At 36.7% G+C, this 576,716-nt stretch overlaps 3 protein-coding genes across 4 annotated transcripts; 1 reads left to right on the forward strand and 2 right to left on the reverse strand.

Annotated features, from left to right (window-relative positions):
* Positions 1-1,023: 1,023 nt before the first annotated feature.
* On the reverse strand, positions 1,024-263,638 carry TBCK (TBC1 domain containing kinase). 2 transcript variants are annotated; one of them, XM_030819188.1, is made up of 26 exons: positions 263,305-263,638; positions 255,561-255,782; positions 246,251-246,323; positions 213,338-213,452; positions 211,681-211,754; positions 203,111-203,252; positions 201,672-201,732; positions 200,182-200,243; positions 199,504-199,565; positions 198,392-198,540; positions 195,877-196,015; positions 194,156-194,255; positions 188,486-188,535; positions 188,121-188,250; positions 187,010-187,108; positions 185,326-185,388; positions 182,960-183,086; positions 181,440-181,490; positions 180,109-180,192; positions 168,541-168,626; positions 150,576-150,612; positions 149,457-149,618; positions 123,317-123,492; positions 73,418-73,593; positions 52,806-52,965; positions 1,024-1,630 (listed from the first exon to the last, which is right to left on the reverse strand). In XM_030819188.1, the coding sequence occupies exons 2-26, from the start codon at positions 255,751-255,753 to the stop codon at positions 1,520-1,522; spliced, it is 2,682 nt and encodes an 893-aa protein (XP_030675048.1). In that variant the 5' UTR covers positions 255,754-255,782; positions 263,305-263,638; the 3' UTR covers positions 1,024-1,519. The 2 variants fall into 2 exon arrangements, with proteins under 2 accessions (XP_030675048.1, XP_030675049.1); XM_030819189.1 differs by lacking the exon at positions 263,305-263,638 and having other exon boundaries at positions 255,561-255,896.
* Positions 263,639-263,886: 248 nt separating this feature from the next.
* Positions 263,887-295,816, forward strand: AIMP1 (aminoacyl tRNA synthetase complex interacting multifunctional protein 1). The gene is made up of 7 exons (XM_003257443.4): positions 263,887-263,967; positions 270,664-270,797; positions 273,126-273,239; positions 273,749-273,916; positions 277,641-277,852; positions 282,850-283,018; positions 294,118-295,816. Coding segments are annotated over exons 1-7 (966 nt in total). The 5' UTR covers positions 263,887-263,965; the 3' UTR covers positions 294,285-295,816.
* A 9,729-nt stretch (positions 295,817-305,545) lies between these two features.
* Positions 305,546-314,731, reverse strand: GIMD1 (GIMAP family P-loop NTPase domain containing 1). Its single transcript, XM_003257742.1, has 2 exons — positions 314,339-314,731; positions 305,546-305,806 (listed from the first exon to the last, which is right to left on the reverse strand). Exons 1-2 carry the CDS (start codon positions 314,729-314,731, stop codon positions 305,546-305,548), a joined length of 654 nt encoding a protein of 217 aa, XP_003257790.1.
* Between the last annotated feature and the right edge of the window lie 261,985 nt (positions 314,732-576,716).

Consider the following 576,716-nt stretch of genomic DNA (forward strand, 5'->3'; position numbering starts at 1 on the left):
TGCCCAGGCTGGAGTACAGTGGCCCTATCTTGGCTCACTGCAACCTCTGCCTCTCAGGTTCAAGTGATTCTCCTGCCTCAGCCTCCTGAGTAGCTGGGACCACAGACGTGTGCCACTATGACCAGTTAATTTTTATATTTTTAGTAGAGACAGAGTTTCCCCATGTTGGCCAGGCTGGTCTCAAACTCCTGACCTTGGCCTCCCAGGGAATGTGTCTTTTAATTGACAACGTGTCACAATTCATTTGGCTTCATTTTTTTTTTTTTCTTTGTGGTACCTAAAATTGTGAGATGTCTTAGATTTAATGAACTATAATACTCATTTTAAAAACAATGTGGCAGAGGCACAGGTTCTTAGCTGTACCTCAGTATGTACTCTCTTCTTCCCACACAGTAATAAGAATTTTTTTAGCTGGGGAAATGATCAACCACCCAAAAACTGTCTTTCCAGTTTTCCTTAAAGCTAGGTGTGGCCATGCACCTAAGTTCTGGCCAATGATATGTAAGCAGAGGTAGTGTGTGCAACTTCCGGTTTATGACCTTAAAGGCAAGGAGCATGCTTCGCTTCTTTTCCTTTCTTTTCTTCTGTCTTTCCTCCCTCCTTCTTTCATTTCTTCTTTTCTCTTCATCCCCTCCCTCCTTCCCTCATTCTCTTCCTTCTAGATAGCAGATGTGATGGTAGAAGCTGAGGAGCCATTTTCGTCCATCAGATGGACGCCACGTATTGAGGTTGGTAAAGCAACGAGAGAAGATAATGAGTTCTTAATGATCAGGAAACCAGTATACTAGCCCTGGACTGACTATACAGACTTTCGTGTGATAAATAAACTAGAAAATTTGTTTAAGCCATTCATCTTTGCTACAGGAACTGACCAAATATTCTATCAAATATGAATGGTTTCTAAATTTCATTTCTCTGGGAGTAAGTATTACCACTTTCTGCAATGGGATAAACTCCGCTTCCTCTACACACACACACACACACACACACACACACACACACACATACACACACACCCACACCTTTTTTGGGTGAAATGAGTTACTAAATGTAGCATTTATTTATAAGGAATGCATTGTGAATAGTTTCTCAATTTTCATTATCATGGAAAGATGATGATTTCAGCCCACATTCAGTGTATGTTTCTAAATAATACAATCAACAGGACTGTCTGTTCAGTACAATGGAGGACAGCTTTTTCAGGGCAACTGGGATTTCTTGATAATGCTAAATCTGTCTTGTCAGCTGAATTTCTTGGGCTTTCTGTGGCAGTGTGGTAAAAATATATGATCAGATTTCACTGTTAAGAAAATTCTTTCAGCAATACATGTACAGTCAAGTTTCTTGCGTGGATAGCTGAACATGTGGGTTATGAGATTTTAAAAAATGTCTCATGACAAGCTTTACGGAAATGCAACAATCTGGACATCTAGTTTTGTCTGAGAGTGGCATGGATATGAAGAACTCTGCTGCTGGTGCTGATGCCACGCTGACTTTTGGCAGTCACACTCTTGGTTCTTCATATTTGAGGAGATGGGACAGTGAGGAGGCCTGTTGGCTTTATTTTATTAATGCCGCCATCTAGAATACAGATTCTTGGATATTTCATCTTCACAAGGTGAGCTGCAAACTGGAAAAAAAAAGAGGCAAAATTTTTAGAGTATATACAGAAGATATCTCCAATCTCATGTTTTTCTCAGAATTTGAAAGACAAACTTAATTTTAATGTTATGATTGCTGTCACTGCTGTAAAATAAGTTGTCAGCTTCGTTATTAATATAAATTAAATCACTCTTTTATATGCTGACAATTTCTCTATCTTACAGAATAAATGTCTCTTTAGTTCTCTTTTATGATTTTTTTGAATGTGTGATACAGGGTAAACAATTCAAATTCAGTAGAAAAGGGTATACAATGAGAAGTAAACTCATTCCACTTCTGTTCCCAGTCCTCCCTCTCCAGAGGTCATTAATGTTACTGTTTTTAGGTATTCTTCCAGTAATAGTCAAAACAAGCTCAAATTTACATTGAAAAAATTTTGATATTATGGTCCACTTCAGTGTCCCATAGAGGGCCCATAAACCAGTTGTAACATGTTTTTGGAGCAATCACAACTAACATTTTGAGTCCACAAACCCGGAATGAATTTGAAGGACAGATCCAGGAAGCCTTCTAGATGTCTAGCACAAGAGGACTTTGTAAAAGTTATCAAGACATATATGTATCCGACTTAGCTCAAATCTACCTAGCCAGGATCATCAATTGCCTTTCCTCATTCTTTGCACTTTATGCTAAAGCATCCCTGAACTGCGTGCCAATCCCAATATAGCATACTGCTTTATGTTCAGACCTTTTCTTGGGCAGACTGTCCAATGTTGGGCACATGCTCCATTTCCCACCAATTCCTGTCCCCTCTTTAGCGCCTCCTCAATAGTAACCCCCACACATAACCTCAAACCTGCCTAACTTCTATTCATTTTCCTGCTCAGGCACTTCCTTCTCTAGAGCTAAGTTGCCACTAGGGTCCCTGCTTCTCAGCTCCCAAAGTTTCTTGTATGAATCTCAATCTTTGGCCTTACCTCATTTATTTAAATTATCCATTTAAGAGCTTCCTTCTATTTTTTCTTCCTGGTACCTGGCACATGGTAGGGGCTCAATATGTTTGCTGGATTGAACTAAACTATGTCAAATGACCATAAAAGCCAGGGCAAAATTATGAAGTAAAGAAATTTTTCTTTGGCTCTTTGGCTATTTTATCTCTGTTCCTTCTCTTTGGTAGTGTCCTATTCCTCCTCATTGAGTATTTGTGTCCTCAAGTTCTTTTCAATTACTGTCTCTACTAAAACCTGATCTTAGATCCTTCAATAAAAATGATTAACCTGCTCACAGTGCTATTGCTTCTTGGGGCTATTTGAAGCTTAATACTTAGTAAGATCTCAAGGCAGCAATCTAAACTTTAGTGTTCAAAACAATGGGCTGAGTGGTTTGGCCAGGACAAGTTCAAGGCTTCAATACCAGAGATTCTGCTTTATTGATCTGGGGCTCAGGGATAGGTATTTTTAAATAAGCACCCATAGATGATTCTAAAGCAGGTGGCCCATGGACAGTTTTTTGAATAATACTGTCTTAAGCCAAAAGGATAAAGGTCTCGGTCAGTAGGTGGAATACATAATGCTGGACCGGGATCTTAGCAATCTCCAAAACAACTCACATAAATGGGTCTTAGTGCTGCTGACCCTACTTATCTTCTCTGTGATTGTCTGCAGTGGCTCCACAGACATTCAAATGGCTGTTCATATTTCACATCCTAACAGATGGGAATCCTTGATAGTAACTAATGTTGAAGAGAAACAGTGCTCCTGTATTTCAAAAGGTGTCAAGTGAGCCGGTGTGAGCTGGTCTTCATCCTGTTCTTACTTCTCTTTGAACCCCAGTCCTTAAGAAGGAAAGCATCAGATTCATCTGCCCGAGTCATGTGCAGGCAGCACAGTCCCTGGTACCATATGATTACTGAAACATCTTGGCTGCATTCTCCTACATGCACAATTCAATTACCATTTAGGCCAGAATTCTAAGATAAACATAACATTACTGAAAAAGCCTTGTGGATAAGCAGTCTTAACTTTCAGTTCTTTCAAAATACTGTGGAAATCAGAAAATGAGTAAGGAAGGACTGTACATGCAACTAATCTCCCTTAAACTACGCTGTAGAGCTGGAAAGAGTTCTACTGTTATTGTAAAGAAGTCCCTAACAACTAGGCTGCTACTGAGCTGGAAAATGGTAGACAAAGCAGGCCAAACAGAGCACTTTCCAACAATCAGGTTGCTGCTGTGTGGGAGGTCTAAGGAGAGTAGAAACGGAGTGCAAGGAGATAGCAAATGTTTAGATGCCTTGAAAAGAAGCAGGCTGTGTTTAAGAAAAAGAGCAACTGTTGAGTTTTCACATAAGATTATGAGTTCTGCTCCTCTGATGCTCTGCTGTGTTTTCAATTATCCACGTTAAATACTGGCCCCTGGCAGTGAAACCATGACTGCATCTTTTCTACTGCTATGGAAACATTTCTTTGCTTAGTTATTTGGTCATTCATTTATGAAACATTTCACTGAGCACCTACTAAGTAGGTACCAGGCACTGTTCCAGTTTTTGGAGTCCTTAGAGTTCAGTGGGGGAGATAGTAACAAACAATTAATACGAAGTAGTATGGGTAGCATAAAAGCAGAAGTTTAGGGATCTTAGCAGTCCAGAGTTAATAAGCCGAGCTTCTGAATTTAACAGGGGCTGGGGAGCTGGTTTCTTCTTTCCTTCTATTTCTCTTTCATTATTGACTCTTAAAGGGAATGAGAATCCAGATGTGATGGCCACAATTGCTATACTTATCAGACAATATTCTTTGTGACTATAGCTTGACAGGTTAGGGAGGAAAGAAAAAGCTGTGAATGTGCTGGGGTAGATTTCCACAGTGTGAAATAAGTCACATCATACATGGAGAAGATATACAGTGGGACAGGGGAGAACCAGGCATCTAGGGTATAGGGTTTCTTCCATCTTTCATTTTTCATCTGGCAGGGCTTTTGACTGCATACTCCACAGAGTGCAGACTCCACCCAGAAATTACAAATCTACACTTACTGAGCAACATTCTTGGTGGAGGTGGCAGGATATCATACTGAACCAGTGGTTATAAAGTCAGCAGAATCATCTGGTTGCTTTTAGTAAACAGCAATAACTGAGTTTGTTGCAGACTAATAATAAATAGAGTTTCTTGGGACAGGTCTCTGACATCAGTTGTTTTTAAAAGGGTCCCCCTTTTCCCAGGTGATTCTAATGTATAACTAGCATTGAGAGTCATTTAATTAGATAATGGGATTCATTTGCAGGTCAGGTTTGTCTGGGACCTCAAACTGCAATTCCTATAGGTGTATGTGGAGAGCAAGTCACTTTGCACTAGAAGAGGCTGCTGTGTTTGTAGGGCTGAAATTTGTGAGAGCTGAACTTTATCAGACACAGTAGAATTTAATGTGAAACAGATTATTACAGATAAAAAGGGAGATTTCATAATGATAAAAAATTCAATTTGCTGAAAAGATATGACAATCCTAAATTTGTAAGCATTCAATAACTAAGACTCAGAACATAAAAATGTGATAGTACTGAATGGCAAAACAGACAAATCCACCATGATGGTAGGTGAAATAAGAACCAGAAAAAAATGGTAAGATGCAATATTTGAACAATGCAATTAACAAATCTACTTAAGGGACAGATACAGAACACTAATACCCAATGCCTTCAGAATGAAATTCTTTTTGAGTACATGTGAAACATTTCCAAAATTGACCATTCAAAAAAGCAACTCTCAGATTTTTAAAGGATTGAAATTATTCAGATTATGTTCTTTGATGACAGTAAATATTATGCTGGAAATCAGTAACAAAAAGGTGACTAGAAAAATCTCTAACTCTTTCTAAATTAAGCAATATGCCTCTAAATGTTACAGGTCAAAGAATTCACAATGAAAATTAGAAAACATTCTCAACTGATTAATAATGAAAATAACATAAAAACTCGTGGGTTGACACTAAGGCCCACTATAGGGCCACATCCCATGTAGAGAGAATGGGGGTCTTCAAACTGCACAACTAGCTGAGATCTATATAGCAACATCCCACATGAGGGGGCCAGATATGGTATCTCCTGGCACAGGATCTGGGGACTTCCAGACCTCATTTTTGTGGACAGTACTCCATGTGGAGAGGGCAAAGCTTCTGTATTTTCATAATTCCTCTGGTTTTTAGGATCTGGTGCTGGAATTCATTTCTAGGATGTGGTTAGGTACACCTTAATACAGCAGTGTCTGAATGTGGAAGGTTCTTGTGGGTGCCACTCTATCTTGTTTTCTCTCTTTATCTTGCATCTGAACTTGGATTAAGAGACTGGCATGTTTGCCTGGAGAAAGTTGAGTTGTGCAGTAGCAGGAGAATAAGTGAAGAAAAGGGATTTTTAAGCAGCCACAGAGTAGTGTGGGTGAACTAAGGCCAAAAAATTAAAAGCTGATGATAGGTAAGATTCATGAGGTCTGTAGAACAGAATCATGTCTCTCACTGGGCCCTCTAGGACACAGGTTTGGGAAGAACTCACGGTAGCAGCAGGAAACTAAGAAAGCTTTGGGGTTCTGGAAGATTTAGGGAGGAACACATGGCAGGATAATTAGGTTACCTGATATGACTTTGAAGTTGATACTGGAGACTGGACAATTGGCATGGACTAACTAAGACCCTGACAAAGCTCAAACAGAGAAGTCTTTTCTCTCTTCCATTTTATCTGGCCATTCCTTTCCCTCCAAATAATCCTACATTGGGGGTATGAAAATTTTACTTTCGGTTGAACATGGTATTGAATAAAGAAACTGGCAATTATCCTATAATAAGCAGGTGTAGTAATACATTACTACACATAATAGCATTATATAATGTATAAAACTGGTTTTCATAGTAATAATATCTAATAACAATTAGGCAGTGGTTGCTGTATTTTCTAATTTCACTTACAGAAATAAAACCAGCAGCAGAGCAAAGCCAAGAAGGTGAATATACAGGTCAGTAATCATTTTATACCCTACCATAGGCACTTGTGATAAGGAAGGAGAGGAACAGGTATTTCCAGCATATTAGTGTGTTATATACGAGAAAATGCTAATTATGTATTTTTAAAAAGTGGGAGAGTCTAGAAGAATAGCCATTACATGGTCCAGCTTTCTTATCCATGTTTATTTTATAAATAACTACTCCAATGGTATCTGGGATACTTTGAACCCACACCAATAGTATTCTTTAGTATTGTCCACAAAAATGGTTCTAATAAACTTTTAACCAACTTGTTTCTAATATTCTTGGAACCAATCTTTGAAGTTAGGAAATTTGATAGTGTAAGGATTTTTATCTTAAAAAATATTTTTATAGTTTGTGTTACATAAAGAGATATATAGATATCTAGAGCGTGCTAACTCAATGTATTTTCACGTTTTAATTTCCTGTTGCCCAAAGTTGCTATCTCTATTTCATGTCTTCCCATTCTTTCTCTGTACCTTTTTATTTTAAAAAAAGTCAAAAAATATATAAATATAGACAAGAAAGGTATAATGAGCCGCTAGGTCCCCAACACTCAGCTTCAACAATTGTAACTTGTAGCCAAATTGTATCATTTATTCCTTCCATGCCCTCTTCCTTTGTACTGTTTCGATGCAAACCCAGATATTTTATCATTTCATACATACACACGTATCACTGAAATAACAGGATTTAAAAAATATATACCCATAGTACTATCACACCTAGAAAAAAGCTCCAATAATACTCTTCCTGTACAATATAATCAAATAGTAAGTGTTCAAATTTTGAATTAGCTCATAACTCATAAACGTCCTCTCTCTCTCTTCCCCTCCCTCTCTTTGTCCATCTGTTCATCCATAATTAAATTTGTTGAGTCAGGATCCAAACAAGGGCCATGCATTGTGACTGAGGGACATCTTTTAAGACTCTTTTAATCTAATGGTTTGTCCTATCTCTTTTCATTTCTTTGCAATAAGCCTATTCTCTCTCAAATTCTCCCCCAAATTCTCCCCGAACTTTTATCTCTACCACTCCCCCAAAATACTCTTATTAAGACTGGCAGTAATCTCCACATTGTCACATCCAACTTTTAAAACTCATTCTGAATCTGACTTGGCCTATCAGCATCATATGACACATTTGATCATGCCCTCCTTTCTTCAAAACTTTCTTCCATTAGCCTTCAGTACACCAATCTCTCCTGGTTCTACTACTTCACTAGCTGTGCCTTCTCATCTCCCTTGGTGGATTTTTCTTATCTTTTTGACTTCGTGCCCCATTGCTTAGTCCTCTGACCTCTTCCCTATGTACATTCCTCTCCTAAATGATTTCATTTAGTCCCACAGGTTTAAGTCCTATCTATACACTGATGACTGTAAATTTGTCTTTACTATCTTCCCTGGAATTTAAACTCATGAATCTGCTTCCTCAACATCTATTAGACACTTTGATATCTAGTAGGCTTCACAAACTTAACAGTTTCAAAGGGGAACACTTGATTCCTACCCTCCTTTACCCAATCCTCTCCTCAAGTCTTCCTTATCTCAGGAAATGGCAATTTCAGTCTTCTAGTTATCTAACTAATAAACCTGGATATGTTTCTTTTTTTATCAATGTATCCTGTAATTTTCAAAACATATTCAGAATCTGATCACTTCTCACTGCCTGCATTAATATTGTACTAACTCAAGTGATGGTTATTTCTTACCTAGATTATTGTAACAACCTATCAACTGGTCTCCCCTGCCTCCACTCTTTCTGCTATTGTCTAATGCTCACACAATGTGAGTGATCCTTTTAAAATATAAGTCAGACATTTCACATAACCTGTCACAAAGCATTTTAATGGCCTGTAGTTTTATTAAGAATACATTCCTAAGTCTTTTCCATAGTCTATGAGGTCCTACATGATCTGCAAATCTGCAAACCATTCCCCAACTCCCCATCATCAACCTCTCTAATCTCATCTCCTAGTCCAAACCACCACCATCTCTTACTTAGATTACTGCAAGAACTTCTTGACTGACTGCTTCTATCCTTGCCCAGTATAATATTTCTCTACATGACAATCATCAAAAGAATGATTCTCTTAAAATATGAGTCGGATGATATAACACCCTTTGTTCCACATCTTCTAGTGGCTTTCCATCTCAGAATAAGAGCTCCACTAATCACTCTATACAGAAAAGAAGCCATCAGCACTCTTTTCCCTTGTGTTAACCTTATTTGAGCATTTATAACCACTTTATATATCTATCAAAACTATAAATATGTATGTATGTTTATTGATGGTCTCTCCCAAATATTGTAAGTTCCATGAGAGTAGGAACTTAATTTTACTTGTTACTGTTTCTCCAATACCTAGAACAGTGACTGCTAGTACATAGTATTTGCTCTAATATATGTTGAATAACTGATTCATTCATTCAACAAATACTTTCTGAGCATCTACTGTGTGTCAGGCACTATGCTAGGGACTGGTTAAGCTGTTTTACTTCCAGTGGAGGAGGCGGAAAGGATTTTAGAGCAAATAATAAGGAATCTGACTGGCTCTGGTAAGAGTCAAATGCTAGTTGCTTTTATCTTTTACTAATAGAGTCTTCACCCAACTCTTGTATGAGCTGAACAGGCAAGATGATTTTTTAAAATGATATCTTTAAAAAGACATCTACACAAAAATATATTTATACAAAAATTTTGATGAAGTTTATAAATATAGAAATAATAAATGCTTGTGACATATGTTACTATATGTAACATATCAACTATATCCACCCATGATAGACAATATCCTCACTTCATTTCCACAGTTAAGGAAGAGAAATACATAGAAGAGTTTAGAGAGGATGCAGTGAAAGTTTTACTTTCTACTCTTAGGCTCCATGCTATCATAATCAGACTCTCCTTATCTTTCTACCTTTGTCTGCAGCCAAAATTGCTCTGTTCAAAGAAGCCCCGTGCTTTCTTAGTTCCTTTTTTCTCAATGAGTTTGGCAATTTTTAGTGGATCACTCAATAGAAGCGTGAAAAAAAAGATAAATGGATATCTTCATGAACAATTGTAAATTTTCCTCTCCTATTTTACTTTCATATGTAATTCTAACAAAATCTCATAAGGATTAAAGGAAAGAAAGATGATTTAAAAATTTTAAAGTATAAGTTTTAAATAGAAATGTCAAGACAAATATTTTTCCTATGGTGCATAACATCTTAGCATGAGTATAAATCAATGCAACTTCATAGTTTGGTTTGTTGAAAGTCCAATTATATATATATACACACATATATATATACATATATATATACACACACACACATATACACACATATATATTTTTTTCTTCTCACATGTCAAAATGGTCTTTTCCTTTCCTTTCTCTTCTACTTCCCTTTGAGCTCATTTTCTGTTAATTTCTTCTATCAATCACTTGCACTTATGCAATTTTTTCTTATTTATAAGCTAATTTATAATAGAGAGTGAATTTTTATGGTTTCTTGAAACAAATACAAGTTATTAATATATCTTTTAAGGGTCTTTTCAACAATCTCTTATTGAGGCTATCACCTGGAATTTGTCTTTCTTTCTAGAATAATTCATTTATAAGCTTTTAAAGGTAATTATGGAAATTACGGAAAATTATACCATAATTATGGTAATTATGGAAAATGAAACCCTACACCTTTTTTCATGTTCTGTAGAATACTGTTTATTACATAAATGGGAAGATTCAATATACATCTAGTATAAGTCTTCTTTGAATTCTAGTCTGAATCTCCAAATGCTCAGCTGATTATTTTTCCAGTGATGTACCATTAGCACTTCAAATTCGACATGTCCAAAATTAATCACGTTCTTTCCAAACCTATGTTATTCTTCTCTTCTCTATCTCTGGTAACAGTATCAGCAACCTCCCCAAACACCCAACCTAGAGACTTTAAGGTCTTTTTTTAATTAAATTTTATTTACTTATTTATTTTGTAGAAACAAGGTCTCGCTTTGTTGCCCAGGCTGGTATTGAACTCCTGGGATCAAATGATCCTTCCTCCTTAGCCTCCCATAGTGCTAGGATTACAGGTGTGAGCCACCACACCAAGCCAAGGTCTTATATCTGTCTCTAAGTATCTCTCTCTCTCTTTATATATAAATATAGATAGATAGATGTAGATAGATATATACATATATTTTAAACCTCCTTTGTCTCCACATTTAATTAGGTACAAAGCTGTGTCAATTTAGGACTTGTCTTGCATCCATTCCTTTTTTTTTTTTTTTTCATTCTTCTTCTACTTCATTTTAGAGCCCAATTATTGTTGGATTAGTTCCTAAGTGGTCCTAATGCTTCTAGGTTTTCCTCACCCAGTTCTCTGCTGACTGGTGGTAACATTATGGAAGGTTCTCAGAAAATTCTGAGACTTCAGTCAGTATCAAACAGAGATTTCTTCCTTACTAGGGTTATTGTCCTAAAGCAAAGTAAGTCAAGATCCATGGATCCCTTCCAAGAAATAGTTTGCTTACCATAGTTAGTAAAGACAATGTGTACTATTTAAAATTTCTTTTTGGAAGTTACATTTTGATAATAGTTAAGTCTAACATACCTTTGCATCTCAAGAAAGACAAATTCATTACACACATACTTGCTTACTCCTAATACAAATACATACATTAACTTATATTTACATGAAAGGTTAACAAGAAGAGAAGATTGTCCTTTACTGTTACAAAGAAAGTAAGGAAAGAAAGTGACCAGGTGCCTTGAATCACATAGTAACGGCAGTGGATTATTTCCCCAGTCTCATTTTGAAAGTCACAGAGCTTTGGCTATAAGTCTCAGGCAAACCCTTCTGTTGTCTCTTCCTCACAGCCTTGTGAGCTTTGTTCACTCTGAGGACTACCAACTATTTAGATAGTGAGAGACTGAAAGCTTGAGAGAGCGGGTCAATGTAAAGGTAAGGATCTAGCATTGAGATAGACTGAGAATATTAGGGATAATCTCTATTCCTTGGTGTTTTAAAATTTGTTTAATTGAGATCAAGGGCAAAAGGGAAGATGCTTAAATTTTGGCAAACCTTAATACAAATACAAAAGTTATTTTCCAAATGACTTTTCAAAATATAGCTGATAGTGTCACTTTCCTTTTCTAAAAACCTTTAATAGCTCCCATCGCTAAAATGAAAACACTTTAACATAGCACTCAAGGTCCTCTATCATAATCAGATTCTCCCCATCTTTCCAGCTTTATCAGCAGCCAAACTGCTCTTCAAAGAAGCCCTGTGCCTTCCAGTGCTACTGTGCTGTTTCCTTTGCTTGAAATACTCCCTCCTGACTGTGGCCCTCCCCAACACTTTGTATTACTGAAATCCTACCCATAGTTGAAGGTCTAGGTCTATTTTTTTTTTTTTAATGTGTATGGAGTTTCTTTTTTTTATTATTATTATACTTTAGGTTTTAGGGTACATGTGCACAATGTGCAGGTTTGTTACATATGTATCCACGTGCCATGTTGGTTTGCTGCACCCATTAACTCGTCATTTAGCATTAGGTATATCTCCTAATGCTGTCCCTCCTCCCTCCCCGCAACCCACAACAGTCCCCGGAGTGTGATGTTCCCCTTCCTGTGTCCATGAGTTCTCATTGTTCAATTCCCACCTATGAGTGAGAACATGCGGTGTTTGGTTTTTTGTCCTTGCGATAGTTTACTGAGAATGATGTTTTCCAGTTTCATCCATGTCCCTACAAAGGACATGAACTCATCATTTTTTATGGCTGCATAGTATTCCATGGTGTATATGTGCCACATTTTCTTAATCCAGTCTATCGTTGTTGGACATTTGGGTTGGTTCCAAGTCTTTGCTATTGTGAATAGTGCCGCAACAAACATACGTGTGCATGTGTCTTTATAGCAGCATGATTTATAGTCCTTTGGGTATATACCCAGTAATGGGATGGCTGGGTCAAATGGTATTTCTAGTTCGAGATCCCTGAGGAATCGCCACACTGACTTCCACAATGGTTGAACTAGTTTACAGTCCCACCAACAGTGTAAAAGTGTTCCTATTTCTCCACATCCTCTCCAGCACTTGTTGTTTCCTGACTTTTTAATGATCACTATTCTAACTGGTGTGAGATGGTATCTCATTGTGGTTTTGATTTGCATTTCTCTGATGGCCAGTGATGATGAGCATTTTTTCACGTGTTTTTTGGCTGCATAAATGTCTTCTTTTGAGAAGTGTCTGTTCATGTCCTTTGCCCACTTTTTGATGGGGTTGTTTGTTTTTTTCTTGTAAATTTGTTTGAGTTCATTGTAGATTGTGGATATTAGCCCTTTGTCAGATGAGTAGGTTGCAAAAATTTTCTCCCATTCTGTAGGTTGCCTGTTCACTCTGATGGTAGTTTCTTTTGCTGTGCAGAAGCTCTTTAGTTTAATTAGATCCCATTTGTCAATTGTGGCTTTTGTTGCCATTGCTTTTAGTGTTTTAGACATGAAGTCCTTGCCCACGCCTATGTCCTGAATGGTATTGCCTAGGTTTTCTTCTAGGGTTTTTATGGTTTTAGGTCTAACATGTAAGTCTTTAATCCATCTTGAATTAATTTTTGTATAAGGTGTAAGGAAGGGATCCAGTTTCAGCTTTCTACATATGGCTAGCCAGTTTTCCCAGCACCATTTATTAAATAGGGAATCCTTTCCCCATTGCTTGTTTTTGTCAGGTTTGTCAAAGATCAGATAGTTGTAGATATGCGGCATTATTTCTGAGGGCTCTGTTCTGTTCCATTGATCTATGTCTCTGTTGTGGTACCAGTACCATGCTGTTTTGGTTACTGTAGCCTTGTAGTATAGTTTGAAGTCAGGTAGTGTGATGCCTCCAGCTTTGTTCTTTTGGCTTAGGATTGACTTGGCGATGCGGGCTCTTTTTTGGTTCCATATGAACTTTAAAGTAGTTTTTTCCAATTCTGTGAAGAAAGTCATCTATTATCACCTTCTCCGTGAAGCTTTCAGAATTCCTCACTCACTTAGATGAAACTTCTTCCTTCTCAGTACTATTTCCAGAACTTTAATTATAAATCTCATATAGCACATGTCACAATGTTGCATTCTGCCTTCAATTTTAATCATTTGTATACATGTATAATCTTCCTAGCAAGACTGAAAGTTTTATGAGAGCAAGGGACTGTATCTTTTCCATTTCTCTTGCCTCACAATAGTTTCCATTTGTAGGCATTCAATGTTTATTGTCCTGAATTAAACTAGTACTTGACGCTAGTATTTTTTCTTTTGCCTTTCTCTTTAGGGCAACTTGTGCAAAGGTGTAGTCTACTGCAAACTATTATTTTCACATGTTTGTTCATTAACTTAATCAGTTTGGCTATCAAATATTTACTGAGTGCTTTCTGTTTGAAAGGCACCATGCTAGGGGCTGGGGATATAACAATGAATGCAATATAGTCCCTCTCCTCAATGAGCTAGATGGGGATATGAATAAGTAAACAAGTGATTACAATACCATTTGATAAATGCTACCTATAGCCATCATTTATGGTTGTTCAAATTGTGCCTTGTACAAGAAAGCCTGAAAAAGGGGGTAAGTGGAGCATGAAAAGTTGCCCATCCTTTCCTTTCTAAGCTTTGTGCCCTCACATGGTGCTGTATTTCCCTGAAGGAAGCATGAGATTTATCTAATGCATAAATAAAGTTGCTGTCTATATGTAAACTAAGTAAATGATTTTCTGTGAGGATTTAAGAGTGATACTTAGTTCCAGACTTGAGTTGTTAAGGAAGACTTCCATGAAGAAATGCTATATAAACAGCATTTCAAAACAAATGGGAGTTACCTAGATGAACAGAAGTGGGAATAATGCTCCAAATGAGCAGAAAAACAAAAACAATATAAGGAACTACAAGTAGGTAATTATGGCTGAAACCTAAGGGGGTGAGGGAGCAGCAGCCAGGAAGGACCTTGGAACACAGAGCAGAATCCAGATCATGGAGAGCCCTTATAAAACATGATTAGGATTCGAACTTCATTTTGAAGGCAATGGAAAGTCATAGATATTTTAGCAACTAGTCATAGGTATTTTGGCAACTATCAAATTTACATTTCAAAAAGCTCAGTCTAGTGTAGGGTGGAACTGAGGGATGGGAAGCTGCAGGCAGGAACAGTGGGGAGCTGCGGTAAGTCTTTCAATAAGTCAGGTACAAGAGATCAGCGACCTGAGTGAAAACAGTTGTGCAGTAAAGATGGAGATAATTTTAGACCTAGTTAACAGAGTAATAAGTCAAATAATAATTTTTCATATAATTTCTTGCCATTAGTCAAGAAGGAGAAAATACTACTTCAAATAAACAGGCTGGGTTGTTTGGAGGAAAGTGTAGGAACTTTGTAGACAGCCCTGGATCTGAATCACTACCCTGCCATTTGTTAGCTGTGGGATCTTGGCCAAGTTTCTTAGTCTTTTTGGCCTTAGTTTTGTTACCTGTTAAATGTGTAATAATAATTCAGTTAAACAGTACACTTAGAGAGTTGTTGGAAAAATTGTATATACAGGAACACCTTATTTATTGTGCTTTGCTATAGTGCCTGTCACAATTATTGCATTTTTAACCACTTGAAGGGTTGTGGCAATCCTGTGTCAAGCAAGTCTATTGGTACCATTTTTACAATAGCATGTGCTCACTTCGTACCTCTAAGTTCCATTTTAGTAATTATTGCAATATTTGAAACTTTTTCATTATTATTATATCTGTTATGATGATCTGTGATAAGTGATCTCAGACGCTGCTATTGTAATTACTTTGGGGGACATGAGCCATACCTATATAAGATGGCAAACTTAGTGAATAAATGTTGTATGTGTTTTGACTACTCCACTGAATAGCCATTTCTCTGTTTCTCTCGTTCTCCTTAAGCCTCCCTATTTCCTGAGACACAAAAGTATTAAAAATATTAAAATTAGGCCAATTAATAACCTCAAAATGGCCTTTGGTGTTCAAATGAAAGGAAGAGTCACATAATTTTCACTTTAAATAAAAAATACAGAAATAAGATTAAGATTAGTGAGGAAGGCATGTTGATAGCCAAGATAGCCCAAAAGTTGGGCATTTTGTGCCAAACAGCCAAGTTGTGAATACAAAGGAAAAATTCTTAAACGAAATTAAAGGTGCTACTCCAGTGAACACACAAACGATAATAAAGCAAAACAGCCTTCTGATACAGGGAAAGTTTTTGTGGTCTGGATAGGACATCAAACCAGCCACACCATTCTCTTAATCACCATCTGCAGAGCCAGGCCTTGGCTCTCCAATTCTATGAAGCCTGTGAGAGATGAGGAAGCTGCAGAAGAAAAGTTGGAAGCTAGCAGAGGTTGGTTCATGACGTTTAAGAAAAGAAGCTGTCTCCGTAACTAAAAGTGTAAGGTGAAGCAACAGGTACTAATGGAGAAACTGCAGTTATCCAGAATATCTAGCTAAGGTTGCTGATGACACTAAACAGATTTTCAATGCAAATGAAGCAGCCTTTGACTGGAAGAAGATGCCATCTAGGGCTTTCATAACTAGAGATAAGAGATCAATGCCTGGCTTCAAGGCTTCAAAGGATAGGCTGACTCTCCTGTTAGAGGCTAATGTGGATGGTGACTTTCAGTTGAAGCTAATACTCACTGACCATTCCAAAATCCTAGGGCCCTTAAGAATTATGCTAAATCTACTCTGCCTGTGTTCTATACATGGAACAACAAAGTCCGGATGACAGCACACCTGTTTGCAGCATGGTTACTGAATATTTTAAGTTCTTTGTTGTAACCTACTGCTCAGAAAAAAAGATTCCTTTCAAAATATTATTGCTCATTGACAATGCACCTGGTCACCCAAGAGCTCTGATGGAGAACATACAAGGAGATGAATGTTGTCTTCATGCATTCTAACACATTTTGTAATCCATGGATGAAGGAGTCATTTCAACCTTCAGGTCTTATTCTTTAAGAAATACATTTTGTAAGGCTGTAGCTGCTGTAGATGGTGACTCCTCTGATGGATCTGGGCAAAATAAATTGAAATCCTCTGGAAATAATCCACCATTCTAGATGCCTTTCAAAACATTTGTGACTCTTGGGAGGTCACAATATCAACATGAAATGGAGTTTGGAAGAAGTTGATTCCAACCCTCATGGATGACTGTGAGGAGTTCAAGACTTCAGTGGAGGTAGAAAGTGCAGATGTGGTGGAAATAGTAAAAGAACTGGAATTAGAAGCAGAGCCTCAGATGTGGCTGAATTGCTGCAATCTCATGATAAAACTTGGATGGATGAGGAGTTGCTTTTTATGAATGTGCAAAGAAAAGTGTTTTCTTGAGATGCAATCTACTTCTGGTGAAGATGCTGTGTCATTTTTGACAACAAAGCATTTATTATATAAATTTATTTGATAAAGCAACAACAGGATTGGAGAGTATTCACTTGATTTGGAAAGAAGTTCTTCTGTGAGTAAAATGCTGTTAAATAGCACTGCATGCTACAGAGAAATCTTTCATAAGAGTCAATTGATATGGCAAACTTCATTGTTGTCTTATTTTAAGAAATTGCCACAGCCATCTCAATCTTTAGCCACCACTGCCCTTTAACAACCTTTAGCAACCATCAGTCAGTAGCTATCAACGTGGGGGCAAGACCTTGCACCAGTGAAAAGATGATGATTTACAGAAGGCTTGGGTGATTGTTAGCATACTTTTTTTTTTTTTTTTAGCAATAAAGCATTTTTTGATTAAGGTATGTACTTAATTTAGATATAATGCTGTTACATACGTACTAGACTACAGTATAGTATAAACATAACTTTCATATGCACTGGGAGACAAAAAAATTGTGTGATGTATTTTATTGCCATATTCGCCTCATTGGGTTGGTCTGGAACTGAATTTGCAGTATTTCTGAGGTATGCCTGTGTTTCTGTGAGTGTGTGTGTGTGTATATGCCTGATTCATAGGTAGATCCTTATTACAAGATGGTTTCCTTCTTTCCTCTCTTCTTCCATTATCCTTTCCTTAATTACTCCTGTTATAGGAGAGAAATTTACAACACTTTGCAAATGCACAGATTCAAATGTAAAATGCAAACTTGTCCCCAAATGGAACGTGAGATAGGGTTTATGGTGTTCATCGTGAACTCTTTATGATGGAGCAGTGATTTTTACCAATGACTCTTAATGTACTGGGTCACAAACCCTTTGGCAATCAGATAAAGACTATGAATATTGTGTCTCAAAAAATGGCATTTATGTGGAACACTTTACATATAATTTCAATTAGTTCAAAAACCTCCTGAAATTCATGATGAACTCCAGGTTAAAAAGTTTTCTTTTATACTATGTTTTAATTTTTAAAATTATGTTAGTGACTCAGTGTTTGTGAATATGGCAATTAGGATCTTCCTCCTAAGTGTTTAATAATAGTTTCTACTTTTAAATAAGTCCTTCCAGAAATGGCTATGTGGAAATTTTTTTGAAAAGCGAACTATGATAGAAAAGTTTGCTTGAAAACAATTCTTATTCTTTTTTTATACTTTAGGGTTTTAGGGTACATGTGCACAATGTGCAGGTTTGTTACATATGTATCCATGTGCCATGTTGATTTCCTGCACCCATTAACTCGTCATTTAGCATTAGGTGTATCTCCTAATGCTGTCCCTCCCCCCTCCCCCCACCCCACAACAGTCCCCGGAGTGTGATGTTCCCCTTCCTGTGTCCATGAGTTCTCATTGTTCAATTCCCACCTATGAGAGAGAACATGCGGTGTTTGGTTTTTTGTCCTTGCGATAGTTTACTGAGAATGATGTTTTCCAGTTTCATCCATGTCCCTACAAAGGACACGAACTCATCATTTTTTATGGCTGCATAGTATTCCATGGTGTATATGTGCCACATTTTCTTAATCCAGTCTATCGTTGTTGGACATTTGGGTTGGTTCCAACTCTTTGCTATTGTGAATAGTGCCGCAATAAACATACGTGTGCATGTGTCTTTATAGCAGCATGATTTATAGTCCTGTGGGTATATACCCAGTAATGGGATGGCTGGGTCAAATGGTATTTCTAGTTCGAGATCCCTGAGGAATCGCCACACTGACTTCCACAATGGTTGAACTAGTTTACAGTCCCACCAACAGTGTAAAAGTGTTCCTATTTCTCCACATCCTCTCCAGCAACTGTTGTTTCCTGATTTTTTAATGATGGCCATTCTAACTGGTGTGAGATGGTATCTCACTGTGGTTTTGATTTGCATTTCTCTGATGGCCAGTGATGATGAGCATTTCTTCATGTGTTTTCTGGCTGCATAAATGTCTTCTTTTGAGAAGTGTCTGTTCATATTCTTAAAAACATGCACTGGCTCATGTGAGAAGACACGGCTCTTCTGATAAAATTCCATCATCTAATACCATTTTGTATCAGGGGCCCTAATAAGTCTTGTGGTAAATTTTCTTTTGATCTATGACGTTTGGGAACTGAATTTCAGCAACAAGCATTTATCGGCTTCTGTTTACACTAGACAACTGAGACTAGTAAACCCATACTGTGTCCAAGCCACTGGTCATATTACACAAAGTATGCTATGCTCTGAAAAGAATGTATACAATAAAAACTGAGATTCAAAAAACAGGACTGTGATGGATCACAGCCAAGTTCCAACCTCTGTGGGTCAAATGGGAGGGCAACTATGGTTAGTTTCTTATTCAGCCACAGACATTCCTGTGGTAAGGAGTAATTAAATGGTGGGCTGTGGAGTACAGAGTGGGTATGTAGAATAACACATACTGAGACAAGATAACTTTCATCCTGTGTCAGGTCACAAATGTGAGTGCCAAAGATCACAAGATTCAGATGATGACTTTGCAGTTTTTCCTGGAAATTGGAAAAAAGCTCGCTCTCTCTTTTTAAAAACTGCTTATATTTTACTGCATAATATTTCTAGTAAACATGTTAAAAAACCAAGAAAACCAATGTCTGGATTAGGTGTATTAAGGCCCTCTTCACTACTACTTTGCTTTTTACTACACAAAACTTATGAAAAGCTATGAGAATAAGGACTCAACAGGGGTTTTTAGTTCATGAGTCTTTCAAAGTAATTTTTTATCACTTAACAAATCAGTTATGTAGAAGTCTTTCCACTGTTACTCCCAACTTTTATATGATGTCCAGCATGTTCAAGTTGCATTAATATATAAGCTATTTTCTTATAATCTGATATAAACCTACAGACTAAAACATTTGCTGACGAGCAAGGCAAGAAAAATGTCAGGAAGGAAGCCAAGTTTAACCATAGCCAGTGCTTATAGGTATAACAAGATCAAGAACGAATTCCTTGCATACTTGAAGCTGATAAAGGATATTCACTTCTCATTCTTTATGTAAATGCTTAAGGTATAAAGAGGTCTAATAAATTTTAGAACAGGTAAAAAGACCCATGACAGGTTTAGAAGTTCTAGAAGTATCATATTAATCTGAAGAACTAGATAGATACTATCTGGAGCTAGAGAAGTTTAACACAGGGACAACACATATGCTGAATTGGTTTACAGTGTCTTACAAAGTTATTTGGACTCTTTTGAACACATAATTGTAGAAGGATAATCTCAGGTGCCTGAGACCAAAGGCTAGAGGAAGAGCTTGAGCAAAGGAGGGGAAGGAGACAGGGCTAAGGAGAGAAGGGTGCCATGGTCTGAATGTTTGTGTCTTCCCCAAATTCATATGTTAAAATCTTAGCCCCAAGGTAATGATATTAGGAGGGAGGGCCTTTGGGGGTGATGAGGTTATGAGGCGAGACCCTTCATGAACAGAATTAGTACCTTATAAAATGGACCTGAGAGAGCTTCCTTGCCCCTTCTTCCACATGAGGACACAGCATAAAGATGGCCATACATGAACCATGAAGTGGGCTCTTACCAGAGCCTTTATCTTGGACTTAGTCTCCACAACTGTGAGAAATAAATTTCTATTGTTATAAGCCACCCAGTCTTTGGTAGTTTGTTCTCGTAGCCTGAATGAACAAAGAGACTAGCAAAAGGTAAAGGCTACCAATGATCACCACAATATCTTAAAACTTGGTTTAGCTTGGTTAAGGAATCCAGGAAGTAATGGGGAGCGGGGAGGGGGCGGGGGAAAGCCTCATATTACCACAGCACAAATTAACTTCCAACTTATCATCTACAGATCAAATATACTAGGCCTACAGGGGAGTGTAAATTAACACAATTGGGTTGTTACCTTATTTTAAAAAGTAGATGCAATGGCATCTCTTGCTTATTACGAATCTGATCATTTTTATTTAAAAACAACAGAAATAACATTTTGAATTTAATTATTACATGCCACATGTAGAAAGTATCAGTTACTCACACTGTTTAGTGATAGAATATCCACAAAAACTGTCTCTTGTCTAGGCTTCTAGACAAGAATAAAATATTATTCAGATATATATTGCTCTTTTCTATTTTTTTGTTTTGCTTTAAAGAATAATTGCCCATCTGCTTGCAACTAGACACGTTCAGATGAATATTTCTTTTGATAACAAAAGTATTAACTTTGTGCCAAGAATATAACCATTTAAGGGTAAGACAAACTGTCTCTAATATTTTCTGAAAAGATAAGACAAAGTGAGAGGAAAAGACTCCTCCAATTTCTTTTGTAGATAACCTTTTGAATGTGATACACTGTTGGGGATGAAATATTAGTGGTCTCATAACCACAAAATATTATCTAGATACAGTTACTAATTAATTTTAGTCTTATGAGTTTCAGAGACTAACATACCAATAAGACATTTACACTTTTTCTTAAAACTAAAGTTATAAAAACACTAATTGGAGCTTTCACTTTCTTCTATTCTATGTTGTTGGCCAGTTTTCCAGTCTGAGACCCATCACCATCTCTAGAGTTGCATCCCATTACCTTATTTCCCCATAGGGAGGAAAACAACACAACAACACATTAAGCATGCTATGGTACTAACTCATCATTCTTACTAAACATCATGATTTACTTCCAGGAAAGAGATGGATTCACTATGGAGTTTTTACAAGCTGAAACTTTGACCTTATGTTAGAAGTAGGGTAATGTGGGTAATGGTTGCCGTGGGTAATGGTTGCCATGGGTATCAAAACAAATTATACATTTTCCACTAGGTAACATTTGATTAATGTCAAAATAAAAATTCTCCTTTATATCTGAACACTCTGCTCAAGGATATAAAAATGTACCTTTTTATATCCTTGTTTACTTAATACGTGATATGGTAAACTAGCTCTCCCTATTGATCTGAATAGCTATTGCTTCAATTCCCAGATTTATATATTTGTTCTCTGAGATTAATACAGCATGCTTCAGTTTTGTAAGAGGTATCTTTCTGGGGCTTTCTGTATATATCCTGCTGGTATGTTTTGTTTCTAAGCCCAGAGAATCTAGTTACAGTTTAGTAGCCAAAGATGTAATATCTCACATGAGTTTTTTTAAAAACGATTATTTTTGCAACAGCACAAGAGTGAGACTTTGCCGTGTTTTTCATTTTAACTGTGACACAATAAAGGCTTGAATTGACTTTATGCTTGTTTTGATACAAAGGTCTTCCTATTCTTCTTAACCCTACCAATAGATGCAGTCGACATTTGTTTGGCTTGTCAAATTAAACTCAGCCATACAGCAACAAGGACTAGCACAAAAACGGGTCTACCCTGCGAACAGTACCACACGTTTCAGAGATCTAGGACTCTACTTCACTCATTAGAGATTATCTGATTTTTCTTAAGGCTTAATAATATAGCTTTGATTACAGCATATTTGACTATACTTGATTATACTATATAGCTATAGCTCATTGCTTTATTTAACCTTTAAGATAAAGTGAATTAAAGAATAACTGACAAGTGGGATTTAGCAAGACTAAATTCTGGCCTAGAGAAGCCTCTACATCGTACCCTAAGTAAACTGAGATCTTTGCAGTCCTTCTTTACTCTATTCTGCTGAAAAGCAATGTTTTATCTAGATAAAAAATGGCAGATTCTAAAGGTTTTCTGATGTATTTAATGTGGAAGCAGGGCCAAATACAAATACAAAAGCGGAAGTGGTAATTGTAAAGAAACCATCTTATAGCAATAAACTGCTAATCAATTGTAATTACAGGAAATAGTTAATGAATACATATTAAAATGGCATCACAAGGCTTCTGATTATATAATACTTATTCAGACACATGAATAAGCTGTATTTCTCAGATCCATTCTGTCTTCTATGTGAGTTTAGATAACATATCCAATACATCTGGTCACTGTATAGTAATTCCTGCATATCTATGACAAAAGACACTCCAGTACTAATTTGTATGTCAAATGGGTGATTTTAATGCTGTCATACACTAGACAAGTGGTTCATTCATTCTTACTTGGAGTGGTTCAGTGATATTTTGCCATGTGTTAAATTCAATATTAAAAGTCTTTTTCTTTTACTTAACTATACCCTCTTTCATTTAATATTTTCATTTGTTGGGTTTTCAGACTAATTCTTTTACCAGGTCTTAACAGAAGGTGTTACAGAAGATGCTAAAAATTACAATCAGTGTCTACTGTTCCACAAACAAAAAATTACTAAGCCCAAATATGGATTTGACATAAAAATCATAAACATTTGAAGTGGTAACTTATAACTGTACTAACTAGAATTGGTACCTCTGCTTCCTTTTCATAGTATTCAACAGTGGCTTTCTTAATCTTTTCAAAACAGGACTCTGCCAGCTGCCAGCTGCAGCACACTGATTTTCACTTAGAAGAAAAGCTGTTAGTTTCCGAAGATTCACTTAAAAAAGCCCAAAATACCTTCAGAGGTTAAAAAAGACCTCATCAGAACAACTCTTATGAAAACTTCTTCACTACTACTGATGAGAAAGTGTAGGGCTCAGATGAGTGGGTGATATTAGGGTAGCCTGAACACATCAAATTCTATACCTTATTTGAAAAAATTGAGGTAAAACATATATAACATAAAATTTTTCCTTTTAACCATTTTTAAGTGTAGAATTCAGTGGTTTTAAGTACACTTGCAATAGCGTACAACCATCACCACTAGTTATTTCCAATTTTCCTCATCATCTCAGATAAACTTTGGACTCATTAAGCATTAATTTCCATTCCTCCCTCCCCCAGCCCGTGGTACCACTAATCTACTTCCTGTCTCCATGAATTTGCTGATTGTTGATATTTTATATAAATGAAATTCTACAGTATTTGTGCTTTTTATATGTGACTTATTATACTTAGCATAATGTTTACAAGGTTCATTCACTCTGCATCAAATATCAGAACTTCATGTCTTTCTATGGCTGAACATTACACTGTATATACTACCTTTTGTTTATTAATTTATCTGTTGATAGACACTTGGGTTGTTTCCACCTTTGATTTGTCAATAATGCTACAATGAACATTGGTGTACAATATCTGTTTGAGTCCTTGTTTTCAATTCTTTTTGGTAAGCATCTAGCAGTCAAATTACTGACTCATATGGCAATTCCATATTTACTTTTTCAAGGAAGTGCTAAAATATTTTCTATAGAAGCTACATCATTTTACAATCCCACTATTAATGCACTAGGGTTCTAATTTCTCCTCATCCTTGCCAACACTTGGTTGTGAAGAGATATCTCACTGTGGTTTTAATTTTTATTTCTCTAATGACTAATGATACTGATTACCTTTTCCATGTGCTTATTGGCCATTTGTATATCTTCTTCAGAGAAATGTCTACTCAAGTCCTTTGCCCATTTCTTAATATCGTTGTCTGTTGTTGAGCTGTAGGAGTTGTTAGTGAATAGAAATACAACTGATTTTTGCATATTGATTTTGTATTCTGGTATTAAGTCCTTATCAGGTATATGATTTACAAATATTTTCTCTCATTTTGTGGGTTGTCTTTTCACTGTCTTCAAAGTGTCCTTTGAAGTACAAATTCTTACTTTTAGAAGTCCGACATACTGTTGTCTGTGCTCTTGGTGTCATCCGTAAGAAACCACTGTCAAATCCAAGGTTATGAAGATTTATCTCCACATTTTCCTCTAAGAGTTTTACAGCTGTAGATTGTAAATTTAGTCTTTGGTCCATTTTGAGTTAAATTTTATATATGGTTTAATGTAAGGGTCCAATTTCATTTTTTGCATGTGGATATTCAGTTTTCCCAGCACCATTTGTTGAACAATCTATCTTTTCTCATTAAATGGTATTGGCACCTTTGTCAAATATCAATTTTCCATAGATGTGAGGGTTTATTTCTGGGCTCTCAATTTAATTCCATTGGTCTATATGTCTATCATTACACCTGTACCATTGTTTTGATTACTATAGCTTTGTAGTAAATTCTGAAATCAAGAAGTATGAGTCCTCTGACTTTGTTCTTTTTCAAGATTGTTTTGGGTATTATGGGTCCCTAGAAATTTAATATGAATTTTAGTATGGATTTTTTTAATTAAAAAATGCAATTGGGATTTTTATAGGGACTGCATTGAAGTTACACATTGCTTTGGGTAGTATTGTCATCAAAACAATTATTCCAACACATGAACATGGGATGTCTATCTATTTAGATATTCAATTACTTTTTATTTTATTTTTATTTTTTATTATACTTTAAGTTCTAGGGTACATGTGCACAATGTGCAGGTTTGTTACATATGTATACATGTGCCAAGTTGGTTTGCTGTACCCATTAACTCGTCATTTACATTAGGTATTTCTCCTAATGCTATCCCTCCCCCATCCCCCGACCCCACACCAGGCCCCAGTGTGTGATGCTCCCTGCCCTGTGTCCAAGTGTTCTCATTGTTCAATTCCCACCTATGAGTGAGAACCTGTGGTGTTTGGTTTGCAGTGCTTGTGATAGTTTGCTCAGAATGATTTACAGCTTCATCCATGTCCCTACAGAAGACATGAACTCATCCTTTTTTATGGCTGCATAATATTTCATGGTGTATATGTGCCACATTTTCTTAATCCAGTCTATCATTGATGGGCATTTGGGTTGGTTCCAAGTCTTTGCTATTGTGAATAGTGCCACAATAAACATATGTGTGCATGCATCTTTACAGCAGCATGATTTATAATCCTTTGGGTATATACCCAGTAATGGGATCACTGGGTCAAATGGTATTTCTGGTTCTAGATCCTTGAGGAATCGCCACACTGTCTTCCACAATGGCTGAACTAGTTTACACTTCCAACAGTGTAAAAGTGTTCCTATTTCTCCACATCCTCTCCAGCACCTGTTGTTTTCTGACTTTTTAATGATCACCATTCTAACTGGTGTGAGATGGTATCTCATTGTGGTTTTGATTTGCATTTCTGATGACCAGTGATCATGAGCATTTTTCCATGTGTCTGTTGGCTGCATAAATGTCTTCTTTTGAGAAGTGTCTGTTCATATCCTTTGGCCACTTTTTGATGCGGTTGTTTGATTTTTTCTTGTAAATTTGTTTAAGTTCTTTGTAGATTCTGGATATTAGCCCTTTGTCAGATGAGTAGTTTGCAAAAATTTTCTCCCATTCTATAGGTTGCCTGTTCACTCTGATGGTAGTTTCTTTTGCTGTGCAGAAGCTCTTTAGTTTAGTTTAATTAGATCCCATTTTTCAATTCTGGCTTTTGCTGCCATGGCTTTTGGTGTTTTAGACATGAAGTACTTGCCCATGCCTATGTCCTGAATGGTATTGCCCAGGTTTTCTTCTAGGGTTTTTATGGTTTTAGGCCTAACATTTAAGTCTTCAATCCATCTTGAATTAAGTTTTGTATAAGGTGTAAGGAAGGGATCCAGTTTCAGTTTTCTACATATGGCTAGCCAGTTTTCCCAGCACCATTTATTAAATAGGGAATCCTTTCCCCATTTCTTGTTTTTGTCAGGTCTATCAAAGATCAGGTGGTTGTAGATGTGTGGTGTTATTTCTGAGGCCTGTGTTCTGTTCCGTTGGTCTATATCTCTGTTTTGGTACCAGTACCATGCTGTTTTGGTTACTATAGCCTTGTAGTATAGTTTGAAGTCAGGTAGCATGATGCCTCCAGCTTTGTTCTTTTGGCTTAGAATTGTCTTGACAATGCGGACTGTTTTTTGGTTCCATATGAAGTTTAAAGTAGTTTTTTTCCATTCTGTGAAGAAAGTCATTGGTAGTTTGATGGGGATGGCATTGAATCTATAAATAACCTTGGGCAGTATGGCCATTTTCACAACATTGATTCTTCCTATCCATGAGCATGGAATGTTCTTCATTTGTCTGTGTCCTCTTATTTTGTTGAGCAGTGGTTTGTAGTTCTCCTTGAAGAGGTCCTTCACATCCCTTGTAAGTTGGATTCCTAGGTATTTCATTCTCTTTGAAGCAATTGTGAATGGGAGTTCACTCATGATTTGGCTGTTTGTCCATTACTGGTGTGTAGGAATGCTTGTGATTTTTGCACTTTGACTTTGTATCCTGAGACTTTGCTGAAGTTGCCTATCAGCTTAAGGAGATTTTGGGCTGAGACGATGGGGTTTTCTAAATATACAATCATGTCATCTGCAAACAGGGGCAATTTGACTTCCTCTTTTCCTAATTGAATACCATTTATTTCTTTCTCCTGCCTGATTGCCCTGGCCAGAACTTCCAACACAGTGTTGAATAGGATTGGTGACAGACACCATCCCTGTCTTGTGCCAGTTTTCAAAGGGAAGGCTTCCAGTTTTTGCCCATTCAGTATGATATTGGCTGTGGGTTTGTCACAAATAGCACTTATTATTTTGAGATACGTTCCATCAATACCTAGTTTACCGAGAGCTTTTAGCATGAAGGGCTGTTGAACTTTTTCAAAGGCCTTTTCTGTATCTATTGAGATAATCATGTGGTTTTTGTTTTTGGTACTGTTTATGTGATGGATTACGTTTATTTATTTGCGTATGTTGAACCAGCCTTCCATTGCAGGGATGAAGCCGACTTGATCTTGGTGGATAAGCTTTTTGATATGCTGCTGGATTCAGTTTGCCAGTATTTTATTGAGGATTTTCGCATGGATGTTCACCATGGATATTGGTCTAAAATTCTTTTTGTTGTGTCTCTGCCAGGCTTTGGTATCAGGATGATGCTGGCCTCATAAAATGAGTTAGGGAGGATTCCCTCTTTTTCTATTGATTGGAATAGTTTCAGAAGGAATGGTACCAGCTCCTCTTTGTAATTCTGGTAGAATTGGGCTGTGAATCTGTCTGGTCCTCAACTTTTTTTGGTTGGTAGGCTATTAATTATTGCCTCAATTTCAGAGCCTGTTATTGGTCTATTCAGGGATTCAGCGTCTTCCTGGTTTAGTCTTGGGAGGATGTATGTGTCCAGGAATTTATCCATTTCTTCTAGATTTTCTAGTTTATTTGTGTAGAGGTGTTTATACTATTCTCTGATGGTAGTTTGTATTTCTGTGGGATCGGTGGTCATATCCCTTTTATTAGTCTTGTTAGTGGTCTATCTACTTTGTTGATCTTTTCAAAAAACCAGCTCTTGGATTCACTGATTTTTTGAAAGGTTTTTTGTCTCTCTATCTCCTTCAGTTCTGCTCTAATCTTAGTTATTTCTTGCCTTCTGCTAGCTTTTGAATTTGTTTGCTCTTGCTTCACTAGTTCTTCTAATTATGATGTTAGGGTGTCGATTTTAGATCTTTCCTGCTTTCTCTTGCGGGCATTTAGTGCTGTAAATGTCCTTCTACACACTGCTTTAAGTGTGTCCCAGAGATTTTGGTATGTTGTGTCTTTGTTCTCATTGGTTTCTAAGAACATCTTTATTTCTGCCTTCATTTCATTATTTACCCAGTAGTCGTTCAGGACCAGGTTGTTCAGTTTCCATGTAGTTGTGTGATTCTGAGTGAATTTCTTAATCCTGAGTTCTAGTTTGATTGCACTGTGGTCTGAGAGACAGTTTATTATTATTTTTGTTCTTTTGCATTTGCTGAGGAGTGCTTTACTTCCAACTATGTGGTCAATTTTGGAATAAATGCAGTGTGGTGCTGAGAAGAGTATATATTCTGTTGATTTGGGCTGGAGAGTTCTGTAGATGTCTATTGGGTGTGCTTGGTGCAGAGCTGAGTTCAAGTCCTGGATATCCTTGTTAACCTTCTGTCTCATTGATCTGTCTAATACTGACAGTGGGATGTTAAAGTCTCCCATTATTATTGTGTGGGAGTCTAAGTCTCTTTGTAGGTCTCTAGGACTTGCTTTATGAATCTGGGTGCTCCTGTATAGGGTCCATATATATTTAGGACAGTCAGCTCTTCTTGCTGAATTGATCCCTTTACTAATATGTAATGGCCTTATTTGTCTCTTTTGATCTTTGTTGGCTTAAAGTCTGTTTTATCAGAGACTAGGATAGCAACCCCTGCTTTTTTGCTTTCCATTTGCTTGGTAGATCTTCCTCCTTCCCTTTATTTTGAACCTATGTGTGTCTCTGCATGTGACATGGGTCTCCTGAATACAGGACCGTGATGGTTCTTGACTCTTTATTCAATTTGCCTTTTAATTAGGGCATTTAGCCCATTTACATTTAAGGTTAATATTGTTATGTGTGAATTTGATCCTGTCATTATGACGCTAGCTGGTTATTTTGCCCGTTAGTTGATGCAGTTTCTTCCTAGCGTCGATAGTCTTTACAATTTGGCATGTTTTTGCAGTGGCTGGTACTGGTTGTTCCTTTCCATGTTTAGTGCTTCCTTCAGGGGCTCTTGTAAGGCAGGCCTATTGGTGACAAAATCTCTCAGCATTTGCTTATCTGTGAAGAATTTTATTTCTCCTTCACTTATGAAGCTTAGTTTGGCTGGATATGAAATTCTGGGTTGAAAATTCTTTTCTTTGAGAATGTTGAATATTGGCCCCTACTTTCTTCTGGCTGGTAGAGTTTCTGCCGAGAGATCTGCTGTTAGTCTGATGGGCTTCCCTTTGTGGGTAACCCAATCTTTCTCTCTGGCTCCTGTTAACATTTTTTCCTTCATTTTAACCTTGGTTAATCTGACAATTATGTGTGTTGGGGTTGGTCTTCTCAAGGAGTATGTCTGTAGGGTTCTCTGTATTTTCGGAATTTGAATGTCGGCCTGCCTTGCTAGATTGGGGAAGTTCTCCTGGATAATAGCCTGAAGAGTGTTTTCCAGCTTGGTTCCATTCTCCCTGTCACTTTCAGGTACACCAGTCAGATGTAGATTTGGTCTTTTCACATAGTCCCATATTTCTTGGAGGCTTTGTTTGTTTCTTTTTATTCTTTTTTCTCTAAACTTCTCTTCTCTCTTCATTTCATTAATTTAATTTGATCTTCAATCACTGATACCCTTCTTTCCACTTGTTCGAATCAGCTACTGGAGCTTGTGCATGCGTCACATAGTTCTCGTGCCATGGTTTTCAGCTCCATCAGGTCACCTAAGGTCTTCTCTACACTGTTTATTCTAGTTAGCCATTCGTCTAATCCTTTTTCAAGGATTTTAGCTTCCTTGTGATGGGTTCGAACATCCTCCTTTAGCTCGGAGAAGTTTGTTATTATTGACCTTCTGAAGGCTACTTCCGTCAACTCGTCAAAGTCATTCTCCGTCCACCTTTGTTCTGTTGCTGGCAAGAAGCTGTAATCTTTTGCAGGAGGAGAGGTGCTCTGGTTTTTAGAATTTTCAGCTTTTCTGCTCTGGTGTCTCCCTATCTTTGTGGTTTTATCTATCCTTGGTCTTTGATGATGGTGACCTACAGATGGGGTTTTGGTGTGGATGCCCTTTTTGTTGATGTTGATGCTATTACTTTCTGTTTGTTAGTCTTCCTTCTAACAAACAGGTCCCTCAGCTGCAGGTCTGTTGGAGTTTGCTGGAGGTCTGCTCCAGACCCTGTCTGCCTGGGTATCACCAGCAGAGGCTGAAGAACAGCAAATACTGCAGAACAGCAAATACTGCTGCCTGATCCTTACTCTGGAAGCTTCATATCAGAGGGGCACCCAGGTGTATGAGGTGTCAGTCGGCCCCTACTGGGAGGTGTCTCCCAGTTAGACTGCACAGGTGTCAGGGACCCACTTAAGGAGGCAGTTTGTCCATTCTCAGAGCTCAAATACCATGCTGGGAGAACCACTGCTCTCTTCAGAGCTGTCAGACAGGGACGTTTAAGTCTGCAGAAGTTTCTGATGCCTTTTGTTCAGCTGTGCCCTGCCCCAGAACTGGAGTCTACAGAGGCATGTAGGCCTCATTGAGCTGCAGTGGGCTCCACCCAGTTTGAGCTTCCTGGCCGCTTTGTTTACCCACTCAAGTCTTAGCAATGGTGGACACTCCCTGCCAGCTAGGCTGCCGCCTCGCAGTTCGATCTCAGACTGCTGTGCCAGCAGTGAGCAAGGCTCCATGGGCATGGGACCCACTGAGCCAGGCAGGGGATATAATCTCCTGGTGTGCCATTTGCTAAGACCATTGGAAAAGTGCAGTATTAAGGTGGAATGTCCCAATTTTCCTGCTACAGTCTGTCATGGCTTCCCTTGGCTAGGAAACAGAAATCCCCCAACCCCTTGTACTTCCCAGGTGAGGCGATGCCCCACCCTGCTTCAGCTTGCCCATGGGCTGCACCCACTGTCCAAGCAGTCCCAATGAGATGAACCAGGTACCTCAGCTGGAAATGCAGAAATCACCTGTCTTCTTCATTGATCACACTGGGAGCTGCAGACCAGAGCTGTTCCTATTCGGCCATCTTGGAACAGACCTCCAACATAGTACATTTTCTACTTTTTAAAAAAAGTTCCTATGAAGGAATGGAAGATTGGCTCAAATTCTAGAACTTTTTTATTATCATCATACATAAGATAAAATAGTATTTATTAAATTTGCCTGTATGTAAATAGTGCTAGAAAACAAAATTAATAGTTGATGTTAATTGAGTGCTCACTAGTATCAGGTCTGCAATGAACCATATATGCCTAATCTAAAATCTTCACAAGAATTCTATGAGGTAGGTATTTTTAGCCGCTTTTATGATGACTTAGAATAAATAATTTGTGCAAATTAACACAGCTGGTAAGAAATAGAACACAACCAATGTAGGTTGACTAAAAGATTCATGTATTTAGATACTACTCTTATCCAAATAACAGTCATGGTACAAGTTAGCCCTAAGAATAAATTGAGGGGGGCTTACTTATAAAGACATTAATTACGAAGGTACAGGTGCTATATAAGAGAACGATAAGAGATAGTGCAGTTACCTGGGGCTAGCAAAAGCAGAGCTGTTGCCATCCCTACAGCCTGAGGGACCAGTAGTTGGTAAAGGTGTTGTGGAGAGAAGGCTTCCTGGAGAGAAGTCTTAACCCTTCAATAGAGGGACAAGCCAACCTGAGATAATTCTGGAGGGAAGGACCCAGCAGGAGAAATATTCTGTCCCCATTCTCTCCTATAGCTTGCCAGAGCTCCTGACTGGTTAACAACTGGAAGCCAGGAGACATGGAAGTCAGCTTCCTGGGGTGAATAAGGTAAAAAAGATGGAGGATAGATCTATGATGGGAGGTGGGGCAAAGAAAAGGTATCCAGGACAACCATGGATACATAATAGAATTCCAACAAATATGCTTTAAACTGAGACACTTCCAAATTAGTGGGAAGGAAAAACAATAGGCCTACAGATCTGTGCAGCAGACAAAAAGATGTAAAGTACAAGCAAATAAATACGTAAAGTTCTCTTTTGCCCCATGCTGAGAAAAGCATTAAGGATACATCGCTATACAGATGTTTAAAACAGTTTCTTGAAATGATTTCCTAATGTTGGATTGAAGCATAATAGCTGAGCATATAATTTGTTCAGTAATTGTCTATAAGTATGCCTGAGTATGGAGGATGTGAAGAAGAATTATTTATAATAGCATCTGGTTTCTGATAAGTATGATATTGACTGACTTATTTAGAATGTGATGTCTCTTTAATAAAAATATACGATACTATTAGCAATAAATAATCTGAATAGTCATGCTTCGAGATTTCTTTCATATTTTAAACTTTTATTTTTACTGGCACTTTGATTGGCAATATAGTGTTCTATACAATGCCTTGTAGATCATAGATGATGTATTTAATTGATTATTTAATGAAAGAAATGAGTTACCTATTGACTTATATATATGTTTTTACCTTTATGGTAAAATTAAAATGAACAGAAACCTAGGGTTTAGTACAATGAGTAAGATGTTAGAAAACATTTGGCAATCTTAAAAAGATAATTATACAAGGTCTATTTATTAGATATCATCTTTAAAATTGTTAATGTTTTATGAAAATAGAGCCCTAAGCATGTTAGCACATACGGCATAAAAGTTTATTTCAGGTCTTGCTTTCACACACTGGGAGAACACTGTGATCTGTGAAAGTCAGAATACGCCTGTTTTAGAAAACAGGGTATGTGGCAGCATTCACACTCAAAAGCCTTTGGAGCTCACTGAGTTAAGGGTATGATTTATAGAGTCATACAGACTGGTGTTGCAATCCTGGCTCTGACACAGGCAAACAAGATTAACTTTGAGTCTAAGTTTTCTAATGTGTAAGATGTATAAAACAATAGCTCTGCAGAGGATGGCAGGGGGCTATAGGTAGGTGCCCTGGCAGTGGCAACTCAGGTGCTGTGGGTAGGAAGTGCTCCAGTGGGAGGTACCACAGGCAGGCAGTTCTTGAGTGGGGATGCTGCAGGTTAGAAGTGTATGGCATCCATAACTGTGATTATTACCATTTTTGGGATTTCTTAAGGCCATATATTACTTGGAACCTAAACATGTGATTTTACATAGTATATCCACTATAATTGAAAGTCGAGATTTTTCACTGGAATGACATAGCAACATAAATTAATGTAGCAGCAGCAATAGCAGCAGTATTGTGGTAATAGTAAAAAATAACAATTTAACAACTTACATCAAAATAATATGGACACTATGGCTTTAGTGAGAGGTTGTCATGTAAATTCAAGAAATGCAGAGAACCCTTGTGAGATACTATGTAAGACAACCATCCCCAAGACACACAGTCATCAGATTCTCCAAGGTAGAGTGAAAGAAAAAATCTTAAAGGTAACTAGAGAGATGGGGCGGGTCACTTACAAAGGGAACCCCATCGGGTTCAGTAGACCTTTCCGCAGAAACTTGACAAGCCAGAAGAGACTGGGAGCCTATTTTCAATATCTTTAAATAAAAGAAATCCAAAGCAATAATTTTATAGCCCACCAACTAAGCTTCATAAGCAAAAGAGAACTGCAATTCTTTCTTTCCAGACAAGCAAAAGCTAAGGGAGGCTGACTGCAGTGGCTCATGCTTATAATCCTAGCATTTTGGGAGGCTGAGGTGGGCAGATTGCTTGAGCCTCAGGAGTTTGAAACAAGCCTGGGAAGCAGAGACCCTGTCTCTACAAAAAAATACAAAATTATCCAGGTGTGGTGACATGCACCTGTAGTCCCAGCTGCTTAAGAGACTGAGGTGGGATCATTTGAGCGCAGGATGCAGAGGTTGCAGTGAGCTGAGATTGCACTACTGCACTCCAGCTGGGGAGACAGAGCAAGAGCCTATCTTAAAAAAACAAAAAAGCTAAGGGAATGTGATAGCAGTAGACCTGTCTTACAAGAGCTCCTAAAGGAAGTGCTAAACATGGAAATGAAAGAGCAATATTTGTCACCATAAAAACACACTTAAGAATATACCCCATTGACATTATAATGCAACTATACAATTAAGTCTACATAACAACCAGCTAAAAGCATGATGATAAGACCAAATCCTCACATAGCAATATCGACCATGAATGTAAACAGGCTAAATGCCTCGATTAAATGGTATAGAGTGTCAAGGTGGATAAAGAAGCAAGACCCAAACGTTTGCTGCCTTCAAGAGATCCATCTCAGAAGTAACAGAAATAGGCTCAAAGTAAAGGAATGGAGAAAGATTGATCAGGTAAATAGAAAACAGAAACAGCAGGGGCTGCTATTCTTATACCAGACAAAACAAACATTAAAGCAACAACAATCAAAGAAAAATATTACATAATAATAAGGGGCTCAATCCATCAAGAAGACTTAACTATTCTAAATATATACACACCCAAAATCAGAGTTCCCAGATTCGTAAAAAAGGTTCTTAGAGATCTATGAGGACATACACATGATAACACTGGGAGATTTCAACACCACCTTGACAGTGTTAGATCATCAAGGCAGAAAACTAACAAATGTTTTCTGGACTTAATACTTGACCAATTAGACCTAATAGACACCTACACAACACTCCATCCAACAACAGAATACATATTCTTCTCATCTGCACATGGCACATACTTTAAGATCAATGACATGCTAAACCATAAAGTTTCAACAAATTAAAAAAATTGAAATCATACCAAACACATTCTCAGACCACAGCATAGTAAAGACAGCAATCAATACTAAGATCTATTAAAACCATATAATTACATGTTAACCTACTCTTGAATGACTTTTGGGTAAATAACAAAATTAAGGCAGACATCAAAACATTATTTGCAATGAATGAAAACAGACACAACATACCAGTTTGGGACACAGTTATAGTTGCATTAAGAGGAAAGTTCACAGCACTAAACTCCTACATGAAGAAGTTAGAAAGCTCTCAAATTAACAATCTTGCATTATACCTTGAGGAACTATAAAAACAGGAACAAACCAACCCCAAAGCTAGCAGAAGAAAAGAAATAACCAAAATCAGAGCTGAACTGAATAAAACTGAGATGTGAAAATCCAGACGAAGTATCAATGCCCCCAAAAGTTGGTTCTTCAAAAGATGAAACAAGATTGAAACTGCTAATTAGATTAATAAAGAAAAAAGAAGATCCAAATAAACCCAATCTGAAGTGACACAGGTGGTATTTCAACCAACCCTACAAAAATACAAAAGTTCACCAGAGAATATTATGAACACCTCTATGCACACAATTAGGAAATCTAGAAGACATTGATAAATTCCTGGAAACACATTGCCTCCTAAGATTGAACCAGGAAGAAATTACAATTTGGAACAGACCTATAACAAGTTCTGATATTGAATCAGTAATAAAAAGCCTACCAACCAAAAAAAGCCCTGAACCAGATGGATTCACAGCCAAATTCTCCCAGACATAAAAAGAAGAGCTGATGTCAGTCCTATTCTAACTATTCAAAAATAAAAATAAAAAAAATCAAGGAGGGGAGATTCTTCTGCAGCTCATTCTATGAAGCCAGCATCATCCTCATACCAAAATCTGGCAGAGAAACAATGAAGAAAGAAAACTTCAGGTCAATATCTCTGATGAACATGCAAATATCTTCAACAAAATACAGGCAAACCAAATCCAGCAGTGCATCAAAGAACTAATGCACTAAGATTAAATAGGCTGTGTTCCTGGGATGCAAGGTTGGCTTAACATATGCAACTAAATAAATATTCACTACATAAACAAAATTAAAAACAAAAACCATGATCATCTCAGTATATGCAGAAAGGGTCTTCAATATATGTGAAAGTCTCAATAAATGTAGGAAAGGTCTTCAATAAAATTAAACATCCCTTCCTGTTAAACATCCTCAACAAATTAGGCATCAAAAAATACCTCAAAATAAAAAGAGGCATTTAGGACAAACCCACAGCCAATATCATAATAAACAGGCAAAAGCTGGACACATTCTCCTTGAAAACTGGAACAAGACAAGGATGCCTGTTCTCAACATTGGTATTCAACATAGTACTGGAAGTCTTAGCCAGGGCAATCAGGCAAGAGAAAGAAAGAAAAGAGATCAAATAGGAAAAGAGGAAGTCAAACTATCTTTCTTCACAGATGATATGATTGCATACCTAGAAAACCCTAGAGATGCTGCCAATAGGCTTTCATAACCAATAAGCAATTTCAGTAATGTTTCAGGACACAAAATAAATGTACAAAAATAAGTAGCATTTCTATATATCAATAGCATTCAAGCTGAGAGGCAAATCAAGGACATAAATCCATTTACAATAGCCACAAACAAAAATATCTAGGAGTGTATCTAAGAAGGTGAAAGATCTCTACCAGGAGAGTTATGAGACACTGGTGAAAGAAATTATAGACAATATAAACAAATGGAAAAATGTTCCATGCTCATGGAAAGGAAGTTTATTAGTCTGTTCTTGCATTGTTATAAATAATTGCCTGAGACTGGGTATTTATAAAGAAAAAAAGTTTCATTGGCTCACAGTTCTGCAGGCTATACAGGAAGCATGGCTGAGGAAGCTTCAGGAAATGTACAATCATGATGGAAGGTGAAGGAGAAGCAGGCACATCCTACATGGCTGCAGGAGGAGGAAGACAACAAAGAGGTGCTACACACTTTAAAACAACCAGATCTTCCAAGAACTCACTATCACAAAAATAACAAGGTGAAAATCCACCTCCATGATCAAATCACCTCCCACCAGGCCCCTCCTCTAACAATTCGACATGAGATTTGGCCGGGAACACAAATTCAAACCATATTGGGAAGAGTTAAGATTGTTAAAATGGCCATACTGCCCAAAGCAATCTACAGATTCAACAGTATTCCTACAAAACTACCAATGTCATTTATCACAGAATTAGAAAAAGCTATTTTAAAATTCATATGAACCAAAAAAAAAAAGTCCAAATCATCAAAGTAATCCTAAGCAAAACAAAGCCATAGCCATCACACTTCCTGACTTCAAAGCATACTACAAGGCTGTAGTAACCCAAACAGCATGATACTAGTACAGAAACAGACATAGACTCATGGAAAAGGATAGAGAAACCAGAAAGAAAGCCAGATACTGACAACCAGTTGATCTTTGACAAAGTCAACTATAATACATAATGGGGAAAGGACTCTCTATTCAATAAATAGTGCTGGGATATTCTAGCCAAATGCTAGAAGACTGAAACTGGATCCCTTCCTTTTACCATACACAAAAACTGACTCCAGATGGATTAAAGACTTAAATGTAAGACTGAAAGCAATAAAAACCCTAGAAGAAAACCTAGGCAATACCATTCTGGGCAGTGGCCAGGAAAGGATTTATGACTAATTCTTCAAAAGCAATTGCAACAAAAGCAAAAATTGACAAATGGGACCTAATTAAACTGAAGAGCTTCTGCACAACCAAATATTTAAATATCAACAGAGTGAACAGACAACCTACAGAATGGAAGAAAATTTTTGCAATCTATCCATCTGACAAAGGTCTAATATCCAGAGACTATAAGGAACTTAAAACAAATTTACAATTAAAAAAAAACCCATTAGAAAGTGGACAAAAAACATGAAAACATACTTTTCAAAAGAAGACATTCACACAGCCAACAAACATAAGGAAGAAAGCTCAACATCACTGATCATTAGAGAAATGCAAATTAAAACCACAATGGGATACCATCTCATGCCAGTCAGAATGGAGATTATTAAAAAGTCAAACAACATATGCTGGCAAGGTTGCAGAGAAAAAGGAACACTTTTACACTGTTGGTGTTAGTGTAAGTTAGTTGAACCATTGTGGAACTAACTGGAATCACCATCAGTATGGCAATTCCTCAAAGATCTAGAAGCAAAAATACCATTTGACCCAGCAATCCTATTACTGAGTATATGCCCAAAGGAATATAAATCATTCTATTATAAAGATACACGTGCACATATATTCACTGCAGCACTATTCACAATAGCAAAGACATGGAATCAACCTTAATGCTCATCAATGATAGACTGGTGGTACATATACATCATGGAATACTATGCAGCCATAAAAAGGAATGAGATCATGTCCTTTGCAGGGAGATGGAAGGAGCTGGAAGCTGTTATCCTCAGCAAACTAATGCAGGCACAGAAAGCCAAATATGACATGTTCTCACAAGTGGGAGCTGAACAATGGGAACACATGGCCACATGGTGGTGAGGGGAGCAACACACACTGGGGCCTGTTGGGGGAGTTGGGGGAGAGAGAGCAACAGGAAGAATAGCTAATGGATGCTGGGCTTAATACCTAGGTGATGGATTGATCTGTGCAGGAAACAACCATGGCACACACTTACCTGTGTAACAAACCTGCACATCCTGTACACGTAACCTAGAACTTAATCTACAGAATGGGAGAATATATTTGCAAACTATGCATCCAACAAAGGTCTAGTATCCAGAATCTATAAGAAACTTAAATCAAAAAGCAAAAAACAAATAACCCAGTTTTAAAATTGGCAAAAGACATGAACAAATACATCTCAAAATAAGAAATATATGCCACTAACAAATATATGAAAAAATGCTCATCATCACTAATCATCAGTGAAATGCAAATCAAAACCACAATGAGATACCATCTCACATCAGTCAAAATGGCTATTACCAAAATGTCAAAAAACAAGAAATGCTGGTGAGGTTGCATAGAAAAGGGAGCACTTATACACTGCTGGTGGAAATGTAAATCAGTTCAGTCATTGTGAAAAACAGTGTGGAGATTTCTCAGAGAACTTAAAACTACCATTTGACCCAGCAATCTTACTATATGATATATACCCAAAGGATAATAAATTCTTCTACCAAAAATACACATGCATGTGGATATATATTGTAGCACTATTCACAATAGCAAAGACATGGAGTCAACAAAGATGCTCATCAACAGTGGACTGAATAAAGTGTAGTACATATATACCATGGAATACTATGCAGCCACAAAAAGAATGAAGTTATATCTTTTGCAGAAACATGGAAGCAGCTGGACGCCACTATCCTAAGTGAACTAATGCAGTAACAGAAAACCAAATATTGCATGTTGTCACTTATAAGTGGGAGCTAAACAATGGGTACTCATGGACACACGGAAGGGAATAATAGATATTAAGGACTGCTTGAGGAAGAAGTGTGGGGAGAGAGACATGGTTTGTAGGGCTACCTGTCAGTTACTATGCTCACTACACTGGATGAGGGGATCATTTGTACATGAAGGATCAGCAACATAAAATTTATTAACAAACCTGTACATGTATCCCTAGAACTTCAACTTAAAAAAATAGAAAAAAAATAGAAAAAAATAAAAATACTTGAGACTGGGTAATTTATAAAGAAAAGAAGTTCAGGGGGCAGGGCCAAGATGGCTGACTAGAAGCAGCGGAATTCTGAGACTCACATAGGAAAGACACCATAATAAGCCTGTGAATCCTTCACTGGCAACCAAGGTATCCAGGTTCTCTCATCAAAATTGACTAGAAGGCTGGCATGACCCACTGAGAGAAGGAAGAGCAGTGTCGTGTGGCGGTCCACCTGTGATCCACACAGGGAAGGGGAACTTCCCTCAAGCTAAGGGAGGCAGTAAGTGAGCACACTACCCAGCCGGGGGAAACTGTGCTTTTCCCATTGAACTGTGCAACCCATAGATTGGAAGATACACTTGTGAACCCATTCCACCAGGGCCTAGTGTCCCAACCCCAGAACGTGCAGATTCTCACAGCCTCTCAGCTGGACTCTGCTTAAGCCTACCTAACTCTTGCGGGGAGAGGCAACCAGCACTGGCTGTGGCTACCTGCTGTCTAAGCCATTTGAGCTCCTTGGGGAAGGGGCAGCAGCCAGCCCTGGGACTAGCAACTACCTAACACTCTAAGCTCCCTGGGCAGAGGAAGCGTGGCACCCATTTCTATAGCTCCAGGCTGGGCTTTTTCCCTGCTGGAGCAAGAGAGGCTGGACTGCTTGGTCCTAAAACTTGTCCCCACAGCCCAAAACACCGGCTGTGGCAGTCTGCGGCCAAAGTGCCTTTTCAGGTCTAACCCTGAACCATCCTTCCTCAGTGGGCGGGGCTTCCCTGAACAATCTCCAACAACTCCAGCCAGAGGCTCAGGGACAGAATTCAGATCTCCCTGGGCCAGAGCCCCTGGGGGATGGGGGAGGTGGCCTCAGTCTCTGCAGACCAGCCAACTTAGCCTCTCCTCCTGGTAGTTCTGAGGAATCCAGGCAGCTCAGACGAGTGGGTTTCCCCCCAGTGAAACACACCCTCTAGAACAAGGAATAAAGTACTTCATTAAACAGGTCCTGCTTCCTGTGCCACCCTACTGGGTAAGACCATCCAACAGGGGTTGTCAGACACCTTATATAGGAGTGATCCTACTGGCATCAGGTTGGTGCCCCTCAAGGTCAGAAGTCCCAGAAGATGGAGCAGGCACCCATCTTTGCTGGTCTCCAGCCTCCTTGAGTGACATCTCCAGGCACAGGAGCAAATAAGATGATTAGGGAAGTGAACCCCCAGGAAACTGCAGCAGCCCTACAGAAGAGGGACTTGATTATCGAAAGAAAAACAAGTAGAAAGTGACAACAGCACCAAAAACAACAAAAAGACCCCCATAAAAACCCCATGCAAGGGTCAGCAGCCTCAAGGACCAAAACTAGACAAACTCACGAAGATGGGAAAGAATCAACAAAAAAATGCTGAAAACCCCAAAAGCCAGAGTGCCTCCTCTCCTCCAAATGATCGCAGTGTCTCTCCAAGGTGCAGAACTGGATGGAGGATCAAATGGACAAATTGACAGAAGAAGACTCCAGAAGATGGGTAATAAAAAACTACGACGAGGTAAAGGAACATGTTCTAACCCAATGCGAAGAAGCTAAGAAGCTTGATGAAAGGTTAGAGGAATTGCTAACTAGAATAACTAGTGTAGAGAGGAACATAAACGATCTGAAGGAGCTGGAAAACACAGCACGAGAACTTCGTGAAGAATACACAAGTATCAACAGCCAAACTGACCACATGGAAGAAAGGATGTTGGAGTTTGAAGACCATCTTACTGAAATAAGACATGCAGACAAGTATAGAGAAAAAAGAATGAAAAGGAACAAACAAAACCTCCAAGAAATATGGGACTTAATAAAAAGACCGAACCTATGATCGACTGGAGTACCAGAAGGAAACAGGGAAAATGGAAACAAGCTGGAAAACACACTTCAGGATATTAGCCAGGAGAACTTCCCCAACCTAGCAAAACAGACCAACATGCAAATCAGGAAATACAGAGAACACTGTTAATATTCCATGAGAAGATCAACCCCAAGACACATAATCATTAGATTCTCCAAAGTTGAAATGAAGGAAAAACTATTAAGAGCAGCCAGGGAAAAAGGCCAGGTAACCTACAAAGGGAAGCCCATCAGACTAACAGCGGACTTCTCAAGAGAAACTCTACAAGCCAGAAGAGATTGGGGGCTAATATTCAGCATTCTTAAAGAATTTTCAACCCAGAATCTCATATCCAGCCAAAGTAAGCTTCATAAGCAAAGGAGAAATAAAATCCTTTACAGACAACCAAATGCTGAGGAATTTCATTACCACCAGGTCAGTCCTGCAAGAGCTCCTGAAAGAAGCACTAAAAATGGAAAAAACAAAACAAAACAAAACCGGTGCCAGCCACTGCAAAAACACACCAAAAAATAAAGACCAATGACATTACGAAGAAACTGCATCAACTAGTATGCAAATTAACCAAATAGCATCATGATGACAGGATCAAATTCACACATAACAATACTACCCTTAAATGTCAATGGGCTAAATGCCCCAATTAAAAGACACAGACTGGCAAATTGGATAAGGAGTCAAGACCCATTGGTGTGCTGTATTCAGGAGACTCATTTTACACAGGCTCAAAATAAAGGGATGGAGGAAAATTTACCAAGCAAATGGAAAGAAAACAAAACAAAACAAAACAGGGGTTACCATCTTAGTTGCTGACAAAACAGACTTTAAACCAACAAAGATCATAAAAGACAAAGAAGGGCATTACACAATGGTAAAGGGAACAATTCAGCAAAAAGAGCTATATTCTGAATATGTATTCACCCAATATAGGAGCACCCAGATTCATAAAATAAGTTCTTAGAGACCTACAAAAAGACTTAGACTCTGACACAATAATAGTGGGAGACTTCAACACCCCACTGTCAGTATTAGATCAATGAGACATAAAATTAGGGATATTCAGGACTTGAACTCAGCTCTGGATCACGTAAACCTAGTAAACATCTACAGAACTCTCTACTCAAACAGAATATACATTCTTCTCAGTGCCACATGGCACTTATTCTAAAATTCGACCACATAATTGGAAGTAAAACACTCCTCAGCAAATGCAAAAGAACTGAAATCATAACAGTTTCTCAGAACACAGTTCAATCAAATTAGAACTCAGGATTAAGAAACTCACTCAAAACCACAGAGTTTCATGGAAATTGAACAGTCTGCTCCTTAATGACTCCTGGGTAAATAACAAAATTAAGGCAGAAATCAAGTTCCTTGAAATCAATGAGAACAAAGAGACAATGCACCAGAATCTCTGAGACACAGTTAAAGAACTGTTAAGAGGGAAGTTTTAGCCCTAAATGTCCACATCAGAAAGCTAAAAAGATCTCAAATCGACACCCTAACATCACAATTAAAAGAGCAAAAGAGGCAAGAGCAAACTTATCCAAAAGCTACCAGAAGACAAGACATAACTAAAAGAAGAATTGAAGGAGATAGAGACATGAAAAACCCTCCAAAAAAATCAATCCAGGAGGTGTTTTTTTTTTGAAAAAATTAACAAAATAGACTGTTAACTAGACTAATGAAGAAAAAGAGAGAAGAATCAAATAGACAGAATAAAAATGATAAACAGGATATAACCACTGATGCCACGGAAATACAAAATACCATCAGAGAATACTATAAACATCTCTATGCAAAGAAACTAGAAAATCTAGAAGAAATGGATAAATTCTGGGATGCATACACCCTACTAAGACTAAACCAGGAAGAAGTTGAATCCCTGAATATAGCAATAACAAGCTCTGAAACTGAGGCAGTAATTAATAGCCTACCAACCAAAAAAAGCCCAGGACCAGAAGCATTCACAGCTGAATTCTACCAGAAATACAAAGAGGAGCTGGTACCATTCCTTCTGAAACTATTCCAGACAATTGAAAAGGAAGGACTCCTCCCTAACTCATTTTATGAAGCCAGCATCATCCTGATACCAAAACCGGGAAGAGACACAACAAACAAAGAAAACCTCATGTCAATATCCCTGATGAACATCGATGAGAAAATCCTCAATAAAATACTGGCAAACCCAATCCAGCAGCACATCAAAAAACTTATCCCCCACGATCAAGTCAGTTTCACCCCTGGGATGCAAGGCTGGCTCAAGAGATGCAAATCAATAAATGTAATCCATCACATAAACCAAACCAAAGACAAAAATCACATGATTATGTCAACAGATGCAGAAAAGGCCTTTGACAAAATTCAGCATCCATTCATGTTAAAAACTCTCAATAAACTTGGTATTGATGGAACATATCTCAAAATAATAAGAGCTATTTATGACAAACTCACAGCCAATTTCATATTGAATGGGCAAAAGCTGGAAGCATTCCCTTTAAAAACTGGTACAAGACAAGGATGCCCTCTCTCACCACTCCTATTCAACACAGTATTGGAAGTTCTGGCCAGGGCAATCAGGCAAGAGAAAGAAATAAAGGGTATTCAAATAGGAAGAGAGGAAGTCAAGTTGTCTCTGTTTGCAGACAACATGATTTTATATTTATAAAACCACATCTTCTCAGCCCCAAAACTTCTTGAACTGATTAGCAACTTCAGTAAAGTCTCAGGATAAAAAAATCAATGTGCAAAAATCACAAGCATTCCTTTATACCAACAATAGGCAGGCAGAAAGCTAAATCATGAATGAACTCCCATTGAAAATCACTACAAACAGAATAAAATACCTAGGAATACAGCTAACAAGGGATGTGAATACCTCTTTAAGGAGAACTACAAACCACTGCTCAAGGAAATACGATGGGACACCAACAAATGGAAAAACATTCCATCCTCATGGATAGGAAGAATCAATATCATGAAAATGGCCATACTGCCCAAAGTAAGTTATAGATTCAATGCTATTCCCATCAAACTACCAGTGACATTCTTCACAGAATTAGAAAAAAACTATTTTAAATTTCAAATGAAATCAAAGAAGACCCCATATAGGCAAGACAATCCCAAGCAAACAAGAACAAAATTGGAGGCATCATGCTAGATGACTTCAAACTATACTACATGGCTACAGTGACCAAAACAGCATGGTACTTGTACATATAGACCAATGGAGCAGGACCTACATATAGACCAATGGAGCAGAACAGAGATCTCAGAAATAATACCACATGTCTACAACCATCTGATCTTCAACAAACCTGACAAAAATGAGCAGTGGGGAAAGGATTTCCTATTCAGTAAATGGTGCTGGGAAAACTGACTAGCCATATGCAGAAAACTGGAACTGGCCTGGAGCCCTGCCTTATGCCTTATACAAAAATTAACTCAAGATGGATTAAAGACTTAAAGGTAAAACCCAAAACCATAAAAACCCTAGAAGAAAACCTAGGCAATACCACTCACACATAGGCATGGGCAAAGACTTCATGACAAAAATGCCAAAAGCAATTGTAACAAAAGCCAAAATTGACAAACGGGATCTAATTAAACTGAAGAGCTCCTGCACAGCAAAATAAACTATCATCAGAGTGAACAGGCAAGTACAGAATGGGAGAAAATTCTTGCAATCTACCTATCTGACGAAGGTCTAATATCCAGAATTTACAAGGAACTTAAACATATTTACAAGAAAAAAACAATCTCCTCAAAACAAGACATTTACACAGCCAACAAACATGAAAAAAAGCTCAACATCACTGGTCATCAGAGAAATGCAAATCAAAACCACAATGAGATACTATTTCACACCAGTCAAAATGGTGATTATTAAAAAGTCAGGAAACTATAGATGCTGGTGAAGGTGTGGAGAAATAGGAACACTTTTACACTGTTGGTAGGAATGTAAATTAGCTCAACCATTGTAGAAGACAGTATGGTGATTCCTCAAGGATCTAGAACCAGAAAAACCATCTGGACCCAGCAATCCCACTACTGGGTATATACCCAAGGAATAGAAATCATTCTATTATAAAGACACATACTCATGTATATTTATTGCAGCACTATTTACAATAGCAAAGACATGGAACCAACCTAAATGCCCATCAATGATAGACTGGATAAAGAAAATCTGGAATAAAACTGGATAAAGAAAACCATGGAATACTATGAAGCCATAAAAAGGAATGACATCATGTCCTTTGCAGGGACATGGATGAAGCTGGAAGCCATCATCTTCAGCAAACTAATAGAGGAGCGGAAAACCAAACACCACATGTTCTCACTCACAAATGCGAGTTGAACATTGAGAACACATGGACACAGAGAGCGGAACAACACACCCCATGGCCTATTGGGTGGTGGTGGGTGAGGGAAGGGATCTTAAAGGACAGGTCAGTAGGTCCAGCAAACCACCCTGGCACACATATAACCATGTAACAAACATGCATGTTCTGTACATGTATCCTGTTTTTTTTTTTTTTTTTAGAAGAAATTAAAAAAAGAGGTTTAATTGGCTTACGGTTCTGTAGGCTTTACAGGAAGTGTGGTGCCAACATCTTATGGTGAGGCCTCAGGAAGCTTACAATCCTGACAGAAGGCAATAGGGAGCTAGCATGTCACATGGCAAGAGTGGGAACGAGAGAGAGGAGGTGGAGCCAGGCACCTTTAAACCATCAACTCTCATAACAACTCTCACATGAATTAGCAGAGCAAGAACTCACTTATTACCATTGGGAGGGCACCAAACCATTCATGAGGGATCTTCCCCCATGATCCAAACACCTCCTAAAAGGCTCCACATTGAACATTAGGGATTACATTTGAAATGAGATTTGGAGGGGACAAACATCCAAACCACATCATTCTGCCTCTGATCCCCTAAATCTTATGTCATCCTCACATATCAGAATACAACCATGCCTCTGCAATAGTCCACCAAATTCTTAACCTGCTTCAGCATTAACTCAAGTCTCAAGTCCCAAGTGTCAAGTCTCGAGTATCATCTGGAGATGAGTTCATTGATCCTATGAGCCTGTGAGATCAAAAACAAGTTATTTACTGCCAATATATACGATGGTGCTACAGATATTGGGTATGCATTATCATTTGAAAAGGGAGAAATTGGCCAAAAGAGAGGCAATACACTCACACAAGTCTGAAACTCAGCAGGACAGTCATTAAATCTTAAAGCTCCAAAACAATCTCCTTTGATATGTCCTACATCCTGGGCAGAATGGTGTGAGATGTCAGCTATGAAGGCCTTGGACAGGTTTGTCCCTGTGGCTTTCCAAGGCGCAGCCCCCATGGCTGCTCTCACAGGTTGGAGTTGAGTACCTATGGCTTTTCCATACTGTGGTTGCAGGCTGCCAATGGCTCTACCAGTCTCAGGTCTGGAGGGTGGCATTCCACTTCCCAAAGCTCCACTAGCCGGTTCCCTGGTGGGGACTCTGCAGGGGCTCCACTCTACATTTCTCCCATTGGCACTGCCCTAGTAGAGTTTCTCTGTGGGGGCTCTGCTCCTGTAGTAGGCTTCTGCCTGGGTATCCAGACTTTCCCATACATGCTCTGGAATCCAGGTGGGAGTTGCCAAGCTTCCTTCACATTTGCATTCTATGCATCTTCAGGCTGAACATCAAGGATTATGGCTTGCTCCCTCCGGGTGACAGCCTGAGCTTAACCTTGGCCCAGTTGAGCTGTGGCTGGAGCCTGAGTGGTCATGATGCAGGGAGCACTATCCTGAGGCTGTGCAGGGAAGTGGGGTCCAGGACCTGATCCCTGAAACTATTCTTCTTCCCTAGGCCTCTGGGCCTGTGATGAGAAGGGCTGTCTCTAAGAATTCTGAAATGCCTTCAAGGCCTTTTACCCATTGTCTTGGCTATTAGCACTTGGCTCCCTTTTAGTCATGCTAGTCTCCCTAGCAAATGGTTGCTCTGTAGCCTGCTTGGATTTTTTCTACCATAGGGCTGGGCTACAAGTTTTCCAAATTTTTATGCTCTGCTTCCCTTTTAAATATAACTTTAAGTCTTTTATTTGTTTCCATATATGACTTAGGGTGTTAGAAGCAGCCATACCACTTCTTGAATGCTTTGCTGCTTGGGCATTTTTTTTTCCTGCCAGGTATCTTGTCATCATAATTAAGTTTAAACTCAGATCCCTATGACATGAACACACTACTGTCAAGTTCTTTGCCAGGGTGTAACATGGGTAATCTTTACTCCAGTTCCCAGTAACTCCCTCATTTCCACCTAAGACTTAATCAGCCTGGAGTTTATTGTCCATACGTCTATCAGCATTTTGGTTACAACCATTTAATCAGTCTCTAAGAAGTTTCAAATTTTTACTCATCTTCCTGTCTTCTTCTGAGCCTTCCAAACTCTTTCAAACTCTGCCTATTTCCCAATTCCAAAGCTGTTTCCACATTTTCAGGTATTTAATAGCAAATCCCCACTCCTGGTACCAATTATCTGTGTTAGTTTGTTCTTGTGTTGCTATAAAGAAATACCTGAGACTGGGTAATCTATTAAAAAAAGATGGTTCACACTTGTAATCCCAGCACTTTGGGGGGCCGAGGCAGGTGGATCACGAGGTCAGGAGATCGAGACCACGGTGAAACCCCATCTCTACTAAAAATACAAAAAATTAGCCGGGCGTGGTGGCGGGCGCCTGTAGTCCCAGCTACTCGGAGAGGCTGAGGCAGGAGAATGGCGTGAACCCGGGAGGCGGAGCTTGCAGTGAGCCGAGATCGCGCCACTGCACTCCAGCCTGGGTGAAAGAGCAAGATTCCGTCTCAAAAAAAAAAAAAAAAAAAAAAAAAAAAAAAAAAAAAAAAAAAAGATGGTTAATTGGCTCTCAGTTTTGCAAGTTTTACAGAAAGCATGGTGCTGACATCTATCTCTGATGAAACCTCACAAAGCTTACAATCATGGTGGAAGGTAACAGGGAGCCAGCATGTCACATGGCATGAGCAGGACCAAGAAAAAGGAGGAAGAGCCAGCCTTTTAAACAACCAGCTCTCACGTGAACTAACAGAGTGAGAACTCACTTATTACCATGAAGAGGACATCAAGCCATTCATGAGGGATCTGCCCCCATGACCAAACACCTGCCACTGTGTCCGGAATTGGTGGGTTCTTGGTCTCACTGACTTCAAGAATGAAGCCATGGACCCTTGTGGTGAGTGTTACAGTTCTTAAAGGCGGCGTGTCCGGAGTTTGTTCCTTCTGATGTTCGGATGTGTTTGGAGTTTCTTCCTTCTGGTGGGTTCGTGGTCTCGCTGGCTCAGGAGTGAAGCTGCAGACCTTTGCAGTGAGTGTTATAGCTCTTAAGGTGGTGCGTCTGGAGTTGTTCATTCCTCCCGGTGGGTTTGTGGTCTTGATGGCTTCAGGAGTGAAGCTGCAGACCTTCGCAGTGAGTGTTACAGCTCATAAAGGCAGTGTGGACCCAAAGAGTGAGCAGTAGCAAGATTTACTGCAAAGAGCGAAAGAACAAAACTTCCACAGTGTGGAAGGGGACCCAAGCGGGTTGCCACTGATGGCTGGAGCAGCCTGCTTTTATTCTCTTACCTGGCCCCAACCACATCCTGCTGATTGGTCCATTTTATAGGGAGCCGATTGGTCTGTTTTACAGAGAGCTGATTGGTCCGTTTTGACAGGGTGCTGATTGGTGCATTTACAATCCCTGAGCTAGACACAAAAGTTCTCCACCTCCCCACTAGATTAGCTAGATACAGATTGCTGATTGGTGTATTTACAAACCCTGAGCTAGATACAGAGTGCTAATTGGTGCATTTATAAACCTTGAGCTAGATACAGAGTGCCGATTGGTGTATTCACAATCCCTTAGCTAGACATAAAGATTCTCCAAGTCCCCACCAGATTAGCTAGATACAGAGTGCTGATTGGTGCATCCACAAACCCTGAGCTAGACACAGGGTGCTGATTGGTGTGTTTACAAAACCTTGAGCTAGATACAGAGTGCTGATTGGTGTATTTACAATCCCTTAGCTAGACATAAAGGTTCTCCAAGTCCCCACTAGACTCAGGAGCCCAGCTGGCTTCACCCAGTGGATCCCACACTGGGGCCGCAGGTGGAGCTGCCTGCCAGTCCCGCGCCATGCGCCCACACTCCTCAGCCCTTGGGTGGTCAATGGGACCGGGCGCCGTGGAGCAGGGGGCAGCACTCATTGGGGAGGCTTGGGCCATGCAGGAGCCCACGGTGGGTCGGGGGGAGGCTCAGGCATGGTGGGCTGCAGGTCCCGAGCCCTGCCCCATGGGCAGGCAGCTAAGGCCTGGCGAGAAATCGAGCGCAGCGCTGGTGGGCTGGCACTGCTGGGGGACCTGGTGCACCCTCCGCAGCTGCTGGCCTGGGTGCTAAGTCCCTCACTGCCTGGAGCCGGCCAGCTGCTCCGAGTGCGGGGCCGCCAAGCCCAAGCCCATCCGGAACTCTAACTGGCCCACAAGCAACGTGTGCAGTCCCGGTTCCCGCCTATGCCTCTCCCTCCACACCGCCCCGCAGGCTGATGGAGCCGGTTCCGGCCTCGGCCATCCCAGGAAGGGGCTCCCACAGTGCAGTGGCAGGCTGAAGGGCTCCTCAAGCATGGCCGGAGTGGGCGCTGAGGCCAAGGAGGCGCCAAGAGTGAGCGAGGGCTGCAAGGGCTGCCAGCACGCTGTCACCTCTCACCACCAGGCCAGCCTCCAACACTGGAGATTACATTTCAACATGAGATTTGGAGGGGACAAATAGCCAAACCATATGAGTTACTATTCTGACATTCTCTGAAATAGGTGTATTTAGATTGTTCTCTGTTGGATGGTAGATATAGTTATATAAAAGATAGGTGAGTGATTTATAACTTAGAATATCCACTTGCATACTTCTTTAGTATGGTTAGTTAAGTTTCATCATTAAGCATGACTTTCATTTAGTGTCAAAAGTTAATGCTGGCTGGGTGCGGAGGCTCACGCCTGTAATCCCAGCACTTTGGGAGGCCGAGGCAGGCGGATCACGAGGTCAGGAGACTGAGACCACCCTGTCTAACATGGTGAAACGCCATCTCTACTAAAAATATGAAAAAATTAGCTGGGCGTGGTGGTGGGTGCCTGTAGTCCCAGCTACTCGGGAGGCTGAGGCAGGAGAATGGTGTGAACCTGGGAGGCGGAGCTTGTAGTGAGCTGAGATTGCACCACTGTGCTCCAGCCTGGGCAAAAGGGCGAGACTCGTCTCAAAAAAACAAACAAACAAAAAGTTAATGCTGCTATCAGTCCTGTACTTCTGAGACATGGATTGTTGGATGCTTAAAATGGTTTATGATCAAAAGTCTTAAAGTTCTAATATGACTATTAAAGTTTTAAATTTCTAACAAAGATGGAAAAAACAGACACTGGGCCCTGCTTGAGGGTGGAGGGTGGGAGGAGGAAGAGAAGCAGAAAAAATAACTATTGGGTACTAGGCTTAGTACCTCGGTGATAAAATAATCTGTACAACAAATGCCTGTGACATGAGTTTACCTATATAACATACCTGCACATGTACCCCTGAACCTAAAATAAAAGTTAATAAAAATTTATTACAAATTAAAAATAATATACAACACCAAGAGTGAGCCCTGATGTAAACTGTGGACTTGGGATGATAATGATGTGTCAATGAAGGTTCATCAGTTGTAACAAATGTACCACTCTGATGGGGGAGGCTGATAATGGGAAAGGTTGTGCATGTGTGGGGCAGTGGGTATATGGGAAATTTCTATTCTTCTTGATTTTGCTCTGTGAAAAGCAAAAACTTAAAAGACTTAAAAATTACAGTGAAGGCATCAAATTTGGAAAAATCAATAGCCTAGTTCCTTACTATGAAATCATATGGCATAGTTCTCTAAATGTAACCCTTACATGTTGTTTTCATGGACCTCATACACACTCTCTCTAGGAATAAAAGAGCAAAGTATTTTCATGTTTCCTTTTTTCTGAGTTTGTATCAGTATTGAGTGTGTGCAGGTGGGGATGGGAGGGTTACCTTTAGCCAATATCAGAATTGAGTTGAATGGAGGAATTACAATTTTCCAATAAAAAAATTCAAGAAGTGTTTTTTGCCTCCCAGGTGGTAAAATCATGCATACTTTTTATTTCCATTTTTGGTCTCTCTATATTTTCCAAGTGTTCAACAAAGTGTGGTTATTAGTTTTTATAATAAAAGACATTTTAGGTTATTTCTCTGATTACTAAGAGTAAAAAAAAAAATAAAGTTTTAAAGTTCTAATCTGAAATTTTCAGTGACCGCATTTCAGGAGTGCTCAAAGGAATATGTACAATCAAGGCAAATATTTTGTCTCCACTCCTCATTTCCCTGATGACAGAATTTTCCTAAGCATATTCCTGGCCTTTCTTTTTGTCCCTCTATTCTCTGTGCCCTAGGAGGTTGAAGGATTTATTTGATTGGTAAATTTCGGAAGGCTCAGTCCTACTTATCTTCCTTTTAGAAAAAAGCTGTCTGCAGGGAGCAAGTTACCTCTGCTACTTTTCTAGGCGCAGATTCTTCCCTTTTAGAGAAAGATCCTGTACTCGTTCAACGTTGCCTATATCTAGATACCTTCTCTGGCTGCTTGTTTTTAAGTAAGCCCATTTGGCTCTCATACTAAGCTACAGTCTTCAACTTGTCTTTTATTAAAAAATAAAGATATTTTTGGCCTTCATATGCTACTCTTTGTTTTTCAATTTGCTTAGAACATAGCCATGGAAAAGGGAAGCCATTTTATTGTTTCATGTACTTCTCATGTCTGACAGTTGACATTCTTCCTGAATTCTCTTATCATCAAAAAGCTTTGAGTCTCTAGTAAACACAATTTCTAAATCTAACAAATCTCATCATGACCAGCTCTCAGAGCCTACACTTGAGCACTACTGTTTTTCTCCAATGGAGGGAATTCAAGCTACTTTTTTACAATTTCAGAAAGCAGTTAGAAAAAAACAGCCTTAGGCTATCATTTTGATTTTTTAAGGTTACTGTTGATTCTGATGCTGAACACTGAGGGAAAATGCTTCAATTAAAGGCAGACAAACTCTTCCATATAAGAACACAGACAAATCTTCAAAGCTCATATTATTTGTGACCAACTCCTGAAGAAATATACTTTTAGATAACCTTCATATAGAAGGCAGGTAAATCACTCATCATATGTACATATGACATTTCTGAATATACTTACCTCAGCTGTGTGCTTTGCCACATGCCCCACGATGACAATGACCTTCCCTTTGAAGTTCTGGAGCATAGCAGTGTAAGGGCCCTGGGTAAGCTCCCCTTCTGCAGTGAAGGCAGCACTGAATGGAATGTTGATGCTTCCTGAAATGTGACCACGAATAAAGCTGAGAAGGAAAGTTTAAGGAAAACATTTATTTGTGTGCAATCTTGAGTGTCTGAGGGAAACTCAGAGAGCTAAGTGACTCCCAGAAGATAGTACTAAACATCTTCCAGCTCATGTGAGTATTTTATCTAAATGAAGTAAGGCAACTTCAGGAGGAAAAAAAAAGTTAAATTTGAAAACAAAGTAGAAAAGAGAAAGGAAGATGACTAGCCAAAGATATAAAAGGATCTTACATCAAAAGCATCTCCCATTACATAAACGCAGATATGGGTAAACAGTAACTACACTTAAAGAGGTTCTATAATGAGTGGAGATGGTGGAGATGGACTACATATCTTACAATTTAAATTTTCTAGTCAGCTGCTGCTTCATCATTTTTTTTTAAAGAAAAGGATATGACATCAATAATGAGAGAAAGAACTATACATAAATTCTGAAAAATGAAAGGAGAGAGAATTAACATTAACATTCCAGTGGGCATTATTTAGTTGAAGTTGTCTAAAATGGGCAGAGAATTTATGATCATGGGTAGATTACCTTTGAACTTCATCAGCATTAGTTTCTCAAACATTTCTAATTACTCAATATTCCCAATTGCAGTTTTCCTGAAGAGTAATGACTTTTCTCTCAGAATATAATTACTCTGATGGTACTTTTTAAAAAAAACTGAAAGTACTTTTATTTTCAGTAAAGATCTACTTTAAAATGAAAATTTTTTATAACACATACTAAGAACCTAACAACTCATATATTCTCAGCACCTATATCTACATCTGTGAGGCCTGAATCAGTTGCCAGAGAGTGTTTCCATATTTATCAAACAACCTTTTCAACTATGAACATCTTTTCTTCTTTTAGTGTGTTTACAGTAGCAAAAGCAATACAAATCTATCCTGGTCAAATGCTGTAGCAGACATGTTTGGGCTGCCTGCCCACCTGCTGTTTTCTTGTTTGGAAGAGCACCAACCACTGACCCTGAGGAAAGGGTGAGCCTAGGCTGTCGTGTTGGTATCAGATGACCCTGCTACAACCATGACTGACAGGATGGTGGAGGGGAGGGTGATGGTGGATATATGATGCAGGCTGAGCCAATGAGATTCTCTCCGTTGAAAATCAGAAATAAAAGACATAAAAGATAATGCTCAGACTGTGTTAAGCTTTACATGTAAAGTCACCTTTAAGTGCCTCTTCCATAAAATTTGTTCAGCCATCCATAAAATTTGTTCAGCCACATATTAGAAAATTAGAAGACCCTGACACTAAAAGAAGAACTGTTTAATAGATACATTCAGTGAATACTGTATTTGGTTAAAAAATACCCATCTATATCTAAATAACCATACCTAGTAACTATATCTATAATCATAGATAAGTATTAAGGTGATTTTGTAGGTTCATATCACCTATTTATTATGTGCCTTTAAAGAAGATTTTAATCTAAACTCCTTTCAGTTACTAGAAGTATGTCATAAAGTTATTATCCTATTATCCTTGTGATTTATTATTTGTTTAAAAAAATCTAGATTAAATATTAAAATGCTTCACAAAATACGATGGCAACAGAGTCTTTTTTGAAAGAGAAAGTTTTTCAAAATACAAAATGATTCCAAACCTTTTTTAGGCTACACTTTGGAAAATAAGGCACAAAAGAAACAGAGTTTTAAACCACATTTTCCTTATTCTTAATCTACTTCAACCAAAAAGTCCTGGATAATATCTAAGAACACTCATCCAAGAACACTCTTGTCATGAAACTTCTCACACAAAAATGATTGGGTAAGCATGAATGTCTGTAGACATGGTGGTCAAACCTCTAAATCCTCTATCATTACTGGCAAACAGCAGAGGAGAATGCATTACTGGCAAAAAAACAAAGGAGAATGAGATTGGCTTAGTTATAAATAAGTATATTTACAATGAATAGCCTGTTGTTTATATAAGGTGAATAATGAAGACAACTTTGGTTATTTAGAAATCTTTTCTTTTTTCCTTGGAAAGTATTTACATTGCCTACAATACAATTTCCCATGTGACACAGACAGCATTAGATGAAATAGAACTGCTTTAGGCAACCTCTAGACATTTGAGAGGTGGTCAGATTATATTGTAAATCTAGGTAGGTGAATACTTTTTTCACTTGTTGAGTCCTTCAAAATCAGAATAAAATATGAGGTATTTGGAAACTGAGCAAACAACAGATTTCTGTATATTTTTTATTAGAAAGAATAAATAAAGAGGGAAATAGAAGAAAATTTTTGACATATGGTGACTCTGAATGACCACAGTTGACTGTCATCAGTCATGAGTAAAATCTGGCAAGGAAAGAGAAATGATAGAGAATATGTTGAGATAAGCACATTTTTCCATGCTCTAAGAACTTTGGTTTTATTTCACTGTATTACAGTGGAAAACAAGTTACACAGGACCTTCGCACAAAGGTAGGGTTAGAGATGAACATGCAACACTACATATTTTAGAAGTATGACTGTCACTTTACTGCTTTCTGTATAATATAGATAAAAATCTGAATCTTCTACACTAATGTTTTACATTTTAAAAAGGCCTTTCTCATTACATAAACACAGATATGGGGTAAACAATAACCACACTTAAAGAGGTTCTATAATGAGTGTAATACTCAATAGTCAGACACTATGCTGTTTTATAAACTAAGAATTTAAAAAGCTACAGCTTCAAAGAACCCAGTTCAGAGGAAACTACTATTAAGGAAATAGTAGGCAAAGTATTTATGGGGTGATTAGCCCCAATCACATATATATCATGATACTGTAATCCCAACAATGACATTACAATTTTTGGTTAGGTTTTGGCAAAAGTGGCAATGGTATCCATAAACACTAATTTTTAACTTCCAGTGTTCATAGGAAATTAGAATTTTTGATGACATACTTGAAAGAATTAAAAGATAAAAAAACATCATTACAGAAGTCAGCAGTAATTACAATGAAATCTCTAGACTGGAATAATAATAGTTATGAAAGCATAAAAGCATTCAGTTATTGTAGCAGTCACTTCACCACGTGTTTGAATATGGTTGTTTACTACCCTGAATGCACTACAGGATATATTCCAGTAAACATACGAATTTTCTTTGGCATATGGTGACCTTACACTATATATCTTACCCTGTCTTGGAGTAAGTTGTACCCCTCCCTGCAAATAATCCATTCAGCTCAATATTCTATTTGGCAGATATTACCAAAAGCATTTGAATGTGTGCTTAGAACAAAATCAAAATTTTGCATTAAACAGAATTTGATAGCCCAATGCACAAACAGATTAAAAAAATTACTGTAAACTTCTGATAAATAAGTTTGATTATCAGAATAGCATTAACAGGTAGGGATGATGTATATTATCTTCTAGGTTTCTAAGATATTAAAACTTTCCTGTATTCATAATTCAGTCTACAAAACAATGCTGTAAGTAGATATGCTGTACTTCAATCAAACAGAAAAAAATCAGATATAGGTACAGTGTATAGGAAAATTACATGGTAGTTAACCAAGTATGTTCAGAAAGACTCTTCAATTTACAAAAAGATTTGAAAATTCCTTTAAAATATTGTTTAAAATTCAACATAGAAACCAGTTCATGTTTTTTTACATCCTAAAAGAGCACAGCGTTTTTGTTGGATGCCACACTTAGTGACATTGTATCTTTAACGACAACACACACCAATATTTCACCAAACCACTCAAGAAGATCTACCTACCTTTGTTTTTTGGCTGTTTGTCTGCTGGGTTAACTAATTATAATTAGTGTTACAGACCTTTCAGCCCAAACTGAAAGTTTTACCTTTAGTATATCAACAGCGAAAAGGAAATATGAAATTAAACCCATAGTTCTCTCATATATACCATAACTAAATAGCATTAACTGATATAAAAATGATGTTTAGATATCATGATTTTCTTTGCTAAATCTATTGATACTCTGAATGGCATCACCATCCCCCAAATCAACCAGTCAAAAATCTCATTTCCAACATCTTATCAATAGCAACATCCAATATTCTACTGCTCTAATACATCTTGTACTCACATTTTTATTCCCATTACCCCTTGCCTGTTTCAGATATTGATTTGTCTTGAGCTTAAACTACTGTAGTAACTGTTTTCTCCAACTTTTGTCTTTTCTCTTGGAAATACACTTGATTTACAATATTGACAGAGAAAAAATTTAAAAGCAAAGTGTTCTGACTATTGTATCCTTTCTGAGAAACTTTCCATGACTGCCTATAGGACAAAGCCCGTAATTCTCAGTTCAGTCCTCATGAATAGAACCTAACTACTTTAATTCCAACCAAACTAAATCATGCACTGTTACCAATATGTTTTCTATCTCCTGTAGTTTTCTCTGCCTAAATACCTTTTTCTCCTTATTTTTGCACATTCAAACATCCATCCTTCAAATATTTCATCCATGAAAGTTTCCCTTCCCACAGTATCTGTACATCTCTCATAACAGCAATTTGATTTTATATAAAATTTTCTAATGAAAATGACTTCTATCTAAACAACTGATAGGAACAATGTATATTATATTTATTTCATCTTTGAATCTCTTGGCAATGATTAATAGAATGCTTAGAACATCGCTTACATATTTGGTGAGTAAATGAATTTCAGAATTTTGCCAAACCTGGAGTAACTAGTATCAGCAGCAAATATGCTAAGGTGCCTTCTGGCCACCCCAACCAGTGGCACCAGTATCTAACAATGCCTGCAAGTGTCAATGATATAGAATTTCCCTTTGTCAGCACACTCTTGGAGAAAAGGGAAAGAAACAGCAACAAAAGTAGAAATCTCTTGATTTTCTTCAGCATAGGCTCACTAAAACTGGTTTATTTAGGGAAAAGCTAGGGACCTCACTCTTTATGACTGGATATGAATGAATGATTATACACATCAAATTTCTGAATAATTCAATCCTAATTTTGCCTGCAAGATTATCTCTACCCTCATCCATCCTCTACAATGCATTAATTTTTCTGAAATAAAAATCTGAGCATGGCACCTACCTGTTTAGAATTTTTTAAGTTTCTTACTGCCTTTGGAATAAAACCCAAATTTCTTAGCATGTTATGAGGCATTTTCAATGAAGCTACTTTTACCTACTGTAGTTTCATTACTAATTCTCATATATTCCAGACATGCTCATCCACAGTTCTTGTAACTTCCTAAATGTGTCCGTCTCACCTTCTCTGAGCCTCAAACAATGTGTTTTTTCGATGCCTTCTCTCTTTTCTTTGTTAGGTTACTAACTTCTACTTGTTTTTTATGACTCATGTCAGACATCACCTGGTTTAGGTGCCCATCCTATATTTCCATGACATTTGGGTATGCTTCAGACATAGACCATTTCATATTATACTGCAATTATCTATTTCATGTATCTATTTTAGTTATAAGACTGTGAGCTTCCGGTGGGCAGGGGTGCTATAATTAAACTCTATATCCCCATTGCCTGGCAAAGCAGGTCCTCAAACAGGACTGGTTGGCTGATTGAATGAGACTGTATGGCACTCTAGGAACTCGGGTCATGGATCTTTCTCATAGCAAATAGGAGCTCTTTAACAGCTAATATACTTTTCATAACTAACAATCCAGACATGAAGACATTCCTCAGCAGTTGCTATCGTATACTCCCACATTATACAAAGCCCATTAAAATATGGGAATACAATTGGATGGAAATTTTAATTTAGATAGATTGAACCTAAGCCCAAATGAGATGAAAAAAACCTTACTAAACCTTCTCATCAGTATCTATCCTGCTCTGCTCATGAGTATCTTTAAATTGCTTTGAAGAAGTTTTTATAAATCAAGTAAGGACAAAGAGACAAGAGTAATGCTAGTGTTCACTAAGGATGAATGTGCCATAATGAAATAATGAATACAACTGGGTTTATGTGTTTTTCAAAAAACAAATTTAACCCTGAGGTTGTCTTTGGTATAGTTTTAGATGCCAACGTTTTTTTTTTTAAATCAAAAGGTAAGAGTTTTACAAGTAAAGCTCAGCCTTGAGCAAAAACTCAGCCTTGATTTCAAGCAAATGAGTAACAATGCTTTAAAGTATTGCTGTTTACAGATAAAATAAGTTGGATCCACAATTACATGACTAAGACCTCTCTTAATATGAACTCCAAGAAAACTGAAACCCTAAATATTTATAACTATTAAAGAAAACAAGAGTTTGCTTCTGTATTACCATAGAAACTATTAACATCACTTCTGAAATTCACGTCACTACATGAAAACATTTTCTATTGCCTTCTTGTAAAATGCAATTTTTGTTTGCTTTGAAATTCTCAAAATATACTGAAGAACAAATATATCTGACTTGATTTTTACCTAGATTAACATTTCATGTTTCTATCTTCTAAAAGCAAACAAAAAAATGTGATTTCAACAAAAACTGCTGTTTTGCCTCTCTGAGCCTTTGGCTTTAATATTAAGAGTTTAGACTACATTAGGGTATCTTCTTATTCCAAAGTTTTGGGATTATGTTTTTATTGATAAGTGGGTAAAGTTTGTCTTCATATCCTTCAGTTTTCTTTTTCTGTATTCTCCATTCCCTTGGCCCACATTGGGGTTTAGGTAGTTCCCTAAGATTGCTGGCACCTTAATGTGCTGCTTCTCTCCTACAATCACAAAAACTGAACATAGATTAAAATATTACCACCTGCAGGCTTTTTGAATTTTAACTGAGACTATTCATAACACAAGCTAAATGACTGAAGCCTTAACAGTAGTGTTTCAGGCATCAAGTGAAGGTTCTGAAGGGGGCTTGGTGGTAGTAGTGAGGCTGTCCCTTAAATTTATTGGTAGACAGCTTATTTTGCCTGTGGATAAGATTGCCTCCCTCCCTTTCATAAGCAACCACTTAAATCATTTTACATAGGTTAAAAAAAAAGACAAGATGAAATATATTCTTAGACATTAAATCTGGAAGCACAATTTAGGAAAAAAAAATTCACCTATATCAAGATGTAAGAACTGTGTTAGGCAAAGACTTCCCATTTAAATGACGTATAAAAGCAAAACAGAAGATAAACATGATACAGGGACATTATAAATAATTTGAACAACATTTCAAAAATAATTTACTTCCTCTGGGGAAGGAAAAGGTGTTAGAGAAAGTTTCTTTTTTTTCCATATTGTACAGGGTCACATTTTGTGGCAAGAGAGAAATAAAACTATTTCAAAAATATCCTAATATTAAATATGTAATCACTTCTTAAACAGATTGTTAAAGTCACATAAATCCTAGACTTTAATTGCGAAGATTTACCTTGGTAAGAATTAAGAGTTACTGTACAAAGATAATTACTTTAAAAATATTATTAAAATTTCAATAGGCTTTAAAAAACATCAGCATATTAGTAGCTTTAGGGAAATTTTTATTAAAAAGATTTTGAATGAATTAAATATCATAAATTAAATCAATATAGTAGGAAAGGATCTTTCTATCATGTTTCTTTCCTCAAAGTGTTGCAATATTGCTTTCTAAAATTTGAAATACTTCAGTTTTCCTTGATTCTGTGGTTACATCTGTATAAAGATAACCACAGGTAGATTTGTTCAGTTGGTATCTGGGATTAGTCCTCTTATACACACAGGTGCTGAAGGTAATAGCTTATTTTGTGTATAAGATTTGAAGAAATGTATATAACATCTGAATGAATATAAATAGTGTAGAGGAATCAATGCATGTCTCATTGACTCATTAATTTCTATTAACTCATTTGTTTCAATCTTGTTTATGCTTAACTGTCCCTATGCAGAGACCAGATAGGCACCTGTAAAATAGTGTAAAATTTAGAAGCACAAGACTGGCTCTGCAATTACTAGTTATATGGCCTTGGGAAAGTTGCTTAACCTCTTTAAGCTTCAGTTTATCAGTAAAACAGAGATAACAACAGTATCTACATAATAGGACTAGCACCATGCTTGGTACAGTGTAAGAACTTAAAGACTGCTATTATTAGAAGTCAATTTACTTCAATCTATTCAAGAAGCAGCTAGTGTGCGTGGCTAGAAGCAGCTAGTGTGTGTGGCTCTCATGGAGAAAAACAGAAGGGGGCAAGTAAATACCACACCTTCAGCTGAAACATTCAGATATTTGCAGTGGGACTAATCAAGGAAACAACTTGACCTTTAGAGAATGAAGAAATGTAAGACAGGACAACAACCCACCTGGGAATAACATGGAACCTGGGGATACTCCCCCACCCAAGGGAAGTGGTGAGTGAATGAACGGCCCCAGAAAAACACACTCCTCTCATAGGTCTTTGCAACCCTCAGGTCAGGATATCTCCTTGTGAACCCACTCCACCAGGGCCTTCAGTCTTCAGTCTGACGGACAGAGCTACATGAAGTCTTGGCAGAGCAACTGCTCAGGCATGGGTGGAGACCCTGAAGCCTTAGATTATTATTGGGCTTTATGGCAAAAGTAGCTGCAGCTTTGGCAAAGTAGAAGGTTAGACTCCTGTACATACCTGTAGGAAAGACGCCGAATCCAGAAGGCTGAGTAGCAACAACCTGTAGGCCCCACTTCCATGGCACCTCACAAGATAAGACCTACTGGCTTGGGATCCAGCCAGCTACCAGCAGTGGCACTGCACCTCCCTAAGAAGGAGTTCCCAGGGAGAGGGGTGGGTTGCCATCTTTGCTGTTCAGACACCTTAGCCATTCCAGCCTTCAGGCTTTGGACAGTCTGAGCTGACTCAGGGCAGAAGGAATCCCACAGCACAGCATAGATGCTCTACCAAAATGTGGCCAGAATGCAAACTGCTTTTTTAAGCGGGTTCTGATCCTGTTCCTCCTCACTAGGCAGGACTTCCCAACCAGGGTCTCCAGACACTTTGTACAGGTGCCTTTAAACCAGCAACGGGTCCATACCTCCCTGGGACAAAGCTCCCAGAGGGAGGAACAGGCCGACATCTTTGCTGTTTCACAGCCCTCACTGGTGACACCTCCAGGTTCTAGAAAATCCGAGATGACTAGGGCCTGGAGTGGGCCCCAAGCATACTGCAGCAGCCCTACAGAAAAGTGGGCAGACTATTACATGGGTTCCTGTTCCCATATCTCCTTACTGGGCAGATCCTCCAGGCCTGGAGTTCCAGCCACCCCGACCAGAGCTATCGAGCCAGTGCGAACTCAGCAACTCCCTGTACAGAGCCTCCAGGGGCAAATAAAAGCCTCTCTGCCACTGTCTTTGCAGTGGAACTGCCCTTGCCACCCTTGAACTAATGAAGAAGCAAAGACCTTAGTTGTCTTATCCATACCTCCAACAGACTGCAGTTGAACCAGGGAGAGGAGGCCAGTCCATGTCCCACAGGTCCCACACACTCCCCAAAACTCATCACCAGACAGGAAACTCCTGGCTTGGGCCCACAGAACAAACCTCCATTTTAGGCTGACTTCGCTAAGTGATTGATGACCTGCATCTCTCTGGGGCAGAGCCCCCAGGAGTCAAAAAAATGACGCTTGGCCACAACCACTATTAAGATCTCTTCCTCTACTGCCGCTAAGCTGGGGAAGGAATATAAACTCTGAGATCAACCCAGAGCTGCAGTGGGCAGCCCAGGAGTGCCAAGTCATGAACTATAGCAGGCACTCAAGGGGGAGAGGAGCCCACACTTTCAGAGGACTGAGAGGAAACATGGCTGCAACTATGAGAAAACATAAGGGAGCCACACTACTGAACAAAAGTCTACCAACTGACAAATAAGCCTAAGTGTCACCTGCTGGATAAACCCCAAAGCTTCAACACAAAAAATACCTCACTAACATACCCCACTCTAAAGCCAGAGACAGTCAGTCAGCTTCCAATAAAGACCCTATACAAATACTCATCCCAGTGAAAATATCCAGAAAATAAGTCTAGTGACTGTACTCAATCTACACCACAGTTAAAGGAACACCCACATGCAGAGATGAGAAATAACCAATGCAAGAACTCTAGTAACTAAAGTGGCCAGAGTATCACATGTCCTCCAAATGACTGCATCAGTTCTCCAACAAGAGTTCTTAATCATGCTGAACTGGCTGGAATGACAGAAACAGAATTCAGAATATGGACAGGAACAAAGATAATCGAAATTCAGGAGGATGGCAAAACCCAATCCAAGAAAAATAAGAATCCCAATAAAGTGATAGAGTAGCTGAAGGATGAAATAGCTAGTATAAAAAGGAACTTAACAAGTTGGACAGAGATGAAAAATACAGGAATTTCACAATGCAATCGCCAGTATTAACAGCAGAATGAACCAAGCTGATGAAAGAATCTCACAATTCGAAGACTGGTTCTTTGAAATAAGGCAGTCAGACTAAAATAAAAAAAAAAAGAATAAAAAGGAATGAACAAAGCCTCTGAAAATTATGAGATTATGTAAAGAGACTGAATATATGAATCACTGGCATCCCTGAAAGAGGGGGGGAGAAAGCAAACAACTTGGAAAATGTATTTCAGGATATCTTCCATGAAAACTTCCCTAACCTTGCTAGAGAGGCCAAGAGTCAAATTCAGGAAAAACAGAGAACTCCTGCAAGATTCTACACAAGATCATACCCAAGGCACATGATTGTCAAATTTTCCAAGGTCGAAATGAGAGAAAGAATGTTAAAGGCATCTAGAGAGAACTCGGGCAGGTCACCTACAAAGGGATTCCCATCAGGCTAACAGTGGACCTCTCAGCTGAAACCCTACAAGCCAGAAGAGATTAGGGGCCTATATTGAATGTTCTGAAAGAAAAAAAAATCTTTAACCAAGAATTTCATATCTAGCTAAACTAAACTCTCTAAGTGAAGAAGAAATAAGATCCTTTTCAGATAAGCAAATGTTAAGGTACTTCATTACTACCAGACCTGCCTTACAAGAGATCTTGAAAAGAGCACTAAATATAGAAAGATCACTACCAGTGAATACAAAAACATACTTAAACACACAGACCAATGTCACTGTAAAGCAACCACACAAACAAGCCAACATAACCACCAGCTAACAGCACAATGACAAAACCCTATCCACACATATCAATATGAACCTTGAACGTAAATAGTCCAAATACCCCACTTAAAAGGTAGAGTGGCAAGCAGGATAAAAAAGTAAGACTGAATAATATGCTCTCTTCAAGAGACTATCTTACACATAATGACACTCATAAGCCCAAAATAAAGGGATGGAGAAAAATCTACCAAAAAAATAAAAAACAGAAAAAAGCAGGGATTGCAATCCTAATTCAGATAAAACAGATTTCAAACCAACAACGATTAAAAAAAAAAAAAAAGACAAGGGTATTATATAATGGTAAAGGGTTCAATTTAATAAAACCTAACTATTCTAAATATATATGAACCCAATACAGGAGCACCCAGATTCATAAAGCAAGTTCTTAGAGACCTACAAAGAGACATCGACTCCCACACAGTAATAGTGGGAGACTTCAACACCCCAATGACAGTATTATACAGATCACTGAAGCAGAAAATTAACAAAGATATTCAGGACCTAAACTCAGCACTGAACCAAATGAATCTGATACACCTTTACAGACGTCTCCACCCCAAACCAACAGAATATACATTCTTCTCATCACCACATGGCACATACTCTAAAATCGACCACATAACTGGACATAAAACGATCCTCAATAAATGTATAAGAACTGAAGTCATTCCAAACACTCTTTCAGACCACAGCAAAATAAAAATAGAAATCAACACAATAAAAATCACTAAAAATCATATAATTACATAGAAATTAAACAACATGCTCCCGATTGACTTTTGGGTAAAAAATAAAAGGCAGAAATCCAGAAGTTCTTTTAAAACAAAGAGAACAAAGATACAACATACCAGAATCTCTGGGACACAGCTAAGGCAGCATTAAGAGGGAAATACAATACCACCAAATGTCCACATCCAAAAGTTAGAAAGATGTTAAATTAACAACCTAACTTCACAATGGAAAGAATTAGAGAAGGGAGAACAAAACAACCTCAAAGCTAATAGAACTGAGAAATAATTTAAAAAATCAAGGTGAAGTTAAGGAAATCAAGGCATGAAAAACTATTCAAAAGAGCAATAAATCCAGGAGTTGGTTTTTTGAAAAAACTAACAAGATAGGCCACTAGCTAGACTAAGAAGAAAGAAGATCCAAATAAACACAATTAGAAATGACTAATGAAATGCAACCACTGACCCCACGGAAATAAAAATAACCATATGCTCTATGTACACAAACTAGAAAACCTAGAAGAGATGGAAAAATTCCTGGACATATACACCCTCCCAAGACTGAGTCAGAAAGAAATCGATTCCCTGAACAGACCAATAATGATCTCTGAAATTCAATCAGTAATAAATAGCCTACCAACCAAAAAAAGCCCAGGACCTGATGGATTCATAACCAAATTCTACCAGATGTACAAGGAAGAGCTGGTACCATTCCTACTGAAACTATTACAAAAAAATTGAGAAGAAGGGACTTCTACCTAACTCATTCTATGAGGCCAGCATCATCTTCATACCAAAGCCTGGCAGAGACACAATAAAAAAGGAAAACTTCAGGCCAATATCCTTGATGAACATCGATGCAAAAATCCTCAATGATATACTAGTAAACCGAATCCAGTGCACATCAAAAAGCTACTTCACCATGATCAAGTAGGCTTCACCCCCGGGATGCAAGATTGGCTCAACATGCAAAAAATCAATAAATGTGATTCATTACATAAGCAGAACTAAAGACAGAAACTACATAATTAACTCAACAGATCCAGAAAAGACTTTTGATAAAATTCGACATCTGTTCACATTGACAACTCTCAATAAACTAGCTATTGAAGGAATATACTTCAAAATAATAAGAGCTATCTATGACAAAACCAGAGTCAACATTATACTGAACGGGCAAAAGCTGAAAGCATTCCCCTTGAAAACTGGCACAAGACAAGGATGCCCTCTCTCACCACTTGTATGCAACATACTATTCAAAGTCCTAGTCAGAGCAATGAGGCAAGAGAAAGAAATAAAGCGCATTCAAATAGGAAGAGAAGAAGTCAAACTATCTCTGTAGATGACATGATTCTATATCTAGAAGAACATGCAGTCTTGACCAAAAAGCTCCATCAGCTGATAAACAACTTCGGTGAGGTTGCAGGATACAAAAGCAATGTACAAAAATCACTAGCACTCCTATACACCAACGACAACCAACCTGAAAGCAAAATCAGAAAGGCAATCCCATTCACAATTGACACACAAACACACACACACACTCCCTAGGAATACAGCACACCAGTGAGGTGAAGGACCTCTACAATGAGAATTATAAAACACTACTCAAAGAAATCAGAGAAGACACAAACAAATGGAAAGACATCCCACGCTTACGGATAGGAAGGATCAATATTATGAAAATGGCTGTACTGCCCAAAGCAATATACAGTTTCAATGCTATTCCTATCAAACTACCAGTGACATTAATAGAACAAGAAAAAACGATTTTGAAATTCATATGGAACCAAAAAAGGGCCCGAATATCCAAGACAATGCTAAGCAAAAAGAACAAAGCTGGAGACATCATGCTACCCAACTTCAAACTACACTACAAGGCTACAGTAACCAAAACAGCATGGCAGTAGTACAGAAACAGGCACATAGACTAATGGAACAGAATAGAGAGCCTAGAAATAAGGCCACACATCTATGACCATCTGATCTCTGACAAAGCTGACAAAAAACAAGAAATGGGAAAAAGACTCCCTATTCAATAAATGGTGATGGGATAACTGGCTAGCCATATGCGGAAGATTGAAGATGGACCCCTTCCTTACACTATATACAAAAATCTACTCAAGGTGGGTTAAAGACTTTAATGTAAAACCCAAAAGTATAAAAACCCTGGAAGACAACCTAAGCAATACCATCCTAAACCTAGGAATGGGTTTAGATTTCATGAAAGAAACCAAAAGCAATCACAACAAAAGCAAAAATTGACAAATGGGGCCTAATTAAACTTAAGAGCTGCTGCACAGCAAAAGAAATTATCAACAGAGTAAACAGACTGTAGGAGATTGGTCAGGGTGGTGGGAAAAATTGTAGAAAGATGCAAACCTTCTTGGAAGTCTGGGAGGTTTTACAAAAGCTTTGGAAAAGCATTTGGCTGAAGGCAGCCAAACCCTCTTATCCAGAGCCTGAGAGCAAAGGTTAGATAACAAGGGGATATAAAGGAATTGATCTAGATAAGTTAGTTTACTTAGGCCTTGGAACCTGGCCTTTAATCATCCATGTGCAGGACTGCTCTCTCCAGGGAGGGCGACCATGTTAATTACCCACAAGTGTGTTGACTCAAAGCCTTTGTCATTAAATCTGTACTAAATAAATGCCCGCAGCACCAGCTTGTCAGGGCTGTGGCTGCTACAACTCTTTCTGTCAGTGGTCTGGTCCCCTAGCCCACTCTTTCACTCAATACCTGTGTCTAAGTGCATTATTTCATCCATCATTCAGCCAGGGTCTGTGGGTCAGACCCAGCAGGTGGCGCTCCATGTGAGGAATGCTGCAATGGATTGCGACGGAACCCTCAAAAACAAAGGTTAAAAGACTGCGCAGTCAGTAAGTCAGTAAGTCATTGGTGTCCACTTGGGATTTCCAAGTTGGAGGGAACTGTTCAGGCTAGGGTTTCATCATAGGACAACAGTTATCAGCTCAACAGCAACAGTATATAAAAGTATTGAAACAGCTGCTTAAAGCTAGCAGAGCCTTGGTTTTGCAGGCTCAATTAAGAGACCTAATGCAAACTACTGTTTCCCATAACCCGTGGTTTCTGAAAGAAAGTGCACTACACTTGGAGATCTGGGAACAAGTGGGTAGAAATCTTAAACAACATGATGCACAAGGGCAATGGGTCCCAATAACATCTTTAACGTTATGGGCTTTAGTTAAGGGTGGCTCTGGTCCTGCTCTACATAGAAGAGCCTAAAAAGCGAAGGCAGGAGGAACTGTCACCTACCTTACTCCCTCCATCTCCCTCAGCCCCACTGTTTCTGGGAAAAAATAACAAAGAGGAAATGAAGGTTTTGCCTGAGCCCCCTCCTCCAAAAAATTGGAAAAAAGACAAGGGATATGCTATAGCTATGGGACCCTGTCTTAGACAAGCGGCATTAGATAGGGAGCTCTTAGCTTGCCTGGTAATGCAAGATTAACAAGGCAATCAGGTACATGAATCCATTTCTTTTAATGCTTATAAAGAGCTAAAAGAAAGCATTAAAGAAAACGGAGCCACTAGCCCATTTACAAGAGTGTTAACTGAGGCCACTCTGCAGACCTCTTTCTAACAATTTCTCCCCTACCCCTAACGTGGCTCTCTCAAAATCCTATTTGGGTAGAACAGTAGCCTTTAAAGGGAGAGAAATTACAAAGAGCCCGTGAAGTAGCTGAGGAGCAATTAAAAGCCAACCATATAGAACCGTCAAACAGTCCTTGGAATTTGCCCATTTTCATCATTCCCCAAAAGTCTGGTAAATGGAGACTTTTGCATGACTTACGTGCTATTAATGCTAGTTTGCAACCTATGGGGCCCCTTCAGCAGGGGCTCCCCTCCCACGTGGCAATTCCTCGAGATTGGCCTATAATCATTATTGACTTAAAAGACTGCTCTTATACTATTCCTCTTGCAGAACAGGACAGAGAAAAATTTGCATTTACAATACCAGCTATCAATAATGAAAGGCCAGCTCACTGATTTCATTGGAAAGTGCTTCCTCAAGGAATGCTAAACAGTCCTACCATGTGTCAGTATCATGTAAATCAAGCTTGGCTCCCCAGTAGAAAAGAATTTCCTAATTGCAGGATTACTCATTTTATGGATGATATTTTACTAGCAGCCCCAACAGAGCTAGTACTTTTCAAGTTACATGCCTCTGTCATAAAGAATACACAGTTAAGAGGTTTAATCATAGAACCTGGAAAAGTACAGATGTCTTCTCCTTGGAAATATCTTGGGTACATACTAATTTCCCAGTCAGTAAGACCTCAAAAAGTTAAATTAAATACTAGCAACTTACATACCTTAAATGATTATCAGAAATTACTCGGCGATATTAACTGGATTTGCCCAACCTTGGACATAACTACTGATAAGTTACAGAACCTGTTTTCTATCTTAAAAGGCAATGCTGCCCTAGACTCTCCCAGGTATTTAACTCCTGCAGCACAAAGGGAAATTGAAGAGATAGAGCAAGCTATTTCTCAGAGACAACTAGATTGCATTGATACATGGTATTCAGTTCAATTATTTGTTTTTCCCACTAAACACTCCCCTATAGATGACCCCAGGGCAACGCTTCCTAGAATGGGTTTTTTTGCTCACACACCGGGACTAAAACACTCTCTCCCTATATCCAGTTAGTCAGTAAAATCATTTATTCAGGATGCAGATGATGCAATCAGCTGCTAGGTTATGATCCTGGTATCATCAGGATTCCTTTAAGTAAAAAGCAATTCGAGGCAGTATTGCCTTATCTATGGACCTGCAAATAGCACTCTCTGATTACAAAGGCCATATAGAGCATGCCCTTCCTGCTGACAAACTCCTTCAGTTCTTATCTTGTACTTCTGTGGTTTTGCCTACTAAAATAGTTCAATCCCCTATACCTAATGCTTTAACAGTGTTTACTGATGGCTCTGGTAAACATGGAAAAGTCGCTGTCTGGTGGAAATCACGTAATTCCCCCACTTGTTCTGGATTTACTAGCACTCAGAGAGCTGAGATTGGAGCCTTACTATTGGCCTTGGAAACTTTTTCCATTCAGCTCATCAATATTGTTAGTGAGCCTGCTTACTCTGTTTATTTATTGCAGAACCTTGAGACAGCCCTCATTAAGGCCACTCTGGAGCCCACCCTGTGTGCACTTTTTCTCTGACTTTAGCATTTGCTAGATCAACATACACATCCTATTTTTATCACACATATTCGAGCCCACAGCTCACTGCCTGGCCCACTGGCTTATGGCAATGATCAAGCAGATGTACAAGTTAGAACATCACTGTTTGACCAAGCCATCCAACCGTATCAATTTTTCCACCAAAACTAGAGAAACTTATCTAAACAATTTCAACTTACCCAGAGACTAGCTAAACAAATTACCCGGCAATGCCCAGATTGCCAGCTCACAGTCATGTCCCCTCCTTATACAGGTGTTAACCCTAGAGGACTAGAACCTAATCAGTTATGGCAAACACCATGTTACACATGTGCCTCAATTTGAAAAACTAAGATATGTACATGTATCCATTAATAACAATTCTCAATTAGCACTCATGCCTTTCCTGGAGAGTCCACCCGATATGTCATTAAACATCGTCTTTTAACTTTTGCATTTATGGGGCAGCCTACAAAAATTAAAACTGATAATGGTTTGGCTTATGCCAGCTCACAATTTCAACAATTTTGTCACAGTGGAATATCCAATATTCCACAGGCATCCCTTATAACCTCCAAGGAGAGGCCACGGTAGAATGTACCCACTCTATCCTTAAAAATATGCTCAGAAAACAAAAAAGGGGGAATATGAGTAAGGACCCTGCAACACTACTAGCACAAGCCTTATTTACCCTTAATTTTGAAAATTTAGATGATAAATTTCAATTAGCTGTAGAAAAGCACTTTGCTAAAACCTCTCAAGACATAAGACCTGCAGTTTTATGGAAAGATGTAAGCAGTAATGTATGGTGTGGTCCAAATGAATTGTTAACATGTGGGAGAGGATATGCTTGTGTTCACACCCTCTCAGGTCCTCTTTGGATTCCAGCACGATGCATCAAACCTTACCATAGCATGGCTAGGACCCAACCTGGTACCAGAAATAAAGAAAATGACCCTATAGGACCTACAGCCCCAGACAATGTGGCTTCCTCAGACGACATAGGCCCTGGACAGGACACTGAAGAAGAGAAGTTAGAAGACTGAGCGAATCTGCTCTGGACACAGACACCATTCAATCCAGATAATTTGTTCCTTCCTATGCTTTATTAACCTTTTTAATACTTTCACTTTACCGGCAACCCTCACCTGTTACTTTCTATTGGGCCCATCTCTTAGATACGCCTTTCTTCAGCTCTATTACTTAAACAAACACCCCCTTCTCAGCTTCTAACAACACAACTGCTTGGCTAAGAGGGAATGACATGCCCCAAGTGGTGTTCCTCAATAATGGCACACATTGGACTAAGGTGCCAAGTAACACTACATGTCACTCCTTAATTGGAAAAGAATGTTGCTAATTATACTCATATTTGTCTTCTATTATTTACTAACTCTAGGATGCAAAGCCGGAATGTGAGCAGTGCCTGCCACGCCTGACAAACCTGTTGCTGCACACAAATGTACTCTTCAATCAACAAAACCTGATGCTAAAAACAGAAAAAGGGGAGATGTAGGAGATCAGTCAGGGTGGTGGGAAAAATTGTAGAAAGATGCAAACCTTCTTGGAAGGCGGGGAGGTTTTACAAAAGCTTTGGAAATGGATTTGGCTGAAGGTAGCCAAACCCTCTTATCTGGACCCTGACAGCAAAGGTTAGATAACAAAGAGATATAAAGGAATTGATCTAGATAAGTTAGTTTAACTTGGAACCTGGCCTTTAATCATCCCCATGCATGACCGCTATCTCCGGGCAGGGTGACTATGTTAATTACGCAAAAGTGTGTTGACTCAAAGCCTTTGTCATTAAATCTGTAACTAAATAAATGCCTGCAGCACCAGCTTGTCAGGGCCACAGCTGCTGACTCTTTACAGCACCCTCCTCGGGGGTCTGTAAGCGGCCAGGTCCCCTAGCCCGCTTTTTCACTGGATACCTGTGTCTGAGTGCATTCTTACATCCGTTGTTCGGCCAGGGTCTGCAGATTGGACCTGGCAACAGACAACCTACAGAATGGAAGAATTACCTTTAAGATTAAAATACGGTATTATAATGCTATTTTTATGGTTTTATGGGAGAATTGCTATGAATAAAGACTCAGGCAAAAGAAATACAAATTAAAAATTTAAAAACATTAAACAGATTCTAAACTCCTGAAGTATAAGATCAGAAGAACTTCCAGACTAGGAGTTCTTGACCAGTTAAATAGGATTTAATGCCTCATTTGAGAGTCCACTCATCCACTCTGCAAAGAATTTCTAGTATTGCTGAAACCCTAACAACCAGGGATATCAACATTTATACTCTCTCCAAACTCAGAAAAATAGAAAGTAGCAACTTTTCACAAAACGATGAGAATATATCATTTGAAATTGTGAGCTCTCAAATTGTACTGTCAGAAACCTAAGATTCTATGAATTACTAATAAAGTCTGTAAATGTATAATTCGAATTGAAAATATTAACATGAAAACTTATTGCTGATTGAGTATCCTTAATCCAAAAATCTAAAATCTGAAATGCTCCAAAATCAAACTTTTTGAGCAACAACATCAGGATCAAACGAAATGCTCATTACAGCCTTTTGGCTCTAGATATTCTGGTCTGGTAAGTATATATATATATATAATGGAAATATTCCAAAATCCTATAAAATATGAAAACTGAAATACTGTCACAAACAATTTGGACACAGGATACTCAACCTGTATATGCCAGTTTTAGCATATAAGAAACCATTAACCTGCTAACCCTCATTTATAGTTAGTAAATGCTATAAATTTGAATTTATGAAACAAATTAGTTATAATAGCATTCATTTATATTTTATATATTGAGTTTCTAAGAAAGATTTTAAAAGTTGCTGTTTTTAAACAAAGTGAAAACCATTTATCTAGATTCTAGAAAATACACAATCAAAGAATCTGAAGATAATGAAAATAGAAGGTGACTGAACTGTTACTATTTTGTAACTCTTCATACTCTAATGCCAATCAAACCCCCTGGATGTTACAGTATGTTCAACAGTAAAATCTTTGTAAATAACATTTTGTAGTTAGTGAAAATACATGTTCTATGTAAGCCAGTGTTTTGAAAATTCTAATGAACACAAGGTCAATGTTGAGATGTAGCAAATTTTTTCTCTAGGCTATGAGGTAAAACAGGTGTATACTTACTCTTCATCTTTGCCACAATTCCTATTTACAGCATGAAGGATTCAAATGCCTTCAAGAATAGCAATATACACCAGAGAAACACAAAAAACAACAAAATATCCCAATATTCTGGCATTGTTTGGAAAGTATCATCAGGTCTTTGGTATGTAATGTTATCTTATAAAACCTTATGCAAGACGATTCTGGCATCCAGTTTGAGAGTAATTTAACTACTTGAATTCAGAAGAATCCCAGAATTTTTTTTTTTTTTTAACCACACACCACTTAAATGAAAGGATGCAATACAAATAAGCAGTACCACCCTTTAAAACAGCATATGCAAAGGATACTCTTCACTATTCCGGATGTCAACCACCAGGAGCTTTGGTTTACTGGACTTTGTTTTCTTGGTGGGTGTTTTGAAGTGGCCTGTCACTGTGAGCTCACACAAGTCAATCAGGTCCTCTGCTGAAATCCGTGGTGACACTTCTGACTTTAGGTCATTTAATAGGATGGATTCTCTTGACTGAAAAAAATAATGTACAAACAAAAAAAATTGAGAATATTATAGAAAAACAAATTATCCCCAGTAATAGAATATCTTGATACCAAACAATACAGCACATAAGAGAAGAGGAAACTATCTAATTTTCGCAGTCTATTGTATAATTCAGTGGTCTCCAACCCCCAGGCCATGGACTGGTACTGGTCCATGGCCTGTTAGGAACTGGGCCACACAGCAGGAAGTGAGTGGCAAGCGACTCAGCAAAGCTTCATCTGTATTTATAGTTGCTCCCCATTGCTCCATTACAGTCCGAGCTCCGCCTCCTGTCAGATCAGTGGTGGAATTAGATTCTCATAGGAGTACAAACCCTGTTGTGAACTGCATATGTGAGGGATCTAGGTTGCATGCTCTTTATGAGAATCTAATGCCTGATAATCTGTCACTGTCTCCCATCACCTCCAGATAGGATCATCTAGTTGCAGGAAAACAAGCTCAGGGCTCCCACTGATTCTACCTTATGGTAAGTTGTATAATTATTTCATTTTATATTACAATTTAATAATAATATAAATAAAGTGCACAATAAATATAATGTGCTTGATTCATCCTGAAATGATCCCCCCCATCCCAAACCCAGTCCATGGAAACACTGTCTTCTAGGAAACCAGTCCCTGGTGCCAAAATGGCTGGGGACCGCTGGTGTAACTGATACCTTACTATTGGGGTTTACTTCTTTATTATTTACACCTATAGGAAAGCATTATTGTTTTGATTGGCTGCAAGCTCCTGGCTCAAACATGTAGAAAGAGATGAGGCAAAGTTTTCCTTATGAGAGTGCTTTAGAAAAAACAGCTCCTTTAAGTACGTTTCACTTTTCCTTAAATATAAATTACTGTTGTTTTGAATTGCATTAATTTTGACTCAGGTAATATGAGAAATTGCACTGTAATTAGGCATACATAGTAATTAAAGAAACTGGTTCTAATATATGTATTGGACTTTCACAATATAATTTATGTTATATATAAATGGTTGAGTGGAAACTTGATTCTCAGAGATGAATAAAGAGCACCCTAATGCTGTCTTAAATAGTAAACCAAACTAACAATGTGTCTTAACTGGGAAGGAGGTAAACTCAGGACTCCAGGCTATCAAACCCATCCATTGGTTTGTGTCTATGATATTGCATAAAAATGATTCAGACTAAGGGCTATTTACAATTATTCTCTATGTTTCTTAGTAGAAAGAAGGATGAGCCTTCCCCCATAATAGGCAATGCAATACAACACGACTAAATTAAACATAAATTTATTGAGCACTAGTGATCTCTTGAAATCTTATGTGACATGACTTGAAAATTTAAACACTTTAGGCTGGGCGCGGTGGCTCACGCCTGTAATCCCAGCACTTTGGGAGGACGAGGTGGGTGGATCACGAGGTCAGGAGATGGAGACCATCCTGGCTAAACCGGTGAAACCCCGTCTCTACTAAAAATACAAAAAATTAGCCGGGCGTGGCAGCGGGCACCTGTAGTCCCAGCTACTCGGGAGGCTGAGGCAGGAGAATGGCCTGAACCTGGGAGGCGGAGCTTGCAGTGAGCCAAGATAGTGCCACTGCACTCCAGCCTGGGTGATAGAGACAGACTCCGTCTCAAAAAAAAAAAAAAAAAAAAAAAAAAAAAAACACACACAACACACACACACACTTTAAAAAAACAAGTGATTAACATATGAGGATTCAAAAAATTTTAATTTATGTTTCATAAGTTATCAAAATAGTCTAATAATCATCTCATTTACTCATTTTCTCTTTTCTCAATTACACTGTGGAATTCTACACTTAGAATATCCAACTTAGAATTTCTAGGTAACAAAAAATAAACCATATAAATCATTTACCAGACAGATTTATTTAAAAAAATGGTTTTCAATTGGAGTTTCATGTCAGCTCTCACTCCTTGGGTTTCCCCACTTGTACTCTGAATTCTTCAGTGGTAAAGCACTTGTTCTCTCACTTCATTAACTTTTAAATAGAAATGGAAATTGCTAAGCTTTATGAGTTTATGGCTTTTAATAAAAAATAGGCATTAAGAATCTTAATTTTTTAATATTAAGAATTAAAGCTACTTAAACATCCTGAAATTAAAAATGCTTCAGAAAGATTAAAGAGTTTTGAAATCAGCAAGCCATACAATCAATGCTTCCATCTCCTTTTTCATTAGATTGCAATCTCTACAGGTATTTTTTCCGGCCTTCACATGAAGTCATACATTTATGAAGATAAAATAAAGAACTTTTTGATTAGCCTAGTTCCACTTTTAGTCATTTTGTGATGAATGCGGCATTTCAAACTGAAGTTTCACATGAGTGAAAAGAGTGCCCTGACTGATGAAGAAGAGGATTTGTCCAAAGTATTCTTTATGAAGAACTGAGTGATTTAAATGAAGATTTGACCTAAGCATTGGTTCCAATCAAATGCACCATATGGAAGGAGTTTTTCAAAGGAAAGGTATTGCTATATGAAATGGTAAGACGAGAAGGAGAGGAATTGCTGACAAATTTAAATGTTCTAAACTTCTGTGAATGTGTATGTGTAAAGAACTTGAATGTATACAAGTTCTTCTGCAAATGAATTTTAGGAGATTAGCAAATTAAATTTAGAACAAATTATACTACTTTGCTTTATGAAGAAAATAATTACAGTATTAAAAACACAGAATTTAGTTTTTCATAGTTTTATAAGCAAATTTACTATTCATTTAAAATTTCCACTTAGAGGCATAAAAGTAAAACTGTACAACTTTTGTCTTATTTAGTATTATAGATATTGTGTGTCTATATCACATTTTCCTTGTGTGAATGGGGGTTTCAAATTCATGAGACTTTGTTTATGGGTAATGGAAAAGATTTAGGATAATTATAAACAACACTGGAAATGTCCATCAATTGGGGCAGAAATTTTTATTTCTGCCCAAAAGCCTTTATATACACTGCATGTTAAACTTAGAGGTCCACCCAGAAATAAATCAATGTATTTAAAGCCAACTGATTCTTGACAAAGCCACCAAGAACTTTCAGCAGGGGAAAGGACAGTCTTTTCAATAAATGGTGTTAGAAAAACTGAATATCTATATGCAGAAAAATGAAACTAGACCCCTATCTCTTACTACATGCAAAAATCAGATAAAGATGAATTAAAGACTTGAATATAAGACCTGAAGCTATAAAGCTACTAGAAGAAAACATTGTGGAAATGCTTCAGGACATTGGTCTGGGAAATGATTGTTTGGATAAGACCTCAAAAGCACAGGCAGCAGAAGCAAAACTAGACATAGAATTACAACATTCTAAAAAGCTTCTTCACAGCAAAGAAAACAATCAACTCAGTAAAGAGACAACTTGCAGAATGGGAGAAAATATGTGCAAAATCTCCATCAGACAAGTGATTAATAACCAGCAATATATAAGGAACTCAATAGCAATAATAAAATAATCTGATTTACAAATGGGCAAATGATCTGAATAAACATTTCTCAAGAGAAAACATACAAATGGCCGAAAGATATGTGGAAGAAAAAAAGGTTAACACCACTAATAAACAGAGAAATGCAAATCAAAACCACAATGTGATATAATCTCACCTGGGTTAAAATTGCTGTTATCAAAAAGGCAAAAACCATGGATGTTAGTAAGGATGTGGAGAAAGGAGAATGCTAGTACACTGTTGGTGGGAATGTAAATTAGTATAGCCACTATGAAAAACAGCATGGAGGTTCCTCAAAAAACTAAAAACAGTTGTGCCATATGATCCAGCAATCCCACTACTGGGCATATACTCAAAAGAAAGGAAATGAGGATATCAAAGAAATATGCACTCTCATGTTCATTACAGCACTATTCACAATAGCCAAGATACAGAACTAACCTAAATGTCTATCAATGGATGAATAAAGAAAATATATATTTATTAATATACACAATGAATTACTATTCAGCCATTAAAAAAGAAGGAAATCCCGCCGAGTGTGGTGGCTCATGCTTGTAATCTCATTATTTTATTGTGCCACTGCACTCCAGCCTGGGTGACAGATCAAAACTCCATCTTAAAAAATAAATAAATAAATAAAATAAAAGAATGAAATCCTATCATTTGCAGCAAAATGGATGGAATTGGAGGTCATCATGTTAAGTGAAATAAGCCAGGCACAGAAAGGCAAATATTGCATGTTCTGACTCGTATGTGGAAACTAAATAAGTTGATCTCATGGAAGTAGAGAGTAGAACAGTAGTTGCTGGGAAAGGTGGACAGGGTGGGTTTGGGACATAGGGAGAGAGTGGTGGGGTGGAGGTGGTGGTGTCGTGGGAGATGGGGATGAAGAGACGCTGGTTAATGAATATGGAAATACAGTTAGATAGAAGGAATAAGTTCTAGTATTCAATAGCACAGAAGAGTGACTATAGTTAACAATAATTTATTGTGTATTTCAAAATAGCTAGATTTGAAATATTTCCAACACAAAGCAATGATAAAGACTTATGGAGTAAATCTATATAAAGTATTTAGAATGGTGTCTGACAAGATATGTGCTCTATAAATTTTTATCTTATACCTCTTTTCTCACCCCTCACCATCTTGTCCCTTATGCTTTAGCATTAGCACACTACTTGCCTTTTCATGCCACTGTGCCTTTGCACATGTTGTTCCTTCTGCTTAGAAAGCCACAACCTGTCCATCTAATAAATTCCTGCTTGCCTTTCAAATCTCAGTTCAAACACTACTTTCTCTGTGAAGAAAGCCTTTCTTTTTAACTCCTGACTGACAAAATTTCTCTTCTATATCTTCACAGGTATCTGGTATACATTTTTATTATAATGAGATGAGTCATTTCCCACTAGACTAAAAGCTTCTCAAGCATGAGAAAAATTATTTTTATACCTTGTTTTCCTCAGGACCCACTGTATTATCTGACACACAGAAAGTATTAAGATATATATACTGATTATAAAGGAATAAAATAGTATTTCCAAATCATCTACTTTTCATGAGTAACTTTGTGCTATGAGGTATGTATATGTAACCAAAACAGTGTGGACGTACCTCTATTATAGTAATTACTGTTTGTGAGACATTGTCTATTTCTCCACTTGACTTACAATCAGTCTCCTTGAATGGAGGTTCCATGTGTTTTTATATTTGTATCTCGAAAAGCTAGCACAAGGTCTGCAACAAAAAAACTCAATGGATATTTGACGAATGAATGAATGAGTGAATAAAAAATATGATTAAATGATTCTGCAGAGCAGAATCAATTCTTATATCTGGATTATCAGACAAACTCTTCAGGGATGGCAAAGTCATCACATGCTCTCTGGCATCTGAGCACCATGATGATTAATAAAGAACACTAAAATGTATGTCTGCCTCAATAATTTGTCAACAAAGTCATCTTTTGTTTCCTCAACTGAAAAACTGGAGATGACAGTTGCTACCATTTAAAGCTTTCAAAATTGTGCTCTAATTAACTGAAAGAAGTTGGCTGGGTGCGGTGGCTCATGCCTGTATTACCCAGCCCTTTGGGAGGCTGAGGCGGGCAGATCACAAGGTCAGGAGATCGAGACTATTCTGGCCAACATGGTGAAACCCCATCTCTACTAAAAATACAAAAATTAGCTGGGTGTGGTGGCATGTGCCTGTAATCCCAGCTACTTGGGAGGCTGAGGCAGGAGAATCGCTTGAACCCAGGAGGCGGATATTGCAGTGAGCTGAGATCGTGCCACTGCACTCCAGCCTGGTGACAGAGCGAGACTTCGCCTCAAAAAAAAAAAAAAAAAAAAAAAAGAAGTTAGGTAAATATAAAGGAGGCCAAAAATAAACGAAAAATCCCAAACTATCTTTAGGAAAATAGGCAAAATAATTTAATAAGTATATCAATGAAGAGAAAAACAGACAAATATTAGTGTTGACATTTTGGGGAAAACAAAGTTCAAAAATCTGTAAATGGACTGAGTGCGTGCATGTGTGTGAGAGGGAAAGAAATTACAAATCAGAAAAACTGTGTTTTTATATTCTTTTTCTTTCTCATTTTTAATCATATTATGAGAACATATATAAGCATACAGAAATATTTTTAAAAATACAATACTCTGTACAATTGTATATTAATACATTAAAAAATATTGATCCAAATATTCCCCAAAGAGTAGAAAACCTCAGAAAACCTACATGTTCATAGGCCTAAGTACACCTGAATCAACTGGGGTGTGTGCATGTGTGTGTGTGCATGTTTGTGTGTGTATGTGTTCAAAAGTCAAAAAGTCATAGAAAACCTCAATAGGTCTTTTTAAATATAGCTAAAATTTTAAAGTTTTCAAATGATTGTTGCAGAAAGTTGCCAAGCACAATTTTTTTCCAAACAATTCTATCTCATTTTCAAAGTATAGGGAATCCTCATGATATAATAACTGCTCAAAGGCACAAAAAAATGGAAAAAGTGCCCCAGGCCATTTTATTTATGAAGCTGCCTTAAGCTAATATTTAAATCTGACAAGGATAGCACTACACACACACACACACACACACACACACACACACACGTGTGTGTACACACCACCCCCACCCAGTATTCCTTAGAAAAACAGATTTTAAAACTCTAACAACTGTAAAGGCTGAATGCAACAGCAGTTTTTAATACTTCCATAAAAATGACTTAGGACATATTTCAGGAATGAAAGATGATTCAATATTAGGAAAATTTTAAATATAGCTCATCAACTTAATTGGTCAAAGGACACAAATATGTAATCAACACTATAAGTTACATAAGGCCAGATGTGATACAAATTCACATCGACTCCCAATTTTAGAAAAAGAAAACCCCACTGTAGAGCATACCAGAAGAACACTTAATTAGAATAATGAAACATGTTTTTTGAGACAACTATGCTTTATCTTAAATATTTGACATTCTACTTATCAATGAATCACTAGAAGCAGAGTTATTGAAATCAAGATGCATATAGTCTTAGAAAACCCAGAATAATCTGAGGAAAATCCAATAAAACTGCAAAGAATTTCATTAGGGTTTAGTTACAACATACACACAACAAAATGATTAGCTTTTCTATACGGCAGCAGTAGGCAGAAAATGTAATAGGCAAAAGCTTACATTCATGATATCACAATATTCATCCAAAATAAACTACCTAGAATTAAGCTTATATTTAAAGAAAATGAAATAGTTTCATGCAAGACGTTTGAAAAAATGAGGAGAGGGGCTATTAGATGCTTTCTAGAAAGATTCAATATTATAAAAACTTTATTTTTCTTTAGGGCAATGTATATAAGTATAATCAAAATTCTAAAATAAATCATATTTTCTATTTTGAAACTTAAATTTTGAAGTTTATTTGACAAACTAACTAGACAAAAATGCCAAGAAAATATTGGAAAATAATAAATAAAACATACTGTCACATATTAAAAATGTACAAAGTTAACATTGTATGATATTGCATCAGGAAAGACTAAAAGATTAATTGGATATAATGGAATGCACAGAAGCAGAATCAAATACATATAAATATTTGGAAAAGAAAAGAATGTCATGTCAAATCACTGGGTGATGATTTGAAATGGCATCACTCTATTCTTTTATTTTGTTCTTTATTATTTAGAATATAGTATTGGGATAACTTGTTAACTGGAAGAAAGTAAAACTGTGTTTCTATCTTACATAATACAGAAAAATGATTTATATAGACTAAGCACTTATTTTATTTCAATTTCCAGGATACATGTGCAGGACGTGCAGGTTTGTTACATAGGAAAGAGGGCCATGGTGGTTTGCTGCACCTATTGACCTAGGTATTAAGCCCCACATGCATTAGCTATTTATCCTGATGCTCTCCCTCTCTCCGCCCCCTGGACAAGCCGCAGTGTGTGTTGTCCCCCTCCCTGTGCCCATGTGTTCTCATTGTTCAGCTCCCACTTATAAGTGAACATGCGGTGTTTGGTTTTCTGTTCCTGCATTAGTTTGCTGAGGATAATGGCTTACAGCCAGATGAAGCACTTCTTAAGTATAAAGAAATGAAATCACAAAAGAACAAGAGAAAGTATTGATGACTTGAAACATTTACGTGTATAGCAAAGATGAATTCTTAAAGAAGAGTAATGTATGTGAAGAATACAAATTTAAGATTTCCTTTTTGTAACAAATAAAAATCCTGCTTTGTCAAAAAAAAAGAAGGGGAGATATAAACATATACTTGACAAAAGAAGAAACACAAATAGGTAATAAAAATGTTTTACGTCATTAATAATCACAGAAACATAAAGATGTATTTACAGTCATAGAAATACAAAAAGTAGGTAAGTATTCTGGTTATCTTCTGTTTGTCCCTCCAGATTCACTCTCCACTGGTCTCCACCTTGCTTTCTGCCCTACGTGGCAACCTGTTTAGACTGCATCAATAGGGACTTTCAATCCTCTGCTTTAAAATGGGTACAGACAATAGGAAGAGTGAGGTCACAGTATTCATTCCCCTAGTATATTGGCTTGGCTATGTCCCTTGACAAAGGACACTGTGCTTCTCAAGATAGTGCTCTCTACTTGTCCCTCTTATCTATCTTCTGGTAACCACTTATTCCCTTAACTAGAGGTGGTAACAGGTCTGTAGCTAATATCCATAATTTACTCCATTATCTCTTCCATTTCCCCCCAAACGTACCATCTTGTAATTACTATCTCTAAATAAATTCATTTTAAGTATCCTAATTTGAGGGTACTAATTATTGGTGATGGAAAGAGATACCTAGTGAATGTATAAATCAACATAAACTTTCTGGAGAAAAATGTATAATATGTATTAAAATATGCACATCTTTTAATCTAGAAATTTCTTAGAAATTTGTTCTATGGACAGTCACAGATTATACAAAGTTGCACGGAAAAAACATTTGTCAAACATACTATTTTTCTTAAATTGTGAAAAACAAAAATAATGTTAATACACAGTAAAAGAGGATAGAACAAATAGCACTGAACTCATGTAAAGAAATTCCGTTCACCAATTAAAACTATGTTTAGAAAAAATATTTCCTAATGAAGAAAATGTTCAGGATATATTATTAAGGGGATATTATATATTATCAAGGAAAAAAGACCCCGTAATACTATAATTATGGACCACTTTTGCGCTAAACACACACACACACACACACACACCACAGAAACTGCAAAAGTGGTTATTTCTGAGTAGTGGAATTTTATTTTTGTTCTTCCTGATTTTCGGTGTTTAGGTTTTATTCATTAATGATGAGCTACTATTGAATAATTAAAAACATAAAAATATGCAACTTGTTTTCAATCAGCATTATTCAACTCTCTTAAATACTTCATAACTATGAATCTAATTGTTTTAAGATAATTCTGATGAAATGTTTACAGCAATGTAAAAAGACTTTCCATGTGAGAAGTCATGACTATACTTATAATAGGTAATCAGATCTGCCACTGAAAAACATGCAGAGTTGTTAAAAAAAAATAAATATTATTTTTAAATTCAGATTGATATGGACTAGCTGTGTCCCCCCCAAATCTCACCTTGAACTGTAATAATCCCCACATGTCAAAGATAGGGCCAGGTGGAGATAATTGAATCATGGGGGTGGTTTCCCCCATACTCTTCTCATGGTAGTGAGTAAGTCTCAGGAGATCTGATGGGTTTGTAAATGGGAGTTCCCCTGCACAAGCTCTTGCCTGCCGCCATGTAAGATATGACTTTGCTCCTCATTTGCCTTCCACCATGACAGGCCTCCCGAGCCATGTGGAACTGTCAGTCAGTTAAACATGTTTCCTTTATAAATTACCCAGTTTTAGGTATGTCATTATTAGCAGCATGAAAAGAGATTAATACAGTAGGCCAGGCGCAGTGGCTCATGCCTGTAATCCCAGAACTTTGGGAGGCCGAAGCGGGCAGATCACCTGAGGTTGGGAGTTTGAGACCAGCCTGACCAAGATGGAGAAACCCCGTCTCTACTACAAATACAAAAATTAGCTGGGCGTGGTGGCGCATGCCTGTAATCCCAGCTACTTGGGAGGCTGAGGCCAGAGAATTGCTTGAATCCAGGAGGCGGAGGTTGCAGTGAGCCAAGATCGCATCACTGCACTCCAGCCTGGGCAATAAGAGCAAAACTCCCTCTCAAAAAATAAATAAATAAAAATACAGCAAATTGGTACCAGTAGAGTGTGGTGCTGCTGTAAAGATGCCCAAAAATGTGGAAGCAAGTTTGGAACTGGGTAACAGACAGAAGTTGGAACAGTTTGGAGGGCTCAGAAGGAGACGGAAAAAGGTGGGAAAGTTTGGAACTTCCTAGAGACTTGTTGAATGGCTTTGACCAAAATGCTGATAGTGATATGAACAATAAGGTCCAGGCTGAGGTAGTCTCAGATGTTGATGAGGAATTTCTTGGGAACTGGAGTAAAGATCACTCTTGCTATGAAAAGAGACTGGCAGCATTTGCCCCTGCACTAGAGATCTGTGGAACTTTGTACTTGATAGAGATGACTGAGGGTATCTGGTGGAAGAAATTTCCAAGATGTAAAGCATTCAAGAGGAAGCAGAGCATAAAAGTTTGAAAAATTTGAAGGCTGACAATGTGATAAAAGAAAAACCAATTTTCTCGGAAGAAATTCAAGCCAGTTGTGGAAATTTGCATAACTAATGAGGAACCAAATGTTAATCACCAAGATAATGGGGAAAATGTCTCCAGGGCATGTAGGAAACCTTCATGGCAGCCCATCCTATCACAGGCCTGGAGGCCTAGGAGCAAAAAATGGTTTTGTGGGTGGGGCCCAGGGCCCCACTGCTCTATGAAGCCTCATGACATGGTGCCCTGCATCACAGCTGCTTCAGCTCCAGCCCTGGCTAAAGGGGGCCAGTGTACAGCTCAAGGCCTTGCTTCAGGGGGTGCAAGCCCCAAGCCTTGGTGGCTTACATGTAGTGTTGGGCCTGTGCTGCACAGAAGTGCACAGAAGTCAAGAACTGAGGTTTAGAAATATCTGCCTAGATTTCAGAGGATGTTTGTGACACCTGGACATCCAGGCAAAAGTTTGCTGCTGGGGCAGAGCTCTCATGGAGGACCTCTGCAGGGCACTGCCTAATGGAGCCGTGAGAAGAGGGCCACAGTTCTCCAAACCTGAGAATGGTAGATCCACTGAGAGCTTGCACTGTGAGCCTGGAAAAGCCGCAGACACTCAATGCTAGCTCATGCAAGCAGCTGGGAGTGGGGCTGTACCCTACAATGCCAGAAGGGCAGAGCTGCCCAAGGCTATGGGAGCACACCTCTTGTATCATGTGACCTGGATGTAAGACATGGAGTCAAAGGAGATCACTATGGAACTTAAAGTTTAATGACTGCCTTATTGGAGTTTGAACTTGCATGAGACCTGTGGCCCTTTTGTTTTGGCCAATTTCTCCCCTTTGGAATGGGTGTATTTACCCAATGCCTGTACCCCCCTTGCATTTGGGAAATGACTAACTTGCTTTTGATTTTACAGGCTCATAAGCAGAAAGGACTTGCCTTGTCTCAGATGAGACTTTGGACTGTGGACTTTTGAGTTAATGCTGAAATGAGTTAAGACTTTGGGGGACTGTTGGGAAGGCATGATTGGTTTTGAAATGTGAGGACATGAGATCTGGGAGGGGCCAGGGACAGAATGATATGGTTTGGCTGTGTCCCCACCCAAATCTCACCCTGAACTGTAATAATCCCCAAGTGTGAAGGGTGGGGTCAGGTGCAAATAATTGAATCATGGGGGTCCTTTCCCCCATACTGTTCTCATGGTAGTGAATAAGTCTCATGAGATCTGATGGTTTTATAAATGGGAGTTCCCCTTGCCTGCTGATATGTAAGATGTGACTTTGCTCCTCATTCACCTTCCGCCATGACTGTGAGGCCTTCCCAGCAAATGGAACTGTGAGTCAGTTAAACCTCTTTCTTTTTTAAATTACTCAGTCTTGGGTATATCTTTATTAGCAGATTGAGAACAGACTAATACACAGAAAAAGTCTAAAAATGATAAAAAGAGATAATTAAATAGGACAGGCTTTCATGCATTCAAGCCTGGAAAACACACAAAAGATAACATACACGAGTCAATAAAAAGTGTTTTAGGTTCACTGAAATGTTTCATTGGTAAGGCCTACTGTACCATTTACATGAAGGAATTTTTAAATAAACTAATGTTTATCTACATTTTCACAAAACATATTTAGAATTTACAGAAAAGGGCCCATTGGCTACATGTAAGAATATTTAGGCTGGTCGCAGTGGCTCACGCCTGTAATCCCAGCACTTTGGGAGGCCGAGGTGGGCCGTGGCCACTTGAAGTCAGGAGTTTGAGACCAGCCTGGCCAACATGGTGAAACCCTATCTCCACCAAAACTACAAAAATTAGCCGGGTGTGGTGGTGGGTGCCTGTAATCCCAGCTACTCAGGAGGCTGAGGCAGGAGAATTGCTTGAACCTGGGAGGTGGAGGGTGCAGTGAATGCAGGTCATGCCACTGCACTCCAGCCTGGGCGACAAGAGCGACACTCCGTCTCAAAACAAAAACAAAAACAAAAACAAAAAAATAAAACAAAACAAAAAGCCAAAGTAGGCATATTGGTAAGGCAGGTAACATCTTTCAAATAGCTGACTAGGTACTAAATAGTTTGTTTCAACATAATGACAGTACACTTTTTGTTTTGAGGACAATGTATAAAAGTAAAACTCTGAGATTTTTTTAAAAGTGACATACAATGTTTCTAGGAGGGAAACTGGATTAATAGAAACATGCTAATGACCACAGAGAGCCAGGTACACCAACAGCTTAAATTCCTTATATTTCATTTGCATATTCTGTGGCAATTATAATAGCATACTGCACAGAGAAGGTGCTAAAAGGTTTGATAAATGAATGTATGTATAAAAGGATGCTGAGTGATGTTGTCCCTAAAAGGCTGTACTATGCTAGTCTGCTATAAGTGAAGCTACCAACAAAATCTGTCCAAGGACTAACTGAGAAGGGACAGAGTGACTCTACTGCTTCTGACTATCACCCCAGCATCCCTTCTCCTCCTATCCTATATAATGAGATAGGTTTGGGGAAGTGGGGAATTGACTTTGTGGAAAACACAGTATTTAAGATACGATGTACCTCCATTCCCAAACTACAGGTTAGAGTAGTAGGTATTTTTAGCCACTCAAATTCTCCCCTTGCAAGGCAAATGTGTAGTTCCCAGGACAATCATTGTAGAGATTTGGGCATACCTAAGTAAGTAAGTAAGTAAGTAAGGCATGGGTGACATTCTACATTGCAGTGGAATGTCTACTTCAGCAGAAGACATTAATTTACCTTGTACCTCTCTGGGCAGGTAAGAAGTAGGGAGAGAGATGGTAGTACTGAGAGAGTGGGTGGTACGCACCTACCTTCTTGACTTTTCTTTCCTAAGCTGTAAAATGAGAATGATGCTGCTCCCCTATTTACCTCACAAAAATACTGTGAGAATCGACCAGTACAGTCAATGTAAAGTGCTTGGTAGACTGTGGATCTTTACAAAAAATGTTATTAAAAATTGGATCCCAAATGAAGCAGGTTTAATTTCCTGATAAAATTGTCTTAATATCATCTAAATGTTGAGTAAATCATTAATTGACAAATAGTTGATGAACTAGCCTGTGCTGGCCATTTTGAGAAAGATGAAATATTTCTACCTCAAGGACTCCACAATACAGTTGGGAAGGCAAGACTAACAGGAAAGAATTAGTAATAAAACTATACAATAATAATAGAAAATACATAGATATTTTGTATATAATAAATGTATACTTGTATACATTTACTTACTCATTTAAGTCTTAAAATAATCCTGAGGGAGGTTCTATTATTTTACTCATATTATAGATAAGGAAATTCAGGTGCAGAGAGGGTAAAAACCTGCCAAAGGCAATATAACAGTAACAGAATCAGGATTCAAATTTGGTCAGTCTGGCTCTGGAGAATGTGCACTTAACCACATCATTACCCTGCCTCTCTTGTAAGATTCCATGTATGGAACCAAAGGTGCATACTATGAGAACTCAGGGAAAGAATGAAACACAATATGGGCAGAAGTAGTTAGTAATATACTGGTGAAGTAAGTGGCGCTTGAGTAAGGAAAACCAAGTAGGGTTTGGAAAAGAAGAAAAGAGAAGGAAGACTGTTGTAGGAGTGGGTTACTATAAAAGTTCTGGAGGAGCGCAGAAAAATTGGATAAATAGTTACTGAATACCTATTAGGTACCACTCACGGTGCCTGGGGTATTTCAATTAACAAAACAAAGATACTTGTTCTTATAAAAGTTAAAGTCAATGAGTGTAAAAATGACAATGGAGAGACTAGTCTCACTGAGTTGACCATCCATCCTGAGAATCAGAGAAAAACAGTATTGAATAGGTAGACAAGAGCCAGATTATGAGATCTCTGAAAGACAGAGAAGTCTGAGGATATAGATCAAAATTACAGATATGTAATGTAGGATTTTTCGAGGAATGTGTCACATAGTAATAACAGTATCTTAGGAATATTAATTTGGCTGTTTTTCCAAGAATGAAATAGAAATGGGAAAAATTAAAGGGAGAAAGACTTGCTAGAAAGTGTATTTTATTAATATCTAGATTAAGTGATGGCATTGGTAATTGAGAGCTTTGCTCTATTCTTTATCTCCTTTTTTTTTCAGTTTTTCCTTTACTGTTATTTTTCCTTTTCTGTTATTTTTCCTTGGTCTATAAATACATGCAATTCTATCCATCTACAGTAAACAGAAGGTAAATTAAAACAATAAATAATAAAACTACTCTTCAACGAGTGAATCACTCCCAAGCTACAACCTCTCTACCTCCTTCTCATCTCTATTTTCTCCTTACCATTGTCTCCTGAACTCACTGCAACTTGGTTTCTGTCATGATACAGGAGGAGTAGTTCATTTGGCCAGAAAAGAAGTGGAAAACTGGGGAATGTTTCTTTGAAAAGGTAATATTTCAGTGGAGATTGAAAGGATGAATAGGATTTTGCCATATAAATAACTGGGGGTTTTCAAGTATAGTATTCTGTGTGAAATTGGGAAGGTACTTCGATTCTATTTCTAAGGCACTGGTCCTACCTTTAGGAGGTATGCTAAAGAAATCCTCTCATTTAAAGTCTTTTCATTCTCCCCCTCCCCCACCAACTTAACCTGGTATGAATGATGCAGAAAGTTCAGTCAGCATCCTATTTTAATTTGAATCCTAATTTCCTGAAGCTCAGTTCACAAATAACCAATCAAAGTTTCTCAGGTTTATAGCCCCTCTCTATAAACCACTGCCACTGGTCTCTTTCAATACACCATGAGCTCCTGTTTTCATACCTCCATTGCCCAGCAGAGAGCCTGGAACTCAGTAGCTATTTGGTAAAATTGGTTGGATTAATGAAACGATAAGGAAAGAAAGATAGACATATGAGAGGCTGTATAGGAAAATATAGAAGGAGAAAATACACAGGAGTTAAAGGTCAAGGATGAGTGAATAATGGCTCTTAAGTTTTGAACATGGTTGATTAGAAAAAAAGATATTAACAGTGACAGATGGCAGATAAAGGGAAGACATGTTTAAATCTAGATATGTGAAACTGAGATGGTACAGGGTCTCAAGTTCATTTGTCACTGTCAAAGATGTGGTTAGAGATAAAAAGTGGCATTTGGAAGAAGTCATGCTTAGAATATCATATTCTTGGAATGATCAGCATAGAAATTGCAGTTTAGGTAATGAGAAAGGATAAACAATTTAAAGAAAAAAGAAAAAAATTGACAAATATCCCAATTTTGGCAGGCAATCTATATAATGCTGAGAAAAATCTTAAATTGTGTAATATTAATAAGGCTTGTAAAAACATAAAGTTGAGATTTTTAGGGTAATATTAATTCTCATTTTTCCAAATGTTTACAATAAACAGACTCTAATTTCTTAGTGCTAGGTATTTCAAGCTCATGCAACAGGGGTACAGGCTTTGTAAATGGCACAGACTATCACTCTCAAAGGAATTTTAACAAAGAAAAGTTACCTTCAAAAACTATCAATCTACAAATATCATTTTAATCCATATATTTAAAACAATAAATTGTTTCAGTGACATTTTCATGTTTTCATTTCTCCCTCTTAGTTTTAAATAGGAAGAGGTTTCTATTCATAAAATTTAGAAATACAGCATCTGATGTGGAGTTTGAAATAATTGTCATAACTCTGAAAGCTGCATAGTATAGCTCTCACACTAGAGAGAATCTCTTCCCCTCAAAACAGAAGAGAGACAACATACATGAATATGAAATACAAAGAAAAGTAGAGACAGATTTTTTTTTTTTCAGTGATTAGAGACTTTATGCTAAAATGTTCACAGATGTACTCTGGAAAAATTGTGTATAAGCTAAGCTTCTGTAAAGACAGTAATTTTTTCTTTGCTATATAGTATCATTCTGGAGACATTTTATCTCTCTGGGCCTCAGTTTTCTCAAATGATGGGCAGGAGTAGATAGTATTTGTACAGGCATGTGTTGCTTAACGAAGGGAATATGTTCTAAGAAACGTGTCATTAGGCAAGTGTGTTGTGCAAACATCATAGGGTGTATTTATACAAAGATGGCATATATATTTATTTCATGTATTTTTTAATATGGAAATCCAAATGTCGCAGAACCATTACTGAATATCAATTATTTCCTCTAGTTGATCTGCAATGCCAGTATCAAGTGCTATATATCAGGTTTCTGTATATGCTCTATCATAATCTCATGGGACCACGGTCATGTATGTAATCCGTTGTTGACTGAAATGTTGTTACGTGGTGCATGACTGTATTTTCTATTACGTATATAATTCTATTACCTTATTTTTAAAATTTATATTCAACTGGCAAAAGGTCCCAAAACTCTTGCTTACTTTCTGAGACAAAAGTTAAAAACCAATACATAATACTTAATGACTCCACTGGAGTTTCTACTTAAGGAGATTCAGGAGTGATTCTAATTATGAGACTCAGTTAAGTGTTGTTCATGAACATGGCATGCTTATATAATCTTAGATCAATAAGAACTTGTTTATTTGAAAAGACAAGTAATTGGGAAATATTTCATACAGTTTAAATGGAAGAGGTTACAGTAAGTGAAGAACTCTGGTGTCACTGACTTACAAGGCAAAAACAGGGTCAAAGTGGCAATGTAGGGTGGTGGTGGTATTGGTGTTGCTTTGTTACTTGGATATACGTTTCTATTAACATCCAGAAATAATTATTTAAAATAAAACCAGAACCAGGTAAGTTTCCTACACTGAGGTGAACAATATGAAAAAGTTAATGAGAGTAGCCCTACTTAGCCGGATAACTTCTAAAGGTAGAACTTTTGATACCTTTCTTCTGAAATGTGATAGAGATGCTATTCACACAGCACCATTATGGTCAAGTTTCAATGGCAATACTGATCTGGAGTTTCAGTGAGCAGAGTCAGCTGGTGACAAGAGGTCACAGTAATTTAGTTAGTAGAACTGATATTTTCATCTCAAACTCTAATTTTCCAAGGTACAATCTTTACTTGAATTGGGCTGCTGACTATATTACCCTTCATTCTCGCCCTTATCCTCTTCCTTGTATACCAAAGTGATTAGTGCTAGCATTTTTGCTCTGGTCCTCCTGGTCACTTGGAATATTCTCCTTGCCGCCACATCACTTTCCTCACTAGATAACCAAAGGATGTCAACTAAATGATCAAAATACTCTCTGGCCAGACACTTATTCCCTGAGGAAGAAAGTCTGGAGATCTGCCTCTCTTCATTCTCACTGCTGTGCCAAATACAAGGTAAATAAGGTCTCTAAAGTGCTTGTGATATTAACTGTTATTGCCATGATTGATTTCTGGGAAATATTCAGCTAATATCATGCATCAGCCAACCATTTACATTTGAATGCAATTAAGATGTCCCAAATAAAGGAAAATTCAAAAGTTTCAGCAATAAACACAGAAGACTGTTTAACATTTTAAACAAGAGAAGGAAGAGTATTCAGCTGTCTCTAATCTTTGATCATTTATTTTAACACACCACAAATCATCCCAGATGATTCTTACAAGAATATAGCTACAGAAGCATCAATGTCTATAATGTGTTTAGCTGTGAATACTGCAAACTTCTTTTAAATAGGAGAAAAAATTCTGATTTTTATGAGATCAGAAAGGTTATGTACATGCCACAGCCAACCTTAAAACCAGAGATCATAGAGATGTACTTTGAGTTTGTAATACTATGACATATATTATGGAATATGAACTCATAAATTTGAATGGTTCCTTTCTATAACATTAAATTGGTTGGTACACATTTTTTCGTATTTTCTTATTGAAAATAAAAGCATCTCAGGGGTAAGCTAATTACTCATTTAAGCTCTGAATAAAGTTCTGCATTCTGAAACACAAATTGGGCATGAACAAGCATAGGATTTCTACAAGAAAATATAACAAATTATTTTATGTACAAAAAGCCTGTTAAATAACAGTTATAATGAATTAAAATTATCAGCTATAATACAATAGATGAATTACAATAACATTTATTATAGACATATTCGATTTTACAGTTGTTAAATTAAAAAAGGTCTTCATATCTTCCTGTTGGTTTACTTTAATATGCAATAAAAGGTAATCTAAGACAAGAAAAAATATTTGATAAATGGAGTTATGGGCAATATTTATTGTGGTGAAGTAAATCTTTAAAATACTATAGTGTCTATAAAATGTACAGATACATTTCAACACATATATTTTTATTTAAAAAAATTTTAAGTTCTTTTGCATTTCTGGCCACATTGCCAGAGATATTGGAATGTGTTTATAGGCATTTTTCATATAAATAAAATAAAATAGCTATTCTATTGCAAAACCAGATGAAAAATTTATTGGTTAAAACACATGAGGCTACTTTAATTAAAATAGTAATAATGCTACAAATAAAAAAAACTACATATAATCAAGAATTAACCAACAAATGACAAATGGGAATATAAAGCCACAAGTTGGTACTAGCCTCTCAAGAAAGAAAATTTAAGAGTACTTATTATTGTGTATCACTAGAAACAACAATCAGCTTTCCAAACAATCCAGGTACAAATAATGTCTTAGTTTTAAATTTAACTGAAATTTATTCTTTAACTTTGACTGAAAAATTTTTAGTAAGGTTTCATTGTTTTTCAAGTCTAGTTAATTTTTTTTTTTCTAATTCCCTCCCACTCACAGGATTGCTCATTCTATGAATTTCTGTAATATCTCCACCCAGTGGTGATTGGAGACTTTAAATATACCCTTGACTTAAACCTAAAGTTTGGTAGTTTCTGATAGGGTCAAGGCCCTACACATAAATAGAAATTAGGACAGAGCCTAGATTTAAAGCTGGCTCTAAAATCGAAACAGTCTAAAACGGCAAAGCTCGGTAATCCATAGTCATGGCTTATATTTAGTTCCTATTGAATACCAGACAGTGTGTTGACAAGATATATGATAAAACTCTTAAGAAATCAGAATGCATGATACCTTTATGACATAATAAAATTAATCTCTCAAGCAAAAAGACAGCAAAACAATAGAAACACTGCCATTTAATGTAAGTGTAAGATAAAGATGTTCACCATTACCATGGTTATTTAATATTGTTCTAGAGAAAAAGGTGAAGCAATTAAATAATAGAAAGATATAAGATGTATAAAATTGAAAAAAGTAAAATTATAATTTGCAGATGATAAATAACTAGAAAATTTGAATCAAATGAAAAATAATTACAAACAATGAGAGAACAGTAATACGGCTGATAAAAAATAATAATAGCAATGGTGAAAACTTGCAGAGTATTTATCTATACCAGCAGTGTTCTACATATATTAACTCAATCCTCCCAATAATCCTCTGAAGTATATAATATTATTATCACCATTTTATGAACAAGGAAACAGGCACAGAAAAGTCAAGAGAATTGTTCAAGGTTACACAGCTGGTGTGGCAGTGCTGCAATTCAAAAGTTTAAGAGTCTATTTCCTTAATCACTATATCAAACTGTTGGTGAAATCAACAATCTTTCTATGTGTCAAAAACAATCAAATAAAATGTAATGAAATAAGATATTCCAATAATAATAACAAAAGGCTAAAATATCTAGTAATAACCCTGAAAAGAATTATCTAGAAAACCTTAAAATTCCACAGAGGATCCTAAAAAGGAGGACCTTAAATGGAAAGACATACCCTGTTTTTGGAAAAAATAATCATGCCATAGGTTAATTTTCTTCATTTAGCTATAAGTTTAATTCAATCACAATACTAAAATAATTTTTCCCAAGGGATAAAGAAAAAAGAAAGCTAATTCTACAATTTATGTAGAAACACAGCACCAAACACATGGTATAATTATAATCTTAACTCTCGGTACTAGAAAAGTAATAAACTAAGAAATATCATTGTAACTGAAAAAAGGACAAAGAAATAGCAAAATACATGTGGGAATCTAGTTTATCATAAAACCATATTTAGAATCAATGTGTTATCCAAGAAAATAAAGATTATTTTTATTAACTAATTCAAATATCCATTTGATAAATATAAAAGTTCAAAATTTGTTAATTAAGTCAAATCTGTCAGGACTCTATTTAGCTTCACTTTGCTAAGTGTTCTAGTTAATTTCTGTGGGATATCTAAACAATAATCTATAATTCAGATGTATTTTGGAAAAACTTCAGTTCAGCAGGGTTTTTAAGTTGCTCATTTTTGGTTTGGAGAACAAAGGATGAAACAACATTTAGCAGTAATTCTCTAACAGATGTGACAATGCTGCAGATAAAAGCTTCTTTTTCCTTTTTCATTATGTACCTTGCTTTGTTAAATTCTGTGTTAGCACCTGTACAAATCAGGTTGACAAACTGAATTTTTAGCAGTAAGTTTATACGTAATTTTTGAATCTCATATAACATGGCCTATTTATTTTGCACATTTTATAGGAAATCCTGAGAGAAGGGCTGGAATAAACAGGGCATTTATATACTAGGATTTTAAAATCAGTAGACTCACTGAATCCTTTATATAACAACTGTGTCTGTTGTTGCTAGCCTTTCCGTAGAATTGCGCCAAAATCCATTTCTCTTTAAATGCCAAGGAATGTCAGAGATACATGAAATGACATCCTTGAACTTTGAGGCTGCATAAGGAAGATCTCAGTGCAAGACTCCAGATCTTCATTAGCAAGTTAGAATTACCCTATCTGTGCCCATCACTCTTCATGAAGAAAATATATTCTATAGACTTTCTGGTGGAAAAACATCACTACAGGAGCTGTCTCAAATCAATATTGAGTTAAATCAGGCTGCAAAGAAATAAAAACTGTCACCAGCATAACCTTCCTAGCAACTGCAATGTAAGTATGTTAATACTGTGTCAGAGCATAGCCCTGATGTCTGTAGGGAAGTGTGCCTTTGTTTCAAATCAGTTCGGCTGCTAGCTTAGGACAATCCTAAGTGAAATACTATATCCTATATCATGACAATGTTATTTTCATCAACGATAACAAGAATTCATATTTATTTTCTTCTTTTGTCTTTCTCATCAAGAAATCCATCCCAACATTCTTCTACCCCAATTTCTAAATATCTGTTTCTTTTCTTCCCCACCACCCACCAAAAAACCCCAAATCTTCCTCAATACAATATATTCTAGAAATATTCTAGTGCAACTCTTATCTGGCTCTAGGTGTTTTTCCTGCCCCTTTTTCACTTGTTGTGCTTACAGGGCACTGCTCAATTCAGAAGACACTTGTGCATACTTTAATTTCTACATTGAGAAAAGTGGCATTTACTCATTTGACGATTTACGATGAGAAAACCCAGAGATTTCTATAACTTAGAGGAAGAAAACATTTTTACTAGACAAGTACAAATTATGATTTTCCGAAGATTATGTCACAAAAAAGGAAAATAGTAAATGTCTTTAAATATAGTGGCAAATTACCATGTAAATTTTCTAAGCTTCAGACTGCTGCAGTGACAAAAAATTTGATTTTTAAAATCAGAAATATTTAGGTTGGTGCAAGAGTGACTGCGGTCTTTGTCATTAAAAGTAAAGGCAGGCTGGGCGCCGTGGCTCACCCCTGTAATCCCAGCACTTTGGGAGGCCAAGGCAGGCGGACCACCTGAGGTCAGGAGTTCGTGACCAGCTTGACCAACATGGTGAAAGCTCGTCTCTACTAAAAATACAAAATTAGCCAGGCGTGGTGGCGCACGCCTGCAATCTCATCTATTTGGGAAGCTGAGGCAGGAGAATCGCTTGAACCCAGGAGGCAGAGGTTGCAGTGAGCCAAGACTGTGCCATTGCACTTCATCCTGGGCAACAAGAGAGAAACTCCATCTAAAAAAAAAAAAAAAAGTAAAGCCAAACCCGCAATTACTCTTGCACCAACCTAACATATGAAGAATCACTGAGTAAAAGGAATGGTAACCATGCATTGCTAATTAACAGTTTCTGGACCAGGAAATAGAGACTTATCCTTAAGTTACTGTGTTACACTTACTTATTCATACTCTGCCTCTTTCCATAAAGGATTTCAGACAACTATTGATTTAGTATACCCTTCCAAACAATCTAATACATTTTTTAAAAATCCTGCCTTTAGTTTCTGGTGTTTGAATTAAATTATGTCCTAAATTTGGAACTGATATACTGTGGGAAAGGGAATTTATATAAAATGATAAAAATCTTGCGAACTGTAAATTGAAGAGCTCTGTTTCGAATAAAAGTTGAGTAAGTTGAGTCTGGAAAATAAACAGCACAGTTGTAATGGGGGCATGGCAGGGGCATTGCTCAACTTATTCTCCTTTGTCTGAATTGAGGATATGTTCCCAGACACCTCTCCTCATGTACCGTCAATTACCAAGGTAATGGGAAAAGATGCAGTCCACGCTACCATGAGATGGGGTCTCTGAAGACCTCTCTGCAATTGCAAAGCCCTTCACAAGCTGAAGTGTTGAAAAGTGCCTGGCACATGGTAGGTGTACAATAAATGCTGAATGAATAAAACTTAAGTCAAAATTCTTTTAAAATTATGAGAGGGACAAAAGGAAAAGTAAGTCTATTCTTTTTAAAAAAAATGATTATCTTTCTTTTGGCTTTTCCTTAATCTCAAGCAATATTTTCTCTTGCTTCTTTACATTTCTCCTCTTGAAGTAAACTTATTCACATTTTTTTGGGCCAGGCGCAGTGGCTCATGCCTGTAATCCCAGCACCTTGGGAGGCTGAGACGGGTGGATCACCTGAGACTGGGAGTTGGAGACCAGCCTGACCATCATGGAGAAACCCCATCTCTACTAAAAATACAAAATTAGCCAGGCGTGGTGGCATACGCCTGTAATCCTGGCTACTCAGGTGGCTGAGGCAGGAAAATCGCTAGAACTGGGAGGCAGAGGTTGCAGTGAGCTGAGATCGCTACTGCACTACAGCCTGGGCAACAAGAGTGAAACTCCGTGTCAAAAAAAAAAAAAAAAAAAAAGGCCCGGTGTGGTGGCTTATGCCTGTAATCCCAGCACTTTGGGAGGCCGAGGGGGGCAGATCAGGAAGTCAAGAGATCGAGACCATCCTGGCCAACATGGTGAAACCTCGTCTCTACTAAGAAGACAAAAATTAGCTGGGAGTGGTGGTGTGAGCCTGTAGTCCCAGCTACTTGTGAGGCTGAGGCAGGAGAATTGCTTGAACCCAGGAGGTGGAGGTTGCAGTGAGCCAAGATTACACCACTGCACTCCAGCCTGGTGACAGAGTGAGACTCCGTCTCAGAAACAACAACAACAACAACAACACAAAACAAAAGAAAACAAAAAAAACTTGTTCATATTTTTAAGTTTTCAGGAAAAAGAACATTTCAATTTGTGGTGCTTTCCATGGCATATAACAACTGTGTTTATACTCATGCACATGCTCACACATATTCACATATTAACACCATGTAATTACAACAAGCATACCTTGGAGATATGGAGGGTTCAGTCCTAAACCATGACAAAAAAGTGAATATTGCAATAAAATTAGTGACTTAATTTTTTTGATTTCCCAGTGCATATAAAAGTTGTTTATACTATAATCTATTAGATGTGCAAAAACATCATCTAGAAGAAAATAATGGATGTCTTCTCTTGAGAAGTGTCTGTTCCTGTCCTTTGCCCACTTTTTTAATGGGGTTGTTTTTCTCTTGTAGATTTGTTTAAGTTCCTTGTAGACATGAACAGATATTTTTCAAAACAAGACACATACGTAGCCAACAAGCATATGAAGAAAATCTTTTTTTTTTTAAGACAACTGGTATTATATTGTTCATGATACAAGATTGTTATTATGAATGCATATCCTTTCATTTCTTTCCTACTTTTCCTGAAGAAAATCTTAATATCACTGATCATTAGAGAAATGCAAATCAAAACCACAATGAGATACCATCTCACACCAGTCAGAATGGCGATTACTAAAAAGTCAAAAAAAAAAACCAGATGCTGGCAAGGCTGCAGAGAAAAGGGAACACTTACACACTGTTTGTGGGAGTATAAATGAGTCCAACCATTGTGGAAAGCAGTAGGGTGATTCCTCAAAGGGCTAAAAGCAGAACTCCCATTCAACCCAGCCATCCCTTTACTGAGTATATACCCGGAAGAAGATAAATCATTCTACCATAAAGACACATGCACGCAAATGTTCACTGCAGCACTGTTCATAATAGCAAAGACCTAGAATCAGCCAAAGTGCCCATCAATGACAGACTGGATAAAGAAAATGTGGTACATATACATATACGTATACATGGAATATATATATACATATATATGGAATACTATGCAGTCACAAAAAAGAATGACATCATGTCTTTTATGGGAACACGGATGGAGCTGAAGGCTATTATCCTCAGCAAACTAATGCAGAAACAGAAAACCAAATACTGCATGTTCTCTTATAAGTGGGAGCTAAATGATAAGAACATACAAACGCAAAGAAGGAAACAGACACTGGGGTCTACTTGAGGAGGGAGGGTGGAAAGACAGAGAAAAACAAAAAAGATAACTATTAGGTATTGAGCTTAATACCTGGGTGATGTAATAATATGTATAAACCCCTGTGACATATGTTTATCTATGTAACAAATCTTCACATGTATCCCCAAACCTAAAATAACAGTTAAAAAATACTTTATTGCTAAAATATGCTAACAGTCATCTAAGCCCCCAGCAAGTCATAATCTTTTTGCTGGTGGAGGGTCTTGCCTCAATGTTGAGGACTTTAACTAATCGAAGTAATGGTTGCTGAAGGCTGAGGTGGCTGTGGCTACGGCAGCTTCTTAAAATAAGACAACAGTGAAGTTTGCTGCATCAATGGACTCTTCCTTTCACAAAAGATTTCTCTGTAGCATGCAATGCCATTTGATAGCATTTCACCCACAAAAGAACCTCTCCATATTCACTCCTCTCAAACCTTGCTGTTGCTTTATCAAATAAGTTTACATAATATTCTAAATGCATTGTTATCATTCCAACAATGCTCACAGCATCTTTACCAGGAGTAGATTCCATTCTAAGAAACTTTTTTTGCTCATTCATAAGAAGCAACTCTTCATCCATTCAAGTTTTGCCATGAGATTACAGCTACTCAGTCACATCTCACATTCCACTTCTAATTCTAGTTCTCTATTTCTACCACATCTGCAATCACTACCTCAGTGAAGTCTTGAACTCCTCAAAGTTATCAATGAGGGTTGGAATCAACTTCTTACGAACTCCTTTTCATATTGATATTGTGATCTCTTTCCATGAATCACAAATGTTCTGAAAGGCATCTAGAATGGTGGATCCTTTCCAGGGGATTTCAATTTATTTTGACCAGATCGATCAGAGAAGTCACTATCTATGGCAGCTATGGCCTTACAAAAGGTATTTCTTAAAAAGTAAGACTTGAAAGTTGAAATGATTGCTTCATCCATGGGCTGCAGAATGGATATTATTGTTGCGGCAAGTCAGGGACCCCAAACAGAGGGACTGGCTGAAGCCATGGCAGAAGAATGTGGATTGTGAAGATTTCATGGACATTTATTAGTTCCCCAAATTAATACTTTTATAATTTCTTATGCCTGTCTTTACTGCAATCTCTAAACATAAATTGTGAAGATTTCATGGACACTTATCACTTCCCCAATCAGTACCCTGGTGATTTCCTATGCCTGTCTTTACTTTAATCTCTTAATCCAGTCATCTCATAAGCTGAGGAGGACGTGTGTCGCCTCAAGACCCTGTGATAATTGCATTAACTGCATAAATTGTAGAGCATGTCTGTTTAAACAACATGAAATCTAGGCACCTTGAAAAAAGAACAGGATAACAGCAATGTTTAGGAAACAAGAGAGATAACCTTAAACTCTGACCGCCAGTAAGCCAGGTGGAACAGAGCCATATTTCTCTTCTTTCAAAAGCAAATGGGAGAAATATCGCTGAATTCTTTTTCTCAGCAAGGAACATCCCCGGGAAAGAGAATATGCGCCTGGTGGTGGGTCTCTGAACTGGCCCCCCTGGGCGTGGCCATCTTCTATGGTCGAGGCTGTAGGGGTGAAATAGACCCCAGTCTCCCATAGCACTCCCAGGCTTATTAGCAAGAGGAAATTCCCGCCTAATAAATTTTGATCAGACCGGTTGCTCTCAAAACCCTGTCTCCTGGTAAGATGTTATCAATGACAATGGTGCCCGAAACTTCATTAGCAATTTTAATTTCGCCCCAACCTGTGGTCCTGTGATCTTGCCCTGCCTCCATTTTCCTTGTGATATTCTATTACCTTGTGAAGTACATGATCTCTGTGACCCACACCTATTTGCACACTCCCTCCCCTTTTGAAAGTCCCTAATAAAAACTTGCTGGTTTTGTGGCTTGTGGGGCATCACGGAACCTACCGACATGTGATGTCTCCCCCGGACGCCCAGCTTTAAAATTTCTCTCTTTTGTACTCTGTCCCTTTATTTCTCAAACCAGCCGACGCTTAGGGAAAATAGAAAAGAACCTATGTGACTATCACGGCAGGTTCCCTGATATATTATGTCATCATTCATGAAGACAATATTTATTTTCCTGTACATATCCATCAGAGCTCTTAGGTGATGAGGTGCACTGTTATAATGACCAGTAATATTTTGAAAGAAATCTTTTTCCCTGAGCAGTAGGTCTAAATAGTGAGCTTAAAATATTTAGTAAACCACACTGTAAACAGGTGTGCTGTCATCCAGACTTGGTTGTTCCATTTATAAACATAGGCAGAGTAGATTTAGTATAATTCTTAAGAGCCCTAGGATTTTGGAACAGTCAATGAGTATTAGCTTCAACTGAAAGTCACCATCTACATCAGTCTGTAACAGGAGAGTCAGCCTATCTTTTGAAGCTTTGAAGCCTTGAAGCCAGGCATTGACCTCTTCTCTCTAGCTATGAAAGCCCTAGATGGCATCTTCTTCCAACTGAAGGCTGCTTCATCTACATTGAAAATCTGCTGTATAGTTTCATCAATGATCTTAGCTAGATTTTGGGATTATTTCCTGCAGCTTCTCCACCAGTACTTGCTGCTTCACCCTGTACTTTTATGTTTTGAAGACAGTTCTTTTCTTAAATCTTATGAACCAACCTCTGCTAGCTTCCAACTTTTCTTCTGTACCTTCCTGATCTCTCACAGCCTTACAGAACCAAAGAGAGTTAGGTCTTTGCTCTGGATTAGGCTTCAGCTTAAGGGAATATTGTGGCTGACTCAATCTTCTATCCAGACCACTAAAACTTTCTCCATATCAGCAGGAAGTCTGTTTTGCTTTCTTATCATCTGTTGTTCACTCGAGTAGCATTTTTAATTTCCTTTAAGAATTTTTCCTTTGCATCACAATTTGTCTAACTGGTAGAAAAAGTCTAGCTTTTGGGCTATCTTGGCTTTTAACATGCCTTCCTCACTAAGCTTAATCATTTCTAGCTTTTGATTTAAAGTAAGAGATGTGTGATTCTTCCTTTCACTTGAACACTTAGAGGCCATTATAGGGCTACTAATTGATCTAATTTCAATATCTTTGTTTCTCAAGGAATAGGGAGACCCATGAAAAGGCACAAAAATGGGGGAATGGCTGGTTGGGGGAGCAATGAGAACACACATATTTATCACTTAAGTTTGCCATTTTAAATGGGCTCCGTTTGTGGTGCACCAAAACAAGTACAATAGCAACATCAAAGACCACTGATCACAGATCACCATAACACATATAATAATAATGAAAAAGTTTGAAACATTGCAAGAATTACCAAAGTATGACACAAAGACACAAAGTGGGCACATATTGTTAGAAAAATGGCTCCGTTAGACTTGCATGATACAAGGGTACTACAAACTTTTAATTTGTATAAAACAGCAGTAACAGTGAAAGTGCAGTGATGAGACGCAAAACAAACTCAGGTATGCCTTTACTGCATATCTTCTAAGTGAAGTAATGGGTTTACCTTTTACTGATTTCAAGAAAGGAAACATAAAGTAGGGAATGTAACTTTTTTGAGTCCTGGATAGATTTCTCACTCTAATTTATTTCCACATGAATGACTTTAGAAATTCTGTTGTAGCTGTTTAGAAACTGCTTTCACAAAATGGAGTAAGAAGAGTGGGGGAGTCAGGGAGACAGAATTAAAAGAGAGTTGCCCTTTGGCAGTAAAAATAAAAAGAGAGGCTTAGAGAGTGAGTAGGCTGAGATTGTTGAATAGTGAAAAGGGTTGTCGCTTTTGTTCACAAACGAAAAGTTAACTTGCGGCAAAAGGTTAGAATAATAACAATAAAACAAGTAGACTAGTATAAAAATACACACAAAAACACAAAAATAACACTATGATCACAAATATGAATGCCTTATTGAGATATTTTCCCCCATATGAATAATCATTTGTTTAGTTACAAAGATATGAGTTGTGAGAACACCGTATGCACATGTTGTTAAGCATCACATAGGGACTTTAGTAAAAACGTAAGTTACAGGAGATACCCCTCAATCATTGATTTAGTAGATATGAAGTGTGCATCAAGTCCTGAAAATGCATTTTCAACAACTATTATAGAAGATTTTGAAGACCATTTTTCAGATACATTGCTTTATAGAAAATAGAGTAAAACATTAGCTGGAATGAACTTTCTGTTAATTCATTAAAAAACTTATTCATTACCAACTATATGCTAGGGGCTAAGATAAGCACTGGGGGTACAGTGGTGAACAAGATCCAATCTCTCCCCTGTGCCTGGATGGGGAATAAATGATATAAGAAACACAAAGATAAGTATGTAATTATAATCCATGCAATGAAGACAAAGTAGAAAGAGATAGCATAGTTGATGAATAAGGAACTGTGACTAAATTAACTGAATACTTTGTTGAAATGAGAGTTAACACTAGCATAACCTTTTTTGTAGTAACTACATCAAATAAATACAAATATATTGAGAACATACTATTTCTCAGAGCTTTGAATTAAGCTCTGTGGGTCCAATGATAAAAATAATCCTTTCCTTAATGCATCCATAAATTACCAGTGAAGAAAGAAAGGTATGTTTTTATGTATGTATGTTTGCTTTTCAAAACTTTTATTTTTTTATTTTTCATTTTTTAATTTTTGTGAGTCCATAGTAGGTAAATATATTTATGGGTTACATGAGATATTTTGACTTAGGCATGCAATGCATAATAATAATTCCATCCAGGTTAATGGGAATCCATCATCTCAAGCATTTATCCTTTGTGTTACAAAAAATCTAATTATACATTTCTAGTTATTTTGAAATGTATAATTAAATTACGTTTGATTATAATCACCCTGTACACCAGCAAATACTAGGTCTTACTCATTCTTTTGAACTATTTTTTTGTACCAATTAACCATTCCCAATTCTCCACACACACCCCACCCCTTCCCAGCCTCTGGTAACAATCCTTGTACTCTCTATATCCATGAGTTCAATTTATTTTAATTTTTAGCACCCATAAATAAGTGAGAACACACACAAAGTTTGTCTTTTTGTGCTTGGCTTATTTTATTGAAAATAATGTCCTCCAGTTCCATCCATGTTGTCGCAAATGACAGAATGTCATTCTTCTTTATGGTCTTTTGTGGTTGTATATAACAACCAATTCTAAACAATTTTAGAATTGTTTCTTCTATTTCTGTGAAGAATGCCATCAGCATTTTAACAGGGATTGCATTAAATCTGTAGATTGTTTTGCATTGCATGGACATTTTAACAATATTAATTTTTCAACCCATGAACATGGAATATCTTTCCTTTTTTGTATCTTCTTCAGTTTCTTGTATTAATGTTTCATAGTTTTCACTGTAGAGATCTTTCACTTCTTTGGTTAATTTCTAAGTATTTTGTTTTATTTGTAGCTATTGTAAGTGGGATTACTTTCCTGGTTGCTTCTTCAGATTGATTGTGGTTAGCATATAAAAATGCTTCTGATTTTTGTATATGTTGCCTTTTACCCTGCAACTTTGCTGAATTTATCACTTCTAATAGTGTTTTTTATGGAGTCCTTAGGCTTTTCCAAATGTAAGATCATGTCATCTTCAAACAAGGATAATTTAACTTCTTTCTTTCTAATCTAGATGCCCTTTATTTTTCTCTTTCTCTAATTGCTCTGGCTAGTACTTCCAGTAGTATGATGAATAACAGTATTTAAAGTGGGCCATGCTTGTTACATTCTTGATCTTAGAAGAAAGGCTTTCAGTTTTTCCCCATTCAACATCATGCTCGTCATGGTCTGTCATGTATGGTTTTTATTGTCCTGAGGTATGTTCCTTCTAAACTCAGTTTTGTGAGGGTTTTTTAATCATAAAGAAATGTTAAATTTTATCAAATGTGTTTCCAGTATCAATTGAAATGTTCATATGGCTTTTGTACCTCATTCTGTTGATATGACATATCACATTAATTGATTTGCATATATTGAACCATCGTTATATTCCAGGGATAAATCCCACTTGGTCATGATGAATGATCTTTTCAATGTGTTGTTAAATTTGGTTTGCTAAAATTTTTTTGAGAATTTTTGCATCAATATTCATCTGTAATATTGGCCTACAGTTTTCTTTTTTTGATTTGTCTTTATCTGGTTTTGGTATCAGGGTAATACTGGCCTCATAGAATAAGTTTGGAAATCTCCCCTCCTCTATTTTTCAGAATAGTCTGAATAGAATTGGTACACGTTCTCTTTAAATGTTTGATAGAATTAAGATGTGAGGCCATTGGGTCCTGTCACTTCTTTGCTAGTAGAATTTTCATTATGGCTTCACTCTCATTACTTGTTCTAGGTCTATTCAGATTTTGGACTTCACCATGGTTCAATCTTGGTAGGTTGTATGTATCCAGGCATTTGTCCACCTCTTCTAGATTTTCCAATTTATTGGCATACAGTTGCTTGCAGCAGCAGCTAATCCTTTGAATTTCTGCAATCACAGTAGTAATGTCTCCTTTTTAATCTCTATTTATTTGGATCGTCTCGTTTTTTGGTTAGTCTGGCTAAATGTTTGTTAATTTTAACTTTTCAAAAAAAAACCAACTCTTTGTTTTGTTGATCTTCTGTACTGTTTTCTTCATTTCAAATTAATTTATTTTTGCTCTGTTCCTTATTCTTCTAGTAATTTTGGGTTTGGTTTGCTCATTTTACTAATTCTTTAAGATGCATCGTTAGGTTATTTATTTGATGTTTTTCTTCTTTTTTGATGTAGGCACTTATAGCTATTAACTTCCCTCAGTACTGTTTTTGCTGTACTTCATTGGTTTTATGTTGTGTCGCCATTATAATTCATTTCCAAATAATTTTCAATTTCCTTCTTGATCTCTTCATCGACCTACTAGTCATTGAAGAGCGTGCTGTTTAAAAAAATTTCCATGTGTTTGCATAAATTTCTCTTGTAATTGATTTCTAGTTTTATTCCATGTGGTCAGAGAACATGCTTGATATTATTTCAATTTTCTGAATGTTTTCAGACTTGCTTTGTCTTAAACATATGGTCTATCTCTGGATAGATAACATATGGTCTATCTCAGAATAATCCATGTGATGAGGAAATTAATATGTACTTTGTGGCTGTTGAATGAAATGTTCTGTAAATTTGGTCCATTTGGTCTATAATGCAGGTTAAGTTCAATGCTTCTTTGATGATTTTCTGTCTGGAAGATGTATCCAGTGCTGAAACAAGAGTGTTGAAGTCTTCAGGTTTTATTGTATGGGTTCCATCTCTCTCTTTAGTGCTAATAAGTTGGGTACTCCGGTACTGAGTGCATATATGTTTACAGTGCTTAAATATCCTCTTGCTGAACTGACCCATTTACCATTATATAACGACCTTCTTTGTTTCTTCTTAGAGTTTTTTTTTTTTCTTGAATTCTATTTTGTCTGATATAAATACAGCTACTCCAGCTCTTTTTTGGTTTCCATTGGCATGCAATATCTTTTTCCATCCCCTTATTTTTAGTCAACATGTGTCTTTATAGGTGAAGTGTGTTTCTTGTAGGTAACAAACAGATCATTAGGTCTTGCTTTTTAAATCCATTCAGCCATTCTGTATCTTTTCATTAAGGAGTTTATTCCATTTACTTTCAGTATTATTGATAAGAACTTACCCCTGCCATTTTGTTATTTGATTTCCGGTTGTTTTGAGATATTCTCTTCCTTCTTTCCTTCCTTCCTGTCTTCCTTTTAGTGAAGGTGATTTTCTATGGTGATATGATTTAATTTCATTTTTTATGTATCTGTTGTGTGTTTTTTTTATTTGAGGTTACCATGAGGCTTTCAAATAATATCTTATAATCCATTATTTTAAGCTGATAATATTAACACTATTTGCATAGAACAAGTGAACAAGCAAAAAGAAAATTAAAACTCTACACTTAGTTCCCCTACTTTTTAGCTTTTTGTTTTTCCTGTTTATATCTTAAAGTACTGTCAATGTCTTGAAATGTTGTAATTATTATTTGACATGATTTAGACGTGTTTCTCCACCCAAATCTCATGTCAAATTGTAATTCTCAATATCGGAGGTTGGGCCTGGTGAGAGGTGATTGGATCATGGGAGTCATTTCTCATGGCTTAACACCACCATCCTTGGTGTTGTCGTTGCAATAGTGAGTTCTTGTGTAAAGTATGTAGCATCTCCCCCCCAGTCTTATTCCTGTTTCTGCCATGTAAGATGCCTGTTATCACTTTGCCTTCTGCCATGAGAAAAATTTCCTTGAGGCCTCCCCAAAGGCAGGCAGATGCTGCCTTGCTTCCTGTACAGTGGAACTGTGAGTCAATTAAATTTCCTTTCTTTATAAATTACCCAGTCTCAGGTATTTTATTATAGTTATAGCAGTTTGAGAATGGGCAAATACATTATTTGTGATTGGGTCATCATTTTGTCTTCCTAGTTAGTGTAAGAGTAGTTTACACACCAGAGTCACAGTGTGGTAATATTCTGTGTTTTTCTGTGTGCTATTACCAGTGAGTTTTTTTTTTTTAACCCTCAGATAATCTTCTATTACTCATTAAAAGTCTTTTCTTTTTGTTTGAAGTACTGCCTTTAGCACTTGTAGGATAGGTCTGGTATTGATGAAATCCTTCACTTTTTGTTTGTCTGGGAAGTTTTATTTCTCATTCATATTTTAATGACATTTTTGGAGGATATACTATTCTAGGGTAAAATTTTTTTTTTCTTCAACACTTTAAATGTCATGCCACTCTCTCATGACCTGTGAGGTTTCCACTGAAAAGTCTGCTGCCAGACATATAAGAGTTCCATTGTATGTTATTTGTTTCTTTTATCCTTTTAGGATCCTTTCTTTATCTTTGATCTTTCAGAGTTTAATTATTAAATGCCTTAAGGTAGTCTTCTTTGAATTAAATGTGCTAAATGTTCTATAACCTTCTTGTACTTGAATATTGATATCTTTCTCTAGGTTTGGGAAGTTCTCTGCAATAATTATCACTCATTAACATCCTTTTTATTCAAACAGGTAATAACTTTCTATCCCTATCTGTGTTTCTCTCTCCTCTTTAAGTCCAGTAACTCTTAGATTTGAACTTTCGAAGCTATTTCCTAGATCCTACAGGTATGCTTCATTGTCTTTTATTCTTTGTTCATTTGTCTCCTCTGACTGTGTATTTTCAAATAGCCTGTCTTCAAGCTCACTAACTCCTTCTGCTTGATACATTCTATTAGAGGACTGTGATGCATTCTTCAGTATGCCAATTGCATTTTTTCAAGTATAGAATTCCTGCTTGTTTCTCTTTAATTATTTCAATCTCTTTATGAAATTTATCTGGTAGAATTCTGAATTCCTTCTCTGTGTCATCTTGAATTCTTTTGAGTTTCCTAAAATAGCTAGTTTGAATTTCGAGTCTAAAAGGTCACATATCTCTGTTTCTCCAGGATTGGTCCCTGGTGGCTTATTTAGTTCATTTAGTGAGGTCATGCTTTCCTGGATGGTCTTTATGCGTGTGGATGTTCACCTGTGTCTGGACATTGAAGAGTTAGGTATTTATTGTAGTCTTCACAGTCTGGGCTAATTTGAACCTGTATTTCCTGCAAGGCTTTCCAGGTACTCAGAAGACTTGAGTGTTGTGATCTAAGCTGTATCTGTATTAGTGGACACCCCAAACCCAGTAACACTATTGTTCTTGCAGACTTGTAGAGGTACTACGTTCATGGTTTTGGATAAGATTCAGAATTCTCTGCAGAGACTGTTGTTCTTTCCCCTTACTTTCTCCTAAAAAAAACAGAGCCTCTTTCTCTCTATTCTGAGCCACCTAGAGCTTGGGGTGGGGTGACACAAGCACCTTTGTGGCCACCACCACTGGTACCACACTGACTCAGACTGAATGCCAGCATAGCACTGGGTCTCGCCCAAGGCCTGTTGTCATAACTACTACCCTGGCTACTGCCTGTGTTCACTCAAGGCCCTGGGACTGTACAATCATTAGGTGGTAAAGCCAGCCAGGGTTTTTCCTTCCCTTCAGGGCACAAGTTACTCCAGGCAGGTCCAGAAGTGCCATCTGCGAGCCAGGGACTTGAGTCAAAAACCTTAGAAGTGTGCCTAGTATTCTATTGTACTGTGGCTAAGCTGTCACTCAAATCATGAGACACAGTATTTCCCACTCTTCCCCCACCTTTCCATAGGCAGAGGGGCCTCACCCTATGACCACCATCACAAACCCATGGAGAGTACTGCTGGGCTACTGCTGATGTTTTCTTAAGGCCCAGGAGCTCTTCATCGAGCTTGTGGTGAATGCTGCCTGGCCTGGGACTCACTCTTCAATGTAGTTTCCCTTTGGCCCACGGCAGGTCCAGAAACGCTGTCCAAGAGCCAAGTCCTGGAATTGGGGGCCACAAGAGCCTGCTTGGTGCTCTACTTCCCTGTAGCTGAGTTGGTACCTAAGGTGTAAGACAAAGCTCCCTTACTTTTCCCTCTAATTTTCTCAATCATAGTCTCTCCCCATAGCCATCATAGCTAGTAATGTGCTGAGTTTCACCTGAAGCCAGCACGTCTCAGAGTGGCATACTACCTGGGTATTGCTACTGGTTATTCAGGGCCCAAGGGCACTTTATTCAGTAGTTGATGGGTCCTGCCAGGACTGAGTCCTTCCCTTTAAGGCAGCAGGTTCCCTTCTGGCCCAGGGTGTGTCCAGAAATGTCTGGGAGCTAGGTCCTGGAAAGGAGGATTCATGACTCTGACTGGCATTCTATCCTACAGTGGATGAGCTGGTTTGCAAGATGTAAGACAGAAACCTCTTTATTCTTCTCCCTCCTCTCCTTAAGTGGAAAGAAGGTGTCTTGTTTGGAGACCATGCTGTGTAGCCTGGGTTTGGGGTAGGGGTGGTGCAAGTACTCTCTTAGCCACTCTGGCTGTGTCTCAACAGGTTACGTGCCTCCTTAGTCCACTCACTTTAATCTAAGTTAAGCACTAGGACTCCCAAAGAGTTGCAGTCCTTGTGGCCTACACTGCCTTTGAAGTTTATTTAGAGCCTCAGAACACTTTAGCCCAGGGTGATAAGGCTTGCCAGAACTGAAGTTTGGACCACTGGGATGGGCAATTCCCCTCTGGCTAGAGTTGGTTTAAATATCTCCTCTGTGGGTGGGCATTAGCTAAGTGCAGCCTGGTTTTGCATTCTGCCATAACAGGGTATCACTGAGTTCAGTGCAATGTCACAATTCCTGCTGGGGGGTGGGCAAGGGGTGGCACTGGTGATTCAAGACTGTTTCTACCCTCCTCAGTGCCTTTTTCAGCGACATGAAGTTAAAACCAGGTACTGTGGGTGTTCATCTAGTTTTTGGTTCTTATGAGGGTGCTTTGCTTGTGTAGACAGTTGTTAAATTGGTGTCTGTGCAGAAGACATGCTCGGTCAAGGCTTCAATTTGGCCATCTTACTTTGCCCTCTCCCTATCATTTAAGAATCTATGATACAGTTCTTGATCTTTAGGAATTTTTGTTAAAAGGGAAAATGAAGGCAGACAGAGGCCTTAAAGCAGAAGTATGTATAGGGTATACCTAAAACTGAGTGAAATCTAATTTCTGTGCTACAGCATAGAAAAATTAGAGGGAACAATACTGACAGAAAATCTTGGTAAAGTTGTCAAGGGAAATATTACATTGGGACTTTTAGACCATGTTAGAAGTTTGAATTTTATTGCCAGGATAATAATAAGAGTCTTGGTAAACATTTTGATTAAAAAAGATTATGGTAGCTGAAGTCTGAAAAATGGATTAAAGATAAATGAGAATAGATGCAGAGAGACCAGTCAGAAAATTGTACAACAGGCCAGGCGTGGTGGCTCATGCCCATAATCCCAGCACTTTGGGAGGCTGAGATGGGTGGATCACCTGAGGTCAGGAGTTCAAGACCAACCTGGCCAACATGGTGAAACCCCGCTTCTACTAAAAATACAAAATTAGCCAGGTGTGGTAGCACATGCCTGTAATCATGGTGAACATGAGTAAAATATTGTCAGCAGAATTGGAGAGAAGTATACAGATTAATAAACAAAAGTTTTTGATTGACTAAATTTGGAAGATAAGGCAGGAGTCAAAAATGAAGCTACTAACCTAATTGAAGTAGATAAGTTCTTAGAAACACAAAGCTTACCAAGACTAAAATCATAAAGAGATAAAAAAATCTAACTAGATCTAGTACTAGCAGGGAAATTGAATCAGTAATAAAAAATCTCCTAAGAAAGAAAAGTCCTAGATGTGATGGCTTAACTGGTGAATTCTACCAAATATCTAAAGAACACAAATCCTTCTCAAACTTTTCTAAAAAGCTGAAGAGGGTGGAATACTTCCTAACTCATTGTGTAAGGCCAGCATTACCCTGATTCCAAAGCCATACAAAGACACTGCAAAAAGGGAATACTAAAGACAAATGTCCCTTATGAATATTAAAATAGCAATCTTCAACAAAATAGTAGCAAACTGAATTCAAAAGCATATTAAAATCATACAGCATGATCAATTGGGATTTATTCCTAGAATGCAAGGATGTTTCACCACAGGAAAATCAATCCATATGATACATTACATTAACACAATGGAGAGAAAAAAGAAACAACCACATTATCATCTAAATTGATGCCAAAAAAAGAACAAAATCAAACACTGTTTCATGATAAAAACATTTAATAACTAGGAATAGAAGGAAACTTCCTCAACACAATAAAAGTCATATATGAAAAACCCACAGAAAACATGCTCAATGGTGAAAAGCTGAGAGCTTTTCCTCTGACATAATGAATAAACAAGGATGCCTGCTTTTGGGATGTATTTTCAACATAGTACTGGAAGTCCTAGGCAAGAAAAAGAAAAGCCATCCATTGAAAAGTAAGAAGTAAATGATCTGTTTGCAGATGATGTGATCTTATATCTAAAAAATACCCTAAAGATTACACAAAACACTGTTAGAACTAATAATGGAATTCAACAAAGTAGCAGGACACAGAAAAAAACAGACAAAAATCAGTTGTATTTCCATATACTAACAATGAATAATCAGAAAAGGAATTAATAAAGACAATTTGATTTATAATAGCATCAAAAGGAATAAAATACTTGGGAATTAATCAGGGAGGTGAAAGACTTCTGCAATGAAAACAACAAAAGAATGCTGAAAGAAATTTAGAAAGACATAAATAAATGTAAACACAAGCCACGTTTGTGGATTGAAAGATATAATATTGTTAAGATATCAATACTACTCAAAGCCACCTACAGATTCAACACATCCTTATCAAAATATCAATGATGTTTTTAGCAGAAATAGAAAAACCTATCCCAAAATTCATATGGAATCTCAAGAGACCTAAAATAGACAAAACAATCTTGAAAAAAAAGAACAAAGCCAGAAGACTTAGACTTTCTGATTTCAAAATTTATTTCAAAACTATTGTAATGAAAACAGTATGATACTGGCATAAAGGCAGACAGACATATAGACCAATAGACTAGAGCTAGAAATAAACCCTCCTATATATGGTCAAATAAGTTCTGAGAAGGGTGGCTAAGACCATTCAGTGGGGTAAAGGACAGTCTTTTCAGCAGATGTTTCTGGAAAAACTGTATATCCCCATGCAAAAGAATGAAGCTGAACTCTCACCTAATAACATATACAAAAATTAAATCAAAATAAATCAAAGACTTAAATGTATGGCCAAAAACTTTAAGACTCTTAGAAGAAAACATAGGGCAAAAGCTTCGTGATACTGGAGTTGGCACTTGATTTCTAGGAGATGACACCAAAGCCCTAGGTGACAGAGAAAAAATAGTCAAATTGAACTTTGTGAAATAAAATATTTTGTGCATCAAAAGACACTCAACAGAATAAAATGGCAACTTATAGAATGAAATATTTGCAAATCATATATTTAATATGATAATAATATCGAGAATATATAGAGAACTCCTGAAACTCAACAAAAAAAGAAACAACTCAAAAGGCCTTGAATAGGGCATTTCTCCAGAGAAGATATACAAATGGCTAAGAAGTACATGAAAAGATGCTCACTATCACTAATCATTAGGGAAATATAAATCAAAACTACAATGAGATTCCACTTCACATTTATTATTCAAAAAAAGAAAAAGAAAAAAAGAAAAAAAATCAAAATAGAAAAGTGTTTGCAAGTTTGAGAAGAAACTGAAACCAACCCTTGCACACTGTTGGTAAAAATGTAAACTGATATAGCTGCTGTAGAAAACAGTATGGCAGTTCCTCGAAAAACTAAAGATAGATAACATATGATCCTGAAATTCCACTTTTGGATATATGCCAAAAGGAACTGAAACCAGAATCTTGAAGAGATATTTATACACCCATGTTCACAGCAGCATTGTTTACAATCGCTAAAATGTGGGAGTAACCCAAGTGTCCACTGATGAATGAATGGATAAACAAAATGTGGTATATATACAAAATGGGTATTATTTAGCCTTAAGAAGAAAAAAAAATCTGACCAAAACTATATGATTCCAACTCTATGAGGCACTTAGAGTAATCAAAATCATAGAGACAGAAGTAGAATTGTGGTTGTGGAGAGGAGGGGAGAATAAGGAATTACTATGGAATGGGTACAGAGGTGCAGTTTTACAAGATGAAAAGAGTTATGGAGATAGATGGTGGTGATGGTTGCACAACATTACGAATGTATTTAATGCCACTGAACTGTACACTTAAAATGGTTAAGGTGGTAAATTTTATGTTATGTGTATTTTTATCACAATAAAAAAATTAGAAAAGATCCCTACAAATACACATAAATGCATATACATTTAACTTAAAAGGGTTTGTACATATTCAGAAACCTATATAAACTATATTAGAGCAACCAGTATTAGAATTCATGGAGAACAAGCTAAAAACACAAATGCTCAGGGCCTATCCTTTAAACAAGACGGGCCTCATTTTTTCTTAGCTTTCCTGGAGAGGCTAATATACATCAACATTTGCAAACCACTGTTTTATAAATGATTGTGGAGAAAAACTAAGGAGTGAGGGTCAGGACAGAAAGAAAGAAGTAAAAGGAAATAGTAGAAAGTGTCTGACCCAGTCCAATAATTGTAATGTGCTGTAAACTGAGGAGACATTATTAGCTCAGCTATTTGCATTTGAGATATACAAATAATATTATTACTACCATGATAACATTTCTGTACCAAGGAATGGTTTGCAGCTTGTTAACCAGAATTAGGTGTGTGTGTGTGTGTGTGTGTGTGTGTGTGTGTGTGTGTACATAAGAAGACTTTCAAGACATATTGCTAAGCAAAAAAAGAGAGAAGTTTGGGCTGGAGCTAATAACTGGAAGCCATGGTAACTGTATGATGCAAATATGAAACATGAAACAACACAAATGCTATGATTCCACTTATTTAAAAGTTAGATTACATGTTTCCATCCCAGCCACTCCCAAATCTCATGTCCTCTCATTTCAAACCACAGTCACGCCTTTTCTACAGTCTCCCAAAGCCTTATTTCAGTATTAACTCAAAAGTCCACAGTCCAAAGTCTCATCTGAGACAAAGCAAGTCTCTTCTACCAATGAGACTGTAAAATCAAAAGCAAGTTAGTTACTTCCTAGATACAATGGGGGTACAGGCAATAGAAAAATATACCCATTCCAAATGGGAGAAATTGGCCAAAACAGAGTGGCTACAGGCCTCATGCAAGTCCAAAATTCAGCAGGGTAGCCAAATCTTAAAGCTCCAAAATGATCTCCTTTGACTTCATGTCACACATCCAGGTCATGCTGATGCAAGAGGTGGGCACCCACAGCCTTGGGCAGCTCCGCCTCTGTGGCTTTGCAAGATATAGCCCCGCTTTCCACTGCTTTCATAGGATGGTGTTGACTGTCTGCAGCTTTTCCAGATGCATAGTGCAAGCTGTTGGTGGATCTACCATTCTGGGGTCTGGAGGAAAGTGGCCCTTTTCTCACTGCTCCACTAGGCAGTGCCCCAGTGGGGAGTCTGTGTGGGAGTTCTGACCCAATATTTCCCTTCTGCACTGCCCTAGCAGAGGTTCTCCATTAGGGCTCTGCTTCTCCAGCAAATTCTGCCTGGATATCCAGGTATTTCCATACATCCTCTGAAATCTAGGTGGAGGTTCTCAAACCTTGATTCTTGACTTCTATGCACCAACAGGCCAAACACCATGTGGGAAACTGCAAGGACTAGGGTTTACACCCTTAGAAGCAAGGGTCTGAGCTGTGCCTTGGCCTGTTTTAGCCACAGCTGAAGCTGAAGTCACTGGGACACAGGGGACCATGTTCTGACACTGCACAGAGTAGCAGCAGCCTAGGAAACCATTTTTCTGTCCTAGGCCTCCAGGCCTATGATGGGAGAGGCTGCTGTGAACGTCCCTGACATGCCCTGGAGACATTTTCCCCATTGTTTTGGTGATTAGCATTTGGCTCCTCATTACTTATGCAAATGTCTGCAGCTGGCTTGAATTTCTCCCCAGGAAATGGGTTTTTCTTTTCTTCACATCATCAGGCTGCAAATTTTCCAAACTTTTATGGTCTGCTTCCTCTTGGACACTTTGCCACTTGGAAATTTCTTCTGCCAGATACCTTAAATCATCTCTCTCAAGTTCAAAGTTCCACATATCTCTAGGGCAAGGGCAAAATGCTGCCAGTCTCTTTGCTAAAGCATAGCAAGCGTGACCTTTACTCCAGTTCCCAAAAAGTTCCTCATCTCCATCTGAGACTATCTCAGCCTGGACTTCATCGTCCATATCACTATCAGCATTTTGGTCAAAGCCATTCAATAAGTCTCTAGGGAGTTCCAAATTTTCCCACATCTGCCTGTCTTCTGAGTATTCCAAGTCTCTAGGAAGCTCCAAATTTTCCCACATTTTCATGTCTTCTTCTGAGCCCTCCAAACTGTTCCAACCTCTGCCTGTCATCCAGTTCCAAAATCACTTCCACATTTTCAGTATCCTTATGGCAGCACCCAACTGTACCAGTACCTATTTAATATATTAGTTTGTTCTCATACTGCTAATAAAGACATACCCCAAACTGGGTAATTTATAAAGGAAAGAGGTTTCACAGTTCAGCAATGCTTGGCAGGCTTCAGGAAACTTACAATCATGGTAGAATGGGAAGCAAACATGTCCTTCTTTACTTGGTGGCAAGAAAGAGAATGAGAGCCAACCAAAGGAGGAAGTCCATTAGAAAACCAACAGATCTTATGAGAACTCACTCACTATTACGAGAACAGTATGGGGGAAACTGCCCCTATTATTCAATTACTCCACCCGGTCCTGCCCTTGATACATGGGAATTACAATTCAAGATCAGACTTTGGGTGGGAACACAGTCAAACCATATCAATCTCTGTCCAGGAATTTGTTTGCCTTTCTCCTTCTCTACACTTGGACTATAGAAAGAAAAATTCATATTTTAATCCAGTAAATCAAGGTCTTTTGATATCCTATCCCCAAATCCAACTATCCCTTATTTTCTTATGTTGGATTATTATTATTATTATTTGCTTATTTTTTGGGCCAATGGTAGAATAAGATTATATATTACTATGGAAAAACAAATTTCAAAAGATATTATTTTCTATAAAATGTCTTCTACTTAACTTCTAGAGGGCTGATACATTTTACCCTTATATGTAGCTGCCAGGGTTTCTAGTCTTCATCTTTCACTAAAATTGTGCCTATCATAATAGCTCCAAAATTGCCTACAGAACATTAGATAAAGGCAGAAGAATGGAACCAGTAAAAAGAACAGATGCAAAGCTATCCTTTTTTGTTTTCAATGCATCTATTGCTCTAAATAATTTTAGCAGTGTTTAGTTCTCCTTTAGGTTAACATTTCACTCTCAATATGTTAGCAAAAAAGGATACATAATTGTACTTTTCCTTATACTTACTGTAAAAAGGTTTCTTCTTATTTAAGAGTAGGTATGCAGATGATTGCATGAGTATATGTTAATGTATTTTCTAGAGAAATACAGAAAAATTTAAAAATGCTTGAAAAGCCAAGTGTACAGTAGGATATGATATATATTAATATATATGTTTCAATAAATAAGAGTGAAAAACACATTTACAGTACTGATAACATGGCAATTTATAAGTTAACTTGTATTAAGTAAGGTTTCTGAGTCTCTTTATATCTAAAATGGGGATCAAACATCTCAGAGATTTGTTTAGGGGCAGATAAAAATAATGTATCTGGGTACCTGAAAATCATAAAGCACTGTGGTGTTATTTTTAAATTGTTCAAAATCTATAAAGTAGTGTTGTTATTATTGAGATGAAACATTGTAGACTGGCATTTATATTTGAATTTTGGAAACTATTTGAACCAAAAGTATGAAAATGTGCTTTAAATAAGATTTCATCTACAGTAAACTCATGCTTAATCTACACTGAAAGTATACCTTATAAACTGAAGGTAATGCAATAAATGCTATCATTTTTATGGTAATAGTATATACAAGCAGTTAGCATTATGTAAATAAAAAAACTAATTTATTTAATAAAATCTTGGGTTAGTATATGTATTCATAATGAGGTATTAAAGAGAACTTAACAATAATTATTGCTTATTTACATATTGCATGTAAGTAATACCAGTCATAAATATGTGATTAAAATTTAACAAAGAAATCGATTTTAAAAAATCAAAGATTAACTAGAGATTTTTCCAAAATACACTCCGTTCAAAAACATTCATTCTATTAACCAAGATTACATATCTTCACTTATTATTTTCTTCAATTAATAAACTTCAGTCAGAATTCTCAAGCAGTTTTAGCTATGTAAGAGAAAACTGATGGGAAAGACTTTGGCACTAGATGAAATAATTATTTTGGCAATTCTTTAGTTTAGGGATGAAAATAGTATTAAGACTAAGAAGTAAAGGTCAAAGTGAAATTTTAAACTGAATTTACTGAGGTAAAACTGCCAGAAAGATTCCTTCTTTGAAAAGCCAGCCTCCCTAATCCTTACTCTCCACACTGTTTTTACAGTGGTTTCTAAATGTAAAGTGATAGTAATGAGCTAACATAGCTGAGGAAAAACAGAATACTAGAACATCATGTCCTTTGTACAGATTATTTAGATATAGAAGACTGTCATAAAGTTCTTGGGCAGACTGCAAAGTAAAAAAAATTAACCGTTAATTACTAAACATGTAATAATGATTTTTTACTCTTTTGGAGTGCTTATTATGTACTAGACACTGAATTAGGAGCTTTACATATATCATTCTTAAAGTAACCCTGCCAGGGTGGTATTATTTTAAGTATGCTAACAATTACAAATAGGGAACTAGAGAGGTTATGTGAATTATTCAAGATTATATGAAGAAAAAGGAACAGGGTTGAAATTTGAAACCAAGTCCATCTAACAGCAAAGCTCATGCTTTTTCTATTATAAAACTCTGCTTCAGGGAATAAATACAATAGATACATGCAGAAATGAAAGCAAAATTGATTTTTCTTCTAATATCCACTTTTAAACTTCCATTCTACCAGTAACAGAGTACAATTTATCTCAATTTATAAAAGCCGCTTTTAAAATCTGTTTTTGATTCAGACATAAGAATATATAATATGAACCTGAATTCTGATTATGCTAATTTTAATAAATATTCTTTTTACAGCATGCATATATTATTTTTGTATTTGCTTTCTATTATACTAACATATTTGAACCTTCAAATAGACAATATTAAAAATGCAGACATTTCAGATAAAAAAGAACAAAAATTAAAAATATGTTATGTACAGAATTCTATAAACATAAAAAATTAAACAAAATAGGTACTTTTAGAAAAAATTGAGAAAATAAACTTGTTAACTAAATAGAAATACTTTTCAAACAACATGAACTTACAGAAGTGGTTTTTCAGACAAGTTTCCTCTATTTATATAAAAGAGATAATTCCTTTTATAGAAAATGATTAAATAGCAGACAAAAGGAGAAATAAATAAAATTTAAAAAATAATTTCAACTTTTATTTTAGATTTAGGAGTACATGTGCAGGTGTGTCATAAGGGTATATTGTGTGATGCTGAGGTTTAGGGTGACTCCTGTCAGCCAGGTAGTGAGCACAGTACCCAATAGGTAATATAATTTTAAGACCAAAGCCTGACAAGGACAAAAAAGAAAAGAAAATTATAGACTTATCTAATCTATAAACATACGTGCATAAATTTTTTAAAAAACTAGCAAACCAAATATAGCCAGTATGTCTTTTTGTTAGTGACCAAGTAGACTTTATCTCAGGAATGTAATGACCATTAAATATAAGAAACTGTAATAATATAATAGATTATCACAATAAAAGATGAAATAATTCCAAATTAATACAAAATAAGCATTTGATAAAATTTAACATTCATGATAAACACTCAGAAATACAAAAAAGATGGGACAATAATTGTCTCAATAAAGAGTATAAAAAACATCAAACTTAATGATGAAATTAGAAGCATTTTCATTAAATTCAGGAACAAGTAAGTCTACCTACTCTTAAACTAGAGGTTCTGTCCAAAGCAATAGACAATAAACAATTGGAAACATAATAACTGGAAAGAAAGAGATAAACTTATTCATATATATAGGGGTGTGTGTGTGTGTATTATATACACACTGTATATATATATATATAGAGAGAGAGAGAACTACATATATATAGAACTGTATATATATATATATATATACAGTTGATTGAATTAGCTACAAACTATTAGACTTAGAGAATCAATACCAATATACTTAGACACTAAACACCTTTAATTAACACATAGGTCAAAATATTAACTAAATGGAAATGAAAACACAACATCAAAATTTGTGGAATGCATCAAAAACAATGCTCAGAGGAAAATGTATAGCTTTGAATGTATATATTAGAAATAACGGAAGTTCTAAAATCAATGATCTAAGCTTCCACCTTAGAAAACTAGAAAAAGAACAGCAAATTAAATTCAAAGTGAGTAGAATAAAAATAAAAATCAGAGCAGAAATCAATGAAATTGAAAACAGTAAATCAAAGTAAAAGAGATCAATGACACCAAAAGCTGGCTCCTTGCAAAGATGAATAAAATCAACAAGCCTTTAACCAGCTAAGAAAAAAAAAGAGAGATTATTCAAATTACAAATAGCAGAAATGAAAGAGGAGATCTCAGTACAGATTCCATAGACAATAAAATGATAACAAAGGAATACTATGAACCATTCTATGCCCATAAATTTGATAGCCTGGATAAAATGGCTTGAAAGACACAATATGACAAAACTTATATGAGAAGAATTAGATAATCTGAATAGGCCTACATCTACTAAAGACATTCAATCAATAATTAAGAACATTTCCAAACAGAAAGTATCAGACCCAGATGAATTCACTGGTAAATTCTATTAGAGACTGAAGGAAGAAATTATGCCAACTATCTACAATTTCTTTGAGAGGACAGAAGCAAAATGAATATGTCCTAACTCATTCTGTGAGGCCAATATTACCCTAAATACTAAAACTAGACAAAGACATTACAAGAAAACAGTATCTCTCATGAACATAGATACCAAAATCCTCAACAAAATATTATCAAAGTCAAATCCAACAATGTATAAAACAAATTATATACCATGAACAAGTGGAGTTTATCCCAGACATGCAAGGCTGTTTTAACATATGAAAATTAATTAGTGTAATTCATTGCACCAACAAGCTAGAGAAGAAAACTCACATGATCATACAAATAGATACAGGAAACACATTCTACAAAATCCAACATGCATTTATGATAAAAATCTCTCCGCAAATTGGGAATAAAAGAGAACTTACTCAACTTGTAAAAAACATCTACAAAAACCTACAGCTCACACAATACTTTCTGGTGAGACCCTAGAAGCTTTCCTGCTAAGACCAGGAACAAGGCAAGGATGTCCTCTCACCATTTCTTTTTAACATTATAGTAGATGTCATATCTAATGCAATAACACAAACAAAGAAAATAAGAGGTGTACTAATTGGCAAGGAAGAAATAAAACTGTCCATTTTTCAAATAATGTGATCATATATGTAGAAAATCTGAAGGAACTGAGCAAAAAACTGGAGCTAGGTAAAAAAACTGGCAAGGTAGCAGAACTCAAAGTTAATATAAAAGGTCAAACGCTTTCCTGTATACCCGCAATGTACAAATGGAATTTGAAATAAAAAAAATACCATTTACATCAGCATTCCTCAAAATCAAATACTTAGATATAAGTCTAACAATATATATATATATAAGATCTAAATGAGAAAAAACTATAAAAATCTGATGGAAGAAATCCAACAACTAGATAAATGAAAAAATACTCTATTTCCTGGATAGGAGACTCAATAAAGGTTGAATATCTCTAGTTCCAAAATCCATAATCCATAATCCAAAATGTTCCAAAATCGGAAACATTCTGAGCACTAAGATGATAGTCAAAGGAAATGCTCATTGGAGCAATCTGGATTTTGTATTTTTGGATTAGGAATGCTCAATCAGTAAGTATAATGCAAATATTCCAAAATCAGAAAAAATAAAATATCTGAAGCACTTTTAGTCCCACACATCTTTGAAAAGAGATAATCAACCTGTATTGTCAAGAGTTCTTCCCAAACTGATATGTAGATTCAATGTAATCCCAATCAAAATAGCAGCAAGTTATTTTGTAGGTATCAACATACTAATTTTAAAGTTTATTTGGAAACAAAGACTCAGAATAACCAACACAGTATTAAAAAGAACAGAGTTGGAGGACTGACACTTCTGAGCTTCAGGACAAATTACAAATCAAAACAGCATAGTATTGGCAAAACAACAGACAAATAGATCAATGAAAAAGAACAGAGAGTTCAGAAATCAACCCACATAAATACAACCAACTAATATGAGAAAGGAACAAAGGTAATAAAATGGAGAAGTCAGTCTTTTTAACAAATGATTTTCTGCTATAAAGAGGATACAATTCAAAATTTGAAACAAAGAAACTATTAAATAAGTTTGTATTTAGAACTGCTGAATTTCAAAGTTTCAAGCTATCTTACAGGTCATCTAGAACAGTGTTCCTCAACTTGTTTGGCACCAGGGACTGTCTTCATGGAAGACAACTTTTCTATGGACCCAGGATGTGGCAGATGGTTTTGGGATGTTTCAAGCATATTACATTTATCGTGTACTTTATTTCTATTATTATTACATTGTAATATATAATGAAATAATTACATGACTCTTCATAATGTACAATCAGTGGGAGCCCTGAGCTTGTTTTCCTGCTACTTAATGGTCCCATCTGGGGGTGATGGGAGATAGTGACAGATCATCAGGCATTAGATTCTCATAAGGAATGTGCAACCTAGATCCCTCATATGCGCAGTTCACAAGAGGATTTGTGCTCCTACGAGACTGTAATGCTGCTGCTAATCTGACAGGAAGCGGCGCTCAGGTGGTAATGCGAGTAATGGAGAGTGGCCATAAATACAGATAAAGCTTTGCTGGCTTGCCTGCCACTCACCTCCTGCTGTATGGCCTGGTTCCTGTGACCGGTACCAGTCTGTGGCCAGGGGTTGGGGAATCCCTGATGTAGAACAACATTTACCATTTACTGACAAATGAGTTCTCTCACCAAAATTCATTACATGGAAATATCTTCAGCTGAATATTTCTAGTATTTGAGAACTTACTTTCTTCCGGGCAGGCAGAAGACAACTACTACTTTTAGAAAAGTATAATGCAAATATTTATTTATAAGTGTGGGTTCTTATTCTTTTCTCTCTCAAGATATTTTAGAAATGTCTTATAATCTTTCATATATATATTCATTTAGCTGTTTCCCTCTCTATCATCTATATATCTAGAGGCAGAGGTTATAATTATTGAAATTGCTCTGTATTCAGTCATAAGCAGGGTCATGTTTATAAGTGACCTTAATATAATTTGATTGTGATAGAAATATGTGAACAAATGAATGTACTCATATATTTGGGGACATAAATAAAATCATAGAAAGTGCCATATCTGAAAAGCAATACATACATATTAACTGAAATTCAATTTCATGGAAATAATTATGATACTATGATAATATTAGAATATTCAAAATGTATGAATTATTATAACTGAAAGCTTTGTTGACCATATTTATAAACTGTGTTTAATAAGAATGATAATGTTGAAACACCTACATGGCATAGTTTTAAAAATGCTGTTTCTTCTGTCAACCAACAATAAGTTCCTGCTCTATTAACAACTCTTTTTCTATTTTTTTTAATTCTTTCTTTGCTTCTGTAATCTCTTACTATATAACCAATTGATATATAAACAGATACTACAAATGCATACAAAAAAAGCAAAACTTGCTACCTGGAGGAGTACGTCAGAATAATCTTCCTAACTCTATAACCAAATAGATACAATGGTTTTCTGGAATATTTCTATGAATCAAATCATGTGTTAGAAAATATCTACATTAAAAGGACATAAATGACACCATTAAGAAAAATAAAGATACTAGGGTATATTAATTTTAACATCCATCTCCTTTTAGAGCTTGTAAATTAAATCCACAAATACATACCAGATCTGTCTTTGGAGGATCTGGACACTCAGCAGAGAAATAAGGTGCCGAACTTCTGACTCCACTGCTGTCAGAAGTTGGCTTTGGAGGTTGAGCATGCTGTCTGTAAGTAGCACTTTTAGGAGTCCAACAAAACAGGTTGATAGATTCTCTCACACAGCGTTCAATGTCAATTTCTAGATAGAAATGTTTTAAAAAAGCAAATGTATAGAATTTAGATTGCTCTTTTAATGTAATAAACACCATCTCTCCTAAGTGAATATATCTAAATATGGCTAAGATGATAAGTTATTAGAAAAAATGTCAGTAAAAAAACAATGTAGCTATTAATCAGCATATTTATGACTGGATTGATGGAAATATTTGGTATAATTTGCTTACATATATTTGTAAATGTATCCACTTATGTTTTCATGTGTGTCTTTTACTTGGAATTATCTACATATACATATGTATATATTTCAGAGTATAATTATTTAAATGCCACAGAATATAACACATCTCCTTATTTAAAAATCTGCCAAATTTATGCTGATAATGTTTCCACTTTTCCAATGTGAAACGAAAGTTGTTGGAGGAGAGTACAATTTGGGAATGGGTAGACAAAAGATTTAGAAGATGTTGATTGCTGATTCAGAATGAATTCTAGTAGAGTGAACTGACAGTTTTACTGCCATTAAATAAGATATAAAATAATTAGAAAAAAATTTTCAGAATCTCAATTCAGCATTTCTCAATTTTTTTTTTTTTTCCTGTTTTGAGACAGAGTCCTGTTCTGTCTCCCAGGCTGGAGCGCAGTGGTGCAATCACGGCTCACTGCAACCTTGGCCTCCCAGATTAAAGCAATTCTCGTGCCTCAGCCTCCCTAGAAGCTGGGATTACAGGCCTATGCCACAATGCCCGGCTAATTTTTTGTATTTTTAGTAGACCTGGGGTTTCACCATGTTGCCCAGGCTGTTCTTGAATTCCTGACCTCAGGCAATCCGCCTGCCTTGGCCTCCCAAAGTTCTAGGATTACAGGGATCATCCACTGTGCCCAACCAGCATTTCTCCATTCTTTAATAATTTCTTGAGTTAAATGAAGAAAGGTTTTAAAGTTAAGTTTAATCAAGTAAGGTTTAAATGCACTTGATTAAAAGATAAAATAGAAACACTTTCATATTAGATTTCCTTTTGTTTCTCATGTTTGAAATTTAAGCATCTTTAATGCAGAGGTAATATACATAGGAAGGTTACTACAATTCTATATTGTTTGTGTTTTGGATGAGACTGTATCTCTTTAGGAGGCTAACAGTCCTGATGAGAAGTTAGCCAGTCCTCTATGGCGAAAGTGGAGAGATCACAGAAAGGCGGAGAAATTCAAGAAGTTGACTGTGATGAAGGAGTTTAGCACTGACTAGTTTTTATCTTTCCATATTTCTAAAAGTAGCAAATGGCATATATTCTCATTTCCTCTGTAAAAGTCCAAGTGTCAGGCTCAGGCAGGCAATGGAAAAAAATATATTACATGTCAGAAAGTGGTAAGTTCTTTTTTTCTCCCCCTCTTTTTGAAATGAAGGGCTTGTAAGGGGAAAAGGAAATAGGCATTAAGTAACTTCTGTGGATAGTGCATGAGTAATCATTTAGAGTTATCTGCTATGGTAAGGTGGAGAAATCTGGAAGAGGGAAAAAGAAGATAACACTGACCATCTATTACGTGACAGCTATTGTACACTTTCACTTAATCCATTTAATTCTTACAATGATTTTATTAAAGACAGGTATCCTAATTCTTCTTCCCACCTTCTATTTCTGCTAAAGATAAAGAAACTAAGACACAAGGAAGTTAAGTGATTTGCTAAGTATGTTACTATGAGTAGAAGTCTGAAGTTACTATAAGGTTATAAGGCATCTTTTGTTACTTCCTAACTTAGATTTGGAATATGAAAAGATAGTCTGATAAGACCAGTTACTCAATTAGGCATTCCTTAGTGATATTTGCCAACTTCACAGCTCATTACTTCCATGGCTACAAAAAGAGGTCAGATTTCATCACCTTATATACTATTCCTAATATAAAAACTATAAAACAGAGTGAAACAAGCTTTGAGGCATGAGCCTATTTATTTGAGCAATGGATAATATAGTGAAGCTCTGTAACAATATCAACTTGTTATTTCACAAAGAAAATACAAACACAAGCTAGAAGAAAAACCAGTTTAAGACAGGTTTCTCTAGCCTGTTTAAGAAAAAAGAGAGCGCAATTCATTTTAGAAAACTTTCAATTCAAATAGTTAAGATAAAAATTTGGCAGCTAATGAGAGAAAATACTTAACCATCTAAAGTCTGTCTACTTAACACAGGTTAATTTCCAAAGGGAAGGGTTTCAGTCCATAGATTTTGTATTTGCAGGGCTCAAATCAATTTGACACATCTGTCACCAGCAAAGTTTGAAGTTGAGTCAGTGATCTAGAGCAAAGGTTGTAGTGCAGTCCTTCAATCACTGGCATTGGAAAAGTCATTGGTATCTGCTTCCAAGACATCCCATCAACACCATAAAAGGTTTACAGTGAATCTTGATGATGTACTGGCATCCATCCCGATTCTACCCTGATTGTTAGTTCTAACAGATATCTCATTTTCCATTTCACTTGACTTATGTCACCTCTCATCTCAAAATCCTTCCAAAGCACATTATCATAATCAAAATATAATGCAAAAGTACTTTGTGAACTGTACATTAAAATGCACGTTTACTCCTACAAAGTAATCTCTCGTTACATGGCACTACTGTTTTTTAACCTTGCATTATAATTATTGAGACACTGCATTGTGAATTAAACATGGATTATGGTTTCCCAGGTTTGAATTAAAGCTCCATGAGGTATTTTGCAACTCTGGGTAAAATAACTTCTCTAAATCTATTAATTTCTTCATTGGCACCCATTAGTATTAGATCTTTCAGAAATACTAAACTATTTTCAATATGATAAACACAACCATTTGGGCAAGGATAGATGGAAAAGACAGCTTTCCTGAGCCTACTCTTCTCTCACTTTAATGGCTATGAATTGCTTCTGAAATTTATTGCATAGCTATTGTCCTGGAACTTCTCTTTACCATTATCCAATTCTCCTAGGCTCTCCCCTACATTTGATTCCTAACTTTTTGGGTAAGACATTATTTACCACTCTTTCATATTTACTTCTCATTTTGATGAAACACATTATCCAGCAGCTACAAAGAAAGAGTACACAGGAGGTAAACTATTTAAAAACCTTCAACGAATATCATTAATCTGCCCTTGACTGATAGTTTGACCAGGTATAGCATTCTAGGGTTGAATTTTTTCCTTCTGAGTTATTAAAGGTAGAGCTCCAATGTCTGCTGCTGAGAAGTCTGATAAAATTCTGATTTAGGATTATTTGTACATGATTTTCTGTTTCTCTGTTAACTTTTAGGATCCCTGTATTATGAAATTTCATGGTGATATACTTACGCATATACTTCATTGTGCTGGGCATTTGGTGGATCCCTGAGTAGTCCTTTAGTTACACAAAAAGTATGTTTTTGATGTTTGTGATAACTTGTTTCTTTGAGGAACCTCCATACTGTTTTTCATAGTAGCTATACTAATTTACATTCCCACTAACAGTGTACTAAAATCCCACTTTCTCCACCATCTATTATTTTTGTCTTCTTCGTAATAGCCTTTTAAACTTGGATTTAAACAATTTCATTGTGGTTTTGATTTGCATTTCTCTGATAATTAGTGATACTGAGTACTTTTTCATATACTTGTTGGCCATTTTTAAGTTTTTTTTTTTTTTTTTTTTTTTTTTAAATACAGGGTCTCACTAAGTTACCCAGGTTAGAGTGTAATGACTACAGACATGATCATAGACTATGACCTACGACAGCCTGAAACTTCTGGGCTCAAGTGATCTTATATCACAGCATCCTGAATACTTGGGACTACAAGTATACACCACCACATCCGTCTCTATGTCTCCTTTTCAGAAATGTCTATTCAGATCATCTACCCATTTTTTAAATAGGATTGTTTTTTGGCTATTGATTTGAGTTCTTTATATACTCTGGTTACTAATCCTTTGTTGGTTGAAGAGTTTGCACATTTCCTCCCATTCTGTAGGTCGTTTCTTCACTCTGTTGATTGTTTCCTTTGCTGTGTTGATGTAATTCTGTTTGTCTACTTTGGCTTTGGTTGCCTGTGTTTTTGAGGTTTGACCTCAAAAATCTTTGCCTAGATCAATGTTGTGAGGCATTTCCGCAATGTGGTCTCGTAGTTTCATGTCTTCCATTTAAGTCTTTAATAAAGTTTGATTTAATTTTTGCATATGGTGAGATAGGGGTCTAGTTTCATTAGTCTGCATAAGGAGATACAGTTTTTCCAGCACCATTTATTTAAAAAACCTGTCTTTTCCCCAATGTATATTGTTGGCACTTGTGTCAAAAATAAGTTGACTGTAAATGTGTGAATTTATTTCTGAGTTATCTATTCCATTTCATTGGTCTATGTGCCGGTTTTTATGTCAGTACAATGCTGTTTTGGTTACTACAGCTCTGTAGTATATTTGGGAATTAGTGTGAGGCCTCTAGTTTTCTCTTTACTCAAAATTGCTTTTGCTACTTGGGGTCTTCTGTGGTTCCATAAAAATTTTAGGATTATTTTTTCGAATTCTGTTAAGAGTGTTGTGGGTATTTTGATAGAAATTACATTGAACCTGTAGATCACTTTGGGTAGCATGAACATGTTAACATTATTAATTCTTCTAATCTATAAGCATGTGATATCTTTCCATTTTTTATTGCCCTCTATAATTTATTTCATTAGCGTTTATCATTGTGGAGAATCTCTCACTTCTTTTGTTAAATTTGTTCCTACATATTTTATTTGTAGCCATTTCAAGCAGAACTGCTTCCTTGATTTCTTTTTCAGATTGTTCACTGTTGGTCTAAAGAAATGCTACTGATTTTTATATGTCGATTTTGTATCCCAATTTACTGAATTCGCAAATCTGTTCTAGCAGTTTTTTGGTGAAGTCTTGAGGGTTTTCCAAATATAAGGTCATGTCATCTGTGAAAAAGAATAATTTGAGTTCTTTCTTTCCAATTGAATGTGTTTAATCTTTTTTCTGTTGCCTAATTGTTCTGTCTAGAATTTCCAGTACTCTGCTGAATAAAAGTCGTGAAAGGAGGCATCTTTTTCTTCTAGATTTTAGAGGAAGCCTTTCGGATTTTCCCTATTCAGTGTAGTAGCTGTGGGTTTGTCACATATGGCCTTTATTGTTTTGAGGTGTGGTCCTGTTATACCCAGTTCACTGAGAATTTTTATCATGAAGGAATGTTGAATTTTATCAAATACTTTTCTAGTATCTATTGAAAGAATCATATGGGTTTTGTTCTTGATCCTGTTAAGTGATGTAGCATGTTTATTGATTTGCATATGTTGAATCATCACTGAATTCCTGGGATGAATCCCACTTGACTATGGTGAATGATTTTTTTAACGTGTTGTTGAATTCAGTTGCTTGTATTTTTGTTGAGAATTTTTCATCTATGTCCATCAGGGATATTGGTATTTAGAATGAGTTTGAAAGGATCCTCTCCTCTTCATTTTTTTTTTTTAAGAATTTGGGAGAATTTGTATTAGTTCTTTCAGCAACATAGCCATTCACTGCTGGACTTTTCTTTGATGGGAGACTTTATTACAGCTGCTTGTTATTAATTGTTGATCTGTTCAGGTTTTCTATTTCTTCATGGTTCACTCCTGCTAAGTTGTATGTGTCCAGAAATTTATTCATCTCTTCATGGTTTTCCAACTTGTTAGTGTATAGTTGTTCATAATAGTCTCTAATGATCCTTTGCAATTGTGTAGTATAATGTCTGCATTCTGTAGTAAAATGTCTCAGTTTACATAAGATTTTATTTATTTGGGCCTAGTCCCTTTTTTGCTAGTCTAGCTAAAGGATTATTGATTTTGCTAATTTTTTCAAAAACCAACTTTTCCTTTTGTTGATCTTCTGTATTGTTTTCTTAGCTTGAATTTCATTTGTTTTTATTCTGCTCTTTATTATTTCTTTCCTTCTACCAGTGTTTTGTTTGTTCCTGCTTTTCTACTTCCTTGAGGTGCATTGTTAAGTTCTTTATTTGAATTATTTCTACTTTTCTGATGTAGGTGTTTATTGCAATAAACTACCCTCTTAGAACTGTTTTTGCTGTATCCCATAGATTTTGGTATATTTCCATTTTCATTTGCACATTTTCTATTAAATACAGGAATACTATAATTTCCTTTCTAATTCCATTGACCCATTTGTTGTTCAGAAGCACATCATTTGATTTCCATAAATTTGTAGTTTCTAATGTTCCTTTTCTTAATGATTTCTAGTTTTATTCCATTGTGATCTAAAAATATATTTGATATAATTTTGATTTTTGAAAATTTAAGACTTATTTTATGAACACAGGGTCCATCCTGGAGAATGTTCCATGTGCTTTTGAGAAAAATGTGTATTCTGCAGCTGTTGGATGGAATGTTCTGTAAATATCTGTTAGGTCCATTTGGTCTAGAGTACAGTTTAACTCCAGTGTTTCTGTGTTGACTTTCTGTCTGGATGACCTGTGTATTGCTAGAAGTGGGGTGCTGAGTCCCCTTCTATTATAACACTGCACTCAATCTCTCTATTTAGGTTAATTAATATTTGTTTTATATTTTGATGCTCCAGAGTTGGTTGGATGTATACATAATTGTTATATCCTCTTGCTATATTGACTTTTATCATCATATAATGGACTTCTTTCGTCTTTTTTAAAACTATTATTGAATTAAAATCTATTTTATTTGATATATGTACAGTTGCTCCAGCTCTCTCTATAGTTTCCGAATCTTCTCTCATCCCCTCACTTTTAGTCTCTGCATGTCTTCAAAGGTAGAGTTTCCTGTAGACAGCATATAGTTGTGTCTTTTTTTTTTTAAATCAATTCATCCATTCTAGGTCTTTTTATTGGATAATTAATTTAATTGGATAAATAAATTAAACCTATTTATATTCAAGGTTATTAATAATAGGTAAGGATTTGCTACTGTTATTTTATTACTTGCTAATTTCTTGTTTTGTAGACACTTTCTTCCTTTTATCCTCTCTTAAAGTCTTCCTTTGTGGTTAGGTGATTTTCTCTAGTAGTATGTTTTTTTTTTTTCTTTTTTTTTCTTGTTTTTATTATACTTTAAGTTCTGGGTTACATGTGCAGAATGTGCAGTTTTGTTACACAGGTATACATGTGCCATGGTGGTTTGCTGCACCCATCAACCCATCACCTACCTACTTTAGGTATTTCTCCTAATGTTATCCTTCCCTTAGCCCCCACCCCACACAGGCCCCAGTGTGTGATGTTCCCCTCCCTGTGTCCATGTGTCCTCATTGTTCAACTCCCACTTATGAGGGGGAACATGCAGGGTTTGGTTTTCTATCTTGTGGTAATTCACTGAGAATGATGGTTTCCAGCTTCATCCATGTCCTTGCAAAGGACATGAACTCATCCTTTTTTATGGCTGCATAGTATATTCCATGATATACATGTGCCACATTTTCTTAATCCAGTCTATCATTGATGGACATTTGAGTTGGTTCCAAGTCTTTGCTATTGTGAATAGTGCTGCAATAAACATATGTGTGCATGTCTCTTTATTGTAGAATGATTTATAATCCTTTGGGTATATACCCAGTAATGGGATTACTGGGTCAAATGGTATTTCTAGTTCTAGATCCTTGAGGAATCGCCACACTGTCTTCCACAATGGTTGAACTAATTTACACACCCACCAACAGTGTAAAAGTGTTCCTATTTTTCCACAGCCTCTCCAGCATCTGTTGTTTCCTGACTTTTTAATGATCACCATTCTAACTGGTGTGAGATGGTCTCATTGTGGTTTTGATTTGCATTTCTCTAATGACCAGTGATCATGAGCATTTTTTCATATGTCTGCTGGCTGCATAAATGTCTTCTTTTGAGAAGTGTCTGTTCATATCCTTTGCCCATTTTTTGATGGGGTTCTTGGCTTTTTTTCTTGTAAATTTGTTTAAGTTCTTTGTAGATTCTGGATATTAGCCCTTTGTCAGATGGACAGATTGCAAAAGTTTTCTCCCATTCTGTAGGTTGCCTGTTCACTCTGATGATAGATTCTTTTGCTGTGCAGAAGCGCTTTAGTTTAATTAGCTGCCATTTGCCAATTTTGGCTTTTGTTGCCATTGCTTTTGGTGTTTGACATGAAGTCTTTGCCCATGCCTATGTCCTGAATGGTATCCATCTTGAGTTGATTTTTGTATAAGGTGTAAGGATGGGGTCCAGTTTCAGTTTTCTGCATATGGCTAGCCAGTTATCCCAACACCATTTATTAAATAGGGAATCTTTTCCCCATTGCATGTGTGTCAGGTTTGTTAAAGATCAGATGGTTGTAGATGTGTGGTGTTATTTCTGAGGCCTCTGTTCTGTTCTATTGGTCTATATATCTGCTTTTGTACAGTACCATGCTGTTTTGGTTACTGTAGCCTTGTAGCAGAGTTTGAAGTCAGGAAGCGTGATGCCTCTAGCTTTGTTCTTCTTGCCCAGGATTGTGTTGGCTATGTGGGCTCTTTTTTGGTTCCATATGAAGTTTAAAGTAGTTTTTTCCAATTGTGTGAAGAAAGTCATTGCTAGCTTGATGGGGATAGCATTGAATCTATAAATTACTTTGGACAATAAGGCTATTTTCATGTTATTGATTCTTCCTATCTATGAGTGTGGAATGTTTTTCCATTGGTTTGTGTCCTCTCTTATTTCCTTGAAGCAGTGGTTTGTAGTTCTCTTTGAAAAAGTCCTTCACATCCCTTGTAAGTTGAATTCCTGGGTATTTTATTCTCTTAGTAGCAATTGTGAATGGGACTTCACTCATGATTTGGCTCTCTGTTTATGTGTTATTGGTGCATAGAAATGCTTGTGATTTTTGCACATTGATTTTGTATCCCAAGACTTTGCTGAAGTTGCTTATCAGCTTAAGGAGATTTTGGGCTGAGACGATGGGGTTTTCTAAATATACAATCATGTCATCTGCAAACAGTGACAATTTGACTTCCTCTCTTCCTATATGAATACCCTTTATTTTTTTCTCTTGTCTGACTGCCCTGTCCAGAACTTCCAACACTATGTGAATAGGAGTGGTGAAAGAGGGCATCCTTGTCTTGCACTGGTTTTCAAAGGGATTGCTTCCAGTTTTTGCCTGTTCAGTATGATTTTGGCTGTGGGTTTGTCCCAAATAGCTCTTATTATGTTGAGATACGTTCCATCAATACCTAGTTTATTGAGAGTTTTTAGCATGAAAGGCTGTTGAATTTTGTTGAAGACCTTTTCTGCATCTATTGAGATAATCATGTGGTTTTTGTCATTGGTTCTGTCTTACGATGTCTTATGACATCGAACTATCCCAACAATAACACAATGAAATTATCACTGCAGAAGAAGACTGAAAATTATAAAGTTCTTTATCTTATTAGTGGAGAAGAAAGTAGAGGGAATAAAATATGCATATTATGAAGCACTCTCTATAAGGTAAGGTCTAAGGACAACACTCATGACACCTTCAAGTTGAGAGCACATCTATCACTACTTAATGTACTGACATAAAACAAAATTATAGTGGATAGAAATGGCATAGATTCTAGTCTTCCAACAAAGAATTAATAACCTTGAGTAACTCACTGATCCACATTTAAGGATTGTTAGTAATAAGTATCAACTACACTTCAAGGAATACAGCATAGAATGTTATTACTTAAGAGAGAATTATAAAATATTAGAAATCTCTCAGGACTTTGTCATATAATTTATTTTGGTAAAGAGCTAAGTTCAATAATATTCTTTTACCACATTCTTGAAGTTATCCCTGGACAGCTGCTCTCTTTCTACTGCTTAGAATCATATTATTTCAGGTGTCCAATCCATCTTCCATACTACAGCCAGAATCATTTTTCTAAAATATAGATAGGATCATGTCATTTCTGTGCTTAAAACTTTCCAATTGCATATAAAATAATATGCAATTTCCTCAGCATATAATGCAAGGCCCCCATAACCATTCCTCTACCTATTTTACCAACTTTTATCACTACCACCAGTACCACCACCCCAGCCAATCCACTCCAGGTCTGTCTCTCTCAACCTATCCTCTATTAACATCCTATTTACAATAAGACAGCCATGAGCTTCACATATCCATGTTATCCTTATACTATTTTCTAAGCTGCCAATGCTTTCTCTCCATCCTACTACAGAGCTACACTATGTCTTATTTATTTTTATGGCCCCAGTGCATAATACTGTGCCTGTCATATAGCACTTATTAAACATGTAATCAGTGAGTAAACTCACATACGTCTCATAGAAAGTGGACACAATTTCCTGACCAGCAGTTCACACAATTTGTATGCTTCACATCTCAAAAACACTAAAGAAAGTTGGTGAGTTTTCTTATTGCTAAACATTATTGGATGTTTTCCAAAAATAATTATAATCTTGCCTTGCTTTTTTGTTCCAAACAGTATTTTTAACAAGTCCCACTTACTGCAGTTTAGTCTCACTGACACCATTAGTAATCTATACAATATTTTTGCATTATTTGTCCTTGTTATGATCCTTCTCATGTATTTAGCTGATTCACGCTTCAAACATCAAGATCACAAAAAACCCCTTTATGCTCCTAGCAGGTATTGAGGAAAAAAAGAGCCATTCTAAATATGCCAAGAGCATTATAATTCTCCTTAATAAGGCCTGCCTTCAAGTGAAATATTTTTATGAGAGCCTAACCTACTAGGGCTTCACCAGAGCCTAACTGACTATGGGAAACTTTAGACTCTGACAAGTAAGATCTTGAAATTATACTTGTCATTTAGTCACTTAAAAATCTCTAACAGTGCCTCAGCTTCTAAATCTAGCTGCCCCATAATATCTTAAGCATGTATCTAAAACTTAACTATCTTTGTCAGTACCATGCTCACTCATTTCCTAATTTGTTCCCATTCCCCACCTTGGTTAAAATATAAGGAATTCTTCCATACACTAAACATTCCACTGGATTCCAAATCCTGTTGATTCTATAGAGAAATTCTAAGAGGGAAGTTGAATTATCTAACTGAAAATATTAGAGAACTAATACACAAGGCAGTCAAGCGACTTACTAGGACAAGGGAGTAATACCGTATGTATTAATAATTAAGATAACTCAAGTTAGAAGTATGAGGCACACTTACAGATTACCACTGGATCATCTTTAAATAATTATGCATGAATATTGTGTTCTGGTACAAAGAAATAATAAACCACCAATAAGACTAGTTGTATACATATATAGAGATACACGTGTTTTATATATATAGATACACCCACTCCTAGAAGTCAACAGATATTTGAATAAATGAATATAATTTTAAACCACAATATTCTTAGTTAATGTCTAAGGAGAAAAGGATGGTACAATATGTTACTGGGCTCCAGATATAATTCACCCAGCCTTTCAACTCTGGTATATGTGCATGCAATTACTGGCACATTTTCCTAAACATCTATCATTTCTGTTGTTTAATACCTACAATGACATGAGAAATAAATAGGAAATGCAATACATTACTGATATATGGGTAAACTGTTTTCTATTCTTAACATAGTTGTCTTAATGAGTTAACAGTTGAGTAGGTAGATACTTTGAGGCAAAGTATCTGTACCTACTCTACCTATAGAGCAGGTATTTGCAGCAGCTTGGAAAATTTAGCACTAGGTCAGTTGCAGCCATCGTTTTCTCTCTTTCTTTTACACTTCACGGTGAATCAGAATAAAACAGGAGTCTTTGATTTTTGTGGTAAGTAGAACCTTGTTCAAGTTCAATAAGCAGTTTTCATATGATTGATAATTTGTACAGAAGGATTAAAATGGCTTGAAATTTTAAGTAATTAAATGTGCTTTCCTGTAATAAAAATATTCTAGTCATTCCCTCTATGCTATAAACATTCTGGTATATTATTTCTATAAATACTCTGGTATATTATTTCTCTTTTCTCCAATCTAGTCTATGTGTATGTGTCTATACATCTAGTATATGTGCGTGGGAAGAACACAACATGAGATTCACTCTCTTACCACAAAATTTTAAGTGCACAGCATATCATTAACTGTATATTAATTGTTGTACAGCAGATCCCTAGAAATTATATCTTGTATAACTTCATACTCACTGAACAACAACTTCCCATTTCCCACTACCCATGTTTAATCATGCTATTTCTGCTTCTATAATTCTGTTTTAGATGGCTCATATAAGTGGAATCATGTTGTATTTGTTCCTGTGACAAGAACTTACATTTTTTAAAAGATTCCATGATGATTCAAGAACACACCCTCATATGTTAATGGGAAGACTGAGACCTAGAGAAAGGAAAAGGATCACAACATTGTGAGCAGCAGCCTGGGTTCAGGAAGCACCCTTTCTTTCATTCTTTTTCTTTTTCCAACTTTAATTTTAGGTTCAAGGAGTACACGTATGGGTGTGTTATATGGGTAGGTTGCATGCTGCAGAGGTTTGGTGTATAGATTATTTCATTACCCAGGTAATTAGCATAGAACCCAACAGGTATTTTTTCGATCTTTTTCCTCCTCGCATCTTTCAGCCTCAAGTAGGCCCTGGTGTCTATTGTTCTTTTCTTTGTGTCCATGTGCACTCAATGTTTAGTTTCTACTTATAAGTGAGAACATGTGGTATTTGATTTTCTGTTCCTGCAACAGTATGTTAAAGATAATGGCTTCCAGCTCCATCCATGTTGCTGCAAAGGGCATGATCTCATTAATTTTATGACTGTATAGTATTCCATGGTGTATATGTATCAAATTTTCTTTATGCAGTCCACCATTGATGGGCATTTAGGTTGATTTTATGTCTTTGCTATTTTTGAATAGTGTTGTGATGAACATACACATGCATGTGTCTTTATGGCAGAATGATTTATAATCCTTTGGGTATATGCCTAGTAATGGGATTGCTGGGTTGAACGGAAGCTCTGTTTTAAGTTCTTTCAGAAATCTCCAGAGTGCTTTTGACAGTGGCTGAACTAGTTTACATTCCCACAGGCAGTGTATAAGGGTTTCCTTTTCTTTGCAACATCACCAGCAACTGTTATTTGTTGGCTTTTTAATCATAGCCATTCTGACTGGCATTAGATAGTATCTCATTGTGGTTTTGATTTGCATTTCTAATGATTAGTGATGTTGAACATTTTTTCATATGCTTGTTGGCCACACAGATGTCTTCTTTTGAGAAGTGTCTGTTCATGTACTTTTTACATTTTTAAAGGGGTCATTTGTTTTTTCCGTGTTGGTTTAAGTTGCTTTTAGACTCTGGATAGTAGACTTTTGTCAAATAAATAGTTTGCAAATATTTTCCCCCATTTTGTAGGTTGTCTGTTTACTCTGTTGATAGTTTCTTTTGCTGTGCAGAAGCTTAAAGAGCTTAATTAGGTCCCACTTGTCGATTTTTGTTTTTGTCGCAATTGCTCTTGAGGACTGAGTCATAAATACTTTCCCAAGGCCCAGGTCCAGAATGGTGTTTCCTAAGTTTTCTTCTAGAATTCTTATTGTTTGTGGTCTTATATTTAAATCTTTACTCCCTCTCGAGTTAATCTTCATATATGATGAAAGGAAGCGCTCCAGTTTCAATCTTCTGCATACAGCTAGCTAGCTATCCCAGCACCATTTACTGAATAGGGAATCCTTTCCTCATTGCTGATTTTTGTCAACTTTGTTGAAGATCAGATGGCTGTAGGTGTGTGGCTTTAATTCTGGGTTCTCTAACCCATTCCATTGATCTATGTGTATGTTTTTGTACCAGTACCATGCTGTTTTGTTTACTGTATCCTTGTAGTAGAGTTTGAAATTGGGTAGTGTGATGTCTCCAGCTTTATTCTTTTTGCTTAGGATTGCTTTGGTGATTCAGGCTCTTTTTTGGTTCCATATAAATTTTAGAATATTTTTTTCTAATTCTGTGATAAATGTTCTTGGTAGTTTGATAGGAATAGCACTGAATCTACAAATTTCTTTGGGCAATATGGCCATTTTAACAATATTGATTGTTCTGATGCATGAGCATGGAATGTTTTTCCATTTGTTTGTGTCATCTATGATTTCTTTTTTTTCCTTTTTTTCTTTTTTGAGATGCAGTCTTGCTCTGTCGCCCAGGCTGGAGTGCAGTGGCGCGATCTTGGCTCACTGAAACCTCTGCCTCCCAGGTTCAAGCTATTCTCTTGCCTCAGCCTCCTGAGTAGCCAGAATTACACATGCATGTCACCACACCCAACTAATTTTGTATTTTTAGTAGAGATGGGGTTTCAACATATTGATCAGGCTGGTCTCGAACTCCTGACCTTGTGATCTGCCCACTTCAGCCTCCCAAAGTGCTGGGATTACAGGCATGAGCTACTGTGCTCGGCCATCTATGATTTCTTTAAGCAGTGTTTCGTAGTTATTGTTGCAGAGATCTTTCACCTCCTTAGGGTAGATGTACTCTTAGGTAATGTATTTTTTTAATTGGCTATTGTAAGTGAGATTGTGTTCTTGATTGGGCTCTCAGCTTGGACACAGTGTACAGAAGTGCTACTGATTTATATATACTGATTTTTTATCCTAAAACTTGGCTAAAGTTTTCATCAAATCTAGGAGCTCTTGAGCAGAGGCTATGGGGATTTCTAGGCATAAAATCTTATCATTTGTGAAAAGAGACAGTTTGATTTCTTTTCTTCCTATTCAAATGCCTTTAATTTCTTTATCTTGCCTGACTGTTGTAACTAGGACTTCCAGTACCATGTGGAATAGGAGTGGTGAGAGTGGGCACATTGTCTTGTTTCAATTCTCAAGGGGAATATGCATCCAGTATTTGCCCATTCAGCCTCATGCCGGCTGTTGGTTTCTCACAGATGGTTCTTATTATTTCAAGGTATATTCTTTTGATGCCTTAAATCTCTCTCTTAAATTTAATACATTTTGGTCCTTACGTTCTTACTGCAATATCTGTCAGCAGTATATGTAGGGACATTTTAAACAGTTTCTGACTTTTAAAGGTTTTTGTGGTTAATTACTTTTAATCTACTTCAGAAGTGAAAAATGCTCTATAAATTTTGTTTTGCAAACCTAAGGCACATATAAACATTCAATAGTAAAGCAAATATAAACTTAATGCCATCATTGGTATCTTGAAACAAAATATGCTTAGTAACACTGACCTAAACTATAAGATAATTTTTGGACTGCTCAAAAAATTCAGAAAGCAGGAATCCTTTCACAAAGCAGAAACCCTTATCAACCATAAAACAAGCAGCTCTGCTATAGAGAAAGGCCTTCCTATCAGATTCTTGACAATTTGGGAACAGGTTTAAGATGTGTAAGTACTCAAATCTACTCTTAAATTTTCAAAATAAGTAGAAATTCTGATCACCTCTAACATTATTTTTCATTACAGTTCCCAATACGTACGAAATATTTCCTTTAAACTTTATAAAGTATTTACAAGTTGCAAAATTAGTTGTATGTTTCAAGAGCAACAATTAGGTTAGCGTTATGTGAATTCTTCTAGCTTCCTAGAATCGTTATAATTTCAGAGTCTTCATCAGTCATGCTACTGGCTGCTGTTTTCATGACCATTTATTAGCTTGGAGGTGATGTATTGTAATATCTGTTTTTAAATTTTCCCCTTTTCCATAAAATAATGCAGTATTTCCACCACAAACAAGACTGACGTAACCTGAGGTTTTAAAAGCAATTATTCATAAAGTTTTATTTCAGTGACTATACACCATGCCAATATAAACAAATTAACTACTTTCTCACTTATCCTTAACTAATTTTAAACTCACAAGACTTTAATATGCCATCTAGATTTTAATGTCTATATGTAATTTTTACAGATGGGTGGGGGAGAGAAGGACCACTGCTAAAACCTCCAAATTTAATTTCCATTTTGATTGTCCTTTTGCAATTCCAAGGTGTACTTAGAAATAGACATGCAGGGGTGTGGAGCCAAGATGGCCGAATAGGAAGAGCTCCGGTCTGCAGCTCCCAGCCTGAGCGACACAGAAGACGGGTAATTTCTGCATTTCTGTTTGAGGTGCCGGTTTCATCTCACTAGAGAGTGCCAAACAGTGGGTGCAGGACAGTTGGTGAAGCACACTCTGAGCGAGCCGAAGCAGGGCAAGGCATTGCCTCACTCGGGAAGCGCAAGGGGTCAGGGAGTTCCCTTTCCTAGTCAAAGAAAGGGGTAACAGGCGGCACCTGGAAAATCGGGTCAGTCCCACCCAATACTGCGCTTTTCCAACCAGCCTGGAAAACGGCACACCAGTAGATTGTGTCCCGCACCTGGCTTGGAGGGTCCTATGCCCACGGAGTCTCGGTGATTGCTAGCACAGCAGTCTGAGATCAAACTGCAAGGCGGCAGCGAGGCTGGGGGAGGGGCGCCCGCCATTGCCCAGGCTTGCTTAGGTAAACAAAGCAGCCAGGAAGCTCGAACTGAGTGGAGCCCACCACAGCTCAAGGAGGCCTGCCTGCCTCTGTAGGCTCCACCTCTGGGGGCAGGGCACAGACAAACAAAAATTCAGCAGGAACCTCTGCAGACTTAAATGTCCCTGTCTGACAGCTTTGAAGAGAGTAGTGGTTCTCCCAGCACGCAGCTGGAGATCTGAGAACGGACAGACTGCCTCCTAAAGTGGGTCCCTGACCCCCAAGCAGCCTAACTGGGAGGCACCCACAGTAGGGACAGACTGACACCTCACTCGGCCGGGTACTCCTCTGAGACAAAACTTCCAGAGGAACTATCAGACAGCTGAATTTGTGGTCTCACGAAAATCCGCTGTTCTGCAGCCACCGCTGCTGAAACCCAGCCAAACAGGGTCTGGAGTGCACCTCTAGCAAACTCCAACAGACCTGCAGCTGAGGGTCCTGTCTGGTAGAAGGAAAACTAACAAACAGAAAGGACATCCACACCAAAAACCCATCTGTACATCACCATCATCAAAGACCAAAAGTAGATAAAACCACAAAGATGGGGAAAAAACAGAGCAGAAAAACTGGAAACTCTAAAAAGCAGAGCACCTCTCCTCCTCCAAAGGAACGCAGTTCCTCACCAGCAACGGAACAAAGCTGGATGGAGAATGACTTTGACAAGTTGAGAGAAGAAGGCTTCAGACGATCAAACTACTCCAAGCTACGGGAGGAAATTCAAAACAATAGCAAAGAAGTTAAAAACTTTGAAAAAAAATTAGACGAATGGATAACTAGAATAACCAATGGAGAGAAAGGCTTAAAGGAGCTGATGGAGCTGAAAGCCAAGTATCGAGAACAACGCCAAGATTGCAGAAGCCTCGGTAGCTGATGCGATCAACTGGAAGAAAGGGTATTGCTGATGGAAGATGAAATGAATGAAATGAAGCGAGAAGGGAAGTTTAGAGAACAAAGAATAAAAAGAAATTAACAAAGCCTCCAAGAAATTTGGGACTATGTGAAAAGACCAAACCTATGTCTGATTGGTGTACGTGAAAATGACAGGGAGAATGGAACCAAGTTGGAAAACACTCAGCAAGACATTATCCAGGAGAACTTCCCCAATCCAGCAAGGCAGGACAACATTCAGATTCAGGAAATATACAGGACGCCACAAACATACTCCTCGAGAAGAGCAACTCCAAGACACATAATTTTCAGATTCACCGGAGTTGAAACGAAGGAAAAAATGTTAAGGGTGGCCAGAGAGAAAGGTCGGGTTACCCACAAAGGGAAGCCCATCAGACTAACAGCTGATCTCTTGGCAGAAACTCTACAAGCCAGAAGAGAGTGGGGGCCGATATTCAACATTCTTAAAGAAAAGAATTTTCAACCCAGAATTTCATATCCAGCCAAACTAAGCTTCATAAACAAAAAAAGGCAGGGGTTGCAATCCTAGTCTCTGATAAAATAGACTTTAAACTAACAAAGATGAAAAGAGACAAAGAAGGCCATTACATAATGGTAAAGGGATCAATTCAACAAGAAGCGCTAACTGTCCTAAATATATATGCACCCAACACAGGAGCACCCAGATTCATAAAGCAAGTCCTGAGTGATCTACAAAGGGACTTAAACTCCCACACAATAATAATGGGAGATTTTAACACCCCACTGTCAACATTAGACAGATCAACGAGACAGAAAGTTAACAAGGATATCCAGGAATTAAACTCAGCTCTGCGCAAAGTGGACCTAATAGACATCTACAGAACTCTCCACCCCAAATCAACAGAATATACATTTTTTTCAGCACCACACCACACCTACTCCAAAATTGACCACATAGTTGGAAGTAAAGCTCTCCTCAGCAAATGTAAAAGAACAGAAATTATAACAAACTGTCTCTCAGACCACAGTGCAATCAAACTAGAACTCAGGATTAAGAAACTCACTCAAAACCGCTCAACTACATGGAAACTGAACAACCTGCTCCTGAATGACTGTTGGGTACATAATGAAATGAAGGCAGAAATAAAGATGTTCTTTGAAACCAACGAGAACAAAGACACAACATACCAGAATCTCTGGGACACATTCAAAGCAGTGTGTAGAGGAAAATTTATAGCACTAAATGCCCACAAGAGAAAGCAGGAAAGATCCAAAATTGACACCCAAACATCACAATTAAAAGAACTAGAAAAGCAACAGCAAACACATTCAAAAGCTAGCAGAAGCCTAGAAATAACTAAAATCAGAGCAGAACTGAAGGAAATAGAGACACAAAAAACCCTTCAAAAAATTAATGAATCCAGGAGCTGGTTTTTTGAAAAAATCAACAAAATTGATAGACCGCTAGCAAGACGAATAAAGAAGAAAAGAGAGAAGAATCAAATAGACACAACAAAAAACGAAAAAGGGGATATCACCACTGATCCCACAGAAATACAATCTACCATCAGAGAATACTACAAACACCTCTATGCAAATAAACTAGAAAATCTAGAAGAAATGGATAAAATCCTCGACAAATACACCCTCCCAAGACTACACCAGGAAGAAGTTGAATCTCTGAATAGATCAATAACAGGCTCTGAAATTGTGGCAATAATCAATAGCTTACCAACCAAAAGGACTCCAGGACCTGATGGATTCACAGCCGAATTCTACCAGAGGTACAAGGAGGAACTGGTACCATTCCTTTTGAAACTATTCCAATCGATAGAAAAAGAGGGAATCCTCCCTGACACATTTTATGAAGCCAGCATCGTCCTGATACCAAAGCCTGGCAGAGACATAACCAAAAAAGAGAATTTCAGACCAATATCCTTGATGAACATTGATGCAAAAATCCTCAATAAAATACTGGCAAACTGAATCCAGCAGCACATCAAAAAGCTTATACACCATGATCAAGTGGGCTTCATCCCTGGGATGCAAGGCTGCTTCAACATACGCAAATCAATAAATGTAATCCAGCATATAAACAGAACCAAAGACAAAAACCACATGATTATCTCAATAGATACAGAAAAGGCCTTTGACAAAATTCAACAACCCTTCATGCTAAAAACTCTCAATAAATTAGGTATTGATGGGACATATCTCAAAATAATAAGAGCTATCTATGACAAACCCACAGCCAATATCATACTGAATGGGCAAAAACTGGAAGCATTCCCTTTGAAAACTGGCACAAGACAGGGATGCCCTCTCTCACCACTCCTATTCAACATAGTGCTGGAAGTTCTGGCCAGAGCAATCAGGCAGGAGAAGGAAATAAAGGGTATTCAATTAGGAAAAGAGGAAGTCAAATTGTCCCTGTTTGCAGATGACATGACTGTATATCTAGAAAACCCCATCGTCTCAGCCCAAAATCTCCTTAAGCTGATTAGCAACTTCAGCAAAGTCTCAGGATACAAAATCAATGTACAACAATCACAAGCATTCTTGTACACCAATCACAGACAAACAGAGAGCCAAATCATGAGTGAACTCCCATTCACAATTGCTTCAAAGAGAATAAAATACCTAGGAATCCAACTTACAAGGGATGTGAAGGACATCTTCAAGGAGAACTACAAACCACTGCTCAATGAAATAAAAGAGGATACAAACAAATGGAAGAACATTCCATGCTCATGGGTTGGAAGAATCAATATCATGAAAATGGCCATACTGCCCAAGGTAATTTATAGATTCAATGCCATCCCCATCAAGCTACCAATGACTTTCTTCACAGAATTGGAAAAAACTACTTTAAAGTTCATACGGAACCAAAAAAGAGGCCGCATCGCCAAGTCAATCCTAAGCCAAAAGAACAAAGCTGGAGGCATCACGCTACCTGACTTCAAACTACACTGCAAGGCTACAGTAACCAAAACAGCATGGTACTGGTACCACAACAGAGACATAGATCAATGGAACAGAACAGAGTCCTCAGAAATGATGCCGCATATCTACAACTATCTGATCTTTGACAAACCTGACAAAAACAAGAAATCGGGGAAGGATTCCCTATTTAATAAATGGTGCTGGGAAAACTGGCTAGCCATATGTAGAAAGCTGAAACTAGATCCCTTCCTTACACCTTTTACAAAAATTAATTCAAGATGGATTAAAGACTTAAATGTTAGACCTAAAACCATTAAAATCCTACAAGAAAACCTAGGCAATACCATTCAGGACATAGACCTGGGCAAGGACTTCATGTCTAAAACACCAAAAGCAATGGCAACAAAAGCCAAATTGACAAATGGGATCTAATTAAACTAAAGAGCTTCTGCACAGCAAAAGAAACTACCATCAGAGTGAACAGGCAACCTACAGAATGGGAGAAAATTTTTGCAACCTACTCATCTGACAAAGGGCTAATATCCACAATCTACAATGAACTCAAACAAATGTACAAGAAAAAAACAAACAACCGCATCAAAATGTGGGCAAAGGACATGAACAGACACTTCTCAAACGAAGACATTTATGCAGCAAAAAAACACATGAAAAAATGCTCATCATCACTGGCCATCAGAGAAATGCAAATCAAAACCACAGTGAGATACCACCTCACACCAGTTAGAATGGCCATCATTCAGAAGTCAGGAAACAACAGGTGCTGGAGAGGATGTGGAGAAACGGGAACACTTTTACACTGTTGGTGGGACTGTAAACCAGTTCAACCATTGTGGAAGTCAGTGTGGAGATTCCTCAGGAATCTAGAATTAGAAATACCATTTGAGCCAGCCATCCCATTACTGGGTATATACCCAAAGGACTATAAATCATGCTGCTATAAAGGCACATGCACACATATGTTTATTGCGGCACTATTCACAATAGGAAAGAGTTGGAACCAACCCAAATGTCCAACAACGATAGACTGGATTAAGAAAATGTGGTACATATACACCATGGAATACTATGCAGCCATAAAAAATGATGAGTTCATGTCCTTTGTAGGGACATGGATGAAACTGGAAAACATCATTCTCAGTAAACTATCGCAAGGACAAAAAACCAAGCACCGCATGTTCTCACTCATAGGTGGGAATTGAACAATGAGAACTCATGGACACAGGAAGGGGAACATCACACTCCGGGGACTGTTGTGGGGTGGGGGGAGGGGGAAGGGACAGCATTAGGAGATATACCTAATGCTAAATGACGAGTTAATGGGTGCAGCACACCAACATGGCACATGGATACATATGTAACAAACCTGCACATTGTGCACATGTACCCTAAAACCTAAAGTATGATTAAAAAAAAAAGGAAAAGAAATAGACATGCACTGAGCCGAAATCATGCCACTGCACTTCAGCTTGGGCAAGAGAGTGAGACTCCATCTCAAAAAAAAAGAAAAAGAAATAGACATGCATGAAGATCATGTAGCTACAAGCAGAAAATGGGAATAATTGATTCTGAGCTTCAGGTAAAGTGGCATCAATCTTACAGGCTTGACAATACAAAACTTTCACTGAACAACTGTGTACTACCGTTGCTCTACTGTTTCACAAATCATTTCTCTATCCCATATCTGGCTATAAGCCAGGGAGAAAAAATGATGGATAACTACTGGGAGCACTTATGTTAAGAATCCTTTGCTTCACTCATGATAGATCACCTTGAAAAAAATGTAGAGAGATCAGAAAGCTCTACAAATATTAGTATTAATTATGGCTTTCATGTTTTAGTACCTGATGTTATTTTAAATACTTATTTCATTACTTCAAAAATATTGAAAAAATATCTCAACAAATATATTTTTTAAAATCTTTAATGTGGCCTACAAGACGCTGCATGATCCTTCTTTGTCTACCTCTCCATTCACTTTTCTAGCCACTCCTCTCCACTTCCCCATTTGCTCCAACTTCCTTCAGCTGTTTAAGGCCTTTGAGCATTTTATGCCCTCTGTCTACAAGATTTTCCTCTCTTTCCACTCCCCACTCCGCAATATCACTTAAATAATTTTAAATATTATCTTAAGTATCATTTACTGAAGAAAAACTGCCTAACTCCCTGTTTTAAACTCCTATTGTTTTCTGCAGTGTTCAACACCATGATAACTATTTACCAAAGAGGTCCCAAATTAGTAGCCTACTGGCTATAATAAACTATTTGATTAGGGCTTATAGTTTCAAAAATCTAAGCCACTGTTTATAATGGAAAGATTACACATAAATATTACAGTAATCCTATTTAATTTATATTTATCCCTAGATGACAGTAAAAAACTATTGACTGAAAACCCAGATTGTTTTCCATTTATATACTTAAACATCTCTAAAATACTTTAAAATCTTTGGATATAAATGTAGTATACCTAAATTTACTTGGCAGCACTTTTGCTTTATTAAGATAAGTACTGAATAATGGAGAAGTTATAGTAGTCAACTGTCCACTCATCTGATGGTGATATCGAACCACAACACTGATATATGCTTTCTTTGCTTTGGTTAAGCATTTCATGAAAATATAACTGCTGCTTAGATGAATATGAACATTTGTTCTAGCTAAAACTTCACAATTATACTGTATCTCTGACTAAAATAAGTTTTACTTCAAGTAAACTCGAAGCCTTATTGTTTTAAGAGACCAAATAAATTCTCTCAAATTCTATGCTACATAAAATATAAGTGTGAAAATAAAATCAGAGGTCACCAGATTCTTGTCCTACTTACCCAACTACACGCAGAACACATTCAGTCTAAACATATGAAGAACTTTTTTTTTTTTTTTTTTTTGAGACAGAGTCTCGCTCGTCGCCCAGGCTGGAGTGCAGTGGCGCCATGTTGGCTCACTGCAAGCTCCGCCTCCCAGGTTCATGCCATTCTCCTGCCTCAGCCTCCCGAGTAGCTGGGACTACAGGCGACTGCCATCACGCCTGGCTAATTTTTTGTATTTTTAGTAGAGACAGAGTTTCACCATGTTAGCCAGATTGGTATGAAGAACTTTTAAGTACATCCAAAATTTTCTTACATAGTCAGCTCTCTCTATATCTGTGGGTTCTGCATCCATGGATTTAACCAATTGCTCAGTGAACATATTTGGGGAATAAAAATGAATGTCTATGTCTGTACTGAGCATGACGTTTTTTCTTGTCATTATTCCCTAAACAATACAGTATAACAACTATTTACATAGCATTTCCATTGTATTAGGCATTAAAAGTTATTGCGAGATGATCTGAAGTATAAAGGTGGATGTGCATAGGTTACATGCAAAGGGACTTGAGCATTTGTGGATTACAGTTTCTGCGGGGGGTCCTGAAACCAATCCCCCATCGATACTGGGGGATGACTGAACTTGTATTTCACTGTATATCTTGCTATAAAATGAAAATAGTATTATTCATATATACTTTTAACAGATAGAATGCTCATCAGTTAAAAATATCAAATTTGTGCCTACTGTGAACATTTGAACTTATTTATTTGAAGTTTATACTATTACTAATAAATAATATTTTGTTCAGGAATGAGGTAGCAATGTAAATGGGAAGGAAGAAGACATAGATAAGCTAGGCAGCTTTGAAAATATGTGGAAAATGTCATTCCTGTTCATCCAGTTAAGTGCTTTAAAACGACCTATCATCAGTGCATTGAGATGTTAGGAGCAGGGATGCTGGGACTGAATTTAAGACTTATTAATAGAAGATGAAATATCTTGGGTCTTTGCATGTAGGATAACCTATTTATAAACAAAACAGATTAATTATTTCATGGAAAGATGAATTTGCAGTAAGAGCAATTAAGCAAAGAAACCCAGTTGTACCAGCTGACACTACATCAACTAAATACATTTCGTTCCTATTTGAATAGCATGCTCTGAACAACATGAGTGTTTAATAAGGTTTGACAGATGTTATGATACAGCAACTAGAAAGGATAAAATTACCAGAATTTCATTTTTAAGGCCTAAAACAAGCAAGGTAACATCTCTTGAATGATCATTAGTAAGAATACTGTATAAATCCTTTCAGTTTTGAATTAATCGAGAAACTTTATTCTAATCTTGTACCATCTGTAAAGTAAACCCAAAGCAGGCAATTTTAAAGACATAGCATAAATTTTCCTAAGGAATTTAGAAATATGTCAGTCGACTGTAAAATACACAGTTGCATGTGTTTTTTTAATAGACAAGGAGAGTTGCCACTAATCTCCCTATAAAGTAAAAAAACAGATGCTTCACCAGTGTATAACAGGAGCATTTATGTATCGAATTGGAAAGGCAATAAATTTGCTTGATTTGAAAATGTACAATCAGCATTCCTAATATATGTATTTTTAGAACTGGCCAGAAAATGTATTTTAATCAATCATCTTATGTTTACTTTGGCAAGCTGGAAATGACAAGAAATCATCTGCAAAATATAAACAGTATTCCTAGTTTGCGAAACTAGCTTATTTATTACTGTTCAAAACAAAAAAATAGGTAACTTGATTTTCATAAAGAATTTCCTGTTAAAAAATTTGACCTAAACTATTTATTCATATAAGAAATAACTCACTTTAATTAAAATTTGATAAGTCAGAAAGCTGATGATAATAGTTTCAATTTTGAGGGAAGGGGGAATAAAAAGTTTTAAATAAATCCAAGGTATTTTTCTTATTATTTTCCCACAAATGATAATAAATTTCAACAGAGAGATGGTAAAGTACCAAGTACAGATCATCCATTAAACATAAAAATGAGGGCTGGCAGTAGGTTTCTTATTTTTCTTGAGAGTAATTACTAAAGACATAATCTTAAGGGACCTTCCTTTTGTTTTTTATTTGGTTTTCAGGCAAATTTGATTCTGAGATAATTTTAAGTGTGTTTATTATCAGCAGTAACTTGGGCCTGCCTGAAAATATGGAGAACAGCACAAGGGATGCAGTCAATAAAGTACTATGAATTTTTTTCACCTAAAAAAACCGAAGTTTCTGCAAAAATACAGATTTAGTTACATCCTAGGTAATGACATTAATTTCATCTTTTTAACCATAGCATCAAAGCTTAAACTATAGTTATCCATATTTCTACATTTAAGCATTCAACTCCTAGGTTTACAAACTCCTTATACTTGTGAATACTCTATATAGCTTAACATATTCTCCTGCATTGCATGACATAGATGATTTGTCCTCCCAAGAGGGTGGTATTTCCTTCTGTCAAACCGTTAAATTGTTAGCAAGCAGCTTTGGCTATGAGGCAACAAAGTTTCGTGAATTGTATCTTTGTATAAACATAGATTCTTAAACACCTTCCCAAGTGGCCTTTCTATACTTTTCATCACTGAAGATAAACAGCCCCTGTCCTAAGCAAAAGAGCAAATATGATATTGCCCCCGACTTCCTGGCATTTTACCCATTTAGTAGCATTACCAAGATGGAAGTAAATCACAGTGAACTGGTATGACCCAGATTTGTATTTACAATGCTGGGTCAGCAGAAGAGGCAGTATATGAGAGAAAGAATCCAGAGAGGATGATGAGGCCCAAACAGAAGAGATGCTGAAGGCCTGGATGGTTATTTTTGCCAATGGCTTACTTAAGAATGTGTCATTATTTCATAGTCAAATTTCATTTAATGGTTCCATTTATTTAGATCTATACCTGGTAAATCGGAGAAGAGAAGAATACACTCATTAAAGCCATTAGCCAATAGCCGGTCACGCAGCTGCTGAAGAATTGCTACTCCAATACAGAATGGGAAAGAGGAATTCCCAAGTAGTAAGGTATCCCAAAGGTGGAAAATTTTGTGTAGTGGAAATACATCTGTAAAACGATAAAAATACAAATAAATTTAAAAACCAGAATAATAACAATTAAAACAATAACAACTTACTTTACTAGTTCTATAATTATTACCTTATGGTCGAAAGTATTATTTAAGAGCTAATACTACCAAACTCTTTTTATGAAATCTTTATTTGGCTTTGCAAATTTATAGCTTTCTAAGGCATCTTAAAAAATTGATAATCAGACTGGCCAAACAGATAATATTTTTAACCCTATTAACCATTCATAATATTTCTTCCCAGAACTTTCCAGTTATATTATTCTCACAGATTTATTTATCTAGATGAACTTTAGTGTTGTGTTAGATACAGTAAAATGACATATCTATTACATTCTCTAAACAGCTGTTTTAATAAATTCCCACCAAAAATCCTATGAGCAACTTTCTATTTTTTGTAACTTCCTTTTTCTTATTAACAATACTGTGTATATCTTCCAGGCCAGTGCATAAATATCTACTTCAAATATTATTACAGTTACCATATAAACCATATTTTATTAGTAAGGATGTCCACTTTATTAATATTTGTAGCAAATTAAAGTATTACACAGTCACATAATCTGCTTAATTTCTAGAGGAATCCTAGTTTAAAAAATAAAAGTTATTGAAGAATCTCTGAAAATTAAGCCCGATTTGGTTGTAATAGTTGCCCTTTATAAACTTTATGTAAATATTATAGTTAATTTTTTTCAAAGGGGGGCAGAGTTTGTACAAATATCATGAAATGTACAATAGGTTTTTATTTTATAGAATTCTCACTTTCATATTCAGGGATCAGAACAACTGAAATTCTTTTCTACCTATTATGTTAGAAACACATAAAAATACTTACTAAATCTGCTCAATGTTATTGTAAATATAAAATATGGGGAGGCATCGGGCTGTCCTTTTGCTAATACAATATCAAAAAAACCGGGGGAAGTCATACTTACGAGTAAACATGGTAAGAAACCAAGGGATGGCATAGAGCTATGAGTGGAAAAAGGGGTACAGGGAATGGATAAAAAGGAAATAAAAGAGATAATTAGAATGATTACCAATAAACTAAATGGTAAATGTAAGTACTATGTTTTGGTCCATTTTATTGGTTAAAATAAAAGAGAATGTAGTGTTAAGTTTAGCCTAAAGCTGCCTCCTTAAATGTTTTAAGTTCGGCCTAAAGATTTCTCCATACATAGTGAACCATAATCTAACTGGATGTGTAAACAGATTGTAGCAAATGCTGAGCTGTAACCAATCTAGCTGTTTCGGTACCTCACTTTTGTTTTCCGTATGTCACTTTTCTTTTTCTGTCCACAAATCTTCCACCATGTGGCTATGCTGGAGTGTCTGAACCTCTTCTGGCTTGGGGGCTGCCAATTTATGAATTGGTCTTTCCTCAATTAAACTCTGTTAAATTTGTCAAAGGTTTTTCTTTTAACATAGGTAATTACAGTTATTACAAATACTCTATTATATAATGATACTATCCACATTACAAACGTAGATGACTCTTTTGCCAAAGATTATTCACAGAATGTCTTTATTTCACCAAAGGATAGACTCAAGACCATGGCCAATCCAAATGCAATGCTGGTATACTAATTTCAGGGGTATATTTTACTTTTCAGGTTTGTACAGAATATTTCTGAGATTTTAAAGATCCTTGTGTTAGTTAATTGACTGCATCAGGGGATACCTAGGTATCTGGTTAAATGTTGTGTGTGTGTGTGTGTGTGTGTGTGTGTGTGTGTGCGTGATGGTGTTTCCTGATAAGATCAGCATTTGAATCAGTGGACTCAGTAATCTGTCCTCTCCAGTGTGGGTAGGTATCATCTAATCAACTGAGAGCCTGAACAAAACAAAGGCAGAGGAAGGAGGAATGTGCCTCTTCTTTTTCTACCTCACTGCTTGAGCCGGAACATTTCATCTAATCTTCCCCCGCCTTTAGACTGGGATTTGTATCACCAGCTTCCTGGTTTTCAGACCTTTGGAATCAGAATTACAAAGGCCTCTAGACTCTCAATTACACCACTGGCTTTCCTGGGTGTCCAGCTTGCAAACAGCCTATTGTGGGATATCTCAGCCTCCATAAATGTGTGAGCCAATTACTCATAATAAATCTCCTCTATCTATGTTTATATATCTCCTATTGGTTCTCTCTAGAGAACCCTAATACAGTCCTCATAAATTTTGAGGTACTCTTAATTGTATTTTTAAGAATTAATTAGATACTTTTTAAATGTTCAAAATGTCTCAATAAAAGGTGTTATGAAGCATGTGCTTTTTGTTACCACTTTCTCAATTAACAGGATGCTTCATAACAGACTAAAAGTAATAAGATCTAATATTACCATTATTAATAATTTGACAAATTTATTCTTCTGTTTACTACCTAGAAAGATATACATACATACACACATATATAGCTATATATATAGTATATATCGTTCTATATACATATATATAAACATAAGCATTTTTAAATTTTAGAAGGTTTTGGAAGTGACAAATCATCCTTAATTCATAAAAGTAGAGTAAAAATCTCCTTTGTCAACAGCAAGTATCAAAAATCAACAATAATTTACAGAAAAACCTGAAAAAGCACTAATTTTATTTCACTTTATGAGTTAATACAGGCTGCTATTAAAGACTTCTTTACTACCTACAGGGTTAGTTTAAATAAATATTATTTCAGCACCTAGCAATTATGAATTTATGAGTAAAGGTACATATTGTCTTGGCATTTCACTCAATTGAGTATTTATTTATACTATCAAGATGCCAGTCAAGAACTTTATAAGTATATTAAAATCTAAGTACTACATGTGAAATAAAACCCACTCATCTCCACCATATCATCATTTTTTACAGGTTGATATTTAGATACATTTTTCTAGGGACAATATAAATGGAAAAAGGAAAAAGTACAAAGGTATATGACTTCACTGTAATGAGTAAGGATTGTAGAAAACAATAAAATATAAATTGTTCATTTTAATTTAAATTAAAAAATAAAGTCAGCAAAATTAGTTTCATTGCTATTATTCAACATCTCTTTTAAATACACGACATCAATATTACCTTCTCCCCTTTTGATGAAAGCTAATTGTCATTAAGAATCTTCTTCAAATTATTTCAGCAACTAGCTAACAGTGCCTTTCTCCCAAACTAGTCTTTGTAATTAGCTTCATCAAGATCTATGGAAGAATTCTGCTTCTGACCAAGGTGGCATTAACAGGAACCAGATTTACCTCCTGAACTGAAACACCTAAAAATCAGACCAAATATATAAAACAACAATTTGTACATCTTAGATATCAGGCAGCAGAGAGTGGTACCTGAGAGAGGAGAAACAAATGAAATGAACCCTAAAATTGCCCAATTTACTGCATGCAAAGAAGTTCCAGGCCACTGACAGGGAGGAAGAACCCAGAAAGAGCTTGGTGGTTGTCCTGAGCTGAATATGCAACGTAGGAAATCTGGGGAGATCAAGGTGGCTATAATCTTCAGGAGAGAGTCCTGGAAGATTCTGCCAGACAGAGAGATGCATAGAGCAAGCTCCAGAAGTCTGCTGAAGGTTCCCCTCAAATCTTTGCTAATTACTGAAGAGAGTGTGTGTATATATATATATATATGTGTGTGTGTGTGTGTTTGTGTGTGTATACACAGAAAACATATATCTGATTGTGTGTGTATATATATATATATATAAAATACAAAGTGGGGCAGAAACCACTTCAAATGATCAGAGTGAAAAAATACCAAGCTCATAAAATGCCAAGAATAGTTCATTTTTTCACTAACCAGAATGAAAACAACAACAAAACAAAACAAAACAAAAAAACACCCACAATGGTTATAAACAAGGCATTAGGGAGAGTAGTCAGAAGAGCATTGCTTTAGTAATGGAGGAAAATTATGCTCCAAAACCAAGCTGCTCTGGCCCCATTTAATAAACCTTAAAAGCAAGCCTTGAAAGGATCAAATTGTTTCAGTGTAACTTAACTGCACCCAACCACACTCATGGTCGCCCCCAAACTGCCTCTTTTTTCTACCAACACCATTATTATAGTCACTTAGGTAGAAAAATCTTAGGTATAAAAGTAAGTCTGATAGATACTATTTTTACAAGGTCTCTTCAGTCTTCTGTTTCTATCCATTCATACTGAACTGATCTTATTTTGGTTCTCATTCTTCTTTCATGCACTACTGCAAATGTTTCATAGTTGTTCAGTTTCTACCTGGTCCAATATTTCTTTTGGCCAAATTGATTTTTCTAAATATGCAACTGTGATGACATCATTCCCCTGCTCCACCACATCAATATGTTCCCACTGTATACCAAATTAAGTACAATTTTGTACTCATGCATTTAAGGCCACTGTGAATTGGTGAAAAAGCCAAGGACTTGGAGTCAGAAAACATACAACTGAGTTTTGACTCTGACGATTACTGGATACCATGCCTTGGTCAAGTCAGTTAACCTCTGTGAACCCCAGATCTTCGTTTTTGAAATAGGAAAACTAGTGTCTGTCTTAACTATGTCATAGAGATGGTGTGATGTGGAAATAATATATGTGAAAATGCTTTGTAAACAGTAACAACCTGCAAATTTAAAGTAGTATTATTATTAATATCAGTATAAGAAACGGTATCAGACTAAATTTCTTTGCACCTTACCACTTCCCTACATATGTTCTACTTGCTGCGAAGGCAGATTTACTATGATCTGAACACACTACTTTCCTAACGATGCACTTTGCATTTTCTTCTTTGAATGTTCTTTCCTGATCATTTCCATCAATCAAAGCTCTACAAGATTTTTCCAAGCCTGCCTCAAATGCCACTTGTTCTGTGAAAACATTTTTTGTATATTTTTGATACCTATTCCACTATGCTTTGTATCATATATAATATAGTTATATATAATTATGGTAATCATTTTTATATTATAATTACCTATCACAACATACTTGTACTATACTTAATTCTGGGTATATTCATTCACTCTTTCATTTACTCATGCTTGCTTTTGTTCATTTATTCAATATGAAATGCTTTGTGCTAAATGCCATGTGTCCTACTCTAGCAGAAGAGTCAGACATATGAACAGATACCTAAAATGCTTTGCTATTAAGTGCGACAATACAAGTTCTGGTATAAGATAATGGCAGCAAAGTTACAGGAGCTTATGGCCTTTCCTAACATATTCTCTGCAGGAGAATGATAGGATTCTTGTGAGTAAATGTTATTTTACTCAGTTATTCATTAATTCAATATTTACTAAGTGCCTAATACATGCCAGATCTGTGTTAGGTGATAGGCTATAGCAGTGAACAAAGCATAGTTCCAGGCTATAGGGAACTTACAATAAGAGCAGTAGACATTCATTAAATAGTCTCTCAACCCACTCCAATCAAGTTCTTGCCTCCACCTCACCACTGAAACTGTTCTTACCTTGGTCATCAATAATTTCTATGTCATTAAATCTAATTGCCAATTCTCAGTTGCAATCTTTCTTTACCAATCAGCAGGATTTGATATAGTTGACTATTCTCACTTCTTCAGAACACTTTTTTCCCTCCACTTGGCTTCCAAAAGACCACACTCACCTAGTTTTGTTCTTATCTTTCTGACTGCTCCTTATCCATCTCCTCTGTTGGTTCCTCTTCCTCTCTCTGACTCTCAACCTGGAGTGTCCCAGGTTCAGTTCTTAGATATATTTTCTTTTCTATTTTTCTCCAAATAACTGTGTAGTTTGAGGACCTTCATATTTCAGCTCCATCCCTAAACCTCTCCTACAAATTCTGAAACTGTATATCCAAATGCCTGTTATCTCCACTTGCATGTCTAACAGATATACACATCCTAAAAAGAGCTCCTGAAACTTGCTTCAAAATCTACACCTCCAAGTTATTTCCAAATCTCAGTTAGAAGCAACTCTACCCCCTTTCAATTGCTCAGGTACTTGACTCCTCTCTTCCTCACACACTGTATATTTGTCACCAGTAGTCCTGCTGGCTCTACCTTCAAAAGATATGCAGCATATAAAAACTTCCCACTACTTCCACTGCTAATATCTTGATTCAAGCCAACATTATCTCTTGCCTAGACTAATGCAATAGTCCACGACTAGTTTCCTAGATTCCATTCTTGTCCATCCTTGGATTTCTCTCAGCATAGCAGCCAGAATGACCTTGTTAAAATGTTTACATGAGACATCACTCCTCTGCTCAAAAGCATCGGTGGCTTTCCAACTCTAATAATAAAAGCCAAAGTCCTAATGATGATCAACAAAACTATGTAATATGGCCCTCTATTACCTATTTGACCTTATCTTTTTGTTCACTGTGCTCTAGTCACAATGGTCTGCTGGCTGCTCCTCCACATCTCTGATATGCCTTCACATCAGAGCTGTAGCAACTGCTGCTGCTTTTGCTTGGGTTGCCCTTTCCTTTACTTTCTTAAAGCATTTACTCATAAGTCAACTTTTCTGTGAGGTTTTCTTGGCTACCTTATTTCAAAATTCATGGCCAGGGGCAGTGGCTCACTCCCACAATCCCAGCACTTTGGGAGGCCGAAGTGGGAGGATGCTTGAGCCAAGAATTCAAGACCAGCCTGGGTAACATAGGGAGAACGCATATCTACAAAAAATTTAAAAAGTAGATGGGTGTGGTAGTGCATGCCTGCGGTCCCAGCTACTTGGGAGGCTGAGGAGGGAAGATTACTTGAGCCCAGGAGGTTGAGACTGCAATGAGCCATAATCACACCACTGCACTCCAACCTAGGTGACAGAGCAAGACCCTGTCTCAGAAATAAATAAATAATGAAAATTCAATCTCTCCTTTACCTGAGCACATAACATCCATACCTCTGCTTTAGCTTTTTTTTTTTAAATTAGAACTTACCACTACCTACCATATAATATATTTATCTTCATTATTGACTATTTACTCTAGAATATGATGTCAGAGATTTTTGTCTATCTCTTATTTTATTGCTGATATATTATCCACGGCATAGAAAAATGTCTGGCACATAATAGGCACACAAATATTTGTTGAAAGGATCAAATATTTGTTGAATGAATGAAAAACACAATGAAGATCAATGAAAGTGATAATTAAAAGATCTAAATAGTCATGAGATTATATACTTTCTTAAGAAGTTTTCAACAAATATGAAATAATGAGAAAATGAGTTAGTCCTTCCTTGCTTAATATTGGGGAAAAATCCTTCATATTAAATAGTGGGGTGTATTTAAAAAAATTAAACTTGAGATTTTGTTATATACCTATACTTTGACAATAATTATAAAAAATTATTTAAAATGAGCAAAACAAAGCTTATTCTAATGATATTTGAAAAGTAATAATTAGTTCAAGTTGAATAAATATCTTTAATATAACATATAACAGCTCCTAGTTGCTTACCAGAACCAGTTATCTCTTACCAATTAAGGATAATTAAGATTAATAAATAAGTAATGTACTCTGTGAGATGGTAATGTCTATTATTTTTTCTTTCTATATTTCTCCCTTTTAAAATCTTGATATTTTCATCTTAAATAATTACTCAGGATATTGGCACAGCTTCATAATATAGCCTGATACAAAAAAGACATCAAGATATAATAATTTTCAATACCAGGCAGGTGTTAATTAAAAAGAAAAGCAATTTAATATTAGAGATATTATTAGCTATTTCCTGATTTAATAGAAAATGAAGTCCAATGAAAAGAAATCATACATACTCTAAGTATTTTCTCCACATCATGAAATTATGTACAATTGATTTGGTGTAGTGCTATTCTACACAGTCAGCTAAGTAAATACTGCCCCCTAGCAATATCAAGCAAGAGTAGTGATATTCAGCATTTCATGAGATCCTTCCATGTGGTCTGGTAATGTCAAATGTAGAACCATCAATAGGAAAAACAAAGGCAGGGGGATAATTTTCTTGATTTTGAAAAGCAGAAAATTATGTTTTACTACTACAAAGAGGAGTCCGTTTCTATTGATTTTCTTAATCCACATCCTTTATAAGCATACTATATTGTCTATCTTAAGTCAGAAGTATTTTCATATTTAAATTATTATATGCCTTCTCTGTAATACATATTGACCATTAGTTTAATGCTTTTGCAATGATTCTCTATATGTACATTAGGGAAATATACATACAGACGTTCCAGAAAAGAATGTGTGAAAATCTGCACTTTGCGACCTGATAAAGTTATCTCCTTGAACCTTTAGGATGATTGTGAAGATTAGTTAATGGATCTAGAACACCTGGCATTTAGTAAACTTAAATATAGGAGTTACAATGATCACCCAGAATCTTCAGTAATGGAAAAGTATTTTAACAAGCCAAAGTTCTGAGGTAACCTCATTAAGTCATATAACAAAAGATACACACTTTTTTTTTTTAAATTAGGAGAGGTACGAGCAGAAAATAAAAAGAATAGACTTCTAGGCACTGTATAAAATATTTATCAGTAAGAATTATTTCATCAATATCAATTAATTCTCAACTATGCTTAAAAATACTAATAAGAAAACAGAAGAATGATGGAATCATCTACAAGGATAGTGCAGTATTAAAGTAAATCATCACTATTATGCCATCCTTCATTCTTCTTTTTGTGCTAGCCATAGTATTGCACCATCTTTCAAGAAGATATGAAAGATGTACAGAGACACCATCATTAAAGATTTTTTGTTGTTTTTTTACGTTTTCATTGAACACAGCTAAAGATTGAGAATTTTCCATTTTCTACCTTTATTATTAAAAAGAAAAGAGAAAACTGTTTCATAACAGGGGAAAATGTTTTACAATTACTGGACTAATCAGAAGATGAATGCAAAAAGATAGCAACAGTTTAACTCAAGTCAAATGGTAAAATTAGTCACATAAGTGATATTGCAAATTGTGAGTGCTCAGATGACAATCTCTTAGGTGAATTTCCTCAAATACAGCTATCAGAGTAAACAATAAATAAGTCTGGAATTCTCATTCAGTCATTCAATGTGAAAGGCCCCACCACACAACATTTTGCAACGAGAAACCTGGACCATTTTACTTTGCTAAAAGGACATATGAAAGTAATATTTGATTTTTTATGATATTTGTGCACCAAAATTTTTGATACAGTTTAAGCAAATAAATGCTATACATGTATGTGTTTGCAATGTAATTATAAAGAAATAGATGATATAAATATAAATTAAATTTATTCTAATTTGTGTTCATAAATCTAAAAATGAAAATGTTTTCAAGTTATGGAATAAAAGACAGGTGTTCTTCAACAAAGTTATGAGCTCTGTCAATGTTTCATTTTGATGACTGTGTTTTAACCATGCAAGTGCAAGAAGAACCAGAAATCCGCTAGAACCTATGAGAGACATATTTGAAATACGGAATCAGTATTTACATGATGGATATCCTTCAGGCTCATGTATGACAGCTGAGCAATAAGTTAAAAGGACATATACACATATATATTTTCACATATATATATATACTTTCAAAATAAGGAATATATGACATAAAATTTTGGGTTTGTTGTGTTTAAATTCTTACTGAATATTTTTTTTTTTTTTTGAGACGGAGTCTCGCTCTGTCACCCAGGCTGGAGTGCAGTGGAGCAACTTCGGCTCACTGCAAGCTCCGCCTCCCGGGTTCATGCCATTCTCCTGCCTCAGCCTCTCCGAGTAGCTGGGACTACAGGCGCCCGCCACCACGCCCGGCTAATTTTTTGTATTTTTAGTAGAGACGGGGTTTCACCGTCGTCTCGATCTCCTGACCTCATGATCCGCCCACCTCGGCCTCCCAAAGTGCTGGGATTACAAGCGTGAGCCACTGCGCCTGGCCCTTACTAAATATTTTAATACAGTTTTTTACTGTGCTTTATTCCACTTCTGCAAAGTATTCACAAAATGACTTAAATGTATAAAAATAATGTAAAAGATCCCTTAGACCCAAAAAGTAAATGGTTAATTTTTTCCCCCATATACCAAAAATTATATTAGTTACATCTTTTATAAGTCATGATTTCCCTAAATAAAAAAAGAAACAAATAAAAAATAACTAACTGTATAAACATACCTTTTATTATTTATTCTTAGTTGGCTTACAATACTGAACTAAAGAACTATACACTGAAAACTTATAAAGAAAATCACTCGGATAATTTAATGGTTCTGAGATCTACATTATCATTTTTGGGAAAGATGAGCTATTATTCCAGAATACATTTCAATTATGTCATTGATTACTACAAAAAACTTTTCAAAATTTTCAAACATAATTCATTCTAATTTACTTTAAGTAAAAGAAAGACTATAAAACATGTTATGTAGCACTTTGTCGAGATAGAGAAGTACTTTAAAATCAAGCAATTAAAAAGATTAAGATTCAAAGTGGTAGAAAATCTCATCAATTCAGACAACCTTGAAAGTCTTTATTGTTATTAGTACCATACCTCCTCTGACAGTATTCATTAACTGATGTAGCAAAATATTATATCCATTATAGCTTGTAATATAATGTTCTTCTAAATATGAATCATGTTAATAAAAGAAATAATGCAACATGATCAAACTCTAGTAATATTAATTAAAGAACAATACCCCTTAACAATTATAGTGTGCCTGGAACTGTGTTGAACAGTTTATATGCATTCTCTAATTTAATCTCCATTATGAGGTAGAAGTTATTATAATCTACATCAATGGTAAGAGGGTTGCAGGTGAAAAACTAAATCTAAAGCTAAAAAAAGATTATGTAATTAGTATACGGAATAGCCAGAATTTAGAACCCGGGGCCATTTGGCACAAGTCCTTAAGACCCTTCAGGATCCACCAATTCAAAGCAATTTTTACAATACTAAGATGATTTGCCCTTTTTACTGGATTGATATTTGCGCTAATGGTGCAAAGCCACTGGTGGATAAAACTGCTGGCATCTTAGCACAATTTAAGGCACAGGCACTGAAGTATAACAATGGTCATGTGAAGGAGTAAAAATTGTTAAATTTATTAAATATCTCTTTTAAAATTTGTGAAATGAAATGGAAGTAAGTGTAAAGCACTTGTGCTATCTACTGAAGTACAAAGAGGTAAAGCAGTTGGGTAATCATCTGTGAGCTAATATTGATGGTTTTTGCAAGAAATACTATGTTTATTTGAAAGAATGACGGACAAACAATGATTTTTTTAAATGTACAATGTGAAACAGTTACTTTAAGAAAAAATGAGAGCTTTTAGGCGAAGATTAAAATTTTGGAAAGCTAATATCTGCCACTGTGAAATTGGTAGTTTCCCAATACTTAATCACTTTTTGGAAGAGACCTGTTGTGATATTAATAAATGTGATTTTAAAAATATTCTATAATGAAATGCTTCATAGTTGGAAGATCTGTGTAACTCAGCGAATCAATATTTTTCAAATGACAAATTCATGACACTACAAAATTATGTATGAGTAAAAGAGCCATTTAAATTGCAAGATAGAGTGAGGGATTTTAGTATAACAGAGTATGATAAGTTCATTGACATGGTTTTAGACTGTACGTAGCAACTAACTTTAAGAAACAATGAGGCCAGGTGCGGTGGCTCATGCTTGTAATCCCAGCACTTTGGGAGGCCAAGGCAGGTGGATCACTTGAGGTCAGGAGTTCAAGACCAGCCTGGCCAACATGGTGAAACCCTCCCTACTAAAAAAAAAAAAAAAAAAAAAAAAAAAAAAAAAAAAAAATTAGCCAGGCATGGTGGCAAACACCTGTAATCCCAGTTACTTGGGAGGCTGAGGCAGGAGAATCACTTGAACCCGGAAGGCAGAGGTTGCAGTGAGCCGAGATCACTGCACTTCCAGCCTGAGTGATGGAGTGAGACTCTGTCTCAAAAAAGAAAACAAAAACAAACAAAAAAAACACTGCTCTGAGAAGTTTAAGAAACTACCACTATCTGAGAAACTATTAACATGTCTGTGTGAGGTCACATTTTCTTCATATAAACAAGTAAAAAGATTATAAAAATGTAAAAGATTATAAAAAGGTAAAACAACACCACTATTGCATTTTTGGGGAAAAATGTAACTATTTCTCAGAAAAATATGTTATTTTGGTTAACATGCAATGGTTTTGTTACTGTTATTTTTAAATGAATTATAAATACATAAATACATTTTAAATCTCTATAAATATCGATAGCTATAACCCATGTAAACAAAAACTCTTTGAGGTCCTCAATAATTTTTCAGAATATAAAGGGGTTCTGAGAGCCAAATGTTTTAGAACTGCTGCATTATGCCATACTTCCTTCCACCTGTTTCTGGACAGCATAAGGAATCATTAGAGTAGAAACAGATGTGGGGGGTAATGCAAATGAGGATTTACTAAATTGGAAAACTTACTAGATATTTAACTTGTGTGTATAGTTTTTTGGCTAGAAAGTACCAAAATGTCATTTTATCATCCCTGATACTATTAATAGCCACTTTGATTTCTAAGATCTGGGCACTTTCTGAAAGGTAATCAAGCTTCACTATGAGAAAGAGACTTTACTAAGCCATTTGTATTCAAAGGTCTTAATGTATCCAATGCCAGTAGAATGGAGTTTGTACTAATGTTGGGGACATAGCAGCTACCAGACAAGAGGACACATCACAGGACTCTTCAGAGAGACTATAACAGGTTAGTAGGACTCTTATTATGAGATATTCTAAATAAGGTGGATATTCCAATTTTTTCCTGTAATTACATCTTGATAAAATCTGAAAAGCTCATTGTCAGTATTCTCTTTAGACTAAAATCTAAAATTTATTTACGTAACAACAACATAATGAAGGTAAAGAACAAATGAAGGAACAAATACATAAATATTTCTGAGCAGTTTAAATTCAGCTGAATATAAATTTTGAAAATGATTGTGATAAGCTTTTAAGTAGTATAAGCATCCTTTCAGATTGCAGTTAAATGTCAGTGGCTTTACCAGCATATCATGGAATTTGTTAGCTTTATCTTTACCTGTGACAGTAGGTTGAAAAGGCACACATAGTACTGATACACTCCTTATCATTTCTCTTAATGGTTACCTGACAACTCTTCATAATTTGCAAGCTGAATACTATTCACAGAATTTCAGGAAAACAGTTCCCTTAAGAATGAATCATATTTTCCTAATCTCATTTTAAATGAGGCCTACTATATTTTTAAAAGCAGAAACACATATCAAGACAAAAATGATAAATATCACCCTGTCCCCAATTTTATCAAATACACATTATTCACTCTATTTATATGTAAATAACATAACTACCATGAAATGTAGAATCTAGGCATCACATCAGTGTACAATATTTCTAACTATTCAAGCTTTAGCAGTGCTGAGTATTCAGAGTTCCGTGACCCAGAGCAAAAGGAAAAAAGCCAGAAATCACAATCTCTACTGCAATGGAAGCCTGAATTTCAATGATGAAAGATTAATGAGGGCTTACTTTGATAGGTTTAGTTCTTGGGTAGGAAACTCGGTTTGGTAAATCATTATCAAAGTACCCACTCTTCTACTTGATGAATCTGGCTTGTATTGTTAGAGGCATAGAAAGTTACCTCACTAATTAAAGGTAGAACATTAAAGACAATCATTCGGAATTTTTAAAAAATGCTATATACACAAACTAATAACATACAGCTAAACTATGTTATTAATAGAGTTAAAAAATGTTTTTAAAAGTCCTCCATTTCATCATGCCCCTCCCATAAGTACTCACTGTCAATAATGTCTACATTAAAACATTAAATCTGTTCACAAAATTGAATTTAAAAAACACCTCATCATTTTTATATTATCCACAGGCTTGAAAAACAGCTCAATTAAAAAACAACACAAAGAAAAAGATTTCAAAAAACAGTCTTCCTATTAACACTTTAGCTTTCTTTGTTGAATAACTTTGCCCACTCTCTGTGACAAGAAAACAGTTGTAGATGGGACTCTTCTTCAGGTTAAGATATATTATTTCCCCTCATTTCTTTCTGTTTACTCTAAAATTCTTAACAAGTGACAGAACCATTTGCTAGAGGACATTCAGAAATATATGTGAATTAATTACTCAGAAATGAGTGTAGAGGCATTTTTTTTGTATTGATGATTAGAGGATTGCTAGTGGCAATGAGTGGTTGGGGGTCCGGGATGCTCAGCATTTGCCATGTGCTGGATATTCCTATCCCACAAAGAATTACTTCCCATCCCATATGACTTACAACTGTCTCTGAAAACTAATCACACTACTATTGATAGCAGCAGGAGGGAGAAAAATCCCTAGGCAGATGGGGCAAGTCCCCAGTGTAATCCAATCTTGAACCAAAGGCAGTTTAACGTCTGAAAACCAAGATACAGGTCTCATATAAATTTACAGAGTGGACTGAGAACCTCTCCTGTATGGCACACTTTCCTCTGATTGATCCCTACCATTCACCTATTTTACATATACCTACCCTTCCCTAATTAGTTTTTTACACTGTTGTGGCCATCTTTGAATGGTGCCTTCTTTTTTTTTTTTTTTTAGCTTTCTTTGCATACTCACAAACCAATTAGCACATACACTCCCATTCTGAGCACATAAAAGCCCCAGGCTCAGCCACACTTTGGGTACCCACTTTTAGGTGGTGGGAAGACTACCCAACTTCAGGTAAGGGTGCTGTCTAACTCGGGCTTCCTTCTCTGCTGAGAGCTGTTTTGTCACTCAGTAAAACTCTGCCTCACTCACCCGCTAGCTGTCAGCACAACCTTATTCTTGGACACCGGAAAAGAACTCAGGACCTGCCAAATGGCGAGTGCAAACAAAGCTGTAACCCTGTAGCACACCCCTCCTGCTTGCTGAAAAATGGGAGAAGGGACCTCTGGGCACCACACACCTCCATTTGTTGGGCTGTGGATGCGAGACTGAAAGAACTGTTAGCATGCTGTAACACCCCCTTTGGGGCTTTGGGGTCACATGCCCATCTCTGTTCAAGTGTCACAGCATTCCCCTCATCCAGACACCAGCTCCCAAGGTGGAAGCAGGTCATGGCATGCCTGGCTCAGCTGTAGAGCAAGTGCAGAATCTGGGCCACATATCAAGCCAAGCACAGCCTGCCTGGCCAGGTGGGCAGGCCAGGGCCTGCCCAGGGCCCTGGGCAAGCCAGGGCTAAGTGAGACATGGGCAGGGGCACTGCCCACCATGAAGATCACTGGCTGGTAAAGTGACACTGAAAAAAATCCTGTGTCACTATACAAATCAATACTACTTTCTTAATAATACTACTATTGCAGAATTTTTTTACAAGAAGTTAAGCAATAATGCTCGAGTAATTTTATGTGTAGATCATAACAGGGAAACATAAATAAATATATTATGTCACAATTATTGAATTATTGAGTAATTCACTCACCCTGCATAGCAGCACACTTAACACCAATGTACTCTCCACTCAGATTTAACGAGCATTAACATTTTGCCACATTTACTCTAAAATTTTTTAAACCAAAATATGACCAATACAACAGAAGCCCCTTTTGTACTACTCCTGAATTTCAATCCTCTCTTTTTAAATTTGTTTTATACTTTCTGTAACCTTAATAAGAATTATTTCCTAGATAAAAAAAAACAAATATAATATTCCATATTTAAGTCTTCTAATGGATCTAGAATTTATTTTTATGTGTGGTATGAAGTTAGGCTTTCATTTACACTGCCCTCCACATCCACATAGTTATTCAATCAGGACCATCAACAATGCTCTCTTTTCTAATTGATTGTACAGTCATTTCTGTCATATACCACCAAATTCTATACAGGGATGGGTCTGTTTTGTGTTCTCTCTTGTATTTTACTAGCTTATATTAATATCACTAATGTTGTTTTGGTTAATAATTGCCTGACTTTTTTTTAATCTCCTTTGGCCAATATCTTTAAGTTTTTATATGTATCTCTTATAAGTACTATCAAGATAGATTTTCAAAAATATCTGAAAATCTCCTTTAATAAGCCATTTAATTAGCTTACATTCTTTCTATGTTCTTTCTGCTTTTATAAGATTAAATGTCTTTTCTTTGTTCTATCCTGCACCCCCTCCATTGGTTTAGAAGTTACATATTCTCTCTTTATTCTTTTCAGGATTACCATTAAATTAAATTTTTAACGTGAATTATTGAACTTCTGAATTTCTTGTGAGGAGAGACATTTACTGTCCTTTGTTCTAGACTATCTTTTCAAATATGTTTGTATAAAAAATAGCCTTGGAAAGCAGAAATGGAATCTCCTTCTAGACAAAAGACAGATTTACTAATAGGCTTAGAAGAAAAAGACAGGCTCTCTCTCTTGAACAAAGGGAAGGCATGCTTACTGTCCATTGAAAAAAAAATTCCAATTCCTTAAGCTCACGGTTTCTCTCTTGTAATGTAATCCACTACATATGCAGGTATCATCTGGGTCCTTGATGTTGTTTCCATAGGATTTGAGAGCAAGAGAAACCAACACAAATATGCTAATGCTTATGCTGCTTGCTCTACTGTTAGTGATAATGTCCTTGGTCTCTGGCCCAGGAATCTTGCATTTTCTGCCAGTATCCAGAAAACAGTAACAGGCGAACTTAAAAGCTTTAAAGGAGGGTACAATCAAATCTCAGATCTGAAAGGTTCCCTGACTTAATGTCTAAATAAAATGAGCATTCCCTCTAAATAATGCTAAAACATTAGAACACATTTTAACTGATTCCCACCTACTTTTACCTTTCACGTTATTATTTAGAATTTTATTTTCACCTTATTATTAGCCCTTCCCAAAGTGGATTTATACATATTTAAGTCACTTTTTACACAGATTCATAAACTTGTAGTATTTGATGAGTGATAATATTTAAAGAGGGTGGAACAGTGCTTGGTACACAGTAAACATTTAATATGTATTCACATTAATTATGTTTTAACAATATTTTAACTCAACATTGTTTCTTACATCATACTCATTCAGAATTCAATTTTCTGATTAACTAAAGTTATTTGTCCTTGTGTGTTTCCTTTCTTAATATAATCTCTGTTCCTGAATATGTCTAAAGATTTTTATCGGATTGTCTTTATAATTCTACACATTATTTTTTAAAGAGATGAAGTGTTGCTATGTTGTTTTGGTCTCAAACTCCTAGCCTCAAGTGATCCTCCTGCCTCAGCCTTTCAAGCACAAGCCACCGTACCTGGTTTCCACACATACTTGTCTACATAAATGTTTTCTGTTTCTGTTCAGTGCTGAGCACAATTTAATTAGGTGCCTTCATAAAAAGTTTTTGAAGATAATTATCTTTTTTTAGTCTATATTTTAAATACTTAATATTCTTTTTTACTCAAAAATCTAACACCATTACCAACTTGGCAGTCAGCTCCTTGACAGCTTCTTCAACTCTAGCCATAAGATTGGATCTATATTGTATTATACCTCACATTTATAATATTATACTCCAACAGCCTTTTATATTTATTCTTTAATTTTAAAAATCAGTTTTTATTGATTTTTAAAATTCCTTATATAAGTATTTTTCAAATTTAGGTTTATAAAATCAACTTATTAAATGTAGACTTTTCAAAAATAACACAATGCATCACATGTAGAAAGCAGAAAACATTGTTTTGTAAAACTTATTTTAGTTGTATACACACATACACATCACCACTCGAATTCTGTGTGCCCCAGATCTCAATATAAAATATATTTCTTCCCATGCATTGTGAGAATAAACAGTTTTTAATAAACTGCTTTATAGTATTCTACTAAACATGATCACATAATACAGTTTTAGAAAGTTTTTCACATTACAAAAAAAACACCTTCAATGAAAACAATTAAAAATTGCACTTAAGCCCCCTCAGTACCCATAACTCCTGTAACATGATATAATCATAATTAATATTCTAGAGTATAGCCTTTCAACTTTTCCTATGTATATACACATATACACTAAATTCTATTTTATGAAAATGAGATAATACTATAATATTATTTTATAAATTGCATTTCCTACTTTAATGATATGTAATGTGAACATTTTGGTTTTTTATCAATAATTTTTAATAAAGTATCTTCCTAAAAAATTCTAATTGCTTGAGGGCAGGTGCCTTCAATTTAACTTTTGAATGAATACATTCACAGTGTTAAAACAATTTTTTAATGTCAAATGTAACAAGAAAACAATTTCCTTTGCACCTACGCTACCAAATGCATCCCCATCACCAAGCAGCTAGCTTTTGTTATTAATTTATTTTCCTCTACACTGTCATTTATTATTTTTAATTGATAAGTAATAATTGTATATATTTATTGGATACAATGTGATGTTTTGATGTATGTTTATTCAACAGCCTTTAAAAAGGGCTTGATTCTATGTGACAAACAACAAATAAAAAACAGGCTAAGTCACGCTACAGCTAACCTTTGATTTTCAACTCTGACTTTTAGCTTGATGTGGACTACAGAGAAAAGAAAAACCAAAATCTATCTAAGCTCCCAAAGTAGTATCAAGTAAAACACAGAAGTTACTTTCACTTAAGCATACACTTCCTATATCTTCAAAATCAGGCCTGAATATCATAAAATCCAAGTGAAAAGCCTTCACAGCACAGTTTAATACAACACTATCACTAATGAGTTTCTCAAAACTATTTGATACTATCAACTATGCTAAGAAAAATGACTTATTTTCATTACTTAAGGTGGAAGTATGGAAAGTAGCTACACACTTTCTAACATAAGGCTATAATTAGTAGCAGTAACTTGTTCAGATATGCACTATGACAACAAAAATCAAGAAAATACACTCTTTTGTGCTAATAATTTCTGCTTTATTTTCTTTTAACCACATGTTCCTTTAATGCACCAAGTACTTACATCTGGAATGAAGCCAATCTCATTGAGATGATTACTCAGCTCTGGATCATGAAATGCAATCATCTGAGAGAAGACAGTCAGATACTCTGAAATTACAAAGTTTGAGACAATCATCATTTTTACACAGTACTCCAAGAACATTATATTCAAATATAGTTTTATTTATACATTGAATGAGATTTAATTTCTCCATGAGAATACTTTACATGATAATTTTGTTTTGTTACTATTTTAATTACTTACTGCTAATTATTAAACAAGCACACCAACAAACTGTCACAACCTATTGTCTGCCTTCAGAGTTATCAGTTCATTTCTTGAGTTACAAATTGTACACATGATAAATAATGTTTTCCTGTGAAACTCTACAAGCACATTTTCTCTGTTTAAATCTGCTTTGTATTTGTTGAATGTTCAGAAAGTGTAGCAGATCCTTAAATGAAGGAGAACATTTATAAGCAGTCACAAATGGAATAATTATGTCTCAAATTTGTTTATATATACAGATAAAATGTATGCCTCTATATAGGCATCTGTCCCAGTTCTAATTTATTTCCATCTAAGACTTAGCAATTTGGCATATTTAGAAATAAGAATACCATGTTTAATCAGAAAGTAGGGATACAGTAGGCAATTAAAAATATATTTTGTTGATTCTAATTCTATTAGAATTCATAGAGTTCAGCTGAAATATGAGGAATATGTTCATGTTTTTTCATTCTTCCAAAGTTACTATTCTTGCCAGTTTACTCACTATGCACTAATCTAAACAAGATAGTGCTAACAATCTACTCAAGGGCAAGTAACTATTAGATTTTTACTAATTAAAAAACCAAGATTAATACATATTTCAATGAGCTCGACTTTTTTTTTTTTAAATATAGACTGGGTTTTGCTATGTTGTCTAGGCCGGTCTCAAACTCCTGGGCTCAGGCAATCCTCCTGTATTGGCCACCCAAAGTGCTGAGATTACAGGTGATGACAACCTCATTTTTTTGAAATTGAAATGACAGTAACATCATAAAACTTTTCCCTTCATAATCACAACTTTCTCCTACAGTAAAGTAACATCTATTTTTAAAACCAATTATTTGGTGAAAATAATCTTCAAAAAATAAGTCTGTCTTGTTATTTTTTAAGTTTTTAGCTTTTAACATTTGAAGAAATAGTACTAAATTATTGACAGTCCATCAGTACAAGTAGTCTTCTCTTACTTTTCTCAAATAATACTTTGCTTCCAATGATCACATGAATTTTATAGATAATATGGTTTGGCTGTGTCCCCATCCAAATCTCAACTTGAATTGTATCTCCCAGAATTCCCACATGTTGTGGGAGGGACCGGGGCATGGTAATTGAATCATGGGGGCTGGTCTTCTCCATGCTATTCTCATAATAGTGAATAAGTCTCACAAGATCTGATGGGTTCTTCAGGGGTTTCTGCTTTTGCTTCTTCCTCATTTTCTCCTGCTGCTGCCATGTAAGAAGTGCCTTTTGCCTCCCGCCATCGTTCTGGGGCTTCCCCAGCCATGTGGAAATGTAAGTCCAATTAAACCTCTCTCTTTTTTTTTTTTTTCCAGTATCGGGTATGTCTTTATCAGCAGCATGAAAATGGATAAATACAATAGATATTTCCCTATAAGCAAACATCTTACACGTCACATATCCTACACAGAAGAGCTTCAGGGCAAAAAGAAAAAAAAGATGAGGTGCTGTATTCCATGACAAAGCTGAATTCCTCATTGAATGTGAACTTTTACCTATGCTGGATTTAAAAAAAAAGATACTCAAGTACTACTTTTTCTTGACTTGATGTTAATTCTACTGCAACAGAATGCATTCTATCTGTCCATTGTCTCACCTTTTCCTCTCTGCACAAAAAAGATACAATTTACATCAGTTTCAAGAGTTATAGATCAAAGTGAAGACCCAAAATATACCTGAAGGGCCCAGGGAACTTCTGGGTTTAACTTTTCTGTAACTTTTTAATTTCTCCTTCCAATTAGTGATGGTGTGTTTATAGTTCCAATTTACTCAGAAGCCAAAGATATGTGACATCAACAATTATAAGCATTCAACTGTATATCAATGAAAGCATACAGTTATTAACTTCTAAAAAGCATGCTTCATTTTAAAACAGAAATTCACACCTCAGGCAATTTTCCACAGCTATGCTCCAGTTTATTAAATATCATTCTTATTTGAGCCTGATAAAAATAATTACTATGTAAAATTACATGGCTAATTAAGGATCTGCTGAAGAAATCTAATCCATCATGAAAACACTGTCCTGCCACCACACCCAGCTAACTTTTGTATTTTTAGTAGAGACGGGGTTTCACCCTGTTGGCCAGGCTGGTCTCGAACTCCTGACCTCAGGTGATCTGCCCGGCTTGGCCTCCCAAAGTGCTGGGATTGCAGGCTTGAGCCACTGTGCCTGGCCAACACTGATGAATGGATTTATATGTTATAACTGCATATACATATATATACACACACACACACAGACATAAAATATGTAAATTTATTTTATATATTATTAAAAGTTATATGTTATATATCAATTCATATATGCAAATATAATTTGTAAAACTAGCATAAGTTTTGGTTGCTCAGGACAGGCTTTCAAATGAGATAAGAATATGGCCTGTTATATTTACAAAGTTCTGTCTCTAAAGGGAGCACATGTGACAACTGATGAAATCTGCACTATGTAATATTCTCAGTTATTTCAAAAAAGCATTTAAAAGCTCCTTGGTGTAAATCTAAAAATATCAAAATAAATATATGCCTTTTGATTTGTAAATCAAAATAAAAGAATTTAAGAGTAGTTACAAAAAAAAAGAAAAACAGAATAAAACAAAGATTCAATGGAATCATAGAATCTTGACTCTTTTTAAGGAGATATTAAAATATTGTTAAAGCTCTGTAATTGACATGGACACAAAGAAGGGAATAACAGACTCCAGGACCGCTTGAGGGAGGAAGGTGAGAGGAGAGAGATGATTGAAAACCTACCTGTCTGGTGCTATGCTTACTACCTGGGTGATGAAATAATCTGTACACCAAACCCCCATGACATGCAATTTACATATGTAACAAATCTGTACACATACCCTGAATCTAAAAGTTAAAAAAAATCTGTAATTGTGATTTATACTATATAATGAGGATATGAATCTAGAGTCTTAACTTCAAAGATAGTGTTTTCTAACCTACACATGACCTATATAGAGGTAAACAGTATTTAAAAAAAAAAATAAAGGTTCTTATTAAATTTCCCATTTAAGCTTCAAGTGAAGTTTATTACAGTAAAAACTCTAATATAAATTTTCTTCATTTTATATTTGTAAAACCTTATACCTTTTAATTTTTGCAATGAAATATAAAATGAAAATAAATTGTCGTCTTCCCTTCTAGTTGCTCTTATTAAAAATTTTTGTTCCTCTCCTTTAAAATGGCTTGTTATATACATTAACATGACAATCCCCAATAAATTTATTGTAAGAATTTTATATGACACTATCATATTTTTGTGCAACTGTTTATAAATAAGCCATCTGTTTTCCAAAAAATATATGCAGAGACAAAATTTCAGAAAGCCCTACATATAGGTATCCTTATTTTTCCCTTCTGAAAAGTTTTTCAGCTTTCACTCTTTTAGCTAGGATAAGAAGATAAAAGATGATGGGTGGGATTTAAAACAAATGTTTTCCTCAGCTCACATATCAGAAATGGTATTCTCAATTCTGTAACGATTTGTTGTTTTCCATCAGACTACTAGTCTATCCCGAAGATGATAAATATAGATAGGTTGGGAGTTACATATCTGTTGTCAACTAAGAATGTGCCCAAACCAAACCATTTGGTGATAATGTTGACTCACTGCACTGAAAAGAAGCGTTATTTTAATGCAAATGAACCTGAATTATTTCTCATTACAAAGTTTTCTGCTGTAAAATTTGACCTATCTAGTAAAGGCACAACAAACAAGCACCAACTTTTATAACTAAGTGGAAAGAAGGGGTTCAAAAGAAGAGAAAGGAAAGAGAAAAGTAATCTTTGGAGCTACATTTGTGAACCACTTTCTTTCCTTCTCACATATCTTGTTCTAGTTAAAAAAAGAATCTACAAACGAGCCCACTTAATAGTTATCATAATAATATTTCTAGTAAAGGTAGGTAGGACATTTACTGTTTCAGGAAAAATCTCCTTGGTCACATGATACAAGGTATTTTTAAAAATCACAAGACTGTATACTACAATCTCCAAATATCTTATCATTAAAGTCATTATGCAAAGATGTGCACTAAGCTGCACATATATTAAAAGTAATGGAAAAAAACACAACTGCTTTTGCACCAACCAAATACGATGCCCTACCTTTCCAAATACATAACTTTAGGCGTGAAATTGCATATTCTCTCACTCTCATTGTTACTGTTTGGTGGGAAAGAAGAGTTTTATACCCCACCTTTGATGATTGGACTTTAGACTTTGTATGTCTGTCTTCTTTCTCCTTCCAAGAGTTACTGAATATATATGTGTAGTATGAACTTACCTCCTAGTTTGCCTGAGAGAGTCCCAGTTGGCACCTGTAGACCCAGCATCTGGTACAGTGCCCTTTTTAACTCTCTGAAACATCCCAATTTAGTGGTACAGTCAATCTAGCTATATGTGGTACTATATTAAATGTTGGGGACATCACAGTGAAGAAGATACGATCCTTTCCCTCAAAAGATTTAGAAAGACGTACAGGTAAACAGAAAATTGGGGAAACTTTCTCCTAATTTCCCAGATTTATATGATATCTCCTCTTATCTTTACCTTTCTGACTTGCAGCAACCACATCTTCCAAGTGTGAATATGCCTTGGTTTTATAAAACACTACAAGAGTATGTTTAATGTGCCAAAGTTTCATTGGCCAAATATAGTCTACCTGGTTCCTCACTGGCCTGAAGCTGCCTTTCTCTTCAATAGCCTAAGATACACCTGTCCTGCAAGTTATAAACTTGTTTTCCAATATGGCTGAAATGCTAATCAATAGATTTCTTTCTAATTTCTCCATTTTTTCCATACAATTAATACTCTAAGATTCTGAACCTCAGAATAATTTTAATAATCTTAGATAATCTCAACAGCCAATCCTGAGTTGCATAATCAGTATGTTATTTTGAAATGTTCCCATGTGTTGGTAGTTTGTCAACTCAACTCAATAACAATGTTTCTGGTGATCATTTGATAGTACAAACGATAATAAGAAATATTTAAGTCAGAAAGTAATTAAATTTATTATATCTTAAATATATCTGCTGGTAACAAGTCAATAGAACTAAGTTAAAAAAACAGGGTATCTTGATTAAATTGATCATTTTTTTACTGATCTATAAGAGGTAAAGCATTTTAGAGTCTCATGAGTGTATATATAATATTTTAGAAAAAACTTTAAAATAGAAAATATTTTAAGTTCTATTGGTGTATAGTAATAAAAACTTTTTTTTTTTCAAAGAACAATTCAAGTTGCTATTGAACATAGAAACTTTTAACTTCTGGAAAGGCAATTCAAAGATTCAGTAAATATGCATTTCTACAATTAGCTTTTAAATGGATTAGTTTCTTACGACTTAGGATTTTTCCCACAATTTGTGGAGAAGAAAATGTACATGTGATATTTATGCCAACCAAAAATCAATTACTACTTTGAAGTGTAAAGCTTAAAACTCTACAAAATAAAGAGAAACACAGTAACAAAGAAGTAAACCAATAAAATGAGAGCTGAATATTTCTAATTCTAAGCCTAAAATAAACACTTTGAAGAAAAATAAACCACTGTTCTATCAAACTTTAGTAACCAATATACAGTGTACTGTTTCAGCTCCTTCTTTAGCTTTCCATCTCTCTTTTCTACCCGACAGACCAGATTTGATTAGTGGATATTTTATCATCCCATTTTGCACTCTTTTACTTCAGTCCTCTTCTTTGTTCCCTGTCCTAAGAATGTCTTTACGTATTCTCACCAATGAAATTCTACTCAAACTTCAAATTCATCAAGTATCTTCCTTTTATGAAACCTTTCCAGAATGCTATCTCTTCTTTTTGCTACCACACACAAGAAAATTGAAACCCCCTAAACTTCTTGCTCTGTGCTAACATAATAGTATGTATACTTGCCTCCTAGACTTATAGTCATTTTCACATTTATTTATCATATCATACTATGAAGTCCTTTGGAAAAGGAATAAATGTTATTTATTGAAAGAATCTCAATTCTGTAAGCAGTACTTGGCATGGCACAGTGTCAGCACAGTTATACACTGAAAGACTAAATTAATTGAAACTGTTTTTTTCTTATGTAACATATGGTCAATATAAAATTTGGACAAATGATTTAAAACACCTTGTCTATTGATTCTTTTTTAGCATAATATTAAAGAACATTTATGGTGGCTTTAAAGAAGTTCAAAATTAAATACCAATTCAAGATTTCAAATGCAATTTTATAGAAATCATAACTGAGGAAATTATTAATACTTAGAGAAACAAGCAATCAATAATTGTTGAGAGGTCTTTTAATTATAATATTGGAGGTTAAAATGTATTACTGACAAAACTGATCAAACTAAAGAACAGTCTTTTTGGTCTTTTTTTTTTTTTTTTGAGACGGAGTCTTGCTCTGTCACCCAGGCTGGAGTGCAGTGGCACAATCTCGGCTCACTGCAAGCTCCACCTCCCAGGTTCAAGCGATTCTCCTGCCTCAGCCTCCCAAGTAGCTGGGATTACAGGCGCCTGCCACCACGCCCAGCTATTTTTGTAATTTTAGTAGGGATGGGGTTTCACCGTGTTGGCCAGGCTGGCCTCAAACTCCTGACCTCGTGATCTGCCCTCCTCGGCCTCCCAAAGTGCTGGGATTACAGGTGTGAGCTACCGCGCCCAGCGTTTTTGGCCTTTCTGATAAGTATCTCCAAATTCATGTTGTGTACACTATAGTCTCTAATTTAATAAATTAAACAAGACATTGTCTTGCATATCTGTATAGTATGCCTTTTAAAAGTGTGCTAAGGCTGGGCGCAGTGGCTCACTCCTGTAATTCCAGCACTTTGGGAGGCAGAGGTGAGTGAATGGCTTGAGCTCATGAGTTTGAGATCAGCCTGGGCAACATGGCCAAACTCTGTCTCTACAAAAAAATACAAAAAATAGCCAGATGTGGTGGTGCATGCCTGTAGTCTCAGCTACTCAGGAGGCTGAGGTGGAAGGGTGGCTTGGCCATAGGAGGTGGAGGTTGCAGTGAGCTGAAGATTGTGTCATGGCACTCTAACCTGGGTGATAGAGCCAGACCTTGTAACAGAAAAGTGTGTTAAAAAAGCCTGCAATTAGAAAGGGTGGAAATTTGTCTTTTTCATATTGGAAATTCATTATTAATATACAATGTATGTATCTGAGATATGAAACAGTAGAAAAATAAAATTTGGGGAGGAAGATAATTTCTATGTTTTGTAACAGGCATCTAGAAATAGAAATAGAAATCAATGTAAAAGAAGATGTCTCATATGGTCTTTTAAGAGCTGGCCATCTAGCCAGGTATCATCCAGCCATCTAAGAAACAGTCTAATCAGCTCATGTTATAAGTCCTGTTTTTATTGCTTATTTGAGGATTCCCCAATATTTTCGTCTTTCTAAAGTATAGAAATTTAGCCCAACACTGTATATTAATTGGGCTTTTATATTTGGAAAGTTCAGTAAACACTACAATTTCATGTTAGCTTTGAAACTAACAGCATTATATTGCTGACATATTTAGCTGATGATTATTAAATTTCCTTTTATATGGCACAAATACTAACCTGATTATTTTTTACTTTTAATCTTCTCAGTTTGTCTTTGGTCACTATTTGACAGATTATTTAAATTGCATCGTTTCTGAAATCTTGTGATATTACCCAAGGTTTTATGAAATCCACTCATTTTTCTATTAACTGAAATCTGAAAGAGTACACTATCAATTTTATAATAAACATCACTGATAAGGGTAAGAAGGAAGCTATTAGTAAGAATGGGGCACATCCCTCTTAATAAGGTACAGGCCACAACCTAATGGAACATTACTTCATAAATTTTGAAGAAGGTATAACATGGTCCTTGAAGTCAATGGCCTTATTAAGGTAATCTATAAGCAAAAAACAACTTCCACTACAAAATGCACTCCTGCTTAATTAGAAAAAGTCAAAGCAAAAAGCTGTACCTTCTAAAAATCTTTCTCGAATTAATCTCAACTTTATACAAGTCCACACTACAGAAAATGTGCAAAGAATTGGGCACATCTATGTCAAACCAAACCATTTCAAAATACAAAAGCCAACAATGGATTTTGCGTTTCAAAATTAACAGAGATAATGGATCATTATTTCTATTTCTAACTCCTATCTACACTGTAGACACAGATATATAGGAATGAACACATGATTCAATTTGCTTGTAAACACAAAATTTTTAAAAAGTTTTAATTATTTTTCTCTATACCTCAAGGTACATGATGCTGAAAAAACAAATGTTTTTATGTGCTAAAGCTATTTATCCATATTCTGTTCCTCCTACTTTTAGCTTTACTTTTTTGAGTTTACATTTTCCTTTCTGCTTCCTTTCAAATTATTTTCCCATTATATCAACCTCTGGTACTCTAATTTTATATTCATTTCTAACCAAGTAAAATTATTACTAATTGAGATCCCACTTACTCAGAATTTTTGATAAATCAGATACAACATCTAGTATTCCTACTTCATTTATGAAAACTGGGGAATTACATAAAACCATAATGATATATATAATAATCAGATTCAAGTTGTTTAAAATAATGTACGAAGAATTATATATAGTTAAAAACAAGATCAAAAGGATATCTGATAAGCATCACAAAAACAGTAAATGGGAGAGTGAGCAGCTTTGTAGTCTGCTCTAAAAGAACAGAAAAACTATAAGAAAATTCCCTGGCCTTAAAATACACAGAATCTTGTTGAAAGGATATAAAACAGTATATAATGCCACAATAATAACACTAGCAAAAACTAGTACAGTAACAGTAATGTTAAGAAATAAATAATAGCACTTACTGAATATTTCTATGTACCAGAAATTTACATATGTTTAACCTCTACAATAATTTTTTTTTTGTAGATATGAGAAAAATGTTACCTATAGAACTTAAATTATTTGTCAAGATTATACAATAAGTAGTGAAACTTAAATTTTAAACACTTATCTGTTTTAAAAGTGTGGGTTTTCTCGTTTTATTTTGTTTTCAATTTTTGTGGGTACATAGTACGTGCATATATTTATGGGGTAAATGAGATACATTGATATAGACATGCAATGCATAATAAACTCATTCAGGGAAAATGAGGTATCCATCATCTCAAGTATTTTTGTGTTAAAAACAATCCAATTATATACTCTTACTTATTTAAAAATGTACAATTAAATTATTATTAACTATAGGCACCCTGTTGTGCTAGCAAATACTAGGTCTTATTTATTCTTTTGGTTTTTTTTTGTTTTTGTTTTTGTTTTTTTACCATGCACAATGTGTATCCTCCAACTCCTACCCTCCACTACCGTCCCCAGCCTGTGGTAACCATCATTCTACTCTCTATCTCCATGAGTTCAAATGTTTTGATTTTCAGATCCCACCAATGAGTGAGAACATGTGAAGCCTGTCTTTTTGTGCCTGGCTTATTTCATTTAACATAATAACCTCCAGTTGCATCCATGTTGTTGAAAATAACAGGATCTCATTTTTTCTTATGGCTGAATAGAACTCCATTGTGTATTAAGTGCCACATTTTCTTTACCCACTTGTCTGTTGATGGACACTTAGGTTGCTTCCAAATCTTGGCTATCGTGAATGGTGCTGCAATAAACATGGGAGTGCAGGTATCTCTTTGATACTCATTTCCTTTCTTTTGGGTATATACCTAGCAGTAGGATGGCTGGATCATACGGTAGGTTTACTTTCAGTTTATTGAAGAACCTCTAAACTGTTCTCCATAGTGGTTATACTAACTTACATTACCACCAACAGTGCATGAGGGTTCCTTTTTCTCTACATCCTCACCAGCATTTGTTATTGCCTCTAGTTAAAGCCATTTTAACTAGAGTGACACGGTATCTCATTGTAGTTTTGACTTGAATTTCTCTGATCATCAATGATGTTGAGCACCTTTTCAGAAGCCTGTTTGCCATGTGTATGTCTTCTTTTGAGAAATGTGTAATCAAATCTTTTGCCCTTTTTAAAATCAGATTATTAGATTTTTTTTCTATAGAGTTATTTGAGCTTCCTATATATTCTGGCTGTTAATCCCTTATCAGGTGGGTAGTTTTCAAATATTTTCTCCCATTCTGTGAGTTGTCTCCTAACTTTGTTGATTTTCTCCTTTGCTGTTCAGAAGGTTTTTAACTTGATGTGATCTCATTTGTCCATTTTTGCTGTTTGCCTCTGCTTATGCGGTATTACTCAAGATCTTTGCCTGGACCAACGTCCTGGAGAGTTTCCCCAATGTTTTCTTATAGTAGTTTCATAACTTGAGGTCTTAGATTTAAGATTTTAATCCATTTTGATTTGATTTTTGTGTATGTTGACAGATAGAAGTTTAGTTTCATTCTTCTGCATATGAAGATCTAATTTTCTCAGAACTATTTGTTGAAGAGACTTCAAGAACAGTGAATGTTCTTGACACCTCTGTCGAAAATGTGTTCATTGTAAGTTTATAGATTTGCTTCTGGGTTCTCTATTCTGTTCTACTGGTCTATGTGTCTGTTTTTATGCCAGTACCATTTTGTTTCAGTTACTATAGCTCTGTAGTATAATTTGAAGTCAGATAATGTGATTCCTCCAGTTTTGTTCTTTTTGCTCAGGACAGCTTTGGTTATTCTGGGTCTTTTGTGGGTCCACATAAATTTTAGGATTATTTTTTTCTATCTAAATCTGCATATTTTTAACTTCTATTATATTACTTCCAAAAAAGAGTTCAGGAAATTATAGTAGAAGTTTGAATGTGGCTAAAGTTGTCCTGAATGAATTCACAAACAGGTTACGCTATGACATGAACTCTTAAGGAGGAGGTATATTTTAGGGAAGTTGAAGAAAGAGGGAGTATATTTTGGGTATGCATGCATGGGAAATGAGATAAATGAAAAGTATTTTTAATACTCTGCTTACACAATTAAACATTTAAAGTTTTTACTAATTTACAGTGGACCTGCTCCATGGTGAAGCTTTTTGTGAGCAATTTTGATTGTGAGAGACACAAATGGCAGTCTCTTATTTTCTCAAACTCGCATGCCTGCATTTGAACTGAAATGAGATCAGATATCAAATATCCATTAGAAAAATACCATAATTCTTTATGGATTTGGAGGAAAGACTGAACTTTCTAATTTCTCTTTATGGATTTTATTGGATGGACTATCATCGTATTTTGGGGGTCAAAATCTTAAATTTAATCAAATATTACATCAGCACACCAGTACATCAGTAGTTTCCCTGTAGAAAGACATGGAAAGACATTTGCTTACCTTGTATTACATGTGAGTTGTCTTTTAAGAAGAAGTTATACAGGTATTTGGGAATAAAAGCAGACATACATGCGTAAGCCAAGGCTAAAAGAGAATAAGGCAAAGGCATGTAAAAAATTAGTTAACAGGGTAGATGACCAGAAGTAACGCATTCACTTAGCACATACTCCTTGATAGTACTATTAAATAACAGTTATGATAGCAAGTGCTAGAAAAACAAAATTAAGAGATAAAAGCCTCTATCTTTAAAATAGAAAATATTTTTATTTTAGACAACAAAAAATAATAATTCTATAACTTCAATTTCAAACTAGTGTGGCAATCATTATCACACAATAATCAAAACTTTTATTACCTAAACGTTGTTTCTTCAAATTTCTAAGCATGATCATTATTAGTAAGTTATACAGACCTCACGATCCTTAAGTGCTACTGATGCAAACAAGAGTCTATGAACTTTGGATTTAGGAATAGTGTTATAATTCACATTTTCAAACACAGACCCCTGACTATGCTTGGGTCAGTATGAGTGATAACTGGCTATGCCTAACTAAACATAGTAAAAAACTCTAGTCTAGATTAATGAGTGAGAATATCAGAGAACAGAGTATTTTAAAAATAATTCAAAGAGTAAAGTTTCATTTCTCTGAGATTATGCTATTTCTACTTAATTCCAGAAATCGATGCAAATTCGGTCACGAAATAGAATCTGAAAATAGGGAGATCGTCAGATAAGGCATCTAGACATTCAAGTAACACACTCTATATGTGATTTCAGGGATTGGAGTTATTCGAATTTAGTATTTATTGAAAAGCCTACAATAATAAAGTTATTGCAGAAGCACAGGAAAAAAAAACCTGCCGTTGAAAAAGGGCTGTCAAAAAATATTGCAACATTAGTATATAAGTATTAGAATACAAGATAGACACAAGATAAATTTTTATAAATACAAAGTGCTTTATGGGCTGAAGAGGGAGAATGAGAAAAGTCTTCATTAAGGAAGAGGTATCCAAAATGATTATAGGCTTTGGAGATGCAAGCTTATGGAAAAGTGCCACCATAATTGATTTCTTTACAAATTCTTTAGAAAGTATACTTAGACAAAAATTAATCTCTAAAGAATTTAGAATAATCAAATTCCACTAAATTTCTAGTAATAGCTTTAAGTTAATCCTTCACATCTCTAAAATGAGTCTATAATAGATTATTTCACAGAAATCTACCAGGGAGAGAATAAGAACCTTAAAACAAAAACAAAAACCTTTCATGTCTGAATCAAATATTTTAGAATATTATGCACAATGATTATTTAAATATTAAAGAGGCTTACCTTCATTATTGAAGTTTAGATATAGGAATGGAGCACAGAGTGAGTCAAGACCTAACATAGAGAGAGGTTGGGAGAAAGAAGTCAAATAAATATAATCTAGTAGAATTGAAGATATATACCTTATTCAGTTCTTTGCATTACCTCCAAGTAGATTAAACATTAGAAGCATTATCCATCCAGAAATATGTTACTTCATGAGTTACTGTGGGGAGTAAGTGATAGTGTAGCACACGGTATGTGTCCAACATGAATCAGTTATTATTATCTATATTATTATGAGTTGAAAAGAGAAATACAATAATAGAAAAATATAAGAATATTACAATGCTTTGGATATTGTCCCATCTCTGACTCTAAATGTACAATCTTGGCAATTACTTAACATCTTCTGGCATACTTTCTCATCTAGGACATGGAGTTTTGCCTATGTTCTTTTTCTTTGGGATTATGAAAAAAATTCTTTAAAAATTGTGAAGTGAATTCCAAATATATGACATTTCTTGTATTGACAATAATGATATGCATGTATTGTCACGTTGAAAGAATGTACATAAATCTACCTACAACTGTTAGGAGGATATAGAATAGCTCTGAAATACACAGAGCTAAGAAAAATAATAGCTTTATTTAAACTATGGCCAGTAAGAAATAGAGAAATGAAATATAAAAATAGCCGCTTATAACAACACATTCAAAAATAGTGTTGGAATGGGTTTCTCATTCTTTATCAAACACAAAAATAATAATGGCAAAGCTAAAAATAAAAGACATGAACCATTAAAGATACAAGGGAAAAAAAGACAATAAATAAAATGAGGACTTTAGGATGATAGCCTATTTTTAAGTGCTAATAGCCATGGTAAGTATAAATTAGAAATCATTAACTATAAGAATCTCAACTAGCCCCAATTGATTTAACAATTTGCATAGGCATTTAAAAATGTATCCACAAAGATCACAACAGCTCCAAATATTCTTTCTGCTTTGCTAATCAACTTGCATATTAATATTATGGTTTTAAATGATATCTACTAGGATTTAGACAAAGATTCTTAAAAATGTTTGGATGTAAACCTCTCAAAAAATTAATCAGAGCTCCGGGCGCGGTGGCTCACGCTTGTAATCCCACCACTTTGGGAGGCCGAGGTGGGCGGATCACGAGGTCAGGAGATCGAGACTATGGTGAAACCCCGTCTCTACTAAAAATACAAAAAATTAGCCGGGCGTGGTGGCGGGCGCCTGTAGTCCCAGCTACTCGGAGAGGCTGAGGCAGGAGAATGGCGTGAACCCGGGAGACGGAGCTTGCAGTGAGCCGAGATCGCGCCACTGCACTCCAGTATGGGTGACAGAGCAAGACTCCGTCTCAAAAAAAATAAAAAATAAAAAATAAAAAATTAATCAGAGCGTCAATATTGACTTTTCCCAAAGACAAGGATGTTTAGATATTTTAATTTTTTACATGTCAGTTATGCAACAATTTTCTAATACTCCAGAGGAGTTTTAATGACTACAAAAGTTACCTTGCCAATACACAAGATCAGGATGAGACACTACCCAGGCTTTTAATACACGCCTAAATTTTGCATGACCTTCTGGTGATGATAACAGTTCATCGTACTGATGACAGCGAGGAATATCCACTTCAATCTGTTAAAATAGCAAAATAATAAGGTGAAACAGTAATTGTGTAATCCGCAATAAACCCTTAATTCTTATTCACTAAATAAGGAAAAGGAGAAGCTATAATATGAATTTCAAAACAGACCAACTTCTTAAGTGCCTAATTTTTTGAATTTTTTAATTGATCTTATGGAAACACTAAAGAAGCCATATGCATACCTAAACAGGAGAATCAGACCATTTCTTTTTTTGTTTTTTATTATACTTTAAGTTTTAGGGTACATGTGCACAATGTGCAGGTTTGTTACATATGTATCCACGTGCCATGCTTTTGAAAGGTATGTGTTAATATACTTTTCAAAAATATTTTCCTTCATAATCTGGTCCAAATGAAGGGCAAATTTTTCAGATGAAGAACTACAGTATTTTTTAAAAATAGATTCAATGCCATCCCCATCAAGCTACCAATGACTTTCTTCACAGAACTGGAAAAAACTACTTTAAAGTTCATATGGAACCAAAAAGGAGCCCGCATCGCCAAGTCAATCCTAAGCCAAAAGAACAAAGCTGGAGGCATCACGCTACCTGACTTCAAACTATACTACAAGGCTACAGTAACCAAAACAGCATGGTACTAGTACCAAAACAGAGATATAGATCAATGGAACAGAACAGAACCCTCAGAAATAATGCTGCATATCTACAACTCTCTGATCTTTGACAAACCTGACAAAAACAAGCAATGAGGAAAGGATTCCCTATTTAATAAATGGTGCTGGGAAAACTGGCTAGCCACACGTAGAAAGCTGAAACTGGATCCCTTCCTTACACCTTTTACAAAAATTAATTCAAGATGGATTAAAGACTTACATGTTAGACCTAAAACCCTAAAAACTCTAGAAGAAAACCTAGGCATTACCATTCAGGACATAGGCATGGGCAAGGACTTCATGTCTAAAACACCAAAAGCAATGGCAACAAAAGCCAAAATTGATGAATGGGATCTAATTAAACTAAAGAGCTTCTGCACAGCAAAAGAAACTACCATCAGAGTGAACAGACAACCTACAAAATGAGAGAAAATTTTCGCAACCTACTTATCTGACAAAGGGCTAATATCCAGAATCTACAATGAACTCAAACAAATTTACAAGAAAAAAACAAACAACCCCATCAAAAAGTGGGCGAAGGACATGAACAGACACTTCTCAAAAGAAGACATTTATGCAGCCAGAAAACACATGAAAAAATGCTCATCATCACTGGCCATCAGAGAAATGCAAATGAAAACCACAATGAGATACCATCTCACACCAGTTAGAATGGCCATCATTCAAAAGTCAGGAAACAACAGGTGCTGGAGAGCATGTGGAGAAATAGGAACACTTTTACACTGTTGGTGGGACTGTAACTAGTTCAACCATTGTGGAAGTCAGTGTGGAGATTCCTCAGGGATCTCGAACTAGAAATACCATTTGACCCAGCCATCCCATTACTGGGTATATACCCAAAGGACTATAAATCATGCTGCTATAAAGACACATGCACACGTATGTTTATTGCGGCACTATTCACAATAGCAAAGACTTGGAACCAACCCAAATGTCCAACAACAATAGACTGGATTAAGAAAATGTGGCACATATACACCATGGAATACTATGCAGCCATAAAAAATGATGAGTTCGTGTCCTTTGTAGGGACATGGATGAAACTGGAAATCATCATTCTCAGTAAACTATCGCAAGGACAAAAAACCAAACACCACATGTTCTCACTCATAGGTGGGAACTGAACAATGAGAACACATGGACACAGGAAGGGTAACATCACACTCTGGGGACTGTTGTGGCGTGGGGGGAGGGGGGAGGGATAGCATTAGGAGATATACCTAATGCTAAATGACGAGTTAATGGGTGCAGCACACCAACATGGCACATGTATACATATGTAACAAACCTGCACATTGTGCACATGTACCCTAAACCTTAAAGTATAACAATAATAAAATAAAAAATAAAAAATAAAAATAAATAAAAAATAAAAAATAAAAATAAATAAAAATAAAAAAATAAAAAGGTAACTTGACCTAAAGTCCTTTAAGGTATTGTTCTTACTCATTTATAAGCATAAGAGTTATGTTTTCTCTAACAATATGCAGCAGTGTCTCTATTCATGAGAGAAAGAGGCTTTCTTCATGCTCCTTCCTAAAATTTAAATATTTGGCAGAATTATCTCAGGTTGCTTAAGAAAACCTAAATCATACTTGTCTATCTGTAGGAATTGGAGTGTCTTTATCAATTGCATCGTACTTGGCATGAATAGCTCCCTGCAAAAAATAAAAGAATATATATTAATTTATCATATCCTTAATACGAATAGTAATATAGAGAAATCTATTTTTTACAAATATCTATCTTTAGAAACCTACCCAACTACAGATAAGCACATTCAAACCCTGGGTAGAACTCATTTTAAGAGAAATTCTCTGCATCTTTGACAATCTGTGATGAAGTTCTCTGATAAGTGACAATTTGCCATTTTGTTGAGGCAAACTCTTGAATTATACATACCAGAACATAAATGTCAGGGATTAATTACTTAGCTAGTAAGTATGTTTGGCCAACCTCCCAGACCCTACGACATAACACAACCTTGTTATGTTACGTCTATAATTACATGACAGAATCATTAGGGCCTAAAGAGGTCATTTACATTTTTCAGTTAGACTCTTAAAAATTAGAAATAACTGAATAAACGACTACAAATTTTGGTCATGTTCTATAGGACCAAGCATGAAAAAAATATTTTATTCTGGCTTATTATCACGGTAGAGAAAGAGCCAGGAAGTAGGGTTCAAACTCCAATATCTGCTGTATCAACTTCTTTGAGACATTCATTTAATGAGAGTTGGACAACCTGATACCTGAAGTCCTCTTGGACTTTAGCATTATATTGTTCTACAAGTCTAATGATTAATGTATGATATTGAACAATTGGCATTCTTGTAAAGTAACCAACCAAACTCAAAGGCGTTTGTAGACTCTTATCAAGGGCATCAGGAATAAAGTAAGGAAATTCTTCAAACAGAGGATTGAAAAGGATTAAAAATAGTTGAGGATTTAAAAAAATTTTTTTTTAGAGTCAGGGTCTAGTTCTATCACCCAGGCTAGAGTGCAGTAGCACAACCAAGGTTCGTCGCAGCCTCAAACTCCTGGGCTCAAGTAATCCTCCTGCCTCAGCTTTCCAAGAAGCTGGGACCACAGGCATGTGCCACCATTCCTGACTGGAATTCTTTAAAAAGGAAGGATAATTATCTATAAGAGAATATAAGAAGACAAGATGACAAAGAAATTGACAAGAAATGAAAAAAATCTGGCAAGAACTTGGCCCATTATTATGATTGATGTCATCGGAGTTCTCTGTTAGTATTGTAGGCCACCATAATTTGTGACACCTCTCCTTTCCTCACAACCACAGAGAAAGTGCTATTTCTCTTGGTAGCATAGTCCAGGTGGAACAGGTGTGCCAAAAGCCACTAAATTATGTTAGTGATTTTGACAAGTCAGATTAGATGGAAAGATTTCTCCAAATTTAGACAGAACCATTTATAAACAGATAATCATATTCTATAATAAGCATACTTTATAAGCAGGACTACCCACTTATAACTGACACATATTCTTAAAATATTCTCTGGTAATAATCAAAACATTTTCTGTGACCACTATTAAATGAAATATTAAATAGCATAATCTAATAAACCCTCAATTATATTTTTCTATTGTTTTCCTATATTCTTTCCACTTAAAATTGCCAAATATTCTAATGCTTGTATTTTACTATATAATTTTCTAATAAATAGAAAAATATATATTTGGAAAGCACTCTCCCTCTCCATCCTTTCTTTGCATAATTAATCAGCTTCTAACCTTCTCTTTTTTCCTTACCTCAACTCCCAGAAGAGCAGCCCAGGTTAAACCTCTCATAAGAGGAGGAATGTCAATTCTTGCTTCTTTCCAGATTTGGTTTTTTTTATATGGATAAGCCTATGATATCAAAAAAGAAATGAAAACGTCTCAAATTACCTAGTGCCATCTTTTAGTCTAGACAGTTCTGAATATACTCGTGATAAAACTTAAGCGACTTGCAATAAATTTCAAAGTATGTGCAATTATTGTGTCTGGTATTATTAATACATATAAATAAGCAGTGGAATGAATCCCTAACACCTTGAAAAACTTGTATTATATAATTAAGAAGAGCAGCTGATTCTACTTGTTTTTTAATCCTTCCTCTCTATTTGATGCTCTGGGGGGATTTTAAATGAGTCAGATGGAGGATAATAGTACCAGCCTCACACGGGTTAAATAAGATAATGCAGGTAGAGCACTCTGTTAAAAACGTAGTGATAGAGAAGTGTTCAATAACTATAAGCTACTATTATGAGTACTTCTGCACTTTGCATATAAATTTGTACTTTTATAAATTTGTGTCTTAGGAGAAATTTCTAGAAGAGTATTGATAGGACAAAGGACACAGATGTTAAGGTTCTTGATATATGCATTCAAATTGTTTTACAAAATGTTTCAGTACATTCACATTTATTCCAACAGAATGAGAGTTCCAATATCATTGCATCTGTGCTCACTTTGCTAATGTGGTATGGAAAATCACTCCTATTTTAATTTGTATTTTTTTCATTCCTAGTGAAGATGAACAATTTGAATAGATTTACTAGTTGTATTTATATTATGTACTCTATCCATTTCTCTGTTTCAATATTGATGTTTTTCCTGTTGACTTTTTAGTCTTCTTTTTAAAAATAAAGACATTATTCCTTTTTCAACATGATTTTGCATATATTACCATACCTTGTTTTTACTTTTTAATTTTACTTACTAAGAACATGTATAATTTTTAAAATTAAAGAAAGCTAACTGAACAAGATAGGTCATAAAAATTAATCTTATTACTTAAGATTCCCTAAGAATTATCGAAAAAATTTTTAAAAAATTCCATATGGGCTATTTTTAACACTTTATACTTTAGAATCCATACCTTTAGCAGCCTGTCAAAGAGAATAATTCTATTTAGTTGGTACTCTGTGTCCTTCTCTCTGATGATTAAAGGGAGAGTGGCAGCTGCAGACAACTCATTATTGCTGTTTGAATGAGGTAAATTAGACTGGCTGTAAAAGAGAACAAAAGCAATAATAAAAAAAAATAGACAAAACGTACAAAATTTTCTTTTTTTTTCCTAACTCTACCGACAGTGATTTCAGAAAAAGCCCCAAATTTTAATAAACCAAAACATCAGGTTATTATTTTCTATTTAGGAAACATATTTCAAAGAAAATGTATAAAATTCTTATAAATCTAATATAAATAGAAAAATAAATCTAAAATGAGACTACATATACTCACTCATCTTCAAGTAACGGGTAAAATGCTTCTCCACCAACATCTTTCAATCTCTGTGTATTTAAAGACAAAATATTTAGGTATAAACATATTGGGCAGAAACCCTGATCTGTGTTTAAAAAGACAAGTAATATAACAACTATAAATTTATAAAGGGACCTAGAAAAGTATAAAATAGAATCTAAAAATCAGTTCTTACCATAAACATGCAAGCATACAATGCCTCTACTGATTAAGGTTTAGCTGTGAAAAACAACGTTTTTTTTTATCTATAGGTATCACTTATAAATGTTGGACACTTATCATGATGTATTTTCCAAACAACTCACAATTACTAGCACTAGTATAAAACTTAATGAATGGGAAAAAAATTTTAAGTTATATGAAGCAAGATGATTAAAAAGAGGGACTATACAGCCATGTATATACTAAAAGAACAACTTAGATTTATTTTTGCTTTGGCATAATACAAGCTAAGTCAAAAAGAAAGGTGCTAGAAAAAGGATTCCAAAACATTTCTCACATGATACTTTGAACATGTATGATTCAAATAGCTAATGAATCAATGGACAGAGTTCACTTAATGACAAAATCATTTTAATAAATGCTGTTCCAAATAACAACCCTGACAGGATTACAGGTATTATTCAAAATCATAAGCAGGAAGGCGTAGTAAAGTAAAATGTTAACCACATCCTAAGCAAGGTGATTAAAGTTAATGCCATCTTGCCTGCTGCTCTGCTGTTCAACTTCCAACTTGAAGGCAGAATGTCTGCTCCTATGGGGATTGACATAGAAGTTCAAGCTGTGTGTGCAGCAAGCACTGATATTCTGTTGATTAGTCTTTGTGCACCCATGTGAGTTATTCCCAGAATTTTTAAAGCTTAAGAAAAATCTTTTACTCAAACTAAGAATTCAGCAAACACTGAATTTATGCCTGGTTCTCCTCTAAAAATCAATGTGCTATGTACTTATCCTATTTTTAAAAACCTTTAGGTATATCTTTCATATATTAAAATTTTAAGTAAAGAAATAAAATTTTCCCAAGTTTTACTGCACTATTAATACACATAAATCTTTTTAAAGATTAGTTTTCAGTATACTGTATGTCATAGATTTTATCTAATAAGTATCTTGTCTGTCTTTTCTAAATAAAAATTTAGCACATTAAGATTTTTAAAAGGTGAATGAAAACACTAAAGATAAAAATTATTATATGGTTTCCATATCATTTTAAGATTCAGCAAATTAATATTTCTTAATAACTACAGAAGAGTATTTCAAATTTCACAAGTAGAACTGTAAAGGAATCGAGACATTTAGATTTGAAGCCTACATTCATTTAACTTGAATTATATTTAAATTAAAGAAACAAATTAAGAGCAAAACGAAATCAGCTGAAATAATATATTTTGGATGTAATTTATTGTTTGCTGCAGGTATTGTTACTTAGTTACTTTCCACATCCTTTCTTTCAAAGAGATTATAAATTCAGAGTATTGAGTAGGAATAATTATATATTTTAATTTTCTGTTGCTGGCATTATGGCAGACAAGAGATTCTAATACTCTCCTACTACATAACATGTAAAATATTAAATGGTTAGATAAGCTTTAAAACATAAGGAAAATGTAGTGTAACAGATATAAAACCAGGCCTAGAGAGAAAGGAGTTAATAACTGTGGTCTGGAGATTTAGACCATAATGAGATAAAGGTTTGGGAACCTACATAACAGACCTTCAGAATGGAGAAGACCCTTCTAAAGCCATGTAAAGAAAAAACTAGGGGAATTGCTAGCTTAGACAGAAAACAAGGATAGGTACCTATTTTAGCTTTGGTTATGAATGGTTAAAAATAAAAAGGCTAGGACTTCCACTTTCTTATACAAAATATAAACAGCTTAGAAAGGAATCATTCTTCCTCTAACAAGAAAAATGCTGAACAAACTGAAAATCAAGAACTCGTCTCACATCTATCAGAATCAGAGCATTGTGATGTCCTAAAAACTGGAGGGACCCTCGAATACAGGGAATCACAGCTCACCAGGAACAGAGCCACTGCTGGAGCCTGTTAAGATCAATTAAAAGGTAACTATCTAATACTTGCAGGCTGGGCACAGACTAATATGAGAGAGAAAAACTTCTGGAGGCCCAGCCTTAGGGAGGCCTTCCTTGCTTCCATGAGATTAACCTCCGCAGGACCCACCAGGTTCTCAGGGTGAAGATCTGAGAAAAATACCCTTGACTTCCTGCAGGGGGAGGTGGAAAGTAACCAATCTGAAATACAGCAAGAGTACTCTGTTTTCCTTAAGAGAGGCCTGCCTTAAAGGGAAACTCTTCTGTCAGGTCTTAACTAACTTGGGTTTTGCAGAAATCTAACCAACTTGGGAAGGAAATATTCAACTCCAGTCCACTCTAGTCTTCGATGTAGGGGAAAAGAAATACCCAACTCCAGCCCCTCTAGCTTTCCTGTCTCATGTTGGGGAGGAGTGGGAGAAGCTGAGAAGCCTTGTGAAGGTCACAGCCCAGGAACACAGGCTCACTAAAACACTGGGACTTAATGATAAGATTATAAAATACTTCTCCCCTATACTTTACTACGATATTAATAGGGCTTCTATATAATAACAGGATTTATTCCTTCATTCAATTATTATATAGGAAGAAAACATTTAACACATCAAATGAAGAGAAGTATAATGGAGGAAAAAAACAAAACAGGATAAAGAATACAAGGGATAGGTGTGGCATTGCTATTTTATAAAGGATGGCCAACAAAAGCACACCAATAGGTGACATTTTAGCAGAGAATGTAAAGAAAAGAAATGGAAGCAGCGGAAGAGTGTTACAGGCAGTGGGAAGAGCAAGTTTAAAGGCCTTGAAACATATAACTTTAGAAAATGATTTAAAAACAAAATAAACAACCTGAGTAAACTTATAATCATTAAGCAGAGTGAAGTAGTGATTACACCCAGATAGGGATAAGGAGCCCTTACAATACGGTTTTAAAGCTAACTCCCACGAAACATTCAAGAAAGAGATCTATGTAATCATATAAAGTCTTTCGGAAAATAGAAAAAAAAAAGGCAACACTCTCCTATTTATTTTATGAGACTAATACACCCCTGATACCAAACTAGCATGGTGCAGTAAAAGAAAAGAAACTCACAGGCCTATCTCAAATAGAAACAGAAATGCAAAAATTCTAAACAAAATATTAGAAAATCAAAACATAAATGTATAAAAAAGGAAAAATGAAATCTGTTTGGGTTTATCCCAGAAATATAAACATGGCTCAACATTCAAAAACCCCATCAATATAATTAAATCCATTAACATAATACATAAAAAAGCATATGACCATCCCAATAGATACAGTAAAAACACTCAGTGAAATTCAATACCCATTCATAACAAAACTTATAACTAAGAATAGAAGACCTCTATAACTCACTGCAACAAATAACATACTTAATTATGAAATATAAAAAGCAACCTTTTAAAACCAGAAATTAGACAGGAATGCCCACTATTTGTTTCTATTCAATAGTGTTATAGAGGCTCAGCAAAAATAATGAGAAAAGATGAAGTGAGTAGATAAGAATTGGAAATGAAGGAAAAAACACTACCTTAATTCACAAAGAAAACCACAGAGCATCTATAGACATATTATTTAAAAAAGAATAGGTTCAGCAATGTTGCCTGACACAAAATCCACATAAAAAAATCAATTGTGTTACTAATCATGCACAAAACAGTAGCTGAAATGGTATTTTAAAAAATATTATTGATTTATTTTTTAAAATCATCTACTGGTATACTTAAGATTTGGTACATTTTACTATATGAAAAAATATTATTGATGTATATTTTAAACTCATCTACTGGTATACTTAAGATCTATACATTTTACTATATGAAAATTTTGCCTAGAAAAGAACCATCAACAAATCTTAAACTCTAATGTGTAAGCTGAACTGTGTTAATGTCTTCATTTTACTTTGAAATGCAAGAACAAAAAATATGATGGATTGATGAATAGCTAGAAAGATAGACAGACATGTGATAAAGCATGTAAAATGTTAATTATAGAATCTAGGTCAGGGATTAGCAAACTGTTTCTATGCAGGGCCATATAACAAATATTTTTAGCTTTGTGGGCCATGCAGTCTCTATCACCAACTACTCAATTCTGCCAATGTAGAACAAAACAGCTATACATAATAGGTCAATGAATAGGTGTGACTTGATTTTGCTAATAGATCATATCAATGCTTGATCTAGGTGGTAAGTTGTTCACTGTAAATGCTTTTCAATTTTTCTGTTTAAAAATTTTTATAATAAAATGTTGGAAAAAATCATACTCATACATATATATATATATTCTATTTACAAGAGGAACAATAAATTACCTTAGGAATAAAACTGATAACTGATATAGACATTAAAAAGAAAATTGTTATATAAAATAAGACAAATAAATGACATATTTATTTAAGCATGTTCAAGAAATAAAACCCTACATTTTAAATACGTCAATTCTCTACAAATTAACTTAAAAATTCAATGCAATGTCAATCAAAACCCTATAATTTTTTATGAAGTTCTTTATGATGATTATAAAAATCAGCTAGTAGAGGAAGATGTTAAAGAGCTCCTACTTCATTTTTGAGGACAAAAAAACTGAAGGTCTTCCCTTGCTAGGTATCAACAGTTCACATGAAACTATAGATTAAGGCAATGTGGTATTTGCTAAAATTAGAAACACAGGCCAACAAATCAGAATACCAAGGCCCAGAAACATATCCATGCACATAGAAAAAGTTGGTATTATAGATCAAAAAAGTGAAGAGAAAACTATTCAATATATGGTACTGAGACAAGGGGTATTTTTTTAACCAATGAAATATGATATTGGATACCTTCCTTACAACTTAATCTAAAATAAATTCTAGGTGGATTAAAGAACTAAATGTGAAACAATTATTTAAATCTTTTATAAGGAAATATATAAAAACATTATAAAATATACTTATAACCTTGCTATTACTTTAAATAAGTTACAAGAAAAAATATATCAAAATATATTTGACTATAAAAGAAAATACTGATAAAAATTTAGAATTCTATTCAATAAAAGAATCAAAAAGTTGAAGGAAAAGCCACAGAAATATATTTCCATGACATACAGCTCACCAAGATACGATATCAATAAGTCCTCAAATCAATAAGAAATCACTCAACAGAAAAACTGACAAGAGACATGAACTAGTAATACACAGAAGAGGTAGGTGAACCACTAGAATATGTGAAAAGACTTACAACTGCACTATAATCAGGAAATTAAAAATTAGTGTTATAGCAAAATACCTTTCCATACCATTAGATTAACAATTTTTTAAAATTTGATAAAAGAAAGTGTTACCAGGTAAATAGAGAAATGAGAACAATTACCCAATGATGGCGAAAAGATAAACTGATAAAATCATTTTTGTGAACAATCAGGTAATAAAGCTGAAGTTGTACAGATGCGATTCTACTCTGGGGCACATATTTTACAGAAGCTCTCCCATATTTTGTGAAATCAAGGAGGCATACAAGATTTCTTGTGTATCTGTAAGGTTTTAATTAAAGAAAAAAACTAAAGCAGAACTGTCAAAATATCATTCTTACATTTCTTAGCTGGCATAACGACAATGTCACAGTGGTATCATCTAAAAGCGAGCTTCTATCTCGACCTTGTCCAAAGCTTTCACCATCCTCAAAGAGAAAACTGAAAAGAAATTTTTAAAAATAATATGTACACAAAATCCAGTTTATCGTTTCTTCTAGAAAGTAAAGTTTATTCTAAGTCATCAATCCCTTCATCAAAAAAGAATTAAACTTTAGACTGGATGTTTAATAAAACGATGTATTGAGATTTCTTCAAAGAAGTCTCATTTTTAAATATCTCTTGAGTTGGTATGAATATAAGTATAGAGAATTTCAGAAAAACAAAAGTGTCATTTACAACCCTTTGTTCATGTAGTTTCAATGCTAACAGTACTCTCCTGACATTAACCCAATGTGTTCCCGAGAAACTTTATACGAGTAGAAAAAGACAAAGGGAAGATGAAAGAAAAAGCATATTGGATAGTAACCTCATAGGAGAAAGGATATTAAATAATAAATGAATAAAATTTGTTTACAATTTCAATAAATTACTTTTAAGAATCTATATATCCTTTAAACCATTTCTTCTTGGAATTTCCGTAATCTTACCTCTAACTTTCTACTTAATTCAAAGTATGAATGGTATAATCAAAGTAAACATTTAAAAATCAGATTAAGAGAGAAAAAATAGAAACTAATCAATCCAAACAATACAAAAGTTTAAAAAGTAAAGAAAAAAATGATGAGCAGATGACTTCTACAGTTGCCTACAATGATCAAAACTAAGTCTAGAAATCTAAAAATTAAAATTTTATTTTATTTTATTTTGAGACATGGTCTCTCATTCACTCAGGCTGAAGTGCAGTAGCATGATCTTGGCTCACTGCAGCCTCAACTTCCCTGGACTCAGGTGATTCTCCCACCTGCAGCTGCCTGAGTAGCTAGGACCACAGGCACACGAGACCACGCTAGGCTAATTTTTTTTCTTTGTAGAGACAGGGTTTTGCCATGTTGCCCAGGCTGATCTCTAACTCCTAGGCTCAAGCAATCCACCTGCCTTGCCTCCCAAAGTGCTGGGATCACAGGCATGATCCACCATGCCCAGCCTAAAATTAAAAATTTAAAGTATTAGTAGAAGCTCAAGAAATTTAGGTTCATATTTTTATGAATAAACATAAATAGCAATGCTAATAACAATCTTAGCCCCAAGGCTGTAGAGGTATTTAACTTCCAGTCTAATTTCTAGCATGATATCTTCTTATACAGTTTTGCAGATTTTTTTGCAACACACTAGCACAGTAATGACCTCTAGGACACGCAGTGAGACCACAGAGTTCATTTACATTTACAAGTGTATTTGGAAAAAGAACATAGTTCTTCATAGTAGGAACACTAAGCTAGTTTTTAGTTAACTCTCTTAAATATTCTATTGTGACTTGTGTATTTTTCATTAATATCAATTTTTGCAAGATATTCCATAATATTAACTTCACTTCAAATAGGTCACAAAGCAAATTACTGATCAAAGACAACTGACGGGAACTCTGCAATTAGAAACTTTGGCAAATCAAACAAGGTGTTGAGTCCAGTTGCTTCCAATAATCACTTAGTTGGGAGGCCTACCAAAAAAATTTTTAAAAACAACAAATTTTCAAAAAAAAAAACAATTTTTTTATTATTACCATATAATTATTATCATTTATTTATTTATTTAAATTCCCAAGAGAAGTTTCTTTCCTTACTTGGGGAGTGTGCAGATAGGTGGTTTGGATCGAATGATTTCCTTGTTGACAAGCTCTTTCTCCAAGTCACCTCCAGCCAAACACCAAAGGTAATAAACTTCTTCAATAGATCTTTCTGCCAGGTAATCATTATTTATATCTATTAAAAGAAAATTTAAGGAATCATTGTATTACATTTTCTACTTTTATTAAAAGTCAACAGGCAGTAATAGCTGCCATTCTAAAAAAAATAAACACTGAAGAACAGACTTCCAGTTTCTAGTTCTGATTGTAAGGAGCCTGAAATTTGCTACTCCATCCTAACAACAAATAAAAAGTTGAACAGATTGAAAAATCAACAATTCTTGGATCTGTAAGAGAGGTGAGGACATAGGGCAAACTTCTGTCCCCAGGACTGGAGACAGACAGGAGAATACAGGGAATTGCGGCATTCTGGAACAGACATTCATGAGCAGTGCCTCAGGAACCAGTGCCAAGTTTGGAAAACCTAAACTGTAATTGATAAACTACTGGAGGCTCAGTGTGGACAAGTGTCTGAGAGTTAAAAACTCCAGAGGGAACCAGTCATAAGGGATACGCCCACACTTTTGTGAGTCTGGAGATTGACAAGGTTCTCACAGTAAATATTGGAGGAAAATGCCCTTATGTTTCCAGCAGTGGCAGAGGAAATGGAACCGTTCTGAAATACGATGAGCACTGTTCTTAACAAGGTCGGCCTTCAGGATAAACCGGTTAGTCAGAGTCTAACGCACTTGGATAATATCAGAGCCTAACTGACCTGGAGAGGGGAAATATCAAAATGCAGCCAGCTCTAGCCTTCCATGTGGTGGTTAAGGTATGGGGAACAGAAGCATTCTGTAGTAAGTCCTATGATTAGGTCTCAATCTTTAAGTGAGCCAGTGACTCTAGACAAAGTGTTTCCTTGCCCTTAAGGAGTGGCTAGAACGAGTTGGAGCTTGATATTTCCCCTCTCTTACTGGAGGTTTGCCATGACTGGCAGATTCTGATTCAATTTTTGTAATAATTTGAATGCTCCCGGCTGAAAATAATATACTACTAAAAGTGGCTTATATAATAAAGACATTTATTCATCTCTCTTAATAAAATCATAGGTACAGGAGGGGCCTATGCTTATCAAAATTCTAGACCATTTCCTGCATTCAGAAGAGAAGTGGTGAACCTATGCTGCAGTACCTTTCTTGACAAGAAAATTTGTTTTTTCCCTATAAGTAGCCCTTATGTCCAGCACTTTCATTTAGATCCCATTAGACAACTCTAGTTCACAAGCTTACTGACCATAGCAAGAGAAACTAGGAAAAAACATCTGGAATTTTCACCCTTCATAATGAATACATAGTATTGGAAACTTTACACTCTACATTGGAAAAAGAATAAGGGGAGAAAATAGCACAAGGGGAGGCAACGAACACAAATTGTTCCTTCCCTCATATCTCAAGGCAATGGCTGGCTGCCTTTTCTGAAGTCTTCCTTGATGTCCCAGACAGAAATACAGAATTAGGTGCTCCTGCTATGCTGCCATTGTGCTATATTCATATTGACCTTCATTTATAACAGTGATTGTATAACTAAATGTCTGCCTGCCTTCCCATTTGGCATGAATGTTACTTAAAGATACAGTATGTGACACATACCAGGAACTCAATAAATGTTTAATTGAATGAATGTTTAGTAACCATTTTCTGCCATGACTTAAGTCATAACAACTTTTCAGAATAAAGGTAACTTACTGGTGTCACTAAACCTTACATTCCAAGAGTTATAATCTTCACACAAGAATTGGAAGTCTAAAAGCTGATATTCTCTTTAACATGCAGAATATAATGGTATGTAATTCTTATCAATAATATTATTTTTAGAGATCACTTATAAATAAATTATATAGAATATCAGTAACTTAAATATAAAGGATAAACTGTTAGCTCAAATGTGTGTGTGTTTATGTGTATTCTAGCCAATCCTTAAGGGCAAGGAAGCACTTGTCTAAAGGCTAGAGGCACAGGCTCACTTAAAGATTCAGAACTAATCACAGGATTGACTATAGAATGCTTCTGTTAACTTTAACCACCACACAGAAGGCTAGAGCTGGCTGCAATTTGCTATTTCCCCTCACCAGTTCGGTTAGGCTCTGATATTATCCAAGCAAGTTAGGCTCTGACTATACATATATATTTGTGTGTGTGTGTATATATACTTTGTTTTGTTTTGTTGTTGTCGTTCTTTGTAGAGACAGGATATCTCTACGTTGGCCAGGCTGGTCTCAAATGCCTGGCCTCAAGTGATCCTCCCTCTTTGACCTCCCAAAGTGCTGGGATTACAGGCATGAGCCACTGCACCCAGCCAGTCAGTTATATTTTAATCACTTCCAGAATTGTCTCTTAATTCCCATGATCCCACTAATATATATTGTTGATAAATTCAAAACTGAAAGTAGGACAAGGAAACTTCCTTTAAAAACAAGGCTCATATTATTTTCTATGCTTTAATTTATCATTACCTTTACACAACTGACTGATATCCTCAGGCAGAGTTAAATCAGCACATCTTAGAGAAGATGAAAACAGACCGGCAGGTTTGGTAAAGGGGGTATATAAAGGTGATACCTCACTGAACACTTTGTCCTTCATTAATTCATCTGGAGTTGGCCTTGAGAACATTTAAAATACAGAGCATGAATGAAAGTCATAAAAAATTTCCTAGAATAATGGCATACATTCAAGAGAATGGATAAAAGTCTTAAATACTTCATTAGCACAGAAAATAATACAGTTCTCCTTTGCAGAGTCTAGATGCATACTTTTATATTATAATCAAATAACTGTGAGTAAATACTCAATTTTTTTTACTTATGTTGTACTTTACCTCATGATGCATCAAAAATATCATTCCACAAAAGCTTCTGTATTGTTTACTTTTAGCCTGACTAGCATTCATCTGCTTTACTGAATATCTTAAATAATTAAATAATATTTATGCAAACTATTACAATAATACTGTTTGGCTTTTCTTCCTGTCCTTTAATGTGGTACATTCACAAAAATATTTCTCTCTAACATGTCTTGATAAAGTTGTTTTTCTAAAAGCAAATTTGTATACATTATTTTCAAACATTATATACTAAAGGAATTTAGGGATAGCTGTATGACTAGTAGTGACATCATCAAGTCAAGGTCAATTAATGAAACTTCTAAGAAATCCTTTTTTATTATCAACAATCGTTAGTTTATCACACCACTTATCCAAGTTCACTGCTATAATACATATTGACAACAAACTTTTATTCTCATTTCACTGATGTTATTATTGGGTCTAGGAATATCTACATTCCACAGTTTAGTTAATATTCTATTTAAAAGCTTGGAAATGAACTAGTAACTTCTTTAGTATATGTCAGTTTTCTGACTGTGGTTTAACTTTAATTACTTTTTCATTTATTCACAAAAAATGAAAGCTTATATCATTCACAGTTATGATACTGATGTCAATTATATACTACTACATATGTACATTATCTTTATTTAATCCATTATATTAAAACAAATAAGAAAAAAATCAATTGCTTATGTGTAAAGGATCTCAATGTAATCCCAATCTCTAAATAATATCAACCTCTTAGAAGGATGGAAGGTGAGGCACTTCTTCAAAAGATCTATCACAGTTTCAGGAAGCTCCTGGTAAATAAAGAGAGAAAATAATATAATTAAAATGATCAATTTTAGAAATATACTTCATTCAAATGTTTGCTAATCTAGAAGGTTTTGATGTTTTTAAAGTTTTTATTTGTACTTTATACAAATTTAGTCACTGTGAAAAGGCAAATACTTAAAGAGAAATAAGCATTGCTTTAAAATAGCTTCCAACTGGATCCCAAGTGTGTAAAATAAGTTTTCATTAACAGATTGCTATGGTTTGAATATGTTCCCTCTAAAGTTTAGGCTTCATGAACTTTGAAACTTAATGGCCAATGTGATGGTATTAAGAGGTGAGGCCTTTAAGAAGTGATTAGGTCATAAGGGCTCTTCCCCTGGTGAATGGCATTAAGAGGCTTATAAAGGTGAGACTTCACATAGCAATTGCCTAGCTTGCCCTTCCGCCTTGTAAGGACAGTGTTTCTCTCTCAGAAGACTGCAGCCCTCACCAAACAACCAAACGTACTGGTGCTTTTAACTTGGACTTCCTAGTTTCAATAACTGTGGAAAAATAATTTTTTGTCTTTGTAAGTTACCCAATTATCAGGTATTTTGTCATAGCAGCACAAATGGACTAAGACCCAGATTAATGACAAACCTTTATAATGTCCAAACAACCATGCTCTTCAGCCAGAACTATTAAAGTGTCATCTACACAGTCTATAAAACAGAAAAACTATATGAATAAATGCTACTTTTCTAATCTGTCCAACAAATCAGAAAATAAACTGATCAAAAATGTTTTAATGGAGTAATGCAATTTTGGAACTTAAAATACTGAAAACTTTATCATTTTGTTAAATTTCTCACACATTTTGATAAAAATGAAAAGCTTCAGATAAATACTAATTGAATAACTGACACTGAAAGATATCAGTTTAAATAGTTTGATAAAGGAGCAATTCCTTTACAAGGAAGGTAAAGATAGTCTAGCTCTGTCTCTAAATATATACATGCAGACACAGATAGCTGACCGTTGAACAACATGGGTTTAAACTGCACAGGTTCACTTGTATGTGGACTGTTTCCAACCAAACATGGGTTGAAAATACAGTATTTGTGGATGCGAAATCTGCATGTATGTAGGACCGACTTTTCATACACATGGGTTCTGTGGGGCTGACTGCGGAACTTGAATACACATGGATTTTGGTACATGTGAGGGTGCTAGAACCAATCCTCTTCAAGAAATGACTGTATATAAACAGTGCTTTTTAAGAAGGCTTTGTAGGTTTGTTTTTTTTTCCATGACTACAAGACCAATTTATTTTTATTATACATAATTTGGAAAATGTACTTACATTTATTTGGGAATTTAAAGTATAAGTTTAGGTTACAGACCACATTTAAGAATCTCCAAGGCTTCTTAATAGCTGTAGTATCAATCTTTGTAATTAAATGTGGTAAATCTGGTAAAACTTTTGCAAATTTATTTATAATTCATTATTATTTAATGTTTACTAATACTTTCCTGTACATATTCTTACTTGTAAATGTTTTTAACTTGGATACTAATCTGTCACTCTTTTGCATAAAGTGTTCTATCACTGTTTTTCTCTCCTTAATTACCAAACATGCTTAATTAATTACAATCTAAAGTAGATTACATAAATGTTTATTAATTTGAATTATACGTTTGGATCCACATACATGAAAATTCAGATGAGCCTTTTATAAGGAAAAATCAATATTCTTCTTGAGCTGTTACTTGTACATGATTCATCAAATAGAAAGATAGCCCAAAAGTTAAGATACATTGTCTGAAGGTAAACTACTACAGAAATACAATTTTATATTCTCATATTTTGATTTTGCAAGTTAATTTACTTGGCTAGATCATAAAGCTGAGATTATTTCCATCTAGGTTAAAATTCCTCAGAGAATAAAGAAATTTCTGCTGTAATATTTTAGAAGGGACCTCATATGCTGTTCTGCTGATCATTACCACTGATCATTAGCAACTTGAGTAAAGGGGGGATATTTCAGTGTACTCACTATTTCAAAAGAACACATCCTCAATGTGCATGATTACTAATAGTTACTAAGTTATATTTATATTTGAAAGATAAGCAATTGTATGACACTTACCCAAAGTAAGCAAAAATTTTAGTCTTTCAGATATATCCAAGCTCTGAAATAATTTTCTTCCCTAAATAAAATGAGAAAAGAAATTTGTATTAATATTTACACGTTTTTTCTAGGAAGGCATTTTTCTCCCCTTATAGCTGAAACTGATTTTATCAGGCATCTCTATTTATCTCCAAAAGTTTTACTGGATTTTTAAAGTCAGCTCCACTAAAGAAAAATTACTGGTGAAATAACATTTTAGAAAGTGTTGCATAATATGTATCATTTAAACATTTCATACATCTAAGGGTCATTACGCTCTAGTTTGATGTAAGCATTGTCCACTTTTGAGATCCACACATACCTGGATATCTAGATGTATTCCTGGCCATGTGGAGTCTTACTTTATTGAGACCAAGATGCCTCCTGGGTAAGACTGATTATACCGTTTCATCTACTGAGCTAATTCTTACTTAAATATCATGATTCAGGTAGTCTGTTTCTCCATTAAAAAAACTTCATAACACTCCTTCCTCTTACCACAATAACTTCAGACAGCCATCCTTCATGCTGCTACAGCACCTGGTATATTTTAAGATGCACACATTATATTTTAATCATTTCCTTATTAGTCTGCCTCAGGAGGCTCCTTGGTATAAGGTCTGGAGTCAAACACTTATACCTTCAGCATTTATGAGTTGGGCAATGATTGTGTACCAAATTGGACTCTTCTACCACCAAATAGTTATATAAATTTGGCAAACTACTTAACCACCTGAAGTCTCACTTTTCTCATCTGTAAAATTAAAATATTAACTGTACATATACCACAGGTTATGGTGAGGGTTACGTAATGCAAAATATGCTTCATTAATGTTGGCTATCATTATATTTCTCTTATCATAAACAAATTAAGCTTATATGATTATTTAAATAAACTTAGAAGGAAAAGGTTAAAATTACCTGGTGTTTATATAAAAGAGATGCTTTGATTTTTTTTAATAGAGAAGAAAAAATGTTCTTAAACACTTATCAAATCAGAACTACAGGTAGAGATCATTGAAAAAAAGCTGCTGTTCTTCTCAATCTTACATTACTGTCATATCAATCTTCTAAAAACGTAGTTTTGATTTCAATATCTTGTTAAACTTTTAATGGTACTCCATATATCTTATATAACTTAATATAAACATCCTAACTTTGTAAAAACATACACATTATAGAGATATCAAAATAATATACATCTGGTAACATTTACATTCACACTTAGTAAAAGTATGTTTCTAGAGATGCCAAAAAATATGTGAAATTATCAAACATGATTAAGTCAAATTAAGCCTTTTCTCCTCATATGTAATTAATTTGTACAGCAAAAACATACTATTAACTTTCCTCTCCAAAAGATTATTCCAATAAATGCACAATTTCAATTTATTATATTAATATTTCTTTATACATACCACACAAAGCTCAAATAAAATGATTCCAAGAGACCATACATCTGATTTGGGGCCAGAAGGCAATGGTTTTTTACTTGGCATGTGATCAGTGGTTTTAAAAATTCCCTGTGCAATTACCTCAGGGGCCAAGTACGAGGGATACCTGTAATGATACATTAAAATAATGAATAATTACAACAGGGAAAGAAGCGATAGTACATTTTTACAATCAATGTGGTAAGATCTATGTAAAAGTCTCATGCAATTAAGTTAACAACTGTTGCTAGAAAGCATTCTAAACTAACCATAATACAGACCTTTAATGTCAAGGAATCAAGAGTAAATATACACAAGTCTGAAATAGTTTTAAAACCTTCATGTCTCCCTCAAGCATTAACTCCTTTATTTGCTTCTCTCTGTGTTTTTAACACAGTTCTCTAGGCTTCCAAGTGTTTTTCCTTCCTTCTTATTACCTATCTTCCCTTAATGCTGAATTAATATTTAAAGTGCATTTTATCTTTTAAAAAAGTATTTATTTTTAGTAGTAAGAATGTTAATGCTATAAAAAAGATATAAATTGAAAAGTAAAACTCCTATCTCTACACCCGTCACCCATACCTATTTACGTATATATAACTTTGTCCACCCATCACCTCTGCCCCACATGGTGGAATACTATACATATTGCTATGTACCTTTTTTCCACTTAAAGTGTATTTTAGAGATAGTTCTTTAAAAACACAAGTATAGAGTTTCCTCATTCTTTCTGAAAACTGCCAATAATTTCATTGATGCACTTAATTTCATGAAACAAAAACATTTTGGAACTTCCATTCTTTTGCTATTACCAATAATGAGATGAATATATTATGACTATTACATAGCCCACAAGTATATGCATATAAATGACAGATATATTCTTAGAAGTGGCATTCCAAGATCGTAAGGTATGTGCATTTTAAATTTTGATTTATCACACCAAGTTGCCCTTTGGAGAGGTTGTATCAATTTATATTGTCATAAGTAATACATGAGGGTGCCTATTTCCTCACAACTTCACTGACATAAGAAGTTTTTTGAAAACTGGTTTAGCAAATACTGAATAAATGCAAAACACTGCCTATTAAATATGAATAAGGTATAAAGAAGAAAGCTTCAATGAACACCCATGTACCAAGAAGCAGTTTAAGTGAAGAACATAAAATTATCACCGAAAGTCCCTTTGTGTTTCTCCCTGATTGTATCTCCATCCCTGTTCCTCCAGAGGAGAAGATACCTGGAATTTTTGTGTTTGTCATTCTCTTCCATTTCCTGATGGTTTTACCATGTTTGTATCCCTAAAAAATGTACTGTTTACTCAAGCATATTTCTGAAGTTTATAACACTGGAATTAGGATGACTGTATTCTTTTGCTTTTTCAATCAAGACTATCTATATTGTTGCATGAAGCTGTATCCATTAATTCTTATTTCTATTATATGAATATTACATAATTTATTTATACATTCAAATGGCAATGGCATTTAAGCTGTTTCCTGCTTTTTATTATTAACATTATGAACAACGTTGCACAGAATGCCATGTATGGTATACATCTGCAAAAGGTTCCCAAGGTTAACAACCTAGAACCAAATTTCTAAGCCATAGGATATGTGCACTTTCTACTTCATTACACAATGCCAAATGTTTTTCAAAAGGAGTTACACCAATCTATACACTTGCCAGCAGTGAATGACTGTTCCTATTGTTTTACTTCTTCACCAACACTTGGTATTTGATGACTTTTTAATGCTTAACAATCTGGTATATAAAATCTATTGTGGTTTTACTTTGCATTTCCTTGAAAATTAATGACATTGAGGCATATGTTCATATGTTTATAGTCATTTGGGTTTATTATTGTGTGATATGCCCATTCAAGTCTTTTGCCTATTTCTCTAGTTGTTTTGGGGTCCCCAAGACCACTCTCATGTTTAGAAATTCACTAGGAGGACTTACAAGACTTAGCAAATAAGTGTACTCACAGCTAAGGTTTATTACAGTGACATAGTAAGGGTATAGCTGGATCACAAGGGACAAAGACAGACAGGGAGTCTCCAGGAACCTATATACAGGCTTCCTTATGCTCTCTCCCTCCTATCAGGGATCACACAGAATCCATTCTTCTTCCAGCAACAAAAATATAGCGCCATGTATGTGATGTATCTTTCGTTTTCTTTTCTTTTTTTTTTTTTTTTAACTTCTTTCCAATCTTGAAGAACAAATGTTATGTGATGTTTCTGGCCAGAGAAGCTCATTGAAAATCCAAGGATTTTATTTGGGACTTGTCACACAGGCACTCTCTGCCTGGCATGTACAAAAATTCGAGAACTCAAGAAGGAAAGCAAGTACTCAGCATAAACCACTTTGGTTGTTTATAAGCACAGTAAACTAGCCTCAGCAGTTAGGGATCCATGGGGACATTTCTGCAATCTAAGTTTCAAGGCAACAGCCAAGGGCAAATATTGCTAGCAGGACTTAGTTTCTAAGGATAGCAGTCTTAGGCTTCCTGTGATAATCTTTTACTGAAAAGTTGTTCTTTAATTCCAGATACTAATGTCTTCTTCCGTAATTATGACTTGAAATATTTTCTACCACTTTGTGGTTTTGTCGTTTCTTTCTCTTTATGGTATCTGTTTATGAATAAGTTCTTATCTTTCAGTTGAATTAAACTGTTTTCCTTATACTTAATGATTTTGTCAAAATAATCTGTTAATTTTCTCAAAATTTCAGTTTAGCCTTTTATATTTAAGTTTCTTGATTCATCTAGATTCATTTTTCATATGATGTCAGACAAGGTACAACTTATTTTCCTACATAAATAAGCAATTGAGCCCTGTTCCCTTTATTGAAACCTTTTTCTCCCCAAGTAGTCTGCAGTGCCAGCCGTATACTAAATCAAATCTCCACACATACATAGGTTTGTTTCTTGGCTCCCTCAACTGTTCATTTGGTCAATTTGCCTAAGAGTATACTATTACACTATTTTAAATAAAATATTTTTATATAAAATATATTTTATTAAATAATTACTGATAATTGTTAAGACCTCTCAAAACATACATACCTTTTAGTTTCTCTTTGGGAAAATGCAGGCTCTTTGTAGGTGTTTGTTCTTCTCTATACACATTTTAAAACTATCTTGACGAGTATTTTCTCTTTCACATACAATTGAATTTTTATTGAAAATAGATAAGATATAAAGACAGGTTGTAGACAACTAACATCTTTACAATACTGATCCTAACAATCTATAAACATGATATCTCCATATTTATTTAGGTCTTCTATAATGTCTCTCAAAAAGATTTATATTTTTTCCATAAAGGAACATATCACGGGATTTTGTGGTGTCACTTTGTCAGGTGGAAACCTCTGTGGCCAGTGGTGCCTTTGCCTAAGTTTTGCTGGGACCCACTGGGCTTGTTCCATCCACTTGGACTGGCAGGCTGTGCTCAGCTCGTGCTACTGGCCTGGATGCCACGCTGGCCAAGGGAGAGCCAGGCATGGAGTGGCAAGGGGTGTATGAGTGGGTGTGGGGTCTGGCCACTGTGCACAGCCAGGTACACTGGCTGTGGCATGGCGGGCAGGTCCAGGTGCTGGCATAGGCACTGGCTCCCTGCAAGGCTGTGGTTGGACCAGGTTCGTTGCAAGCAGCTTCCATGGCTGGCACCAGGGAACATGGTTATGCATGGTGACTTGGAGATGCCAGGAACTGCAGAGCCCCAAAGAGAGTGTCACAGCCCTGGCTCAGAAAGCTCCTAGGTCTGGGCTCCCCAAAGGGCTGCAGCTCCTCTCTCCTTCTGTCTTCTTTCCTTGCCACCCACAATGTGGCAAGCAAGGGGTTGTTTCAGCCCTGTTTGTTATAGCTGTTTTAGCTGTGCCATTTGGCAGGTCCCAAATTCTTGTCCCGCCTCCAAGAAGAATAAGGTATGTGGACAAATGGAGGGTGAGCAAGGTAAAGAGATTTATTGAGCTATAGAACACCTAGAGACCCACAGTGGGTAGTTCCTCTCCACAGGCAGGTGTTCAGCACTCAGCTGAGAGGAGACCCTAGGGTGGATAGCTTCTCCCCTCAGGTGGGGTGTCCCTATGAGTGTTCAGCCTTCAGCAGAGAGAAGACCCTGGGGTGGGTAGCTCCTCTCTACAGCTGGCCATCCATCATCTGCTCAAGTCTGGCTGAGTCCAGGGTTTTTATGGTCCTCAGAGGGAAGAAGTGCACGTCCATTGGTCCATGGGCGGCCATGGGTGGGCCCAGAAAAAGCACCACAAGTTCCCACTCAGGTCCACGGGACCTGCAGCCCATCTCCCACGCTTCAGGCCCTCCTGGGTTTGAAGGCAGGGCTTCACTAGGGACCTGCCCCCTTCTACCCAGGAACCTGTCTGACTCCTGTCGCTCTTCATGGTGCCCAGGCTATTCATGCCACGGAGTGCCTGCCCGCCAGCACTGAGCTGCCCTCAGCCCCCCTTCAGACCCCCTCCCTTGCTTGTTGGTGTCCGAAGTCCACAGGGGGTCAAGGCAGCAGGGGGCTGGAATGTCAGCGCTGCCTCGAGTGTGCACAAACCCAGCCAGGGTCCGACAGCACCTGGGCTTGGCCCCAACATCACTCCAAGATCAGAGTGGGTACAGGGAGCAGGGAGAGGCCAAGCAGTGGGAGTAGACATTTCTGAACCTACAGCTGCACCTGGGAGAGCAGGGCTCCTGCCTGCTTCCGGCCCCCAAGAGCACAGGGAGGCCTGGGTCTGCAGCACCAACTTGGGCAGCTGCAGCTGTGCCCGGGAAGGTGGGGCTCCTGCCTGCTCCTGGCCCCCATAGGCTCAATGAAGTGACAGCCCCAGCAGCACCTCCCCCACACTGCAGCCGGCATCATGGTAGTGGCCATCCCAGACAGGCCGCCACTGCCATCAATACCTGATTTGATTCTATAAAGTACTCATTTTGCCTGTTCTATATCTTATAAAAGCTACACATGGTATGATGCTATACATGTTTGTTTTATATACTACGTATTTCACATACAAAAATTTAACCTCCCATCTCAATTAGAAAAAAAAGAACTACATACCTGAGGGCACTTGCGTATCTTTTTATAAACCCTCTACAACTACCAATGAGACTTAAATAGAGGATATACTCAGTATAGTTTTGCTTAAAAAAAAAAATCCTATCAAAAATACCCATTAGGATGGCCTTACAAACAACAATTTAAGAAGCAGGTAGTAAATAAGAATTAGACATAGGAACAATTGCTAAATTTGAATCCCAGTGCCTAGAAATAAAAGGAATAAGAACAGTTTTAGAAGAGAGATGGAGTGAAATTTTGCCATACTTATTACATATGTGCATGCCCTTTCGTCATTTATTGTCAGATTTAGTCACAAGCACCACAATCTAGATTTTAAAACCAGTTAGATTAAATTATGTCCTCTTACAATGATGAGTATAATCAAAATGTATTTAAATATATGTATCATCTGTGTAATATATATTAAGTAGGCATTCGAATATTATTTCTATTTTTCTTCCTACCTTTTCTACAGCCACCTCCTCACACTATCGTTGCTAGTACTTATTTACATTCAAAATACAAGTCAATTAAGTCAGGGAATGTGACTTAAATTCAAATGGGTAAATTTGGTTTTTAACTCCTTTTTCATTTTAATAGAATGATGATGGTGATACCAGTATCTTCTTATGATTTGCTCATGTATTTCTCTCATATACAAATTCGTATTGTGTTATTTCACCCTAAGATGATATTGCTCTTCCAACCAAATGAATGTGTGATATCTCTAGAAACAGCTGAAGTCTAGTGGAAGCAGCACTAGACTAGATGTTATAATACCTGTGTTCTAATTTCAGTTCTACCACATATTCTATATGTGATTTGGGTTTCTTCATCTGTAAGTGGAATATTACTGCCTACCTCACAAAGCTGTTATAAATATTAGTGAATATATAAAGACATTTAATAAAAATAAAAAATTTAATACAAATGCAATGGTGTACTTTTATCATCACCACAATACATCCAGAAGTCAGTGTTCATCTTTTTTCCTGATTTCCAGCACATCTAACCCAAAAATGATAATAATAAAAAATCAAACAAAACTATAGGTAAATTGTCATATCAAAAACTTCTGACAGGACAGAGATAAACTTTGTTTCAAATATTTTAGTTTCCTTTTTAACCATAGGAAAATTATTAAAAAATAATAAGCTCTAGAATTGTTATTTAATGTAGTTCATCTTTTTTCAACAGCCTTCTCTTCTGCAGCGTAGCATTTTAACACTCAAAGACAATTACCAGAACTTTGCTGTGAGTGTGACTGATGAGGTAAATAAAGTGGCTTTCATCATCTGTTTGATGTTTTAACAAGGTATTAAGCTACTGGCCAACTGAAATGAATGCCCAATTTCCAACTCTTTACAGTATTTTGAAACAGATGGTAACATTTTACTTTGTTGTTCCTTAATATTTGTCTTTTGAATCAACTGCAAGCTTCTTCTGGTGTAAATATTTTCTTTCATGCCTTAGCTGTTTGATCACTTTATTTTTCCTGGCTAATGTTTCACATTTTGCTCTTTGATATTTTCTGGTAAGACCCTTTGGGTCTAAGACTTCAAAGCAAGCCAGACCAAATGGTAACACAAGACCAATTCTATCCAAGCATTTTAAATTCAAGTGTAGCTCTTACTTGATATGCTTTAAGAAAAATCACCTTCTTTCTTCAATTCATCACTGATACCTAAAGTACCTTTAAATAAAAATCAAAAACTTAAAGTAATTTTTAGGTTTTTGGATTTCTTTCTTACACAAATTGATTTAGACAAAAGAAGCAGTAGCAATCACTTGTACTACAGCTACTTAAAAGTCACCTCAAAAGGCATTTATCATACATGACAAAGGAGCTAGAGCCTCACTAAAAACTTATATTCAACTATAAGTTGAATAAAAAACCCCTTTCATATTCGAAAGGGCTTTTTTGAACAAATACGAAATTGTAGACTGTCTTTGCAAAATACCATTTTCATGCTTATGAAACAAGAATTGGTTTCTGCCTGTAAGTTTTCAATACACAAAACTGTAAGACTACAAATTTATGTACCTTAATAAGCAGTCCATCAAAACAGAAAATTCTCCCACTAAACAATGAGCTTCTTGAGGACAGAAAGCTATCGTATTTTTTTGTAAAACCAACAGGTATAAGAGAAATTGCTCAATAAATGTTTCCTCACTGAATAAAGTTTAAGATTATTATCTATGTCTTAATAATAAGACACAGTCATAAACTTAAAAAGTTTAGTTAAGAAACCTGTAATTTGAGTTATAAAAAAGGCAAGTTATATATAAGGCTGGCTTTAAAAAACAAAAATCAAATTAAGTTTTTAAGTAACATTCTGTTGGAAAAACACACTCCATGACTCCGTATCACAATTCTCAGTAATGGTGTGATAGAACTGATTTTAGGAAGCCCAAAGGGGAAAACACAATGGATACTATCAAAAACAGCCACATTACAATTGAAAAAATATGATTAAGGTCTCTAGATTAGATAATAATACTGCATCAAGTTTAGTTTCCTTATTTTGACAACTGTTCTGAGGTCATGTAAAAAAACAAAGTCCTTCTTTTAGAAAATAAAAACTGAAGTACTTAGAGGTTAAAGTGCTATTACGTAATTAATTACTCTTAAGTGATTATAAAAAACAGTCATTATACACATACACACATATATGCTTGGAGAAAAAAACAGAGAAAAAGCAAATGTAGTGAAATGTTAACATTTGGATAAACTGATGAAGGGTATAGAGGAATTCTTTATACTATTTTTGTAACTATTTTATCTAAAACAATCTCAACTTAAATCTTCAAAAAAGAAAATAATTATGAAAATGTCTAAAAGCAACCACACAAATATAACACAAAGATCTGTATCAGAAACATCTACTTGAATATGCATGAAACAACCTTCCATTTCTTTTGTGGAGGGCAACATACATCTGCAATTCCATAACAGAAGTGATTAAATAAACCTTTCTGAACTTAAAGATAGACTTTCAGGTATGGAATTTATCTCTATCTCTAATATCCACAATGACTCAACTTGAGTCTTAATATATAATTATATCTTAGAGAAAAGGGAATTGAACATAAAACATTAAATTGAAAATAATGTGGGAGTGATGTTTTTCAGTCTCTTGATGCACACACATCATCAACTGAGAATCTAGTCATCCTTCTTGCCTTAAGTTGATTCGATTCTGAATGAAATACAGATAATTAGGAAATATTATAATGTAAAGAATGTCAATACTGTTAGCCTCTCTGCCAATTCAATGAATGATGAACATCAATGATCTACAGAATGCTGGGAAAAACTCACTATCTACTCATTTTAAAAGTGTATGGAAAATTGAGAAGCATTAATTTTAAAAAAGCTGTTTGCATGTCAAAAAGGAATATCAAATATAATTAACAAAATAAACATGTTATCAAAGATTACAAAATTTAAAAAGAAACTCAAAATAGAGGAAAACATATCCTTACCCTATTGGGAAATCAACATCATCACCATGAGCGGTCATGTGATAAAGTCCAAATTTAGCCAATTTAATATGTCCCTACAATAATAAAGAAAAAAACACTATCAAATAATTTATTATAATTGGCAATATATAATTTATATTATAAAATTATCATTATACATTTTATAACTAAAGAAACCATTATATAACAATATGTTATCAAAATGCCACTGTAGATTTTAAAAAATCATAATTTTATAAAAAACTATCTGCCAATAGTCTGCTTTATACTCATTAAATATGTATATATGCGTATGTACACATACATATCTCAAAATGACAAATGACATTTTTCTTTAATATTTTTGCTGTTACATTGTCTAGTTATTTCACAAAACAAAAAGGCAAAAATGTTCTCATCTGTCTTGAAACCTTGGTTAGAATGTTTTGTGGTAATTTTCACAGAGCAAATTTTTTTCCATGGAGTTGCAAGTCCATTTATAGTTATAATTTAACTGTGAAATAGGAAAACTTAACTTGAAAAGATCAGTTCAAAAATCATCAAGATTTTGGTGAATCTGCTAGATTTCCAATAACTTTTTACATTGTTTGAAAACAAAAATAACTATCATAAGTATAAGGCTCTTAATAAATGATAAATATAATTTTATATCTTTTAAGTTTTTCCCTTTTAATCTATAAGGCTTTAAAATATTATGTTCATCTTAAAATTGGTTTGTCTTCTCAAGAACATTATTTCCAAGCATTATAAAATATTTACATTTAAAAACAGCTTAAATTGATAAGGTAATGATTCTTTACTGCCATAAATCTGAAATTAATGAGTACAATTTTCTATTTTTGTGTTTGTGTGTTTGTTTTTTAGGGACAGGGTCTCACACTGTCATCCAGGCTGGAGTGCAGTGGTGTGATCACAGCTCACTGAAGCCTCAAACTCCTGGGCTCAAGCAATGTTCTCATCTCAGCCTCCCAAGTATTGATTTGGGAAAAGAACCAGAGAACAAGGATAATCCTACTAATACAGCAAATAATGGCCATGAAAAAATTTCCTCCAAGTTGTTTTTACATATTTTATGAAAAGGAATACAATTATTCCTGAAAATATATAACCTTGCTATCCATAATTCTCTTTGAAGGGTTTACAAGCTTCTTCTTAATGCCCCATAAGATTTCCAGTAGAGAAACAGCACTTCAACAGTAAAAGGAGGTAGGTATGAACAGCTGGTAAATAAGGAGATAAATAGAAGAGGAAAGAAGGCAGAAGAAAAATAGAGAAAACACAATGCAGTTGGTTTATATGAATAACATTCTAGCAAAAAGAGCCATTTTCTTAAAAATGAAAATAAATTAAGAGGAGGAGTATATTGGGAAGCCACAAGGCTTTAGAAATAAGAGTAAAATAAAAAAACCATAAAGTTAGAAAATGGGTCTTGTGGGAAAAATAATCCATGTGAAAGATATACAGATTAAATAATTTAAGGATTATTTAATCCTTAAATTCAAAAACCACAATTATATCACTTTCATATAGTCTTTTCATTATGAATATTCTTAAAACATATACTGATTCTATTGTTCCTCTGATTGAGTAGCCCTGATTCCAGTTGCTTCCAATTTCAAACGATATATAAATATTTATTACATGATTTAACAATTACCTTTCGGTCCAACAGGATATTATGAGGAGACAATGCCCTGTGTACTATACCATGTTTGTTCATATACTGCAAGCCCTGAAGAACCTCAAACGCTATACACAAAACCGTTGAACAGCTACAAAGAAAACAAAAAGTCAAAGATCAATTACAAAGCAAATAAATAACTTGTTTTAACAAGTGAAATGTGACCTAGTGAAAATATTCAAAAAGTTATATTTTTATTGCTTCTCTTTTATTCTGAGAAAATAGAATCTATATATTTTCTAAAATATCTACCTCTACATATTTTAGGTTTTCTGATTATAACAGAATTGATCTGACAAAGATCCTATAGTTTCCTAAAGGTTACTGTAATAGCAGTATTTGGTTCTTCCAGGAAAGGGCTTTAATTTTGGTGGTGAGTACAACTAACCTATAGCAGGTTTGGCTTTGCCAAATTATCAGGTTAAGTTTCAGGTATATGGCAGAACTAAGTCACTAAAAACTATTTTGCTGAATACAAAATACCTAAGCCCCCGAAAAAAGTAGTAACGATATATTTTATAGTATACAAACACTAGCTTATTTTCCATATTCAATCTATAAAGCAACCTCTGGTCATTTATGATTTAGCAAACTTTTCTCTTTAATTCTTATCCTATCCTCTACAAGCCATCCTTCACACAGATATCCTCCAGTTTCCTTCTCCTTTTACCTCCTTCTCTCTCTCACCATTCATCTCCCTAATTTTTTTTCCAATTTGCAAGTCTACTCATGTAAATTACCAAGAAACAGGTACTGTATTTGGGTAAATACTGCTACTTAGCAGTAGTAAGTAGGATTTGGAACATGTTTTAATTTTTATTATTATACTTTATAAAGTATGGATTGTTCATTTGCAGACATTGGTGTCTGCATTAAAATATTTTCCTGTCAGCATTTCTTTTCTTTTTGAAAAGTTCAAATCTCAGAGTATAAGACAAATGTAATACTCACGATTAACCTAGCTTTATTAATTATCTTCTAATGTTTTAATAAAAAATTGTTCACATAGGAAATTTCCCCATACCTACAATATTAACCTTTTGGTATAGATTTTCCTTTCTATTCATTTTTTTAAAATTTTTCTAAAATTAAATTAGTGTTTGCAGATAGCCACTAAACAAAATTTTTAAAACCAATAGTAGAGATAAAATGGAATCATAAAAAATATTCAATCCACAAACAGGCAGGAAAAAAGGAAAAAAGAACAGAACAAATAGAAAATGACTAATAGATTAAGTACAAATGGTCTCAATTCACCAATTAAAACATAAGGATTGTCAGATTTGATAAGAATTTAAACTCAGCTATACTCAGTCTATGAGAAACCTACTAAATAAAAGACATAGGTTAAAAGTTAAAAAATGGACTAACAGATTGCCATGGGCTTGGGTGGGGGGTAGGTGGACTACAAAAGAGTATGAGAAAATTTTGTGGCATGAGGGAACTGTTCTATCCTTGATTTTGATGACGGTTACATAACTTTGTTTATCAAACTTATTAAACTTTACATTAAACAGGGTAAATAAACCTTAATAAACCTGACTTTAAAAAATACTAGATTGAATAAAATTTTTACAAAAATAACTGTTGCAACCTGGTTCTCTCTCCTAAATTAAAACCAAAAGAAATAACCAGAGATAAAAGCTAAAATTTGCCTCTATGATCCTAGTTTGACTTTCCAGAGGGAATCAGCAGGTTTTGTTTTCAATTCTTCTGGTGGTTAGATTTTTACTTACTAACTCTTCACTATGCAAGAGGATATAACTGACGTTATTTTCACAACTTTCCTATTTTTCTTCAAGTCCTTTTTGTTACATTGTTTTACATTATCAAATTTTATTTTACATTATCAAATAATCATCAGCAGTTAGTTTTCAATTCTTCCGGTGGTAGACTTTTGCTTAATATAACTAACTCTTCATTCAGCAAGAGGATACAGTTGACATATTTTCACAACTTCCCCATTTTTCTTCCCCAACTTCTTATCTGTATTCATTACATTGTTTTTACATTATCAAATTATAAGTGGGATAAAGGCAACCTACACTTCTTTCTGGAAGGTGAAACAAATAAGTAAATAGATAACGTGACGTGTAGTGATTAAATGAAGAAAAAAAAATAAAGTAGGGAAGATAGATAATGTGTTCAGGGAAGTCCTCACTGAGAAGGTGACACTTATGTAGAAGTCTAAAAGAAGTGAAAAAGACAGGTAGGTCTCTGGAAAATGTATGATTTGGGCAGAGGCCACAGCAAGCAAGTCCTGAACTGGTATAAAGTCAGCAGCTCACAAAAGTGTATTCAGTGCATGCAGTAGAACGAGCAAAGATTAAAGTGACAGGAGATAAGCTCAGAGAGATAGCTATGAGTCAGATGACGTAAGGCCCTTTAGGCCACTTTAAGACCTTTGGGCTCTTACTCTGAGAAAGATGGGAAGTGATTGGCACATTGCCATATGATAATAATGATTAACAAATATTTACTGTAGAACTAAGCACAGAAAGAAATACAAACCTAGGCCACTTAAACCCTAGCTGTCAAGAGAAAATGTCTCAGTCATCAAGATTTAATGGATACCAGAATTTTATAACTCTATTTATGAAGATTATCATCAGCTACTGTAATTTCTATATCTCATATTATTTTTAAATTTCTTTTTTGTTTAGCTATAAGGCATCTTGAGAAATTGTTTCATACAGAGAGCATGAGTAGGATATTTTCATGCACGGCGCATCTGAAAATATCTTATTCTTGCCCTTAAACTTGGAAAGAATTACTCCATTGTCTTATAGCATTCTTTATTAACAGAGAGAAGGCTAGTATCAGTTTGATTCCAGCTTTGTTGTAGACATCCTGTCACTCTTTCCTGGGAAGTTTTGAGGATTATTTTTACTTTATCCCTAGAGTTATAAAATTTCAGCCCAATATGTCTAATGTGGGCATATCTGTGCCAGTCAGCATTAAGCATGTCCTTTCAATCTGAAGACTCACATGTTCCATTAACACAGAAATATTCACAAGGAAAATTTGATTTGTTACATCTTTCACTGTTTTCTCTCTTTTTTTCTCTAAGTTGGAACTCTTAGTGGGCAGATGATAACTGGAACTATTTTTTTTAATTTAATTTTTTTGAGTACATAGTAGGTATATATATCTATGAGGTACATGAGTTTGGATACAGGCATGAAATGAGTATAATAATCACACCATGTAAAATGGGGTGTCCCCCCTAAAGTATTTATCCTTTGTGTTATAAAAAATTCAATTGTACTTTCAGTTAAGATGTACAATTATTATTGACTACAGTCATCCTGTTGTATTAACTTTCTGTTTTAAGAGCATAATCTTTAGTCCTATCTGTTATATAACTTAATTCCAGGAGAGAGAGAGAGATCCAGAGATCCAAAGAGAGAGAGACAGAGCAAGAGAGAGAGAGACAGAAAGAGAGAGAGAGAGAGATCCAAATCATTAATTTCCAGGATTTCTCTTATGTCCTCTAGTTGCTCCTTGTCGATAGATACTGTTCTTTGGTTATGGATACATCATTCCTTTGAGTCTCTCTGAGAATAGTTAGAACTCTTTTAATTCTAGGAAAAGAGTATTATCTTCATTTCCTCTGTAGTGAGTACTCCCTCTCCACCCCATCTCCAGGCTCTGTTTTTCCTCGAACTATTTTTTTACCTCAAATACTACCTCTGGTAATCCGATCCCTGGTTGTCAGTCATATTTTGAAGTAAAGGAATAAGCTGATATTCCCCATAATGTGTGTAAAAAAGAAGCAATGAGGGTTACTATTTATAAAGAATGCTATTTAAATTGACTGTAAAATATTCCTTTTTATCAAAGAATTTCTCCCATATTAAAGTACCATATCACTGAGTCTTAAACAAATAGGGAATGTGTGAAACAAGCATAATTCAGGATAAACAGAGTTTTCATAAACATCTTCAAAAAATAAACTAACTGTATAAATGGCAATATTCCAAACTTAAAAAAAATTATTTGTAACTTATCAATAGTTATAGAGGCAAAGATTTTATGTAAAAGCACAATTACATTGATAAACATGTGCACATGAAAGAAAACAAAGTCTTCCCCTTAAAAAAAAAACAGAAACATTCCCTGAGATTAGCAAAATGTAAACCTAGTTTTATGAACTCATTTGGCTCTGCAAGTCAATTTTAGAGTAGCTTCTATTGTTCTTGTCTGTTTCTCGCACAACTCACAAAAAAAACTAATGCCATATTCAGCTGTGACACTAGAAGACCTCAGCTGCATACTACTTCAATATAGATGTCTTCCTCATGAAATTAAAGCCAAACCTTTAAAGTGATTTTCCCATTGAACAAGTTCTGAAACTACTGAACACATAGACTGCATTTTCTACTCTCTATACTGTGCTTTTGCTAATTGTGAGATATTAGACATTAGACTTGCATGTCGAAAAGCACATTCATGTTAAAAATGAGCTGATGAACATGCATAGCAAAATAATTTTTAAAAATTCAAACATATAAATAACATACCCTTTCTTAGCCATTACTTGAGAGTACATGTCAGTTACAATCTGATTTGCTTTTCTGCCCTTTTATATTCTCAGAATTTGATTTTTTAATTTGTTTTAAAATGTAAGGTATAAAGAACAAAAAATGCTATTTTATACCATGAGAAGAACAAATCAGTATTTGCAGAGTTTTATGTACTTACTAGCTTTTTAAGTTATATTCTTTAATACTACCAATAACTTGGGTCATGAAATTTTTTAAGTAGCTAATGCAACAGCAAAGTAAAACTATCATGTCTAGTAGTAGTTAACATGTTACAGTTTAATTGAACATGGATACTAAAAGAAGATTTAGGATTAAGAGACTTAGATTCACAGTTAAATAAAAAAGATACTGACAGGGGACAATAGGACTTTATCCTACACAATTCCCAAGTGAGAACCTTGTTAAATAGACAAACCCATCAGTAACCAAGAAAATGTAAAATTATACTTCAAATCAAAAAATATTCTACTCCTTTTGACATTTTTCAGTAATTATTGTTACTTCAGGGCCTGGGTGGCTAGCGTTTACCTTGTCATCATTGTCCTGAACAACTGAACATAAGAATCCCTAGTGATTATAAATACAGATAAGACCAAAAGGTAGCTTTCAAAATAATATATTTGATAACTCCCAATAAAGCAAGATGACATTTGAGGACATTTTTATTTATATTAAAACATATCAATTGAGTGGCTATTTGTTTGTTACTGAATTTTTGGGCCCACAATTACCAAGAAGAAGAATTGATCTGCACTACAAACAAGCCTACAGTATACTTAGAAGGACAGATTTATAAACTGATAATTATAATATAAGCAATTAACTAAGCAGATAAGAATTATTTATCATTTTCCTTTGTCTTCAAAGAAAAATAAAACATAAAAATTTATTTATAACATTGGTGAGACCAAAAGAGATCTACAAAAGTCATAAATCTTGGGAAAGTAAGCTTAAAACCTAAAAGAGAAAAACACTATCACCACCACCACCATCACCAAAAAAGATGTTGATAGTTTCTAGGTATGAGTCAACTTGGTTGTATTTGGATTTTCAACATGGCTCAATAAATTTTCAAATCTATTAGGCTGGTATAATCCCAGGTATATTTTTTTATCCCTTTCCAAATATATTTCAAAAGCAATTTACTGTCTTTATGATTAAATCATCCATAAATCATCTATAGTTGTTGGTTAAAATATACTGAGGCCAAGATCATGGATTTAATTCTTATGCAGAATAGAAGACTTCATCTGTTCACAGCCACAGGTTTTCATCTAACCCCAGCCAGTACTCCCAAATACAGATAGTCTGTCACAATGAGACACTGCACAACCTATATTTACTTAAAACATCCAGATTTTTAACTACTACCTCCTATACTTCTCTGTTCCTCATTCCTGAGGACCCACTCTTTACGCTCATCAAGACCTTGGGGTCCCTGTTCTCTAAGCCTCCTCTATTACCCCAGCCAAGCAGCCCCTTTTTGACATCATTCTTTATTCTGACAGATATGGTTTGTCATTTCAATAATTTTTTGCAAAGATCCTTAATGGCTTCTCATTCAATGGCTCTCCCTTGTGGTAGAATTGAACTCCCTTCTTGATTTCTGACAGTACACAGTTGAGAGTTTCTTGATTTTATGGTAATTATTTCTATATAAGCTTGTCTTTCCCACTGTATCTTGAGTATGGACTAGCTTATTCAACTATGACTCCCTGTATCTATCAGTGTCCGTAATGTTCATGTTCAGTAAGTATGTATTAAAAATAGGTGTTAAAATACATACATAAAATAGTATCACACAATGGTACAAGCGGGAAAGATAATTAAATTCTTTACCACTAATAGAATAACACCTCAAGAGAGAATGTACAATCGTTTAGTTAGTCAAGAAAACACAAATTGCTCTAGTTCACCCAATGGCTATCCACAAAAAAATATTCATTTGCTGAAAATACAACTCTTCTAGTCTTTTATTTACTGAAAGAAACAGGAATAAATCAGGATATACTGGGTAACAGGATAATCTTGTTAATATCTGTCTAAAACTGTAAATTAGACTAAATTGTTGAGAGAGATTACTACTGGCCTCAAACCATCAGCTCTTTCAGGTATTTGCAACATTTCCAAGAAGAGATGTTACTCGAATTGCAAGAAATAGAGGCCAGGAAAGAGAATGAGAGGTGAAGTTGCTGAGATAGATTTGGAAGTCATTCATGTATAAGTGATAACTAAAACCACACATGCTATTTCCTCAGATCCATGATCCATGATGTTTCTAAGGGCCACTCCACAAGCCAAAACACCCATATTGTCAGCTAACCAAGGGAGGAAACACATTTCTGCATTCTATGAGTTCAAGATGTTCTTTCACCTTATAAAACCTGATCACTCCCACAGAAATTTTCCTTTTGGTCTAAAACATTCCTTACTTGGTATCAGCCTGAAGTAAAATGTTAAGAGAGAGGAAATACAGTTGAAATATATTAATGGTTAGCTACTGTGTAATTTAAGAAATGGAGAGGAAAAATAAAATGCTTACTAATGATTAATGTTCAGATAATATTACAAGTGTATAATTCTGTGTTATCTTCAAAGAAACTTTCCTTTATAACTTGAAGACAAAAGAGCTCAGCTAGTATATAACTTTTAAAGACTCACTAGTTTATAATTCCAGAATTTGGGGAGGGTGTTTCCAATGATGAGCTGGTGTCTTTCAGGCTTTTAATTTGACACTTATCACTTACTAAATTTTGATGTGTTGTAAAAAAATACCACAATATTTAACAGAGCAAAAAGGATGAAAAATACAACAGTTTCTGGAATTGAAAAAGGAAATAACACATTTCAGTACTGGGCACACATGTTTTAGCCTGAAAGGACACCTATCCATGCTAAATTTAAGAATGTATTTGCCTCAGATTCAGATGTTTTGAAATGGAAATTGCGTTGATAAACTGCTACCTAAAGATTGTTTTATAGTAAGTCTAAAAAAAGTAATCAATCCATCTGACTTTCAGTTGCGAGACTAGGCATATTTTACAATTTAGCTTTAACTCCAAACTAATCAAAATAGAACGCTGTAAGTCTGGAATGTATCTAATTCTCAATAGGATACAATAAATTGGGAAATTAACTTTCCAACTTGAATACATAGATAACTTTTCTTCTCAGCAGAAAATTAACTTGGTAAAATCAAATACATATGGAAAACATAGTCTAGCGGTTTGAGGTTCAGACATAAAGCCAGGAGGCTCTGTCACTGATTTGTTATGCTTAGACAGTGTTCCAACTTCACCCTGCCTCCATTTGCAAATTTATAAAGTAAAAAATGTAACACCAAACAGAAGCTAAATGGAGATCAATGAGCTATTGGCTCTGCACAGAATCTTAATCATCTTAAAAGCAAAACAAAATAAACAAAAAGTCTCTCTCAAAAGTCCCAGGGTTTTTCTAAAACTATACAATATACTTTGTTATATGTATATATCCTATAAATTAACAAAAATTGCAAATTGAGTTCTCCAACTATTCTCCTGACATAACTGAATCAGAAGAACCGTTTTCTAACTTCTCTGTGATAATAAAATCACCATTTGATATACAGGTCTGGAGGATCTCAAGATTGGCTGCATATTTCTGCCCCATCAATGTTTTCTTCTCCTAAGCATTTTTTCCTACCCTTGCACAGAAACTTCAAAACCTCTTTTGTCATCATAGTCACTAATTCTGGCTGTGCAAACACACTAGGTAATAAGTCCAACTCCCCATACCCTGGCAGCATTTGGGATGTTAGAAGACTGTAACTTTTCTCTAAGACAGAACTTATCATGGCATATAGTGGGTTAAATCTGTACCCTGTGTCATTCCAAAGTTGTTTTTTAAATTAAAATTAATGTATATATTGCCATGTGAAAAAAAGAGAAACAAATTTCTATTACTGTTCAGAATTTTGATTTGAGACCAATTCACATTTTTAAGTGGACTAATATTTTAGATGACTAATTTATCACCCTACCCATCTCAAATAATGAATGGGAGAGGGCCTGAATAATATGGATTTTTTATTACAGTGTCTGCAAGACAGCATATTGTAAACAAGTTTGTCAAACTGAAATGTTCAGTTAAATAAGTATTGGTCTGTCTTAAGTAACTTATGATCAGTATGATTGCTGAAAAAACCCTATTTACCACGTCCCTTGTATTTGTCAGCAGCTGGGGTGATACAGTGATTATATTTAGATCAGAAAATCCAAAAATAGCCAAATTTTGTTCTTAACTACTTCTACTAGACTCCATAAGCTTCCTATGATTCATAAATAGGAAGGCAGACAAAGCAAAATAATACTTTAATAGCCAAAGCTTTATCTCCAAATTTTAACGTAGAACTCTGAGGTCTGCTTACCTATATAAATAAATATTTTTTCCTAAACCAGATCACCTGGAATTAGTTAGTTCTGTCTATTTCACCTAACCTTGAACTAGACTTTCAGTTCTCAATACTATGATATAAGGAAGATCATACCAATTACAGCAAGCTTCACAAAAAAGAGTAAGAAAAAGTTCTTATCCATATAATCCCATAATGACCCAGGAATACTGTGTAAAAATTGAAGAACAGTTATCTTTTACCAATTCACAAAAAATATAATATTAATAAATATGGATTCTTAATTTTAGGTTCTCCTATGTGTGTTGTTTTCTTGTGCAATATCTGCAATCACTTATTTCGACCAGAATCTATAAGATGGTAGCTAATTTAGCTCAAATACTTTAAAACTGTTCTTAAGAGTGGTGGCTCACACCTGTAATCCCAGCACTTTGGGAGGCCAAGGCAGGCGAATCACCTGAGGTCAGGAGTTCCAGACCAGCCTGACCAACATGGCAAAAACCCATCTCTACTAAAAATACAAAAATTAGCCATGTGTGGTGGTGGGAGCCTGTAATCCCAGCTACTTGGGAGGCTGAGGCAGGAGAATTGCTTGAACCCAGGAGGCGGAGGTTGCAGTGAGCTGAGATCACGCCACTGCACTCCAATCTGGGTAATAGAGCAAGACTTTGTCGACCCCCCCAAAAAAAAACAAAAAAACTGTTCTTAAGTTGTATAAGTCAGTATTTCATATTGTTCTACAAAGAGCACATTGATTTCTAGGTTTCCCACCAATGGAAGAATTTTAAGAACCTTTCACCAAAAGCAATGTTAAAGAATCACCTTAAGGGCTCATTAATATAGATAATTGCTGGGTTCTACTCCCTGCAATTCGGATATAGTATCTAAGATGAGTCCCAAGAATTTATATTTCTAATAAGTTCCCAGGTGATAATGATGATGAACCACACTTTGAGAGCCACTGTCCTAGAAGGCGAATATAAATGAACCTGTTTCACTTTCAGGTATACAGGAAGGTATAGTATAGAACAAAGATAACAGGTTTTAGATTTAAACAGAACAAAGTTTAAACCCCTGGGCTATCTTTTTCTAATTGTCATCTAACCTCTAAGTATCTTTCTTAATCTTTAAAATGAGGTAATAATAACCACTAGTACAGCTATGTGGTAAAGTTTAAATATAACATGCTTATAGAGCCTGGTATAAAGTAGGTACTCAAATATTGGTTTCTTTCCATGCTACATACGTTTCTTAATGTGTGTATAGCCCCCATCATCCTTTCTCTTCCAAGAATAAGTTCATAGAAAGAAGTCATTAACTTAATTTCTCTTGACGCTGATGACAATTTTTTTTTCAACTAAGAAAATATCTAGGCTTACTCAGCTCCAAAATCATTGTTTATTTAATTTAATTTAATTTTATTTTATTTTTGAGACAGAGTCTCACTCTGTCGCCCAGGCTGGAGTGCAGTGGTGCGATCTCGGCTCACTGCAAGCTCCACCTCCCAGGTTCATGCCATTCTCCTGCCTCAGCCTCTCCAGTGGCTGGGACTACAGGCGCGTGCCACTATGCCCGGCTAATTTTTTTTTGTATTTTTAGTAGAGATGGGGTTTCACCGTGTTAGCTAGGATGGTCTGCATCTCCTGACCTCGTGATCTGCCCACCTCTGCCTCCCAAGTGCTGGGATTACAAGCATGAGCCACCTCGCCTGGCCTATTTAACTTTTAACTACAGTTAAGGGTATTTTGCACATAGCAAAGATGTAATAGAATATAAGCAAAGCAAACCAATCACGTGGATAAGTACAGGGTAAAAGTTTAAAATTTAAATCCCAATTATGGGTTCACTTCACTGAATAGTCTAGTAGGTCCCATTGAATAACCTGGTATTTCTACCTCTACCTACAGTAACAGTTAAAATAATAGCAATGATAAAGATAACCATATCACAACTACTACTCTAAGTATAGCCCTTTAATAGATCTATCAACCTTTTGTAATATACAGATTTTTAAGTCACAAACTTTGTGACTAAATTAAAGACTGAATCTGGATAAATGGATGAAAATTCAACCCTTGGCTTTACAATTATAACTATAACAACAAAATGTAAAAGGAATACAACGTAACATGAAGTTCCTCTTGAAAAGATCTGATATTAACTGGGATATCTAAATCTTAGACATAATAAATTTTTATACAAATCATATGAGATATATGCCTCACAGCAATGACTTTGAAACAACAAAATAAAACTTTTTTTCCTGACCTTTTTTCGAAAGAAAATGAACTTTGTTTATAGGGGCAACAAGTAGAATTGAAATCTAATAGAAAATCTTTTCTGCATTTGAAATAATATTTTTAGAGTACATGTGTTTTATTTGCTGGTTAGCTTGTCTGAAAGGAGGCCCCCAAAAAGATTTGTGCACATCCTCACCCCTGGCACCTCTGAACGTTACCTTATTTGGAAAAAGGGTGTTTTCATTTGAGAAAATCATCCTGGATTATCCAGGTAGGCTCAAAATTCAATGTCGAGCATTCTTATAAAAGGGAGACACATAGACGAGAAGACACACAGAGAAGGTGATATGAAGACGGGCAAAGATTGAAGTGATGTGGCCACAAGCCAAAGAAGCCAAGGAATGCCAACAGGCACCAGAAACTGGAAAAGGAACAGAAGGATTTTTATTGAAAGCTTCCAAAGGGGGTGTGGCCCTGACAACACAGTAAGTTTTCTGAATTCTGGCCTCCAGAGCTGAGAGAGAATAAACTGTTATTTTAAGCTACCTAATTTGTTGCAGTAGCCATAGAAAACTAATAAAATGTTCCAACTTTCTATCACATGTTTGGTCTTTTGAAATAGCCCCCATCCTGAAGCTAGAGGCTTTCAAGTGTCACCTCATCAGAATACTCAGTTATGGCTTAAAGGAGCCATCATGAATAACAATAACAATCCTATTACTCAGGAAATTCCAAGGGTTTTTGAAGCTCTGGGCCAGGAACTTGGGAAAAAGAACAATACATTATTGATTATATTAGGGAAATGCAAACGAAAACTACAGTGAGATACTACTTCATACCCACTAGGATGTCTACAATCAAAAGATGAAAAATAATAAATGTTGGTAAGGATGTGAGGTAAATGGAAACTTTGTGCATTTCTAGTGGGATAGTAAGTGGTAGGGCTATTTTTGGAAACAGCTTGTCAAAAAGGTAAACATAGAATTACCATTTGACCTAGAAATTCCATTCCAATATGAACTAAAAGCAGGTATTCAATCAAATATATATGAATGTTCATGGCAAAATTAGTCATAACAGCCAAAAGGTAGAAACAATCCAAGTGTCCATCAACCCATAAATGAATAAACAAACTATGGAACAGACATACAGTAGAAAATTAGCAATAAAAACAAATGAAGTACTAGTACATGCTATAACATGGGTGAACCTTAAAAACATTATGCTAAGTAAAAGAAGCTAAGCACAAAAAGTCACATATTGTATAATTCCATTTATATGAGAAGGTCAGGGTAGGTAAATTCATAGAGGAAGAAAGTGGATTAGTGGTTTCCAGGGGTGGGGAGAGAGAAGGGGAGGGACTGCTCATTCTTTTTTGGAGTGATGAAAATGTTCTGGAATTAGACAATGGTGATGGCTCTACAATCTTGTGAAGTGGCTCTTTAAGAGCCATTGAATTTTCCATTTCATAACCATGGATTTTTAACAGGTGAATTACATCTCAATTTTAAGAATTCAAAATCAGCTGAGCATGGTAGCACAGGCCTGTAATCTCGTGCTTTGGGAGGCCAAGGTGAGAGGATCACTTGAGCCCAGGAATTCAAGACAAGACTGGGCAACACAGCAAGAGCCCATCTATACCGAAAAGCTTTAAAGTATGTAGGTGTGGTGGTGTGTGCCTGTAGTCCCAGCTACTTGGGAGGGTGAGGCAGGATTGCTTGAGCCCAGGAGTTAGAGGTTGCAGTGAGCTATGATCATACCTGGATGACAGAGCAGGATCTTGTCACAGATACACACAAAAAAAGAATTCAAAATCAAAGCAATTTACATATTCATTAAAGGAGAAAAATCATATCATAGTCTCAATAGAGATTCAAAAATGCATTTAACAAAATTAAATACTTCTGATTTTAAAAACCCTTAGCCAATTAGAAATATAAGAGTACCTAACTCAATCTGATAAAAGGCATATATAAAAACCTTACAGCTAAGACAGTATATAATGGTGAAATACTTAACATTTTTCCCTGAGATAAAAAACTAGGAAATATTGACCATTCAATATTTGTATGCAACATTATAGTGGAGGTCCTATATCGTGAAATAGGTCAAGAACAAGAAATATAAGGCATAAAGGTTAAAAAAGAAGTTGTAAACATTTCTAGTCAACGATGATATGGTTGTTTATGTAGAAAATCCTAAGGAATCCACCAAAAAACTATTTTAACTAATAAGTAAATATAATTTAGCAAAGTTACAGAGAAAATGCCAATATAAAAAATTCACATATTTCTATATATTAGCAGCAAACAACTGGAAAATGAAACTAAATTTTACCTACAATCATATCAAAAACATAAGCTACTTAAGAAAAAATTTTAAAAAAGAAACCAAGAACTCTACATCATAAACTATAAAACACTGTTGAGAGAAATTAAGGAAGACTTAAAAATTTGGAGAGAAATAACATGTTAATCTAGTGGAAGACTCAATATTGTTAAGATATCAGTTCTTTCCAAATTGATCCATACAGGCAACACAACCTCAATCAAGATGCCAACAGAAATTTTAGAAGTTGAGAAACTTACTATAAAATTTATATAAAAATACAAAGAACCAACAATAGCTAAAGAAATCTTGAAACAGAAGAACAAAATTGGAAAATCTATATTTACTGACTTGAAGATTTACCATAAAGCTATAATCATCAAGATGTTATGATGCTGGCATAGGAACAGAAAAATAGAGCAACGAAATAATACAAAAAGCTCAGACACAGATCTACACTTATATGGCCTTTTAATTTTCAATAATGGCACCAAAGGAATGCAATCAAAAATGAAAATTCTTTTAAACAATCAGAGGTAAAGCAACTGGATATCAGTATGGCAAAAAGTAACCTCAACACTATATACAAATATTAAATTGAGATGAATCATAGAGCCAACATAAAATCTAAAACTATAATGATTCTAGAATAAAATATAAAATATGGGAATATCTTCATGACTTCGGAGTAGGCAAAGGTTTCTCAAACAGGATATAAAAAGCAGTAACCACAAAAGAAAAATTTGACACATTAGACTTGATCACAAACAGTAACTTTTAAGCTGGGTGCAGTAGCACACACTTGCAGTCCCAGCTATTTGGGAGGCTGAGGCAGGAGGACTGCCTGAACCCAGAAGTTTGAGACCAGCCTGGGTAACACAGTGAGATCCTATCTCTAAACACAGTAATAATAATAACTTCTGCTCATCAAAATATACCTTTAAAAAATAGGCAAGCCTGGCCAGGTGCAGAGTGGCTCACGCCTATAATCCCAACACTCTGGGAGGCTGAGGCGGGTGGATCACCTGATGTCAGGAGTTCGAGAACAACCTGGCCAACCAACATGATGAAACCACATCTCTACTAAAAACACAAAAATTGGCCAGCCGTGGTGGAGGGCTCCTGTAATCCCAGCTACTCAGGAGGCTGAGGTAGAAGAATCACTTGAACCCTGGAGGCGGTGCAGTTCCAGGCACTCCAGCCTGGGCAAGAGTGAGACTCCATTATAAAATAAATAAATAAAATGGCAAGCCAAAGAGGCAGAAAATATTTGCAAAAAAATCTAACAATACGTATGTAGAATATAGAGAATACACAAAGAATGCCTACAAATCAATAATGACAATCCACTTAAAATGACAAAAAATGAACAAATACATATGTGATGATATGAATACCTAATAAGCACATGAAAAATACTCAATATCCTTAGAATATCATGGGAATGCAATCTATAACAAAATACTACTTTATACCTTGTACAAATGGCTAAAAGACTAAAAGCACCAACTCCTGGAAAGGATGTGGAGAAATTATATATTGTTGGTGAAAATATGTAAAAGGTACAACATTTTGGAAAAAGGTCTGATGATGTTTCTATAAAATATTAGTCACACATATGATTAATACCCTATAACACAACAATTCTGCTCAAAGTATTTACTCATGAAAAATGAAAACAGAAGGCCACAAAAAAAGACTTAACAGGGCATTTATATCAGCTTTAGTCGTAATAGCCAAAACCCTGAAAATAGCCAAGAAGTTCAACAAGAGAAAACTGAAAAACAAATATATTTATAAAACCCAACACAAATATATTTATAAAACACAATACAACTCAGCAACAAAAAGGAATGAACTATGATACATGAAACCACATGGATGACCCTCAGAAATTATGCTGAATGAAGGAAGTCTTACACAAAACAGTATATACTGAATGACTCCAATAATATAAAGTGCTAGAATAAGCAAAACTAACCCAAGATTAAAAAATCAGAAAAGTAGTTGCTTGGAAACTGCAGGAGGGGAGGTGCAGAGATTTACTGGGAAGGGACATGAGGAAAATTTCTCGGATAATGGTGGTAATCTAGTCTTAATGCATTTAGTTTATAAAAGTGTATACATTTGTAAAAACGCATCAAATGTAAACTTAAAAAGTTTGTGTACTTCACCAAATGTAAATTTAACCTGAAACTAAAACATAAACACATATTGTAGTTAGCTGTATATATGCTGAACTATTTAGGAATGAAGTGTCCTCATCAGCAATTACTTTGAAATACATCAAAATAATAAAGATGGGTTAAATTTAGCTACAATTAAATGTTAAAATAGTTATAATTAAAATGTTAATTAGAAAATCTAGGTATATTGCATAATTATTTCAATTTTACTATGTTTGCATTTTTTCATAAAATAATAGCCAAGAAAAAGTAAATAAGGTAATATGAAGGCATTTTCAGATGACCAAAATCTGTGAGAATTTGTAACTATCTGACTTGATCTAAAAAAATACAAAACTAAATGAAGTTTTTCAGGCAGAAAGGACAGGATATCAAACTTTAAACAAAACAAAGAAATAAAGAGTTCATGGGCTGGGCACAGCGCCTCACGCCTGTAATCCTAGCACTTTGGGAGGCCGAGACAGGTGGATTGCCTGAACTCGGGAGTTAGAGACCAGCCCCAGCAACATGGCGAAACCCCAACTCTACTAAAAATACAAAAAATTAGCCAGGCCTGGTGGTGCATGCCTGTAATCCCAGCTACTCGGGAGGCTGAGGCACAAGAATTGCTTGAACCCAGGAGGCGGAGGTTGCAGTGAGCCGAGATCATGCCACTGCACCCAATCCTGGGCAACAGAGTGAGACTCTGTCTCAAAAAAACAAAAAACAAACAAACAAGCAAAAACAAGAATTCATGAAATGGCAAACACATAATTAAATGCCAAATAATTTTTTCTTCATTTCTCAAGTTCTTTAAAGAAACTTTAATGCCAAAAATAGTACAGATATATGGTGAAATTTATAATATATGTAAAAGTAAATATAAAATGTATAACAAAACTACCCAAAAGATGAGAGGAGTAAATAGAAGTATGTCATTATAAGATTCCTATCTTATATGTGAATGGGTATAATTAACTCATAAAACACTATAAATTTTAAGGATGCACAATGTAAACTCTATTGCAATAACCCAAAAAACAAAATATAGCTAAGAAGCAAAGACAAAATAAAATGAAACAACAAAAAAAAACCTCTGAGACTCTTGTAGCCTAATTCCAAGTGCTTATTTAGTTGTAATCCTTCTACCCTCACACTTTATTATTTATTAACTCAGTAGTTTCTGCTCTTCAGAGAATTCCCAATAGGAAATTAGACTAGTTAATTTAATGGATATAGACCTTTTCTATACCTTTTATGGATATAGACAATATCACAAAATAAAATTCAAAATGTTCCTTTGAAGTCAGGGCAACTCCTAATTACTAATCTCCTACCTGAGTCAATTTACTGAAGTTTCCTCGCTAACTGAAGGAACTGATTGAATACAGAAAATATAGTGAGTAAATGAACCTTGTAACAATTCATCACTGAGGTTACACACAGATGATTTTTTAAAATTTTTTTATTTTAATTTTTGTGCATATACAACAGATACAAATATTTATGTGGTACATGATATATTCTGATAAAGGCATACAATGTGTAATAATCATATCAGGATAAATGGGTTATCCATCACCTCAAGCATTTATCCTTTATTGGTATTAGAAACAATCCAATTATACTATTTCAGTAATTTTAAGATGTACAATAAATTATTGTTGACTATAGTCACAATGCTGTGCTATTAAATACCAGATCTTATTCATTCTAATTATGTTTTTGTATTGATTGACTATCCCTATTTCATCCCCATAGCCCCACTACCCTTTCCAGCCTCTGGTAACCATCCTCTCTATCTCCATGAGTTGCAATAAATAGGTGAGAACATGTAAAGTTTGTCTTTCTGTCCCTGGCTTATATCATTTAACAAAATGACCTTCAGTTTATTCTATGTGGTTGCAAATGACAGGCTCTAATTCTTTCTTACAGCTGAATAGTACTCCATTGTGTATATGTACCATATTTTCTTTACCCATTCATCTGTTAATGGACAGTTAGGTTGCTTCCAAATCTTGGCTATTGTGAACAGTGCTGCAACAAATATGGGAGTGAAGATATCTTTTTGATATACTGATTTTCTTTCTTTTGGGTATATACCCAGCAGTGGGACTGCTGGATCATACAGTAGCCTTATTTTTAGTTTTGTTGAGGAACCTCCAAACTGTTCTCCATCGTAGTTATACGAATTTACATTCCACCAATAGTGTAAAAGGGTTTCTTTTTCTCCACACCCTCGCCAACATTTATTCTTGTCTGTCTTATGGATTAAAGCCATTTTAACTGGAGTGAGATGATATCTCAATGTAGTTTTGATTTGCATTTCTCTGATGATAAATGATGTTCAGCCCCTTTTCATAAGCCTGTGTGCCATGTGTATGTCTTCTTGTGAGAAGTGTCTACTCAAATCTTTTGCCCATTTTTATTGGAATTATTAGATTTTTCCCTATAAAGTTATTTGAGCTCCTTATATAATCTAGTTATTAGCCCCTTGTCAGACAGTTTACAAATATTTATTCCCAATCTGTGAGTGTCTCTACACTTTTTAAATTGTTTCCTTTGCTGTGCAGAAGCTTTTTAACTTGATGTGATGCCATTTGTCCAGTTCTGTTTTGGTTGCCTATGCTTGTGGGGTATTACACAAGAAATCTTTGCCCAGACCAACGTCCTAGTAGAGAGTTTTCACCAATGTCTCCTTGTAGTAGTTTCATAGCTTGAGGTCAGATTTAAATCTTTAATCCATTTTGATTTGAATTTTTGTTTACGTTGAGAGATAGAGGTCTAGTTTCATTCTTCTGCATATAGAAATCCATTTTTCACAGCACCATTTACTAAAAAGACTTTCCTGTCCTCAATTTATGCTCTTGATGCCTTTGCTAAAAATGAATTCATTGTAAATATAAGGATTTGTTTCTGGTTTCTATATTGTGTTCCATCAGCATATGTGTCTATTTTTATGCAAATATCCAGCTGTTTTCATTGCTCTGTAGTATAATTTGAAGTCAGGAAATTTGAATCCTCCAGTTTTATTCTTTTTGCTCATGACAGCTGTTGCTATTCTGGATCTTTGGTGGTTCCATATAAGTTTTAGGATTGTTTTTTCTATTTCTGTAAAGAATGTCATTGGTATTTTGATAGAGAATGCATTGAATCTGTAGATTGCTTTGGGTAGTATGAACATTTTAACAATATTGATTATTCCAATCCATAAACATGAAATATACTTCCATTTTTGTATCCTCTTTATTTCATCAGTGTTTTATAGTTTTCATTGTAGAGATCTTTCACTTCATGATTAATTCCTAGGTATTTTATTTTATTTGTAGCTATTATAAATGGAATTATTTTCTTGATTTCTTTTTCAGCTTGTTTGCTGTTGGCATATAGAAATGTTACTGATTTTTATCTTTTGATTTTGTATTACGCAACTTTACTGAATTCATTTATCAGTTCTAATCATTTTTTTGGTGTAGTCTTTAGTTGTCTCCAAATATAAGATCATATTATCTGTTAACAAGGATAATTCAACTTTTTCCTTTCCAATTTGCATGCCCTTAATTTCTTTCTCTTATCTAATTGTTCTAGCTAGGACTTCTAGTACTATGTTGAATAACAGTAGTGAAAGTGGGTATCCTTGCCATGTTCCAGATCTTAGTAAAAAGGCTTTCAGTTTTTCCCCATTCAGTATAATGCTATTAATAGCTGTGGGTCTGTCATATATGGCTTTTATTATGTTGCTTCTATCCCTAGTTTGTTAAGGGTTTTTCACCATGAAGGGATGTAGAATTTTATCAAAGGCTTTTTCAGCATGAATTGAAATGATCATATGGTTTTTGTCCTTCATTCTGTTGATATTATGCATCATGTTAATTGACTGGCACACGTTGAACCATCCTTGCATCCCTGGGATAAAGCTCACTTGATCATGATGAATGATCTTTCTAATGTATTGTTTGCTAGTATTCTGTGGGGGAGTTTTGCATCAATGATTTTCAGGGATATTGGCCTGTAGTTTTCTTTATTTGATATGTCTTTTTCTGGTTTGGGTATCAGGGTAATACTGACCTTGTAGAATAAGTTTGGAAGTATTCCTTCCTCCTTTATTTTTCAGAACAGTTTGAGTACGATTGGCACTAACTTTTCTGGAAAAGTTTGGCGGAATTCAGCTGTAAAGTCCTCTAGCCCCGGGCATTTCTTTGCTGGGAGACTTTTTATTACAGCTTCCATCTCATTATTTGTTATAGGTCTGTTCAGGTTTTGGATTTTTTTCATGGTTCAATCTTGGTAGGTCGCATATGTCTAGCAATTTATCCATTTCTTCTAGATTTTCCAATTTATTGGCATAGAGTTGTTCACAGAAGTCTCTAATGATCCTTTGAGTTTCTATGGTTTCAGTTGTGATGCCTCCTTTCTCATCTCTGATTTTATTGGTTGGGTCTTCTCTTTTTTTTCTTAGTCTATCTAAAGGTTGGTAAATTTTGTTTATCTTTTTTAACAAAACTTTTTTTGATTTCACTGATCTTTTGTATTATTTCATTTGTTTCAATTCATTTATTTCTGCTGTGATCTTTATTATTATTTTTTTCTTCTATAATTTTGGGATTGGTTTGCTCTTGCTTTTCTAGTTTTTGAATAAGCATCATTATATTCTTTGATTTTTTTTAACGTTTTGATGTAGATGATTATAGCTATTAACTTCCCTTTTAATACTGCTTTGGCTGTATTCCACAGGTTTTGGTATATTGTGTTTCCATTATCCATTCCATTATTGTTTCAAGAAATTTTTCAATTTCCTTCTTCATTTCTTTATTGACCCCCTTTATTAGTCTGTTCTCACATTGCTACAAATACCAAGACTGGGTAATTTATAAAGAAAAGAAGTTAGATTGATTCACAATTCTGCATGGCTGGAAAGGCCTCAGGAAACATACAATCTTGGCAGAGGGAACCTCTTCACAGGGCAGCAGGAGAGAGAAACACATGACAAGAAATGTAGATGGACTCTAGGAGCTGACAGCAGTACTCAGTCACAGTAATCAAGAAAATAGATACCTCAGTACTAAAATTAGTTGCAAGGAACTAAATTCTGCCAACAACCTTTATCAGCTTAGGCAAGAATTCTTCCCCAGAGCCACAAGAAAAGAAATTGAGAGTTCATTTCCTCTAACCATATCATTTTATTTTTAAAAAGCATTTCTAGGAATACCATAAAGAAATTCATATTTGCATCATACTTTCACCAAAATTCATTTGCTTGAGATTGTAGCACATGATTAAAAAAAAAGATGATAGGGAAATATTCAAACTCCATGACTAACCTAAAAACATAATTAATTCATTCAATAGTCCATTTGCCACACATTTACTAAATGGAAATTTTTATACTTACAACTTTAGGAGACAGAATAAATAAATTACAGTATGTATGTCAAAAACGTTAAATAGAGAAGATAAACAATTCCTTCCTTAATTCTATAATTGTAGGCAAACAATTATAAGCCTGAAGGGGGAAAGATATCTTACTACTAGAGGGTTACAGTGTAATATAGGCATTTGGAGGAGGAAAATATAATTTTTGCTTTGGTTGAGAAGAAGAGTACGAAGGGAAACAGTAAGATGTATTACTTGAAGAAGTGCTGTACATTGCGCTAAAGATTGGAGACAACAGTGTTAAACAAAAAGACATTTCAGTTTTTATGGTATATTTCAAAATTTTGGCATTCGCTCTCCTCAATGTGTATTAGGAATAATTAAAACTAATTGCACAATTTAGGCACATTGGAAATAATAAGAGAGTTAGAGAGTAATATTTAGAGAAGCAGTAGTAGTAACTGGAGTTATTTAATTAGAGAATTAGATTGAAGTCAGAGCCTATGCTAATAAGATGCCTTTTCCTCTGGGGGAAAAAAAAAAGAAATGGAGAACCTCCAAGTGTTTTTGAACAGAGAATGGACTGATCTTCAAACATATTAATATAGCAGAAAAAGTGGTAGGACTGAAGTATGGCTAAAGCCAGGAAGACCAGTTAGAACGTTACAATGCAATAGCCAAGCTGTTTGTTAGTGAAGATTTAAACTAAAGAATGTATAAGACAGAGATATGTGAGAACTATTGCCAAGGTTGTATCAACAACACTTGGCAATTAGTAAGACATAAGGTACAAGAGAGGCAGAAAGCAAAAGTTGTTGCAAGATAACAAGTCTAAATGTAGAGCATCTTTCGGTATTATTTTCCTTCTTTAAACAAAACATGTAAAACAGGAAGAGAGATATAGATCAGTTATATAAATCTCTAATTCACATGACTTCACTGCCATAATTTCAAATGCATTTTGAAACTAGGGTCCTTAAAAGTAAAAAAGATATGAAAGCCTCAACATCCATCATCAGTTTATATTATAAAATAAGAATATCTAACATCTATTTCTGATTACTACAACCTGTAGCTCATTATTCAACTCTGGACCACATTCCAGAATGTGTCCAAATTTTTTCAAGTACCTCATTCAGTGAGTAGGCAATGTTTTAACAGGGGAAAATAAAACTTACTAATTTGACTAAGTCAGATCATGTTTTCCATCAGGCTAGTAAACAGCTGCAGACATAGTCTGCTTCCCATCAAAGTCTTCATGTATAACCTCTGCAATACTAATGGTATTCTGGTAAATTTTCAAAACCATAACCCTAAAAACGTGACAAACTACATTTTGTTTGTCTACTGCCCACCCTGCATTCAGTTGCAAATTTAACACAATGTGGAAACTCTATTACAAGTGCCAAAACTCTGCTGAATATCTGTCCATGAGCTACATTTGCTGATACTTTCATAGGTTAAGCAAAAGTACATGCTCTGAATAATTCTAACACAAAAGGGAAATACTTCCCATACAGCACCTAGACTTAAAAGAAAAACAATTTTCTCATGCCTGCTTTGATAGCAGTGATAAAGGTATATCTGTTTTTTAAATACTCTCTGGAAAGCATTTCAAAGAGGAGTTGAGATCTAAATTTCTCCACTTCTCAGTCTCTTGAATTGTGCTTTAGGGTAGCATTAGGTAGATTAATAGGCATTAAATGTGAGATGACTTCAAACAAATCTAAATGCTGTACTTTTTTCTTGAAACCTAATCACTATAGTTTAATTTTACAATTTTATGTTTTCAAAAAATAATTTTGATCATTTAACTTAAACTGAAGAGAAATGCTGGCAAGACTGAACTATGGCACAGATAACATAAAAGCCACTTGAAAGACAGCAGCTGTCTCAAAATTAATTCCTTATATTAAAGCCTGAATGGACTCTAAAGAAAATGTTGAATTTTTTTTTCCTTTAAACCAGGTTAGCCAACTATCCACACAAATAACCTTAGTCTATAAAATACTAACTGGATAACACCTCATAACACAAACTTATGTTCTCCTTTTATAATATAAATTCTCAAAAGGGTTTTACGGCCATTAATACTAAGAGAGAATGCTTGATTTTCTAGTGAGATCTGGAGCTTCAAGATAGGCTTAAATTGTAATTATTCCCATAGTAGTAGCAAATTACTACTATGACATTTCAGTACAATATTGTTTCGTTCAATATTAAATCGGTCATGAAAAAATGTCAGCAAATTGACACAGACTCTTCTCTAAATTCCTGGTTTTCATTCCCCTAATCCCTGTTCCACCAAAGATTTAAAATTTAAAATTTAAATTTAAATTTTTTACCAAATATTTAAAATTTTCTTCAAAATATATATCAAGTAAGATATATGCCTTGAATGATGCTTATGTTTAGAAAATTAACTGCAAATTACGACCAGACAACCGGCAGCTTATGGTTTTGCAACAGTTATAGACAAAGGAACAAGTAAAAATCACAAATGTCAAGTTGCAATCCCATCTAAATAGGTTTCCTGTTTACATCAGCCCTTTTTGCGGGTGCAGGTGCTTACTTTTGGTAGTAAAGGAAAGAACTAATTTATAAACCTTAAGAACATCTTCTCACTTTCTATAAACAGGTCACAAAATTAATTAAAATTGCAGCACATCAACTCTACATATATACCTGCTCTGTTACTGGAGACTAATGTAATCCAAATATGTGAGAAAGTCAAATAGTTCTCAGCAAAATTAATTTAGATGGATGGATCAGATAACAACTTGGAACTGAACCTATAAGAATCATTCCTACTAAAAGGCAGTAAGTATTGAATGTTATATTCCAAAATGTACAAAGAAAACACTGACTTTTAGTCTATTATCAGAATAATTTAAAAATAGTACTTTATTTACACAAATGCTTAAATACGTCTCAATGGAAAAAATGGAAAGACCTATTAAGGCTACTATATGTTCTATTTAAAAGAAAAAAGAAAATGTAAATGGCATAAAAGATCATGTAAATTTTGCCTTTAATCCTACTCATGTTAATATACATCCTCAAAGAATGTGCTTCCATCTAAAGTATTTTATTCTCATGAAGACAAATGCAAAAGCATTGAAGAAACTACTGATGTTCATTGCTACAAGATTTGTCGTCTTTCAAACAAAGATAAAAAATGGTAAGCACAGAAATGCAAAACTTCTCATGAGCTAATGATTTAATCATACTGGCAAAGCAATATTGATTGTATCCTTATATAATACAATTCAAAGTTCAAAAACATTTTTAAAAAAGGTTGGGGGATGGTGGCTCATGCCTGTGCCTGTAATCCCAACACCTGGGAGGCTAAGGCAAGAAGATCATTTGGGCCTAGGAATTCAATACCAGCCTAGGCAACATAATGAGACCTCTGTATATACAAAAAATAAAAAAATAGCCAGGTATGGTGATGCACACCTGTGATCCCAGCTACTAGGGTGGTTGAGGTGGAAGGATCGCTTGAGCCCAGGAGGTCAAGGCTACAGTAAGCAGCGATCACAGTAAGCAATGATCGCACTACTGCACTCCAGCAGCCTGGGTGACAAAGCGAGAACCTGTCTCAAAAAAACAAAAAGGCAGGGGGGTGGGGGTGGAACAGAGTTGAGGTAAAACAATGAAAATGGAAATTTATCTTTTGAATCACCAACTTCTTTCGCCTCAGTTCCTTTACCAAGTAAAAGAAGGACCATATACAGGCAGAGGGGGAAATGTGGAGATAAGAGACTACCATCCTGATGACCAGAGGACTGCTCTCTTTGTGGCTTATGGGGTCCTCTGGAACTTCCGGGTGTTCTGGAACTTTTGGGAGCACAAGACCATGGATAACATCAATTTTCAGGATGTATTCTGATCATAGCTATGTCCATAAAGACCCTATTTCACCTGTGGGACTTCTGGATATTCCCTTAATACTTAATATTCTACTCCCTATTCTTAGTGTATACTCCTTCCTTTTTTCTACCCCAAATACTTTAAACAAATATGAATAATTTTAAGAATTCCAGATATTTTTCAGTTAGCATTAATACTGATTTAGCATGTCACTCCTGTTTTGTAGGAGTGTTTTTTCAAAAGTACTTGTATGGTCTCTAAGACATTTGTGGTAGTCAGCCTCCAAGATGGCTCCCAATGAGCCATGACTCATGAAATTCACATGTGCATTCTTGAGCAATCCTCTCCAACACAGAATACAGTTAATGGCTGACCTGTGTAAACTAATAGGATATTGCATTGCAGGAATAACAGTGTGTGCTTGTTGACACTAGGTCACCAAAGCCACTGTAGCTTCCACCTTGTTTTCTTTCCTTAGATTGCTCACTCTGAGAGAAGCCAACCAGCAAGCTTTGAGCATGTCAAGAGGCCTGTAGAAAGGCCCTCAATGCAGAAAAGAATTAAGTCTCTTTTCAACAACTAGTACCTTCTTTATAAGTAAACCATCTTAGAAACAGATCACCCAACTCCAGAAAAGCTTTTATAACAGATGACTGTACGTCCAGCTGTTATCTTGACTGAAACCTTGTGAGACCTTGAGCTAGAACCATCTAGTTATGCTATTCCTATGTTCGGATCCAAAGGAATTATATGCGTTAATAAATTTTTATTGTTGTTTCAAGCCACAAAGTGTTGAGGTAACTTGTTAAGCAATAACTAATTCATACTATTTCTTCTAAAAACCAAAAAATACAAAAAAGTCAGTGGCTCAAACATCTTCATTAACAACACAGTACTGTTTCTCTATGAGGGATTGAGAACTCAAGCCAAGTGAGTAACTCAACAACCCTTTCTAAAAAAAAAAAAAAAAAAAAAAATTAAGGTATGCAATCCCAGAACTTTGGGAGGCCAAGGCAGGTGGACTGCCTGAGCTCAGGAGTTCGCGACCAGCCTGGGCAACACAGTGAAACCCCATCTGTACTAAAATAAAAAAAATTAGCCAGGCATGGCGGTGTATGCCTATAGTCCCAGCTACTCAGGAGGCTGAGGCAGGAGAATCGCTTGAACCTGGGAGGCGGAGCTTGCAGTGAGCTGAGATCATACCACCGCACTCCAGCCGGGGCAACAAAGCGAGACCCCGTCTCAAAAAAAAAAAAAATTAAATTAAGGTATAATTTACATAGGTAAAATGCATACATTATACATTTTCAGTACATATTTCATTTAGTTATGACACACATACACTATATAAGTAATATCTGATCAAGATATAAAAATGTTCATCCCCTTAAAAAGTTCCCTCAAGGCCATTGTGAATCAGTTGTTGAATTACCCCTTACTCTCTAACAGAATAAAGCACTGTTTTTCTACCACTGAAGATAAATACTGATAATCTTCTATGTCTGGCTTCTTTTGCTCAGCATAATATTTATAAGGTTAATCTACATGTTGTGTGTACCAGTAGCTCTTTCTTTTCCATTGTTGATTAACATACAGGTTGAGCATCCCTAATCTGAAAATCTGCAATCCAAAATGTTCCAAAATCCAAAATTTTTTAAGCAACAATGTGACACCACAAGTGGAAAATTCCACACATAAGTATTTAGTGTAAACTTTGCTTCATGCACAAAATTATTTAAAGTACTACATAAAATTACACCCAGGCTATGTGTATAAGCTATCATTCAAACATAAATGAAGTTCATGTTCACACTTAAGTCCCATCTACAACATAGCTCACTATGTAAATGCAAATACTCCAAAATCCGGGAAAAACAAATCCCAAATCTGAAACACTTCTGGTCCCAAACATTACGGATAAAGAATTATCAATCTGTACCATGTTTATGCATTCTCCCATCAATGGGCATTTGAGTTCTACCCAGTTTAGAGCTATAATGAAGAATGTTTCTGGGAACATTCTTGTGCAAATCTTTTTGCATAGGTGGACATGTATTTTTCTGTTCTCTTGGATAAATACCTAGACAGAGCTGGGACTAGAGTGAAGCAAATGAAGTACTACAGTACAAAATTTAAGGAGGCCTTATACCTAGGACTGGAATTGCTGGATCATAAAATAGATGTTTCTATAATAATTTAGCCTTCTTTATAGCACTGAAATTTTAAATGTAGACTTGCAATAGGTTCTTCTGTCAAGAAATCTACCATTTAAATAAACAGCAATAGTAGGTTAACATATTAGTCTATAAAAATACAACAAATTATATTTCTAAAGACAATTGATCAGCCAGGCGCAGTGGCTCACGCCTGTAATCCCAGCACTTTGGGAGGCTTAGGTGGGCGGATCATGAGGTCAGGAGTTCGAGACCAGCCTGGCCAATATGGTGAAACCCCATTTCTACTAAAAATACAAAAATTACCCAGGCATGGTGGGGCACACCTGTAGTCCCAGCTGCTCAGGAGGCTGAGACAGAAGAATCACTTGAACCCGGGAGGCGGAGGTTGCAGTTAGCAGAGATCATGCCACTGCACTCCAGCCTGGGTGACAGAGCAAGACTCTGTCTCAAAAAGAAAAAAAAAAAAAAAGAAAAAAAAAGACGATTGATGTATTATCAGATATGATGCATATTAAATAAAACATTAAGTTGAGAATAACTTGTGCTACAAGGATCTCTTGATCAGTAAAACTCCTTGTTTTACAGATAAGGAAAATGATTAAGAGACTTGTCCAAGGCTGCCTAACTAGTTAGGGCATATTGCATCATACATATTGCATTGTAAACGCATATTTTCATCATACATATTGCATTGTAAATGTTTACACAAATTTAACCCAGGCTCAACTAAAATATTTTTTTCTTACCTAAAGTTGTGGGCATAATTGGTTTTCAATTTTAATGTCAACTAGCTTTTAAAGAAAATTGCTTTTTAGCAGCAGGAGCCTGTAAATTTGAACTAGTGAGCAAGGAATAATATATTCTTTTATTTATTTATTTAGAGGTGGAGTTTCACTCTGTTGCCCAGGCTGGAGTGCAGTGGTGCGATCTGGGCTCACTGCAAGCTCCGCCTCCCAGGTTCACGCCATTCTCCTGCCTTAGCCTCCCTGGTAGCTGGGACTACAGGTGCCTGCCACCACGCCTGGCTAATTTTTTGTATTTTTAGTAGAGACAGGGTTTCACCATGTTAGCTAGATGGTTTCGATCTCCTGACCTCGTGATCTGCCCACCTCAGCCTCCAAAAGTGCTGAGATTACAGGCATGAGCCACCACACCCAGCCGGAATAATATATTCTTTTAAATAAAAATCAAAGATTCTTTTAAATAAAAATCAAAAACAAAAATTGTAACTATAAAAACACATTTACTAAATAAGGTTAAACTATTTCTAAATACATATAAAAGTTACTTTTCTTACCTATAATCAGATTAGACTTTTCTAAGGAAGGATGTAAGGCTATAGTGTACATCAGGGGTTCCCAACACCCCCCCCGCCACAGACTAGTCCTGGGCCCTGTACCTAGGACTGCGCAGCAAGAGGTGATCAGCAGGCAAGCCAGCAAAGCTCCATCTGTATTTACAGTTGCTCCCCATGGCTACATTACCACCTGAGCTCTCTGCCTCCTGTCAGATCAGCAGCAGCACTGATTCTCACAGGAGCACAAACCCTACTGTGAACCACGCATGCGAGTGATCAGGGTTGCGGGCTCCTTATAAGAATCTAACACCTGATCATCTGAGGTGGAGCTGAGGCAGTGATGCTAGCACTGGGGAGTGGCTGCATATACAGATTAACATTAACAGAGAGGTTTGACTGCACAGAGACCGTAATAAATCAATTACTTGCAGACTCATCAAAACCCTATCAGTGAGAGGCAAGTGACAAGCTGTATCTGGTGGTAGGCTTTAGAGTGGCAAGTGAGTTGATGTACTTCAAGTGTACAGCTGCATCTGGTGGCAGGCTTTAAGTCAAAATGCAACATTTATTTTAGTCTGCACATGGCCTGCCTATTATTTTATTTGCCTCTTCCATCTGCACCTCCTTCCCACACTGCACACTTGTCTTGGTCAGTTTTGATAAGCCTACAAGCTAACCCCTAGTCACAATGAGTAAAAACCAAACATCACTGGAGACCTTCTTTAAAAAGGGGGAAAGATCCCATGATGAGAGAGCAGAAGACTCTCAGACTGCCAACAAAAAGAAAGCTTCATTTAAAAGAAAATACCAACAGTCCTACTTAAATTATAGGTTCATTGCAACAGGTTATTCACATTCTCCAAGTCTGCTTTGTATGCTATGTGGCGACCAGCTATCCAATGAAGCCATAAAACCTTCAAAACTGCTTTGCCACATGGAGACCAAGCAGCCTGATTAAAAGACAAGTCTTTGCAGTTTTTCAAAAGAAAAAAACATGAACACGAAGAACTGAAGCAATTATCGAAAGCCACCACTTCATCAAATGTGTTGACACTAAGAGCATCATTCTTAGCGACTAACTACATAGCTAAAGCTAAGAAGCCCTTTACAATCGGTGAAGATTTGATCCTGCCTGCTGCTAAGGACATCTGTCATGAACTTTTAGGAGAGGATGCCGATCAAAAGGTAGCACGTGTTCCTCTTTCGGCTAGCACCATAACTAGACAAACTGATGAAATAACAGAGGATATTGAGGCACAATTGCTAGAATTAATGAGTCACCATGGTACACAATTCAGATTGATGAGTCGACTGATGTTGACAACAATGCAACAATGCTTGCTTTTGTGCAATATATTTTTCAGGAGGACATGTATGAGGATATTTATGTGCACTTTTGTTGCTAACAAACACCACAGCTGCAGAACTATTCAAGTCTTTGAATGATTAAATATCAGAGAAACTGAATTGGTCACTTTACGTGGGTATATGCAGACACAGTGGCCGCCATGACTGGACGGCTTTCTGGTTTCACTTCTCAGGTCAAAAAGGTTGCTTCTAAATGTGAGTCTATGCACTGTGTCATCCATACAGAAGTGCCGGCTACCTGAAAAATGTCACCTGAACTTAACAACGTTTTGCAGGATATGATTAAAATTATCAACCTCATTAAAGTACATGCCCTTGGCTGGGCACGGTGGCTCACACCTGTAATCCCAGCACTTTGGGAGGCCGAGGTGGGTGGATCATGAGGTCGGGAGATAGAGATCATCCTGGCTAACACGATGAAACCCTGTCTCTACTAAAAATACAAAAAATTAGCAAGGTGTGGTGGCAGGCGCCTGTAGTCCCAGCTACTCAAAAGGCTGAGGCAGGAGAATGGCATGAACCCGGGAGGCGGAGCTTGCAGTGAGCCGAGATCGCGCCACTGCACTCCAGCCTGGGCGACAGAGCAAGACTCCGTCTGAAAAAAAAAAAAAAATTACATGCACTTAACTCATATCTGTTCATGCAGCTCTGTGAGGAGATGGACACAGAGCATACACGTCTTCTCTTAAACACAGAAGTAGGTGGCTTTCTAAAGGTGGATCACTGGCCAGAGTTTTGAGTTATGAGAGCTGTTCCAGAGATTTCTTTTAGAAAAACAGTCACCACTGGCAGCACATTTCAGTGACACAGAATGGGTCACAAAGCTTGCTTCCTTGTGTGATATATTAAACCTGCTCAACAAACTCAATCTGTCACTTCAGGAGAGAACAACTCTGTTCAAGTTCGCAGATAAAGTGGCTGCATTCAAAGCCAAACTGGAATTATGGGGGTGGCGAGTGAACACTGGGATTTCTGACATGTTTCAAACATTAGCAGAGATTTTGAAAGAGGCTGAGCCAGGGCCTTCTTTCTCCCAACTGGTGCAGGATCACCTATCTCAGCTTTCAAAAGAGTTTAAGCATTACTTCCCAACCACAAAGGACCCCTGAACTGGGAAGGAATAGATCCGCAACCCATTTGTGAATAAACCAGGTGAATTGACTTCATCTGTGCTGGAAGAGGATCAACTAGACAATATCAAATCTCCATACATTCTAGATTAAAGTCAAGACAGAATATCCCAAGATTGGCATAAAAGCACTCCTTTTCAGCCTGCTTCCATTTCCAACATCCTATCTTTGTGAAGCAGGGTTTTCTGCAGTGACAGCAACCAAAACGAGATTACAGAGCAGACTGAACATAAGCAACAGACTTTGGGTGTCACTGTCTCCCATCATCCCCAGATAGAATCTTCTAGTCGCAGGAAAGCAAGCTCAGGGCTCCCACTGACTTCTACATTATGGTGAGTTGTATAATTACTTCATTATATATTACAATATAATAAAAATAGAAATAAAGTGCACAATAAATGTAATGCACTTGAATCATCCCAAAATCATCACTCCACCCTCCATCCATAGAAAACCTGTGTTCCACAAAACTGGTCCCTGGTGCCAAAAAGGTTGGGGACTGCTGGTATATACATGGTATCTGCATTTTTCATTCTAAAGGCTACCCAAAACCAAATCATTTAAAGGAGCAATAATAGCACTTTTATTCAATTTATTTGTTTTGCTTCTATCAAATTACTACCATTTATTAAGATAAATTTTTTTTTTCCCTTGAAAAAGATTGTTCATCTAGAATATTGTAGTAATGGAAAACTATTAACCAATCAGAGTAACAATATTTTTCAAAACTAGGATGGATAATTATAATTCTATAAACACTCATGGCAAGATGTTTTATTGGTTTAATACATCTTGATTTATACATTAAGAAAGATTTTTGATAATTTTAAGGTCACTTCAGGAAATCTGTGAAGAAGTTCATTTAATAGTATATTTGTAATAAAAGTTTAGACCACATACTTTCCTTGCCAAGAGAGTAAATTTATTCAGTCTTTGAAATAATTGCATTTAAACTGTATCATTAAATTCTATCCAAGCTATGATTAATATTTCTCCCTACTCTTCAATGTGACCTTTATTTAACACAGTTCCCTGTGTCCCTAGGAATACAAGTATCCTATTTGAAGTTACCATGTGATCCTTTCAGGAAAATAATCTTTTTTTTTTGAGATGGAGTCTCACTCTGTTGCCCAGGCTGGAGGGCATTGGCGCCTCTTGGCTCACCACAACCTCCGCCCCCCAGGTTCAAGCAATTCTCCTGCCTCAGCATCCTGGGTAGCTGGGATTACAGGCAGGCACCACCATGCCCACTGCGGTGGCTCATGCCTGTAATCCCACCACTTTGGGAGGCCGAGGCGGGTGGATCACAAGCTCAGGAGTTTGAGACCAGCCTGGCCAACATAGTGAAGCCCCTCTCTTATACTAAAAATACAGGAAAATAATCTTTTTTTTTTTTTTTTTCTTTTGACACGGAGTCTCGCTCTGTCACCCAGGCTGGAGTGCAGTGGTGCAATCTCACCTCACTGCAAGCTCCGCCTCCCGGGTTCACGCCATTCCCCTTTCTCAGCCTCCCGAGTAGCTGGGACTACAGGCGCCCGCCACTATGCCTAGCTAATTTTTTGTATTTTTAGTAGAGACAGGGTTTCACCGTGTTAGCCAGGATGGTCTCGATCTCCTGACCTTGTGATCTGCCCGCCTCGGCCTCCCAAAGTGCTGGCATTACAGGCATGAGCCACCGCGCCTGGCCAGGAAAATAATCTTAATCTCAGCTAGTGAAATGGTTAGTGCTAAGAAGGTTTCAAATTTTCATATATCCCCTTTTGAAGAATTTTTTTGTGAAATATTTCAGAGAATGCCTACCTCACAAAAGATGAACACTGGACTATGTTAATGTTGAATTCATATGTAATCTGTAAATTAAATTGTCTCAAATGAAAATTTGCACCTACCTTTATCATTAAACAAGTAACAAAAGAAACCAAACCCCTGCAGTTTAAACAAAATGGCTTTTTATTGGCCAAGTTCTGCTTTTCATTTAATTGTTCTGATACTATACAGTACCTCACAGGTTTCCTTTCTCGAAGCAAGTCTTCCAGACTATGTTCACAATGTTCAGCCACGACCACTAGTCGTTCTGAGAAAAACAAAGCAAACTCATGTTATATTTTATCAATACAACATGTTAAAAACAAAATAATACTCTCCGCTGATATTAATATATAACACCCATAACAATATTTTAAAAGAGCCTTTCAAACTCTATATTAACTACATTATTACCAAGTATATAGGATAATAAACATCTAATAAAACAATAACTATTTTTTTCTCTGTATTTTTCTTCCTCTAGAGTTTTTCTTACATACATCAGGAAAAATAGGTGGAAAGACTGTCCTTGGGGAAAAAATAACTCACCCTTCTTCTGACACACATTGAAAGAAAGAAGTAAAAAATTAGATGAATATATAAAGAATTTTGAAAAGAAGGGAAAAGGAGCTAGGTACAGGTTGCTTGACACTCTGGTTTTAAACACAGATCTTTGAAATTGCATTCAGAAACTTGAAAAAAAGTAGAAATGATCTGAATCGTAACTATAGAGAAAGAAATTCAACCTAAAATTATTGTTAACCCTTGAACAATACAGGGAGTTCTTAAAGGTGCCAACCCCCTAAATGGTCAAAAATCACCTATAACTTTTTGACTCTCCCAAAACTTAACTACTAATTGCCTACTCTTGACTGGAAGCCTTATTGACAACACATAAACAGAATAGTATCTACATTTATTTTATGCATTCATGACATACCATTTTTTCTTATTTTTTTTCTATATTTCTAGGCTACATGGTTCATCTATGAGTTTTTTCAAATTGTCAAAAATGTCCAAAGAATTTTCCAATATAAATTCATTGAAAAAAATGCATATTTAAGTGGATGTGTGCAGTCCAAACCCATGTTGTTCAAGAGTCAACTAAACAACAGTTGAGATTAAATAATATAAAACAGTAGTAGACGTGATCAACATTATGATGTCATTTTTATTTTCCAACAGATCAACTGATCAAGATGGCACAGTTCTAAGGGTCAGCCTATACTTTTTTTTGCCTCATCCATTATTCCAAGTCACTAACATGATGTTTGATAATGAATCTGAGAGGAAAAAAAAAGTACAACTGGGTTTCCAAGCTTTTGGGGATTTGACAAGGTTATTGAGGAGTTTGGTTCAAAAGAAGTTGGAGTGTTGTCAGTATCTATGCAAAACAGATTCTAAGCAAAATAAGGAAGAAGTTTAACACAAAACACAAAGACTGAGATTAGATAAAGTAAAGGTGCAAAGAAACTACGAATAATGATAACTGTAAAATGAAGGTTTGGTGAAAATGAAAAAGTAGCCAAGGTAGAAAAAAGAGACAGAAGAAGATAGGAAAGAGGAAGTTCAGAGTAAGAAATCTAGTATATAAAATACTTCAGTAATCATTGGATTAAGGCATGGCCTTGAATGGGGAAGTAGAGATGGACAATTGTGTTGAGGCAGACATGTCAAGTGCGGGAGCAAAATATTATCTTGGATCTTATCTAAGTTTACTCTGTCTAGCGAAATGGGATTATACAGAATGATCTGAAACACAAAAATTAAAAATGCTATAAGTGAATATTATCATTTTCAGATAAAAGATTCCAATTGTGGAGGAACAGGAATAAAATGAAATAGCAAATGATGAAGCTAGAGAGAGAGGTGAGCAGGAATATTTAACAGGAATTTAAAGAAAATTAAATTTAAAAGAACACTTAATGAGAAAAAAAAGGAAAAGAAAAAGAAAAGGAAACCATGCAATAAAAGGTCAAGTTATTTACTTAACAAAGAAAAGAGTATGCAAAGGTAAGCTCCAAGCAATTTAGTACAACAGTGAAATTCCAGAAGAAAAAAGCAGGCAACATTATCAGAAAACCAAAACAAGAAGATGCATTCCTTTGCTTTTCATTTTACGTTTTGTCCATTTTCCTTACGTTTATCTGGCTCCCTCCCCTCAGTATCCTTTGTAAATCTTTACCTCTTCTACCCAAATTGAAATGCTACCAGTTCCTCCACCTTTGATTCTGGGTCTTTTTACTGTTTTCTCATCTATTCCCAAGGCTGAAAAACTCTGAGATTTTATTGCAAGTCCATAACTCTCTTCTGAACTGCAGGCTTTTATAGCCTATATTATAGGCTTTAATATAAAAGTCACCTGAAACTCAAGAGAACCAAACCTCAACTTATAATTTACTGTTAAAGTCTGTCCCCTTTGATACTATTTCAGTAAATGATATCACTATCCAGTCAACTGCTCTAGCTAGCAACTAAACAGTAATCTTCCCTTTTCAAATCCAAATAAACAGAGTCCTGCTATTTTTACCTCTCAAACATTTCTAGAATCTATATAGTTTGCTCCATATGCCACAATCTGGGCCCAGCCAGCATCATCTCATTAGGTAACTACAACAATCTTTTAACTGATCTTCTCACATTAATTCCTATTTCTTTCCAACATACTTTCACAGTAAAGCCCAAGTGATAAAATCATAAGAAGTCTGAATATGGAACTCCCTCTCTAGCTTCATCTATGTTATTTCATCTTAGTTTACCAACTTCCATCACACTGATCTTCCTTCTGGCCTCCTGCCATAGGGCACTTACACATGGGTTCTTATTGCCTGAAATGATCTTTCCCACATAGTGGTTAAGAGTAGAGACTATTTTGTCTGGGATCCAAATCCCAGTTTTACTACTAATTAACTATGTGACCTCAGGGAAATTTTCTAACCTCTCTATGCCAGTTTTTTTCTGTAAGATGAAGAGAAGAATAGCCACCTACCTCACAGGGTTGTTGTGAGGTTGAAATGAGTTAATATATAATAAAGGCCTAGAATAGTGTGTGGCACATAACAAGCACTAGCTAATTGTTAGCTTTTATTATTACTCATTATTCAGGGCTCAGTTAAATGTGACTTCCTCAAGGGACACTTTTCTCGTCCCCCCAACATCGATTTGCTCTCCTATAACATACTCTATTCTACATTTTAGTTTTCTTTTGCAGCACTTGTTTCAACTCTAATAATTCATATGCATTTTTATTTTGGTCCAGCCACCATCATCAGTAACTCCACCTTATCCATGGTTTTACTTTCTGCAGTTTCCAAACATTTTAAATGGAATATTCTAGAAATAAACAATTCCTAAGTTTTAAATTGCCTGCCATTCTGAGTAGCACAATGAAATCTCTCACCAGCAATTAATATGTGCCAAAAAGAAGACGTGGCCGTGTGCAGTAGGGGGAAGTAAAATAAAGTTTTTTAAAGTAGTGTTTTTTTTGTTTAAATTTAGAGAAAGAGGTGAATCATGAATGTCTTAAAATAATATAAAGGGTTATTACAACACATTTACTGCATCACTTTTGTTATTAACAGTAAAAATCGAGACTAGCTCATCACTTTTAAAATATGATATTTCAATAAGTATTCATACAGTTCAAAACCAACAAAGAAAAATATTATGCTTAAAGAATAGTATTGGTACCAGAACACTGTGATGGTCAGTTTTATGAGTCAACTTGGCTAGAATATAGGATCCAGTCATTCAGTCAAATACTAATCTAGATGTTGCTGTGAAATTATTTTGTAAATGAATAAAGTCTATAATCAGTTTACTTGAAGGGAAATTATCCTAGATAATCTGGGTAATCCTGATTCAATCAGTTTAATAGCCTTTAAGAGCAGAATTGAAAGCCAAGTACACTGGCTCACACCTATAATCCCCAGCTACATGAGAGGCTGAGATGGGAGGATCACTTCAAGCCAGGAGTTCAAGACCAGCTTGGGCAATATAGTGAGACTCCTGTCTCTGAAAAATAAATAAATAAATAATAAAAAAATATGAGCAGAATTGAAGCTTCCATGAAGAAGAATAAATTCCACCTGTGGATGACAGCCTGAGCATCTGCCCAAGAGTTCAGCTTGTCTTTCTTGATGACCTGCCTCATGGGTTTCAAACTTGCCTAGCAGTGCCCCACAGTCATGCAAACCAATTCCCAGCAATTCTTTTTTATATATTCATATAACATATAATTATATATAATTTATATAATTTTAAACTTAAAATTTCATTTCCTTAGACGTTTACTGTAAACTAAAAATAATCTTCAAAGCCCTTCAACTGACTGAAGAGACCATCTCTTGGCCAAGGGGACCCCAGAGTAACCTTGAAAACTAAGATCTCAGCCATGATAGGACTTAGAGTCAAACAACCTCATTATATCCCACCCCCTTAACCATGATTAGGCTTTCTTCCCTAGGGACTTAACAAAAACCAGCCCTTTCAAAAGATTCCACAACTGATATCTACCAACTGCCTGACACTACTCGTTCTTTTTTGCCTGATAAGAGACCATTTGCCTGATAATCAACCATGGAGTGGTTCTGGCCAGTCTACCAAGAATGAGCAGTAAGGGTTTTCGTGTCCTCTGCTCCACCTTTGACATCAGAGGGCCAAAAACTCCACCCTCGGATCATGACCCTCAGATGATGCTAACATTGCCATTTTTTATATGTGGGACCCATGAAGGGGCTTGAAGGGGAATGAAGTTTAAATGCACATACACATGGTTCTCCTTTCATAAATATTCATGACTCTTCCCATAGCTTACTGAATAAGTATATTTGGCCACTCTGCTGAGTATAAATTTCTGTTCCCTTTGCCCCTCCCTCAAAGGTCTGTTTCAAGCTACTCGCAAAACGCTATGCTTCCCAGCCTGTCACAATGGTCACTCTGCAGGCTATAACCCTTATGATAAATAAAGCTCTCCTTTCTAAGTTTATGAACCTCTTCATTCTTCAGTGTACCTCACTCACACAAAAAAAGGTGGTGGACAAAAAGCTACAGAGACTTCCCAGTTCAGAGATTAACACCAAAAAGAACAATAAAGCAAACCCATAACAATAGACATCAGATCAGATCAGAGATCTCAGATCCTCCTATCAAATAAATTTCTATACCATAGTCTCCATAGTTCATCTAGACAACAGATTGTATAAACATTATAAAGCTTTAAATTGATATTTTTTCCACATTTAAGTATCTAGAAATTAATTTCTTAATAAGCTGCCTCATTATAAAAATAATTTGAAGCAGTTAGATTTACTTCTTTGCCCTGGCCTATAAGAAGTATACAATAGTCCAACTAAAAAAAATTAATATTACTAACCTCACATCTTATTCTGTATCCTTTCTCCCTGAAGAAAATCAGAATATGCCACCTCAAAACATCCCACTTTGACATAAGGATTTTGAGTTGAAGGCAATTAGCTCTCTTCTCTCTCCATTTCTGTCTAAGCAGAACATAAATCTCCCTCTGTAAAGATGAAAGGAATTTCCATTTGATAAATTCCATTTGGAAATTATCCTCTCCTACACTAGGAAGAGGAAAATGACTCTTGTCTACATAACAAACTTACTAAATAATTCTTATTTACCATGCATTTCTGAGTCACCTTCTCAAATCCCAAACCGCTCTTTGTCTACCTTCTTCTCTATACTTTATTTCCCTTTGTGAAGATGGTATATAAGCCTCAATTCTAACTACCTCCTTGAGTTGCATTTCTTTGTGAAATCTGTGCCTACAGATTAAATCTGGGTTTGTTTGTTTGTCTTCTCCTGTTAACCAGCCTTTTATCAGTTTGATTCCTGGGACCTACCATTAAGCATAAGAGAGTAGAGAAAGTTTTTTTTCCTTTTTTACATCTTCATCTTGATTATTTTTCTTTCATGTACTATATATAAAATACTGTAAGAATGTCTGCATCTTGTCTCAAATTATTTTTGAAAAAAGTAAGCTTATAATTAATCAAGAGACATAAATGTCTTTTTAAATTAAGAATAATTAATAAAGATATTAAGACTTTGTTTCCTAGAAATATGTCAACAATAAAAGGCCAACATCTTTTGAAAATCCATTAATTCTTTGAGGCCACCAGCATCATCAAAATGAATGAATGTAAGCAAATAAAACATAACAGACAGAAGAGCCATTGCTCTGTGTTCTAAAGTCCTTTATCCCACCAAAACCTTTTATATATGAGTTTGATTAATATCTACGTATATTTTATTATTTCTTATCTTTAGAGACAGGGTGTAGCTCTGTCACCCAGGCTGCAGCGCAGTGGCATGACTGTCAGAGGCCTGTGAACCAGAGCAACTCCATCTTGAATACAGGCTGGGTAAAATGAGGCAGAGACCTACTGGGCTGCATTCCTAAGAGGTTAAGGCATTCTTAATCACAGGATGAGATAGGAGGTCAGCTCAAGATACAGGTGATAAAGACCTTGCTGATAAAACAGGATGCAGTAAAGAAGCTAGCTAAAACCTACCAAAACCAAAATGGCCACTAGAGTGACCTCTGGTTGTCTTCACTGCTACACTCCCACCAGTTTACAAATTCCAAGGCAACATCAGGAAGTGACCTTATACGGTCTAAAAAGGGGATGCATGAAAAATCCAACCCTTGTTTAGCATATAATAAAAAAATAACCATAAAAATGGGCAACCAGCAGCCCTTGGGGCTGCTCTGGCTATGGAGTAGCCTTTCTTTTATTCCTTCACTTTCCTAACAAACTTGCTTTCACTTTACTCTATGGACTTGCCCTGAATTCTTTCCTGCACAAGATCCAAGAACCTAATGTTGGGGGTCTGGATTGGGACCCCTTTCCTGTAACATGATCATAACTCACTGCAGCCCCAAACTCCTTGTCACAAACGATCCTCTTGCCTCAGCCTCCTGAATAGCTAGGACTACAGGAACAAGACACCATGCCTGGCTAATTTTTTTTTTTTTTGGTAGAGACAGGATTTTATTACGTTGCCCAAGCTGGTCTCAAACTCCTGGCCTCAAGCAATCTTCCTGCCTCAGCATGCCAAAGTGCTAGGATTATAGGCATGAGCCAACATGCTTGGCCTTGATATTCTTCAACACAAAATTAACATTCTCTTCTTTGTACTCCCATAGCACAGCACATTGTACATCACCTATTATAACAACTATTACTGTATTATTTAATATAATCATGGTTGTATTTTTCTCTACTATTTCTGAAGCTGACTTGGGACCTAGGGTAATGAGTTACTCATTTTTGTATATTTGGCACCTAGCACAAGGAGGGCCATAGTATCCCGCAAGGGTCTATCAAGGTATTATAACCCCAGTGTACATGTTTGTCAAAGCAGTGGACAAGAAAGACAGGTTCCTAAAAAATCTTCAACTCATCAGCATCTTTATTACTTTTGCTTCAAAGCTAGCTTTCTATCAGCTCTGACCTCCAAATTTGTTCCCTACAGAGAGAGACCCTTAAGGCCTCAACATGGCACCATCCATGCTCTTGCTTGAGAGATTAAGCCAAACATGACAGGCATTTACTAATATTTGCAGAATCAATCAATCAAAGGCAACCTTGAACAGTAAAAGAAGTCTCAATAAAATAACGTATACTTTAACATGTCTGTGTGTATATATACCTATATGTCAACATGAAAAAACAAATTTTTTTTATCATCTGCTAGACAATTAACTTTTTTTACCACTCTCTTTCCCAAATCTCTCATGAAGCATCCTGACAACATCTAACTATTTAAAGCTCTAGGTATGTGGTAGAGCTCAACAGTATTTATGGTACTGAATAGCTCTGATTAGAATTCTGTCAATATTTGCATTATTACACACTTACAGCAACATGTACAATCTTTCAAAAAATAATAAAATGTATTAGCAGTCCATTTTTCCTGAATTTCCTTTGTGTGACCTTGGATGAATTAATTGTGAACCTTGACTTAATTCCTCTGTGGTTTAATTTCCTTATCTGTAAAATGACAGGACTAGTTCCTTTCACACAGTAATGTTACAAGGATTAAGTTAATTAAAATATGTAATTAAAATATGTAAAACACTTAGAATATTGCCTGATATATATAAACACTCAATAAATTTTAATGATTAATAATTATCATTACAAAAAAAAATTCTACTCAGTCTATAAAACACAAATATTCTCAGAGTAAATATTTTAAGAGAAATAAACCAGGGAACTTGAAAGTATAGTTTAGTCTATTTTTAGCAAAACAGTAAAGAAAACATAGTTTGCATTTATCGGGTTTTTAATATTAGGTTGAAACACATAAAATTGCCACTTTTATAGGGAAAAAAGTTGAATATCACCAACTACAAAGGGTTCACTTTCAGATTTTTTTATGTCTACAAATTATTTTATGTTAGAAAAATTAAATACATTTCACTGAAATGCATTTAAAATATTTTTAAGAAATGCAACCTTACCCTGCAATTAAGCTTCCAAGAATAATTCTGAAATAATTAAAAATATTGCCACCATAAGAATCTTTAAGTGGAGAATGAAAGAATCTGATTACACTACTAAAAATGCAGTAAACATCTTCCTCAAACACTGACTTTTTAACCAATAGGGTTAAACTTTTCTAATTCAGTTCTCTAAATGGGCTCCTATATAAAAAGACTAATGGAGTTAAAAAAAAAAAAATCTACTGACTCCCTTTTCATTTGAAGACAGTTGCCAAAATCATTACTTTCGATCATAAAATATATTGTTAGATAATTCTTCTAAAGTTTCTAACATTAGAACTTCATTTCCTTCATATAGATAAAGAAATATGTTTAAGAATAGACAGTTTCCCTGAAAAAGAAAATTAAAAATCCTGATTCTCAGATCTGAGAAACATTAATAATTCAAATACAGTTGTTCATTCATTCATTCAGCTAACAAACATTTACTGAGTGCTCTGAGGTCACAAGTAAAGGTCCTTATCTTCAAGAACTAAGAATTCTCAGAGGAGAAAAACTAAATAGAAAATAATAAAACGTGATAAAAGCTATAAAAGAATTTAGGAAAGCGACTTAGCTCAGATTGCAGGGAATGGAGCATAGCATAATCCATGAGAGAAAGTTGCGAAGTACAAAATCAAGGATATGTGAATCAAAAAACCTCAAAGCAACTCAGCTTGGCTGGCGTGCAGGGTTAAATTAGTGGAAACAACAAGCAATACATCGAAAGAGGACAGCACAGACTAGATCAAGGACTAGACAAAGGATTTTGCATGCAATAGCCTAGTAAAGAGTTTGAATTTTACCTGGTAGATTTGCAAATAAATGGGCAAGTGTATGAGGGAGAGGGAGGGTGGGGGAAAAGGATGAGAGAAAGAAGGACATGTGTGCACTGGTACTGATGACAGCTTTATATATTTAGTGGATACAGTATTTATAACTTAGGGTAACAAAGTAGAGAACATAAATAGGAAAAAAAAGAAAATAGCTTACCATGCTTTCCCCTAGAAATATCCACATACTGGCAGAGTCTGGGATGGGTGATGGTTTTAAGGATTTGAAAGCGCCCTAAAATTTTGATGGAATTTGGTGTGAGAGGAAGCCCATTGCTTCCACAAACATCATGTGGCAGAGCTGAGGCAAAGAAGGTAAAGGCTCCCATTTCAGCATCCTTCAGGGGAAACATTTTTGGAGTCCTAGGTCTTCTAAGATAATCTGGAAAAGGAGAGAATTTTAGGACAGACCAAACATTAAGCCAGACAGACCAAACCTTAAGCACAATTAACACACAACTTGGAGGAAAATGTCAACCTGAACACTTCACAGTAAAAATATCAAAGTAAGAAAATTCTAAAATGTCAGAGGACAAAACAACTCAGCATAAATTTATATTGCAGCTCTAAATCAAACTCTAAGATTTTCAATGCAAAAAAAAGAAAAGATTATTCCATTCTCAATGACATCTGACAGTTTAAAGAGTAGAGGAAGTTTGTTACTGCATCTTCATATTATTATAAGGCTCTTCTCTTTTTTTTTTTTTTTTTGAGACGGTCTCACACTGTCACCCAGGCTGGACTGCAGTGGCATGATCTCCGCTCACTGTAACCTCCGCCTCCCAGGTTCAAGCAATTCTCCTGCCTCAGCCTCCTAAGTAGAGGCACCCACGACCACACCCAGCTAACTTTTTGTATTTTTAGTAGAGATGGGGTTTCACTATGTTGGCCAGGCTGGTCTTGAACTCCTGACCTCGTGATCCACCCGCCTCAGCCTCCCAAAGTGCTGGGATTACAGGCGTGAGCCACCACGCCCAGCCAATAAGTCTCCTCTCTTTACTAAAGATTGAATAACCCACACACCATCGACAACCTTCCTTCTCATACAGTGAGGTAGGTCAGGGAAGAGGGAATATAGTTACCAACTAGTAACTAATCAAGGACCTTATTAATAGTAGTAAAGCTTAAACTAGATTAAAAGAAGGCTCTAGAATATTAAATAATCAATTTTCATTTTTATGCTAGATATTTTACATAATGTATGATCTGCTTTAATCCTTTTAATAATCCTGATAGAGCTATTGGCTCCAGTTTAGAGATAGTTATTCCACGTGTGTAGCATGAGGCATCCTATTTGCACTTACTCCAAAATAAATGGTGCCCCCAAAATTGTGTAAAGTAGTTGCCTGGAGAGTAGGAAACTTGCTTCATATCAATCTGAATCACACTAAGGCAACCATAACAACAACAAAAAAAAGGGTCTTCTGACACAAAAATCTTTTACCCATGGACTTCACCAAAAAGACATTCTACTGGTAAAGCCCTGCATTTTTCCCTTCTCGGCTTTCATGATAAATATGCTGGAATTCCAATTGAATAAAATCACTTTGACAAGAAACCTTGCTGAAATCATTAAAAATAAAATATTATAAAATGTATGAACCCTTAACAAGGAAGAAAAGAGAAACAGGCCATGAGGTGATGAAAGATTTCTAGAAACTTGTACAAAACAAAATATATATGGAAGAGTGAAGCAGAAAGAAAGCTACAACCTGTAATAGTCAAGAGGTTTGTTTGGTCCCTTCAGATTCAGAGGCTTCAGACTCAGAGAAGGCGGGAACAATGGTGAACAGCAGTCAAAGAGGGTTTGAAATCAGAAGGGTGAAGTGTTGAATAATTAGAAGCGTCAATTCTGCCACCAGCCCCACAACATAGGCAGTTATTTACACTCCATGAGAAAAAGAAAAAGATAAGGTTCTTCCCTAAAGAAGCTGAACAAACTGAGAACTACACTAGTTGCTATGGACACTGGTGAGAAGAGCAAACTGCTCACAATTCTGGAATTTGTAGACCCCAGCTAAGATTTGGCTGTGCACCCAGCCATCCTAAAACAAAATGTATCAGTCAATAAGCCTGTCCATATACGCAAAGCTCCCAGGAAGCCTTAGCTCTTAAATAATGTCTGGGAATCATCAGATGGTTGAGGAAAGACTACAGTATCAAGGGCAAACAATGAAACAAGCCTCCAAAAATTTGGCTTTGGAAGCAACTGAAATAATTTATGAAAAAATACCGCAAAAACCAACTCTAATAAATACAGAGAGATTTGAGAAGATATTGCATCCATTACATAAAACAAGTTATAGAAAAACACATTATACAAAAGAATAAAGAGAAATGGCCAATAGATACATGAGAAGATAAACAACCTCATGAATAATCAAGGAATTGCACATTAAAACCACAAAAAATTTTTATCTACTGGACAGTTAAAAATTAAGAAATCTGATAACACATAATGTCAGAAGGATGTGGAAAAATAGGATCTCTAATTTGCTGTAAGTGGGAGTGTAAATTAGTAAAATCACCAGAAATGTTTTACACTATCTTGCTATTATATTCCTACAGAAACTCCTACACACACACACACACACACACACACACACACACAGTGGACCTGTGCAAGAAAGATCAGGGCAGTATTGCTCCCAATATCCCCAAACTGGAGATAATTTAAATCTCCAATGGTAGGTAAATGGTTAAATAAATTGTGGTATATTCACCTGTATACATAATGAAAAATAAGCAAACTATAGCCATATTTAATAGCATAGATGAATCTTAGAAATATAATATTGAGTGAAAAAAGTAACACAAAATATGCCAATTTTCATAAAACTCAAAAAGAAAAAATAAAGTAATTCTGGAATACTTACATCTATTGTAAGAATATATTCAATAAGTAAGGGAATTTTAAAAAAATACTCAGAATATGGGTTACTACCAAATTAAAGCAGGGGTAAGGTTAGGGAAAAATTCACAAGAAGCTTCAAAAATCTTGAGTAATAGCCTAGTTTTTAGCTGGTGAATTAATGGGTGTTCATGTTATCATTATGCTTGGTAATTTCCATGCTCTGTATCTATATTTATCTACATATGCGTGTGTTAATACCACATATTTCATAATTTAAAAAATTTAAATAAAATGATTCTCAACAAAGACAAAAGAGTTAAATAGGAAAAGGAAAATATTTTTTACAAATGGTGCTGGAAAAAGATATTCATACAAAAAAATAATAACCTCAACTTCTACTGATACATCCACAAAAATCTAAGATGGATCATAGGCTTAAGTGTAAAAGGTAAAACTGTTAGTCTTCTAATTGAAAACATAAGAGAATATCTTTACAATCTTAGGCTAGGCAAAGATTTCTTAGAAATGATATAACAAAGCACTAGCCACAAAAGACAATTTTGACAAAGTAGACTTCATCAAAATTAAAAACATCTGCATATCCAAAGGCACCCCTGAGAAAATAAAAATTTGAGTTAAAGAGAAATATTATTTACATCTGTCTATATATACATATGACATTATGTATCTACATATGACATTGTGTATATATATGACCTTTTAAAATCAAACATATGTGTGTCTGTATATAATTGACCTGTATTCGGAGTCTATAAAGAAATACCACAATTCAATAATAAAACAAGTCAACACATAAATAGGTAAAAGTCACAAACATTTTCACAGAAGGCATGAAAATACTCAATAAGCACATGAAAAAGTGCTTAATATCATTAATTGGGGGAAATGAAAATGAAAATCCCAATGATAAACCTTTACAATGGCTAAAATTAAAATGACTGGCAATAACAAGTGTTGAGGAGAATGTGGAAGTGGAGCTTTGCTATATTGCTAGTGGGAGTGTAAAATGGCAAAAGAATTTTGGAAAATATTTGGAAAACTTTTCTAAAGTTAAAAATATCCCTAACTTGTGACTCAGAAATTCCACTCTTTAACCGAGAAAAATGAAAACATTTGTCCATAAAAAAAAAATTGTATGAATATGTTCATAGGAACTGTACTCTTAATAGCTAAAAACCAGAAGCAACGCAAATGTCCCACAAGTGAATCGATTAACATTTGTACCACGAAATTCTATTTAACAACAAAAATGGAACAAACACGTCAAAACATGGATGTACCTCAAAAACAAAGCTTATGGAAGAAGCAGACACAAAAGAGTGCATACTGTATGACTCCATTTAAATGTAATTCCAGAACTATAGTTCTTAACTATAGTATTAATAAAAAAAATCAGAAGATAGTACTGTAGATGGGGAAGCGGGGTTGAATGAACGGAGAAACAGAGGAACTTTCTGTAGTGGTAGAAATATTCTCTATCTTGATTGTGGTGGTAGTGGTTCTATGGATGAATACATGCATCAAAACTCATTAAATGGGCCACTTAAAATCAGTGTGTTTTAATATGTATCAATTTTATCTCATACAAAACAAAAGAGCTTATGAGAAGATAAACACTGCCATACATTTTCAAAGCATCAAACGTAACTAGAAAATTTTAAACATTTCAGAGAGAAAAAAATGATTCTGCTATCAACAAGTTAAAGTGAGACTGACATTCTCATCAGCAATAATGAAAGTCAGAAGAGAGCCTGGTGCAGTGGTGTGTGCCTGTGATGCCAGATACTTGGGAGGCTGAGGTGGAAGGATCACGTGAGGTCAGGAGTTTCAGACCAGACTGAGCAACACAGTGAGACTCCAGCTCAAAAAAAAAGGGAAAAAAAAAAGAAGACATGGAAGGATTGAGAGTTGAAGGAAAATACTTTTGATTCTATATACAGCCAAATTATCAGTCATAAGAGCAAATTATAATTTATAGCCATACAAACATTAAAAAATAAAATTACCTTTCACATGCCTTTTGTGAGCAAGTTTCCCTAGGATATATTCCAGGGAAATAGGGGGAAGCCCAATAACAGAAGATGAGGGACTAAGAAACAATGTTATTTACCCAAGAATGAATATAAACCCAGGATAGGAGAAATACAAAAGGACTAGAATGCAATCTGTTCAAATTAAACAGAAAGCCACTGGGCTTCAAGGGGAAAATCTTTAAACAGAGGAATGGAAGCGTCTATGTGCATCATACAAAGAATGAGAAGACTCAGTGAAGAAAGCACATTCACCTACCTATTCCCCAGGAGAAAGCAGAAAGGCAATTAAGAAAGTGGGGACAGGCCGGGCGCGGTGGCTCACGCTTGTAATCCCAGCACTTTGGGAGGCCGAGGCGGGCGGATCACGAGGTCAGGAGATCGAGACCACGGTGAAACCCTGTCTCTACTAAAAATACAAAAAATTAGCCGGGCGTGGTGGCGGGCGCCTGTAGTCCCAGCTACTTGGAGAGGCTGAGGCAGGAGAATGGCGTGAACCCGGGAGGCGGAGCTTGCAGTGAGCCGAGATCGCGCCACTGCACTCCAGCCTGGGCGACAGAGCGAGACTCCCTCTCAAAAAAAAAAAAAAAAAAAAAAAAAAAAAAAAAAAAAAAAAAAAAAAAAAGAAAGAAAGTGGGGACAGTTAGGCCGGGCACGGTGGCTCACGCTTGTAATCCCAGCACTTTGGGAGGCCGAGGCGGGCGGATTCCGAGGTCAGGAGATCGAGACCACGGTGAAACCCCGTCTCTACCAAAAATACAAAAAATTAGCCTGGCGTGGTGGCGGGCGCCTGTAGTCCCAGCTACTCGGAGAGGCTGAGGCAGGAGAATGGCGTGAACCTGGGAGGCGGAGCTTGCAGTGAGCCGAGATTGCGCCACTGCACTCCAGCCTGGGCACAGAGCGAGACTCTGTCTCAAAAAAAAAAAAAGAAAGTGGGGACAGTTAAAAACTATGTAATTACATAGTCTAAAATATAAAGCATGCTCAGCTACAGCGTAATATTTTGCCCTTGGCAGGAAAGAAATAAAAACCCATTTGACCTTGATATCATAAATGATCTCCTTAGTATGGCACAGGGATCATGAAGTTAAAACTCTGGGAAAAAAAACACATCGGAGCATACAGCTTGGACTTGCTCTAAGTAACAACTATAAAGCCATAATACTGTAAACATTTTATTGTTTTTTTATTGGTTTTTGGAACGTGAACAAAGCGCAACTATTATAGTTAAGAAATATATTACTAACTTTGACAATGTACAAGTAAATGTCCAGCTAAGAGAAAGTGGGAATAAATGTAGTTTCTGAAGTGATAAAGAAAAAGGTAGAATCACTACTTTTCCCGTTTTACCAAACAAGGAGTCAAATATATTTTCAAAAGTTGATGTGAAAAAAGTAGTTTTCATATATTATTTTGAATTATAAAGTAACCAATACAAAAACTAAAAATGATGATTATGACTATTCCAAAATTCTGAGAAGAGAGATTGTGAATGGTGTGGGCTATTTCAAGAAGTCAACAGAAAAAGAATTAGCAGTTTAACTTAGGGCTATCTCAAGAAGTCAACAAAAAGAATTAACAGTTTATTAACTTACAGACCTAAAATTAGAAAAGGTTAAAAGTGGTTATCTTTGAAGAACAGTACTGAGAGTAGGACAGGTGAGACAGTTGCACTTTATTATTCAATCCTACTACGCTATACTACCTGATTTTTTTTTTTTTTTTTTTTGAGACAGAGTCTCACTCTGTCATCCAGGCTGGAATGCAGTGGCATGATCTCGGCTCACTGCATCCTTCCACCTCCCGGGTTCAAGCGATTCTCTGCCTCAGCCTCCAGAGTAGCTGGGATTACAGGCGCCCGCCATCACGTCCGGCTAATTTTTGTATTTTTAGTAGAGACGGGGTTTCACCATCCTGGCCAGGCTAGTCTTGAACTCCTGACCTCAGGTGATCCACCCGCCTCGACCTCCCAAAGTGCTGGGACTACAGGCGTGAGCCACCGCACCCGACCATTTGATTCTCAATCAGATGTCTTTATCATTTACACAGCTGAAAATAAAATAACCAAATAAAGCACAATGATCGAAAAAGATAAAACACTAATTAGCATAATCAGTGTTCTTTTTCCACTACCTCTTAGATGGTTGTACATAAAAAGGCTCACACACAAAATTACACACACATACATTTGCTTACACCTGGTGAAAAACTACTGGGGGAAAAAAAACGCAGAGGTGAGAGATTAGATGAGGGAAACAACAGTGCAAGCAGTTGGGCTTGAAAATTCATTCATTCAACAAATATTTTGAAGCCCCTATTTAGCTGGTGGGCAAAGGATAATGAACAAGTCAGAATCTCTGCCCTCAAAGAACTTAAGAGTTTTAAACGACTCGAATGGGTTAAGAAAGTAAAAAAAATAGGGCAAAAGATGCTGATTTTATCATGAATAAGTTTCACATTTCTTCAACAGCAAAATGATACTAATTCATTTATTTTATATATACATTCTCTCAAGAGGTTATTTTTGTCTCAAATAGATAGAAACCAGGACAGGGGTCCTTGAAAAGCAGCCACTGACAATCCTCAAGTAACTTCCTTCCTCTGCTTCACTTTCTCCTACTGCTCAAGGGGGTGTTACACTTCGACAACTGATTTAAACCTCGAGGGCCAGAAACAAACCAAAGCAAAATTCTGCCTCCATGGTGAGTAACGGAGGGGCGGACTCTAGATTCTCTAACCTCCTCCTTTAGCCTTCCTTTGAGGCAGTGACAGAGCGATTGCTAAGCCTACAGTTCCCAAAGGACTCAGGTGAACCTGATTCACAGGAAAGGCGGGCTGTAGCTAGGGATGGAGACAGTACCTATCAGCAAGCGGCTCCACAGCTCGGTTCTCTATCAATTCTGAAGACATGCGGGGCTACTCACTGCTCCTGATAGTCCTCTACCTCCCACAGACCCCACCCACTACGACACGGAAAACTGGATTACCCAAATACCTGCCTCTGAGTCTGGGGACGCAGGCAAGCACAAAGACAAGAGGGATGGAGCTTCTACACAGGGCCCCAGCGCTGTCGCTGTGGCTGGTGCTGCCGCTACGGCTTAGTGCACCAGACGCTGCATTTCAGGTTCTCCTCCAAAAGAGGCCGCTCCTGGAACGCCGGGAGCTCAGACGTTGCCCTTCGCCCGCGTGCCAAGTCAGCTAAGGTTCCCTTCGCGGAACCCGGCCAGGAGCGCGAGCCTGGCCTTCCCCAACACAGACCCGAGCTTTTCACCCTCCACCCTCCCCTCAGCCTGGCCTTTTCTTCTGCCCTCACAGCCACCGCGACCCAACGCTGAGGAAAGACCCCGACTTGTGGCGTCCTTCCCCTTGCCCAAACTGGCCACAAAAGGACATATAGCGAGAGAGAAAGAGGTGCGGGGGGCCTGGGGGGGGTCGATTGAAAATACTGGGTGAGGGAATGGAAGACGAGGAGCGTGGTGTGGCAGGTTAATGGGACTGAGCCCAGGAAGAGGAAGAAAAGAATTGAGGGTTGAATCTGCAGAACACTCAGGCTTTCAGCAAGGACACCTCATTGGGTCCTTTCTCACTGCTATAGTACGCGGGTGGTTGTCCCTACATGCTTCCTGCTGTGGCTGTCTCGGAACCCGTGTCCTCCGCTTCATGTGAGTGACGTCGTGGAGGGTCACTCAGTCGGGGATCGCGGATTGCGATCGTAGGGGTCTTCGTTCTCTAACTTGCCTCCAGGAAAGAGGACCTGGCCTGCGGGTGCTAATGGGTAGTAGGTTCGCAGCAGGACCAGCCCTGGCCTGAGGAAACGGGAAAGAACTTGAGACCTTCTAAAGCAGCCACGTTTGAGAAATGGGATGCAGGCCTAAGTTAAGAATGCTACAGAAAAATATCGATCCCTAAGCGTATTTACTGTTATGTGAATGTGTGTCAAAGGACTTGGGTGATTTGGGGGAGAGGAGGGTGAAGACAGGAATTTATTCATTGAGCGAATAGTTATTAAGCGCCCACTCTATTCCAGGCCCCGTTCTAAGCATTAGGTGAACAGCAGTGAACAAAACAGACAGAAATCTGTGTCTACTTGTGCTCACATTTTAGAGAGGAAGGCACATACTAAGCAAAGTAATTAGAAACATACTGTATTTTAGGTCATGATAGTCCTGAAGAGAAATGTAAAGCAGAGAAGAAGGATATAAAGTGACACAGGAAGGTCTTGCTGAAAAGATGACTTTTAAGTAAAGGGCTGACAGAAGTGGGAGATTTAACCATGCGAATATCTTGGGAAAGTGCAGTCAGACAGAGGGACCAGCCATTGCAAAGGTCATGAAGCAGAAACCTGCTAGAATAGCAAGGAGGCCTGTAGCGCAGAGTTGAGTGAAGGGTTTAGTCCTTCACTGGAGATTAAATCAAGGCGAGCAGGTCATGAAGATCTTGAGGACATCTAACTTTTATTCTAAATGAAATAGGACTTTGGAGGGTTTTGAGCAGTAGAGTGATGGGCTCTGACTTCCTTTTAAGAGGATCACTCTTTAAGGAAAATACACAGAGGAGGACGTGGTAGGAGAAAGGTATTTAATGACAAGGTATGTAATGGGCCTAGTCTGCAAATCTGAACCAGGTAAAAGATGGCCTTATTGTGAGGTAAGAGGGTCATGGGAGGCCAAGGCATACTCCTTTTTAAATTGTATGGACTCTTTACTGGGAAGGAAAGTTTTTGTGTTAATGACGATGGTATTTAGAAATGCATGGACTGGCCCCTCATAGCTGTCCACTCTATAGTCTTTCCTTATAGCCATCCTTTAAACCCTCCAGGACCCCCTATGTCCTCATCAGTAAAGGGAAAGCAGGCTCTCTGGTAAGGGAAACAAGAATAAATAGGAACTTTCATAAAAAAGCAATTTTAGATACTCTTTTTATAGGTTTTGGCAAAGGTTGATAAAAGACCTATGGAATTACTGCTGGTTGCTGCGCTTACATATTTTGAGTGTCTTCAGATGCATTGTTCTCAGAGTATTTAATTTTCTTATCTTCTTTAAATTCTGACTTTTGACACATATGATTTAAATCCTAGCAGGAATTTTCACCTAGTTCTAAAAGGTACCACATTGCTTTGCACTATAATAAGGACGGTCTTTCAGTGTGGGGTATTTTATGTATACTATAATATTCTTACATATCCAGTAATTAGATTGTGTAGCAAATCAGGGAAAGAAGTTGGAAGGCAGGAATAGGAATGAAGGGAGGAGAAGAAAGGAAGAAAATGATTAAAATTACTATATTCCATCAATTCTGATATACACATTTTTCTCATATTTACATCTCTGAAATAGGGATGTATTTTTAAGTTGTTGACATCTTTAAATCACTGTAGATGAACTGGCAGTTGTGAGGTATTTGTCATTGCCCACACTTACACACACTTAGTCATAACTTAATCTTGTCATTATTTCAGTTGAGTTATATATGCAGTATTGGCATATAGTTGTTGAGTGTAATTTCCCTTTTAAAGATCATTTAGAAGATTATGATTAGCATTAGAATGAAAAGTTACTGTGTATGTGGGGAAACAAAAGGGTGATACAATATAAAAATCCAGAGTTAAATTTAAAAGAAGTCTGTCAATAAATAATGTAGGATGTGTCTAAGTGATAAGAAACCATTGGGTCAGTTGATTCAATAGTGGTTTTTTTCATAATGTACATAAAATAATAGAGCTTCTTGGGATTGAAGCCATTTTACAATTGATGGCATTTTAGATTTCTTATATAGTATTTAAAGCTTCCAACAAAAATGTAAATTTTTACCTCCTGTAATTCTGAAATAGTGAAATTAGAGGTTTTGAGTAGAGACACTTTCAAATTTGTGTAGCGTTCCTATATAGCATAAGAATTCTAAAATTAAAAGTCTGCCTGTAAAGCTTTGATTTCAAAGTAGTTACTTATGTTTGATTCCCAATGTTGTCATCATGGGGCAGAGATTTTGCTTTTTAAAAAAGATTGCAGGCAATTTAGATGGTGTGGGGAGGACTACTGAGGACGTTGCTCAGTAAACAAAAATGATAGTGAAGATCTCAGAATCTCAAAAATCATCTTTTGTGTGTGTATTTTAATGATTAAGATGTACTATAAATTCATGTACAGTATTTGGGATTCTGCATTAGAGGCATCGTATCAATGGCTTTTTAGTTTTGATGAAATATGATAATTAACACTGAGAAGGACAAAATTAATGTGAAGGGACAGAATGATTTAGATAATATGTTTCAATAGCTTTTGTCATAAAAAATGCATTATTACCATTTTAATTTAATAAAGGAAAAAGGAAAGGTCTTGATTCTCACCAAACACAATTAACATACTTGGTCTACAGTTTTCTGTGCTTTTCTCTTCATAAATGTTTTATATTTTCAATTACTGTGCATGTAATTGTTATATCTATTTTAATCTCACAGTCTAAATTTTTTTTAATTTTAGTCTAGAGACTTAAACCAGCACTTCCTAAACTGTTTTAGAGAATACTAGTTCAAATAAATGTTAATAGTTGTTCCTGTGTTAGGATTCTGTCATTAAATATATTGGAAAATGCTTTGTAATTATATCCTTTAGAGAAATTATAGCTAGAGCATTAAAAGAGCTAACTGCAGCATCAGACAGACCTGAGTTTCAATCCTCATTTACTATGTATTACATGAGGCAAATTAATTTTAATTCAAGTTTTCTTCTCTGTATAATGGAGATTATTACAGTATTCGAAATTGACTTGTGTAAAGCATTTAGCCAGCCATAGTGCATGTTCTACAAATATATGTAGTTGTTATTATCATCTTTGAGAAACCTTGTGCATATTAGAAACTCTGAGGACTTAAAATTTTGAAGGTTGACTTATACTCAATGTAAAATTGAAAATCACAGGGGAGTAATTAGCATAGAGATTAATGAAATGAGTACTGGGTTGAATGGTAAAACATTTATTTGAGCTTTAAGCAGTATTGTTGTTAAACTGTCGCTGTGCCCTAAGCATAACATTATTTTTAAAAATGTCTTCAACTGTGTTTCCCCCATTTGTCTGAAAGCTTAGTTAGTTCAAAGAACATGTTTATTTTTGTTCTCTCCTATAAACCCAGCACATGACACAAAATCAGGGAGTATAAAGTTGGGGTCATGAACTTATTTTAAGAGCCTGGTAGGTAATATAAATGGCAGACAACAGGGAGTAGTAAAGTGTCTGTCTGTCTTACTTAAAGACATTCACATCAGCTATTTCCAACACTGTTAGCCCTGGAAAAGAAAGATATCCCTGAACTTTGTCAGGCTAGTTTGTGATCCCTAGAAAAGATTAGTGATTAAGACCAAACCCTGAAGAACAGCATCATAAATGGGATAGATAAAGAAAAAGGAGCCCTGAAAGGAGGTGACAAGGAAGTAAGAGGTGAAATCAGGTGCAAGTAATTTTTTAAATTAAGAAAATTAAGTATAGAAAATTTAGATCCAAGGTCACACAGCCTAAGTGTATATAAGCAAGCCCAAGGGTATATATACCCATTTTCCTCTGCCAGTGCTAGTGATCATTATCTGCATGTTACTAGAAAACATTAACATAAACTTATGCATCCAACCTATATTTTTAAAAAATTTAAATGATAATTAATCAACAAGTATTAGAAAACCTGTTTCCGGAGCTTCTGTTCTAAAGACAGCAAAGGGCTTTTAGCACTTGAGAAAAGTTCTGTTAACACACAGACCTAACTAGAAGTGAAATATTTTTAGATTTCACAAGATGAGACTTCTTAATATTGGCATCATGAATAATATTTCCAGATAACCAGTTATCTAGGACTGCAGAAGAAGTAGAGTCTGGGCGCCAGTGCAATGGCTCACACCTGTAATCCCAGCACCTTGGGAAGCCGAGGCAGGCAGATCAGCTGAGGGAGGTCAGGATTTTGAGACCAGCCTGGCCAACGTGGTGAAACCCCATCTCTACTAAAAATTCAAAAATTAGTCAGGTGGCAGGCACCTGTAATCCTGGCTATTTGGGAGAAAGCAAGACTCTGTCTCAAAAAAAAAAAAAAAAAAAAAAAAAGGCCGAGCACAGTGGCTCACGCTTGTAATCCCAGCACTTTGGGAGGCACAGGCGGGCGGATCACAAGGTCAGGAGATCGAGACCACGGTGAAACCCCGTCTCTACTAAAAATACAAAAAATTAGCCGGGCGTGGTGGCGGGCGCCTGTAGTCCCAGCTACTCGGAGAGGCTGAGGCAGGAGAATGGCGTGAACCCGGGAGGCGGGGCTTCCAGCGAGCCGAGATTGCGCCACTGCACTCCAGCCTGGGCGACAGAGCGAGGCTCCGTCTCAAAAAAAAAAAAAAAAAGTTTTATCACTTCTTTTTATCACATTGTTTCCTTTTAGTAGTTACATATGTGTATTTAGTGTTTAGTTCATTTGTATTTCTGTATTTTGAAACATGACATTCTCTTTCCTAAACTTATGCTTGTTCTTCAATATGTATTATAAAAGTCATATTTTATGTAACTCACTGTTCCAATTATATTTTGCAAATAGTTAACAGATTTATCAGCTCAGTAAAATTGTATTTTTTTTCTCTTAGGCTAGGATTTATTATCTCTATTTTCCAAATTACCGTTAGTCTTAGAAGATTTTTTAAATGTTTTTGTATGAGTCAGAACATGAGTTTCTTTTTTTGATTTTTCAGCAACTTGGTGGGTATTTATTTTTGAAGCGACTGTCTAGAACTGTTGGCTTATTTATGAGCATTATTCTATATGGACTATTATTTTAACAGTTTAGGAAAATACAGACCAAAAGAGCACAAAAATTCAAATGAAGATACCACCTTTTAAACTCTGCCATTTTTACCAAAATGAACACAGAATACCATGTTGTTACTTAAACGTTTGCAAAGCCAGAATTGTAGAGAAAATATCTTAATAGAAATGGATATATGAAGAAAGTTAAAGTAAAAAAAAACAACTATGCTCTTCTGAATTTTAGTATCCTGAGTTACAGCATTTCTTTAGTTTTTGATTTTTTTTTTATTTTAGTCTAACATAAGTAATGATGAAATATACTCAATAGGTGAAATGTAGCTATCACAAACAATGAGTGTCTGATCAGGCAGAATTGGCAACTTCTACATCTCTAGCAAAGACATATTTGATGAATAATACTAAAATGAATGTGAATTAGTGGTGCATTTTAGAAAAATACATTTTGAAAAGATATGGTTCAAATAATCTTATTCAAATTTCAAAATTAAGAAAAAAACTAGAAAACTAGTATCTTAGCTGATATGAAACAAGTAGATTTAAGTATAGACTAATGCTCAAAAATGAACCAACAGATCTAGACAGTCACATCAAAAATAAATACCAGCCAGTGTATTGTGGCTTTTCAGAATATTTTTTATATAGGATTGGTATTATATAATAATTTGAAATTTTCAAACAATCTGTTATGTGTCTATTATCTAGGTTTTATTCAAAATTTCACCATTAATATTGAGTGCTGCTTCATTTATTTAAAGTTAGAATTATTTCAGCAATGCTTGTATCATTGTTATACCTTGAATTATAAATTCTTGTTAAATCAGGTAGAACTGTTCATAGTATTACTAACGATTAACCCTCTCCATTGTCAATGTGATTATTTTTCTTACTATGTGGCAGTTTAAACTTTAACATGGTGAATTAATCTCAGAATGTTTGCTTACATACATTTTTCTGTACCTTGATATTATTTTTTTAAATTTCTCTGAATTTATTATAAAACTAAAATTCTAATTTTTAAAATAAAGACAACGGTATATATTGACATTATATCTGAACAAGCATATGATTAATATTTTCTTAATTGTTGATTTTTTTCTTTTAATATTTATCTTTCCTAATTGACGTTTTCTTCTTGAAAATTGTGCCTAAATGAATACACAGTAGAAAGATCCAGTATACAGAAATGTCAAAGAAATGAAGTCAGCAACTCTTTACTTTGGAACACAAATGTAATACTCATTAGCATAATTAAGGTTATTGTTATTGTTATCTCTTAGTGTGCCTGAAGCTTTCTTTAAAATCTTTCAACCTTAAATGTGGCTAAATAGCCTGTTTTCTGCATTTAAGAACAAACTATATTTCCTCTTCTAAGTAGATTCAGGAATTAGTCTACTTAACATTTCTGCTATTTGTTTGGCTTGTTGCTCTCCATAGGAAAAATACTTTTCTAACATATTTATGTATTACAGTAGAAAATGTTTTTCCTTTCAGACTGCTTTTTCATAGTGTCCTATAGTATAAATTTATTCCTTTCACAGTGTAATTTATTACTTTTATTTTTCATCTAGGATTTTCTGCCGTCTCTTGGCAAAAATGGCAAATAATGATACTGTTCTGAAGAGACTGGAGCAGAAGGGTGCAGAGGCAGATCAAATCATTGAATATCTTAAGCAGCAAGTTTCTCTCCTTAAGGAGAAAGCAAGTAAGAAAATTTAAAATATTTTAAGGAGATACTTAAAATGAATTCATACATTGACGGAGAAAAAATAATGTTTACCGTATAAGTTATTTAAGTTTTACTTAGAAGTTTCTGTTATATGTAGAAAAATATCAAACCTGAATTTCTACCTTCAGGACTTCAGTTGGTTTTGTTTGTTTAAATGTATTTTATTTTCAGTAGTCAATGTTAATGTCAGAATAGAAATTTCAAAATCTTTTGCTGTCACTAGTAGAAATAAATGCTTTCCTACATTTTATAAGCTAATGGCTTATCAAAACCTGTATTTACTCTCCAGAAACTTTATCAATTTTTTTTCTAATTTTAACATACCACTTTGTTTCTTTTTTTATAATGTTTCTTGAGATTTTAAAATTATTTTTCTTAAAATTCTTACTCTCTTTTTATTAAAAAGATGAAGAGATTGGACATGGTCATTGCTCGTATGATATAATATATGTTGTAAACCGAATTTTGTCTTCTATAGGTGGCCATTTCGTAGCCTCTTGATGAGCATTTTAGTTTTGCCAGTTTGAAAATCTTTCTACTTATTCTTCACCTTTATGTTATTCTTTGGTAGCCTATACTGGTAGTTTTTAGTCAAATTTCTCCCAATTTAGAATGAATGTTTTATAAAATCTCTGTTAATATCCTGTAAGGAAAATATTTCCTAGAAAAATAACCTACCTATATATAATTTTAAAACATATCTTAATCTTATATATAAAATAGAGAAGAGAAATAAAAAGAAAGGTATAAGTAGTAGTAACAATAATATGTGTTTCAGTAAGTAATACTTCAGCAGGATTATACCACTAAAGGCAGTGTAAGAGGGTCACATGCCACATGATTCACATACATGGAATCATCAAGAATGCAATAGGTACAATGCCGACTAGTATAGGTATATAGTCAGACTGCGTTTGTTAGGTATCTCAGATACCAGAAGCAGATAGTGGTATAGATGATTTATTGAAAATGATGAGTGATTAATTAGATAATACTTTGAATAAAACAAGGTACAGTCTACTCTTGATTTATATGGTACTTGATTCATAGAAAATTTAGGGTATAATAAACATGCTTAAAAACACTTTGTGTTTATATGTAAAGAATAGTTAAAATCTAGGCTCAAATAATTATTAATAGGATTTTTACCTATACAAATTTATAATAGGCCACTATAAAGTTCTGCAGGATGTGAAACAGTTCTTCATTTTGCAGGAGTATCCAGCATACTGCAGGACATCTGGCATTCTTGGCCTCTGCCCAATAAATGCCAGTACTAACAATCAAAAATAATCCTACAGATTTTCAAAATCCTACCTATAAAGCAGTACCAACCCCACTGAGAACCATTATTTTTCTCTTATATTTTTGTTACCCCATTGCACACCTTTAACACATATATTATATTTTGAGCAAATCCTTGAGTTATTTCACTCATTGAATGTTTGATTAGCTTAACTCAGACTTTAGCAATATTCAGCTTCTTTTAAAAGGTAATGACTAAAAAGAAAGACATGAGAATAGTTTTTGCTTGTGTGGTAACATCTCAGAAATTTTTAAAAAATATATGTATACTTTAATATAATGCTTCTCTTTTTTTCAGTATCTGTTACTGACATTTTATTTTTTATTTTTAAAAATTTTTTTGAGACAGGGTCTTGCTCTGTTACCCAGGCTGGAGTACAGTGGCACTATCTCAGCTCACACTGCAGGCTCAACCTCCAAGGCTCAATCAGTCCTCCCACCTCAGCCCTCTGAGTAGCTGGACCACATGAATGTACCACAACCCCCAGCTACTTTTTGTATTTATTGTAGAGATGGGGTTTTGCCATGTTGCCCAGGCTGGTCTCAAACTCCTGGGCTCAAGTGATCCTCTTGCCTCAGCCTCTGAAAGTGCTGGGATTATGGGATTACAGGCATGAGCCACTGCACCTGGCCACATATTGACACTTTTGTGCCAGCTTCTTAAGTTATTTACCATTGCCCTTTATTATAGCTGCAATGCTGAAAAGGTGGTAATTTGATCTTAGTTAGCATCTTAATAGGAGTGAGGAAAATGATTCATAAACAAAGTCTTTCTGTTTTACTCTTATTTCATGTATTTTCTCCCTTTCTTTCTCTCTCTTAAATATCATGTTTGTTTTAATAATACTAAACTGGCATAAAGGCACTGGCCAAACATTTGGTTACACTAGAGCTAGTATTATCCTAGCTGTAGTTATACTGGCTGTCTTCTTTTCAAATAGTATTCATACAAAACCTTTTTTAAAAGCACATATTTTAACTGGATGTTCTTGATCCTAGTTTTGCAGGCAACTTTGAGGGAAGAGAAGAAACTTCGAGTTGAAAATGCTAAACTGAAGAAAGAAATTGAAGAACTGAAACAAGAGCTAATTCAGGCAGAAATTCAAAATGGAGGTAATTAAATATAGAAAATTTGAGTAATCCAGAAGTTAAGAAGTTGGCCAGTTACACTAACAGTGAGGAAAGAAGTAAGAATCTGTATCTAGGCAACTTGGACAACTTCATAACTTCTAAATGACTCAGATTTATCAATAAAATGGGGGCATGAATAGAACCTACTTCTTAGAGTATGAGAATTACGTGAGTTAATTCGTATAAAGCATTTTGAAAAGTGTTTGGGGCATAGTAAGTTCATAATAAATGTTAGCTGTTCTTATTTGCAGGTTTCTCAGTTTAGTAATTGATTAAATGGGAATCACGCCTTTATTCTTTGATACCTCAATAATGGCTAAAATACGCTTATTTTTTGGCAGCCATTTTATAGTCTCAGACAGTGGATATTTGATAGCCATATACAGTGAATTTTTCATTTAAAAAGAGTTCCCATTTATGGTTCGCAATTTCATATTTTTATCATATTTATTGGTTTAATATGAATGACATTATTTCATTTTCTGTCTCAGTGAAGCAAATACCATTTCCGTCTGGTACTCCACTGCAAGCTAATTCTATGGTTTCTGAAAACGTGGTACAGTCTACACCAGTAACAACCGTATCTTCTGGTACCAAAGAACAGATAAAAGGAGGAACAGAAGACGAAAAGAAAGCAAAAGAGAAAATTGAAAAGAAAGGTATTTTTGACCTTTAAGCCTATTTAGCTCTTGACTGGATTATCAGAAAATGTCAAGTTTTGATAATGATAATAATAATAGTATCAAAAATAAAGTTCAACTTTCATGAGCTAGGATAAAATTAGGAACAATATGATATTGGAACATACAAGCTGGGTCTGAAATGGTGTGTGAATATTGACCAGATTAACGGGGTAAAAATGTGGCATTTTAGGCAGAGGGGCTGGCATAAGTTAAAACATAGACAGTAAAGATTAAGTGTAGAAACCCATATGTAGTTTGGTGTGGCTGAATTTTGGTATCTATTTGTGGCATAGTTTGAGAGAAGTCACAGATAGGAAACTAGCTTAGGACCAGTTGTGAAGATAGGAAAAGAACATTCCACCAGTCAAAGCAGACTGTCTGAATTAAGATTTCAAGTATCCATGAGAACTAAAGTAGATAGAAATGTCACCATCCACTTAGGCAACAGCCCTTGAAATCTAGTCATCAACCTTAACCTGTCCCTATTCCCTGTTCTTCATATCTAATTAACCAGCAAATTCTGTTATTCCTGTCTCCAAAACATACATAGACCCCAGCTCTGCTCTTTCCTTTCATTAGGTCCCACCTCACTTCAGGTTTTCACGATCTTTCATCTGAATATTAAAGCCTCATCTTTTCTAGTTTATTTTTAGCCTTGCTACTAAAGCTATTTATTCTAATCGTAAATCTGACTTCCTTTCCCCAGATATGTCTAAAAAGGTGCCTTTACAAATAATTATGAATATTTCTCATTATACTGAAACTTACTTACTTTTTTTTTTTTTTTTGGAAAATATAACATGCAGAGGGATTTATGAACTAACCCAAGCCAATTTAGCCTCTAAAGCACTTGACAGTTCCTTTGGCAAACATCAGTAACCTCTGTTAGTTACAAGTAGATAGGGGCTGTACAGCCTCTGCTATACAACTTCACCACTAGGTGGTATGATTATAATGAAAGCAAGTCAGACTAATTCTTCTAGTTTATAAAGTATGTTAAGGAGTAGACACAAAACAACTACATAACCTGTTCTTGCAAATTTGGTGGAATCCATATTCTATTCTCTAAGGAGGATGCACTGTTCTACTCAGGATTAATCAGTCTTCTAGTTAGAGAAGGCAACAAGGCTCTCCTTTGATGGAAGAGGGAGCATGCAGGACCAGAAGACCAAATGGAGTTATAAGATTAGAACACTTCTGTCCAATGGAACTTTCTATGATAATGGAAATACTCTATATCTGCATTATCCAACATGGTAGCCAATGGCCACATGTGGTTATTAAAGATTTGAAATGTGGGTAGTATGACTAAACTGAATTTCTAATTTAAATAATTTTAGATTTAAATTTAAATAACCTATGTGACTGGCAGCTACCATATTAGACAGTGCTGGTTATAGAGGGCTGTTCCATAGGTGTTTAGCTGCTAGCTAGGACTGCCAGATTCTGCTCATGCAAGGGCTGTGGTGCCCATATAATCTTTCTAGACTGCTACATATCGTTTTTTCTTTTTCTTTTTTTTTTTGTTTTGAGACGGAGTCTTGCTCTGTCACCCAGGCTGGGGTACAGTGGCATAATCTCAGCTCGCTGTAACCTCCGCCTCCTGGGTTCAAGCAATTCTCTCTTAGCCTCCCGAGTAGCTGGGATTACAGGCGCATGCCACCATGCCTGGCTAATTTTTGTATTTTTAGTAGAGATAGGGGTTCACCATATTGGTTAGGCTGGTCTCGAACTCCTGATCTCAGCTGATCCACCTGCCTCAGCCTCCCAAAGTGCGGGGATTATAGGCATGAGCCACCATGCCCAGCTAGACTGCCACATATCTTAATTGAGCATCACTCATTTGTCAGTGAAATATTTCTGAAATTCCTTGTGATAATTAACAAAGATCTTGGTATAGATTTTAGTATTTGCAATCATTTCTAGAATGGGGATTCCTGATAAAAGTATTTCAAATTCCTAGGAAGTAGATTAGAGTTTTAAAATATATACAAATATAGATATATTGTTATACTACAGTATTTTTAAAGTAAATACATATACTTTATCACACAAAAATGTTAAGATTTTTGGTATATTCTGGTAATTTTGTTGTACATATTTTTCTGTATAATTTGGATTTTTACCTTTTAAAAAATTTTTGCTAATTTGTTTATGGAAAATGGAATTTTTTTAAAGCTTGCTAATGAGATTAAAAATTGGCCATTATTTTAAGTTAATTCCATCCCCTCTTTGGTAAACTTATTGTTGTATGAATTATGAATACCTTTACACAGAATCCTCCTTTCCTGCTTCATGCAGAATTATTCATCACTGAGTTTCTATATTTCTTTGTGTATGTCATGTTTATCACATATTCATTATACATATACATGTCTGTCTTCTTTAAAAGAGATTTTGAGTGCCTTGACAACATGGACTGCCCATCTTACCATTTCCAGTGTCACAGCACTCAGTATGTTGAAAGATTAAATAAATGTATAGTTAAGAGTGCTTCCAAGCTACAGCAGCTTATCTCTGTTCTTTGGATTCAAAGGTAAATAAGGTTTTATTTTGATTTTACTTTTTTGGGGCCAGAAAAGCTAATTGTAAACTTAAACAATATGAATCCTCTTTGCAGGTTACAATTAACTCAGTAGCTAAAATAATCATGTGTTAATAAGAGTCACATTATCAGCAAATAAATAAAAATATAATTATTAAAACATAATCAGAATAAAATATTCTTATCTGCTTAAATAGTTACTGTGGATAACCCTAAAATCCTAATATATCTTCAGGGAAATCTAAGAAATGGAGAAATTAATTATATACTTATTAGTGTATATAAGTGAGGAGGAGAATATTTTATGAGTGAAATTGTATTCTGGGCCGGGCGCGGTGGCTCACGCCTGTAATCCCAGCACTTTGGGAGGCCGAGGTGGGTGGATCATGAGGTCAGGATTTCGAGACTATCCTGGCTAACACTGTGAAACCCCGTCTCCACTAAAAATGCAAAAAAAAAAAAATTCTCCGAGCGTGGTGGCGGGCACTTGTAGTCTCAGCTACTCCGGAGGCTGAGGCAGGAGAATGGCGTGAGCCCGAGAGGCAGAGCTTGCAGTGAGCGGAGATTGCGCCACTGCACTCCAGCCTGGGCAACAGAGCGAGACTCCATCTCAAAAAAAAAAAGAAATTGTATTCTGCTCTAGTTCATTAGGGGTACTGGTTGTGGTGTTCTTTCTAAATAAAGTATTTATCACCTTCCAAAGAGCCATAGTAAAAGTTTTTAGGGGATTCTCTATTGTCCTGTTTTGGGGAAAGGCAAACTTTTTCTGCCTAAAGCCTTTGTCACAACTACTCAACTCTGCCCTGGTGCAAAAGTATCCATAGATGATATGTAAATGAATGAATATGGTTGTCTTCCAGTAAAACTTTATTTATGAAAACAGGTAACAGGCTGGATTTGTCCCATGAGCCATAGTTTGCCAACCTCACACAATGTCTTCAAATAGAAATACAACAGAGAAATAGCTAAAATAAGATTCAAGATTTTATGACTTGGATAATTTTTTTCTTTGTTATTATTTAAGTGAAGGTAGGAGATAAACATTTTTTTTTTTTTTTCCTTCTAAGCTCATCAGTATTGATACCATGGAGTTTTCGTAGTGTTTTTTTGTTTGGTTTTATTTCTGATGTTTACCCATTCATAAATACTTTTTAGGAGAGAAGAGGGAGAAAAAACAGCAATCAATAGCTGGAAGTGCTGACTCTAAGCCAATAGATGTTTCCCGTCTGGATCTTCGAATTGGTTGCATCATAACTGCTAGAAAACACCCTGATGCAGATTCTTTGTATGTAGAAGAAGTAGATGTTGGAGAAATAGCCCCAAGGACAGTTGTCAGTGGCTTGGTGAATCATGTTCCTCTTGAACAGGTAATCTGTACAACTGAAATTCCTGTTGTGTACATACAACATTTTCATTCCCTCTTTCTCGATATCTTTCCATGATAATTTTGTATACCGTACAACATGTGCCATTGTTAATTAGTTCAGTCGATTAGTTTGAATGTGGTTAATTCCACAAAAAAAAACATAAAACCACCAAAAACCTGTAAAACATCTGTAAATTAAGATATAATGCATAAGGATAGAAAGAAGAAAAGATGTATTCTTTTCTCTATTTTTAAAGTCTTTTTACTTTTGTATTTTGCATTAAAAAACTACAGATGTATATATATTCTACATATATAAAATATATGTAAAATCTAAGTAACAACAAAATACAAAACATCCCATTTTTAACAAATGAAGAAATACTATTAAAAATTACAAGTTCAATCTCCATGATCCCCTCTCCTCATTTTTCCTCAAGTATGAAAATATTTTGGGGGTTTTAGAGAAAAAACTTGTTCTCATACTTTTAGATTGGTGCTTTCTGGGTTTATTTTACATGATTTTAAAAAGCAAGGAATGATAAAATTCCATGATGAAACAGTGATAAAAATAATGATTATGATGACTATTGTGTTAGAAGTACTTAATAGATAAATTTTTTTCACATGCTATTTTATTTCTTACTATATACAACTGTCAGTTAAGTAGTATCACCCTCATTTACAGATGACGTTTAGGAAACTGAACCAACTTATGCTATATATATAGAGAGAGAGATATAAAATATATAAAACTTGGTTCACTTTTTTATATATCTATAGACATAGATATATACTCATTATACATCTATCTGTATAGATATATATATACTCATTCATCTCACTCTAAGGCTGATTATCTTTAATCCCTATACTGTTCAGCTTTACTGTTTACCATTCAAGGTGGAGTTAGTCATGAAGCTTCTAACTACAGGTGCTATGTAGTTTTTAGAGCCATACATATGACCAAGGTCATAAATTACAAACTGCTGGGCCACGGAAAGAATGCAGTCCCAAAAAGTTTCAATTTATCTTTCATAGTATTTCATAAAATACTTACATATGGAATTTTACATGAAAATCCTGATGTCTTGTTCCTTAAAAATTCAGGACTAAGCCCCACCCCCACCCTTCCCAACCCCCTGCTGTTTTCTTAAGGCAGAAATTGGTTAACACTTAGTAATGGATAGCCCCTTTAGGTGGAAGTTAGACTCTTTAACACAGTTTCAACCATTCCATAGTTGAGGTGGAAGGTCAGTTGTGATTATTTGGTATTTATCTTTACTTTTCTGCTAGTGTTATACTTATGGAAGGTTAAGGAGAGACTGGAGTGTCTTTTTTTTACCATGTCTCAAAAAAACAAGAGTGTTACTTGTTTTTTCTGTCTAGGATTCCTTACTCATTTCCTTTACTTATTTGGTAGACAGTTGTATCATAATTGCATCAAAATTGCACTTTTCATCCCTGGCCTGGGCTTTGGTTTGGATCTCTAATTTCAGCATTGCTGGAACACAGTACGGGTAATGGATCAATATTGGCCTATCATCAAGAGTACAAGGAAGTGATTTCTTCTACTCCCTACTTAGCAAGCTCATTTCTTTTAGGTCTCCAATGATTAATTATCTGAGGCAGTGAAGTCTGGGTTTTAAGTGTTTCATAAAAGAAATTGATAGGAGGTTAGAGTATCTCCACTTTTCCTTTCTTCTGGTTAGTTTAGCACCAGGGACTGTGCTTTGTGTAGCTTCAGAAAACAAACCATGGTTACAGTTTATATAATATTATTCCCTATTTAAAATTTAATTCTTTCTATAGTGAAATTAGAGCTGGGTATTTGGAATACGTGAAAAGTATTGATGGTATATTTTATGAAGGATAACCTTACATAATAACCATTTTAAAAGCAAATTGATACTCCATGATGATACCCTTCAGAGCAGTGGTTTCTAACTGTTGCTCTTTTTTTCTTATAAGCCTCCAAACCTCCTTCTCAACAAAAGTTTACTTCCTTTTTCTTTACTTTTGAATACCGTATTTACTTTCTTGAAGAAATAAATGGTTTTTAAAAAATCTAGTAACAGTGGAAAGAATCAAAGATAGTAACAGTTTTAAATGTCCTCTTTCTAGATGTCTTTTGTGGTGGTTTGAATCATCTAACTATTTCCTCTGTCCCTTGGTACTTCAGAGATATTGCAAAGAATATGGACTTCAACATTACGATAGTTCTGCCTTTGTTTATTGCTACTCTGCTGCTTCTTGGTTTTGTGAACTTGAACAAATCCCTGTGTTCATTCAGTTATATTTATAGCTGCAAGTATTTATTAAGCACCTAAGTAAAGGATACAGCAACAAATTAAAAATAAAAATACAGAGATAGATAATTTTTTTTTTTTGGAGTCAGAGTCTTACTCTGTCACCCAGGCTGGAGTGCAGTGGGGCAATCTCGGCTCACTGCAACCACTGCCTGCCTCCCGGATTCAAGCAATTCTCCTGCCTCAGCCTGCCAAGTAGCCAGGATTACAGGCACCACCACCATGCCCAGCTAATTTTCTGTATTTTTATTAGAGACAGGGTTTCACTATGTTAGCCAGGCTGGTCTCGAACTCCTGACTTCAGATGATCCGCCTGCCTTCGCCTCCCAAAATGCTGATATTACAGGTGTGAGCCACCACACCCAAGCAACATATTTTTAAAAATAACCCTGCCTTTATGAAGCTCACATTTGTATAAGGGAGTCAGAAATATTACCAAGGCATAAGTAAATATTTAGTATGTTAAATAGTGATAAGTGCCAAGAGAAAAATAGGGAAAGAATCTAGTAAGTATTGAGGCCAGGATGATATTGACATTTTATATAAAGTGCCCAGGGAAGACCTCATAAAGAAAGTGACATTTGAGTAAAGGTCTAAGAAAATGAAAGCAAGTCATGTGTTTATCTGGCTGAAGAGCATTTCAGGCAGCCCTGGGAGAGATGGATGCCTGGGATGTTCAAGGAACAGCATGAGTCTGATATGAGTAGAGCAGGGTTAATAACTGAGAAAGTCATGGGAGATGAAATCAGAGATAAGGGTGCCAAATGTCTTATAGATCATTGTAAAGAGTTTGGCATTTTTTTCCGAGTAAGATGAAAGCCATTGTAGGATTTTAGAGCAAAAGAATAACATTGGTCAGCCTGACATTTTAATAGGATCATTCTGGCTGCTCTGTTGATGGGAGGAAGATGGAATTAAGGAGATCAGTGAAGTTTCTCTTATCTAGGAAAAAAGAAATAGACTTGGCATATGCATGTGCTTTTTTTACTTTTTAATATTTATGTTATATAGGACCAGGACTGATTCATAACTCCTTATGAAGTTAGGAGCCCTGGAGAAAAGAACCAACTGATCTTGAGCCAGCTTAAATTGGAAAAACTCCTCATTTGGGCTTCATCTTTTCTGTTCTTATAAGTTGTAGACTATTTTTTCTCTTCCAGCAGCCATCGTTCACAACCATAAGCAAAGCTATTTTTATAAACATCTGTATCTAACCCATCAAGATACAACCTAAAATAAAAGTTACAAAAAAAAAAAAAGATAGTACGAGTGAACATTGTATAAAGCAGGGACACTTGGACCTCAAAATTACATACTCTATTTTGTAGGTTGTACATTTTTCTAGCGAAAAGGTTCATAGCTATCATCAGATCCTTAAAGGATTGCATCTAACTAATCCTGTTGCTACTCTTAAACATTTTTGCTGTAACTTTTAAGTTCTCATATTTGTGACATTGTCAAGTTATTTGAAGCATTCGAAGAGAAATATTTATGAAGACTGCCTAATTCATTTTGAATTTGACTCTTAGGCTCATTTTTTTAAATCATAGTATTTCAGAGTAAATTCGCATATAACATTTATTTATAAAACCATCTTTTGTCTAGAATGCATCTTTTTTTCTCCTTTGAGCAATAGTCCTCTTGTATGATTCATTTTAAACCTGTTGAAAGAATTTAAATAACTATATTTCTTACTTTTGCTAGTTGGAGAAAAAAATTAAGACACTTCAAATTTGAAGATTAAAGAAATTTCTATTTGCTTCCATAAAAAAATTATAGAAATAGCCCTACATGTTAGTTGCATGATGCATGATGCTGGAATTGTTAAATGATCTTGTTTTGTTTTGTTTTGTTTTGTTTTGTTTTTGTTTTTGAGACAGGGTCTCACTCTTGCCCAAGCTGGAGTTCAGTGGCATAATCAAGGCTCATTGCAGCCTCCAGGCTCAAGTGATCCTTCTACCTCAGCCTCCCAAGTAGCTGGGACTATAGCTGCATGCCACCATGCCCAGCGAATTTTTTTATTTTTTGTAGAAACTGAGTTTTGCCATTTTGCCCAGGCTGGTCTCGAAAAAAAAAAAAACCCTGGGCTCAAGCAGTCTGCCTGCCTCAGCTTCCCAAGGAGCTGGGATTATAGGCGTGAGCCACCACACCCAGCCAATTTTTTTTTAATTAAAAAATAAATCTAACATAGCTCTGGAAATGATCAAATGTGTAAGGAAGAAAATGCACATGTGTAAATGTGTCCATTTATTTTAATTCTAATGCTAGGCCAAATGCTTTATATGCATGTTATGATTTAATCCTTATGACAACTCTTCAATATTATTTCTCTGATTTTCTGAGGAAACAGGAATGTCAACTTTATGCATTCTTATTGCTAGTAAATGGCAGCTGAAATTCAAAACCAAATCTGTTTCACTCATTTATTTATTCACTCAGTAAATTTTTAACTGAAATTACTCTGCTCTTTCAACTATAATGCATTATCAATTTGGACGAATTTTTTTTTTTTCATGTTTATTCAAAGCTTCATAACAACAGTAAGAGACTTTGGGCACACAAAGACAAAAGTACATCCACAAAAGTAGAACATTTGATACTTAGCATATTAGGTGTAGCTTAATGTAGTTTGGATATGATTAGGCTTAATCTGTGTACATCTTTACTTACCAGTTTATATTTCACACAGATGCAAAATCGGATGGTGATTTTACTTTGTAACCTGAAACCTGCAAAGATGAGGGGAGTATTATCTCAAGCAATGGTCATGTGTGCTAGTTCACCAGAGAAAATTGAAATCTTGGCTCCTCCAAATGGGTCTGTTCCTGGAGACAGAATTACTTTTGATGCTTTCCCAGGTAGGTATTTATTAGTAATTACTCATAGTTTTGGAATCAGTTCTCAAAGTGATGTTTGTAATGCTTAAAGGTTAAAATCAGTCCTGTGTAAGAATCATAAGTCTTACATTAAATGACCATTATTAACTATTATTGAGTTTTTCAAGATTGGCTCAAGATGACACATTGAGTAAACCTTGTAACCATTCTCCTCCCCATGAATGTACATGTTGTATAAAACACCTGATATGATTTGACCATGTCCCCACCAAAATCTCATCTTGAATTGTAGCTCCCATAATCTCCACATGTCATGGGAGGGACCCGGTGGGAGGTAACTGAATCCTGGGGGCAGGTTTTACCTGTGCTGTTCTCATGATAGTGAATCAGTCTCATGAGATCTCATGGTTTTATAAAAGGGCAGTTCCCCTACACATGCTCTATATAAGACATGCCTTTGCTCCTCCTTTGTCTTCTGCCGTGATTGTGAGGCTTCTGCAGCCATGTGGAACTGTGGGTCAATTAAACCTCTTTCTTTTATAAATTACCCAGCCTCAAGTATATCTTTATTAGCAGCATGAGAATAGACTAATACAGTAAATTGATACCGGGTAGTGGGACACTGCTGTAAAGATGCCCGAAAGTGTGGAAGTGACTTTGGAACTGGGTAACAGGGAGAGATTGGAACAGTTTGGAGGGTTCAGAAAAAGAAAGGAAAATGTGGAACAGTTTGGGACTTCCTGGATACTTGCAGGGCTCAGCAGATAGGAAAATGTGGGAATGTTTAGAACTTTCTAGAGACTTGTTGAATGGCTTTGACCAAAATGCTGATAGTGATATGGACAATAAAGTCCAGGCTGAGGTAGTCTCAGACAGAGATGAGGAACTTGTTGGGAACTGAAGCAAAAGTGACTTTTGCTATGCTTTAGCAAAGAGACTGGTGGCATTTTGCCCTTTCCCTAGAGATCTGTGGAACTTTGAACTTGAGAAAGATGATTTAGGGTATCTGGCAGAATAAATTTCTAAGCAGCAAAGCATTTAATATGTGACTTGGGTGCTCTTAAGCATTCAGTTGTATTCATTCACAAAGACATGGTTTGGAATTGGAACATGTTTAAAAGGGAAGCAGAGCATAAAAGTTTGAAAAATGTTCAGACTGAAGATGCAGTAGAAAAGAAAAACCCATTTCTGCCAGCTGCAGAAATTTGCATAAGCAATGAGGAGCCAAATGTTAATTGCCAAGACAATGGGGAAAATGTCTCCAGGGCATTTCAAAGACCTTCACAGCAGCCCCTCCTATCACAGGACCTGAGGCCTAGGAAGAAAAAATGGTTTCCTGGGCTGGGCCCAGGGCCCCCGTGCTGTGTGCAGCTTAGGGACTTGGTGCCCTGCTTCCCAGCTGCTGCAGCCATGGCTAAAAAGGGCTAACTAAGTACAGCTCAGGCCCTTGCTTCAGAGAGTGCAAGCCCTAAGCCTTGGCAGCTTCCACATGGTGTTGAGCCTGCAGCGGCACAAGAAATCAAGAATTGAGGTTCGGGAACCTCCGCCTAGATTTCAGAAGTCCCGAAAGCCCCTGGATGTCCTGGCAGAAATTTGCTGCAGGGGCAGGGCCGTCATGAACCTCTACTAAGACAGTGTGGAAGGGAACTGTGGGATGGGACCCCCCACACACAGAATCCCCACTGGGGCACTGCCTAGTGGAGCTGTGAGAAAAAGGCCACTGTCCTCCAGACCCTAGAATCATAGATCCACTGACAGCTTCCGCAGTGTGCCTGGAAAAGCTGCAGACACTCACCTCCAGCCTGTAAAAGCAGCTGGGATGGTGGCTGTGCCCTACAGAGCTACAGGGGTAGAGCTGCCCAAGGCTGTGGAAGCCCACCTGTTGCATCAGCATGACCTGCATGTGAGACATGGAGTCAAAGGAGATCATTTTGGAACTTTGAGGTTTAATGACTACCCTGTTGGCTTCCAGACTTGCATGGGGCCTATAGGTCCTTTGTTTTGGTCCAATTTCTCCCATTTGGAATGGTGTATTTACCCAATGCCTGTACCCCCAGTGTATCCTGGAAGTAACTAATTTGCTTTTGATTTTGTGGCTCATAGGCAGAAGGGACCTGTCTTGTCTCAGATGAGATGCTGGACTGTGGACTTTTGAGTTAATACTGAAATGAGTTAAGACTTTGGGGAACTGTTGGGAAGGCATGATTGGTTTTGAATGTGAGGACATGAGATTTGGGAGGGGCCAAGGGCAGAATGATATAGTTTGGCTGTGCCCCCACCCAAATCTCATCTTGAATTATAGCTCCCACAATTTTCACCTGTCGTGGGAGGGACCTGGTAGGAGGTAATTGAATCCTGGGGGAGGGTTTTTCCTATGCTGTTCTCATGATAGTGAATAAGTCTCATGAGAGCTGATGGTTTTATAAAAGGGCAGTTCCCCTACACATGCTCTCTTGCCTGCTGCCATGTAACACATGCTCCTCTTTAACCTTCTGCCATGATTGTGAGGCCTCCACAGCCATGTGGAACTGTGAGTCAATTAAACCACTTTCCTTTAGAAATTACCCAACCTCGGGTATATCTTTATTAGCAGCATGAGAACAGACTAACACAACACCACAGAGAGATTTTGTCCTAACTAAAGCAATAATATGAATACCAGCATAGTAGAAAAGTATGACATGGATAGAGAACAGATTAATGTGCTGCAAAATCACTTATGCTGTAGATTGTCTCATGCTGCAGCACGGAAAGAGATGAAAAGTTTAGATTTATAATTATAAATTCCATCTAATAATATACTTGCACATGTTTTTACTCAACTTCAGGATATAGAGAAAATATCTAAGTTAAAATGTAATGATTTTAATAATCTAAAGGGAAGTTTCATTTTGTATTGCCTGTTTTCTCTAATAAAAATACTCCTGAGACAGATGAAGCTTCATAATGTGTGAGAAAGTTTCTTCAGATAGGTCTTTGAAGCAGAAGAGAAAAGATTCTTGGCAGATATAGAATAAGTATTTATCTCATATAAGAGGAAGGACCTGATAAAAAGAAAAACAATTAGAAATTAAGACTGCCTTTAAAGGATGTTTATTTGACTAGAGTAATTGGGAAAGGCAGATATAAATGAAGATAACAAATAGAATTAGGTTCAAAAGTCAGAACAGTTTGGAGACATATTTGTAGAAATGACTGAGATTTGTGTGTGTGTGTGTGAGCGAATTATTTTTTAATGGTGCAATAAAATTAAACTAAGGTTTTTTGGGGTTTTTTTTTTCAATTTGTATTTTAGGATCAAGGGATACAGATTTCTTATATTGGCAAATTGTATGTCTTTGAAGTTTAGTGTAGGAATGATCCCATCACCCAGGTAGTGAGCATAGTACCTAATAGGTAGTTTTTCAACCTTCACCCCACTCCCAACCTCCCTCCTAGTAGTACTCAGTGCGTTTTGTTTCCATCTTCATGTCTGCGTATGCTCAATGTTTAGGTTTAGCTCTCACTTATAAGTGAAGACATACTGTATTTGATTTCCTGTTCCTGTGTTGAGTTACTTAGGATAATGGCTTCCAGCTGCATCCATTTTGCTGCAAAGGATATAATTTTCTTTTTTTAAGGCTGCATGGTATTCCATAGTATATGTGTACCACATTTTTTTAATGCAATCCACTGTTGATGGACACTTGAGTTGATTCCATGTCTTTGCTATTGTGAATAGTGCTGCAGTGATCATACAAGTGTATTTGTCTTTTTGGTAGAATATTCTATTTTTCTTTGAGTATGTACCCAGTAATGGGATTGCTAGGTCAAATGGTAGTTCTGTTTTAAGTTATTTGAGAAACTCCAAACTGCTTTTCACAGTGGCTGAACTAATTTGCATTCCCTTTTCTCTTCCACCTCACCAACATCTGTTATTATTTTTTTTTGTCTTAATAATAGCCATTGTGACTGGTATGAGATGGTATCTCATTATGGTTTTGATTTGCACTTCTGTGATGTTGAGCATTTTTTATATTTGTTGGCGACATATATGTCTTCTGTTGAGAAGTGTCCATGTTCTTTGTCCATGTTTTAATGGAGTTATTTGTTTTTTGCTTGTTGAATTAAGTTCCTTATGGATTCTAGATTAGAGTTTTGTTGGATGCATAGTTTGCAAATATTTTTTCCCATTCCTTAGGCTATCTGTTTACTCTGCTGGTATTTTATTTTGCAGTGCAGAAGCTCTTTAGTTTAATCAGCTCCCACTTGTCAACTTTTATTTTTGTTGCAATTGCTTTTGGAGACTTGGTCGTAAATTCTTTGCCGAGGGTGATATTGAGAAGGATATTTCCTAGAATTTTTGCCAAGAGTGATACTGAGAAGGATATTTCTTAGATTTTCTTCTAGGATTTTTACAGTTTTAGGTCTTATATTTAATTCTTTAATCCATCTTGAGTTAACTTTTGTATATGGTGAAATGTAAGGGTCCTATTTCATTCTTCTGCATATGGCTAGCAAGTTATTCCAGCACCATTTATTGAATAGAGAGTTTTTTTCCCATTGCTTGTTATTGTTGACTTGTTGAAAATCAGATGGTTGTAGGTGTGCAGCTTTATTTCTATGTCCTTTATCTTGTTCCATTTGTCTGTCTATTTTTGTACCAGTACCCTTCTGTTTTGGTTACTGTAGCCTTGTAGTATAGTTTGAAGTTGGGTAGTGTGATGCCTCCAGTTATGTTCTTTTTGCTTAGAATTATTTTGGCTATTTGGGCTCTTTTCTCATTCCATGCAAATTTTAGAAAATTTTTTTCTAATTCTGTTATAAATGATGTTGTATGTAGTTTGATAGTAATAGTATTAACTCTGTAGATTACTTTGAGCAGTAAGGCAATTTTAACAATATTGATTTTTCCAATCCATGAGTGTACAATGTTTTTCCATGTGTTTGTATCATCTGTGATTTCTTTCAGCAGTATTTTATAGTTCTCCTTGTAGAGATCTTTCACCTCCTTCATTAGGTGCATTCCTAGATATTTCATTTTCTGTTTGCCTATTGTAATTGGAATTGTGTTCTTGATTTGACTCTCAGTTTGAACTTTAGTGTATAGAAATGCTACTGATTTTTGTGCATTGATTTTGTATCCAGAAACTTTACTAAAGTCATTTATCAGCTCCGGGAGCCTTTTGGCAGAGTCTTTAGGGTTTTTCAGGTACAGAATCATAAATCAGTGAAGACAGATAATTTGACTTCTTCTTTTCCTATTTGGATGCCTTTTCTTTCTCTTGCCTGATTGCTCTGTGTAGGACTTCCGGTTCTGTGTTGAATAGGGGTGATGAAAGTGGGCATCCCTGTTTTGTTCCAGTTTTCAAAGGAAATGGTTCCAGCTTTTGCCCATTAGGTATTATGTTGGCTGTGGGTTTGCCGTAGATAGCTCTTATTATTTTTAGGTATGTTCCTTTGATGCCTAGTCTATTGAGGGTTTTATCATGAAGGGAGGTAGATTTTATTTAAAGCTTTTTCTGTATCTGTTGAGATGATTATATAATTTTTGGTATTAATTCTATTTATATGGTGAACCACATTTATTGATTTGCGTATGTTGAACCAGCCTTTCATCCCAGAAATAAAGCCTACTTGATTGTGGTATATTGCTTTTTGATGTGCTGCTGTATTTGATTTGCCAGTATTTTGTTGAGGACTTTTGTGTTTGTGTTCATCAGAGATATTGGCCTAAAGTTTTCTTTTTTCCTTGTGGTCTCTGACAGTTTTTGGTGTCAGGCTGATGCTGGCTTCACAGGACACATAAGGGAGGAGCTCCTCTTCCTCAGTTTTTTGGAATAGTCTCAGTAGGATTGGTACCAGTTCTTTGTACATCTGGTAGAATTCAGCTGCCAATCTATCCGATCTAGGGCTTTTTTTCTTTTTTTTTTTTTTTTTTGAGACGGGGTCTGGTTCTGTAACCCAGGTTGGAGTGCAGTGGCATTATCTTGGCCCAGTGCAATCTCTGCCTTTTAGGCTCGAGCCAACCTCCCACCTCAGCCTCCCAAGTAGCTAGGACTACGGGCATGCGCCACCACACCAGGACTGTTTTTAATTGGTAGGTTTTTATTACTGATTCAGTTTGAGAACTCGTTATTGGTCTGTTCATGTTTTTACTGCCTTCCTAGTACAATCTTGGGAGGTTGTGTGTTTCTAAGAATTTATCAATTTTCTAATTTGTGTGCAAAGCGATGTTTTTAATAGTCTCTGAGGTTCTTTTATATTTCAGTGGGATTGGTTTTAATGTCACCTTTGTCATTTCTGATTGCAAATAGCTGAATTTTGTTGAATAGCAAGGCTGATATGATTATATAGGCATGTTTTAAAATTCTCCATTAAGTGTGTTTAATGAAATATTACAATATCAAGAGTTTTAACATGGAATAGTAAGATGGAAAATATGGATGAAAGCATGGATTAATTTCTTTGGAACTCATTTCTACTCTCCTAATCAAAAGTAGACTAGTCTAAAAAAAACACACAGGGAATTTTTTTTTTTTTTACAAGTACCCATGACTTTGAATGAATCTATGTCTTGAATCTTGGTAGATGAGAAATCATAGTGGTCTATGCTCTAACAACATTTTTTTGGAGATTACATTTTGGGAAAATCTCAGTCTCCATGATTTCTCAGAGATGCCTAGTGGCTTTAGATTCATGGAGCATATGCTCACCACTCTACTCCCACCAAGCAAAACTAACTTGAAAACAGTACTACAGCTAGGAGACAAAGACAATGCCAGGTCTTTGTGAGAATGCACTATTTATGATCAAATAATAAGTAGGAATTTACAGTCAGACTTTTAACTTCCAAAATCATGCTTATTTCTGTTGATATCGAGTCTTATTAATAGTAGAAATTAATAGATAATTCTAAAGCATAAGTTTAACTTTTAAGTCCATTTATTAAAAATCCAAATTGTCTATACTTGATTCCTCCTCTTGAAAACCCATTTTAATCAGGTTTCTCTCCCCACTCTGTTTCGCCAGAACTGCTCTGGGTAAGATCACCAGTCACTCCCTGTAGCTATATGTCTAGTTCTCAGTCTTATTATTAATTAACTTGGCTTCTGGCACCACACTCTCCTGGTGGTCCTCCTTCTTCACTGGCTGCCCCTGTCATTTCCTTTGCTGATTCTTCCTTACCTCCTTGGATTCTTACTGTTACAGGGCCTCAGACCTTGGATTTGGACCTCTTTTTTTTTCCATGCTTATTCCTTTGGCAATTTTACCCAGTCACTTAGATAAGCTAGATAGCTGCCAAATGAACTCTTTGATGTACATGTTCCAAGGGAGAAGGACACATATCCCATTCTTCCCCCTAGACTTTCATTTTTCCATGGTATTTTTCATCTTATTTGATAGGATTTCCATCCTCCTAGTTGCTTAACTGCTTTTCTCAATCCCTACATCTTCTCCTCAGAAAATCCTAGTGGCTCTACCTTCTGAATATACCTAAAATTATTATTAACTCCACCACTAGCACCCTAATCCCAAAGCCAACATCTCTTATCTGCATATTTACAAAAGTCTTCTAACTGATCATCCTGCTTTTGCCCTCTCTGTTCTTCCATTTATTTTCAATTAGAGCAGGCAGAGTGATCTAGCAGATTATATTACTCTGCTCAAAACTATTCAGAAGCTTTTCATCTCACCTAGAGTACAAGCCCAGGTTCTTACAGTGATCTCCCATTATTTTGTTAATCTCATGAACTCCAACTTTTCGTTGCTCACTCCACTTGAGCCACTGGCTCTTTCCCAAGATAGCTGCATGGCTCGCTTACTCATCTTATTCATATCTTTCTGAACCTCAGCTTTTTCATCTATAAGAAGGGGTTTTTAGTTGGTATTTGTCTTAACTGGGTTTGTAAGCTTTAACTTTTGAAACATTTAGCCAACTGCCTGGTATTTTAAATTCTTTGCTATAACTTTTGTGCCTCAATATCCTCATCTGTAAGATGAGAGTAATGAATATTACTTACATATGTACTGAGAGGATTAAACAAGTTAATATATGTACAGCACTCAGTACAATGACCAGCACCTAGTACGCACTATATACATGTTGTATGTTATTATGGATATTATCTAGTTTATATGGCACTTTCTTTCTAGATCTGAGAAAGTTAATTTTGTGCTTCATCACAGCTTTTTATACTTAGGGCTTATGTCTGCTTGCAGCAAGAATTTATCCACACAATCTATATTCTTTATAAGAAGCGTGTATGTCAGTCTGCTTCTTAACTAACTCATTATCAGTTTGGCAACATCCTCTTGGGCCAAGGTTGCAAAGGTTGCAAATCTGAGTCAGTGCTCAGGTCTCCCTGAACAGTATCTCTCCCTCTAGCCTTCCAGAATCCTGGAGTGCCCACTTTGCCACACAATATATGCACAAGATTATGATTATAGATTAAGGAATGATTTACAAACAAAAAATAAAAATCTTAGGGATCTAAGAAGCAATATAATTGAACTTTATTTATGGTTATTTTTTTCCATTCTATTTATTAGTTTCTCTATTGTCAAATCAAATGTCCTTAAAGGAGTAGGAGAAATCCTTATTTTTTATACCAGTCACCTTCAGTCTTAGTTTCATTACATGTTCTACTGTAGGTATATCATTCAATTAACTACTCTGTTATCTCTGAAAGCCTACATGTTAGAAGGCAATGTTGTATGTTCTTGCCAGTTTTGTAGTTTCCGAAGAGCTAATAAACAACAAAACTACAATGACCAACTAATTTACACAGTTTTGTTATTCTTACATATATATATTTATGACTGGAAAATAAATACTATTTTATATAATAAGATGTCATCAGATTATAAAATATAAATATAAAATATAAGTATATTTTATACTCCTAATATAAAATATAAGTATATTTTATATAAGTATATTTTATATTAGGAGTATAAAATATACTTATATTTTATATTTATATTTATAATTGATAATCTTATTATATAAATATATTTATTTCCATATAAATATATTATATTTTATTTATATATTTATTTTATATTAGGAATATAAAAATAAGTATAAAAATATATATTTATATTAGGAATAAAAATACTATATTTATATAGAATATACTAATAAAAATAAGTATATTCCTAATATAAAATATAAGTATATTTTATATTCCTAATATAAAATATAAGTATATTTTAACTAATATAAAATATAAATATTTCCAGTAATTAAGTAATTCCAAGAGATCTCAACTTAGGAGTCAGTGAAAAAAAGATCCAGAAGGTTTATATTTCTATCATTACTTAATTATACTTCAGCAATATTTTTTTATTACCTCCAGGAAAATAATTGAATCATTGAAGTTCTACAGCTTAAGAGATATGTTACTTTTTCTTCATTGTTTCTTGAACTGACTGATTCTTCATTCTAAATAATTGAACATTCTCAGCTATTGAACTTATATTAAACTTTACTCTCTACTTTTCTATCATTAAGTAGAGGAGTTGTTTGGTATATTACTTGTCTTTAAGCCTAGACCAGATATACTTTACTACTAATTTTTCTTTTATTATAAAATTTATACTGTGAGTTACTATAAATAGAGGGGTTGTGGGTATTAACCACATGTAAGAAGGTTGTTTACTTTCTAAAGTATGGTTTGTCAGGGGGCAGAGTGCTGTACTAGCAGAACATGGGCTTTGTTGATTGTGTGACATTGAGCAACTTATGTTTTCTCGGCCTCAGTTTCTTTATACTTAAAATTAGAGTCAGAGTTGTGTGAATTTTAGGCAACAATATATGTTCCTAGTGCTTAGAAAATACTAGTCCCTGTCTCACTACTCCTTTCTGTTTCTTTACATCTCACCGAGTTGAATGGGTAGCAAATGAAATCCAAAGTAGTTATCATCATTAACTAGAGAAACCCAAAATTTAAGCCATTCTCCAGTATTGGTAAGAAATCTTTAAGCACTAGAGCAGTGATCTAGCTGCTCATTTTGTATTTTGAAACATATTAAAGCATAAGCTGCTTCTGCCAGTTGTAAAAATATAACATCAAAATATATTTTCATTTCTTCACAGTTTTTCTTTATATTTAATGATAAAATGAGTATATTAATCCATTCATGCACTGCTGTAAAGAAATACCTGAGGCTAGGTAATTTATAAGGAAAAGAGGTTTAATTGGCTCATGGTTCAGCGGGCTGTACAGGAAGCATGGCAGCATCTGCTTCTGGGGAGCCTCAGAAATTTTACTTATGACAGTCAAAGCAAGTCAGAGCAAGAGCGAGCATCTTACATGGCAGGAGCAGGACAAAGAGAGAGAGCAGGGAGGTGCTACACACTTTTAAACAACCAGATCTCAGGATAACTCACTATCATGACACCAGCACCAAGGAGGAAATCTGCCCCTGTAATCCAATCACCTCCACCAGGCCCCACGTCCAACATTGGTGATTATAATTGAACATAATATTTGGGTGGGGACACAGACTCAAACCATATTAATGAGTACCTTACATTTTATTATTTTGATAATTTGGATACAATTCATTAAGCTTTATTACTTATAAAAATACAAGAGTAAAATATAGTATCTTTAACATACATAAAGAAACAACAATAACAATTTTATTTTACCAATCAAGAATATAAACTGCTGACATAATAAAAATAAAGTAAATGTTAAAAGTTTGATTAGGTCCAAAAATCAGAAAATGCTGCCAAAACAATTCACTGGAAATCTCTGCGAATAGTCTCTTTAATATTTTTGTATAGACCGGGCACGGTGGCTCACGCTTGTAATCCCAGCACTTTGGGAGGCCGAGGCGGACAGATCACGAGGTCAGGAGATCGAGACCACGGTGAAACCCCGTCTCTACTAAAAAATACAAAAAATTAGCCAGGCGTGGTGGCGGGCGCCTGTAGTCCCAGCTACTCGGAGAGGCTGAGTCAGGAGAATGGCGTGAACCCAGGAGGTGGAGCTTCCAGTGAGCCGAGATTGCGCCACTGCACTCCAGCCTGGGCGACAGAGCGAGACTCCGTCTCAAAAAAAAAAAAAAAAAAAATATTTTTGTATATTAGCTGTGTAATTTTCTTGTGTATTTTTTCTCCTACACAGGAGAGCCCGACAAGGAGCTGAATCCTAAGAAGAAGATTTGGGAGCAGATCCAGCCTGATCTTCACACTAATGATGAGTGTGTGGCTACATACAAAGGAGTTCCCTTTGAGGTGAAAGGGAAGGGAGTATGTAGGGCTCAAACCATGAGCAACAGTGGAATCAAGTAAAATGCTTCCACTACCAAAAGACATTAGAGAAAACCTTAAAAGTAATAAAGAGAAATATATTTGTCACTTGTACCTAAAATATGAGTGGCTCATTTTTGCGTTATTCTCTTCTAGACTTGACTAGTCATTTACCTGGTATATATTGTTTTCATTGATTGGGGAAACACTAGATTTTTACCTTGGTTTTTGATCATTTATAATGGAGAGAGGAAGTTGCCTATGTTTTGTAATAATTTATTTTTTAGCAGGACTATTGATTAGCAGCTTTTTTTTCTTTATACACATAGATAACTAACTAGATTAATATTTAGTTTCTTATTTGTAGGCGCAGGATGCATGAAATTTCAAGCTCTGGGATTTTTTGTATATTGTGTATCTGTATCAAAAATATCCTCTCCTTTTCAAAAATGACAAGTTGGAAAATGTTTGTCAGACTTATTAACTGGTCATATTATAATAATACTGATAATGACCAACTGCTCATTCTGAAAGCCAAACATAAAAGCTAGGAGATGTGGCATCTGAACATTTTTGCTTTGCTGCCAGAGTAACCCTGACTAATAATGCAATAACAGCAATTTTTTTTAAAAAACTGAGATTTCCTACTGGCTTGAAGTTTTTCTATTTAGCAAAATAATTAGTAATAAGTTTTGACTAGGTCTAAAGAATGAACATATTGTGAACAGTTGCCACAGTAGTTTCTAATAAATTGATCGTAAAAGCAGCTATCCTTTTTTTTTTTTTTAATTCTAGCTTCTTTATAAAGATTATTTGGGTACCTAATAAAGGATAATTTATATCTTATTACAGACTGATATTTTGCTTTTTCATGTATCATCATACTGTCAGTATATTAAAAGAAATTACAGCCTAAAACTTAACATATACCATACATATATATTAAGGTGTCAAATAGCTATTCTTACTCATCTTACAAATATTGTAAGAGCAATAAAAATTATTTGAGGAATTATAAGCCTACAGGTCATCAGCCTTGTGGTGATTACTGGTGATGTGGGCTTACACACACGTCAGCAAGATAGGGAGTGTGGATAGGTGAGGGCTGGTAGCTAACAAGGGGCCTCACAGAGGAATGTTAGTGACTTTAACCAGGTTTCAGAATCTGGGCCTTACCTTTATAGGTTCAACAAAAGAATGGCATCAATAGAGGCAGAAGTATAGACATTGTTTTAAAAATACACACATGCACACACACACAAAACATTTTAGCATTATACCTGTCTGAATCCTTCAATAAGAAGGAGAGGCACACACAAATACACTCACACAAAACTCAACAACCATAAAACTACCCTGCATGTTATAAAAGGCAGAATTAAATTTTATTTATTTAAATCCATGGAACTCTGGTAGGCCGGGATATATTATAGTACCATTATCAATGTGATATTCTGAAAATATGAACAGAGCATCATTAACAATTGTTGGTACCTAAACACAAAATGAATTTCAAAGTTACTTTGTTCTCAAGATATGTCATTCTTTTGGGAATAAATACTTTTGGTGACAAAGTCTTTTGTGAGTTTTTTGCTCTAATTTTTCTCAATTATATTACATTTCTTTAAATAATATTTCAACTGCCTAGGTAGTTGAAATTTTCCCCACTACATGTTGAAATACTGTACCCCAGATCAAATTATCTAATGTTTTGTTAGTGAAACCTAAATTGATAATTAAATCATACATCGAACCTAGAGATAATAAAAACTATTGGTCTTTTGTTAAAGTCTATGATGTAGCATCATCAGTAGCTCATTTGTGCTGAAATTTATGACGACTTACTACAAAAGAGTACATTGCAAAAATGTCACATTTGTCTTTCTCAAGTACTATATTATGCCTTACCAAATTATACTAAATGTCCATGCTTCCCTCCATAATTCCCCCAGGTCTTTACCATGTAAAAATCCATGCTAAAGAGTGCTAAAGAGAGAAAGAAGTGGAGAGTTAATGAGTGATTTTTCAAGTTGTATGAAAGCATGGACCAAGTTATCCATTCAGCCCTATTCAGTGCTTGTTTTCACAGAAAACTTAATTCTGTTTTATTTGTATTGCTGGGATGGGAGAGCTTTTACAGAATCTGTTTACAAAGAAATAGCATTGTTGGCCAACTGGACATAACACTTCAGCATCTGATGTATTCTGGTTTTTAAGGATTTCAATGATAGGAGGTAGTGTTTGGTGGGAGGATCACTTTGAGCCCAGGAGAGCGAGACTGCAGTGTGCTGTGATTGCACCACTGCACTCCAAACTAGGCTACAGAGTTGAGACCCTGTCTCAAAAAAAAAAAAAAATCTTAGTTGGGGAGCACCTCACTGTTTCTTGTGACTGGGCATTAAAATGGCTTGAGTATACCTCCTCAACTTTTCAGAGAAATGATACGTCCTTTTAAAATATAAAAGTATCAGAAGTATAGAACATTAGCCATGTATTTCACCTACATAAATAGTTACACAAGTCCTGATGCTAAGTGCTATCCAACAGTATGAAAATTACAACTTTATCACCAAGATGCAAAATAAAAAGAACTAGGAAGGGCAAATTAGTATGCTCAACAGGCAATAATGTTGCAGATTGCTGTCTCATGGAGAAAGCTCTACCCTCCAAAATTTTAGTTAAGGAATAATCATGCCTTCTCTAACAAATGTAAGGGTGATATATTAATAATACATGTCTACTATCATGGATTTTATTACAGAATTACTATTAAGATTGTTATTGCCTTCTAACTAGTCTTTTCGTGCGTTTTATCTACCTCTTAAAAGCTCCTTTTGAGGTAGATCAGTCATTTTACCCCAAAGAATCAACAGAAAAGTTAAATAAATGCCCATACAAAGTTGAAACCTGGTTTAATTTTTTTCAGTTCTTACTGGTTCTGTGTTCTCCATTACATCATGCTTTCTTAACATGTTAGTTAAATGGTCATGTGGTTTCTTTTATTTGAATGAAAAGTTTAGCTTTACTTTAAATGCTAGAGAAAAATAGTGACATAAAAATACCTACATTTGAGTAGTTTATGATTAGCTCCTTTAGTGGAATACTTCAGAGATTCTAAAGGGAGAGATGAGATTATTAAACACTCTTTGGAGTGATTTTGAAGAGAATTTATCAATTTATCAATTTTTTTTCTTTTTACTATTCAAATGTATAGGGAGAATTCTCTTGGCAAAACCAAGCTGCTGCTGCTGGTAGCAGTTGCCTTTTTTTTTTTTTTTAATTTATTATTTTTTATTTATTTTTTTATTTTTTTATTGTACTTTAGGTTTTAGGGTACATGTGCACAATGTGCAGGTTTGTTACATATGTATCCATGTGCCATGTTGATTTCCTGCACCCATTAACTCGTCATTTAGCATTAGGTATATCTCCTAATGCTGTCCCTCCCCCCTCCCCCCACCCCACAACAGTCCCTGGAATGTGATGTTCCCCTTCCTGTGTCCATGAGTTCTCATTGTTCAATTCCCACCTATGAGTGAGAACATGCGGTGTTTGGTTTTTTGTCCTTGCGATAGTTTACTGAGAATGATGATTTCCAGTTTCATCCATGTCCCTACAAAGGACACGAACTCATCATTTTTTATGGCTGCATAGTATTCCATGGTGTATATGTCCCACATTTTCTTAATCCAGTCTATCGTTGTTGGACATTTGGGTTGGTTCCAAGTCTTTGCTATTGTGAATAGTGCCGCAATAAACATACGTGTGCATGTGTCTTTATAGCAGCATGATTTATAGTCCTTTGGGTATATACCCAGTAATGGGATGGCTGGGTCAAATGGTATTTCTAGTTCTAGATCCCTGAGGAATCGCCACACTGACTTCCACAATGGTTGAACTAGTTTACAGTCCCACCAACAGTGTAAAAGTGTTCCTATTTCTCCACATCCTCTCCAGCACCTGTTGTTTCCTGTTTTTTTAATGATGACCATTCTAACTGGTGTGAGATGGTATCATCTCACTGTGGTTTTGATTTGCAGTTGCCTTTTTAAAGAGGCTTATACCATGATTCTTTGAATGGTGCGCTGTTATTGAGGGCACTGAATGTGTAATGACAGTCCATCCCTAAAGCCAACATATGATAGATGTCACTAAGTTCCATATAGATAGATAATTTAAAACAGGAACATAGGTATATTCCATTGTGGTACTACTCATATGATAACCCCAAAATTTGCAATAATGATGAAAAGGAGAGTTGCTGATGGCTAATATGCCTCTGTACAAAACTGAATCATCTTCAGATAGCAACTTGTTGGAATTAGAGTCACTTCACATTATTGTGCATTGTACTTTGTATAGTTATGGTTTTTCCTTTGAATAAATCTTGGCAGAGATAACTCATAGGAGTATAACTCCATGAAAATATTTGGAGGAAGGACCCAGAACAATGAAATAATTGTTGGTGTGAAAGTGAGCCATATGGATTTTCAGAGTGTGAACTAATTATTGTATATTGTATTTTTTCATCCTATGTATTCGGGGTTTTTTTTTCCCTTCCTTTCTAACTTCCACCTATCCTAACACACACTATTCCCAGTTCTCTAGATGTTTAAGTACAAAAATGTGTGTAAGTGTGATTTTTGTCTTCATCAACATCATTTCCTATCTGGCAGGCTGTTGCCCTTAGCAACAGGAGCAGAAACAAGCCTGAGACCCAATAACTGCAAGAAAGAAAAATCCTTTTTAATGAAGTGTTAACTACTCTTGCCCTTCCCATTGCTACATAATGCCTACAGAATTGTTCAAATAGCCATTGTTAATGTCTTATTTCCTCAGTGGCATTCACGTGATGAACCTTCATATTAAGGTTGCTCTGACAAAGTTTTACATTTGTTTTTGTAAATTGCCTCATTAGAATATCATGCATCCCAGCAGAGAAATGCACCCAAAATATATGTGCACTTTGGTTTTCAGATTGCATATTTGGCTGATACTTGTTCATTTAAAACCCCTCAAATTTTCACACCTGGGGAATTTGGAAAGAACAGTGCAAGAGTCATCCAAAATCAACACCACAACTGTATTTCTCTTTGAAAAAGATTAATGAAAAATGCAAACTAAAAGTCACTTTCAATAAGTTTAGCAAAAGGGAATGATTTCAGTAGAAATAACTTTTTTCTAAAACTTTCAGTTTTCCTATAAAAGGACAACATTTTTGTCTTAAAACAGCACATACATTGAAAACAAAAAAGCTTTTCAGATACTTCTAGAGAGATTTGTTTTGAAAACAAAGTTTGAGTGAGAATCTGGGAAATAGCAATGCCACATAAAAACATTAGCTTTATGTAAAAGAAGTACAGTATATCTGAAAATCAGTAGAATAGAAAATCTAAGAAGATTTTTAATAAAAAAAAGTATAGATAAACATAGCTTTAAAAAAGAAAGTCTTTGAAAATGCTATTTGAGGTGATGTATCTAGAGGAACAAGCCTGGCAAGAATCAGAGCTGATAGATTACAGGGGTGATCACTAATGACCCCAGATTGTATGCACTAATGAGACTTTAGCTGCACAGAAACATCAGATACACTGTCTTCCAATCCTCTAAAATATTCAAAGCACTTTCAAATTAAACTTTAGTAGAGAGTTTTGGTGTCTGGATGGGAACAGCATATAGATTAGGCATCTGGAGGGACATGAGAAAAGATTGCAAATAATAGACTCTCAGAGGAAAGGCGGCAGGGTACCAAAGATGAACTTGCTGGACATCGTTTATTTTACTTAAAGTAATCCTAGTCTCATGGTTCTTTAGATGTGTAGGGGCAGAAAGATGTGATACCTTTCCTTACCCGTCTTAAGAGTCAAAGCTGACACTCCTGTAACAAAAGACAAGAGAAAAACATAAGTGTATTTAATCAAAGTTTTATGTGATACACGAGCCCTCAGAAATGAAGACCACAAGACTCAGGGAAAGCTGTCTATTTTGTGCCTAGGATTGCTGAAGAATGGACAGTCATATAGCAATGTAATTGGATAAAAGAGAAAGTGCTAAACTGTAATAGACTGGGCAGGGAAACCCAGCAAGGCCATCCAGATTCTTCTTGGTGTCTGTAGCGTGCCTTCCCCTGGGTATGGGGCAGGACCCTTCTGGAATGAGGGTCATCAAGGGAGAAGGGAGAGAGTGACCTTTCTAAGTTTTATGGCATGCTTTCAGGAGGAGGAATTCTGGTTTCTGTGACTTTCTTCAAGGGGAAAAAGGTGGATCATAGGAGGGCAGGAGAAGGACAGAAAGACCTTGCCTCTGAAGCTCCTCCAATCTCCTTCAGTTCAAAGTACTCAGCATGCCAAAGTCCCATATTTGGAATATGGTCTTTTGAGCCCCCAACAGCTGCAAGTTGTAATTATCTCCAGAACAGATGAGTTTATTCAATGAATATGCATGCACTGTCATCCAGAAAAAGCTGAACAAACCAGCCTCAAATGGAGAACAGCAGCAAGACGTTCATTTCAGTGCCTTAACATTCATATAATTCAACATCCCCATTACCAACTAACAAAATATTTCCCTACACCTACTATGCTGATTCTTATGAAAAGCTAAGGTTGCTATTGCATAATGGTACACAGAAGAGTATGTGTAGAATTTAATGCCTCCTGGATATTATGCTAGAATTCAGAGTATATTGGGAAAACACACTAACCAGAAAGATGGGAAAAGATGAAGAGGAAGGAAAACAGTGGTAAGATATGGACCTTCTACTATTTGTATATTGAATTAAAAGAGCTAATGATAAACTATCAGGATATATGCAATGTAAGTTATAAGAAAGGACTCTTGAAACAAAAGGGACAACCTGCAAGGGGGAGTCTTGAATTAAATAATTAACTATCTGAGCACAATCTAGTAATATGGTGAAAGGAAAAGCATCCAAAATCCACTTTTCTGGGGAGGATAGGAGAAAGAGAACTAGGGTGGAAATGGAAGTATTCTGAGAGTCCTATTTTAATAGTAGGAAATTCTTGGTAAGGGAAATAGTTCGTACTGTGTCATCAGGCAATCGTAGAGAAGTATGTAAATGATTGTGAATTCAGGGGCAAGAAAATAATCTTTAATGAGGGTGAATTAGAACAGAACTTCCAAATTATCAAGGGGAAATATTGAATTAATAGCAATGTTATCAAGATAGCAAAACTAAGGAAAAGAAAAATACAATAAATACACTAATATAAAATAATAAACAATGTAGTATTCTGTGTCCTTGTAAAGGAAGATTTAATATCATGGGGTGTCATTTACCATAAACACATATCCAAAATAATTTTTTTAATTGAGGAAAAACAATCTAAGAACATGTATGAATGAATGCCTAAGTATAACCAGAAAATATTTTGAAAAAAGAAAACAAATTTGACCTCCTAGATATCAAGGAATGATATAAAAAATTATTGTAATTAAACCACTCTGGTATTGAGAACAATATAAATAAAATAGGTAATGGAATAGGATTAAGAATACAGGATAAATCCAGAAATAGATCCAGGATATATGTTTCAATCTCTATATCTAGCTACCTACCTACCATTTAAGTAGTAAAAGGATGAATTAATAAATAGAACAAATACAACTGGTTACTCATCTGAAAGGAAGTAAAACTAAAACCCCAGCTATATCATGTACACAGAAATATATGACTATAAAAAATTTCACAAATTTAGTTTGGCAAAACTTACCATACAAAGTTAAAGGACAAATAGATTTGAAAAAACAGTTGTTACTCAGAGGACAGACAGGGTTAATATCTATAACATACATAGAGCTCTTCCAATTTGCCAAGCAAAAAGTAATCCAATAGAGAAAAAATGACAAACGGACAAAGGATGTGAAGAGCCAATTCATAAAAGACTAAATTACCAAAACGCTTACATAAAAATGTTGCAAATACATAAAATCGTTCCAATTGGGAAATGCAAATAAAGTAACAGTGGGCTGTGGTTTTACATTTATTCAACGTGTTAGCAATAGGGATTCAAGATGATAACACCTACTGATGGGGAGAAAATAACTCACGTTGTTGGAAATCAAGTTTATCACAATATTTTTGCAAAGAATCTGTTAAGATATATTAAATGTATATATACTTTGACTCAGATATCTCACTCTTGGGAATATAACTTACAGAAAGATAGTATTAACTAAAAATACATGTAGAAGAATAGTTGCTTGAGCATTGCTTTGGGTGACAGAAAACTGGAAAGCTCATCAATAGAGGAGCAGTTGCATAAATTGTTACATAAACACTGTGAAATGTTTTGCAGCCTTTAAAAAGAATGAATTTGGGCTATATTTTAGGTTTGGAAAAATTTAAATGAGGTGGTGTTGAGACAGCCAAGTAAAAAGGGCTCCCGGAGAATCTCCAACTGGCCTGCACACAGAGAGGACAAGGTGGAGCCGCGGGAAGTTCTTGTTGTTGGCAGAGGGGAGGAGCGTGTCCTCTCCTGTTACTGGGTAGTAACCTGGGATTCAATTGGTGAGATGGGGGCCCATTAACAGGAACCCCTCTCACTTTGCTGAGTTTTTTTCGTTTTTCACCTAATAAATTCCGTTTTTCTCACCCTTCTATGTGTCCATGAGCGTAATCTTTCTTGGTCGTGTGACAAGAACCCAGTTTTTAGCTGAAATGAGGAGAAAGTCCTACAACAGTGTTAAAGTGAAACAAAAATATATTATGAAGAGTGTAATATGAAAACTTGTTTTTAAGTTGAAAAGCCCTGTATATTTTTATGTGTTTATATGTGCTGTGTGGGGATGATTATCTGGACATGAAGAAAAATAGAAACAGTGGACACCAGGCTTTTGGTTGGCATCAGTTATCTGTAATGGGCAGATCTGCATGGAGAAGAGGAGAGAGGTAAAGGCAAAGCAAAAAAAGCCACATAACACTGCTAAAAGAAAATAAAGTATGTAATATTACCAAATTTAAGTATTTATGTGAAAATATATGTGTGTGTATATACACACATGCATACACAGTAGGAATACCTTATCCAGAGGGAATATGTTCCAAGGCCCTAATGGATGCCTGAAGCCAAGGAGAGTACTGCACCCTAAACATCTATGTTTTCCTATATGTACATTCCTATGATAAAGTTTAGTTTGTAAATTAGACACAGTAGGAGATCGACAACAATAACTAATAATAAACTAGAACAATTATAACAATATACTGTAATAAAAGTTATGTGAATGTGGTCACTCTCTTAAGAAACCTTATTGCATGTAATATTTCCAGATGGCAATTGACCACAGGTAACTGAAACCACAGAAAGTGAAATCACAGATAAGGGGTGATACTGTATATGCAAATATAAAAATAAATAATTCAGGGAAGAATATCACAGAAATCCTCTTTGACTAAAAGCACCTCTCTATTAATCATCAATATCAGGCCAGCCTCACAGAGCTTAAATCCTTAATGTTCTGCACCATATATATTTTCTGAAACAAACTAGTTTTTGTTTTCTAGAAAAGTTAACTGAGAACACATAAATGAAGCATATGAAGAACTTAAACACTGAATTCTTTTCCATCCTCCTTTTCTCCACCAGTCACCATGGTTTCAACTTCTTAGCATCAAGTCTCTTTCTCTGTCCCAAGCCCCACCAACCCGTGGGGCAAGTGCCAGTTCTCACTGCACTTCCAAACTCTGCCCCATTGTTGAGTCTCCCACTTCTCAGTCCAGGGCCCACAGCATAGGAGAAAGAGGTCACGCAAAGAAATAAGTGAGATGTTGTTTTAAGTTGGAATCTGTATTATGCTTTCCTATAGAAACATTTTATAAATCTAGCACAAATTCGAACGTGTACTGGAGTTCACATAATATTGTGCATTAAAGTAGGCTTTTGAAGACTACTCTGGGAGAATAACCACCGGCTGTAATCCTGTTTCTAATGGAAAATCCAAATCCAGTATATTGTACACCAAAAAAAAAGACCCCTTATAAATTAGCTTGTAAGAACCAACTGTAAATTGGGAACTATCTTTATGAAAAAATTTTATAAATTATGAAGTTCATATACAAATATTTATGAAAGTGATCTAATTTTGACTTGCTGGTGGACTTCACTCTTATGACTGATTGGAATTATTTTCCTTCAATTTTCACTGCTACCATTGGGACCATCCTGAAGCTCTCCACTAAACCATAGTGGCCAACCTTCAAAGGTAGGTCTTTAGTCAAGGCTTTATTCATAGTCAATTATCACAATTGTTATACTCATTTTTGCTAAAGGGCTTGCTCTGAGATTTTACCAAATGTTTCCAAACTGAAATAGAAACCACAGGTTACAAGGAAGTAGAAAAGAAAATTAACATATTTTAAGCAACTACCATGTGCCATGGCATTTAATCATTACAATAACTATGAGTAGGTATTCCAAAGACGGAAACAGACTCTGACAAGTTTAAACAATTTTTCTTTTCTGGCATCAAGTACGCAGTGGAGCTAGTTCCTTTTTAATGGATAATAACTAATTATTTTTAACTTTTATTTAAATATAGCATATACAAATACTTTATAAATCACAAGTGTTTGTTGTTGCATTTTCACAAAGTGAACAAATCCTGTGAAACCAGGCTCCAAATCAAGAGAACAAAAGAACATGACCAGAATCTCAGAAGCCACACCAAGTGTAACCTTTCACTCACAATCCCCTCCCCAAGGTTAACCACTCTCCCAATTTCCAGCACTTCTACCATCAGAGTAGCTTAGATTACATTTGCTTTACTGTTTTTGAACTTTCTGCACATGGAATCATGGAGTATGTACTCTTTTATGTCTGGCTTATTTTTCAACATTATGTTTGGGCAATTCATTGGTATTGTTACGTAGAGTTGAGCTTGCTTATTCTAATTACTTATTCCAATATCCCACTGTGGGAACATACCACAATTTGCTTAACCATTCTAATATTAATAGACATTTGAATAGTCTGTATGTTTAGCTTTTGAATAGTAGTTCCATGAACATTATTGTGCATACATGTCTTCTAGTACACAAATGTACACATTTATGTTGGATATACACTTAGGAGTGTAATTGCTATATCATGGGATTTGCATTAGAAATCTTGAATCATTGATGTTCTTTTTAACTTCTAGTTTTCCAAAGTGGTTATACCAATGTACACTCTCACCAGCAGCATATCAGAATACTTACGGTCCACATTCATGTCAATAAAGGCATTCTTTGTAGCTAGGTTTCTGACTCCAATACCCAATGCTCCTTTCCTTTTACCTAAATTTTATTTAAAGGTAAGAACTTGGTAACAATTCTCTTTTATAAATTCCATAATTCTTTCTAAGATTTTCATTCTTTGTTCATTGAGTGATTTTCCTTTTTTGTACTGGAAAACATATTTGTGCTGAATAGAATTTAGCAGCGTTATCAGGGTATCAGAGGCCTCGTGTAAATATTTATCTTCAGTAAGCCCGGCCTCTTCTATTTTTTCTGCATGGGTAAAAAGAATGGCTGTGTAATTCATCCAAGCACGTCCAAGAAGTTCCTGAAAGAGAGAAGTTAAATAACTATTGAACTTGAACTATATTCCTCAAAAATGAGCAAAGGATTTATTACGGTCCCATATAGATAGCCAGCAGATCCATATTATTATGTTTCCGAAAGCTGATATACAATGTAGGAAATGAAGACAGGATCAAGTATTGTAAGTAAATGGAGGGAAAAGGCTTGACTTTCTGAAAAAGGCAGGATTAAACAGGGAATTAAATTATCTCTTTTATTTTACTATGATAATTGATATATACACAACCTCAAAACTGCATATTATCATTGCTGCATAGATTTTTCAACATTCAGTAATCATTTATACTTGTCTGACTACCTGACTCCATTAAAGCCACTGAATTTAAGTCAGAGGACCTTAGTCAAGGGAATTGTTTTATCTTTTACTTTTTGTAGAAATGTGTTATCATTATCATTAAAAGCATCTACTAAAGATATAAAATTACATAATCTGTGAAGAATCTATTGATTAATCAGGTGACATGTAATGGAAAAGCTAAGATAAAAATACATTTGGTGATTTGGACGAACCACAAAATATTATAACTGTGAGTCTCATCTTCCTGACTTCACATGCTTAGAATGGAACCCAATTTATCTAATGACTTCCTCTAATGTGGTTGAAAAACATTGAAGATTGACGTTCCTCTGTTTAGTAATATGTGGAAGTTGGTTATGTAATAAATTCTTGTTTGATTAGTGAATAAAAGCTGGTACAAAGCAGAAGTAACAGCATGTGGCAAATTGTTCATGTAATATAAAAGACATCTAAAAATAACCCTTGAATTTTTTGGGATATTTCTAAAGTTACATGAAATCACAATGTGACAACAAAATAACATTACCTCCATTCCGAACACTCCTATTACCAAAATATTTCCAAAGCTACTACCAGTTTATAGCAAGAAAAATACAAAATGCCTAGGAATAAACATAATAAGAAACACCCAAGACCTTTAATAATCAGAAGAAAGAAAGAAGGGAGAAAAACTAACATTTAGTGCCAGATATTATGCTAAGCACTTTACATGTTTACTTCTTTTGAAGCTTAATGCAATTCTTTGTGGGAGATACTATTATTATTTTCTCCATTATGATATTGGCAAACTGACTTATAAAGACTTTGAGTTATGCGTATTAGTACAAACTCTGGTTTTAAAAAATTATTGAAAATATTGAAAGATAGTCTGGGAAATCAATGTACACAAAAATACAGGATTAGAATTTATAATATTGAAAAATTAAAAAGAAAGAAAAGAAGAAGGAAATAAGAAAGAAAACAGAAAAGGAAGAAAGGAGAAAGGAAGGAAGGAAGGCAAGCAGGAGTAAGGAAGGAAGGAATCTGGATAGGTAAATCTAACATGAAAATACTCATGAGAACTACGGGACAAAACATTTAAAATTAGAAACATCACAATCATGGTCACCAATTACAACTGATACAGTCTGGCTTTTATCAGAGTCATTTATTTATACATCAATTTTTACAACTTCATAGTGAACTCTGAAGGCAAGATTCATGTCTTTCCATATCAATCAAAGCTTTTAGCACATTGTAAACTCTCAGTAAACAAATGTTAAATTAATTTGGAATTTAGACCCTCATTATCAGCTCAAATAGAAGGCTTAGGGTTCTATTTATTTCTTTTGAGGGTTTGGTTTTGAAGTATAATTAATCTTTGTAAAGCTTTTATTTTATTTTTTTTTTTTTTGCAGTTTATCATCATGAATTTGCCTGTAGTCTGGACTATTTTCTATTCAGAGGGACTCTTTCAAGGAATAGGTCCAAACTTTTTCTTCATATGTGTTCAAAATTTTTCTATGTATACCCACCATAGAATAACTGCATATTTCTATTCCTTCTAAAAATACCCTGCTTAAAGTTTCACGATCAGTATATTAGGGAATAATTACTGTAATAGAAAGATTCTAAACTTTAAAAAATAAATTTTTAAAAAATTAATGTCCATATAATGTCAACATCCCATTTTGCCTAATGGTAACGTAGCAAAATTAGCAGACCTCTTTAGAGTTTGTTGTATATTCAGTATATCGTTAACAGGTCTCTGCTGGAAGAGGAGTCACAGAGTTGCAAAGTAAATGAACAGTGATGTTATGGGTTGAATTGCATCCTCCGCCAAACTCATGTGTTGAAATTCTGATCCCCAGTTCTTCTGGATGTGATCTTATTTGGAAATAGGGTCATTGCAAATATAATTCTTTAAGCTAAGGTCATTAGGGTGAGTCTCTGTCTAGTATGATTGGTGTCCTTATAAAAAAGGGAAATTTGGGCAAAGATGCAAGTCCCGGGAGAGTGCCATGCGTACATGAAGATAGCCATCTACAAGCCAAAGAAAGAAGCCTGGAACAGATCTTCTCTCACAGCTATCAGAAGGAGCCAACCCTGACAATACCTTGATTTCAGCCTTCTAGCCTCCAGAACTGAAAGACAGTAAATACCTCCTGTTTATGCCACCCAGATTGTGGTACTCTGTTACAGCAGCCCTGGCAAACTAATGCAAGTGGCTAAAAAAATTAATAAAGTACTAAGTTTATTAGATCTGGGCTCTGGGAATACAGCGATCCCTGGATCATTTTCATCAGAATCACCTGGGAGGCTTTCTAAAAATGCAGCAGAACCATTAGGGCTGGAGCCTGGAATTTGAATTTTATAAAGCATTTTAGATGATTTATTCCTTCTGCAAATATTTATTGAGGGTCTACTTTGTTCTAGGCATGTTCTACATGGCAGGGACAGGTGTGGAACAAGACAGACATATTCTGTTTACAGTTAGTGGAGATTTTTGTGTACTGAATTAACTTAGGAAGGGAGACAGACAGGAAAGAAATACTTTCAATTTGTTTCAATTGCAAGTGTGATAGAAATTATGTTAGCATTATAAAGGTGATCATTTTGCCAATTTTGGGGTGGAGGTGGGAAGTAGGGGTAAAAAGGAAAGATCAGACAAAGTGTCTTGCATGTGATGATGCAGTGACCAGATTCTTAAAAAATATGTAGGAATTAACAAGGTAATTAATGTAATCAAGCATGATTGACATTGTACAGCATTGAGATTTTATTTCTAAACAAGTACTGCTATTGATCTTTGATCACTCTTATCTCTGAAAGATTATCAAATTTAGAGCCAGACCTGGTATTCACCAAGTACACTATGAATATGATCATACTGATTGTCAAATATCAAAAGGTTTTCATACAAATTATTAGATAGCTACAGCTCTTAACTCCTTGAGAGCCATCCTAAACTTACCCTTAGGTATGTATTGGCAGATGTGTGGATCATACCTGTTATTAGACATTTTTGAGCCCCACTGACTTAATGGATAAGATATTTGCCTCCTTAAATATTTTTGAAATACAGTATTGCTACAATACAAGTGCATGGTAAATAAACTATTTGGCACAAGCAGTCCTTTCTTGAGTTCTATATCATAACACAGAATTATTTTCTTTCTAGGTTAGTACTTAATGAAGTAAATGGTTTAACTTTCGTAGTATTTCTTTTGTTCCTGTTTTTCTGTATTGTAACATTAACATGTTCCCTTTTGGTCTCCACCAGACATTTCCCATACTTTAAACCACAATCTCATTCAGAGAAAATGAGTTAAAGCACCTAAGGATAATAGATTTGTAAGCTCCATGCCACTTAAAAGGCCACGTGTTCAGCCACTATGAAGTTTTCACATATTTATAATTATTTATGAAAGGATGCTCGTATCTTAAACTGTGAGAGAAATTGCACTTTTCAATTACTGCCAAAAACAGAAGAGAGTGGTTGATTTAGCTTAAAATCTTTTAAGTCGATTTTGGCCAGAAAATTGTTGAATATTTGAAAGTAGTGTTGCTTGCTGAATAGTCATCATGTTAGTGGCCAAACATGTTCTCTATGGACCCAGAGAAAGAATAATTACAGTTGATTGATACCTCACATAAAAATCCAAAAGCAAGATAAGTCAATGTAAGTTATCTGGTGTTAATAATTTAAATATAGTACTAAGCTAGATGAAAATTTTACAATCAATCATGAATTGTTTAGTTTGAATGCTAATGGGTATGAGTCCATTTAGTCCTTTTGGGACTACTGGTTAGGATATAAACGTTGTTATCCAGGAATTATGTTCATTTTCCCAGGACCTCACCAGCCCTGCCCCATTTGTTTGTGGTTGATGAAATCATAGCATCTGGACTTTTTGGGGGGAAACAAACAAACAAAAAGCCAACTATTACATCAACTGAGAAAAAAATTATCACGGAACAGGAGGACAATCAGGACCACTTTTTTATACTTTATGCTATTCCCTTACTCTCACCCCAATTAAAACATAACATTTTCCTTTTCAGAGAGCCAAAGCTGAATGATAATTTCTCATTAGGCCAGATCCAGAGAATATTCAACCTCAGAGATCATCTGTATAAACTGCCTCATTTTACAGATGAGGGTATTGAGGACTTGTGGTGTTGAATGACTTGGCCAAAGTCATATGGCTGATTATTGACAGGCTTGGACCTGGAACCAAGGTCCCCCATCTTTCCCACTAAATTGGGGCTTTTCAATTTAACCATACTAAGCCAGTGAAGATTTTTCCAGATTTTTTTTCTAAATTAATAAAAAAGTTACTTCTTATGGTTATAAATCAGGGCCATGTAAATTTGATATTGCTCTTATTTTCTTTGTAAGTCTACCAGGATAAACCTAAAAAACACTGTTTCCTAATTTTAGGTTAAGACAAATACTAACAATAAAATAATAATGTCCAGAGCTATTTGCTGTGCACTTGCCACGTGCCTGTGCCTAAGCTATATCATTTACTGTTAAAAAGGCATTAATCCCACAAGTAACCCAATGAAGTAGACACTACTGTCTTTCTCAATTTACCAATGAAGTTGAGAGAAGTTACTTGCCCGAGATCACAAAGCAAATAAGTAGCTAAGACTTGAATACTTTAGAACCCATCTCTTAATCTCTATGCTATCTTGCCCATATCTTAGTTCATTTGAATGAGTACTCAGTCACAATCTCGGTAGTGATCTTAACAATAACAACAACAATGCTAGTAATATTTTACCATTTTCTGTGACCTACTGTAAGTAGGCACAATACTGAGCATGATGTATTTATTAAATATAATGCTCAGAACTCTTAATATACATAAAATTATCTCCACATTACAAGTAAGGAATTGAAACCAAGAAAGTTTTAGTAGCATTTATAGTCATACACCTATAAAGTAATTAGGCTTGTTTTTTTAACTAAATTCTAACAACTAAGCCCATAATCTTAATTTAGTATTTTCAGGCTCTGAATTAGCTTTTCTGAGCTTTTTGTAAACACATTCGTATGCAACCTCAACAGTTCGGTTGTTGATTATGAAATAAAAGTACATGCTTGAAACTTGCTTGTACACAGTAATAATACAGAATATCATAATAGTGGGGGGAAAAATGGACCATAGGCAATACCTAGGCACAATTCCTAGTGCAGCTTGGCTGTATGCCCGCTCTTTCCTGAGGTGACTATATTATGTCTTCTCTGATTCATTATTTGTGGGTTTATAAACATTCAAATGAGATTCCAGATAATAGTCGAATAAATTCTTCCTTCTATTTCTTGATTTTGGGGACATGACTCACTGATATCTCTTTCATTTTGCTGTAAATTAATAAAGGCCTAACAAAAAGAAAAAGGGATCATTTGGGGAAAATGTTTCCATTGTCACAGCCAGTAGCATATAACTCCTCTGCAAAATATTAGAGTACAAATTGGGGAAGATATTTAAAGAGACAACAGGGAGGCATGGGAAACAAGAAGCTACTTCTCTGACTCTGGCTTGGTAGACTCCTTCTACAGCACTAGTCAGTGCCCCTGCAAAGGGGTAAAAGAAAGAAGGCAGATACTCCATACTCCATTTTGCATCAGCCAGGAAGAAAAAGAAATCCATAGTGTGCCTGAAACCTGAGGACTTAACAGCTTCTTCCTCCTTCCTAACAGCTGCGGGTCCTGTTGAATATTCAGACATTCTGCAACTGCTTCCAATCTGTGAGCACATATAGATGGCTGCCACCAGCAGCTGAGGCACCTTCAGGAAGATCATAAACAGCCAGCCTGTGCTTAAGTGACCATCAACCAAAGACCGTAGTAGAACACTGGAATAGGTCTGCAGTGCTCCCAGGGATCATAGGCCACTCAAGATTATTAAACCTTGGCTGGTGATTTTCTTGGGAGATGGAAGTTATTTATTTCAGAAAGAAATATTTGGGATCTGAGGTTTGCCCTAGCTCATCTCCTCGCTGCCTTCAATTCCTGAATTGCACACTAATTTGGAAGGCAGCTGTAAGAGAAGACTATATGCCAAATATTGTTTTAAAAGACCAAAGACATGTATGAATTGAGTTCACATATATAAAAAAGCCTCACAGATGACATTATTGTCCTATATCCTAAAACTAGTAAAACCTATTTTCAAAATGTATGTCATTTAAAATAACCTTTTGGGCTCAGCACAGGTTCATGGTAGGGAAATATTGAGACGTATAGAGAGAGTCAGGGTAGCTTTTGAAAAAGAGTTGTTTATGTATTGACTGCATTTACTGAATTATATCCATCTATAGCCTCATCTAAATGTTTACTTAATAATAGCTTTAAATGAATTTTTAAGAACTGTCTAAAGATTCTACTGATGTCATGGATGCAGGCTTCCCACCACTTGATTTCTACCAGAAACATTGCTTGAAATACAGGCTTTCATAATTTGGAGGAGGCTGGTGGGCTTTCTTAGATCCCATGTTGTTTCTTAATTGCAATCATCTTCTATTCTTCTTTATTTTTGTGTAGCAGGTCCTTGGTTTTTCAGGAGTTACATGATGAGCATTTTTTATGCTCTTGTCACCCTGATTTTTCCTCTAGTTTCTTGTGATAATACATATGGCTGGGTTTTTTTTTCATTTTTAGAAACATGCACAGTTACTGAAAAACAATGCGTGTATCTGTCATGTAGAAGTATCTTTTCTAGTTAAAGGAAAAAAAGTCTTCATTAAAACAAAGTAACTATCTTTCTGGGCTGTAACAGGGCCTATGTCAGTATGAGCCGAGACTGAACCAAAAGAAGGGTAGCATTTTTACAAGTTCTGCTTGAACAGAAAAGATCTGTTCACCATTCTGTAAAAGTTTAACTGTGAAGCTTCTAGTAGACCTGGTGTCTCTGAGCTCAGTGACTCATTGAGGCTCTGGAGTAATACTAGTGAAGTCCAGCAGCTAAATTTAGATTGACTCAGACTGAAGAATCAACAGATTGAATAGAATAGTGCTCTATTCTATTCAATGAATAGTTTCCAGGAATTGTTAGTAATAGTCTACATAGGGCTGTGTGGACTATTGTTAGTAATAGTCCACATATCATATACACACACACACGTACACACACATACACACACACACACATATACACATAAACTCCCAACTCCTTCCATCTTCTAGCTGTGGTCGTGTCCAGGCCTCTTATCCAGCTCCTCTCCTTATTCACAGTTGGAGACTGTGAATAAGCCTCCAACTTAGTGACTTATAATGAATGAACAAGCAAACAAATTGGAATAGACCACCAGGGAAAGGTGGCATGTGTTATTTATGCTCAACCTGAGGTCCCTGTGGTCTTCCTTTGGCTAGAATGGAGCAGTCACTTATGCTACAGCTGATAAGGCAAGCAAAGAATCTGAAGTTCCGAATTGTTTTCCTATAAATAATGCATAACTCTCCCTTGAATGCTCACTATGACTTAAGTCTTATGAAACCCCCTCTTGTTCATTATACTACTTTGGCACTTAATGCATTGTCTTTTTCTGGTTTGTTTATCTAATTTTCCTCTTCTAGACTGTAAACTTTCTGAAGGAAGGGCTCGTGTCTCATTTAGCAGTAATTAAGCACTGTTTAGATGCTCAATAGAGTGTTCAATGACCAAGTCAGTGAATGAGCACCCATTTCTTGGTGAACTAGAAGAGATTGTCCCTTTGATGCTGAATGGATGCAAGTCAGTGTTTAAGTTCAGCGATTCTAAGATCTGACTGTTTTTGAGAAATACATGGAAAATTATGAAAATACAGATATGCAGGCTCCACTCCTGAGATTCTGTTTCAGTACGTTTTGGATCAATCTTCTTTAACAAACAGCCCAGTTGATTCTGATCCAAACAGTCCAGGGAAAACATTTTACAAACTTATTTGGGTTTTTTGTTCTAGGAGTTTGAGGCTTGGTTAACCTCTAAAGTTTAATATCTCAATTTTTTTTTTCTACAAACCAGTTGTAGAATGGCTGATTGGGTTCCTCTGAAGGAAGTCATAAAAATGACTTGGGAAAATCAAATAATTTTTACTGACTATTCCTAGGTGACCAACACTTAGTTGTTTAAATTATTATTTTTACCAGTTAATGGTTCTTTACTATTAGGATAATGTCCTCCAAGAAGTAATAATGGCATTAGTGCAATTGCATCTTAGTATTACCTGGATCATCTGGACTGGGTCAGTTACTTCCTGCCCACAGAAAGGCACATCTGCTCTCTGAACCAGGAGTGCAAGGTGGAGACCCTCTTGCCCTAAGTGATGTGCCAGAGCCTCTTTGACTTCCTGTTTCACATAGCTCTTGCTCAGCCTGCTGTGTGGATAACCTGGAGTGTCCAACACCTGGACCTGCAGGGCTACCTCTAGCCCACCTCGACGCATGAAGCTGTGGAGGTGACAACTGCGGCCCAGGCTACAACATGTGGTCACAGAACAGGGAGCAAAGCTGCTGTGAAAGTCTGTGCTTCCCAGCAGAATGTTTCCAGCAGAACTTTTTCCACTCTGAGTGATGCTAAAGAGGGCCAAGTTGATGATGATCTTGTTGGGGTCTGTCATGGCTGTAGGAAAACAAAGGCATAGCACGCATAATTAGGCTTCTACATTCCCCCAATGTAAGGTTTCTTACCTGGCCTAGTTGCACTCCAAGTACGATTTTTGATTTGTTTTCCCTTCATTCGTAGTGACTAAAGCATGGAGGAGGACTGCTCCACTAAAGTAGAGATGCCCCAGTGACAGAAGGGAATGTGGAAATATTACTAGTTTACAATGAGGAGGGAGAGAGAAGTCAAATACAGATAAGGAAGGATTTAGGAAACAGTAATTGCAGAAAATGAGGGAAAAAATCCCAAATTACATGAAGATCATATAAACCATGTTTAGGAGAAATATGTTAACTCATCAATGTGGTAAGTGAGTTGGTTTAGGGAAAGGTGTTGAAGTTCCTGAGCTCAGGGGCAAAGCTAGCAGTAGTATTTAAAAGTTATTCACTATTGGAGAAGCAAGAATAGAACAGTAGGAGAAAGAACCCTTCTTGCTTTTCAACAACATTCCCCATCTTCCCACTTCCCCACCCACTGCCTGAATACACAAGTGGTATCTGCAAGAAATCGTCCTTCCTGATTTCCTGAATGCTTCTTTCCGATGAAATATGAATAATGTTAAAGAAGACTTCTGTTTCTGTTTACCAAAATTTATTTTTTTTACAACCAGGGAACACTGGTGAAAATACAAACTACTTGTAATTTCTGTTATAAAATAATTAATAAACCATCTCTATGGTCCATTAGTGTAAGTGTTGGCTCTTTAATAAAGAAAGTAAAGCCTAACGTATTGGGCAGCTCAGTTAGAAGGGGGGAGAATCTTGGGAGAATCTATTCCATGTACAATACCTGTACAGTGGCCGATCCTTTGTACACAGCATGATCCCCCATAGCATTTTAAGGTCATTAATCATTTTCACTAGATTTATAAGCAGAGTTACTTGCCAATTGCTAAAACTGCCCATGCTACTGATTCAGAAATAAAGACAGTTTAATATTGCATATTTATTATTTTCACTTAGATCTTGTAACTTTATTACACAGTTTTAAGTACTACAGGTCCTTCTTGTCCTTTAATGCCCCTCACTCCATTATGCCCACACCCTAATGTGAACACCTTGAAGCAGCTTCATACCTCCATAAAAAGACACTCATTTTGCAGGTCCCTCCAGTTCACACCAGCTCCCCCAGCTCATTCAGTGGTGTCAACTGCAGTGAGATGCGGTCAATTTCTTTTTACTCCTAAATCAGGGTGTAATGTTTTTAGAAAATTAATTATGCAATCCAAATTCATCTGCTATATTTCACTTACCTTTTCCAGTCTTGAAAATGCTTTCTCCACAAAGACATCTCTCGCCCTGGCACAGTTGTTCTTTCATATGAACTTTCACCTTCCGATAGCGTTATTGTACCACTCTGGGACTGGCACCGTATGTATTTTATTTAGTTAATTTATTACCAGACAGCCTCTTTATAAGTGATTAGCTGTCTTCCCCTAATCAGCACTGACTTTTTTATGACACTTGACAGACTTGTAATTTTAATAGGTACTGAAACATTCTATTTTTAGTATTTTTTTATTTTGTGCATTTCTTATAGGTAACAACTTATATATAGCATAAAGAAATGCAATATGGGTATTAAACAGAAATTAGACATTCTTTAGCAATGATTACAATTTTTTCATGATCTACAATTAGATCATGACTTCACATCAGTATTTAGTTCATAAAACTTTTCAGATTTTTTAAGATAATTCTTTTTGCTATATTCATATAATAAAATGTATTATTTTATCCTAATTTATGAAACATCTGGAATGATTATATCAGCACATGTAGCTGTCATATCAATTAATGATAGTATATTTAAGGAAAGGAGTAAAATTAACTATAATGAAGTCAAATACATTTTTTCTTAAAACCTTGAGTTTTATTTTCTTACTGAAAACTCAAATTTTATTTTTTCTACTTCTTAGTATATTACCCATACTGATCCAAAATACTTTCTTGGTGCTTTTAGTAGTATGGTTATAGTCTGATTCATCTTCTCTTGTATTTCTCAAAAAGTCGATGAAATATGTATTTCTGGGTGAAAGAAGCTTGGAGAATCTGGAGTGCCTTATGACTTCATGGGCAGAGAGTTAAAAAGTCTTCTTCCTGTGTAGCTGTGACAAGGAAAGCATGAACTGCCTTCCTTCATCTGATAAACACATTGGGTTTCTTGAATGAAGTGGAAAGAATCTCCCCTAGGTGGCAGTAGCAGCCTGTTTCCTAAGAAGTGATTTTTGAGCCAGAATTTTTTTAATTTTTCTTCCTTAAACTGTAAACGGACATTCTTCAACCATCTACATAAACACATATTAATTGTGTGGGGGATTTTTTGAAGAAGAACAAAGCCAAACTTTCTTTCCTATGTTCCTTATAGAACACGGCAAGCATAAGCTCTTAGTTTTTCAACCACCCCCCCACCCGACTTCAAAGTTACAGTTTAAATCATTTGCTGAATGCAACAGCTGACTGTTTAAAAAATAAAGTTCAGAATTCACGAGCGTGATTATACGTTCCAGTAAAATTGAAATTTTTTTGATAATTTTTCATAAGTCTAAGGCAGATTTTAGATTTGAGTCAATTTAGAGGTCTTATAGCAGAATAATTTATTATTAGATGATGTTGAAAGATTAATTTTTTGAATCAAGGTGAAAGAATAATCTGAAAAATTACATTTTCACCAACTTGGCTAAATATAATGTAGTAGGGATAAAAAAATGTATTATCTTTTAACAGCTGGCTGCCGAATTTCTGTTAGGAAGGATACTGTCTGAGAAAATTGTTTAATTTAGCTACTTGAGGTAGAAAACGGGATCCTGACGACATGAGCTAAACTCACAGAAAGTAACAGCCAACCTGCTGGCGAAGGGGAAAAGCCAAGAAAAGAGTAGAGAAGATCAGGCTATAAAAGGAGAGAGGGAGTGAGAGACATAAAATGAGGAAGTGAGAGAGAGATGCAGGGAGGGAAGGAAGGAACAGGGAAGGAGAGAATGAAGAACTGTGACATTGTAGTAGGGCAGAAAGCTAGATCTCTCAGTTTTGTAAATGTAAAGGGCTAAGGAACTATTTTCAAGTCAGCCATATTTACAGTTTTCTTACGTGAAGGTGGCTTTTTATTTTTGTTTTGTTTTTGGTTTTGCTTTGTGTTTTATTTTATTTTGATGAAAATTAATGGAAAAGTCTAAGCTATACTCCTGTGTTAGCGCAGGACAGGCACCACAAAAGTTGGAGATTGTGGGATGACATCTGAATTAAAGTAATTTAGAAGAGGCAGGAAGTTAAAGCTAGAAGGACACTAGTCCCTAAGAACTTACAGAATCATGAGGAGGACATTTAGACTTTCCACAATTGATGAAATGAGATATTTTGGTGTAAAGGTGACTCTAGCTAACAAGCAACTATTGTATTTCAAATTTTATATATGTACACACACATACATACAAACATATGGGCATACATATATATTCACATGCATATATTTATTTATGCATGTTTGTGTATACAAGTGTATATATAATTTGTAATTTACATATCTTTATACTCAGCAAAATTGTGTCTCTACTCAAATGAGTTTTATTGCAAGTAGCTCTTGATATAGCAATTTGATTAAAATGTACTTTCACACTTTTAGACAAGTTCCCATTTTCACTGGCTTGAATGGTTAATCCTTTGCTCTGATGATACTTCTTTTCTTAATAAAGAAGACATTAAGAGTATTGACCAGATTTTGTGGTTAGGATGATCAAATGGCTTTAACCTTGGATAACACTTAACCAAGTTGAGAGGAACACCGATAAGCAGGTTGTGGTTGGTGCTGACTTGATTAACTCAGTCTGAGCTAGTTTTAGAATAAGGCATCAGATCTTACTGTTGGATGTTTTAGGACACTGGTCAGCAGTTTAAATTTGGTGGACAGATGGTCTTAATTTGAATGCAGTTTGAAGGTTCTTGAACCAATGAAGAATGGCCATGTCTGGACAGAAATATTTATGGGAATATAAATCTTCAGTCTAAGCTTGGTTGGTTGGTCTTTAGTGAGACTACCAGTCACATCCCCATGCAGGAATGTTCATGATGTTTTTGTTTGGTTTTGTTCTTCTTGTTTGCTTGCTTGTTTGTTTTTCTTCTGAGTATTTCGGCATATAATTTTTCAGATTATAGATATATACATTTTAAAAAGCATTTAAAAATACAGAAAAGAACATAGAAGAAAACAAAACCACTTTTAAATCTTAATTTCGTGGGGACCATGAGACAGTGTCTCTTTTTGGGGATTGACACGACAAGTACATTTCTTTTTGCAATCTACCCATATACTCCCCCTATTTACTCCTCTTCTTTAACAATCACTGCTGAGAGGAATCACACAATTTTCATGACAGGCATTCATAATAGGAGTCTGTTTAGCTTGTGAACTGTGTGGAAGCAAAATAATTGTTGGCAATTACTTAATCAGGATATAATATTCTTTTGAGAGAGTACTGTATTTATTTAATTTTCTAAGATCTATTTATAATTTTAGCAATGTTACCAATAGTGAGATGGATTGACAGCTTTTTCTTTTTATCCTATATTTGTCAGATTTTCAGATCAGAAATATGCCAACCTTTTAAAATGAATTAGAAAAAGTTTTTTCCTTTATGGTTCTCTGCAATAATTTAGATCCTTTGGCAATTATAAATCCCTGAAAGGTTTGAAAAATCTTCCATGAAGACAGCTTAAGCTGAACAACTTTCCGGAACGGATTCTCAAACAACTTTAACAATTTCTGCCATAGTAATTTGACGTTTTTTTGTGTCGATTTTGATGATTTATACTATAATAAACACATATCTGCCTCGCTCATATTTATGATTTTAAAAATGTGTAATCATCTTCATTTCCGGTATTAGATTTCCTTTCTTGTTCTGAGGTGGCTAATATATTAGGTTTGGCTTTCTATACTTAATAAATTTTTTTTCACTCTCTCTGTGTGTGTGACAATTTAATTTTGCCCTTTTATAGTTTGAAAAGAATATCCATGAGCATAAGCTAGATGTATGATTTGGTGTCTTGAGGATGTAAGAATTTGATTTATAATAACCAAACTTTTGTTCACCAACTCTGAGACAATTAAGTTGAAAACTGAGAGTCATACATATACTCGCATTATCATTTATAATTGTAATTAGTGATTCATCATACAAATATATGTCATTATTGAAGAAATGACTAAAACCTCAAAAGCGAGTGAAAAATCAGTATCTTTCTAATACTATACTTACTAAAGAAAAATAATATGTTGAAGAAAAAATTTCAACAAAACAAGTGTGCTTAATTCAGATTCTCAAAAAATTTGTCAAATGATCTCAAATCTCCCAAACCTTATTCTTGAAACACTTCTGCTAAATTCCATTACCCTGGTTTAGATTCTTTTTTATAAAAGATCATTTCTATTCACTCAAGAGAAATAGATGACATAGTATAATATAGAGTATCATAAAAATATGTTCATATAAATTAATTTCATATGTCAAAGATTTTATGTTTTATTTTTCTTACCTAAGAAATAACATATATTCAACCCATATGGATAAATACTTTTTTTAGCCAAATGCATAGAGGCAGAGGGTCTCATAGTCTTTAATAAAGCTATTAACTCCTCAATCTCTGAGCCCAGACAATAGACCGGCTCTAACTTCTTAGAGACTCACTTATCTTATGCACATGATTCCATTACAAACACTTCCGTGTTATAAATTCTAGTAATATCCAGGAAGCAATAGATACTTTCCTTATCATAATACAAAGTATCATAAATATCATCAACATGGTATTTAGAAATAATAGTCATGAATATCAGATGTCACACCCTATTTATTTACACTTCATGCCACAAAGATCTCCTTTTATGGTAAATACTTTCTTTCTTTCTTTTTTCTTTTTTTTTTCCAAAGGAATTGAAAATCTCAAGTCAAGGAAAATAGATCCTACACTAAAAGAACTGTAAACTTCTTAGGATATGTAGTTTTTACTTTCTAAGGAAAAATAACCTTTTTATTTTCCTGGCAAAAGCTGTGGTATGGAGCTAACTTCCTAGATACTGTCATTGGAATTACTGATACCAAAATATCTGAAACACTGGAACCGATAAAAGAGACTGTCAATTCACTGTAGAAAGGTCAGAAAATCCCCTAACTTCCTTGCTATCTTCCCATCCCATATTTAGGTTAGAGAATGTGTGTGTGTGTGTGTGTGTGTGTGTGTGTTGCTCGCACAGTGATGAACTGTAAACATAAATGAAGATATGGAAAAATACATCAATCAGGACAACATGACAATTTTATCAGACTCCTATCAAAGAGTGTCAGTTCACAGTTGGTATAGATACTAGTATAAAATTCAGATCTTGACTGTTTTCTAGGGATAAAGCAAGGCTTTACAATTTAGCAGTCTTTAGTTAGCATGAAACAGTAAAACAACAACAGCAGAGCCTTAAGTGTATTTTTGTGACCTAAAACATGAACTCAGGGTTTCCAAATTCCTAACAATGCATAGTGGGAGTGACTAAGATACTGAGAAAATAAGAATCAAATAGATGTTATATTTTGTAAATTTCTATGCAATGCAGATTACCTAAGGACACACCATAGGAAAATAAGGTAGTTACCATGATGCAGAAAAGAAAATGTCAGTTTTATGTTTGTATGTATGTGTGCATGCAATGCTATGTATGAATACTACATACCATGAATACTGTAATAGAAAACTAAGATTTATGTTGCATGACCATATGCCTTGGCACTCTTATGGACCCTTTAATATACCATCTCAAACAGCTCTCTGAATTGGGTAGTGTTATTAACCTGATTTTAAAGGACACTGAGGCACAGAGTGGTTGATCTTGCAATTGCTAAGTGGCAGAACTGGAGTTACATCTTTTTTTCCAGAGTATAGTTGTTGATACACATCTGCTTAACCAGATGCTGTTCTTGTTTCGGCTGTAGCACTTGGCCAGTACAGCAGAGTTATGTTCCAGGGTGTACAGAGGAGGAGAAGTCACACTGGAAAAAGAAAAGGGGACATGGAAGGTACAATTTATCAGGACTGTGTACGTAAATGAGTACTTCATTTTTATGCCTCTTTTCTCCAAAATGTTTTGGGAAAACATCTAAAACATAAAATCAAGAAATCATGGATTTTCTAAAAAAAAAAAGCTAAAGTTACCCAAAGTTGAGGTTTAGCGATAACATGCTTTGCTTTTGTTTTGTGCCCAATCTTATTGATTTGGGCTATATTCATCATACAGACTTCCAAAAAAAAACCAGACAATAATAGCAGTAATAGTATTAATAATAATAACAAGTATACTTAATGGAGCAATTACTTTTTCCTTTTTTGAGATGGAGTCTCACTCTGTTGCCCAGTCTGGAGTTAGGTGGAATGATCTCCACTCACTGCAACCTCCACCTTCCAGGTTCAAGTGATTTTCGTGCCTCAGTCTCCCAAGCAGCTGGGATTACAGGCATGGGGCACCATGTCCGGCTAGTTGTTGTATTTTTAGTAGAGACAGGATTTTGCCATGTTGGCCACGCTGATCTCGAACTCTGACCTCAGGTGATCCTCCCACCTCAGCCTCCCAAAGTGCTGGATTACAGGCATGAGCCACTGCACCCAGCTGATTGCCTTTTGAGGCAGGCATACGCTAAGTGCTTTATGTAATTTTTTCGGTGTAATCCTCATAACAAGTTTGTGTTGTAGACACAACCATAGTCATTTTCCAGATGAGAAAACTGAGGCTCAGGAAAAAGATCCTCCCCAAGTCACACAGCTCACAGCTCTGGGTTAGGATAGAATTCTAGCCCAGATCCACTTCAATCTGGATACCATATGCTTATTCATTATACTATAAATTAGAGATACATGGAAGGGCAAAATGTTATTTGAATTCCAAAAGTCTTTTGCTTATGTTCTATTTAATTCTCGTCATACCTCCAAACTATTAGGGGTAACTACATCATTAAAATCCTACACTGACCTGATATTGTACCTCTGTGATCATGGCTCCGCACAGTATATCACATCCTGCTTGTCAGCCAAGTCTCCAAAGAAATTAACAAGCATGATTTAAGTCAGAGGCAGAGCAGGAGAGAGTGGGTGGTCAGTTTTAAGAATGGTTGTCAGGTGCTCATCACATGAGCTAAGCACAAAAAAGACAAATGCTAAGGTCTATACGTTGTGTGGTCTATTAAAGATGAGGTCAGTAATCTAACACTGTGGTGGTAAATTTTGAAAAAGAGACATATGATATTTACATAATTCCTAAAAGAGGTCTGGATAAGAGCCATTATCTGTGCCAAGCATGATTATATAAAATTGAAGTCATTTCTTTACAATATTGCTATAAAATTGCTGGGCTAAAAAACAAACTGTAGGCCCACAGTATTTGGAGACAATCATCTGAAACACATTGTTATAAGCTCAGATGTGGTAGAAGAGTTGAATTTGGTCTTCTGGCCAATTTGGGAAAGTATATAGGATATTACAAAATGGAATAAAAATCATTTATACATAGCCCAATAGTAAGCTTAACTTGGCAAAGGAAATGGCAAGAAATAGATTGCATTCATAAATGGCAAAATAGCTTTATGGCCCAAGTTGATCCTTTGTATATCACCTTTGTATGATATTAATTTTATTTTCAGTCTTGGGTTTTATATATATATATATATATATACACACACACACACATACATATTTTATACACACACACATATATATATATATTTATTTTTTGGAGATGGAATCTCGCTCTGTTGTCCAGGCTGGAGTGCAGTGGTGCGATCTAGGCTCACTGCAACCTCCACCTCCCTGAATCAAGCAATTTCCCTGACTCAGCTTCCCCAGTAGCTGGGATTACAGGCACATGCCACCATGCCAGGCTAATTTTTTTGTATTTTTAGTAGAGATGAAATTTCACCATGTTGGCCAGACTGATCTCAAACTCCTGACTTCAGGCAATCTGCCCACCTCAGCCTCCTAAAGTGCTGGGATTACGGGTGTGAGCCACCGCACTTGGCCAATATTTTAAGGGCTAAGCCAGCTATCAATTTCTAAATTCTGTAGTGTGCACAAATTTACAATAAAACAATAGGATAAAGAATAACATTTAGAGATGTTATGCTAAATAAATACACAGATGACATCACAACCTCATGTGACAATAAGAGATCATATATTTACATAATATATATTTACAACATACAGTATAAAAGTATATATAAAAGTATGTATTTTCTCCTATGCTTTTTCCTTATGTGCATTAAAGATAAATTAAATAAATGTCACTATTATTTAAGATAAAGATTATTTTTTGGCCAGGTACGGTGGCTCACACCTGTAATCCCAGCACTTTCGGAAGCCGAGGCGGGAGGATCACAAGTTCAGGAGTTTGAGACGAGCCTGGCCAACGTGGTGAAACCCCGTCTCTACTACAAATACAAAAATTAGCTGAGTGTGGTAGTGGGGGCCTGTAATCCCAGCTACTTGGGAGGCTGAGACAGAAGGATCATTTGAACCCAGGAGGCGGGGGTTGCAGTGAGCCAAGATGGTGCCATTGCACTCCAACCTAGGCAACAGGGCAAGACTCCATCTCAAAAAAAATAATTTTTAAAACAACTTGATTTACAAAAGTAAAACATTATAAAAATGTATTTATTAAAATTTATGCCAGCTCTGTAGATATTAAAGAAGATCTATAGCTTATTCAAGTCAGGCCCAAATAAAATTAATTAGTAAATTTAAAACATTATTAAATGACTACTGTGTGTTGTGTACATCACTTGCTTTTCAGAATTCAAAGGTTTGATAAAATAATTACAATGCAATTAAAATTTTTCAGGATTTATTGGTGTATTTCTTTAAATCTCACATGTGTTTTATAATGCAGGAATTACCCAAAGAGTCAGAATTTGGATACCCCATGGTTCAAGATCATTGTTATAAAATCAAAAGACTCAATTGGTATTTCTTTTATTTATTATCACCTATAAGGAAACTTATACTCACTCAAACAAATGATTGTTGAATGTGTACCTCTATGCAAAGGTATAATATTTAGAAACAAAATAAGTAGAAAGAACTGGGCTAAAAATCAAGAAGTTATCCTAGCGTAGCTTACTTCTTTAAGAAATGACATACTTTAGATGGTTGTTTTAAGGGCTAAGGCAAGTAATTTATACAAATATGTTCTATAAAGTGTCTCACTGTAGCAGATGTTTAATATACATCAGTTGGATTTAAATTAATCTTTACAATAAGGCAGATTTTCAATCTGCATCCCATTCCAATCTATTTATTTGTATGTGTCTTTACTGACAGTGATAAGAATTAAAGTAACTCCAACTGAGAGGAATACAAAGCATGGGTTAGTTTTCCTGTTTTGAGTTTACACATGGTGTATTTCTCCTGTAATAACCTTCTGTAATGAGACACAATCATGATAGTTACTTTAAATATACAGAGATATTTTAAAACTACTACAAACTACCAATATGAAATGGTTAAATTTTGTATCTTTCCTCAGACTTATTTTCCTCTTCTGTAAAAGAGATTCAATGAAACCTTGCAGGACTAGTGGCATAATGCATATAAATTAAATAAAATACTGGATGTAAAACAGTTTTCTGTAGTGCTTGACAGATAGAAAGTACTTGGGAATATCCAAGGTATCCCAAATTGAAATTATTGTGTTTTGCTCAAACCTATTCTTCCTCTTGTTTTCTCTAGCTTGGTGAATAACCCTCTTCAGTAGAAACCTGGCAGTCATGTTTAATTATTCCCTTTCCCTAGACATAATTCATCCAACTGGTGAAGAAATCGTTACTGATTTTTACTTGTAAACATCTGTCACATGCATCTATCCCTCTTCTCCGGCCCCATTGCTACTGCCTTACTTTATGTTCTTCCGATTGTTTGCTTGAACATGAGGACTTAATTTCTGAAATGGCCTTTCTGCCTTCCTTCTGGTCCTCCAATTCATTCTTCACACTGCTACTAGAGAGAACTTTGCAGAGTCAAACATGATCATGTGTAAAAGTCTTCACAAGCTCACGTTTCTGTACAGCAATAGTCAAACTCCTTAGTTGTAGACTTTGCCCTCTCTCTCCACCACCTACTGTGTGTCATAGCTGTTAATGCTCTAGCTAAACCCCAATTCCTGTTCTTCTCCAGTGTGGTCATCATGTTCCCCTTCACATCTCTACTCATGCCACTGTCTCCATCTAGAATGCCCTCTGTCTCCCACTCACACCTTACCTGAACCCTTTTCTGCCTGGCAAATATCCATTCGTCTTTTAAGACTCAAAAGTATTTATGGCATAAGGATAGGCATATAAAAATATGGGATAGAACTGACGGTCTAGAAATAAGTTCTTATATTTAGGTTAAAATGATTTTCTACAGGATGCCAAGACAATTAGACAAGGGAAAGAATAGTCTTTTCAACAAATGGTGTTGGGACAACTGGATATTGCATGTAGAAAATGAAGATACGTTGTGTCTGAAAGGTCAGCTATCAGACATAGCAGAGAGCCAGGCTGCAGTAGTGATTAAACCCTCCACTAGTCCCTGGCTCATATCAGGAGTAGAGTGAATGTTGGCAAAATGAATCGAGGCACTTACTTCCACGGGGATTTAGTATGCTCTTTGACCGCAGCATGGGAAACCAGCTAACAAACTTCCACTGGCCTGAAGATTCCATCACTGTGACAGGTCCTACCTCACACAATATACAAAAATTAACTGAATGTGGTTCATAGACTTAAATGAAAGAGCTAAAACTATATAACTCTTAGAAGAAAACAGGAGTAAGCTGTTATTATTTTGGCTTATGTAATGGTTTTTATAGATATAACACTAAAAGTATAAGTGATAATGAAAAAATAGATAAATTGGACATTACAAAAATTAAAAACTTTTATGCTTTGAAGAACATCATTAAGAAAGTGAAATATCAGCCCACAGAATGGCAGAATGGGAGAAAACACTTGCAACTCATATACCTGATAAGAAACTTTAGAATACAGTCATGTGCCATATAACAATGATTTGGTCAGTGATAGACCAATACGAGTATAGTTGCATAAGATTATAATATCATATTTGTACTGTATCATTTCCATGTTTAGATACAAAAATATTACTGTGTTACAACTGACTATCATCTTCATTACAGTAAAATGCTGTACAGGTTTATAGTCTAGGAACAATAGGTTATACCACCTAGATTTGTGTAAGTACACTCCAATGTTCACACAATTACAAAATCATCTAACAATGCATTTCTCAGAATGTATCCTTGTCATTAAGTGGCACATAACTATATATAAAGAACTCTTGCCGGGCACGGTGGCTCACGCTTGTAATCCCAGCACTTTGGGAGGCCGAGGCGGGCGGATCACGAGGTCAGGAGATCGAGACCACGGTGAAACCCCATCTCTACTAAAAATACAAAAAATTAGCCGGGCGTGGTGGCGGGCGCCTGTAGTCCCAGCTACTCGGAGAGGCTGAGGCAGGAGAATGGCGTGAACCTGGCAGGCGGAGCTTGTAGTGAGCTGAGATTGCGCCACTGCACTCCAGCCTGGGAGACAGAGCGAGACTCCGTCTCAAAAAAAAAAAAAAAAAAAAAAGAACTCTTACAACTTAATAATAAAAATGCAATTCAATTGAACAATAGGCAAATAATTTGAATAGTTTTTTCTCCAAAGATGATATGCAAATGACCAATAAATACACTAAAAGATGCTTGAGATTGTTAATCATTAGAGAAATGCAAGTCAAATCCAAAATGAGGTACCACTTCACATCAACCAAGATGGCTAAAATAAAAAAAGAAAAGACAGACAGTGACAACCATTATTGGGGATATGAAAGAATTGGAATCCTAATACATTGCTGGTGGTGCAGCCACTTTGGCAGTCAGTTTGGCAGTTTCTCAAAACTTTAAAACTAGGCTTGTCTTTTTGATAAAAGCTATTTGAACTGGGGTGAGATGATATCTTATTCTAGTTTTGATTTGCATTTTTCTGATGGTTAGTTATGTTGAGCATTTTTTATGTATCTGTTGGCCATATGTATGCCTTCTGAAAAATGTCTATTCAGCTCTTTTGTCCGTTTTTAAATTGGATTGTTTGCTTTTTTTGCTACTGAGTTGTTTATGTTCCTTATATGTTGTGGATACTAACCCTTTCTCAGGTGCATAGTTTACAAATATTTTCCCCCATTCTGTGGGTTGTCTCTTCAGCTGGCAAGAATGTGGAGAAAGAGGAACCCTCATATACTGTTAATGAGAATATAAATTAGTACAGCCATAGTGGCTGTACTTTCAGTTATTTGAAAAGGTTCCTCGAAAAACTAAAAATAGAACTACCATATGATCCAGCAATCGCAGTGCTGAAAATATATCTAAAAGAAAGAAAATAAGTATATCAAGGAGATATCTGCATTCCTGTGTTTATTGCAGCACTATTCGCAATAGCTAAGATATGGAATCAAACTAAGTGTCCATCAATGGATAAATGATTTTTAAAATGTGGTAATATAAATAATGGAATATTATTCATTCATAAAAAGAATGAAATCCTGTCATTTGTAACAATATGGATGGAACTGGAGGACATTATGTTAAATAAAATAAGCCAGGCACAGAAAAACAAATATTGCATGTTCTCACTCATATGTGGGAGCTAAAAAAAATTGAACTTACGGAAATACAGAGTAGAATGATGGTTACCAGAGGTTTGGAAAGGTAGGGCAGACGGGGGATAAAAAGGCGTTGGTTAACGAGTACAAAAATACGGTTAGATAGAAAGAATAAGATCTAATGTTCGGTAACACACAGGGTGACTATAGTCAACAGTAATGTACTGTATATTTCAAAATAACTAAAAGAGTGGAATTGGAATGGTTCTTAACACAAAGACACAATAAATGCTTGAGGTGATGGATATCCCAATTACCCTGATTTGATCATTACACATTGTATGCTTGTATCATAATATCACACGTATGCATAAATATTTTATGGATACAACTATTATGTATCCATAAAAATAAATTTAAAATGTCAAATAAACTTAGGGTTACCATACGATTTAGAAATTCCACTCTTAAATGTATATTCAAGAGAAATGAAAACACACGTCTACACAAAAACTTATATATCAATGTTTACACAAACATTATATATGGTAGCCAAAAAGTAGAAGGATTCTAAATGCCCATCAACTAATTAACAGATGAATAATAAAATGTGGTGTATTCATACAATGGAATACTATTTGGAAATAAAGGCTCATGAAATATTGATACATGCTACAACATGGATTAACCTTGAAAACATTATGCTAAGTGAAATAAGCTAGTCACAAAGGCCACATATTGTAGGATTCCATTAATATGAAATGTCTGGGATAAGCAAATCCACAGAGAGAAAGTAGACTAGTAATTTCTAGGAGGTTGTGGGAGGGGGATCAAGAAAATGAGGGTGACTATCAATGATCTTAGGGTTTCTTTTAGAATGATGAAAATATTCTAAAATTGAATAGTGGTGATGATTGCATAGCACAATTAATATACTAAAAACCATGGAATTGTGTACTTAAAAGTGTGAATTTAATGATATGTAAATTATATGTCAACACATCTGTTTTCAGTAAAAAGGTAAGCTTTAGAAAAAAATTACTTATTTTTTTTACTTACTTCAGTACTAAACTATAGTTATAGTCACCTCCTCAGTGGAGCCTGTCTCACTGCCCTCCCAACTCTCTCCTTGATGCCTTAAGGACAAGTACATTTTAGTGTGCTCTTTCTGCGCTTGGTGAGATTTTTATCATTTCCTCTGGAATAGCATATTTACACATCCTCATCTCTCTGTTTGACTTTAAGCCCTTTGAAGGCAAGGCTGGCATATTATGGGTTTTTGTACTCCTATTATTAAGCCCAGTGCCTAACACCTAGTAGGAGGGGACAATAAATGTTTGTTAAATAAATGGAAATATTACAAATTAATTCCCATACTTCCTTTTCCCATCCATTTCACTGTTAGTCAATCCTTGTTCATTGTGTCCTTGGATATACTGAGTCATTCATTACCTGAAATAAATGTGCTCTTAAACATTCTTTTTACTACATGCAATGAGTATTTATTGATTTGCCTTTAGAGAATATTATAAGGCATGGTGCATACATGAGAGAGTGTAGTAAATTTTTTTTTTAATAGAGATGGAGTCTCACTCTGTTGCCGAGGCTGGAGTGCAGTGGCATGATCTCGGCTCACTGCCAACCTCCGCCATCTGGGTTCAAGCTATTCTCTTGCCTCAGCCTCCTGAGTAGCTGGAATTACAGGTGCGCACCACCATGCCCAGCTAATTTTTGTATTTTTTTTTTTAAATAGAGATGGGGTTTCACTATGTTGACCAGGCTGTTCTCAAACTCCTGATCTCAGGTGATCCATCCGCCTTGGCCTCCCAAAGTGCTGGGATTACAGGCATGAGCCACTGCACCCAGCCAGTGAATTTTTTAATAGCACTGACTTTAGAATAGAAGCCCATATTTTAGAGCTATTTTGCCACTGTCAAGCTGTAGAACCTTGGGTAATTTACATAACATTTTTGGACCTTGATTCCCATGTATAAAATGGAAATAGTAGCAATATATATTTTATTGTACTACATTATGAGAGTTGAATTAGTTTGTTATGTAAAGCACTTAGCACAATGTCTTTATTCATGAATGTTTATAAATGCTATAAAATATTCTGCTGAATATACTATAAACCCATACATATAATGCTTCATAATATTTCTTGAGGGGAAATGAACACATATACTAACACACACACACACAAACACACACACATGCTTGCCAAACATGCTTATCATTTAGACTAGGAGATATATTTTTGTAGTTCTACATGATACATCAAAGTTTTAACATTTTTTCATTATACTGGATAATATGTAAGCTGAATAAACAATATTATTATCCACAACAATCTCTCTTCGGTTTTCTTTCCTTTTTAGGGTTCACTTGTGGAAACTGAGAATTTAGTTTCCATAGATATGTTACCTGTATATTACAAAGAATAATGCAATGAGTGGAATGGTTTCCATACAGCAATGCTTCATTGCTGCAGGCAGCCCTTAATATCAGAGAGATGCTTTAAATTTCTCTTGAAATAAAAACTCTGCTGTGAAAATTTTTCCTGTAAATGAATACTACCAACTAGCTAATAAGTTCTTAAACAACAACGTCAAACCTATATGGTATGTGCAGATAATCCATTCTTCAATGTAATAGAATGTAGCCAGATGATCTTCCACTGTGTCTTCATCTTTTATCCTGTAATCTAGAAATAGGAATGGATCATTTAACCTGCTCTCTGTGAAAAAGAATTTCTCAGGCTTCTTGTTTTGTTTCTTCCTTATTTGTTTATTTTCGAGTGGCATCCAAGATGGTAGAATGATGCCAGGAGCTGAATATACTGAATGTTTTTGGAGCCACTCAAAAACCATGCTGCAAATCTTAGCTGCTGTAGAAGGTCAGAGATCATTCTAGAATGTGGGCTGTTGTCTGTTATGTTAAGCACTCACAATCTGGTTTGGAATTTTGATATTCTTAAAATGACTGGAAACAAATATTTTAGAGGAAGTGGAGAGGGAAAAATGACATTTTAGAAGGCCTTTTGGAAAAAGATTCTGAGATCACATCAGAGCTCAGTGAGGACAAGTGCCACAATCAGTTATTGATGTTTGCAATGGCCATGGTAAGGAGAGAGGAGAGGTACATAAACCATTGCTTTATTTTTTAATATTATATTAAGAGGGCCGGGCGTGGTGGCTCACGCCTATAATCCCAGCACTTCGGGAGGCTGAGGTGGGTGGATCACCTGAGGTCAGGAGTTCGAGACCAGCCTGACCAACATGGCAAAACCCCATCTCTACTAAAAATACAAAAAAATTAGCTGGGTGTGGTGGTACGTGCCTGTAATCCCAGCTACTCAGGAGGCTAAGGCAGGAGAATCATCTGAACCTGGGAGGCAGAGGTTGCAGTGAGCCGAGATCACGCCATTGCACTCCAACCTGGGCAACAAGACTGAAACTCCATCTCAAAAAAAAAAAAATTATAGGTAGGTCTTAGATCTTCTATGCAAAATTGTGCCTTTGGAATAAACTGATTCTCTTATTCAATAATTCAGAGAAAGAGTTGGAGTGGAGGGGATGGAAAAGGAACTTGCGTTTATTAGGCATCTATTATGTGCCAGGATATGTCATGGTACTTCATATTTAATCTTCACAATAACCCTCTGGAGTGAATATTTCTGCGCTGTCCCATTTATAAGAGATCAGTATGGAACTTGTCTCAGTTCATTTAGTCAGTAAGTTTGTATTTGTACCTTTGTTCTTTATATGCAAAATCCCATGATCTTTCTACTTGATTAGGTCAGAATTGCAGCAAGAAACAAATGACATACTCAAATTAGGTAACTGAGGAGAGCTAATAAAGGGGTTATTTATAAAGCTGTGGACAGAGAGAAGAGAAACCTACAAGTAATGGTTTGGTATCTTGGGCCTAGCAAAATGTTGCAGGATCCTCAGGGTGTCACTTTTCTGGCTGGACACCTGTAGCTGGTGGTGCCTTTGCCCAAGTTTTGTTTGAGCCCACTGGGCTTGTTCTGCCCACTTGGCTAGGCAGGCTGTGCTCAGCTTATGGTACCAGCCTGGATCCTATGCCTGCAAGGGAGGCTGCGAGTCAGGTGTGGAGTGGCAAGGGGTGTGTGAGTAAGCATGGGGTCTGGCCACCGCACAGTCAGACACCCTGTCTGATGCCACAGGGTGGGCAGCTCCAGAGGCGGCACGAGTGCCAGCTCTCTGCAAGGCTGCAGCTGGACCAGATGCACTGCAAGCCGCTTCCCCAGCTGGCACTGGGAAATGCAGTGGTGACTGGAAGCTTGGAGATGCCAGGAACTGCAGGGTCCCAGAGAGGGAGTCACGGCCCTGGCTTGGGGTGCTCCCAGGCCTGGGGTCCCCAAAGGGCTGCAGCTCTTCATCTCTTCACCCACAACGTGGTGAGCAAGGGACATGTTTCAGCTCTGTTTGTCTTACAGCTCTTTTAGCTTTGTCATTCGGTGGGTCCTGAGTTCTTGTCCTGTGACCAGGAAGAATGAGGTACACAGACAAGTCGAGAGTGAGCCAGACAAAGAGGAGCTTTACTGAGGAATAGAACAGCTCAGAGAAGACCCACAGTGGGTAGCTCCTCTCTGTAGCCAGGGTGTCCCAATGAGTGTTCTACTCCTAGCAGAGAGGGTAGCTCCTCTCTGCAGCTGGTTATCCCAACAAGTGTTCAGCTATCAGCAGAGAGGGTTGCTGTCTTTGTAGCTGGTCATTCCGTCACCTGCAACTCTCCGCAGAAAGGAATCCCTAGAGTGGGTGGCTCCTTTCTGCAGGCAGCTCATCCCATCATCTCTGCAGCTCTCAGCAGAGAGGAAGCCCCTCTCTGCAGCTGGTCATCCTGTCATTTCTCCATCCTCTGTTCTGCTCTGGCTGAGCCCAGGGCTTTTATGGGCCTCAGAGGGCAGAAAGTGCACACCAATTGGTCCATTGGCAGCTATGGGCCAACTTGTAAAAGGTACCACATGTTCCCACTGTGGTACATGGAACTGGCAGCCTGGCCCCTAGCCTTCAGGCCTTCCCTGGCCTGAAGTTGGAGCCTCACTGTGGACCTGTCCCCTTCCGTTCAGGAGCCTGTCTGCCTCCTGCTGCCATCCATGGCACCCAGGCTGCTTGCACAAAGGGGCACCTGAAGGCCAGTGCCAAGCTGCTCTCAGTCTTCCCTTGGCTCTGCCCTCCATACTCTGGAGGAGGCCAAGGTGGCAGGGGAATGGTGTGTCTGACTGTGCTGTGGCCAGACCCCACACTCGCTTACACACCACTTGCCACTCCACGCCTGACTTGCAGCCTCCCTTGGAGGTGTGGGATCAAGGCCAGTAGCATGAGCTAAGCACAGCCTGCCAGGTCGACTAGGCAGAACAAGCCCTGCAGGCCCAAGCAAAACCTGGGCTAAGGTGCCACTGGCCACAGGTTTCTGGCCAGTCCCTTGCAACAGTATCCAGGGACTAGCAAAAGCAGGAAGCTATCTCCTTGGAGCGATTAAGGTAGAAAGTGGTCATTAGAACTCTGAGGGTCAGGACTTTGGCTTTCAGCAGAAGGATGAAGAAAATTCTAATCCACAATGATACACAAGGAAGGGAGGGAAGGGAATAGATACCCTGTTCTTACTCTCCCCACCCTCTGCTTTCTTGCTGGTGACTTTAATTAATGGAAACAAACTTGAGGCTTGAGGCCAAGGGAGTCCATTGACAAGGCCCATAAAGGTCAGCCTTTGAATGAAATAAAAGGGACAGAAGATCTGGAGGGTAAACAAACTGTATAGCACACCACCCCATTGGCTGTAAGAAAAATAGTGTTAGATAATGCTTTTAGGTGTTTTTGTAAAACTTTCATACAGATAAATAAATGATCCACAAAGCCTTTTTAATTCATTGCAAAAAATATGCAAATAACAACAACCCCCTCCCTCCAAAAAAACGTCAACCAACAGTGGCTTAAGCATTGAATATATTTAATTATATTGTATTTGAAGAATTCTGAATTATAGAAATCCAGGGCTGATTCAGTAGCTCAGTGACATCATCAAAGATGTCATTTCTTTTTTCACTTTTCATCCCCACAGCCCCCCACTGTGTTGGTTCTCCTACTGTGGCTTATTACTGGCAGGTTATAATGTGTCTATCATAGCCCCAGGTCACACAAATGTACTTGTAGGAAGTTGGGCACAAAAAGGGCACTTCTTTTCTTCTGAAGAAGTTTTGCCTTCTTGCCTTCATCTTATTCATGAAGCAAAATCTTAACAAGAACCTCAAGAAGACTTAATCTTTACATTTTAATTGTCAGAATTGGTTTGCATACACACTCCTACTGCAATGGGATCTGAGAAAGTGAGCATATGCCAGAGGGGAACTAGAGCTTTATGACTAGCTAAGCTCAATCACGAATCATCCCCTGGACTTGGGCACACTGCTACCCTTATCAAACCAGGGTACCACTAACTGAGAATAAAGTAGGGAGGAAAGCTGTTAGTCAATGAATATTGTCTTAAAATTAAAAAATATTACCTTGAAATTAAAAAAAATCAACCTTTATTTTAGATTCAGGGGTACACATGCAGGAGTTTTACTTGGGTATATTGCGTGATGCTGAGGTTTGGGGTACTTATCTTGGATTTTGATAATACTTTTCCTTTAAAAAGTGAGGTGAACATGCTCTAAGTCTAACTTACATTTTCAGTTTTGGCTTGCATCTGTCCCCCCTTCTTAATGCATTCCATCAAGTTTTATAATTAAATTGGATCACACAAGTTACTATTTATTCCCATAACGCACTACACTTTTCCTTACCTCCATGCTATTCGTTTTTCCTCCTTTCTACTGTTTCTTAGTCTGAAGGACTAAGAAATTTCTGTCGATCCTTCAACATTTACATGTTGTTGCTTCTGCTGTGAAGACTTTCTCTCTCTCTCACTTTCTTCCTGCTCCTACAGTTTCTTCAAACCCATCCCTGTTTTAGCTGCATTTTGTGGTAAATTTTATCTTTATGTTTGTTTCTCAGTTAGAATATGTCTTACCAAACAGCAAATTTGAGTCCTTTTTGTTTGTTTCCTCCTCTACTACATTGATGCATTAATAGTCCCCAATTCTTTACCCTTCCCTGTATCCAGGTCCTTTGCCATACACAATTATTTAGGGGTCTTCTCACCCTACCCAATTTGTTGACTCTGGGTTCAAGGAGTTGTTTTGACCAATGGGATGTGAGCACACACGACAGAAACAGGATTACTGAATTGAGGCTACGCTCTTATACGTCTGTCATTGCCGTGAGAAGATCATGGTGAAGTGTAGTCTCTTCGTTGCCTCAAGCTAGGGTAGCCTAGATCAGCTGACAGCCAGACAATCTGCAGATGCATAGGCAAACCTGCTCAAGAGCATCAGAGCTTCTTAGCTGACCACCATTGGTGCATGAGCAATAAATGTTTAATATTGTATGCCATTGTGGTTTTGTGGGTTTTGTTACATAGCATTATTGTGGCAATAGATAACTAATACACCTCTTCTGTACACAGAGCAACATTTAACACACAAGAAATAAAAGCTTTATTACAATAGCACCTCTGAAAGTGCTTATACTCTGTAAGTGGTGCTAGACTGGATATCAGTGTAGTTTTATTTCATATTATTTTTAATTGAATATGGGATATCCAGGTATGAATATTCAGGAAGTGGTTAGAGACATAGAGCTCTAGTGTACCTTAGAGAAAAGAAGATTTAGAGCTGCGGGTTAGCAGTTATATTAATAAAAGTGAAGCCAAGAAAATAATTATGACATCTATTAAGCACATATTCTATGTCTGGCACAATACAGACACTTGGAATATAATATTAAACAACATAGACATAGTTTCTTCTCTCATAGAAAGACATACAAAAAAAGTTAAAAGCAAAAATAAGTAATATAACTACAAATTCAGGTAATTATAGAAGAAATGAATAAATGGCTGAGTTAAAGAATAAATTGAAGGTTCAAGACATCTTCAAGATTTCATGGTCAGAGAAGGCCTTCTCAAAGTGGTAACATTTAACCTGAGAAATCCTGAATGAGGAAGGGAGTTTATCTTGCAATAGAGAAAGACACCCCATGCGGTAGAAGCAGAATGTACAAAGGACCCCAAAAATAGATAAGCTGAGGGTGTTTGAAAGAACCATAAAAGCCGTGGTGTTTGGAGCATGCTTTGTTAGGAACTACACAGAACAGAATGAGGTTGGAGGAATAGGCAGTGAGCATGTCATAGATTGTTGGAGGAAGTCTGGATTTAGATTCTAAGTCAAATATAAAGCCCTACTTTATGGTTTTAAGCAGGAGGGTAACAAGATACAATTTATGACTTATATTTGAGGATTATGTTAGGTAGGTATTATCTATACGTAATCAGAGTTTTGAGAGATCTGATGTTCTTAACTGTGTGATATTGAATCTTGTATTTCTACCCATTATGTTCACTAATGATGGTTGGGCAGTGTATTAGTTCATTCTCGCACTGCTATAAAGAACTACCTGAGACTGGGTAATCTATTAAAAATAAAGGTTTAATCACCCCACAGTTCTGTGGGCTATACCATCTTTTGCTTCACGGGAGGCCTCAGGAAACAATCATAGCAGCAGCTGAAGCAGAAGCAAGCACATCTTCACATGGCTGGCGAGAGAGAGAGAGAGAGAAAGGAGCAGGCACTACACACTTTTGAACAACCAGATCTCGTGAGAACTCTATCATGAGAACAGGAAGTGGGAAGTCCACCCAAAGGATTCAGTCACCTCCCATCAGGCCCCTCCTCCAACACTGGGAATTACAATTCGACATGAGAATTGGGTGGGGCCAGGGAGCCAAACCATATCAGGCAGGTTCCATAACTTTCTGCTGGGAAAGTTGGCATAGTAATTGTGGTAGTTTGGCCTGTTCTCTCATCTAACTTTGAAGGCCCTTTGGGAAGTTCTCTGATATTAATTTCTGGTGGCATATTAGTATTCTTTTTTGAAAGTGGGGCAATTGTATTTTTATTATCAGTTTTGGGCCTCAGCAACTCGAAGATAACAGAAAAATAGTCTACTCAACATTCTGTCACATGTTTCGTAAGTTAAATAGAAGCTCAGAGATGTAAAGCAATGTATCCACTGTCACATGAGTAGTAGTTGAAAGTAAGAGCTAGGGTTTCCATCGGATACTGCCTGATGCAAAAGGTTACATTCTGAATCACAAGGTTATATTGTTATTCCAAAGAGATGAGTTCTGTCAGCAAGAGTGGAAAAACAAAAAAGTAGAGGTCTGAGGACTGTGTTACATTCCATACAAGCTCAATATTTCTTCTGTCTGCTTTATCCTGCCCCATCAGCTAGACTATTCATTTAGAGTACCTTGACCTCAAGGCACTTAAAACTATGGAAACTTGGAGTTAGAAAGTAAAGTGAAGCATCTCAAAAATTTTCACAGAAATTAAGAAAATAAAACTGTTCAATCACTTACTTTCCGAAAAATCTGAGAGATGCCTTGGAAGTTTCCATTTTCAAACAAGAGAAGCTGAGATATGGACTGGCAATGCAGAACAGAAGTCACAGTGCCATTAAAAACCTAAACTTCTATTAAAAAGTCTAATGCTTGGTTGCCTGGAACCCCCATATGACATTCCTAATCCATTGCCTCTAGGAATTCTACATACACCCATCAATTTTATATATTTTCATAAACTCACTTTTTTCCCAAAACCAGTGAGGATTCTAGAATCTAGCATATAAAATCATTTAGCTATTTTCTCTAACTCCCAAAAGTACAGCATTTCTTTCTCTTGAGAAAAAGCATCATTTGATCTGCTTCTAGACCCACCCACATCTGTCTTTCTGGAAACTATATTTTGTAGGCACTAATTTGAAGAACTCATTAAAAAGAAAAGAAAAAAGAAGCTATAAGAATAACTGATTACAGTCAACATTCCCATAATTTGTAATGTCTTAATTTTTAATCCCCCTGTAGATGAAAACAGTACTTTCTGTTTCAAATTTGGGTAATTGAATAGTGACTTAATGTGCAAATTGACAGTGATTGTCAAAAAAATTTCCATCATATTGATGATTAAAGTAACAAGGGCTGATTTTCTTTTAATTTAATCTCTCCTTTACATGTTTTGCCAATCAGGCCAGCTTTTTCTAATTTTGCTAGAAATAGGTGGGAAAGCTTTTGCTCTCCTGCCTCCACTGTTTTAAGTACAGTAAGTTTTCATTGTGGCAATAGTTCTGAGAGGATTTTTTTTTAAAAGCTTTGTAAAATTATGTGAATCCTAATTAATGTTTGGTTATGCTTATCATTCTTGCCATTTTAGTTACATCACCACTTAATAGATCTTATTAAAGCAACGTAATAACTAAGTATTGTTAGAACACCCATTAGCTAGCATTCTAAGCCTTGTTCTTGAATTAATTATTCAAAGCCAAAGTATTCATTTTCTTCAATTTTATACTGTAATACATGCCAGAAGTCCTGAATTCTAGCTACTAAACCTGATTTTTCCAGATTTGACTTTCCCCAGTAGGGAGATTGAGAGCAATACACTGGATATTTCTAAGGTTATTTCAAGCTTTAGAATTAAAATTCCAGCATTATGGAAAAAGTGATCATCCAAGTTCAGGTCAGAAATTACCAGAGTTTGGTTGGTTTTAGCTGTAATACACTGCAGTGTCTAAGATTAATGAACATGTATATATAATAGGTATATTAAGAAAAATCCTGATTCCCACAAGGATGTAACTAGTGATGTAACTAGTAATTCACAGACTCTAAATAGGCAGTTGATACCAATGCCTATCAAACAGAAGGGTAAAGAGGAATGTCATTATCCATATTGGAAAATGATGGAAGGAAAAGAACTTATAAACCATTTCTTGTGTTTTTCTCTCCCCTCCTCCATTTGGCCTCCCACCCACCCACCTTTCACTAGCACCATATTGATGCAGGAGAACTGTCAGCTGCTGGGAGTTAGTAGTAGGGCTGGGGTTTTGCAAATGACCTCACCTTGTTTAGAATTTCTGTTTTCCATCTGCTTTTGGCAAACATTGCTGCATTTTTAATAAGTCAATCTACTTTTAATATAATTGATGAGCATTCCTTTTGCTTTCCAGTGCAATACTGAGATTGTTTTATATTGAGGAACAAGGAAGCCTGGCTTCCTTCCCCATAACGTCCCACTGGCCCCTTCTGCCATTCATAACTAGAACTGTAATTTACTTTCTTCTTTATCCCTATTTAGGAGCTTTCCTGTGGCCTCTTTCTCTGGTTAGCAGACTCAGACTCTCTCTCTCTCTCTCTCTCTCTCTCTCTCTCTCTTTTTGGTCCTTGCTGTAGGATCAAGGATGTGCATGGACCATGGTGCCCTTACCAATTCTCTTCTAAAGGACAGATTGTACAGGCGACTGGCATGGGCCAAGATTGTCAGCCCTTCCATTTGAAGATCTTCCTACCCTTTTACTCTGCCCGCCAGTGAGGAGAGAGAGAACAAATTTCAGCCAATCTCAGGGATTCTCCTCATTTGTTTTCTTTTTTTTTTTTTTTTTTTTTTTTTTAAGACGAGGTCTCGCTCTTTCGCCCAGCCGGGAGTGCAGTAGCGCGATCTCGGCTCACTGCAAGCTCCGCCTCCCGGGTTCACGCCATTTTCCTGCCTCAGCCCCCCTCCACCCCCGAGTAGCTGGGACTACAGGCGCCCGCCACCACGCCCGGCTAATTTTTTGTATTTTTAGTAGAGACGGGGTTTCACCGTGTTAGCCTGGATGGTCTCGATTTCCTGACCTCGTGATCCGCCCGCCTCGGCCTCCCAAAGTGCTGGGATTACAGGCGTGAGCCACCGCGCCCGACCTCCTCATTTGTTTTCTGACCTTCAACTCCACATCACTTTCTCGTCCTTTCCCTTCAAAAACTAACCTTTTCAAGCTGGTGAGTACGCAAGATTTGTCTTATGTACCAACTGTGACTGGCTGTGTGTGCCTGGAATATTATTTGAAAAGTGAGTCTGGGCTTACTTAGCAGGAAAGAATGCTACGATCTCTGTAAGTTATGGGAAGGGGAAGGATGCACCTGGAACAAACAGCCTCATTAGTCCTTACTTCATACCCAGATAGAAGTGGTCCTGTCTTCTCATGTATTCCAACTGTTTACTATAGGAATTATGCCATGCAGCATTGAATTACACTTGCTTTTAGAAAGTCTTCCTGCCCTCCCTTGCTATTCCTGCCCTGCACTCTAACTAAAAGTGTTTTAAGGACAGTGACCATGTTTTTCATATGTGTTTTCTACTTATGGCCTACCTAATATTTAGCCTGGCAGATAGTAAGTGCTAATAAAGTAACATCTGTGGAAAATGAGATTGATTTTTTTCTCTTTATCTAGTCTTCTACTATCTTATCCCCCGCAGCTGATTTGCAAGTGCTGCTTTACCTTTAACAGCTCTCAAATCTGTCCATGCTTCTTGCAGCTGAAAACATTCTTTTCTGACTGTTAAAACTCAGCTATGCTTCAAGTAAACTTGCCTGGGAATAGTTTTGTGGCACCTTTTCATCCTTACTCCAAGCCAGGTGAAGTGTGCCTCCTACATGCTCCTCAGGGCACAGACCTCTCAAACTACTTACTAACTTGTACTTCAGCTGTGGTTTTCCTGTAAAGCTCTCTCTCAATCCTCAGCTCCTCAAAGGCAGAAGTATAACACCTGGCAATATCGTAGGCACTCAATAAATGGGCCCTGAATGAATGAATAAAACAATTAGGTGTACATTAAGATGTGGAACACAGTGCAAAGCTCAAATATTTTATTACCCAAAATGTTTCCAAGACTAAATTCTGTGACGTGCTAAATTATGGCCCTGACAGTTCTTTAGATAACGTTTTAACAAGATATTTCCCTAGAAAATGCATTGCCATGGGTTTGATTATTTCACATTTGATTTTCATTATCACTCTTGTCTTCATTGGGAAAGGCCATTCCTTCTTTTCTCTAGAGAGCATGCAATGAGTAACTTTATGTTGTTTGATAAACTTAGGCAGTTTACAGGAACAAAATCCTAGTTACAAATTCAAGAAGCCCAAATCAAGTATTTAATAACCCACAGGGATAACATTTCTCAGAGAGAATATAGATTTCTGTTGACTCATTAATTTTCTCACTCTGAAGAAAATAGTTTGCTTTCAGTCGTGATTATTTTCTGTAAAATCACTTGCATTGAAATGAGATGAAAAATATACATAAGAAAAGCAAACAAGACAAGAGAAACACTCGTTTCTTTCTATATTTTAATCACTGTCCCCACACAAATTTTGCTTTACAAATGATCTTACTTTGAGTCTATGATACATAGCTTAATGAAGTAAATATTTAATCACAAAACATATGCTGAAGAAATATAAAAACACTTTCCTGTATGTGTTCGCACTTGTAGTTTCTTTTGTAAAGTGGACATATAAAACTAGTTGGAAAATTTGAGAGGAAACAAATAAATATATAAGGTTTGAGTCTTTGCCGTGGTTCATAGTGTGTTCTTATTTTATTTCATTTTTCTTGATTGGGCTCAGATTTGAAGCAAACTGTGCTTTCCTGAACAACAGACACAAAAAAATCACTTACATGTGCTTGCATTTTTACTTTTTCTTTATGTTTTGTCTACAGGGAATAAAAATAATGAGATTGCTAATTTATATTTTGCATACTATAAAATATGACTTTTAGTCTCAAATATAATGTGAAGTTATTTTAAATCTTTAGATTTATTTATTTATTTTATTTAAATCTTTAGATTACCTTTTATCATATCCTCATATAAAAACTAACAGAATACATGCTTTATTGTGGTTTGAGTTTTATTTCTGCTTAAATTCAAAAGCTAATCAATCATAGAAAGCCTCTTGGAAGAATTACAGATGTTCAAAATCCTTGAGGGAAAGTTTTTTCCACAGTTTTTTGTATTGTGGTAAAATACACACAGCATTTACCATCTCAACAATTTTTTAAAGTACACAGTTCAATGCTATTAAGTATGTTCACATTGTTGTGCAACCATCCATCTTCAGGACCCTTTTCATCTTGCAAAACTGAAACTCTATACCCGTCAAACAATAACTCCCCATTCTCCCTCCCGTTAGGTTCTGGCAACCACCATTCTGTTTTCTTTTTTTTTTTTTCTTTTTTTTTTATTATTATACTTTAGGTTTTAGGGTACACGTGCACAATGTGCAGGTTTGTTACATATGTATCCATGTGCCATGTTGTTTTGCTGCACCCATTAACTCGTCATTTAGCATTAGGTATATCTCCTGATGCTGTCCCTCCACCCTCCCCCTACCCCACAACAGTCCCCGGAGTGTGATGTTCCCCTTCCTGTGTCCATGAGTTCTCATTGTTCAATTCCCACCTATGAGTGAGAACATGCGGTGTTTGGTTTTTTGTCCTTGTGGTAGTTTACTGAGAATGATGTTTTCCAGTTTCATCCATGTCCCTACAAAGGACACGAACTCATCATTTTTTATGGCTGCATAGTATTCCATGGTGTATATGTGCCACATTTTCTTAATCCAGTCTATCGTTGTTGGACATTTGGGTTGGTTCCAACTCTTTGCTATTGTGAATAGTGCCACAATAAACATACGTGTGCATGTGTCTTTATAGCAGCATGATTTATAATCCTTGGGGTATATACCCAGTAATGGGATGGCTGGGTCAAATGGTATTTCTAGTTCTAGATCCCTGAGGAATCACCACACTGACTTCCACAATGGTTGAACTAGTTTACAGTCCCACCAACAGTGTAAAAGTGTTCCTATTTCTCCACATGCTCTCCAGCACCTGTTGTTTCCTGACTTTTGAATGATGGCCATTCTAACTGGTGTGAGATGGTATCTCATTGTGGTTTTGATTTGCATTTCTCTGATGGCCAGTGATGATGAGCATTTTTTCATGTGTCTGTTGGCTGCATAAATGTCTTCTTTTGAGAAGTGTCTGTTCATGTCCTTTGCCCACTTTTTGATGGGGTTGTTTGTTTTTTTCTTGTAAATTTGTTTGAGTTCATTGTAGATTCTGGATATAAGCCCTTTGTCAGATGTGTAGATTGCAAAAATTTTCTCCCATTCTGTAGGTTGCCTGTTCACTCTGATGGTAGTTTCTTTTGCTGTGCAGAAGCTCTTTAGTTTAATTAGATCCCATTTGTCAATTTTGGCTTTTGTTGCCATTGCTTTTGGTGTTTTAGACATGAAGTCCTTGCCCATGCCTATGTCCTGAATGGTATTGCCTAGGTTTTCTTGTAGGGTTCTTAGGGTTTTAGGTCTAACATTTAAGTGTTTAATCCATCTTGAATTAATTTTTGTATAAGGTGTAAGGAAGGGATCCAGTTTTAGCTTTCTACATATGGCTAGCCAGTTTTCCCAGCACCATTTATTAAATCGGGAATCCTTTCCCCATTTCTTGTTTTTGTCAGGTTTGTCAAAGATCAGATAGTTGTAGATATGTGGCATTATTTCTGAGGGCTCTGTTCTGTTCCATTGGTCTATATCTCTGTTTTGGTACCAGTACCATGCTGTTTTGGTTACCATAGCCTTGTAGTATAGTTTGAAGTCAGGTAGCGTGATGCCTCCAGCTTTGTTCTTTTGGCTTAGGATTGACTTGGCAATGTGGGCTCTTTTTTGGTTCCGTATGAACTTTAAAGTAGTTTTTTCCAATTCTGTGAAGAAAGTCATTGGTAGCTTGATGGGGATGGCATTGAATCTATACATTACCTTGGGCAGTATAGTCATTTTCACGATATTGATTCTTCCTACCCATGAGCATGGAATGTTCTTCCGTTTGCTTGTATCCTCTTTTATTTCATTGAGCAGTGGTTTGTAGTTCTCCTTGAAGAGGTCCTTCATATCCCTTGTAAGTTGGATTCCTAGGTATTTTATTCTCTTTGAAGCAATTGTGAATGGGAGTTCACTCATGATTTGGCTCTCTGTTTGTCTGTTATTGGTGTATAAGAATGCTTGTGATTTTTGTACATTGATTTTGTATCCTGAGAGTTTGCTGAAGTTGCTTATCAGGTTAAGGAGATTTTGGGCTGAGACAATGGGGTTTTCTAGATATACAATCATGTCATCTGCAAACAGGGACAATTTGATTTTCTCTTTTCCTAATTGAATGCCCTTTATTTCCTTCTCCTGCCTGATTGCTCTGGCCAGAACTTCCAACACTGTGTTGAATAGGAGTGGTGAGAGAGGGCATCCCTGTCTTCTGCCAGTTTTCAAAGGGAATGCCTCCAGTTTTTGCCCATTCAGTATGATATTGGCTGTGGGTTTGTCATAAATAGCTCTTATTATTTTGAGATATGTCCCATCAATACCTAATTTATTGAGAGTTTTTTAGCATGAAGGGCTGTTGAATTTTGTCAAAGGCCTTTCTGCATCTATTGAGATAATAATGTGGTTTTCTTTCATTCTGTTTATATGCTGGATTATGTTTATTGATTTGTGTATGTTGAACCAGCCTTGCTTCCCAGGGATGAAGCCCACTTGATCATGGTGGATAAGTTTTTGATGTGCTGCTGGATTCGGTTTGTCAGTATTTTATTGAGGATTTTTGCATTGATGTTCAGGATTATTGGTCTAAAATTCTCTTTTTTTGTTGTGTCTCTGCCAGGCTTTGGTATCAGGATGATACTGGCCTCATAAAATGAGTTAAGGAGGATTTGCTCTTCTTCTATTGATTAGAATAATTTCAGAAGAAATTGTATACCAGTTCCTCCTTGTACCTCTGGTAGAATTTGGCTGTGAATCCATCTGGTCCTGGACTTTTTTTGGTTGCTAAGCTATTAATTATTGCATCAATTTCAGAACCTGTTATTGGTCTATTCAGAGATTCAACTTCTTCCTGGTTTAGTCTTGGGAGGGTGTATTTGTCAAGGAATTTATCCATTTCTTCTAGATTTTCTAGTTTATTTGCATAGAGGTGTTTATAGTATTCTCTGATAGTAGTTTGTATTTCTGTGGGATTGGTGGTGATATCCCCTTTATCATTTTTTATTGCATCTAGTTGATTCTTCTCTCTCTTCTTCTTTATTAGTCTTGCTAGTGGTCTATCAATTTTGTTGATCTTTTAAAAAAACCAGCTCCTGAATTCATTGATTTTTTGAAGTGTTTTTTTGTGTCTCCATTTCCTTCAGTTCTGCTCTGATCTTAGTTATTTCTTGCCTTTTGCTAGCTTTGCTTTTGAATGTGTTTGCTCTTGCTTCTCTAGTTGTTTTAATTATGATGTTAGGGTATCAATTTTAGATCTTTCCTGCTTTCTCTTGTGGGCATTTAGTGCTATAAATTTCCCTGTACACACTGATTTTAATGTGTCCCAGAGCTTCTGGTACATTGTGTCTTCGTTCTCATTGTTTTCAAAGAACATCTTTATTTCTGCCTTCATTTCTTTATGTATCCAGTGGTCATTCAGGAGCAGGTTGTTCAGTTTCCATGTAGTTGAGCAGTTTTGAGTGAGCTTCTTAACCCTGAGTTCTAGTTTGATTGCACTGTGGCTGAGAGACAGTTTGTTATAATCTCTGTTCTTTTACATTTGCTGAAGAGTGCTTTACTTCCAAGTGTGTGGTCAATTTTGGAATAGGTGTGGTGTGGTGCTGAGAAGAATGTATATTCTGTTGATTTGGGGTGGAGAGTTTTGTAGATGTCTATTAGACCCACTTGGTGCAGAGCTGAGTTCAATTCCTGGATATCCTTGTTAACTTTCTGTCTTGTTGATTTGCCTAATGTTGACAGTGGGATGTTAAAGTCTCCCATTATTATTGTGTGGGAGTCTAAGTCTCTCTGTAGGTCACTCAGGACTTGCTTTATGAATCTGGGTGCTCCTGTATTGGGTGCATATATATTTAGGATAGTTAACTCTTCTTGTTAAATTGATACCTTTACCATTATGTAATGGACTTCTTTGTCTCTTTTGATCTTTGTTGGTTTAAAGTCTGTTTTATCAGAGACTAGGATTGCAACCCCTGCCTTTTTTTGTTTTCCATTTGCTTGGTAGATCTTCCTCTGTCCCTTGATTTTGAGCCTATGTGTGTCTCTGCAAGTGAGATGGGTTTCCTGAATATAGCACACTGATGGGTCTTGACTCTTTATCCAATTAGCCAGTCTCTGTCTTTTAATTGGAGCATTTAGCCCACTTACATTTAAGGTTAATATTGCTATGTGTGGACCTGATCATGTCATTATGATGTTAGCTGGTTATTTTCCTTGTTAATTGATGCAGTTTCTTCCTTGCCTTGATGGTCTTTAGAAGTTGGCATGTTTTTGCAGTGGCTCGTGTCGGTTGTTCCTTTCCATGTTTAGTGATTCCTTCAGGAGCTCTTGTAGGGCAGGTCTGGTGGTGACAAAATCTCTCAGCATTTGCTTGTCTGTAAAGGATTTTATTTCTCCTTCACTTATGCAGCTTAGTTTGGCTGGATATGAAATTCTGGGTTGAAAATTCTTTTCTTTAAGAATGTTGAATATTGGTCCCCATGCTCTTTTGGCTTGTAGAGTTACTGGTGAGAGATCAGCTGTTAGTCTGATAGGCTTCCCTTTGTCGGTAACCTGACCTTTCTCTCTGGCTGCCCTTAACATTTTTTCCTTCATTTTTACTTTGGTGAATCTGACAATTATGTGTCTTGGAGTTGCTCTTCTTGAGGAATATCTTTGTGGCATTGTCTGTATTTCCTGAGTTTGAATGTTGGCCTGCCTTGCTAGATTGGGGAAGTTCTCCTGGATAATATCCTGCAGAGTGTTTTCCAACTTGGTTCCATTCTCCCTGTCACTTTCAGGTACACCAATCAGGCATAGATTTGGTCTTTTCACATAGTCCCATCTTTCTTGGAGGCTATGTTTGTTTCTTTTTATTCTTTTTTCTCTAAACTTCCCTTCTCCCTTCATTCCATTCATTTCATCTTCCATCACTGATACCCTTTCTTCCAGTTGATCAAATTGGCTACTGAGGCTTGTGCATTTGTCACATAGTTCTCATGCCTTGGTTTTCAGCTCCATCCGGTCCTTAAGGACTTCTCTGCATTGGTTATTCTAGTTAGCCATTTGTCTAATTTTTTTCAAGGTTTTTAACTTCTTTGCCATGGGTTCGAACTTCCTTCTTTAGCTCAGAGTAGTTTGATCATCTGAAGCCTTCTTCTCTCAACTCGTCAAAGTCATTCTCCATCTAGCTTTGTTCCATTGCTGGCGAGGAGTTGCATTCCTTTGGAGGAGGAGAGGCACTCTGATTTTTAGAGTTTCCAGTTTTTCTGCTCTGTTTTTTCCCCATCTTTGTGGTTTTGTGTTCCTCTGGTCTTTGATGATGGTGACATACAGATGGGGTTTTGTTGTGGATGTCCTTTCTGTTTGTTAGTTTTCCTTCTAACAGTCAGGACCCTCAGCTGCAGGTCTGTTGGAGTTTGCTGGAGGTCCACTCCAGACCCTATTTGCCTCGGTATCAGCAGTGGAGGCTGCAGAACAGTGGATATTGGTTAGCAGCAAATGTTGCTGCCTGATTGTTCCTCTGGAAGTTTTGTTTCAGAGGAGTACCTGGCCATGTGAGGTGTCAGTCTGCCCCTACTGGGGGGTGCCTCCCAGTTAGGCTACTCGGGGATCAGGGACCCACTTGAGGAGGCAGTCTGTCTTTTTTCAGATCTCCAGCTGCGTGCTGGGAGAACCACTACTCTCTTCAAAGCTGTCAGACAGGGATGTTTAAGTCTGCAGAGGATTCTGCTGCCTTTTGTTTGGCAATGCCCTGCCCCCAGAGGTGGAGTCTACAGAGGCAGGCAGGCCTCTTTGAGTTGCATTGGGCTCCACCCAGTTCGAGCTTCCAGGCCGCTTTGTTTACCTACTCAAGCCTCGGCAGTGGCCACTTTGTTTACCTCCCCCAGCCTCCCTGCTGCCTTGCAGTTTGATCTCAGACTGCTGTGCTAGCAATGAGTGAGGCTCCATGGATGTAGGACCCTTGGAGCCAGGCACGGGATATGATCTCCTGGTGTGCCGTTTGCTAAGACTGTTGGAAAAGTGCAGTATTAGGGTGGGAGTGACCTGATTTTCTAGGTGCCGTCTGTCACCCCTTTCTTTGACTAAGAAAGGGAATTCCCTGACCCCTTGCACTTCCCGGGTGAGGCGATGCCTCACCCTGCTTCGGCTCATGCTTGGTGCGCTGCACCCACTGTCCTGCACCCACTTGCCGACACTCCCCAGTGAGATGAACCCGGTACCTCAGTTGGAAATGCAGAAATCACCCGTCTTCTGCATCACTCATGCTGGGAGCTCTAGACTGGAGCTGTTCCTATTTGGCCATCTTGGCTCCACCCCGAATGCATGAACTTCTAAAGAAAACATACTTCTTTGGTTAAGCAAATAAATGTAATCAAGTTGAGAATTCCTGTCATTTAGATGATATCTGTGATAGGTATATGTACACACACACACACACACACACACACACACACACGTCTCCCCACAAAATGTGGAATTATTAAAATTGAAACCCAAAACTTTGAAAATATTCACAGTTTGCTGCTTTGATACTTTGAAATGTTGAGAGTCACATTGGTATTAGATCAACACTTTTTCCCCTGGGTTCTGAGTTCATTTGACCAATATCTCTAAAATAGAGAACAAATTTTCATTACCAACTGTGAGAAACTACATAACTGGGCTATATTAAATCAATGGAGTTGTGTTTGGTGGAGGGAATACTAATGCATAATACTCTGAACCATTTATGTAATTAAATTATATTTTGGGAAACTATAGAGAGATTAATAAAAAACCAAGATGGGCCGTTTCTCTGAGATTCAGAGCCAAAGTTGCTCACTATGGCTGTCTAATATGCAGGAGAGAAATAAATATGTTGAAATTTTTTATTTATAGGTTCCTAAAGCACTACAGAGCAAATTCAGTTGTATCACCTATTTGGTCAGTAATCACTTAGACAATATCCTTGAGAGGACTATTGATGATAGCCCTCATTTTCTTATATTGATCTCAAAACTACCTCCATGTAATTTTCTTTTTTTTTTTTTTTTTGAGACAAGAGTCTCACTCTGTCACCCAGGCTGGAGTGCAGTGGCGCAATGTTGGCTCGCTGCAAGCTCCACCTCCCGGGTTCACGCCATTCTCCGGCCTCAGCCTCTCCGAGTAGCTGGGACTACGGGTGCCCGCCACCACACCCGGCTAATTTTTTTGTATTTTTAGTAGAGATGGGGTTTCACCATGGTCTCGATCTCCTGACCTCGTGATCCACCCGCCTCGGCCTCCCAAAGTGCTGGGATTACAAGTGTGAGCCACCGCGCCCGACCGCTCTATGTAATTTTCACTGAGATGGAGTTCATTGAGTTTGGAAGAGATTGAAATGGACATTCATTATTTCTGCCTTTGATATACACCACGTAAAAATTGAGAGGAGGGGCCAGCTGAGCTTCCTGAGTCAAGTAGGGCCTCAGAAAGCTGTGAAACTCACTCATTTCCTGCATCAGGACTTACTTTGGTCCTGGATGAATAATATTGAAGATACATGCCTAAAATATTCCTAACATCAGGATTTGTGCATGTGTTTTCTTCCCCAAGAAAGCTATAAACAGCGAAAATTTTGCCGTAAGTTTCCCTGTGTCCTCTCTCCCTCTCTTCTTTCCCCCTCCCCCGAAACTAAAGTAAAAGGAATGTTTACTGCCTGTTTTTCTGTGACCAGCAGACCTTATCTGTACTCCCAATTCCAATTCCTTGTAAACATACTTTGTAAAGTCCTGTGAGATCCTGTCTCCTTTGCCATGCCACTGAAAGGTAATAAAATAAATAAAACCTAAGTTGCAATTCCGGTTTTCCTCAAGATCTAAGACATGTCACAAATAGTTAATTGTCTTCGTTTCTTGCCCTGGTAACATCTTCCTGCCGCATATATTTCCTGCCTTAAAGCGTTTAAAGGGCTATTGTATAATCTAACTCTGGCTACCCATTCGGGACCCTTTTCATGCTGTGGAAGCTTTGTACTTTCACTCTGCTCAATAAAGTCTACAGATTTTTCTCTCTATTGGTCCATGTCTCTATCAGTTGCCACAGTCAGCTGCCACACCAATTATTTGGCATGGCTAGGCAAGAACCTTAGGTGTTACATTTTGGCGAGCCAGCCAGGGGTCTCCAGGAAAGGCATCTAGATCGTCATGTGGTGAGCATTATCAGACCTCTTTCGCTTGCTATTCCGTCCTGTCCTTCTTTAAAATTCAGAGGCTAACCTGGGCACCTGTTGGCCACTTAAAGGTGATTAGCATGGCTGCCGGACTAAAGACATGGGTGTCAGGCTGTCTGGAAAAGGGCTCTCTAACAACCCCTGACCTTTCGGGGTTGGGAGCAGTGGTTGGCCTGGAATCAGTTCCAACTCTTTCACTTTCTGTGGTGGTCCCGAAGTACACCCGGGAGTGCTCAGTGGACATCTTAGTGTCCCAGATATCCTGGTTGAGACCATGGCCCTGCCAGAGGTTCCCCCTTCATGGGTTACTGAGCGTGAGACAGCCACATCTTCTGACTCCTGCCTCCTGGGTACTAATGTCCACTGGCTAGACTTCTTTCCTCATCTCCTATTCCTGCTAGGCAGGATCAATATTCCCTATTTAGAAGTCTTAAATTCTTGGGGTGGCACTCAGAACATCCCTATTCATGGTGCCCTCTGGGGTTTAGGCAGATGTCACCATTTGATGGCTGTTTTGAAGGGCCAGTTTCCCACCATAGTGTATGGTCCCCTGCATCAGGACAATTTAAAGATAGTTCTGTAATTTTCATGTGGATAGTAGAAGCCTTAGGACATTTCCTCCATTGCTCCCCAGATACACTTTCCCCTTCCTTGGGGCCTCTCAAGTACAATCTGTGGTGTATAGGTACAGCCCTTAGAGCAGTTGAATTGCTGTTTGAACCATTCAACAATTGGTATTGGAAGGAAGAAAATGTAGCCAGTTGGGACATAGGATACCAGTACCGCCTTGAGAGGGGGGCTTACTCCTTTGATGGTAAGTGGGGACAGAAGGCTAAAGTACAGCAGCTGTTCTCTTGGCCCTGGCCCAGAGGACATCCACCACCCCCTTTAAGCTTACTAAGCCTCTTGTCACTAATTCAGAGATTTCTCCTTGAAGGACAGTTTTATGGCCAGGCCCACGTAAATTGGGCCTTAGCATGCAAGCATCAGTGGTGCCCCTGACCCAGGCCTTGTCACCCTGGAACAGGTAGGACACATTGGCAGAAGGACCACAATAAATCCAACAGTCCTTGTGCCCCATTTAGTGGTCAATGGGCGCATGGCAGGGGCAAGGGAAGTTTCCATCCTGCCAGTAAGCATGGTTAAATCCACTAGATGGAGAGCTCAGGAAAAGCGGCCATGAGCTTTGAGCACAATTGGACCTTACCCTTAGGGGATGCCCTAAGGGAAGATGAGTCCTAGGACTAAACAGGGGTGCCAGCATCCCTGTGTTTAAAATTCTAGATGGGCACCACACCTTCAAAACTGGACACTCCCTTAAGATGTATCCTGAATAACTGGGACAAATTTGACCCTGAAACCTCAAAAAAGAAGTGACGGATTTTCTTCTGTACCACTGCCTGGCCACAATATTCCTTACAAAATGGAGAAACTTGGCCCCCTGAGGGAAGTATTAATTATAACACCATTCTACAACTAGATCTTTTCTGTAAACAGGAAGGTAAATGGCGTGAAGTCCCTTATGTACAGGCTTTCTTTGCCCTTCGTGACAATACTGCCCTGTGCCAAGCCTGCAAGCTTTGCCCAAATGACAGAGGCCCACAATTATCTCCATACTCAGGGCCTCTTCTCTCAGCCCCACTCTCCTCCCCCACTGACTCTCCTCCACCCGGCCCCACTGAAGTGTTAAAGGCACCCTGGAAAGAGAACATAAACTCTGCAAGCCAGGCACCCAAACTATGTCCCTTACAAGTAGTAGGAGGAGAATTTGGGCCTATTCGCGTGCATGCCCCCTTCTCACTCTGATTTAAAACAAATAAAGGCATATTTAGGGAAATTCTCAGATGATCCTGATAACTGTATAGATGTCCTGCAAGGATTAGGGCAGTCCTTTGATCTAACATGGAGAGATATCATGTTACTTCTTGATCAGACCTTAAGTCCTATTGAAAAGGAAGCAACTTTAGCAGCAGCCCAGCAATTTAGGGATCTGTAGTACCTTAGCCAGGTAAACCATCAAATGACCCTGGAGGAAAAGGAAAAGTTCCCCACAGGGCAACAGGCAGTCCCCACTGTAGACCCTCATTAGGATACTGACTCAGATCATGGAAATTAGAACCACAGGCATTTGCTAACTTGCATTTTAAAAGGGTTGAGGAAGACTAGGAAAAAGCCTCTGAACTACTCAATGCTATCCACAATTATGCAGAAAAAAGAGGAAAACCCGTCTGCTTTTCTAGAAAGGCTAAGGGAGGCCCTAAAAAAGCACACCTTCCTAACTCCAAATTCCGTAGAAAGCCAACCTATTTTAAAAGATAAATTTATCACCCGATCAGCAGCTGACATTAGGAGAAAACTCCAAAAGTCTGCCTTAGGCCCAGAACAAAATTTGAAGGCATTGTTAAACCTGGCAACCTTGGTGTTCTGTAACAAGGACCAAGAGGAACAGGCCGAAAAGGAAAAGTGAGATAAGAGAAAGGCTGCAGCCTTAGTCATGGCCCTCAGACAGGCAGACCTTGGTGGCTCAGAGGGAACCAAAAGAGGAGCAGGCCAATTGCCTAGGAGGTCTTGTTATCAGTGTGGTTTGCAAGGACACTTTAAGAAAGATTGTCCAACAAGAAACAAACTGCCCCCTTGCCCATGTCCAATATGCCCAGGCAATCACTGGAAGGCACACTGCCTCAGAGGATGAAGGCCCTTTGAGCCAGAAGCACCCAACCAGATGATTCAGCAACAGGACTGAGGGTGCCCGGGGCAAGCACCAGCTCAGGCCATCAACTTCACAGAGCCCCGGGTAAGTTTGACCACTGAGGGCCCGGAAGTGGACTTCCTCCTGAACACTGGTGTGGCTTTCTCAGTTTTAATCTCCTGCCCCGGACAACTGGCCTCAAAGTTCGTTACTATCCGAGGAATCTTAAGACAGCCTGTAACCAAGTATTTCTCTCGCCTCCTGAGCTGGAATTAGGAGACTTTGCTCTTTTCACATGCCTTTCTTGTTATGCCCAAAAGTCCCACACCCTTATTAAAAAGAGACATATTAGCCAAATCTAGGGCTATTATCTACATGAATATAAGGAACAAATTACCCATTTGTTGTCCCCTACTTAAAGAAGGAATCAACTCTGAAGTCTGGGGTGTAGAAGGACAATTCAGAAAGACAAAGAATGCCCATCCAGTTCAAATCAGGCTAAAAGACCCCAACACTTTTCCTTATGAAAGGCAATATCCCTTAAGGACTGAAGCTCACAAAGAATTACAGAATATTGTTAAACATTTAAAAGAGGAAAAAGGAGCAGAAAAACTCAGGACCTTGGAATATGTTTAACCAATGGATACCTTGGCTCCTCCCCTTTCTAGGACCTGTGACAGCCATCCTACTATTACTCACCTTTGGGCCTTGCATTTTTAACCTCCTTGTCAGGTTTGTTTCCTCCAGGATCGAGGCCATCAAACTACAAATGGTCTTACAGATGGAACCTTAAATGAGCTCAACTCATGGCTTCTACCAAGGACCCCTGGATTGACCCACTGGTCCCTCGACTGGCCTAAAATGTTCCCCTCTGGAGGACACCGCAACTGCAGGGCCCCTTCTTCGCCCCTAACCAGCAGGAAGTAGCCAGAATGACCGCTGCCCCGTTGTTTACAGGGGGGTACTGAGAGGAGGGGCCAGCTGGGCTTCCTAGTTTGATTAGGGGCTCAGAAAGCTGTGAAACTCACTCATTTCCTGCATCAAGACTTACTTCAGTCCTGGATGAATAATATTGAAGATATATACTTAAAATATTCCTAATGCCAGGATTTGTGCATGTATTTTCTTCCCCAAGAAAGCTATAAGCAGCGACAATTTTGCCCTAAGTTTCCCTGTGTCCTCTCTCCCTCTCTTCCTTCCCCCTCCCCAAAAACTAAAGTAAAAGGAATGTTAACTGCCCGTTTTTCTGTGACCAGCAGACCTTACCTATACTCCCAATTCCAATTCCTTATAAACATACTTTGTAAAGTCCTGTGAGATCCTGTCTCCTTTGCCATGCCACTGAAAAGTCATAAAATAAATAAAACCTGAGTTGCAATTCCGGTTTTCCTCAAGATCTAAGATATGTCACAAATGGTTAATTGTCTTTGTTTCTCTCTCTGGTAACATCTTCCCACCTAAAGAGTTTAAAAGGCAATCATATAATCTAACTCTGGCTACCCATTCAGGACCCCTTCCATGCTGTGGAAACTTTGTACTTTCACTCTGCTCAATAAAACCTACAGCTTTTTCTCTCTATTGGTCCCTGTATCTATCACTGGCTGTGGTGAGCCACCACACCAATTCTTTGGCATAGCTAGGCAAGAACCTTAGGCGTTACAAAATGACATCTGAAATTTATCTTTATTTACTCTCTTCCTTAAGAGAAATGATGACTCAAGATGCTATCATCTTATGGATCTCTGGTACCTACCCAGGATAAACTCATTTAGCAGGAAAAATGTGGCTATGAGATTTGATACTGTGCTGAGAAAATAATTCGAATTATGTTTGTCTGAATGTGTTGAGGTGGGAAGAGGTGATGCAGGAGAAGGTCATAGGGTGTTTTGTGCCCCTTCATGACCCAAAACCTTGCCAGTTATCTTATGTTCTATTCTTACCATGCATGGTGTAGGCTAAACTACCTAATTCAGCTTCATTTTTTACACTCATCATTTGAAAGTTCTTTCATATTGTTATCTTATGGTCTCTTTCACCTGCGTCCGTGTGAAGAGACCACCAAACAGGCTTTGTGTGAGCAATAAAGTTTTTTAATCACCTGGGTGCAGGTGGGCTGAGTCCAAAAAGAGAGTCAGCGAAGGGAGATAAGGGTGGGGCTGTTTTATAGGATTTGGGTAGGTAGTGGAAAATTACAATCAAAGGGGGTTATTCTTTGGCGGACAGGGGCGGGGGTCACAAGGTGCTCAGTGGGGGAGCTTGTGAGCCAGGAGAAGGAATTTCACAAGGTAATGGCATCAGTTAAGGCAGGCACTGGCCATTTTCACTTCTTTTGTGATTCTTCACTTGCTTCTGGCCATCTGGATGTATACGTGCAGGCTTGGGCTCAGAGGCCTGACAGTCTCACTATTGTAATTTAATAACATTTGAAACCAATTTCTTCTTGTTTGGCTCTCAACAAAGAAGAGTAGCTAATTAACAGTTTTCTGTGCAATAATTCATTAGATTTTCTTTTTTGTACTGGATAATAGTGTGTGACTTTGTTTTTATTTATGTCTTGACTGACAGAAATTTCCTGCCTATCCCTTAAGAATGTTGAAAGGATTCACCAATTACTGTCCATAAGTTTTTTAAGCCCCCTAGAAGAAAGTTTTTACACATAAACACAGAATTTCATTGGGAGTGGAAATTAGGAAGAGACTAGACCTTGCCTTTCGTTGCTGTTTTTATTTTTTTTAACCATGTTTACAACTATCCATTTTAGATGTCAAAATTGTAGGCTCTGTTTTTGTTTTGCTCTCTAGAGAGCAGAAATGGTGGATTAAGCAAGTGTGAGATAAAGCCTACAGTTCTCTGTGCCTTCCCTTAATGGGTAACATTCGTACTTTTTTTCAATGATATTTTAAATGATACATAGATTTTTTTTTCCTCTCAGGCTCAATGCCGTCTCATTTTCTGAATACTCTAAAAAATGTTATTTCAGATATGCAAAATCAGAAACATGTGCTTTGAGGCTAATCATATTGCAGTTCTGTAAGGTCAGACTCCACATAAAACTTGGCTAATTTAAAATGAAAGACTCTACATAAAACTTGGCTAATTTAAAATGAAATAGAAGCAGCTGTTGTAAAGAATGTATATAAGCTCCCATTTAAGGTTATATTGTATTTTTCTTATTAATTTTAATTGTGTGTTTTGAGAGAAAGAATTTATTAAAGACATAAAATAAAACCTGGTTTTGCAAGTGTTCTGTAACCAGACTAAAATAGACAGTGCATAAAATAAAAAAATCTGATTGTGGTCTTTTCTCCCTATTTTACAAAAAGGACAGATATTTTTTTCTGTAGTAGGGATATAAGGATATAGGAAAAACCAAACTGTTTTTTTTTTCTACTTTCTATACTCACACAGTCATTCAACACTTCTGACACCAAATGTGGCTGAGGGTGTTTGTGGTGGTTACCCACACATCGAGCAATTCTCTGGTAGATTCTCCAGTGGACAACAGTGGGGTATCCTCTAATTCAATTCAATTCTGACACTATATACCTGGAGATAGCATCAGATCCTGCATCTTGAGGGCTCAGTTCTACAAGACTGCTCCCCACCTCAGATGCCAGTTGCAACCACATGTGACCTAGCTAGAGACCAACTAGCTATGAATTGGGGCTCCCACTTCCCTCTCCTTTGGTTTGGTTAATTTGCTAGAGCTCATAGAACTCAGGAGAATACTTGACTCATGTTTCCTGGTTTATTAATGCATCATGTAATAAATGATACAGGAAGAAAAAATTAGATGAAGATACATAGGGTGAGGTCTGGAAGGGTCCATAACACAGGAGCTTCTGCCTTTGTGGAGTTGGGGTATGCCACCCTCCTGGCTCACAGACGTGTTCACCAACCCAGAAGCTCCGAGATTGGAGTAACAGTTTGGAGATCTTTATGGAGGCTTCATCACGTAGACATGATTGATTATTAATTCCATTTGCAGTCCCTCTCCCCTCTCTGGAGAAGGAGGAGTTGGGCTGAAAGCTCCAAGTTTATAATCCTAGCTTGGTTTTTCTGGTGACCAAGGGTCACTTCATGAAAAAAAAAAAAAACAAAAAAAACAAAACTCCTATCACTGAGGAAATTCCAAGGGATCTAGGAGCTTTGTGTCTGGAACTGAGATCAAAGACAAAACAATAGAATAAAAGATTCTCCTAGCACCCTTATCTACAAGGGTAGTAGAAGCTCTGTCTTAGAAACTGGGGCAGAGACCAAACACTAGAACAAAAGATCTCCTAGCAGCCCTCTCACTCAGGAAATTACAAGGGTTTTAGGAACTCTGTGCCAGGTTCTGGGTCCAGAGACCAATATGTATATTTCTTATTATTTCATGGCAGATTATTATGAAATTCTTTTTTTCACAGTAGATTACAACAATAATTAAATACTGACAATTATATTTCAAACCTTAAGACTTCAATATTGCTTTGGCAAACTAAAGCACACAAACTGAAACATACAAAACTACATTGTTTTTGTATGTTTAACACACTCTTTCTCACTACATGCAGTTCTGATCTCAATTACAAGTACAATAAATGGTATGGGGTAGTGGTACTTTATTTAAGCACCTCATTGACCAGATCCTGAGAATGGATTGGTACTGGCACTTTCTTGATTTCAAGTTAAGATCTGGCTCAGGTCGTTCTCTATTCCCTTCCTTCCTTTTCTTTAACAATTTCTCTGATATACTGCTGATGTGTGATTCTGGTGTACTATATAAAATCTAGATACCTATCTCAAACATTTTTTAGTTTTTCCATAATAAATATGTATTTCTTTTATTACTGGAAAAGCAATAAAAGAAATAAACAATAATATAACTGCAATATAGATATAGAAAATCTATTTTTAAAATGTTTAGAGTTTTTTGTGTGAATTATTTAACTATTTTGGGAGAGATCCAAGCATAGAACTAGCTATATACATGTTACTGATTTTAATGTTTTGAACAATGTTTTCTGGGATTTGGGTAGTGGTATAACTAACAACACCATTATTATATTTTGCATATGTACATTATAGTTTGCATTATTATTGATTACATACTTAACTCATATTAATAACTGATTGCCTTACAGGATAACATTTTGAAGACTGTGAGCACTCAATTAAATGAATGAACCAATAATAAATGGAGAATGGACCTCATATCATTGTATTTAACATGTTCCGTAGAAAAGTATAATCCAAAACTTGTAAGATGGTTAGTGATTTGCTTAGATTGCACAAATGCTTCTGAGATGACAGTGTGTTCCAGTTTAGAAGCAAACCTCAAAGACAATGAGTTAGACTATATTGCAATGATTATGTAAATCATTACATCTTGAGTAAAATCAAGGCATATGGACAGATAGGTTTACTCAAGTAATGTTCTAAAAAAGCCAGGTGCATTGACGTATGCAATTATTAAAGCTACAGGTAAATAGGTTAGTTTCCATGATCTTATACCATTTTCTTGTTAATGACACCCACATTCCTATGGTGACAAGCTGGGGTATAGTCAGGAGAGCAATAGTAGGTACAGTCTCTCCTCACTCATTTCTTTCTAATCTTGGGAGAAAGGTCACTATTCACTGCTCTCCATTGCTTTGCGGACTTGTGATCAGTATGTGTTGTGTAATCTTTTAGTTTTTACAGCTGCAGTAAACTCTTCTCTTAAAAATGGCATCAAATGGAGACATCGAATATAGAGTTAATCTTATTTGAGAAGAGTTTGGACTATAAGAGAGTTTAGGTTGATTTTCTGAAATATGCTGGTAATTTAAATTTTATAACGTGACAAAAATGCGTTTTCAAATATCTTATTTTCAATTATTAAAATATAAAAATATAGTATTTACTTATTATGTGTCATGCATTGTTCTGAGTACTTCAGTTTAACAATGAACAAAGTTGTCACAAATTTCTACTGTACTAGTGGGGGATAAATGAGTCTGGAGTTTAGGTCAATGAATAAGACATATAATATGGAAATATGTAAAGAGGATAATTTTAAAGGTAATCAACAGTGCAGGTTGTGATGGCAGGTTGCAATTGTAAACAGGGTGATGACAGTGAGACTCATTGAGAAGTTGACATTTGAGCAAAGACTTAAATAATGTGATTCATGTGATTATCAATAGAAACTGCTTTCCAGGCAGAGACATCAACCAAGGAAAGAGCCTCAGTTACAGCTTGCTTACAGTTTGGAGAAATGGCAACAAGGCCAGTAGAATAAGAGGGGGAGGGTAGAGAGATGAAAGGCCAGGGAGCTAATAGAGAAACAGGGCTAAATGACGCAGTGTCTTAGGGCCTCTGCATCACCTCATTCATATGGAATAAAATGGCCTTATGTTTTATCTAGGCCACTGTAAAGGATATTGGTTTTCACAGCTTAGTGAAATGAGGGATAATTGAACAGTTCTGTGCAGAGAAGTGACAAGATCTGACTTACATTTGAAGTGTGTTTAGAAAAGATGTGGCAGGGGCAAAGGTGGAAATGAAAATTATTTGAATGTTATCAATGAATGTAGAAGATAGTGATGGTGACTCAGGACAGGGTTATAGCAGTAGAGTGATAAGAAACATAAGAAATGGTCAGATACATTCATACACACACACATATATATATATATTCTTTTTTTTTTTTTTTTGGACAAATTCTTGCTCCGTTGCCAAGGCTGAGTTGCAGTGGCACAATCTCCGCTCACTGCAACCTCTGCCTCCTGGGTTCAAGTGATTCTCCTGCCTCAGCCTCCTGAGTAGCTGAGATTACAGGCATGTGCTACCATATTCCAACTAATTTTTTATATTTTTAGTAGCGATGGGGTTTCACCATGTAACCAGGCTGGTTTCAAACTCCTGGCCTTAAGTGATCCACCTGCCTTGGCCTCTCAAAGTGTTGGGATTACAGGCGTGAACCACTGCACCCAGCTAGATTCTTAATATATTTTGAAGACAAAAACAACAGGAATTTCTGAGTGATTGATGTTGGGTGTAAAATGGGTAAAGGCTAGGGCTGGAGTGGGTTGGTGGGAGGAAAACTGGAGTTTAATAATGCACCTGTTAATTTTGAGAGTATCTTTTGGATAGTTAAATTTCAAGTCCTGGGTTGTATGTATTAGTCTGGAGTTCCAGAACAAAGTTTGGATTAGAAAATCATATTTGGGAGTCATTGACATATAGATGGCCTTTTTATGGTTGGTGCAAAGGTAATTACAGTTTTTGCCATTGAAAGTATTGGCAAAAACCTCAATGCTTTTGCACCAATCTAGTTATGAAAGTGGATCAGATCACCAAAGGACAGGTGTAGGTAAAGAGGAGAAGGGAATCGAGGAATAGCCCAACGACACTCCAACATTAATTAGAAAAGAACAACAACAAAGAAGTTTGAATAGAAGAGGTGAGTGGTGTAGGAGGAAAACCAAGAGAGTAATATTTGGGAATTGCAGTAAGAAAAGAATATCAAAGGGGAGGGATAATCAACCAGCTCAATGCTGCTTAAAAGTTGAGAAGGAGGAGGACGAGAGCTGACCCTTGTACTTATTATCATGGAGGTTGTGTTAGTCTAGATTCTGTAGAGAAACAGAACTAATAGGATGTGTGTGTGTGTGTGTATATATTATACAGAGAGAGAATGCACACTCACACATACATACACACACACACACACACACACATACCTGAGAGAGAGAGAAAAAGAGATTTCTTTTAAGAAATTGTGGCACAATCGTGGGGACTGGCAGGTCTGAAATCTGCAGGGCAGGCTGACAGGCTGAAGACCCAGCAGAGCTGATGTTGCAGTCTTGAGTCCAAAAGCAGTTTGGAGGCAGAATTCCATTTTTCTTGGAGGATCTCAGTCTTTTTTTCTCACAACTTTCAACTGATTTAATGAAGTCTACACATATTATAAAGGGTAATTTGCTTTACTTGAAATCTACTGATTTAAATGTTAATCACATCTGAAAATACCTTCACAGACAATACCTTCATGGAAAATACCTTCATAGTAACTGGTGTTTATCAAACAACTGGGTACCCGTCCTAGCCAAGTTAACACATAAAATTAACCATCACAGAAGTCATTGATGAACTGAGAAAAATAGTTTCAACAGAACATTTTTACTACTATATTCCAATGTCTTATTAATAGAATGGTATTTAGCTCAATAAATATTTGTCAAAAAATGTATTTTCCACTGACTTTTTTTCTTAGATATGTTATCCTCACTTGAATCTAATTAGAAAAAATATGCCAAAAGGAAAAAATTGAGAAACTGCTCTTTATTTTAGTCTGTAAAAACATACAGAGTTGAGGAGTAATAAAAACAATTTAAAAACTGGTTAGTGAAAAACCAAGAAAATAATTCTATAGTAAAGTATAATGGAAAAGCATACCAATAACCAAATGTTTTAACAAGCCAAATTTTTTATTTTCTGGTAGCATTTCTGTATTACCAAAAATTAAAATTTTATGACTGTTCTTTATATAGTCTCAAATTTCTGTCTGTGGAGTTGAAAATAAGTATGGTAATTACTTATGCATTCCCAAATACTGGAGAAATAGCTCTAAATAAGATATATTATATAGATAATTAGATATTTTCATTGGTGATATCCAGCAGATTTAATTTTGTTTCCCATTAAGATTTTGCTAGAGTTACCAAGTTACCAAATGTGGAACTTTCCCCCTTATTTCCCCGTCCTCTGGGTAATCACTGTCTGGTAACATTTGAAACCCCAAAGTTATCGTGTTCATTGAGTGACTAGCTTCCTGGTATCATTTGGGCTTTTAAATTCCAAGAGCTGGAATTACCACAATCATTTCCAGAGTTTTGAAACGTCTTAAAATGAACATGACGCTGTTTATGCTCTTTCTTGATCTAATTATGCTTGGTGGAATTGTCAGGCTTACTGGTACAACACTGATTATTTTACCATATTGTAGATAAAAAGACTGTTTATGGGTTGCCATTAACTGAAGGTATGTGGTAAGAGTGAGAGCACTTCAAATATTCCAACTCTCATTACAGTTTAGTTTCATGATATAATTTGTTAGAGTATGCAAGCAAGATGATTTTCATCTAGGTAAGTTTGCTACAAAGTATAATTTTTTCTATTAAAACACTGATTTAGTACAATTTGAGAATGCCTAGATTAGTGATTTCCGCCAGACAAATATGATTCAAAAGAAAATCCAATTCACAATTCATCTATTAAAAAAAAGCACAAATCATTAATTAGTCATCTCTGAGAAAGAATAATTTTGACTCCAAAAACTATGTGTTGATTGATATTAGCTTAACCATTCTATGTGTCAAAATAATTCATAGAGTTCTGCCCAAATTTTAATTTGACATTTAATGTTTATTGGTGACAGTTATAATAATTAAAGAAATAACTTTTCTACAGTACATCTATCTTCCACAAAACGAAATTTTTTTTTCACAGTTGTCTTGGTTCAAATCTTCAAGACTGAGACTATTTTTGTGGCACAGTGTTTAGCTATGAAATAGTTGGTTATTGATTAAATGTATAAATGAACTAATAAGTATATTGATGAACAATTTTATTAAGTACCAAATTTGGCTCTGAACTTCTTGGTAGTCAAGACAAAAAGGAAACATGGTCAACTACAAAATTTTCAGTGCCTGATACAACAAAGAATATCAGATGAGATTTTCTTCATCTTTCTCCCCTGGCACAAGCTGTTTTTATTTGCTAAATTTTCTCCTTTCCTCTTATGTCAATAGAGCATGAGAACTTCTTCCAATGAAAGGTTAACCTGCTGGTTTACAACATTCCTTTGTATTTTTGCTACAGATTCCTCAGCAGGTTTCCCTGCTTTCACTCTTGCTCTCCTGTGGTATATTTTTAACATAGCAGAGATTCTGGTAAAATGTAAATTAGATCACATCATTCCTCTGATCAAAATCTTCAAATGTGTTTTACTTCACCCAGAAAAATATCCATAGACCTTACAGTGATTTACAAATCCCTGCCCTTATTTCCCTTCCTTCTGTCCCTCATGTTCTCCATCTTTACCTTATCTCCTCCCATTCTATTCCTAACTTTATCTGCTCTAATCACATTGGCCTCTTTCCTCAAACACACTAAACCAATTGCAGTATCAGCTCTGCTGGCAGGAGATGCTGTTATAGGACTGGGCTCTCAGATACCAGTGGAATGACATCTGAGTCCTGAAATTAGAGAAGCCATGTGGCATCTTTTAACTACCAGAAGCAATGTGTAGACAGTAACCATAAAAAGTGGCCAGATCAGGATAACATCCAGGGGACCTGATCCACAGAATATTATGGAGATAGTTAATAGAATAGATAGAATAAAAAAGTCACAATCCCATGCTTTTTTTTTTTCTACCTCAGTCAGGTTTCATAGTGGAATCTTCTGACTAAAGAGAGGTCTCATCTCTGGTGGGAAGAATCCCATAACATCAAGACAAGTGTATATGGTAGTCATTTCCTATATCTATCCCCAAAAATGATGTATGGTCATGTTACTGTGGGAAGGGCTATTGGCATGGGTGCAGGTTGGCACTGGTGCCTGGGGACTGAAAGGAGACGTAAGGTAGTATGCACTTTTTTTTCTGTCTGCTTTGAAGATTTTTCTTTGTCCTTGGTTTTTAGATTTTTTTTTGCAAGATGAACCTAGATGTTATTTTGTATATGTATGCTTATTCTTACTATAGACTGTTTACACTCCTTTAAACTCATATATTATTACTGTGCCTGACACCTGTAATCCTAGCATTTTGGGAGGCTGAGGCAGCAGATCACATGAGGCAAGGAGTTTGAGGCCAGCCTGGCCAACATGGCAAAACCCCATGTCTACTAAAAATACAAAAATTAGCTGATCGTGGTGGTGCATGTCAGTTATTCCACCTACTCGGGAGGGTGAGGCAGGAGAATCCCTTGAACCCAGGAGGCAGAGGCTGCAGTGAGCTGAGATTGAGCCACCGCGCTCTAGCCTGGGTGACAGAGCCAGACTCTATCCCAATAAATAAATACATTTATATATTAAAACCTAATCCCCAGTGTGATGGTATTTAGAGGTGGGACTTTGAAAACTTATTAGGTTATGAGGGTGGAGCACCATGAATGGGATTAGTGCCCTTATAAGAAGGGGCCCTAGAGAGCTACTTTGCACCTTCCACCATGAGGGCACAGGGAAAAGACAGCTATCTAAGAACTAGGAAGCAGGGCCTCAACAGACACAAGATCTGCTTGAGCCTGGATCTTGGACCCAGCCTCTAGAACTATGAGAAACAAATGTATAAGCCTTGTCATCTTTTGTTGTTGTTGTTACAGAAGCTCAAAGAGACAGTCGTGTTTGTGTTTCATAGACATTTTAAAATTCATTTATTGGTTTTGGATAACTTGTTTTTTTTTTTTTTTTTTTGAGAGTTCTTTGTCCCCAGCTGGAGTGCGCGATTCGCTCACCAACTCACTCTGGTTCACGCATTCTCCTCACTCCGTACTGGATACAGGCCCCCCACCCCCTATTTTTGTTTTTTAGAGACGGGTTTCACGTGTTAGCCAGATGTCTCGATTCCTGACTGGATCGCCGCTCAGCTCCAAAGTGCTGGATTACAGGCTTGAGCCACCGCGGCCGGTTTTGGATAACTTGTAACAACTATCTTTCAAATAATTAATTCTGTCCCATTCTCTCTTCTTGGATCTCATTTTAAATATATATTACTCTTTTAAAAATTTCTACATATCTCTTTATGTTCTCTTCCGTATTTTTCGTCTTTCTATTTTTCAGTATTTTAGTGCAGATATTTCCTATTCTATCTTTTAGTTTAGTTTACAAGCTACTTCAGTTTAATTATTTTTAAACTGATATATAGTATGAACTCTATTGTATGTAAAAGGACGGTAGCATAAATCAGTTTCTTTTCTCGTGTGATTGTGGTGAGATTTGTGGTTACTCTTACATTCTTACTTGTTTAAATTATATTTAAAATTCTGCTACAAGCTCCATATTTCATAACCTTTTACCATAAGGCTTAGAGTTGCAGTGCCCTAGCAATGTAAATCCTTTAATTTTGAACACAAAAATTGGGGCACACAAAACCTGAGTCTGAATAGAATTTTAACTCGACCAAGTTAGAAGGTCTTCTGTTACAGAAGATTTACTGATTGAAGAACAAATTTAGAACATTATGAATAAATCATTCCTAAGAGTAAAAGGTAAGTCTGTGGAAAAATAGGAGTAGATTATGGTGTAGATTATCTGTGCTAGTGGCTGTTTTTTTCTAGGGTAGCTGGACACTGGAGAGTCTTGGTTAACAGACAAAACTTTTGCCTCTACCTGGCATGCTCCCTTGCACACATTTGTGCATTAACAAAGCCAAATCTTAAGGCCCAGGGTATATTTCTAGGCAGCTTAACATGGCCATTCCAGAAAGATAAGTAAAAAAACCTCTCTTACAAAGGTAGAAACAGAATGATGTATAAAACAAAACAAAACAAAGACCATTATTCCTTCAATTGGCTATCTGAGAAAAAGGGGAGTGAGTTAGGCTGAATAATGGTTCCTACAAATACCCAAGTTCTAATCTCTGGAAATTCTGAATGCTACCTTACAATGCAAATAATAATAATAAAATAAAATAAAGACTTTGCAGATGTGATTAAGAATTATAACATGAGATTATTCCAGATTATGTAAATGCAATACAAGGATTTTTATGTGAAGCAAGCAAAGAGAAATTTGGCACAGAAGAGAAGAAGGTTATATGAAAGAAACTGAGACAGGCAGAACCAGAGAGAGAATATGCTATGCCACTACTGTCTTTGAAGACGGAGTAAGGAACTATGAGCCAAGAAATGCAAGAAGTGCAGTTCTAGACAAGAAAAGACAAGGAATGGAATTATATACTACAGCCTCCAGAGGGTGTTTGGCCCTGCCAACACCTTGATCTTAACCCTGTCACACTCATTTTGGACATCTGGTCTACAGGACTGTAGATAATACATTTCTATTGTTGTTGCTGTTGTTTGTTTGTTTATTTCCTTTTTTTATGAGATGAGGTCTCACACTGTCACCCAGGCTGGAGTGCCGTGGTGCGATCTCTGCTCACTGCAACCTCTGCCTCCTGGGTTCAAGTGATTCTCTGCCTCAGCCCCCCGAGTAGCTGGGATTACAGGTGCGTGCCACCATGTGTGGCTAATTTTTTTTAGATGGTTTTCAGATGGTTTTAAACAACAGAAATTCATTCTTTCACAGTTCTGGAGGCCAGAAGTACAAAATTAAGGTGTCCACAGAGCATGCTGTCTCCGGAGACTAAAGACTTCATAAGCCTTCAGAGAAAATTCTTTCCATGCCATTCTTTCAGCTTCTGATGTTGCCAGCAATCCTTGGCATTCTTTGGCTTGTAGATGCATAACTCCATTCTCTGCCTCCATCATCATGTGCTATTTTCCTTGTCTCCTGGTCTCTTCTCCTTTTCTTATAAGGACACAAATCATATGGGATTAGGGTCCACTCTAATTGAACATGATCTCAACTTGATGACATCTACAAAGTGATGTTCATGCAAGTCCCTTTCTTTTTAACTGTAAAATATGGGACTTGGACATCTCTTCTAGGTAGACAATTTTATAATCTAACTCCTTATTTTGTTTCTTTTTTAAATTCATAATTGTGTCACATTCATTAGCATGACTGTTTTGATTATATGTTTTTCCAAAAAAGAAAAACAATGAACAAAACCACATCAATTTGTGAGACTGTCTATGAAGAATGAGAAATGTAGCCATACGCAGTTAGCAAACAGTTTTCACAAAGAATTCGGACGATCCAAGACAAGGAAGCAAAGATATTAAAAAATCTCGACTATTTAAATAGCTCAAGCCTGTTCCAACCTTAGTACTCTGCCACATGCTATTCTGTCTCCTGGAAAGGTTCCACTCTGGCTAACTTCTACACCTTTTGCAGGTTGTAGCTCAGCTGTCAAGTACAGAAAGCTTCTGTGACATCTCTCACTCCTTTTTCACCTTTTAAATGGGGTTCTTTTAGTTATTTTCACTCATAAAATCTATTTTTTTTTGTCTGTTACACTTATAGTTTGTAATCACATATTTATTTGTGTGTTTTTTTGTTTACTTTCTCTCTTCTTTACTTGAGTGTACATTCCTGGTGGCAGAGATCATATCTGAATTTATTTTAAATCTGTCTCCCTAGAGCTTAGCACAGCAAATGTTTTGTTCATATTAGATAATCATTTTTCAAATGTTCAAATGAATATATTTAGTCGTATTGTCGCTGGTTCTGTATTGCTGTATCAAGAAGGAGAATTTGGGTTTGTGAATCTTTGTATAACTTAATACATTATGTTACCTTTATTGTCTAAGAGTTTGTCAAAGGAATGACTGAGAGGGGCTGGATGACCAAAGGGTAAAATGTGGCCAACCTCCCTTGATTAGGCCATCTTAAAAATAAAATATTAAGTATTAAATGATGACACAATATTAAGATAAACGAGATTATTTTAAAAAGTACTTCATTATAAACCAGGGTTTCTCAACCTCTGCACCACTGACGTTATTTTGGACCCAATAATTCTTTGTTGTGGGTCTGTCCTGTGCATTGTGGGATATTTAGCAGCATCTCTGGATTCTACCCAGTGGATTCCAGTAACACCCCTTCAGTTGTAACCACCAAAATTGTCTCCAGACATTACCAAACATCCCTTGGGACATAAAATTGTCCCAGTTGAAAACCACTGCACCTCAGAATTAATAAACAAAAAAAGCTAAACCAAAGCAAACAAAAACAAGGAGCAGAAATCCCTATGTTACATATTATCTCATTTCACTGTCCCAAAGACCTCAAAAATCTCATAAGGCAGGTCAGTGTTGTCTTTATTTCATACATAAAGAGAAGCAAATAAGAAAAATTATGTGACCACCTCAATGCCTCATAGTCAGAGGCAGAGCAAGGATTATGAATCTAGGTCTTTTGATTTCAAACTTTGTGCCATTTCCATGGAAATATTTTTCTATCTTAGTGAAAATACTCACTGGAAGGGTTCCAGAGCAGAGGTGAGCTTCAGCCCCTGGATAGTGAGGGCCCTGGGAGGTGAGTGGGCTGCAGGCATTCCTGCTACCAACATTCCCAAGGCTGAGTGTTATCTTGGGGGTTCCCAGTGACTATGGCCTAATTTGGGATCACACCTAAGAGAAAGTGATTCTATCTTATTCTTTTTTTTTTCAGTATACGCTTGTATTGACATTGTATTTTTTTTTTTTTTTTTTGAACGAGTCTGCTGTCACCAGCTGGTGCAGTGCCATCTCGCTCACCACTCCCCCCGTCACCCTTCTCCTCCCCTCTGTACCGACTCCCCCCCCCCCCATTTTTTTTTTTTTTAGACGTTCACCGTCTCATCCCTACCTCGCCCCCTCGCCTCCCAATGCTGATTACAGCGTACCCCCCCCGACATTGTAACTTTTGAGAGCAGAATTGCTGATATTAATAGTATCAGCAGTTGATGTGTTTTGCTGAGGTGAGAGGATTGCTTGAGGCTGTGAGTTCAAGGTTAGCCTGGACAACATAGTGATATCCCATCTCTACAAAAAAAAAATTAAAAAAATTAACTTGGGATGGTGGTTCATGCTTCAGCCTCAAGAGGCTGAGGTTGAGGATAGCCTGAGCCCAAGAGCTTGAGAATGCAGTGAGTCATGATCATGCCACTGCACTCCATTCTGGGCAACAGAGAAAGACCCTGTCTCAAAAGAAAAAGAAATATTACATTTGTTTTTTTTTTTCCACTTGTGGGTTGGGGAAGAGGCAAGGAGGGAGAAATAGAGTCACAGAAAGAGAAACACACACAGTTTCAGAACAAGATGAATTGAAAGTCAGAAAGAGACAGACAGAGAAAGACAGATAGAAAGATATTTAGACACACATGGAGCCATGGATAGGGGCACAAACAGAAGCACATACAGACCCAGGGAGAGACAGAGGCACTATGAGCCAGAAGGGAGATGAGAGATCAGGAGTTTGGGGAGGGAGAGGCTGAGGGATGTAGGGCCGGGCAAGTGGGGCCCCAGGATGTAGGGCTTAGGAGGGAATTGTGAAAGGTGGGGAGGAGATTGACTGATTGACTCAACTACCCAGGGATCTAACCAAGTAGTATAGACCTTGTTTCAGTAATGCCGGAGGCATTATTGTTAAACATACTGAGTATCATTTCTCTCATCCTGAAAAACACAGTGAGTCTGTACGATGCACTGAAAGAACCCTCAAACTTATCCATATGATAACCCCTTGAAGACACAAGACATGAAAACCCCTATTTCCCTCTTCTGTCCCCTTCTCTACTTCCCTCTGGCCCCACAAATCCAAGAGCAGCTGACTCATGTATATGTAAGGGACGGTTCAGAGCAGGTTTGGTAGGCTGCTAGCAGCTGTGTGCAGCCTGGATGGGGGTGGGGGTGGGGGCAGCTGTGAGCTCTACATTTGGGAGGGCCTCAAAAATTTGTTCCCCCTGGATTATTCTGACTAGTCTAAACTTTTACATTGAGGTACACAGCACCAAGACAGCTACTATCCCGTTTATAGCATCACAATTACAGTGGGAACCTGACTATGCTGGGAAGGGCTTTAGTGCTGGATCTACATAACATTTGATACCTCCCTCTGGATCAGAAAGCCCCAAAGTCAATGTCCAGGATCCAAGTATTTTCCAACTGGCTTCACGGCCGACAGCCAGGTCCAGCCATTAGAGGTTCAACCAGACTGTGTGCAGCTGACAGTTAGACCATAGAACAGTTAACCTTCAGGTGAGAAATGGAGTTGACACTGAACATAGAGGAAGTAGTTGTCACAGTTTATGATGAAAATAATTTCTGATTCTGTGGCTATGTAGTCCATCCCAAGTGATCCATGCCTCCGCGCAGTCAGCAAGTGCTGAAATGAAAATATTGCATAGGAATTGTCAGAAGCATAATTGCCCTTGGAGAAAGCGATTTCAGAATACATCATGACAGTGCCCTGTTCTATGAGGAGCCCACAGAACCAAAAGGACCTTCATGGTTTTCTAGTCTAACTGCTTATTATACGCAGGAGGACACCAAGGACTGTACAGTTTAAGGGACTTGTGTAAGAGAATCTCCAGCAATTTGGTGGCAGAACTGTGACTAGAACCCAGATGTTCTATTTTTCATCCTGTGTTATTTCCACTTAGGGCTCATAAATATACAATCATATTTTAAATAGAAATAGATTGCCTTTGAACATTTCCAATGAGTAGTCAAAGGAACATCAATACATAAAGGGAATATTTAATAAGCAATAAGAATTAGAAGAACTAAAAATTATCCAGCATCTAGCCTAATATATGCACAATAAATACTTGTTAAATGAAATGAATGGTGTGAAATCATTAGCATTCTTTTTAGGAGGTTCCTGTTATAAATAACCACAAAATGACTTACCTTAGTGAAGGGTGCAGGGCTCACAACTTACAAGGTGCCATTTTGGAAGGATGTTTTTCTTTTATAGTTAAAACCAATGAAAAATTCACTAAACAATGAAATGCTAAAGATATAGGGTGCTCAAGAGATTAATAGACGCAAACCATGTGTAACTACTTAACAAAGTACACTCTCAGCAAATGTGAAGCTCCTCTCCTGTCCTGCAGAGTGAAGCAAGTCCTATTTTCCAAGTGTCTTTATTTTGGATTTTCTCCCAAAGTAAAAATCACTCTTCACTGTAAAATTCAATGGCATAGAATACAAAGCCAGGATTTCATAGAAATATTAGGTTATTTCTAATATTGTGTCTAGGTTATTACCCTTCCCCAGCACATCACCTTTAAATAGGACATTTATCAAATATTGTCACCAGTAAAATGAAGCAGGGGTCAGTGTTCCTCCTGGAAGTTGAATTAGCATGGAAAGGTTGAATGAACCAGATTATATGTCACATTTTTCAGATAAATAGATTCTCTGCAGACTAAAGAGTGGTAAAGATTTAATAAGATTCTCAATGAATCTCTCAGGTCTCATTTTATTCTGACCAGGAATCTCATGCAAAAGTTCATCAGATCAACTCATTTCTCAGCTGTATTTGTGTCTTAAGATCTCTATTCTTGTTTGGCAAATCTGTGTGAAATGATATATCTATGGTTCCAGGTCACCTCAACATTTAGGCTGCTCTTCTGTTTACAGCTTCCCAAATGTCTCCTTTTCCCAGAGGCTACATCACCCTGGCCCTTTGACATATTGGAAGGACAGAGATTTTGCAAAACAGCTATTCGAGTGTCTCTATTTTGAGTTATAAATTCCTAAGTGAACATAGAAGGCCAAGGATTTCCCTTTACAATTGCTCACTGTATTAGTACAAGCCAAAATAATGCTTACCAGGGTCATTTTTGGCTACTCTTTATGAATGAAAATTCCATCCCATTAAACTTTTTACTACATAAAAAATATTTATTAGGTAGTTCAGAAGAAACTTAGTTGGCCACTATATTAAGCAGATCATGACAATTTTAATTTTCTGATAAAAAATTAAAGATTCTTCAGGAAATGTTGTAATATTTTGGTAATAGGTAGTTCTTATATTAAATGATCCTAAAAGAACATGTCTTAAAGCATATTAATGTTCTAGATTTTTAAAGCCATACCTTTTGTTCATCTAGTACACAAAATAAACTTTACCAAATCTTTTCCATGCATTATCCTGTTTAAACTTATAACCTTTTGAGAAAGGTTATGATTACATGCATATTAAAAGTAAGAAATGTGTCTCAGAAAGTTAAGAGACTTATCTCAAGACACACAGCTAGGAAGAAACAGGCTAGGACTTATATTTAATTCAAGTGTTTAAGACATTGAAATCATTTTAAAATATACTTTCTAGCATATTGTCTCTTACATGGTTAATCTCTAAGCAACATTCTTAAGCTTTTTTGGGTTCACTTCAGAAGGAAAATACCTATCAATCAAATTTTAAAGGCCTGGAAATATATGTTTCTATAAAAATTGTATTTATAGACTTGTAGCCTGAGATCAAAAGATAAACTTGAAAGTAATGTATCTTTGCCATTTAATCAGATTGCTTTTAAAGCACCCAAATGGTAGAAATTGAAAAGATTGTGCATCTTATGTGTGTCAACCATCTTATTGCCCAATAATTCTACTTAACTAACTTAAACTCTTTGTTGTAATTTAGAACAATTCACTTGTGGAGAAAGATTTTGATTACTTAGCTCTAGAATTTATTTAAAAATCTTTGTTAAATATCCCTAAAGCTGTTCTTTAGGTTCTTGATCTTTAACTTGTTTCTAACACTTGAAATTTAATTAAATATGGTTCCCAAAGAAGTAAAATATCACGTTTTTGCATAATTCTAAAACTTTAGACCTTACTCAACATTAAAGTAGTTCAAAAAGTACTGAATGTAATAAAAGCATTGTTTTGTAGATGAGGTTGGGAACATGTTTAAAAATCACAATTTAAAACTATTATATTAGTCAATCCACTGTTTACAACTATACTGTTCCATCTTTTTGCTGTTGCCATTTTCTCAAATCTTCTCCATCTGGCAAGCATCTTTCTTTCCCAGTTACTCGTTCTCTGAATTGTTCTTGGTGTACAGCAGTGGTTCTCAAATTTTATAGCAAGTTTCAGAATCACCTGGAGGCCTCTATAAAATATAAGTTGCTTGGCTCCATCTCTGGAGTTTCTAATTCAATAGGTCTGGAGGAGCCCCAAGAATTTGCATTCTGAGTCAGTTTCCTGATGATGGTGGTGGTGATGTTTATGCTGCAGGTCCAGTGCTTACCCTTTGAGACCACCTATTCTCTGTGATTCTGGTTATTTCCAATTCTTCAGTTTGCCTTGTACATTGAAAAGATGGAAATTTTGTATAACAATCCTTTTCTCTCAGTTTCCACTGTCCAAGGTAATTAAGTTTTGAATGATCTGATGTTTGCCTACAGGCAAGATCATGACCTAGTAGAGCTGTAATTGTTATTTACAGAGGAATAAAATTCTCCCATAGGCCATTTATAATATAAACTATAATATCATTCCTCCTCCCAAGGCTTGTGCCCTGCCTTTGGAGACCAAGAAATACATGGATGAACCACTCATTATTATTTGAAGAATAGTTTCTAAACAAAATAAAATGAGATAGCCAGTAATATATGGGATTTTTGTACCCTGCATGACTTTTACCTCAGTACATTCAGAGATTTGTGAAGAATCACTTCCCGTTTCGTCTATGACCTGACAAGATGTTATGCAGACAGACAGCTGTTGGAATCATTGAAGTGAACCTTTTTGTTGTCCGCATCATAATAATTTAGCCTCTTTGAAAATAAAGTGATAGTTTCAAGCCATTAGGCTACCCATTGAAGCAATACTAAAAGGCAAATCGGGCTTGGACTGGCATTGGTGGAGCTGGAGTTAGTCTTAATGTAATATCTAAAAACCTACGTATGTTTTCTTTGGTTGTAGCAAGCCATTGATTTTTGTATTAAAAAGACTCTAGGATTCTGAATTTACATGGTTTCTTTTAATTGTACAAAACAGAGTTTATATAAAGAGTATTTTATTTGATTCTATTAAGTGAGCATCAGTCATATGACAGATAATAAAGTCAATGCTTAAAGGACATGTGGCTCCTGCCCTCTGGGAACTTATATAAAATGTAGACACGGAAGGGTGACATTAGATATTTTCCTACATAATTGGAGCTACCTAGGGAAAGTGTATTTCATCACACTCTACAGAAGGTTTTTTGGCTGAGGCACTTTCATAAGGGATTAACCTTCAGATGCATTCTCGTTCTCCCACCAGCTGTGTGTTTCTTCTTGCAAATACTCCCAAATAATTCAATTCTTTATACAGTAAAATAACTTCATTGCAGTATGGAATCATTTCTTTGTCCCAAGGATGGGTTTTTCTATGAAACACCTAGTCACAAGAGGTTAGTATATGTGTTTTTCTGTGGATGGTCAGAGTCCTGTGAAGGAGACAAATAGGGACTGTAATGCAGGACAGGCAGTAGTCTTGATAAAAATGAATAAATAAAAGCACACACAAAACAATTCCTTTTTCCAGCCTTTACATTTGCTAAATTGTCAGCTGTATTCTCCATATACTAGTCTTTAGCTCATTAATCTTCAAACACATTAATTACCACTGCCTTGACTGACTCCTTGGGATATTTACACACTGTAAACAGTTCTGGTATTCTTTGCAAATCCACACTGTGAAGGACCCCTTGGGGTCAAGTGCATTGCTTTTCCTTACCAAAGAATTTATTCTTTTGAAAAACATGAACCTGACCATTTCCCTTATATTATTCTCTTGTGTATGACAAAAATAAAGATACATACCTCTTGGGGAAAATAAATTGAAGTATCTTCCCTCCATTCAGCATTCTATAATAGGCAAGATATGGGCCTCTTTTTTATACCATCAAGAGAGACTTATTATCTCTCAGGAAGGAAAACCCTTTGGATTTAGTTATTCCTCTAATTAATATTGCATCTGCAAAGCACATGTCTCCATTTTGCCACCATTGCAAGCACTTCAGTCCTCAACATATTGAAAACAACTCTACCACCTCTGGCTACATTGAGGAGATTTCTTCCATGTCAAGGCATCTAAAGTTCACCTTGTATACTTATGGGCAAGCAGCCTGAAAGTAGAAGTGCAGGGGATGCTAACATGGTCTGTATTTGTTAACAGAAACCTCCTTCTGGTGAATGAGGGAAGCCTAACCCCATGGAAGTATGGTTTCAATTTTTCATTGAAATTACAATCAAACAAATTGCCAGCACACATTTTTCTCTGTCAGATGTTTCCCTTATGATAGATTTGGAGTACCTTGGGCCAGCTTATAAACCTTGTCCTCTGCCAGTGCTGCTACAGACTCTTCTCTTTGTTTTCAAATAAATTTCACTTTTTTCTCCAACTGGTGGATACATTGGATACACAGTAGTACCTGACAGGAAAATGTCTCTTCAACATGCACTTTTTGCAGGACTTTGATGGAAAGGACAACACATTACTGGCTCTTCTTTAGCTCTCTGTGGGGAACTTGGTATGACAAAAATCACAAAATCCAAGAGCCTGCAATTTCCTGATTTTCTCGCACATATTAAAATTGTATTTTTCAAGGTTGACTCTTGGCTGCCGGTTGAACTAGCTAGCTCTCCTGGAAGGAATGGCTTTTAGAGCGTTGCTTTGGGACAAAGGGATCCTAAGAACACTGTTGGACAAAGTAGTCTTGGGAATGATTGCACTGTTTTCAGACTCATGACCCCACAAGCTTCTCAGGAGAACTGAGCCCAAGTTGAAAATCATACACCTCCTTTTCTTTCAGCAAGCACTGTCTGAGGGAACAAGCAAAGGATAATAAAGACCAGTTGTTTTGATCTCTGGTCTCACTACTATATCCCTAATGGGTGAGAATCTACATAAAAGAAACTATAATGACTCTGGGAATTGACCATATTTTTGTTTTCAGCCCATCTCCAAGCAAAGGTATGATGGAATTGATTTGGTGTAAAGCTTTGGCCATGTGAATGTGTTGGCAACTGCCAAATGTTACCATCTGGACCAAATCATTTCTTTCTATATCTTTGCAGGTGTTATTTTCCAAGGTGACTGCTTCTACTTTAATTAGAGAGGAGTTGGGTTCTAAAAACAGAAATAGTTTAATGACTATTAAATCTTTATTTTACTACAGGAGAATCGTTCTATTTAAGTACTTAATACTGCATAAAAAAGACCCATAAGAAGAGAAAGAAGTGAGATATAAGGTAACATGCTTTTGTGAAGGAAGCACTAGAAAGGGAGTAACAAGGCCTGGACTCAGTCTGCGCTTTGCTCCTGAAATAACGTGTGACTGAAGAAAGACATTCTTCAATGTCATATTCCTTCTCCCATATAAATTGTGTCTTATCAGCATAATATCGCCATTGAATTTCAGGCATGGAAGGGACCTTGGGGTATTAGTATCTCTACCTATTTTGGTAGTATTTTGGGAATCAATGAATATTAAAACTATTTTTGTATTTTTTTGACCTTGACTGTTACTACGTACCCACTCTGTAGGAAGCATTGGGAGATAGAAAACTACAAAGATAAAAAATATATACCTTTTCCTCTTAAACCCATCATTTTATATGGAGATGCTTTCTTTCATGCAGATATTCGAGATACATTTATTTACATACTGTGGTAGATGTTGGGAGTACAAAATGAAAAGACAATTTTTACCAGACATTAAGGATCTTTTTTATTTGTTGGAGAAATAGATGAATAAATAGTTTACAACTGTGATAAATGCTTGGTGAACTATGGTGAGAGTGGTACCGGGGAGGTTTCTAAGATGAAATGGTAATTGGTTTGTTTTATATACAAATAATGCAAGGGGTGAATGAAAGTGTGATATGTGTGGTCTGAAGCTCAGGAGAGAAGGACAGATGCCACATGGCATTCAGGGAGAAATGTTTCTCAAGGACCTGAAGCACCATATTACATAAGTTATAAATGGAAGAATTTTGTTAGTATTCATTGATTTTTAAGTTTCTCTTGGATATCCATGGAGAAGAGCTGTCAAAGTCTTGCTCAAAGCCACCCTTCTTAGTCTTATGTCAAGTCTCTAAGATAGTACACAGAAAGAACATCACTACCAGTGCCACCACCACAAAAAACAACCACAAATACCATAAATGCCTTTACTATTACCACTACTGTCACACTGCCACTATCATAATTGCCACGATAATAACTATCACCACCACTACCACCAATGTTACCACAATCACCACCATCACCATTACCATCACCGCCCCAAACAACCACTAATGTGTTGCCACCATTACCACCACTGTCACCACTCCACCACTACCATCATTTTTACATAACCCCTCCATTACTATTGCCACTACCACCACCATCACCACAGTCATTAGTACTGTCACTTTGCCATTACAGCCAGCAACAACCACTAACACTGCTGCCATTACTACCATCACTGTCACTACTGTAACCTCAATCACCATTATTATCACCACCACTGACACCATTACCAGCACTACCACCAACAGTCTCATTCTCATTCCTGAAATATGTTCCTAAACCTTCTCAAGCATTTTAATAGTCATATTGGTCCCAGGTCAGAGTTCTCACATGTGTAAAATGAGTGATATTGGTAGCTATTGTTAATGTCAACTAAAGGGGCACTTTAATAAAAGCCCCTTTCCAAATGTTTAAGGAGAATTCTCCAGGTTCACAAAGAAAAATTAAATTTTAAATAGTTTCTTCCCCAGTGGAACAAACAACAATAACACATATTGATACCTTTATTTAAAATATATTGCCATTTGGGTCCTCAATATGTAAAGAGTTATTTGAAATTTCTTCCTTGGAGGAATAGAGAAGTTAAGATGGCATGATACGCAGCTATGATGATGATCTTGTATGACTCCAGTTCTTAGTTTTACCCTATGTAGCTTATTCTTTCTAAAGAGTTTGCAGTTGAGGCTGAAAATAAGAATAAGGCTACTTATAAGAATGTCAGAGTTCTGTGGTTAAAAGTATCTCATCTTTTCTGTTAGTTTTTATATATTCGAAAGTTACAAAAGCAGCTAGAGTCAGATAGAAGTGTACCCAGGACAGAGTTGATAGTGGAGCCAAAGAATAAAAAAAAAACAAAAATGAACAGGGCTAGTGTTTTCCAAAACTTCTTCATGTGGTTGAATCCCAGGCAATTGTGTTTTAAATTACATTTAGATCAATTTTCCCAGGAGAAGAATAATAATAGAATTTGTATGCAATATAAAGATCATGATCACAGGCATCTATGGAGGAAAAGCTGTTGAATGATCAATTCTTTCCAACTTTTAAAAAAAAGATTCAACTGCATTTCTTCAGTTGTTCTGTCATCTCTTAGCGCTCATTCATGTCATTCAACATACATCTCTTTTTTTTTTTTTTTTTTTTGAGATGGAGTCTCGCTCTGTCGCCCAGGCTGGAGTGCAATGGTGCAATCTTGGCTCCCTGCAACCTCCGCCTCCCGGGTTCAAGCAATTCTCCTGCCTCAGCTTCCTGAGTAGCTGGGATTACAGGTGTGTCCCACCATGCCCGGCTAATTTTTGTATTTTTAGTAGAGACAGGGTTTCACCATGTACGTCAGGTTGGTCTTGAACTCCTGACCTCGTGATCTGTCCACCTTGGCCTCCCAAAGTGCTGGAATTACAGGCATGAGCCACCGCGCCTGGCCCAACAAACATCTCTTAAAAGACCACTGTATCACATGACTGAGTGACTGCATTATATATAAATAGCTCTTGAGGACATCACTCGTCAGTATCACCTTGGAGCTTGCCATCTGTTGAAAACTGTAGTAAGCAGGTAGTGACATCACAGAAGAATCATGCTGCAATACACAGATACATCTGGTCCAATAAGCATCTGAGACAGATAGCTGAACCACATTTGTGGTGTTGAAGGGTTTGGTCAGAAAAGGAGGCTGGGGTAAAACAGCATCTATTCTGTCACTTGAAGAATGGGAAGGATTTTGCTAGAACAAGAGAGGGTGGGAAAATAAGAAAGGAAAATAGAACATTTTAGGGAAAGGGAATAGTGTGTGCAAAGATGAAGAAGTATAAAAGAAAATGTAGCTGATTACAGAAACTGCTAAAATGATCAATATGGTGAGAATATCACAGTAGATAAATATTAGGTTCCAAAGGCATATGAAAAAACAGCTGAGGAATGTGAAACATAGAGAAAATTCTATTTCTTAGCAGTTCTCCCCCTACTCCTGTGGCCTGAAAAAAAATCAGTACTTTCTGAAGCATTTGGATCCACTTAGCTAGTGGAATACCGGCATTTCATGGGAACATATGTAACTAGAACAACTAGTTAGGAGCCAACATGGCCATATCTGGTTTTGGAACAAAGTTTAACATGGAATTATGCCTATGACTACACCAGGGTTTGGACTGAAGGTGTTACAAGAGTTGTAGTAAGGATGGTAGAATGATAGTGTGGTTGTAAACATATTTTAGAGGATTTGTGCATGTGTGTTCCCTGTTATGTGCCTTCTACTGTCTTGGTATTCAGATCCTCTATGCACATGCAAAATAAAAGACAAATATTTATAATGTGTTTTTAGGATGTATTAGAGGTTAATGACAGAGTCCTGGTCTTGTACACGTTTTATTCTTTCTGTAGCTACAGAAGCATTGAAGGAGAGAAAGTATTACTGGTAGAAAACAAATATAGAATTTCATGTTAGAGAAGTAGGACCCTAACTAATGAGCTCTGACAGTCTGATTTTTAATAGCGTGTTTGTAGATATTTGACACTAGGTAGCTATGCTTCCACTTATGCTAAAGAGAACTATCACTTCTCTGACAGAATAATAGTGTAGAATTCTTTGTAAAAAATAAATAATTTGATGTACAGTTGTTTTTCAAGATTATTTCAAAACACTTCCTTTTCTTAAAAATGAGTAGTAAACATTTTCTTATTTAGTTAAAATCCTGTTTCTCTTTATTTTTTAAAGCTGTCGTGTCATGAGAGAGCCGCGATTCTTCAAACATATTTAACTGCTGGAGGGAATGGCTCAGAATCCCAAGTATCAGCTTCAGCACACGTAAGTTCCCTGGAACAAAACTTCAAATCCCCAAAGTTTTCTTTTCAAGTTGCCAAAGTAAGGTCAAGAAATCCACCAAATTTCTCTAGGGCTATTTCTCTCTCTCTCTATCTCTATCCCCCTACTCCCCAGGTTTATCATTATCATGTGTTAATATTAAGGTACAAACTGAAGCAGACTATTTTTGAGGCCAGTATTGGCAATTTATCCAGTACACTCAAGGGCCTGAAAAGTTAATAAACTTTTGCTGTAATACAAGAAGGCAAAGGACAGTAATTTTGGGCTTGAAAGAGAGTTGTTACTGATTATATTAAAGCTTTTACTTTTGTGCTCTAAGACAAAATGAATAAATGCAAATTCAAATTGGATAGGCTTTTAAAATACAGTTTGGAAACATGACAGTCACTTTGAATAGCCAGTTGGTTTTTCCTCTTGACATGTAAACTAAAATATTCTGTCAGTTATTTTTAAGAGTGGTAATAAAAAAATTAGCATTGACTATATGGCACTGTTTCAGCCAATTTATGTCAAGATAAGACAAAAATGGCATATAATATATTCATCCCTGTTTCAGCTGTTGACAGTTTATTTCTGTTAGTCATTTTCTTATTAAGAAATTTAGTTCCCGGTACATGAGTTTTAGTAAAACTTAATAAAATGTAATATTCATCTATTGTGCTAAGCACTGTGCTATATGCTTTATGTGTATTATAGCACTTTTCATAATAATATTATTGATATTATCAAATATATTTTATTGATGAAGAAATAGAGGCCCAAATAAGGTGAATAAATTTCGTTGGGCTCAACAGCTAATTAGTGGTAGATTTGCAATTTACAGATTTGAGATTTGGGGTAGGTTTTAGGTTTATAGTCATATTTCTCTGATACCATTGACCTTGATATATTCATTATGTTATGTATCAAGCAAAAATTCTGGTACCTTTTCTAAAGTTTAACACAGGAAAAAAGTGTTTTTACACTTTTTAATAGGGAGTTAAATAAAAAACTCCAAATTGAATCTTTTTTATAAATCCATTTCATTATCAGATTGTGAACTTTAAAAAGTCCTCACCTAGGATCTGGCTGGTAAGAGTCTAATGGCATGTCATTTAAAGAAATACTTCTATAGGGTTAAGAAAAAACACTAGCCATTAATTCTAACCTGATTCAGAGGCAGAATGTAAGCCCTGAGCCCTGAAGGAATAACTTTTCTGTTTATAGAATTTGATCATAAGAAATTTAAAACTCATATTCAACTTTTGTAAAAAATGAGACAATTTTTTCTCGTTTTTTTCTGACTAAAACCACACTTTAATTTTTTAAGAACAGGAAATTTGGAAAGTGATTAATTCATAATATGGTCTAATCATTTTACAGAATGTGGAAGGAAAATGTAGGCAAAGGAGAAGGTACAGCATTACAATTTTTGTCACAGGATGGGGCAGGGAAGGGTGAGAAGAGTCCAGTTTGTTCTTCCAGCTGTGTCCAGCCATATATTTGCTCTATGAAATGCATCTCGGAAAATTAGCCTTGAGATCCTCTAAAACTTATCTTACTTGTCATAGAAGATAGAGTATGTAAGAGCAGTTGTTATATCTAGAGGTAGATGTGGAAAATCCTTAATGAAGGAAATTCTACTTATTTTTGATACTTTGGTTCTAATTTGCCTCAATTCATATTCATTCAACAATCATTTTTTGAACTGGTAATACAGACATGAGCAATGAAGACTCTTCTTCCTGTAAGAGTTCACAGTCCAGTAGGAGATTATTTATTTATCTGTTTATCTATCTCTGTCTGTATTTTTACTGACAAAGTTACCATCTCCATAAGTTCAGAGAGTAAAGAGGAAGGATTGTCTACCTAGCTCTTTCTGGAGAAAGGTGGAGGCAAGGGAAGGTTGCAAAGAGTTAATTCTTGTATATGGTGCTGGATAAAGGACCAACCTCATTCTTTTGCATGTGGATATCCAGTGTTCCCAACACCATTTGTCAAAGAGACTGTCCTTTCCCAATTGAGCAGTCTTGGCACCCTTGTTTAAAATCATTTGACTATACACAATAAAATACTTATTTCTAGGCTCTCTATTTTGTTATATTGGTTTGTGTATCTGTCTTATGCAAACACTATGCTGTTTTGATTACTGTAGCTTTGTAATGTGCTTTGAAATCAGAAGTGTGAGTACTCCAACTTTGTTCTTCTTGTCTAAAATTATCTTGGCTATTTGGTATTCCTTGAGATTCTATGTGAATTTTAGAATGGATTTTTTTTTTATATTTCTGCAAAAGATGCCATTGGGATTTGATAAGAATTACATTCAATCTGTAGATTGCTTTGGGTAGTAAGAACATTTTAACAGTATCAGTTCTTTCAATCTATCAGTATCAGATATATTCCATTTATTTGTCTTCTTTAATTTCTTTAAGCAAGGTTTTCTGGTTTTCAGTGTATATCTTTCACCTTCTTGGTTACATTTATCTAAGTATTTTATTATTATTATCGAGACAGAGTCTCACTCTGTCATCTAGGCTGGAGTGCAGTGGCATGATCTTGGCTCACTGCAACCTCAGCCTCCTAGGTTCAAGCAATTCTCCTGCCTCAGCCTCCCGAGTAGCTGGGATAACAGTCATGTGCCACCACACCCAGCTAATTTTTTGTATTTTTAGTACAGACAGGATTTCACCACATTGGCTAGGCTGGTCTCGAACTCCTGATCTCAGGTGATCGACCGGCCTTGGCCTCCCAAAGTACTGGGATTACAGGTGTGAGCTACCATGCCCAGCCAGTATTTTATTCTTTTTAATGCTATTATATAGGGAATTGTTTTCTTAATTTCATTTTTAGATTGTTCATTGCTAGCACATGGACACACAACTGATTTTTTCATGTTGATTTTGTATCCCGCTGCTTTGCTGCATTTAATCATTGTTGCTAACGTTATTTATTTGTATTTTGTGCGTGGAATATTTAGGGTTTTTTACATAGGGATTACCCTGGTCTTAAAACAGAAAGGGCTGCACCCCGGGAAATCCCTTAGTCTTAGCCAAAGTGAGATGGTTGGTCAGTCTAGGTGTTGCTGATTTGGTGGTAGAGAAACAGTGACTGTTAGTAGCAAGATAGTGCTTTTTATGAATTGAAATTTTGATTAAGAAATTTGTAGATTGGCTGGGCACAGTTGCTCACACCTGTAATCCCAGAATTTTGGGAGGCCAAGGCGGGTGGATCACCTGAAGACAGGAGTTCAAGACCAGTCTGGCCAACATGGTGAAACCCTGTCTCTACTAAAAATACAAAAAAACAAAAAAATAGCCAGGCGTGGTGGTGCATACCTGTAATCCCAGCTACTTGGGAGGCTGAGGCAGGAGAATTGCTTGAACCTGGGAGGCAGAGGTTGCAGTGAGTTGAGATCACGCCAGTGCACTCCAGCCTGGGCAAAAAGAATGAAACTCCATTTAAAAAAAAAAAGCTAAAAGAAATTTGTAGATTTACATAAAACTGTAAGAAATAAAACTTAGCAAGTCCATGTACCCTTTACCCAGTGGTAACATCTTGCAAAATTATGACACAATATCACAACTGGGATATTGTTGATATGGATACAATCCACTGATCTTATTTAAATTTGACCAGTTTTACTTGTATTCATTTGTGTGTGTGTGTGCATTTAATTTTATATAATTTTATCTCATGTGTAGGTTCATGTATCCCTCACCACTGTCAAGATACAGAACCATCCCGCCATTACTAGGATCCCTCCTGTTGGCTGTTCTTTAATAACTATACCTGCTTTGCTCTCATCCTTTCCTGACCCCTTTCTTCTCTCACCCCTACCCAATTCTGTCCTGAAGCCCTAGCAACCATTTATACTCTCCTTTTCTAAAATTTTATCATTTCAAAATATATATATGCGTATATAAATGTATATGCATAAATACATGTGTGTGTATTTGAAATTATACAGTATATAATCTTTTGGGCTTATTTTTTATCGCTCAGCATAAACTCTGAAGATTTATTTAAGTTGTTGCAAGTATCACTAGTTCATTCTTTTCTATTACTGAGTAATATTACATGGTATTGATGTATGACAGTTTGTTGACCATTCATTTGTAAAATAATATCAGAGTGTTTTCTACCTTTTTTTTTTTTTTTTTTTGAGGCGGAGTCTCGCTCTTTCACCTAGGCTGGAGTGCAGTGGCGCAATCTCGGCTCATTGCAACCTCCACCTCCTGGGTTCAACCGATTCTCCTGCCTCAGCCTCACGTGTAGCTGGGACTACCAAGTAGCTGGGACTACAAGCACATGCCACCATGCCTGGCTAATTTTTAATTCTTTTTTTAGTAGAGATAGGGTTTCACCATGTTAGCCAGGATGGTTTCAATCTCCTGACCTTGTGATCTGCCCGCGTTGGCCTCCCAAAGTGCTGGGATTACAGGCATGAGCCACTGCGCCCGGCATCTACTTTTTAACTATTAAAAATAAAACTGCAATGAATATTCATGTATAGGTTTTCTGTGTGAATATAAGTTTTCATTTATCTATAACAAATGCCCAAGAGTGAAATTTCTGGTTTATGTAGTAAGTATACATTTTATTTCATAAGAAATTGCTTAACCTTTTAAGAGTGACTGCACCATTTTACATTCCCATTCATACATATGAACAATGTGAGTGATCCAGTTTCTCCACATCCTTGCCAGTGTTTAGTCTTGTCAGTAATTATTTTAGCTATTCTCATAGGTGTGTAGTGGTATTTCATTGTAGTTTTAATTTGAATTTTCCTAATGGCTAATCATGCTGAACATCTTTTCATATACTTATTTATCATCTATATATCCTCTTTGGTGAAATGCCAGTTTGTGCCTCTTGCCCATTTTCTAGTTGGATTGTCAATTTTTTTCTTTTACAATTGAGTGTTCAGAATTCTTTGTATATTCTGGATACTATTCTTTTGTCAGACATGTGGTTTGCAAATATTTTCTCCCAGTCTGTAGCTTGTCTTTTCATCCTATTTTTATGGTCTTTTGTAAGACTGACGTTTTTAATTTTGATGAGACCTCATTAACAAGTTTTCCTTTTTGGATTGTCCTTTTGGTGTAAAGTCTAAAAACTTCTTGCTTGACCCTGGATCCTGAAGATTTTTTCATGCTTTTTTTGACAAGTTTTATAGTTTAACATTTTAAATATAAGAGCATTATATACTTTCAATTAATTTTTTCATAGTTGTGAGGTTTAGCTTAGATTCATTTTTATGCCTATCAATTGCTCCAGCACCATTTGTTGAAAAGACTGTTTTTTCACCTTTGAATTATTTTTGTACCATTATAAAAAAAAATTTGTGTGGATCTGAGTTCTCTGTTCTGTGCTGTTGATCTACATGCTTATCCAACTGTCAATACTGCACTGTCATTCTTAACTGTAGCTATATGGAAAGCCTCAATGTCAGAGTATTCCCTCCCACTTTTTTCTTTGTCATGATTGAGAACGAGCTCGACTGTGCGTGCCAAAACCTTGCTGGGACTTTGATAGGAATTACATTAAGCCTATAGATCAATTTGGGGAAGAATTGACATCTTTATTATGTGAGCCTTCAAATCCATGAATATGGTATATCTCTTCATTTATTTAGTACTTTTTTGCTTTTTACATTAGTGTTTTGTAATTTTCAGCATATAATTTTTATACAGGTTTGTTCAGTGTATACTTTAGTATTTCATTTCTTTGGAATGATTGGAAATAGTATTCTGTTTTAAATTTTGATTTTCTTCTGTTCAATGTTAATTCATTAACAGAAATATACACTTTGTGTGTGTGTGTTGATCTTGTATTCGGCAACCTTGCTAAATGAATTTTTTTTTTTCTGTAAAGCTTTTGGGGTTTTCTTTTTTTTAAAAAAACATTTATTTTTTAAAAGTTAATATGTGCATTTCAAGAAACTGAAAAACACAAGAGGCAAAGAACAAAGTCCTACATGATAACAAGTGGTTTACAGTTTGACATGTCCTTCTGTGTCCTGTGTGTATGTAGACAAAATATCCTATTTCATGGGATTGAGATCATACAGTATGTATCATGCTTTTTCACACATCATGAATATTTACCAGTTGGAAATCCCAAAGCTATATGAGTATTTTGATAGCCAAGAATACACTACACCAACTCACCAACTACACCTATTTTAGAAAAAAATGTAATCCTGCCTTCCTTGGGCCAAAATTTCATAGATGACAAAAATGACAATATGCCTCTAGATAAAAGCATTGGCAGAGTTCCAATTTAAATACTGCATTCCCTTAATGCTCAATTTAAAATGAGACATAAACTGTAATCCAAGAACTTTGGGATGCTGAGGCAGGTGGCTCAACTTGAGGCCAGGAGTTTGAGACCAACCTGGCCAATGTGGAGAAACCCTCTTTCGATTAAAAAAAAAAAAAATATGTGTATATATGTGTGTGTATATATATAATGAAACATACAGCAACAGAATATATTAAGTATAATGTTTCTAAGAGAATTCATTAACAGATCTATACCATTAAAATATTAGCAAGAAGGTGTGTTGTCATTGAATTACTTAACCTATTCCCATAGCACAGCCAAAAGAATTGCACATACATCAATGGCTATTGTCAAAATGTAAATATATATACATCTGTATACATTTTTCCCTTTATATATCCTTGTGCCCTTCTGCTGCCAACCTAGTGAGCAAGTCTTGATATACACTGCTCAGAGGTGGTTTAACAATTTCATGTCCAAGGTGCATCTTTTCTATCAATTATAACAAACATATATTTATAAATTGCTAATTCACTAGCTCTACTTTTTAACCTACATTGTCACCTCAGGATATTTATAAAGCTTAGATGTTGCAAAATAATGAGCTTTGTCCACAATAAACACAAGTTTACTCAACACTACTTTGTATACAGTGGACAAACTGAAGTCCTCATTTAAAACATTTAGTCTTTCCAGATGTTTAGAAGTGCACAAAATATGTTAAAAATAGAGGTAGTGAATAACACACTTTGCAGATATCCTTTTGATTCACATGCAATATTGTCTTTTAAAAATTAATCAAACCACTTCTCTGATCAGTACACATATTTGTGCTGGTTCAAGGAGGAAGGAGGAGTAGAAAGTTCAAACAGTTTTATACCAGTGTGTTTATGGCGAGGCACAAGTGGCCATTGGCCCTTATGTCTGCATTTCCTTTTGCAGTGCTGTGTATATAGTGTATATAAGCAGACAAACAAGTCCTAATTTACAACATTTAGTCTTTCTAGATGTTAGTAAGGTTGTCAGTGTGTGACAAAAGGAGAGTCAGTAAAGTAATACATGGGAGTACACTTTGTTAAAATTCACAAGGAAGACTGTTATTAAAAACACAGAAGTGTAATGTTGAAATCCCCTCTATTACAGGTACTTATACCTGTCCACTGGGTTGATAAAGTAGAAAGGGGAAGGGTTTTAGGCCGTAATGTTTATTTTTAGAAAACACTTTCAAATTATAACCTGTGTTATATATATGCATGATTTATTCAGTGCTACTGTGTACAGAGTGGAAAACTTATGTCCTATTTGAAGCATCTAGTATTTCTAGGAGGTATGCAGGGAGAAGGGTTCTATGCCCGTCAGTTACACTAGTTCAGTTGGTCTAATCATTGCTCTATATGTGGATTTTTATTAATATTGTTGGGTATTAAAGGATAAACAAGTCCCAATGCTCAAAGTATGTTAAAAGTAGAGTAGTAAAACAATCCCTTTATGAATGTCCTTTTGTTAGTTTTTAGTGAGAACTGTCTTCTGGGAGTGACCTTTGTTAATCCACCTTTTGGAGCTAGACATAGTCCTATACTTAGTCACTGGGATGGTGGAAGAGGGACAAGAGGAAGGATAAAGGGAAGGGCTATTTGCTAGTATCTCTGTATCTAGAAGATAGTTTTAGATGATAGCCATAGGTCTATATGAACATTTTTAGTAGAATTCTTGAGATTTTCTATGTAAACAGTTAAGTCATGTGCAAATTGAAACAGTTTTATCTTTTTCTTTTTAATGTGCACATCTTTTATTCATTATCTTGCCTTTCTGTGATGGCTAGAATTTGCAGTATTATGTTGAATAAGAGTGGTGAAACAGAGATCCTTCCTTTGTACCTGATCTTAGGGAAAAAAACATTCAGTCTTTCACCATTAAGTATGACCTAGCATTTTTTAGATTCTCTTTATCAAGTTGAGGGAAAATCCCTTTATTCTTGACTTGGCTGTCAGTTTTTATGATTAATGGGTGTTGGATTCTATCAAATGCCTTTTCTGCATATAATAATAATTATATGATCGTTTGAATTTACCTTGTTGTAACCAGATTACAGTGATTAATTTTTGAATGTTGAACCAGCCTGGCATACCCGGAATAAATCCCATTTGCTGATACTGTATAATCTATCCTTTCTTCCTTCCTTCCTTCCTTCCTTCCTTCCTCCCTCCCTCCCTCCCTCCTTGTCGTCTCTTTCTCTCTTTCTTTCTTACTCTTTCCTTCTTTCTTTCTTTTTCTTTCTTTTTCTCTTTCTTTCTTGCTTGCTTGCTTGCTTGCTTGCTTTCTTCTTTCTTTCTTTCTTTTTCTTTCTTCCTTTCTCTTTCTCCTTCCTTCCTTCCTTCCTCCTTCCTTCCTTCCTTCCTTCCTTCCTTCCTTCCTTCCTTCCTTCCTCCCTCCCTCCTTGTCATCTCTTTCTCTCTTTCTTTCTCTTTCTTACTCTCTTTCCTTCTTTCTTTCTTCTTTCTTCTTTCTTTCTCTTTCTTTTTTCCTTTCTCTTTCTGCTTCCTTCCTTCCTTCCTTCCTTCCTTCCTTCCTTCCTTCCTTCCTTCCTTCCCTCCCTCCCTCCCTCCCTACCTTTCTTTTCTTTTTCTTTTTCTTTTCTTTTCTTTTTTTCTCTTTTTCTCTTGGAACTAGCTCTGTCACCCAGACTGGAGTGCAGTGGTGTGATCATGGCTCATTGTCTCCTGGGTTCAAGCCATACTCCCACCTCAGCCTCCAGCATAGCTGGAACCACAGGCGTGCACCACCATGCCTGGCTAATTTTTTATTTTTATTTTTTTGGAGAGACAGGGTTTCACCATATTGTGCAGGCTGGTCTCGAACTCCTGGGCTCAAGCAATCCACCTGCCCCAGCCTCCCAAAGTGCTGGGATTATAGGTGTGAGCCATCGCAACCAGCCTAATTCTTCCTATACATTTTCAGATTTACTTTGCTGATAATTTGTTTTAATGTGTAAGTTCACAAAAGATATTGATCAATAAATTTTTTTTACCTTTTTTGGTCTGCTTTTTGTACATAGTAACACTATCCTTGTAAAATGAGTTGGGAAGTGTTCTCTCTTCTATCTTCTGGAAGAGATTGTGTAAAATTGGTGTTAATTTTTCTCTAAATGTTTGATAGAATCTCTAGTGAAACCATCTGGAATGAAAGTTACTTTCTTGGGAGCTTTTTAATTACAAATTCAATTTATTATCTAATGTATATAAAACTAGTCAGATTGTGTATTTCATGTTGGTTGAGTTTTAGTAATTTGTGGTTTTCAATAAATTAATTCATTTCTTCTAAGTAGTCAAATTTATGAGCATAAAGTCATTCATGGTGTTCCCATATTATTCATTTAATAGCTGCAAGATTTGTAATAACATCACTCATTTCATTTTTAATATTGGTAATTTGAATCTTCTCTTTTTTATTTTGTCAGTCTTGCTACAGGTTTATCAATTTTTTGATCCTTTTTAAAGAACCAGCCTTATTTAGTTTTATTGATTACCTCTAGTTTTACCTATTTTCAATTATATTTATTTCTGCTCTTATTTATAAAATTTCTTTTCCACTGTTTGTTTCAGCTTTACATTGCTCTTTCTTTTCTAGTTTTTTGAAGTAAAAGTTAGATTATTAAATTGTGACCTTTGTTTGTTTTTAATGTATGTATTTAGTGCTATAAATAGCTCCCTCAGTACTGGCTTAGCTGCATCTCACATACTTTGATATGTTGTATTTTCATTTTTATTCAATGCTATGCATTAAAAAATTTCCTTTGACAATTTCTCTTTGACCGATGAATCATTTAGAGGTATGTTGTTTAATTTCTGCATATTTGGAGATTTTCCTGTTGACCTTCATTTTTTCATCTTTTGTGTGATTCCATTATGGTCAAAGGTCACATTCCATATTACTTAAATTCTTTTGAATTTGTTGTGGTTTGTTTTATGGACCAGGAGATGTGGTCTGAATCAAAGGTCCAAAAGAGCATAATGGATGCATTAGGGATGTGTGTGTGGGTGAGCTGTGTGTGTGAAGGTGGTGGGAGGTGGGGAGGTTAGTGTGTTTTAGAAAAGAGAATCAAGCTGTCAAAGATGATTCAGGGACAGACAGTTAAGTGAAAGTCACATACTCAAAATCACAGCTAGTAAGTAGTTGAGATCAAAAGGCGGGCTTTCTCACTCTACATGCATTGCTTTTTTCTCATTGCCTCTCCAAAGATATGAACAATAAGTAAACAGAGATATGAAGCATGATAAAAAAATTAAAATATGTGGTAAAATTTAAAAGAAATTTAATTAAGTTTAGCAAAGCTACTGTTTTGTCCAAACAACCCCATATCCTTCTTTGGTCATTAAAGTAGTGCTAGATACTATAAACAGAATAACCTGGAGATCTCAGTGACTTAATATAATTATTTCTCTCTTTTTCATATAAAGTTCAATAAGAGATGGTGGTTATAGAGGGTGGATTCTGCTCCATACAAAATTAGAGGGAGCAAACATTGAGGGACCCAGGCTGAGGGAGACTTGTTTAACTCATGTTTTCCAAGGCCTTTCTGGGTGTTATCTCCTATTGGTAAATTAAGGAAAAGAGAGTGTGTGATCATTTGGCCAACCCTACAAATTATATACGTTATTTTATCCACATTTAGTTGGTTAGAAATTAGTCAGATGATACACAAAAAGGAAAATGGAAAATGTATCCTACTTTTCTAAATATGCAAAAGGGGAAATGATTTAGTAAACAGTTTTTCAGTCTCTGCCACACATGATGTATCTATCAGGACCTCTACATAATTTACATGTGTCACAGTCATTTATAAGCAATTGTTGCCATATTTTTTGATTTTGTAGATTGGGCAGAAAATGTTGTCAGACTCTGTATTAGTTCATTCTCCTGCTGCTATGAAGAAATACCTGAGACTGGGTAATTTATAGAAAAGAGGTTTAATTGACTCACAGTTCCACATGGCTGGGGAGGCCTCAGGAAACTGAAAACCATGCTGGAGGGCAACTCTTCAGAGGAGAGAGAATGGGTGACAGCAGGGGAAATGCCAGATGCTTATAAAATCATCAGATCTGTGAGAACTCACTCACTATCATGAGAACAGCATGGGGGAAATGGCCCCCATGATCCAATTACCTCCATCTGGTCCTGCCCTTGATACATGGGGATTATTACAATTCAAGGTGAGATTTGGGTGGGGACACAGAGCCAAACCATATCATTCCATCCCTGGTCCCTCCCAAACCTCCTGTCTTCACATTCCAAGACGCAATCATGCCCTTTCAACAGTCCCTCAAAGTCTTAAGTCATTTCAATATTAACCGAAAAGTCCAAATTCAAAGTCTCATCTGAGACTAGGCAAGTCCCTTTCACTTAGAAGCCTGTAAAATCGAAAGCAAGTCAGTTACTTCCTAGATACAATGGAGGTACAGGCATTGGGTAAATACACCTGTTCAAAATGGGAGAAATTGGCCAAAACAAAGGGGCTGCAGGCCCCATGCAAGTCTGAGATCTAATAGGGCAGTCATTAAGCCTTAAAGTTCCAAAATGATCTCTTTTGACTTCATGTCTCACATCCATATCACCCTGATGAAAGTGGTGGGCTCCCATGGCCTTGGGCAGCTCTGCTTTGCAGGGTACAGCCCCCCTCCCAGTTACTTTCACAGGCTGGCATGAGTGCCTGTGGCTTTTCCAGGTGCACCATGCCAGCTGTCAGTGGATGTGCCATTCTGGGTTTTGGAGGTTGGTGGCCCTCTTCTCACATCTCCACTAGGCAGTGCACCAGTGGGAACTCTGTGTGGGGGATCTGACCCCACATTTCCCTTCTGCCCTGTCCTAGCAGATGTTCTCCATGAGGGCTCCACCCCTGCAACAAACTTTTGCCTGGACCTCCAGGCATTTCCATACATCCTCTGAAATCTAGGTGGAGGTTCCCAAACCTCAGTTCTTTACTTCTGTGCACCTGCAGGCTGAACACCACATGGAAGCTGCCAAGGCTTGGGGCTCGCACCTTTTGAAACAATGGCCTGAGCTGTACCTTAGCCCCTTTTAGCCAGGGCTGGAGCTGAAGCAGCTGGGATGCAGATCACCTTGTCTCAAGGCTGCACAGAGCAGGGGGACCATGGGCCCACCCCAGGAAACCATTTTTCCCTAGTAGGCCTCTAGGCCTGTGGTGGGAGGGGCTGCCATGAAGGTCTCTGACATGTCTTGGAGACGTTTTCCCCACTGTCTTGATGAATAACATTCAACTCCTTATTATTTATGCAAGTTTCTGCAAGAGGCTTGAATTTCTCCCCAGAAAATGGCTTTTCTTTTCTATACCATTGTCAGACTGCAAATTTTCCAAACTTTTATGCTCTGCTTCCTCTCTTGAACACTTTGCTGCTTAGAAATTTGTTCTGCCAGATACTCTAAATGATCTCTCTCAAGTTCAATGTTCCACAAATCACCAGGGCAGGAGCACAATGCTGCCAGTCTCTTTGTTAAATTATAGCAAGAGTCACCTTTACTCCAGTTCCCAGGAAGTTCCTCATCTCCATCTGAGACCACCTAAGCCTGAACTTTATTGACCATATTACTATCAGCATTTTGTTCATAGGCATTCAGCAAGTCTCTAGGAAGTTCCAAACTTTCCTACAACTTCCTGTCTTCTTCTGAGCCCTCCAAACTCTTCCAACCTCTGCCTGCTGTCCAGTTCCAAAGTCACTTCCACATTTTTGGGTATCTTTATAGCAGCACCCCACTCTCTGTGGTACCAATTTACTGTATTAGTTCATTCTCATGCTGCTACAGAGAAATACCTGAGACTGAGTGATTTATAAAGAAAAGAGGTTTAATTGACTCACAGTTCGACATGGCTGGGGAAGCCTCAGGGAACTGAAAATTATAGTGGAAGGCACCTCTTCACAGGGAGGCAGGAGAGTGAGTGAGTACAAGCAGGGGAAATGCTAGACACTTACAAAACCATCAGATCTTGTGAGAACTCACTCACTATCATGAAAACAGCATGGGGGAAACTGCCCCTGTGATTCAATTACTGCCACCTGGTCTCTCCCTTGACACATGGGTATTATGGAGATTATGGGGATTATAATTCAAGGTGAGATTTGGGTGGAGACACAGAGCCAAACCATATCACACTCCTAATGGCTATGGATCAGACTACTGTTATAAATAAAAGGTTTTTTTTTTAAGTCTTTGGCCATGCTGAAAACATTAAGTGATTTCCAACTCATAATTAATAGGGCAAGTTTTTATTCAGGGACATATGCAACAGCTTTCTTAGCTGTATGTTTACTTTTCTTCTGTGATAATATATCCAGATACAGCAAGTGGAAAGGATGCTGAAAGTCTTTTTCAATGAAAATGATTTGGAACTTTTAAATAAGAGCAATGTTTTCCAAAATGTTTCTTGTAGAACACTAGTCCTTGAATATACTCCGAAGGAAAAAATATAATTATTTACCCATAAAAGTTTACTGAGGAATGATACTCAAATATCTCTCTTGAGTATTTACAATACATGGGAACATATTAAAGATTCTTAATAATTCTGCCATAAAGAATTTTGGTTTTAACCTCAGCTTTTCTAACACTTGTCATAGATTTCTGGGTTTTAATACAACATGCTATTGTGTTACATCTGTGAGAAATGAAATTCCACTTGACTGTCATTAAAATTGAACTTCCTAGTTTTGAATGCCACTTTCTATACTGAAAAATCAGTAAGAAAGTATTTTTCATATGAGTAATATTGTTTTGTAGGGCTTTAAGAATACACAGAATAAAATACATTTAGTCATGTTTTCTCTTTTTATTCTTATTCCCTACTGCAGTTATTAGCAAACTTTGCACCAATACGGTGAACATTAATTTGTATAGTTTTTCCTTCTTCTCCCTTAAAAATATATTGCATTATGTAAACTTTAGTTTATTTTCTCCTTAGGCTACCAAATTCACTTCATAAGTTTTGGAAGTCCTTTTTTCCACTACCAATATTTCTATATTTTTTCATAGAAACATTTCCTCACCCTGGTGAGGAAGAATAATCTCAGGAGAATAATCTTAGGCCCTTTCTTTTACCTTCAGTTTCTCCATTTTGTTTTTATTTTTCTCTTCTGCATTTTGAACCTGAACCAGAGATAAAATATAAGAGAGAATTTGAGGTTGATGTCAGAAGCATTTCCAATAGGGCTAAGGAAGTCTTTTTTTGGAAGGTGAGGGTGATTTATAATACCATGCAGGAGTAGTGGATATGCCACAGGATGTCATTCCTTTGTTTTTGGTTTCTAACTCGAAGAAAAATTTGTGATTTTTACACTGGCATAGAAAATAAAAATAGAGCTTTGACTAATATTTTAAAAATGATCCTGCTTACTTGATATGCCATCATCTTTTATTATGCTTTGCATATAAACAAAATTATTTTCTACTGTAGTTTTGCAATATAATATTGTAAAAGTATATTTGCCAAATGCAATATTTGGAGTAAGTTAAAATTTATTATCTGTTTCATTAAATACTTTTACTGCTCTTGCCTTTTCTCCCTTCTCTCTTTTCTGGCATAACTACCAGTAACTGTAAAGATAAGTGAGCTGATATTTACAAAATGGCAGGCACCTTTTCCTGAGGACTGTCAATCAGTACCATTTGTGCAGATGAACCATTGCCAACCTCCATACACTAGGTTATTTTTAAAATGCTTAATAAAAAACAATCTAGCTGATGGTGATGGAATAGTCTTTATTCTGGGTAAACTTTGTAAGTTTGGATTAAGACCACAAGATATCAAAACATTTGTGGGACTATATTGTGGTATTGGTTTGGCCCTCAAGAAATCAGAAGGTAACTCTGGTGTTCCAGGAACTATTCAACCTGAGAATCTTAGTTTACTTAGCTTTAATGAAGTAAGTTGAGTTATCTGAGGCTGTGCTTTCATTAGGTAGCTACTTGCCACAGGTGGCTATTGAAATTAAAATTAATTAAAAATAAACAAAATTAAGTAGTTTCTCATTCACACTAGCTACATTTCAAGTGCTCAATAGTCACATATTACTAGTGGCTACTGTGTTGAACAGTATAGATTGTCGGATATTTCCATCATTGTTGCAAGTTATAATTGAAAGGGCTAATTTAGAGGACATTATTATTTCCAGTTCATATATAAAGGACAAAAAGCTAGAATTGCACCCTTGATTATCAGTCACTTCAATTTATTTGGAACGGTCTTAATTACTCAGATATGAGATACTTTCCTGAACAGTTGTATAACCTACTGGAAAAAATATTGGATTGGGAGATAGGATAAGTGGAGTTTGTTCCAATCATAAACTTGTGTTTATGAGAAAATAATTTGACTTATTTAAGTTACTTTTACCTGTGGAAAACCAAACTATGAGACATGCGCAGAAAAGAGTTAACATAGCAAGCCTGACTACTATCCTTAGAAAGGGTACTTGCAAAATTGGCCCTTGCCTGGCATCTGAAAACTTGGATTTCAAAATAATTCCCACCATTTCCTCATGAGAGTGTCTCACTGTGCCAAAAATGCTTGTACAAATAATATGGTTTGTGCTGAACTCCTCCTTCCCTACTGGGAGTCTGGAATTTGTGTATGTGCCAGGCAGAGGGTGCTTACATGACTAGCCCCAAACAAAAACCTTGGTGCTAAGTCTCTAACAAGCTTCCCTGGTAGATATTTCACACTTGTCACAACTTATTATGGGGGACTTAAGCATGTCCTGTGTGGTTCTACTGGGAGAGGATTCTAGAATCTCACTCCTGGTTTCCCCCAGACTTCACCCCATGTGCCTTTTCTCTTTGCTGGTTATTCAGTGTATCTTTTTGTTGTAATAAATCATAGCCATGAATATGACTCTATACTGAAGTCCATGAATCTTTCTAGCAAATCACCAATCCCAGGGGTGGTCTTGACCCTCAACACACCTCGTAATTATGTTGAAAGGGTAATATGAAGTCTAAAGTTTACGAATAAGTTTGAATTCCAAACACAGTGTCATACGCTTGTCAGTTATTATTAATAATTGTACTGAATCTGGAAAGGAAGGAAAATCAGACAAAATATTTATTCAAAAATACACAAAATAAGATTGTTTAAAATAAAACTGAAAAGCTATATACTCCTGAATAAGTTATATTTAATATTTTAAGACATAATTGTGATGTTATTTTATTTACATTAACTGGGGACACTGAATCGTAACACTATATTGGGATTTGGAAAGATATGACTTAGAGAAAAACAGAAGACACCATGCCCTTGGACTTTTAAGTATCTACAGAAACACTTCCAAAGCAGTCTGGAAATGTGAGCTCAAATGGCTTAGATAAGAATTTCAGTGAAACAGAATAGCACTCATCCTTCCTTGGATCAAGTTTAAAGAAACTGCAAAGTCCTCTTCACACAAGTCTCCGGATATGAATCTGTCTTTCTGCAACAGGTTTAAGAGACTCAAGACCTCAGAGCTGACATATCTGGGTGTTTCTTGACAGAGACTGAGAAATATGGCCTTGGCTTCCAGTGGTGGGAGTGAGAGCAGAGCTCTCTCTCCTTTTATTTTAAAAGTCAAATTTATAAAGTATCTTGTTGTAGTGAATGCTTTCCTGGCTCAAACATCATAATCTTTACCTAAACATGATAATCTTTCTCTTTGCTGTGCAATTCAGTCATATCCAAATTCCAAATGTCAACTCACCCTCTTCTCTGATTTCCACCACCCATTTTTTACAACATGGCTCCAGGGAGGATATATCCTTGGTTTCCTACAATGATGTCTGATGAAGGTACTTGTGCCTTTCTTCTTCCCTCTCCCATCCCATTCTTTCATACCTTTGTTTTTCCATTTACTAAGGTTCTTATTCAGATGACCAAATTTCAAACGTTCGGACCAAAACCTCCCCAGGTGTCAGAGCTTTTGGGGGCCTAAGTTTGAGTACAAATTGTTTCTAGGGGATACCCAAAGGTTGTCTTTATGACCACAGCGACTTTAAAAAATATATCAAAAGAGAAAAAAAGAACAAGTATCAGACTTTATGCAGTACAAAAAAGCAAGAGGAATAAGACTGCAGATATATAGAACCAGATTGCTTGAGTTTGAATTCTATCTTCTCTGCTTATTTCTGTTTCATCTTAGGCAATTTACTTAACCACCCTGTGCCTTGATTTACCCACCTATTAAATGCAATAGCAACAGTATCTATTAATACCATCCCCACCCTTTTTTAAAATAAAGACAGTGTCTCACTCTGTCACCCAGGCTGGAGGGAATCAATGTCACAATCATAGTTCACTGCAGCCTTGATTGCCTGGGTTCAAGTGATCCTCCCATCTCAGTCTTCCAAGTAGCTAGGACTACAGGCATTTGCCACCATGCCTGGCTATTTTTTTAGAAATTTTTTTATAGATGGGGTCTCACTATGTTGCAAAGGCTGGTCTAGACTCTTGGCCTCAAGTGATCCTCCCATCTTGGCCTCCCAAAATAATGGGATTACAAGCGTGGTCCACCACGCCTGCCCATCACCTATCTTATTGAGATATTGTGAAGATTAAATGAGTTAACTTATGTAAATTGCATAGAACACTTAGTAGGTGCTATATAAATATGGTGCCCACCTAATTGATCACCCAACCTGGGATGCATTTGAAGATAAAAAGGGGCATTATTAATAATTATACCAGAACAAGTATAATGGTAAGTGCTGAGCATTATTATTTTTAAATTTTACTTGAAAGAAAACTTACTTTTAAGTAGCAAAATTCTCTACAAATGGAAAACTCTTTAATATAAACTTTCCTGCTAATAAAAGCACAGAATATAGGAGAAAAAAAATGAATGTACCGCTGTGTTATAGGACTTGGGAAAGATGAATTCAGTTGGGTCACAGGAGCACATGCACAGTGAGCTGTCAATCTTTGAGATTGGGGAGGGAATACTTATTGAGGACAAGAGTACCTTTTTACATTCATTCAAAGTGCAGAGGTGGTGGGGGCAGAAAACCTTATTTGAAGGTGAAGTTAAGTTAGATTCATTACGGGCCAGTCAGTTATTAAAAGCACTAATGACAGCAAAGCAAGCATAAAGCACCTCCAACAATTTGCCAAGTATTCTTGCCTTGCTGCCTTTTGGTAACGGTTTCTCTAAAATTGTTTTAAAACTATCGAGATGTATATGACAACTAAGTGATCTCACTTGTCACTTGGTCAATATCGTTTCCTTCCAGAGTAGTTCAACCTCAGATGTCATTTATATGTACTTTGTTCTGATTATCGTTCAACAGTGACAGTAAATATTTTTCTCTTCTTTCTCTCTAATCCTCTTTTCTGGCTTACACATCTTTTCTTGGCCCTTGACAGAAGAAGCAGAGTAACTTTTCTTAGGTGGCATGATTCTTCAAAATGTGTTCATTTTGAAGAACAGGGGTGATGGATGGTAATACACAGGCAGGGATCAACAGTCCCAGAACTGAAGGAAGAATTGACAAATGTATCAAAGATGCCTAATCAAAATGTGTCCACGTTCTGCTAAATAAAGTCTGGTTGAGCAGAACTAACAAAATCTTCTATGTTTTCTTATTGTTAATATTTTTTGTTTTGAATACGAGATGATATACAGAAGGAAACAAAACAAAACGGATGACAAACTAGGAGTTTGAGTTTTGCTAATGTTTGAAGATGAGTAATTGCCAAATGGGGAGTTTGAGTCCCAGAAAACAGTAGAGAAAAAATAGCTTTTTGAGATTTCAAAAACCAAATATTAAAAAAAAAATAATTGAAAAACTCAAAATGTTAATGCTCACTTATTAACATTTCTTAAGTTAAAAATTTTGATGTTATTGGATAATCAAATGCATTTGTATCTACAAACCACAATTTGTCATAGCACAAATTCAGTTCTACTCCAGGTCAAATCATGCCCCGTTCTTAGCAAACAAAAACTACAGAAATTAATAGTCTTATATAACACAGTTCACAACACTAATCATGTACCACAACTTGATGTTGATTGAGTTGTTACTAAATACAGAGGATACAGCATATAATTTTTCACGTGTTATAGGTATTTTTGTTTTTGATTCTCACAACAGCCCTATGAAGTAGGTGACATTGACTCTGAGGTACATGGAAGTGAATTTTCCTGAGTCTTAACAGCTAGTAAGTGAAGGAACCAAAGTTCAAATCCCAGCGCTCATGTCCATAACTCTTGTTCAATACTGACCTTGGCACCAATTACCAGAAAGAGATTTGATTCTGGACATGTATCTTAGAGGAATGTTAAATGCTTTGTGATTTAATACATGACACAACAAAAGCATTTAAAGGCAGGATGCCACAAAATTCTGCTTTTGTTGAATCGATTCACAGGTCTAACGTGGATTTAAAATAACTTGTGTATGTTTATGAGTATTTATATATTATTTGTGTCAGCCAAAAAATGGAATGAAGTATTAAGTATCAGGACCAAAGCCAAGTAAATTGAAGATGTCAGAAATAACCAAAAGCTCAGGATGAATTACACCATTTCTTTAGGGCACTCTTGGGTATTTATCAAGGAGGTTTCCAATCCAGCTCTCAAAGCAATAAACTCTAGGTAAGTCATCAAATAAATAAATAAATGTAGCACTGTATAACCTTTATTCTGTATTGTCTAATAAATGGTTTTCTTTCAGAGAAGCAAGCCTTTTACATTTGACACTAGACTGTAGTTTATTGCTTTAAAACTGAGCTGTTCAATTTAGGCTTATGATAAAAGGTATACACTTAGATAAGCAGACATTTTAGCTGATTAGATGGTCTAAAACAGTGGATTTAGAACCATTTCTACCATGCGATTACTCCTTAGCCCAGTGTCTATCACAGATGAAAGCAGAGCTGCTCTGGATGATGAGAGAAAGAGGTGGAGGCCCGGGATTGCAGCAGCTGGGTTGTCTATTGACCTGTGTACTTAGGTAGCCCCAAGGGTACCCATATTACATGTCTAGGGCTCCCCATACCACACTCTGAAAGCCACTGTTCTAAAAGCCAAACCCAAGAAAATGTGTGAAAACAGAAACCAAATTTAAATTAAGGAGATTATAACATTTAAGTAGATCAAATTTTAAATGACTTTATTTAGGACTCTATTTTGCTGGATTTGTACGTATTCCCACATGGAAGCTCTGTGTTCCTAAAGATGGAATCAAATAATGTCCATGAAAAAAAAAACCTTGTTATATTAACCTCTTTTTGAAGAAATAATACTCCAATATTACTTAATAAACATTATTTAAGCTAATCTTCAATATTGCTGAGGTGTCAGATCTCCATCTGCATTTTATGGAAGATCAAACAAAGAGATTAACTGGAAAACCTGTGGAGATTAAGAGATTAACTGGAACAAAGAGATTAACTGGAAACTCCACCTCTGACTCTCCATATGACTTTGAACTGTGAGACTTTTACAGCCTCCTAGGACGTGGGCTTCCTAAATATAATCATAGAAGATCACACATTCTCTTTATTTAAAGGTGTGACTTCTTGTGCTTTTTTAAATAAAGGGATTATTTAAAATGAATTTGAATCAATTAGTGTGTCAAACTTTTTAAAGTCTCAAAAGTTAATCAAATTGTGACTGTTTTAAATTTATATGAAAAGTATATGGAGATGGTGCAAATTTAGGGAAAAGGAAAGTCTTTCTCTAGTTGTAATGACTTACAGGGAGCACCACTGTATGATAAGATCATAAATTAAAATTCTGTACTAGGGCGGTGTTATGGGACAGTGAGATGTCCCATTGTCTCATAATTTTGGTTAAGATTCTGTAGTTGAGATCAAAAGACTAATATTCCACATTTTGAGTTTAGAGAGCTGCCACTTTTCAGCAGGGCGCTTGAGCGACCAACTTCTTCAGCTCAGTTTTCTCCCCTATAAAACAGTATTTACCTCATGAGTTTATTATAAGGGTAAAATGAGTTAAAACAGTAAAGTGCTAAGAACAAAATTTGGCATAAAATAGCTCAATGAAATTTAATTATCATTGTTATTGTTAACACTAGTTTTCTTGAGATTATTATGGACTTCTAACTGAGGAGACAACTGTATTATAAGCTTGATGATGGCAGGGACTTGTGTGATATTTCCTGTGTTACCCCTAATTCTTAGTAACGTGCTTTTATAAAGTGTTGGTTTATTATATTTTTCCTGCAAATAAACAATTTTGGTATTTAATGAGTTTTAAATTATAACAATTCATTTTTAAAATAGTGTTTCATAAAACTGAATAGTTTTAAATATTATGTAACAGCCTAATTAACAACCTTGATGATACATACACATGACATATGTGTATATTTATATATACTCAAGGAGATATATATATACTTATACATACACACACACAAACACACACATATACACACACACAGACTATACACACACATAATCAGATAACAAATAGTAGATTCAGTCTCTTCAAGCACACGTCACATCTACAAAAGTTAATGTTGGCTGGATGCAGTGGCTCACCTTGTGGTCCCAGCATTTTGGGAGTCTGAAGTGGGAACAATGTTTGAGTCCAGGATTTGAGACCAGCCTGGTCAACCTAGTGAGACCTTGTCTTTACAAAAAACACACAATTAGCCAGATGTGGTGGCTTGCATTTGTAGTCTCAGCTACCTGGGAGGCTGAGGTGAGAGGATCACTTGAGCCTTTGAGATTGAGTCTGCAGTGAGCCTAGATCGTGCCACTGCACTACAGCCTGGGCAACAAAGCAAGACCATCTAAAAACAAAACCAAACAACCAAACAAAAAAACAGAAAACAAAAAACAACACAACAACAATTAGTCTTGTAGTAGGCTAAAAGAAATTCTAGATGAATCCCAAATAATTAATAAAATAAAATTCTGAATTGCTTAGCATAATGTAATAAAATTGAAACTAACAAGAAAACAATAGTTAAAACTCCAATATGTTTAGCAAGTAAAAAGAAACTTCTAAATAATTGGTTATAGAAGAACTCAAGATATCACAAAAAAAGTATGACAAATTGAAATTTATAAAGTACTTTGAAGCATTTCTTAGGGAAGTTCATAAAGCAGTATAGTTTAGCAGTACTCAAGTGAATTTATGTATATAAAATAAAATGAGAAGCTTGAAAGTAATAAGCCAAATTTTTTCTACAGAACCAAATAAAGAAATAAACAGTGAATCTGACAAAAGAAGAAGGATGAAATAATAAAAGATAAGAGAAGAAATTAAAGAAATAGGAAGCAGTTATGATGATTAGCAAGACTAACAACTAGTTCAAAGAAAAGAAAGCACTAATAAATTAGGCAAACATCTGGAAAACTGATCAAGTGAAAGACAAAGAATGTAAAAGAAAATATTATGAGGAACATGGGGTCAAATGATAGATGTCATCTCTTTTATCCTCCAAGTCCAAAGAGAACATTATGATCAATTTTATGACTGTGTTTAGACATATTGGATTATTTAAAATAAAATTTACCAAAATTGATCTAAGAAAAAAATAGTGAATCTGAATAGATCAATAACTATTAAAACATTTAATTGGTAATTACAATTCACACCCACTTACCTTCTCTCTACAAATACTCCAAACCCAAAGAGTTCTACCAGGAAGTTTTGCAAGCCCCTTTAACTTACCGATAATTCTGACTTTATGCTATGTTCCCAGATGATAAAAGAAGTAAAGCTACTTAATCCATTTTTTTGAAGGTAGTGTAACTTTATAACCTTGATATCCAAACTTATAAGGAGAGCATAGTAAGAAAACAAAGGCTAATTTCATTTATAAATGTAGATGCAAAATTAAAATAATCTCTTTCTCCGGGTCAGTCTTGCTAGATAATTTTAGGCAAATTGAATTCAGCAGCAACATTACCAAATGGTGTTTATTTTTGTATAGATCAATTGTTCCACAATAGAAAATATATTTAAGTATTAATCACATTAATAGACAAATGATGATAAAAATAATCATCTCTATTATTGCAAGAAAAAGTCACCTTGATTAATGCAATAACATTCACTGTCCTTTTATGACAAAAGCGATTAACAAACTATTAGTGAACTAGAAATGAAATATGATCTGTCTTCCTCAAAATCAGTGTTGTCACTGATACTATTCATGTTGTGTTGGTGGTTTTAATAATTATAATAAGAGAAGGAAAGGACATAAGAGATGTATAGATTAAACAGAAAAAGACAAAATTATAATTTTCGCATGATATGATTTTCCATGAAAAATGTACAAAAGAATCTCTAGACAAATTATTCAAAATAATAAGAAAGTCTAGTGGTTCAGTCAAGATACGATTTATATATAAACTCCATAATATTTCTACATGAAAGCAATAAATACTTGAAAAATGTTATAGAAATTTTGAAAAAAGCATTTGCAATATAACAAAACATATAAGACACCTAGGAATAAATTGAAAACAGGTATTCAAGTTCTACATGGGTAAATGTATAAGATAGTTTTGAAGCATATGAAAGGAGACTTGATTAAATGGAGATGTGTGCTAGGTCAGATGTGGGAAGATTCAACATCATGAGGATTTCAACTCACCCAAATGTTTCTATAAATTTAATGTGATTCCAATAAAAATGTCATGTTTTTCATGGAATTTGAGAAAATGACTTAGAAATTCGGAGAATTTAAGTCCAAAAAGATCTGGGTTAATTTTGAAGAGGAAGAAGAAGGAGGAAGAAGGCACACTTGCCATACTAGTTACTAAGTCTTATTAATATACTTATACAATGCAAACTACTATGGTATTAGCTCAGGAAAGGGCAAGTACATGAGAAGGATGAATGAGAAAGCAAAATCTAACAAACAAGCAAAACCTCAAAACCAAAAACCAGAAAACACACAGACTTTAACTATATGGGATTTCAATTTATGAGAGAAGTGTCATTACAATATGCTGAAGAATAATAAATGGTGTTGAAATAACTGCAGATCCAAATGTGAAAATAATAGATACATCTAGTTCTATTTGATCTATTTGATTAAAGGCCTTATGACTTTTTGAAGAATATAAAGAATATTCTCCTTACATTGGAGTAGAGATGATATCTTACACAAGTAACATAAAAACAGAATATAACATAAAGTAAATTGATACACAGTTGTAAGTAATACATATATATATACAACAAAAGATACAATAAACAATGAGAAATGATGTTTATCACATAGAGAACAATGGATTAATGTCTAGAATATCAATATAGAAATCCTACAAGTCAATAAAGAAAAGACAATGTAATTAAAAATGGGTACTGTGGATGGGTACTTGCATACTTTGTTGGATTAAATGTAAATGATCAAGCTCACATATTACACTAAACAAATAAATGGTATATCTTGCTTTAAGAATATGGGTACAGCAACTATCATTATGAAAAAGACAGGCTGGATGTGGTGGCTCACGCCTATAATCCCAGCACTTTGGGAGGCCGAGGCAGGCGGATCACCTGAGGTTGGGAATTTGAGACCAGCCCGACCAACATGATGAAACCCCATCTCTACTAAAAAAAAATACAAAAAATTAGTCTGGCATGGTAGCAGATGACTGTAATCCCAGCTACTCAGGAGGCTGAGGCAGGAGAATCGCTTGAACCCGATAGGCAGAGGTTGCAGTGAGTTGAGATCTCGCCGCTGCCCTCCAGCCTGGGTGACAAGAGTGAAACTCTATCAAGAAAAAAAAAAAAAAAGATAAAGACAGTATATATCTCACATAGCCTTTTTCAACACCAACTCAGGAGCTCACAGATATTTTTTTCTGGAAGAGTCGGAAAAGTCAACTGTTGACCTTGAAGGAAAAACGATAATTGGAGTGCCATTTTTGTGGACAGAACTACAATCTTTATATCTCCTCTGGGAGTGTTAAGCACAGGTAATACAAACAAACAATAAACAGAGTTACAAGAGGCATTTGATTACATTCAGCCTAAGAATATGCATATTAAAATTTAACAGAAACATCTGAGCATATTTAAATTATAGCAATTTATTGCTGCCATTTTGGCTTATAGTCTCAGCCTGTTTGTCACGTAAACTTCTCGGCCCCATAACAATTGGCAAAAGATATAAAGATGCAGTTCAGAAAAAAGGGAAGTCAAATAGCTAGTCAATTTTGGAAAGTTTAGTAATGAATAAAATGCATGTTAAAATAATAGTGAAATATAATTTTATACCCAATGATTAGCAACAATTTTAAAATCTGAAAATTTTAAATGTTTAAAATCAAACATTATAAAGTGAATACTTCAAAATACAGGAACTCTCATCCAGTGCTGAGATGACTGTAAATTTTGGAAAGCAATTTGACAACAATATTATTAAAAATGTACTCATCTGATAATTTAGCAATTACTTTTCTTGATATATATTCCAGAGAAACTGTTGACACATGTACACAAGAGGACATTTTAAGGAACATTGATTTTAACAGTGAAGACTGGAAACAATCTAAATACATATCAATAGAAGAATGGTCAAATAAATTATGGCATGTTTTATAATGAAATAGATTATTATAATTAAAATAAAGGAGCTATAGCTATATGTATTGACATTGATAGATAAAAAGTCTAATGAGTAAAAGGTAAGAAGCACCTATACACTATGATGAAATAGCCCTATATATTGGACCTGGTTATCTATATCTATATATGGAGAGAAGGAATACAAATATGTATAGGAAGGATTTACACCAGAAATAAGACAGATTTTCTGTGGATATGAAAGTAGTGAAATGTGACAAAGTAAGGATACTATCTTAGTCCATTCCTGCTGCTATAACAGAATATCACAAACTGGGTAATTTATAAAGAAAAGAGATCTATTTGACTCATGCTTCTGGGAGCTGGGATGTCCAAGAGCATAGTACCAACATCTGGTGAGGGTCATCCTATGGCGAAAGGGTGGAAAGACAAAGCCAGCTTTGACAGAGAGAGTAAATTGGGCCAAACTCTTAAACTTTATCACTAATATGTTATTTTCTAATAAGAAACAAGCAATAAACAAAAAGACATACATCAAAAGATCTGAAGTAAACATATTCAACTGTTAGTATTTGTTAATTGTATATATGTTGGGTATATGGGTATTTATTATGTTATTCTCTGTAATTTTCCATATTCAAAACCACCAATGAAGATATATGTATAGAGAATAAGCAGTCAGCCTATATCTGTAAGTGAATGAACTGTAGAGTGAGTGCTCTACTAGATAGGACTGTCAACTATAAGCACAATTTTATACACTATATTCTAGGCAGCCAATGTGTCTTCTTCCCCTGATATACTTTTAAGGAAAAAAATTACATAAAGTGGCCAGTCCAACACAAAGAATAAGAAGTGCTGGTCCCAGGGTAGTTCTTTACTTAGCATATCATCACCATATAATTTTTCATATTTAAGTGTTAAACAAAAAGACCATTTTGTGTCAGGATTAATCTGTGATGATAATTATATGACCTCATTATAATAAGTAAAATTGTTTTCTAATAAAGCTATAAAGAATGAAAATGTGCACCAAAATTAATTTAATATTCATAGATATCAAATCCTTGCAGATTGTGCATAAATTTTGGGGTCAAGTATTATTCTTGAGCACTTATAGTATGATTTAAGATGTTCAATTTTTTGTGCTATGATATTCTCTCAATATTGTACATAGATTTCTATATTTGATAGGTTGATATCAATACGCATTAAAATGAAATGTCCAAATCTAATAAATCACTACAGAATTTTCCCATCTTTCATGCTCTATTTAGTTTTTCAGGTCAAAGTAAAATCCAGAATAAAATATTCAAACCACATGGTGCCTTACAGTGAGTTGTGACAGTGGGACAATAGTTTATTTTAACAGAAATCAAAAAGAACTGGAACAAAATCAATTTGCAATGCATTAATGATCTTATGATTAACTTGTTCCATGTTTCACAAAAAACATTTGATGTACTGAGCAATCCGTTGTGTAATAGAAAGTGTTTTCCAAATATCACAGTGTTTTAATTAAGACTTTTTGTGTTTTTCCTTTAAGTACATTAAAAGGAACTTTATGTACCATCATTCTCTTTTGAATAGGGCTCTGTTATGTTGTGAATATGGTTATTTTCAGCAGAACTAAGAGTAACATGCTTTGATGAGCGTAAATCTCAAAAGTTGAGTTCTTGAGAATTGTCTTCATAATGAAGATTTTGTCTACTTGAATGATGGCCAACAATCTCAACTTTGGAGAGCTGCTCATGGGATTTACCTAACACTTGTTGCTGTGTCATTAACAAGGCATCAACCCCTCTTAGGACAGCTCACGGGTGTCTTCTATGCTGATGTGACATTTTATATGAGCAGATTTAGGGGGTGATAGAAGGGCACTTGTAACTTTAATTTTCCAGCCTTAAAGGACAACCTCATGATATCAGAGGCTAACTTATAGCCCAGAAGGTGATGACCTTCCTCTGTTAAAAGTTTAATGTGTCTCCTGCTACTTCCTAATTGTTCAGCTTTTATCTTATTTCAGTGATCATTCTTGGGGCTTGGATTTTCATGGAGTTAGTGATTTACTAGTCTCTGAGGTACTCAGTCCAAACTCCATGCCAAAAGCACTCAGAGGTGAAGGATAAGGATGGCTGCCAGGAGAATAACATTTGGTTGTCAATAAACAGGGAAACCTCCAAGTTGTTATTCTAAAGATTTAGATGGTGTTAAGGGCCACATGGAGGCCTGTCCTGTGTTAGTAATATAATGGGACCTGCTGTATTCTCTGAGATGTTTCTTTCATCTTAACTCCTTCAGCCAAGATCAAATTCTTTCTTCTTATAAAATAGGAACTCATTCACCGACTCATCTAAACCCTCAAGGAAACAAGTATAAGCATTTCATTTTAGTCTTTCTTAGATTATGATCTTGGGTGAAATGAGAAAGAAGCACTGCTAGTAAAAATTTATACCTCACTACTATGAATATTTGCTAACTCTAAGAGGGAGCCAGAAACAAGGAGGGAGGTAAATACACAAAGAAAAAAACAAGAGTGAGGTAGAGAAACATGGAGGAGAGAGTGAATGGGAGAGAGGGAGAGAAGGAGCAGAGGAGGGGGGGTGAGAGAGAGAGAGAGAGAAAAGAGATAGATGAGGGAAGACAGAAAGAAAGAGAGATTAGAGAGAGGAGAAGAGAAAATGAGAACCTGAAAGACAGTTTGTGTTTGATCAGACATGTGGACACATCTAAAAGATTCCATAACTCTGTTTGTTTTTCAGTTAAATTGGATGTTTTCATCTTCATTATGGTTTAAGTCAGGCATTTTAAGTCTAAGTAGTCAGACCACTTCAGTTGTTTTAACACCCCACACTAAATGACTGAACAGCTAAAACTGCCCAATTGGGTCAACCATTTAGCAATCCCAGGGACTGAACAAGTGATTGATGTGGTATATGAGGCAGGCTCAAACTGTAATTTGTTACTTCAGAGAAAGAAAGCTAACAAATTCTTTTGGGAAACCCAAGAGGGATTGGATAAACTTGTGTTAAGTGATAGGACAATAATATTACATCACTGGATGGTTAGTCCTAAAGACAATCTTCCACATGTGAAAGGAAAAATAGGCTCCAAAAGTTGGTCTGCCTAAATATATTGCCAACTCTGTCTTTCTGAAAGAGACAAGCAGCTTCCACGTGTTGGGCTTGAGGAAATTAATCCCATCATCTGCTCCTCAGAATGGAAACTGATTGAGAACTAGGCACAGGAGTCAGAAAATTGAAATGTCAACGTTATTGAAAGGAAACCTAGCTTGACAAATGTAGCTTGAATGTGGTCTCTTTGGACTTCCTAACTTTTTTTTCTATAGTTATATCTGGATTCACTTGAGAAGCAAGGCCTCCAAAGCAGTCCCGTATCAACCAGCAATGCCTCACCATGTCGAAACTGAAAGCCCAAGATTAAAGGTGCATAAGGGAAGAGGCCACCTGTGTGCAGTGACTTACTGTGGTAACCCTGACCACTGCAGAAATATGGATCAATGAATATCAGACTCTTCAACATGTCAAACAGACAAATCATTGCTCTTCCTGTGGAGAGGAACAAATGAGATCTTAAAGGAAACATAGATGCTTTTAACCAACACTTCTGAGAGAGCAGAAGCTCTATTTTATAGACCAGTAGGAAAAGAAACAGAGAGGGTGGCTTCTCCCAAACTACATACTGAAAGCACCCTTATTTTACTTACGATGTTGGTAAAATAACCCACGTGAATATGGGAAATTGTAGCTAGTCTTGTGGGGTGCTAAGAGGTTCCGAGTTTATTACAGAGAAGGATGTGAGACAATGGAGTGTGGGCAATGTAGTGGGAATTCACATTTGTGGAGCACCAATTGTGTCAAATATCATGTTAGGCTCTTACTACCAGCAATTGTGAGGTTATTCTCTAAGGGTAGGCAGCTCAGAAAAGAGAAGTAAGGCACAAGTCTAAGTCATTTGAGAGTCAAATAGGAATATTCTTCCATTATACTACACTGTTACTCTAAATACTGCTGCTACCTTTGGACTTACGGACAAAGCCTTCTAAAGAATAGCATCTTACTAGCATTGCAAGGATGAGTAGTCCTGAAAAAAATGATTCATACTTGCAAAGTACTGGAAACAGTCCAAATGCTCATCAATGGACACATGAATAAAAAAAGTGGTAGTTTCATATAGTAGAATACTATTCAACAACCAAAAGGAAGGAACTACTGATAAATACAACATGGGAAAAACTCTAAAAAATTATGCTAAGTGAAAGAAGACAGTCACAAAAGCTCACATTTTATCTTATGATTACATTAACATAAAAAGTTCAAAAAGGCAAATCCATGGAGGCAAAAAGATATATCTAATGCTAAATGACCAGTTAATGGGTGCAGCACACCAACATGCCACATGTATACATATGTAACAAACCTGCACATTGTGCACATGTACCCTAAAACTTAAAGTATAATAATAATAAAATAAAATAAAAAGAAAAAAAAATTCTTTAAGAACGTTGAATACTGGCCCCCAGTGTCTTCTGGCTTGTAGGGTTTCTGCTCAGGGACCTGCTGTTAATCTGATGGGCTTCCCTTTGTGGGTAAACCGACCTTTCTCTCTGGCTGCCCTTAACATTTTTTCCTTCATTTTAACTTGGTGAATCTGATGATTATGTGTGTTGGGGTTGCTCTTCTCGAGGAGTATCTTTGTGGTGTTCTCTGTATTTCCTGAATTTGAATGTTGGCCTGCCTTGCTAGGTTGTGGAAGTTCTCCTGGATAATATCCTGAAAAGTGTTTTCCAAATTGGTTTGATTCTCCTCGTCGCTTTCAGGTACACCAATCAAATGTAGATTTGGTCTTTTCACATAGTCCCATATTTCTTGGAGGCTTTGTTCATTCCTTTTTATTCTTGTTTCTCTAATCTTGTCTTCTCTCTTTATTTCATTAAGTTGATCTTCAATCACTGATATCCTTTCTTCTGCTTGATCGATTCAGCTATTGAAACTTGTGTATACTTAACGAAGTTCTCGTGCTGTGTTTCTCAGCTCCATCAGGTCACTTTTGTTCTTCTCTACACTGGTTATTCTAGTTAGCAATTTGTCTACAACCTTTTTTCAAGGTTCTTAGCTTCCTTGCATTGGGTTAGAACATGCTCCTTTAGCTTGGAGAAGTTTGTTATTACTTACCTTCTGAAGCCTACTCCTGTCAATTTGTCAAACTCATTCTCCATCCAGTTTTGTTCCCTTGCTAGCAAGGAGTTGTGATTTTTTGGAGGAGAAGAGACATTCTGGGTTTTGGAATTTTCAGCCTTTTTGTGCTGGTTTCTCCCCACCTTTGTGGATTTATCTACCTTTGGTCTTTGATGTTGGTGACCTTCGGATGTGGTCTTTGAGTGGATATGGTATTCCTTTCTGTTTGTTAGTTTTCCTTCTGACAGTCAGGCCCCTCTGCTGCCGGTCTGCTGGAGTTTGCTGGAGGTCCACTCCCCATCCTGTTTGCCTGGTTATCACCAGCGGAGACTGCAGAACAGCAAAGATTGTTGCCTGATCTTTCCTTTGGAAGCTTCATCCCAGAGGGGCATCTGCCAGATGCCAGCCAGAGCTCTCTTGTATGAGGTGTCTGTTGGCCCCTACTGGGAGGTGTCTCCCAGTCAGGATACACAGGGGTCAGGGAGCTACTTGAGGAGGCAGTCTGACCCTTAGCAGAGCTCAAACGCTGTGCTGGGAGGTCCACTGCTCTCTTCAGAGGTGTCAGGCAGGAACGTTTCAGTCTGCTAAAGCTTCATCCACAGTCACCCCTTCCCCCAGGTGCTCTGTCCCAGGGAGATGGGGGTTTTATCTATAAGTCCCTGACTGGGGCTGCTGCCTTTTTTCTCCAGAGATGCCCTGCCCAGAGAAGAGGAATCTAGAGAGGCAGTCTGGCTGCAGTGGCCTTGCTGAGCTGCAGTGGGCTCTGCCCAGTTTGAACTTCCCAGTGGCTTTGTTTATACTGTGAGTGTAAAACTGCCTACTCAAGCCTCAGTAATGGCAGACGCCCCTCCCCCCACCAAGCTGGAACATCTTGGTGGATCTCACACTGCTGCTGTGCTGGCAGCAAGAATTTCAAGTCAGTGGATCTTAGTTCGCTGGGCTCCGTGGGAGTGGGACCCACTGAGCCAGACCACGTGGCTCCCTAGCTTCAGCACCCCTTTCCAGAGGAGTGAACAGTTCTGTCTTGCTGGCATTCCAGGCGCCACTGGGGTATGGAAAAAAAAACCAAACTCCTGCAGCCAGTTCGGTGTCTGCCCAAATGGCTGCCCAGTTTTGTGCTTGAAACCCAGGACCCAGGTGGGGTTGGCACTGGAGGTAATCTCCTGGTTTGCAGGTTGCGAAGACCATGGGACAAGCACAATATTTGTGCCGGAGTTCCTCAGGCTCAGACCCTCATGGCTTCCTTTGGGTAGGTGGGTAAATTCCCCGACCCTTTGTGCTTCATAGGTGAGGCAATGCCCCAGGTGAGGTGATGCCCCACCCTGTTTCTGCTCACCCTCCGTGGGCTGCACCCACTATCCAACCAGTCCCAATGAGATGAACCAGGTACCTCAGTTGGAAATGCAGAAATCACCCGCCTTCTCTGTCGATCTCACTGGGAGCTGCAGACCGGAGCTGTTCCTATTCAGCCATCTTGCCAGCAATCCTTCCACTTAACACTTTCTTTTTTATCTCCTTTATAGCAGAAGCATATGTTGAGATATAGGGAAGATCAATAAGTTATATAAATTCAAACATCAAGGAGGTGTCAAAATCAAGACTTGTACCCCAAACCATCTAATGTTAGAGGTTGTGGTCTTATGCACTATAATATATTGTTTCTCCTTTTAATTAGAATTGAGTGGTGTGTGAACAAACAGCAATTATCCTGAATCCAAACATTTCCTGCCACCATATGTTACCAGTCTTGTTCAAAGTCCCTCACCTGTTTCCTGCATTACTACACTAACCTCTGGGCTTGTCTGCCTCTTGCTGTTGTTTTCCTGTAATCTATTATTAATCAGCAGCCAGTATGATCCCATTAAAATGCAAGGTTGATCAAGTCCTTCCTTTGCTTAAAACCTTCTGAAGGGTTCCAAAGTCCCTCAGAGTAAGAACTATAGTCCTTACAACTATGGTCCATACAGTCCTATGATCTGGTCTCCTCTCATCTCTCTCATGACCTCTCCTATCTCCACCTCTCTGCCCTCTGTATTGTTGCTCACTTTACTCCAACCATATTGGCCTTTCAGCTATTTCTTTACATTCATCTTTGCTTCTGTCTAGAAATTTTCCTCCAGATAGTCACATGACTTGCTCCCTCATCTCTTTTAAGGATTTACTTAAATTTCCCCTTCTCTGCTAGGGCTTCTGTAATCATCCTGTTAAAATTGTAACCCTTTCCCCTGATGCATTTCCAATTCCTATATCCTATTATATTTTTCTCAGTGTCAGTTATATTGGGCATATTATATAATTCACTCCAAATTATGTTGCTTATTTTTCGATTACTTGTACTAGAATGGGAGTTACATGAGAGCAGACTTTTTTTTTTAAACCCTTTAGTCATTTTTGAACTCTTACCCCAGTATACAGAAAGATATTTAAAGCATAGTATCTTCTGCTCCATAAGTACAAATGGAATGGATGAATGAATGAATGAATGAGCATCCTCCAAACTATAAGTAGAGGACTGAGTGGCTGGGCGCGGTGGCTCACGCCTGTAATCCCAGCACTTTGGGAGGCCGAGGCGGGCGGATCATGAGGTCAGGAGATCGAGACCATCCTGGCTAACATGGTGAAACCCCGTCTCTACTAAAAATACAAAAGAATTAGACAGGCATGTTGGCGGGGGCCTGTAGTCCCAGCTACTTGGGAGGCTGAGGCAGGAGAATGGCATGAACCCAGGAGGTGGAGCTTGCAGTGGGCGGAGATCACGTCACTGCACCGCCGCCTGGGTGACAGAGCAAGACTCTGTCTCAAACAAAACAAAACAACACAACAGTAGAGGATTGAGTTACTGAGTCATTGTGTACTATATTAAAGGTCTTCTATACGGGGGGAAATTCCGTCATCAGGACAGAGGACAGTCTCTATGAGCTGCTAAAACATCAGTGGAAGTACATCAGTGTGGAGACTTTTGCATATCAGTTCTTTTAGGGATAGTACTATAAATGATTAGGAATAAAAAAAATTAAGAAACCATTTAGGTAGTGAAGGGAGGTGAAAACCTTCCATGACTCACTTAGCACCAAACCATCTCGCAAGGTGTAGGGGCTTGTGGGGAGGGCAGGTTAACCATAGAGCTGAGGTTTGCTGAGTAGGGTATTACTTACTTAGAACAGCAGGGTGGAGGCTGCACCTACAGTCAATTGCCTTCTTTCTTTCATCTTACCACAGGCAGTGCTCAGTCTCTCTTGAAAATAAATACGTATTTATTGATTCATCACGTATGTTTCTTTAGCACCTATCTTTGGGAGGCACTGCTTTGAGTGCTGGGAATACAGTTGCAGATGAGAAAAGGCCTTTGTTTTGTGGAGCCTACATTCTGGTGGAGGGAGGGAGATAATAAATAAAACAAAAGAAATAAAAAATAAGATTTCAGATACTGATATGTGCTATAAAATAGAGGTGATTGGGTGAAGAGTGATTGGGAGAGGTTTGTGTGTGGGGAGCAGGAACAGGAAGCCTTTAACAACAGAATGCTAGCAAGGGCTTCTCGAGAACATCACTTTGGAACCAGGAATGAAGAGAAAAGAAGAGGGCAGCCACACGAAGATCTAGAGGAAGAAATTTCCAAGGCAAAAGAGTACAAGTTCAGTTACCCTGATAAGGGAGTAAGCTTGGCAGAAGCAAGAAACAGAAAAAAAAACCCCACATTTCTGGAGTTAGGTGGGAACAGGGGAGGTGGGTGTGGGGACACTGTGAGGAACCAGAAAGTAGAGAGTCTTCAGACATTGCAGGGAGATTATATTTCATTTTAATGGCCATAGAGATTTTGGAATGTTGGAATGTAGGATAACTGAAGAATATAATTTTTAAGGTGTTGCAAAGCAGAGTATTGAAGGCTTCCTCTCATCTTAGCCTGATACTGTGTGCAGATTCCCACACTTTGACTCAGAGGAGACAGGTTTCAGGAACCTCTCCCAGGCCCTAAGTTTACTCATCAGTGGGGAGAAACTCTTATCACAACATTGAATTATGGCAGGGTTACTGTAAAACCCTGGATCATACTTTTAAAGGAAAGTTCCAGCTAGTTATTTGGATGGTGTTATAAATAAATGTCTAGTGTTTGTTTGTTTATTTATTTATTTATTTATTTATTTATCTATTTTTATCTTTTATTGAGATGGAGTCTCGTTCTATTGCCCAGGCTGGAGTGCAGTGGCCCGATCTCGGCTCACTGCAACCTCCGAGTTCAAGCAATTCTCCTGCCTCAGCCTCCTGAGTAGCTGGGATTATCAGTGCCCACCACCACCCCCAGCTAATTTTTGTACTTTTAGTAGGACAGGGTTTCACCATGTTGGCCTGGCTGGTCTTGAACTCCTGACTTCAGATGATCCACCCACCTCAGCCTTCCAAGGTGCTGGGATTACAGGCATGAGCCACCATGCCCGGCCCTCATAAATGTCTAGTTTTTAATAAATCTGCTTAAAGATCTCACAAAATAGAGCCAAATGGCTCAATTAACATTCAACACTATGTTAAATGGGCAAGTTATTTCCTTTTAAAATGAAGCACTTTAATGATTTATAGAAAACAATAAAATGCACTTTACTTTGCGAAGTAGGTAGTCTGTGGTGAGGGAGGCAAGTCTAATTGGCACAGTGTCATAGAGAAAAGGCTGTGAGTTATCTGACTCAAAAAAGCTTGGTCTTGTGATAGATCACAAGGTAATGAAAACTAGGGAGGAACATTAATAAAATAGCAAAGTAAGTTTCCAATGAGTCAAATGACACTTGACTTTGAGGAAGTGGGAGGATGATCAATGCGATGAGAGTAGAATGGCAAAAGGAGTTGACCACTCAATCTTATGGTCTCAAGGAAGCGATACTGCTTGGGATACTCTGAAGGCACATTTGATAGGTCTTATACCAGCAGCTTATCAAAAGTAGAACAATTACTTTGCAAAGCTCCAAGATTGAAATACCTTTGTATTTCTCTTAAAGAAATAGCACTATGGGAGAAGAGTGTGGAAGGATAATGAAAAATAAGTCCTGAGTATTACACACAAAAGTTGAATAAAAAAATATAAAGGGATACTGCTGCCCCAAATTAGAACAGGTATGGGGGTTGTGTTAGAAACACTATTGAGTTATCAGCAGAGCTACTGTAGTATAAATCTAAGTAGGCTTGTTTTCTGCATTTTTAGGGATGCAGCTTGCTCTTCTGTAACACTGTATTTATAGGACAGTTAGTAATCTAATATCTATTAAGTCTTTGCCAACATGTGTCTCTTTTCTTCACCCTGTACATGTTATATCATGCCATATATCCCTTGTCTGGCACATGGTAAGGATTCAGTAAATATTTGTTGAAATAAAAAAATAAGTTTAAAAAATGAGTTTGTCTTTTGCAGTTAGAAGTGCAAGAATAAAAGGTCATAATGCAGAAAAAATTAACAAATGATAAATGTTAGTTAACACATTTACTCTGTGCTGGTGCTGGGGGAACTGCAGGGAGTTGAAAAATGCATTGGTTTGAGAGAGTATAAAATGGACAACTAATTTTGCTGATCCTCTACATTCAGGAAATAGAAATAAAGACAGGGACATTATAGGAGAAGTCAAAAGCACGAAGAAAGGTAAAAAGTTTGGAAAGCTTATGATGTAAAGTGGATGTAAAGCCTCCGATTTAGCTGAAGAGTAGTATCATAGCAGAGAGGTTGATACTGTAGGAAGAACAAGGACTGTGCATAACATGAAGTCCTAACATTGCTGTCACTTTGGGAAAACAACTTAGTATTTATGATCATCAGTTTCCTAATCCTAAAAGAGTAATGTTGATTTTCTCTTTTCCTATGTTCTCCTAAACCAATAATAATAATTGCTTACATTTATTTAGGACTTACATGTATTAGGCACAGTTCTAAGCACATTAATTCTGTAACTTTAAATACCAGGGCAAAGCACTCAACATTTACTCTTATTCAACCCTCACAGTCATTCTATGATGTAAGGGTTGTAAGAATAAAATGTAATAACATAATATAATGCTTGGCTTATAGTATGGCTGAGGAATAATGTACTTCTTTACCCTTCCCATCACATGTTTTGTAAGTAAACAGTGGGAGCTACGCCTGGAAAGGAAACTCAAGCCAAACTGCACAGGATCCTTGTTTTTAATACTTTATTCAGCCAGCAGCTTTTGGTCTTTGAAGGTTTTGGAGCTGGAAAGTGACATGTTTATAGCTGTGATTTTCCTTTACAAACAACTGGGCCCTGTGGGTTGGATTTTGTTCTCATTGCTTCATCAACTTTTCTAGAAATGAAGATTTCAATTCAAGTTGCAAATCTATCAGATATTCTTCTTTTAAAGGGGTAAAACATTCCTCAGATGACGAGAGGTTCTCAGTAGCATCTTTGAGATCTGCTTAGTAACATGTCAGCTCCATTTGCTTTATCCTTTACTCACAGTGTTATAAACAGCTGAGTTTATTCCAAAAGCATTATTGTTGACTGTCTTTCTTACTACTCTGCCCAGAGGAATATTGGGTCATTCTTCTTTATCTGCTGCACAATACATTCAGTTTAATAGTTGTATTTCTTTTTCTCCTACCTATTAAATTTCATCATAAATACCTCTTTAAACAGGTCTGCTATTTTTCTAGATGGTACCAATTAGCACTGATTTTTGCTGTTAGATGATTTTAGTCTCGTTTACAAAACAGAGACCACTGGATGGACATTTCAAAATATCTCAAAATGTCACATGTGTCTCTTCCCAATCTCTTTTATTTCAACCTTTTATTATTTCCATGTGTACAGACTACCAATTAAAATAATAATAATACAAAAATAGAAAAAAAATACCATCATCCCAGGCTAAACCTCTTCATAAACCTAAGGCAGATTTAAGACTAAAATACTTATAGACTTCCAAACTGGTTTTTTTTTTTCTAAAGTATACTTCTTATTTATTTATTTATTTATTTATTTATTATTATTATTATACTTTAGGATTTAGGGTACATGTGCACAATGTGCAGGTTTGTTACATATGTATCCATGTGCCATGTTGTTTTGCTGCACCCATTAACTCGTCATTTAGCATTAGGTATATCTCCTAATGCTGTCCCTCGCCCCTCCCCCCACTGCACAACAGTCCCCGGAGTGTGATGTTCCCCTTCCTGTGTCCATGAGTTCTCATTGTTCAATTCCCACCTATGAGTGAGAACATGCGGTGTTTGGTTTTTTGTCCTTGTGATAGTTTACTGAGAATGATGTTTTCCAGTTTCATCCATGTCCCTACAAAGGACACGAACTCATCATTTTTTATGGCTGCATAGTATTCCATGGTGTATATGTGCCACATTTTCTTAATCCAGTCTATCGTTGTTGGACATTTGGGTTGGTTCCAACTCTTTGCTATTGTGAATAGTGCCACAATAAACATACGTGTGCATGTGTCTTTATAGCAGCATGATTTATAATCCTTTGGGTATATACCCAATAATGGGATGGCTGGGTCAAATGGTATTTCTAGTTCTAGATCCCTGAGGAATCGCCACACTGACTTCCACAATGGTTGAACTAGTTTACAGTCCCACCAACAGTATAAAAGTGTTCCTATTTCTCCACATCCTCTCCAGCACCTGTTGTTTCCTGACCTTTTAATGACGGCCATTCTAACTGGTGTGAGATGTTATCTCACTGTGGTTTTGATTTGCATTTCTCTGATGGCCAGTGATGATGAGCATTTTTTCATGTGTTTTTTGGCTGCATAAATGTCTTCGTTTGAGAAGTGTCTGTTCATGTTCTTTGCCCACTTTTTGTTGGGGTTGTTTGTTTTTTTCTTGTAAATTTGTTTGAGTTCATTGTAGATTCTTGATATTAGCCCTTTGTCAGATGAGTAGGTTGCAAAAATTTTCTTCCATTCTGTATGTTGCCTGTTCACTCTGATGGTAGTTTCTTTTGCTGTGCAGAAGCTCTTTAGTTTAATTAGATCCCATTTGTCAATTTTGGCTTTTGTTGCCATTGCTTTTGGTGTTTTAGACATGAAGTCCTTGCCCACACCTATGTCCTGAATGGTATTGCCTAGGTTTTCTTGTAGGATTTTAATGGTTTTAGGTCTAACATGTAAGTCTTTAATCCATCTTGAATTAATTTTTGTATAAGGTGTAAGGAAGGGATCCAGTTTCAGCTTTCTACATATGGCTAGCCAGTTTTCCCAGCACCATTTATTAAATAGGGAATCCTTTCCCTGTTTCTTGTTTTTGTCAGGTTTGTCAAACATCAGATAGTTGTAGATATGTGGCATCATTTCTGAGGACTCTGTTCTGTTCCATTGATCTATGTCTCTGTTTTGGTACCAGTACCATGCTGTTTTGGTTACTGTAGCCTTGTAGTATAGTTTGACGTCAGGTAGCGTGATGCCTCCAGCTTTGTTCTTTTGGCTTAGGATTGACTTGGTGATGCGGGCTCCTTTTTGGTTCCATATGAACTTTAAAGTAGTTTTTTCCAATTCTGTGAAGAAAGTCATTGGTAGCTTGATGGGGATGGCATTGAATCTATAAATTACCTTGGGCAGTATGGCCATTTTCACGATATTGATTCTTCCAACCCATGAGCATGGAATGTTCTTCCATTTGTTTGTATCCTCTTTTATTTCATTGAGCAGTGGTTTTTAGTTCTCCTTGAAGAGGTCCTTCACATCCCTTGTAAGTTGGATTCCTAGGTATTTGATTCTCTTCGAAGCAATTGTGAATGGGAGTTCACTCATGATTTGGCTCTCTGTTTGTCTGTGATTGGTGTACAAGAATGCTTGTGATTTTTGTACATTGATTTTGTATCCTGAGACTTTGCTGAAGTTGCTAATCAGCTTAAGGAGATTTTGGGCTGAGATGATGGGGTTTTCTAGATATACAATCATGTCATCTGCAAACAGGGACAATTTGACTTCCTCTTTTCCTAATTGAATACCTTTTATTTCCTTCTCCTGCCTGATTGCTCTGGCCAGAACTTCCAGCACTGTGTTGAATAGGAGTGGTGAGAGAGGGCATCCCTGTCTTGTGCCAGTTTTCAAAGGGAATGCTTCCAGTTTTTGCCCATTTAGTATGATATTGGCTGTGGGTTTGTCATAGATAGCTCTTATTATTTTGAGATATGTCCCATCAATACCTAATTTATTGAGAGTTTTTAGCATGAAGGGTTGTTGAATGTTGTCAAAGGCCTTTTCTGCATCTATTGAGATAATCATGTGGTTTTTGTCTTTGGTTCTGTTTATATGCTGGATTACATTTATTGATTTGTGTATGTTGAACCAGCCTTGCATCCCAGGATTGAAGCCCACTTGATCATGGTGGATAAGCTTTTTGATGTGCTGCTGGATTTGGTTTGCCAGTATTTTATTGAGGATTTTTGCATCGATGTTCATCAAGGATATTAGTCTGAAATTCTCTTTTTCGGTTATGTCTCTGCCAGGCTTTGGTATCAGGACGATGCTGGCTTCATAAAATGAGTTAGGGAGGATTCCCTCTTTTTCTATCGATTGGAATAGTTTCAGAAGGAATGGTACCAGTTCCTCCTTGTACCTCTGGTAGAATTTGGCTGTGAATCCATCAGGTCCTGGACTCTTTTTGGTTGGTAAGCTATTGATTATTGCCACAATTTCAGAGCCTGTTATTGGTCTATTCAGAGATTCAACTTCTTCCTGGTTTAGTCTTGGGAGGGTGTATTTGTCGAGGAATTTATCCATTTCTTCTAGATTTTCTAGTTTATTTGCATAGAGGTGTTTGTAGTATTCTCTGATGTAGATTGTATTTCTGTGGGATCGGTGGTGATATCCCCTTTATGATTTTTTATTGCATCTATTTGATTCTTCTCTCTTTTCTTCTTTATTAGTCTTGCTAGCGGTCTATCAACTTTGTTGATCATTTCAAAAAACCAGCTCCTGGATTCATTAATTTTTTGAAGGGTTTTTTGTGTCTCTATTTCCTTCAGTTCTGCTCTGATTTTAGTTATTTCTAGGCTTCTGCTAGCTTTTGAATGTGTTTGCTCTTGCTTTTCTAGTTCTTTTAATTGTGATGTTAGGGTGTCAATTTTGGATCTTTCCTCCTTTCTTTTGTGGGCATTTAGTGCTATAAATTTCCCTTTACACACTGCTTTGAATGTGTCCCAGAGATTCTGGTATGTTGTGTCTTTGTTCTCGTTGGTTTCAAAGAACATCTTTATTTCTGCCTTCATTTCATTATGTACCCAATAGTCATTCAGGAGCAGGTTGTTCAGTTTCCATGTAGTTGAGCGGTTTTGAGTGAGTTTCTTAATCCTGAGTTCTAATTTGATTGCACTGTGGTCTGAGAGACAGTTTGTTATAATTTCTGTTCTTTTACATTTGCTGAGGAGAGCTTTACTTCCAACTATGTGGTCAATTTCGGAATAGGTGTGGTGTGGTTATGAAAAAAATGTATATTCTGTTGATTTGGGGTGGAGAGTTCTATAGATGTCTATTAGGTCCACTTTGTGCAGAGCTGAGTTCAATTCCTGGATATCCTTGTTAACTTTCTGTCTTGTTGATCTGTCTAATGTTGACAGTGGGGTGTTAAAATCTCCCAGTATTATTGTGTGGGAGTTTAAGTCCCTTTGTAGGTCAGTCAGGACTTGCTTTATGAATCTGGGTGCTCCTGTGTTGGGTGCATGTATATTTAGGATAGTTAGCTCTTCTTGTTGAATTGATCCCTTTACCATTATGTAATGGCCTTCTTTGTCTCTTTTGATCTTTGTTGGTTTAAAGTCTATTTTATCAGAGACAAGGATTGCAACCCCTGCCTTTTTTTGTTTTCCATTTGTTTGATAGATCTTCCTCCATCCCTTGATTTTGAGTCTGTGTGTGTCTCTGCACGTGAGATGGGTTTCCTGAATACAGCACGCTGATGGGTCCTGACTCCTTATCCAGTTTGCCAGTCTGTGTCTTTTAATTGGAACATTTAGCCCATTTACATTTAAAGTTAATATTGTTATGTGTGAATCTGATCCTGTCATTATGATGTTAGTTGGTTATTTTGCTTGTTAGTTGATGCAGTTTCATCCTAGCTTCGATGGTCTTTACAATTTGGCATGTTTTTGCAGGGGCTGGTACCGGTTGTTCCTTTCCATGTTTAGTGCTTCTTCCTTCAGGAGCTCTTTTAGGGCAGGCCTCATGATGACAAAATCACTCAGCTTTTTCTTGTCTGTAAAGTATTTTATTTCTCCTTCACTTATGAAGCTTAGTTTGGCTAGATATGAAATTATGGGTTGAAAATTCTTTTCTTTAAGAATGTTGAATATCGGCCCCCACTCTCTTCTGGCTTGTAGAGTTTCTGCCGAGAGATCAGCTGTTAGTCTGATGGGCTTCCCTTTGTGGGTAACCCGACCTTTCTCTCTGGCTGCCCTTAACATTTTTTCTTTCATTTCAACTTTGGTGAATCGACAATTATGTGTCTCGGAGTTGCTCTTCTCGAGGAGTATCTTTGTGGCATTCTCTGTATTTCCTGAGTGTGAATGTTGGCCTGCCTTGCTAGATTGGGGAAGTTCTCCTGGATAATATCTTGCAGAATGTTTTCCAACTTGGTTCCATTCTCCCCGTCATTTTCAGGTACACCAATCAGACGTAGGTTTGGTCTTTTGACATAGTCCCAAATCTCTTGGAGGCTTTGTTCATTCCTTTTTATTCTTTTTTCTCTAAACTTCCCTTCTTGCTTCATTTCATTCATTTCATCTTCCATCAGCGATACCCTTTCTTCCAGTTGATCGCATCTGCTACCAAGGCTTCTGCAATCTTTGCGTAGTTCTCGATACTTGGCTTTCAGCTCCATCAGCTCCTTTAAGCCCTTCTCTCCATTGGTTATTCTAGTTATCCATTCGTCTAATTTGTTTTCAAAGTTTTTAACTTCTTTGCTATTGTTTTGAATTTCCTCCCGTAGCTCGGAGTAGTTTGATCGTCTGAAGCCTTCTTCTCTCAACTCGTCAAAGTCATTCTCCGTCCAGCTTTGTTCCTTTGCTGGTGAGGAACTGCGTTCCTTTGGAGGAGGAGAGGTGCTCTGCTTTTTAGAGTTTCCAGTTTTTCTGCTCTGTTTTTTCCCCATCTTTGTGGTTTTATCTACTTTTGGTCTTTGATGATGGTGATGTACAGATGGGTTTTGGTGTGGATGTCCTTTCTGTTTGTTAGTTTTCCTTCTACCAGACAGGACCCTCAGCTGCAGGTCTGTTGGAGTTTACTAGAGGTCCACTCCAGACCCTGTTTGGCTGGGTGTCAGCAGCGGTGGCTGCAGAACAGCGGATTTTTGTGAGACCACAAATTTATCTGTCCGATAGTTCCTCTGGAAGTTTTGTCTCAGAGGAGTACCCGGCCGAGTGAGGTGTCAGTCTGTCCCTACTGGGGGGTGCCTCCCAGTTAGGCTGCTTGGGGGTGAGGGACCCACTTTAGGAGGCAGTCTGTCCGTTCTCAGATCTCCAGCTATGTGCTGGGAGAACCACTACTCTCTTCAAAGCTGTCAGTCAGACAGGGACATTTAAGTCTGCAGAGGTTCCTGCTGAATTTTTGTTTGTCTGTGCCCTGCCCCCAGAGGTGGAGCCTACAGAGGCAGGTAGGCCTCCTTGAGCTGTGGTGGGCTCCACCCAGTTCGAGCTTCCTGGCTGCTTTGTTTACCTAAGCAAGCCTGGGCAATGGCGGGCGCCCCTCCCCCAGCCTCGCTGCCACCTTGCAGTTTGATCTCAGACTGCTGTACTAGCAATCAGCGAGACTCCGTGGGCATAGGACCCTCCGAGCCAGGTGCGGGACACAATCTCCTGGTGTGCCGTTTTCCAGGCCGGTTGGAAAAGTGCAGTATGAGGGTGGGACTGACCCGATTTTCCAGGTGCCGTCTGTTACCCCTTTCTTTGACTAGGAAAGGGAATTCCCTGACCCCTCGCGCTTCCCGAGTGAGGCATTGCCTCGCCCTGCTTCGGCTCGCTCACAGTGTGCTTCACCGACTGTCCTGCACCCACTGTTTGGCACTCCCTAGTGAGATGAAACCAGTACCTCAAACAGAAATGCAGAAATCACCCATCTTCTGTGTCGCTCAGGCTGGGAGCTGTAGACCGGAGCTGTTCCTATTCGGCCATCTTGGCTCCACTAAAGTATACTTCTTTAAAAAATTTGTTTATTCTAATTATCAACTGTACAGTTTCATCTAAGGATACTAATTTCAAGATTGAGACAAAATTTTTTAAAAAATATTTAAAACTATAGTAAGCCAAAAGGCTCATGAAAATTCATAAAAAATTTTTTGGCAGTCTCAAGAATCACAATTTGGAGTCTGCAGATTAAATGTCTCTCAGTGTAGCAATATTGAGAGACTACCAATGTAGCAAGATTGTCTTGAGGGCCCCTTATAAGAACAAAATGCCCTAATCTTGTTCCTCAAGATTTTTGCTACTACAGACAGACAGACTCAGGTCCCTATTCAAAGGAAATATTGTTACCATGGGGAACATGTTCCCAGCTGCTGTTTCCACAAGTGAGTCTCTGCTGGTAGGAGTGCACGTCTGCAAGATCTCAGATTTTGTTTTAGTATCCACACCTGGGAGGTAGTGAGTTTGTTTTGTTTTGTTTTGTTGTTTTTGGTGGAGTCTTGCTCTGTCTCCAGGCTGCAGTGCAGTGGCCTGATCTTGGCTCACTGCAATTTCCACCTCCCGGGTTCAAGCAATTCTCCTGCTTCAGCCTCCCAAGTAGCTGAGACTACAGCCGTGTGCCACCACACCCAGCTAATTTTTATAATTTTAGTAGAGATGGGGTTTCACCGTGTTGGCCAGGATGGTCTCGATCTCTTAACCTTGTGATCCACCTCCCTCAGCCTCCCAAAATGCAGGGATTTCAGGCGTGAGCCACCGCACCCAGCTGGTAGTGAGTTTTTATGGAAAACTTTGAACTCTTTCATGCCCAGAGTGTTTGCTCATTTATTGTCTCACTCTGTTGTAAGCCCGATGGGGGCATAGCCTATTTTGTAACCCACAGCACGTAACACTGCACCTGCCACATGATAGGCACTCAAGATGATATGTGGTTGTGTTGAGTTAAGGGATCCATATTTTAACATAATGCTTCTGAAAATAACTGTGGAAAAAGTCCAGTATTTTTTCTGATTTTCTAATCTTTCTCAGTCTTATTCTTTTATAAAATACAACAAAACAAAATAATAAAAATTAAATGTAAAGGCAAAACAAAAAATATGAGCTCCAATTTTTAAAGTATTAGATGAAACAAATAAAACATCTCTGTCAAATTACTACAAAAGTTTCTAAATGCCTTTTCTTACATTCTGTACTTCTCTTGTTGAGAATGGGTAAAAGAAAGTTTATAAACCAAGGGCTGTCAGAAAACCACAATTTGAATAATACTTAGTCCACCACTAACTAAAGTTGGTAAATCTGTTTTAAACCCTTTGAATTCTGTTTGGCACTTGTAAAATGGAGAGCTAGTCTGATTCCCCAGAAGCTGCTACCTAGAGGTGCCCTACTTCTTTCATGGCAAGTCCAATGATTATGCCTTCTAAAGGAGGAGTATTGACAGAGATGAACTAATGTTAGCTTCAAGTGCTCCCTTTCAACATCTCTGCTGTGGTTTGAATGTATCCCCCAAATCCCATGTGTTGAAAACCTAATCCTCAAATTTATATGTTGATGGTATTTGGAGGTAGGGCCTATGGGAGATAATGAGGACTAGATGAAATGATCAGAAAGGTAGTCCCCATGATGGATCTGATGGCTTTTTAAGAAGAGGAAGAGAGACCCGAGCTGGCGTGCTCTTGCATTTTGCCACGTGATGCCCTCCATCATGTTATGACAGAGTAAGAATGCCCTCACCAGTTGTGGAACTTGACCTTGAACTTCCAAGCCTTCAGAATTGAGAACTGTAAGAAATATATATATTCTTTCTAAATTACGCAGTCTGTGGTATTCTGTCACAACAACAGAAAACATACCAAGACAGTCTCATAATCTGAGATAGACCTATAAAAGTCTGGGACCAAGGCTTTGTTATTCTGGGACCAAGGCTACTATAACCAGGAAACTGCTGGAGTGATCTTTGAATCTGAAAAACAATTTTATTATAATGGTTATCTCCCCTTACCTTGAAATATTTTATATTCCCTCTTCTACTTTTAATTTTATTCTTAGAATGTCAGTAATATACCATATATTTCACTGTCTTCCCCCTCCCAAATGTAAGCTCCATCAGAATTAGAATTTTAATCTTTTTTGCTCATTACTATGAAAAACACCTAACACTGTGCTTGACACATGATAGCAAATAAATATTTTTTGAGTAACAAATAAATGAATCTCAATGCATTGATATTTTCTCTTAGTGACTTAATGTGAGGCTTCTTACATGTTCATAACTTTCAGAATTTGGACTACTCCATTTTCCTTGAGTTTTACTATAGCTGTGGGGCCAATGGTGACATTCCCTTCATTATTTCTAATTGTGTTTATTTGGATCTCTCTTTTCTTATTAATCTAGATAACAGCCTATCTTATTTTTTTGAAAAAATGAATTCCTGGATTTGTTGATCTTTTGAATGGTTTTTTGTGTCTCAATTTCCTTCAGTTCAGCTCTGATTTTGGTTATATTTTGTCTTCTGCTAGCTTAGGGATTTATTTTTTTCTTGCTGCTCCAATTCTTTTAGTTGTGATGTTAAGTTGTTAATTCAAGATCTTTCTAACTTTTTGATGTGAGTGTTTAGTGCTATGAATTTCCCTCTTAACACTGCCTTAGCTATGTCCCAGAGATTCTGGTATGTTGTATCTTTGCTTTAATTAGTTTCAAAGAACTTCCTGATTTCTGCCTTAATTTCATTATTTGCCCAAAATTCATTCAGGAACATGTTGTTTAATTTCCTTGTAATGTTATGGATTTGAGTGATTTTCATTGTGTTCACTTCTATTTTTATTGCACTGTGGTCTGAGAGAGTATTTGGAATTACTTTGGTTCTTATACATTTGTTGAGGATTGTTTTATGTCCAGTATTCATTTTGACCTTGGAAAATCCGATGATTGTGTATCTTGAGGATGATCTTCCATTGTAGAATCTTGTTGAAGGTCTCTGAATTTCCTGAATTTGACTGTTGGCCTCTCTAGCAAGGTTGTGGAAGTTTTTATGGATGATATTCTAAAATTCTGTTTTCCAAGTTCTTTGCTTTTTCCCTCTCCCTATCAGGGATGCCAGTGATTCACAGATTTCGCCTCTTTACATAATTTCACACTTCTTAGAGGTTTTGTTCATTCCTTTTTATTCTTTTTCCTTTATTTTTATGTGACTTTTTTTTAGAGAGCCAGTCTTTAAGTTCTTAGATTCTTTCCTCAGCTTTGTTTATTCTGCTGTTAATACTTGTGATTGCATTGTGAAATTCTTGTATTGTGTCATTCAGCTCTGTCTGATCCATTAGGTTCTTTTTTGTACCCAGTATGTTGTCCTTCAGCCCCTGTATCATTTTATTGCAATTCTTACTTTCCTTCGACTGGATTTTGTTTCAGAAGATCATCTCCTGAACCTTGATGATCTTCCTTTCTATCCATATTCTGAATTCTCTTTCTGTCATTCCAGCCAGCTCAGCCTGGTTAAGAACTCTTGTTGCAGAATTGATACAGTCATTTAGAGGACATATGACACTCTGGTCACTCAAGTTACTGGAGGTCTTGCATTGGTTCTTTTTCATCTCACTGTATGGGTGGTCCTTTAATTGCAGTGTAGATTAAGTATAGTCAATAGACTTCTTTTTTGGATTTTTCACAGGCCAAGCCTTTGTGCAGGATCTTTATTTGAAGCTGACTTCTTGTCTTTGGTTTCAGAGGGGATTATATTAGTGAGGTATTTTTGGTGTTGGAGCTTTGGGGTGTGATCTAGTAGGTGGCACTTAGGCATATTGGTTAGTTGGTAGACTCTTGCTCAGTTGTGTGGCTCCCCTATGTTTCCTCACAGTTGGCAGCTATGTTCCCTCTAAATGCTCTGAGAGTGTGGATTCCTCCCCCTTTTGAGTGTTGGCTATAGATCAGGGCTTGGTACTCTTGGGCTGCCCATTGCAGCTCTGGGGCGATCTCAGTGTTTATGTTCCTTTCTCAACTTGGAGAAAGCAGAAGAAGAAAACTTAGTAGTGGTTGTGGCCAAGGGTCTTTTGCTTGTCTTCTGGGTACTCCACCCCAGAGATATGCAGGTCAGCAATTGCTCAGTGCAGTCAGCACAGGATGGAGGAACTGTGCTGTGGGCAAAGCTGGGGGTTCCCTGTCTGGTGAACAGTGGAGGGTGGGTGGGACCTGTGAGGGACAGACTAGCCTCCTCTCCTTAGGTTGACTGCACCTTGTTGGAGGTATGGATAAGGCACTTAGGGTCTTTACTCCTTCATTAGTCTGAGGGTAGCAGGGGAATTTCTGAGGTAGTGGCAGAGAGGCTTTCAGTTGCCCCTGGGGCTCCGTCTAGGGAGGGAGTTGCAGAGCTTCTACTGGCTTGATAGCCCTACCAGGGGTCAGTGGGGGCTGGGCTGGAGATCCAGTCCTGGAAAGCCTGCCTGCTGAGGAGATATGGGAAAGTGCATCCACCTAACAGTCTGGCTACTTTTCCATAGGGCTGCTGCAATATGCTGAGGGCCTACTGCAGTCCCTAGTCACCTCAAATGTTCCAGTATCTGGATGTATCAGTAGTGAAGGCTGAAAAACACAAAAGAGAGTGGCCTGCCCCTCCCTCTGGAAACTCCTTCCGAGGGAGGCACAGACTTGTTGCTGGCCTGAATGTGCCTGTAGGAGGTGGTTGAGACCCTAATTGGGAGGTCTTGCCCCATGAGGAGGAAAGAGATTCAAAAAGCAGTCGGGCCACATTTTCGTAGAGCAGCTGTGCTGTGCTGAGGGTCTGCTTCAGGACCCTGTTGCTTCAGATACTCCAAAGCCTGTTGGAGGCCACACAAATGTTTCTTATGATTAGGCATAATTGAAACCTGTCAGTAACAATATGAACTTGTGTTCAATTAAGCAGCTAACCAATAGTCACCTCCTCCTCCTTGTTCTTGTTATCCAATAAATACGAAGGGCTGTAGAAGCCAAAGGACTGCCTTTGCTCACTAGAAGTAGGGAACTCTCTTCTTCTCCCCATGTTCCCTTTCCTTTAAAACAGTTTCTTTTTGAAACTCACTCAAAACCACTCAACTACATGGAAACTGAACAACCTGCTCCTGAATGACTACTGGGTACATAATGAAATGAAGGCAGAAATAAAGATGTTCTTTGAAACCAATGAGAACAAAGACACAACGTACCAGAATCTTGGGACACATTTGAAGCAGAGTGTAGAGGGAAATTTATAGCACTAAATGCCCACAAGAGAAAGCAGGAAAGATCTAAAATTGACACACTAACATCACAATTAAAAGAACTAGAGAAGCAAGAGCAAACACATTCAAAAGCTGGCAGAAGCCAAGAAATAACTAAGATCAGAGCAGAACTAAAGGAAATAGAGACATAAAAACTCTTCAAAAAATCAACAAATCCAGGAGCTGGTTTTTTGAAAGGATCAACAAAATTGATAGACTGCTAGCAAGAACAATAAGGAAGAAAAGAGAGAAGAATCAAATAGACGCAATAAAAAATGATAAAGGGGATATCACCACCAATCCCACAGAAATACAAACTACCATCAGAGAATACTATAAACACCTCTACACAAATGAACTAGAAAATCTAGAAGAAATGGATAAATTCCTCAACACAGATGCTCTCCCAAGACTAAACCAGGAAGAAGTTGAATCCCTGAATAGACCAATAACAGGCTCTGAAATTGAGGCAATAATCAATAGCTCACCAACCAAAAAAAGTCCAGGACCAGACGGATTTACAGCCGAATTCTGCCAGAGGTACAAGGAGGAACTGGTACCATTCCTTCTGAAACTACTCCAATCAATAGAAAAAGAGGGAATCTTCCCTACCTCATTTTATGAGGCCAGCATCATCCTGATACCAAAGCCTGGCAGAGACACAAAAAGAAAGAGAATTTTAGACCAATATCCCTGATGAACATCAATGCAAAAATCCTCAATAAAATACTGGCAAACGGAATCCAGCAGCACATCAAAGAGCTTATCCACCATGATCAAGTGGGCTTCATCCCTGGGATGCAAGGCTGGTTCAACATATGCAAATCAGTAAATGCAATCCAGCATATTTACAGAACCAATGACAAAAACCACGATTATCTCAATAGATGGAGAAAAGGCCTTTGACAAAATTCAACAGCACTTCATGCTAAAATCTCTCAATAAATTAGGTATTGATGGGACGTATCTCAAAATAATAAGAGCTATCTATGACAAACCCACAGCCAATATCATACAGAATGGGCAAAAACTGGAAGCATTCCCTTTGAAAACTGGCACAAGAGATGGATGCCCTCTCTCACCACTCCTATTCAACATAGTTTTGGAAGTTCTGGCCAGGGCAATCAGGCAGGAAAAAGACATAAAGGGCATTCAATTAGGAAAAGAGGAAGTCAAATTGTCCCTGTTTGCAGATGACATGATTGTATATCTAGAAACTCCCATTGTCTCAGCCCCAAATCTCCTTAAGCTGATAAGCAACTTCAGCAAAGTCTCAGGATACAAATCAATGTGCAAAAATCACAAGCATTCTTATACACCAATCACAGACAAACAGAGAGCCAAATCATGAGTGAACTCCTATTCACAATTGCTTCAAAGAGAATAAAATACCTAGGAATCCAACTTACATGGGATGTGAAGGACCTCTTCAAGGAGAACTACAAACCACTGCTCAATGAATTAAAAGAGGATACAAACAAATGGAAGAACATTCCATGCTCATGGGTAGGAAGACTCAATATCGTGAAAATGGCCATACTGCCCAAGGTGATTTATAGATTCAATGCCATCCCCATCAATCTACCAATGACTTTCTTCACAGAATTGGAAAAAACTACTTTAAAGTTCATATGGAAGCAAAAAAGAGCCCACATTGCCAAGTCAATCCTAAGCCAAAAGAACAAAGCTGGAGGCATCATGCTACCTGACTTCAAACTATACTACAAGGCTACAGTAACCAAAACAGCATGGTACTAGTACCAAAACAAAGATATAGACCAATGGAACAGAACAGAGCCCTCAGAAATAATACCACACATCTACAACTATCTGATCTTTGACAAACCTGACAAAAACAAGAAATGGGGAAAGGATTCCCTATTTACCAAATGGTGCTGGGAAAACTGGCTAGCCATATGTAGAAAGCTGAAACTGGATCCCTTCCTTACACCTTATACAAAAATTAATTCAAGATGGATTAAAGACTTACATGTTAGACCTAAAACCATAAAAACCCTAGAAGAAAACCTAGGCAATACCATTCAGCACATAGGCATGGGCAAGGACTTCATGTCTAAAACACCAAAAGCAATGGCAACAAAAGACAAAATTGACAAATGGGATCTAATTAAACTAAAGAGCTTCTGCACAGCAAAAGAAACTACCATCAGAGTGAACAGGCAACCTATAGAATGGGAGAAAATTTTTGCAATCTACTCATCAGACAAAGGGCTAATATCCAGAATCTACAATGAACTCAAACAAATTTACAAGAAAAAAACAAACAACCCCATCAACAAGTGGGCAAAGGATATGAACAGACACTTCTCAAAAGAAGACATTTATGCAGCCAACAGACACATGAAAAAATGCTCATCATCACTGGCCATCAGAGAAATGCAAATCAAAACCACAATGAGATACCATCTCACACCAGTTAGAATGGCCATCATTAAAAGGTCAGGAAACAACAGGTGCTGGAGAGGATATGGAGAAACAGGAACACTTTTACACTATTGGTGGGACTGTAAACTAGTTCAACCATTGTGGAAGACATTGTGGCGATTCCTCAGGGATCTAGAACTAGAAATACCATTTGACCCAGCCATCCTGTTACTGGGTATATATGCAAAGGAATGTAAATCATGTTGCTATAAAGACACATGCACACGTATGTTTATTGTGGCAGTATTCACAATAGCAAAGAACTGGAAGCAACCCAAATATCCAACAATGATAGACTGGATTAAGAAAATTTGGCACATGTACACCGTGGAATAATATGCAGCCATAAAAATGATGAGTTCGTGTCCTTTGTAGGGACATGGATGAAGCTGGAAACTATCATTCTCAGCAAAGTATTGCAAGGACAAAAAACCAAACATCGCATGTTCTCACTCATAGGTGGGAATTGAACAATGAGAACTCATGGACACAGGAAGGGGAACATCACAAACCGGGGACTGTTGTGGGGTGGGAGGAGGGGGAGGGATAGCATTAGGAGATATACCTAATGCTAAATGACGAGTTAAATGCTCGTTAAATTAGTTAATTAATTAATTAATTAAATTAGTTAAATGCTAAATGAGTTGGGTGCAGCACACCAACATGTCACATGTATACATATGTAACAAACCTGCACGTTGTATACATGTACCCTAGAACTTAAAGTATAAGAATAAAAAAAACACACTTTCTCTTTTCCTTGGTTTTCATTTCTATGTTAGTCCCTTGGTTCATTCATAATGATGGTCTCAAATGGTAACAGTAGTAACTGTTGTAATGGCGGTCTCAAGTAGTAACAGTAATAACTGCTGAATGAAGGTCTCAAGTAGTAGTTGTGGCAGTCGGCCACAAAAGCCCAAAGGCTGGAATGGCTAAGTCGCCCAAACAGCAAAGATGGTGGCTCACCCCTCCTTCTAGGAGCTTCATCTCACGGAGGTTTAAACTTCTGTCTGTTGGAGAACACTGGTGGGGGTAACTGGAGACCTCCATCAGGAGGTCTCACCCAGTGAGGAGGAATGGGATTGGAGACACACTTTAAAAAGCAGTCGGGCCACATTTTTGTAGAGCAAGCGTGCTACACTGGGGGACTGTTTCCATTCCCAGTTGGCTTGGCCTCTCTGAAGCCCAAAGGCTGGAACAGCTAAATTGTCCAAACACCAAAGATGGCAGCCCACCCCTTCTGCTGGGAGCTCTGTCCCAGGGAGGTTTGGAATCTCTGTCAACCAGAAAACATTGGCGGGGGTGGCTGGAGACCCTGGTTGGGAGTTTCCACCCAGGGAGGAGGAACAGGATGGGGGATCTACTCAAAAAAAGCAGTATGGCCACATTTTCATAGAGCATCTGTGCTGTGCTAGAAGCTGCTTCTGCCCTCAGTCAGCTTGGGGTCTCCAAATCCTGAAGGCTGGAATGGCTAAGTTGACCAAACAGCAAAGATGGCAGCCCACCCCTTCCACTGGGAGCTCTGTCTCAGGGAGGTAAAATGCTGCTACTGGTGGCTGGCTGAAATTCCAAGCTAGCAGGTCTTATCCTGTGATGTGCCATGATAGTGGGGACTGCATACTGTTGCTGCAGCCCCGGAGATTCAGTCACTTTTCTAGTGGTATGTACTGGGGTCTAAACTTCCTCTTTGCCGGAGTTGCAGCTACTTTTGCTGGGAAGCTCAGAAAGCCTGGGTATCTAAGGACCCTGGGTCTCTGCGTGTGCCTGAGTGGCTGCTCTGCTGAGACTCCATGTAGCTCTGTATATCAGACTAAAGGCCCTGGTGGAGTGGGTTCATGAGGGGAATCTCCTGACCCGACGATTGCAAAGATCTGTGGGAGAAGCCTGCGTTCCTGGGTTCACACATTCACTCACCACTTCCCTGGGCAGGGGAGGTTCCCCTGGCTCTGTGTCACTCCTGGGTGGGCTGATGTTCTGCCTCGCTTTTCTCCATTCTTCGTGGGTCAAGTTATTTTCTTGATTAGTCCCAATGCACGTACCTGGATGTTTCAATTGAAGGTGCTGTATTTACTCACCCCTTCCATTCCTCTCCATGGAGCCAAACACGAGCTGCTTCTAGTTGGCAGTCTCAGCCACTCCCTCTTTCTTAGTTTTATATCAATCTAATCTATTGAGCACATGATATTTAATATATTATCTCATTTTATCTGCACAGTGATCCTATGAGAAAGGCAGATTTTAATGAGTTGATTGATTAATTGAATCATTGATTAACTCAAGGCTCCCAGAGCTGAACTCACTTGTCCAAGGTCACCCACTAGCAAATGTGGGCTATTGTGGGTTGGAATCCATATCAGTCTGATTCTGAACATCATATTATTTTCCTTTACATGGCAATTGGATTTTTAGGAGAAGATGGTTTCCATGTGAGGTGCCCGCAGAACTCCAGAGAAGTCCAGCAGGCAGCTGGAAATGTAGACCTGGGTACTGAGGAAGAGATACAGATTTGGAAGTCATCTGTGGAAAGGCTAAAGTAAAACTGTGGGAATGGGTGAGGTCATCAATAGAATGCCTGCAAAAGTGACTGAGATGAAAGCTGACAACAGGACTTTGGGGAATGTTTCCATGTAAAGGCCAGCTGGAACACTCAGAATTCCTTGGAGAACTGCTAGTGATTTAATCCATGAATTATTGAATCACTGAATCCATCATAACCAAAATTGTAAAGGATTAAATTTTTTTTTATCCCAGTCAAAACTTACTGGGGATTAAAAAAATATTTGAGGTGTACTTATAGTAAATAAATCTTTACAATTATAGAATCACACAAAGCACATTTAGTTACAAATCACATCACAACCACTGGCATGATAGGATGTTGCAACTGAAAATTGCCATACTAGTGACAAATTTATTTACTTAATTTATTATTTCATTAATTAGTTCATGATTCTTTAATTTATCGAGCATTTATTGACTTCATACTCTTTAAGATAAGAAATCTACGTATTGATGAAAAGCAATATTTCAAAAGCACTATTAATTAACAACATACAAACTCTTCCATAGTTTGAAAATGTATAGTTCCCTGAGACGTACCTAACCAGATGTTTGCCTGGCCACAACTCCTAGGAAGGAGAATATGTGATATAAATGTAAGGAAGTTAAACTATATATTATGGACGGATTATGGACTATATATTATGTGTCCCCTCCCAGATTCATATACTGAAGTCTCAACCCTCAGCAAATTGGTATGTAATTAACTTTGGAGATAAGGTCTTTAAGAAGCTGATAAAATTAAAATGAGGTCATTAGGATGGAGACCTAATCCAATACGACTGCTGTCTTTATAAGAGAGAGAACTACTGTAGTTCTACCTTATCTGAAGTTTCACTTTGTGAGGTTTCAGTTACCCATGGTTAACGGCGGTCTGAAAATATTAAATGAAAACTTCCAGAAATAAACATTCCATAACGTTCAAATTACTTGCTGTTCTGAGTAGCATGATGAAATCTTCCTCTGTTCTGCCCCATCTTGCTGGGGATGTAAATCATCCCTCTGTTCAGTGTATCCATGCTATAGACACTACTCACCTATTAGTCACATAGTGACTGTTGTGGTTAACACATCAGCTGTGACATGGTTTGGCTGTGTCCCACCCAAGTCCCATCTTGAATTCCCACATGTTTTGAGAGGGACCCAGTGGGAGGTAATTGAATCATGGGGACAAGCCTTTTCCATGCTGTTCTCATGATAGTGAATAAGTCTCATGAGATCTGGTAGTTTTATAAGGGGAGTGGGGATTCCCTGCACAAGCTCTCTCTTTGCCTGCTGCCATCTATGTAGGACGTCACTTGCTCCTCCTCACCTTCCACCATGATTTTGAGGCTTTGCCAGCCACGTGGAACTGTAAGTCCACTAAACCTCTTTTGTAAATTGCCCAGTCTTTGGTATGTCTTTATCAGCAGTGTGAAAATGGACTAACATGACCTGTCTCAATGTGGCAGTGCTTGTGTTCAAATAACCCTATTTTAATAATGTCCCCAAAGCCCAAGAGTTCTGTGCCTAATTTATAAATTAAATTTTATCATAGGTATGTATGCATAGCAAAAAACCAGTATGTATAGGTTTGCTACCATTCATGGCTTCAGGCATCCACTGGGGGTCTTAGACCATATCCCCTATAGATAAGGATAAGGAGTGACTATCATAACAGGGTCCTGTGCACATAAGGGCAACCGTGTGAAGAGGCAGCAGAAGAGCAGCTATGTACAAGCCAAGGAGAGAGGCCTCAATGAAACGAATCTTGTCGGCACCTTAATGTTGGACTTCCTGCCTCTAGGACTGTGAGAAAATAAATTTCTATTGTTTAGGCCATCCAGCATGTGATATTTTATTATGAGAACCATAGAAAATGATTACACTGTGAAACTAGAAATTTACCTTCAAAGGGGGTTGAGGGAAATTAGGGAGATTTCTAGATTGAGAAGTGTGAAACAGATATTGTTTAGATTTTGACAAAATAGACCAGCCTCTTGAAAAGTTTAAGCTGAAGTGCAGGCTTTGTGGTTTACTGGGTGGGAGAGATGGACAAGCACCATGGTCTCTTATCAATTTCATTGTCTTTGATTATTTAAACAGAGGAAAGATACCTTATTAATATTTAGTTGTGAAACACCTTACCTTTGTGCAGAGACCCACAAAATAAGGGACATTTAGAAAGACCTTGACTATTCTCTTCTGATTTCATGACCACATCTATAGTGATACGCAAGGCTATGCAGAAATAGTGAACATATGAAATGCAAACTGGCTACTTTTAGTGTTTCACAAGAACTTGTAAAGATGCCTGAAAAGCACACAAAAATGCTCCTTTTAGTGTTTTTATGGGGATAGCTTAAGTTTGTTTTCAAAGTTTTGAGATCCAAATGCAAAGGACTTCACTGTTTTACAAGTGGTTTAATCCCATGGGTAGTGTGGTTGTAATCCAGATGAGCCTCTTGAGGGGCAGAAAGAAGCTGTGCCAATTTTTTTGTGTGTGTTGAAAGGACCATAAAGGAGAAACAGATCATAGTTTGTGGGTTGATAAATAGTTCAGCACACACAGCCAGAAGAATGAACCTTACGCACATTGCACAGCTAACCTTATTTTTTTTTTTTTGAAGGCAGAAATGAGGGAGAGGAGTTGTGGTTTTTGTTATTTCTCTGTTACAACCTCTCGCTCAGTGACGTGGCAAGGATAAAAAGGATATGTCGGAATTTAAAATGTGGCATTGAAAGAAAAAATTCGGAATATGATAATGATGTAGGTATATGGAGCTTAATTTACTTTTTTCAATTTTCTTTTTAAAGTGAAAAAATTAAAAGTGGGTTTAGAAATTATTGGAAGCAGAACTATGGTGGTCCTGTTTAGATGGCACGTGAAAAGAAAACTGAAGTAGAAACAAAAGCTGAAAAGAAAGTTTACTTTGTTTGGGCTGAGTTTTCACTTGACAGATAACTTAGGAAAGAATCTATTTGCGGAAGGGCTCACTCCAAGAGTGAGTGCAGGACAAAGGGATTTTTAGATACTAAAAGTGTACCAGATGCATGCAAAAGCCTCAGTTATGAAATCTCTGGGGAGTTTATCACACACAGACTGTTTCTCTCCCCTCCTCTCCATTTTTTCTTTTGTTGCATGAGGAATTTATTAATGATAAAGCTACACAAACTCACCTATAGACATGATCTTTGTGACTCTGGGGAAAGATCAGTGCTAATATTTTCCTCCCTCTTATCTTTAAGAATTGTCTGTTCTAAATTGGGCTAAATAATTTTTTTGTAAACTTTCTCACATAAGTGAAAACACTGTTTCTTTAAACATCAAAGCCCATTTGAATTAGGTCACTTCATAATTTATATTATCAAAAAGATTATAATTTTTTCCAGATTTTAAGAATTTCCAGATTATTTCAAATTTTATGGGCAAAATTCTGCCCTCAATTATGCACATGCAACTAATTGCACACACATAACTGAGGGTAGAGTTTGGCTTTTGGAGCTGAAAATTTCTAAAGTTCTGCATATTTTTCTTGGGAAAAAACAGACTTTTATCTAAAAATGTAAACAAAATCTTCAAAATTATTGACATCTTTTTTTGAAAGTTGTTTTCAAGTACTGATTAATAAGTCTACCACACCCTGGTGTAATCACTATTATCTTTTTTGCAATGAGAAAATAGTCATGCAAATGACTATTATTTGCTTGAAGCCACACAAGCAAGAGAGTGATAGAATTAAGGTTAGCATTTAGCATTTTAAGTCTATGTCATAATAGCTGGAACTATACTTAACCATGTGATAACTTAGTTATATTCTTGATTGTTATCTCTTTTATTATTCAAAATAATGGCTTTATTGTATATTTTTTCCTGATTAGAAAGATAATACTGGAAATAATTTAAACAGTATGGAAAAGTGCAGGGAATAAGGTAACCACTAGAATTCCGACCACTAAGAGGGGTCATTTATATTTTGTTGAATATTCTTCTAGGAGTGTTATCTGACTTTTTCTCTAATCTTATATTGATACAATACTTTACATGTTACTGTAGCAAACTTTTTCACCAAGGAAGTATTGGAAATGTTTTTAGGTGGAGATATACAGATACCTTTCTTTTAAGGCCACATAATATTCCTTTGCATCAGCAAGTCTGTTATTTTCACGAGAAGAAATGTGCTTCATTTCCGTAAAGTCAGTCATTATGAACACATTTGTTTTTTATAATTAATAACTGGAACTTGCTTCTCTTTGCCAAAGATCTCAGATTTCTACATACTTTGCTCTTGTTTGAAACTATAATTTTGAGTTGCACATTCATAGAATTATACACAGACATGAAAATTAAAAATGTCATGCCGATGGAAAATGTGAATAACAGAGGGGAGTAAAATCCTCAGAAAATCTCTAAATGTATTTTGTAAATAGCATCTTATCATTATCCAACTTTAGTGTGATGATCTGCTTAAAATGTCCAAATTGATAGGGATTTTTCATTTTATTCTTTTCCTTAGCAATTCCTGGGAGATCAGAGTAAGCAGTGGAATGGAAAATCTTGGATAGTCTTGACTTTGGGTAATCAATTGCTAAACACTCAACATAGAGTGGAGTGTTTATACTTATATGAGTAGCGCTTGAAAAATTGGCAGAAACTCCATACAGGCTCTGTATATTTCCATTTTACCTTTTTGCTGCCCTCCCCAATTCCTCAACTCCTGAAACTCTTGCACTCTATTGCCCTCATGAACATTCAGATCGATTAACAGCCTCATATTCTTCACCCTTTAGATTCTATTCCCTCTAGCCTAGTCAAGGCCATTTCTCTAGCAGTATTCCCTTCTCCTTCTTTTATCACCAGATTTTCCCACTCTACTGAATTATTCTTATGGACATATAAATATGCAATTTTTTTCTTTTATCTTAAAAATATTTATCTTGACCTGTTTTCCACTTCACCTATCACTCCATTTCTTGGCTCCTTTTTGGAGCAAAGGAATTATCTGTATTCCTCATCTCTAATTCTTCTCCCTTTCTCTTAATCTGATCCAATCAAGCTTTTCTCCCAGTTGAGTAAAAAAAAAAAAAAAACATGCTCTTCTTAAGGTCACCAATAACCTCCATGATCTGATGGTCAGTTCTCAAACCTCCTCTTACTTGGCTGGGCAGCCTCATTTGACACATTTGATCACTTCCTCTTTCTTAATAAACTTTCTTCGCTTGGTTTCCAAGGTATCATATTCTTTTTGTTTTCTTTCCATCTTCCTGGTTGCTACTTCTCAGTCTTCTTGGCTGGATCCTCTTCTTGACTTCTTAATTTTGAAATATTATGTTCTTTCTGTTTTCCTCTTTATACTCACAGTGTTAAATATTACCCACATGTTAATTATTTCCATATTCATACCTCTAGGACCATCTTTTGTCCAGACCTGATATTCCTGTATCCAGCAATATCTCTTAGACTCAACATGCCTCACATTCAACTCCTGATATTCCTCACCTCTCTGCAAACCTTCACTAATCTCAGTTCAGGCAACTGCATTATTACAGTTGCTCATGACAACTTGAAGATCATCTTTAGTGACTTTTGTTCTTTCACACCCCACAGTCAATCTTTCAGGAAATCCTGTTAGCCCTAATTTTAAAATATACTCAGAATTTGCCCATTTCTTACCTCCTCTGCTGAGTTACTAGAACGCCTGATCAGGTCTCATTCTATTTTTGTCCTCTTAGGGTCTATTGTCAACAAATTAGCCAGAGTGAGTCTCTTAAAACCTAAATTGTATCATGGAGCTCTTCTGCTTAAAATCCTGAAATAGCTCCCATTTTACTCAAGGGAAAAGCTGAAGTCCATACAATGGCTACAAGGCCAGGACCTCCCCTTTCCACTTTGGCTTCTTGGCCTGCTGCTCTCTCTCATTCAGTCTCCTGCAGCCACACTGAGCTCCTTGTGTTCCTCAAATATTCCAGGAACGCTCTCATTTTGGTTTCTTTGCTTTAGATATTCTATTACCTGGAATATTCTTCTCCCACATATCTGCTTAGATAACCCTTTCATTACCCTAAGTCATACTTTCTGAAGTGCGAAGCGAAGCTTACCCTGTCAGCTTTTTTTAAAATACTACAGCCAATATCTCCCTTATTCTGGTCTGCTCTGTGTGTGCATTTCATAGCATCATGTTATATTTACCTACAATTTGCTTATTAATTTATCTGCCCCCACTACAATATAATCCTTGAATATATCCTTGAGGACAGAGATCTTTATTAGTTGTGAGTGGTGGAATTGTAGGTAACTATCCTCAAATTACAATTACAAATGTAACAACTAATGAAAAGACAAGCCATGAAAACACCAGTGAGGATAGAATATGTCATGAACAATAGATGGTGATTAATCCAATTCTATACATATGAGATCCAAAAAAGTAAAGAAAAATTTTAGAAAAAGAAGAACCAGAGTGAAGAGGAAGAACACTGAGATAAGAGGAAACCGTGTAAACTAATGTTCTTAGTTTATGAATATTCCTGCTCCTTAGAAGGTGTTGAGAAAGGAGTGAAGAAGAGGCTACAAATGATGCTATGTTCAAATCTCGATGTAAGATTTGTTAAGGATCATGCTAATGTAGAGATAAAGAGAATATATATATAATATATATTATATATATTTTATATATTATATATTATATTATATATATTATATATTAATATATATTATATTATATATATTATATATTTATATATTATATATAATAAATATATAAATTATATATATTATATATATAATATAATATATAAATTATATATATTTAAATTATATATAATATATTATATATACAATATAATATATAATATATATATAATATATAATATATAATATATAATATATAATATATATATAATATATATATATTTTTTGAGACAGGGTCTTGCTCTCAACCCAGGCTGGAATGCAGTGGCACAATCTCGCCTCACTGCAACTTTCGCCTCCCAGGTTCAAGCTATTCTCCTGCTCAGCCTCCCAAGTAGCTGGGACCTACAGGCATGCACCACTGCACCAGGCTAATTTTTGTATTTTTAGTAGAGACGTGGTTTCATAATGTTGGCCAGTCTGGTCTCAAACTCGTGACCTCAGCTGATCCACCTGCCTCAGCCTCCCAAAGTTCTGGGATTACAGGCTTGAGCCACTGCGCCTGGCCAAAAAGAAAATTTTTGGCTTTAAAATATAAAATGTATACATCATTGCCCCATCCCATTAGCTCTTCTGAAAAATCAGCTGTATTGATTAGCAATTAAAAATGTCAAGGTATATTTAAAAAATATTAAGGACTACTTTAGGGCTTTGAAATAATGAATTGCTCAAGTCCTCATTAAGAAATAGAGCATATATGAAGCTATCAGAGTTGGTTAGTCAAGAAAGAGAAATGCTTTTGAGTATCTTATTAAGTGAGGTAAATTGGTGTACTTTGTTTCAATTCATTAACCAAATGTTGAAAAGTAAGGCAAACCACTTTTGGAAGGAATAAAAATTTCCATGAGGACCAGTGGGATATCAGGCTCACAAAAATTTATTTTGTTGTAAAGGCTGTAGCTACTTATGTCCACTGATTTTTTATGGAAATTATTTGCAGTAAAAGAAAATAATTTGGGGGGGTTATTTTTTAATGTTATTTAAGATCAGCATTTGATGAAGCAGTTAATGATTGAAAGTAAGAGATTGTAAAGCATATTAGTTTAAATGTTGACCATCAAACAACAGAAAATACTTAGACTTGAAAAAAAAGGAAAGTAATTTTTTTCTTGAGATTTAAAATGTAAGGCAGTTTTAAGTACCATTTGTTGAGGTTTTATGGGACCCCCCAAAAAATGCCTTCTTTTCCTTTATAAAGATAGACAATGAATCAGTTAGATGGAGATTAAAATGCCAGCTTTATAACTAACCGAAATCTGCTATGAAGCTTGCAACTTAGATTTGCATCTACAATTGCCTTCCTAACATTTCACCACTATTGATGCATGTGCATATTTGGTGTAAGCCACTGTATTACTGCAGACTCCCTCACAGGTCAGGATATTTACCACGTGGCATGGGGCAGACCTGAAGGCTAAGTCCCCTTGGTTAGATGGCTCCAGAAAGAGAGAGAAAGAGGAAAAGGCTGAGGTGAACTTGCTTGGTGACATTCACTAGTCAAATCAATTGATTTTTCTCTCATAGGGAGAGGTAAGTAGGGGTAGAAAGGAAGGCTGAGGGTTTCTTTCTAGCCAAAGTCTCCCCAGATGGAAACAGGAAGAACGGAGAATATTTCTCCCCAACCAAGCCCATGATTTACTCATCACATGTGTGTGATCTATTATGTTAATAGCAATTATGCCATGTGTTTCAAAATGTGTGTATTAGTGGGAAGGGGGGACATAGGGATTATAACATTTCAAAATTTCCACTTCCATTTTTCAGAAAATTACACAGAGAGTTGCAAATCAGAAAGACTCATAAATTGTTGGCATACACACTGCTGTGAATTAATGTCCAGGAGTTGATGGCTCAGGCCTGGAGGAAGGAAGAAGAGGGAATGCAGCAGTGCCTTTATTAATGAGCAGAGGCCAAGATAGCGCTAAAATTCACTTCTGTTGAAGGCGGCACTGCTGCCATCTGGCGGACTTCGAAGGAGAGACCCATAAGGGGAGAAGTCAATTCAATTCTGGCATCTTGCCGCTACTTTCTAGGTACGGTGTTGGGCCATTTAAAGATAACAGGTCTCGTTCTTTGCCCTTGGGAAGTCGGGAATTAAACAGGGGAAACAGACCTCACTCAGGAGAATATGGGAAGTTTGGCTCTAATGGGAGGGCCAAGAGATAGTGGAATCCACTGCCATGAGGAGTGTCAGGAAAAGATTTACAGAAGAGGCAACACTGGTTTGTGTTGGAAGCAAAGATAGGATTCGACAGGGAGAGAAGTAGGCACTGCTCCAAACAACTTAATTCTACTGGTTTGTTAAGGTAAAGAAAGTTTCTACGCTTTTTAGAATTAACCTATTTTTTATACTTCTCTTTTATGATCAGGCTCTCCCAAGTTTATAATTGTGCTAATCCATTGATCAGATGTTTTACTCATCCTAATCAGAAGAAAGGTCTCCCTAACAACAGAAGTTATGGGTATAGTACAACCAGCATGGCATGTCCCTCCCTCAATACCCCACTAGCATATCTCTTATGCTGTGCCCTGAAAAACATGATGAGTCTTAATTTCAGTGAATTTCCTTGGTCTGTGGTTTACCATAGCATAAGCTTTTGAGGTTGAGCTTTACAAACTCAGTTTTAATCAGATATTACTTTTCTCCTAAGCAAGTTCTAAATACCACAAATAAAGCTTTCACCAGTTTAGAAACCATCTATAACTCATAAGTGTAATTAGGTTTAAAATGATGCTGAGATTTCACACTATCCCTGTTCAACACTTATTATTTTATGTTCTATGCCTCTATTCCCTAAATAGTGGTCAGCTGAATATTTCCCTATTAGGAGCTGTGGTGTGTTAAGGACCCAGCAAGTTAAAAAGTAATAACTTTTGATTTGGCAGCAGCACAATAAAATATGGTTAACTGAAACCATTGCCAGCATGAAGCTTGACATATGAAAAATGGTACTTTCAGGTTGCCTATGGTAATGTACAGAGGTGCTGTTCTGCCTGAATTTCACTTGAATTTCCTGTGGTCGTCAAAATGGGTTTCTTTCAATCTTTGTGTCAGTGGAGGTTGATTTGCGTGGGATTTGAGTGGTAAACATGTCGAACACAACGAAGTTTGTTATTCCATTGGGCCCTATCATAAAAATCTGTTTCGAAAGCTGCCAAACTCAGAGAAATTGGCTGATTCTGGGGCTAGGGCTTATTCCATAGATTTGGATAATGCCTGCACATATGTTTAAAAAGCCTTTGTTTCAAATATGTTTGTGTTTAAAACTCCTTCAGCAAAGGATTTGTAACTAAATAAATACAATGGAAAATAAATTTAAACAAAGGTTTTAACTTTATCCACTTAGTGTTTGAAATACTGTATCCTCCACTCAAAGCTACATTTTCTTCCACCACAGTCTTTCTTTTTTAAATCCAAATGTTCTTAACATTAAATTTAGAAGATGTGTAAAGATGATGTACAGGCCAAGGAAGATGAGAAAATCTATAAAACCCAGTTAGAAAGTCTAAGGAGGATGAGCCGAGTTGGAAGCAATGCCAGCAGCCAGATCAGCATGGAAACACTAGACAAAGAAGATATCGCTTTGAGATGTGATGACATCTTCCTGTGAGCCACAAAGAGGCAAAATAGTATTCTGGCCTTAGGTAGCTGACATTTTTCTGCAGAGGTCTGACCTATTCAGATGAGGATGAATGATAATGCCAAATAGCAGAGGCTAGGCCAATGAAAGGCAGGAAGCAGGTGTGTTACCTCAGGCCTAATGTGGCCAGGAATGGCTTATGAAGAGAATGGGATTTAATTTGGTCTTCCCCCCTTCAATTTTTACTTTTTAAGTTATGAAATGCTTCAAGTATGGGATTTGGAGGGTGCATAGTGCTTAAGTAGAATAGATATTACTTATCTTAGACTACTGTTTATTAAATACTACAGACATTGTGCTCAAGTGCTTTATATGCATGATCTTACTCCATTCCTACAATTTTTCTATGACTTAAATACCAGTTTTTCCTCCTAAATTGCAGATGATACAACATTAGAAAGGTTAAACAAAGTGCGCAAAGTCATATAGCTGCTGAATGGCAGAGCCTAGACTCAAAGCCAAATTTATCTGATTCCAAAACCCAAGCTCTTACTGATAGGATTTGACCTGTGTCCCCACTCAAGTCTCACCTCAAATTGTAATAATCCCCATGTGTCAAGGGCGGGGTCAGGTGTAGATAATTGAATCATGGAGGTGGTTTCCCTCATACTGTTTTTATGGTGGTTGAATACATCTCATGAGCTTTGATGGTTTTATAAATGGAGTTCCCCCACTCTTTTGCCTGCCACCATGTAAGATATCCCTTGCTCTTCCTTTGTCCCCTGCTATGATTGTGAGGCCTCCCGAGCCACGTGGAACTGTGAGTCCGTTAAACTTCTTTCCTTTATAAAGGTATTGGGTATGCCTTTATTAGCAGCATGAGAACAGACACACCATGCACTTATTGCCTGTTAATATGGTTTAGCTGTGCCCCCACCCAAAATTCCATTTTGAATTGTAATCCCCATAATCCCCACGTCAACTGAGAGACCAGGTGGAAGTAATTGAATCATGGGGGTGGTTGCCCCCATGCTGTTCTTGTGATAGTGAGTGAGTTCTCACGAGATCTTATGGTTTTATAAGCGTTTGGTAGTGCCTCCCGTATTCTTTCTCCCTCCTGCTGCCTTGTGAAGAACGTGCCTGGCTTCCCCGTCGCCTTCTGCCATGATTGTAAGTTTCCTGCGGCTTCCCCAGCCATATGGAACTGTGAGTCAATTAAACCTCTTTTCTTGTAAATTACCCAGTCTCTGGCAGCTCTTTATAGCAGTGTGAGAACAGATGAATACACAGGTATATAGCTAATAATCAATTACCTTCACTTTGTAATAAGACAATGAAGGCTGTAAGACAATTGTATAAGATTACTGTATAAGACAATGAAGCTCAGATAATTTCATTCCTAACATGAAGCGTATGCTAGTTTGGAAAGGAATTCACCAAGTGGTAATTGTAAAAACTATTTAACAGACACAGAATAATGTTTATCATATAATGTTACATGTAAAAATCATATAATAGTGTACATTGGTGTTGACATATGGTCTGCATGTAGAAAAAACCATGTACACATATAGATAAAACTCTGAAAGATGAATTTAAATTTAAAGGGAAAATAGTTCTCTTGGAATGGCAAGAGACATAATTAATTTTCACACACATTTCTTCCTTTTCCTACACCTTGCTCTGTGGCCTTCCCCACTTCATTGGGCTGGTTTCTCTATTCTGAGTTTCACAAGGCCAAAATCAAAGTGCCAACAACTGCGTTATTATTAGAAGGCTCTCCGGAAAGAACTTGCTGTGAAGCCTACTCAGGTTTTGGCAAAATTGAGTTTCCCGAGCTGGGGTAGGACTGAGACTTCTATTTCCTTGCTGGCTGTTAGCTGTGGGCTGCCATTCGCACCTAGAGGCTTCTCTCTGATCATTGCTATGTAAGTCCTGACATCTCAGGGTCAACAAAAGTACGGGTGTTGAATTATGCTTGGAATCTCTCTGACTTTCCCTTATACTAATGTTCTCATTTACCTTCAGCTGGAGCAAATTTCTTTGCTTTAAGGACTCACATGATTACATTGGTCTCACTTGGAAAATCCAGGATTCTCTGTTTTCAGGTCTGTGACCTTAATTATATCTGCAAAGTTTTATGAAACTCAATACATTCAAATTTTCCAGGGATTCGGGGTGAACATTTGTGGGTGAACATATTACTTACCACCACTGGTGATTATGGAGTTCTGGCTAATGAATATAAAACTGAAGATGTGTGAGACTTGTGCTAAGTTCCCTTAAAGGAGAGGACTGATACCTTTTTTCTTTCAGTCCTCATTCGGCTGCCTAGAGTACTAGAGCAGCCACCCTTGAAATATGAAGCAAGGACCACATCCTAGAGATGGTAGATGGGAAAGCTGGAAGGAACTGAACTGAACTATTTTGTGCAGTCAACTAATTAGTCTTCGATTGCCTGTATCTCTGGGTTTCATTTACATGAGAGAAAATAAACCTCTTATTAAAGTTCCCGTTTATTTGAAATTTTTTGTTATATAGTTCACTCCATTACTGAAAAATATGTTCTCCAAACTTTGTAGGGTTTTTCTTATCTCATTATAATATTCTGTAGCATAGATTGACAAAATCAAATATGCTATTTGGTTTTCCAATTTATTATATTTAGCATGAATAGTAACTATTATCCAAGTTTTTAAAAGACATAGTCACATAGTTATAAAAAATAAGTTCATTTTTCTTAGTAATATCTGATTCTTCTGTGTTCAAAAATGTCACTTTGTGCATTCCAGTTTAATTCCCCATTAGAGTAAAAAGAAGAACACTTGACTGTAGTCTGAAGCTGAAACAGAAAGGAAACGCCCATTTTGGGTTTAGAGAATACATAGAAAATTTTTGAAAGAAATACCTAGACTTTAATAGAATACACAGTATCATAAGTCCTATTCACTTAATTAGCTGTTTTTCATTATCTTGAAACATTTTCTTATAAGGTAAACATTAGACAAATATGAATTATCTTCAATTAAACAACATACTATGCACTTACCTTGTTTATTTTAAAAACTCTGACAACTCTGAAATTTAAACATTCTCCAAAACGAATTATGTAGGACATTTATAATGAGATTTTCATAACCTTATACAGATATACATGTGTAAATGAGAGATAAGCATCAAGGACTATGTCATAATCCATTTTTTTTTCTGCTGCTATAACAGTGCCACAGACTGGGTAATTTAGAATGAACAGAAATTTATTTGGCTCATGGCTCTTGGACTGGGAAGTCCAAGAGCATGGTGCTGGCATTTGGTAAGGGCCTTTATGCTGCATCATCCCATGGCAGGAGGAGAAAAGGCAAGTTGAGCATACAAGACAGAGGAGCCAGGCTCGGTGGCTCATGCCTGTAATCTCAGCACTTTGGGAGGCCGAGGAGGGCAGATCACTTGAGGTCAAGGAGTTCAAGACCAGCCTGGCTAACATGGTAAAACCCCATCTCTACTAAAAATACAGAAATTAGCTGGGTGTGGTGGCCTATACCTGTGATCCCAGCTACTTGGGAGGCTGAGGCAGAGAGAATTACTTGAATCCGGAAGGTGGAGGTTGCAATAAGCTGAGATCCTGCCACTACACTCCAGCCTGTGTGACAGAGTGAGGCCCCGTATCAAAAGAAGAAGAAGAAGAAGAAAAAAAGATGAGGAAATTGGGCTGATCTCATTCTTTTATGATAAACTCACTTTAGCAATAACTTACCATTACTGCAATAACAGCACTGATCCATTCATGAAGGTGCAGCCCTCATGACCTAATTACCTCTTGTAGGTCTAACTTCTTAACACTGTCACAATGCAATTACATTTCAACATGAATTTTGGAAGGACATTCAAGCCATAGCAGACCATTTCTTAAATTTGAATCTTATTTTAATTATCCCAATGACAGAATTAAAACAAATGCTGCACTATACATACTTTGTCATTTCATTTGAGTGCTATTTTAAAAATTAAATAGCCATAAGCGATTTTTAAAAATGTTTTCTGAGTCTCAAACTTCCTTGAGAATCTGATAAATGTTATGGTCTGTCTTTCCAAAAAGTGTCCACGTATTCTTACACAAACATTTTTTAGGTAACTGAAGTGTTCCTAGACCCTATGAAATCTAATCATAAGATCCAAGTTAAGAACCCTTGTCATAAAGGTATGTTTAAATTAAAAGTGTTTACACACAAATTTAAAAAAATATGAACTTTTTCTAATTAGGAGATTACTAAGCAATTAACATGATATGTTGATTTTTAGTAGTTCTGCTCTAATCTTCTTCAGCTTTCTGAGCTACCAAAAAGGTTACATGTGTTAGAACCAAAAAACAAGATAGACATTTATGCACATATAACTTGTGTCTGCCTTCCCTTTTTTAGTATTCTCTCTGCTCCACCAACTTAAGAAAGAGCACATAATATTCCTTAACAACACCTTTCTGTGATATGGAAATAGGCAGTAGACAAATTTATTTTCCCTTGGTTCAGAATAAGCCCAATGAACATAGGAGTTTTTTGTTAAATTGTAAATGTAAATTTCAAAATGTTGACATGATTTTTCTTTGTCTCTATTTCCCTTTAGACCATCTCCCCCAGGCAAAGTGCTTATAATTTTTGTTTATTTTTCGAAATGATTACAAGAGACTTTTGATATTGCCTTTAGCATTTCTTACTAGTAACTCTAGTTTTGTACAACATTTTGAATTCGTCTTTGATCATAGTGGGCCCTCTTTATATATTTTGTATATATATATATATATTTTTTTTTTGAGACAATCTTGCTTTGTCATCTAGGCTGGAGCACAGTGGTGGGATATTGGCTCACTGCAAGCTCTGTCTCTCGGGTTCACACCATTCTCCTGCCTCAGCCTCCCGTGTAGCTGGGACTACAGGTGCCTGCCACCACGCCCAGCTAATTTTTTGTATTTTTTTTTTTAGTAGAGACGGAGTTTCACCATGTTGGCCAGGATGGTCTTGATCTCCTGACCCCGTGATCCACCCGCCTTGGCCTCCCAAAGTGCTGGGATTACAGGCGTGAGCCACCATACCCGGCCATATTGTTTTATATTGTATGTTTATCTAACATCTATCTATGGCATCTAAGATGACTATTTCAGCATAGAAGTTGTTTATGTCAATATTTCTCAATCTTCTTTGTCTCAGGACCCTTTTATCCCATTAAAATTATTGAAGAGTGCAAAGAGATTTACTGTGCTCAAAATTAACACTAAGAACTTAAAAAAAATATTATTGTAAAACAAAATGTATTCCAATGTATCCACTTGTGTTTCCTCGTAGGCAAAAGGGAAACTCTAAGATTTCAAAATGATTTATGGATGAAGATTAATTACATATAATATTAAAAATATAGCAGATATAAGTGAAGAAAACTAGTAAAGGCACAATAGAAGTATTGAGAAAAACTGAATTTCTGGAAAAAAAAAGTTATTCTCTATACCTGCCACTCCAGAATTTTCTTTGAAAAAGCACAAGCATTTGTTTCATTAGCTACCAAATATTTTTATTTTGAGAGACTGTTTCAATTCTATGTACTTTTGTATGCACATATACTTTATCCGTGTGCATGTGTAGAGAAATGAAAATAATATTAAACTATCATTAATGATGATGATGTGGATTTAGTGTGATTTATGACTTTCTTCTCTGAACTATTCTGCACTATATGACATTATACTACCGCTGCTGTTACTCCTAAATAATAAAAACAATACCTAACTTTTCTTGAACACTTGACAGGTGCTCAGCACTTGTTTAAATATCTCACAACTAACTCTATCAATCATCAAAATAATTGTTATTATCTCCATCTTATAGATGAGGAAACCAAGGAACAGAGTGGTAAGGTATTATAATTTGCTGAGAATTCCACAGCTAGTTAGTGGTGGAACCAAGATCATCAGATATCTTATTAAATGAGTGTTTATAATATTTTACCAAAAATAATTAAATAATTTGACTATATAAAGGAATAGATGAATTTATGTAAAGATTTATGAGAGTCTTATAATACTTGAATGTATTGAATACATAGAACTAGAATTTCCATTGTAACTTCTATGTAACTGTAACTCTGCTTATATTATCTTTACCACCGGAGAGTAGGTTCCTAAAAAATACTGAACTAGTTAGACCAAAAATGAAATAGGATTTCTCACAAGTCATTCTATTAGGCTTTTCCTTTGTTTCTCAAAATGTAACTTACCAACTGCTTTCATCACCTACTGGTAAAAAGATGTGCTGAGGCATTGCAATGATCTTCATGACACATTTTCAGAAAATCAAGCAGTAATTGACTTCAGAGTTCAATCAAGTACATTTTCTTATAGTTGTGCTGGCTTAAAGAATACCAGAAGGTTACTGACACCCCAGTAGTTTATTGCTCGAGTGTTACATCTTGAGATTTGGTACAAAATGCGGTTGAGAGATTTCATATTTTTCTAGGTGTCAAGAATTTCTGAAGCATGCCTCTAGGGCTAAAATTTCCAATTTCTGCTCACCATAAACTTCTTTTGAAGGTTCAGGATAAGTATACAATTACGTGTTACCAAGTATGCACCACTGTAATCTATCGCCCAGGGCCTATGTTTCTGTGGTGGGCAAGACTGAAAGATTAATATCTAGTTTTGATGCTCCAAGTCATTTGTCATTTTATGCCACAGATTGTGCTGTGACATCTCTGCACAGGCATTTCTGATGTTTGATGACCTCTCTCATCCATGTCTTAATAAGAGTTTAGAGGATTTGGAAAAAGGAATTTGGTGTCATATGACAAGCAAAATTTGAATACAAGATGGTGGTAACCATAGATATATTATTTCACACCTCTTACATGTTGCTTCAAATTCTTTCAGGTTGACCTGTCTCTAGAGACCTTGGCCCTTTGCTTAACTTCAGCTGCTGTTGGAGGAGACCGACTCCTCATGAGCATCTGGGAAGTTCCATTGTCTCAACTGTCACATAAAACCTGGAACTCCCCATGTACAAATATTGCCCAATGAAAGATGGTAGAAGCAGACAGGTAAAGTCCCTCTCCATTTCCTTTCTTTTTTTTTTTTTTTTATCTTAAACGTGATTATTTAAATATATATTTTTAATTTTATTATTATACTTTCTCCATTTCCTTTCTAATGTTCATTCTAGGGCATGATGTCACTGTGGAGCCTGTTAATTTTGCAAGTAACATAGAGAAGGCTTGCGTCTTTTCATAAAGCAAGAATGTTGATTAATGCGTTATGTATTTACTTCCCATTCTTTCTTGCCTCATATGTCTTTTTGCTACTCTAATTTCCTGGTCAAGCATCAATACTCAAGCTTTGCCTCAGGCTCTATTGTCTAGAAAAGGTGGGCTTAGCAGGTACTCCAAAGTAGATTTTTAGAGCTGAATGATGGGTAAAATTTGTGTTTTTGTCATTTTTTCAACATGACTTTTATGCATGAAGGGAAACAAGATAAGATAGAATTAGTGTTGAGCTAGTACTTAGTCTGGGTTGGCCACCCTGTTAGCTGTTTTATACACACATTTTATACAACAATCTTACAGTCCATTTGAATTTATACCTGTTTTACAGATGAGGAAACTGATGTCTAAAAATTTTCATGTAATATGTTTAAATTCACACAGCTATCAAGTGAACACGTTGGGATTGATAGCCAGATTTGTTTCCAAAACCACGTTTTCTCCTTAACCAGTAAATTTTTTTAAATCAGTAATAACATATTATGTGCCAGAAAGAATTTTAATTGCTTTATAAGCATTGATAATAAATATCTTATTTGACAAGACTCAGAGAATTTGTAAGACAAACATGGTTATCTTCTGAATGCTATTCTGCTTGAACTAATGCTACTCGGCCATTTTAAGATGTAAGAGTCTTTGCCAAGAGTTACAGAGTTGGACTGATATAACCTCCAGTTTCTATAACTGATGTACAAAACCTGTGTATTTAAGATCCAATGTTGAGATATTTTTTCTAAGATAACTTGATAATAGCAGTATCCATAAACTTATCTGTCATTTTTTCAATTTAGATTTTAAATTCAGGGTTTACATGCTCAGGTTTGTCACAAGGGAATATTGTGTGATGCTGGGGTTTGGGCTTCTATTAATGCTATCACCCAGTGAATATAGTAGTAATAGAAAGCTTTTTTTAACCCTGGCTTCCATTTCTCGCTCCCTGCTTTTGGATTTTCCACTGTTCATCATTCCCATCTTTATGTCCACATGTACCCAATGTTTGCCTCCTACTTATCAGTGGGAACATTGCGATATTTGGTTTTCTGTTTCTGCATTAATTCCCTTAGGATAATAACCTCCAGCTACATCCATGTTCCTGTAAAGGACATGATTTTATTCTTTTTTTATGGCTACATAATATTCCATGACATAAATGTACCACATTTTGTTTATCCAGTTCACCATTGATTGGCACCTACATTGACTGCATGACTTTGCTTTTGTGAACAGTGCTGTGATAGACGTATGAGTGTAGGTGCTGTTTTAGTAGAATGATTTATTTTCCTTTGGGTATATACCTGGTCATAGGATTGCTGGGTTGAAGTTCTATTTTTAGTTTTTTGAGATATCTCCAAATTGTTTTCCACAATGCTGGGACTAACTTACATTCCTACCACGAGTTAATGAAAGTCTCGGAGTTAATTTAAGTAATGCATATTGTCCCATAATTTTTCCTGGAATATATTGTGTTATTTACAGATTTACATTCAAAAGATTAAGTGTGCCTCCAAGAACTTCTTCCCAATAGTTTTTATGGAAGGTGCAAAGTCATAAATTAAAAGTAAACATGCTCTTGAGAAATACTATAATCATGTAGGGGATTTTCCATGTTATGTTTTCTGTCCTTCCTTGGCCAAATCTTGCATAATTTGTTGTTGTGAGAAAGCTTAACAGATGTATTTGAATGCATCCACCTTTTGGAATAGTATGGGATTAGCATCAGTTCTTTCATTTAGAATGTTCTATGTGACATTGTCTTTCTTTCAGAAGTGAAATAACATATTAAACTCACATTTACAATGATTATCATCTTGTAAGGTTATGGAAGTTAGAAGAAGCTGTGAATTTATTGAGAATGTTTAGGAAAGGGTACCAAAAGTTGTGAATCCGGTATCAGTAGAATGTGAATACATTTTTCAGAAAAGGGAGATATTAGGGAGAAATTTGATTTAAGATATTCTGACCACTCAAATACATTACTGAATTTCAGCATTTAATGAACTTCTATGATGTCTCACAATTTTAATTATATATAAATAAAATCCTCCAATGCCAGTTTTTAAAATGGAAAGTAAAAAAGACTTAAGTTTTATGTGCACCCTGAGACCTATTCTCTCACTCTACTTTTCAAGGATCTGGGAGAAAAAGGTAAGGAGATTACATGTGGAATATATAAAACAAAAATGAGTTGTTTTGTTTGTTCTGCCTTCTAATGCATGCAGCTATTCTTGTCTCCTTAACTATCCCTCAGTGACACAGGTGCCAGATCGTATTTTACATTAGATGTTCCTGGACCTAATTCTCACCAGTTCACTTGTTTCCTGCCCCAATTCTGTTCATAACCCCTCACATGACTTTACTATCACCTATAAAATATAAGCCATGTAATTATTTTAAGAGATTTCTGCCTTTGTCTTACAAGGGAATGTGTTAAAGCAAATGTGGTAGGATATGATTATTTGAAGTTTTATCAAATGCACTTGCAGTTCTCTATACAGTTCTTATTTTTACTTTCACCTCTTAGCATTTCACCCATACAGTCAGAAGCGTTCACTGCGGGCAAGAAACACAAAGCAGAAAAACAAAAGAAAACAAAAAGTCCTTATAAGATATCTCAATCTTTAGTTTTGAATTATAAAAATGTAGGTGCTAAAGAACTCAGGAAATCTAAAATCCATGGTGCTATAAAAGCAAAACTTCTTTTTTTTTAATTTAACTGAAAAACATTCCTAGGATAAGGGAGAATAAATCATTTCGTGCTGATGGATCCCATGGAAAGGGTACTGCTACATTCCAAGGGAAGGAGAAGCCTATTTGTCTGAGGAGAAATCCTCAGACAAATCGGAGAAGCAGGAATCTCAAGCAGGAATCCTGTGTGACCAACTTTCTCATACAATCCCAGGTAAATCCTAGGAAAATAGGAGTCTGGTTGAGAGTGTCTGGGCAGATTTTTCTGAGTTGGCCTCATAGGTTTTACTGAGGCTCAGAGCTGATGGGAGCAGTAGAATATTTCCCACATGGCAAAAGTGGCCAACAATGACCCGAGTAAATCAGTAATGGAACCAAAGATGGGCATAAGTATTATTTAACAGATGAGATGCCAATATGGATATTTGATACCACCAACGATCAGCTGTATGACCTCTCTGTTCCACACTGTGATGTTATGAAGTCAAATTTAGGTGTAACTCCCAGGGGAAGGGTGATGAAAATTGAGATTAGGTCTCCAGAATTTGGCAGAATGGGACCAAAAAGAAAAAAATTTAGTTATGACAAACAATGTTTATTTATTTATTTTGCACTAGGATTTATGGATAAAACTTGTATCCATTTTTCCCCTTTATCCCCCCTCAAAATCCTACCCCTCAGTTCAGAGGAAGGGAGTAATTACTGGATTATTGCCAGTGTTGTGCTGGTGAATGCTTCATACATAACTTTTCAGAAAACAAGAAGCTCATAATTTTAACATTTGCCAATATTCATGGAGTGATTTTTAAGCTGTCAACTTCTGATGTAGTTAGTAGATGTACAGATAGAGATATAAGTATGGGCAGTTGAATGGATAGATAGATGGATGATGGATGGATGAATAGATGCATGAATGGATAGATGTATGGAAGGACAGATGGGCAGATAAGTGGAAAACTGGGTGGTTGGATGGTTGAAGTAAGAGACCTCACACACAGTTATTAAAGAGCTACTGACCTATTTAATTTTAAGCCACCATCACTGCACATGAAAATGGGAAAGAGAAGCAAAAAATCGTCTCTCACAAGTTGGTACCAACCAGCTTCAGCTCATCATTAGCTATTGTCCATATGTACATGAAGCAGACCTTTTTTTTTTTTTTTAACTTTTATTGTAGGTTCAGGAGTACAAGTACAGATTTGTAATGTAGGTAAACTCTTGTCACAGGGGTTTGTTGTACAGATTATTTTGTCACCCAGGTACTAAGCCTAGTACCCAGTAGCTATTTTTTCTGATCTTCTCCTTCATCCCACCCTTGATCCTCAGGTAGGCCCCAGTGTTGTTCCCTTCTTTGTGTTCATGAATTCTCATCATTTAGTTCCCACTTATATGTGAGAACATGTGATATTTGGTTTTCTGTTCGTGTTTTAGTTTGCTAATGATAATGGCCTCCAGCTCCACCCATGTCGTTGCAAAGGACATGATCTTGTTCCCTCTTATGGCTGCATAGTATTCTATGGGGTAGATGTACCACATTTTCTTTATCCGGTTTACCATTGATGGGAATTTAGGTTGATTCCATGTCTTTGCTATTGTGAATAGTGCTGCAATGAACATACAAATGCATGTGTCTTTATAATAGAATGATGTATATTCCTTTGGGTACATACCCAGTAATGGAATTGTTAGGTTGAATGGTAACCTATTCTTAGCTCTATAAGAATAGGTTATTCTTATAGAATAGGTTATATGGAATTGTTAGGTTGAATGGTAACCTGTTCATAGCTCTGTAAGGAATTGCCACACTGCTTTCCACCATGGTTGAACTAATTTACATTCCCACCAGCACTCTATAAACATAACCTTTTCTCTGCTACCTCATCAGCATCTGTGTTTTTTTGTCTTTTTAATAGTAGCCACTCTGACTGGTGTGAGGTGGTATCTCATTGTGGTTTTGATTTCTTCAGTGATCAGTGATGTTGAGCTTTCTTTCACATGCTTTTTGGCTACATATATGTCTTGTTTTGAGAAGTGTCTGTTCATGTCCTTTGCTCACTTTTTATTGTTTTTTTTTCTTGTAAATTTAAGTTCTTATAGATGCTGGATATTAGAACTTTGTCAGATGGATAGATTGCAAAAATTTTCTTCTATTCTGTAGGTTGTCTGTTTACTATGTCAATAGTTTCTTTTGCTGTGCAGAAGCTCTTTAGTTTAATTAAATCCCATTTGTCAATTTTTGATTTTGTTGCAATTGCTTTTGTCTTTTTTATAAAACCTTTGCCCATTCTTATGTCCAGAACAATATTGCCTAGGTTGTCTTCTAGGGTTTTTATAGTTTTAGGTTCTACATTTAAGTCTTTAATTCATTTTGAGTTAATTTTTGTATATGACATAAAGGGAAGGGTTCAGTTTCAATTTTCTGGGTATAGCTAGTCAGTTATTCCAGCACCATTTAATGAACAGAGAGCTTTGCCCATTGCTTGTTTTTGTCAGGTTTGTTGAAGATCAGACAGTTGTAGGTGTGTAGCCTAATTTCTGGACTCTCTATTCTGTTCCATTGGTCTGCGTGCCTATTTTTGACCAGTACCATGCTGTTTTGGTTACTGTAGCCCTGTAGTATAGTTTGAAGTTGGGTAACGTGATGCCTCCAGCTTTGCTCTTTTTGCTTAGTATTGCCTTGGCTATTCAGGCTCTTGTTTGGTTCCATATGAATTTTAAAATAGTCTTCTTCTAGGTTTGTGAAGAATATCATGAGTAGTTTGACAGAAATAGCATTGAATCTGTAAATTGCTGTGGGCACTGTGGCCATTTTAATAATATTCTTTCCATCCATAAGCATGGCATATTTTTCCATTTGTTTGTGTCATCTCTGATTTCTTTGAGCAGTTTTTGTTGTTGTTGTTTTGTTTGTTTGTTTGTTTTTTGAGATAGAATCTCACTCTGTTGCCCAGGCTGGAGTCCAGTGGTGTGATCTTGGCTCACTGCAACCTCTGCCTCGCAGGTTCAAGTGATTCTCCTACCTTAGCCTCCTGAGTAGCTGGGAGGATTACAGGCACATGCCACTATACCCAGCTAATTTTTATGTTTTTAGTAGAGACAGAATTTTGCCATGTTGGCTAGGCTGGTCTCGAACTCTTGACCTCGGGTGATCTGCCTGCCTCGGCCTCCCTAAGTGCTGGTATTATAGGTGTGAGCCACTGTGCCCAGCCCTGAGCAGTGTTTTGTAGTTCTCCTTGTGGAGATTTTTACCTCCCTGGTTAGCTGTATACCTAGGTATTTTATTCTCTTTTTTTGGCAATTATGAACGGGATTACAGAGCTTTTTGGGTGCGACTATGGGGCTTTCTAGATATAGAATCACGTCATCTGCAAACAGGGATAGTTTGACTTTCTGTCTTCCTATTTAGATGTCCTTTACTTCTTTCTCTTGCCTAATTGCTCTGACCAGGACTTCCAATACTGAGTTGAATGAATATGAGTGATGAAAGAGGGCATCTTTGTCTTTGTCAGTTTTCAAGGGGAATGCTTCCAGCTTTTCCCCATTCAGGATGATGTTGGCTGTGGGTTTGCAAAGATTGCTCTTATTATTTTGAGGTAAATTCCTTCAATTCCTAGTTTATTTAGTTTTTAACATGAAGATATGTTTAATTTTTATCAAACTTTTCTGCATCTATTGAGATAATTATGTAGTTTTTGTCTTTAGTTCTTTTTATGTGATGAATCATATTTATTGATTTGTGTATGTTGAACCAACTTTGCATCCCAGGGATAGAGCCTACTTTATTGTGGTGGATTAGTTTTTTGATGTGCTGCTGGATTCCATTTGCAGTTATTTTGTTGAGGATTTTTGCATTGATGTTCATCGAGGATATTGGCTTGAATTTTTCTTTTTTTGTTGTATCTCTGTCAGGTTATGGTATGGCTAGCCTCACAGAATAAGTTGGGGAGGAGACTGTCCTCAATATTTTGGAATAGTTTCAGCAGGAAACTTTTCTTTGTCCCAGCTCATCTGGCAGAATTCGACTGTGGATCCATTAGGTCCTGGGCTTTTTTTTTTTTTTTTTTTTTTTTTTTTTTTTTTTTTGTTGGTTGGTAGGCTATTTATTACTGATTCAATTTTAGAGCTCCTTATTTGTTCGTTCAGGGACTCCATTTCTTCCTCCTGATTCAGTCTTGAGAGGGTGTGTGTCTCCAGAAATTCTTTTTTTTCTGGATTTTCTAGTTTGTGTGCATAGAGGTGTTCATAGAAGTCTCTGGTGGTTATTTGTATTTCTGTTGGGTCAGTGATGACATCCTGTTTGCTGTCTCTAATTGTGTGAATCTTCTTCCTTTTCTTCTGTATTTGTCTAGCTAGCAGTGTATGTGTTTAATTTTTTCAAAAAACCAGCTTGTTTTGAATCTTTTTTGTGTGTCTCAGTATCTTTCAGTTCAGCTCTGATTTTGGTTATTTCTTGTCTTCTGCTAGCCTTGGAGTTGGTTTGCTCTTGCTTCTCTAGTTCTTTTAGTTGTAATGTTAGGTTGTTAGTTTCACACATTTCTAACTTTTTGATGTGGGCATTTAGTGCTACAAATTTTCTTAACATGCCTTAGCTGTGTCCCAGGGATTCTGGTATGTTGTATCTTTGTTCCATTAGTTTCAAAGAACTTCCTGATTTCTGCCTTAATTTCATTATTTGTCCCAAAGTCAATCAGGAGCAGATTGTTTAATTTCCATGTAATTGTATGGTTTTGAGTGATTTTCATTGTGTTGACTTCCATTTTTGTTGTGCTTTGGTCCGAGAGTGTGTTTGGTATGATTTTTGTTTTTGTGCTTTGCTGAGGATTGTTTTATGTCCAATTATGTGGTTAATTTTAGAGTATATGCCATGTAGCAATATTAATGTACATTCTGTGTATGGGTGGAGAGAATGGACTGATGTCTATCAGGTTCATTATCAGTGTTGAATTCTTATCCTTAATACCTTTGTTAATTTTCTGCCTTGATGATCTGTCTAACACTGTCAGCAGGGTGTTGACGTCTCCCACTATTATCGTGTGGGAGTCTAAGTCTCCTTGGAGGTCTCTAAGAACTTACCTATGAATCTGAGTACTCCTGTGTTGTCTCTATATATTTTTAGGATAGTTAAGCCTTCTTGTTGAATTGAACCCTTTACCATTATATAATGCCCTTCTTTGTCTTTTTTGATATTTGTTGGTTTAAAGTCAGATTTGTCTGAAATTACAGTTGCAACCCTTGCCTTGTTCTGTTTTCCATTTGCTTGGTAGATTTTTCTCCATCCTTTTATTTTGAGCCTATAGGTGTCATTACATGTGAAATAGGTCTCTTGAAGATAGAATACTATGGGGTCTTGCTTTTTTATCCAGCTTGCCAGTCTGTCCCTTTTAAATGGTGCATTTAGCCCATTCACATTCAAGGTTAGTATTGGTATGTGTGGATTTGATCCTGTTATCATGTTGTTACCTTGTTATTAGGCTGGCTTGTTTGTGTGATTGCTTCATAGTGTCACTGGTCTATGTACTTAAGTGTGTTTTTGTAGTGGCTGGCTGGTAATGGTCTTTCCATATTTAGTGCTTCTCTTGGGAACTCTTATAAGGCATGTCTGGTGGTAACAAAGTCCCTCAGTGTTTGCTTGTCTAAAAAGGATCTTATTTCTCCTTCACTTATGAAGCTTAGTTTGGCTGGATATGAAATTCTTGGTTGAAATTTGTTTTCTTTAAGAATGCTGAATATAGGCCCCAGTCTCTTCTGGCTTGTAGGGTTTCTGCTGAAAGGTCTGCTTTGGTTCTTTCTCTCTAGCTGCCTTTAATATTTTTTTCTTTCACTTTAATTTTGGCAAATCTGATGATTATTTTTATTGGGCAATATCTTCCTGTGAAATATCTTGTTGGGGGTTCTCTGCATTTCCTGAATTTGAATGTTGGACTCTCTAGCTAGGTTGGGGAAGTTCTCGTGGGTGATATCCTAAAATGTTTTCAAAGTCACTTCCATTTTCCATTCTCCTCACCTCTTTCAGGCACACCAATAAGTCATAGATTTGGTCTCTTTACATAATCACATATTTCTTGGAGGTTTGTTTGTTCCTTTTCATTATTTTTTCTATATTTTTGTCTTATGTTATTTCAGAAAGCCAGTCTTCAAGCTCTGTGGTTGTTTTCTCAGCTTCATTTGTTCTGCTGTTAATACTTGCATTTACATTATTAAATTATTGTAGTGCATCTTTTGGCTCTATCAGATTGGTTATGTTCTTATCTGTACCAGCTATTTTATCTGTCAGCTCCTGAATTATTTTACTGTGATTCTTAGCTTCCTTTGATTGGGTTTCAATGTTCTCCTGAATATTGATGATCTTCATTCCTATTCATATTCTGAATTATGTTTCTGTCATTTCAGCCATCTGAGTCTGGTTAAGAACCCTTGTTGGAAAGCTAGTGTGATCATTTGGAGGAAATAAGCCACCCTGGCTTTTTGAGTTGTCAGAGTTCTTTCACTGGTTCTTTCTCATCTTTGTGGGCTGATGTTCCTTCAATCTTTGAAGTTGCTGTCTGTTTGATTTTTTTTTCCTGTATCCTATTTGATGACCTTTGGGATTTGATCATGGTATAAGGTGAATTCAGTCAACTGGCTTCATTTCTGGAAGATTTTAGGGGGGTACCAAGGCTTATCTCAGGACTTCTGGACTGTGTGCTCTAATTCTGGAGGACTGGAACTGGCCCCTGGCTTTGCTTTCTGGCTCCTTGAGGTTAGGAACCTGCTGTGGTGGAGGGGTCAAGGTGCTACTGGATTGCTGTTCACACACTCTGATGGGTGGTTCCAGCCAACCACTTCATAGGGTGGTGGCGGCAGGATCCATCCTCTTTTGGAAAAATGATATAGTTCTATTCTAAGATGTTAAAGTTCTAAGCTTATCTAGAGTGTATGTTCATTAGGGCAATTACAACCTATAGATAATATAATATACTTGCTGGGCTATATTTTAATATGTTTATTGTATACTTATTGTTTGCCACTTTTCTTTGTGTTTTATATGTATTACTTAAGTAATTATTGCACCAATGTATAAAATGGTAGGTATTATTATTACTACCACCGTGTTATAGATAAAGAAATTTATCTTTAGAGAGGGTAAGTAATTTGCTCAAGGTCACACCTTTCTGCATCTCTCTAACGAGCGATAGAAGAACTCCTCAATGACAGAAACAATGGTGTTTATACAATTTCTTTGAAAGACAGTTTCATAAAATAAGTTTCCGCTTATTAATTTACTTGTACAAATTGAGGTGATCAATATTTGGATAAGTGACTTAGTCCATTGCTTTATCCCAGTTTTGCTCATTTTGATTATTTGAAAGAATTATTCATTATCCTTCTATTTTTTTTACTTGCTGGTCCATTGAATGGTAGTATTTTTATCAATATATGTGAAGATTTGATAATGGAATTGTGTCCTTAGTGCTTGTACTTAAGTTTAAAATAAAAACAGATAAAAACAAATTTATTCTTAAAATTTTTTTCATCATAATTCTATGGATTATTCATAGACATGTTTTGTAATTAATGTAATTTTTGAGTGCAATTATTAGTTAAGATTAGGTAGCAGCTAGAAGATGCTAAAATTAAATGAACTGAGAAAAAGTAAATGGAATCCTTATAGTTTGCCTCTGCCTTTATGCTTAGTGATCCAAAAGTATTAAACTATACATGTCAACATTCTCAATTTCTCTGACTTGTGTAAAGTCATAGCATTAAAGATTTATTTTTTTCCTACGAAGTTAGTGCCATTGGATGGAACACTAAATATTAAATGAGAAATAATTAACTTCATACCACTCAAAAATGGAACTATATGTGGGTCAGGCAGAGAGAAGGAACTCCCATGCCCAATCCATAATGATTCATTCACATTGGCTGCATGTACCATAGCTGGTTCATTCATCCTAACTTAAAGACCTCAATGGACAGATTAATTTTAGAATATAATTATGGAAAGCCAGAATAGGAGCCAGGCTACCATATCCAAATTGTGTCCCCGAGTCTGTCACCAGTACTACTTTTCCTTGCATATTGATGTAAAACCAATTAACAGAAATGTCTCCATAGTTCCTTTCTAGTTGATGTCCTGAAGTAAAGCATATTATAAACTTAAAACTAGATTCAAACTCGTAAAAGCATGAAATGGTTTCAAAATGTGAATAATCTCAAAACTGTTTATAGTTTTTGCATTTCTCATTATTTCCCAGCTCATTGTTCCTATAAAAATAGCATCCCCTCTTCCTCTGCCCTTCTACTCTTTTCCCTTTCCACTGTGCAACTGAAGACAAGGAAAGAATGGTAAGTAAATTATCCATTATATCAGTCTTTACCGAGCCAGTAAACTCAGGAGATGGTTGTTTACAAACCATCTCCACTCTGTTTCAGACATGCAAAATAAGAGGTTTTGGATTCAGCATAGGACTAACTACTGGATGCTATTTACAGAAAACTTTATATTTGTGCTGACAAGTCTTGTCATCTATGTGAAAGCCAGTTGTCTCCTAATGACAAAATTGTTGGAGAAATAAATCTATAAGAGACTAATTAAAACAATAAAATAAATGGCTCTTTAATTTTCAAATGAGAAAAAAATCCCATCAGAATATTAAATAGTTCACATAAAAGTTATATGACAACCTCAGTGATTTATTTCATGGCATCAATAGAGTAACTGATGCCAATGTAACTGGATTGTGCAGCTTTAATCTTGTCACCCTGTCTCTCCTGGAGTCGTGTCAACATAACATCATTCATATCAGTTATATGACTTACCAAAATATGTGGAAAAGATGTTTCCAAAAGTCATCCTGGCAGTAATGTAACAAATTGAGTGTCTAATTTTATGGTACATACTGATTTTTCTAGTTGGTTTGAAAGGGTGACTTTCCCTTCAAACTTGAATTGATACAGATGAAGAGTACCTCAAGAAGGCCCTCCAGACACTTTTTTTTTTTTTTGAGACGGAGACTTGCTCTGTTGCCCAGGCTGGAGTGCAGTGGCACGATCTTGGCTCATTGCAAGCTCCGCCTCCCGGGTTCACACCATTCTCCTGCCTCAGCCTCCTGAGTAGCTGGGATTACAGGTGCCTGCCACCACGCCCGGCTAATTTTTTGTATTTTTAGTAGAGATGGGGTTTCACCGTGTTAGCCAGGATGGTCTTGATCTCCTTACCTCATGATCCGCCCACCTCAGCCTCCCCCTCCAGCCACTTTTTAAGGGAAATACAGAAGTTATCCTCAATAAAAATGAGCAATGATTCATGAATCTATTAACTGAAGGAAGTTAGATCCAAAAGAGGAATCTACGCTCTTCTGTTTTCTCTACTAGTCAGATAACAATACCTTATGTATGTATGTGCATGATGCTTTGTCATTTAAAAATTATCTATACTTTGCCAAATTAAATATGCACAGTAAGTTATAGATGTTAATCATTCTAATTTCTCAGGTCAGAAACAGAAATTTACAAAATCTGACTTTTTTCAAGATCACAAAATTAGAAACCAGCAAGACTAGAATGCAAATCCATATTCTTTGAGCCAAAATTTAAATCTCTTCCTGCTACCTTTTGGCTTCTTTAATTGCTATGTGATTATATATAATAGGAGCTAAGGGAAGACTTGTTCATCACTTTTGCTGTCCAGCTAATATATATGGATAATTTGTCTGATCAATTGCATATCAAAATTGACCTCAATTACAACACAGTTCACATAAATACTTCAGAAAAAAAGATTATCTAGTGTTCTTGCTGCGGGCACTGCCAGTATTGGGATATATACTACTCTGGATATTTATTTTCTGTTAGTGTGGTGATACATGAAATACTATGAAAAATTAGAAGACCTACGAGGGGAAGAATGTGGATCCTTATCTTTTTCCGGACCAAAGAGAATTTTGAAAGCTAAGAATTTATTTATTTGAAGATGAAACTAATGTAGGCCCAATGAATAACTTAAGACTGAATTAATCTAATCATTATCAGTTCAATCCACATTGAAAATCTTGTCTTATATTTCTTTTTCAATATTCCTTATTCAAAAGGTAACTGGAAATATTTTATTTCCATGTTACATTTGCTGAATTGGATTAAATAGCTACATTTGGTGTAACTTGGTATTTTGGGCTGTATAATGTTATGTATCCAGGAAACGTTCCATAAAAAAATCAAGTTTGTGCTCCCCTTTTAAAACATGTGTATGTTAAGAAAAACAGAACCCCTCTATTTTCTTTATTTTAAAATATAGTTATCAAAATATTTCTTCTTGAAGTATTTGATGTATCAGAAGTTTTAAAGCTTTTATGATGTCTGTGCCAGACATAAGATTTTATTGAAGTTCAAAACACTGAAGCATTAGATTTAGATTGATCCCGTACTTGGGCTCACCATACACTCTCATTTATTCTTGCTTTTTGTAAATATGGTGGTTCCTTTCCCATGTTAGCTCTTTTTCGAAAGGCCATTAAAATGAGGAAAGCTGAAGAAATATTTTAAAGTATGCACATATGTTTTTAAAAGTCTGTATAGTTATTGAGGTATAATAGACATACAATAAATTGCACATATTCAAAGTGTGCAACATGAAAAATTTTGACAACTGTATACCATAAAACTATCACTGCATCAGAGTAACAAATGTATCTACCACCCCAAAAAGTTTCTTTTTTTTTTAACCCTTGTAGTTTTTTTCTTGCATTTTTTTATTTTATTTTATTATTCTTATACTTTAAGTTTTAGGGTACATGTGCACAATGTGCAGGTTTGTTACATATGTATACATGTGCCATGTTGATGTGCTGCACCCATTAACTCCTCATTTAGCATTAGGTATATCTCCTAATGCTATCCCTCCCCCCTCCCCCCACCCCACAACAGTCCCCGGAGTGTGATGTTCCCCTTCCTGTGTCCATGAGTTCTCATTGTTCAATTCCGACCTATGAGTGAGAACATGCGGTGTTTGATTTTTTGTCCTTGAGATAGTTTACTGAAAATGATGATTTCCAGTTTCATCCATGTCCCTACAAAGGACATGAACTCATCATTTTTTATGGCTACATAGTATTCCATGGTGTGTATGTGCCACATTTTCTTAATCCAGTCTATCGTTTTCAGACATTTGGGTTGGTTCCAAGTCTTTGCTATTGTGAATAGTGCCTCAATAAACATACGTGTGCATGTGTCTTTATAGCAGCATGATTTATAGTCCTTTGGGTATATACCCAGTAATGGGATGGCTGGGTCAAATGGTATTTCTAATTCTAGATCCCTGAGGAATCACCACACTGACTTCCACAATGGTTGAACTAGTTTACAGTCCCAACAACAGTGTGAAAGTGTTCCTATTTCTCCACATCCTCTCCAGCACCTGTTGTTTCCTGACATTTTAATGATCACCATTCTAATTGGTGTGAGATGGTATCTCATTTTGGTTTTGATTTGCATTTCTCTGATGGCCAGTGATGATGAGCATTTTTTTCATTAGTTTTTTGGCTGCATAAATGTCTTCTTTTGAGAAGTGTCTGTTCATGTCCTTCGCCCACTTTTTGATGGAGTTGTTTGTTTCTTTCTTATAAATTTGTTTGAGTTCTTTGTAGATTCTGGATATTAGCCCTTTGTCAGATGAGTAGGTTGTGAAAATTTTCTCCCATTCTGTAGGTTGCCTGTTCACTCTGATGGTAGTTTCTTTTGCTGTGCAGAAGCTCTTTAGTTTAATTAGATCCCATTTATCAATTTTGGCTTTTGTTGCCATTGCTTTTGGTGTGTTAGACATGAAGTCCTTGCCCATGCCTATGTCCTGAATGGTAATGCCTAGGTTTTTTTCTAGGGTTTTTATGGTTTTAGGTCTAACATGTAAGTCTTTAATCCATCTTGAATTAATTTTTGTATAAGGTGTAAGGAAGGGAACCAGTTTCAGCTTTCTACATATGGCTAGCCAGTTTTCCCAGCACCATTTATTAAATAGGGAATCATTTCCCCATTTCTTATTTTTGTCAGGTTTGTCAAAGATCAGATAGTTGTAGATATGTGGCGTTATTTCTGAGGGCTCTGTTCTGTTCCACTGATCTATATCTCTGTTTTGGTACCAGAACCATGCTGTTTTGGTTACTGTAGTATACTTGTAGTATAGTTTGAAGTTAGGTAGCGTGATGCCTCCAGCTTTGTTCTTTTGGCTTAGGACTGACTTGGAAATGCGGGCCCTTTTTTGGTTCCGTATGAACTTTAAAGCAGTTTTTTCCAATTCTGTGAAGCATGTCATTGGTAGCTTGATGGGGATGGCATTGAATCTATAAATTACCTTGGGCAGTATGGCCATTTTCATGATATTGATTCTTCCAACCCATGAGCATGGAATGTTCTTCCATTTGTTTGTATCTTCTTTTATTTCATTGAGCAGTGGTTTGTAGTTCTCCTTGAAGAGGTCCTTCACATCCCTTGTAAGTTGGATTCCTAGGTATTTTATTCTCTTTGAAGCAATTGTGAATGGGAGTTCAGTCGTGATTTGGCTCTCTGTCTGTTATTGGTATATAAGAATGCTTGTGATTTTTGTACATCGATTTTGTATCCTGAGACTTTGCTGAAGTTGCTTATCAGCTTAAGGAGATTTGGGGCTGAGACAATGGGTTTTCTAGATACACAATCCTGTCATCTGCAAACAGGGACAATTTGACTTCCTCTTTTCCTAATTGAATACCCTTTATTTCCTTCTCCTGTCTTATTGCCCTGGCCAGAACTTCCAGCAATATGTTGAATAGGAGTGGTGAGAGAGGGCATCCCTGTCTTGTGGCAGTTTTCAAAGGGAATGCTTCCAGTTTTTGCCCATTCAGCGTGATACTGGCTGTTGGTTAGTCATAGATAGCTCTTATTATTTTGAGATACCTCCCATCAATACCTAATTTATTGAGAGTTTTTAGCATGAAGGGTTGTTGAATTTTGTCAAAGGCCTTTTCTGCATCTGATGAGATAATCATGTGGTTTTTGTCTTTGGTTCTGTTTATATGCTGGATTATGTTTATTAATTTGCATATGTTGAACCAGCCTTGCATCCCAGGGATGAAGCCCACTTGATCATGGTGGATAAGCTTTTTGATGTGCTGCTGGATTTGGTTTGCCAGTATTTTATTGAGGATTTTTGCATCAATGTTTATCAAGGATATTGGTCTAAAATTCTCTTTTTTGGTTTTGTGTCTGCCAGGCTTTGGTATCAGGATGATGCTGGCCTCATAAAATGAGTTAGGGAGGATTCCCTCTTTTTCTAGCAGTTGGAATAGTTTCAGAAGGAATGGTACCAGTCCCTCCTTGTACCTCTGGTAGAATTCGGCTGTGAATCCATCAGGTCCTGGACTCTTTTTGGTGGGTAAGCTATTGATTATTGCCACAATTTCAGAGCCTGTTATTGGTCTATTCAGAGATTCAACTTCTTCCTGGTTTAGTTTTGGGAGGGTGTATGTGTCGAGGAATTTATCCATTTCTTCTAGATTTTCTAGTTTATTTGCATAGAGGTGTTTGTATTATTCTTTGATGGTAGTTTGTATTTCTGTGGGATAGGTGGTGATATCCCCTTTATCATTTTTTATTGTGTCTGTTTGATTCTTCTCTCTTTTCTTCTTTATTAGTCTGTCTAGCGGTCTTTGAATTTTGTTGATCTTTTCAAAAAACCAGCTCCTGGATTCACTAATTTTTTGAAGGGTTTTTTGTGTCTCTATTTCCTTCAGTTCTGCTCTGATCTTAGTTATTTCTTGCCTTCTGCTAGCTTTTGAATGTGTTTGCTCTTGCTTTTCTAGTTCTTTTAATTGTGATGTTAGGGTGTCAATTTTGGATCTTTCCTGCTGTCTCTTGTGGGCATTTAGTGCTATAAATTTCCCTCTGCACACTGCTTTGAATGTGTCCCAGAGATTCTGGTATGTTGTGTCTTTGTTCTCGTTGGTTTCAAAGAACATCTTTATTTCTGCCTTCATTTCATTATGTACCCAGTAGTCATTCAGGAGCAGGTTGTTCAGTTTCCATGTAGTTGAGCAGTTTTGAGTGAGTTTCTTAATCCTGAGTTCTAGTTTGATTGCACTGTGGTCTGAGAGACAGTTTGTTATAATTTCTATTCTTTTACATTTGCTGAGGAGAGCTTTACTTCCAACTATGTGGTCAATTTTCGAATAGGTGTGGTGTGGTGCTGAAAAAAATGTATATTCTGTTGATTTGGGGTAGAGAGGTCTGTAGATGTCTATTAGGTCCACTTGGTGCAGAGCTGAGTTGAATTCCTGGGTATCCTTGTTAACTTTCCATCTCGTTGATCTGTCTAATGTTGACAGTGGGGTGTTAAAATCTCAGATTATTATTGTGTGAGAGTCTAAGTCTCTTTGTAGGTCACTCAGGACTTGCTTTATGAATCTGGGTGCTCCTGTATTGGGTGCATATGTATTTAGGATAGTTAGCTCTTCTTGTTGAATTGATCCCTTTACCATTATATAATGGCCTTGTCTCTTTTGATCTTTGTTGGTTTAAAGTCTGTTTTATCAGAGACTAGGATTGCAACCCCTGCCTTTTTTTGTTTTCCATTTGCTTGGTAGATCTTCCTGCATCCTTTTATTTTGAGCCTATGTGTGTCTCTGCACATGAGATGGGTTTCCTGAATACAGCACACTGATGGGTCTTGACTCTGTTCAATTTGCCAGTCTGTGTCTTTTTTTTTTTTTTTGAGACGGAGTCTTTCTCTGTCCCCCAGGCTGGAGTGCAGTGGTGCAATCTCGGCTCACTGCAAACTCCGCCTCCCGGTTTCACGCCATTCTCCTGCCTCAGCCTCCTGAGTAGCTGGGACTACAGGCTCCTGCCACCATGCCTGGCTAACTTTTTGTATTTTTAGTAGAGACGGGATTTCACCGTGTTAGCCAGAATGGTCTCGATCTCCTGACCTCGTGATCCGCCCGCCTCGGCCTCTCAAAGTGCTGGGATTACAGGCTTGAGCCACTGCGCCCGTCCCAGTCTGTGTCTTTTAATTGGAGCATTTAGTCCATTTACATTTAAAGTTAATATTGTTATGTGTGAATTTGATCCTGTCATTATGATGTTAGCTGGTTATTTTGCTCGTTAGTTGATGCAGTTTCTTCCTAGGCTTGATGATCTTTACAATTTGTCATGATTTTGCAGTGGCTGGTACCAGTTGTTCCTTTCCATGTTTAGTGCTTCCTTCAGGAGCTCTTGTAGGACAGGCCTGGTGGTGACAGAATCTCTCAGCATTTGCTTGTCTGTAAGGGATTTTATTTCTCCTTCACTTATGAAGCTTTGTTTGGCTGGATATGAAATTCTCGGTTGAAAATTCTTTTCTTTAAGAATGTTGAATATTGGCCCCCACTCTCTTCTGGCTTGTAGAGTTTCTGCCGAGAGAGCCGCTGTTAGTCTGATGGGCTTCCCTTTGTGGGTACCCCGACCTTTCTCTCTTGCTGCTCTTAACAGTTTTTCCTTGATTTCAACTTTGGTGAATCTGACAATTATGTGCCTTGGAGTTGCTGTTCTCGAGGAGTATCTTTGTGGTGTTCTCTGTTATTTCCTGAATGTAAATGTTGGCCTGCCTTGCTAGACTGGGGAAGTTCTCCTGGATAATATCCTGCAGAGTGTTTTCCAACTTGGTTCCATTCTCCCCGTCACTTTCAGGTACACCAATCAGACGTAGATTTAGTCTTTTCACATAGTCCCATATTTCTTGGAGGCTTTGTTTGTTTCTTTTTATTCTTTTTTCTCTAAACTTCCCTTCTTGCTTCATTTCATTCATTTCATCTTCCATCACTGATATCCTTTCTTCCAGTTGATCGCATAGGCTCCTGAGGCTTCTGCATTCTTCACGTAGTTCTTGAGCCTTGGCTTTCAGCTCCATCAGCTCCTTTAAGCACTTCTCTGTGTTGGTTATTCTAGTTATGCATTCGTCTGATTTTTTTTCAGAGTTTTTAACTTCTTTGCCATTGGTTTGAATTTCCTCCTGTAGCTCAGAGTAGTTTGATCATCTGAAACCTTCTTCTCTCAACTCGTCAAAGTCATTCTCCGTCCAGCTGTGTTCTGTTGCTGGTGAGGAACTGCGTTCCTTTGGAGGAGGAGAGGTGCTCTGCTTTTTAGAGTTTCCAGTTTTTCTGCTCTGTTTTTTCCCCATCTTTGTGGTTTTATCTACTTTTGGTCTTTGATGATGGTGATGTACAGATGGGTTTTTGGTGTGGATGTCCTTACTGTTTGTTAGTTTTCCTTCTACCAGACAGGACCCTCAGCTGCAGGTCTGTTGGAGTTTGCTAGAGGTCCACTCCAGACCCTGTTTGTCTGGGTATCAGGAGAGGTGGCTGCAGAACAGCGGTTTTTCATGAACCGTGAATGCTGCTGCCTGATCATTCCTGTGGAAGTTTTGTCTCAGAGGAGTACCATGCTGTGTGAGGTGTCAGTCTGCCCCTACTTGGGGGTGCCTCCCAGTTAGGCTGCTCGGGGGTCAGGGGTCAGGGACCCACTTGAGGAGGCAGTCTGCCCATTCTCAGATTTCCAGCTGCGTGCTGAGAGAACCACTACTCTCTTCAAAGCTGTCAGAAAGGGACATTTAAGTCTGCAGAGGTTACTGCTGTCTTTTTGTTTGTCTGTGCCCTGCCCCCAGAGGTGGAGCCTACAGAGGCAGGCAGGCCTCTTTGAGCTGTAGTGGGTTCCACCCAGTTCAAGGTTCCTGGCTGCTTTGTTTACCTAAGCAAGCCTGGGCAATGGCGGGCGCCCCTCCCCCAGCTTCGCTGCCGCCTTGCAGTTTGATCTGAGACTGCTGTGCTAGCAATCAGCGAGATTCCATGGGCATAGGACCCTCCGAGACAGGTGCGGGATATAATCTCCTGGTGTGCTGTTTTTTAAGCCCATCGGAAAAGCACAGTGTTAGGGTGTGAGTGACCCGATTTTCCAGGTGCCGTCTGTCACCCCTTTCTTTGACTTGGAAAGGGAACTCCCTGACCCCTTGCACTTCCTGAGTGAGGCAATGCCTCGCTCTGCTTCGGCTCGCACACAGTGTGCTGCACCCACTGTCCTGCACCCACTGTCTGGCACTCCCTAGTGAGATGAACCTGGTACCTCAGATGGAAATGCAGAAATCACCTGTCTCTGCGTCGCTCACGCTGGGAGCTGTAGACCGGAGCTGTTCCTATTTGGCCATCTTAACCTTGTATTGTATCTACCACCTCCAAAATTTCTGTGTGCTTTTGTGTTTTCTTTCTCCTGTTCTTTCACACTATACCCTCATCTGCTGGCAATTGCTGTCTGATGTCCATCACTACAGAACAGTTTGCCTTTTTTTTTTTTTTTTTTTTGAGACGGAGTTTCTCTCTTGTTGCCCAGGCTGGAGTTCAATGGTGCGATCTGGGCTCACTGCAATCTCTGCCTCCTGGGTTCAAGCAATTCTCCTGTCTTAGCCTCCCGAGTAGCCGGGATTAGAGGCATGTGCTACCACGCCCAGCTAATTGTGTTTTTTTAGTAGAAACAAGGTTTCTCCACGTTGGTCAGGCTGGTCTCAAACTCCTGACCTCAGGTGATCTGCCTGCCTAGGCCTCCCAAAGTGCTGGCATTATAGGCATGAGCCATGGCACCCAGCCTAGTTTGCATTTTTTTTTTAAGTTGGTATGAGTGGAATCATGGAACATACAACTCTCCTTTGTCTTATTTGCTCACTCAGCACAACACAACACTACACATACTCATCTGTTTTGGGTACATCAACTGTTCAGTTGTTAATAAGTGAGTTTAGCAAGGTTGAAGGATACAAGATCAACATGTGAAGAACAATTGTATTTATATATACTAACAGTGAATGATCATTGGTGGGTGGTCCTCACCATGTGGCTATACCACAGTGTGTTTATCCACTCACCTGTTTATTAACATTTGGGGTACAGTTAACCTTATGTACATGTCTTTGTATAGGACATATGCTTTCATTTCTCTTGAGCAATATCTAGAAGTGCCTGGTGCATACTTACACATAGGTGATAGATCATACATATAGCTGGTGTATGTTTAACTTTTAATTAATTCATTTATTTTTAGAGATGGAGGAATCTTGTGATGCTGCCCAGCCTGGTCACCAGCTCCTGTGCTCAAGGTGTCCTCCTACCTCAGCCTCTCTAGAAGCTGGACTATCAGCACATATCACTGTGACTGACTCTTGCTTAACTTTTAAAAATACTCCTAAACTATTTCCCTTAAGTGATTATGCCATTTCATATTCTTACCAGCTGTGAGAGTTCAAGTTGTTTCACATCCTTGCCTACACACTTGGTGCTATGGGCTGAATTGTGTCTGTGATGGTTAGTATTGAGTGTCAACTTGATTGGGTTGAAGGATGCAAAGTACTGTTTCTGGGCGTGTCTGTGAGGGTGTTGTCAAAGGAGATTAACATTTGAGCAGTGGACTGGGAGAGGCAGACCCACCCTCAATCTGGGTGGGCACATCTAATCAGCTGCCAGCACAACTAGACTAAAACAGGCAGAAGAAGATAGAAGGAGCAGACCTGCTGAGTCTTCTGGCCTTCATCTTTCTCCCATGCTGGATGTTTCTGCCCTTGTATATCAGACTCCCAAGTTCTTCAGCTTTTCGACTCACACCAGTGGTTTGCCAGGGTCTCTCGGACCTTAAGCCACAGATGGAAGGCTGCACTGCTGGCTTTCCTACTTTTGAGGTTTTGGGACTCGGACTGGCTTTCTTGTTCCTCAGCTTGCAGGCGTCCTATTGTGAGACTTCACGTTGTGATGGTGTGAGTCAATACTCCTTATTAAACTTTCTTTCATATATACATCTATCCTATTAGTCCTATCCCTCTAGAGAACAGTGACTAATACAATATCCTTTTCCAAACTTATATGTAAATTATATCTTAATAAAGCTGTTGTCTGGGCACAGTTGCTCACATCTGTAATCCCGGAACTTTGGGAGGCCAAGATGGGCAGATCACCTGAGGTCAGGAGTTCAAGACCAGCATGGCCAACATGGTGAAATCCCATCTCTACTAAAAATATAAAAATTAGCTGGGTGTAGTGGCAGATGCCTGTAATCCCAGCTGCTTGGGAGGCTGAGGCAGGAGAAAATCGCTTGAACCTGGGAGGCGGAGATTGCAGTGAGCTGAGATCGCACCACTGTGCTACAGCCTGGATGACAGAGTGAGACTCTGTCTCAAAAAAAAAAAAAAAAAGCTGTTACAAAAAACTATTGTCTAACCAAGGCTACAAAGGTTTTCTTCCTATGCTTTCACTAGAAATTTTATATTTTTATCTTATGCTTATATCTACAACTTGTGTCCATTTTTATATATAATGCAATATGTTAATAGAAGCTGTTTTTTAAAAAACATGCATATGTAATTATTCCAGTATTAATTGATGAAAAGACTATATTAAATTTACTTTATGTCTTTGCAGAAAAACAATTCTGGGTCTATTTTTAGATTCTCTATCCTGTTCTATAATTGTTTGTCTATCTTGATGCCAATACCACACTGTCCTTTTTGCCATAGTTTGATAATAAGTTTTGAAGTCAAGTACCATAAGTCTTCTGAATCTGCTGTTTTTGAAAGTTGTTTTGAATCTTCTCATTTATGTTCCATATGAATTTTAGAATCGGCATATCAATTTCTACCACAAAAAACATGCTGAAATTTTGATTGAGATTGTTTTGGATCCCACATGATAGTGGCACCTTTGGTAAAATTGATGAACTTACACTGGCATATTATTATTATCCAAAGTTTACAGTTTACATTAGGTTTCACTCTTGGTATTATACATCATAGGAGTTTGGATGAAAGTCTGGAAAGAATAATGACATTTATCTACCATTATAGTGTAATATGAAGTTTTGTGTTTTACATCTAGTCTATAATCTATTTAGAAATAATTTTTGTGAAAGGTATAAGTTCTGTGTATAGATTCATCAAATGTTTGGCATGTGGATGTTCAGTTACACTACCTGAAAAATCTCTGTTCTCTTCCTATTCGTTTTTCCCTTCCTCTTACCCTTAGCAATCACTGATCTTCTTACTGCCTCCATGGCACACAGTTTTGCCTTTTCCTGAATGTCATATAGTTGGAGTCATGAAGTACTTAGCCTTTTCCGATTGGCTTCTTTCACTTAGTAATATGCATTAAGGGTTTCTCCTTCGTGTCTTTTTATGGTACTGAATAATATTTCACTCTCTAGATGCATGTACCACAGTTTATCTGTTTACTCAAAAAATAACATCTTGGTGGCTTCCAAGTTTTGACAATTATGAATAAAGCTGCTATAAACATCCATCTGTAGATTTTTGTAAGTGCAGATTTTGGTTTATATAAATAAACACCAAGGAGTGTGAATGCTGAATCACATGGTAAAAGTATGTTTAATTTTGTAAGAAACTGCCAAACTGTCTTCCAAACAGATTGGCTGTACTCTTTTGCATTCCCACCAGCATAAGTGGTGAAGTTTCTGTTCCTCCGCATCTTTGTCAGCATTTTGTGTTGTCAATGTTTTAGATTTTGAGCATTATAATAACTATGTAGTGATCTCATTGTTTTGATTTGCATTTCCCTGATGACATATTATATGTCATCATATATGCTTTTATATGCTTATTTGCCATATATAATTCTTGTGGGGTGGCTGTTTAGGTCTTTTGCCCAATCTTTAATCAGATTGTTCATTTTTTTATTGATGAAGTTTAGAAGTTCTTTGCATATTTTGTTTAAAGTCCTTTATCAGATGTGTCTCTTGCAAATATTTTTTTCATAGTCTGTGACTTGTCTTCATATTCTCTTGTCTTTTACAGAGCAGAAATTTTTAAATATTAATGAAGTCCTGTTTATCAATTACTTCTTTCATAAATTGAACCTTTGGTGTTGTATATAAAAAAACCATCACCCTACCCAAGTTCATCTAGGTTTTCTCCTGTGGTATCTTCTAGAAGTTTTAAAGCTTCACATTTCACATTTAGGTCTATGATCCATTCAGAGTTCATTTTTCTGAAGGATGTAAGATCTGTGTCTAGATTTATTTTTTTTGCATGTGGATAACCAGTTGTTGCATTGCCATTTGTTGAAAAGGTTATCTCTTTTCCATTGTATTACCTTTGCTCCTTTGTCAAAGATCAGTTGACTCTATTTATATGGGTCTATTTCTGGGCTCTCTGTTATGTTCCACTGAACTGTTTTTTTTTTTTTTTTTTCACCAATATCACACTGTAGTAATTACTGCCACTATACTGTAAGTCTTGAAGTCAGGTAGTATCAGTCTTTGGACTTTGTCTTCTCCTTCAATGTTGAGTTGAATCTCTTTCCTGTCCCTATAGATTTTAAAATTAGTTCACTCATATCCATAAAACAACCTGTTGGGATTTTGATTGGGATTGTATTAAATCTATTAAACTGACATCTTGATAGTACTGAGTCTTCCTATGCTTCAACATGGAATATTTTTCAATTTATTTCTTTTTTCTTCTTGATTCCTTTCATCAGAGTTTTGTAGTTTTCCTTTTGTAGATCTTGCACATACTTTGGTAGATTTATCTGAGGAGCTCATTTTTTTTTTTTTTTTTTGAGACAGAGTCTCGCTCTGTCGCCCAGACTGGAGTGCAGTGGCGTGATCTCGGCTCACTGCAAGCTCTGCCTCCCGGGTTCACGCCATTCTCCTGCCTCAGCCTCTCCGAGTAGCTGGGACTACAGGCGCCCGCCACCACGCCCGGCTAATTTTTTGTATTTTTAGTAGAGATGGGGTTTCACCGTGGTCTCGATCTCCTGACCTCGTGATTCGCCCACCTCAGCCTCCCAAAGTGCTGGGATTACAAGCGTGAGCCACCGCGCCTGGCCTGAGGAGCTCATTTTTTTTTGGTGCTAATTTAAATAGTAATGAGTTTTTAATCTCAAATTTCACTTTTTCATTACTGGTATATAAAATGTGATTGGCTTTTACATATTAACTTTATATCCTGAAACCTTGCTATGTAATCACTTACTAGTTCCCAGAAGTTTTGTTGTTCAGATTTTCTCTACAATCTCTACAATCATGTCATCTGTGCACAAAGACAGTTTCTCTTCATTTCCAGTTTGTATGCCTTTTTTTTTTTTCCTGTCTTCTTGCATTAGCTAGGACTTCCAGTATAATATGTGAAAAGGAGTGGTATTGGGGGACATTCTTGTCATGTTCCTGATCTTAGCAGGAAAGCTTCAAGTTTCTCACTATTAAATATAAAGTGGCAGGGCTCAGTGGCTCACTCCTGTAATCCCAGCACTTTGGGAGGCCGAGGCAGGTGGATCACTTGAGGTCAGGAGTTTGAGAGCAGCCTGGCCAATATGGTGAAACCACATCTCAACTAAAAATACAAAAATTAGCCGGACGTGATGGTGTGTGCCTGTAGCCTCAGCTACTTGGGAGGCTGGGGAAGGAGAATTACTTGAATCCGGAGGCGGAGGTTGCAGTGAGCCGAGCTTGTGCCATTGCACTCCAGCCTGGGTGTCACAGGGAGATGCCATCTCAAATAATAATAATAATAAAAAATATATATAAAGTTAGCTTTGGGTTCTTTGTAGTATTTTTAAAATCAAGTTGAGGAAATTATTCTCTATTTTTAATTTGCTGAAAGTTTTTTTTTTTTTTTTTTAAGCCATAAATGGTTTTGGATTTTGCAAAATGGTTTCTCTGGACCCACTAATATGATTGCATCGTATTTTTCTTTAACCTGTTCATGTGATTGATTATATTACTTCATTTTCAAATGTTGAGTCAACCTTACATATCTGGAATAAATCCCACTCAGGCATACTTTATAATTCTTTCTATATATTCTTGCTAATATTTTGCTGAGGATGTTTGCATCAATATTCGTGAGACATATTGGTCTTTAGTTTTCTTGTAATGTTTTTGTCCACTCCTCTGCCCTGTCAACCACAGCTATCTTGGCCTCCTTGAACTTCTAGCTTCATCTCCACCCAGAGAGACTGCTGATTCCACCTTAGTTTCTCCTCACTGCACTTCAGTCTGGAAACTTTCTCCAGATAATACACTGGGCTAATTGTGTGGCACATCTAATTTTTTCCTCATCTCTCAGGGATTACTCACCTTTCCTGACTATTGTTTAAATTGTTAACGATGGCTGTTTCATAGCTTTTGTATTTTTTAGTTGTTTCAGGAAGTAGAATAAATCTAGTCATTCTCCAGTATGGCCAAAAAGAGTAGTCTTCGTTTCTTACTTTTAACCAAAAAAAGCCCCTCTTTACCCAATTGCTTAGCTTGAACCCAAGTTGCAAAACACAAAGGCGCCCACTGGAGGGACAAATAGACTTGGGGATGAAACGATAGTAGTGAACAAAGAAATGAACCAAAGGAAGAGTCAGAAAGAAACTTGAATCACTTATCTGTCAGTCTGAAGGCAAACAGACCATACTTAGTCACTTCTTTCTTCCTCAGTCTACATCACTTTAAAGTTACCTTTTAATTAACCTTCTATGAAAATATATTTTAAGGTAAATTTAAGTTTCCTTTTTGCTAGACTAGGCATTTGAAGGTAGGTGTTCAGATCCCCAGATTAGATGCAAGCCTAGTAATGCAGAATTTTAAAAAGTAAGAGGGAACAGGACCAAATTGAATTTTGTGAGAAAATTAACATTTCAGGCAAGGCTTGATCATCTTGAGAACTCATTGCCAATTTTGTTTTGAAATCTATTGCCAATGAGGTGATTTCAACATGACAACATGTATTTTGAGAAGGGACCCAATTGGGAATGAGTGGAAACTGGTATTTGTAAAGTAAAAGATAACTTATTCAGCAAAAAAACTCGAAACAAAAATTTGAAAAATAATTTAAATGAAAAATTAAAGTTTATAATAAAGGGTTAGAGATAAGCATTTATAAGTAGAGTTTAAAAGCTCACATAGAGGCATATATTTTCTTTAAGAAGTCATGTTAGAGTTATTTTGCTAAAATATCACATCTGTCTTACAGAAATTACAACAGAAAAGCAACAAGATTACAAAATCATTTCAAAATAAACATTGTACCAACCTAATGGAAAAACATCTGTGCTGTTTTAGCTTATTACAGCAGTTTGTCATGACAATTTATAGATAAGTATGCAATTTTTCTTAGATTTATTATTGGAAACTTCTACTTACAGGTCTGTGGTTTAAGACAGGAAATGTGTTTTGATTGATTATCCTGAAAAGAAATTGGTAGACCAAATGTTGAAACCATGAAAACATTAGGAGATGAAGGTAACAGTTGAAAAAATGAACTGCACTTTGGAAGAACTCACAGGAGTAGTGATGATTGTACCTCTAAATCTTGTACTTGTTTACCAAAGTTGAGAGAGAAAAATTTCAGTTGAACTAGTATGTAGAGTGATAACTCTGGTTTCTCTTGAGATGGTATAAATCTTTTGCCTTTTACTAGTATGTAGAATGATACGAGAATTCCCTCTAATAGGCAAGTGAATGGAGAGTAGATAATATAACAACCGAGAAAATATAATCCTTAACTCTTCAAAAGAAAACATTTCTTCAAGAAGTGGGTACAAGCAAAGCAATTCAATAAATTAGAAATACATTATGATTATAAGGACAGCGCATTTAGAGTTCCCAATGACCTGATTCAACTATTAAAAATATACATAGGCAAACCATACACTAAATCATAATAGCCGATTTTAGAATTCCTCTCAGGAAGAGCACTGTCTTAGCTTGAGTGGCTGTAGATAGTAAGATCCTTAGGATATGGGTTGGTAGGCACAAAGAATAAGTACATCTTCATATAGTAACAAACAAGCATGTAACAAACAGGAGTTTGGTAATTGAAAGGACAGCAGAAATGAGAGAAAAGAGAAAGTAAGAGAAGGTTGAATTACATAGTGAAATTCTGGAGCCCAAATTGGGGAAAAGATCTCCAGAGCTTTTTAAGTACAGTGGTCTAATACATATGATGTTTTCTGCTGTTAAGAGCTGTAATATAGACTTCTTTACCTTACCCTGAATTTTCACTGAAGTCTGCTGCACACATGCCTTGTATCAATTACATTTTAGAAAAAACGAAGCTGTGTTCCTTTTCTCAGAATAAATGGTGAAACACATATCTAACAGGAACACCTTCTGTAGACACCAGAACTAAACCAGGATCAAACATCATTAGAAAAAACATGTTAGTGCTGTTTGCATTAACTTATGTCTCCAGATTGTGAGGGATGCAGAGATCCTTGCTTATTAGAGGGAGATTCAATCAATTTTATTTGAATTTCAGAGATCACCAATGGGTTTTGATGATGAAATCTCATTTCTCTTACTTATTAACTGTATGCTCTTAGGCAATTCATATAAATCTTCTAACATTCTAGTTATTAAAATGTGGGTGATGCACTTATAAAATTTATTGTAGTAATTAAATGTAATAAAGCAAGTGAAAGTTTCTAGCATATACTAAGTGTTCAATAGATACTAGGCAGAAGTAGTAGAAATTAGACAAATAAAGAGTTGAAAATAGTAATTGAAAGAGCAATATGTTATTCTTAACACAAACTCTTATGAGTTACTACTATCTTCCAGGCACTGTTCTAGACATCGAGGAATGTAGCATTGAGCCAAACAGGAAAAGTTCCTCTTTTCTTGGTAATTGTATTATAGAAACGCAATGAAGATTTATTTTATTTTTTTTTACCAGCTGTGAAATAACATAAAACTTAAAGTATAATGAGACAAATTAAATGTGTAAAGCATGAAATAGTTTTTTCCTCTTTTTAAGTCTGCGAAATAGAACCTGAAGCAACTTATTATCTGTGCATCAGTGTTTTCACATGAATGTTGTTGCTAATCCTCTGAAAAGTGGAAAATAAAAATGAAGCTCTCTAATCAGAGCTGATTTTAAAGGACAAGTGTTATTTTAATACGAAGAAAATACAAGAAAATAATATGTTGTAAAGGGAGATTTTAATTAACTCTTAGAACAGTAATTAGGTAAAAAGCTTGCAAATAACAGTATTTAGGTAAGGTTAAAAAGAATAAATACACATTCAATTTTTAGTAAATTAAGACTGATGCAAAACTGAATGTGTGAATATTAAAGTAGAAAATACTGTTTCCGGAACCAAGCGGGGTCTGGCTGCGTTTTCTCTAGGCCCAATAACGAGAAGCAGACAAACTAGGGAGGAAGGGAATTTATTGCTGTAACTGGATACAGGGAGAAGGCCGGAGATAATTCCACCAGACCAAGTCAAAGTGTTACAATTTTCTTAGTGCTTATTATAGGTTGGGGTTACGTGCCTAGATGCAGTATAACATTCGCCTAAGTTTGTTGGTAACTAATTTTGTTTCAACTAGAAGATCAGAGGCAAAAATGCTTGCTAAGTCCAATTAAAAGGGCCCCGTACCTCCAAGGCCTGTCTACTGTGGTACCAGGGTGATTATTTCTATCTTATCTTTTTTTACAGCTTAGTCTGGAGAGCTGCCTTAGACTCTCGAATGAATCTATTCAAACAGCTGCCTCTGTTACCTTGACTTGTCTCAGATATGGGTCCTGGCACCAGGAATGAAAGACTGTCTCTATTATTTTGGTTTGCTCCAGGTTAGGGAGAAGCCCATGCAAGATTCCTACTGACCATATGTTTCATTTCCAGCTTTGATGTCTGGGCACTGATTTCCCTAGGCTTAACTATTTGCTCAATGTTAAGGCAGCTCTGTGAAAATTTGTCTGTGTAACTTAAGTGCTATGCAGGCCTGTCTGTGTGATTGTCATACAGACCTTTCTGTGATTGTCAGGGCCTGCCACACTTCCATAAAATATTATGCATGTAAGACCTGGCACAGTGGCTCACACCCGTAATCACAACACTTTGGAAGGCCGAGGTGAGTGGATCAGTTGAGGCCAGAAGTTTGAGATAAGCCTGGCCAACATGGCGCAACTGTCTCTCTACTAAAAATACTTTAAAAATTAGCCAGCTGTGGTGGTACATCCCTGTAATCCCAGCTAATTGATAGGCTGAGGCACGAGAATGGTTTGAACCTTAGGGTCGGAGGTTGCAGTGAGCTGAGATTGTGCCACTGCACTCCAGCCTGGGTGACAGAGTGAGACTTTCTCTCTAAAAATAAGTAATAATAATAATAATAAATACACATGTAAGATGTTTAATGTAACGTTCAAGTGAGTTCAAAATTTTTTTCCATTTTCTTTTTTTTTTTTTTCTGAGACAGAGTCTTGCTCTGTGCCCAGGCTGGAGTGCAATGGTGTGACCTCTGCTCACTGTAACCTCTGCTTCCTGGATTCAAGCGATTCTCCTGCCTCGACCTCCCGAGTAGCTGGGATTACAGGCACCTGCCACTACGCCTGGCTAATTTTTGTATTTTTTAGTAGAGATAGGGTTTCACCATGTTGGTCAGGCTGGTCTCGAACTCCCAGCCTTAGGTGATCTGCCTGCCTGGGCCTCCCACAGTGCTGAGATTACAGGCATGAGCCACCACGCCTGGCCCCCTTTTTATTCTTTAAAGTATGTCCTAAAGTTAAATAACTTCCATGACGTTTCTTTCAACTGTAGTGATGAAATATATTGGAATAGTCTACAGAGGCTTTTCAGTTATGATGGGATAACTGGATCAAGTTAAACCTGTAGCAGAGGGCAGATGTAGAATGTGGATAAACAAAGCAAAACAAACAGTAGTTTATGAGGTATTAGATTACAATTAAGGCAAACGAGTTGAACTACGAAGATATCAGAAAGGATGGAACAGCATTGAGGTGAATTCTACATTTGTGACCACTTTTCCCTTTGGGCTACTTGTCAACTATTAGTCCAGGGCATGGAACCCTCAAAAAAGATGTGGTATAGATTTTATGTTTGTCTCACCAGGCTGAAGAGAAATCAGTTGGAGTTGAGGGCTAGCAAGAAAACAGAGAATAAATGGGTCAAGATCCCAAAGAAAAAAGAACTGCAGAATAGTAAATCCCTATGTTCTGCATACAATGTTTTATCAAACCATTTTTTTTGGCTCTAGAAGTGTACAGGTTCAGAGAGGGAAATGAAGAAAGCAGTTGCTAACATGCTACAAAAACTAAAGAGAAAATATTACAATTTTATGGACTTTTGAGAAACAAAGTGGAGTGTAGTCTTTGCCAAAAACAGGCTATGGTAAACAACACAGGCTTTCACTTAATACCCTTGAAATAACTAAGTAAGGACAAAAGTAAGGACAAATGAAAATAGGTACACCTCAGCTAGATTAAAGTGATTTGTTTTATTTATTTATTTTTTTATTATACTTTAAGTCCTAGGGTACATGTGCACAATGTGCAGGTTTGTTACATATGTATACATGTGCCATGTTGGTGTGCTGCACCCATTAACTCGTTATTTACATTAGGTATATCTCCTAATGCTATCCGTCCCCCAGACCCCCACCCCATGACAGGCCCTGTTGTGTGATGTTCCCCTTCCTGTGTCCCAGTGTTCTCATTGTTCAATTCCCACCTATGAGTGAGAACATTCGGTGTTTGGTTTTTTGTCCTTGAGATACTTTGCTGAGAATGATGGTTTCCAGCATCATCCATGTCCCTACAAAAGACTTGAACTCATCATTTTTTATGGCTGCATAATATTCCATTGTGTATATGTGCCACATTTTCTTAATCCAGTCTATCATTGATGGATATTTGGGTTGGTTCCAAGTCTTTGCTATTGTGAATAGTGCCTCAATAAACATATGTGTGCATGTGTCTTCATAGCAGCATGATTTATAATACTTTGGGTATATACCCAGTAATGAGATGGCTGGGTCAAATGGTAATTCTACTTCTAGATCCCTGAAGAATCGCTACACTGTCTTCCACAATGGTTGAACTAGTTTACAGTCCCACCAACAGTGTAAAAGTGTTCCTATTTCTCCACATCCTCTCCAGCACCTGTTGTTTCCTGACTTTTTAATGATCACCATTCTAACAGGTGTGAGATGGTATCTCATTGTGGTTTTGATTTGCATTTCTCTGATGGCCAGTGATGATGAGCATTTTTTTCATGTGTTTTTTGGCTGCATAAATGTCTTCTTTTGAGAAGTGTCTGTTCATGTCCTTTGCCCACTTTTTGATGGGGTTGTTTGTTTCTTTCTTATAAATTTGTTTGAGTTCTTTGTAGATTCTGGATATTAGCCCTTTGTCAGATGAGTAGGTTGCGAAAATTTTCTCCCATTCTGTAGGTTGCCTGTTCACTCTGATGGTAGTTTCTTTTGCTGTGCAGAAGCTCTTTAGTTTAATTAGATCCCATTTGTCAATTTTGGCTTTTGTTGCCATTGCTTTTGGTGTTTTAGACATGAAGTCCTTGCCCATGGCCATGTCCTGAATGGTAATGCCTAGGTTTTCTTCTAGGGTTTTTATGGTTTTAGGTCTAATATTTAAGTCTTTAATCCATCTTGAATTAATTTTTTTATAAGGTGTAAGGAAGGGATCCAGTTTCAGCTTTCTACATATGGCTAGCCAGTTTTCCCAGGACCATTTATTAAATAGGGAATCATTTCCCCATTTCTTGTTTTTGTCAGGTTTGTCAAAGATCAGATGGTTGTAGATATGTGGTATTATTTCTGAGGGCTCTGTTCTGTTCCATTGGTCTATATCTCTATTTTGGTACCAGTACCATGCTGTTTTGGTTACTATAGCTTTGTAGTATAGTTTCAAGTCAGGTAGTGTGATGCTTCCAGCTTTGTTCTTTTGGCTTAGGATTGTCTTGGCAATGTGGGCCCTTTTTTGATTCCATATGAACTTCAAAGTAGTTTTTTCCAATTCTGTGAAGAAATTGGTTGCTTGATGGGGATGGCATTGAATCTATAAATTACCTTGGGCAGTATGGCCATTTTCATGATATTGATTCTTCCAATCCATGAGCATGGAATGTTCTTCCATTTGTTTATGTCCTCTTTTACTTCATGAGCAGTGGTTTGTAGTTCTCCTTGAAGAGGTCCTTCACATCCCTTGTAAGTTGGATTCCTAGGTATTTTATTCTCTTTGTAGCAATTGTGAATGGGAGTTCCCTCAAGATTTGGCTCTCTGTTTGCCTGTTATTGGCATATAGGAACGCTTGTGATTTTTGCACATTGATTTTGTATCCTGAGACTTTGCTGAAGTTGCTTATCAGCTTAAGAAGATTAGGAGCTGAGACAATGGGGTTTTCTAAATATACAATCATGTCACCCACAAACAGGGACAGTTTGACTTCCTCTTTTCTTAATTGAATACTCTATTTCTTTCTCCTGCTTGATTGCCCTGGCTAGAACTTCCAACACTATGTTGAATAGCAGTGGTGAGAGAAGGAATCCCTGTCTTGTGTCAGTTCTCAAAGGGAATGCTCCCAGTTTTCCCCATTCAGTGTGATACTGGCTGTGGGTTTGTTATAGCTCCTATTATTTTGAGATATGCCCCATCAATACCTAATTTATTGAGAGTTTTTAGCATGAAGGTTTGTTGAATTTTGTCAAAGGCCTTTTCTGCATCTATTGAGGTAATCATGTGGTTTTAGTCTTTGGTTCTGTTTATATGCCTGATTCTATTTATTGATTTGCGTATGTTGAACCAGCGTTGCATCCCAGGGATGAAGCCCTCTTGATCATGGTGGACAAGCTTTTTGATGTGCTGCTGGATTCCATTTGCCAGCATTTTATTGAGGATTTTTGCATCGATGTTCATCAGGGATATTGGTCTAAAATTCTCTTTTTTTGTTGTGTCTCTGCCAGGCTTTGCTATCAGGATGATGCCGGCCTCAAAAAATGAATTAGGGAGGATTCCCTCTTTTTCTATTGATTGGAATAGTTTCAGAAGGAATGGTGCCAGCTCCTCCTTGTACCTTTGGTAGAATTGGGCTGTGAATCCTTCTGGTCCTGGACTTCTTTTGGTTGGTAGGCTATTCATTATTGCCTCAATTTCAGAGCCTGTTATTGGTCTATTCAGGGATTCAACTTCTTCCTGGTTTTGTCTTGGGAGAGTATATGTGTCCAGTAATTTATCCATTTCTTCTAGATTTTCTAGTTTATTTGCATAGAGGTATTTATAGTATTCTCTGATGGTAGTTTGTATTTCTGTGGAATTGGTGGTGATATCCCCTTTATCATTTTTATTACTTCTATTTGATTCTTCTCTTCTTCTTCATTAGTCTGTCTAGTGGTCTATCAATTTTGTTGATCTTTTCAAAAACCAACTCCTGGATTCACTGATTTTTTGAAGGGTTTTTTGTGTCTCTAACTCCTTCAGTTCTGCTCTGATCTCAGTTATTTCTTGCCTTCTGCTAGCTTTTGAATGTGTTTGCTCTTGCTTCTCTAGTTCTTTTAATTGTGATGTTAAGGTGTCAATTTTAGATCTTTCCTGCTTTCTCTTGTGGGCATTTAGTGCTATAAATTTTCCTCTACACACTGCTTTAAATGTGTCCCAGAGATTCTGGTATGTTGTGTCTTTGTTCTCATTGGTTTCAAAGAACATCTTTATGTCTGCCTTCATTTCATTATGTACCCAGTAGTCATTCAGGAGCAGGTTGTTCAGTTTCCATGTAGTTGAGCAGTTTTGAGTGAGTTTCTTAATCCTGAGTTCTAGTTTGATTGCTCTGTGGTCTGAGAGACAGTTTGTTATAATTTTTATTCTTTTACATTTACTGAGGAGTGCTTTACTTCCAAGTATGTGGTGAATTTTGGAATAAGTGCAATGTGGTGATGAGAAGAATGTATATTCTGTGGATTTTGGGTGGAGAGTTCTGTAGATGTCTATTAGGTCCTCTTGGTGCAGAGCTGAGTTGAATTCCTGAATATCCTTGTAACTTTCTGTCTTGTTGATCTGTCTAATGTTGATAGTGGGGTGTTAAAGTCTCCCATTATTATTGTCTGGGAGTCTAAGTCTCTTTGTGTGTTTCTAAAGACTTGCTTTATGAATCTGGGTGCTCCTGTATTGGGTGCATATATATTTAAGACAGTTAGCTCTTCTTGTTGAATTGATCCCTTTACCATTATGTAATGGCCTTCTTTGTCTCTTTTGATTTTTATTGGTTTAAAGTCTGTTTTATCAGAGACTAGGATTGCAACCCCTCCTTTTTTTTTTTTTTTGTTTTCCATTTGCTTGGTAGATCTTCCTCCATCCTTTTATTTTGTGCCTATGTGTGTCTCTGCACGTGAGATGCGTCTCCTGAATGCAGCACACTGATGGATCTTGACCCTTTATCCAACTTGGCAGTCTGTGTCTTTTAATTGGAGTATTTAGCCCATTTACATTTAAAGTTAATATTGTTATGTGTGAATTTGATCTTGTCATTATGATGTTAGCTGGTTATTTTGCTTGTTAGTTGATGCAGTTTCTTCCTAGCCTCAATGGTCTTTACAATTTGGCATGTTTTTGCAGTGGCTGGTACTGGTTGTTCTTTTCCATGTTTAGTGCTTCCTTCAGGAACTCTTGTAGGGCAGGCCTGGTGGTGACAAAATCTCTCAGCATTTGCTTGTCTGTAAAGGATTTTATTTCTCCTTCAGTTGTGAAGCTTAGTTTGGCTGGATATGAAATTCTGGGTTAAATTCTTTTCTTTAAGAATGTTGAATATTGGCCCCCACTCTCTTCTGGCTTGTAGAGTTTCTGCTGAGAGATCCGCTGTTAGTGTGATGGGCTTCCCTTTGTGGGTAACCCAATCTTTCTCTCTGGCTGCCCTTAACATTTTTTCCTTCATTTCAACTTTGGTGAATCTGGCAATTATGTGTCTTGGAGTTGCTCTTCTGGAGGTATATCTTTGTGGTGTTCTCTATATTTCCTGAATTTGAATGTTGGCCTGCCTTGCTAGGTTGGTGAAGTTCTCCTGGATAATATCCTGCAGAGTGTTTTCCTACTTGGTTCCATTCTCCCCATCACTTTCAGGTACACCAATCAGACGTAGAGTTGGTCTTTTCACATAGTCCCATATTTCTTGGAGGATTTGTTCATTTCTTTTTACTCTTTTTTTTTTTTTTTTGAGAAGAAGTCTTGCTCTTTCACCCAGGCTGAAGTGCAGTGGTGCGATCTCGGCTCACTGCAGGCTCCGCCCCCCGGGGTTCATGCCATTCTCCTGCCTCAGCCTCCTGCATAGCTGAGACTACAGGCTCCCACCACCTCGCCCGGCTGATTTTTTTTTTTGTATTTTTAGTAGAGATGGGGTTTCACCGTGTTAGCCAGGATGGTCTCGATCTCCTGACCTCGTGATCCGCCCGCCTTGGCCTCCCAAAGTGCTGGGATTACAGGCATGAGCCACCACGCCCAGCCTCTTTTTTCTCTAAACTTCTCTTCTCACTTCGTTTCATTCATTTGATCTTCAATCACTGATACCCTTTCTTCCAGTTGATCGAATTGGCTACTGAAGCTTGTGCAATCACCATGTAGTCCTTGTGCCGTGGTGTTCAGCTCCATTAGGTCATTTAAGAACTTCTCTACACTGGTTATTCTAGTTAGCCATTCATCTAATCTTTTTTCAAGGTTTTTAGCTTCTTTGCAATGGGTTCGAACTTCCTCCTTTAGCTTGGAGAAGTTTGATCTTCTGAAGCCTTGTTCTCTTAACTCGTTAAAGTCATTCTCCGTCCAGCTTTGTTCCATTGCTGGCAAGGAGCTGCGTTCCTTTGGAGAGTGAGAGGCGCTCTGATTTTTAGAATTTTCAGCTTTTCTGCTCTGTTTTTTCCCCATCTTTGTGGTTTTATCTACCTTTGGTCTTTGATGATGGTGACATACAGATGGGGTTTTGGTGTGGATGTTCTGTTTGTTAGTTTTCCTTCTAACAGTCAGGACCCTAAGCTGCAGGTCTTTTGGAGTTCACTGAGGTCCACTCTAGATGCTGTTTGCCTGGGTATCAGCAGCGGGGGCTGCAAAACAGCAAATATTGCTGAACAGCAAATTTTGCTGCCTGATCGTTCCTCTGGAAGCTTCATCTCAGGGGTACCCATCCATGTGAGGTGTCAGTCCGCCCCTACTGGAGGGTGCCTCCCAGATAGGCTACTCGGGGGTCAGGGACCCCCTTGAGGAGGCAGTCTGTCTGTTCTCAGATCTCAAACTTCATGCTGGGAGTACCACTACTCTCTTCAAAGCTGTCAGACAGGGATATTTAAGTCTTCAGAGGTTTCTGCTGTCTTTTTTTCAGCTATGCCCTGCCCCCAGAGGTAGAGTCTACAGAGTCAGGCAGGCCCCCTTGAGCTGTGGTGTGCTCCACCCAGTTCAAGCTTCCAGGACGCTTTGTTTACCTACTCAAGCCTCAGCAATGGTGGGTGCCCCTTCCCCAGCCTCGCTGCCACCTTACAGTTTGATCAGACTGCTGTGCTAGCAATGAGTGAGGCTGCGTGCGCATGAGACCCTCTGAGCCAGGTGTAGGATATAATCTCCTGGTGTGCCTTTTGCTAAGACCGTTGGAAAAGCTTAGTAATAGAGTAAGAGTGACCTCATTTTCCAGGTGGCATCCACCACTGCTTCCTTTGGCCAGCAAAGGAAATTCCCTGACGCTTGCACTTCCCGGGTGAGGCAATGCCTTGCCCTGCTTTAGCTCTCCCTCGGTGGGCTGCATCCACTGTCCTGCCCCCACTGTCCGACAATCCCCAATGAGATGAACCTGGTACCTCAGTTGGAAATGCAGAAATCACCCATCTTCTGCATCGCTTACACTGGGAGCTGTAGACTGGAGCTGTTCCTATTCGGCCATTTGGAACCCACGCTGGTGATTTGTTTTTATCTGCCCATCTCAGGAGATGAATTAGTATCATCCAGAGCCTCTACAATATTTCATATGCCATGTGAAGTATTCAACAAAAGTTTATCAGACATGCTAGGAAATAGGTCCAAACGATTGGAAACTTAGAAAACAAATGCTAGAAGTAGAATTGCAGATGACTCAGAAATTGAAATAAGACATGGACTTAAGATAACTATGACGTGTGCTGAAGAATGAACAGAACTGGAATTTATAAAAATGAAAGAAAAGGAAATCCTAGAATTGAAAAGAATAACACCAAATTCAGGAATTGGATGGATGAATTTAACAGCATATTAGATATAGCGGAAGAGAGGATTGCTGAACTGAAAAATAGGTCAGTAAAACATACCCATATTGAAGGGAAAAGAGGTAAAAAAAAAAAAAGATACAAAATATAGAAAAGAGACATATTAGGCAAAATGAAGATGTCTAGCATGTAAGTAATTGAACTACTGGAAGAAGAAGAATAAAAAGGGACAGAAGTAATATTCAAAGATAAAGGCCAATAAATAATTTTTGAAAACTTGTAAAAGATATTCACATAAATTTTAGATACTCTGTGCATCAAGTGGGAGAAATACAAAGTAAACCATGCCTAGGTACATCATAGTAAATATGCTGAAAACTATATTATAAAAGAAAATCCTAAAATCAGCTAGAGAAAAACACAAATATGCTTTCAAAGAAGGAACCATAATCCTTTTCAACAGAAACAATGATAGCTATAAGACAAATTAATTTTTTTTAACTGTAAGAAAGCAATTGCCAATCTATGTTTCTAGATGCAGTAGAGATGCCATTCCAAATTGAAGGTGAAAAAAATTTCAGACAAAAAATGAACAAATTTATCACCAGCAGTTTTCATTAAAGGGACTACTAAAGAGAATTATCCAGACAAAAGAACAATAGATGGAAGTACAAACATTTAAGGAGAAAGAAAGATCATGGTAAAAGGTAAATATGTGGGTAAAAATAAATAATATAAGCAAAAGTGATAGTGTAAAGGAATGTCAAAAATATTTGTAGAATTAAAATTGATGTCAAGAATAGAGGAAAGGTAAAGTGTGAACAATTCTCAAACCATATGAAAAATGGTAAAAAAAAAAATGTAGATATAAATCAAGAAGAAACATGTAAATTTTTACCCATGCCTATGTCCTGAATGGCCTAGGTTGTCTTCTAGGGTTTATATAGTTTTGGGTTTTACATTTAAGTCTTTAATTCATCTTGAATGAATTTTTGAATATTGTGAAAGGAAGAATTCCAGTTTTAATCTTCTGTGTGTAGAAGACAGTGTGGCCTGGAAATACCTCAAAGACCTGGAAATACCATTCCACCCAGTGATCTCATTACTGGATATATATCCAAAGGGATATAAATCAGTCTACTATAAAGACACGTGCATGCATATGTTCATTGCAGCATTATTCACAATAGCAAAGACATGGAATCAACCTAAATGCCCATGAATGATAGACTGGATAGAGAAAATGTGGTACTTATACACTGTGGTATACTAAGCAGCGATAAAAAGAATGAGGTCATATCTTTTGCAGGGACATGGATGGAGCTGCAGGCCCTTATCCTTAACAAACTAACACGGGAAGAGAAAATCAGATATTACATGTTCTCACTTATAAGTGGGAGCTAAATGATGAGAACACATGGACACATAGAGGGGAACAATACACACTGGTGCCTTTCAGAGGGTAAAGGGCGGTAGGAGGGAGGGGCCCCTCCTCTGTATAACTAATGGGTTCTAGACTCAATATCTGGGCGATAAAATAATTTGTACAACGAACCCTGGTGATACAAGTTTACCCCAGTGATACATACCTACGCTTGTAACCCTAATCTTAAAAGTTAAAAAGTAAGACGTGTAAATCACTAGGGGAAACAATACAAAAAATAATATATTTGTACAAAAAATGGGTCAAATGGAAGATAAAAATAGTTGGTTAGTCTGAATTTCCATGAAAATAGATTATAGGAAAAGAAAAACATAGAGACAAATAGAAAAAAATAGGAAAATAGTCTATTTAAACCCAAATATCCTAGTAATTCTATTAAATGTAAGTAAATTTAATATTTTAATAGACATAATAAAACCCAACTGTAAGATGCTTTAATGTCTTAAATATAAAGATGAGAAAAGTTGAAAAGAATGCCACATGGAAAAATAAAGTAGGTATAACTATACTAACATAAAAAACTTGATAGCTACACTAGTTATTCAACCAGGAGGGTATAATGATTATAATGTGTATACAGTTAATAATGTGGTGTCAAACCATATGAAGCAAAAAAAAGTGACAAAGCTGAAAGGAACAGACAAAAACCCAGTTTTACACAAATGTTTAACTTGTCAGTGACTGACAGTACAAGGAAACAAATAGCAGAGATGCAGAAGATTTGAATAACACACTTGACCTAATTAACATATGTAAGACATGCATACAACATTGACAAAATACACATTCTTTCCAAGAACACATGAAACATTTAACAAACTATATACCGTTTCATAAAAGAAGTCTTAATAAGTTTCAAAGGATTGAAATTCTAAAAAGTATGTTCTCTTACCCAAAAATTTAAGCTAGAAATAAAAGTTTACCTAAAAGATCTAGGATGTTTTTGAATTAATACTCATTTTAAATAGGCAAGAAATGTAGAAAAATCAAGGCAGAAATTAGAAAATACTCTGGACCTGACAGTAATTATAAAAAAGTATATATCAAAAATTGAGAAATAGAAACTTAGAGAAAATTATAGATTTAAATGCAAATATTAGAAGTGAAAAACACTGAAAATCAATTATGTAAGCCTATATCTCAATAAAAGATAAGCAAATTATAGACAAAGAATAGAAGGGAGAAAATAAGGATGAAGTCAGAAATTCATTAAATAGAAAACCGAGGTAGTATGAGCTCTATGTCATTAGGCAGTTCATGTCCACATCTGCTTGTGTCTTCCCAGACCAGGGACCAGACAAATGAGTGAAGAAGCCTTTGAGGAGATGAACACTACCCCTGCCACCATCTGACTGGTACAACGTGAAAAACTGAGCCCAAATGAGCTCGGACAATTCCCAGATTCATCAGGAAAGGAAATGATTATTATTATTGGTTTAAGTCACCATTCGGGGATGGTTTGTATACAGCAATACATAACCAGAGATGATTGGAAGAGTTAATGCAGTGTAGATATAAATTTTTCTCATAATTGATCTATAGATTTAATACAATCCCAACAAAATCCCATTAAGGTATTTTCAGAGAAATTGATAAAGTGATTCTAAAACTTCTGTGGAAATGGGAAGCATCAAGTCTGTCAAGCCAGAATAATCTTGAAAATGAACAAAAGTTGACAATTTGAATTATTAGGTACTAAGATTTATTTTAAAGCTATGGTAATTAAGACAATATGGCATTGGAACAATGATAAATATATAGAGCAATAAACCAGATTATAGAAACAGACCCATATATACACTAGACTTACATCAAAAGTGCTATAGCAATGCGAACCTGATCACATGGCTCACAGCATACATTAATATATGAATGGTAAAATGATAGAGATGCCAACAGCTAATACAGAAAAAAATCATCATGACTTTAGTGGGTAGGCAAGGACTTCTAAATCACATATAAAACAGTAAAAGAAACATAAAACAGTGAAGAAAAGTGATACATTGCATTTCATCAAAATTATCAACTTTTGTTCATCAAAAGATACTTCTAAGTATATAAAAAATGAGTTATAGAGTTGAGAAGATATATGCACATATCTGACAAAAAACTTATTTCCTTTATGTATATAAATTCTACAAATCAGTAAAAAAGACAAGTTAATTTTAAAATGGGCATAAAATCTGAATAAATACCTCATAAAAATCATATATAAAATATATATGCAAAAGGTGCTTAGCATCATTACTCACCAAGAAAATGCAAATCAAAAATATTGGGAGATGCTATTGTAAGCCCACCAGAATGTTGAGGGAAATATATTCTCAGTGTTAGCAATCAGGTGAAGTATTTGGAAATTTCACAGATGGCTTTAACCACTTGTGAAGATATTTCTGGCAGCATCTGTTAAATCTAAACTTATGTGTACTCTATGACCTGACAATTTTACTCCTAAAGGCATCAGTGGAAATGAATACATATTTTCACCAACATTCAAGAACACACATGTCAGCATAACTCAAAATGGCCCAATGCTAGAAATGATTCAACTGTCCATCAAAATTCAAATTGATAAACATGGTTCAATTCGTACATGGGATACAAGATCATGTTGAAAAATAATGAATTTCTGGATGTGTAACAGCAAAGATAAATATTGCCAATAATTTTTGACAATAAAATGCAGACAAAATTTCTTATCTGAGTTGTAGGCACTGGTAATGACTGGAGGGATGAGGTTCTGGTAATATTATTTACAGCTGACCCTTGAACAACATGGGAATTAAGTGTGTCAACCTCTGCACAGTCGAAAATCTGAATGTACCTTTTCACTTCCCTCAAACTTACCTACCAATAACTTGCTGTCAACCAGAAGCCTTATCCATAACATAAACAGCCGATTGACACATATTTTATATGTTGTGTGTATTATATACTGTATTCTTATAATAAAGTAAGCTAGAGAAAAGAGGTTATTGAGAATATCATAAGCAAGAGAGAATGTACTTATTAAGTGGAAGTGGATCATCACAAAGATCTTCATCCTTATTGTCGTCACTTTGAATAGGCTGAGGGGGAGGAGGAAGACAAAGGGTTGGTCTTGCTGTCTCAGGGGTGGCAGAAGCAGAAGAAAATCTACATATAAGTGGACCCATGCAGTTTAAACCTGTGTTGTTCAAGGGTCAACTGTATGTTGATCTGGGTGTGTTTACATAGGCGTGATTGCTTTGCAAAAATTTGTTCAGCTGTACATTTTAAGATTTGTGCACTTTAGGGTATATATGTTATGCCTCAAAAAAAAAAGTAAAACCTGGATAATACAGTTCTGAGACTTGCCAAAGAAGTAATTTTGAAAATAAATTTCACATTTTTAAAGCAGAATAGGGAAAAAAATTCCATATCTTGTTCTTACAGAGAAAGATCTTTTTGTATACTTTGTTTTTGCTACCGAAAAGACAATTTAGGGAAATCAAAGTGATTTATAATTTAGTAAATCATTAATCACATAAATAAGTCTATTTTAGTTTCATAGTGGCAAAATAAATCAAATCCTGTATTTGAGAAAGTCAGAGACATCTCAAGGGGAGCAATAACTCCTATATGATGTCTTCACTAATTAATGGATTTCCCAAGATAACTTACTTATATCCAAGGGAAAAATGATTCACCCTGGGTTATTTTTAAGTCCCACTAGTATAATAGAATTATAATTAAAGGCTCATTTTTTTCAATCCTTCTTAAAATATTTTGTAAGTATAAATCTGTATAAAACAGTAGCCAAGCATCATTAGTATTATGATTGTAATTATTTTTTTTATAATTTTTTTTTTTGAGACAGAGTCTTGCTCTGTCACCCAGGCTGGAGTGCAGTGGCGCGATCTCGGCTCACTGCAAGCTCTGCCTCCCAGGTTCACGCCATTCTTCTGCCTCAGCCTCCGGAGTAGCTGGGACTACAGGCGCCCGCCACTGCGCCCGGCTAACTTTTTGTATTTTTAGTAGAGACGGGGGGGTTTCACCGTGGTCTCGATCTCCTGACCTCGTGATCCACCCGCCTCAGCCTCCCAAAGTGCTGGGATTACAGGCGTGAGCCACCGCGCCGGGCCTGTAATTATTTTTAAATGTTAAGGAATTCTACCCAGAAAGAATTTACGAAGATTTCTTAAATTTAAATTACAAAAAGAGAAATTAATTTCCTAAAGTCAGAATCCAATAGAAAATTATGAACTGTTAATTAACAACAAAAAATCTTTCTGGTTCCTCATTCTATATAGCTATCTCAGAGTTCTAACTGTGAAATGCTGCCTTAAAAGAACTGTATTTTCCAAATTAGAATAATTTTTGATGTTTGTTTTAACAGAAGCTTCTAGTTACCCAGAGAAATGTTCAAAATCAAATTTCCTTTGAAAAGCAATGACTTAAAATAGAAAAGTAAAAAGCCAATCTGAAAAGGTTGCATACTGTATGATTCCAATCATATGATATTCTGAAAAAGGCAAAGCTTTGAAGACAGTGAAGAGAATAGTGGTTGCTAGAGGTTGTGGGGAGGGTGAGATGAAGAGGCACAGCATGGAGGATTTTTAGGGCAGTGAAAGAAAATGCTCTGTATTTACTATAATGGTGAATACATCTCATACATTTGTCTAAACCCATAGCATGTTCAACACTAGGAATGAACCCTAATGTAAACTATGGACTGTAGGTGATAATGATGTGTCAACGTAGATTATTCATTGTAACATATGTATCACCCTGGTGTGGGATGTTGATAATGGGGGAGGCTGTGCATGTGTGGGGCCGAGGAATATAAAGGAAATCTCTATATTCAGCTCTGTTTTCCTGTGAATCTATAGCTGCTCCAAGAAGATAAATAAGTCTTTAAAAAATAGAAAGAAAATTTTCATTGCTCTCAAAATTGGGGGAAAATGCTGCTAGAAGTTTTATGAAGCAAATGCCACAAATTTTATTCTTGATCAAAATAACAATTACAACCTATTGTAATCAGAGTAAATTTGAGTTATTTAATTTACAAGTAAATCACTTTCTTATTGGAGTTCTCACAATTTTAAGTAATGATAATATCTGAGGATGTAGCTTGAAATATGCTGGCTTTGGTGGGGGAATGCTTTCCTATTAGTTCTTAATTTAGAATGAGATCCTGATTAAATTCATTCAGCTTCTAAATCAAAAGTTTTCTATGTTATCTCCTAAGGATTGCTTCAATGCCACATTTTTTCAGTCATCTTTAATCTGGTAATCAAGAAAAAATATAATTATGAAATTATAAGTGAAAGCAGTAGTCAGAAAATGATCCTTTAGCTTAATATAGTGTTTCCTTTATGGGTAGTAAACAGGCAGATATAACTCTCACTGATAAGCTAGTTAATTGTTGGAAATTATAAAATCCACTGAAGTTAACGAAAAAATACTATAATTACTGTATGGAAATTCTCTGTGATAGAATATGAATGTTCAAAATGTGATAATTTAAAATGATGATGTTCATGGAATACTATACAGCCACAAAAAAGAATGAGATCATGTTCTTTGCAGCAACATGGATGGAGCCGAAGGCCATTATTATCAGAGAACTAATGCAGAAACAGAAAACCAAATATCACACATTCTCACTTATAAGTGGGAGCTAAATGTCAATTACACATGAACACAAAGAAGAGAAAAACAGACACCAGGGCTACCTCAGGAGGGAGGAGGGAGAGGATTGAAAAACTACCTATCAGGTATTATGCTTATTACCTGGGTGAGGAGATAATCTGTGCACCAAACCCCCATGATATAAAATTTACCTATCTAACCTACACATTGAACCCTCAACCTAAAATAAATAAACTAATTTTAAAAAATGCTGGTGTTATAATCTGATTATTTTATCTTGGTTGCTAATTTTAGAAATAAGTTATATGAAAATGTGCTTTTAATATGTGCATCCTTGATTTCCAAAAATAAAGGAAGAAAATTCTTCCACAGTAAACATGTAAATGACTTTTTTCTTTCTTTTCTTCCCTCCCTTCCCCATCTACTCCCCTCCCTCTCTTCCTCCCTTCCCCCTCCACTCCCCTCCCTCTCTTCCTTCCTTCCCCCTCCACTCCCCTCCCTCTCTTCCTTCCTTCCCCCCTCCACTCCCCTCCCTCTCTTCCTCCCTTCCCCCTCCACTCCCCTCCCTCTCTTCCTTCCTTCCCTTCCCTCCCTTCCCTCCCTCCCCTTCCCTTTCCTCCCTTCCCTCCCTCCCCTTCTCTTTCCTCCCTTCCCTCCCCTCCCCTCCCCTCCCGCCTCCCCTCCCCTCGCCTCGCCTCGCCTCCCCTCCCCTCCCCTCCCCTCCCCTCCCCTCCCCTCGCCTCCCCTCCCCCTCGCCTCCCCTCGCCTCCCCTCGCCTCGCCTCGCCTCGCCTCGCCTCGCCTCCCCTCGCCTCCCCTCCCCTCGCCTCGCCTCCCCTCCCCTCGCCTCCCCTCCCCTCGCCTCCCCTCCCCTCGCCTCCCCTCGCCTCCCCTCGCCTCGCCTCCCCTCGCCTCCCCTCGCCTCGCCTCCCCTCGCCTCGCCTCCCCTCGCCTCCCCTCGCCTCCCCTCGCCTCCCCTCGCCTCCCCTCGCCTCCCCTCGCCTCCCCTCCCCTCACCTCCCCTCCCCTCGCCTCCCCTCCCCTCCCCTCCCCTCGCCTCCCCTCGCCTCCCCTCCCCTCGCCTCCCCTCGCCTCCCCTCCCCTCGCCTCCCCTCCCCTTCCCTTGCCTCCCCTCCCCTCCCCTTGCCTCCCCTCCCCTTCCCTCCCCTTCCCTTCCTTCTTTCCTTCCCTTCCTTCTTTCCTTCCCTTCCTTCTTTCCTTCCTTCTTTCCTTCCTTCCTTCCTTTCTTTCTTTTTGAGGTGGGGTCTGGCTTTGTCATCCAGGCTGGAGTGCAGTGGCATGATCACAGCTAACTGCAGCCTTGACCTCTGACTCAAGCAATCCTCCCACCTCAGCCTCCTGAGGAACTGGGACTACAGACAAGCACCACCATGTCCAATTAAGTTTTAAATTTTTTCGTAGAGACAGGGTCTCCCTGTGTTGGTCAGGCTGGTCTTGAACTTCTGGGCTCAAGTGATCCTCCTGCCTCCTCCTCTCAAAGTGTTGGGATCACAGGCATGAGCCACTGCGCTCAGCCTGTAAATGTGCTTTCTATAGTAATGTAAGTGTTGCAGTATGTGTATGTATGGGTAGATGTACACAGGGGAGGGGACTGGAGGTAAGAAGTAAGTGGATCCTTATTCTAAAACTGCTTTTTCTCCAATTTGGAAAAACTCTTCACTAAACTGAAGCTTAGTGCTGCAATTTATTCTGCCTGTGTGTGTGGTCTAGTTTTTCTGCTACTTTTTTGTTTTGTTTCATTTTGTTTTCTTTTTTTTTTGAAGGATACTCTTTTGTTGCTTAAATCCAATTAATGTCAATTATGTAACAGTGAGGATATTTGACCAATGTTCATAGATGTGTGTCAGTTTGCTGTTAAAGATCTTCAAAGGTATCTGACATTCAATACAAAATTTCTCCAAATTGACAATAGCAATTTTTCTATTTATTTTAAATAACATGTCATCTATTTGTTTTAAATTATTATTTACTTGTCTCATTTCCTCTCATATATGAGAAATTCTTAGAAGGCAGAATCTTAACTGAAAATGATCTTAAAAACTCCTAGAAGGCAGTATTTCTGTTAATTCATGTTCATACCTGCCATAGGTGTTCTCAATCACAGGAGATGGTGTTTCATATTCTCAATACAAGAGGAAGTGGTGTTTCAGAGATTCATTTGTAAGTTGGTTTTTAAAAATCTGATTATTAGATTTCCAGTTTGGCCTGTAAAAGTCTGCTTTACCCATTGTCTGAAATACTTCTGATTACAAAGAAAGTAAAAACAATACAACTGCAAAATAATGATGAAAGCCTGGAAAAATGAAATTGAATAGGAAACTGTATTTAATTTTAGGTGGTTGTACTTGAGAAATTTTGTTTAATTTATAAAAAATGTAAAGCAAAGAAGACTTATTATCAGCATTATGTTTTTAGAGGTTAATGGAAGTGGCCCTTTATTGTTTCTAATTTGATTTCAATTTTCAATGTTTTTGGGTTTTTCTTTGTTTGGTGTAGTGAATTCATACTGTTCTGATCTGCTCTGACAATTCTTAGCTGTGTGACTTTAGACAAGTTACTTAATCTCTGTGCCTTAGTGTGCATATTAAAAAATACAGAGGTAATAGTAACTATCTCAGTGGGTTATTGTGAGGATTAAATGAGGTAATAAACATAAAGCACTGAGAATAGCATTTGACATTTTTTAATTGTCTCTTAAATGCTGGACAATCTCATTGTTACTCATTTTCTCTTTCTGAATGCTCCTATGCTAGATATCTCTTTAAATTATCACATTCCATCTTATTTTCTGGTAACTTATATACTATCCCATTTACCTTAGGAGATTTTAATCTCCCTGCAGGTAGAGAATAATTTATATTTCACAAACTATAAGGCATTATATTGCATCTTCACTCAATAAATATTTATTTCAATAACTTTTTTTTTGGTTGTCATTTCAAAGTGAAACAAAAAATAGAGCAGGAAGGGCAAATGTCATTTTCTTAGGTGACTAGGTCAAATTATGTAAGGGGAGAGGACTAAAGGGAATTATGGATGTGTGGGTACCCCTGAGTAAAGGTCAGCCTGTGGAAGAATTTGCTGAGCTGTGAAAAATAAGGGTCAATATCACAGATTGGCTAATGTTTAACTGTAGTCATTGATAGAGAAGGTGTAGTCATTGATAGAGAAGGTGTTTTCTGGAAGAAAGAGGTAGTATGCATCTGATAGGTATTTAAGCACTTGTGCATACATGGATGCAGCTTTCTAGGTTTAGAGCTGTTTGTAAATATAATTTGAAAGCCCCACCTTTGAGTATATATGAGGCCACTTTAGTTTCAATGGATGCATTTCCTCTATTTTAATGCCAGCTTTGCGCCTATAGGAATGTAGCCCCTTTCTAAACCTCCCCTAGGTATATAGGGAGATTCCTCCAGTTTCAGGGTCCTCATTAAGACTCAGTGTCATCCTTGTCCCTGCTATATTTGCCTATTCCATGTGAAGTCTTTCCCCACAGCCAGGCTCTGTTGGTGGCACCTGAGCATGGTCATCTATAGTATTAAAGGCTCTGGGAGGTGGACACTGGTGTTTCTCTAACTCCGTTATGTCAGGCCTCTGAGCCCAAGCCTGCTCCTATATATCCAGATGGCCTGAAGCAACTGAAGAATCATAAAAGAAGTGAAAATTGCCGGTTCCTGCCTTAACTGATGACATTACCTTGTGAAATTCCTTCTCCTGGACAATAAGTCTCAGAAGCCCCCCCACTGAGCACCTTGTGACCCCTGCCCACCAGAGAACAACCCCCTTTGACTGTAATTTTCCACTACTCACCCAAATCCTATAAAACTGTCCCACCCCTATCTCCCTTCTCTGACTCCTTTTTTGTACTCAGCCCACCTGCACCCAGGTGAAATAAGCAGCCTTGTTGCTCACACAAAGCCTGTTTGGTGGTCTCTCTACGTGGACACAGATGACATGTTACATATATTCAGTGGACCCTCAGATTCTATTGCATCCTTTCAGGGTTTCACTGTTGATTTATACAATTTCTTCAGCTTCTTGTTTTGAAACTCTTATGAAGGCTGAAAAACCTGCCTCTCAGGCTGGTTGGGAGGTAATAATAAAAGCCAGCCTTCCCTCCCATTGTCCTCATTTCCTGTCTCCTTTAGAGTCACTGCCTCAAAATGATTCTCTGTCTTCTTCCAGGTGAAACTGAAAACCTTATGGGTTTCAGCAGAGCTGAATATACTTGGCACAGAGGCAATGCTTATTTCCTTCTGCCCAAAGTACCCAGGCCACAGATCTTGCTCATAAGCCAATGCGTTCTGTTGCAAATATTATACTGTAATTTGAATAGCACAACAATAAAACTGGTTTTTAAAACAAGTGTATTTTTCCCACACAAAATATTTTTTAGTTATTGCTTCCATTCCTCCTAGGTCTCTTGTGATCTTAAAATGCCACATGCGAAATAGTAATGGTTTCATATACTTAGCATATTTACTCTGGAGACATACATGGATTAGATAAAAAGTGATTGACTATTAATCAAATGGAATACCTATTTTCTCATTTTGGAGTATGATACAGAAAATACTCTGAATTTAGCAAGAGGAATGTTCCTATGAATCCATAGCTTGTGTATTCTTTAAAAAAAAAAAAAACCTGAAATAAGCATTGACCCATAGACTTGTGTTTGAAATGTTCACTGATGCACTAGGTGTTGGAGATTTAAGGTAGTGATATGGTGTGACTGTGTCCCTACCCAAATTTCATCTTGAATTCCCACATGTTGTGGGAGGGACCCCATGGGACATAATTAAATCATGGGGGCAGATCTTCCCATGCTGTTCTCATGATAGTGAATATGTCTTCATAAGGTGGAGTTTCCCTGCACAAGCTCTCTCTCTTTGCCTGCTGCCATCCATGTAAAATGTGACTTATTCCTCCTTGCCTTTTGCCATAATTGTGAGGCTGTCCCACCCATGTGGAACTGTAAGTCCCAGTAAGCCTCTTTCTTTTGTAAATCGCCCAGTCTTGGGTATGTCTTTATCAGCAGCATAAAAATGGATGAATACAAGTACTTTGTGACAAAAATCAGGGGAAACTCCCACCTCCCACCCAGCTCTGTATTAAGAAATAGTTACAATAAAATTATGTTTTGTTAGAGACAAATATGTCAGAAATGAATTTCAATAAATTTCATTATCCACTTAAGATAACTTTAAGTAATAATAATATATTATCCACACATTTTTCTGACCCTTTCTGGGTGAGGGTGTCTTCCTTCCTTGAACTATTTCAAAGATTCTACTATAACTGGAGGCCACCTTCAATACTATCCTATCTTGGGTGGGGTAGAAACCAAACAAAACAGGTGGTTTGTCTATTGTTAAGCTCTGTGAATTGGACCTGACTACTCTTCCATCAATTGTGAGATAGGATTTTCGAGACTCAATACTTGAGAATAATGATACAAATTAAAACTCTTTTTCTCATTTGAAGAAGTGAGAGATGAGTTTTCTTTGGCATATCTTTGGAGTTGATATTAAAGAAAGGAATTATTTATATAAGTAGTATTTTAAGGCGGGCATAACATATTGGCACTTGGTTTGTCTATTGGACTCCAAAATTTTTATAAACATCCATTTCAGGTGACAAGGAAATCCAATAAAAGTAATGGCTATGGCTTTACTTTAAATGCAAAATGGAAGCTAACTGTTACCTCTAAGATGATTAATACACTTAAATAATTTTTATAAAAACATTTTGGAATTATGGTTCTGAAATTATACTGTAAAGTAAATCAGATTTACTGTTTCACAAGAAGCAATATGTAATTGAGGTGCTCAAAAGGTGACACATTATAAATAACTCCAAACCTAGGGATGCTTTAGAACTGCCTTAATGCCTGTAGCCATGTCTTGCCAGGTTTAGGGTACTTTGTGTCAAAAATCAGGGGAAACTCCCCTCTCCTAGCCAGCTCCCTATTAAGAAATAGTTACACTAAAATTGTTTTATTAAAGACAAATATGGCAGAAATGATTTTCAATAAAGTTTTTATATTATCCACTTAAGATAATGGTAAGCCATAGTTAACTGCCTGCCAGAACAAAGCTGAACACTCTTTAAAGGTAGACATCATGATCCAGTTTCACTACAATGTATCATTGCAATGCCCAGCAGTCAACCTGAATCCCTAACATTATAAATAATACATTATGGAGATTGAAGATGCTGCTTTGATCTTCAAAGAGTATTGATTTCTTTTCGTTTAGCAGAAAGTTAGCATGGCTGGACTCAAACTCCAAATTTAGGCTCCCCTGCAATGGACAGCAGCTGAAATTGCTGTTTTTGAAGTTGGTCTGTTTGAAGCCTGTCTGTGCAGGAAATTGGAGTAGAATTGATACAGAGAATTTGAGGCTCCCACTTTCTGTTCTCTCCTTTCTAGATTAACCTTCTTCATTTTCTGACTGCGTTGATTTCCTGAGTTCTGTCTTCTGATTCTTTGTGCAAACAAGAATCTGGGTTTTTGCTCCAATTTTAGCTACCTCATGTGGTCCTGACTGCAGCACTCAGGCTAAAAGCTAATTAATGAAAGTAGCAACTAATGGGACACAAGGCCAATACATGTGAATGAATTATATTTGTGTTGACCAGTAATGAACAACTAGAAAATTAAATTTTTAAATGTTATTTGCAAAGGCATCTTAAAAATACAATGGGAATACACTTTTTAAAAATATGCAGAAGACTTCTACAATTAAAACTCTAAAACATTTGTTGAGGGCAATGAAATATTATATAAAAGACAGAAATATATACCACGTTAATTTGTTGTTATATTAATTTTACCCCAATCTATAGATTTATTCTAACCATAAAAAAATCCAAACTAGATATTTTTGTATAAAAATAGATAAACTGATTCTAAAATTTATATGTAAATACAACAAACAGAGAATGCCCAAACCAATCTTGAAAAAGATCAAATTGGAGGACTGGCATTGTCTTATTTTAAGACTTAATGCTACATTAGTCAAGGTATTAATGCAAAGGCAAATGGGGTAATGGAAAAGAATAGAGTTCAGGAATAGCTCACAAACATATGATTGTTTTTTATTTAAGGTAGTAAAGCAGTTCAACTGGGAAAGGACAGTGCTTTTGTTGCTGGAACACCTGGATCTTCATCTAGGGAAGAAAGATCAACATTGACCATTATTTAACAACACACACAAAAATTAATTTGTGATGAATCATAGGCCCATATATAAAAGCTAAAAGCATAAAGGTTCCAGTATAAAATAGAAAAATATATTTGCAATTTTGGGATAAAGATTTCTTAAAACATGAAGAAAATGATTGATTAAATTTCATTAACATTAATGCTTCTGCTCATCAAAATATGCCCTTAAAAAATTAATTTACAAGTTACAGACTAGTAGAAAATATTTAAAATACGTATGTCTGAAAAATATTTGTAACCAGTATAAAAAATTTATATCACTTATTTATAACAAAGACAAATCAGTTAAAAAGTAGGCAGATGGAAATATACATAACAAAGTAAGGATGATGAAAATATACTCAATCTCATTATTCATTAGGGAAATAAACATGAAAACCATAAGGAGATACCTCTTTACAACCACAGAATGCTAAAATTAAAAATATATATCATGCATACAAAATTTTGGCAAGGAAAAGAGCAAGAGCAAGTGGTACTCTCCTACATTGCCGATGAAACTAAAGTGATAAAACTACTTTGACAGTTGCTTACAATTTAAATGTATTCAGCAATTCCTGTAATCCAGCAATTCCACTCTCAGGTGTTTCTCTCTCGGGAATCCACTCTCCACTCTTACCCAGGAGAAATAAAATATTTATCTACAAAAGATAGCTTTATCCTAATATCCCAAATCTGGAAACATTAAAAAAATTATCAATAGAAAACAAATTAATGGAGAGTGGAACATTTGTATAATTGAATACTACAGAGCAAATCAATGAACAAAAATGAATAGACAATGTAAATCTCAAAAATGTTATGCTAAGTTAAAGGAATTCGGGCACAAGAGAGTACACATATATTTATGTGAAGCTTAAAAATAGGCACAATGAAAAACTACAATGCTAGAAATCTGAACAGTGATCACCCCTGGGACTGACTATTGAGGAGTGGTTGAAAGGATATTCTTTCCTTGGGTTAACTGGCAGATAGAACTCTAACTGCTGCCAGTGTTTATCTAGAACTAATAATTTCTTTTCTTTTGGTAAGGAAAACACTACATCCACTTATGTGGCCAGTTATTCTTTTTTTTTTTTTCTTTTTTAGTTTAAATGTCACTTTATTAGAAATACATTCCACTAGACTCCAGGCTAGCTTATATGTTATCACATTGATGATTGTATTGTTGAGATTATTTGATGAACGTCTGCCTCCAACCTCCTATCCCCCAACTCTAAGTTCCCAGCACAGTGCTTAGTTTGATCACTTCAATTGTATTCTCAGTACCCAGCCCATAACCTAACTGTTTCTAGGTACTTAACAAGTATCTATTGAGTGAATGAATCAATGAATGAAAAATATACTATTTAATGGAATGCAATTCAAAAAATGTTTATCTATTACCCACTGCATGGTTGGCACTGAGCTGAGCTCCAGGAAATCTAATAAATGACCAATCTTGTGCGGGTGTTGCCCGAGGCATTAACCTCAGTCCCCTTCTCAGATCCTCACTCTCTCTGGGCAAGCACATTCTTCACAGTGGCTTTAATCACCACCTTTGTATGTAAGGATCACAAAAATCTGATCTCTGATCACAAAGACACTTCTCCCTAGATTATAGCCACTTTACTAATCCAGAATCAGACCAATAGGGAAAGTCACAATTTGGGAAACTTAAAATCGGAAAGTAATTTGATGCACTCCAGCTATGTCCTGGGATCCTTTGCCTTGGCAATTTTAAGACCCAGGGTTTGGGGGAAACCTCCCTACTCTTGCCTGGGGACTAGTTTATGAGGAATCCCAAAGCCCAGACAAATGCATATGTTAGCTGAGAACACTGGCTATCCATATGCAGAAGAATGAAACTAGACCCCTCTCTCTTGCCATGTATAAGAATCAAATCAAAATGGACTAAAGACTTAGATCTGACACCTGGAACTGTGAAACTACTAAAAGAAAACACTGGAGAAAGTCTCTAGGACTTCGGTCCGGACAATGATTTCTCAAGTGATACCTCAAAAGCACAGGTGACCAAAGCAAAAATGGACTAATAGGATCACATCAAGTTAAAAAGCTTCTGCACAGCAAAGAAAACAACAAAGTGAAGAACAGGAAAAAATATTTGCAAACCACTCATCTGACAAGAGATTAATAATCAGAACATATAAGAAGCTCAAAGAACTCAATGGGAAAAAATGTAATATCCAATTAAAATAGGGAAAATTCATCCCTGACAGGTCAGAGAAGAAAAATGGGCAAAAGATCTGATCAGATGTTTCTCAAAAGAAGACACGCAAATGGCCAACAGATATATGAAAAAATGCTCAACATCAATCAGAGAAATGCAAATCAAAACCGCAATGAGACAGCATCTCACTGCAGTTAAAATGGCTCATAACCAAAAGACAGGCAACAACAAATGCTGGCAAGGACACGGAGAAAGGTGAACTTTTGTATGTTGTTGGTAGAAATGTAAATCAGCACAGCCACCATGGAGAACAGTATGGAGGTTCCTCAAAAAACCAAAACTAGAGCTGCCTTATGATCCAGCAATCACACAGCTGGGTACACACCCAAAAGGAAGGAAATCAGTATATCAAAGAGATATCTGTACCTCCATGTTTATTGCACACTATTCACAGCAGCCAAGACTTGGAGTCAGTCCAAGTGTCCATCAATGAATGAATGGATAAAATAAATGCAGTACATATACACAATGTAATACCATTCATCCCTAAAATAGAATGAAATCCTGCTATTTGCAACAACATGGATGCAGCTGGAGAACATTGTTAAGTGAAATAATCCAGGCACAGAAATATTTTCACTCATATGTGGGAGTCAAAATTTAAAACAATTGAACTCATGGAGACAGTGAGGAGAATGATGATTACCAGAGGCTGGGAAGGGGTGGGGAGAGTGGAAATGGTTAATGGGTGCAAAAATATAGTTAGAATGAATAAGATCTAGTATTTGATAGCACTACAAGGTGACTAAAGTCAACGATAATTTACTGTATATTTTTAAATAACTAAAATAGTGGAATTGGAATGTTCCTCATACAAAGAAATGATAAATACTTGAGGTATGGATGACCTCTCCTCACAAAATGAGTATGTTAATAACAATACCCCAATCACACTTTATATAGTGCCTTATAATTAAAATTTTTATTTTTTTTTTTATTATATTTTAAGTTTTAGGGTACATGTGTACAATGTGCAGGTTGGTTACATATGTATACATGTGCCATGTTGGTGTGCCGCACCCACTAACTCGTCATTTAACATTAGGTATATCTCCTAATGCTATCCCTCCCCCTTCCCCCTACCCCACAGCAGGCTCCAGTGTGTGATGTTCCCCTTCCTGTGTCCATGTGTTCTCATTGTTCAATTCCCACCTATGAGTGAGAACATGCTGTGTTTGGTTTTCTGTCCTTGTGATAGTTTGCTCAGAATGATGGATTCCAGCTTCATCCATGTCCCTACAAGGTACACGAACTCATCCTTTTTTATGGCTGCATAGTATTCCATGGTGTATATGTGCCACATTTTCTTAATCCAGTCTATCATTGTTGGACATTTGGCTTGGTTCCAAGTCTCTGCTATTGTAAACAGTGCCACAACAAACATACGTGTGCATGTGTCTTTATAGCAGCATGATTTATAATCCTTTGGCTATATACCCAGTAATGGGATGGCTGGGTCAAATGGTATTTCTAGTTCTAGATCCCTGAGGAATCGCCACACTGACCTCCACAATGGTTGAACTGGTTTACAGTCCCACCAACAGTGTAAAAGTGTTCCTATTTCTCCACATCCTCTCCAGCACCTGTTGTATCCTGACTTTTTAATGATGGTCATTCTAACTGTTGTGAGATGGTATCTCATTGTGGTTTTGATTTGCATTTCTCTGATGGGCAGTGATGATGAGCATTTTCTCACGTGTCCCCTGGCTGCATAAATGTCTTCTTTTGAGAAGTGTCTGTTCATATCCTTTGCCCACTTTTTGATGGGGTTGTTTGTTTTTTTCTTGTAAATTTGTTTGAGTTCATTGTAGATTCTGGATATTAGCCCCTTGTCAGATGAGTAGATTGCAAAAACCTTCTCCCATTCTGTAGGTTGCCTGTTCACACTGATGGTAGTTTCTCTTGTGCAGAAGCTCTTTAGTTTAATTAGATCCCATTTGTCAATTTTGGCTTCTGTCGCCACTGCTTTTGGTATTTTAGACATGAAGTCCTTGCCCATGCCTATGTCCTGACTGGTATTTCCTAGGTTTTCTTCTAGGGTTTTTATGGTTTTAGGTCTAACATGTAAGTCTTTAATCCATCTTGAATTAATTTTTGTATAAGGTGTAAGGAAGGGATCCAGTTTCAGCTTTCTACACATGGCTAGCCAGTGTTCCCAGCACCATTTATTAAACATGGAATCGTTTCCCCATTTCTTGTTTTTGTCAGGTTTGTCAAAGATCAGGTGGTTGTAAATATGCGGCATTATTTCTGAGGGCTCTGTTCTGTTCCAGTGGTCTATATCTCTATTTTGGTACCAGTACCTTGCTGTTTTGGTTACCATAGCCTTGTAGTATGGTTTGAAGTCAGGTAGCGTGATGCCTCCAGCTTTGTTCTTTTGGCTTGGGATTGACTTGGCAATGCGGGCTCTGTTTTGGTTCCATATGAACTTTAAAGGAGTTTTTTCCAATTCTGTGAAGAAAGTCATTGGTAGCTTGATGGGGATGGCATTGAATCTATAAATTACCTTGGACAGTATGGCCGTTTTCACGATATTGATTCTTCCTACCCATGAGCATGGAATATTCTTCCATTTGTTTGTATCCTCTTTTATTTCATTGAGCAGTGGTTTGTAGTTCTCCTTGAAGAGGTCCTTCACGTCCCTTGTAAGTTGGATTCCTAGGTATTTTATTCTCTTTGAAGTAATTGTGAATGGGAGTTCCCTCATGATTTGGCTCTGTGTCTGCTATTGGAGGATAAGAATGCTTGTGATTTTCACACATTGATTTTGTATACTGAGACTTTGCTGAAGTTGCCTATCAGCTTAAGGAGATTGTGGGCTGAGATGATGGGGTTTTCTAGATATACAATCATGTCATCTGCAAACAGGGACAATTTGACTTCCTCTTTTCCTAATTGAATACCCTTTATTTCCTTCTCCTGCCTGATTGCCCTGGCCAGAACTTCCAACACTATGTTGAATAGGAGTGGTGACAGAGGGCACCCCTGTCTTGTGCCAATTTTCAAAAGGAATGCTTCCAGTTTTTGCCCATTCAGTATGATATTGGCTGTGGGTTTGTCATAAATAGCTCTTATTATTTTGAGATACCTCCCATCAATACCTAATTTATTGAGAGTTTTTAGCCTGAAGTTCTGTTGAATTTTCTCAAAGGCCTTTTCTGCATCTATTGAGATAATCATATGGTTTTGTCATTGGTTCTGTTTATATGCTGGATTACGTTTATTGAAATGCATATGTTGAACCAGCCTTGCATCCCAGGGATGAAGCCCGCTTGATCATAGTGGATAAGCTTTTTGATGTGCTGCTGGATTCAGTTTGCCAGTATTGTATTGAGGATTTTTACATCGATGTTCATCAGGGATATTGGTCTAAAATTCTCTTTTTTTGTTGTGTCTCTGCCAGGCTTTGGTATCAGGATGATGCTGGCCCCATAAAATGAATTAGGGAGGTTTCTCTCTTTTTTTATTTATAGGAATGGTACCAGTTCCTCCTTGTACCTCTGGTAGAATTCAGCTGTGAATCTGTGTGGTCCTGGACTTTTTTTGGTTGGTAGGCTATTAATTATTGCCTCAATTTCAGAGCCTGTTCTTGGTCAATTCAGAGATTCAACTTCTTCCTGGTTTAGTCTTGGGAGGGTGTATATGTCCAGGAATTTATCCATTTCTTCTAGATTTTCTAGTTTATTTGCGTAGAGGTATTTGTAGTATTCTCTGATGGTAGTTTGTATTTCTGTGGGATTGGTGGTGATATCCCCATCATCATTTTTTATTGCATCTATTTGATTCTTCTCTCTTCTTTATTAGTCTTGCCAGTGGTCTATCAATTTTGTTGATCTTTTCAAAAAAACCAGCTCCTGGATTTGTTGATTTTTTGAAGGGTTTTTTGTGTCTCTATTTCCTTCAGTTCTGCTCTGATCTTAGTTATTTCTTGCCTTCTGCTCGCTTTTGAATGTGTTTGCTCTTGCTTCTCTAGTTCTTTTAATTGTGATGTTAGGGTGTCAATTTTAGGTCTTTCCTGCTTTCTCTTGTGGGCATTTAGTGCTATAAGTATCCCTCTACACACTGCTTTGAATGTGTCCCAGAGATTCTGGTATGTTGTGTCTTTGTTCTTGTTGGTTTCAAAGAACATCTTTATTTCTGCCTTCAGTTTGTTATGTACCCAGTAGTCATTCAGGAGCAGGTTGTTCAGTTTCCATGTAGTTGAGCGGTTTTGAGTGAGTTTCTTAATCCTGAGTTCTAGTTTGATTGCACTGTGGTCTGAGAGACAGTTTGTTATAATTTCTATTCTTTTACATTTGCTGAGGAGTGTTTTACCTCCAACTATGTGGTCAATTTTGGAATAAGTGTGGTGTGATGCTGAGAAGAATGTATATTCTGTTGATTTGGGGTGGAGAGTTCTATAGATGTCTATTAGGTCTGCTTGGTACAGTCCTGAATTCAATTCCTGAATATCCTTGTTAACTTTCTGTCTTGATCTGTCTAATGTTGACAGTGGTTTGTTTAAGTCTCCCATTATTATTGTGTGGGAGTCTATGTCTCTTTGTAGGTCTCTATGGACTTGCTTCATGAATCTGGGTGCTCCTGTGTTGGATGCATACATATTTAGGATAGTTAGCTCTTCTTGTTGAATTGATTCCTTTACCATTATGTAATGGCCTTTTTTGTCTCTTTTGATCTTGGATGTTTAAAGTCTGTTTTATCAGAGACTATGATTGCAACCCCTGCCTTTTTTTGTTTTCCATTTGCTTGGTAGATCTTCCTCCATCCCTTTATTTTGAGCCTATGTGTGTCTCTGCATGTGAGATGGGTTTCCTGAATACAGCACACTGATGGGTCTTGACTCTTTATCCAATTTGCCAGTCTGTGTCTTTTAATTGGCGCCTTTAGCCCATTTACATTTAAGGTTAATATTGTTATGTGTGAATTTGATCCTGCCATTATGATGTTAGCTGGTTATTTTGCTCGTTAGTTAATGCAGTTTCTTCTTAGCCTTGATGGTCTTTACAGTTTGGCATGTTTTTGCATTGGCTGGTACTGGTTGTTCCTTTCCATGTTTAGTGCTTCCCTCAGGAGCTCTTTTAGGGCAGGCCTGGTGGTGACAAAATCTCTCAGCATTTGCTTGTCTGTAAAGGATTTTATTTCTCCTTCACTTATGAAGCTTAGTTTGGCTGGATATGAAATTCTGGGTTGAAAATGCTTTTCTTTAAGAATGTTGAATATTGGCCCCCACTGTCTTCTGGCTTGTTGAGTTTCTGCCAACATACCAGCTGTTAGTCTGATGGGCTTGCCTTTGTGGGTACCCCGACCTTTCACTCTGGCTGCCTTTAACATTTTTTCCTTCATTTCAAATTTGGTGAATCTGACAATTATGTGTCTTGGAGTTGCTCTTCTCGAGGAGTATCTTTGTGGCATTCTCTGTATTTCCTGAATGTGAATGTTGGCCTGCTTTACTAGATTGGGCAAGTTCTCCTGGATAATATCCTGCAGAGTGTTTTGCAACTTGGTTCCATTCTCCCTGTCACTTTCAGGTATACCAGTCAGATGTAGATTTGGTCTTTTCCCATAGTCCCATATTTCTTGGAGGCTTTGTTCATTTCTTTTTATTCTTTTTTCTCTAAACTTCTCTTCTCACTTCATTTCATTCATTTGATCTTCCATCACTGATACCCTTTCTTCCAGTTGATCGAATCAGCTACTGAGGCTTGTGTGTTCGTCATAGTTCTCGTTCCTTGGTTTTCAGCTCCATCAGTTCCTTTAAGGGCTTCTCTGCATTGGTTATTTTAGTTAACCATTTGTCTAATTTTTTTTCAAGGTTTTTAACTTCTTTGCTGTTGGTTTGAACTTCCTCCTTTAACTCGGAGTAGTTTGATCATCTGAAGTCTTCTTCTCTCATTTCGTCAAAGTCATTCCCTGTCCAGCTTTATTCCATTGCTGGTGAGTAGCTGCATTCCTTTGGAGGAGGAGAGGCACTCTGATTTTTAGAGTTTCCAGTTTTTCTGCTCTGTTTTTTCCCCATCTTTGTGGTTTTGTGTATCTCTGGTCTTTGATGATGGTGACGTACAGATGGGGTTTTGGTGTGGATGTTCTTTCTGTTTGTTAGTTTTCCTTCTAACGGTCAGGACCCTCAGCTGCAGGTCTGTTGGTGTTTGCTGGAGGTCCACTCCAGACCCTGTTTGCCTGGGTATCAGCAGCAGAGGCTGCAGAATGGCAGATATTGGTGAGCAGCAAATGTTGCTGCCTGATTATTCCTCTGGATGTTTTGTCTCAGAGGAGTACCTGGCCATGTGAGGCGTCAGTCTGCCCCTATTGGGGTTGCCTCCCAGTTAGGCTACTCGGGTCAGGGACCCACTTGAGGAGGCAGTCTGTCTTTTCTCAGATCTCCAGCTGCATGCTGGGAGAACCACTAATCTCTTCAAAGCTGTCAGACAGGGACATTTAAGTCTGCAGAGGATTCTGCTGCCTTTTGTTTGGCTATGACCTGCCCCCAGAGGTGGAGTCTACAGAGGCAGGCAGGCCTCCTTGAGCTGCGGTGGACTCCACCCAGTTCAAGCTTCCGGGCGGCTTTGTTTACTTACTCAAGCCTCTGCAATGGTGTGCGCCCCTCCCCCAGCCTCGCTGCCACCTTGCAGTTTGATCTCAGACTGCTGTGCTAGCAATGAGCGAGGCTCTCTGGGCGTAGGACCCTCCGAGCCAGGCACAGGATACAATCTCTTTGTGTCCCATTTGCTAAAACCATTGGAAAAGCATAGTATTAGGGTGGGAGTGACCTGATTTTCCAGGTGCCCTCTGTCACCCCTTTCTTTGTGTAGGAAAGGGTATTCCCTGACCCTTTGCACTTCCCAGGTGAGGTGATGCCTCGCCCTGCTTTGGCTTATGCTCGGTGTCCTGCACTCACTGTCCTGCACCCACTTTCTGACACTCCCCAGTGAGATGAACCCAGCACCTCAGTTGGAAATGCAGAAATCACCTGTCTTGCTCATGCTGGGAGCTGTAGACTGGAGATTCAGCCATCTTGGCTCTAATCATTTGGCTAGTTATTCTTTGCATAACTTTGCCAGCTCCACAGATATGATTGAGTTGATGACAGTTTTCCTTGGCTAAGTTCCTGGAATGCAGGTGAGAGCCAATGAAAGTTAGATCATATTTCTGAGGTATGCTGTAGCTTGTTTAGAACCCAACCTGCATGTTAATAATAATCTTTTAAATCACCTTATGAATAGGAACTTATGAGAGAGCTAAACAACTTATGAGTTTGGTAATGAATGATGCTAAATCATTTATTCTTTCAAGTTTCATTCACCAAATATACAAAGATGAATACAAGATGGTGTGTTTACTTGAAGTATCTGTAATCCAGTGGGGAAACATTTTTTTGATGGAAGACATTTTTTGATTGCCCATTATATTTCAAGCTCTAAGAAGGAGATATAACAATAGTAAATGATAAATTTTCTATTTTCAAAGAGCTTGTAGATTGAATGGAGAGATGGTGACCTGACAGATATTAACGTAGAGTACAAAAAGTGTATAAAGGAAATAAGCACAAGGATGCACATAAGCAAGAAATCTAACCTAGATTCTGGACATTCTGGTTTATGATCAATTATGGTTTATGGGGATTTGGGGAGAAATATCACCTCTAATATCTAATATCACCTCTAATAACAGTTTTGCAAAAAATGCAAAAGCCTAGGAGTCCAGGAGATAGAAAAGGTGATGGAGACATTTCAGGCAGAGCAAAAAACTTATTGTAAAATCATGAAGACATGAACGGATATTGAATCATAGTTAGAAAGTGGTAAGGTATTTCATTGTGGCTGAAATATAGGATATTTGGAAGAGATGTAAAGGGATTGAGGCCAACGACTAGTTTGGGGACATGAAAGATATTGCATGTCATGCTACTAAGCTTTGATTTCGTCCCTTAAGAAGCATACATAGGGCCAGCTGAAGTCTTCAAGCAGAGGAGGGATTTTGAGTAGAGACTCATGTTAGAATACACAGGAATCCATGGAGACAGTCCAAGGAAGAGATAAGGTCTAGATGAAGATAAGAAAAGGAAGAATGGAGAGGAAGGAGTCGAGTCAAAATTTCTAGTGGGTAGAATCAATGGAACTTCATCATTAGTTGAGTGTGTCTGGTAAGAGAGATGGAGAGGTTGAAGATGGCTCTTTGTCAGTCTTGGGTGACTGGAGGCATAGTGATGCCACTAAATAGATAAGGGGATTCAAGATGAAAAATAGATTTTTGACAGAGGAAATTTATTTTAAGTTTGAGGTACTAGTAATAAATATTCTGCAGATGGCTATACAAAATTCATTTAAATTAAGAAACTGACACAGAGTCAGCATCTATTTCTTTCTCTTCCTAACACTGCCAACCTAAAGAGTGTTTTAATCCGTTGTCATTAAAAAACCATAAGGCACCCAAGAGAGGATTGCAAAATCTTCTCCATAAGTGCAAAGTTTATGGGAGAAACGTGTAACTATCTGAACATTGAAGAAAGTCGCTGTTTTGCAGTCTCTTCTCTATGATTTCCAATTCTTTATACATCCTTTCATTTGAACTTTTAATCTTTTGTGTTGCTTTTCTCTTGTCTCTCTCCAAGTTTTCTTATCCTTCTTTAGTTTCTAGACCTTGAACTGGATATAGTACTCTCCTAAGTGCCTGACCAAGGCCCAACGGGACAATTGCTTCACGGGTCTTGCATATTATGTTCTTGTTAGTGCATTCCTCTATTTTGCTTGATTTAAAAATAATAGCAGTGTGCTGCTGACTCATATTCAGTTCATAATTCACAATGGCACCTCCTAGCCTCTGTGGCAAACCCATTCTTCCGCATCCTGAATTCATGTCAGGTATTTGTTTTTCTTTCTTGATTGCCTCCCTGTTAAGTATTTGTTGTTACTTCTATTATTTTTCAAGATCATTTTGGGTTCAATTCTATCTTCAAAGGAGCTAGGCATCATTCTCACTTTTGTGTGTTAATTCAATTCCAAAGTATTAAGTATTATTTTTGAGCCACTCTAAATCAGCAATAAACAGGTGGGGTGCATATGCCAGTGACTAGGGCAGGATTTGAGAGGCTCAGTGCCTCTTTCTCCTGTGGAACCTTGGAGAGGTGGCTTTACTCATTGTTCTCTTGTCACATACCAACCAGAAAAAGGAATCAGATATAATCAAATGCTGTAAAAACAAAATAAAATTCTTGTCACATTAGAGTAATCAGAAACATTAGTTTCCTTTCCTTTTATACTATCTGAAAAAAAAAACAGATGTTATTTAATCTCTACTAAGAAGAAAATAAGTGTGCTTATAAGCCATAAGTTAAAATACCTTGAATTACTGAGTTTATAGATTGTCAGAATGTAATTCATCTTAATCTGTAGGTAAATTTATGCCACTGGAAAGGAGAGAGTGCTCTCATTCTATGGGTAAGCCAACAATCAACAAAATCATATGAACAAAGTCATAGAAATATGGTATTATCCACACATTAGAGTGTATGTCCTTTGTGCTAAATATTATTTTAAACATCTCTAAATAGGCCTTCAAAATCATCACTCTAAATACATATGTATTTTCATCAGGTAGATATACAATCATGTCCATAATTGATCATCATCCAAATTTTTGGCCCGTGGCTGATACTAATTTTCCCACAATTGTAAAACAAAATTTGTGCACTAAGCATTTTTAAAAGAGCTAGGAGGTAATGTTTTCAATGAATAAATTATACTGAACAAAAATATATTTATCCTATTTAATAAATTTACTAGTCATGCTTTTCTATATCTAAGAATTAAAGTATACACTGAAATATCTCAGATGAAAATTTTGTAATTAAGTACTACTTTTCCTCACAAAATTTGAAAAACCTTAAAGAGATTATTCATTCAACAAGTATTTATTGGGCACCTACTATGTCCAGGCATTCTGTAAATTGTCCAGGACACAAATTTGAATCAGAAATAGTCATCACCTTTTAAGTACATTCAGTCTTATCAGAGCACAGGCATATGTCAACAGACACTGAAGTGAAAAATGTTGAATGTTATAATAGAGAAATGTGCAAGGTGCTGTGGGAACACTTTCATGAACCTATCTTCATGCTTGCCTTCTAAAAGCCCATCTGAGATAACAACTTTCACCACTCATTGTCCAGAGTACTCACACACAAATACTGATTATCATGTGTAGTATCACTTTTAAGTTCCAAGCATCTGCTTATTTCCCCTCCTTCTCATTCTCCTTTCTTCCCCTTTTTTTTCAAAATTTATTTATTGAAACTATGTGTACCACAGCCTGTGTACACAGTACCATAGAATATAAAGAAACAAAGCAGTCATAGTCTTTAAAGAGCTTATGATAGTATGGAGGAATACAAAAAGTAAACAAATAATTATGATATGAGAAAGAGGAGGCCAAACCAGGAAGCCCAAGACCCCTGGTCTTGCTGCCATAGGACAGCACTATTTTTACCTGTTTTGGAATTAGCCGGGGGTCGTGGCATGTGCCTGCAGTCCCAGCAACTCGGGAGGCTGAGGCAGGAGAATTGCTTGAACCCTGGAGATGGAGGTTGCAGTGAGCCAAGATCGCGCCACTGCACTCCAGCCTTGGCGACAGAGCAAGACTCCATCTCAAAATAAATAAATAAATAAATAAATTAAATTAAATTAAATTAAATTTTGACATTTTGTTAAAGATTTTATTAGAAACCCATGTATATGCCCAGGGCCCTTTTGCTTAAATTTAAGTATGAGAACTAGTATATTATACTATGTAATTTCTTTACACTTATACAACTTAGAATTGAATTTAAATATGAAAAGCTGAAAATATTTTTTAGTGTTGGCAGAAATCCTATTCTATTGGGTTACAATCTTGAACAAATTTGCTGATGCCATATTTTGAGTTTTATTGCTCTCTCTCTTTCACATTTAAATTTCAGTCATTCAAAGAAAGTGAAGCTTGTTAAAATTGTTGCTGTATGGTTTCCACATGGTAGTGGTGCATTGACAGTTGTGCCTGGACTAAGATCTCAGTAACTTGACTGTAGATGTGATCTTGGCATTGCTCTAAGATTTGACTCAGTAACATCCCTTATCTATGGTTCAGAGGGCAGTGCCAACTTCTTGGACCCACATTAAATTCAGTACTGGTTTCTATGTTCCAGAGCCCTAAAACATAAGAAGACTGAGTCAATTATTTTCATTATGTAACTACACATTGAAAATATTAAGTTAATTCATCTACTAAAGTTTACTGGTTTGTTTCTACTTCTCATAAAAGGGTCTAAATATTTAAATCCACACGTCAATTAACATCATGAATTGGGTTTGAATCAAAGACTCCATGTAAACATATTCTGATATTAAAATGATTTATATCCTTGCATTATTTCTAGGAAAAAGCCCTTCCCTGCCCGCTACTCTAAGGTAAATCGATAATACAGTATTGTTAATTGACTAACACCTTAATAGGTATTTAAAATAATTTATTTCTTCATTTAATATCATGATTTCTACTCCTTCAATTTCACCATTCAAAGCCAGTAATTTCTTTCTATTAAGGATAAAATTATTCAGCTTCTTTTGTAGAAGGGATCTATTGATTTATGTCAATTTATTTTGAAATATGTGTGAAATAAATACAAATAAATAAACATCTGCTCTGGGTCCTGCCTCGATCACTAAGAGCAGCTTGCAGACCTAGAATTATTTCTGCTGGCTGCAATCAGGATAGGGTTGGCTGAGAAGGGCATCTTCTTGTGAATCTTTATTCCAAACTCGTAAATACTTTCATTGATAGGAAGCTTTATAGCTCCAAAATGCTTTGCAACTCTTAATTAGTTGATCACATCTTCAGCCTCAAGGGCTCTGAGTAATTTAAACCTTTTTTTTTTTTTTGTAGTTTGCGGCATTCATTATAGCACTATTTATTTTGAGCTCTTGATCTTGGTTTTATTTGGATACGTTTCACTTGGATAAATGTTTGTAGTTATTTTTCTTTTTTCTAATTTTGCTAGGATGCCCAAGGGGCTTGGGATAAGGCTGCCTATAAATTAATATAAAAATGAACTACATTTGTATTCTTTGTCATCTGCCAGAATGCCATTTGGAATCCTCTCTTGGAATATGAATCTCCCCAATACTCACCACAGAGGAATTCAGGTGCAAAAGTAAACACAGAGTTCTAGTATCAGCATCCATTTAGCTAGGGGGAAGTGGGAAATTGTTATGCCTATTATTATTGCAAACAGACTGTTCACTGTATGCTATTTGAAATGGAGAGGCAGTGAGTGATTTAAGAATTTGTATTTTAAGTTATCAAGTAACTTACACATCCACAGTTTGGCTTCTTCAAGGTTGTGAAACCACAGCCAAAACAGAAATGAAACCTTCACTATGCTGGAAAGCAGTTCAAGCAGCAATGGGTGGTTTTCTATTTTCTAATGTGCCAAGATCTTTCTCCTCTTGGTTCTCACTTACACAAACACCATGAAAAATGTTTGGTGGCTGTTTGGTGAGCGATGTGGCCACATGAGACAGAAAAAACCAAAGAAAAAACCTCCCACTTTTACATCACAAATGACATTTTTAGTGCTAATTGGTGATGTGGAGAAGACCAGATGGTCCCTGGGTGTCAGTATAGTTGGGCCATAGCGAATCCTGCCTGCCTGCACTGTGGATCTGGCTATAGCTGCATTTCTACATCTGTTGGGTTCATACATGATCTATGTTCAACAAATAGCTCGTTCTGTATCTGGGCCTGGATCTTAAATGTGTTTGTTAACTCAAGGAGGCCTCATTCCAGCTGGCGATGGTGCGTGGATTGTCAAATGCAGAATTTCATCTGAACTGGGACTAACATGATCTAAAGCACATTTACATTGATGCCGGAAGACTGGAGTCACAACAGTAAATTGAAAGATTGTTTCATGATGGATTATACAAGACACTGTTTTTCTAAAAAAAGAAAAAAAAATGTTTCCTATCACATGAAGGCCAGAGATCACGTAACTTCTGTTCAGGATCATCCATCAAGCCGACTTACTCTCATCAAAAGGCTAAATTGCCAAAAAATGGAGTGTCAGAAGGACTTCACCATTTGGGATTATGTGTAATGCTTACCATAACCCAATGACTCTGAAGATGGCTGGGTGCTCTGCACCTCAGGCTGAGATCTAATTTTATTGAAATGAAGTATAAGGCATCAGAATAAATGCACCAAATCCAACAAACAGTTGTTTAATGACATTTCAGAATAGCAACTTCTTTTAGGTGCTTTTTGGGATAAATCTAAGTACCCAATTTTCAGGGTACTTGAATTCAGTTGAATGAAGACATTGACAAGGATAGATAAAAAACTGCAGTTAAATATGTTTACCTAATAAACTTGGGGCCATGTGGTGGTGGCGGCAATGGTGAATCTTGGGGAGAAGGCAAACTTTTATCAGAGCTGGTCTTGAAGCTTCATTATAGTGTTTTGTTCTTCATAGTACATTCTCAGGTATTGTAATGTTACGCTAAACACTGAAAAGAGCCAGGCAGCAATATTATTGAGTCTACTAAAAGCGGAATTAAATAATTGACACAACAATTTTGGAAAAAAGAAGAAAATAGAGTCATCTCATTTCAGTCATAAAGCTAACTTCTAATGAGAGCCTTAGGATCAACATATTTAAGTTTTGAAAAAAATGCTTTCCCCTCATATTCTAATTAACATTTCAAAGACCCATTCTTAGAAAACCTGTGAACATTTTATCTACATATCTATTCATTATATAGGAAGACTATAGACAAAATTAGTAAATAATGTTTTTTTTTTAAATTATACAAGATAAATTTTGAGAGAAGGCATTAACAGGCTAAGATGACATTTTACTTTATTAAATTTGACTAAATTGTGGAGTAGGTTTGGTGATAGCAAAGAAATTTTTGTAGTCTTACCAGACAAAAATAAATTATCTTACTAAATTGCATAAATATCCTGGCCTAACCCACTTGACCAATATCGTCTTAAAGAATCGCAACATTCTATTCCAAATCAGCAAGTTTCACATTTGTATTTTGGTATTTCACTTTTGGTATTTTGTGCCTAAGCTCCTAAGTATACTTATGGAAAATATTCTTAGGAGCTCAGGCACAAAATACCAGAAGTTCCTTGATGAAGGACACATAATTATTAGAGTTACAAAATGTCATTCAGTGTGAACATGAGGCATTTTTTGTTTGTTTCCTTGGTTTGTTTGTTTGCTTTTGATATCAATCTGTCTTCTGACCTTGCGTAATTATACTTATGGTTTAATTTAATTAACGGGAATTTAAACTGTTGGTCTGTCTAAATATTCCCAATAAATATGTAAATGAAACTACTGTTTTCTTTTAAAAAGTTTTTTTTTTAATTGAATGATTTTAATGCCAGGAAGCAGATTATCTCCAGGGACTAACAAAATTCTTGAGAAAGTCTTGTCTCTACAACAGGCAAGGCCTTATTTCTCTTTCGCATATTCTGGTTCCTACTGACTGAGAGATATCTTATTTCAGGATCTGGGACACTCTGCATGATTCAACCTGGGGGATTTCAGGCAAGATAATGAGAGTCCAGTATTAATAAATCAATTCGTTAGTGGCTTCAGGGTCCAAGAGAACCATTTTTAATAGCTGGTTTTATAAGTCATTAGAGTCTCACAAGTTCCTTTTCCTTAATTAACCCTCTGTGACTATTGCCACATTTTTGTTTGGGGATGTAAGTGACTTAGGAAATAGCTGTGGCATAATGTCATTGGACTGAAACATGGGAGAGTTGAGTTCTCTCACCTAAAAACTGATTGTTCTTGGACAGGTCTCTAAACCTTTCTGAGACTGAACGTTGCCATATAAAGCAAGAACATTGCTACCTATCTGATAAGGCTATTGTGAGGATTAATTGTGTTAAGTGTTCAAAATGAAGTGCTAGGCAAATACTAAATATCATTTGTCTTGTAAGATGAATGGCAAACAAAACAATATAACCTCAGTTAAAATTAAAGCAATAAATAGATGTAGTTTCTTTAGTAGCTACTGTTTTTAGTTGATATATTGTAATGAAGTTTCTGCTTGAATTTTGAGATTGGCATTCTTAAGCTGTTTCTTAAATTGAATCTGCTGCCTAATTTAAAAATGCTGTCTTCTTCTCTCAGATATTCTAATATCTCACTTATCCTCTTACAAGTAGGGATAAAATTATGAAAATTCTAAAAAATGTAGCAAAGACACTCAACTTGTGTTCCTCAACCCACCTTCTTTACTGACCTTTAAGGCTGGAGTTGTTGAAGTGGGTAAGTTGGAAAGACATCCATAGGCCTCTCTATTTTACTGAATACTTGTACTCAGTGGCTGGAAGCCAGAGTTCTCTGAGGCTGACTGGCACAGTAACAAGAATATTCAACAACTGTAGCTCTCTCTTGGGCTATGAAGTGTGGGCTAGACCTTGTAACCTCTAGACCACTTGGTAGTGTTTGTGGAGTGTTATATTGCAGAAGTAAACCCCTTACTTTATAAGGAAAAGAATTGGATTCTTTTTTCTTAGGTGGTGTGGTGGACTGAATTTGACAGAAAAGCAGATAGAATAGGGGGACCAACATCTTGGGTGAAAGAAACAGACTCCCTCTTAGTAAGGGTCTTCCTGCTATGAGACTGCTACACTCTTGCTGTCATCTTTGTGAGTATACACTATATGACCCCTGCCTTTAGAGAGCACCTTGGCAATGTAACACTCAGACTCTTTGGCATTCAAGTACCTCTTTAAAAAAATGAGTTTTGGAACCGGATCCTTGCACTTTCCTAGCATGCACTTCCAAAATACCATTCTGCATTTGACCCACAAGCCTAAACCTCTTATCTTCCCTTCAACAAACATCCAGGTGATATGTCCTTTATCAGATTACACATACTTAAGCCAACGTGTTTAATGGAATATACAAAACAAGCATAACATATTTTTTTAGTAGGATAGTATGATTTTCTGTTATCCTATACTTTGCTAGATGTAATCCATATACAGAAACAACAGACATTATACTTCTGTCATTTCAATACATAGCAAAACAATTCCATAATAATCAACTCTTGGCTGGGTTGCAGTTTATCAACTTGTTAGTGAACAACTTTAGCTTTTTCTCTTTGTATGTGTGAATGAATATGGCTTGAGGATTCCTCTGGGCACATTCTAGTTTTCCATAAAAAGGATTTGGAGAAAAAAAGTACTTGCTCTCCTTGGGAAACTTGTAGAAGTTTATGAAATACTAAATGAGAATATTAAGTCTGATATTTTGAGGGTCATGGTTTTGCTGTGCTGAAGATATTATTAAAGCTTTCCTTCTTTTTTTGGCATCGGGAAGCTATGAAGATGAAAATGTCTCCTAAAATTTTCCGAGTCCTTTGTCTTCTGGCTGTTCTTTCACTATTTTCAGACCTAGCCTTTTAGCTAGAATGCAAACCCTGCAAAATACTTCCATTTATTTATCCTACATATAGTAAGCTTATTTATGTTGTTTTAAAAAGTATACACAAATTAGTTTGCAGTGTTTTTAATATTTCTTTCCTTTTTCCACCTCTCTCTACCAATTCTCATGAACGATTCCCTTTGCTTTTCAGTAAGTTGAAGGAGGGTAAATTGATAGCAGTTATCTCTTCCTAATCCTTGGTAATCTTTTTGGAGAAAAGTTGTGTGGTCCACAGTGCTCTTGTTTAGCATTTGATATAGATTTTGAAAGAGAAAAATATAAAAGGGCTATTGCACAAATCTATCCTGTACTCCTACTTCCAATGTACTGTGAAAATTTAGGAACATAGGAAACATAAGTCACAGTTCAATATGTATTTTACAGAAGCACAAATTTATTCCACCCTTATCATTCCCTTTGAAAAATTTCCAAGATATATTGTTAAGTTAAAAAGCAAGTCTCATAGAAATCAAGTCTTTATTATTATAAGAATTAAATGATTTAGAATTTATAAAAGTGCTTGGTACAAATCCTGACACATAGTGCTAGATATATTTTGACTATTGCTTTTATTATTTGCCATGATAAGAACGTTTGTGACCTCCCAACATTCATATATTAAAATTCTAACCCTCAATGTATGGTATTAGGAGGTGGGGCCTTTTGGGAAGTGATTTGATCATAAAGGAGGAGCCCTAATAAATAGGATTAGTGTCTTTATTATAGTACCCTTCTATATTAGTGCCCTTTTTATCAATGCTTCATTTTTATTAGTGCCCTTTCATAAAAGAGGCCCCAGAGAGCTTCTTTTTTCCTTTTACCATATGAGGACACAGCAAGAAGACATCAACTATGAATCAGTAAGGGGACCCTCACTAGACACTGAATCTGCTGGAATCTTGATCTTGGACTTCCCAGCCTCCAGAACTATTAGAAATAAATTTCTCTTGTTTTTCAAATACCCAGTCTATGATATTTTGTTATAACAGCCCAAATGGACTAAACATTATCTATATCTATAAATTCACAAAAAAGGTTTGGGAGGGTTACCTCTACTGAGGGTGGTGGTACTGGGGGAATGTGATTATTTCTATATATAGTGTGATTTTATAATCAACACATATTACTTGTTATAACTTTTGCATTAAAATAAATGAGCAGATAATATGTACTATTTGGTTGGAAAATACATATTTGTTTTTTGGTAATAGGAACTTCCTGTGATTTTGTGATTGACCAGATTACTCTGAGTTGGAGAGCAGAAAGTCAGCTTAACTTTGTCCTCATATGATAATACAAGAGACCAGGAGCTTGGTGCTCAAACCAGTAGAGCTGTCCAGGAGATACTGTGTCCAGCAAGGCTGCTTCCTCCACTCACTGTTGAGTGGGGCTGCTATGTCTAGGCAGGACATTTTTGCTGCTTGGCAGGAGAATTTTGTAGTTTGAACCAGAAAGGGTGGATTTGTCCTTGTATACATTTGGGCAAGCAGGGTTCTAATGCCTGAGAGGCTATAAGGGTAATGATTTCAGGCTCTAAAATGAGCTAGTTAAGGCCAAGGAGCTCTTCTCAAAAATATCATAGGAAAACCCTCTTTCGAGCGAGGTGGGCAAAATGATCTTTGATCTAATGCTGATGGGCCGCAGGTATGGAAACCCGAGCTTTACTCTTTCATGTAATTTGATGATTTAAATTTTATTATATAAAATTTTTATTGTATGCATGTTGTATTAACATTATATTTCTATTGGTTGAAAATACTCATTTTCCATTTTAGTCAAATGAAAAGATAAATTATTGGATGATAATTAAGCAGTCTTGGGTGATATATTAGTTGGATGACACATTGTCTTTACATTGCCTTTGTTAATTGTTTGTGGAACTTTTTCATTTCTTTGTATTCCTTTTACTTAGGAGGCTTTTCGTTTTCAGTTAGATTGTGAAAGTGAGAAGAGTTGCATAGCCATGTATAGTTACTAGGGATGCCTTGTGATATAAAATTTTTGTGGCAAAGTGACAGTTTGTTTTAGCAGACGATGATTAAACTGTGAGTGCAGTTGATCAAAGAACTTGCTGATAATTACATGACTTTGACCTACCCTTTCAATGCACATTATTGAAAGGGTAGCCTGAGTTCTAAAGAGGCACAGGTCTAATCTTAATTACCTGCTGCTACCCATGAGATAGGATTGTTTAAATCTTTTTTCAGTGGAGGCTGTGGGTTCATGGATTAATAGTCTCTAAATGCAAGAGAGGATGGAAAGCTTATTTCTCTTGCAGAATAACTATGACCCAGATTAGGCACCTCAAAGAATGAAAAAGAGTAGAATAGATGACCTCTGGGATCGAGAAGACTTTCATATCTTCTGCATTAAAAGTGGTGGGTGTCTTCAAAGGCTTTAAAACAAATCATCCTTATTTTTAGTATAATTAAATAAATTCAGTAAATATTCAAAACTTTCACCGAGAGGGAAATGAAATGTGTTCTGAATGAGCTGAAAACATTCTATTGTGCAAAGAATTTTATATGTTTTTAGCTTTCCAATTTGGCTGAGATTTATCATGTTTCAGCCAATAGATGGCTTAACATGTCAGCTGAGAAGGGATTGAGCTGAAGAGCACATGTAAAATAGTTTACTTTTAGTGATGAGAGTCCTCTGAAAATATATAACATTTAAGTAAGTCTAATGTAATGATATGTTGAATGTGCATGTGCATCTATGAATACCAATGATTATTTCTGATTCAATGGATTTTTATCTTATTTTGCAAGTGGTTCTATATTTTCAATGAAGCCTTTACGATGTTTCTTTCTGTTTTTGACTGCCTCTAAGCCATCAGTCATTATGTGGAAGTGTGACTTACTAATCAGCAAAACCAAGTACATGACTTCTAAATGTCCATGAAGGTTACATGGAACAATAAGAGTCAGTCTTTGCTGATACAGGCTGTATCTTTATGACTGTTTTATAATTTACTTATGTATTTGCAAACTCATGGGAAACTCACACTTCAGAGGCAACTTCTAGCTTTGCAGGCAAACACCCTAGTTTGATAATGCAAAGCTATTTTTCCTTTAAGTTGATTTTTACTTTGTGTGTTTATTCCATTCTTAGTTTTGATGGATCACATAAAATGTAGCATACTGTCAAGAATTCAAAAGGATGTGTTTTCTGTCGATTCACAGCTAGGGCAGACTTGGTTGAAATGTGAGCTCCTTCATTTGACCTTCATGTAACCCTGACCTGGGAGGACAGCATATCTCTAGGGGTGGAAGATAATTTAATTTCCATGTATGTCAAGTCCTTCATTTCTTCTGTGTGGAGGCTGCAGAGAAGTGTCAAATTCTGCAGAATCAGGTGTTCTGTGTTGGAGATGAGGAATACATTCTCCAGGGGTTAGAGTTGAGACCACCAAGTAGACTTCATTTTAAGGCCTTAGGGGAACCCTGAAACCATAGATTGTGAAGATGGAAAATATTTCTTTACCCGCTAAACTATTCATCTTCCATTTCACTTTTAATATGTGTGCTCATGATAGTATCAACAAAGAAAGTTCCAAAGGTCACACTTACAACATCTAAGTTTATTATTTTATATTTTTCCAGCTGAAAACAATGGTTAAGAATTCCAGCGTGGTCAAACAGTGAAGTTTAACTATCTAATATATTCCCTGTGTTTTTCATCCCCAAAGAATTGTAGCACACTACTCATAAAGGTTAAATGTAGGAGAAACTCTGAAATATCTACAAGATAAGGCTAATTCCATTTCGCTACTTGAATTTCCTTTTTGTCCCATATATCTCTGGTTTATGGAATAGTTTATTATCCTGTAGAGCAATGAAAATTTCTAGAAAGACCAAAGTTAGTGACTTAACATGATTTAACACATCTGATTATGAAATTATAGTTATGCAAGTTCAGTATAGGGTGATCTCATCTCCGTTTCATACTGCTAGCCTCTCTCTGGAACTCCAAGGTCATTATCCTACTGTAAGAACTTCTCCATTCTTTTAAGTGAATTGTAGTAGCAAAGAAGGAAATGGTTTTAGAATGATCATCGGATGAGTCATGAGTAAGGAAGATACAAAGGGTAACTCCAGCTGAGAGGTACTTTGTAAAGCTTCTACTGGGTTGGCCATGGTAAACTCCTTCCACATTAAATTTTTTTTTAATCTAATTAGTAACAGATTACTTGACTGTGATATCACTTGACAACAATTGTTACTTGACCATTAAAATATCTTAGGTATTTAAATAACAAATGAAAATACTGAGGATTTTTTTTATTTCATGGGTAATGTTTTCATAGCATTTTACTTAGTCTCAGTTCCTAGCTGTGCTTCAGTTTGGTTTTAACTACAATTTTTGTGTGTTGTGACGTGAAGAGAAAACTGAGAAAATGGGGAGGAGAAATAGTTTTTAAATCTCATTAATGAAAATAGGTCAAATGCGGTAAGAAACAACATCTAAATCCAAGAAGCTTAACACAATAAAAGTCTACTTTTTGCTTTCATGGAAGTTCAATATGGGTCAGGGGGACAGAAACTGCTCCATGCAGTCACTCAGGGACCTAAGCTGTTCCCTACTGTGGCTCTACATCTCTCATATATGGCAAGAAGTTTGCTTGATCTTATGGATTGACAGTTAAAAGAGAAAGCTTCAAGAAGATACACTTGTCTTAACTACCTCTGTGCAAAAGTGAAATAAAAACCAAAGCAAAAACACCAGAAATCTACAAAATGTAGTATAGCTTTGTATCTAGAAAGTGGAAAGTAATGTGTGAGCCTATAGCCAATCTGTGTCACAGGTGGAAGGTAGGATGGAAAGTAAAGTAGGTTGAAAAGGGTCTTGTGAATGGGGTGGGGTGGATGGATGCTGGGGAAATGGAAAATATTGCGTGTGTTCTATTTCCCTCCAAAATGATGGCAATTTATAAGTTTTATCTTTGTGAGCTTTTGCAACTTTGGAGGGAGGGGCAGCATTTTTGTGGTAATCCTTTCAAATTGTGGCAAGTATTTTCTCTTCAGATTTATGTAAACTAGTTCTTCTGTGGTTTCCTTCTAAAAGTTCATGAAGACTCTGCCATCTGTTTGGTAAACTTATCCTTTCAAATATCCATAAGGTACTGACTTCTAAGACCAAGATCCAGGCATGGATGAAAACCAAGCCATTTGATGCGTGTAATGGGTTGATGTAGTTAGAAGTAAGATATTCTGGTGCCATAATATTCTTCTGAATATGACAAATGTACATGTTATGTACATGGACCTTCAATGGAGGTCCTTGCCGGAAAGAGCCCTTGAGAAAGACAAAGATGTTTACTAAGGACTTAAACTAAAAATGGCAACATTTACAGTCCAGAAGGGGCTTAAACCTGACCTGACTCTTTCCAAGGATTCTGAAGCTAAAATGAATGGAAAATGTTAAAATATATTTTTATTCCAAATTGAAAATGCTAGCTTTCCCTTCTCTTCATAGAAGTTATCCTCCTTATGAACCTTAAACTTGAAATTACATGAATTGTTTTCTCAGCATTACATGATTTTATACACTTACAGAAAATTCTTAGTGACACTCACCTAAGTGCCACTGGAGAGATGTTTTAATTATTTGCTTTTTGCTTGCCAGAGATTATCAGCATTTGACTCTCAAAGGTTGTACGTGAATATTGTGAACAAGAATATTTGAATTATTCCTTTATAAGGTATTAGGGACATTAGGATCTGTTTAGAGACACCAGAATGTCCACTTGTTTTAATTGCAGTTAAACATAAGGCTAAATGTCCTGAAGTTGTTGGTGCTCTGGGAAAAGTCATCTTCAGTACAAACTCTTATGATTTAGGAAACCAATCTGATTATTATTTTTTCATAATCAACATGCAGTTTAGCAAGCAACTGTGTGCCTTCATGTGGTCTCTGGAACATATTTTTGGTTTACTTTTGCTTTTTGGATATAACTTTACATTTAAACATGTTGATAGTAAATCAGTATTGAATATTATTTTTAAAACACTTTTTAAAAAGTATTGCTTTTTAGCCATTGTATCCCGAGAACCACATATGTTGCTATCTGATGGAAAATGTATTCCCAGTGGTGCGTTGCAAAAATACAAGACCAGTTTGTTAAAGCAATTAATAAAAAAAAATCAGAGCAAGACTGATGGTTATCTCTATAATATAGTCATTTCACCTACTAGAATTGTGTAATATTCACTTAGTGGGTGAGAAAGCAATGAAATTAAACTTGGCCCAGAGGAAACAGCACATAATTCAGATACTAGTTGGTACATCTTTTATAGTTATGCAAACGTTTTGCATTCTTAAGGGAGTGACAATTACTGATCTGATTGTTAAAACTTAGTATATAAACTTGAGTAGTGATAATTGTGTTATGGCATTATCTACTTTACCTCTTCACATATTTTTTTCCCTACTTTTATTGGGATCTGTGAATAAGTGACTAATGTTAACATTATCCATCATGTTTGTTATTTTAGAAAACAGATCTGGACGTGCTGTTGTAAAATATGTATTAGATGTCCAGGAATGTGACTTCAAAAAATGGAGTTGAACTTTTAATGAGTAACACTAATGTGTTTTCTCAATTTACCTTTAATTAACATTCTTTAATAGAAATGCTCAGGCCAGGTGCAGTGGCTCAGTAATCCCAGCACTTTGGGAGGCCAAGGCAGGCGGATCATGAAGTCAGGAGTTTGAGACCAGCCTGGCATGGTGAAAAACCCTCTCTCTCCTAAAAGTACAAAAATTAGCTGGGCATGGTGGCACATGCCTGTAGTCCCAGCTACTCAGGAGGCTGAGACAGAAGAATCACTTGAACCTGGGAGGTGGAGGTTGCAGTGAGCTGAGATCACCCCACAGTACTCCAGCCTGGGTGATAGAGTGAGGCTCCATCTCAAAAAAAAAATTATATCCATATTATTCTATATTTTTATTGTCTTTTTTTGTTATTGTTGTTGGTAGTAAACAAAAAGATTTAGACTAATGTGGAAACTCAACCAAAGGAAGTATAATAGAAATTTTTGTCAAAATACTTATCTTTAAAAGTTAATATTCTCTTTCCTTTTAAAACAATTCTTAGAGATCTACATCTACATATATTTCCCCTTTTGGAAAGTTATATAATAGTCGAACAAATGAAAATTGTTTGTATTTAAAGTAAAATGCAAAAACTTAAAGCAAAAGACAGTCAAAGTACTTATTTATCTTTAGCCTATTTTTAAAGTCCCAATTTGATTATGTAAAAGCATAATGTTTATAATGGTGACATTTCATAATAAAGTTAAAAATATTATTCAGGAGTGCTTATTCAGAATATCCGGAAACTAAAAATAACTAAAAATGTTTTTTAAAAAATTGTTTTGAAAAGTGTCATTGTTTGAGTCCACTCCCCAAACATTAATAATTTAGTTATACAAATGAACAGATTTTTATTTCTAGGATTTTTATATTTATTTTAACCATCCTTCAAAATTAGCACAATTTTATAACTTCTTGAAATATATCCATATTGAATATAAAATAGAAAACTGCTTAATTGCTGGGTTGATGCATGGTGTACAGATAAATAGTTGCCCCTCATCCCTGCCATTACATCTTCTACATGGATTGAAGTCTCCCACTCAACAGGGCAAAGGGTCATATAATATTTAAGTATAATTAAATATATCTATTTAAATAATATTTTGATGAAAATGTTTCTATCCTTTTCAGCCATGATCAAGCAAAGTATGATACCCAGAGGGGGAAAAAGTGCCAAGGAACATTGGGTTATGAAAACTTTATAAACTTCCTAGCAACCATTCTGGTTCTTACTATTGTTGCTTGGAACAATAAAGAATGTGCTGCCAAAAACCATGTTCTAAATAGCAAAATGGAACTTTGATTTACACAGTGTAACTTATTTAGTTTCACATGTTGTCTTTTGGTTTGCCTCCCGACATTCTTCTGGCAGAGGTAATGTTTTATTCCAGTTTTTCAGGCTTTCTGCATGAGGCAGATATCCTTGTAAAAGCCGTGTGACTCATTCTCTTTTGTGAAAAGCACTCATCATCAAATCCTGTGAAGTGTTCATCCAAACACTTACAATTTTACAACCACCATCTAGAGGACCAGAAGTGAAAGTTAATACAATACAGTGATTTTACTGGCCTCTTAACAGGCTTTGGGATAGAGTAACTGTTTCCCATTATTTTGAGTATGGAAATGAATAGCTTTTTGCCTCTGTGAAATTGATTAAACTTAAATTCCCTACAGGTACCCAGAAAGTCATTGTGTCATCTAAAGCAAGCCTGCCTAAGTTAATTACTATATTATCAAAAATTACAAGAAAATGTAATGTGTTCCTTTGACCTATGTACTTGAGCTATTTTCTTATCCTTTTATTGAATCATTCTTAATTACAGGGGTCATCCTCTAGTTTTCCTTAAAATGCATTTGTTATATTCAGATGATTCGCAGGTGTCTGCGTGCATTGTATTTTACAATAAAAAGTGAATAAGCTTAAATTTAAACATGGTCAGAGCTTCTTGGTACAGGTACTGTAAAATGCTAGAGCAAGGGATTTTGAAATTTATGGAGTTGCTGATTTGGGTACACAGTGAGGGTGATATTGATGGCAGTGCTGCAGAATTGATGAAAGATAGGAGAAGGAATTCTCCAAGTAAGAGTTGAGGTACAATCGCACATGAAACTAAAGAAACAGTATTTTGACCTAGTTTCTTGCTAGTCCTTTACCTTGAAGGACAAGCTTTGTAAATGAGACTCAAATTAGACTAACTCCTGCTTCTCCTGGAATTTTACTTCCTTTGAAAACTGAACAATTTCCTATACCCCAACGTAGCTGTTCTATATCTTATTCTCTGGTAAGCTCTTAACTAGTTTGATTTAGGCCAGATGAATTCTTTTCTTAACCAGAGCTTTCCAAACTTTAACTGAATCAGATGCTTGCTATAATTCAGTGCTATGAAATCTTCAAATTATATGCCACAGCATCAAGAATAGGGTGATCATCTTGCCCCAGAAATATAATTTCTTTAGTACCAAAATGTAGAACTTACAAAAACAGAAATAAGCTGCTGATTCTGAGTATTTTTTATATTTTAAAAATTTTAAATTTTGGCCTCTGGTGTGTTTGTTGAAGTGCCATTGAAATAAAATGAAGGCACATGTCTTTGCCAGCAGGGTTTGGCATTTTTCTTCTGAAAACATTTAAAAGCACTTGGTTCTCATTGTATATATTCTGTTACATGCATATTTTCCATTATGTTTTGTAAAAGAATTTTTAAACTCTTGAATCATTTAATCAGACAGTGCAAAAGTATTTCTCAGCAACCATCACATGAACTAAGCACTTGTGTGTACATATTGAAGAACAGACACGGTTCCTGCTTTCCAGAACCTTGTAGTTTAAAGAACCTTGGAGACTTAAAACCTAAACCCAAACCCAAACCAAAATGTGAGAGAGCTATCACCCATCCTCTTTCTGTCTATTCATCTATTTATCCATTTATATATTGACAGATTGAAAGAACAAAAGCCAGAGGTGGGGTTGGGGAGGGGGGAGAGAGAGAGAGGAGAGAGGAGAGAGAGAGAGAGAGAAGAAAGAAGAAAGAGAACTACAATGCAATTGCACAAATATTTAGAGAGTTCAAAGATGATGTTGGAAGGCTGGAGCTTGTAATTCATGCATACACATCTATGCTGATTATAGAATAGATTTATAAATAACTTTTGGACATTTCTTTCTAAAGAGACCAATGATCAGTTTCCTAAGAATTTCTGCCTCTAGCAATTTTTTGGCATCCAGAGATGATTCTGTTTAAAATGAGGCACTTGTGACACTTTGAATGCACTCTGGTTCTGAACAGGATCTTGAGCCTGTCTTGAGTCTCCTACCTTGAGCTGCCACCTCACTTTGTCATACTCTGTCATCTACCTTCTTCCTAGTGAATGATTTATTTTGAAGTTTTTATTTTAATTTTCTTCTCTCACTTTAGCTTTAGATTGATAGTTTTCCCCTCTTGACATCTGTTTTGCCTCACTGAGAAGGCTGTCCAAATGTAGCACGTTACCGTGTTTCTTTATTATCTTTATAGAACAACCGGGTGTAGATGTGTGACCATAATTCAAGAGGCTTGTTGCAGGGTGCTAGAAACTTGCTGGGGAAAAGTGCAGTACATGAAGGATGTTGGAAAGCAGACAATTGCATGGCGTGGCAGGAAAACAAAGCACAATGCACTCAGCTCTTATTTCCCAGCAAACCTCCAAGTTGTCTGACCCTACCAACAGTGTGGAGAAGTTTCCTGAATCTTCATTCTGTGTAAGAGAAGAAGCATCTCATGCTAACCATGATGGGCACAGCCAGCTGAGATCAAGTGCTTTTCCAGGGTTTTCCCTATGACTCCTCGACTGGCCAACAAAGCTGCTCTTTAGCTACCATTGTCTCATTTTTGTTTAGTGGTTGAGATGCAATTTTTATTAATGTGGCAGAGAAAAAATGTCATCCTATGTTGAATAAATAGTTTAGTAGCCTTTAAATATTTTTTAACTGAGGAGTTAATGTTAGATAGAGTTGTAACAGGCATTTACAAAGGTAATATCAAAGGATACTTTCAAAATACTTGTAAGAAGCTTGGGTCCTTGAATGACATGCCACATGTAAGCATATGTTAGAGATTAACCTGTCCCACTGGTAAGTGCTGTAAATTATGAAAGAGACACTTATGCAGTCTGGCAGAGCATTTTCTTGATGACAGTTTTTAGAATTAAATTCATTATAAGTATTAGGTTGGTGCACAAGTAATTGCGGTTTTTTGCCATTACTTTTAATGTACCAACCTAATATAAAGTTTTGAAGGGTTTTGGATTACATTGGCATTATTAAAAACAAGTTATGTGGCATATAATACAACTTCCTATCTTAAAAATTGAGCCAGCATACACACACAGACACACACACACACACACACACACACACACACACCCTATGTATTTAAAGGTACCCTAATATTTATTTTTCTTTATCATGAGGAATAAGATAATATATAACCTCGCTAGTCATGGATTTAACACTCTTGGTTTTAATGATTTGTGTAGGATCTTTCAAGTTCTTGATGTGTTTTAAATGAATGATTTTGCTGAGGTCTTCATTGAATTGCATGTTTAGACAGGCTTCACATGTAGGAAGAAAACATTTGTCTATAAATCACCTAGATGACCACCTAATGTCTTCATTGGGTCATGATATGTACTCTCTACTCAATCTCTATAAAATAACCCAAGTGAATTGAAGTGAGAACACTGTCATAGGATTTTTGTGGGGGGCGGGGGTGTATAAAAATGGCCTTGAAAAGAAAGCCAATTACTAGTTCTTATGATGGATAAGAAGAAAAAGGAATGAGGTTTATAAAAGTTTTTTTTAACTAGAAAATAGAAATTTTTGATAAATTAATAAGTGGAATGTTAAATTTGGCAGTAGCCCTAGTCTATATTATGAACCATAGAGCAGATTTTATTTTACTTTATGGAAAAAATGATATGATCATATTGTCTTAGTAAATTTAGAGACTTTTGAAAGCCTTATAATTATCTCTTAATTTGTAATTTAATTTGAATTTAAATTGATAATTTAAAGTAGTTGGTTTAACTCTTCTGATTTTCAAGTTTAGTGGAAATTATATTATGCTTACACCATATACCACACAGGACATAGCTAACCTGGCCTAGTATCGAAAATAGACTGACCAATCAACAAATAAATGACTTGTGTTTGCAAAATTGGCTACTAATGATCATCTTCCTTTTATCCATTCCTGTTGGTATGGATAGAGATACCATCTCACATCCTCTGAACTGGTCTTATGATTTGCTTTCCCCAACTGGGCATGAGCAAACCTGTTACAGGCGGGGATCTGAAAAAGTCTTGCACACTGGGGCTTGCCCTCACTGCTCTTGAAGACCCTCTGGCTGTCACCATGAGAAGAAGCTAAACTAGCCTGCAGGATGATGAGAAACATGTTTCCCAGTGACCCTACCCTTTCTAGAAAAAACAGCCAGCTTTAGGCATATTATTGGTTGTCCACAAATGCAGTGGTGAGCTCAGCAGAGGCCAGTCATGAGAACCATCAGGTGAGCCAGCCCAAAGTGCCAACCCACAGAATCTTGAGCTGGTTGTTCAAATCTTTCTTAGATTCCATGGACAACCTCAAGTGCTTCCCATAAATTCCTTTTCTTTTTTAACTTAGGCAAAGAACTCTAACTGATACATATACAATAATCCAAATCAACTTGGATTTCTTCCTGGCTGTTTATGAGTATTGCCATAAATGCTACAGTATTCTGAGCTATTTTGTCCCTATACATTTGAACGGAGTAATACTCCTGAGTTTCAATGACTATTACCTGCCTGAGCAAGGTGTTGAAATATATAAACCAACGTGTAGATCATCTGGAACATACATTTTCTGTGTCTGTTCTCCTTACATAATACAAACAACTTTTATATTAGAAATGCTCATCTCATTTTTCTTACACGTGGTGATACAGTAATACTTGCAAGAGCATTTTCTTATGTCATTATAAATATTCAATTTTGTCCAGTCAATAGACATTGTAATAATAATGCCTCTCATTTTGTAATACTTTATATTGTACAAAAAATTTGGAATACATCATTTACTCTGTGGTTGATATCACATAGATGAGAAAACTGAAGCTTACAAAACTGCGTCTCAGTTGTGGCAGAAATAGGAAAAGGTAGTTGGGATATCATTTATCATTTTATTAAAACTATTTGAATTGAGGGAAAGATAGTTTCCAAAAGGCAAATTAGGCCTCTATTTCACCCAGAAATAAAAGGGTCCCTAGGCAGGCAAAAATAAAAGATATTGGCTATAGTTGCTATGATTAATAAGCATGACTTTTAAAATGTTTTCCTATGAAACCTGCACCAAAGTTACTTAAGTCACCGTGTCATATTTCTTCCCCAAATTATAAAGTTGGCACTAGATTTTTAAAAGCTGTTTTCTAAGAGAATGAGAATTTTCTTGGGAAATTTATTGTCACCCCAACTGAATCTGGGCATTGTACAAATTTTACTTGAAATCTTATGTTCTAAAGGAATACAAATTTAAAATGGATTAAATAGATAAACAATGAAGTATTTTAATTCATTGTGGGTTTCATGATAATTGGCCCAATATTATAGTCTAATGTAATAAACATTTTGTTTAGACTACAAAAGCACTGTGAACAAGAGCACTAGAGTTGCACTCATGTTCCTAAATAAGGAAAATATACCTTTACTTTTCTTGGTGACAGAAGGCCTTTGAAACATTTGACATTGTTCAGGTTTATCAACAGATGATTGTCAGTGTTATTACTGTAGACGGCCAAATAATAATATCTCCCATAAATATTTTCCATGGTAAATCATCTTCAGCTTGGAATGTCATCTGTCCCTAAAATTTTTATTTCCTCTTGGAGACATTGTTTTTTAAGAATCTACATTTGATTCTACATTTTATGATATGGAAATCGATAATAGAATTAACAAAACATGAACTAACACAATAATAACTCACAAAACAATCTCAGGAAGCCCTGTATCATTTGATGCAACAAAAAATTAAGAGCAATGAGAAGCCATATTTTCTAATGTTATTACCCCATGCTTTTAGTTCAATTCCTCAAATAATTCATAAAATTTATAATTCTTAATAAAAATATTGAGCATTTCTATATGCAAGTTAATTCCACCATATTTGTAAGTTAAAAAACTACAAAGCAATATTTCTATAGTATTTAATACCCAAAATGACAGTATTCCTCATACTGAATAGGTAGATACCAACTTACAGTTCTCAAGTGAACAGACAGAAAATGCTCTGAGATACATTGGTTTACTTGAGGACAATGTGACATATAGCTTATAATTATACACATTTACATAGAAATCTTTGCTGTGATACCATGTGTCACCACAGGTAAGAGTAAGGCTGGCTGAGATAATATTCAGTAAGTAGTACCACTTACCTAAGCTACCCTTTCTGTGCAGCAGCATTGTGACAGTCATTGTCACTTGCGGAGCACCTGTCCTGTTACACATACATGACAATTTCAGAAGGGATTTTAGAATTCGTGATCTCATAAAACAAATGGATTAAATGGAAATAATCAAATGCGTATTTTGGATTTATGGTTATATTGTTTGTTACACAGATCACTTTAGAATTAATATTTTAAAAATTACCTACAGCGATTTTATGTGTTCTTGGTATTAATTAAATGCATTTATCCGCGACATTGACAATGACTTAATTTCCAAAGAAATTAGTGAAACCCTTGGTCAAATATTGAATGAAGAAATATGTCTGTGCTTAGCTCTCACGTACTTCAGTAATTCCTCCTCATGTTTCTGGCTCTTCAAAACCCATGTTAATTAGCCCTTCGGCAATCTCCACTCGATGTAGAAGATGTAAATTCAAGCTTACAAACTTAGAGGTGAAATGTGGTTATCTTTATTTTTCCTATAACTGAATTATAATAAGCCTCTATTCAACTGCAAGACAAAATCATTTTTCACTTGGGCCTAGTAAGTTTATTCCAGAATCACATCAAGCTTCTCCAGGGGGGGAACTAGGGCTTACGTCATTTCTAGGCATCAGGCAGTAAATGGGGTGAGGTAGATGGCATGCCTTGTCTGAGTCATTGTCATTCATTTATTCTGGCTTCTGCTGAAATATTTTCTTTTCAGAAGGGGCTTAAGCTGTCTTTCTATAGACATTTGATGTGCTTTCTCTTATTGCCATCATAAAAGCTTGAGAGTTTCAATCTTCTGTGCTGTTGTCTTTGAATGTGGGGGAAATATTTAACTGCTCCAACATCACGTTTGGGTGTGGGCAACTCCGGGCTCTCTTAGGCTTCTCTGCTCAGACAATGCAAACCAACTTCTATGCTTCCACTCGGTCATGCTGGGCATAGGAAATTGAGGTCTGACTGCCTCCCCAGGTGCCATTCATATATGGAAGGCAGAAATCCAATCTGAATTTTCATTGTGAAACATAATTCCTTCTTGACATTCTTCATCTCAGTAAATGCCATCATCATTTACACAGTTACTGAGATTGAAAAATAATTGATTTATCCTTGATTCTTGTTTTTCTCCTATGCCTGCATCCAATATGGTAGAAAGTCTTTTCAACTCTAACTTTAAATTGTATCCCTAACCCACTTTTTCTCCTCACTTCCATTGCTATCATCTTTATCCAAGCCAGCATTTTGTCTTACCTGGCCGACATGTGGTTTCATCTGGCTTACCTCTTTAACTGGCATCTATTAATTCCCTGCTTCTATGAGTACTACCTCTCTCCTGCCCCCAGAGTAACCTACTGAAAACTTAAATTATGCTACTGTTCTACCCAAACCCTCCAATCACTTGACATAACATATGGAGTAAATTCCAGATTTCTCACCAAGGTTTACAAGGCCCTATTCACTCTGCTTCTTCTGGTCTAGACTTCATATTCCTTGAATCTGCTGACATTATTCCTTTTTAACTTTATAGTTTTTCATTTCCTGTCCTCCCTCATGTGATTCCTTCAAAAATGCTACCTCCTCAGGGAAGGCTTCTTCTCCCTATATCTTTACTTGACTTATTTTTCTTCAGAACATTTATTACTACCCAAAATTAATTATTTGTTTATAGGTTTATTGCTTGGCTTCATCGCCAAGGCCTGAACTTTATCCTCTCAATTGCTATCCATAGCATATAATACTTTACCTTGTGGTACATAGTAGGCCATCAGTAAAGACTTTTTTTTTCCCACTGGATGAATGCACTTGAAATTGGAAATACAGGGGAAATAGGGCAGTGTTTTCAATTTGCTGTATTTATTTTTGGAGATGAGAACAACTTCAGGATTGAATATGAACTCAAAGAGGCTTCTCTCATTTGAGTAGAAGATATAGAGATACTTCTTATGTGTGACTACACAATTTTGCCCCTCACTTCAGCACAGTATGGTTTTTTACTATTTAACCATGTCATGTCCAATATTGTATAGCCTCTTGAAGTCAAGAAGATATGCATCATCTTAAATCTAAAATCTATAATCCACAACCCTGTTTAAAACAGCAGAAAATTTAAAAAGAAATCAGTGACCTGGAAATTCATCTGTAAACCACAGTAATTGATATGTTCACCAACCTGACTGAGCATGTACAACATTACTGGCATTAGGCATCAAGAATTCCTGGAAAATGTGGGCAGCATACGTTAGTCATTTATCATTAAGCTATGGAGGTTTTTTATTAGTCTCAGCTGTGTTCCTGTTAATAGTGTTTGACATTTATACATCCCAGGGCTCCTTCAGTACTAAGTGATTGGAACCCAATTAAAACTAGTTTAAGTAAAGACCAATATTTATTGGCTGATGTAACTGGGAGGTCAAGGCTAGAATCTGGGCTCAAACGATATTTTCATAGTTTGAGCTTTGTCTCTATCTTTTGGTTCTGCTTCTCATCACTTATACATATGTGTTAGCTTCTTCTACATGAATAGACTCTCATTATTTAGAAAAAAGTGCTAGATCATTAGAAGTTGTAATCCAAATAGAAGAGTCTTGCAGCAGAAGCAGCTAAAGAATCCCTGAGAGGATTCTAATTGGCCAACCTTAGGTCCTAGGCCTATGATAACCCTATCATTGTGAGGGACATGTTGTATTACGATTGGATCAAACTTGATCACGTGTCCCTTTGACAAAGGGAGTGATGAACACATGACTGACAGCGCTTCTAGGAACACAAGGAGTATGAGAGGTATTCCCTAGAAACCAAAGAAGGGGCATAGGAAATTATGTTAATCAGGTAAAATATTAAACTTATTAGCATCTGTATATCAACATTGCTTTATACTTCTTTAGGCTAAAAATGACAATGTATTATGAAAGATAAAACCTTGTACGTATGTTGCACCTTATTATTTTTGACTTTATTCCAGTAACTGAAAATAATGCAATGGAAATGTGAAATATATAATGCTGGGTAATTCTAGGATTTCCAGTATTAGAAATAATACTATCTGGAATCAAGGTCTCATAGAATGAAGAAAGAATTATGGAATGAAGATGAAAACAATGAGATGGAAAATCAATAGAAATGGAGGGCAGACATCAGAGAGAGAGAGAGAGATGTTTCTGAGGGAGAGAAAGCATCAAAGAATAAAAACAATAATCATAAACCTCAAAGAAGAATAAAACTTTGAATCACAGGTCTTAAATCAAATGAATCCTATTTGCATCAGATTTTATATATGAGGAAATGTAGTTTCCACTTTCCAGCCTCCCTTCTCATTTATATATTGGCCTTCTGCATGGGCTTATGTTTTGATTTTCTATCTGTATTCTACCTTGTTACCTTTCCTATTGTATGTTTCCTTGTAAAATTGATGCCTGGCCCTGAATCTCAAATAAAATAGTAGAGTCTGTGTTTTGTCAGTTTCCTTCCTAAGCCTGGATCTTAGTCCCTGCTTTTTATTCCTCTCTCACTCTTCATTGTCCTCGTGACCCTCCTGTTATGAAAGGACAGATCCTACTGAAGATCAACCTGGTTCTAGGGGAAGAAAAAAGAAAGCAGCTATAGAGATGGTTTTGGTGAGCAAGCTGGGTCAGCCAAGGTCACTGCAATATGATTCTAAATGTCTTTGGGGTCACGAAGTTATTCCAGTGAGTAAAGAGTCAGGAATATTCCAGGAACCATTTGAGCTCTTATTAGTTCGGCTGGTGTCCCTTAGTACAAAAAAATAAGGTAGAACCTACTCTGATTGGTTGGGAACTTCTCCTTGAGAGTTCCCATGCCTTAGGCTTCTTCCTGAAACCATCATGGAACCTCATGAGCTGGCCTATACCTAATATTTCTCTTCATCCCCATTGGCACCATTTGTGAAGGCTTGGAATGCTTTGAAAGCTAATACTGTCATTACAGGTTAACCCAGAGCCTTTTTCTTTTCTGGAAATGCAAGAGAAATAGTCAGCTTCTTCCTATTTGGTAAAATTACCTCCTGACTTTAGAAGTGGAACGTCCTCAGCAGGTCCCATCTCAGCACCTGGTCAGTTGTGCTGTGCCTGATTCTGCAGGCCAAAGAAGCAATCAGGACAATAAACTTAGCATGACCCCTGCTAATGGGTCTTTCTGGGATTGGGGTTGGCTTTATTTGCTCTTACTTGATTTAGGCAGTGATAACCAAGTCTAGAATGGTAAAAACTCCTTAAAGGGTGAAGTTGGATTTGCACTGTGTTTTTCCAAATCATTTTTATTTCAGAATGAAAGAGCTGGAAAAAGCTTGCCAACTTTTGGTCTATTTTTATTTGTGTATTAAGAGATACACAAAATCTCTTATTACGTAAGTTATGATAAAGCTCAGAGCTAGGACAATTAATAACATATTCTGTAAGTCAAATAATGTTTTTCGTATCACAGATTGAGGAGTTATTCCTTTTTCTTTTAAGCCTTATGGATAGGTATCCTTGGTTACACATCTCACATCTAATCCCTCTAGCCTAATATCTGTTTTTTTTTCTCATGTTTTTAAAGGTAATTTATGGTGTTACAAGTGTCAGGGTTTTGAGGACTTGGGAGTGAGGGGCAGACTAGATTTAACTTTCCTCGGGAGACTGGAAACTCACCATGTGCTTGACAAGATTGTGAAAATTTTTTTCCCATATGGCAAATTCCAAAAGACATATGGTAATGAGCCATGACTGAACACAGACAACACAGTCTATAATTAACCTCATATAGACAGCATGCAGTAGGAACTTACATACCTTTGACTCCAATATCTCACCATCCCCTAATTGTTTAGTTCTATAAGTGTATCAGTTTAAAAGGAAGAAGCCTTCTACATGTAGACAAGGTTTTATCTTTCCAGGAAAGTAACTGGGACAATGATCTTCATTATCATTTTCTCTGGGTTAGATATATAAAAAGGGAGGGTCACAAATACGTTTTCATGAAAATGTACATGTTACCCACATACAACTTTGGAATTGTCAAGCAAAAATTGTAGCATTAGTCTGCGTAATGAGAATCTTTTTTGATTTTAGATTTCTTTTCATTCTCTTCACAAATTACTGACCCAGAATGGTTAAGGGAAAATATACATTAAAATAGGTTGATCAAATAAATTATTGAAAAGGGAAGTCTAGATAATAAATTCCGTATGGAACCTTTCTCCAGGGCATGGCATTCAAGGATGAGACATCTGTTAGAGTTGGTCTGACAGCTAGCTTCCTCTGCAGAGTTTGTATAATGGACTCACACATGCACACACACCTAATATGTTGTGTATTTTTTAAGCTGCCCTACTGACAGTTATACTACATGAAGTTCAGCATAAGACTCAAGTGTAGAGTTCCAAACCAGCATTTCAGAGTTAACTGCACATTCAATTAAACTCAAATAGTCCAGTATCACCCTTTATTCTGTAAAACACCAAAATGAAATAGAAAAGGCAATCTGATACTTACACTGTATGCTGTTGTTCCATTCAGTGATTCTCCAGATAACTGTAAACTGAGATCTTATTTGGGATGCTTTTCTGGCCATGCATCCCCTAGCAGCCTATATGGAAAAAATATTCAAATGTTATAGGGCTTAAAGGTCATCCCTCGTAAGTAATGGACTTCAAATTCAAGAGTATACTTTGATTTTGACAGTTCATGCAATAGATTCCAAATGGACTTTTTTTTTTTTTTTTTTTTTGAAACGGAGTCTCACTCTGTTGCCCAGGCTGGATCTCGGCTCGCTGCAAGCTCCACCTCTTGGGTTCACGCCATTCTCCTGCCTCAGCCTCCCGAGTAGCTGGGACTATAGGCACCCGCCACCAAGCCCAGCTAATTTTTTGTAAGCAGATACTATTTTGCAGTTTTGGCAGAATGTCTTTCCACCATGGTCAGATAAGTGAAAGTGACCAACACAAGGAGGGTGATGTTAGAGAAAGAGTGAGAATTCTTTTATGTGTATGATTTCATGAGAAGAAAAATTAGAGCATCACATATTTCAGAGTGAGAGCCAAATAATACACATCGGGTGGAACTGCTTCTTATTTATCTTTCCAAGAGAACCTAAAATACAGATGTTACCAGTGTATTTACAATGAAAAAAATTCCTTCCTTGTAAACTAAATTGAAGCTGGACCATTGAGATCCATGAAGCTCACGTTCTTTGTGGCTCAATTTCTTTGGGCATTTTTTATAAACATTTCCTAAGTATTTTATGAGCTATGAAAATGGTTGGGGAAACTGCAGCCACATAAAGGTGACATGCTAAGTATATTGCTGGAAAACATACAGCAAAGACAAGGAACCAGCGAATATCTTAACAAATACCGTGATCCAAAGGCAGAGCTCTGCTTCAAATTGTATTCATTAACCAGTAGGAATGCTTTTAAAGTTTCTCTTGTCACTGGCAATAAAAATTATTATTATTATTTTTTAAAAAGGTACAGATATACAGACAAAGTGTTCCATTCATGTAGTTTCATTTTGTTACCATTTTAATTTTGGAGGTAAGGCAAAAAGTTGTTTTCACTTCAGAGGAGGATTTTTTCTTCTATCTCTAAAATATTGATCAAATTAATTTAATTTCACAGATAAAATTTTTGGAAGCAAATTACTTCTGTGGTAGTTTTTTTCTTTTGCATTCTATGATTTATTTTCTGTAATAGTACACGTTTTGGCCCATAGTTGGTCTGATTTTGAAGTATTTTCTATTCTTGAAGACTTCTATATATCTTTCCTCCTTTTAACTCCAGATTGGTGGTGGTGTTTTCTTAGAGTTCAGAAGCCTCTGTTAAGCAAGGCAAGTGGAAGTATATGCACAATGCTCACCTTAGTGACAGTCAGAGGCTTATATTTCAAGTTGGCTTGACATCGTAAATATGCCCAAGAATGTATTCTGACTTAGATAATAGGGGATGGTTACTGGGGTTGGAACTTAAAAAAATCTAGTTTAGGATTTTAGCAGATAACTCCTGTGCTGGAATGCTTTTCTAGAACCAGGAATCCTAGGGAAGAAACACTCTGATCGAATAGACTTTTAAAGTTGGAAGGGATTTTAAAGATAAGCTACTCAGAGCACTTCGTTGTACAGATAAGAGAACTGAGAGTCTGATAAATTAAGTGACTTACTCACGTGTTCTATCCAGCAGATATTTTGAAATATTATTAATCTTTTAAATGTACTTTAATTAAAATATTTAGTATTATCTACATTTTTTTCCATAATAGAACGCTTAAGTTGGTTCAACTTAACAGAACACTTAAGTTGGTTCCATAATAACCAACTTAAGTGTTCTATTAAAGTCAGCCTGAGTTGAAGAAACAGTTTGGGAAATTAGAACCATAGCACTTTCAAAGCTCATAATTTTCAATAGTAAGATTTAATAATATGGTTGCACTGTTGTATGAAGTAGAGGTGTATTATGAAATTAATCTGCAATGTAAAATGCCTCAAACCAGTTCTTTGAGCAGAGAAGCACAAACTTAAATGTTATTCTTTATAGGCATAGGGCTTATTCTTTGTTTTAAAAAGACCATTTGTTCTCTGTTAGTTTCTTCTTTAGGTAGTAGTAAAGAGATCAAGATATAAATGAACTTTCAAGAGGAAATTCTGTCCTGTGGCCACAAAATGAACACCTGTTCTAACCAGTAGCTCACAAATACTCACCCTTGGATTAAAGGAGAACTGAGTAGGAGAATGTTAATGACAACATGAAGCCTGTCACTAAAGAAAAAGTTTTAAAAGTACACATTCTACTGATTATAAAGTTCTACTCATAAAAGAAGGAAAAACTAAGCCTAAGACATGGATGGGGGAGAAATAATGGGGCAACAAGAATTCCTGGTTTTGTGATAAGCCTCATAGCTGACTGATGATGTCAAAGTTCTAAAGAAGCTTAAATTTTTAAAAGTCTTCTTTGGGAAACATGTCTAAGGTTGTGACCTGCTCACTATTTGGAAGCCAAGTATCTTTCCCCACTAAATTAAAACCCCTCCAGAAAACAAACAGAAAAGCCATAAAATGTGTTAGATTAGGGCCAGGTGAAGTGGCTCATGCCTGTAATCCCAGCACTTTGGGAGGCTAAGGCAGGAGGATTGCTTGAGCCCAGGAGTTCAAGACCAACCTGGGCAACATAGGGAGACTTGATCTCTTCACAAAGTAAATACTACTACTTACTACTACTACTAGTACTACTAAATTAGCTTGGTGTGGTGTCATGCACCTGCAGTCCCAGCTACTCAGGAGCTGGGGTGGAAGGATCACTTGAGTCTTGGACATCAAGGGTGCAGTGAACTGCGATCACACCACTGCATTCTAGTCGGGGTGACAGAGCAAGACCCTACTCCCCCACCTCAAGAAAAAGTCTCAGATTATAGAATAAAGGCAGAATTTTCACAAAATAAATTTCTTCTATTTCAGTGTGAGGGAACACTGTGGATCATGAAGTGGCTTTTGATACAGTGAAAGTAGTCTTAATTCCACAAGTCATTTGCTGTGGTACCTTAAGGCTTCTTCATGACTCTTCTCTCAGTGGCCTTCTGATATTTCTATATCTGGATTCAGAACTCCCATTGATTCAAATTGAGTCATATTTTCCTCTTTGCAGTAAATTAAAAATAAAACCTTAAGAGATTTTTTTTTCTTTTCATGTATTTTAAGTAAAAATCATTTACAGGTCCTGGACTCTTTTTGGTTGGTAAGCTATTGATTATTGCCACAATTTCAGAACCTGTTATTGGTCTATTCAGAGATTCAACTTCTTCCTGGTTTAGTCTTGGGAGGGTGTATTTGTCGAGGAATTTATCCATTTCTTCTAGATTTTCTAGTTTATTTGCATAGAGGTGTTTGTAGTATTCTCTGATGGTAGATTGTATTTCTGTGGGATCAGTGGTGATATCCCCTTTTTCGTTTTTTATTGCATCTATTTGATTCTTCTCTCTTTTCTTCTTTATTAGTCTTGCTAGCGGTCCATCAATTTTGTTGATCTTTTCAAAAAACCAGCTCCTGGATTCATTAATTTTTTGAAGGGTTTTTTGTGTCTCTATTTCCTTCAGTTCTGCTCTGATTTTAGTTATTTCTAGCCTTCTGCTAGCTTTTGAATGTGTTTGCTCTTGCTTTTCTAGTTCTTTTAATTGTGATGTTAGGGAGTCAATTTTGGATCTTTCCTGCTTTCTCTTGTGGGCATTTAGTGCTATAAATTTCCCTCTACACACTGCTTTGAATGTGTCCCAGAGATTCTGGTATGTTGTGTCTTTGTTCTCGTTGGTTTCAAAGAACATCTTTATTTCTGCCTTCATTTCATTATGTACCCAATAGTCATTCAGGAGCAGGTTGTTCAGTTTCCATGTAGTAGAGCGGTTTTGAGTGAGTTTCTTAATCCTGAGTTCTAGTTTGATTGCACTGTGGTCTGAGAGACAGTTTGTTATAATTTCTGTTCTTTTACATTTGCTGAGGAGAGCTTTACTTCCAACTATGTGGTCAATTTTGGAATAGGTGTGGTGTGGTGCTGAAAAAAATGTATATTCTGTTGACTTGGGGTGGAGAGTTCTGTAGATGTCTATTAGGTCCACTTTATGTAGAGCTGAGTTCAATTCCTGGATATCCTTGTTAACTTTCTGTCTCGTTGATCTGTCTAATGCTGACAGTGGGGTGTTAAAATCTCCCATTATTATTGTGTGGGAGTTTAAGTCCCTTAGTAGGTCACTCAGGACTTGCTTTATGAATCTGGGTGCTCCTGTGTTGGGTGCATATATATTTAGGATAGTTAGCTCTTCTTGATGAATTGATCCCTTTACCATTATGTAATGGCCTTCTTTGTCTCTTTTGATCTTTGTTGGTTTAAAGTCTATTTTATCAGAGACTAGGATTGCAACCCCTGCCTTTTTTTGTTTTCCAGTTGCTTGATAGATCTTCCTCCATCCCTTTATTTTGAGTCTATGTGTGTCTCTGCACGTGAGATGGGTTTCCTGAATACAGCACACTGATGGGTCCTGACTCCTTATCCAGTTTGCCAGTACAAGGAGGAACTGGTACCATTCCTTCTGAAACTATTCCAATCGATAGAAAAAGAGGGAATCCTCCCTAACACATTTTATGAAGCCAGCATCGTCCTGATACCAAAACCTGGCAGAGACATAACCAAAAAAGAGAATTTCAGACCAATATCCTTGATGAACATTGATGCAAAAATCCTCAATAAAATACTGGCAAACCGAATCCAGCAGCACATCAAAAAGCTTATCCACCATGATCAAGTGGGCTTCATCCCTGGGATGCAAGGCTGGTTCAACATACGCAAATCAATAAATGTAATCCAACATATAAACAGAACCAAAGACAAAAACCACATGATTATCTCAATAGATGCAGAAAAGGCCTTTGACAAAATTCAACAACCCTTCATGCTAAAAACTCTCAATAAATTAGGTATTGATGGGACGTATCTCAAAATAATAAGAGCTATCTACGACAAACCCACAGCCAATATCATACTGAATGGGCAAAAACTGGAAGCATTCCCTCTGAAAACTGGCACAAGACAGGGATGCCCTCTCTCACCGCTCCTATTCAACATAGTGCTGGAAGTTCTGGCCAGAGCAATCAGGCAGGAGAAGGAAATAAAAGGTATTCAATTAGGAAAAGAGGAAGTCAAATTGTCCCTATTTGCAGATGACATGATTGTATATCTAGAAAACCCCATTGTCTCAGCCCAAAATCTCCTTAAGCTGATTAGCAACTTCAGCGAAGTCTCAGGATACAAAATTAATGTACAAAAATCACAAGCATTCTTGTACACCAATAACAGACAAACAGAGAGCCAAATCATGAGTGAACTCCCATTCACAATTGCTTCAAAGAGAATAAAATACCTAGGAATCCAACTTACAAGGGATGTGAAGGACCTCTTCAAGGAGAACTACAAACCACTGCTCAATGAAATAAAAGAGGATACAAACAAATGGAAGAACATTCCATGCTCATGGGTTGGAAGAATCAATATCGTGAAAATGGCCATACTGCCCAAGGTAATTTATAGATTCAATGCCATCCCCATCAAGCTACCAATGACTTTCTTCACCGAATTGGAAAAAACTACTTTAAAGTTCATATGGAACCAAAAAAGAGCCCGCATCGCCAAGTCAATCCTAAGCCAAAAGAACAAAGCTGGAGGCATCACGCTACCTGACTTTAAACTATACTACAAGGCTACAGTAACCAAAACAGCATGGTACTGGTACCACAACAGAGACATAGATCAATGGAACAGAACAGAGCCCTCAGAAATGATGCCGCATAGCTACAACTATCTGATCTTTGACAAACCTGACAAAAACAAGAAATGGGGAAAGGATTCCCTATTTAATAGATGGTGCTGGGAAAACTGGCTAGCCATATGTAGAAAGCTGCAACTGGATCCCTTCCTTACACCTTATACAAAAATTAATTCAAGATGGATTAAAGACTTATATGTTAGACCTAAAACCATTAAAATCCTACAAGAAAACCTAGGCAATACCATTCAGGACATAGGCGTGGGCAAGGACTTCATGTCTAAAACACCAAAAGCAATGGCAACAAAAGCCAAAATCGACAAATGGGATCTCATTAAACTAAAGAGCTTCTGCACAGCAAAAGAAACTATCATCAGAATGAACAGGCAACCTACAGAATGGGAGAAAATTTTTGCAACCTACTCATCTGACAAAGGGCTAATATCCAGAATCTATAATGAACTCAAACAAATTTACAAGAAAAAAACAAACAACCCCATCAAAAAGTGGGCAGAGGACATGAACAGACACTTCTCAAAAGAAGACATTTATGCAGCCAGAAAACACATGAAGAAATGCTCATCATCACTGGCCATCAGAGAAATGCAAATCAAAACCACAGTGAGATACCATCTCACACCAGTTAGAATGGCCATCATTAAAAAATCAGGAAACAACAGGTGCTGGAGAGGATGTGGAGAAATAGGAACACTTTTACACTGTTGGTGGGACTGTAAACTAGTTCAACCATTGTGGAAGTCCGTGTGGCGATTCCTCAGGGATCTCGAACTAGAAATACCATTTGACCCAGCCATCCCATTACTGGGTATATACCCAAAGGACTATAAATCATGCTGCTATAAAGACACATGCACACGTATGTTTATTGCGGCACTATTCACAATAGCAAAGAGTTGGAACCAACCCAAATGTCCAACAACGATAGACTGGATTAAGAAAATGTGGCACATATACACCATGGAATACTATGCAGCCATAAAAAATGATGAGTTCGTGTCCTTGTAGGACATGGATGAAACTGGAAAACATCATTCTCAGTAAACTATCGCAAGGACAAAAAACCAAACACCGCATGTTCTCACTCATAGGTGGGAATTGAACAATGAGAACTCATGGACACAGGAAGGGAACATCACACTCCGGGGACTGTTGTGGGTGGGGAGGGGGAGGACAGCATTAGGAGATACACCTAATGCTAAATGACGAGTTAATGGGTGCAGGAAATCAACATGGCACATGGATACATATGTAACAAACCTGCACATTTTGCACATGTACCCTAAAACCCTAAAGAAAAAAAAAAAATAAAATAAAATAAAATAAATGGTAAAAAAAAAAAAAAAAAAAAAAAATCATTACATAGATACCTAATCTTGTTCCTATCTACCCAACTTGAATCCTTGGGCAAAAGAACTCCATTTATAGGATACTATTATAAACTGATGATGTGTCTAAAGTAATTCTATAGTGAGACAAATGTCAGAAAAAGTGGCAAAGAGCAGAATTGTACATTTTAAAATATGGTAAAGTTTACTCATTTTCCTTGATATTATTTAGGAAGGCCCAGAATCAGAATTCCAAGGAATGTTAAACACCTGATGGTAAAAAACTCTGTGAGTGATACTGTTGGGTCAATGTTCTAGCTAGAGAGGAGTGATGGAAAAACTGCATGCTGGCGGGAGAGTCAGGCCTGCTTGGGTCTTGGCCACTGCACTTATACAGAAAAAAAAAAAAAAAAAGAAAATCAAATAAGTTGAAATTGCTCATTTTGGCTGACTTTCCTACCACCTCCCACTCCCTCCAACCTCCCAAATTTACTTTCTGGGATGTGGACACAGACTGATTCCCTCTGAAAGAAAGAAGAGATGGCTACATGTGTCCTGCAGATGGAATAAAAAGGGAATCTGGCATTTCTAGAAACAGCTGATACTCTACTAAAAACCTCCTTGAGAGAAATCTTACAGAGCAAGAAAAAGATAAAATATATACATTATAAAACCTTTTTTACTCTAAGTGGCTCTAGGCTTGTAAAATCATCTTTACTATTTGCATAGATTCTGATGAGATGATACTAATTTTCAACAAAATCAAGGATCATCCTTCCAGCACAAAATAATCAAAATTACATACTTTAGCTTCATGTGGACATAATTCAATATATTTGTTTTTTACTATATGGTCATACATAATGAAGTATGAAACTAATACAATACCAGGATGATGCTGTCACAGGATCCTTGGGGTGTCACTTTTCCAGCCAGAAACCTCTATGGCCAGTGGTGCCTTTGCCTGTTTTCCTTGGACCCACTGGGCTCATTCTGCCCACTCAGTCTGTGCTCGGCTCATGCTACCAGCCAAGTTCTCATGCCTGCCAAGGGTAAGCCAGGTGCAGAGTGACAAGGGGTGTGTGAGGGAGCGAGCAATGGGTTTGGACACTGCACACAGCCAGGCATGCTGGCTGCAGCAGGGTGGGCAGCTCCAGGTGCCAGTGTGAGTGCTGGCTCTCTGCGATGCTGTGGCTGGACCAGGTGTACTTCAAGCAGCTTCCACGCCTGGCACTGGGGAACATGGTGGCACCCAGAAGTTTAGAGGCACCAGGAACTGCAGCGCCCCATAGAGACTGTCACAGCCTGGCTCAGGGAGCTCCTGGGTCTGGCCAACCGAAAGGGCCACAATTCTTCTTTCCTTCTCTCTTCTTTCCTTCTTGTTGCCTGCAATGAGGTGAGCAAGGAGTGTGTTTCAGCCCTGTTGGTGTTATGGCTCTTTCAGCCCCACAATTCAGCTGGTACCGAGTTCTTGTCCTGTGTCCAGGAAGAATGAGGTACGTGGACAAGTAGAGGGTTGAGGAGAAGAGGGGCTATATTGAGCAATGGAACAACTCAAAGGAGACCCGCAGTGGGTCGCTCCTCTCCGCAGGCAGGGAGTCCTCCCGAGGTTTAGCTCTCAGCAGAGAGGAGACCCGCAGTGGGTAGCTCCTCTCTGCAGACAGGGCATCCGGTTATTTTCTCAGGTCTGGCTGAGTCAAGGTTTCTTATGGGCTTCAGAGGTGGGGAAGTACATGCTTATTGATCCATGGGTGGCTGTGGGTGGGCCCAGATAAAGCATCATAAGTTCTCACTCTGGTCTGCAGAACTAACAGCCCAGCCGCCAGGCTTCAGGCCATCCCTAGCTTTTGAAGGTGGTGCTTCACTGGGAACCCACCCCTGACCATCCAGGAGCCTGTCAGCATCCTGCCACCGTTAACCTGCCATCTACAGTGCCCATGGCACCCAGGTTGTTTGTGCCAAGAGATGCCTGCAGGCCTGCACCGAGTCACCTTTAGCCCTCTCTCAGCCACCCTCCCATGCTTGCTGACATCCAAAGTCCAGAGGGGGCCGAGGTGGCAGGGGCCTGGCATGACAGTACTGCGCAAGTGCACACACACACAGGCTGGGTTGTGACAGCGCCTGGGCTCAGCCACAACTTTCCTCCAAAACTGGAGTGGATTCCATGAGTGGGGAGAGACCAGGTAGTGGGAGCAGGCCCTTCTGAGCCTGCAGGGGAAGGGGGACTTCCTGGGTCCTCAAGAGTGCACAGATGCCAGGTCCGACCTGGCTGCAGCTTTGCTTGGGAGGGTGGAGTTGCCTCCTCTCCAGCTTGGAAGGTAGCAGGCTTCTGGCTGCTCCTGGCTCCCGCCGGCTTCATGGAAAGTACAGCCCTGGCTGTACCTCCCCCACTGCAGCTGGTGTGATGGCAATGGCTGCTCCAGATGGGCCACCACTACAATCAATGCCATCAACTGCTTGTCAATCATTCATCTGTTTTTCAGTTCCATGCCAGACCTATGCTAGCATATAAGTAAATAGCAGTGAATAAGATGCCCAAGTTCTTTGTCCTATACAGCTTAGTAAACTTGGATGAGGTTTATAAATTCTCTGAAAATTTGTAAAGGGAATTGAACTAGATGGTTTTGAATGGGACTTCAATCTCAAAATTGAATGCTTCTAATATCTTCCATTAGCATGGAAGAGAGATGGGGACAGATTTCTACACTTTTCTTGCTCTCATTCCATCCTTTTCCCAAGAGCATTAGGGTACAGAAGGAGAGATTTGAATGAAAACAGTAGAAGAAACACTCCTTTTCAGACAGAAAGAAGTACTAGAGAAAATGAGAGAAAAAAGGAGAAAGAGATCCTAAATCATAAAGAGTTTTAAAACCTCTGGAAAGCTTTAAAAATCAGGAACATATTTCTTCGTGTACTCTTCATGCCATCTTCAACCAATATTAATCCTATGCTCTATTTGTATAACTTGTGTTCTCAAGTTATTAAGAAGTCTATTAATAATCTTTAACACTTCCTCAGCACCTTGTTTCAGGCACTACTTAGATTTTTTTTTTTTTTTTTTTTTTTTTTTTGAGACGGGGTTTTGCTCTTTCGCCCAGCCCGGAGTGCAGTGGCGCAATCTCGGCTCACTGCAAGCTCCGCCTCCTGGGTTCACGCCATTCTCCTGCCTCAGCCCCCCGAGTAGCTGGGACTACAGGCACCCGCCACTGCACCCGGCTAATTTTTTGTATTTTTAGTAGAGACGGGGTTTCACCATGTTAACCAGGATGGTCTCGATCTCCTGACCTCGTGATCCGCCCGCCCGCCTCGGCCTCCCAAAGTGCTGGGATTACAGGCGTGAGCCACCGCGCCCCACCTACTTAGATATTTTACTTGCATGAATCCCCCCAACAACCTTAGGAGGTGGAAATTATTATTATCCTTATTTTCCAGAGAGTTCAAGAGGTCAAACATTAATAACTTGTCTGAGATTACACAGCTAGAAAGCGGTAGACCTAGGATTTGAATGCAGATGTCGTGGCATCACTAGCTCACACTGCCTCACTGACCCATTACCTAACCAAACTGGTACTTCCATTGTCTTATGATTTTTCATTACTGTTACTAGCAAATGTTACTAGTGAAATATTTTAGATGTCATCTCTTTCCATCACAGACTGATGAATATCCACTTAAGATCTTGTCTTTCTTTCCATTTCTGCCATAATGAGAAAGAAAATTTAAATGAAGATGATTTTAATTGTTTACTCTCATATTAGTTTCCTAGGGTTGATGCAACAAGTTAACACAAATTGGGTTGCTTAAAACAGAAATTTATTCTTACCCAGTTCTGGAGATCAGAATTCCAAAACCAAGTTCTTGGCAAAGTTAGTTCTTTTTTTTTTTTTCTTTTGAAACGGAGACTTGCTCTGTCGCCAGGCTAGAGTGCAGTGGCGCGATCTTGGCTCACTGCAACTTCTGCCTACCAGGTTCCAGCGATTCTCCTGCCTCAGCCTCCTGAGTAGCTGGAACTACAGTTGTGCACCACCATGCCTAGCTAATTTTTGTATATTTAGTAGAGACGAGATTTCACCGCGTTGGCCAGGATGGTCCCTATCTCTTGACCTCGTGATCTGCCTGCCTTGGTCGCCCAAAGTGCTGGGATTACAGGCGTGAGCCACCGGGCCCAGCCCAAAGTTCTTTCTGAAGGCTCTCAGAGAGTATCCCTTCTATGCCCGTCTCCTTGCTTCTAGTGACTACGAGGAATCTGTTTTGTTTTGTTTTGTTTTGTTTTGTTTTGTTTTGTTTTGTTTTGTTTTGAGATGGAGTCTCGCTCAGTCACCCAGGCTGGAGTACAGTGGCGCAATCTCGGCTCACTGCAAGCTCCGCCTCCCCAGTTGATGCCATTCTCCTGCCTCAGCCTCCCGAGTAGCTGGGACTACAGGCGCCCGCCACCACGCCCAGCTAATTTTTTGTATTTTTAGTAGAGACGGGAGGAATCATTTTTTTAAGGGTACAAAGAATTTATTGCAGTTTTGGGAAATCTGAACAATGGGAGCAATCTGCTTACTCTTCCTCTGAAAAGACAGAGCAGTCTTTTGGATGAAGACTTAGATCTTTCTACATCACAATATTATGCCCACTGCCTATCATCTCTCCTTTTATTATCACTTTTTTAAAAAATTTAACTTTTATTTTAGGTTCGGGGCACATCTGCAAGTTTGTTACATGGATAAATTGTGTGTCTTTGAGGTTTGGGTCACAAATGAGATGCATCACTTCAATCTCTACCCTCATTTTCATATGGCCTTCTCCCATATGACTCTGTGTCTCAAAACTCTCTGTTCTATACTTATAAGAATACCAGTCATTGGATGTAGGGCCCTTTCTAAACCCAGGATGATTTCATCTTGAGATCTCTAATGTAATTATATTTGCAAGACCTATTTCCAAATAAGGCAACAGTCATGGCTATTAGAGATTAGGACTTGGATGTATCTTTTTTGGGGGACTCTTTTATTTAACTTACTGTAGCTTTATTGTATGAAATAACTTGTCACAATATTCTCTTCATACTGTTAATCAATGGCCGTTTGTTGATTAATTCAAGAAATATTGACTGAAAACTGCAACTATGTACAGGATACAGCAGCTATCCTGGGACAGAGGGAGAGGAAGAGATACAACAGAGAAGGAACTAAACAAGGTCATTTCAAAGAATGAAAAATTGTATGAAGGCAATTAAACAGGAGAATAGATTCTCATTGACCTATGAGCCTAAAGTATCTCCTTAAATATCAGTCATAGCTCTTGATACTGTCAGTAACTGTATGATTTTATTTTTAAAATAAATTCTATTTTGAGTTTTATTTATGTTGCAGAAAATCTTTCTTGGTATAATAAATTGGTCAAAAGAAACGAGATGTCATTACTCGACTAACATGTCAAAAAGAATATTGACCCATGAAGGAAATAACATACTAGATTCTCTGATTTCCCTAGAGTATTGGAGGAAATTGAATTAGGAAAAAATAGCAAAAGCACCAATTCACCAAACAACAATTTCCCCAACTCTGAAGCAGTACTGCATTGTAAGATCACTATCAAAAATGTCCTCAGGGACCTTTATCCATAGGAACATACAATTTTTGGAAAAAATCCAACCTGCTCTAACTGCTCATATTTTACTCAGCAGTTGCAAAATTTTCACAAAATATATTGGTGAATGGCCTGGAAGATGTTTTTCAGGGAGTAATTCATTGAGCTTAAGATGATTTCTTAAAATGCAATTCGAATTCAAACAGTACTAGAACATTAGTCTTCATAACATACCTATCTAAGGACTATCTTATCCCTATGGCTTTATGATCACTGAGTGCAAGCAAGGCCTTTTGGTAATGTTTCATGAACCACTGAGAAATTGTTTCGGCATGTTTTTGGATTTAGGGCTGGGTGGTTATATGCCCATTTTGTTTCTGCACAAATTATATTTTTTTGTTCAATTTTAGTAATTGGGTACCAGCAGCTGGAATTATTTTACTGAAGTTCATGAACCCTTTTATAGTGCTAGAAATTAAAAAGGCAAAAACATTTATTCTAACTTGAAGTGTGGATTCAAGTGAAGTCCTGGTTTACTCTAATGAAAGATATTTGGCTTGTTGCAGCAAATATTTCAACTCTGCACCTTGATTTGCTGGAGAACTTCTTCATTATCTGGACAGGAAAGAGCAAGGCTAAAATTTACCTTTTCGTTAGGAGTTTAGATACTCTCTCCAGATACTCTCCCCAACTTAAATGACTTAAATGACTTTTTTGGAAGTCATTTATTAATAAATTACACAAAAACTATTGCATGAAGCACTACATGTCAGTTGTTATTTATTGAATCTGCATTAACAAAAGAAGGTAAAAGAAATGAGTGAGAATGTAAAAAAATAGTGGAATACAAAATAAGAGGAATGAAATTAACTCAGCTGTATTTAAGTGTCAGAGTGAGTTGTTTTCTTTTACACTTATGAGTTTATGCTGTATTCTCTTTGTCCAAAATAAGATATGATGTCTGTAAAATTTTTGATATTGGCAAATTTGTTTAGATGTGTCTCTTGCAGCACTTTTATCCTTATTCATTTGCTCTGTGGAAACTGGTTCAGAGTTTGCTGTGTGCTAGGCACTGTACTATATATTGACACTTGATGTGTGGAGGTAAACCAAGCAAACAAATATGGTATCAATGCCCAATGAGTTGGGGTGGTAGAAATTAAGCAAGAACATATATGAATAAATAAACATTTTCATACAGTGATAAGTGCTATTTATAGTGCTAGGAAAAAATCCCAAAGTGTTTTTGTTTTTTTTTTTTTTTTTTACTCTCTCACACAGTCACTCAACATTTCTGACACCAGATGTGTGGGGTTTTTTTCGTTGTTGTTTTTGTTTTTGTTTTGTTTTTGTTTTTTGTTTTGTTTTGTTTTTTTTGGTCTCACACCAACCAAGCAATTCTCAAGTGGACACATAATGAGTGTCCTATAATTTAACTTAATATACCTGGTGGAGGGCCTTGTCTCAATATTGACGGCCCCTGGCTGATTAGAGTGGTAGTTGTTGAAGTTTGGGGTGCCTGCGTCAATTTCTAAGAATAAGAAAATAAAGTTTGCTGTATCAATTGACTCTTCCATGAAAGATTTCCTATAGCATGTGATGATATTTAATAACATTTGATCCACAGTAGAACTTCCTCAAAATTGGAGTCAATCCTCTCAAATCCTGCTGTTGCCTTATCAACTAATTTTATGTAGCATTCTGACCATTTTGTTGTCATTTCAACAATGTTCACAGTATCTTCAGCAGGAGTAGATTCCATCTCAGGAAGCCACATTCTTTGATCATTCATGAGAAAGTTGTCCTCATTCATTCAAAGTTTTATCATGTGATTGCAGCAATTCAGCCCCATTTTCAGGTTCCACTTCTAGTTCTAGTTCACTTGCAATTTCCACCACATCTGTATTTACTTCCTCTATTGAAGTCATGAACCTGTCAAGATCTCCATGAAGGTTGAAATCAATTTTTTGCAAATATTGATATTTTGACCTCCTCCCATGAATTACAAATGTTCTTAATGGCATCTAGAATTATAAATCCTTTCCATAAGGTTTTCAATTTATTTTGCCCAGATCCATCAGAAGAATCCCTCTCTATGACAGCTATTGCCTTAAAAATTTTTTAATAATGAGACTTGAAAGTCAAAATTACTCCTTGACTCGTGAGCTGAAGAGTGGATGTTGCGTTCATGACGGCAGCCATGGGCCATCTGGTGCAGCTGCTATCATCATGTTGGCCACTGCAGGGAGGGCACAGCGAGGAGGCAGACAGCACCCCCACCCCCAGTAGCCCACTGCCCTAAGGGGCTGGTCGTGCACCAGGCAAGAATGAGCTCAGGCCGCCCCTGGGTGCCAGCACCACAGGAGGAGCTCACAGCAACATCGTCCCTGCCCCAGATGCTAGCCCAGGCCCAGCAAGGACTCGAAGCCCCCATTCCAGGCTGTGATGGGCACAGCCCAATGCCATGCTCCATGGAGCCAGTGGGGGCTGGGGACAAACGGGTGCAACTGCAGCTGCCCAAGCTGCCACTGAAACCAGGGCACTGCTGTGCTTGTGGGAAGAGCTGCAGCTACCTAAACCACGGCTGTGGATCCGAGCCTCCCTGTGATCTTGGGGAGCTAGGAACAGGCAAGAGCCCTGCCCGCCCAGGTGCAGCAGCAGGAGCTGCCCAAACCATGACTGCAGACAGGCATCCCTGTACTCTTGGGGGCCTGGGAAGGTCCCCCTACCCTCGGAGGCTTGGAAGTGCCTGCTTCTGCTGCTAGGCCTCTCCCTGCTGTTAGCATCCACTCCGATCACCAGCAAAGTTGGGGTGGAGCCAGTGGGCCGTGAATGATAGCAGGAAGCAGACAGATTCCTGAACAGAAGGGGGCAGGTCGCTGGTAAGGACCCACCTTCAGGCCAGCTAGGGCCTGAAGGCTGGGGGCTGAGCTGCCAGTCCTGAGGACCTAAGTGGGGACTTGTGGTTCCTCTTCCAGGCCTGCCCATGGCTGCCCAGGGACCGACTGGCATGCACTTCCTCCCCTGTGAGGTCCATAATAAGCCTGGGGCTCAGCCAGAGCAGAGGACAGACAGACTATGGGATGACCAGCTGCAGAGAGGAGCTACCCTCTCTTCTGAGAGCTTCAGAGGCCTGAAGAGATGTCAGGACTACAGCTGCAGAGGGAAGCAGCCCTCTCTAGGACCTACTCTCTACTGAGAGCAGAAGATACTGGGACAACCAGTAGCAGAGAGCCTCTCCAGGGCCTCCTCTCTGCTGAGAGCTGAACTTCTGACAGGAGGAACTGCCTACACAGTAGAGCTACCTGCTGCAGGTCTCCTCTGAGCTGTTCTAACACTCAGTAAAGCTCCTCTTTGTCTTGTTCACCCTCCATTTGTCTGCATACCTCATTCTTTCTGGATGCAGGACACGAACTTGGGCAAAGGCACCACTGGCCACAGAGGTTTCCAGCCAGAAAATTGACACTCCAAAGATCCTGTAACATTAGCAGTCATGAAAACAACATTCTTTTTGCACATCTCCATCAGAGGTTTGGTTTAACAAGGGCATCGTCAATGAGCAGTACTATTTTGAAGTAAATCTATTTTTCTGAGCAGCTGGTCTCAACAGCAGGCTTAAAACATTCAATAAACCATACTGTAAACACACGTGATGTCATCCAGGTTCTGTTGTTCCATTTATAAAGTACACACAGAATAGATTTACATAATTAATAAGGGTCCTAGGATTTTGACATGGTAAATAGGCATTGGCTTCAACTTAAAATCACCAGCTGGATTAGCTGCTAAAAAGAGAGTCGGCCTCTCCTTTGTAGTTTTGCAGCCAGGCCTAGACTTCTCTTAGCTGTGAAAGTGCTAGATGGTATCCTTTTCTGATATAAGGCTGTTACTGCTACACTGAAAGTATGTTGCTTAGTGTAGCTACCTTTATCAATTATCTTAGATCTTCTGGATAGCTTGCAGCTTCTACATGAGCACTTCTTGCTTCACTTTGCACTTTTAGGCTATATAGATGGCTTCTTTCCTTAAATCTCGTGAACTAACCTTTGCTAGCTTCCACCTTTTCTTCTGAGGCTTCCTCACCTCTCTCAGCCTTCATAAAATTGAAGAGAGTTAGGGCCTTGCTCTGGATTAGGCTTTGGTTTAAGGGAATGTTGTGGCTGGTTTGATCTTCTATCAGACCACTCAAACTTTCTCCATGTCATCAATAAAGCTATTTTGCTCTCTTATCATTCATGTGATCCCTGGGGTAGCACTCTTAATTTCCTTCAAGTACTTTTTACTTGCATTCACAACTTGGTTATCTGTTTGATGTAAGAAGCCTAGCTTGGGGCCTATCTCATCTTTCCACGTGCCTTATTCACTAAGCTTAATAATTTTTAGCTCTTGATTGAAAGCAAATTCCTTTTACTTGAACAGTTAGAAGCCGTTGTAGGGTTACTAATTGGCCTAATTTCAATATTGTGTCTCAGGGAATAGGGAGGCCCAAGCAGAGAGAGTGAGACGGGGGAATGGCTGGTTGATGGAGCAGTCGAACAGAACACACACAATGTTTACTGATTAAATTTGCCATATTATATGGGAATGGTTTGTGGTGCCTCAAAACAATGACAATAGAAACATCAAAGATCACTGGTTATATATCACCATAAAAGATATAGTAAGAATGAGATAGCTTGAATTACCAAAATGTGACAGAGACATGAAGTGAGCACATGCTGTGGCAAAAATAGTGCTGATTGAATTGTTACAATCCTTCAAGTTGTAAAAAACACAATATCTGTGAAACAAATAATGTGAAGCCAATAAAACAAGATGTGTCTGTAGTAGGATTGGACATGTGACTTTTGCCACGATATCATTATTTATGTAATAGACTGTTAATATGGAGTGGATTGTAATACATTTACAGCTGGGTTTGTTCACAGTATTTGCCTTTGCACTGCTCCTATTTGCCTTCCTGATGAGAGGAATTCTAACTAGACTGGCAATATTGTGTTTTTTAAACTTTGAGAATTAGTCTGTTGGTCCATGTGCTATACACACTATTTGGACCAATTTTTTTGTGGGGGAAATTTTCAAGAGTGTTGAAAGCATTGGTGGAGGAAATTCACTGCTTTGAGGTTTCCATCTAATACAAAATGTTTTCCTTTGAAACCCTTAGTCAATCTCAATATTCTCTTTTATTGTTCTCAATTTTAAAAATCTGCTTCTTGGATGTAAGACTGTGTATTTAATACTAAGCTATAAACTGGTAGTTGTATTCCTAAGAGCCCTTAAGTTAGCATAAACCATATTATAAAACAATTGTTTCAATGCAAAATGTGGGGTTCAAACTTGAAAGCTTTAGTCTTGCCATTGCGTGTTACTTTTCTAACAGGAATTCCAATCATAATTTTACAACCGTTAATACACAGCTAAAAATAAAAACAACAATGAACAAAACCCATCTTTGACTCCAAATAACTCTTCCTTCCCTTTCCTACCAACTCCAATCCTGTTGTTGATACACTGCTTCTAACATAGTTATGATATTGGCTAACTTTCATTAAGCACTGACTACATACCAGCCATCATTGCAAGCATGTTGCAAATATTTTCTTATTTAATCCTCATAGCAAGCTTATTATGTAGGAGTTTTTATTTTGCATTAGCTTCATTTTCCAGATATGGACATTGTGGCAGTTAATTATCTTGCCCAAGTTCACAAAATTGATAGTATGACAACATTGTCTATCCTCTCTAGCCTATAAATGCTATACTCTTTTTCTGATTCCTTATTATGGCTTGGAGATCTCCTTATAATTGATTAAGGAAAAAGTATCAGTGCAATGCAAAGAATGTTTCTTCAGTAGCTAAGTCATATTGTATCTTCTTTATGAGAAACAGACTGGGACAAAAGCCTATAAAAAGGAATGTCATTAGTATTGAATAAGATGTGTTTATGAGGTGCTAACAAACCCATTTATAACTACATGAAAAATATCAATCGGGTCTGTTTTCACAAATTCACTTACAGAAGGTTGTGACCTTTCTGATAGGATCTCCCAGTAGGAAAACACTAGGGTGGGGTCATTTGTTGTAGATGTGACTGAAGGCACATGTAATTACAGACAAAAAGGGTCTTTGGACAGGTCGAATGATGCCTAGCTCATTGGTACTTAAATACATACAATAATACTTAAAATATGACTCTAATTAGCTGATTTATTTTTCTCAATTCTCATATGCAGGAAGTGATTACCTTGAAGCACTCACGAGGGCAGATGCATGCACACCAAGGATGATGGTTTGGCTTCTGGCAGATTAACTATGAAATTCCTCCTCCCTTCAGGATTATAAGCTCCTGGTATAGAGTTTAAAAATACATAATTACAGGAAATATCATATTTTGTTCATACAACTTTAAAAAAAGCCCCTAAAATTTCTGTAAATGAAGCTTGTATTAGATGCTTTTCTTTTCAGAACTAAAAATATTCACCAAATAATCAGAAATCATTTTAACACATTAAAGTTTTCTTTTCTCATTCCCTTAAAAAATTGAGTTCTGCTGTGTCAACGTGGCTAAGTCTGCCCTAGGCTACTCTTGATGATGGAATTTATAGAATAAACAGCAAAGATGATGAAAGGTAACCTGAACTAAATTTTTCCTGAACTTGAATGAGGTCGAGAGATCACTCTGCACATTCTTTCCAAGCTGAAAATTCATTTCAGTTGTTGCTGTTACCGTGTTCCATCTATGCACAAAGTGAAAGGAAAACTTGTGGCAAAAGTTTATAAGCTGGAATGGTTTATTAAAAAATTAAAATGAACATTTGGAAGGAACATTATCAATGTCTATGGAAATACTGTGAGATATGTTGTAAACGTAGACACGGAATTTATTTATGTTGGTGATGTTCACTTTTGAGAACCCCATTAGTAGAAGCTATCCTACTAAAAGGCATATGTATCACTTAAAATATCCCAGGGTAAATCTGAAGAAAACCAAAGGAGGGAAATTCTATAGCTGAATGTTTAGGCAATACATCTGTAGAGACAGGCACTACAAGAGATGTTGGTCATTGGAATTCCTGCTTTTTATTTGTATTCATTTATTCAAGCTTCTATTAACAGAATATTAGGTTTTGTTGAAGTGACTATCACTCTTGCCTTTCATTCTTTCTTATTTATTTAATTATGACCTATTTTCCTCTGCTAGGATATAATCCTAATAAGAGCAAGAGTTTTACAATTAATTCAGTACCCAAGGGTCCTAGAAACCATGGCTGATGGATGGTAAGCCCTCAGTGGAGGAAAGAGCAAGGTGATTTTTTTTTCCCCAACACCCTCTAGAGAACCTAGTGCTGTGCTTTGTACACAGGTCAACAAGCATTTGTGGGGCAAATAAAATTAATAGGAATTAAAGCATTTCTGTCATCATCAAAGTTAATTGCATTTTGGTGATTGGAAAATAACCCCAAATCAGAAATACATCCCAGAAGAAACTGACGCATGCTCACACTTCAGGATGAAGGGCTACGAGTCCTTAGACAAAAGCCGCTGTAGAACAGAGAACAGCGCTTTGTAAACAGAAGAAAAGAGGTGGTCATCAATAAATAATACTGACTCAGCAAATTCTTTGAACGTAAGAGTGTCTGAGTGGCTACTCTTTATTGGGTGGCCATAGAAGGCATTTATAAAGAGATGGTGTTTAGTCTGAGCTCTGAAAGAGAAGAAAGAGACATTTATAAACATATGATATGGAAGAGCATTTCCTGTGGGGAAGCAGCTGGTGAGAATGAGCAAAGTACATTTAAGGGAAACCAGTAAGTGTTGCCTTGGATTTCATTACGATTGCAATCAGAAGCCACTGGAAAGTTTTAAGAACATGAATGATGTCCAGACTCATCAAACTGTATGCATTAAATATGTGGAGTATATTTAATATTAGTTATACTTCAGTAAATCTATTTAATACAAACAAATAATAGCAACAAAACATTCCCCTCCCCCCCAAAAAAGTAAGACATTTTCAACAGGCATCACTGGAAGTATTCTGTCCCAAGAACAGCTTCTTCCACAACACTTTATTATTTCATTTGTGATCTGCATCAGCAATCATCAGTTATCACTTGCTTTCTGGCTCAGGTTGAAAAATCTTGTTTCCTGTCGTGAGGAAAGGGCAGAAGGAAAATTGGCAAGGGGGAAATTTGGTGTGATCCAGTGACTCACAAGTTCATCCCTAACTTTTATTGCCAGATAATGTTTAAACATTTCTGGCTTTTGCTTTCTCTCTGGGGCCATTTATATTTTTTTTTCTAAAATCATTGCCATCCATTACCTCCCTGAGCATTCAATATCCCCTCTAACTTCTGCTGGGAATCTAAGATGTCAACAACATGCTATTTAGATGAAACGCTGCTATCCTTTCCTTTATTGGGGTTGTCATTCCCTACTGTCTGCCCATACAAATAGCTGCATCTATAGGGCTTTGATCTGCTGTCAGTCTGGACAACATTACTTTCTTATTTTACCTGTTGTCCCAGTATCAATATATCTACATAGACTTGTCTGTAATATTACACAAAGTTGCTTGTAAGATAACCTGGTTCTTGCCAGAGTTTATGACATCCTGTGGTTTGCTGCCTTATCATTTTTAAAGCGAAAACTTTAAAAAATATTAGCTTAAGGTTTGTTTAATTACACAAATGCAAAGTACAGAATTTGGCTACTATTGGGAGCCCCCATGTTTTTAATGATTTAATTAAAATTATGTATCCCATCTGTATAAGAGCTTCCTTTTATCTTCCGAAAGAGATGGATTTCCATTCTTTCCTGTTTGCTTTTGAAATTCAGCACTTCAATGGTCAAGCCATAATTTTGGTTTATGTAATCACTATGATCAGACTTCTTTATTGGAGTCAGTTGGAGATTACTGTCTTAAGGCAATTATGGTAAAGTTAAGAAGTGACCTCAGAAACAAGGTATATAGGGAAAAGAATTAGTTTTGTGAAGAGAGGAAAAACATTTAGGACAGTGTATGTTCTCTGATCTCATGGCTTATAGATAGTTGTTTGATATAAGTAAACAGTTATTTTCTAAACCACACAGACTTATCCAAATGCCAGTTATGACCTTCCCTTAAAGTGAGAAGTAAGCTTATGCCACTGTCTCTTAAGCCATTTTACTATCTCCAAATGAATCAATGCATACCTCAATATATCCATCCTTGTTTTGCTGATGTAACTGGGTTGAACAAAGAAGCTCATCAACCCAATTACTCTCTACAAAACAAAGTATGCTATCTCTCAGCTATGGGTTCAGGCTCTGGCTTATGACAAAACACTACTAACAAGTATACAGGTTGGTGTTTACAATCCTGGCTTTCTTTGATCTTGACTGGCCAAATTTCATGGCAGCTGCCAAGAAGAAAATTTAAAAATATATATAGCTATGACTCTGACTTTTACACACTTAAGCTGTGGTAATATACTAGGAAGCAATTACAGGGGTACCTCAAAAACTATAGCTACTGCTATGGACTGAATTGTATACCCCCATATTCATATGTTGAAGTCCTAACTCCTGATGTGATTGCATTTGGAGATAGGGATTTTAGGAGGTAATTAAAGTTAAATAAGGTTATAAGGGTCGGGTCCTAATCCAATAAGATTTGTGGTTTTATAAGAAGAGGAAGAGAGAAATCTCTCTATCCATATGCATGCACTGAGGAAAGGCAAGAAAGTGGCTGTCTGCAAGCCAGGAAGAGAAGGGCTTCATGAGAAACTGACTCTTCCAGACCTTGATCTGGGACATGTAGCCTGCAGAACTGTGAGGAATACATTTCTGTTGTTTAGACCACTCAATCTATGGTGTTTTGTTATGGCAGCCTGAGCAGACTAATACAGCTGCCCTTAGAGAGAACCAAAGAGAAGACAAGATATGGTTCTTCTTGGAGCGAGAAATGTAGTTGCAGTTTAAACTGCCCTTAAAGTTTTTCAAGGAACACTTGCTTCTGTCTCTTCTTGCAAAATGTATACTTAGTCTATCTTGTGAACAGGATTATAAAATTTATCACCTAAATATTTCAGTAGTACAGTTTTTACAGCAATAATTCAGGGCCATCTAGGGCAAACTAAGACATATTGTCACCCTGCCTATAGAGAACTATTAGATGTTAAGACTTCTTTTTGCCTGTTTCCAAGCCAGCAAAAGAGGGCTGTCCCAGGTTAGTGCAGCCATGGCTTTGGTTGGTGATGTTAGATCATAGTCTGTTGATTACTCCTGGGTCTCTGTTTTTCTGTAGGTCTTTACACATTCAGCCGTCACTTCATTTTCACTGATTTCTTTCACTACCTAAGTAGTTTTCCTTTGATGTCACATTAGTGCTTCCAGAATCTTTGATTAAAATAACCCTTTGATTTATCCTAATCTCTAGCTCCAATTTAAGACAATTACTCTAAATTTCATTATAATTTCTCCAAAATATCTGATATTAGTTCAAAGATACAATACTTAGGCCATTTTTTTCAGAGTCAATGATAAGGCAAGAAGCATGGTATTAATTATATAAATATATTAATAAATGGATTATTTGTGTGAAGAATGCTCTACAGGTATTCATATATTAAATTCGTATATTTATAAATGCTATTCTCCTTCCTACCCATTCTTAAGAAGCGTGAGTAGAAGATGAGAGGAAAGAATTTCATTTGCTGGGCTCAAAGTCCTTAACAATATCTATAGCTGGACTGTAATCTTTATATTCTAGTCTTAAAAGATAGGACAGTTATATGAGCTTCTTTGTGACAGAATTAGCTTTAAAAATAATAGCCTCCTCATTTCCTCGTAAATAATGGAAAACATCCCCCTTGATATGTTAAAATTGGGATATAGTTTTTAATTAATATATTTGTGAATTTTCTATTTATTTTACCTTAAGCAATCTATTTTTAAACCATGTTAGAAGATATTGAGTGAAAAATTTACTGTGTCCCAGAGTTGTAGTTAAGGACTTCAGTTGTGGACAAGATGAGCTGAGTATCCCACTTTGAAAGCCAATATGTAACAGAACCCAGCTCTATTCCCACAGGGCTTGTTAAGAGGTGAAAAGTATATACCACCCCCTGCCAACAGTGACTAAGAAGAGAACTGGGGAAAAAAAAGGGAATCGTCAGTCTTCTAGGATGTATTAGTCAAGAATAATGCTAACTGTTGTAACTAACAACCCCCCATATTTTAGTAGATTAATACAATAAAATTTTATTTTTCACTTACGTAATTCAACAATGTGGGTGTTCCTGGCTTAAATGATCTTCCTTTGAGAAGATTTTTTCTGGCTTGTAATTTTGCCATTCTTGGCAAAGAGCATCTAGCCTTATGCTGGGGGTCATCTCCATTCCAGCCAGCCAGAAAGGAAGAGCATAGAGGATTGCACAGGAGAAGGTTTTATGGGCTGCATCAGTTTGCTAGGGCTGCCATAACAAAGCACCTCAGACTGGGTGGTTTGAACAACAAAAATTCGTTTTCTCACAGTTTTGCAGAAAAGAAGTCCAAGATCAAGGTATAGGTAGAGTTGATTTCTTCCGAGGACTCTCTTTGGCTTAGAGATGGCTGCATTCTTACTGGGTCTACACATGATTTTTCCCCTTATGTGTACATTCCTGGTATTACTTTGTTCAAATTTCTTTTTTTTTTATAAGGACATCAGTCAGCTTAGATTAGGATCTGCCTAACAGCCTCATTTTAACTTAATTACCTTTTTAAAGGCCCTATTTCTAAATACAGTCACATTCTGGGCTACTGGGAGTTAGGGTTTCAACATGTGAATTTAAGGAGATATAATTCAGCCAATAACATGGGGCAAGCCTTGAAATGGTGTGTGTCACTTCCACTCTATGGACTCTTTGGCTGGAACTCAGTCTCATGGTCACACCTAAATGCAAAGGGAGCTAGGAAATACAGCTATCTTTCCCAGGAAGAAGAAAGGGAAGACACTGGTTTGACTGGGAAGCCATCTCTTCCATAGTTTTGTCACTAAATATTCATTTCATAGTTCTTATTCATGGAATTTACTTACCTTGTCTACGGACTCAATGTCTATGATCTCCAGGTGATATGCAATCTTTTCTACAAGGTCCAGAGGTTGCTTCTCATGGTCCAGTGACTACTAAACTGTAAAGACAATTATCTGCTCACTCACTGCCTCCACACTTACTGTATAAGAGTAAAGCAGGGATAGAATAACAACAGTGAACTGTCCAAACGAGGAATGAGTGACAGACATAGCAGTGACTGGTAAACAGCAATAATCAACTCTTGTAGGGCAGGCTTTGTAAGGGTTCTTTGCTTTTAAAGTTCTTAATTAGACCCTTATTCTGTATTCTAGGAGGACCATCCCTGACCACTCTCCTGTGAGGCCTTTGGCTGCGCTCTCTGGTAGTTTTCCTCTTATCTATTATTCTCCATGGGCACATCTCAAGTGGGCTTTGGGGCTATGCCCATTTTGAGTTGTTCAGATTTTGTAGCTCACTTACTGCTCAGGTAAGTTTGAGCACCCATACGTTGTTTAAAGGCTTGAGAAGTAATTAACATATATAGTTTTTGACAATAGAGTCCCCTCAACATCTTAGGAGTTTTTTGATCTTGCTTTTGATCAATTTCACATTTCAATATGCACACCTAAAATGTTCTCCCAAATAGAACTCTGAAATCTGGCTTATTTCTTTGCTGCCTCCTCTTCATGGCTCTCTCAGCTTAAGCAAAACTACCTTGTGGCCATGTGAAACAATAATTTGTGGTGGAAATGCACTAACCTTCATTCAATCTCAAAGACAGTGCTGAATTTTTGTTCAGTAAAGTCTTACAGGGCTGACATTACTCAAAAGCCTTATCAATCTTTTACTCTTTTATGTCCAGAAAGAGTTCGCTTTTCCAAATTATTCAGAGCTCATGTTTCTGAAAATCTTAATTCCCTTTCATTTATGCTTGCAGACTATGAAATTTGATCTCATTTTTTTCTCTTGTAATACCTCATTAAAAGCATTAAGTAAAAGCTAAGACACTCACTGTCAATCCTACTCTCACTTTCCCCCAAACTGCAGGTTCAGGTGCCATTGGCTTATATTCCAAGCAGATGATGATTTTGCCAAATATTTTGCCTAATATTTTGCCACTGTGTAACATGAGTTTCCATCTGTTTAGCATATATATATATATATATATATATATTACTGTTTGCTGCCTAATTAGACAATGCCTTCGTTTAAGGCAATATTCCACTCTCAATATCAATTTTTGTCTTTGCTATGATAAACTACTATAACAGGCAAATATAAGCACTTTGAAGCCTTAAAAGAGTAGTAATTTATTTCTGCTTAGTTAGGAATTAATGTCGGTTTAGTTTGGGGCACAGGGGTCTTGGGTTTATGTGTTTATTTAGGGACCCAGGCTATTGTAGGCTCTGCTCTCTTCTGTGGTCTTTCTGGGCATTTATATCCAAATGAAGCTAGGGAAGAAACATATAAAATTATTATTTTAGAGATTGTAATGTACTATGACTAAAAGTAGTAGTCGTACTTCACTTTTGCTCATTGTATAGAACTCATGGCCACATGTAAATGCTGTCTATTATAGGAACAGACTTGCTGTGTGCCCAAGAAAAAATGAAAACAGATTTGTTATTAAACTAGCTGACTGTATCACTGTGGAGTAAAGTGTCTGTGAGCAAAGAGTCTTCCCTCTCTCCTTTACTGAACTTAAGTTAAGGGGAACCCAAGATCACTCATGAAGACTGGTAGTATCTTTAACCTGTTTATGCCTGAGGTTGCAGTTTTTTAACTTTTTGCAAACAGACCTTGGTGACGACCTTGAGCAGTAGGTTATAAATAACTCCATCATGCTTAGCGTTCCTTAAGGAGGGAGGATCTGAGATCTCTTCTCTTAATAGGTCATTTCTGAGCTTGAGTACTCTCCAGAGCAGAGTCTGGTGAGAATGTGTTTAAAAGAACTGTAGGGAGCCCAAGAGTATAGCATGCAGTCTTATCAAAGTTCCTCCATTCCCACTCTGAGAAGAATAAGGTTTAATGGCCTCAGTAGTGAGCAGAGACTGGCATCTGCTTTCTGAAGACAGGAGGCTCCCTGGAACAGCATAATTTGAGTGGCTAATGACATAGAGTAATTTATCTGAGCAAGCAAATTAGGGCTATTGTTTTCCAATCTCAAATCTGCAAGGCTTTTGAGAGGTGCCTTCACACTTAGACGGTAGTGAATAGAAACTTATATAGCCATTGAGAAAAGTGACAAAATGCCCAACCGAGGGAAGTTGTTGGGAGGTATATATATATATAGATACTCATATATATATACATATATATAGATACTCATATATATATATAGATACTCATATATATAGATACTCATATATATATAGATAGATATATAGATATATAGATAGATAGATAGATACTCATATATATATATATGTATGTGTGTGTGTGTGTGTGTATATATGTGTAAAAACATTATTGCTGGTGGAGCCATTGGCAGACATAGTTGCTCCTCTAAAGAGGTCTCGAGCAATGGAGGAAGCTTAGGTGAAAGTAAACACCACCCTGAGGAACCCATGCACATCACCCACATGGAGCCCCTAATATTAGCAAAATTCTCAACATCAGATGAAACCACATGACTAGAATGAGAGTAGAAGTACCTCCCAACCACCATCAAAAGGAAAGTCACGTAAAAAGATAACGCCTTCTCTTTTCCTTATCCTTGCCCCACACCAGAGGACCTAAAACCTTCTCTCCAACCCCATCTACTTTATGCAGCGAGGGCTTCTGGTTTAGTCTGTGCAGGATGGGATATGAGTTTTGGATTAAGTTCAGCCTAAAGTTTCAAAATAAGTAAGATTACTTTGTTGCTGTTAACAGCTTTATTGAGATATAAATGACATACAATTAGCTGCATATATTTAAACCATACAATTTGATACATTTTGATATATATATAAATATATAAAAATATATCTGAGAAATTATTACCAGAATTAATAATGAGCATGTCCATTACTGGCAAAAATTTTCTCATGTGCTTTGTAAAACTCTTTTTGTCTGTCTGCATTCATTTAGCACAGTTGTTTTGAGATTTATCCATTTTGTTGTATTAATAGTTTACTTTTTATTGCTGAATAGTATTCTATTGTTTATATGTTCCGCAATTTGCTTTCATTCACCTGTTGATAGACTGGGTTGTTTTCAGTTTTTGGTTATTAAAATAAAACTGCTATGAACATTATGCACAATTTTTATAGAAATATATTCTCATTTCTCTTGGGTAAATACTGTGCAATGAAATGGATGGATCACAAAGTAGGTATACAATTAACAGATTCAGAAATGGCCAAAGTGTTTTCCAACATGGTTGTACCATTAAAGATTCTCTCCAGCATTGTATTAGAATTCTGGTGCTTCCATGGCCTTGCCAACACTTGGTATTGTTAGTTGTTTAAATTACAGCCTTTCTAAAGGTATATAGTCATATTAATTGTGATTTTAGTTTGTATATATTTCCCTAATAACTAATGAGGTTGAGCATCTTTTCATGTGTTTGTTTTTCATCTGTATATTTCCCCTGGTAAAACTGTCTGTTCACATATTTGCCAACTTTTGAAGGCATTATTGTTTAATTTTGAAATTCTTCATATATTTTGGGTACAAATCTTTTTATCAAATATACGATTTACAAATATTTTGTCTATGTCTGTGGATTATCTTTTTACTCTCTTAACAATGTCTTCTGAAAAGTTTTAATTTTGAAAAAGTCAAATTTTTCAATTTGTTCTCTTGTAAATCGTGCCTTTTGTGTTGTAACTAGGAAACTTTCATCTAATCCAAGATCAAAATATTTTCTCCTAGATTTATAGTTTTAGTTATTATATTAAATTCCATTTGAGATAATTTTTGTATATGGCAATTTTTTTGTCTTGTATGTAGTTTGCATGTCCAATAGTTGCAATACAATTTGAAGAAAAAACTACCATTTCTCCTCTGACTTTCCTGTGAATCTTTACAAATATCAATCATTCATATGTGTGTGAGACCATTGATCTATTTGTTTATATTTACATTTATACTGTATTGCTTTAATTATTGTCACTTTACTGTAAGGTGAAGTCAGGTAGTATAAATTCTCTGATGTTGCTCTTCTTTTTCAAAGTTGTTTTGACTCTTCAGGGTCCTTTGAATTTCCTTTTCTACTTGAAAGCTCCTACACAGAAAGCTTGCTGGGATTTTGATTACAATTGCATTGCAATTACATATTAATTTAAGGAAGACTGACATTTGATATCACTGAGTCTTCCAACCCATGTACACATTATATTTCTCTATATTTTTAGATTTTAATTTTCCCCAGCAGTGTTTTGTAGTTGCCACATCTTTTTCAAATCTATCCTTATGTATTTCATATTTATTATGTTATAGATGATTATAAAATGAAATACCGTTGATATTTTAATCCTGCAGCCTTGCTAATCTCACTTACTAGTTCTAGAAGTTATTTTACACAGTTCATCAGGTTTTCTACGTATACAATTATTTCTTTTGTGAATAAAGACAGTCATAATTTTTACGTTCCAATCTGGATGCTTTATGTTTATTTCTCATGTTTTATGGTAGTAGTCAGAATCTCCAGTATAGTATTAATAGAAATGATGAGAGATAAAATTTTTATTTAGTTCTTCATCTTAGAGGAAAACATGAGTCTTTCACTTAAGTGTCATGTTAGCTGAAGGATTTTCATGGGTGATCTTTATCAGGTTGAGGAAGCTCCCTCCTATTTCTGGTTTACTGAGAAGTTTTTGTTTTGTTTATTTGTAAATGTTGCATTTTGTCAAATGTTTTTCCTGAGCTTCTTTAGATAATAAGTATTTTTAATTTTTAAATCCCTTAATGTGATGAAGTATACTGACTGGTTTTCAAGAGTTAAGCCCACCTTACATTCTTGGGATAATCTCAATTTGGTTGTGATATATTATTGTTTTTATATCTTGTCAGATTTAATTTTCAGAAATTTTGTTTGGAATTTTTGCATCTATGATTATAAAAAATATTGCTCTGTAAACAAACAAAAAGTTTATTTGTAAACAAACCTTTAAATCTTTGCTCCAGAATCAACTTGTCCTGGACAAAGAACTTAAAACATATGAACCTCAGTCCATCTTCAAAAAGGATCTATTAAGGGTTCCCTTTTGGGCTGTTAGGATAATTAGCAATAATGATTACAAAGCACTCGACACAATACTTGACACGTAGTAGATGGCCAATTGCTGGCATCAATATTAATAACAGTAACTTAATTTCTGATAAAATACAGAGTGCTAAAAGAGAAAAGAGGTGCTTCATTTCTTATTATGCTTATATAAAAGCATTCAGTACAATTTGGAATAATGATTTTATTGCTTTTGTAGATTTAGGCATACAAGTGCATTGTGTTACATGAGTATATTGGGTAGTGGTGAAGTCTGGGCTGTTAGTGCACCTATCATCTGAATAGTGTCCATTGTGCCCAATAGGAATAGATATTATTTCATCCCTCACTTCCCTCATACCTTCCTACTTTCTGGACTCTCAAATGTCTGTTATTCCCCTCTGTGTGTCCATGTGTACGTATTGTTTAGCTTCCACTTATCAGTGAGAACATGGAGCTTTTGACCTGTTTTGGAGTCGCTTCACATAGGATAATGGTCTCTAGTTCTATCCATGTTGCCACAGAAGACATGGTTTCATTCTTTTATATGGCTGAGTGACAGTCCATGGTTTATTTATACCACAGTTTAAATCCAGTCATTCATTGATGGACACAAAAAGGGAATGCTTACACACTGTTGGTAGGAATTAATGCAACCTCTATGGAAAACAGTATGAAGATTTCTTAAAAAACTAAAAACAGAATTACCATTCAATCCAGCAATCTCACTACTGAGTATCTACCCAAAAGTAAATATATCATTATATCAAGAAGGCACCTGCACTCCTATAGAATGATAAATTTGCATTAAAAAAACATAGCTGATGTATCTTTATAATGACATGATACTCAGTAAAAAATGTAACATAATATTGGGACAGGAGAAATACCATGAGTTTAAGGATATCTGCCTATCACTGATTCTTATGTGATCTCAGATAATTTGGACTTATTTGTAAACAGAGCAACTGGACTGAAATTTTCATAATTTTGTATTTTTTAATACTGATACATGAAAGACTGATACTGAGTCCAGAAAGATGCATTGTCTTTGATTCAATCTTTATTTATTGGGGATTTATTTTCTAGTTATATCTAATCCTCATTTTATTAAAAAATTTTTAAAAACCCATATTAGCTTAACTTAATTTAAAATTCTAATCTCTGATCATTACCTCCTCAACAATACTCTACTTATCTGCACTCCTAAATTTTAGCCTTTACCCCTGTAATGCAGCTACAGTTACTATAAGATGACATTTCTGATGATCTACTCACCATTCATTTTTCCTCTTCTTCCAAATGAAATCTGGGTTTATTCAGGTATACAGCATTCTCATATGCAGTCGTGTGCCCCCAAAATATGGCCCCATCCCAGCTACAGAGGCATAACTCATTTTTTCTAAGGGTAGGCTGATTTTCATTCCAAGTGATTGGTCTATGAATGGAAATATGTCTCAATCCTAACCAACAAACTATAAACTTCAATCTTCTGGCACATTTTCTAGAAAATTTTCCTCCATCCTAAGAGCTGTCCACATCAGAGGACAGTCTATTTTTTTGGTCTGGATCTTTTTTATTTTTTGGTCTGAATTAAGAATTTGATTTCTTTTTTTTTCTGCAGCCGTCTATCTAACAGCCTGTGGATGAGGTCAAAGGAAAGAGGCAAGAAAGGAGAAAGGGGAGAAGGAAAGAACTTGAGGCTTTGATGACCGTTGGAATGCGTAAGTAACGGGCCCTGAAACCTGAACTTTCCCTTCATTTCTATGATGTGGAATAATAAATTTTCTTAGTGTTTAAGTTTCCTTAGAATTTCTTTTACTTGTGGCCAAAGATACTGCCAAATGTTTAGACTCATAACCTGATATTTCATAACCTTATTGTACTACTTCTGTTTCCATTCTTCTGCTAGTAAAAGTTGTAAAAGCACAGCATTTCACAATCTAAAACACAAATTTGGTTTTCAAAACAAATTTTTTGAATTCTTTTTTATTTCAGTAGGTTTTTGGGGCAACAGGTGGTGTTTGGTTACGTGAATAAGTTCTTTAGCAGTGATTTCTGAAATTTTGGTGCACCCATCACCCAAGCAGTGTACATTGTACCCAATGTGTAGTCTTTTATCCCTCACCCACCTCCCATCCTTTCCCACAAGTCCCCAAAGTCCATTGTATCATTCTTATGCCTATGTGTCCTCATAACTTAGCTCCCAATTATGAGAGAGAACATACAATGTTTGGTTTTCCATTCCTGAGTCACTTCACTTAGACTAGTAGTCTCCAATTCCATCCAGGTTGCTGAGAATGCCATTATTTCGTTCCTTTTTATGGCTGAATAGTTAAAATACAAATTTGAAAAGGAAATATTCATGGTATACAATTGTTAGGATTGGCCGGGTGCAGTGGCTCACGCCTGTAATCCCAGCACTTTGGGAGGCCGAGGCGGGTGGATCACGAGGTCAGGAGATCGAGATCATCCTGGGTGAAACGCCCTCTCTACTAAAAATAGAAAAAATTAGCCGGGCCTGGTGGCGAGTGCCTATAGTTCCGGCTACTCGGGAGGCTGAGGCAGGAGAATGGCGTGAACCCCGGGAGGCAGAGCTCGCAGTGAGCTGAGATCGCGCCACCGCACTCCAGCCTGGGCGACAGAACAAGACTCCGTGTCAAAAAAAAAAAAAAAAAAAAAAATGGTTAGGATTAAGCTCTATGGGGTATTATTGTATTTCCAGGCAGTAGGGGTATGCTATGCTGCTGTAACAAGTCAATGTTTACGATGAAAGGCAGATAGGACAGGAAGCACAATATGTTAATTAGTTCCTTATGAGAAAAACCCATTATTTCACCTGATAGATTTTTCTATGTGGTAAAATATTATTAAAAACTCAGTTTGACACTGATTTTAGTATGTTTTTTTCTTCTGAATTATATATACATACACACACACTCTCACACAAATGCACACATATGGTTAGTGAAGACTATGGGAGAATTAATTTGAAGGTTTTTTTTTCTTTTTTGAGATAAAGTCTCACTCTGTCACCCAGGCTGGAGTGCAATGGCACGATCTTGGCTCACTGTAGCCTCTGCCTCCCAGGTTCAAGTGACTCTCCTGCCTCAGGCTCCCGAGCAGCTGGGATTATAGGTACGCGCCACCATGCCAGGCTAATTTTTGTATTTTTGGTGGAGACAGGGCTTCACCATGTTGGCCAGGCTGGTCTCAAATACCTGACCTCAAGTGATCTGCCCACCTCGGCCTCTCAAAGTATTGGGATTACAGGCGTGAGCCACAGTGCCCAGCCTGAAGCCTTTAGTCAGAACAAATACTTTAATAAATCTCTTCTTACTTCCAAGAAAAAAAAAAGACATTTTGTTATTTTGACATGCTCTTTGTTGTTTATACAATCAGTGAACAACTCTTGTAAAATGAGTAAGTTTTGGAATCCACAGCTTAGGTCTGACATTAATTAGCTATGAGGAATGAGGTGGATCAAATAGAAAATTACAATAAGAAAGAATTTTACAGACACACTATATTATGCAGGAACAACATTCTCAAATTAATTTTAACAGTATTTAACATATATTGGATCATTGTTTAAATGAATGAGTATAACAAATTCACCATGAATCCTGTTATAGAAGAGTTAGTGTCTGAAGTGACTGCAGCCATTAAGTGGTGATATTACTTATGAGGATTCCAGAGGCATATTCCTTAAGCATGGAATGTTTTATGCCACTCACTTACTGCATGTGGCACTGGATCTTTTAAGTGCTTAAATGATTCCCACTATGTCTTTTTAAAAAATAGATTATTGTTTACTTGGCGTAAACTATAAAAATGCTTTTCCATTCATCAAGAATAACTCACTTGTTCTTTAGGCAAGACTTTCTTTTTTGCAAAATGCCATTCACTCTTAGTGTTGAATGTTTGTCATGCCAAGGATGAACATGATGCCTTGGTAATAATTCTGGACTTGTCTGTTGTTCACTTGGACACTGTTAGCTAATCCACCAAGAGACATGCTTTCATTTCCATCATCATCATTAGGATGGGTGAGTCATACAGGAGGTCTGGGGTACTTTATGATTAAATCCAGGAAGGCTTGGAAATACCTTAATTCTATATTTTCCATGATAAACACAGCCAGATTTTTTAAGTTAAGAATGTTTGGGCATTTACAAGACATGGATAGTTGTCCAATGTTCCAGTGCTTGTTCTGTTAAAATTTCAGTGTTTGATTAGCCGATTTTTTTTTCTTTTTCCTTTTCTCTTTGTATACTTAGAGGAGAGAAAACACTCCTCAGAGTTGGGCTTGTAATATCTATTTGAGGTTTAGATTTACACTGTGACTGTTTTTGCCTGGGGTAGGGGAGAGTTTCTTAGGTTGGGTTCTCTTAATTTTCACCTAGAGACCTAGATCGATACCTAGAATTTTAGATAAGCAGTATCTTTTTTGGAGCACATGGTTAGCTTTCTTCAAATGGCTTGAGGTATTTTTCATTTCCAAATATCATTTGAAATATGATTTCCTTTTTGTACTCTTGACCAATCACTCTGCAATGC

Source organism: Nomascus leucogenys, chromosome 9, assembly GCF_006542625.1.
Source record: "Nomascus leucogenys isolate Asia chromosome 9, Asia_NLE_v1, whole genome shotgun sequence".
Lineage (NCBI taxonomy): Eukaryota > Metazoa > Chordata > Mammalia > Primates > Hylobatidae > Nomascus > Nomascus leucogenys.

Bases quoted from the DNA above. Each gene is read 5' to 3' on its own strand.
- TBCK (XM_030819188.1), bottom strand. From the start codon at position 255,753: ATGTTTCCCCTGAAGGATGCTGAAATGGGAGCCTTTACCTTCTTTGCC. The intron at 196,016-198,391 runs GTAATGATAAAT...TTCTTTTAATAG, and splicing joins TATCAGTCAGTTGTGTAAAG to ATATAAATAATGATTACCTG. The intron at 181,491-182,959 runs GTAACTTTTGTA...TCTCTATGTTAG, and splicing joins TGATCTTGTGTATTGGCAAG to GTCTTGACTCACTCTGTGCT.
- AIMP1 (XM_003257443.4), top strand. The intron at 270,798-273,125 runs GTAAGAAAATTT...TCTTGATCCTAG, and splicing joins TCTCCTTAAGGAGAAAGCAA to TTTTGCAGGCAACTTTGAGG. The intron at 273,240-273,748 runs GTAATTAAATAT...TTTCTGTCTCAG, and splicing joins GGCAGAAATTCAAAATGGAG to TGAAGCAAATACCATTTCCG.
- GIMD1 (XM_003257742.1), bottom strand. From the start codon at position 314,731: ATGACAGACCCCAACAAGATCATCATCAACTTGGCCCTCTTTAGCATC. The intron at 305,807-314,338 runs GTAATACTAAGA...TCTCTCTTTCAG, and splicing joins ACCCAGTCCAGATGATCCAG to GAACTTCTTGGACGTGCTTG.